This window comes from Molossus molossus, unplaced genomic scaffold (assembly GCF_014108415.1).
Source record: "Molossus molossus isolate mMolMol1 unplaced genomic scaffold, mMolMol1.p scaffold_m16_p_10, whole genome shotgun sequence".
In the NCBI taxonomy this organism is placed as follows: Eukaryota; Metazoa; Chordata; class Mammalia; order Chiroptera; family Molossidae; genus Molossus; species Molossus molossus.
This window is the reverse complement of record NW_023425345.1, coordinates 14,677,080-15,244,309: the sequence shown is the minus strand read 5'-3', so window position 1 is coordinate 15,244,309 and position 567,230 is coordinate 14,677,080. Positions and strand designations below refer to the sequence as shown.

The 567,230-nt window shown below is 42.9% G+C and overlaps 3 protein-coding genes, 1 long non-coding RNA gene and 1 pseudogene across 5 annotated transcripts; 3 read left to right on the top strand and 2 right to left on the bottom strand.

Annotated features, from left to right (window-relative positions):
- The first annotated feature begins 3,877 nt into the window (after positions 1-3,877).
- On the top strand, positions 3,878-33,752 carry GAS2L3 (growth arrest specific 2 like 3). Of its 2 annotated transcripts, XM_036253090.1 has the most exons (11): positions 3,878-4,054; positions 6,795-6,883; positions 8,619-8,775; positions 11,979-12,026; positions 17,285-17,453; positions 18,846-18,961; positions 20,697-20,838; positions 25,779-25,842; positions 26,502-26,640; positions 30,611-30,718; positions 32,484-33,752. In XM_036253090.1, the coding sequence occupies exons 4-11, from the start codon at positions 12,003-12,005 to the stop codon at positions 33,750-33,752; spliced, it is 2,031 nt and encodes a 676-aa protein (XP_036108983.1). In that variant the 5' UTR covers positions 3,878-4,054; positions 6,795-6,883; positions 8,619-8,775; positions 11,979-12,002. The 2 variants fall into 2 exon arrangements, with proteins under 2 accessions (XP_036108983.1, XP_036108984.1); XM_036253091.1 differs by lacking the exons at positions 3,878-4,054; positions 6,795-6,883; positions 8,619-8,775 and adding an exon at positions 13,755-13,878 and having other exon boundaries at positions 11,997-12,026.
- Positions 33,753-39,960: 6,208 nt separating this feature from the next.
- LOC118624702 lies at positions 39,961-87,352 on the top strand. Its single transcript, XR_004958418.1, has 5 exons — positions 39,961-40,080; positions 75,722-75,794; positions 84,753-84,809; positions 87,129-87,149; positions 87,247-87,352. It is a non-coding gene; the product is annotated as an uncharacterized LOC118624702 (long non-coding RNA).
- Positions 87,353-178,320: 90,968 nt separating this feature from the next.
- On the top strand, positions 178,321-467,536 carry ANO4 (anoctamin 4). The gene is made up of 27 exons (XM_036251806.1): positions 178,321-178,562; positions 271,618-271,812; positions 307,328-307,464; positions 310,013-310,171; positions 341,731-341,831; positions 345,302-345,346; positions 356,314-356,445; positions 379,387-379,493; positions 384,069-384,124; positions 386,358-386,479; positions 390,666-390,800; positions 391,873-391,969; positions 396,572-396,632; positions 405,121-405,203; positions 409,012-409,152; positions 411,589-411,753; positions 415,479-415,515; positions 417,517-417,628; positions 418,540-418,597; positions 418,697-418,794; positions 420,721-420,863; positions 437,452-437,604; positions 438,581-438,728; positions 450,563-450,682; positions 461,440-461,545; positions 464,240-464,435; positions 466,778-467,536. Exons 2-26 carry the CDS (start codon positions 271,758-271,760, stop codon positions 464,429-464,431), a joined length of 2,763 nt encoding a protein of 920 aa, XP_036107699.1. The 5' UTR covers positions 178,321-178,562; positions 271,618-271,757; the 3' UTR covers positions 464,432-464,435; positions 466,778-467,536.
- A 14,017-nt stretch (positions 467,537-481,553) lies between these two features.
- On the bottom strand, positions 481,554-518,390 carry SLC5A8 (solute carrier family 5 member 8). Its single transcript, XM_036252517.1, has 15 exons — positions 518,040-518,390; positions 512,929-512,994; positions 509,903-509,954; positions 507,782-507,849; positions 506,604-506,758; positions 504,264-504,404; positions 501,237-501,366; positions 497,476-497,564; positions 496,296-496,408; positions 494,063-494,130; positions 491,590-491,676; positions 488,502-488,704; positions 486,350-486,453; positions 481,932-482,011; positions 481,554-481,679 (listed from the first exon to the last, which is right to left on the bottom strand). Exons 1-15 carry the CDS (start codon positions 518,388-518,390, stop codon positions 481,554-481,556), a joined length of 1,833 nt encoding a protein of 610 aa, XP_036108410.1.
- Positions 518,391-562,919: 44,529 nt separating this feature from the next.
- LOC118624539 lies at positions 562,920-564,629 on the bottom strand (annotated as a pseudogene).
- Between the last annotated feature and the right edge of the window lie 2,601 nt (positions 564,630-567,230).

The window sequence follows — 567,230 nt, the reverse complement described above, 5'->3', positions numbered from 1 at the left end:
AGGGCTGTGAGTCAAATGATATTTCAATATCAAGGGGTATATGAGAGAGCCTCTTCTGTATTCTGTGGAGAGGCTTAGTCAGATGAATGATTATTCTTAACATAGTACCTTAAAATTTAGACCTCCAAGCTCAATACTTTATTAAAGGAAGGTACATCTTCACAATTCTGGGAAAGACAGAACTGATAGACTGTCATCTGAGGGAAGCAGACTGATGAGGCTCACTCTGCATGTTACAACCATGTCAATTTCAAGTAAATTTCAAGTAAAATATAGCTATTAACCTAACCACCAATTAGAAATGCTACACATGAAAGTAGATTGCAGCTCATTAGGTGGAGTCCTCAATTACTAATTACAGTGTTTAAACCAAGGTAGGTGAGATGGTGAGCTGCGGAAGTGGGGTACTAAGTGGGATTAATGTAAAAGTGAGGTTGGGAAAGCAACACAGAGAACTGTTTTCTTCTTTATACAGAAGAGAAAAAGCAACAAGAATAAAATAACACTTCACCCGATCCCCACATTTAACCAGTGAAGAAGATGGGCTTAGAGAGGAGAAGCAGTTTGCATAGACTGGCTGTGGATTCACTTTCCAACATATTGTCTTATATCTGTATAAGGAAGAGAAGTTATTAAGACAAACCACATAGACAAAGAAAAAGTAAGTGACTATAAAATACCCTGCTGCCAACGTTACAACAAATGGTTTAGAAATATTGAGTGGGGTGTGTGTGTGTGTGTGTCACACATGAGTGAGACAGAGAGAGAGAGAGAGCGAGAGAGAGAGAGAGAGAGAGAGAGAGAGAGAGAAAATGTGTGTATATACCTCATATAGCATAATTTCAAATTTTAATAAGTGGTAGTCAAATGTTTAGGCACATTGTATGCATGCAAGAAAAAAATAAAGGAACTGTTAACTAAAGACTCATCATCAAACAAGATATATATAATATAATATATTTATTTTTCAGGTTCTGTAGAGAAGTGTACATATTTTTATATTAGGACTCAATAAATCCAATTTAAAGCCACAACACCACTTGACATTTGGCTAAATAAAGTGCTATGAAAATTGCCCTTAGTTTTAAATAAAAACACTATAAAACAGGTTGATTTGAACAACAGGTCCTGTAAAAATTGATCTGCTGTAGTCACGGTCGGCAAAGTGTTCTGGGATTTGCTATTGGGCATCAGATTCAATTACCACTTATATGTCAACTTTTGATGACCATCTTCACCCACCCAAAGATAAGCTCTGTGACAGCAGGACTCCTATGGTAAGGGCCGGCAAAGAACAAGTGCTCAAGAGTATTTGTTGGCTTGGTTTCTCAAATCTGTATCTCTTACACAAACCAAGTTAGTCAGCTTCAGACCTAACTTTCTAACTATCTTCTGAATACCTCTACCTACATGTTCTTTTTACACTTCAAACTGAACACACCTCAAACCAAAGTATATTATTCTTCCCCCAAAGTTGTCTTCCTGGTATTCCTTAGATTGTATCACTATCACATGATAACCAAGTGCGGATACACCAGCCTCTTAGGTAGCTGCAGACACTTCTTCCTCACCATCCCTTCTGAGCTAGTTTAGTCTTTAGAATTGCTGCCAGTCTTACTTCTTCAAAAATCCTTGAAAATGATTTTTTCCCCCTAAAACACAAACCTGTTCATACCATTCCCTCCTCATAACCAATTCCAATCACCTGTAAGAAAGAACCTAAACTCCCTATGGGGCGTTCATCTGTGCCTACTCTTCCAGCCTCCTTTATCTCCTGACCCCGAACTTGAGTCATTCAATACTGCTATTCCCAGAACCTCCTGGATCTCTCTGCTTGGAAAGCACTCCTTACTCCCAATTAGCCTTCCTCTTCGCAGGTTTCTATTTGTCCTTCAAAAGGCAACTTCTTTCAGACCATCCCCCTAGGAGACTGTTGGGGATGGTCTTGCACAGACCTCCGCAGACTTCCATTGACGGAGCCGTAACCACGCCGCTGAGCTCTTTGAGGGCAGGACTGTCTCCTTCACTCTAGTCTCTCCCACAAGCATTAGTTCTTGTGTTGTTTTTGATGAATGAGTGGAGGAGTGAATGTGTGAGAGAGAGAGACGGTCCTTCCAGGTCAATCCCCACACTTTGCAGACAGGGAAACAGGAGTCCCAGAGAGGGGACCTGATTTGACAAAATTTAACCAACAAGCAGAGAAGTGCCTGGAACGCCAGGCTTTTGGCCATCGATTTTTTTGTTTTTGTTTTTGTTTTTGGTAACGAACAAGCCACATTCACAGTTATTACAGACCTATCTATTGTTCCACGGAAGTCCACTCTGCGTGCTGGCAACCCTCAGAGCTAGTAGGCACGTCTCATCGTGCTGAGGTTCATTTTCTCCCCGGCTGTGCTGAAGGAAGTGCCAACATCCCCTTTCGGATTCTGGTGTAGCCTGAAGTTCTAGGAGTCCTTCCCTTCGTCTGACACCCCCTGACGAGAAGGGGGGCCTCTCTGAAAGGCTCCCGCGTTGGACTCCCGTTCCTGCTCGGTGGCATTTTGTCTCGGGAAACCAAGGCCCTTCTGGACGGCGAGATCGCGAGTGGATTTAAGGTCGGGAGGGGCCCTTAACTGATCTGGACGGAGCTCGGGACAACGCCCTCGAACACACCGGGCCACATTCCAGCAGGGGCGGTCACATTCCAGCAGGGGCGGTCGATTCAACGCTGCAGCCTATCGGGACTAGTAGGAGGGGCTGTTGCTGTCGCTGAGGGGCCAGGCGGGGGACTAGTGCTGCGACCAGGCCACTTCGTCTTTCAGGCGGAGGCGTGGACTGCGGCCGGACGGCGGAGGACGGGACCCACTGACTGGCACGCGCGCGCTGGTCTCGTGCTCCCGGGCGGCCGGGGGCGGGGCCTCCAGCCACGCCCTCTCCCCGCCCTCTGATTGGTCCCTTCGAAACAGGCGGCGGCGATCCGCGGCAGCGGTGGCGGTGGCGGCGGTTGGTCAAGGGCGTGCGGGCCTCGCACAGATTGAGCGGAGATGTCGCCCCGCAGTGTGAAGTGACCCTCCTGCGGGAGGACTGGTGAGTGTTTCCCTGTTTGCCTTCTCTTGTCCTTGCGAACTTGTGCTCGCCTTCTGGGGGTGCCGCGCCTCCACCCACTGTCTCGAGGGATCCCCGCGCTCCGCGGAGTCCGGCGGGTAGGTTGGGACCCTACACTGCGGAATTCCCGGCGCTCAGCGATTGGCCCCCTGCGGGAATCGCGTGCTCTGATTGGTTCCCGGCTCCCGAAGGTGACGCTAAGCCTCCTTCACCTGCCCACCTTGGTGTAGGCGAGGGGCAACAGGTGTGCTGGGGCGGCTGGGGCAGGTCGGGCGTGCTAGTGAAGAAGAGGTGTGGAGCGGCCGCCACCCTTGCTTTACAATCCAAACAGGGTTCAGAGCTTAGGGCCTCCAGGGGCACCCTCATTCCCAAGCGCTTAGCACATTCAGGGTCACTTGATTCCTCCAGTTCACCCCTCGGGAAGAATTGATGACCTCACGGACCTTGGAAAGGAAACGCCAGTCATGTCGCCTACCCTCTTCCCTATTTGCTCGGGGCAGTTCCTGCAGGGCCCAGATCGCCCAGATGGACGCCACAGGGCGACAGCCTCGGAGGCTCCGCGCAAAGCTTCCCTGCGCGCGTCTGTTTGCGGGGCTGCGTGTGCGTGGGTGGTGGGGCGCTCGTAGATTGCCTCGGAAATGCAAGAAAGTTTTGGAGCGCGTGCTTGCCCCTGCGGTCACCCTTGGTTCCTAACTAATCTTTTCAAACCGAGGCATTGAATCATATGAAGTTAGAATGCTCGTGGTAGGTATGGTGGAAAGTAGATTCAGTCGTTACTAAGTGAAGAGGTGTTTTTTTGCAGGCCCAGTCTAGGTCAGAATTTGGGTTTTGCGTGGAGATAAGCAGTTTGAGAACTGCTCTGTGATCACCTCTCTTGGCACTTACGTGATTAGGAATTGGAGTTCTTGCCAGCTCAGATCCCCTCTGGGAGGAGATTGGAATGGATTTGAATAAAAAAGTGGAAACTCAGGTAATCTTCTGGTGCACATACTGATACATGTCTGTCTGACTCATCTGTTTCAAAAACTCGTTAAAAATCAATGTGCAGTCCTGGCCAGGTGACTCAGTTGGTTGGAGCACCGTCTGGTACACCAAAGGGTTGCGGGTTCTGTTCGGGTCGGGGCATATGCCTAGGTTTCGGGTTTGATCTCTGGTCTGGTCCGGGCGCTTTCAGGAGGCAATCCATTGATGTTTTTGTCTTCCACGCTTTCCCTTCCCCCCTTCCTCCTCCTCCCCTTCCTTCCTCTCTCTAAGCATGTCCTCAGGTGAAGATTTAAAAAACGATGTGAAATGAATAGTAGGTGTCCCTGCTATTTTGAGATTACGGAATTAAAAGTATTATTTCCCTTTAGTTTAGCAGAGTTGCATGGGAACTCTGAAATCAGGCTTTACTTCGTGTGTGAATTTAGGCAAGTTATTTAATCATTCTAAACCTACATTTCCTATTCTGTAAAAGAAGGTTAATAAATAGTTCCTGCCTTATTGATGCAAGGGTTGTTGTGAGGATTAAATTAAACGATCCATATGACTGGTTTAGTACAATGCCTGACACAACGCTATTATTATTTCTATGCTGTTTAATTGGATTACATGTTTCAGGCTATCCCCAAAGGGTGGAGAGGAGCAGAGGTGAAGGCAGGGCCAGAGGTAGTGATAGTTATCATTCACTGATTGATACATGCGAGGCACTTACAATAGTATCTGGCACATACTAAACACTCTTGTTTTTCAAATACATTATTAGCTGGAATGTGCCAGGTACTGTGTTCTATGTGCCTTACTTACTGTTAAACCTCTTAGTAATTCTGCACTATAGTTGCTGTTACCTCCATGTTACAGATGAGGAAACTGAAACTCAGAGAGGATGTAACCTACTAAGGCCCTTCAGAATTCAATCCAGACTACCTCACTCCAATGTCCAGCTTCTTTTTTATAATACGCTGCCCTTGCATTTATAATCCCAGCATTAAGCAACTTCTGTGCACAGAGTTGTTTTTAGTGCCCAGGCTCATTTCTGCTGTGAGTACAGGTTTATTTTGATACTTCATTAATTAAAAAATAATGAGAAATAACTTGTGATGGTAAATCAAAGTATGTGATAAGAGAATAATGTCAACAGTATACGTGCTACTACTAGAAAACTAAATGAGTCCCATGATGTTTGGAGAATTTGTCAGTTCAGAAATAATGATTCCTAATTTATATTTTTGCAAAAATATTTAGTTTTTGCTTATTCACTATATTTTTACTAAGCAGCACTCTTCTAGTATTCTTTTTCCCCCTGTAAATCTTAATTTAAGTTTGTAGGTAAGAGAAGGAAGTTCAGTTAATTCAGTATTTTTTTTTCAAGCCAACTGTTGATGAGGAAGTAAGGGATTGAGGTTACCATGTATTAATATAGTATACTTTCTTAGAGTAACATGTCTCTGTGTGTTTTACTTCCTATTGCTTGTTGCTTTCTCTACTTTGATTTCAGATATACCTTTACATACCTAATGAACCATGTGATGTACGTAGGATTTGAGAAAACAGGAAACTTGAGTCCGTCAGTTGTCTCATTTCCAGTTTCCCCATTTTTCATTGAAATTTAACTGCCGTAGATAAATGCCTCAGAAGTAATGTTTACAAGATACAGGCAATAATTATAATTGTATTTTTTTAGTGTTTCTCCTAAAGACTCAAAAAGTTTTCTTATAGTATTACACTGTTACAGAGTAGGTTGTTTTAACAGAAAGTTACCATGTATTTCCTAAACAAATCGCTAATTCCCAAATAACTAGAATGTAATAAAATGTAGCAGACATTGCTATATGTAATTTTATCTTTGATACTGAAAATATCATAGTAATTTACAGTATTATGACCATTATATGCTGGATATTGCTGAAGGGCTGACTGATAGAGACTTTTGCCTATTGGCACACAGCATAAACTTTTCTGTAAGAAAGTATAATATTAGCTATGGCAAAGGATTCGCTTTATATAGTTTTAAACATGAAGACTTCTGATAATATTTTTATTTCCCCCAAAAAGTTGGCTGTTGAAAAATTATTTAGCTATGTTAAAAAGTTTTCTTTTATACACACACACACAATTTAGAAAACATTGTGATCTCAGTAATATAATTATTTAATGTAACTTAAAAAAATCCTTACCCTAGGATAAGAGAGGGAGGGAGGGAGAGAGGGACAGAGGGAGAGAGGGAGAGAGAGAGAGAGACATTGATGTGAGAGAGACACATTGATTGGTTGCCTCCTGCATAACCGTGACGGACCAACCAGGGCTAGGGACTGAACAGCAACTGAGGATTGACCAGAATTGAACCTGTGACTCTTTGGTTTGCAGGTTGACGCTCTAATGCTGAGCCAAACTGGCGAGGGCTCAGTAGTATAATTATGTATGCTTTTGGTTGCATAAGATATAATAGACATCTTTCCAGATGAGTAGATGAAGCTGTATCATATATTCTTTTAAGTGGCTAACTGAATCTCCTGTATGAATGTCCCATAAGTTATCTGAGCAGTTTTCTGCTAGTTTACACTTAGTGTTGTTTTTACATTTCTTTATGTTAGTGTCTGTGTGTATGTTTTCCATAGAGTCTTTTAGTCTGTCATATATAAAGGCAAACTGATTTTAAGTTCTTTTAAAAATGTTTTGTGTCCCACAAAATTTTATGACAAATTAATAATTCTGTCTAATATAAAATTAAGTTATTCAGGTTGAATCCCTGCCAAACATTGAAAGAGGAAAATTTCAAATAAGTCAAAGATTCCCAGCAAATGAAAAGTTTCTATATTTTGTAAGTAATATATGATGTTTTATTAAACTGTAAGAATCTTAAGTCTTCATTTGGCTTTGGAAGCTGCCTTTCTCTTAAATGAATACACCACAGACTTATTATTGTTTCATATTCCTTTTAGTAATAAATGCAACATTTGTTGTATTTAGGAGTAATTCCAGCAATAATTTTAGCACTCATTTCAACATAGAAGTAGACGAAATGGTTACTGTTACCCCCTCAAGGACCTTATTTTAAAAGTATTGAGTACAGTAAAATTGAAGCACATACTGCCGTGTAACCTAAATTGAAGAGGGATTCAGGGCCGCTTTTTGGAGGAATGGAATCTGGAGGACAGGCGGGAGCGAGTCTGGAAGAAGGAAGAAGAGAGTGTTCCATGTAGACGGAGCAGCTGTGCAAAGACCCAGAAATGAGAGGGCATATGCTCCAAGGGTCCAGAAGGAGTTCAGTATGGCGGGAGGGTACGGGGCTGGAGGGGTGGCCTCTAAATTCCACCTCTAAATTCTGCAGAGAAAATTTAGAGGTAGAAGTAATAAGATATGGTCATTGATGGTTTTGGATGAGGTAAGGTAGCTACCCGGGAGGAGAAGGTGGGTATGAGGGAGGAAAGAATCAAACATGACCTGGTAACTTGGTGAATCTTGGTGTCACTTTCTGAGATACTAAATACAGGAAACCTTTGTAAATATTTAAATGGGTGCATGAATGTATAAATGATTTTAAATATACAAAGGCAGGAGCATTTGATGGTGATGAGGTGGTGATAATAGAAAACACATAGCACTCCAGTCGGTTTTACCTATAAATTTTGCCTTTTTTTTTTTAAAGCATGCTGTATAAAACTTGTGGCCTCCCCCTCCTTTTTCATCGTTTCAACATGCTGGACTCTGATACATACTGCTTTCTCTAGGTTAGGTCAACTATCTTGACCTCCTGGGAAAATCTTCCTTTCTTCATTTCACTTAAGAAGTATATTAGGCCCTGACTGGTTTGGCTCAGCGGTTAGAGCGTCGGCCTGCGGTCCAGAGACTCGGGTTCGGTTCCCGCTAAGGGCACGTACCTCGGTTGCAGTTTGTCCCCGGCCCTGGTTGGGTCGTGTGGGTGGCAGCCATTCGATGTGTCCCTTTCATGTCGATGTTTCTCTCTCTCTCCCTCCCATTCTATCTGAACAAAATACCGAAAAAAAATGTCCTCAGGTGAGGATAAAAAAAAAAAAGAAGTATATTAGTTTCCTTTTATTGCTAGAACAAATATTCATACACTTAGAGGTTTAAAACAACACACATTTATTATCTTACAGTTTGGGAAAACAAAAATCTTAAGTGAGCTAAAAGAGAGATGTTGGTCTGGCTGTGTTGCTTCTGGAAGCAGCAGCAGGGGCCCATTCTTTCTCCAGCTTATAGCTGCACCTGCCTGCACCTCGGTTCCCCTCATCTTCAACGCCAGCAGTGTAGCCACTCAAATTCCTATCGCAGTGTCCTCCCGATTATGATGTGCATATTGTAAAGCTTTTATTTGTAACCATATTTATTTTGATGTTAGTAAAAGAAGCTTTCCAAATTACATTTAATGATTTTTGAGCATTATTTGCCTTGATTTTATCTCTTTAATTTGATAAGTTAAATGAACTATAATTATGTTTCATCAGATTATTAATCTAACAACTAGCATTTGTTAAGTGCTAGCTATGTGTCAGGTCCTTTATTTGTATCATCTCATTTAATCATTACAACAGCCACACGAGGGAGGAGGTGGTATCCCATTTTACAGATGGGAACACTGAGGCTCAGAGAAGTTAACTATCCCCAGGTCGTATGGCGAATATTTGCTAAAGCTGGAATTCATACCATTATGTTTCTGCTACTTTCTACTACTGCAGTGGTGTCTTTGTGGTGAGTTATTTCTCCCAATTATGATGTGCACATAAAATATATATGGTATATTGTTGGTATGGATATAACATTTCTATTTTCTCTAATAGGCAGCTAGGAAATATTGAACTGAAAAATTTAAAGCTGAAGAAGTATTCCTTTTTTTGAACAAATGAGGGAGGATGTCTTTTTCAATTATTTTTTCTAAATGAAGCATTAAAAAATGATGTTTTTTGACGTTAGAAAGGCATATAGTAACACCTGTGTTCTCACCACTTACCTGAAATAAAATCTTACCAGTACTTTTGAAAGACCTCTGTGCATTCCTCCCCACTCTCATCTTCCTCCCTCTGCTCAGTGGTAAACACTGTCCCAGCGTTGGCATTTATCATACCCTGGCAGCTTAGGTATCTTGGCAGTAATCTGGCGGCTGCGTGCTGAATGAAGGGTTGGAGTGGTGTTAATGCTGTTATTTTTCTGAGGAAACTTATCTTATGTCTGCTTATTTTGCCATTCTTTTCTAAATTGGCACCCAGTTTGTACCAGGGCTGAGTCATGCCACCTCGTGCTCTCCCCGCCATATCTTATAATGTGGGCGAGAAATACAGATGCACTCAGTTTCAGAGCCTACGGCTATGGGACAAAAGGTCAGCTCAACAGGTTGCCATTTCCTTCCGTCACGACCTGAAGTCAAATTGGTATGAAGAGCCTCCCATCGATAATCGTGAAGACCTCATGACTGGAACTTTAAGATGAGTGGGCTAGGCCCAAATCCAGTGGAAGTTTCAGGTGGATGAGCACAGTCTGCGTTTCCGACGTTTCCCCAGGTTTAAACATCGAGTGCAGCAGTCCTCACTCCGTTGCTGTGGGGCTCCTGGTCTGGTGGAAGAGTGCCGGCAGGGTCAGGGTAGTGTGGACTCGGTCACGGGAGACCCCCAAAGCTAAGGGGAAAGACTTCCTCAGGTGGGCAAACGCCGGAAGGAGGTTTCTCCAAAAAAACAGAAACAAAGTCAATAAGTTGCTGATTAAGATGCTTCAAAAGTGAAATGTTTCTGTCTCAGCATGGTTGGTTTATGGGGGAAGTAGAGACCCAGCCTTCAGGGGAGATAGGAAAGAAGAGTACAGGTGATACAATGAGTGAGCAGCAATCAAGAGTCGTGACTGTGGTACCGATTGAGGCCTGGGGCTGACTATGGAAAAGGTGCTACTCTCGGGATTAAATGCCTGAGACACAAAAGTGGTTTATAAAGAGAATAGCGAGTGCCTGGAGAATATCAACAGCTGGCTCTTAATATCTGGGCACAATGAGTACTCATTAATTGATGATTCACTTTTATAAACAATCTCCAGTTTATACAAATTTTCTGGTAAAAGCAGATATTGGTGTACATGATAGTTTTCATTTATGAAGGTATGTTATCACTTGCCTGAGTATTTATCTGAGTATATTGTTAAAGAATTTCTTTTTAAAGGTAATCCAGATGGTTCTCTTACTGTCATCATGAAAGTTATTTCATTCTACAAGAGCATGATTCAAAAAACGTTCTGCTGAAGTTTAAGTGACTGGAGGTCGTGCACAAATTCTTCATCTCTTTCACAAAACCAAATTTTGGAATTGTCTATTAAAAAAATGCAACTCCTAAACATTCTTGTGATAGCTTCTTTGTGAAAGTGTCGCTGTTCTTGATTTGCACATGCCCTGCGATTTAGGCCGTCTTTTGTTTAGGGTTGGCAGTTCCAACTGTCAAAGCTCTGGTCTGATTGTGTGGGACTCCTTATTTTAATGGGAGAAGCTTCTTTGCTGCATTTTTAAAAAATGGTCTCGGAAGCTTCTTACTGTGGATCTTTGTTGGGGACAAAGGATTATTTATGCTAAAGGAAAATGTATTCCCCGCTGACTTGGCTCGTGGGAAGCATAACAAGCTTATTAGTAATGCGCAGTTGTGCTTTGCCCTTTTGCTATGGTAGAGAGAGGAAAAATGACATCAAAAAGGACATTCTGCTACCCTTTGCCTTCCCGCAAAGAAAATATGATGCAATATTAGACTTTTTAGTTAGGTTTAGCTCAAGTTCAACTTCTTCCAGAAGAAATGTTCTTGAAAGGAAGGTGGTATGGTAATTGGCACTGTGCATGAGGTATGTCTGATGTAACTTAGACGAGAAAATGACTTTTCCTTGGAAATAGATAGCATTAGAGCCTTATAAACTGTTTTAGATTTTTTTCTTAGACTCTCTTACTATAAGCAATAAAAAATCCTAGGTTTTATATAGTCTAATTATTCTGAGTGTTTTTAAACTCCTCACTTTTTTTTTCTCTGAAAATACATTAAATAATTGTATTATTAACCTAACTTAATTAAAGTTGTGGTTTCCTTGAACATTTCAAGAAAAGTATTCTGTAGCTCAATTATGCTGTTCCTTTTCTTTTTGGTCTTGAGCACCTCACAGAGGAAATATGAAGTTATTATAGAAAGGCATTGAGTATTGTTTCATAGTTAAAATTGGTGCTTACATCTGTTACCTTGTCATCTGGCAAAAAAAGAAACTCATGGTTAAGCTTGAGAATTTATATGAAGCCTAGATGAACTTTTATGAGCTCCATGTGAAGGTCAGATGGGGGACACTTGACTTTTAGTCTCAGTTGTTGTGATGTATGTATTTACATTATGTTTACAGGGGAAGATTCTGGGAGACTTTTGTATGGTTCAGTTTTATTGTTAATTTTAGTTTACTAGCCCGAAGCTTCAAGAATTACTTCGAAGCCAGATGTTTCAATAATGTTCTTGCTTGCAGTCATATAGTTAGTGAGAGCGCCCACCACACCGAATTTTCTGTTTTGGTAGATTACTAAATAAGAGAGAGAGAGAGAGAGAGAGAGAGAGAGAGAGAGAGAATGAACACACTGTAGGACTCTTGAGCTACATCACCCCTATTCCTTCTCTTGCATCTTTTCTCTGTCCTGGGTGGGTGGGGGGTCACTTTGATGCTAGTACCAGAAACTAGTTATTAATTGAGTTTCGGATTTTTCTGTTTCAAATGAAGAGTGCCTTTATGAAGTGAGAAGCTAGGAGTGATTATTGGCCTCAGAGTCAAATGGTTCCAGTTAGAAGGAAAAGTTGTAGGTCCTCAGTCAAAGCGAGGAAAGCAGATTGCTCGTCATCTGAGGGTTGGGGGAGTAGGAAAGCTGCCCTCGTCTGCATAGTAATCTTTTGTTCTATTTTCAGAAAAGCAATTTCAGTTCAATATTAATGACCATGCAGCCTGCAATTCAAGTAAGTGTTTTTCTTGGAAAAATATTTTTTATGAGATTAATATAATAACATTATAATTATTAGTAAAATACTAAAATTATTTAAATGTTTTTATTGTACTAGTTTTTTTAAGCATCAATGTTAATAACAGGAATACTATATTTCGACTTTCTAGTTCTGAAAGGATTTTAATTCTAGGCTTATACTGAATATTTGTAAGAATCAAAACTACCTTAGGGTTGGTGGGTCCTTCTTATTTATACTATTCTGGGAAAAGAATTGGAATCTTTTGTAATATTTCTATCATTACAATGTGGTATATATTTGTAGTTAAAAAGCTTTCAATGAAAACAAATACACCTTTTTAAAATTTTAGATGATTGTACGTGTCTTATAATGCCTGTATATAAACAATTATTAAAATTTAAAGAGTTTTTTTGTGTGTGTGGGTTTGTTATTATTTTTTTAAATCCTCACCCGAGGATTTATTTTTTCCCATTTATCTTCAGATAGAGAGGGAGGGAGGGAGAGAGAGAGAGAGAGAGACAGACAGACAGACAGACATTGATGTGAGAGAGACATTGAGCAATTGCCTCCCACATGACCCCCGACCAGGGCCGGGACGAACCACAACTGAGGTAAGTGCCCTTGACTGGAATCGAACCTGAGACTCTGGTCTGCAGGCCTACGCTTTAACCACTGAGCCAAACTGGCCAAGGCGATGGGTTTGTTGTTTGTTATTTTTTATTTACTTATTTTTTGTATGAGTGGAAGCAAGATGAGGACAATGAAACCAGAATGATCTTATATTTGAATGATTTCCAGAGTTGGTACAGTATTTGCTATATTGTTCTGATATCCTTTTAAGTTTTTTTTTTTTTTCTTTTGCTGTGAATAGAACATGAATGACTATTCATAAAGACAAAAATCACATTGAAGGTCTACCTAGAAAGATGCAAGCAGCTGATAATAAAATTTGCTTGGAAAGTGAGAACTTTAGAGTCAATCAGATTCCATTTCCCATCCTAGTTCTGCAAGTGTGTTGGTGAGACACTTCTCTGAATGTGAGCTTCCCTTCCTCTAACGCGAGGGGACACTGATCTAGAAGGGCAGCGGTGAGGAATCAGTGAGATAACACACGCAAAGTGCCTACAAGAATGTGTGTTGCATTGTAGGCACTTCAGAAGATTGGTTGTATCATTTATGCAACACAGTCATCAAGATGTAAAACTGGAGGTTATACCTGTGTCATGCAATCCTTTCCTTCCTTTAAAAAAAAAATTAATTAAGAAAGGAGGCTTATCAAGCTGACAGTGGGCTATACCTAGAGAAGAGAATTTATCGAATGGTAGAGAACGACTCTGAATGTGGTCCTGCTTGTGCTCCCTCCGGTGCGGTGCAGCTGTATCCTCCTCCGCGAATACGCGGTTCTGCCCCTGTGTCCTCCTCTGGGGGTTTGTACGCCCATAGCAGTCTCCCGGAGGTCTTATTCTTCCCCCCTGAGGCTTCTCAAATCATATTGAATATGCTCAGAACTTCTTTATTACTCAGAACCATTTCTTGTCTGATTATTCTTTGTGTTCTCTTTTTATCCAAGTCTCAGAAATGTCATCAGGTTCACATTGATTATATGATATGTATTTTTGATTCCTATAGTGTGCTTTTTATCCTCGCCACATTGACCATGTTTTTCTCACTTCTGCACTAATGGCCATCAATATTTTCTTAACTTTGTGAATACTTTCTTAGTTCTGTCTTATAGTTCTACGAAGCCTCCTCTCATCCAGGTCCCACAGATCCATCTCTGTTGATTCTTCTCTGAGAACATCCTTGACATCTCTCATGGAAGCTTTTGCTTCTGTACCTGACGAATGTGAGACATTTCCAGGATTTTAACCCCTTTCTCTGCTAACTATGTTAGTTATTTAGTTATTCATAAGTGCCTTACAGAGCGGAGACATCAGTAAATAGCTATTATCAATTGGTTTCTTATTAATATAATACATTAAGATCTTACTTGCCTTTTTTGTCTTTAATTTTGACTAGTATATAAACATACAGTCTAACAACCAATGAACGACAGTTCCTGATCTCTTTTGGGTCAGAGTCCTCTTTTGAGAAGCTGAGAAAAGCTATGAACTCTGTTAGTGAAAAGGCTGTTGGTACATAGGCAGACAATTTTGCCTAAATGTAAAGTAAGCAAGTTTATGTGCCTACTCAGGTTCATCTCTAGACTGCCTGTGAATTAAGAATCTCTGCAATGTGACAGCTTTCTGCATGTTTGAGAACAAACTTTATACATGAAGTTTTTATTAACATCTAGCTTTTAACAACATTAATATACTGCTGACTAGCCCAGGTTATTAGAGAATCTTCTGCTTGCAATAATAGGAAAATTGAAATACTCTTCTTCATGTGGGAAGAAAGTAGAATGACCTTTGTCAATGTCAGCTTCTTTATTTTCACACATGATTTTTCAAAACCACCCTCCTAACTAATGCACATCTTGCCTCGACAAACATTCGCATCTGTTCTGCCTGTTTTCAACTCAGCCACATGGTTAAAGGACAAAGAACATATTTCACTAACCGTAAGAACATATTTCACTGACTGTAAGATACTACTAACTGTAAGATGCATCTGCATTTGGATATCTGTCATTTGCTGATTCCTATTTCCTTAGTTATACCAAAAATATTTTTGACTGAAGACCATGTGCTAGGTATTAATACTGAGTTCTGGGATGGCAAACAGAATTAAGACATGCTTATGAAGGGCAAATTTAGAGAGTAAATCTTTGCTGTACTACTTCTGAAATAATTTTAAGAGAATTCTGGTAAATAAATAACATCTTGTGTTTTTCCTAAAACTTTATAGGATCCACAGACATTTAGGAGTTCATTTCCTGAGCCCTACCCTCAATTCCTGAAATAATATCCCTCAAATGACTTATGTTTCTCTTATTCTTTGGGTATTTTTCTTGAGTTTTGCTACTCCTGCTTGCTTCTTATGGTATATGTTCCTATTCTTTCTTTGCTCTTGGGATTTTTTTTCTCCTGAAGCATGTTTGTTTCTCATCATGGGAGATTAGAAACAGTTGCTGTTGTTGTTTTCTCCATAATTTGTCTGGATTAACTATGGTGTTGCTATGGCTTTTGATTTGGTGTAGTAAGACTTGCCTCAGATAAACCTCAGTAAGTTTAATATATTTTAGGGAGAAAATTAACTATATGTATAAATCTAGAAAGGATATTGGTATTACTTGCACTTATACTTACAAAAATTATTTTTGAACAATGACAAGCCTACCAAGGAATTGTTAAGTATAGCTCAGAGATATTTGTTTGAACTATTTCAGAATGAATTGCCAAAACAATGCCCCATCACTTCCAAATGTGTCATTGTTTATTTCTCATAAACAAGGACATCCTCCTATGCAACCACAATGCAATAGTGAGAATCGGGATATTAACACTGGTACAGTATTGCCATCTGATACTCTGACCACAGTCAGATATCGCCAGTTGTCCCGATAATGTTGAGTCCGGAATCCTGGGTTTCACTGAGTTGTCATGTCTCTTTCATCTCGCTCAGTCCGAAACAGGCTCTCCTCAGCCTTTGCTTGCCTTTAATGACCTTGACCCCTTTTTGAATATTGACCATCAGTTATTTTGTAGAGTGTCCCTCATTTGGGGTTTGCTTGATGTTTTCTCATGCTTAAATTCAGGTTATGTGTCTTTGGCAGGAATATCGCAGAGGGCTGCTGTGTTTTCTCACCGCATCCAAACAGGTGGCACATGATTTTGGTTTGTGCCATTATTGATGGTGTTCACTGTTGTCACTTGATTAAGATGCCATCTGTCAGGTTTCTCTACTGTAAAATTACTCTTTTCCCCCCTTTGTAATAAGTATTTTAGGGGGAAGCACTTTGAAACTATATAAAAGTCACATTCCTCCTTAAAATTCTAGTTTATTCATTTATATCTTTACGGACTTGTAGTTGTTTATTTTATTTAATGTGTTATAATCCATTTTTATCGTTATTCTTGTATGTAATTGCTACTGATGTAGGCAGTAGAAGCTGTTACGGCTGTGTCCGTGTCCTTTGGGCATGTCCTCGTCAGACTTCGAGCACCTCTTTGCTCCTGGTAAAGGAAGCTCCATTCCAACACCACAGCATTCATTCAGTTTTCTCCCATTTCCCATTTGCACCTTTCTTCTTTGGCAGTGAGAACCTGGCTCCCTGTGATAAAGCCCATGTGTGGGACCAGTCTCCCATTGCTGGTGCCACCCCTGCCCGAGATGATGCCCTTCGGCTCTTTGAGCATTGACACCCTGCACTGGGACCTCCCCCTTTCGTCCCCTCCTTATATCCTGACAAGTGCACAGGGCTGTCCCCATGGTGGACTCCCTCTCACTTCATCCAAACTCTGACTTTTCATTTCAGGCTACCCCCGGAAAGCATCCCCTCCCCCCCAGTCATTTCACTTGGGCTCTCTACCGCTTTCTGCATTGGATTTTGATAGTCTTTTCTCTAAATAATCTTATATTAAAGCTTTGGTAAAACTTCAAAATCTTGCAAGTGGTGGTTTGATGGTATGTTTATGTCAATTTTTATTCTAAACTACAGGGATTGGCCACGTAGTAAATATTTTTGGCTTTGCAAGTCACTAGGCAACATTGAGGCAATTATGTAGCTACTTATATAATAAGCCATTTTAAAATGTAAAAACCATACTTAGCTTATGGGCCCTGCAAAATCAGATGACAGATTAGATTCTTTAGAATATATTTTTGGATAATATTCTTATTATGATTTAAAGTTTAAAATGTCACTTTGCATTCATTCAATCAGTTATCCATTATTTAACAAATAAAGGATATTATTTAACAAATAATGGATATACTAGGTCTAGTGCTAGATGTATCTTGTAAGGCAGTGTTCATTAACTTATTTTACAGCCTAGATGTTGAGACTGATCAAGTATCTTGTAAAACTTACTTATCTAACAAGTAAAAGGATAACTTTCTAATTTTTATCCTCTTGGCTTGATAGTAGACTTCATTTCTTAATTGGGGGTTCACTTACATTTATCACAGTATTGACTATTGAAAAATGCCTCAAGTATCTTGGCTAATAGTTTGCTTCTAGTTTATATACTTTTTTGTACGCTGCTGCAGTTTTGTAAATGTTATATATGGTTCGTAATTCATCACTTAAATGTAAACGTGCTGACTTAACCAGGTCACATCCACTCATTTGGTTGGTGTTTTCTCAGGTGTGGTTTGGCGAAGACCTGCCTCTAAGTCCACGGAGTCCTCTGACCCCCAGGCACGGGCCGGGTTTGGCCGACGTGTATCAGTATGACGAGTGGATAGCTGTGAGGCACAAAGCCAGTCTGTTTCCCATGCAAGAAGATCTGTCAATCTGGTTATCTGGTTTATTAGGTAAGTCTTGAAAAGACACTCAGAATCGTATTCTCTTTTTTCAGTCAATATTTATTGAGAACCTTATTTTTGTCAAGGAGTGCTTGTTCTAGAGGCTGGGGATATTCTAGTGAATGAAATCTTTAATGATTTCATTAAATCATTAAATGAATGATTTGAAGAAGCTTTGAATAATCAACATTTTCACTGTTAATGTTAAAAATATATGCCTGTGTGTGTGTGTGTGTGTGTGTGTGTGTGTGTATATATATATATATATATATATATATATATTTATTTAAGTACATAGGTCTAATTTTGGGATCACTATTTTACTACTCCACCTCCCAACCTTGCATAAGGCGTGAGATTCTGAGTGGCATTCATACTACAGATAACATGGTGATTCTGTCTCAGGCATTCAGAGGTAGAGGCATAAAACCTAGGAGGAAATGTCAGGTTGGAGAATGTCCAGCATTATCTTGCTTCACCCAGTTAAACAATATGATAAGTGCTCTGTGCTTTCTCTGCAGAAAAAATCTCCTTTTATTATTATTATTATTATCATTATTATTTAATCCTCACCCAAGGACATTTTTGCATTTTTACCTTGAAATAGAGTGGGAGGGAGAGAGAGAGGAAGAGAGAGAGGAAGAGAGAGAGACACATCGAGTGGTCGCCACCCACACGACCTCATCTGGGGCCTTAGCAGGAACCGAACCTGGGCCTTTCTGGTCTGTGGGCTGACACACTAACCGTTGAGCCAAACCGGCCAGGGCAAAAAAATCCCCTTTTAATATAGAATTTCATGTAGCATTGCAAGGTTTTTTGTGAAAAGGAATACAAGAAGCTCATCTAGGGCCTTCCCAAGATAATTAAAACACAGCAAACACTCACTTTAGATACTAGTATCAGTTTGATTTAGAAATTTTTTTTTAAGTTTATTGTGTAATAAAGCTTTTAAAGAAGATATTTTAGAGGTGAAAAGTTAGTATTACTGGGTGTTATGTTACTGTCTTTAATTTTAAACTTATAACAAAGTCCATCTTATTTACAGGGATTTTTCTTTTTCTTCTGTAAGTAGTAATGTGCAGTGAATCAAAACTTAACCTTAATAGTGAATATTGAAATATAAAACACTTTGGTCTTTTTAAAATGAAATAAAAGACATGTCAGTTTTCTTTACTTTTTTCCCTATACTTCTACATTACAGACATTTTTGTTTCCATTGTCATTTTTTAATTTGACATTCTCTGCTGTTTTAACTCTACCTTCTAAGAGTGAATAATTGTAGTCTGATCTAATATTCATCTAGTATTTCAGCCCTAATCTAATTATATTTACTTAAAATTTAATCATATTGTTTGCACTCACTGTTTCTAGAAGAATCTTAACTTTGAAATATGTTCTTAGGTATTGAAGTTAAGGCGGAGAGACTGCTGGAAGAACTGGATAATGGAGTACTGTTATGCCAACTGATTGATGTTCTTCAGAACATGGTGAAAGCCTGCAGCTCTGAAGAGCCAGGGGTAAGGAGATGTTTGACAGCAGTGATTCTATACCTTGGTGCATGCTCATTTGTTTATGTACATTTCTTATTATCTCTGCACGATTGTAAACTTCCCATACCAAGTATCCATAATATGGATAATTTACTTAATCTTTTTGCGAATCTAGAAGAATTTTCTTACTTGTAAAGTGGAGGTATTAACATTTTCCTTGTAGCACTTATTAGTAAGGATTCGGCGAAATTAAGTGAGATAATCTATAGATGGTGTTGATATTGGTGCCTAGCGGCCAGTAGATAGCCAGTAGCTGGCTCTTCGTGAGCACAATGACGTAGGGTGGTTGAGAGTCAACTGAGAAGAGAGTGAGTGATGGTTCCGGGTACACAGTTAGGAGCTACCAGCATCGTCATCGCCTTTATTCTTCATATATTGTCTTGGTGAGTGAATTCTATAAATATTGGTGGAATGGATAATAATATTTTAGCCAGTTTTTCTCTGTAGACCCTCAAGGTATGATTTGACGTAGATAAGGTTTCTGTCTTTTCATCAAGCATGGGTGTTTTCGGGATCTGAACACTCACACAGTGTTGGTGAAGTATAAAGTGATGTCATCTTTCTGGGGGACAGTGGGTGATGTATATCACACTGACAACAGAGCACATCCTAAAAAACATGAATGGATTAGGAAGTGCAAATTGGTAGTTACAAAAGGGGACATAAAGTACAGCATAGGGAATAGAGTCAATAATATTGTAATAACTATGTACGGTGCCAGGTGGGTACTGGAATAGTGTGTTTATCTAACATTCTGTAGGTACAGATGTCTAACAAGTGTATATTTGTGCCAGGAGATGTCTTGCTAAAATGTAGACGAGAACATTTCAGTTGAGACTAAGCATCTTTGTATTTGGCTGTATTATTTTATTTTTTGGCAATAATCATGTGTTCTGTATATATTAGAAAAACTCACAAGGCTATTTTAATTCTGGAAAATAATAGCAACAGGAAGGATATATCAGGAACTGGTAACAGTGTTTATCTCTAGTGAGAGAGAGGAACTGAGGGTAGAGGTGGGAGAGAGACTTACGTTGTGTCTACTATGTCTATTGCATTTTTAAAAATCATATGCATGAATTGCTTATTCAAGTAAAAATTTAAACTGAAGTAAAACTAAAAACATCTCAACCTCAGCAGGATTATCTAAATACTTTTGGTTCTGATAGTCAGAAAATTAGGATTCTGCAAAACTTAGATCATCAGTTTTCAAAGAGTTTGAATTAAGAATGGGTTACTACTTCCTTATTTGCTAGTCTCCTCAGGAAACTCAGAACCATATTTATGAATCTGCAAATAAGGAAGTAAGCAGACAGGGGGGTGTCTATTAATCTTTAATGGGGCAGCACTTTTGTGTTTGTGTCAAACTGTGTATGGATAGACATACTACAGAGGTTACTTTGGAATCACTAGACTGTCATTTTTAAATTTAAATTTAATTTATTTTAAATTTAAAAGATTATTTTGTCATTTCAAAAAGGAAGAGGTTAGAAATGCTTGATTCTACTGCTAATTGTGACCAGATTGTTTCTGAACTGTACTAAAGGAGAATAAAATAATTTTGAAGATACCAGTTCCCTCCCATGTTGTATACTTTTTACTTACATCCAATGCACTGGACATGTCTTCAGTGATATTAAAATGGAGATCTAATGAAAATATCCTTGATGCATTTTTGAAATTATTCTTTTGTCTTTTCCAGAATTTTCCAATGAGAAAAGTGCCCTGTAAGAAAGATGCTGCCTCAGGCTCATTCTTTGCCAGAGACAACACTGCGAACTTCCTGCACTGGTGCAGGTGCGTCGGGGTGGACGAGACTTACCTCTTTGAGTCTGAAGGGTTAGGTAAGTGTCGTCATTGCTGTGTTCAGTGTTTATTAGGACAGTTTTGTATACCTCGTTCCTAATTTTTCTTTCCAAATAAGGACTCAAATGCCACATCTCATTTTCCGAGAAAAATGTGTACTTTAAATATATGTGAAACAATTAGAGAAACTGATTCTAAGTCAGATAATATTAAGCTTTTCATTTGTAATGAAAGATCTTCATAGATCTAGAATGCCCTAGAAATATTTTACTTCCTAAATGAGTTCGCTATTTCTGGAGGAATGCTTTACTAATTAATGTTTTCATCAAGAATTACTCTTCCAAGTCTGAATGACTAGTAATTCCCCTTTAACTAGGTAATTGTGGAAATAACAGAAGGCTAAGTGGTGCATGTTCATGCTTTTAGATTTACCTTGTAAACAGCAGCTGCCAAATTGATTATCTAAATGGATTAATGCTTTTGACAATTCATTTGAAAAAGTCATGCTCTACTGCAGAATTATTGACATACTCTGTGCAGTAACTAAAGTGGAAGCTATCTAAGTTTTAGACTCTCTATATATTTTCTCAAAGCATTTATATGTGCATATACACATTTATCTCTGTGTGTGTTTGTGTGTGTGTGTGTGTGTGTGTGTGTGTGTACAGAATTTATAATGTTTTGATAGGAGCATTCCAAGGGCGGGGTCATGGGAGTAGTAGTCTGCCCTAGTGTTTTATCACTAGCATTGTTTAGAATTGCTGGTTCATGGTGATAATAAAAAGCAAACTGACTTTTAGTTGGTTTTATTATTGTTTTAAGATTCTCCACTGACGTGGCACACCCTTGCTGCCTGCACGGGTGGGCTGCTCCCGCATGGCTACCTGTTCAGTAAGCCTTTGGATGTTCCCATGCATCAAAGAATAAGAAGCAAATGGAATTGGTTGATGTTTTACCCCCAGTTTGCACCCTGCTTCAATCTGGGCATGCTGATTATTATTGACAGTGTGGCTGATTTAATGGCATATAAAGCTTCCAGAGACCAAGGGGAGAGAACGTGCTTTGAATTCTCTGGTTTCCAGTTCATTATTTCTAGAAGGATATAAGACTGTTGTATATCTCTCGTTCTCAGTAGAAGGCATATTCACACTGTCCTGACAGTTGGTATAAAACTAAATAAAGCACTGCCAATAATTAATTCATTTCTAGACATTGAGCTGATGAGCTAATGTTTTCACTTTCTAAAGGTCTCAGAGATAGATGAGCCTCTTCATTTTTTACATTTTGCTAGGAACTCAAAGCAATTAACAAAAGAAATACACCATTTAAAGGCACATCTAAGTGTTTAGAGAAACAAGTTTAATAAAAATTTCAGTATAATTTCCTTTCGGTATGAATTTTTAAGTCAAACATAGGCCTTTTTATTGCTTTGTACTTGGGGTATATAATAGATGCTATTCATAAATCAAAGAACAACTGTCATTTGCATTCAGGGAGTCAGTATATATGCAATTTATCACACATAACCATTATTCTATTAGGGTTCAGGAATTTCCCAGAGCTTTTAACTCTAAGGACAGGAAAAGAAAGTTAGATAATCCCCAATTATCAAATTGGTGCATTTGGCACAAGTTCTAATGATCAGGTGTTTTGTTTTGTTTTGTTTTGTTTTACTTTTTTAAAAGATCTCTGTTTTAACTGTTAGGCTTAGCATTTGGGTTCCTTTTTAATTAAAAAAATTTTTTAATTGTGATAAAATGTACAGAGCAAAATGTGCTATCACAACCATTTTTAAACATATATGAGGCTTCTTTTCTATAGCGTTAAAAAAAATCAAGATATACTTCATGTAACATAAGATGTATCACTTCATAATGTACCCATCAGTGGTTTTTATTTTAATTAATTTATTTACTTTAAAACATTTTTTTTTCTTTATTGATTTTTTTAGAGAGAGAGGAAGGGAGAGGAAGAGAGAGAGAGAAACATCAATGAGAGAGAACATCGACTGGCTGCCTCCTGCATGCCCCCCACTGGGGATCAGCCCCACAACCTGGGCATGTGTCCTGACTGGGAATCGAATTGGCGACCTCTTGGTGCGTGGGTCGATGCTCAACCACTGAGCCACGCTGGCCAGGCCCCTCAGTGGTTTTTAATATGTTCACTATATCATGCAACCATCACCACTAATTAATCCCAGAACATTTTCATCATTCTCAAAAGAAAACTCATACCTATTAGCAGTTAGGCCCAATTATGTACTCCCTGTCTTCATCCTCTGGCAACCAGTAATCTATCAATTTTTTTCTCTGTGGATTTGCATGTTCTAGACATTTCATATACCCAGAATCATACAATATGTGGCCTTTTGTGTCTGGCTTCTTTAATTAGCATAATTGTTTATGTTGTAACATGTAATAGTACTTATTATGACTGAATGATATTCCATTGTATGGATAGATCTCATTTTTAAAATTCATTATCAGCTACCGGACATTTTGGTTATTTCTACAATTTGGTTAGTATGATATGCTGCTATGAACATTTGTGTACAAGATTTGGGTAAACATTTGTTTTAAATTCCCTCAGGGACATACCTAGGAGTGGTATTGCTGGGTCATATGGTAACTCTGTTTATCTTTTTAAGGAACCACCAAATTGTTCACAGTGGCCATACCATTTTGTATTCCCACTAGCAATGTACAGGGGTTCCAATTCCTTAACCTGTTCTCCAGTACTCGTTCTTTTTCTTTCTTCCTCCTCCTCCCCTCTATTTTTTCTTCTTATTATATTACCATCCTGGTGGGTGTGAAGTGGTATCTCATTGTGGTCTTGATTTGCATTTCCCTAATGGCTAATGATATTGAGCATCTTTTAATAGGCTTATTGCCATTTGTATAGTCTCTTTGGAGAAACGTCTATTCACATCTTTTGCTCATTTCTGGGGGTCATTTGTCTTGTTTTATTGACTTGTAAGAGTTCTTTATTTTTTGTGGATACTAGGCTCTTATCAGATATGTGATTTGCAATTTTCTTCCAGTCTTTGGGTTGTCTTTTAACTTTCTTGATAGTGTCCTTTGATGTATAAGTTTTTGATTTTGATGTTTGATTTATCTTTTCTTTGATTGTTGGTGTTTTTGATGCCATATCTAAAAAACCATTGCCTAATCTAAGGTCACACAGATTTTCACCTATGTCTCCTTCAAAGTGTTTTATAGTTTTAGCTCTTACATGTAGGTCTTTGATCCATTTTGAGCTATTTTTTTGTATATGGTAGGAAATAGGGGTCTAAATCCATCTTTTGCATGTAGATATCCAGCTTTCCCAGTACCATTTGTTGCAAAAACCGTTTTTCCCCTGTTGAGTGGTCTTGGCACCCTTGTTGAAAATCATTTGAACATAAACACATGGGTTTATTTCTGGATGCTCAATTCCATGCCATTGGTCTATATGTCTATTTTTATGTCAGTAACACACCGTCTTGATTAGTGTAGCTTTGTAGTAAGTCTTGAAATTAAGTGTGAGTCTTCCAACTTTGTTCTTTTTCAAGATTGTTTTGGCTAGTCCATGTCTCTTGCAATCCTATATGAATTTTGTTATCAGCTTGTTCACTTCTGGAAGAAAGGGGTGTTGGAATTGATAGGGATTGTATTAGGTCTATAGGTCAGTTTGGAGGGTGCTGTCATCTTAACAATATCATGTCTTCCAATCCGTGAACACAGGATATCTTTCTCTTTTGTTTATATCTTTTTAAATTTATTTTTACAATGGTTTGTAGTTTTCAGTGTATAAGTCCTACACTACTTTGGTTAAATTTATTCTTAAGTACTTTATTCTTTGTGAAACTATTGTAAATGGGATTGATTTCTTAATTGTATTTTCAGATGATCTCTTAATACATTAAAAGTGCAGTAATTTTTGTATATTGATCTGGTAACCTGCAACTTTGCTGAACTTGCTTGATAGCTTTAATCTTTTTTTTTTTTTTTTTTTTTTTTTTACATTATTTAAGGTTTTTCAAACTAAGGGCCATGCAATCAGTGAATAGCGATCATTTTCCTTCTTTCTCAATCCGGATGCCTTTTACTTATCTTTCTTGTCTAATTCACTGGCTAGAACCCCCAGTACAGTGTTGAACAGAAATGGTGAGAGTGGGCATTCTCGTCTTTCCCTGATCTTAGGAGGAAGACTTTCCCTTCCAGTCTTTCACCATTAGTGATATTAGCTGTGGGTTTTTTTTATATATGTCCATTTTTATATTTATAAAGTTCCCATCTATTCCCAGTTTGTTCAATGTTTCATTACAAAAGGGTCTTTGATTTTGTCAAATGCTTTTTCTGTGTTTGCTGAGATAATTGTGTTTCTTTTCCTTTATTCTATTAATATGCTCTATAGTATTGATTGATTTTCATATGTTGAACCAATCTTGCATTTAGGGATAAATCTCACTTGCTTCTGGATTCAGTTTCTCAGTATTGCATTGAGGGTTTTTATATCTATACTCATAGAGAATATTGGTCTTTACTTTTCTTGTGACGTGTTGTTTGGTGTTGGTGTCAGGGTAATGTTGGCCTCATAGAATGAGTTATGAAGTACTCCCTTCTTGCTTCATTTTTGGAAGAGTTTAAGAAGACTGTTGACACATAGTCCTATGCTAAAGTAATTTAGAATAAAATTGAGGTGATATATCTTTTCAAATAGTATCTCCTGTTGAGAGGTCTGAATTATAAATAACTTAATGTTCCTAAGCCCTTAGTTTTTTTAAGAATGAAAATGCTATACAAATAAGGGTGCATGATAAGTTTTTATCCTCGTTAGTTGTTTTAAAAACAATATGGAAGATGATACTATGTGGAGAAAACAAAGATGTCTGTCTAAGTCTCCAAACAAGTAATGTCCTCATCATTCTTCCATGCCAGAAATACATTTCTTTATTTAATTTTGCCCCTTAAAATATGTGTGTTTTCCTCTCTCACAGTTTTGCACAGAGATCCAAGACAGGTGTATCTTTGTCTTCTTGAAATTGGTCGAATTGTGTCAAGGTAAGTATTCTGCAATATTTCAGAATTTCAATGTCATAAATATTTCTAAGCTACTTTATTTTAACTAGAACACTATTTTCTATAAGTAAAAGAAAATAATTTTTATTGAAATAAAGTCACCTAATTTTTTATGTTTTCTTTCTGTTTCTTTGTTAGCTTTGTTCTCTTTGCATGAGCTGTGTCATGTGTCAACATCTCCTTGCTCATATAACTTGCTTTCATTGAATGTTAAACTGTCACAGTGGTTACGTAACATTTGTAGATTAAGAATGAAATAAGACCATGCTGTCTTGTAGCAGTTCAAGGTGAGCAATCCTCCAGACACAAAGAGGAACCTATAGAAGGCTGAACCCCTGCCCTCCCCACCTAGCTCAGCCTATCTTTATCCACAGGCTGACTTTTAAGGTGTCTTTCAAAATCCTTGGTTGAATATTGAGAGCATCCAGTAACCCAAATATATGCTCTGGTGTGACGTTTATAATCTGAATTTTTGGCAATCTGTGGGACATTAAAAAACATTTCCAGATATACCAGTCAAACATTTGGTTGAAAAATCATACAGACTTCATTTAAAAATAAAATATAACCAACTGGGATATGCAAGGAAGTGCTTGGTTAAGACTTGGCTTGAATAATGAAATCTCCTAACTGTTTTTCAGATATGGGGTTGAGCCACCAGTATTAGTAAAACTTGAGAAAGAAATTGAGCTAGAAGAGACCTTACTTAATACTTCTGGGACTGAAGATTCTCTCAGCATCCCCAAGTCGTGCTGTCAGCATGAGGAGCTGCACGAAGCCGTAAGTAATTGCCTCACTTTCGACCGTGACGCGTTGGTCTCCAAGTTCGCCACTGGTGATGCTATGTCTAAAAGAACATGTTTCTTGTTTAGACCAATCACTAGTACTAATTTACACTCCTGGTGAGTTCCAGGCACTATATGGTAAAGGTGACTTTTTGTTGCTTGTGCATGGTGAGGAGTGGAGTTGAGGAGGGTTGGGGCAAAAAAGCTGGAACCTACCCTGGCTGGTTTGGCTCAGTGGTTAGAGCATCGGCCCGCAGACTTAAGAGTTATGGGTTTGATTCTGATCCAGGGCACATACCTGGGTTGCGGGTTCAATCCCGGCCCCTGTTGGGGTCATGTCTCTCTCACATCAATGTTTGTCTGTCTCTCTCTCTCTTTCCCTCCCACTTGTCTGAAGATAAATGGAAAAATGTCCTCAGGTAAGGATTAAAAATAAAAAAAGTAAAACATAAATCAGCAAAGTCTTTATCAAATTCATTCTGCCTCAACTTATGAAGTAAGTAAATGTCAACACTGTTAGAAAAATGTCTTTTATCCATCAAAAAAGTATCATAATAAATAAATTAAAAAAAAAAAAAAGAAAGTGTTGTCTAGTGTAATAAAAATCTGTGGTAAAACATTTGGGTAACCTTGAAGGACAGATTAAGAAAATGTCAGCCTAAACAACTGGCCAAAATATATTTACATATATAATATTATTGATTTGTATGGTGACTGTGAATATCACAATGTGATGTAGTAATATGCAGTAGGTAAGAATAAAACTTAAAATCTCGTATAACCTAAAATAATGATGATTAAATGAAAAGGAAAACATTTGGAAAACATTTTTTATTAAGTGGGAAATATAATGTGTTAATTTTGCTGTTATATAAAGACCATATACAGTTTGATAAGAATAACATTTATATTTGGTAAATGGGCAAGGGCTGTTGTTCAGACAAGAAGATAGTGTATTGAAGCTTGCTGATAATGAAGGAAATCAGGTATACAGTTTGCCCCATTAGCAAAAATGTTTGAAATTATGAAACCTGGTGCTGGAAAATTCTGGTAACACTGTACTTAGGGATTGCTCTTATTAATGGAAAATGATGTAAACTTGAAAAATAAATTGACAAATGGATATCAAGAGCCACAAAAATGTAACTCTTTCATTTTTATTGTAATTGAAGAGGAGGAAAAGTATGAAAGAAAGTGTATTGCACTAATATGTATAATGGTGAAAAGTTGGAAGCAATGTAAATATGCTCAAATAGAGCAATGGCTCAGCAAGCCAGGATTCATCGTCCTAACAGAGTAATCATTTTATGTGATAATTATGGAGACTATATAGCAACAGAAAAATTTATTTTGTGTAAATTATGTATAGACAAACTATAAGAATGAGGAGAATGGAAATAATTGGTAGTAGGGTAGTGTCTTTGCTTTTTGTTTCTTTAGCTATTTCCTTTAGTGCTATAATGCTAAGCATGCAATAAGTAAAACCAGAAGAGAAATTTCTTATTTGAATATTTTAGACAGAGAGAATAAGTGACTTTCATGTCTGCATCCTTGTCATAAAAACTAAAAAGGGACCCATTTCTCTATATATGTACATTCAATGTGCACCTGCGCATGTGTGATATACAGAGAACTTGGGGTCATGTTTAAACTAAGGAACAATTATTACCTGATTCATTATTTAGAATATTGTTAAGTATACCACTGTAGTTCTGTGTACATGAAACTTTTATGGATAGAAAGTAGCTACTGAAATAAATACCTCTCTTCAAATTGGCTTAGTTAACTAATGTGTATATGGTTCTAATAATAATAAATTCTTTACCCAAGTTTAGTTTATTGTTAGACATTTTATGGATGTGTGTATGAATGTGTTCATGTGTGCACATACACCCAGGCAGTGAACTGGATAAACTTGATCGAATGGCTTATGAAAATCAGTTCTATTTATGGTCATGTTATTTTGTTAAATGAATGATGTAGGCAGATAAATTCAGACCCTTCTGATCAGGCCCTGGTGAACCCACATGTGTTCATTCTTTTTAGATAGATAATTAAGACAGTCATAGATATCTGTTTGTGGTCAGGTAAATTGGGCATATCTTTATTTAACATCATGCATAAGTTCAACTAAATGAACTTGTTTGGATACTCTGTGTGGCAGATAATTGAGAAAAATATGCATGACTTTAAAAAAATTTATAATTTTAGGAAAAAAATATTTTTCATGGTGGCTGATATGTGACTTTTTTTCCTATGAAACATATCTCAATAGCTATTTTCATTTAACTAATTTATTTTAATTTCTATGTTTTAAATATAAAATTCCTGCATTTCTTTTTTATATTTATTATAGTTCTTACCATTTTATAGCTATTTGCTGCAATGAAAAATTCTGTAAGCTTTTTGAGGGATAAAAATAGTGTTTTCTCCCTGACTCTCATCTCCATGGCGAACTATTGAAACAAAGTGAGCACTTTATTTATTTCTGTATTTATTTATTGTTAATCCTCACCAGAGGATATTTTCCCATTGATTTGTAGACAGACTGGAGGGGAGAGGGGGAGAGAGAAACACTGATGTACCCCCACACCGCCCTGTGGAGCTGGGGATCTAACCTCTGACCAGAATTGAACCTCGAACCCTCAGGCCGCAGGCTGAATGGGCCAGGGCCAAAGTGAGCACTTTTAGAAAATGCCTCTTGAGTTGAATTTTTAGAATTTTACCCAATTTTGGGTGAATAGATATAAATGTCTCTGCCTATCTTAACAGTGACTTTGGAATAAATCTAGATATTCCCTCATAACATTAAGTTAGCACAGTGTTAAGGGACAAATGAGAGTTTTTACGTAAGCTTTATCTGACTGACCCCATCTTTTTTTTTTTAATCTTTATTGTTGAAAGTATTACAGATGCCCCTCCTTTTTTCCCCATTGACACCCTCCTCCTTGCCCCCTCCCCGCCCCCCCTTCACTGCACTGTTTTCTGTGTCCCCTGGGTATGCGTATATGCATGTAAGTTCTTTGGTTTATCTCTTTCCGCCCGCCATCCCCCTTCCCTCTGAGGTTTGGCAGTCTGTTCCCTGCCTCGATGTTTCGGGATCTATTTTTTTTGTCAGCTTATTTTGTTCATTATATTCCACAAATAAGTGATATCATATGATACTTGTCTTTCTCTGAATGGTTTATTTCACTTAGCATAATACTGTCCAAGTCCCTCCATGTCATCTCAGAGGATAAGAGATCTTTCTTTCTTACAGCTGCATGGTGTTCCATTGTGTACATGTACCACAGCTTTTTTTTATCCATTCGTCTACTGATGGGCACTCGGGCTGTTTCCAGATCTTAGCTATTGTAAATAGTGCTGCTATGAACATAGGGGTGCATATACTCTTTCTATTGGTGTTTCAGGCTTCTTAGGATATAATATCCTAGAAGTGGGATCACTGGGTAAAATGGCAGTTCCGTTTTTAATTTTTTAAAGAAACATCAAAGTGTTTTCTGTATTGACTGTACCAGTCTGCATTCCCACCAGCAGTGTACTAGAGTCCCCTTTTCTTCACACCCTCGCCAGCACTGGTTGTTTTATGATTTGTTGATGACTGGCCCTGTCTTTGACTTGACACAGATACGTTAGTCCAAGACTTAAAATAATTCAAGCTTTATGAATTTTGAATTGACTTTACTGCCGTATACATTCACAGAGTTTCTCCGGTGGTCAGCATGTACATTGCAAGCCTGATGGCACTGGGGAGGGAGAGAGACTCAAGACTCCATCACTGCTGATTTTAAGGGGTTAGCTAATGTCTAATCTCAGTATTTGTCAATAAGTGAAGGAGAACAGACCATTAAAAGTTGAACTGTGTTTAAATTTTGATTATTGGGTTTTATTTTCCCAGCTATCAAATAACCTTGGATTAAACAAAATACTTTTCATCACTGATTGTTACTTATTTTTAACCTTAGGTCACACACATTGCTGAAGACCCTCCTTGTAGCTGTTCCCATCGGTTTTCTATTGAATACTTATCTGAAGGACGGTACCGACTAGGGGATAAAATACTCTTTATAAGAGTAAGTCCACCATTTACATCGTATTTACATACAGATCTTCTTTTTAAATTAGATCTATTGCTGTACCAACCTCCTTTTGCTTTTTAAAAAATGTGTGTTATTAATGAAAGAATTTCACTGTACAGAAAAAATATGGAATTCTTGCTTTCATGAATATATAAGGAATTTACATAAACACTTTTAACACAGCAACCAACCAACTTAAGGATAACTAAGACTATTTTGACATTGACTATAATGGGGGGGGGATATTTGTATATCTCAGGTAACTTATCCCATTTTTCAAATTTTCTAAATAGGAATACTTTTTCATCATCATCATAGATAAAAACAAAACAATAGATCTAATAAGATTAAAATGTCAGTAAAAAGAAAAGGACATAGAAACCTAGCAGTTTATAGTAATAGTGATAGTATATACATTGTGTCTTAGGTATAAAACCTTGTATGTCAACACAGTGTCGGTATCTATACCAAAATGCTGATACCCACGTTCGTCTCCTCTGCCGCATCTGCCATCTATAGCTGGTACCTCCTTTGCTGATACGGAGACTAAAGTTTCACCGGGTCAGCATTCTGTCTCCTGACACAAGAGCTGTTTTATTCCTAACTTAGGAATATAATAGAAAAGTATTTAAAGATATAACTTAAACATCCATATTTTCTTTTATTTCATATAGTGTCATTTCCTCCTCATACCCCACCCAGCTCACCCAGGAACACCTACGTGCAGTTCCTTCTCGTTTGCTTTCTTTTCAAAGGCAATTTGACGTAGTGACAGTGCGCAGAGCATGGGAGTTAGAGTTACAATTTTCAGGGCAATGTCATAAATTGTGCATATTTTCCTGCTTAGTGGAGGGGGGCCTGAAATCCACCTTGGTCTGCACTGGCAGACTCAGGATGTGTCCTACCCACACAGAGGCACCATTTGGCTTGGGGTGGTCCGCTGCTTTAGAGGCGAGGCCAAGCTGTGTGATTCGGGACAGCTAATCTCTCCGAGCCATAATGTTCTCATCTGAAAAGAAGAACTAGTAATACATTATATCAAAGTTTTTGAAAGGTTAAAGTGATATAATACATACAAAAGTAATTTATTAAATTGTAAAGAACATGTTTTAGTCATTTTTATCTTTCATTATAATTTCCTTTATTTTTTATGAGGCATATTTTTCCCTGTAAATTCCCATTTTTCCTGCTCTCTTTTAAAAACAAATTTCTTTTTTTTTGTTTATTGATTTTTAGAGAGAAGAAGGGAGAGGGAGAGAGAGAGAAACATCGATGAGAGAGAACATCGATTGGCTGCCTCCTGCATGTCCCCCACTGGGGATCAGGCCCACAACCTGGGCATGTGCCCTGACCGGGAATAGAACCAGCGACCTCTTGGTGCAGGGGTCGATGCTGAACCACTGAGCCACACCAGCTGGGCTCTCTTCTCTCTTTTATTCCTTCAATATTCAATTTTTTGTTGAACAGTATTGCTCTTGCAATTTTGTATATTGGTAATTTGAATTATTTAGGATGCAGGTTGTTTGTAAATATCTTCCTTACAAATTGGAGGATATGTTTTGTTAGTTGCACGATTCAGTAAGGATTAAATTTATTATTTTAATAATACAAGGAAGAGAATGTCAATTTATAGCAAAGCTATTGGAAAATACTCTGAATTTCATAGATCATAGACATTGCAAATTGTGACTGCCAATCATTCGTACCTGTGAACCTTACAGTTTTACAGCTTTGTTTTTTACTTTCTTTTGGGGGAAAGATGCTTCATGGAAAACATGTCATGGTCCGTGTTGGTGGAGGCTGGGACACTCTTCAAGGATTTTTGCTGAAATATGACCCCTGTCGAATATTACAGTTTGCTACACTAGAACAGAAAATTCTATCCTTTCAAAAAGGAGTTTCTAATGAAAGTGTACCGGATTCGCCTGCCAGAACACCCCAGCCTCCAGAAATGAATCCCTTGTCAGCAGTTAACATGTTTCAGAAAGAAAAAGCAAAACCTGGCGCGCCAATTGGTATCCCAAGGAGCAAAGACAAGCCGGGACGCCCACCAGGAGTACTGCTGCCGGCACCTTCCCCGAAGGGAGGTGCCCCGGGCTCCGTGTCAGCCCGTTCTAAAGTGCCCCAGTCTCCAGCAGCCCCCTCTCAACTCAAACTCAGGTCTCCAGCCGGTGCAACTAAGAAGCCGCAGGCTCCTTCAGCTAGCGCAGAAAAAAGTACACCTTCACCAGCCTTTCCAAGAACGGCGCCTTGTGTATCTGAGTCATTGAGAAAAGGTATCTCATCACCCAGTACTCCAAAGGCCAAGTTTATTCCCGCCCAGAAACCCAGAGAGGTGCCTGAGTCTACACTTCTGCCAAATAAGTGTTCTGGAAAAACTGAACCAAAGCGTTTGAAACACAATCATTTATCTTCCAGGGATGATGCGGTGTATCACTCTGCACATCTGAATTCATCCTCAAAGTGTCCAAAGCCACTTAAGCCTTCTCCTTCTGTCCAGTCCCCTGCGAAAATGACAAAACCCAGTTCCAAAAACGTCCCCACGGGCCTGGGAACTCGGTCTCAGTCCGGCGGAGCCCCGCGGGCAGAGGCCGTGCCCGCACTGCAACCTAAGGCAGCCTTGAGCTCGAACCAGCCGCTTTCGGGATCCTCAGTTGCTCCTGCAAAAGCACAGGAGTCAAAAGATAAGAAGATAGTTTCAGTTGCCAAAAAGCAGCCTCAGAATGTAAGTGCAGCCCCGAAGACAGGACCCAGCTCCGCACAGTCCCCTGGTCGCACCCCACTGTCCATCATGAGCCTTCCCCAGTCTTCCACCAAAGCGCACGCGGTGTCAAAGGCAGCGCAGACCGCCAAGAGCCAGCACGCAGCCAGAGGACCTCCAAAGAGTGGCAAAGCCCCCGCTTCAACCAGGAAACCACCCTCAGCCAGCAAGGAAGCAGCCAGTGGAGATAAAAAACCTACTGCAAAGAAAAAGGAAGATGATGACCATTACTTTGTTATGACTGGAAGTAAGAAACCTAGGAAATAAGTACAAAGGTGTCATTTTTAAGAAAACAGAAAGGAAGAGAGTGAATGTGTTAGCTTCACATCTTAAAGGTTCTATCTGTGTGTGTCCAAATAGGTTGAGACATGAAGCACAGTAGTATGCGGGGTGGAGGGTAGGGTGGTGAGGGGGCTCATCAGAATCATGGTATCTGAATTCACCGGAAGGCACCCTTTTGAGGCAGGAAGTTGTAAAATCACCACAATGTTCTGATGAATGAGAGACATTTATCTGATTTTCAGTCCATAGACTCTTTATTAATGTCTGCCCCTTAAGGGAAATGTAAGGTTAAATAACACTACTAGAGCCCTGGCCAGTTTGGCTCAGCGGTTGAGCGTCAGCCTGCCGACCAGAGAGTCCCAGGTTTGGTTCCTGCCAGGGGCACGTACCACAAAACAAAAACAAAAACAAACAAACAAAAAAACCAAAAACACTACTAGAGCTATAACTATAGTGGCTATATATATATTTAAATTTTTTTTTGTTTATTGATTTTAGAGAGACAGTAAGGGAGAGGGAGAGAGAGAGAGAAACATCCATGAGAGACAGCATCGATTGGCTGCCTCTTGCATAACCCCCAGTGGGGATCAGGCCCACAACCTGGGCATGTGTCCTGACCAGGAATCGAACCAGTGACCTCTTGGTGCATGGGTCGACACTCAGCCACTGAACCACACTGTCCAGGTAATAGTGGCTATATTTTTTAATGTTAAGTATAGGTTTATATTTATATAGAGAGGTTACATATCTGCTAGTAGCAACAGTGGTGCTCTTAATATTAGCTACTGCATTTTACTAAAAAAGCAATGGTTTGACACTTGTCTTGTCAAAGGCACCTAACTTCATTTTCTGATCAGGGTTGTCTGAGCAAACAGTACTAAGTACCAGTGGCTGCTGCTGATTAGCTTGGCATTATTCTGGGTTTGGTAAAATTCTTACTCCTTTCTTTTAAGCTTCTTGAATCAGAGGGAACTGACTTTTTAACTGGCTCATTAACACTGGTAACATTTTGTTACCACTATTTTTGGTTAAAAAAAGAAGAAAGTAAATTAAGATATTGCAGTGTCAACAGAAATTTGCTAAAATCCAAGGGTTTTCATACTATTTATAAGAATTTACACCTTATACTTTAGCTGGTTGTTGTACAATGTGAAGAGGGAAACTGATTTAGTAGCTTTTAGCAAATTGAAACTTTTCAACAATGTACAGATATGAATTTTTACATTAATATAATGTTTTAACATCAGAATTACACTTTAACAGTCTTAAAATTAAGATGATAAAGAAGCTTAGAATGGTGCTATATCAAAATTCTATCGTGGTCATTTTTCTTTACATGGCACAATACCAGTGTTGATTAGATCGCTCTGAGTACATGAATTTTCTTTTTAAAAATCACTCTGCCTTCAGGTTTGCAATGGCAAGTAACAGTGTGTGTGCAGCATTTTTCTGCTTGGTAGTCAGATTCTCCAAGGAACATGTCCAGATCATATATGACTACATAGACTCCATCCATCTAAGATGATGTTTCTAAATTGTTTTTTAAGAGATTGTGAATATTTGAAAAATTATTAATGTGCTTTCAGAAGTTTTAGGGGAATTTTTAATAATTTTACAGTATTATCAGTTATCACAGGTTATTCAGTATTGAGGTTTGTGTTTCTCTATTTGAAACTGTAATCTGTTTTCTAAAGAAAAATAATGGTTTACACAAATGTGCAATCATAGAATAAGCCTCTGAAACTGACTACTAATGCTCTGTAGATTATAAAGTAAGAAAACTATAAAACTAAGTGATCTTTTGTCTTGTCTGAGGCATATAGTTAAAATAAAAAATGTATGCAAGCTAGTTTTTGGAATAATTGATGCTTTTCTTTTTAGAAGGACAGTCACCAAATATTTGGTTTAGTTTTGCTGTAGATCTGAGCACTGAGTGAAATAATATATACATCTTTGGAAAGTGAAGTTAATATTCAAGAAATGCTAGAAGCTTTGCATTTTTTCAGTGATCAGAAATACTTAATGCATCTTTCAAAGAAGAAGAATTTTACCTTCAAGAAAGGTTTATTTTCTTGTAAGAGGAAACAATACTTCTGTATGAGTAACTTCTAGAACTTAAAAAAAAGTAAATGATATTATAGCCAAGCTATGAATCAAACTAGATTTTACAATATGTGAGCTTTTGTTATGAGAATCTTCAGGAATAAAAGCATCCCACAGACATCTGGCACAAATTCCAAGAATTGTTTGTTTGTTTTTTGAAAAATGCGAACTTCATTTATAAAGAGCCTTATTTTCAATAGTAGGGGATTTTTCCAGTTATAAGTCATGTTGAATGAATTTTTATTTATGTATTGTTTACCCTTCTAAAATAAAGGTTTTTCGAAACAAACAGTGCCTGAAAGATACTTCCTTCAAATATATTTTCAAATGCTGTTAAAGGAGAGCTAGTATCTCTAATCATTTTCACAATTAAAAAAAGATATTGTTGAAGTTGGAAAGTTTTTATTTCTTTTTAACAATAGTGCAATTGTAAAAAGTATATTGTGTTTAATATTTAATAAGTCAATATTAAGCTTAAGTTATGAAATAACTAGAAGAAATGTGTACTTTCATAAAAGAATGGAATAAGGTTTTTTGTTTGTTTTTTAACTATAATCGGTTAACAGACTTATATCAAATTAATCTTCAGAGAAGCATGGAATTCTGATAATTTTTGAATCATTGGGCTTACATTAGGTGTTAAAAGCTTATATCTTCAAAATGCCCTGATACTTTCCTCCCCACAATGAGTTTACAATTCTTAATGGATGAGGGAGATTTTTTTTTTTAAAAAAAGCAGAGTATTCCTTTTGCAGTCTATCTCCATGTGATTTAAAAATCTGTTATTCTTTAAAAGGCTTCCAAACATCCAGGCCCACATACTGACTCTATTTGAATACAGTTTTGTGTAATTCTTTCCTTGTGCCAGCAGTGTTTGTATCAGATTTATATTTTCTCAAGTATTAAAATGTACACATGTATACCAGATTCTCGGTTTGCTTTGTCTGTGTATTCTGAATATATTCTGATTGCTTGGTTTATGCGAGAAATTGCAAATATGAAGCAGTCATAATTTGAGAATAATTTTAATTGTATTACTGTTTAAAATGCCTTCCTTATACTTGTGGAATTTATTTCATTGTATCAGGAGATTATAAGGTTTTGCCATTGTATAACAGTATTTGATCTCAAAATTGCTATATCTGCTAGAAGTTTGTCTCAGTATAGCTAGATTCATATTTATTAATCTCGGAGATAATAGAATGAATTTATCAGTTATTAAAGCAGAATTCTATAGATCACAAAAGCATTGTGTTCACATAAAACTACTGATAGTGGGAATTTTCAATTTCTATAATATAGTGAGAACAGTCTTGAAATACTATTTTTTCCCCAGTATTCATGATAAGAGCAATTATAAAAAGCAGTTAATTCAATATGTACTTCCTGTGATGTTTCCAAAATGAAAATGAAAACACCACTTAGGCAAAATTCTTATTAAATTTTCCTAACCATTTGTGAATGTAAAATCTTTAAACGTATTTTGTGAAATTTTGGGGAATATTAGGAAAATATTAACAAAACATTTGCCAGTAAATCTAAAAATATAAAGACATATTAAATTTAAGCTGTTTTCCTACAACATACTGTTCATGTAGAAAAGCACAGTAAGACTTGATCTAGAAGAAATAATAAAAGTAAAGATTTAGCTATAAGTATGTTAATCATAGCACATCACTGATACTGGTATAATGACAAAAATAGAAGACCATGCAGCCATTAAAAACAATGAAGGCCTAGCTGATGTGGCTCAGCTGGTTGGAGCGTTGTCCTGTACACTGAAGGGTTGTGGGTTCCATTCCCGGTCAGGTTGCGTATGGGAGGCAACTGATCAGTTTCTCTCTCCTTCTCTGACATCAATAAAAACATATCCCCAGGTGAAGATTAAACAAACAACAACGTAGGTGTTGATTTATCTTTTTTTTGTTTTTATGCTCACGTGAGGACACTTTTGCATTTATCTTCAGATAGAGCAGGAGGGAGAGAGGGAGGAAGAGAGAGAGAAACATCGACATGAGAGAGACACATCAACTGGTTGCCACCCACACAACCCCAACCGGGACTGGGGACAAACTACAACCAAGGTATGTGCCCTTAGCGGAACCGAACCCGGGACTCTCTGGTCCGCAGGCCAATGCTCTTACCTGCTGAGCCAAACCGGACAGGGTGATGAATTATGTATGGTGCCCTGGCTGGTTTGGCTCAGCGGTTAGAGCTCTGGCCTGCAGACCAGAGAGTCCTGGGTTCGGTTCCGCTAAGGGCACATACCTCAGTTGCAGTTTGTCCCCAGCCCTGGATGGGGTCGTGTGGGTGGCAACCAGTCGATGTGTCTCTCTCACATGGATGTTTCTCTTGCTCTCTCCTCCCCCTCTCCCTCCCACTCTATCTGAAGATAAATGCAAAAATGTCCTTGGGTGAGGATTAAAAAAAAAAAATTATGTATAGTGATGAAGGGGTTTGTTTTGAGAGATTGCAGTGATAAAACATTTATATATAATATTTCTTAATTTTCTGTTTTTGGCCATGATCAGCATAATACTTATTGCATGATTTATGGGCACATGACATGTGTTATCTATTATAATTAACCCCTTGTGGCTAGCCTTTCACATAATACATTATATTTAATATGACCAGCTTTCATAAGTGTCTCGCTAAACTATGTCACAAGTTATATTGTAATGAATGAATATAATAAATAGAATAGATTAGTGTTGGGTATGACTGTTGAGGACCTCTAGTGGTCAAATGTGGCAATACTAACTTTCTACTGAAATCACCGTTTGCTGAGTTATGGGAGACGAAAAGAGGAATAAGACAGTCATCACATTCAAGAACCTTGGATTTATATAGCACTTTGCAACTCACAAAATACTTAATTAAAATGGCATCCAGTCTTCTGAACAGTCCATGGGATAGTATGATCTTAGAATATAAGCACCGTGAAGACAGGACTTGCCATCTGTTTTGTTTACCACTGTGTTCCCACAGCCTAAACCATTGCCTGGAGTATGTAAATATATGTAGGCATTCGGCAAATACTTACTAACAAACTGAATGAACTCTCTTTTTGTAGATGAGGAAACCAATACTCTAGAAAGTAGACAGTAAATACATAAATATCTACTAGGAATGACATTGGATTTTACTTAAAGAACAAATTTATTTTTACCTACTTATACTTTTTAAAAATTTTTATTGTTGAAAGTATTACAGATGTCTCCCTTTTTTCCCCACTGACCCCTCCTTCCCTCTCCCACTCCCTTCCTACCTTTCCCAGCTTAATGTGCGTGTTGATTGGTTGTGCATACATACATGTAAGCTCTCTGGTTTATCTCTTTTCATCCCTCCCACCTCCATCCGTCAGAGGTTTGTCAGTCTGTTTCCTACTAATACTTTCCCACAAACTTGATTTGCTTTTCACATTGATGTGATAAAGAAAATAGGACTAGACATTTAAAAAAAAAAAAATCCCTTCTGCTTTTTCTTTATTTCTTCTGAGAAAAATCTTGATTTAATTGTTTTTGGATTACCCTTTATTTTAAGTATTCTAAACTTGAATATATTTAGAGATTAGTGTATTCTTATGTTTTCCCCTCACCCAAGGATATGTTTATGTTTTGTTTTTTATTGATATTAGAGAGAGGAAGGGGGGCTGGAAACATCGATCAGTTGCCTCCTGTGTGCACCTGACCGGGAATCGAACACACAACCTTTTAGTGTATGGGACGATGCTCCAACCAGCTGAGCCAGGGCACTTAACTATGTTCAAAGTATTGTTCTTGGAATAATGACTTATTACATCCAATAATCAGGACAGTACTCTGTACAATTTGCTGGATAAATGAGAAGAGAAAAATAAGTAAATTCGAACACAAAGTACTTATGTTAGCAATTAATATCAATTTTCTGACAATGCAGTGGAAATAAAGATTGGTTAAAGATATGACTGTAGGTGGCCCTAGAACCTCCATTTAAAAGAACACTTAAAAATAAGTGAGCAGGTCTCACATGCTTCTTGTAAAAGGAATAAACTCATTTCTCTCACAGAGCCCTGAAATGTGATAGGAGTTGTGTCCTGCAGATCCCTCCAGTGATTCATTGCACCGTGCAGGCGCTCAGGCGCCCAATTAGCATCTGGAAGACTAGGCGAAACTGGGGTGTATGCTGGAATTGTGGGACATCTAAAATTTTAATCCTAAGCACTGAGGTAAGCAAAAGTAAGTGCCTTTAAATAGTAGTTTGCAATAGTGTCCATTTCTCTGAAGCACCAGCAAAAACCACTTTGAAGTTCATGAAGTCCCAGGTATCCTTCCAGGTTAAAGAGAAAAACTAACACCACTGAGAGTCAGAGCCTGTGAAATTAGTGCAGCCCGAAGGGCAAGTTAGGCGGGAATAGTCGGGAGCCTCCTGAGGACATTGTAGCAGGGGAGGCTCTATTCTCTTGACTGGACCCTCTCCTCCCCCTACCTTTCACCTGGCTCACAGTTGAAACTTCCAGTCCCTCCAAGCCTGGACTGGATGCCTCTGGTCCAGTGTCTTCCCCAACGGCACTTTCCCTGTCATTGCACCCAAGACTCTCTTATCTCAATCCCTCACCAACCTGATGATGGGAACCTTGTCTCACTTGTTCACCGTGGCATCTCCTGCTTTGCCTAAATGTTTGTGGAGGAACGGAGGAAGGGACGGATACATCCTTTTACTGGTGGAAATGAGCATCAGTGCGTGTAAAAGTGAGCCTCTGGTTTAGTAATGTTGACCCACCTGCAGCAGAAGGGTGTTTCCTGGGAAGATGTAGATGCTGGAATTCTGCAAACATGACCTTACTTTGGAGAGGAGAGCGAAGTAACGAGAGTGGCCTTAGAGATACGGATTTCTTTGGTGACATTCACACAACGGGGAATGCTGCCGTTGTACAGAGGAAAATGTTAGAAACTTCCCAACTTTCTATCCAGGTTTTTGCTTTAAAACATTTGTTTTCAGGGATGTGAGAGCATACTCAGAGCATCACATGCAGACTTAGATGAGCACGGTCCTGCTGCTACGTAGTTCAGTCCTTACGTTGAGCAGATGAGGGAACTCGGGCCTGGGAGCGTGTTGCTAGAGCCTGTTAGCTGCAGAGTAACGACCTCTGAGCAGGAGAATGAAAGGGATGGTAGAGGTGGTTGTCCCAGGGGTTATGTGAGTCCTTCCAGTTGTTGGCTCCTTCAATGGGTTCTAATTGCATTGAGTCCAGCTCAGCATATTCCTTGTATTGCCTGCATTTTTTTCTTTATTGATTTTAGAGAGAGAGAAACATGGATGAGGGAGAACATTGATTGGCTGCCTCCTGCATGCCCCTCACTGGGGATTTGGCCCACAACCTGGGCATGTGCCCTGACTGAGAATCAAACTGGTGACCTCTCAGTACCTGGGTCGATGCTCAACCACTGAGCCACATGGCTGGGCTGTATTAACCGCATTTGCAATTGGTTCTATTCAACCATAATGCAGTGAAACACCAGTTCATTCATATGCTCATCAAGCAAACAATTTTTCTGGGTGCCTACTCTGTGCCAGCCACTAAGCCATATGCCAGGGATACAGTGATATGACTGGTCACTGCTCTCCAGGAGATACAATCTTCATTCAGGTGGTTTTTCCCATCATCCTGTATTGTGTTGATTGAACACCTTTTACACATACTGCAGAGTGGAGCACACAGATTCACTGGAAGACACTGCCGGACCTCAGTGAGTTGCGCTTTTAGCTTTTATTTTTAAATTGAATTTATTGGGGTGACATTGATTAATAAAAGTTATATATGTTTCAGGTGTACAATTCTATACTACATCATCTGTATATTGAATTGTGTGTTCACCACCCAAGTCAAGTCTACCACTTTCTCCCCCTTTACCCTCTTCTGCCCCCCCCGCTTCCCCTCTGCGAATCACCATACTGTTGTCTGTGTCTATAAGGAATTTTTTTTTTTTTGCTTAATCCCTTCACCTTTTTCACTCAGCACCCCCGCCAAGTCCCCTCCCCTCTGATAGCTCTCAGTCTTTTCTCTATATTTTGTTTGTTTTGTTCATTAGATTCCACATATAAGTGAAATCATGGTACTTGTCGTTCTCTGATCGGCTTATTTTACTTAGCATAATGCTCTTCAGGTCCATCCACGCTGTCACAAAAGGTAAGATTTCCTTCTTTTTTACGACTCAGTGGTATTGCATTGTGTACATGTACCACAGCTTTTTTTATCCACTCATCTACTGATGGACTCTTGGGCTGTTTCCAGATCTTGGCTATTGTAAATAACACTACAATGGACACAAGAATGCATGTGTTCTTTCAAATTAGTATTTCAGGTTTTTTGGATATATTCCAGAAGTGGCATTGTTGGGTCATAAGGCAGTTACATGTTTTGGTTAAAAAAATATATATGTAGATATTGTGATATACTTTTTGACTGTAGCTCATTCAGGTCTTTCTTTGTGATTTATTTTACCCGTGGGATAAAATACCTTGATGAGAACAGCTTGTATTTTCTCCTATTGCTTCAGATCAGGAGCCCATCAAAGTAAATGAAAATTTGTTTTTGAGCCTCAAGAACAAGAGTCATTTACCTCCAATTGTCACTCAGAAAATAGAGCAGTAAGGATCAAGTCTTATACATGGGGTTGGATACAGAAAGGGATCTGGACTTTCTCTGGGTAATCCTTTACTTTAAAAATCAAGAAATGCACGTGAATACAAGCATGCTTCTCTAACTATAGACTATTTCCGGTGACTCTGGGAATTAGCCCCCACCCCACCTCCACTAAGCTCCACCTCAGTCTTGACAAGTGTGCCGAATAACAAAGATGGGATCTCAAACAAGCTGCACGTGGGAAGGTTGGTTTCCCTCCAGCTGCCTCAGTTATGTTGGAGGAGCACAGCTTCAAGCAGACACTCCCTGTGATTTGGCATCTCAGTGCCTTGTCTTGCTCCCCAGCGGATGACAGAGGAAACTTGTCCTTCGAAATGCATTGCTGGGAATCACACCACACCTTCTGGGCCTTTGCAGCATCTTCTCGGCTGGCCCGTAGCCCCAACGAACCCACAGGCATCCTGGGAAGAGCTGGTGTGTTAGGTCAGCTCTTTTGATGGCAAGAGACAGATGCACTTCACCTTTCTCTAATGATGAGATATTTTATGGATATACAGAGCCAAAAGGACAACAGGAATCTGGAAGCAACCCAGAAATATCTGTACAGTGAGCCTCACCAAAATTGGAACGAGAGAATCATCCAGAAGCTCTAGAGACAGGTAATCTCATCTCCCTGCTGCAACCCGAGTCCCCGTTCCTCTCTGATGCTCTGCCGTGAGCATACTCTGCCCAGCCGCCAAGTGTCTTCTCCTCTTCGTATGTTTTCTTGCATCATCTCTGAAAAAGCAAAAGCAAAAACTACCTGATCCCATTTGCCAGTTCAGTCTCAAGAGAGAATCTGATTTGCGTAATTACCTTTGTTTCTTCTTCTTCTTTTTTTTTTGGTGGTACATGCCCCTAGCGGGAACCGAACCCAGGACTGTCTGGTCCGCAGGCCGACGCTCAACTGCTGAGCCAAACTGGCCAGGGCTTAATTACCTTTGTTTCTTTTGGGGGCAGAGTGTTTTTGCTCCAGGTCACTGCACAGGTCACTAGTCAGCCATTGAACTGTCTGCCCTTCGATCATATTCTCATCCCCTTGATCAATCAGCGTGGTGAACAGATAGGTCACATGGCCTAGAGTATGGCTACTTTAATGTAAGGAGTTCCTTTGTTCACTTGTCTTAGCAGGAGCCATGTAGTTTTCTTCAAAAGGCAACTTGACTGATTTGCCTAGTACTCTTGGAAAACAAGCCCAGAATTTGGTTGAATTTGGTCTGAGCTACCTAGGAAGAGCTGATGCATCAAGGAACCATCAATTTCCAGTATTGATCTTTTCTGTCAAGCTCATTGAGACCACTATGATGCAAATGTGTGCCTTGGATCCTTCCAAATCCAAATCGGCACTTTTGGTGGCTGGAAATGCTCAATTACAGAGTGTTACTGAGGATGAGTATCAATAATATCTAAATCAGAAAGGCTTATTTTATCCCTGGATCCTGGAGACTCACCAACCTCCCCTGAATTGGCCCACTCAGGATCTTCCAAATCCATTTTCTGAATGGGAGCTAAAACGTTCTAGACCCTTCCCAATTTCCAGAGAAGCCACTCCAACCCTTACCTTATACAGTAGTGTCAACACAAGATATTGATTTGATCAGCTCATTGAAACTGTTAGTCAAACGAGTGCTTGGGAATCATGTAAATAGAACTATGGGTTGGTTGAGTTTTTCTTGTTGGTGATTGCGGTGTTGTAGACACAGTCTGAGATGCCCAGAGTTTATTTTATCAACCATAACCATTTCTATCCCTGAAATTCTGTCCCAGTATGATGTTCAATGACTTCCTGAAAGTGTTCAAGGGCTTTTACCTGTCCTCTTTGTTTTTTCCTTCTAAGAAATTCCTTTCAGATGAAGTGGCACAACTGTATACAAGATAAATTAAGATTGATTATTTAACACACTAGTTTTGAAACAGGTAAAGATGTTAAATATATTCATTGCTTACTATGCCTGTTTGCCTCCTAGGACAGCAGAGCTTTGCTGTCTCAATTCTTTCTTATTATTTAAATGGTTGTGAAAAGAAAAAGAGGAGGAGGAGGAGGAATAAGAAGGAGGATGAGGAGGAGGAAGAGAAGGAAGGAGACAAAGGAGAAGAAGGAGAAGGAGAAGAAGGAGAAGAAGAGGAGGAGGAGGAGGAGGAGGAGGAATAAAGAGGAGGAGGAGGAGGAGGAATAAAAAGGAGGAGGAGGAGGAGGATGAGAAGGAGGAGAAGGAAGGAAGACAAGGAGAAGAAGGAGAAGGAGAAGAAGAGAAGGAGGAGGAGAAGGAAGGAAGACAAAGCAGAAGAAGGAGAAGGAGAAGCGGAAGGAGGAGGAGGGAGAGCGGGAGGGGAGGGGGAGAGGGAGAAAGGAAGTGTTAGCAGATTTCATCACCATATGTGGAACTTCTTCCTAAAACCTAAAGGGGTTCCGAGATCACACTTAAATAGAACCCACTTTGTGCCAGACGCTATTCTAAGTGCTTTACATATAGTGATTCATTTAATTTTTACAACTCTGTGAGCTATATTCTATTATCCCTGTTTTACAGATGACAAAGCTGAGGCACTGAAGTCTTTCTTCCTTCTTCCGCTTGTTACAGGCCTGACAATAAATCATCTCAGCTCTTTAGCTTTCGCCAGAAGCGGTTCATTGGGCAGAAACGTGTGCTGGTGATGTCTGTCGCAAATGCCTCGTGTGAGGTGTGTTGGCCACGTGACCATGTGCCTGGACTGTAGTCACCAGCGTGCCTGCATAGGTGTCACACAGCCACTGGTCTACCCCACAGCCAAGACCAGCCAAGCAACCCCCCTCTTACATCTTCAATTTCACTGTTTTCCCAGCTTTTCCCCGCTTACTCCTATAAACATGCTCAAGTCTGAGTACACGTTCTCTCTTCTTCTTCTCCCGGCTCCCTCATCCCCACGTGGTCACCATGCATTTGCAGGATGGGCTAGGCTTTGCTGCAGAAACAGTAGAACACTCTGTGGCTTATGGCAACAGAGGTCGCTTCTCTTTGATGCTAGACATCTTTCAGAGTCATCTGGGGTTCTGCTCATCAGAGAGACCCAAGCTGATGGAAGCGTCATCTTGACCAGTGCTTCGGTGATTACTGTGGAGGGAGAAGGGGGTGTGAGAATGGCCAGCCCCTCCATGTCTTAACTTTAATTTTTTGTTGTTGCTGTTGTTAATCCTCATCCAAGGATATTTTTCCATTTATTTTTAAATAGAGTGGAAGGGAGGGAGGGGGAGAGAGAGAGATTGAGAAAGAGAGACCAATGTGAGAGAGACACATCAACGGCTGCCTCCCGCATGATCCTGACCAGGGCCAGGGATTGAACCTGCAACCCAGGTATATGACCTTGATCGGGAATGGAACCCTCAGCTCTTCGGTACGTGGGCCAGTGCTCTAACCACTGAGAAAACCAGCCAGGGCTGGACCCTCCTGGTTGAATTCTCCCTTGGTCCTCCTGACACACGCGATTTTTCTCGTGAGTCCCTGACCCCTCACCTCTCACTCCTGTTTTCGCAGTTGTGTTCTTTCTCTGTCCTTTCCTTGACCTTCTTCTAACAAATATTGTCTCTGTCGGCAGTTTCTTCCACACGGGTTTCCAGTCCCATTTCTGTGCGGAGGATTTCCTGACCGGCTCCCGGCCCTGCTGCCTGGAGCGCAGTCTGCAGTCAGCGGTGCTCCGCCCTCTGCCACGAGGGGCTCACAATCTCCTACCTGGAGAGAGTTCCCACCTTCAGCAATCCACACTTCCCTCTGCCACGAGGGGCTCACAATCTCCTACCTGGAGAGAGTTCCCACCTTCAGCAATCCGCACTTCCCTCTGCCACGAGGGGCTCACAATCTCCTACCTGGAGAGAGTTCCCACCTTCAGCAATCCGCACTTCCCTCTGCCACGAGGGGCTCACAATCTCCTACCTGGAGAGAGTTCCCACCTTCAGCAATCCGCACTTCCCTCTGCCACGAGGGGCTCACAATCTCCTACCTGGAGAGAGTTCCCACCTTCAGCAATCCACACTTCCCTCTGCCACGAGGGGCTCACAATCTCCTACCTGGAGAGAGTTCCCACCTTCAGCAATCCGCACTTCCCTCTGCCACGAGGGGCTCACAATCTCCTACCTGGAGAGAGTTCCCACCTTCAGCAATCCACACTTCCCTCTGCCACGAGGGGCTCTCAATCTCCTACCTCGAGAGAGTTCCCACCTTCAGCAATCCGCACTTCCCGACTCCTGGTTTCCGTCGCCACAGCGTCCTCTCCCCACAGTGGAACCTTCAAATGATTTCAGAAGGCCTGGCGAATCCACCGCTGCCTCTGCCCCGAGTCCGGCCTGCTCGCACCTCTCCTGGCTAACAGCGGCCTCTGCACGCCTCTCCCCAGGGCTCGGGCTCGGGGCGCACACCTGCAGCCACCGCTCACACCCAGCCTAGGTAACAGGCACCCCGGAGCTTGCGGAGGCCCCTCTGCCCGCAGCAATCCGCTCACAGTTCGGTTTGAATCCTGACACGTCGCTGCAAGAAACTTCCTCCGTCCAGTCCAGCCCAAGAAGGAGCAGATGCCTGGGCTCCGTGGGCCACGGGCAGGGTGGCCTCGCGCCCCCTCCGCCGCTCCCACCCGAGCGGCATTCTGAACCCTGCCTTGGTGGCTTTCAGAACAGTTTCTCTCTTACTTTCTCCATAAGTGAGACGTGACTTCCTAGTTGGGGGATTTAAACTAATAAAGACCATTTGCTGCCAATGGTGGGAAGACCCAAGGCAAATAGCTTACGTTTTCAAAGAGGAGGCTCCGGCTCACAGAAGGGACAATGGCAGGGCGCCCCGCAGCAGGGCTGGTGGAATGCAAGGCTCGGCCAGAGTCTTGGGGCCCCTTCGCCTCTTCCCAACCCTGGAAGCAGAACCCCGGCAGACCTGTCCGGGAAGCTGGGGCCAAGGCCTGAGAGGCAGCAGCAGCCAAGGACGGGAGAGGGGAGAAGCACTCCGGCTCCTCCCTTTTCCTGTCTCCACCGGCCCACGGGCCTCCCCTTGGAAAACAGCCCACGGGGCTCAGGGGGGAGCAGAGGAAGGGGAGGGGTGCATCTGAGAGCAAACAGGCTCACCGCCCGCGCAAGTCGCTCGAAGTCCACAACAGTAAGGGGCGCAGGCTGTCCTGAACCGGAGCGGAAGCTCTGAAACCTGCCACCGGGTGCTGTGACCCCCACAAAAGAGCAAGCCCTTGAGTTAGAGGCTTCAGTGTGAGCACAGGCACAGGTGGGGGGTCTGCCACCGCGGGGACAGCAGAGGGCCCCCTGGGCTGCAGTGCCCGTGCTTGGCGCTTGCAGAGCGGGGAAGAGGACCCACACTGTAAAACCTGAAGCCCAGGCTCAACAAGTGCCCGTTGTTCAGGAAACAAAAGGGAATGTGCAGAAGGAAAAGAGTTGAGGCATTTATGATACCCATGGCTGGGTAGCTTAGTTGGTTAGAGCATTGTCCTGATACACCAAGGCTGTGGGTTCGATCTCCAGCTCTTCCTTTCTCGCTCTAAAATTAAAAAAAAAATGTTTAAAGGAAAAACAATGTCAAAAACAGGAAGGAAACGCTTGGACTCTCTTCAAACAAAATGAAGATACAAAGGAAAATAATTCCCCCAAATGAAAATGACAAATATAGTAAAAAGTTGCTTTTTATCCTAATTTTTGCATGGTTGCCATCTTTGATACTTATACCAGAAAGGAGGAATGAACATTCGTTCGTTCATGCTTTCATTCATTCCTTCATTCATTCATTCATTCTTTCATGCATTCATTCATTCACTCATTCACACATTCATTCCAGCGAGGACCGATGGCGGGCTGGGCACTGTGCTGGGGTCATTCCAATCTTCCCCTTTTCTTTTGAAGTTGCTGGAGAGCATCCCATGTAATGAGCTTTGGTTTGCAAAAAGATCCGTGGTGCCCAGAAAGTAAATAAACTGGTGGTTTACTTTGTACTCGCTTTGTGGTGGTCAGTCTCAAGGTCCCACACTAAGGCTGAGTTTATTTGAAGTTAACTGCCTTGACCTCACTTGCAAATGATGATGGAATGTGCAGAAATAAAGAAATGTTTGCTAAGAAGAAAAAGGCCTCTGGGTGAGGGCAATAAACCTACACCAAAAGAATTTGTATCTTTTGGGGGGTGAGACTGAGTTAGTTACTAAGTCCCTTGATACTTCCAGTTCTTTAATCACAAATAGGGTATTTGCCATTTATAAGTGATATCATCGTCATCTTGCAACACAGTCGCACCATCTAGACTCCTGCTGTGAGCCACACAGTGTTAGGTGTACCACAAAGGGGATGCTCTGTTACATAGACTGAGTTCCTGCAGGTAGATAGATGCCTTCACAAGTTTTTAATCAACAGTCAGCGAGTCAAAAACTTTGAATGTCCAACTCCCCTCCCATGACCTAACATTTGCAATTTAATTAATTAATTAATTCAACATGTATTAAGTACTTGCTATCTTCCATAAATTCAACAAAGATTCATTAATTGCCTATAGGTGCTCAGCTTTGGGAACTGGTGAACAAATAGATGTGGGTCAAGCTCTCATGGAGCTTACGGTCCCGGGAAAGTGCCATCTGTGCACATGGTTTGACCTAGATTGTGCTGTCCAAGAGCCTACTTTTGAGCAGGGAACACACATTTACAAGCATAACTACAAAGACAGTGTGATAGATGCGTGAAGGTCTTCGTTGGGAATGAATGGTGATCTCTCCAAGTGTCCAGGAAAGGCGTGTCTAAGGAGCTGATGCCGTGGCTGAACCTTGAGAGAACCAGCATTTCCAGACACTGGGGAAACGTGTTTTGGGCAGAAAGAGTGGCAGGATGCTGAGGGCTGGAAACGCGAAACCTCCTTCAGGGTTTGGAATGCAGAGTTCTGAGGGTGTGGGAGCAGGTGGGCAAAGCCAGGACCTGTGGGGCCTGTGCACCATGTTTTGGAGTTTGGATTTTATTATGTGGCATATGGAGGCAGTGGATGGATGTAAAATAGAACTGATGTGACTGATTTACCTTTTAGAAAAACCATCCACTAGAATTGTGACTCCAGGAGCTACTAAAGGGACAGGATTGATGCACAGGTGTGTGTGTGTGAGGGGAGTCTAGGAGGCTCCTAGGCTGACCCTGGCTTTTTGCACCATCCTCTATTTGACCCCAGACTCCAGCCTTTTCACATAAACACATTCTGGAGGCCACAGCCAGACCCATCTTCCTTGAACAGACCCTTCCTTTGCCATATTGCTTGTTTGCTTCAAGACTTCAGAGTCAGTGTTTTTTACTTCACTTTTGAACTTCCTTCCAAGGCCCCTCATTGAGTCTAATATCCCTCCTCCCCTGAACACCCTTCTCTCTCTGTTCCACAAATATTGCCTTCTCTCTGGAAATCTCAAGTGCACCCTTCTCCCAGACCAGCTTAAGCCTCATCTCCTTCACGCAGCCTTCTCTGACCACTTCATGCCCAACTGATCTTCTGTATCCTCATCCACTGTAGCTTGGAGCTAAGTACATAACACTAGATCATAAGCTTCACGAGGGCAAGGGATTTTGTCCATTGCTATCCACCACTTAGAACAGTGTTTGGAATATGATAGGGACTTGATAAACATTTGTTGAATAAATGAATGACTATTAGGTCCTCCATACAATTTAAGAAAGAAAACATTATCAAGAAACAGAACACTTAACAAATTTGGTCATTCATGAAGTTAACAAGCATGTACTGAGTGATTGCTTTATGAGAAGCATTGTGATGGTTTCTGGGTTCTCAAAAAATAATCAGACCTGGGGTCTATCCTCAAGGAGTTCACACTGAGAACAAAATCCTCCTCCTACAGAATCAGACCCTGAAGGGTAGTTATATTTCAATACACATAAAGATCAGCAGGGAGCAGTGCAAACAGTAGATTTCTATTTAAAAGGAAAGAGTTTCACATCCCTTAGATTTCAATGCCCCATAGATTTTAAAAGTCTGATTAATACCAAACTTTGGTACAGATCTGTAGCAACAGCAACCCCCCCAAATCAAAGTGAGTGGGAAGGGAAGTCAGTAGAACACTTTGGAGACAGGTTGACCAGTTATCCAGTAAAGGGGACGATGTGTGCATGAGAGAGTCCAGCAGTTCTCGCACACAGAAACACTCTCAGACGTGTGCAACCATAATGTCCCATCAACAGCAGAATGGATAAGTTTGTATCTAGACAGTGAAACCTTCTGGAGACATGAAAATGAATGAACTTGAGCTATAATTGTCCACATGATTCAGTCTCACAAAAATTATATTGAGCTTAAAAATCAGCAAGTTGTAGAATGATAATGCAGCATGATCCCATTTATGTAAAGTTTAAACAGAGAATAAGCCAGTCAGAGAAAGACAAGTGTCACATAGTCGCACTTATTTGTGGAATATAATGAATGAACAAAATAGACCCAGAGACATAGAAGCAGGGTTCAGACTGACAAAACTTAGAGGAGGGGGTGGGGAGAGGGAGGAGATAAACCAAAGAACTCATGCATATAATCATAACCAATGGACACAGACAACAATGCTGTGTGTGTGGCAGGGCAGGTGGTCGAGAGGAGGGTGTCAATGGGGGGAAAAGGAGAAACATCTGTAACAAAAATAAATTCATTTAAATAAAAAACCCAAAAGAAGTTTAAACAGACACTACAATACAATATGTTACATGTGAATTGAGATATATTTAGTAAAAGTATAAAATATGCCTGATAGGGTGACCAGCCATCCTGGTTTGCCTCACACTTTCATTATTTTACCACTGACAGTGCCCAATCCTGGGAAACCAGCCAGTCCTGGGCACACTGAGACAACTGGTCACCTTACCTGAGGAAGCAAAACATCCAGCTTAGGATGGCAGTTACTTCTTGAGTGAGGGAAAGAAGTGGGTTTGGGTAAAGGTATGCTGGGTGTAATCCAGCTGAATTCATAATGTTCTGTTTCCTAAGGTAGATGTATGTGTCTGTGTGCGTTTGTTATATTATTCACCATCTGTATGTCTGAAGTACTGCATAAGTGAGAAACAAAACAAAGAGACCGGGGTGGCGCTGTGGTGTGCCACCCAGATCCGCCCAGCTCTCAGGGCTCATGTGCTCACTCCTCCAGGAGCCAGTTTGGTGGGTGTGTCCCCTCACAGCTGAGTTCCGAACCTCCCCAATCCCTAATTCCCTTGGTCTGAGTACATCCCTCATCTATGGGGGCAGCTTGTAGTCAGTGACTGTTTGATACAGATATCAAGGCGCCCCCTCCTTGCCTCTATTGGAGCCCAATCTGAAGGGCCAACCAGGCTCCAAGACTCCCTGTGGGAGCAGCTCAGATGTCTGTTGAGACAGCATCACACCCACCTGCTGCTGCCCAGTCCTGCTTCCTTTCCCTTCTCCACAGGTGTAGGTGCGAGAGCATCTAGTGAACACGATGCAGGCAACCTCCCTGCCTTGCAGAGTCTGTACCCTCCCCGGCCCCTCCCTCGCAGGGCCCGTACCCTCCCCGGCCCCTCCCTCGCAGGGCCCGTACCCTCCCCGACCCCTCCCTCGCAGGGCCCGAACCCTCCCCGGCCCCTCCCTCGCAGGGCCCGTACCCTCCCCGGCCCCTCCCTCGCAGGGCCCGAACCCTCCCCGGCCCCTCCCTCGCAGGGCCCGAACCCTCCCCGGCCCCTCCCGCACAGGGTCTGTGCCCTCCCGGCCCCTCCCTCTCAGAGTCTGTTCCCCTCCCAAACTTGAACTGTGATATGTCCTTCCAGGAAAAAATAGGGAGGGAGAGAGAGAGAAAGGGAGAAGAGACTGAGCTCACACATTTTTGTCTTTAGCACGTGGCCCCCTTGAAGCCCATTTTATTGTAAATCTCAAGCCTATATGCTGTATAGAATTCCAGGCATGTCTACACCGGGTCTGGCTATGAAAAAGAAAAAAATAATTCCTGATTGATTTTCAATAAACAGTAACAAAATGATACCATTTTGCTTTTCCATGGGGGTATTTTGCGGGTTAGAAAACATTCTGGCACATGGCTTTGTTGTTCTGCCAAAGTCGTCATTCAAGGACAGGTGACTTCATCTGAACAGAGGTGTGTCATTCTGAAAGCAAATAAACAGAGTCTAAAACAACATATAATAAATACATCACTGACTTCTATAATGTAGATAATAGAGAGGAGAGAGGAAATAGGAAAAAAAAATAGAAGAGAAGAGAATCAGAGAGGCAATGCAATGTGGCCAGGTTCAGAAGACAGACACAGAAGAATAAAGATAAATTAGGAAAAGAAGAAGCATCTCAAAGCAGTCTCCTGTCCATAAGCTTCCAGATCTTAGAGAAAGGTCAAGCACTTGATCCTGGACCATGACATAAAAACTGCCAGGAGCCAGCTCATCTGACACGTTTCTTTGCTGTGACCACCATCCCAGTACACACACACACACACACACACACACACACACAGCCCAAGCTCCCACTGTGGTCTAGCCGAGTTTCCTGGCCTGGGTGCAGGTACCATTTGCCTTCTCAATTCTGCTGACAGGAAAAGGTTCTGCAGGGTGGGCTAGATTTAAATCATGGCTCCACCGCTTACTAGGTGTGTGACCTTGTCCAAGTAACCATACCTGAATTTCCTGACTATAACAAGAGAATAGCCACCCTCATAAAGCAGATACAAGCATTAAGCAAGAAAATGTTTCCAAAGCATTAAGTGAAATGCTTGGAAACATACAGAAGTGGGCAGAAGTAGGACCACAGTTGTAATACAAATAAATAATACAATAATTAATAGAGTAATAAACTAATGTTTCATGTACTCACAACTGTAAACCTACTTTTACCCACCCCTGTATAAAGGGTTTAATAAATGGCTGCTTGGTTGAATTTTAAGAATTAAAAAAATAATGATTCTAAGATGGTGTAGGAACATACATATTTCAATACTATGCAAATTATTTTAAACTGGTGGTGATGGGTGACGCAGGATTAAAATAAATCTGGTGAGGAAAGAAGGAAGAAGTTAAACTTCAAATTCTTACCAAACCATCTGTAGAAATGTTAAAATTAGAACATTCTTATGACAGAGAATTGTCATGTTCGTTGAACTGAATTGCGAGAATAAAAAATGGCCAGGTTCTATTGAATGGTAACAATTCCTATGAGAGTAATTAAAAGCTGAAGCTCCGTTTCTTTTTTTAGAATTAATGTCTGCTTAAAAATTAGCTCTAATTGTCCCTATTTACACACCGACAGCCGAGGGCCCGGCCTGCTGCAGACGACTCTGTGATTAGCTCCATTCAAGAACAAAGCAGTGACCATTTTCAGCTGCTGTTCTGGCTTCTGAGCTGTGAGGCACAGGACAGTTTTTGGCTCCCTTGCAAAATGGAATTCAAACCTGCCACAAGCAGTCAGTTGCAAGAATGATAATTGCACAGTTTGTTAGAATTGATTTATAGAGGCCCCCGGAAAAGAATGAAGATCTTCTGGCTAAAATTACTGAACGAATAATCAGTGATGTGTGAGGTTTTCCCTCCTGGGGAACTTAATGGCCACATTTAAAATAAAATGGTAATGTTGACCTATTTCTCATACAGTGATTAAATCAGCTGATATTTTGGGGTATTTCTTTAGTCATTCGCATAGATATCGCCCTTTGGAATATTCACTATGATCTGCTTCACATTCAGCATTCTGTACTTTTCAGAGGAAGCACTTTCAGTGAAAAAAATCTTAATTCATTAAATTACACCTTGCAAACAATGTATGCAAAAGTTAAAATTGTGCTTTTAAGTGCCACCCACATCACCAAAAGCATGTACACTGACTTAGCACCCCCAAACACACACACAGCACACTCACACATACACACTCGGCTCAGAGACACCAGAATGATTCCACTTAGGGGCAAGTATCTTATTTCTGCTTGTTTCACTCAATTTGGAAGTCTCTTTATTATGTCAATTTAATCTATCTATATTTATTGTGATTCCTGATGCGTTTGGACTATGTCTGCTATTTTCTCTGAGTTTCTGTTTTCATACTTTCTCTTTTCTTGTCTTCTGTTCTCTTGTCTTCTTCTTCTCCTTCTCCTCCTCCTCTTTCTTCCTCTTCCTTCTCCTCTTCCTCCTTTTCCTCCTCCTCCTCTTCTTCCTTCTTTTTACCAGTTTGCAAACACTCCATTCCTCTTCTTTTGATGGTTACATTAAAAATGTTGGCACACATGCAAAATGCAGCTCTTAAAGTAAATAAGGAACTTAACATGTTCTCTCTGAACCCCACCTGTAACCATCTTTCATATTATCTAGAATTTTAGGTCCATCTTGTCTCTAAATAAGAAAAAAAATCATTACTTCTAGTTTTGCAGGCATTAATTATTTCTATTTTTCAGTCAATAATTGTATCCCTCACTTTCCTTGTGGATTTAGTTTTCCTCTTCCTTTAGTAATTTTGCAGGGAAGATTTTTGCATAATAAACAAGTTTAGTTTTTACCTGAATATATCTATTTCCTTCTTTCTTGCTTGCTTTCTCTTTTTAAAAATTATAGTACTTACTTTTGAGAAAAAAAAGAATACTTTGACATCATGCAAAATTCAAGTTAGTTAATGTTATTTTAGTTTGATCTAGAATTCTAGATTGAGCACTGCCTTTCCCTGGCACTTTGGAGATAGACCCATTTATTCTGGAATCTATTTCTACTGCTTAGTCATTTGGTATCAGTCTGATTGTCATTCTTCATAGTTTCTCTCTGGTGGCTTTTAAGAATTTTCTGTTTCTTAATATTCAGCAGTTCTGATTCTATAGTATGTAAAAGTGGAAAATAATTTTAAAAGTTGTCTTGCTTGGCCCGGCTGGTGTAGCTCAGTGGTTGAGCATCAACCCAGGTACAAAGAGGATGGTGGTTCGATTCCTGGTCAGGGCACATGCCCAGGTTGTGAACCCGATCCCCAGTGGGGGGCACGCAAGAGGTGGCCAATTGATGTTTTCTCTCATGGATGTTTATCTCTCTCTCTCCCTCTCCCTTCCTCTCTCTCTAAAATCAATAAAGAAAAAAAAAGTTTAAAAAGTTTTCTTGCTTGCCCTGGCCAGTTTGGCTCAGTGGTTAGAGTGCCAACCGGCGGTCCAGAGAGACCCGGGTTCGGTTCCCGCTAAGGGCATGTACCTCGGTTGCAGTTTGTCCCCGGCCCTGGTTGGTCGTGCGGGTGGCAGCCACTCGATGTGTCCCTTTCACGTCGATGTTTCTCTCTCTCTCTCTCTCTCTTCCTCTCTCTCCCTCCTGCTCTGTCTGAATAAAGAATGGAAAAAAGTCCTCCGGTGAGGATGAAAAATAATAATAATAAAAAAGTTTTCTTGCTTGATATACCTTTTTATTCTGAAGACTTATCTCAGAGCATTGCAACCTGTCTTCCATGTCTCTTAGCTTCATTTGTATACTTTCTCTGTGCTGTATTATGGATGATGTCCTCAGTTTCAAACAATGATTCTTTAACAGAATCCAGTCAACTATTTATACCTTTTTAAAGTCAATTATTATTTTTTATTTTCCAGAAGTTTTTGGTAATTGTTCATAACTCTTTGTTCTTGATTAACCTTCATCCTTTATCTCTTTCAAGATTTTAAACAGTTAAAAGACCCTTGGGGATTACTGTATTTCTGTTTATTTGAGTATGCATTTTTATTTGTTTGGTTTGTTAGATATCTTTATTGGTTTGGATTACCTCTTGAATCTGTAATCTTGTGGCCTCAGCCCTCAGTCATGACGATGTATGACTCTTCTCCTGTTCAATAGAAACTATAAAAAATCTATAAGTTATCATTTTGATGTATCTGGACCGGAAAGAAAAATTCCATGTGCTCTTGCTTCTCTATCGTGACAGAAAATGAATTTATTTAATGTTTTCAAATCAAAGACTGAAAGAAAAAAATAAAGCAGAAACTAGATCAAATATATTTAGATAGACTTAAATAGAACAAAATGAAAAAAAAAATTCCAGATAGATTATAGCTCTAAGACATTTCTACATGACCTTGATGTTGCATCTCTGATTGGATTATATGTGTTTAAGTGTATTTTCTATACATAAATAATAGAGGATTATACACTTATTTATTTATTCATCTGAATTCAACCATTATTGAACATCTCCATCTATAGGTATACTAAATATAGTTATACAAAGACCAGTAAGTCTTGGTATTTCCACCTGTAAAGTGAAATCATAGTATAAACCATGCGAGGTAGTTGTAAAGAGTAGAGATGAAGATTATATAAGTGCCCAGCAGAATACTGGTACTTGGTAGGCATCTAATAAATGGGAACTTCTGTTATGGTTATTAGTATTATCGATTGTCTCTATCACAGAGATTGTGTCAGTTTTGGAAGATACACAGATAAACAGATACTTAAATACATGAATACGTATACAACTTAAAAAACGACTGATCAACCACGCTTGGGATGCTTGGAAAGCCTGTGTCAGGAAGATTCTTGAACTGGGTCTCGAAGACTGAGTAGAAGTTTGCCGAGTAGAAATATTAGAAACGGTGGAAAAGCCTGTTCAAACACGTGGAAACGTGAAATGACGAACTGTATTCCGGGAACTGCAAACGCCAGGGCGGGAGGAGGAGTGGAGCAGAGAGCCAGAGATGGCATTTGCAGAGGTGGGCAGAGGCCCAGGAACCAGGGACGGGCATGTCAGCCATAAGCTGCAACAGTTTGGAGGAGAGACAATGAAGGCCTCAGCTAGACACCAGACGAAGATGGTAAGAGTGATGAGATGGGGCAGATTTGCAAAAACAGTCAGGAGATCAAATATACAAGACTTGGCATTTGGTAGAATGTGGAAGTTCAAGTGCCAGTAAGACCAATTACCAGGTGTGGGACTTATGAAAGTTATCTAATTTCTCTGCGCCTTAACTTCCTCCACAGTGGAATCAAACTGGGAATAAAAACAGGGCCTGTCTCATGGGATTGTGTCGAGGATTAAAAAAGACAAGACGTGTAAAACATTTAAAAATGCACCTAGAACAACAACGTCTCCGTGAAGGACAACTGTCATTTCCACCTAGAGCACGCTGGTGCTGGAGGAACCTGCGGCGATGCCCAGATTTCTGGTTCAGCAACTGCGAAGTTGCTGCTGCTACTCCTGCGGACAGGGCCTTGGAGGAGGAGCAGGTTTGCTGCGGATTTCCTGCCCCTCAGTTAGGAAGGATCAGGCTATTGTGAGGGATCAGATGTAACAGGCCTCCTGGGAGCTAGGTTTGTTTTAAAGTTAGATAACTATTTCAGAGCTGTTATCTGTACGTGGTTGTGAGAAACAGTGTTAGCACAGTACAGGACATGGACTGTGGCCTGAGTCAGAAATGCCCAGGAGGTCCCTGGGGAATCTCTTGTCCCCATAGAGTCATAACAAGAAGTACATAGAAGGAAGGTGAAGGAACTTAAGAGCATTTTAAGAAACAAGTTGGAAAATAGCCACACTCTGCTTAAAAGCTGAAAGAAACTATCCAGTAAGAGATCAAATTCTTCATCCTGTGATAATCAACGAGGATCTTGTGTATGTTTTTATCTGCTAATATCATACCCTCATACTCAACAGTTTCGTTATGTTGCATTATTTTATGTCATCTCGAAACATTTTGGAGGATGAGAAGAACAGATATAATCTCCATTTTACAGATGAGAAAACTGAGGTCCAGGGAGATACTATTATTTACTCAATGGCTAGAAAATATGGCAAAATCAGAATGAATGCCAAAAGTTTTTATTCCTATTTTCTTGTTCTTTCCATTTCTTGTTATTGCTTCTCAATGTGCACCTCATAGATGGAGAACCCTTCTCCTCGCCTTCTGGTGTTTCCTTCTGTAAAGGGCACTCAATCGATGTAACACCTGGCCTCTCTTCCTTTTTCACTCCACTCTGGGGAGATAGTTACTTATTTGATTGGTAAATTTAGGAAGAAGTCTCCCCTTACTCCTTTGGGAAGGAGCCTGCCTGCCCATAGCAAGATTCTGCTCCGCTCTGCAACTCAGGAGGCACGGGGGGTGTGGTGGGTGAGTGTGAAGGAGCTTTTCTGGTTCATTTCTGTCTGGAATTTGGTGCCTACATTTGCCTAATCCAGTGAGCAGGTCCACTCAGCTAATACCCGGACTTTACCTTCCCATCTAGCTTTCATTATAAGTAACATTAGTATTTTGGTTTCTATCTCTACTCATTGATTCATTTCTCAACTTCCTCAGAGCCTGGACAAAGAATAGGGTTACCATGTATTGGGGGGTCCCCAGGAGACCTCCTCCACATCTGGAACACTCGCGGGAGTTTGGAAATAAGAAAGAAGTGTGAGATCAAGCAATCATGACTCAGAAAATATATTAGACGTCAACAGAAGTTAACTTAGGGAATCCATTTACAGCATAATAGCAATGAACAGAAATACTGAAAATGAAACTCATTCTTTTAGGGGGAAAAAAAAAATCAATGGATCAGATAACAAATTAACCTCTATTTACTGTTTAAGTCTCAAGGAACAAAAATAAAATCAATGCAACAAAGTATACAGTGGTTCTAAGATATAGCACCAGAAATGAAAACTAAGGTGAAGCATTAAGCTTTTGTGAAAACTAATTTTTAGAAAATGGCCTTAAACATGAGCTTCTTTCCTTAAATCATAGTAAGATTCACATCCTCAATGCAGCGTGCCCAGAGGAACCTTGCTCAATTAAAAAAGAAACTGTTTACAATATGCTAGACACCTTCTTAAACACAAAATGTACATAAATATACAGGTAAAAGCAGAATGCAGTTCCTTACTGAAGAAAGAAGTTTAGCAAACTTCTCAGTTGGGAATAAAGACGAATTTATGATTAAAAAGCAGACCTTCCACTTTGGACCGGGGCTGATGAGCCTGTGAATGTGCATTTGCAGATCCTGGTTCTTACAGAGAGCCGATTCAAATGGTAGAATACCCAAGTCATCCCCGCTCAGGTCAGCCAGGTCCCACATAGAGTCCCAGAGGGGAGGCAGCAGCTGGGTATCTCCCTGGGTCTTCCCGCTTCCTCTGCTCCTCTCCTGGACCCGTCAGAGTGCATGGTCAACGGCTCATTCTTGCTCACGACATCTGACCTCTGACAAGGATGTTCAGGTCAGGTTGCTTGTTTACAAAGAATCTCTACTGAGTTCCTGTTGCTTTTTCATTTTCTAGTAAAGTCACAGGAGACCAGCCCTGTGTATCATTCTAGAGACTTGCATCGAGGAGGGTGTGTCGTGCATAGATATTTCAAAATAGTGCCACAAAGCATTTGGTACCTCTAATAGTGATTTTTTCTTTTCTACTTTGGAATTTTGCTTGGATGCTCCTTAACATGATGTATAAGCAATTCCACCAGGATCTAAACTTCCTGGGGCAAACATTGGGTCTTATTAATCTATGTGCCCCTCCCAGTGCTGTGCGTACAAACTGTGCTCAGTACTTGCTAGATCAAAGGCTGGTCACACTACTGAGGGAAGAAAGAACTCTAAAAGCCCTGAGATTTACTCTTTACTCTAGTTTATCAAAAGGCTTATGATACTCCACAGATCCATTCATATGAAGAACAAAGATGTCGTGCTATAAGAAACTGTAGTTCTAGCAATAGGAATTTTTTTCCAGATAGCTAAAAGTTTGCGTGTCACCTGGCCTGTGTGGCTCAGTGGTTGAGCATCGACCCATGCACCAAGAGGTCACTGGTTTGATTCCTGGTCAGGGCACATGCCCAGGTTGTGGGCCAAATCCCCAGTGGGGGGCATGCAGGAGGCGGCCAATCGATGTTCTCTCTCATCGATGTTTCTGTCTCTCTCTCCCTCTCCCTTCCTCTCTTTAATATCAATAAAGAAAAATAAATTTAGCCCTGGCCGGTTTGGCTCAGCGGTTAGAGCGTCGGCCTGCGGTACAGAGAGACTCGGGTTCAGTTCCCACTAAGGGCACGTACTTCGGTTGCAGTTTGTCCCCGGCCCTGGTTGGTCGTGCGGGTGGCAGCCACTCGCTGTGTCCCTTCACATCGATGTTTCTCTCTCTCTCTCTCTCTTCCTCTCTCTCCCTCCCGCTCTATCTGAACAAAAAATGGAAAAATGTCCTCGGGTGAGGATTAAAAAAAAAAAATTTAAAAAAAAAAAAGAAAAAGAAATTTAGAAAAATAGTTTGCATGTCAACTTTAAAGTATGTGCTCAAGGCTGCAAACAAATGAAAAATCCTTTAGTGCAACTAATCTAAAAATATTTTCACTTGTCAGAAATGCCTTAACTTTATTAGGATTACCAGTCAGCGTTCAAAAACATTTTTATAGTTCTTGATAAATATTGCTAACTGCTTTTCACACAGGTTCTCTTGTTTTTGAATGCTGCCAGAAAGATAAAACATACCTTTCACAGGAGTTCTCTCTCCTCTGACTCGTCATCTTTTTTTTTTTTATCCTCATCTGAGGACATTTTCCCACTTTTTGTTCAGACAGAGTGGAAGGGGGGGGGAGAGAGAGAGAGAGAGACAGAGAGAGAGAGAGACATCGATGTGAAAGGGACACATCGAGTGGCTGCCACCGCACAACCAACCATGGCCAGGAACAAACTGCAACCGAGGTACATGCCCTTAGCGGGAACCGAACCCGGGTCTCTCGGGACCGCAGACCGACGCTCTAACTGCTGAGCCAAACTGGCCAGGGCTGGGTAGTCATCTTTGTTTCTTCCTTTCTTAGCTCTAGGTAGTCATTTTTTAAAACCTAATATCTATAAGATGCTAGTCCGCTGTTCTTACTCTCATTTCTTTGACTACTACTGAGACTGAACAATTTCTTCTATTAATGTCCTTTAGCTCATTTTCATCCCTAGCAGGCTTAGTGGTCTGCTGGCTAATTTGCATAAATGTTATTACATAAAGGTAAAACCATTAACCCCTGCCTTTGCTGTTGTATATATATACTTTTTCCAGTCTGTCTTTTGTTTGGTATATATATATATATATATATGTATATATATATATACACACACATATATATATATGTATATATATATATATTATTTTTTTTATTTTTTATTTTTCCTTAACATTGTTTACAAAAAATTTTTTTTTCTTTACTGATTTTTTTAGAGAGAAAGGAAGGTAGAGGGAGAGAGATAGAAACATTGATGAGAGAGAACATTGATTGGCCACCTCCTGCATTCCCCTCACTGGGGATCGAACCCACAACCTGGGCATGTGTCCTGACTGGGAATCAAACTGGTGACCTCTTGGTGTGTGGTTCGATGCTCAACCACTGAGCCACACTGGCTGGGCTGGTTATGTATTTTTTATTTGTAGAGGTTTTAAATTGTGTGTGGTGAAATCTCCCACTCCTGTGATTTCTTCAGTCACTCCCAAGGTGGAAAGTTGCACTGTCCCCTCCCACCCTAAGTTTGATAAATATTTATTTTATTTTATTCTACTTTTTATAGTTTGTTTTCATAAATAAGGACTTAATTCATGTGGCATTTATTGGGATGCATGTGTGAAATAAAGATCTACATTTTTTTCCTGCTAAACTGCAAACCAAGTATCCTTACACCATTCATTGGAGTATCTTTCTTTTCTACAGTATTTGTTGCTGCCTTTGTGAAAAATCATGTATTCAATTCCTATATGTAGTAGGATCTACAGCTTTTATGTTTATTCTAGTCCAGTGATCTGTGTGTGCTTAGAAGTGTACCACACTATTTCAAATGTTGCCTTAGGATCTTCTCTGTAGGATTAGGCACCACTATTTAAAAAAAAAAAAATGTTTTTTTCTTTATTGATTTTTTAGAGAGAGAGGAAGAGAAAGATAGAAACATCGATGAGAGAGAACATTGATTGGCCGCCTCCTGCATGTCCCCTACCAGGGATAAGGCCCACAACCTGGGCATGTGCCCTGACTGGGAATCAAACCGGTGACCTCTTGGTGCATGGGTCGATGCTCAACCACTGAGCCATACCAGCTGGGCAAGGCACCACTGTTTGTACCCCATCAACAACATTACCACTGTTTCTTGAAAGGTTTTTTTTTTTAATCCTCACCAGAGGATATTTTTCTATGTATCTTTAGATAGAGTGGGAAGGAGGAAGAGAGAGGTAGAGAGAGAGAGAAACACTACGTGAGAGGGACACATCAACTGATTGCCTCCTACAAGACCCCAACAGGGGCAGGGACAAACTTCAACCAAGGTATGTGCCCTTGACCGGACTTGAACCTGCGACTCACTGGTCCAGGGCTGACACTCTAACTGCTGAGCCAAACTGGTCGGGCCTTGAAAGTTATTTTATCATCACCTTTGTTCATTGCTTCCCATAAACTTTAAAATATTTTTTTTCTTTCTTTTCTTTTTTTTTTTTTTAAACCAATTCTATTGGAAATTTGTTTGGATGTCATTCATCTGTAAATGAATTTGTGAAAAATTGAGATCTTATACTATTTAGTTTTCCAAAATGTCATGCCTTTCCATTAATCAAGTATTTCAAGTATTTTAACTGTCTCAAAATTTTGGATTTTCTTCATAGATGTCATTCACATTTCTTATAAAAACTCTTGTTAAGTACCTTGTCTTTTTCTTGCGACTGCAACTGTAATCTCTTTCTCATTATACTCCTGGTAGCTTCTCATATAGAATGCTATTGCTTTTCAAAAAATACGTTGAGCTCTTATGCATCCATTTTTTTTTTTAAACCATGGGTCTTATCTTTTGCAGAGGAGTATTAGGAGAAGCATTCATGAAAAAAACATTTCTGTGTCGTTTACAAAATTTAGTCACCACTTAGTGACTCAGTGCCCCTCGTATAAAAGACGAACATAGGTTTCTCTCCTGGGGCATAGGGATATATCCATATCCTCCACTTCCCTGGTCCTCAAAAGAGTGTTCCCTTTCACCTGGTGGCCCGCCAGCAATTCCAGCTGTGGCCAACAGCTGTTGCTCAGGACTGCTCTTCCCAGGTCTGCGTGGTGCTCCAGCTCCTGCTTCGGGCCCCTAGCCTGCCCAGCCCAGTCAGCGTGCTCCTGTGGCTGTCAGAGTTTGGCCTCCCACATGTCCCCGTGATGTCTCTCTTCTTCTAGCGGTGTCATCAGCCGCTCCCCGAGCCAGCCCTTGTCTCCATTGGTCCTGCTCACTGGGAACCCTCCCAGCCAGACCAGACTTGGCTGAGTGTCCAGAAGCAATAGCACAGTTTGTTTTATTTCACGTTCCCCAAGAAATCTAAAGCTAATTTGTGACTCTCTAGCGTATTCCATGCTCATCTCATCTCTTCATGATTTTTCAATCTTGTAAATATTATTTTATTGTCTCGTTTTATATATGATTTAGTATCACAAAGCACATCAAATATTTTATTAAAAATAAACAAGATATAAATCACCAGCAAAGAGTACTATTAAATCATCCAATGTACACTATCTGGATTAACGGTGTTAAAGAAAAAAAAAAAGAGGGTGAAGTCGTGAGGACAAGGCACATGAAAGTGTTACTACATGGCCAATTTTCCATTCAGGAAACAAGCTAGAATACCGTCTGTGTTCTATAAATGTATATGTGTATGTGTGTGTGTTTGCATATATGCCCATGTCCTACGTATATGTGTATGTACAGGCTGGTATTCAAAACATACACAGGTGTGCACAGGTGATATTAAAAATATTTTAAAACAATATGATCATCTAAATTCACATATAAACAAAAATTTAAGAATACATTTTCTACCCTGGCCAGTTTGGCTCAGGGGTTAGAGCATCGGCCTGTGGTCCTGAGAGACCTGGGTTCGGTTCCCACTAAGGGCATGTACCTCGGTTGCAGTTTGTCCCCGGCCCTGGTTGGGGTCATGTGGGTGGCAGCCACTCGATGTGTCCTTTTCACATCGATGTTTCTCTCTCTCTCTTCCCCTCCTTCCCTCCCACTCTATCTGAACAAAAAAATGGAAAAATGTCCTCAGGTGAGGATTAAAAAAAAAAGAATACATTTTCTTCTATTCTCTAGTAGAACTCCTTTAAATGATTTGTTATAGTGAAAAGAATACATAAAATAATTTCTACATTGTTTGTTGATTTTCAGAAATTGCTGGTGTTACCATCTGTGTGACTGGTTACACGGTGCCACGTTCTGAGCCGTGACCTGATACCCTAACTCTTCCAAATACTTCCCCATTGAATTGATGGACATTAGGGTCCCGTAGCCTGTGACTTTGCTGTAGGCACAGAGCAGTGAAGCCTGCTGCCCAGTCACAGCCAGGCAGCATGGGGATGCCAGTGCTTCTCACGGGGACTGGATCCGGTGACCGTCACCTCCCCACCCCCGACATGCAACTCAGCTTGGGAAGTAGGAAAAGGGAGGGGGGGTGTGTGTCTCTCGTTTTCAGCATGCTCCGATCAAAGAAATGGGTGCTACTACCTAGAGTAGAGAGACCTAGAATTACTATTCATGGACCCTGAGCAATCCCCATCCTTATTTAAACGGAGGCAGACCACTGCCACCAGGTGGCGCCAAACGCAGCGAGCAGGACGTGAGCGGGTTTGGATCTCGCAGGTCTGGCTGTTAGAACTGGCGTCTCCTTTGACTGGCTTACTTTACGGAGCTTAGTACTCTCCATTCCAAACGGTAGGATTTCCTTCTTCTTTGCAGCTGAGTCGTATTCCATTGTGTACGCACCGCACTTTTACACCACTCTCTACTCATGGGCACTTGGGTTGCTTCCAAATCTTGTCTATTGTAAATAACACTGCAGTGAACATAGGGGTGCACACATTCTTTGGAATTAATGTTTCGGGTCTCTTCGATGTCTTCTCAGAAGTGGAATCACTGGGTCACAAGGCAGTTCCATTTTTAATATTGGGGGTAACTCCGTACTGCTTTCCACAGTGGCTGAACCAGTCTGCATTCCCACCAGCAGGGCCAGCACTTGTTAATTTATTGATGGTAGTCATTCTGACAGGTGTGAAGTGATAGCCCATCGTGGTACCATGTGATTTTACTTATATGTGGAACCTAGTTAACAACATAAATTAACAGACAAGACAGAAACAGATTGACAGCTGTCAGGGGGAGGGGTTGGGGAGCTGAGTGAAAAAGGTGAAGCTCAAAACCCAGCAGTGTAAATGTGGGGCCATTGTAGCCAGGTTAATTACATGACAGGCCAGTTTTTGTTTTCTTTTTGATTTTTATTGAATTTGTTGGGGTGTTTCATTTTAGATTGTTATAAAGCTGTGCCTTAATTTTTCCCTCTTCTCATCAATGTTGTATTTGGAGAAATTTGAATTCCCGTATACGTGTACCTTTCCCTCTGAATCTTGAAAATCAGTTGCATAATCCTGACTTTTCATCCTAAATACCTCAGCATGTGCTTCCTAAGAGCAAGGCCAATGACACTCGCAAAATGGAACTTTGGTACAGCATCATTACTTAATATATAGATCTTAGTATTGCGTTTCTTCGGTTGTCCTGAAAATGCCATTTATAATTTCTTTTATAAATCCAGGATCTAATCAAAGATCACTGACTGTATTGGTCATGACTCTGAGTCTCCTTCGTCTGGAATGGTTCCTCCGCCTTTTTTTCTTTTTTAATCTTTTATGAAATGGACATTTTTAGAGAGTCCAGGCCAGTTGTTTTGCATTTATCTGATTATTCTTTCATGATTAGATTTGGGTTAAGCATGTCTGGCAAGAACACCAGAAGATGATGTTACATTCTCTTACAAAGTTTTAAAAAGATCCTGGCAACTCTACCTTAATGTGGACTTTCGTTTAGAAAGAAAACTGCTAGTCACTGGCTCTTTGTGTAAACACACACACACACAGACTTAATTGCTGTGTCGTCTATTGTAATTCTGGTCCCATTTTCACAAGTATACCTCAGATAATGGAGAGATGTAAAACAAAAGGAACCCAGCGCCATGAAAACTGGTGACCCCAGTTCATAAGGAAGTACATCTCAGTTAGTTCCAACTAGTTCTCTGAAATTCTGTCTCTGATGGACACCTGTGTCATCTTCCTTTCAGAGACACCTCTTCCCTCTCCGTGTGGCCTTGGTCGGCTGTCAATCATGGGATTTAACCTCTTCCCACATCGGGAATGGGTGTGGCCTGGACAGAGCCAGTCTTCCCTGAGAGGTTACCTGTGGATTCCGAAAGAGAAGCCTCCCTCTTCCTCCGGGATCAGGAGGGAACCTTTCAGGGTCATCTTCCTGCTTCTGGGGGGCAGACTCTGCAAGAGAAGGGGATACAGTTCACACACACAATGAAGCAGGGCAAGCTGAGAGAGATCAGCGGAGAGAGACAGGGATAGTCTGCGTGACATTTCTAGTCCATGGATCTAGCTCTGCCTGAAGTTGGTTAGATTGTCTGTAAATCCACCCCCCCCCCCCCCAAGCTCATTGGAATTAAGTTCCTGCTCTTGCAACTGAGCTTTGACTAGTTTAAACCATCCCGGTTTGAGAGCTTGGTCAGATTCTCGGGGGGATATTTTTCTTTGCCAGCGTGGGAGCCACGGCAAGTCATGGAGGAGCCCTGGGTGACAGTGGGGGTGATGCTGCCCACTTCAGGGGTCCTGTTTTACAGACTGAGGAGGGAACAGCGCCCGCCTCTTATCAGAGAACCGAATGCCAGAGGCGTGTGCAGAAGCGAAGGGCGCTGCCAGGCCCCGCCGTTTGCTCTGTGCCCTTGACTCCCCCCTCCGCCCAGACGAAGCCAGACTTTGCTGAGAACAGTGCTTGGTCAGGAAGTGATCATTGCTCACTGTCAACATCTTGGTTATATCCTCTCCATTTGTCCTAGAAGCACAGGACAGGAACAGAGAGTTGGATGTGCCTTGAGGGTTTCCAGTTGTCAGGTGGTTGTGTCTCCGGGGACAGGAGCCATGGGCGAGGCTGAGCAGAACGTACCGTGTTGACATCTTCGGCAGCAGGTGTTCCTGGGGCCCCGAGGTCCCTACATGGGCTCAGGTTGGAGCTCGGTGCAGAGGTGACAGTGGGGACAGGGAGAGAACACCTTGGGGTTGGCAGGTATTTTGTTACCATTTGTATTTGTTTTGGCCTCATCTGTCTCCTTTCTGCAGTGGTTTCCAGAAGGAAATTTGTTCTGTCAGAGCCCACAATATCCTGGTGCTTGTTGCTGTCAAAGGCCAGGGGGAAATAGTCTTTCAGAAAAGCAAACTCCCAGGGGAAGAAAGACAGCCTGAGGTTACGTAAGCGCCCTCCCAGCTCGGGCGTACAACAGGGATTCCAGAAGCGACGCCCTCACAGTGGCTGTGTTTTCCTTGACTCCTGCTCAAAGTTCCTTAGCAACTGTTAGAAGGGGCCACCCCTGCAGGAGCCAACACGTGTCCCCGTGGACCTGGAAGGTTCGAGGAGGTGACACAGAGCCGCTGGCTGGACGGGCTGTCCCATGGCAGAGCCTGCGCTCCCTGCCCGTCCTGGTGTTTGCAGTGGGGAGCGAGGGTGCGGCCCTGACCGCTCCCGCCCGAAAACCAGCCTCAAGTGGGGAGAATCCGCTGGGCTTGCTCTGGGGGAGTCAACCGACCCAGTTCCCCAACATCTTCCTGTATGTTTGGGGGTTGAGTGACAGAAACAGGTACTTTGATCAAACCTGGGATCCAACTGGAGTCCCAGGTTCTGTTCCATCCTCCTGGGAGAGAACCGGGGACCCGGGCTCTGTTCCATCCTCCTGGGAGAGAACCGGGGACCCAGGCTCTGTTCGATCCTCCTGGGAGAGAACTGGGGACCCGGGCTCTGTTCCATCCTCCTGGGAGAGAACCGGGGACCCAGGCTCTGTTCGATCCTCCTGGGAGAGAACCGGGGACCCAGGCTCTGTTCGATCCTCCTGGGAGAGAACTGAGGACCCAGGCTCTGTTCGATCCTCCTGGGAGAGAACTGGGGACCCGGGCTCTGTTCCATCCTCCTGGGAGAGAACCGGGGACCCGGGTTCTGTTCCATCCTCCTGGGAGAGAACCGGGGACCCAGGCTCTGTTCGATCCTCCTGGGAGAGAACTGGGGACCCAGGCTCTGTTCGATCCTCCTGGGAGAGAACTGGGGACCCAGGCTCTGTTCCATCCTCCTGGGAGAGAACCGGGGATCCAGGCTCACAGATGCAGCCCAAGACTGCATCCCTGTTGTCTGAGGCCAGTGTCCTCTGGGTACAGAGCAGCCACCTGGCAGGTGCTCCCATCAGAGCCCTAGAGGGAAACTACAAGTAACAACCAAGGAACTTATGTCACCACCCATCTAGTGTGGCTCAGTGGCTGAGCGTCGACCCATGCAGCAAGAGGTCGCTGGTTCGATTCCTGGTCAGGGCACATTCCCAGGTTGTGGGCCCGATCCCCAGTGGGGGCCTGCAGGAGGCAGCCAATCTATGCTCCCTCTCATCGATGTTTCTCCTCTCACTTCCTCTCTTTGTCAAATCAATAAAAAAAATTTTTTTTTTTTTTTTATCCTCACCTGAGGACATTTTTCCATTTTTTGTTCGGATAGAGTGGGAGGGAGGGAGAAGGGCCGGGGACAAACTGCAACCGAGGTACGTGCCCTTAGCGGGAACCGAACCCAGGTCTCTCTGGACTGCAGGCCGACGCTCTAACTGCTGAGCCAAACCGGCCAGGGCGGAAAAAGTTTTTTGAAGAAACTTATATAGCCTTATTTACCAATGTCCCCAATAAATTTAATATTTTTTAAATTAAGAACAACCAGCCCTAAGAGCTGCTCTCACACGTGCTGTGAGCCCCTGGAACACGAGTCAGCACTGCTCCGGGCCACGCTTGGGGGAGGGGCACACGGTACAGAAGCATCTCCCCCTCCACGCAGAGGAGCTGCGGGCAGCCCAGTGAGACTCGAGGGGTCAGTGCAGGGAGCGTGAAGGATGGCGGCAGCCGCGGTGGCCGCAGGAGCGGCCTGGGTACAGCTCTTGTGTGTCCCAAGGACTCCGAGGGGAAGGCAGGCGGTGAGTGTGGGGGGAGAGAGTGCCCCCTGCAGGACAGCTGAGGAAGTACTGAACTGGCCCCGCTGGTTGTGCTGAAGCCTGTGCAGGGACCTCACGGAAGGGAGCTGGCACGGTGGCTGGCAGGGGACGCCGGAGCCCGGGATTGGTGAGCTCATGAGCTCCCCCGCCCAGCCTTCCAGAAATTACCAGCGGAAAGGAGCCGGACAGGAACGGGGGAGTGGGTCAGATGCAGAGAAATACGGTGGTTACTGTAAATGTAACTCTTTTGCTCCCAAGAAGTGTGGCCGGGAGTGGAGGGGAGAAGGGACGGGGTTCCAGCTGTAATTTCGAGTCTGCGTATTCAGACTGTGCCACGAAGGAGGAGAAATGAGAGCTGGTGCAGGGTCGTTTCCTTAATTGGCCGAGAAGCAGGATTTGGAGGATTTCGATTTGGTGCCCTGATGCCCCAACAGCATCAAGGGATCACAAAGGGGCTCTGAAGACCAACTCCTGGCTTCGCTCCGATCCCCCCTGAGGACCGAAGTCTCGAGCTAGTTTTAGACGTGTCTAGGGATTTGCAAGCAAATCTTCTGGGGAGAAGGTTTGAGTTGAAGTCTTCAGAGGGATGATCACAACTAAATCAATGAGAGATTTCAGGACATCATCTACTCGGTTCCGAAGTGAGAACAAAGTGAAGAGAACGGGCGGAAATAACATTAGGTTCTCTGGAAACATCACTTGCAGAAATAGTGACTATATTGGATTGTCCCCGTGCCATCTCTCTCTAGCCAGACTAACCTGTACACCTAAGCCAAATCTAGTTTTCTGATTTGGATCCTGTGGGATCCGTGTGGCAAGTACAAAGGACATTTCTAGTGTCATCAGACCTGGTTTGCTCTAGTCTTTTCTGGTTTGTGTGATCACTTTGCACCTGTCAAGAGTCAGTTCCCGTGCTGGTAAAATGTGGACTATAACATTGGGTAAGTTCCTGTCATTATGCGTAAGGTATAAACATCCCTAAGTTTCAGCGTGGGTTTTTGTTACAGTGTAATATTTATTGGGAACTGATTCAAACGAAGTCTATAAGCAGAAATAACTCTAATAAACACACATTGCGAATGAAGCGGATCCCCGAATCCATGATGACAGGTGTCGGCATTTAGAGGCTCAGGTAAGGCCAGAGCTGTTTGCTCTCGCTTTTCCATTGGCTATAACTTTTGGGGATGGTGACTATCAAGATCAGCAACTCCAACCCGAATCTCAGAAATTATAGTTTTAAATAACTCTAACCTTGATCTACCTACTGAGGTGAGATGGTTCAGTACCTTAGAGAAATGAAACTTGGCTACTTGGATCTAACATAAGCCATAGAGGGATGTGACTATGCTACGTGGAGCATCCAGGAAAATCCAAATCCAAACGGGATGAAGGTGAGACTCTCGCTGGCCCTGTTTAACGAGAGTTTCTGCCCTTGGCCGCCCTTGAGGTAATTCTCCGTGACTCAGGCTGGATCTACCCCTGAGCGGGATGCGCAAGGCACCGCGTGGGGCCAGGAAGGGTTCCTGACTCCCAAGGTTGTTGTGGGCCTTGGGCAAGTGACCGAAAGCAACAGACAGAGTTGCTATGATTAGTGGTGGTGCTACCCAAAGGCGTCCGATTCTTAGACAACTTACTTTTCTCAGAGAGCAGAATGCCACCTGCCCATAATAAATATTTCAGGGAAGCTGAATTATTCATTTATTATATACTTGGGTTCACAAGGAAGGAAATTGGTTCCTTTAAAACAGCACCATTGATTGGCTTAGATAGCAGAAACAGCACTCTCTCATCCTTATTTACAGACCCTGGACTGAGTTCAAGTGCACAGAGGCGCATTATAGATGTACCTTCTGACCTGCAGACAAATATGCGAGTCAAAAGATCAATTAAATAATCTTAACTGGTGAGTGGCAGGGAAAATATTTCAGCTAAAACATTGGTCTTGGTTCTGAAATGTAAGACAGCGGAACTGGACAGGTGCATGTATTCACAGACAGCAGTATCTTTTTCTGGCTTGTCCTTCAGCCCTGGGGGTCTGTGACTGATGGAAGGCGCACCAAGCCCAAGGATGGGGAAAGAGGAGGAACACATATTTATTTAGCACCTCTTGCAGCCAGACACCCCATATGAACTGTTCATATATATACTACTCATATTCATCCTTAATATATATTTAAGTACCTACATATAAAGTACTATCTATTTATGTTTTTCATATATATATATGTATGTGTGTGTGTGTGTGTATGTATATATAACTGGTCAGTGGCAGGTGTCACTAAAATCAGGATTTGACCCAAAGACCATTGTTCTTTGTCACCCCCAGCCTGGCCACTCATTTAGTCAGTCAACAAACATCCATTGGTGGCCTTCGGTGTGCCAGGCCCCTGGGGTGCAAGGACGCAGCAGGTGAGTGCTCCTGCCCCGGGGAGCTCACAGCCCAGGGACGGAGAGAGGCGATTGAACCTGCAGTTTCCGCCCGGGGTGGACGGGTGGGATCAGAGAGCGGTTTATTGTGAATCTTCAGCTTCAGGATTCCTCCTCGTTTGTATGTGTCCTTTCTAGGTAGATATCTGCTTTTATACCTGAACCTGTAGTTGTAATTTTGTGCTACTTTTCTTAAAGAGTGCCCCTCAGACTGTCTACACCTTAGGACCCGCCGAGCATGGATTCAGCCCTCAGCAGAACACGTGTGTGTCGGCCAGGAAGGCTTCGAGTGAGGGGCGCTTGAAGTGAGATTTAAGCAAGAGAAGGGTTGAGGCCTCACGGAGAAGCGGAGGTGGGGGACGGAGTGGGCAGAGGACAGGATGCGTGAAGGCTGGGGTAGGAAGGGGAGTTAAAATATCTCAACTTGCTCGGGAGGCTCAATGATGCTGAACAGCTGGTTGTCCAAAAAAGTGAGCAGCCAGTAGGAGATGGGGTGCTGGTGAGGGAAGTGATGGGCAGGGAGATATTAGAGCCAGTGTAGGAAGAGACTTTTGTGCTGAGTTCTACAGAATTTTAACTTCTGTCCTTCATGCTAGAAGGAATAATGGAAGGCTTTTTAGGATTATGTTTCAGAAGCTTCCCCCCTGCAGCAGGGTGGAGGATAGCCTGGAATCAGGGTGACCAGCTGTCCGGTTTACCCAGGGCTGTCCTGTTTTTAGCACTGAAAGTTCGGTGTCCTGCAAAACTCCTCAGTCCCACGGGAACCAGGACAGTTGGTCACCCTACCTGGAGGAGGGTGGGCCCAAAGCCAAGAGAACCACTTAGGAGTTTTTCTCAGTGATCTCCCCTGAACCTCAGACTTTATGATCCAGCTACCCCCTGGGCAGCTCTACCGTGATGTCAAATTGTCATCTCGAAAATCAACGTATTCAAAACCTCAGGGCCTTTGCACTTGCTATTCCCTCCATTATAAAGGCCATTTTCCAGGAAAGCCTCATGGTTCACTCCTTCACCTCCTTTAGATCTCTACTCTGGTCTCACCTTCCCAGTGAGGTCCCTCTGAAACCCTCTTTATCAGTGCAACCCCCACTCCTGAGGTTCCTTATCCCTATCCGTGCTTTGGTTTTGTTCTTAGAGCTTACCACCCTCCAACATACTTAATCATTATATTTGTCTATGTTCAGTTTTCTCTACTTAGAAAGGCAGGAGTTCTTGTTTGTTTTTCCACGTGTCTGGGACAGTGTCTGGCTGGTAGCATACACTGTTTTACTGAATAGATGGAGTCATCCTCGATTCCTCTTTATTCTCTCAGACCACCTCCAATCCGTCTGCAAATTCTCTTGGTTCTCTATTCAAAATAGATCCAGAATATGGCCAGTTCTTACCACCTCCACCACTGCCACCTGCTCCAAGCCACACCGTTGCTCACCTGGATTCTCACGAGAGCATCTCTGCCTGGGCTCCCTGTTTCCGCTCTTGCCTCTGGACGGTCTCTTCTTGAAACAGCACCCAGAGGATCCCGTTAAAATACAAGTCAGATCATGTCACACTTCTGCTCGCTCTCCTCCACTGACTTTCTCTCTCATGCACAGTAAAAGCCCAACTCCTTACAAGTCCCATCCTGAGCCCCCCTCCCCTCCCCTCTTCCTCCCTCCCCTCCCCTTCCGTACATGCTCACTTCAGCCTCTGTGACAGCACCTTCAGCTGCTTCCACGCGCTCATTTGCTCATTGCACTCCAGCTGCGCAGGCTCCCTCTGTGCGCTTGAAGCATGCGAGGCACTTCCCTGCCTCAGGGCCTTGGGACTCGCCTTTTCCCTCTGCCCATAATGCTCTTCTGTAGGCCTTCACATGACTTCTCCAGGTCCTTCATGTCTCAACTCAAATGTCTCCTTACCAGGAGCCTTCTCCTACACCCATGGAAAAGAACAAACCACCTCCACACACTGAAGGTCCTTTGCTTTCTCTGTTAGTACTTGATCCTTCCTGAGTCACATACGGTGAATTGTCCATGCCCCCCCCCCCCCCCAATACACACACTTGAGTGTAAGCTCCATCAGAGCAAGGACTTTGCTGGTGATGCACCTTCAGTGCCTGGAACAGTACCTGGCATGACATAGGTGTGCAGTAGAGATTTGTGGAATGAATCAATGTTGAATGAAGTGTGTGACATCTACGCACGGACTGGAACAATGAGGATCTGAACCAAGGAGGGAGCAGAAATAAGGCCAAATAAGGAAGTGCAAACTTCTGGGCTTGTTGGAAACAACTGAGCAAACACTCGGAGCCCAGGCCCATTAGGAGTAAATTAATAAAAAACAAATTCATCTAAAATTAATAAAAGAGCTTTGTTTCCTTTTTTGTTGTTGTTGTTAATCCTCACCTGAGGATATTTTTCCATTAAATTTTAGATAGAGTGGAAGGGAGGGAGAGAGGGAGAGAGAAAAACATGGACTGGTTGCCTTTGCATGATCCCCACCAGGGATCAAACCTGAAACCCAGGTACATGCCCTTGACCGGAAATCGAACCTATGACCCTCTGGTCTGCAGGCCGACGCTGTAATCGCTGAGCCAAACCGGCCAGGGCTGTTTCATTTTTTAATAGAGCCAACATCTTTATGACCCAAATTCCTTTCCCTCTTAGAAAAGGCAGAAACTTGTGTGCTTGTCATACTGAAAGAACTAATTACCCTCCTCACTGGTAAAGACTTCAGCAGGAGCATCATTTCAGAAAAACAGATCCTTCCTCTTCTCTCCTCTCACCTGCTCCTGTATTTGGAAATGATTCTCCTTTGGGGAATGGAGGGGTTTGCTGTGACAACCTCCCTCCGCCCTCGAGAAGCGAATCTCTTGAAAGTTCTCTGTGGGAAGCCTGTGCTGCTGGACTGTGCTGGAGAACGCAGCTGCTTTCACCCGTTGGTTCTGTACTTGTGACTCATCGTCGTCATTTTCTCATACTCACCACCTCCCACTCTTCCCTGCTCGTTTGCCTCAGGCTTTCCTCTCTGTCTTTCCATAGCTGCCCTGTGAGGTGCTACTTTATTCCCTTTTACACATGGGGAAACTGAGGCTTACAGACGAAGTGTGTAGTGAGCTCTGTGAGGACCGCCTCCCATGTCCCTCAGGGCCTCACCTTTCTCTGGGCACTGGCTGACCTCACACTGCCAGGGTTTGCGTCTGTCTGCCTGAGGGCTTTCCCTGGCCACTAGAGCGGGCCAGCGTGCTGGGGAATTATGCCCATCACCCCCTCCCCCAAGTCTTTATCCAGCGACTAATGGAGTTTTACCAGCTCGTGTGTTCCGTGGGTGGGAGAGAACTGAGCTGTGTTTTCTGTGCTGCCCCCAGAGACTCCTAGTAGAATTGCGTCCCAGTGGCCCACAGGTATCTAGCTCGAAAATGTACCTTTTCTTGGCTGCCTCCATTCCCCTCTCTCACTTTCTCTACTGATGTTCCCTAAATACATACTCACACTGGAACCCTCGTCTGAGGGTCTGCTTCTAGGGGAACCAAAGACCAGCCCTTGCCCAAGCTTGTGCAGCCTCCAGGGACCAGAGCTGAGTTGCAGACACCAACTGTGTGATTCCAAAGTCTGGGAGCTTAACCTGCATGTTCTATTCTCCTCATCTGTACTGATTAATTTTTCTTTATTCCATCTCATGTAACGGTGATGTCTTTTATTCTAATGTGTCCAATTGTAGCAAACAACGGTTTTACTTCAAAAAGAACAATTCTGATAAGCCAGTTGAATAATGCTAGAAATTTCTTCATATTGAAAATTTAGTTTATAATCACACGTTTATTTTTGCAGGAAAGGACACGTTCCCACAAGTCCACGACCTAGGGCGTCAGTGATGACAGGAAGAAGAGCCTGATAGATGGCGGTAAGTCAGGGTTTCTTTGTAGAGTTAACAATGAATTTACTGGAAGGTGTTGGTTAGATTATGAAATTGAGAGAAAAACTGGACAGTTAAGTCCCAGAAAGGACAGAAACCAGGGCAGCTTTGGGGAAACAGGGACCAGAAACTACTGGATACTGTTTTCAGGGACCAAAGTCAGGTTAATTAAGCTTCAATCATTCTCCATCTCGGTGAAGAATCTAGTTCCAGGCAGTGTGACCGGCTGAGCAGAGGGGGGTGGGGGGTCACTGTGATTGACACAAGCAGTGGGGGAGATGCTGTTCCCACTCCTCCAACTTGCTGATTCTAGAAAAGGAGTGGGATTCTTGGTAGTTAGAATAACCAATGTTCTCAAGAAAGAAGGGAAATGTCTTCTGAGTAAAGGCAAGAGAAGGGGGAAGACAGCACACAGAGGAGACAAATGACAAAAGGCATCTGTGAAGAAAACCAATATGGGCACGCCAGCCGCCTCCCCCGCCCTGCTGATGTCCTCTCCTGCTTTGCTCCGTCTTGCTCACCACATTTGACCTGCCGTTCCCGCTTGTAGAACACCTTCCCCTAATTACCGAGTGCGGCTGTCCCCTTCATGTTTTCGTTCGTATTTCACCTTGCAAGAGATGCCTTGATCACCCAGTCCGCCCACTTCCTGCCCCCTTCTTTGCCTTATCTCCATTTGTCATGGATGTTACGGCATCTAACATCACATACTTACTTGCTTAATATATGTCTCCTTTCACGGTCATCTGAGCTCCATGAGGGCAGAGATCCTGTCCCTGACATGCAGAAGGTGCTGGAGGAACATTCACTGAATGAACAAGGAATCGTTTGTCCCCTCTCCCTCTGGTAGGCTACCAGCTGTCAACATCAGGCTTCCAAACAACTCGGGAGATAAGCTCACAGCTGTGGTCTAAGGGCAGGCACGCGGGGGACAGAGGACAGCCAGGGGGGACAGAGGACAGCTGGGGGGGACAGAGGACAGCGCAGGGGGGACAGAGGACAGCCAGGGGGGGACAGAGGACAGCAAGGGGGGACAGAGGACAGCCAGGGGGGACAGAGGACAGCCGGGGGAGGGACAGAGGACAGCCGGGGGAGGGACAGAGGACAGCCAGGGGGGACAGAGGACAGGTGGGGGGGACAGAGGACAGCCAGGGGGACAGAGGACAGCCGGGGGAGGGACAGAGGACAGCCAGGGGGGACAGAGGACAGCCGGGAGGAGGACAGAGGACAGCCAGGGGGGACAGAGGACAGCTGGGGGGAGGACAGAGGACAGCCAGGGGGGACAGAGGACAGCCGGGGGGGACAGAGGACAGCCAGGGGGGGACAGAGGAAGCCGGGGGGGGGGACAGAGGACAGCCAGGGGGCACAGAGGACAGCCAGAGTGGGGGACAGAGGACAGCCAGGGGGGGTGGACAGAGGACAGCCAGGGGGGGTGGACAGAGGACAGCCGGGGGGGGACAGAGGACAGCCAGGGGCAGGGGACAGAGGACAGCCGGGGGGGGTACAGAGGACAGCGGGGGGGGACAGAGGACAGCCAGGGGAGGACAGAGGACAGCCGGGGGGGGACAGAGGACAGCCGGGGGGGGACAGAGGACAGCCAGGGGAGGACAGAGGACAGCCGGGGGGGGTACAGAGGACAGCCAGGGGGGGACAGAGGACAGCCAGGGGCAGGGGACAGAGGACAGCCGGGGGGGGTACAGAGGACAGCCGGGGGGGACAGAGGACAGCCAGGGGAGGACAGAGGACAGCCGGGGGGGCACAGAGGACAGCCAGGAGGCCTCTGTGGGAAACCCGCCCCTCCAATCACTATGGCAGAGCCAGGGCTAATGCGGGTTCTGACTAGGAATGGAATTCCAGCTCCCATAGGCTATTTGCTCTCTTAATGTTTTAATTGATTCCTGTTAAATTCTGTTGTATCCTTGTGATTACACACACACACGCACACACGCACATGAGGAGTGGTTGACATGATTATCTGTATGTTATATATTCCCAGGGGCTCAGGGAAAGTGGGAAGACTAGGCCAGCAATGGCATGAAATTAATTAACTGAGAAACTCATCGAGGGGTGATCTGATCTTGGTCTTACTCAAATAAATAACCCTTGAGGAACCATTTTTTATGTGTATTTTTGTGGCTCCATTTCTCTTATTTTCTTTCTTCCTTTTTTTTTAAATCCTCACCTGAGGACATTTTGCATTTATTTTTCAGATAGAGAAGGAGGAAGGGGGAGAGAGAGAGAGAGAGAGAGAAACATCAACATGACAGAGACACGTCGAGTGGCCACCACCCACACAACCCCAACCAGGGCCGGGGACAAACAGCAACCGAGGTGCCCTTAGTGGGAATCGAACCCGGGTCTCTCTGGTCCACAGGCCAACGCTCTAACAGCTGAGCCAAACTGGCCAGGGCTTCTCTTATTTTCAAATATAGTTGACTTATATTTTTCATTTTGCAAGTCAGCAGACAGAAGTATCACTTTTTGTTACTGATTTGAGTACATGTCTGCAAAATAATGTTTTTGAGTTAAATACATCTCCAAGTCCTGCCCCAAGGTTTCTGAGCATTAAGAAACAATGAGTGAGCCAAGGTCTGAGGACTGATGAAGACTGATTTAATGACCACTAAGACACAGTGGCTAACTCTTACTGAGCAAGCCGAATGTGCCGGGCACTGTGCCATGTGGGTCTGGTGGACAGAAAGGATCTCATTTAGTTCAAAAGACATTTCAGTTTTAGATTCATAAGTATTTATCAGGTCCTTCTGATGATTTCTGTCTTCAGTTTTCTTTGGTGTTAGATTTTCTTTTTGACACTGAAATAGCATGGGAAAATCTCCTAAGTATGAAGATACGTGTGCCTGCATTACCTTCACCTGGGCACACAAAGACCCACACGCTGGCTTGCAGCTTGCTAATCTTCCTGCCTTATCATCCGTTTTCTCCACAGTCATATCCAAGCCTACACATCTCTCTAAATAAACCACATGGCCTCACATCCTGAGGTCTTTACACATGTCCTTCCCTTTGCTTTTGAATTCTCTGGTCTGTCGGCAAAATTCCAAATGGCTTTCAAGCTTATTCCACACATCAACTCCTCCAGAAGATCGTCCTTGGAACCCCATCCCCCGCCGGTCCACGAGGATCAAGGAGAGGAGGGAGAGTTGCGGATGTCTTATTTTCGCCGGCCCAGGGTCCAGTCTTCCTATTTGGTACTAGCAGCCCCCTCTTCACTGAGGAAGTCACTCCCACTCTTTCTCCTGGGGTTTGGGTAGGACTGACCCCGCCTCCTGCTCCTCCACGGGATGGGCACTTGAGCTTCAAGCCCCAGTTCGGAGCCCCAGCCAGTGGCTCAGGGATGAGCACATGACTCACCCAGACAGCTGGGGACCAGCTTCAGCACTTTTGCTAGAGCTGTTGAGAAAGAGGCTCCCTGTTTCAGCTGAGGTTGCTAAGCTCGAAGACAAACCGGGTGCCTGTCCTTGGTCCCTGTGAGAGGAAAGCAGAGCTGGGGGTGGGTAGAAGGGGGGAGAGAGAGAGAGAGAGAGAGAGAGAGAGAGAGAGATTTCTAAAGATGTGGATCCAGCTTTTAAATAAACTCTTCTTCTTTTAAACTAGCTTGAGTTGGGTTTCAGTCATTTGCAACCGGGAGTAATCTATTAACTATACCCTTCCTCAGTGTTAATATGATAGGGGTAATAGAAAGATGATAGATAGATAGATAGATAGATAGATAGATAGATAGACAGATCAATCAAGGTGTCTTTTGTTATGTTAATGAGGTGACTTTTAGAAAGCAACTAAGGATGAGGGCTGGTTGTCCAGAAACTAATCATGTCTTTAGAGGATGGTTCACTCCCCTACCCTCTCCGCCACCTCCAGGGAGGGGAGAGAGGCCAAAGTTTGAATCAATCAACAATGGCCAATGATTCAATCAATCATGACCATGTAATGAGGCCTGCTTAAAAACCCAAAAGGACAGGGTTTGAAGAGTTTCTGGGCTGGTGGACAGGTGGTGTGTTGGGAGCGTGGCACACCTGGAGCGGGCACGGGAGCTCCGCGCCCTCTTCCCATGCCTTGCCCTGTGCACCTGTCTCTTCCATCTGGCTGTTTCTGAGTCATAGCCTTTTATAATCTGGTGATTTACTAAGTACATGTTTCCCTGAGTTCTGTGAGCTGCTCTAGCAGGTTAATCAAACCCATGGAGGGGGTCTTGGGAACCTCTGATTTATAAGCAGTTGGTCAGAAGCATAGGTGACAACCTGGACTTGCAGTTGGCATCTGGAGGGCAGTGTTGTGAGACTGTGCTGTTAACCTGTGGCATCTGGTGCCAGCTCCTGGTAGATATTGTCAGAATTGTGCTGAATTTCTGGCATCTCCCCTCTGCCCCAGAGAAAACACACATCAGGTGCAGAATCTTTAGATGTCTTGGCCCATGATGTTTGATGCCATGTGCTGGGATGGCAGTCACTTGTGCTGAGTTTCTTCTACTCAACTAACTGACTATAAGTCACTCCCCCTCCCGTGGGGATCAGAGAAGCCAGAAGTGTGGCTCCAATCGAAGTTCTCCAAATGGAAACACGAGGAATCAGAAATCAGTGTTACCTTGCATACTATTTTTTTAAATCTCAATTTTACTTTGGGAAACTAAAGGTAAACCATTATAGTAAGTGTAAAGTTAGAACTCTAGTTCAACTCAGCTGGTGTGGCTCAGTGGCTGAGCGTCAACCCATGCACCAAGAGATCACTGGTTCGATTCCCGGTCAGGACACATGCCCAGGTGTGGGCCTGATACACAGTGGGGGGCATGCAGGAGGCGGCCAATTGGTGTTCTCTCTCATCGATGTTTCTATCTCTCTCTAAAAATCAATAAAGAAAAAAAAATTTTAAAAAAAGAACACTAACTCGCCCTGGCCGGTTTGGCTCAGCGGTTAGAGCGTCCGCCTGCGGTCCGGAGAGACCCGGGTTCGGTTCCCGCTAAGGGCACGTACCTCAGTTGCAGTTTGTCCCCGGCCCTGGTTGGTCGTGCGGGTGGCAGCCACTCGATGTGTCCCTTTCACGTCGATGTTTCTCTCTCTCTCTCCCTCCCACTCTGTCTGTACAAAAAATGGAAACATGTCCTCGGATGAGGATTAAAAAAAAAAAAAAAAAAAGGAACACTAACTCAACTCAGCCTAGATCTGAAACCTGTGTACCTCGCGACCCCGCTATACTGCACCAGGTCACCATGACTAACAGCAACTTGCTTGTAAATATTTAACAAGCAGTTGGGGGTGGGAGGAAGAACCTGGTTATTTTCTCTCTCTCCCTCCCTTTGTTATTGAATGTATTGGGAAGACATTGGTTAATAAAATAGAAAGAACATAATTTTTAGTGTTTGCCCATTTCCTTGCTGTAAACATTCCTACCAGGCCAATTTCAAGCTACCAAGAGTTCAACAACTGACTTGCAAAATTCCTACACATTGAGCAGTCTGCCCTTGGAAGCCCGTATGAGCCAGCTCCTGCACACCTCTGGAGTGTAGCTGAGCCTGAGAAGTTCCAGGCGATCTGCAGGATGTCTCCAGCTGCCCTTCCAGAGCCAGGTGTTGTGGCTCTGGGTCGAATTATGATAACAGCATCCCGGAGCAAGCAGAAGGCTCAGTGAACAATGATGTTGGACATGAAGTGATTAAAGAGTAAGGCCCTGATCTACGGCCGCTGAGAGATGTTCATGGAGCCACATAGGACGTGTCATGGCTTCCCTAGTCCTTTTTGCTGGGCTATCCATTTTCAGAGCGATCACAAGTAGCAAGGGACTCTTCTGGCCAAAAGACATTTTCTTTTAATTAAATGTATTGGGGTGACATAGGCTAATAAAATGACATTGATTTGAAGTGCACACTTATATAATACATCATCTGTACATTGCCTTGTGTGTCTCCCTTTACACTTTACTCTCTCCCTCCCACCTCCCTTTCCCTTTGGTAACCATACTGTTGTCTGTGTCTATTTTGTGTTTGTTTTTCATTTGCTGCCTTCAGTTGTATATCCCACATATGAGTTAAATCATATGGTTTTGTAACAGCAAAAATAAATGAATGGGACTATATCAAAATAAAAAGCTTCTTCACAGCAAAGGAAACCATCAACAAAACAAAAAAGTCAACCAACTGAATGGGAGAAGATATTTGCAAACAGCACCTCTGATAAGGGGCTAATATTAAAAACATATAAAGAACTCATACAACTTAACAACAAAAAATCCCGTTATAAATGGGCAGAGAACCTGACAGACATTTTTCCCAAGAAGACATACAAATGGCCAACAGGTATATGAACGGATACTCAATTTCACTAGCCACTAGGGAATTGCAAATCAAAACCACGATGAGATCCCACCTCCTAGCTGTTAGAATGGCAGTTATCAACAAGACAAGTATAAGTGCTGGAGAGGTTATGGAGAAAAAGGAACCCTCCTTCCCTGGTGGTGGGAATGTAAACTGGTACAGTCACCATGGAAACGATCTAGTGGATCCTCAAAAAAGACTTTCAAATGCTCCTGCCGATGAAACTGAGCAGGCCGTCCCTGGAGCTGAGAAGGGCACTCAGGCGGGGGGAGGCAGGACGGAGCAGCTGGGCTGAGAGCGAGCGAGCTCAGTCACAGATCTGTAGGGCACCTGGCAGGGTCGTTGGGGGGATGCAGTGCTCCCTTCTGTCATCAGTGGATAAAGACCCAGAGTCAGGGAGGCTGGAACTGGGGCTCGTGCTGGAGGAAAGACTGAGACTCTTTAATAAGGAGTCTGTGGTGACAAGGGCAGTGCAGGGCACACAGCTGAGGATTTGGGCAAAACCTTCCCCAGAAAGTTCTCTTACTTACCACATCCTTAGGAGGAAGGCTGGAGACTCTTATTGGAACCCACTGTACATCCTCCGTAGTGTGGTCATTAGTTTATGCCACAACTATAAATAGTTCTAACAGAGTGGGCTCAGTCATCCTCAATAAGTCATTTTGTGAACTGCACAAATTCCTGGGCTTAAGAAGCTCTTCAGCTTTGCTGAACACAGATTCGAGGCCCAGAGGACCCCGAGTGAGGATGAGAATCAAGGGTCTCCACGTGGGCAAAACAAGGCCATCGGACCCTCCCAGGATTCTAGCTCAGGCGAGACCTAACGCTACGTGCCTTAAGTAAGCAGGACGCTTTGATCTGGCTGTTTTCCTTCAAATCTCTGCTCCCAGGGCCCAATGCTTCTGATCCAGCGCACACGTTTTGGATCTGGTTTTTTACTCCCAAGGTTGAATCCCACACCCAGTCCCCTGTGTAGATTCTGTTTTTCTGGTTGTAGTCCAGTGCTTCCCCAGTGCTTGCAGACATCTCCCACGGAGGTATCGGAGAGCGAGGGTCGTGCCCAGAGTTTCCACTGAGTCCCTATTTATTTAAAATATTTTTCTTTATTGATTTTAGAGAGAGAGGAAGGGAGAGGGAGAGAGAGATAGAAACATCCATGAGAAAGAACATTGATTGGCCGCCTCCTGCATGTCCCCCGCTGGGGATCGGGCTCACAACCTGGGCATGTGCCCTGACTGGGAATTGAACTGGCGACCTTTTGGTGCCTGGGTTAACGCTCAATCACTGAGCCACACCAGCCGGGTGAGTTCCTATTTATGAGGCGGTAACTCTCACCTACTAGTCCATGAACAAGCCTCAGAGAGTCCATGGACTCCTGATTTGTGTGGTGCATGTCATTGTGTCTGTTTTTCTGGGTAGGGGGCCTATTCGATTCTAAAAGGATTCTGTGACCCCCCAAAGTGAAGATCTGCTGAAATTGTCCCTATCTTTCGGAAAAGGTGAGCATTCTACTTCAAAGTATGTTCTCTCCTTATCTCCCCTCCCCACTGGTAGTGTCTGACACTTGAAGTGTGAAGTCGTCTTTTCTTTTCTCTTCTCTGTACATGCTCTCTTATCCGTCTCACTGCTGTTTTTAATAGGACTCTTCAGAGAAAACTCTTAAAAAATAGGTAAACAGATAAACGGATAGTATTGAAACAACGGAAAACAGTATTTCTAATGTGGGTCATAGAGCATGTCGTGTAAGAATAGTTGTGTTCATGAGAAGCTACTAGGATGCATTTTAATTATGTAAAAATATAAAAAACCAGAGAATCCAAAACTTAATATGTAAATAGGAGGGAGTAATTTTCACCAAAAAGAGGGTATAATGTGCTTAGGAACAAAGCAGAAATCAAAAATGGAGGAAGAAAGCCCCTCGAATCCCTCACCGCCTACAGTGTGTCCGGGTCCCAGCAGCAGGGACATCACCTGGGAGCTTGGCAGAAAGGTAGGTCACAGGCCCCACCCCAGACCCCGGAGAACCAGATCTGCATTTTAACAAGGTGATCCCCAGGGGATCTGAATGCAGTGACAGTTCCGGAAGCATTGCTACAATCTATCTCCCCAAGCAAATGCCAGGCCATGTTCAAACCCACACTCTGAAGATCAGAGCTAACATCTGCGCGTGGTGAGCGTGCTGGATGGATTGCATGCTGATGCTTGACACGGATGACCTCATTCATCCCTCAGTCCTTTGAGGTGGGCACTATTATTAACCTTATTTTAAAAATACGTTTTTATTGATATTTTTAGAGACAGAGGAAGGGAGAAATAGGAACATCGATGTGAGAGAGATATGTGCCCCCTACTAGGGATCGAGTCTGAAACTCAGGCATGTGGCCTGTCTGGGAATCGAACCTGATCTTTCAGTCCTTGGAACGAAGTTCAATCTACTGAGCCACACCAGCCAGGCTAACCTCATTTTATAGTTGAGGAAAGGGAAGCTTAGAGAGTTTGAAAAACCTGCATCGGTTTCCAGCCTGGGTCTGTCTGTCTCCAAAGCCCAAGCATTTAACCACTGCCTTGATTAGAGGCTTTTCTGCATCTAAAGAGAATCCCCTTTCTTCCTCTCACTTTAGGCTCCGAGGGTGTGGATCACACACTGCCATCTGCAAAGAGGAACCTCGTCAGATCAGGTAGGATGTTGTTCCTTGCCAACTTTTTCTTTTGAAATATTTCAAACTATAGAAAAGTTGCAAGAATCAATGAACGTCCACTTATCCTTTATCTAAATTCACCAGTTGTCAGCATTCTGCCACGTTTGTGCTTTCTCCACACAGATGAAAATAAGTTGCAGGCGTATGGCATCTCACTTCTAAATTCTTCAGCAAGTGTTTCCTAAGAAAAAGGGCTTTCTTCTGTATCAACATTGCTATTATTGCATGTAAGGAAATGAACAATTCCCTAATATATTTCAATATGCAGTCTATTCAAACTTCCCCAATTTTTCCCGAAGGGTGTCTTTTATTCCTGTGTTTCATTTTTTTTCCTTTTTGATCCAGGAATCAGTCAAAGGCTATGCACTGAATTCCTTCCTATGTCTCTTTAGTTTGTTTAAATCAGAACAGAACGCTGGCTTTCCCCACTATCTTCCGTGACTTTGACATTTCGAGAATCTGAGCCAATTGTCTTGTAGACTGTTTCCTCTTGTAGACTCTGCTGGAACATTTTTGGCTGGAATGTGGCGCAGGTGACATTCTATTACATTGCGTCAGGTTCTCCTGTTCCTGGTAATCAAGCTCTCTTCATTGCGAAGATGACTTTCCCTTTGTAATTCCTAACCTGTCATTACTTGAGATTTTGTGAATATCCTGCTTCCCCCAAATCTCTCATCCAACGTTTCTAGCAGCTATTGATGATACTTGCATTATTCAAACAATAGATTGATGGTGGAAGAATTGAGGGTTTTTATTCTATTATTTCTTCCATTTTCTTTTCTTTTTTCCTTTCTTTGCTGATAGTCTTCCTAAAGAAGAGCTTCCCCCTCCTTCTTTTTTGAGTTAATAATGTGGACTCATAATTTTTTAAAAAGTCAATGCCGTTTTGTCCTTTCCACATAGGCCCATTAACTTTTGGGCATGTCCTTGCTGGCTGGCACCGGCTATCTCAATATCATCCCCTTTTACGTTCCCTGCTCCAGCCTCGGAGCCAGCCAGGTCCATTAAAAGCCCTGGTTTCTTTGAATGGGAAGTGCTACTTAGGAAAAGAGAACCGAGTGTGAGATATGCCGATTACTTCTGGAGTATCGTTGCTTCTGGTCCTCTTTTTTAATACAGAGCTAGAAGAAAATTAAATGATAAATTCATAATGTTTTCTCAATTCAAATAAAAAAATAAACATACCCCAAAACATAATTTTTCCATTCTATATGTGTATTTCCCTTATCCCACCGTGAAAGTCTTAGTTTTCAACATTAATATACTTAAGTGTTTATGCTGTAGTACAATAGTCACAAAATAGCTTCAGAAACAAAACGACCAATAACACTGCCACCAATAAAATCATAAAGTTCAAGATGATGTTGCAATCTTGTGATCTTAAGATATAATCTGTTAATAATATATAGTCTTTATTTTTCTGTGTAGCTGTTATCTATCTAGTGTACAGTAAGATTCACTTCTTTCTGTATTCAATAGTAAGGTTTTCTTTTATCTTTCACTTTATTTCATTTTATGTCTTTAATATATAGAATATTTACATAGTTTAAAAGTTAAAACTAGTAAAAGATGTTCTCATTAGAGAAGTCTTGCTTGCATCCCTGCCCACCCATACCCTCTGTAGGCGGCTATTTTTATTATTTATTTGTCCTTCTTGACTTTGTTTTTGCAAAAATAAGAAATATATACATGTATGTTCTTATGTCCCCTTGGTTCTTATAGAAAAAAGCACTCTGTGAACACTCTTTTGGCACTTTGCTTTTTATCACTTTTTATGTCCTGCAAATTATTTCATACCCATAAATAGAGATCTTCCTTATTTTTTTTGATGGCTGCATAGTATTCCATTGTGTGGACGTACCATAATTTATTAATAATGCCCAATGAATGGGCATCCTGGTTGTTCCTAATATTTTGTTATTACAAATGTAATGAATAACTTAGGTCATATTTTTTTGTATTGTGAAGGTGTATTTTCAGGGTAAATTTCTCACAGTGGGATTGATAGGTGAAAGGGTTATACATATGTGATTTTGCTAGAGCATGGCAAATTTCTCTCCATGAGGGCCGTATCATTTTTCTCTCCCACCAGAAACATACAAAAGTTCTTTTTCCCCCATAGTCTTGCCATAGAGAGTATTATAAAACTCGAGATTTTTTTTTTGCCAGATAGTTGAGAAATAGTTATCTGAGTATAATTTTAATTTGCATGTCTCTTATTACGAGTAGAATTGAGCATTATTAATATATGCATTTAAAGGCCACTGTATGTCTTTTTCCATGAACTTCCTGATGCAGGAGAATGTCTTTTACTGTCAGGTAAGCTTTTAGTGTATATTTTGAAGATCATCACATTCTATTTATATCACTGAAGTTTACAAAAGACTTTCACAAGTCATCTTATTTGATCCCAAAGGATTTGGAAAACTTCAGGACGAATAAGGACAGCACTGTTGAAACAGACTGGTTTCAAAGACAGACTTATCAGCCTGGAAAATATGGGAGCACCTGCAATTATGTGCATGAACTATCTTGTCTGATGCTGTTAGAGGCCTTGAGCAGAGCAATTCATGTAGAAGATTATCAACACTGGCTGAGGGCAGCTTGGAACGTCTTCATAACCATTTAATAAACATTCTGAGAAATCCGAAGCTGTCACATAACAGCTCGAATTGTTTTTTGCTGATAGTGTGCCCCAAAGGAATGCTGGGGTGAAGTGGGGATTGGCAAAGCAGCAGCTACACTCACAAAGCATTACAGTCTGATGAGTCTGTTCACTTGGCTACTTTTGTAGTTTGTTTTGAATGTTTCCTTTTATTTCTTTTTTTTATTCAGCAAGTAAATTGAACTCTCCCCAATGTCTGTAATGGTTGCTCAGTCCAGCAATTTTCCTCAAGAGGTTCCCGGCCAAGAACCTTCTACTTAGCACGCCAAACCACCGAGCGCAAGAGGGGTTGAATGATTGGAATTACTGCCTGGCCAATGCAGAACGGTCAACCTGCCACACTCTGACCCGGAGAAAGATTTCTGAAAAATTAAAGTCATTCCCCTCAGCTGGAATGAAACTGCTCTGCGAGGAATCAATGTGGCCCTCGGTCCGCACGATCTTCTTAAGTAAAGAGAAAGACTAATGTACTCAGCCCACAAATGAATTTGGCCAAGCAAACCAGGAACCAAAGAGTAGCCTCACCGGCTTCCCCACTGGTCTGACCATCAGCTTCGTAAAGGAGTAAGGTGAGAGCGGGCACACATCTCTAGTCCACAAACTGCTGTCACTCATGGGCAGGAAGAAAGAAAGAAAGAATACAGTGTCTCCATTAAGCTTAGATGATCCTCAGAAATCAGGCCAAAAGTGCTCACAGGCCTGGGAATGGAGGGGAGTGGATGACTCAGGAGTTCTTATGAGAGAGGCGAAACAGCTACCCTCTGGGCCCCTCCCTGGACTAAGGCTCAGGCCAAAATGACCAAACTAGTTAATGTCCAAAGGTAATCAGTGACCATGGGGAAAGAAGGACTCGAGGCCTCAGAGTTTTTACAGAATAGGTTTGAAGGTTATAAGGGTAACCTCCAGGGTCTAAAATAAACAGGAGAGAGAAGATACAGAGTGCAACTAGATTACAGGAAATTAAGAGTCAGAGAAGTCATATATTTTTAAATCAATTTGGTTGAGGTATAATTTATAAGCAATGAACTGCATACATTTTAAGTGTTCAGTTTGAAGAGTGTTGACAAATGTGTTTACCCATGCTGCCATCACTGTCAAAACGTAGAACATTTCTATCATCCCCAGACTTTCCTTCTTTTTTGTCCCTTCCTGAACTCAGGCAACTACTGATCTGCATTCAGTCACTATAGACGAACTTGAACTTTCCAGTGAGTTTCATGTAAATGGAATCATGGGGTATTGACACTTTTGTGCTTCCTTCGCTCAGCATGGCATTTTGGGATTCATCCATGTGGTTGCTTATACCAGCAACTTGTTCCTTTTCATTTATCCATGGCCTGGGCATACCATAGGTTGTTTATCCATTCACCTATTGATTGACATTGGGACTGTTTACAGTTTGGGACTATTATAAAGTTGCTATAAGCATTCACATACAAGTCTTTGTGTGGACATATGTTTTCATTTCTCTTGGATAAATAGCTAGAAGCAGAATTTCTGTTTCAAGCTGTCCCGTGGAGTGGTGCTATTCTGAACTCCCACCAGCACTGATCGAGAGTTCTAGTTACTGCATGTCCTCTCCAACCCTTGGTATCATTAGTCTTTTAACCTTAGACATCCTAATGGTGTGTTGATTTGCATTTCCTGGGTGACTGACTTTTTAGCATCTTTTCATGTGATAATTGGCTACTTATATATGTCCTTTTCATATTTTTTGCCCATTTTAAAAATTGGGTTGTTGGTCTTATTGTTGTAAGAGCTCTTTATAGATATTCTTGATACAAATCCTTTGTCAATTAGATATATTGCTAATATGTTTTTCTTCTCTGTGTCTCACCCAGTGTGCTATTTGTGGACAGAAGGACAAATGGCTCTAAACTAGAGACATAAAGAAAGACTTTTTTCCCAAGAGGAGGAAGCTCTTGAATTCAGACTTGAAAGAAGAGTCAGTGGGGTGTAAGTAAAGGGTGTTGAGGCCCCCATGGTGGAGCTTTCTCAAAGGCAGCGAAGGATGACCCAACCCTAGGTCAGTCCTTTTTATTCTCACCAATAGGGCACCAATCCAGGGTGATTATATCCAGGTGTGGATATGCATAAATGAATTGATACTAATATGTGAATCAATAGGAAACATATTCATCTAAAGGAATATTTGAAACTAAAAATAATAATTTTCTCACCAAATTTCCTTCTATCTACTCTTTCCATAAATCTATAATTTACAAAATTATTGGAGAGGTACTTTTTGGGTAGGAAACTTCCAGTTTTTTCTATAAATAAAATTCACAGAATATGCCAAGACAGCACATAAGTCAGTTGTATCAAACTCTTTCCCCATCACGTAGGCCATGAAATAACCATCCTCTGTGAAGAGTCAAAGTACTAAAGCAAGATGCCTGCAGGTCAGCTCGGCAGATCATGGCCTCGGTGCACAGTTGCTTTATTCTCTTTCATGTGGTAGCAGCTAGAAATATTATGAGGGGAAGAAACTCACTAGTTCCTGTTCACAGATGCTAGGAGATAACAGTGATTTTTTTCCTTGGGAGGTTGTTTCTCTGGTGGTGTTGCCAGGAAGTGAGCCTGTTCCTTCTGAAATGGTGGGAGTTCCTCAGCTAGGTAACGGGTAGATGGATAGAGGGGTGAATGAGTGGATGGAAGAAAGGAAGGAGTAAAGGAAGGAAAGGAGAAAGGAAGGGAGGAAGGAAGGAAAGGAGGGAGGGAGGGAGGGAGGGAGGGAGGGAGGGAGGGAGGAAGGATAACTAGCCAGGCAGAGGGGTTTTTCTCTCTATCTGTGAGAACAACAGAAGAGGAGAAGCAATCACAGTGCAGTAGAAAGAGTGTGTATTGGCCCTGGCCAGTTTGGCTCAGCGGTTAAAGCGTCGGCCTGCGGTCCGGAGAGACCCGGGTTCGGTTCCCGCTAAGGGCACGTACTTCGGTTGCAGTTTGTCCCCGGCCCTGGTTGGTCGTGTGGGTGGCAGCCACTCGATGTGTCCCTTCACGTCGATGTTTCTCTCTCTCTCTCCCTTTCTCTCTCTCCCTCCCACTCTATCTGTACAAAAAAATAGAAAAATATCCTCGGGTGAGGATTAAAAAAAAAAAAAAAGAAAGAGTGTGTATTGAATGGGAAGGAGTAAAAGAGATTTCAAGAGATAACAGATGACTGTAGTTAGCAGATAAATTAAGAAAAGGAGAAATAAAAGCATGCAGAAGAAGCTATTTGAGTAGAGGATCACACACCCCTTTCAACACACACAACACAGGGACTGTGACAGGTCAGAGAGCCGAGAGCCGTTCAGCCGCCGGCATCACTGTGCAGCTCCCCAGAAGGTGCTGGGCGAGGTCCCAAGGCAGGAGCGTGCAGGGCCTTTGCCGGGACCCTTCCCTTCCGCTCCGCTCTCCTGGACAGCACTCCACTGTCTCCTGGTCCCATTAACACAGATGTGATCTTCTTTATACCCAGAACACTGGCTTTTAAAATTATTATTGGTATATAATTTACATAATATAGAGTCGACCCTTTTAATGTGTCCAATCCAGCGGTTTTTAGTGTGGTTACGATTGTCACTCTAATTCCAGCATATTTTCATCATCCTAAAAAGAAACCCCAATACCCATTAGCCATCACTCCCCATTTCTTCCTCCCTCCACTATTTACTTCTAAAGAAAACTTTATTTTGTTTTAGAACAGTGATAGGTTTACAGCAAAATTAAGAGGCAGGTACAGAGCTTTCCCATATAACCCCCCACCCACATGTGCAGAGGTCCTCCCATATCAGTGTCACTCACCAGAATGGTACCTTTTTTAGCAAGGATAAACCTACATTGACCCATCATAATCACCCAACGCTCATGGGTTACTTTGGGGTTCACTCTTGGTATCGTACATTCTTCGGGTTTGGTCAAGTGTATGGCACACATCCATCATTAATATCATACAGAGCATGTTTACCGCCATAAAGCCCTCTGTGCTTGCCTGTTCATCTCTCCCAGAACGCTTCCCCCAACACGCTACCTACGTTCTGTCTCTACAGAGCTGCCTATGTGGGTTTTCATAGGAATGGAGTCAAACATAGGGCCTCTCGTCTGGCTTTTTTCACTTATCATAATATTTTTAATAAATAAATTTTAGCCCTGGCCAGTTGCTCAGTGGTTAGAGCATCGGCCCACAGACCAGAGAGGCCTGGGTTCGGTTCCCACTAAGGGCACGTACCTTGGTTGCAGTTTGTCCCTGGCCCTGGTTGGGTCGTGCAGGTGGCAGCCGCTCGATGTGTCTCTCTCACATCGATGTTTCTCTCTCTCTCTTCCTCCCTCTCTCCCTCCCACTCTATCTGAAGATAAATGCAAAAATGTCCTCGGGTGAGGATAAAAAATAAATAAATAAATAAATAAATTTTATTTATTAGAACAGTTTCAGTTTACAAAAAAATTGATCAGTAAGTAGAGTTCCTATACCTTCTTTCCCCAGCCCTTACACAGAGGGCTTTTTTTTTTTACCATTTTAATTATTATTATTATTTTTTTAATCCTCACCCGAGGATATTTTTCCATTTTTTGTAAAGATAGAGTGGGAGGGAGAGAGAGGAAGGGAGAGAGAGACAGAAACATCGACGTGAAGGGACACATCGAGTGGCTGCCACCTGCACGACCAACCAGGGCCGGGGAAAAACTGCAACCGAGGTACGTGCCCTTAGCGGGAACAGAACCCGGGTCTCTCCGGACCGCAGGCCGACGCTCTAACCGCTGAGCCAAACCGGCCAGGGCCCATTTTAATTATTTTTAATGTACAATTCAATAGCATCAGCTATGTTCACATCATTGTGCCAGTACACTGTTTGTTTGTTTAAAAAGGTAGAGTGGACAGTAGTCTTCAAACCAGGGAGGAAGAAGTCATGTCCTCCCTGGAAGCGAGAGCTCATGGCCTTTCATAAGACTCGCACTTGTCTCCCCCAGACAGCACCCTGGGAGCTGCTGGCTGGGCTGCTCCCCTCGGCCTAGGAAGCTCCTGAGAGGCCTGGCATGGGGTCTTGGGAGCGCCTGTGACTCTCCAAGAATCTCCACCTGCCTCCCCGACCTTGTAGCATTGATTTGTTCCCTCGACTATGGTAAATATTTTAAGCACTGAATTGAATTTTAAAGATCAGAGGCTTATTTTTATCTTGAGTAAAACTTAACTGAGTTACTATTGAAAGCACTAAATGATTCAACTCTAAATTCTTGTTAAGTCTTCTTGAACTATTTTAATTTTTTTTTTTTTTTTATCATCCTCACCCGAGGACATTTTTCCATTCTTTGTTCAGGTAGAGTGGAAGGGAGAGAGAGGAACAGAGAGAGAGAGAAACATCGACGTGAAAGGGACACATTGAGTGGTCGCCACCCTCACAACCAACCAGGGCCGGGGACAAGCTGCAACGGAGGTATGCGCCCTTAGCGGGAACCGAACCCGGGTCTCTCCGGACCGCAGGCCGACACTCTAACCGCTGAGCCAAACCGGCCAGGGCCTATTTTAATTTTTATATGTAGTGTATTTGTCTCTTCTGAACACAGAGGCCACCTGACTGAAACAATTTGGGACATTGATCATCTTAAACTTTGGAGACTTTTGCAAACATGGAGGGTAATTTAAGGATAATTCTCACGAGACTGGGTTACTTTTCATGAGTTCAGAGGATAAATTGGAAAGTATAAGGACATAAGAAGCACTTTTAGTTAATCTTTATCTAGTAGAAAAAACATTGGATTGGATATAATAATTACTACCTTTTGTTGAGTGATTAGTATGTCCCAGGTACTGTGTTAAGCATTTTCACATTTTATCTTTTAAAACTCACAACAGTCTTATGAAACTGTTATCACAGTTAGCTACTTATTAATACATGGGAAGAAAGAGAGAGAATCAGACACTGAGCCTGTTTGCTTCATTACACTCCAGGGGACTGCCTCCGAGGAGGCTTCATCACTTAATTCCTCGGGGCTTGATGGGGCACCTCCCCAGCAGCACCGCTGGCCTGGGCCAGATTGTCAGGGGAGCAGAGGGAGGTGAGCACATGCACAGAAGTCAAAATGGCTCAGGGGGCGGTGCTTGACTACAGAGGACTGTCAATCTAGTCTGGAAAAGAAATCATTGGTCAGGGGGTGGACCCATCAGAAGCTCAGGAAAGCTTGGGAAATTGGTTATTTTGAAAAAGCTCTTGTCATAATCCTAGGGGAACAAAGATCGATCTCTCTCTCTCTCTCTCTCTCTCTCTCTCTCTCTCCCCTCCCTCCTCCCTCTCCTCCCCCCCTCCCCTCGTCATCCACCCAGTAATGCACTCATGGGTCCGTTCTTAGTCTCTCTTTCACCAGGAAACACACAACCATGTGGGTCTAGTAGCCAACTGGGGCTGCAGCAGACCCTGTGGGCTCCCAAGGACTAAGCCTTAATATGAAACAGAAACTCTGGACACTAGCCTTTGTTTTCACCTTGCTGAAGACACAATTGGAATTTTCCATAGTGGAACAGATGGAGATGGGACACTGGGAACCCAGGAGGGGCACTCTTTTGATTTTTGCATGGAGCACCCAAATAAATCTTGCCACCCCACAATCTCCCGTGCATGGGCCCTTGGAATGCTTTCCTCGCAATCCCATGAAACAACCCCATTTCCACCGGCAACAAAACTCCCCATCATCTGGGCTAGACTTCCTCAGAACTGCGCTGAGGTTCTTCCTACCGAATTCTTCCTTCCCGCTCTCTTTCCCAGGTGTTGGACCTGCACGTGATTTGAAAAGATCTACAGGCCTGGTTCTGCCCCCATCCCATTCAGTCTTCACAGAGATCCTCCTCCATAAATCTTTTGAATATCTAATCCTGTCTTAGTTCCTGCTACTCAGAGGACCAGCACCAACACAACTTCCAACCTGGGTGGGAGGGTCAGGAAATTGCTTCAAAGGGTCCAGAAATTCCATGTGCAACAGGCAATGCCTTCAGACTCCATGAATCCTAGGTCTTACATTTATATGAACTGCTACTTTCCAGGTGAATATGGATAAGTATAATGTAGAGTCATTTAAGATTGCTACTGAATGTATAGCTACTTTTGTCACTATGTATGTTTTCAACCAGGACAGTTTAAAAGGATGATCAATAAAATGGGTCTTCATGCTTGAAAATATTGAGAGCAATGGGGCTCAATGCTTGTTCAGGGTCTCCACGTCTGACATCTGATGCCCAGCGGAGGCCATCAGTCACCAAGGTTACAGAGCAGGCTGAGGGCATGAGCTCTGGCATCGGATGGGCCCGGGTCTGAGTCCTTACTCTGCTTCTCGCTAGCTACACAAGCTCAGGCAAGTTGCATAACTTCTTGAAGTCTTTGCTTCCTCCTCTTATGAAATGGACATACTAATAGTGACTTCCTTATGGTGTGGCTGAGAGGGTTAAATGAGAAAAATAAATGTAAGTACATTGCCTGGCTCAGAGCAAGTGCTAATAAAAGTTCATCGGAATCATTAGAATTAGTTATTCTTAGTTTCATCTGGCACATTTAGCTTCAATTTTAACCATAAGATTATTTAGAGTGTATTTCAAAGTCTTTAATTCTTATTTTGTGAGACTACTTCTTATAGGTAGTACTTTTCTTTCCAAATTGCATGGTTCATCTTGCATAGACATTGCATCTCATGCTTAATACACCCCTGACTCCTTTGAGCTTAGACCTTTGCAACCAACCGAGATTTCATTTAATCATCTGGAATAACCTTGTGCTGTGTTCTTCTCCTTGTGTAATTTCTTTCACAGGCTGTTTGTCTGTAATGCTCAGACCAGGACCATTGTAGCAACGCGAAGAACTGAGGAAACCTATCCTTCACACAACCCCATCTCAAATAGATGACCATTTCAGGCAGATGGAGGGGTTTGAGGTTTGAGAGTAGGGAAGTTTTAGGAATAATATAAATAACTGCTTATTTGAGTACTGATTTTACAGATGCCAGCAGAAGTCTTTTGGTGTGGCTCATTATTGGGACAGGTGCAAGGGCAGCTGTTCTAATTAATGTGTGAGGAATCCTCATTCTTGATTTCTACGAAGAATTAGAGAAAAGTTTTGCTATCTACCTGATTACACAAAAAGACTGGACTGAGGAGGGGTAACCAGTGAGACTGTTGTTAGCTGAAAGTAATCAAATACATGACTTCAGTGGCTTAAGCAAATTATTATTCTCATATAAAACAAAGTCAAGAAGTGGATGGTTGCTGGTGTTGGTTTATCAGCTCAACGATGTCTATGCTTATATCCCTGAGATTTTTTTTTGCCTTTCCTCCATTGTCCCAAAATAGTTGCAAGAATTTCCATCATGTTCACAGTCAAGGAAAGAAAAAAGAGGCAGGAGTGGGGAATAAGCAGTTCCAGTAGATCCCCAGCAAACCATCAGTATGAGCAAACCCTGTGCTTATGTCTCATTGGCTAAGACTGTGTATATGACCCAATCTAGCTGCAAAGGAAGCTGGGAAATCGTGCATTTAGTTGGGGACCTTGCTGTCCAGGACACACTGAGGATTCTGTTAGTAAGGGAAAGTGAAGAAAGTGTATCGGGAAGGCAACGAACACACTCTGCCCTCAGAGGCAAGCCTACGAATGTTATCGATGTTCGTCTTGGATCCACTTACGTTTTCTTTGTGGGAAGAATGAGGGGAGTAATGGTGTAGTGAATTTACTGGAGATTAAAACTTATCACAACAAACTTCAAAGAGGTAGCCACAACACTCTCTCTAAGCTTCTTCTATACTGAGAAATATTTGTGGCAAAACGTAGAAATCGTATTTTTAGTCGTGAAGAAATTTTGGTAATATAATTTATCCACAATTACAGGATTTTAGACTGTAATAGAGATTCTTAGGAAGTTGCTTTGATTTCTCTGAAACAACATGTTTTTTTAGGGGAACCAACATGCTGCAATCTGCTTGAGAGATCAGTTGTAATTCACTGAAATTAATTGTTCTCAAATTTACAATTTAATTTCAAGTTTTAAAAAAGATTCAAACTACATCAGGAGCTGAAGCAGAATATAAATAGATCTCAGAGTCCTGAGGTGTGCAATATAAAATAGGCCATGCCTCAGGAGTTTCTCATGAAGATGCCTGCAACATGAACTTTTGGACCCTGATTCTGCAAAAATTATCCATCTTCAGAACCAGGTAAAATTGTGAAAGTTGGGCAAGAATCTGTGTGAGCCTTTTCTCATCTGTGTGGTATTTAACTGTGTTTACCAGAAATGACAATGGAGACATGTAGTCTTCATTTCAGTTTTATTTTAAATCTTGCTTAAAAATTAATTAATTATATGTTTAGCATGAGTAAAAGAAACATGACTATTTGGCTTGTAACATATAATTGCATTACATATACTTCTTTTATTCCCTAATATCTTTGTTCTAATATGTTTAAATCGTTTCACCCTCATATTTTCCTTTTAAAAAATTGTTGATATTTTCAAATTATGTTGTTCATGGAAAATTTGACAAGTACTGAAAAGAAAAATAAAACCTAATATAATTTAAGACACATTTGTACGTGTGTATTTGTTTCAAACCCGATGACCACTTGGTGCAGTGTCCAAGATGGATTTATACTCAGATACACAGTGATGTATGTACCTGAAACGAACTAGCACCTCCCTAAATCTGAACAAATAAAGTTATGTTCCCACTTCAACTGATGCATTTGGTGAGAGCAATCAATTTAAAGGATGATTTGAAAAGGAGAATGAGGTTAGGAAGGGTAGACAAGGAGAGGCAGCTGGAAGAGGCGTCCTCTCATTTATCACACTATGAGTACGTCATTAATTAAAAATATATGCAAATACATATTGTAACCAGAGAAGTTAAATGATGTAACAGGACCCCCAGAGACAGAGAATCAGAACTGGAACTTGGGCTTTCTTGTTTTTATACTAATGAGTTCTCCCACTAAAAAGTGGATGCCTAGGTCATTCAAGCGAACTGCAAACTCATTCAGCTATAAAACCCCCTTTTTATATTTTCATATTTTGTATATATGTGTTTGAGGATAGGTTGAGGAGATAGAGCTATTTTGAAATAATGCCCTCTTCCTTGCTTTGTTATCTTTCTTTCCAACCTTTTTCCCCTCCCTCCCTCCCTCCCTCCCTCCCTCCCTCCCTCCCTCCCTCCCTCCCTCCCTTCCTTCCTTCCTTCCTTTCTTCCTGTTTTTGCATATGAATGTTTAATTGTTCCAGCACCATTTGTTGACAAAACTATCCTTACCTCATTGAATTACCTTGGCATTTTTGTTGAGAATCAATTGACCAGATACATGTGGGCCTATTTCTGGATGCTTTATTCTGCCCCATTGATCTGTGTGTCTGTGCTTATGCCAATACCACACCGTCTTGATTCTGTAGCTTTAGAGTAAGTCTTGAATCACTAGTATAAATCTTCCAAGATGATGTTTCTCTTTTAAAATTGTTTTGACTATTCTAGGTCCTTTGTATTTTCATACAATTTTAAGAAACTGCTTTCTAATTTCTAAAAATGCCTGCTGAGATTTCCTTATGGATTGCATTTAATCTGTAGTTCAATTTGGGGAGAAATGACATCTCAACAATTCTTAGTCTTCTAGTCCACAAACATGATATACCTTATCACTTATTTAGGACTTTCTTGTTTTCTTTCATCAATGTTTTCTAATGTTAAGAATACAGATTTTGCACACTTTCATTAAATTTGTTCTCAATTATTTTTATCCTTTTGTAAAAGAAACTTTAAGAAAGTGCTGCTGGTATATAGAAATAGAATTAACTTTTGTTGAGTTTTGGTGACTTATGTCTCAATAGAAATTTGCATGTTTCATTTAAGTTGCCAAATTTTATTGTCATGAAGTCATCACAATATTCCTTTATTGTCCTTGTAATATCTGTAAGACCTACAGTAATGCTCTTCCTTTTATTTCTAATATTGGTAATTTATGTCTTCTCCCATTATTTTTTGATAAGTTTAGGTAGATGGTTTCAATTATATTAATCTTTTCAAAACAGCTTTTGGTTTTATTGACTTTCTTTACAGTTTTTTGGTTTCAACTGTTATTTTTATTATTTATTCCCTTCTAGTTACTTTGGGCTTAATTTATTCTTCTTTTGTAATATCTTAAGGTGGAAATTAGATGATTGATTTGAGACCTTATTTTCTAATATAAGCAATTAAAGCTAAACTTTCCTTTTTAGTGCTGATTTAGCTGTACCCTACATATTTTAATATGATTTTATTTAATTTTTGTTAAGTTAAAATTTTTCTAATTTTCCTTGTTATTTTTCTTTGACCATGGATTATTTAGAAGTGCATGTTTAATTTCCATGCATTTTGGGATTTCCAGATATCTAGCTGGTATTGATTTCTAATTTAATTCTATTGTGATTGAGGCATGCACTCTGTAGGATCCAATCTTTTAAAATTTGTTGAGTTTTGTTTATAGTACAAGTATGGTCTATCTTAGTGAATGCCCCATATACAACTAGAAAAGATATGCATTCTATTATTGTTTGGTACAGTGTTTTATAAATGTCACTTAGGTCAAATTGATTCATAGTGCTTTTCAAATATATAGTCTTACCTTTTTTTTTTTTTTTTGGTCTACTTGTTCTATCAATTACTGAGAGAGTGTTAAAATAGTCAGTTGTGGATTTCTTTAATTCTGTCAGTTTTTGCTTCATGTATTTTAAAGCTTTGTTATTAGGTGCATATGCATTTAGTATTGCTATGTTCTTTCAATGTGTTAACCCTTTTAACAGGAAATGTCCATCTTTATTTTGGCAACACTCCTTGTTCTAAACTCTGTCTGATGCTAATATACAGTCTCTATTTTTCTTATTAGTAGTCTTGTTTGTTTTTGTTTTTTTTTTAGGTGGGTATCCTTTAATGTATTTACCAAAAGAAAAAGTTGACTAACATAGGTTTTTCTTTAGTTATGTTCATAGACTCAATGCATATACTCACTCATGTACTTTTGTGTAAATATATATTTGTGCACATAAATATCTACATACATATACATATGAACATATATGTATCCAATATGTACACATATATTTTCCTTTTCCTCTTTTTAATGGTCAGTATTAGTAGTCTTTTCATGTTATATTTTCCTCACTCTTTTAACTTTTTTTTTTTAATCCTCACCCGAGGACATCTTTCCATTTTTTGTTCAGATAGAGTGGGAGGGAGAGAGAGAGAGAGAAACATCGATGTGAAAGGGACACATCAAGTGGTTGCCACCAGCATGACCCAACCAGGGCCGGGGACAAACTGCAACCGAAGTACGTGCCCTTAGCAGGAACTGAACCCTGGTTTCTCTGGACCGCAGGCCGATGTTCCAACCATTGAGCCAAACCAGCCAGGGCTCACCCTTTTAACTTTTAACCTATCAGTGTCTTTATAGTTGAAGCACATTTCTTGTCAACAGTCTCCAAACATATTTGATATGTAAAAGCTTTTCTGTTATAAACTAAAGAGAGGTTTTTATGACACTTGAGAAATGGGGACCATGAAGCAAAGAACTAAAATAATCTACTCTTTTCTTTGATGAGAACTCACTGTTCGTGTCTACTTTTGTAGTTTGCCCCAACTGGCTGGCTCTGATATACTTAGGAAAATCTCACTTAGTCTCTTCTCTCCATCACTCCTTACTGCATTTCAGTATAGTTTACCTATTTGTTCTAAGGAAGAATTATAAATAAATGAAATTTTATATGTAAGATTTAGAAGAAAAAACAGTGAGATGGTTTAAGTATATTCGGCAACATTTGGACACATATCATGAACTCTAGAATCTTGGATCCATCCTTTACTAACAGTTAATTAGGCACTCTGTGACCCAGTTTCCCTCACTGGCAAACGGTGATAGTAATAGTATCTGTTTCATTAGTCTTAATATTGATTGAGTGTGTGTGTGTGTGTATATATATGAAAAACAAATAGATAGTACTTTATATGTAGGTACTTAAATATATATTAAGAATGAATATGAATAGTAAGTATGTATATGAACAGTTCATGGTACACAATAAACTTTAGCTACATTTATTGTTATCAATCTGCCAAATTTTATAGAAATGTGTTATAAACATTCATTTAAAGTCCTAAAATATGAACTTGATATATCTGCTTCTTTGACATCTTTAAAAAATGTTTTTTCCTTTATTGGTTATAGAGAGAGAGAAAGTGAGAGGGAGCGAGAAATAGAAAATCGATGAGAGAGAACATTGATTGGCTGCCTCCAGCATGCCCCCCCACTGGGGATCGGGCCCACAACCAAGGTATGTGTCCTGACTGGGAATTGAACCGGCATCCTCTTGGTGCATGGGTTGATGCCCAACCACTGAGCCACACCGGCCTTTGACATCTTAAGTTCTTGGGTTCCCCCCCAGAAAAATAGTTTGAGGATTATACATTGCCATTTAAAAACCCCAAATTCAAGTATGAGGGACTAACAGCTTTATATAATTCAAATTTATTTAATTTTGGAGTTTTTAAAAACAAAGTCATTTCATTTTATCAATATATATTTTTTCAGGTGTATCAAATTATAGCATGGTTCTAAGGGGGGGGGCATTATTTTTTGTTACAGCAAAAGGATCTCCTATGCTGCTATAATGCTCTATCATTGTAATTAGTCTTCTTTAAAGGCTATATTTGAGATGTGAAAGATTTGCTATGCCATTAAGTGTTTTATCTCTGTTGGATCGAGCTCACCACTAAAAATCTGGTGAAAAAGATGAATCCCCTCTCCACTTCAGAAAAAATGTGTGTACACACCCAGGGGACTCATGAATCCCATGAAGCCTACCCACAGACCCTTTCCCAAACACTTAATTTCCAGGGAGAGTTTCATGGATTCAGGAATAAGAACCCCCTTTTTTTGTGTGCCTCAACAGAACAGACATTGCAGTTTCGACATAGTTCTCTGGCCTGGCCAAAGTGTGTTGTACAATGGTTTTCACTCTCTAGTCTTTCTTGAGTGAGGAAGAAGGTTGAGATCTACAGGATAAAGTCACCCACAGCTCAGGTCTCCTAAGCACTGACCCCTTCCCAACCCGTCCTCCCCATAATCACATTTCTTTATTGAACTCATATTTACAATGGGATACAATGACACATGAGACATGCTCCCTGCTTTGCAGCAGAGAGATAGATGGATACATAGAAGAGTTATAATATAATGTGATCCATGATGTAATAAAAATATTCAACATTATGGGAATACAAAGGAGACAGGGACATAAAAAGGCAAAAGCAGAAATATTTTTAAATGTTCAATTTGTTAAATCTTTAATAATGGATCAAATTCTAAGTCAAGATGATGTGGGCAAAAGAAAACTATTACTTTTCAGATGCAAATAGTTTCATGGAGTATTTTTGTAGAGTAGTTACTAAACTACAAAGGAAAGTAAGTTATTAAAAATGTTAATAACAGAAAGTCAGCCTCTTCCAGTGTCAAATGCAATATAATCACGTTCAGGGTAGTTGATAGTAAGTCAAATAGTTTAAGTTCAGAGCATGCTGAAAAGAAGTATTTTTCCTCAATCTATCATCTGAACCAAGCATTTTTCTGGAAATTTTTAGAACACAGCTTTCATCCGGGTTGTGGCAGTTCATATTTTACTCCTGAAAACATGGAGAATGAATAAAACATCAGAAAATTTGGATGGCAAACTTGTCTTTAAGAAATTTTACTGGCAACAACACAAATCCTAGACTTCATCGCTCATCTGTGAATGCTGCAAAGACAGAATCACTTGGTCACCACATGGTTTCTTCAACACTCCTCCTTCGTCACCCTATCACACTATCCCAGGTCTTTGTTGCCGGTTATTCCCCTCGAGAACTGGAGGTAGAGATACCTCCCGCTCCTGCTGCAGACCAGGAGACAGGGAGGCTGCTTAGAGGTCTGTCACCTGCACCACAGGCCTGAGAAGAACAGGAAGGCTCTTAGCAAACCTGACCATGAAGGAGAGAGGAGTATCTATCCATCAATGCCTCAACCAAGAGACCAGGTGTTCTCAATCTTAATGCTATTGAAGGGACTGAACGTCTCAAGGACTTGGGATGGTATTAAGTGGGCAGAAGTTCAGGTGGCCTTACGCAAGGTTAATTAGACCCTACATTTTAGTTCCTCCTAATTAGAAAGAGCTGCCAAGAAGAATTAAAGTGCAATTTGTAACTCATTTTGATTGTCTTTCCTCATGACCCTTCCTGAGCTGCAACGTGGAGGTAAAGAGAGAAGAAGGAGCTGGAGGTCATAAGCCAACTAGCAGATGGCCTTGGATCCCAGCAGAGACACAGACAGGACCCCAGGGAGCAGCCCCGCAGACTCCAGGGCGGCAGGGAGAGGCACCCGAGGTAGAATAGGCCCGTGCAAGCGCCCACCCCGGTTCTGGGGAGCTGGGGGGAGCCAGTGGGAGAAGCAGCGAGGCCTCCGCAGGTGGAAAGCGCGCTCGGGAGCGCACTGCGGGGAGTCTGACCTGCTTGGAAGCCCGAAGCCCGCCCCGCGGTCTACAGCGGCCCCCCAAGGCTGGGGCTGAGGGCAGGTTTCCACATCGCTCTAAACTTGGGGACTTGGGGTCCGGAGGAGTGTGCAATTGAAGGGATCTGGGGGAGAGGCAGGTTGGGGGCACTTATGGGGCAAACTCCTGGCAGAGAGCAGCGTTCAAAATAAAGCCTCAGAGATAATGATACTGTCCGCATCCCACCTGATCCCGCCACCGTCCGGTGAGGTGGACAGGGCAGTAAGGACGGTCACCGCCACTTGATAGGCAGGGGACACGAAGGCTCGGAGGGACGCGACGACCGCCAGAGCGAAGAGCTGCGGGCTGGGGCGCAGAGCGCGCCCGGAGCTTCCCAGAGAAATGCCGGGGTTTGCCTCCGCCAGATTTCCCTGTGCCTCCACCAGAGCTGGCACGTCTACAGACGTAGTTAAGTACCCTTGATGGCCTAGACTCCCAATTCCTTGGCCGCTGGCGTTTTTCAAGGCCGCAATTCCCCAGTGATCAGGTCAGCCCGAGCCAGGAAGCCCCGGGTGCGCTCTGCGCGTGGTGGTGACTTTGCACTTGGGAGCTGCAAAGCCTTCGCTGCACCTGACCCCGAGGGGACGTTGGTGGCCTCCCCACTCCCCCAACCTCCTTATGATGGGAGCCGCTGGCTTCTCTGGTCTCCCTCTCCCACTCCCCATTTCCCAGACAGCCTGCTCCAAACGGAGAACCCCACAAAAGGATGGGTGGGCTCCCAGGGAGGGCGAGCGGAGAGCGGCTCGGGCTTGAGTCGTTCAACAAATCTTGTTTGAGTTCGCTCCCTGATCGAGGCGCGGGGCAGAGCCAAACAGGACACTGATACAGCCTCGTGGGGCGACAGACGCACGCACAGTGTGACAGGATGATGAGCGGGGGCAGTCAGAACAGTTCGCGTCAGAACTCGGTACCTCGCTGTTAACGACTTCATTAGTAAAAGTCCGCAGGACAGAGTTGCCACTTTCCCCTGGACGTTGGCCTCAGGGGCAGACGCTTCTCGTGACTGTCCCCTAGGGTAGGAATTGCGCCCGGTCACAGGCTACCGGACCCACGCCCTGCGTCGCCAGGAGTGCCCTCCAGGGGTCTAGGAAGGAAGCTGAAGGCTGGAGGTCCGGGAGGCTGTTGCACGCTCCGGACTCCCCGATCCCGCGTTTGACCGCGTCACCCAGCCGCCGCGACTCGGAGGGGCACCCTGTTGGCGTAGATGTAGCCGGGGTCCTGCCCGACGCCCGCCCAGAGGGGCCGCACCAGCCGTGCTCCTCCGCTGGCACCTCCCACCGCCTGCTTCGCCCCTCCTCTCTCCGGTCCCGCGTCCTACCCAGCAGGTTCAATCACCGGGTGCCGCGCCCCGTCTGCGCCCACGCTCCCCACGCCCTCCACGGCCTTGCAGCGGAGACCCGGCCCGGGGCATCTGCGCGCCGCGGCAGCTCTCCGGGACGCGGCGGGCTAACTGGGCATGCTCAGGAGCCGGGCGGCCGGGCGCCGCGGGAGCCAAGCGCATGCAATCGCCGGACCGGGCGGCCGCCGTCCAGGGGCGCCGCGCGCAGGCGGCCGCTCTCGCCGACGCCTTGGCCCGCCTGGACAGATCGACAGCCGGCATGGCCTCCCTCGCGGCTTACGGTAACGGCGGGGGTCGCGGCTCCGGGGCGGCTGGGGCAGGCGGGCCCGGGAGCCATCCTATACCCCCGGGAAACTTTGGGGTTGGCTCTGGGAAGGGAGGGAGAAAGGGTGTCGGCTGCAGCGCGCACTGCTCTTGGGGAACGATGCTCTGTGGGGTTGGAAGCTGCCTGGCACCGGGAAAAGGGGGTATTTGCAGAACGAGTCTGGGGAGTAAAAACTCCTGAAATCTAGAAGGTACCTGAGAGTTTGGGGACTCCAGAAACCTCCAGTCGCTTCAGAGCACCCAGAGGAAGGGATCCGGTGCTAAGTCCTTTCAGCGGTGTGAGGCTGGGAGTTCGGAGATCCGGGTCCAGTCGGCCCTTGTCTGGTCCCTTGCTGACCCTGGGCAAGTTATTTAAACTTTCTGTCCTTGCATTTCTCCACCTGTCAATGAGAGATGAGGATATCTCTGACAGACGCTATGGGGTTAAATAATATACCCAAAATATGTTTTTCTTTAATGCAAAAAAAAAAAAAATCATCTTGGGAAGAAAAATTCCATGGAAATACGAGGCATTATTCCTCCCTCCTTTTTTATTTTCGGGTAAAGAAATATATGTTTTTATTATTTTTTAAAAGGCATTGCACAATTCTGAAGGAAAACAAAATCAGTATGAAGGCTTCAGACTTAGAAATCTTAGCTGGGTGGGGAAGCCAAGGAGGCTTTTTGTCAATTTTCCTGCTTGTGTGGAAAAAAAGCGATTCTTTGTAGTCCATTGTCAGAGATACTGCCCAGACTGAGTTATAGGAGGCAGAAACTCAAGAAGACCTCCTTCCCTGGTCCGCCTTGCAATCAGTTGCTGTGATAACATCAAGTTTTGGCGTTTTAAATGTGAAAGTAGTGAACACTTGTTCCGGAATGTTCTGATGGGACATCTTTGATCAAGCCTGGAGTTGATGGGAAGGGAATTTCTGCTCTTCGGTGGGGAGGCTTCCTTCTCCAGGCCAGTGATGCTTCTTTTCCCAAGGTTGAAGAGATCCATCTCTTTCTTAGGATTTAAACTGCTTCGGGTGATCACTCAGGTGGCCCTGAGGGTTTGCAACTGATGCTTGGGAACTGCTAACAAATTGTAAGCTGGTTACAAATTACATGCTAGTAGCTTTTTTTTTCCTTTCCTTTTTCTTAGAGCATTTTCTGCTGGGTTGTGAGTTGTTCTTGCCCCTGCTGCACAGGTATCAAACACCAGCCTTGGGTTACCAGCTGGGGATAATTCAACATTCTGGTCATGTTTTAGGCATATTCATGGGCAGAAATCTATCTTTTACTCCCTTTTCTATCCAAGGGATCTGACTTCTGGTTTTTATATCATGTTAGACTTCGCATGCTGTCCTGTGGAAACTGTCAGTCATAGGTTTATGTAAAAGCAGTTCTATAAGTTTATAGAAGCGTGAACAGCTTACTTGGGCACCCAGGTGGAGTACGTGAAGCCAGAGGCAGTGCAGCTGTTTTTGAAAAACAAATATGTCTCAGTAATTAAAGGAAAAGGGTAGCAGATCATTTGGGGGGTAGGGTAGGGTAGAGGCAGTTAAGAATTACACAGTCTCCTCTTTAGAACCTTAAAGGCAACTGAAACAGATTTAAATAAACAGATTTAAATATCATTTAGAATTTGTGATGTTTTAAATATATTCTTGACATACTCTGCTCACCGCCCCCAGCCCACCCAGTCCCTAAAGTGGTGGATACACTTGAGGCAAGTGTGCCTCAGTTCTCCGGCCTGTGGCCGTGTGACCCGAGACAAGACAAGTTCATCCATCAGGGTGTTCAACCTGGAGAACAAGTTAAGGAACAACGGAATTGAACACTTTGAATATATTCCTCACCCGCTGGATGCTGTCGAGATGGTTATCTGATGAGAGCTTGGCCCAGCTCTGGAACCTTCCACAAATCATCCTTCTGAAAAATTGAGCTGCTTTAAAAAATGCCCCCATGCATTTATCTTGGATTTGGGCTTAGATACCATGATGAGGGATGATCTAAGTTTCTTACCAGGAATGTATAGGTTTCAATTTTTGTATTCATTTGCCTGATTTATGAAATGCCTTAGGTCCCAGCTTTAGCATGGGGCTGCCTAAAAACCAACAGTTACACTGTAGACCGGGTGTGTTAGGTTCCTAAGAAGAGAAAAAAATTTGGCTTATATGTGCATTTCATTAGCAGCAGCTCCCAGTAAACCTCATTAGTTTCCCATCTAAATATGCATTTTTGATCCTATATTGAATCTGCCTCTTCTGTATTTTAGCATGAATTTTTACACTCAGGCAGCCATTTAGACTCATATGTTCTAAAAATGTGAAATGAGATTAGGGAAATCAACTACAATATATCCTCTAATATATATATATGTTCAATGGAGGACACAGTTTTTAAAACTCTGGATTTGTCATGCTTTGACCTTTTGTCCTCACTGCTAATCTTCTTTCTCTCCTTGTCCTTGGAATGGTTAGGTCCTTAACCACTTTTAGCTCATTATGTAACGATGTACATGAGACCAAGGATGGGTGACAAGTCTCTTGTAGAGAGAAATGACTGGGACTTGTTTCGTTCTCGGCCGTGCGAAAGAAGACACAGGGCTGTGTCCCAGAGTGAACCAGGAAGGGGCATGTGGTTGGAACTGCCAGCCGGGCACTGTGCTGTTAGCTTCAGATCCGAAGAGGCCTACTCAAGGGCCCAAGGAGCTTAGGGAGCCCAGGGAGGCTGTTTCACACAGGCAAAGTCTCTCTGAGGAGGTGTTTGAGCAGAGACCTAATGAAGGGAAGGGGCCAGCCATTCAGTCGTGTGGGAAAGTGCATTCCTGGCAAAGGGGGCAGAGTGTGGGGTGTGCGAAGGCCTCAGGGCGGGAACAAGCTTGTCACTCTCCAGACTGGCTGGAAGGTTAGCGTGGCTAGACCCCAGGGTGCAAGTAGAAGACAAGAGGGAAATGCGGTCCGAGCCAGCAATGTGGTTATAACTAGTCGTCTCGTTTTCCTCCTACCTCTTAAATTGCATCTTTTCTGTGATCCTTCCTTTTGTGTGTGTTGGTGTTGGCCTGCGTTCTGTCCTTGACTTTATACTCTCACTCTCAACTTCGACTGTGACATTGATCGGACATCTACCGGGTGTGGGACCAGGGCCCCAAGCGCAGTCATTCTCTTACCGGAGGTCTGTAAAGGGGGGCCACGAAGCCTTCGGCGCTGGAAGGGGGAGTGTGGGGCGTGCAAGGACACGGGCAGTAGTACTGGCACTTCATGTGAGCTAGCTCATTTTAATCTCACAACCATGTTCAAGAAACTGGTCCAATGTGGGCCTCATCTTCATTCAAAGACACTGAGGCACAGACAGATTGAAGAATGTACTTGGTCTCACATAAGGAGTGTGGCGTCCAAACGCAGGTCTAGAGAGTTTGGCTGGGGAGCCTGGGGCTGGGGGTAGTTAGGAAGAGGCAGGAAATAAACGAAGGTGTGGGTTGGTGTGTGGGTAATTCCAGGCCGAAGAGGGCTAAGCCTAACCATGCAACATGGGAACGGAGAGAGGCAAACATCTGAGACCCAGGACGTAATTTCTCCTCCGTGACTTTGTCTTCATTTAGGTGACTTCCAGATTGAAATCACCAACACAGCACTCTCTAGTGTGTGCTATGCTTGTATACCCAGCTGTCTGCTAGACTCTTCTACCTGTATGCCGCTCTAGCATCTCAAACTCACTGTGTCCGAAACAGAAGTCCTCTCCCATACCTGCTTCCTATGGAATAACTACAGCTACTGAGCTCAAACTATGATCCCACACTCGAGCCTGGACCCAGGGTACCCGAATAAATGAGATCTCATCATTTCTCTCAGACGGCAGGGTCAGCTGGAGAAGACAGATTCCTAAACTGAGGACTATGATGCATTGTTGTGGGGGAGGGGCTGGGAGGAGGAGGGATAGGTCAGGCACAGTCACCTGGAGGAGACATGTTAAAAGGCCAACTGGGAGAAGGCAGGCGGTCCAGAGAGGGGCGACAGCATGACCAAAGATGAAGGGGGGAGATGGCAGGGGGTTAGAGGCAGCCGCCAGCAGCATGGAGTTGTACAGCATGACATCTGGCTGAGGTTTGGCAGGGCCCATGTGCTCTATTAAGTTGCCCAGGCTGGAGTTCTGGGAGTCCTCTGAGTCCTCCATTTCATCACACACTCACAGTGTCCTGGGGCAAATTAATTCACCTCCTGTGCCTCAGTTTTCTTATCTGTAAAATGGGTCACTATGGGGTTTAAATGCAATAGTACTTGTAAATGCGTATGAGTGGTATGTAGTGAGTCCTCAGCAAGCATTAGAGATTACTATCAACTGCCTCTCCCAGCCAATATACAGTCAATCACCAAGTCCTGTTGATTCTTCTTCCACAGAGTCTATCTCTGTTTTCTCCTCTCCCTGCCCACGGCTCTGACTAGTCAGCAGCCATTGTGGTTCACTCTGCAGTAGCAACCTCTTGATCTGCAAATCTGGTCCCTCTTCAAGGGGGACAGGTCAAAGTCTGCTTACAGGTCAAAGTCTAATCTCTTTGGCAAACAGGGCTCTCCAGGAGCTGACCACCCTTCTCTCCTGCTGCCCGAGGCCCCAGCATCCCACCTCTTAGGGAGGGAGGCGGGTTAGTGCAGCTGATTACACCAGGTTTTCTCCGGTGTCTGGACTTTGCTCTGAAACACCTCCCTCTGCCTTTCTGAGGCTCACTCCGGCTCCCCCTCTGACTTGGTTCCTCCCTTGGGACCTCTCAGGGTAAGCCCTCCCCGTAACAGGCTTCAGTTTGGACTGTAAGGAGTATTCCCCTCTGTGGGTTGTAAATCCCCAAGGGCACATAGTAGGTGATCAGTAACTGGCCGTCTGACCGACCGAAGGACCGAATGAAGGGTAGCAGAGGGCAGTACACCATGTACAGGTTTTCAAAACCCCATTTTCCTATTGCAAATAAGCAAAAGAACTTTCATCATCGAACAAACAAGAGAGCAAATGTGTCCATCTCAGTGGTGGAATAGATGCATGCCAACTGACCGGAACTCGGTTTACAAAGTCAATCCGGAGAGCTACTGACGCCCTCCCTGGGTTTCGCCCTCCCTGGGTGTCCCCCCCCCCGGCATTATGCAGGCCAGACGCTCACGGTCAGCGCCCTTAGGAGCCTGCGGCCGAGAAGCTGCGGCAGGGCACGCACTGGTTTTCCTTTGGCCTTCAGCCCTTCTCATTTTAGAAAGCTTCTTTCTGGGGTAAAATTCAATTAAAATGTTGCTTCGATCCCACGAAGAAGCATTTTAATCTTTTCGTAACAGTCGTGCGGATTTTCTATGAGAACACTGTCCTGGACAACCGGTCCACGGCCGCCAAGGAAGTTTCTAGAACCAACGATTCAGCATAGGTTTTGTGAGTGTAGGAGCCTGGAAGTGAAAACAAAGCAAACACTGCCTGTTCGCACAAATCGTACGTTGTTGTGATAAGGCATGGATCGTTGCTCTCGGGGAAACTGGAAAGAGAAGACGCGATGTTCAACACTGATTGGAGGAGGTACACGCAGGAAAGAAAGGAAAAGCTATTCTCTCATTAGGGTTCAAGAAAAGACTTGTTATCACTGTGCCTGGAAGAGGAGACTCAAAGGGAAGCTGAGCTGAGGAGTCTCAGGCACAGTGTTTAAAATGCAGGAATGGCCCGGCTGGTGTGGCTCAGTGGTTGAGCGTCGACCCATGCACTCAGAGGTCACCGGTTCGATTCCCGGTCAGGGCACATGCCCAGGTTGTGGGCCTGACCCCAGTAGGGGGCATGCAGGAGGTGGCCAATCGATGTTCTCTCTCATTGATGTTTCTACCCCTCTTTCCCTCTCCCTTCCTCTCTCTCTAAAATCAATAAAGGAAAATGAATAAATAAGTAAAACGTAGAAACGATGATTCAAGTATTTGCAAGCTCACTAGAGGCTTGGCCAACCTTTATTGTGCCTTCTGTGCATTAGGCGGAGCCAGGGACTGCGGTGGGAAGATGAGCGGGAGATAGCCTTGCCCTCCGGGAGTTTGGGTCTAGCTCAGGTCCAGTGGACGATACAGAGGATGCTGCTGCTAGGACTCGTACCTGCCCTGTTTGTCTTCTCCGGCCCTTGCAAAAATCACAAGAAAGAGCAAATGCAAAAGTTTTGTGAAAACCTAGGAAGCCCTATGACAATTTAGTATACAGCACCACGATGGGCGTACCGTCCTTACTGCAGCATTAGAGATCTGCTGGGGAGTGGAAACACACTCTCTAGGCTTGGAGTCATCAGCACCTTGGAGAGGCCTCCCAAGGCCCAGTTCCTACCTGGACCAGCCCATGTCTGCTATACACGTCCATGATTTGTGAAGGAATGAATTTCATTCACAATACAAAGGAGAAGTGGAGGCCCACTTAAAAATATATATTCCTGAAGAATTTAATCAGAACCTTTTATTATTATTTATTGACCCTCTTTTATCTTTAATAATGCTTTTTTGTTTTAAAGCCCTTTCATCGAAAATTTTAAAAGCTACTCTACCTTTATTTTGGTTAGTATTTGCTTGCTGTGTATTTTTATATCTTTTACATTGAACATTTCTGTGTCCTTATATTTTAGGTGTTTCTCTTATAAACAGCATTTAATTATTGTTTTTTTTAGAAATCTATCTCCATGTCTTAAATAGCATATTTATGCTATTTACATATATTGTTATTACTAATATATTTGGACTTAATTCTACCACTTTACTTTGTATTTTCTTTTTGCCATTATTCTTATTTCTTTCTTTTTCTAAGTTGAATTTTTTTGTGACATTCTCTCTCCCATTCTTCCCCACAATCTGTCTCCCAACCCCTCCACACAACACAGTGCTTTGGAAATACTGTCTCTTTCTGTTGTTCTAACGATTACCCTTCTCCTTTTACTTAAATCTTACTCAACACATTTCACATTTACTCATCACATTTTGTTTAACTAACTCCAACTTTATCTGTCAATCCTAATTCCTGTGGCTTGTATACTACAATTATTTATTATTTTAGTTCTATTCTTCTTCTTTTTAAAAAATCCTCACTTGAGGATATGTTTGTTTATTGATTTGAGAGAGAGAGGAAAGAGAGAGAGAGAGAGAGAGAGAGGAACATTGATGTGAGAGAAATATCCATCGGTTGCCTACTGTATGCCAGCCCTGACTGGGGATCAAACCCATGTGACCCCACTGGGAATCAAATGTGACAGTGCTCTCACCAACTGAGCCACCTGTCTGGGGCTAGTTCTATTCTTTTTATTAAAAAACATCTCCCCAATTAGACATTATAATCATTTTCTATTGACAGTGTTTTGTTCTGATTTGCCTACATATTGACCAGAACTCCACATTCAGTGGAACGTCGCAAGCAGGCCCGGCCCTGGCTTTCTTGCTGTGGCAAAGTTGGGAGGTAAAATAGTTTGCACGTTGAGATGGGTCTGATATTTTCTGTTGTTGTGCGATCATACAGTTTATGAGTATACCCCAAATAATTTGGGACAAAAAAAATCGTGTGTTACTTTTGTCTCACATTTCTGTTACGTGGGCCTCTGAAAACAGCATCCACGAGATGACAGCTGTCTGGTTCCCTGCAGAACGCAGATAAGAGCCTGTCAGCGAGGTAGCACAGGGACAGAAGGAGTCCACCTGACCCCATGTGCCATAGGAACCTGTCCTCCTTCTGTCTCCGCCTCTGTCCTCGGAGCTGCCAGTGTAAGGCAAACCTGCGCTTTAACTCCAGCTTTGTGACTTTTCTGAAGTGTGACCCTGAGCCAGTTCCTTGACTTTGTGGGCCTCTAGTTCCTCGTCTTACGGAAGGGTATTCCCAGCCACGTGGGGGTTGTTTCGGAGCTCGGGTGCGATGCTGCGTGCACATGGAATAAGGACTGTAACCGGCGTCATCTAATTCTACCACCGGCTCATTCTCTTCATTGTTTTGTCCAGAATTTACATTTCAGTTTGCCCTGTCGTGATTTCTGCCCTTCCTTATTTCTTTAAAAAGATAATTATTGGCCCTGGCCGGTTTGGTTCAGCAGTTAGAGTGTCGGCCTGTGGTTCAGAGAGACCCAAGTTCGGTTCCTGCTAAGGGCACGTACCTCGGTTGCAGTTTGTCCCCGGCCCTGGTTGGGTCATGCAGGAGGCAGCCGCTTGATGTGTCCCTTTCAAGTCGATGTTTCTCTCTCTCTCTCTCTCTCTCTCTCTCTCTCTCCTCTCTCTCCCTCCCACTCTATCTGAACAAAAATGGAGCAATGTCTTCGGGTGAGGATTAAGAAAAAAAACAAAAAACAAACAATTATTGTGCACTGTAATTTAAATACAAGCAGGTGTGTAAGACAAATTTATAACAACAAAAAAGTACCCAGTGAATCTGTGTGACCACCACCTAAGTGGGGAAATAGCACCTTCCCAGCCCCTCGGAAACCATCCTGCACTCTGTACCTGTCAGACAACCTTCCTCCCCACCACAGGGAACCACCATGCTGACTTTTGTGCTCATTATTGTTACTTTTCCTTCCCTCTTTACCATCCTTGTATACATCGCTAAAGAATATACTTTTGGCTCGGCCGGTATGGCTCAGTGGTTGAGCATCGACCTATGCACCAAGAGGTCGCCAGTTCGATTCCCGGTCGCCAGTTCGATGCCCAGGTTGTGAGCCCGATCCCCAGTGGGGGGCATGCAGGAGGTGGCCAGGCAATGTTCTCGCTCATCAGTGTTTCTATCTCTCTCTCCCTCTCCCTTCCTCTCTCTCTCAAAACAGTAAAGAAAAAAAATTTAAAAAAAAAAGAATATAGTTTTGTCGTGAAATTTTCACAAATAGAATTGTATTATTTTGTGTTGCCTCTTTCTTTCACCATGATGCTCGTGAGATCCGTCCATAATATTTTATGTGGTTTTACTTCATTTTCTTTGCTGTAGAGTATTCCATTTTGTGTGGATTTCCTTGGTCTTTTTAAGTATAAAATAAAAATAATAGCTAGCATTAAATGAATACTTTCAATGTGCTGCCTTATAAGTTAGGTGTCTTTATTATTCCTTGTGTACATGCGAGGAAACGGAGCCCCATGGAGATGAAATAATGTGCCTGAGGGTTGGACACAGGTGTCTGATCTACATGCTGACTCCAGAGTTTACGAGGTTGGCTCATCTCCTTCAGAGTTGCAAGTGTTTCCACGAGTTACCAACTTCAGTTGGTTCTTAAAGGAGTAAGTGGCTATTCAAGCTCTCCTGGGAAATCTAGCCTTTCTGCTTTCCTTCCCGCAGAGAGGACACACCTTCCTCTATTCAGAGCCACCTTGTACCCTAACTGCCACACGTCTTGGTATCTTCGCTCTTTGAGTCTTTTTGAAATATTGCCACCAAAAGGACGCCCTGGTTTTACCAATCAGATCTGATTCATAGTCCAGTGGTTTTACCCTTCAGTTTATTCACAGCCTCTCCCCAGGCGCTCATTCCTAATGGAAGCCTTCTGCGGCTTTGCTGATTACTGATTCTCAGTACGTTTTCCTCTTTCATTTGTTCTTTCCTCTCCCGGTCCGTAGGCATTTCTGTGTTTGTGAGTCTCGATCAGTCTCCGTCTTTCCTTTTTACCCCCCTTCGCTCTCTCCACCTTTGACGCCACTGACCTTGTCCCTTGAAGGCCTCCTCATGTCCAGAGTCTTTTAAGGACAGATCATGAGTGAAGGCTTTAAGAAGAATTAGGACTGACAGCTTCATAATAGTGAGAGCTCTGTGATATGTTTTAGGGCTGGGAATTGTTGATTCAGCTCATTCCACAAATATGTCCTGAATGATGTGCTAACTATGCACTTTGTGTAGCTGAATTATTAACTGTACCCCACCCTCCCCCACTCCCCAAAAGTGAGATAAGCTTTATTGTCACCTTTTTCAGGAGGAAAAAACAATGAAAAGAAGCTAAAATGGAGTAAAGCGAAGAAACAATGACCATTCATTTAAAAGCAAAGATTCTCACCCTGGCCGGTTTTGTTCAGCGGTTAGAGCGTCGGCCCGCGGTCCAGAGAGACCCTGGTTCAGTTCCCGCTAAGGGCACGTACCTCGGTTGCAGTTTGTTCCTGGCCCTGGTTGGGTCGTGTGGGTGGCAGCCACTCGATGCGTCCCTTTCACTGGATGTTTCTCTCTCTCCCTCCTCACTCTACCTGAACAAAAAAGTGGGAAAATGTCCTCAGGTGAGGATAAAAAATAAATGAATAAATAAAAGCAAAGATTCTCTCCGGATTCCTTTCAGTTAGGGAGAACAGGAACCGATGTAGTGTTTCAGAAAAGCAAAGTGGTGTTTCACCAAGTTCAGAGAGTTCAAGGGCGGCAGATTCAAAGCCAGGCCTGTTCTCTCCCAGCCCAGCAACTGCTATTGAAATGATAACCAACAGGGAGGGAGGATAGCCATTGGTTTATTCTTTAATTTCAGGCATTCCTTTTTTCTTTGTTTCTTTCAACCGACGAGCACGTGTTGACATCTGCCTTATGCCAGGGACAGGGTTCAGCTCCGGAAACTACAACCTTGAATGAGCCTGGGTCGGCCCTCGAGGAGCACGCGGTTGAGGACACGTGTAAACTGGTTCCGGCGGCCCCCTGTTTTTCCCAGTTCGTGTTACTCCACGTTGCTTTTCTGAAAGGCTACCTTGGGACGGAAAGAAACCCCAAGAGGATTTTTGCTTTTAAGTGAATGTAATTGTTTCTTCGCCTTAGTCCATTGTGGCTCACGACAGGTTGCATAGGAGCGCCCTGCTTTTGGGACCGGGGAGCCGGTGCAGACACGCCTCCTTTCATTGTGCTGCTCTTCGCTGATAACTGCGTTTTTTACGAATTGAAGGTTTGTGGCAACCCCGTGTCGAGCGTCTATCGGCACGTTTCCCAACAGGCTCAGGTGAGGGTTAGCGTTTTTTTAGCAATAAAATCTTTTAAAACTAAGGCATGTACATTTAAAAAAAAATTGTGTTATTGCCCACTTACTAGCCTCTAGTATACTGTAAACGTAACTTTTATATACACTGGGAAACCAAAACATGTGTGACTTGCTTTATTGTGACATTGGCTTTATTGCTGTGGTCTGGCACGGGGTCGGCCTGTGCAGTCTCCCCGCCCAGCACTCAGGAGGCATCCAGGACGAGGGGATGGTCTGGGGATGTCTCTTCCAGGAGTCAGACGCATGCATTTGCCAGACTTATTTTTCCCATGTTCAAAGAGCTTAAAAATATTTTTGCATTTCACTCCCTGTTGGTGGACCTGCGGTGGCCTCGAGGAGGCCGCGAGGGCCACCCCTGTTTTCTGCCCTCTGGCTCACCATCTGCTTTTGTCAGTCCTCCCAACTGCTTTCAGACCTGGGCACAACCGACTCCAGTGCCCACGACCCCGTGTCCCGCCGTCTCCAGATGTTCACCTATGAAACCGTCTTCTCACCAACCCTCTTCACTCTCCCTTGAAAATCAACTCTCTCTGTTTCCACAAACCCTTTCTCTTTGTGTTATTTTTTCCTTCAGACCTATAGTTTTCACCATTATAGATCAGCGTTTCAGTTTTCCGAGTATCACCGAACAGAACGTATTCAGATATTCCCCGCAGGCCAGTTTTGCAGTCGTTACTGTAATAATCCCGTCTCTAACCGGTAGTGCTTTATATGAGATGACAGTACAGACTTATCTTGACGTCGTACTGCGATCATTTCTGCCCTCCACGTTTCGTAAACAGTCTGAGCAGTCCTCGCCTTGCCTGGAGGTCTGCTGTGCCACCCGCTGCGGTGTGACCTCGGGGGAGGACTCAGCCTCTCCGTCACAGACAGGTGGTGTCTGCCCTGGCTCACCTGGTGCAGGCAAGGATGTGGATGAAAATGCTACACACTATGTAGATGCGAAATTTGTGTTTCTTTGGCCTCTTCTGTCTAGAACATTTCCTGTTCCTAGTGCAAGGAATCCGGTGCCGTGTGTTATTTTAGCTGTGAAGGGAGTCGCACCCATGTCCCTCTGTCTCTGCTTCACGTCTCTCGTGGTTTGGCCACCATCACAGCTGGCCCCCCTCCTCAGTTTGCTGCTGCTGCTGCCTCACAGAAGCGTCTTCCTGCCTCCCCTCGCCCCCCTCCCCTCTGTCCTCCACGCTGCTGCAGTGACCTTTCTGAAATGAAAACGGATCCTGCTCTCTACGCAAACCCCGGACTTGGTGTGGTTTATAAGACCCTTGGGCTTCCGGCGGCTGCTCACCTGTCCTTTTCTGACTGCATTCAGCTACCAACCCACAGGCTGTCGCTGGTCTCTGAGCCTCCAGACGTGCTGGTAGCTCTCTGCCTGGGTTTTTGCCTCCATCTAGTCCCCTTTCATTTAGTCAGATAGAGTTCACCTTTAGGTGTTTGTTTAGACGTCACTTCCTCCAGGAAGCCTTACCTGATACCCTCTGGTCTGGATCAGGTGTTCTTTCACCGGCCTCAGGCCCCCCTCCTCCATCACTCTTCATGCCTCCCCTGTAATAACACCGACACTGAACTGAAATTGTGTGGGTGGCCTGGATTGTTTGTTGAAATGTTCCGAGTGCCTGGGGCCTAGCACCCCCTAAGGCGAAGACTGAATGAGTAGGAGACGCAGACGGCTGGTTTCTTTACCAGCAGTCATACAGTTACATTGTGATCCCGGTGTCTCCCAGAATGTAATCGACCTCCTCTTTTATTTTCTTAGCAGACAATGATGTGAGCAGCTATAACCTTTCCACCGCAACGACAGGCAGCTACTACAGTTGTGTCAGCCAGATCACCATAGGTGAGAAATTGTTATTTTGTTCTATAAAATTTATTATTGCCTGGAATGGTGGGGGTTTGGGGGCTAAGGAGAGAGTGAGTAGAAAATGCAATCGCCACGAGCATTTATTTCCTATCAGAGCGACTGCTAGTGGACGCGCCTTGCTGGGGCGCCCTCTTGTGGATCCCTGTTGCACTGACATAGAAATGGAAGGAGGCAGGGTGATCCAGAGAGATTTTAACAATCCGGGTTTGCCCAACTTTTCATCATTCGCTTTAACTCTTTCATTTGTGTATCACCTGTATGACGATGTGCTTAATATCAAAACTGGCTTGCCTTTTAAGATTTGTGTTTATCTGATTTGAAAAGAAATTTTATATCACCCCTGTAAATAGAAAACATGCATTATTTCCCATAAATGTGTGTGAGATGTATACCCACAATACATGAGAAGGATGGATGTATGCGTATAATAATAACACATCAGTGCTTTTGAATGTTAGCTGCACTGTGTGTACCAGCTGCCCTGTCCCCCGACTTCTCAGCTTGGGGCGTGTTGTTTTCTGTCTTGCCCCTTTTGGACGAGGGAGCCTGACAGGAGAGGGGGACGCTGCGTGCGCACCATACGCTGTCTCCCAGCTCCTTCCTACTCAACTTCAAACATGTTTTATTTTGGTCGAAAAGGGAAAAGTGACCCTTATTACTTTTCTTTACTGAATCCATCCTCTCCTTTCATTGTCCATTCAGTTTTCTTGATTCCAGAATCTTGGCCACCACCTTAGAAGAAAAAATAATGTTGATGATATTTGCAGTTGACATTTATTTGTTCTTCCTATTTGCCGGCTGCTCTTGGCGCTTGGCATCCATTGTCTGACTTAATCACGACTCTGAGGAAGGCACGGTTACTCTCCCGTCTTACAGACCCGGACACCTGCTCTCAGCCTCCCAGCCAGCAATGAACATGCCCAAGATTTCAATCTAGGTCTGCTTGACCTGAAAGCTCATGTTGTTAAAGACACTTTCATGATTTTTCAAATCCCAGCAGTGTGGGCCCTACAAGAAGAAAGAATAATTACGAACCTCTAAATGGGTTTAAATTATTATTATTATATTCTTTATCCTCATCCAAGGACATTTTTGCATTTATCTCCAGATAGAGTGGGAGGGAGAGAGGAAGGAAGAGAGAGAGAAACATCAACGTGAGAGAGACACATCGACTGGTTGCCAGACACACAACTCCAACCAGGGCCGGGGACAAACTGCAACCGAGGTACGTGCCCTTAGCGGGAACTGAACCCGGGTCTCTCCGGTCCATGGGCGGACGTTCTAACCGCTGAGCCAAACCGGCCAGGGCTAAATTATTTTTATTATAAGGATACCTAGGTATGTTCAGACATGAAACTAAGTATATGCCTATATTTCAAATAGCCATTAAAAGCAAATCAAATTTACCAGTAAACTTTAGAACACTGTAAAGCAAAACATGACAAACTCGCCGCGTTCACTGAGCACGAGGGGCGCTGTTATTCTGCTCGAATGCAGTCACTGCGTGTGAGGCCCTGTGGCACTGCCCGAAGGTTCAGCCGGCTTCGCTGCCGGGGTGCCTGCTGACTCCGCTTTCCACCTCCGTTCTCCGTTCAGCCCCGGGCAGTTCCTGGCAACGCTCACTCAGGTGAGCTTATGGTATCTTCGTTTGATGTGACTCCACCTTGGTAGATCCCTCTCTCCTTTTGGTAAATTGGTGCCAACTTCATGGAAGCCCAAGAGCAAACCCAGGCACGGAAATTAAGTGGCAGAATTTGGTTTTCAATAGGCATCTATTCATTTTTAGGCAATAACTTTTAAATGGAAAATAAAAACAATTGCCCTGGCCGGTTTGGCTCAGCGGTTAGAGTGTTGGCCCATGGACCAGAGAGGCCCGGGTTTGGTTCCCACTAAGGGCACGTACCTCGGTTGCAGTTTGTCCCCGGCCCCAGTTGGGGTGGTGTGGGTGGCAGCCAGTGGATGTGTCTCTCTCATGTCGATGTTTCTCTCTCTTCCACCTTCTCTCCCTCCCACTCTATCTGAAGATAAATGCAAAAGTGTCCTCGGGTACAGATAAAAAAAAAAAAAAAAGGCAAACAATGAAAAACTTCTGTGGAGTGCTCCTGGACTCTGATTTGAAACACTCAATAACCTAAACTGTCATTCTGTAAGACGTGTGTTAAGCACTTGGGAGGTCATTCTGAGTTCAGAGGAGGAGCGTGGCAAGATGAACTCGCGGGCGAAAGGTCTTTCTGGTGGTGAACAGAATGGATTTCATGTGGGAGAAGTGGTGTCACAACAGGAAGTGGCCGTGACTGTAGTCTTTGTTTTTATTATTATATTTTTTATTTGCTGGGGAAAGAAGGGGGTGGGGAAAGGTGCCTGTGTGGGGGAGGAGGAGGGGCAGAGGGAGGAGAAGGAGGAGGAGAAGGGAGAGGGAGAGGGAACCTGTGGCTGTGGTCTTGATGGAGACAGTAAGGGCCTTGGGAGGTGGATGAAAGGCCGCCTGCAGGGGGAGGCATGGAGGAGCTGCCAGGACCAGCCATGCCCGGACATGGGGGAAGACAACTGTGCCCTGAGATTCTGAGTCAGGGCACCAGGCGTCTGAACCACTCCTAGGCATACAGAAGTCAGGAAGAGGATGTGATGGCCATAGGTTAGAAGTGTCGGATTTGAGGTGCTCACGAAACTGCCCCCACATCGGAATGCCCCACAGGAAACTGGAAATGTGGAGAGTGGGCAGGAGATGAAGACCACACTGAGCACGTAGCGGGCCAAGGACCCGCCTCTTGGGAAGCACAGTTAGGGTAGAAACAATGACAGAGGTAGGAAGGCAAAAGGAGCACCTTTCTTGGAAAGTCCAAAACCTTTTAGAAGGGGAGACTGCGGAGCGTTCAAAGTAAGGTCTGCTCTGGTGACAACCCCGAGAGCCATGGCGGGGGGGAGGGGGCCAGGCTGCACAGCTCTGAACGAGGAGTGATGGACTGTGAACACAGACTTCTCTCCTAGGGCCCTACCACTGAAAGTGGGGGGGTAGATGGTGAGGGCCATCTGGCAGCTAACACTCTGTTCCAGGTACTTTCGCCTCTGTTTACTCATTAATCCTCACAACAATCCCAAGGTAGATACTGTTATTGTCCCCACCTTACAGATGAGGAGACTAAGTTCTCTAGAGATTAAGAACGTTACCCAAAGATACATGGGTAGTAAGAGCTGGGTTAAAACCGAGCTATTTCCCATTGGACAAGACTTTTGTCACTTGCCATCTCATAGACTGGCTGGCCATGGGCCAAGTGCCTGTCCCTGGTCTAGTTAGCTGTGGCCACCATGTTGGGGTGTTATGGGTTGAATTGTCTCCCCCCCAAAAGGTATGTGGAAGTCCTAATGCCTGGTACCTGTGAATGTGACCATATTTGGAAATAGGGGCTTTGCAGATGCCAAGAGGAGGTCACACTCGATTAGGGTGGGTCCTCATCCAACATGACCAGTGTCCTGGAGAGAAGAGACACAGAGACATTGGGGAAGAACACCGCATGACGGCAGAGGCAGGGATCAGAGTGATGTGTCCGTCAGTGAAGGAACACTGAGCGTGGTCAGCAAATTCAGAAGCTAAGAAAAGGGCACAGAACAGATTTTCCTCCAGGGATTTCAGATAGCGCTCAGCCTTGAAAACACCTTCGTTTTACCCTGTTCGCTCCAAAACGGTGAGGGAATAAAAGTCTGTGGCTTTAAGCCACCCAGTTTGTGGTGACAGCAGCCCCAGGAAAAGAATATAACAGGTCCTCTCTGACCTGTGTGGTTGCCTCTGAAAGGGAGGTGGGACCACACACTGGGTTTTCTCAGGAGGTGATGGGATAACCGAAAGGTCCTTGCATGTGGCTCCGGTTCCCTGACTCTAAATGGTCGAAACCGAAAGGAAATGTATCATATCCGTAAGGGAAGACCAGAGGCAGGCCCGTCCTGAGGTTGAGGAAGCTGCTCGATGCTTCTGTGAACGGCCTTCTCCCCTGTGCTTTCCTCCAAGAGCTATTCGGTGGCGGCGGCCAGATGGCTGCCACGGCCCAGGAATTGCGTTTGGATGCTGCAGGGATCAGGGGGAAGGAGCCTTGGTGCCTCCCTTGGGCCTTCACTTGCAGAGCTGAGCCACTTTCCGCTGCCAAGCCTCCTTCGGGGGTGTTGGGTCACCATCCTCCCTTGAACCAGTCATGGACAAGGGTTATCTTTAGACCCGTGCAGCCAGGGGCGGGAGGTGAGGGGGAGTCATGTGGCTGAGTGGGGTTGGGATGACTCCCCAAACCAAATGGCACTCTGGGTCAAGAAGAGCGGACGGATCCCGTGCAGACGTCAGGCGGCGTCCGCTGCCCACGGTCTGTTCAGCCCAAAGCACTTTTGCAATGTTTGCGGTAAAAGTAGAGAATAATGAACTTCAGACTCAGAGAGGACTGGAGGGAGGACAGAGGGCGGGATCGTCCAAGTCGTCCTGTTCTGAAAGCTCCTTTGTTTTCCTTCCTCTCGGGCCCTTTGCTCCTTCCAACAGAAGGGCAGTGTCACCTTGGTGAGGGAATTTCACTGAAGGAACTAGCACACTCGTGATTTCCTGTCACCGTAGTTCCCGTGGGAACCTATGCCCTGCCCGGACAGAGCTGCCAAAACATTTCAAGAAACAGATGCCTCCTTCTGAAATCTTTCTTTTATCCACGTGACCCTTAGCAAACTCCTTGTTTTCTGATAGTAAACTCCCATTTTGCCCATGTATGAGAGATTAAGAACTTTATACTTAATTAACATCATTCTTTCTCAAGACAGCCTGCAATTCTGAGCGTTCATTACATGTCTCTCCTTATGATATTGGGTCTAGTGGGAGATAGGACTCACAGAGCTGAGACCCCGCTCCCCACGCGGGACGGGATGGTGGTGAGGGAGAATGGGCAGGGTGCCATTAGGATTCTTGCCTCTGGGATGCTTGGACACCAGCTGTTCCCCCGGATGGTTGGTTAGCCTCTGGAAAGCCTTTGACCTCATTGCAACTATTAAATTTAGGCTGGTCCATTTATAGTCCAACATAATTATGCAGATCTTACCATAGCTCATCTATATCAATAACATGGATTAAAGCATTTGCTAATGAATACCATTTCTGGAGTAAATGATGTGGTAATTTCCTAAACTAAAAAAAAAAAAAAAAAGACTTGTTAACTATGTGAAGGATATCTTTTAAAAATAAGTATATACTTGCCCTGGCCGGTTTGGCTCAGCGGTTGGAGCGTCAACCTGCACTCCAGAGAGACCCGGGTTCAGTTCCTGCTAAGGGCATGTACCTCGGTTGCAGTTTGTCCCCGGCCCTGGTTGTGCAGGTGGCAGCCACTCAATGTGTCCCTTTCTCATCAATGTTTCTCTCTGTCTCTCTCTGTTCCTCTCTCCCTCCCACTCTACCTGAACAACAACAACAACAACAACAACAAAAAAAAACAAATAAAAAATAAGTATATACTCTAAGTCAGCTATGATTTTATTTTAAAACATGGACGTGGTGGCGAGTCCAGAGTCCCAGGGGGTGTTAAACACACGCGTTCACGCTGTGCTCTGCTCTGCATAATGGTTCCCAGGAGCCTGGGACTGGGGCAAGGAAAAGGGATTTGGGCGCGTTTCTGAATAAATCACCCAGGCAATTCATCTCGTAAGGGATGTTCTGGTGTAAATAGAAAGTAGTACGTTTTCAAATTTTTAATAAAAACATAATGGCACATCGATTTAAAGAGAGCCTTCTGGAATTTTATTTCTACGGACCAGCTCACTCTTAGCAGATATGGGAGATCCAGGAGTACTGATCACAAAAAATAAATTTGCCTCCGAGGTTTAGCGCAGCAAACACGTTCAGGGCTGGGCCTGGGGTAGTAGTAGTATTCGCATCAGTCTTCTGCGGCTCTGGCTCCCCCAGACCCCGACACTGCGAATTTGTGTTCTCCCTGAAAAACCCCGGACGCTCCAGGTCCCTTGCTCAGGACACCCACTCACCGTCCCTGCGTCCCCGTAGGCACCTTAGCAGTTTCCACCAGGGGGCGCTCCAACAGTCCCGCGGCCCGCTGCCTGTGGGCTTCCCCTCTCTCGGGAACTCTGGTCCCCGGAGATCCCGCTACGAAAAATTGTTCAGAAGGGAACGAACAACCTCAGAGCAGTTTGTGGAGAAGCAGGCCCCATTTCCAGCCCCCGGGATGCCCCTTGCCGCCCCCTCCGGTAGCGAGGCGGGATGGCTCAGAGGCGCAGGCCGCCTGTGCTGTCTTCAGTGAGCCTGGGCTTGAACCTTGACGGTCACTTCGGTAGCTGTTGACCTCGGGGAAGCAGCAATGTCCCTGAGGCTCAGTTTCCCCATCTGGCAGTGGGAATCATAGCCCCTGCCCGACAGGGTTGCTGCGAGGTGGTGTGGGCGGATCCCTTACGCAGTGGCAGTAAGCATGGTCATTTGCGGTGGTTTTATGATCCTGTAGTAGTGGACTGTCCGTTCCTAAGCTTCAGCCATGTCTTCGACATGGATGGATATTACAGTTACGACTCTGGCCCCATGCCACTTGTATGTCCAGCCTCCTGCCAGACCGTCCACGTGGGTGTCCTGGTTACCGCTGCGATCCACGTCTGAAAGCCCCCGGCCTTTCCCAGTCCTCGCAAAGCCCGTCTTACCGCCCGTCGGGACGGGGAGCTCCCCTACTCTGCTGGCCAGATGTCGCCTCTGACTTGCCAGCGAAGACAAAGCCACCTGGCAGCCCCGAACGTCTTTCCCCACGCCAACGTGGCACCTGTCTCAACCTCTTTCCCTTTCCTGCTGCCCACACTTCGATCTGGTGGCTTAGGAACGCTCACCTGGCCTCTGGGTCGCAGCCTCCTGCATCACCTCCTTGCCACCGGCATCTAGGAAGAACTCAGGGAACAGTGGGCATCGGCTGAGTGCCAGCCCTGAGCCGAGGCTTGTGCCGGGTGCTCGCAGGTGGGAGAGGAGAGAGTGAGAGGGTCAAACAGAAACACGAGGCGGAGTGTCAGAGACGCCCGACGCCCTTTGACCTTCAGGGTTGCTCAGTGCAGAGGAGGTGCACCCAAAAGAAAGAACACTTGCCCAGTGTGTGGGCGGAGACCGTCTGACACTGTCTGCTGCTGGTGGTTTCTAGCACAGCGTGGGACGGCTGCCCAGACACCAGTCTCCTCCTTTGTTCCCCTTTTTGGGCTTTCTTGGTTCCTCAATGCCTCCATCCTCAGTTTGGATATTCTGCCCACACACCTCCGGTCCCTGCACACCAGTATCTTTTCCTGGGCCTCTCTCCACCATGGTTAAGACAGCTTGGGGGAGTCAGAGGAAGTTCCTGGAGGAGGTCACCACCAGAGGAAGGAGGGACAGGTTCTGGCTACTTTAGTTGTATTAATTTGATTATGCCAGTCTCCACAAACTTTCCAGAATATTATTTTGCCTGTCAAATAAAATCCAGTTTTCTTACCTTGGCATTTATGATTCTCAACTGTTTTGTGTCCATCTACCTTTCCATTCTGTGTTTATTTTTTTCTGTCTTTCTTTCTTCTGACTACACTTATATTGTATTCCTAAATTCTGTGTCTCGGTGGCAAATGAAAAGGCCTGCAGAGGTCAGGCATATAAAACAAATGAGTGAAGCAGGCTGGGAATAAGTATTAGGGAGTGGTGAGGTCTGCGGCAGAGGGGATTTCTTTATTCCACCTCAAGAAGGTGGCTGCCATGGTTACTCCAGCTGACAGTTGCCATGTGGGAATGTGGTCCAGGATTGCTTGATCTGTAGGAGAACATCAAGACATTTTTCAAAAGAAGCTAAAAAGCTGAATTTTTCTCTACATTTTTATTGTTATGAATTTTAATTTGATTTCAAATGAAGAGAGGTGTGGACTAACCAAAGCACATCTGCAAAACAGCTGTGTCCGTCTGGCCTCTAGGCTGACGCCTTTGCCTCTAAGGTCAAGTTCAAGCCACCTCTCTATGACCTTGTTCTTTCACCTACAAGGGCTCCCCCCGCCCCGATATCCTGGGAAGAAATGTATATCCTACTTTTAAACTATTTCTTCCATCTTGCTTTATAATAGGGCGAGTTGTACTTTAGGGGGAGAGCATAGATTTTGGAGTCAGACATATCTGGGCCCCAGTTCTGTGTCTGGCCCTTACTGGCTGCTTGACCTGGGGCAGGCTGAGATGCAGCCTCCCCATCTGTCAAACTGAAATAGTGACAGGTAGTCCCCTTGCACAGTTGCTGTATGGATTAGACTCATCTGTGGAAAGTGTCCAGCACAGAGCAGGTCTTCAGGTATCTTTTCTTCATTGTGAACATAAGTCTCAATCTCTTTTACTAAGCTCTAAGCTCCTTAAGGGAACAGAGTGGGCACCCAGCACACAGTCTGTGGTTAATAAACGTGTGTTGAATAAGTGAACAAGATCCCTCAAGTGTGATGATTTTATTTTATTTATTTATTTTTATTTAATTAATTTATTTTTGTCACAGATGTTTCTCCTTTATCCCCCACTGACACCCCCTGCCCCCACCCTCCCCGAAGTGTGATGATTTTAGACTGCATATTTGTAAGGCAACATGCATTCTCATCTCAAGTGGTGTTTGATTTGGCTCACAGATAAGACTTGTGGGAACTATAAAACCACTACACGGTATAAGGCGTCTGTTGTGGCTCCTGACTGCATGTGTTTGTCCCTCCAGGTTACGACGCTGCCGGGCCTGTTGCAATAGGGCTCACCCACTGGAAAAATCCTTATGCTCAAGGCAGGCCTACTCTCCCGTCGGATCTGCCTCTCTTCATCTCCAAAGATGCAGGCGTCCCTGTGTATCACCAATCCCTCACCCGCAAGAGGGAGCTGGCCACGCCTTTGTCCTGCCCAGCTTCACTGTCCATCACTCCAGTGCCTTCTTACAGCAGCAGCAGCCAGGAAACCCTGAGTCAAGACACGACAGGTAAGAAGCTGGCTTCCTATTGGAGAGCCAGGACTCACCGGATTTAAGATTCACGCATTTGCCAGCTGACCGAATTGCATTTGTGTTTCTGCTTGTGCGGTGTTGGAGACTCCCCGCCCCCATGTGGCAGCTTGGCTGTGCCTGGAGGACGGTGGGATGTGTTTATAAATATTTGACCTAAGTCTATATTTGACCTAGTTCTACTTGGTAAAATGATCACCTTTGTCATATGGTCCCACATTCTGTCATATGGCTTTATGTTGGTTTGTTTAATGTCTGTCTTGTACTAAAGTCATCCAAAAGTCATTTTTGAGTGCCCTAGTTACCACCAATTCATGGTGCTCCACCAGCCTGATCCGTGTCAGGGGTGTGCAAATCTGTGCCAATGGGCCAGCCTGGCCTGCTTGGGTTAGCTCAAGAAGTAAGAGTAGTTTTTACTTTTTAGAAGTGATGGGTGTCTCAGTCTATTCAGGCTGCTATAACAAAATACCACGGACAGGGTGGTTTATAGACAACAGATACTTACTCCTCAGTTCTGGAGGCTGGGAGCTTGAGCGCAGGGCACGGCATGGCTGGGTGAGGGCGCACTTCTGGGTTTTCTATTTGCACTAGGTCCTCACATGGCAGAAGGGGCGAGGATCTCTGCGGGGTCTCTTTTATAAAAAACACTAATTTCACTCATGAGGGTCCCACCTTTGTGACCTAAACATCTTCCAGGGGCCCTACTTCCTAATACCATCACAGCAAGTGGGGGGTGGAGGGTGGGGAACACACATTCAGACCACACAGTGGAAACAATGAAGAGAGTAATGATATTTTGAGACACATGAAAGTCAAATTTTAGTATTCACATATAAAATTGGAACACAGCCACACTCATTCATATATTTATGTGTTGTCTTTGGTTGCTTTCCTGTGACCACAGCAGAGTTGAGTGATTGTGACAGAGACCATCTGGTCGGCAAAGACTAAAATAGTCCCCCTCTGGCCCTTTGCAGAAAATGTTTGCTGACTGCTGCTCTGTGTGGTCCTTGGGAGTTACGACTTCAACAGTCAGGGCAGGAAAACGACTTCCAACGTCTCGCCTTCTAATTTATAATTTACATTACACTTTAAATGAGTTACAGAAAGTTTTACCTGTCTCAACCTGTGGGTCATGACCCCTTTGGGGGTCGAACGACCCTTTCACAGGGGTTGCCTAAAACCATCAGAAAACACATATTTCCGACGGTCTTAGGAACCAAGACACCCGGTCTCCAGGCGGGTCCGCCCACCCACATGCAGATGCGCCCACATACAACACCAGGAACTGTGTTAAAGGGTCGCAGCATTTGGAAGGTTGAGAACCCGCTGGGTATGCAATGATAGCCGGTTAATTGTGTTCATAATAAAAAAATTTGAGTTGGAGGTTTAAATTATCTAAAATATATTCTGCCACGTTTTTCTGCTATAGCTATAGCACCTAGAGATAATGGTGTAGTCGGCTAAATCCAATGTGTAATTCCTGTTCAGGACATGCGACTTCGAATGTCCAGGCTCAACATTGCAATGCTACTCAATGGCTCACTGATGCTGCCACCTAGAGGCGAGATGCTGATGTTGCATAAATCTCAGATAATCAAAAGCAATCTCAAAAGCAGCCTGTTGCAGACTCCACTTGAACTTGTTAACAATGAAGATTCCTGGGCTCTACCCCAGGGGACCCTGTGTCCATGGCTCAGAGTGAGCTTCAGCAATCTGCACTCTGCAGGCTGTCCCTCCTGGGATTTTGATTCCTGAGGTTCCCATACACACCTTGGGGGACCCCCTCACAAGTGTCTTTGGTTAATTGGCTAGATGGAAATCCAAGAGACTGATACTGTCGAGCCCTGGGAGACATTTGCGTACCATCGGCTCTGCAACGGCAAATACCCAGCTTTCTGATTGTCCTCATAGAGGGTTTGTTTGAGGATAGAAAAGCCATGATCGAGGGTGTGAACATTTTTCCACATGTAAGTTTGAAATATCCTGAATTTGGATGTTATCATGAAGGAAAGCCAACTCCGCTTACTTGAAAAGTTTCATAAAATTTGAAGTTAAGAAGTAAATTACTGCCTTTGGCCGGGGTAGCTGAAAGGCTACGACATTTCGTGACAAAGAACCGCGTGAAATGGCAGCTGGCAGATTAACATTTTCCCACCGTTCCCTTGGAGTTGGCTTTTTTCTTGCATAGAGCACTGTACTCCGACTTTTGGGAGAGGCTTCTATTTTTAACTTGTATGTTTAAAAGAAAAATGAAAAGCCCATAATTCTCTTCATTCCTTGGAACTTTCCATTGGCAATAAAATGCTGAATTTTTCCTACCAACTGTTATTATTATTATTTGTACACTCACAAAGTAAGCCTGAATATTTAAGGATATAATACATAAGCAGGTGTTATTTCATTATAGAAAAATTTAGACGCTAGTATAGTTTCTGTAAATTTTAATTATGATTATATGTAGGCCAATTGTTACATTTATTTGATTTCTTACAGGAATTTATTGATCTTAATATGTATTTTTGTGTGAAAGCATCCAGATTCATTTCTTCTTTTTGCTTTTTGCAAAATAAAGTTAATTTAATTATTTCTTTATATATGAATATATATACGTGTGTGTGTGTGTGTGTGTGTGTGTATTGCTTCTGTTGCTAGTTTGAAGAAAACTGGGGTGAGATAAGTCAGGGAAAATATACAGAATGTCCTACAAACTCCAGACTTTGCAAGACATACATACCTTCCTATTTCTAAGCTATCTTTCTTCTGCGTAAACTGCAGGTATGATGCAGAGGAGTTGACAAGTTGTAGGCACAAAATAACTATACGATTATTTATTAATTATTTGAATTTTCTTATGTTTAAGAATTTATCCAGTGTTTTAGTTAGTATATAAATTGTAGCAGGTTAAGTTGGAAAAACAATATCAGTTTTGGACTTCCATCAATACATCATCCATCCCATACAAAGTTCTCACTCTGTACTATGTACTGTGATAAGTCATTGGGATAGAAAATTGACTAAGGCATCACCTCAGTCCAAGGAGCTCAATGTCTACAGGAGGAGACCGATAAGTAAATGAAGTATTTTAATTCAGTGTGGTAAGTGCTTAGATAGAAGATTTCACATTAGGTGGTCACACACACACTTTTTTGTTATTAAATTATTTAATTAGCGTACTAATACTAATGACAGTATTCAAATATGCTATTATAAAATTATAACAGTAAAATGTATTAGTAAAATATGTTGGGTGCAAAGGATATTATTAAATTACTTCTTCACTTAGAAGATCAGTTTGAAAGGCCCATGGGGGAAGCTTGGCAGCTGTCTCCCTCTCAGACGCTCTGTGTAGGTTTGGCGCAGTCTCTGATGACCAAGCTTCACAGCTCACATCATCACCATGACACAACGTACATGGCTGGTCACTCCCCACCCCCAGCCGATTCTCCGTCACTCCCTTCCGTCGGACTCAGTCACCGGCTGCAGGCTGATGACTCCAAGGCAGTATTTCCCTGTGTGAGTTCTCGACAAGCTCTACCGACGCATCTACAACTGCCTACCAGATTTTCAGCTTAGACATATCCCGTACATTTCAAAACGTGTGTTCCCTGAATGGGACTTTTTTCTGGTTGCTCTCACAGTTCAACTTTTTACACTGTTTAAGGGTTTCACTGTCCATTCAGATCCCCAACCCAAAAACTGGGTGTCCATATGCTTAACCCTCTGCTAGCCATCAGAAGTTTGGCTTTCAGCTAGCAGAGGGTTAAGAACATACATTTCTGTGTCTGCCTTAGAAATCTCTCTAACTCGGAGTCTCTTCTCCATCTACCGATACTGTCTCAGCTCCAGTTCTCATCTCTGCCTAGATTAGTGCAGCCTGATTGTAACCAGTCTCCCTACATCTTAATTCTCCCATGTCCACAGGATTAGCTTGCTCAAATTCATACCCGTCTCCCTGCCGTCTACCCCACCCCTCCCCCCTCTTCCTCCATTCCACCTTTCCAACTTCGACCTATGCTCCCTTGAAAATTTTGGTTGCTTCCCCATTGCCAATAGAACAAAGTGTAAACACTTCATATATGGTGTACAGGGGCCTTCCTAAGTAGCTTTAAGTGGCTCTCTAGCATCTCTAACCACTCTCTACAGATGTGTCCACACAGTAGTTATACTTAATTCTTTACTGTTCCCTAAAGATTCATGATCTTGCACATGCTGTGTCTTCTACTTGGATGCCCTTTCTTACATCTTCTCCTAGGACATTTATTCTTCAAACCCAAGTAAGAGGTGACTTCTCTATAAATCCTTTCCTTTTACCCTCAGCATTTTTAATCATGCTTTCTGTTCCTTGGGTAGTTCCTATAGACATCTGGAGTTCTGCTCTTAGTACAGTGCAGTATACTTTTCTTTTCATAGGTCTGGTTAGTCGACTAGATGTACAGTTCTTGCGTTGAGAATTAGTGTCTTAATCATGTATTTATTTGGTCAGTGTACAGCTGAACATTAGAAAGTATGTTTTCTATGACCATTTAAACTGCAGATTAGATGCAGTTGAAAAGAGAACTAGACATGGAAGGTATATCTGAAGATGTATTGTAGAGAGAGAGGAACTAGAGAAATAAGGAGGAAGAGGTTGATAGAAGACAGAATGACAAAATCCAACATACATTGCATATGAATTCTGTTCTGGTTTATGGATTATGAAGGGAGAGAAGAACTAAAAAAAGAAAAGGGCCAGTGTCTGAGCATTTTCCAGAACTGAAGAGCAAATCCTTTGATTCATGAAAGAATGACTGCCAAGCAGGATAAATAAAAACAAATCCACATATAAACATACTATGGTGAGTCAGCAAAAAACAAAGGGAAAAATCTTAGAAACAACCTAAGGGAAAAAGACAACCCGCAAATGAGAAACACAGAGGGTAGACTTTCCAGCAGTAGTGATAGGAGCAGAAGACAGTGTACTGATAGCTTCAGTGTACTGAGGGAAATAGCAGTCAATGCAGAATTCCAAACCCAGCTCAATTATCGTTGCAGAGGGAGGTCAGCATGAGAGTATTTTTGGAAAAAGACTGGGAGAGTGTACCCAATGCTCATCTACTGAAAGAAATGATCAAAAAGCCTATTGTAGAAAAGAAGGAACTTGAACCTTGAAGAAAGGACTTGTGGGTAAGGAAGTGAGAGAAAAAGTATGTATTTAATTCAAAAAGATCCCTGTAGGGTAATTGTTTTCCACCAGGAATGATTTTTATTTCTCAGGGAACATCTGGCAATGACCGGAGATATGTTTGGTTGTCACAACTGGGCAGGAAGTATGACAGGCAGCTACAGAGGCCCGGAATGCTGCTGATGTCCTGCAGTGCACGTGACATGGTGCCTGACTCACTGTCCCGTGTTCATCACTAGTTCTCAACACCGCTGCTTCCCTTTGGGTTTCTCCTCCCAGGTGTCGCACCCTGACCTTGCAATGGAGCCTGCGCTATGTATGGCATTCGCAGGGCTCTGCTCGCTCCCCTGGAGCTGTCCTTGTTAAAGCATGCCCTCAGCACTCTGCGTTTTCCCTTGTTCGTGTTTCTTCATGTCAGTGAACCCCCGCTGTACTGTATCTCTGCTGTCCTGGGCCTTTACTCTTCTGAACTTACGCCAGTTTCTCAACCTTGGTGCGGTTAATAGTTTGGGCTGAGTCATTGTATTGCTGTGGGGGCTGTCCTGGGCATTGTAGCACCTCTGGCTCCTGCCCAGCTGAATGCCAATGGTGAGAAGCAAAGATATCCCCAGATGTTGTGAGATGTCCACGGGTACGGGGGTCACCCCTAGGTGAGAACCATTGATTAACACCAATCAAGTCCGATCCTGTTCTCTGGAGGTCTGTTTAGTGGGAGTAATCTGGAAATCTAATCATTAGGAAGGGTTTGCAGGTTATAATGAGCTTCATCCTATGGTTAACAAGGGTCTTTTGCAAACTGTGCCCTAACCAAAATCCGGGAGTGAATTTTTTTCCGAAGAGGGAGATTTTCTTTTTCTCCCTGAGGATACAGGCAACACCTTTGATACTTGCCCACCAGCCCCAGTGTACAGTCCTCTGAAATTCTGTTGTAAATCAGAGCTCCTCCACTTGAGTTCAAGACCAGTGGTAATCCCCCTGCATCCCGGTGCACAGGAACACTGAGAACAGCCCCCTTACTTGCTCCCTCCTTCCCCAGGCCCTTGTCTCGCCACCTGCCCCCTAGTGGTCTCCTGGCAGAGTTGAGTTTTAGAAAGAGATCCTGAATGAATTGCAAACATTCCTTATGGCTTTTAAATATGTTCCTCATCCGGGAAAGGGGAGGGAGATGCGAGAGGACTGTTCTCTGTTGCAGATATGTGGTCATTTCCCGAGATCCTAGGTTTACCTGGGTACCGAGAGTCTGAGCACACGTCTCGTCGTGGGATGGAAAATGTTCTTTACCTTTCCTAGTGACCTTGTTGGGCTTACTGGTGCTTCTATACGTGCGCGCTCCGAGAACTTGTCATATGATGAACTGCGGCGATGCTGCCAATTTGCCTGAGGGACAGAGAACCTTAGAAGAGGTACACATTTAATAGCAACATTTCTTCCAACAAATCGTGATCAAATACATTCAGAACTGACGCCGAAGGAAACAGGGAGGTTTTAAATGTCAGAGGTGGGGGGCCACAAAATGTGACCCTGCAACTTGAGCTACTGATGTGACCAGGAGATGAGAGTAATCTGACCCCGCTGGGAGATGGCATGCTCCCATTTCGAAAAGCCCAGAGATGCTCACTGACCTGCCCATGCGTGTATGTGATGTTCCTGGTCAGTCTGAAGCTGAAATTCCTACATGAGTGTTAGCCCTGTTACATTCTTAGTACACAGTAAAGGGAGAACAGCTACCCTCTGTAAAAAACAGGACACGTGCAAATTAGACACAGTTTCTAAACCATTATATTTAAAGTGGGTTTCTTGTAGACAGCACAAAGTTGGGTCTTGTGTGTCACCCTCTTGGACAGTCTTTTATTGATGTAGTTAGACCATTTACATTTAAATTGATTATTGCTACAGTTGGATTAAGTATGATCGTGTTTGTAACTGCTTTCTATTCATTGCATTTGTTTTTTCCTGCCTTCTGGTGTTAATTGAACATTTTATGCGATTAGTTTGTTTGCCTTTTTTTTATCCTCACCAGAGGACATTTTTGCATTTATCTTCAGATAGAGCAGGAGAGAGAGAAGGAGAAACAGAAAGAGAAAGAGAGAAACATCGATGTGAGAGAGACACATCCACTGGTTGCCACCCACACAACCCCAACCGGGGCCGGGGACAACCTGCAACCGAGGTACGTGCCCTTAGCGGGAACCGAACCCAGGTCTTTCTGGTCCGTGGGCCGATGCTCTAACCGCTGAACCAAACTGGCCAGGGCATGATTATTTTTCAAATGGAATGGATACCTACCCACTTCTCCCTCTCCTTTTTTGTCCAAATGCCTCTGAAACAGTATTTCAGTTTTAATCTTGGAATACATTTCCTGGCGAGGTTTATATGGTGGTTAACTTACTTAAGTTAGGAAGTTATATCAGGTAAACCACTTGTCCTGGCATTTGGAAGGTGATTTGTGGTTTTCTAGAATACTGATTGGGGCGAAGATGTCACAGTAGAAGGGCCGGCCTCTGAGTAGAGGCTGTTCAGGTGAGGGACTGGTGTTCCGAGCGACGGGACGGTGTATGAAGGCTGATTGAGTTGGGCAGCTGGGGGTTAATGTGTCTTTCACATTCAAGGTCAAGCACTGAATGCATTATCCACAGAGATATTATTGCATAGGGTGGTTGGGTTCCCTGGGGCTATTACTCTGGTATTCCATTTATTTTTGGCATTTCATGATTAATGGACATTTGGGAACAAGCCCAGAATTTTAGCCACCATGCTTTGCCACTTCTCTGAGAAAAAGCTGACATTATTGGGGATCACCTGTACTTTAGAACTAAGAAGATCATCGGGAATGTTTATTTGATGCGAGAACTAAGATAAATCGCTGAGCCTTGAATTCAAATTTCCTAATTTCCCCTTCTTCTCCTAAATTTGGTTATATTGTTTTTTTCAGAATGCAAGGCTATATCTCATCACTTTATTCTGATTCTAGCATAGTTCTGTTAATTTCTTCTTCATGTGTGGAGGTGATTTAGTTTTAGACAATTGAAAACAGTAAATCAAAGAATGATTAATAGCACACGAGGGCGAAGTCAATTAAATGAGGCAGTATGAAATTACATGAAGATTTCTGATATAAGAAACACTTAATTTAAAGGTGTATTAAATCTGATTTGCAAAGAGTTATATATTTTAGAGTGAAGAAGCATTACAATGCTCCAGTGAAGTCATCCGTTTACCCAGCAGCCCCCTGAACGTTCGCTGCTCAAAGTGTGGTCCTCAGGAGATGTGAGGGCCGGAGCTGGGATTGAGCCGCACTGCCCCAGAGGGACACTTGGAGATAACTTCCGTAGGGCGTGGTGATGGATGGATATGACATGAAGTGGGTGGATAGATCCCAAGCATTTCCAAGGTAAAATATGATAACAAAGCTCTGTAGTTTAGTGCTTCCCGAACTCAAATGTGAATACAAATCACCTGGAGATCTCAACAGCGGCTCCTCATTCAGCAGTGGGCGGTGGGTGGGTAGGTGAGAGTCTGCATTTTTAACAAGCTCCCAAGTGATGGTCCTGGAGCTTGGAATTTAGTAAGAGATGAAATGACAACAAGTAGTATCTCAAAGAATGTATGGGTACCAACAGACCACGAAGGTCTTCTTCAAGATCCTTGGCAATACTAGCTTCATCCAGACATGCTTCTGAGTTCCCCAAACACGCTCCATAAAGACATTTGCTTTTTCACCAGTTTTAAGGGGAAGGGATACTTGTATTTTATTATGGGAAATGACTGACCTGTGAAGTATAAGGGTTCTAACTTTTTCATATGCATTGTTTTGGATACTAAAAGTCAAACAAAAAATCACCACAATCATGGTTACTGACTTGAGAAGGAGGTTAGTTTTCTTAGTTTGGGTTCCCTGGGAAACATCTGAGCCAGAGCTGGACGTGTGAGAAGTTCACTGGGGAGAGCCCGTGGGATCAGTGTGCCCGAGTGTACATGAGAATGGGGGGGACGGGAGGGGGAAGGAAGCAGGATTGGTTAGACAGAGGATGTGGACCGTGATGCACAGAGGCCTCAGCCAATCACATGGGAAGATCTGGAACTGGAACAGCCCTTCAAAATTGTCCCACAACTGGGCTTTTGTACCTTCCCATCATCGCCTGGACGCAGCCTGCTACAGGGGAAGGAGGGGTGTGACCTTGAGAAATTCCCTTTGAGGACAAGGCCCAGAGAGAAACTCAGCAGCAGGTGGGGGTGTGTGATGGCCCCCGGCAGCATCCCCTCCATCAGATGACTGGAGTGAAGCCGTTGAGAGGATTCGTGGGAAGGCGAGTTGCAGAGAGTGGTGGAGTCTCCAGCCGCAGCAGGGTGAGTTTCTGTGGACCTTTGTCAGGATGGGGAGGTGGTGACACTCGTTTGCTAACTAGCGTGCTGAGTTGAAATAGGTCAGCGTGTTGGAGATGTGGCTCATCAGAGTTCATCGGTGGGTTTGTGGACACCAGCTGGGTTGCTGGTCATTTCGAAGACCAAGACCAGGTCGAGGGTCAGGGCTTGGAGTTCTGGGGAGAAGGGGGCCAGCCTCTGGCAGATTTTCTCAGCTCCTGGATTCAGGTTCAGCGGGCGGTTCTGTGAGCAGAGGGACATCTAGAGAGCTGGGTAACACCCTCTGATCCTCGGCTGTCTAGCTATCTAGTCATGTGGGTCTGTGTTTGGAAAGTCTGTGTAGCCTTTGTCTTTTTCAGGAAAGTACGGACAGGACTAATTGGTGGTTGTAGGTGGAGAATGGGGGAGTCAGCTCTTCTTTCCCCAGGCGAGGTAGAGTGGTTCATGCTTATTTATTAAACAGCTGTTCCTTGAGTGCCTACGATGTGTCACGCATTGCAGAGGGGCTGGGTATCCTGGGGGGACCCAAACTGGGCTCCTGTCTATGGGACGACAGTGGAGCAGGTTAGTGGATGAAGCAGGTGTTAAATAATCATACAAGGAAGAAAAGTCTGTTAGTTCAGCAGGGGAAAAAGCAGTATTGCGGTGCCGGCCGCGCTGGCTGTGGCTGACCCACCACTGGCCTGGGACCATGCCGAAGGGTGAGTGTCATGCAGGCAGGGAAACTGTGGTCCGAGTTTGGATCCCTGTGGCCTTGAACAGTATGTAATACACAATAGTGACCAATACTTATCGAATTGTGTGACTTGGTTATTAAGTATTCACTCTGTCCTTAAACCCATGCCGTATCCCTAACTCTTAATTTAAAACTCTTCGTAACAATCACTATACGTTGATTATCATCATCCTTGGTTATCTTCTTCTGATGACCATTCATCGACTTAGCAGATTTCTTCTGAGGGTAGTCCCACCGGCTCCACTCAAATCCTTGTTTTCTTAAGTGTGGGCTCGCACTGTTGTGTCCTGCTCCCCACTCTGCCGAGTCACAGCTGCCATCCTCTTACCCTCCCTCCACCCGCACAGAAGTCCTTTCCCATGCCAACACGTCACCGTTTTCACTATCCCAGGGAAAGGACAGGGACAAAGTCTCTTGTACTGTTTTATTAGAGTATCGTTTGGTCTTAGAATAGCATAGTTTGCAAAGAGGGTCTGAGAGAAAAAAAACACTAGGAAAAATAAGGTATTTCGCCCCATTTATCCCAAGTCAAGGCTTCATATGTCATTATTAATTGCTATTACTGTTATAATTTTTCTCAAGCATTAGATACGGCTTCCTTAATAAATAAGAAGTAACCACAACATTGCAAAGGTACAGCTAAGTGACTTGTGGATGTTTCACATTATCCATTTGTACTGCTCCCCTCCCCCCTCCCAGTGTTATTGGGATGTAATAGACATAAATAACTGTGTAGGTTTAAGGTGTAGAACATAATGATTTGATACAGGTATATAATGCAAAATGATTACTACAGTATGTTTAGTTAATATCTGTCACCGCACATAGTTACAATTTGTTGTGTGTGATGAGAAATTTTAAGATCTACTCTGTTAGCAACTTTCAAATATACAACACAGTGTTGTTAGCTATAGTCACCATACTGTACGTTACGGCTCCAGAACCCGCTTCTCTTGTACCTGGAAGCCTGTACCTTTTGAGGGTCTTTATCACTCCCCCCACCCCACCCCTACCTCTGACAGCTACCAATCTGTTCTCTGTTTCTGTGAATTTGGTTTTTAAAATCTTCATGTTAGATCGATTATATAGTAATTACCTTTCTCTGTCTGACTTATTTCAAGGTCCATTCATGTTGTTGCAAATGGCAGGGTTCCCTTCTTTCTCATGACTGAATAATATTCCTGTGTGTGTGATATCACATTTTCTTTATCCATTCACCCGTCGATGGACACTTCAAGTTTCCGTGTCTTGGCTGTTACAAATAATGCTGCAGTGGACACGGGAGTGCAGACAGCTCTTCAAGACGGTGATTATGTTTCCTTCAGCTGTATACCCAGAAGTGGAATTGCTGGATCATATGCTAGTTCTAGTTGTAATTTTTTGAGAAACCTTCATGCTGTTCTCCATAGTGGCTGCACCAATTTCTATTTCTACCAGCAGCACATAAGTGGTCCCTTTCTCCACTACCTCGCCACCACTTGTTACGCTTGTCTTTTTGATAATAGCTGTTGTGACAGGTGTGAGGTGACTTGCATTTCCCTGACGACCAGTGATGTTGAGCATCTTCTCATGTGATTGTTGGCTATTTGTATGTACTTAGAAAAATGTTCAGTTACTCTGTCCATTTTTAATCTTTTTTTTTGCAGTTGAGTTGTATGAGTTCTTTATATACTCTAATATTAACGCCTTATCAGATATGTGACTTGTAAAGTTTGGCTTTTCATTTTGGTGATGGTTTCCTTCGGCTGCGCAGAAGCTTTTTGGTTTTCTGTTGTCCCACTTGTTTTTGCTTTTGGTGTCAAGTCCAGAAAAAGCATTGCCAAACTGATGTTGGGGAGCTTCCTCCGCACTGTAGTTTTCAAGAATCTTTATGGATTGTAGTGCTCACCTCGAATTTCAACATAGTAAAGCCTGCTAAATAAAATGTTTTTGAGTTATTTTCCTCATTTAATTTTAGAAGGGCCATGATTTCAATATTACGTGTTCTGAAATACACTTTGTTTTGGAGCCTTCCTACATAAAAAGCAGATTAGTGAAGATTCAGGATGAAACTAAAGGAGTCACTTTAATATGTGCACAGAAAATTATTATTATTTTATTATTTTTTAATCTTCACCAGAGGATATATTTTATTGATTTTTGTTTTTAGAGAGAGACAGAGAGAGAAACATTGATGGGAAAGAGAAACATCAATTGGTTGCCCCCCACCCGTGCCCCAACTGGGGATCAAACCCTCAACCTTGGTATGTGCCCTGGCTGGGAATCGAAACCCTTTGGTGTATGGGACATGCTCCAAGCAACCGAGCCACCTGACCAGGGCCAGAAAATTATTTTATAATGTCATTTAATGGTGAAATAGAAATTGACCAGGAAGCCCAAGACTTAACATGGGCCAGGAGAACAAGAAATTAAGCAATGCCTCTTCTCTCCTTACCACACCCAACATTTGATTTTAAAAAAATCTCTCTCTCCTCTTGAAGGAAGATTTGCTACAGAACTTCAGTTGAGCTACTTATTGAGAAAGACTTTTATCCTTTGGCTGGACAGCACAGGATAGTAGCCAGAAACTCTGAGTTTTCAGTTTGGTCTTATTGTTTACTTGCTCTGAGTATTTTCACATAAATAAATTAGGGACGATAATAATACTCACATTACTGTGTTTTGGGGGGAAGTCAAAGAGCTGGTCACCCTAAAGCTTCGTGGCCGCTGACCCTGTTTTCCTTGCAATTTGCATTCCGTATTTCTGACTCAAATTGCCCACCTGACTTTTTCTGACTTCTTTCTAGACAGTTCCATGTAGATATCCCACAGTCAACCTCCACTCAGGTTAACCCAAAACTGTCTTTTTGCGACAGTTTTTTCCGTCCCTTCGGTATTTTCCATTTTGGTGAAAGTACCTAGTTGTTCAAGCCAGGAGGCTAGACCAGCCCTTCTCCTCTGCCTGCTTCCCGCACCCCAGAGAGCGAGCCTCGAGGAGTCCGCCAGTATTCTTGTTCCCACCCAGCTCTGCCTGCCTTGCTCCACACCTGTCACCTTGGTCTGAACCCTGTTTTGCTACTAGTCTTCCCTGAAGTCTCCGTTCTCAGGGAGGCTGTTGGCTTAATCTGTTTCAAGTGGACATCTGGTCCTGTCACTTCCCTTTGTAAACCTTTAGTGGCTTCCAGTTGTCTGGAGAGTCAAGTTCAGTCTTGTTGGCACCTCAGGCTTGGGCCCCTGCCTGCCTTTCGCCCGGCTCATCTCTTACTACTCCTCTGTCCCTCCTCGCCCCGGCCTAACTCCTAAAAGAGGCCGGATTGTGAGCCCAAGTGCCGTGGGCCCCGTGCCGAGAATCTTGACCGTGTGCAAACTTGGCGTTGAGGGACGGCGAATTGCGGGCTTGGAAGGAACCTTTGAAGGCCACTGAGTCCACTCACCTTATTAATTCTCTCAAGTCAGATTGCCAGCCTGCCTCTGTTCTGATGTGTAAAGTGGGAACCGGACCAAGTTCAGGCGAAGGTATTGTGACGTCTGAAGTCAGCATGAAATCCGTCAATGATGATGGTCCCACGTTTCTCCTGCATTCTTCTTTAGGGTTTCTGCAGCCGTTATTCCTTCTCCGTGTGTCTTTATCTATCTACACGCGACCCTTTTTGAGCTTTTGGCTGACCTACTTTGATCCATTCATATTTGCTCCCCGTTCCCGCAAGGACTGTGGATTTTAATATAAAGGAAAAACAATGAAAATCAATACTCAAGACGTCCCTTCAAAAGGAATGGCTGGGAAGTATCACAAGATCACGTCATACCTGGAAATGTCCTAAACGAGGCCCTTGGGATAGGAAGGAGCAGGGCCTTGCGGCAGGTCCTGCGGCAGCCTGGGGCTCATCTGCTCCCAAATACTCTGACCCAGAACGACACCGTTCCTGGAAGACTCTAGCCCCAGGGTTCCCTGTCCCAGGGCCTGGTGCAGACAGGATTAGAGTGAGGCTGACGTTAAATTGGACTTGGCTGTGAGTTGTTGGTGCCGGTGGTGGCCCCAGTGTGTGACGCTTGCCATGCGACCAGCATCTGAGAGCAGAGGGCACCGTCTTTCTGCACCAGCTCCGCTCAGAGCCTCCAAAGGCGCCAAGGGCACACGGAGGGAGGCGGCCTGGAGCCCGCAAGGAGCCATCGCCAGTGTCCTGACAGGCCTGTCTGCAAGGAGCTGCTGGGGGTGTGTCCTCAGGTGCGGGACTTGGCCCCTCACAGATTCTGTGATTTCGTGACGACAGCTACCACCTGTGTCCCTCTAAATCGTTCGCAGTGATGCGTGTCCACACGTGGCACTGGTTTGATGTCCACTTGGACCCTGAAGGTAGTGTGTTCGTTTCCTAGGGCTGCTGGAATGAATGGCTGCAAGCTCAGGGCGTGGAACACAGAAATGTATTCTGGCAGGGTTCTGGAGGCTGGGCGCTTGAAATCAAGATGTGGGCAGGACTGCGCTTCCTCATGACACTCCAGGGAAGAATCTTCTCGTTCCTCTTCCAGCTTCTGGAGGCCCCTGGAATTCCTTGGCTTGTGCCTGGTAACTCCAGCTACTGCCTCCACCCCTGTCTCCACACCGCCTTCTGAGTGTGTCTGCCTTCCTCTTTTCTGTCTCTTACAAGGATACCTGTCATTGGATTCGGGGCCCATCCTAATCCCGGGAGATCTCATCTTGAGATCCTTGAGTATATGTACAAATACCCTAATTCCAAATGAGGTTACATTCCGAGCTTCCTGGAGGCCATATACTTTGGGGGCACTATTCAGCCCACCATAGGTAGGTGTTAGAATGCTCATGTGAGAATGTGGAAACTTAGGGTACATGTTTCGCTAGAGACATATCGGAGCGTGGACGTAAGCTCGAGTCTTTGGACACCGAATCTCATGCCTTTCCACTGTCCCCAGCCTCTGTGTGTGTGTGTGTCTGTGTGCAGTGAGAGCATTGCTTTTAGTCCGTATATTATTTAGAACCGACTGCACGCCTTGTGAAATGCATACATCCTTCAGATGAAGAGCAGACTAGATCGGAGCTTCCTTACCACGGCCGAGACCAGCACCAGGGGAGAGTGAGTTCTCTCCTTACACTTCTCCTTCCCACAACATTAGGGCTGTTAGGGAAGCCCTGAAATCCAGTGACAGTGTGGATGCCAGGGATCCGGGGTCCGTGTAGCTCAGCTACACCTCCTTCCCTTTCTGGACGGCAGGCATCTACACCCCAAACCTGAAGCTTGAAAAGCAGTGTAGATATAAAAGACATTTCCGGTTTCTCCGCACAGTGCACAGGAAGGCCAGGTGAAGCTGGCGGGGGTCAAGGCTGTGAGGTGCTCCTAGTCCATGTCCTCCCGGGACACACCAGCACCCTGCTGCTGCCCAGGACCCCTCCGCTGGACCTGTCCCGCTGGGGCAGCTCCCACACTCGCACCGTTTCCCCCTTTTGGCCCCCATAGGAAGGCTTTCTCATGTGCCATTTTTTTCAAGGATTTTTGTTCTCTCATCTCTTTTTACTTAAACATTTTATTATGGAATAGCCATGCGAACAGGCGTGAGATACGGTGAAAGCACACCTAGCCACACCTACCTGAGGACGTCACACGTTCCTGGTACACTCGATGCCCCTAGGTAACCTCCTTTCCCCACAGAGGTAGCTGCTAATCTGAACTTGGGGATACAGTCCCTCGCATTTCTTTACACGGTCACTCCACTGCCACTATCCCTGCGTGATGCAGAAATCTCGATCCCAAGGGAATGCAGGGCTTTGTGAGGCTTTGGAGAAGGCCGTTTGGGGGAGAGAGATGGGGCTGGTATTTATGGAGCCCCTACTGTGTCATGGTTCCGTGCTGGGGGTTTCGTGCACTCGTTGGCTGCAGCCATCTGCATTCGGAGCCTCAGCCTGTTGCATAGCCCTGCAGGTAAGGAGCGGAGATGGGAGTGCCCCGCAGTCCGGCAGCGAAGACCTGTTTGACTGCACCACGCTGCTTCTCCTCGGATTGCTGCTCATCTCTCCCAGGCAGGTGAGGAGGGCGCTGAGCGGCTGTGATCTGGTTGTGTGACTCTGAGTGAGCTTCCTGACCTCTCTGGCCAGTGTCCCTCTAAGACATTCAGGTGGACACCTCTCTGTCCCTCTGAGGTTCCTTTCTGTCCCACTCCCCTCAGGCTGCGGGCGAGGGTGAGGACCCGTGTATCGCCCAGTGCGCCGTCCCTGAGAGGTGGACCGTATTCAGCCTGCTCTTCCATCTCCCCTCCGTTCAAGTTCTTTCTGACTTTCTAATCTTAGATTTTTACAATATAAGTGCAGCTTCACCATAACAAGTCAAAAGGCATATTTCCACCAAGGAAAAGGGCTAATGGCTAACTCTCACTAAGGGACAAGTGCCCCCCGAAGGCATTTGTTACCCCGGTGAGTGTCTTCTCGCCCTGCCCTCCTCCAGCTCCCACGTCTCCTCCCCAGGCAGGGTGGTCCCCTGTTCGCACGCGCCCCCCGGCAGAGCGCAGCTCTAGCAGGGGTCCCTGCTCCCCCCAGTCCGGTGCCCACCTGCTCCACTCTCAGCCCACGATGATGGTCTGGGTGCTTGTTACAGCCATGGGGGCTTTGTGAGCCGGCCTCAGAGTCCACTGTGGCTTGTAACCCATGTCTTCCATTAATCCACCTCTCGTGCACTGAGCATGTGTGGGCTTGGTGCCACGTCCTGACAGTACAAGGGGCACACATGCCCCTTAGGCACTTGGTGAGCTCGTTTTCTGTATTCTTTTTATTTATTTATTTATTTTTTATTAATTAATTAATTAGTTTTTGTTACAGATGCTTCTCCTTTTCCTCCCACCCCCTCCCTCCCCGCCCTGTCCCCAGCTTTGTTGTCCATGTCCATTGTTCATACACACATGCATATAAGTTCTGTGGTTTATCTCTCCCCCACCACCCCCTCTTCTGGGGGTCAGTCTGTACCCCACTTCCACGTCTCTGGGACTGCCCCATTCCTCAGACTGTTATGTTTGTTTTCTGCATTCTAAACCCAAGGCCCAGGACACTTGGTTCCTACAGTGAAGACCTCCTACTATGTATCTCAAGGAGCAGCAGCAAGGCTTGGGGCCATGTTTGGTTAAGAGAGGCCTCTACAGGGACATAATACATTCAGCTGCAGGCTACGGTTAGACTGGAAAACCTGACACCCGTGGACGACTGGGGTAATTGCTAGATGATCATTTCTGTTGCTAGGCTTCCTCGGGGCATCGTTCAATCACACATGTGTTCCGGAAGGAATAGTGCTGATTGTGTATGAAGTGGAAAGGAATGCTGTTGGTCACACGGTGCCCGAGCAGGACAGGAAGGGAGTCCATGAGCCATTGCTGGTTATAGATGAGTTCATGGTGCTGCGTGTTGGACTCTCCTGCCGTTCTAGCTGTGAGGGTTTGCAAGACATGTTCTACCTGGGAAGGATGTAGCTCAAAGTGAGTAAAAATGTCCAATTGCTTTATTTAAGAAATATATCGAAAAGGAATACAAATTTTGCAAAGCTTTGAGTTTTCCTGAAAACCGGGAGGAATGAGACACTTGCCTGATGTCCTGGGGAACAGCAAAGTGAACCCCGTGTGGAGAAGGACTGTTGGGAAGTCTGGGTTTTGAGCTGAGCTCCACGTCAGTAAGTCCCAGCTCTCCGGCGGTTGGGCCAGAGAGTCTTAGAGAAATCTAAGTCCCGGTCTGGTAGTGCCACACTGAACTGTCCTTCAGCTGCCATTTTCATGCTGAAAGTGTAAGCGTAATTAATGTAATGGAGTTGTACTAAAAAGCAGCCGTGGGAGACATTCAAGCTGTGGTTTGAAGAATGCCAAGGCTCTCGCTACTTGAGATCTTGTGGAATTGTAGCCATGAAAAGTATGAATCTTATATATACAAATAGAAACCTTAGTAACATTGCTCATCTAAGAATCTTTATCTTCAGGAAACAAAGTCAAAAACAGTGTCTGTGGAGGGACTACAGACGAGTCCTTGATGCTTTGTAACACATGTAGTGGGTGAAATGAAGGTGATGGAGATGACAAATTCTTTGAAATCCATGAAAAAAGTTATAACTCTGACCTTGCCCCTTTTACGTGTATTTCTGCCCTCATTCCACTGCATTTTTCATTTGCATGCTTATGTATCCAGCTCTCTCTTGGGTCTCTGAGTGCCTCCGGGTCAGGAACTTTGTTATTTCTGTGTGTGTAGTGTGTGTTTAGCCTAGGGCCTGAGCTGCACTCCAGGTCCCCAGTGCATTTGTTGAATCAAATTGCTTTATTCGGTGTGTTGTACCTTTGAGTTGTAAATGCGTATTTTCATGTTAATATTTTTTGGCTAATACCTTTGAGTGACAGAATTTACTTCATTCTTCTGTAACTCAAAATGCTACAGTTTCCCCAAATTTCCGATTTCCCCATAGTGAGCTCACGACACACGCAGTACCATTCTGTGTTTATAAAATCTAAAGCAGACTCTGACTCCCTTAAATCTGAATAATTAACAGATATTAAAAATGTCAAGCCATGAATCTCCGTGCCTGTGACAGCATCGAATGTGTGAAAAACCATCTGTGTAGGTAGCTATTTATGATGTGTCAAGTGCTTCTCTGAAACCAAAAAACAACACAAACACGAAGATGCAGAACCTATTCACACAGTCCTTTTTAAACCCACAAAAATCCATGCCTTCTCACAGAAAGACTCCAGAAGTCAACATTTTTGGGGGTGACATTCATTAAATTAGAAAGTGATGCATCCTTAGCAAGCTCGCTTCCCTCGTCAGGGATGTAAGGATCTCCTGAGAGGTACGCATTCGCGATCTTAATACAAAGGAGAGATGCGAGGGATCTAGCTGGCTCCTGCAGTTGATCTGACCTCTTGATGAATAATGCAGAAAGATGACTAGAATATTCCTGAAGATAAAAATGGAATCGTTACTTTGGCGTTATGTTCTAACCATGAGAGTTTATAGTGTGGTCATCGCACTGGACTGGAAGAGCCCCTCGGGGTTTCTCACCTCTGCCCTTACCAGCTGTTGTCCGTGGGCAGTGCCTTAGCATTGCCGAGTCTCGTTTCTCTTTGTGATACGAGGCTGTTAGAAATTTGCATACAGGGCCCTGGCCGGTTTGGCTCAGTGGTTAGAGCATTGGCCTGCAGTCCAGAGTGACCCGGGTTCAGTTCCCACTAAGGGCACGTACCTCGGTTGCAGTTTGTCCCTGGCCCTGGTTGGGTCGTGCGGGTGGCAGCCACTCGATGTGTCCCTTTCACATCGATGTTTCTCTCTCTCTCTCTTCCTCTCTCTCCCTCCCACTCTATCTGAACAAAAAAATGTCCTCGGGTGAGGATTAAAAAAAAAATTTGCATACAGGGTGTTGTGGTGCTTAAATGTATATGGAAAATCTTGATATGAACTGGGAAGGGATATACAAATATAAGGAGTTATTATCATAGAAGCTGTATTGTAGATTACTCCCAGGAAATCTTCCTCAGTTCTTTGGACATAGTTAAGTGCATTTTAGGGTAATACACTTTCACGCCCATGTCTAACATGCCTTCTCTGTGCTGGGCTCCGTTAAGGCCCGTGGACTTCCACACTTACCACGGAAGCCAGCTCTCGTGGAGGCTTACGAGCCAGAGGCAACGTTTTAAATTGGTTGTAAGATATTGACAAGATACCTATTTCCAGGAGTAAATGAATTTTGAATTTTATTGAGTACTATTTAATGTATTTCTACATAATTTTTTTTCAACCAAATTGTCTAATTTTTCAGGAGATAGCATTTACAAGTTTCAAGTAATTCAGCTTAGAGACTGTTTATTAGGCAGATAGTAATAAAAACACATGTGATATTACTTTTAGGATTTATAAAATGTCTCTCTGGAAAGAGTGCTGGTTATATATGATACCATGTTTTTCCTTTTTGCTTTGGTTGGTAGGAAACTCAAGTTGTACTTTTTGTTGTTGTTTTAATCCTCACCTAAGGATATTTTTTCATTGATTTTTAGATAGAGTGGAAGAGAGGGAGGGAGGGAGGGAGGGAGGGAGGGAGGGAGGAGAGAGAAAGAGAAACATTGATGTGAGAGAGACACATCAATTGGTTGCCTCCCACACAACCCCAACCAGGGCTGGGAATCAAACCTGCAACCCAGGTACATGCCCTTGACTGGGAATCAAACTCAAGACCCTTTGTTCCACAGGCTGATGCTCTAACCACTGAGCAAAACCAGTCAGGACTCAAGCTGTACTTTTTTTAAACCTCACCCAAGGATATTTTTCCATTGAGTTTCAGATGGAGTGGGAGGGAAGAAGGAGGGAGGGAGAGAGGAAGAAAAAGGGAGAGAGGCAGGGAGAAGGAGAGAGAAACATCGATGTGAAGAGAGACACATCAATCAGTTGCCTCCCACACAACCCTGACCAGGGCCGGGGATCGAACCACTACCAAGGTACATGCCCTTTACCGGAATCATAACCACCACTTTTCGACCTGTGGGCTGATGCTCCAACTGCTGAGCCAAACTGGCCAGGGCTCAAGCTGTACTTTAAAAATAAAAATTAAAAAAAATGTTTTTACGGTTTTTTTTGAGAGAGAGGAAGGGAGAGAGAGATAGAAACATTGATGTGAGAAAAATATTGATCAGCTGCCTCCTTCATGCCCCCACTGAGGATTGAGCTCACAACCTGGGCACGTGCCCTGAGCAGGAATCGAACCGGGACCTCTCAGTCCATGGGATGACGCTCAATCCACTGAGCCACACCAGCCAGGCTCAAGCTGTACTTTTAATCACAGTAACAATTTTAGCCATGTCAGTGGTGTTTTAGAGGGCTCTCAGACCACTGCCTCAGAACCACCTGGAACGCTGTTCATTTGTACTCTGGACCTCACCCCAGATCTACCGATGTAGGTTTCTTAGATCCCGGGCCTGTAAGTCTGTATTTTAGACAGAACAAAGGTTATCCTTAGGCACACTACAGTTTGAAAATTACTGGCTCAGGATTTCAGATTCTTGCTGCTTCTTCCCAATGCATGAGTTTTGATTTTATGTTTCCATCTTCAGAGCCATATTATCTATCTAATAATCACCCACAACCCTCCTGGAAGTAGGCAGGGCAAAATAACTAAAAACATAAATGTTAATTTGAAAAAAAATTGTAAAATTCAAGGCAGAATCAGTAAAGAAAGTACTTTCTACCATTTGCCTTGTATTCCCTTCCCCTAGATGTAAGTAAGGACTTCGGATCAGCTATTGCATTGGAGGAGGTGGGGGGAGCTTGTGGCTGGGGCCTGCTGCTGTGATTTGACCCCATCTCTCTGGCAGGAGTGGTGATGTAGGGGATACAGAAAGGCATCAGAGATCCCTGGATCTCAGAGTTAACAGAGCCTAAGAGGTGGTGTTTTTTGCATTTACCCATCTGTCTCGCATTTGATGCTCAGGTCCTTGGGAGCAGGGGCTCCTGATTATGTTGTCTGACTCTTAGACATAGACAGTGCCGAGCATTGGGAACACAGTGGGTGGGAGGGGACGGGGGGGGATGAGTGCTGTTGATGGATGTCCATAATCCAAACATGACCTGTACGTTTAAGTTGCTGAGAACTCACATCATTACCTGTCTTTAAACATACATTTCAGAGCCAACTGTAAGTGCTTTCAAAGTATGACTTACCCTCTAGTACTCCCCACACCACTGCCTGTATTGAAAAGCAATGTGTTAAATTAGAACGAGCAGGTTTTGGCCAGGACCTGAGGGGCTCTTTGGTTTGCTCTGACTGCTCATGCTGTTCGTGCCCCTCTGTCTGGCGTGTATGCCTCACCCCCAAATCACCCCTCCTCTCTCAACACCCAACGCAGATAACATTCAATTCACCCAGAAACCATGTGGCATAACGGAAGGACTGTGGGCCAGGGAAACCTCACCCCAGGGCTGCCACAACCTCAGGGGGTGACTGACACCTCCGAGATCGGTGACCAGGGCAGATTGGTCAGAGACTTTGGTCATTGGTCGGAGACTTTCCCCCGAACCCAGACCGTGGCTCAGCCAAATGCCGCCAACCAGTTAAACGGATACAGAGGAGAAATGCAGTTTGCCACGGCGACCAGTCTGTCCACGTTCCCCCACAGACGCGACCTCTCTTCTTTAATTCTTTTTAAAAAATAGGTTTTTATTCATTATTGAGTAGATATAAAATATTTACAATGTGGCCGTAAACTGGAAAGGATCCCATGCCCTCCAACACCTGTTTGGCTTCCATTCTGTGTGAACAAAAGCACATGAGCATCGCCTTGGAAGGCCCCTGCAGGCTTTGCCGGATCCTGGCCCTTCTCTCCCCGCGCCAGAGGCAACCTGTCTCCTAGATTGAGGGGTTTCCTGTTTGCTTTATTGTATAGCTTTACTGTACATTGCCATCTTTCAACAACACATAGCTTAGTTTTGTTTTTGAATTTCCTATTAGCAGCATCACGTAGTACACTATTTTTGAGTCATTTTTCACCTGATGATAAATTGGACAAGATGTGTCCATGTTGTGGACAGGCGTAGCTCATTCACTTCTGCTACTGCGTAGTGTTGCTGTATATTAATGGGCTCTATGTATTTCTCTATTCTTCCATGTATGGACACCTGTATGATTCCAGTTTGGGGAAATGAAGAAAATTTTGCTTTGACTTGTTCACAGGTGTTCGGGGGCAGGAGTTTCTCTGGGGTTGTACACAGGAGTGGAATTGCTGGCTGTCGGGTATACACCCGCTTAGCTGTATTAAAGGTCAAATTGATTTCCAAATTAGTTCTACCAATGTCCACTCCTACCATAAACACATCATAATAATTCAGTGACAGCCATGATGGCTGATGGTAGCCATTCCACACAGTGTTGCCCGTGTGCCTGGCAGGACAGTAACTGCTCACTTAGTGTTGTTGATAAGTTCTTGGAAACGGCAGCTTGAAGCGAGAGTTTTTCAGCCTGCTCGTCCCAGTCTAGGGTCCTGGTGGCGCCTCTCCCAGCAGCGCAGGGCACGAGGCAGGAGCGGCCCTGGACAGGACACCCGGCCACCACAGGGCACACTCACCCGCCACAGTCACACTCACTCAGACAATTTATTTATTTTTTAATCCTCACCTGAGGATATTTTTTTATTTATCTTCAGATAGAGTGGGAGGGGGAGAGAGAGAGAGAGAGAGAGAAACATCGACGTGAGGGACACATCGACTGGTTGCCTCCCGCACGACCCCGACCAGGGCCGGGGACAAACTGCAACCGAGGTACGAGCTCTTGGCTGGAATTGAACCCGGGACTTCCTGATCCTCGGGCCGACGCTCTACCGCTGAGCCAAACTGGCCAGGTCTAGACTAGGACAGGTTAGACCACCCGTTCACCTCAAGTGCACATCTTTGGGCCTGGGGCAAACTCACTCAGACTTGGGGAGACTGTGCAAACTCCACACAGTTGCCCGGGCTGGGAATCTCTTTGTTTTTTGTTATTAATGTTCTAATAAAACAATGTTAAACAAACTGACGTTATTCAAGGACCTGCTCTCCTGGAAGCACTTTACAGCTGTAAGCTCATTCCATCCCCACAGCAACCCTGAGTGTGTTAATTGCTCTGTATTCTGACCAACATCTGAAATGGTCTGACTTTGCCAGTCTGGTGGAGGAGAAATGGTGCCTTATTGTGATTGGACTTTGTATTGCTCTGGTAACTAATGAGGCTGAGCATCTCTCCATGTACCTGTGGAGTGCTTGTTCAAGTCCTTCCCCTAGTTTTAATGGGGTTATTTGTATTTCTTCTTATTCTTTAAGTCATGATAACTTTCTACTATTTCTCTACATTTTGTTATAATTATTTGTGTCCTGTCATTTTTATCCATTAGACTGTAAGCTCCCTAAGGGACTGACAGTGTCTTAGATATTTGTTCTCACTGAGTCAAGCATATGAATCGAACCTGGTCATTGCACAGGCATATTTATCTATCTTATTTACTTTTGAAAGTTTGTGCCTTTTACCAACCTCTTCCTAGGTTCTTTTTTTTCCATGCGACCACTTTTCTACTCTTTTTTTTCATGAATTTGACCTTTTTTTTAGATTCTATATACTGATATCATGTAGTATTTTTCTTTCTCTGTCTGGCTTATTTCACTTAGCTTAATGCCCTCAAGGGTCCATCCATGTTGCAAATGGCAAGATTTCCTTCTTTGTCACGACTGGATATTCCAGTGTGTATATACACACCGCATCTTTATCCATTCATCCATTCTTGGCCACTTAGGTTGTCATCTTGGTGTGATACTATGATTTATAATAAGAAATATGTATTTGATCTTCATCCCCATTTTTGGCACAGAGCTCCGCTTAGATATTTCTAAGTACTGAGAGTGATCAAGATGTCTTGTATTATGTTGATGATGTGACTATTGGAGTGCACCTGAGGGTAGGGCTGGTTGTCAGGAGAACCAACCCTGTCTGTAGACAGTTGCAACTTCAGCCCCATCCCAGTCCTCCAGGAGGGGAGATGAGCTGGAGGGTGAATCAGTTGCCATTGGCCAATGAATTAATCAATCATGGCTATGTGATGAAGCCTCCATTAAAAACCAAAAGGATGGCCCTGGCCAGTTGCTCAGTGGTTAGAGCATTGGCCTGGGGACCAATGAGTCTCAGGTTTGATTCGGTCAAGGGCGCGTCCCTTGGTTGTGGTTTGTCCTCTGCCCTGGTCAGGGTCGTGCGGGAGGCAGCCAGTGAATGTATCTCTCTCTCCCTCTCCTCCCTCCTCCCCTCTATCTGAAGATAAATGAAAAAATATCCTTGGGTGAGGATAAAAAAAAATTTAGAAAAAAGGCCCCAAAAGATGGTTCAGAGATTGGTGAGCATGTGGAGGTTCTGGGAGGTTCTGGGGAGGGCATGGAAGCCTCGTGTCCTTTTCCTGTGTCTTGTTCTATGTATCTTTTCCACATGGCTGTTCCCGAGTCATGTCCTACTGTAGTAAGCTGGTGATTTCGTAAGTGAAATGTTTCTCTGAGTTCCGGGAGCTGCTCTAGCAAATAATCAAACCCCAGGGCGGGGTGGGGAACCTGTCTGTGATTTATAGCCGGTTGGTCAGAAGTACAGTTGACAACATGGACTCTCTCTTGGCATCCTGAGTTGGGGGAAGGGGGTCATTGGAACCCCAGTCTGTAGCCAGCCAGGTAATAAGCTGTGGAGGGTGATCTTGTGGGACTGAGTCCTTTACCTGTGGATATGATTCTGTCTCCCAGTAGATAATGTCAGAATTGAGTTAAGTTCTTGGACACCCCACTGTGCTTGTTGGTGTGGGGAAGCCTCCACACACACAATGTAATTGGGTCCAGGAAGCCTTGTACTTGGCTATTGTGAATAATGCTGCAATGAATACGAGAGTGCAGCTCTCTCTTCATTGTCCTATTTTCATTTCCTTTGAATATATACCCAGAAGTGGGATTGCTGGGTCATATAGTAGTTTTAATTTTCTGAGGAACTGTCCAGCTGGCTCCCACAGTGGCTGCACCAATTTACATTCCCACCAGTAGTGAACTAGGTTTCCCTTTTCTCCACATCCTCATCAACACTTGCTGTATTTTGTCTTTTTGATGATGATAATTCTAAAAGGTGTGAGGTGATATATCATTGTGCTTTGATTTGCATTTCCCTGATGATTAGTGATGTTGAGTACCTTTTCGTGTGCCTATTGGCCACCTGTACGTCTTTCTTGGAAAAATGTCCATTCGGTTTCTCAGCCCATTTTATAAACGAATGATTTCTTCTGTTGAGTTATATGAGTTCTTTATGGATTGTGGATATGAACACATTATCAGGTATATGATTTACAAATATTTTCTCCCATTTGTTAGGTTGCCTTTTCATTTTGTCGATGGTTTCCTTTGGCTGTGCAGAAGTTTTTAAATTTGATGTATTTATTTTTGTTTTGTTGTCTTTGCCTTTGATGTTCACAGGAATATTAATTGCATGAAATAATTAGAGAGGACCAATTTTGCTTTATACAGTGATACTTCTTCCCCCACACCAGCCATAGACATAACCCTTCAGAGGTTAATGGACACCTGATGGGGATGTTACAAAAAGAATTCCTCTACCAGGAGGGAGAGTGAACTACATAACATTAAGTTTCTTCTAACCCCAAAATTTCTTTCTCAATCTCTTTAAAAATTTTTGACCTACCCAGAAAAGTTCCCATTGTATCTTGCCTCTAAGTCTTGACAAATCAGGGTCCTTGGGTCACTTGGTCACTTCAAATTTTCTTTTCTTTTTTCTTTTTTAACATGAAATAGAACACACACATCCAGGTGCATAAAACACAAATGTATACAATAAGGAGTAATTATATAGCACTCAGGTTACTCAGTTTTAAAATAACCTCTGTTGTGATGCCGGGTAGAATATCAACCGCCTTACATATTCAGCCTTTCGGAATGACCTAGAGAGGGTTGGCAAATCATGGCCCACTGCCTGGCTTTGTAAATAAAGTTTTATTGGAACATAGTCACGCTCCTTTGTCTTCATAATGTCTAAGGCTTTCATGCTACAATAGCAGAATTGAGTAGTTAGCAGCAGAGACCATATGGGCTGCAAAGCTGAAAATATTTATTTGCTCTTTGGCCCTTTGTAGAAAAAGTTTGCCCACCCTTGTTTTAAAGTCTGATTTGGAAAAAAACAACAACAACCACCTCTATATCCTGTGTGGTTTCATCCTGTCAATAAAACTAGTCTAGCAAATCTTTGAGAAAAGAAAGTTAAATAATTATAACATTCAAAAATGTTAAATTGTGTGATCAATTTTAATGAAATCTTGAGACTAGCTAGAAAAGCACATGATCTGTGAATGCTGACCTCCTTAAGGGCGTGTTGAATTGTATCAACAACATTTTATAACCAGAAGGCTAGAGCAACCCAATAATTTTTTAGGTCACAGGGTGTAACTAATTGAATAGAAAACGGGATCCACATCTTGAGATTACATCCCTGGAGAAGGTAATACCTGAAACTGATTGAGTTTTTTGATTAACTTATTCCTTAGTGAGTAGAAGTTAAACACCCACACAGATGAAAAGACGCAGTAAGAAATGGAGCTGGAGCATTCGTCATTCTGTAACTGACATTTGGGAAGTGTGTTGCTGGGTGCACCGTGGCCCCCACTCCCACCTGCATGGACTGATGCTCAGTCAAAGACAGACCAGAATGGCATGGCCATCGTCTGTCCATGTTTTTTCATCTTCAACACAAAGTTTCGGCTTTAATTGTTTCTACAAGTGTCAATTTCCCATTAGCAAAGCCAAGTGAGTTTTCTTTGGACAATCTCATATGGGAAAGTAAAATTAGGGAATAACTTGACTGTCTAAAGGGGAAGTGCAGCTGAAGACAAATGATTGTATAAAGTTAAAAAAAAAATCCAGTGTAATTTCTCCTCCAAGCTATATTTCAACTTGCAGGTCTCTCATGCTTAGGCAAAAGTGAGTTGTAATCTGAAAGAGACACAATTCAAAGCCTTCTTCCTCCTCCAATTAAAACAAAATTTATATATTAAAAAAAAACACAAAAAACCTTTCTTTTCAATTTGCATTTAAAGAATGCTTGTTTGGGGCTGTCTGAGTGAAAAACTGAGCACATTAAAATAGCTGTCTTTCAAGTATACAGAGAATTATTTTTCCTTCCCCAGTGGAGTACTTGCTGGGAGTGTAGCTCCTTGGAAATGTATTACTTAGAAATGACGTGTGGGACGTGGGCGAGATTGGAATCAGGAAGAGGTCCAAGCTCCAAGCTGAACCCTGGCCCCTGAAAGAAGACTGACCCACGAGCTCGTGAATATGCATCTTTTATTATTTGTTTCTTTATATTGCTTATCAAAGTGGGGTGTAAGTGATGCTTAGCAGTGGGGTACAGTGGCCGGGAGTCCAGTGTTTATCATTAAATAAACCTCAGCTTGACTCCTGGATCCAACACTTCATCATTGTGTGACTTTGGGGAAGATGTCTGTCGTCTCCGAATCTTAGCTGCCGTACCTGAAAAGTGAAAGGAATACTGATCCCTCGCCTCAGTGTTAAGTATGAAATGAAGTAATATATGTAACAGTCTTTACTTAGTGCCTTTGGTGAAAGAGTGCGAGGAAAATGAGCATGAAGTTCCCACGTTCCCACGTCCCCACGTTTGTGAGTGGCCACTCGGGTGAAGCTATGAACAACTGCTGCAGACTTTTTTTTTAAGTTGCTGTTCTGGTGGTCTGGTTTCATTTACACAAGAATAAACTCAAAATGGAAAAAAAAACTTAAATGTGACTCATGAATCCATAAAAACCCTAGAAAAAAGTGTAGGCAACAAAATTTCAGACATTACATGCAACAGAATTTTCACTGATACAACGCCTAAAACAACAGAAACAAAGGAAAAAATGAACACATGGGACTACATCAAACTAAAAAGCTTCTGCACAGCAAAAGAAACAATCATCAAAATGGAACCCAGTATATGGGAGGGAGAGCATAATTGCTAATGACACATCAGATAAGGGGTTATTTTCCAAAATATACACAGTGCTCATACAATTCAACAAAAGGAAGACAACCCAATTAAAAAATGGGCAAAGGACCTCAATAGACACCTCTCCAAAAAGGACATACAAATGGCCAAGAGACATACGAGAAAATGCTGAACGTCACTAATCATCAGAGATCTGCAAATTAAAATGACTATGAGGTATCACCTCACACCTGTCAGAATGGCTGCCATCAACAAATCATCAAACAACAAGTGCTGGCGAGGGTGTGGAGAGAAAGGGGACTCTAGTGCACTGCTGGTGGGAATGCAGACTGGTGCAGCCACTATGGAAAACAATATGGTGTTTCCTCAAAAAATTAAAAATTGAACTTCCATTTGACCCAGTGATCCCACTTCTAGGAATATATCCTAAGAAGCCTGAAACACCAATCAGAAATATATATGTACCCCCATGTTCATAGCAGAACTATTTACAATAGCTAAGATCTGGAAACAGCCCAAGTGTCCATCAGTAGATGAGTGGATAAAAAAGCTGTGGTACATGTACACAATGGAGTACTACGCAGCTGTAAGAAAGAGAGATCTCTTATCTGCTGAGACAACATGGAAGGACCTGGAGAGCATTATGCTAAGTGAAGTAAACCACTCAGAGAAAGACATACTACATGATCTCCCTTATTTGTGGAATATACTGAACAAAATAAGCTGATGAACAAAATAGACCCAGAGACATAGAAAGAAGTACAGTTCAGACCGACAAATCTAAGAGGAGGGGGTTGGGGGGAAGGATGAGACAAACCAAAGAACTTATATGCAGGTATGCGTAACCAGGGGACATAGACAACAATGCTGGGGGCGGGGGACGTGGGATCGGGAGGAGGGTATCTGGGGTGGGGGGAACATCTGTAACAAAAATAAATTTAAAAATTGCAATCAATCAGTCAATCAATCAATCAATAAATAAATAAATTGCCATTCTTACAGTTTGCAGATGAGAGCTTTTCACTTAGGAGGAGGAAAAGAGAAAACTGAGGGGCTTTCTCCCAGCTGTGAGTTTTTAGACACCTATGATTTAAACAGTCTGCAGGCTGTACTGCAACTACAGACTTTCATTGCCAATTGATGAACGTAGGCAGCCCCGAGAAAGGAGCCAAAAGGTTCACTGACGACGACGGTGGACACTTAGTGAGTGCCTGCTGTGTGCCAGATGCTACTCATCCGTGAATTCGTGCCCCGAGTCCTCATAAAACCACGTAAAGTTAGCAGTCTTCTTCTTCCCATTTTACAGGAGGGGAGATAGAGGCACCGAGAAGTAAAGTGACCCATCCAGGTTAGCCGGCCAGGAATGTGTAGACCCGACTCCAGGCCAGGCAGTCTGGCTCCCAGGCCTGTTCTGGGCATGGCCCTGTGTCCTGGATGCTCAAATGTCCCGGCCTGTTCTGGGCGGTGAGTGAGTGGATGCTGGAATTGAGGTAATGGGAACCAACTCCAGAGAGCCCTCTGCGGTGATCCAGATGCCAGGTTGAGCTTGGGGAAGTTACTGGCTCAGTTCAAAACCACCCCAGGAATTCGGCACCGGAAATGACTCAGGGCCCTGTTTGCCTGGGAAGACGTCTTCTGTTCTTTCTAGACCTCTCATTGCAGGGGTCCAGGGGTTCAGGGTCTAGTGTAATTGCTGGAATCTGTTGGTGAAACACTTTTTGTGATCCCTTGCTTGGACAAGAGTAGCTTTTAATGTGAAGGGGCTACTTGAATTTGTCGTAAAAAGAATGGTAGCCTTTAAGAGCTGGTTTTAAGGATTCATTTAATTAAATTAAGATTTTTTAAAAAATCACCTTTGTTGTCAGGGCCCACCCACTGTTCACTTTATTTTGCCTTTATTTCTTTGACAAAGATCAACAAAGGGAAAGTGGGTGCTTTTCAGACAATCCATCGCCTGTTCTTTTCCTTCGAAGGTGCGCAACTTTTTCTTGCCGATGATATTTTTAAGGACTGCCTGGGGATTAGAGGAAGGAGAGTAAGAATGGTGTGTGTGATGAAAAATATCCAGGTAGTGGCATTTAACTTGCGGGACACTGCTTACCACGTTTTAGATGGGACACATAGGTATTCAATCCAGTTTTAGTTGTAAAGCCCCTGTAAAACAGTTTAGTCTTTACTTGTACAGGGAAGGAAGATGAAAAAGCAATTTAGTGACCATGCTGGGCAAGGAACAGGTCTCCAGATTTCTGTGGCCCTTTTTAAACTTGAACTCGCTGCTGGGAAGAGCAAGATGTCATGAGAAAGAGATACGGTCGTCCCTGGACTGGCAGATGCAGCCCTAACATTGTTTCCATAATTTTTGTGTTTCTCCATTAAGAGAGTCCATAAATCAGAAGACTTTCTAAGTATTATGTGGAAAAAATTGCCTCTGTTGCATATAAAATTTGGCAATAAATGGCTTATTTTGTAATGTTATTGGAATTTAGATTTATAAATTTAATCCTTATCTTTCTACTCCCTTCTACAAAATGAATCCTAGTATCTGTAAAGATTAATTTCTGTGCCTAGCCAGTGTGGCTTAGTGGACTGAGCATCATCCCCTGGACTGAGAGGTCCTGGTTCGATTCCTAGTGAGGACACATGCCAGGTTGTGGGCTTGATCCCTAGTAGGGGGCGTGCAGGAGGCAGCCAATCAATGTTTCTCTCTCTCTCTCTCCTTCCCTCTCTCTCTCTAAAAGATCGATAAAAACATATTTTTAAATGAAGATTATTTTCCAGCCTTTTATCTATACTAATATTCCCTGTTCGACATTTGTGATTTATTGTCTTAATACTCGCTTCTGCTCAGGAATATTCTCATACTGTCTTACATTGTGAGGTCTCCTCATTGGCTTCAGAAGACCAGGGTTAAATTTTTTGAAAATGTCCTTTGGAGAGCTTTTGTTTCCAGGACATTTGATTATAAAAGTTTGAAAACATGCAGAAATGTAGGAAGAATTTTACAGGGAACGCCCACCACCCAGCTGCTACCACTAGCACATAGCTAGTTGTCTGTCCATTGGTTGGGAAACCTTTAAAAATACACACATATCCTTGCTGGGCTTTTGTGTTCCCAAAAGACTATTTGTGTTTGCTCTCCACTGAAACATTAATATTCATTTTATTAAAGTTACAAATTCAAAAACCTAGTTTTTCCTTAAGCTTTTAACTCCCAAACCTTATTCAATTCTGAACTTATCCATGGTAACAGTCACAAGGAACTTGGTGACTTTTAGCCTCATTTAGTTAATTCTCCTAAACATTTTAATGCATTAATAATTTTAACACCCTGTTATCTTCCTAAGGCCTTATTTGCCTATCTAACAAAATTTTCTTAACTCTTATCAATCTAATAAAGGAAATGCATAAATGTGGTGAAATGTCAATTCTCCTAAATGTTCAAATATTGTCACAAACCCAGCAAAGTCCCACCATACCTTTTACCTTGAAATCACAGGTCTGTTACTCAGTCACATAATTACATCGGAAACACAGTGCTCATCTGCTAGCTAATCTAATGTGCCAAACTCTCTCTCTCTCTCTTTTTTTAAAAAAATTTTCTTTATTGGTTTTAGAAAGAGAGGAAGGGAGAGGGAGAGGGAGAGAGTAACATCGATGAGAGAGAACATTGATTGGCCGCCTTCTGCATGCCCCCTACTGGGGATTTGACCCACAACCTGGGCATGTGCCCTGACTGGGAATCAAACCGGCGACCTCTTGGTGCATGGGTTGACGCTCAACCACTGAACCACACTGGCTGGGCCAAACTCTCTTAAATATTATAATATTAAATACCAAATATGAAGATGTTGACGTGACAGATTTGGTTTATAACATTATTTCCATGTATTTCTAAGTTCTCCCTGCTTAACAGATATTTGTTAAGGAATTCTACGATCAGCCGTTCTTCTAGTGGCTTGATGGGGGTAGGTGCAGATGTCTAGGTGGATTTTCCTTACAACCATGGACACTAGACTTCTCTTCCTTAGTTGCTGTGCCAGTGAGGTCTCCAAATCCACATGGAGTGGTTTTATGGTCTCCATTGTTAGGATTCTGGTTGTACCTTCTATAGTCTGATTAGGTCTGTGGTCATCCATCTGGGTTTCTTCACCACTCGACTGGATGTAACTGATCTATTTACTGCTTGACTGTAGCTATTTAAATGGTATCTGATTGTATTCTATAAATTTCTATAGTTCTGCTGACATAGTCTTTAATTCTACTGACAGTTGACAGTTAATCATTGTTTTGCTATGAAGGATCCTTTTATTGTCCCCTACCATGAATTTTGGAAGACTGTAGAAAAAGGCAGCATTTAATAGGTGGTAATTAGTGATGACTTTCTTTCGGCTAACCAAAGACCAATTTAACTTCTTATCGGAGCTTCCTATTTGCATGAGATAATCAGTGCTACAAAATGGGTTGACAGAATTCCAACCAAAAGGAAAGAAATCATTTCTGTGCGTACGAAGCCTGAACAGTGCAAATGCCTAATATCTGTTAGGCTCACTGGCAAACTGGAAATAGTCCCTCAGATCCTCATTGCTTCCTTTGTAGGTATCAGATGGGAGGCTACAACTCCATCTTATCGTGCATCTGTCTTCCCTCCTTTCTCAGAGGCTGGGTCACGCACTCTTTCCATCTTTTTGGGGCCTTTATTTCTGGGGCCTTGACTTCCCATGCTCCGATTTCCACCTCTCGTTCTTCTTAGGCATACACATCTCATGACTGACTTTGTTTCTGTCTTATAATAGTCTGACTTCCATCCTTCTAATTACCATCAAACTTTTTGAATGTGGCCCATAGAATGTCTCTATACTTTCTCCTTTTACTACCAAAAAGTATAGCTTCTACACCTCTCCCCTACTTTGCCCTATCCAAGGTCATCTCCTTACAGTTCAACACCATGGGTTCCTCTGGGCATTTTCTAGTCTACCCTTGTTTCTTTGATCTGCTTATTTGGCTTCTGTGTCATAGCATTTCTCTGTTCTTTTCTGTCCTCTCTGACCAGTCCTTAGTCAGGTTCTCCAAGTCCTCGTTCCCATAGGAGCTCTGAGGACATAGTGAGGAACACAGATTTTGGAGTCAAGCAGACCTGGCTTGGTGACCAGGTCATCACCCGCTATGTGACCTTGGGCATTGCTTAACTGTAAGCTTCAGTTTCTTCATCTGTAAAATGGGGTAATAATACCTCACTTGTAAGTTGTTGTGAGGATTAAAAGGACATGTGTGTATAGTGTCCAAAATGGTGACTGGCATTTTATCGACTGTCTTCTCTTTGTAGTTGTAACAACATGGCCATTACACAGGGTTTACTGAGGCACCCCCCTTTCCTGTGGAGCAGCCAGCTTTCATCCTGTGCAGTGTCTCCAGCATTGTGTCACGCTCCTGTCTCCCACCCTCCAGGCTCATATTTTTACTGGTGTGCTGATTTGCTTCACCTGGATGCCCCACATAATCCGAGATTCAACATCATTCAAGCAGTACTCAGCCAGCGATTACTTCCTTGGTCAACCGAATCTCAATCCTCACAGCAGCTCAGAGGTCCGCGCTCCCTCTCTGCCTCCCTTGTTTCCATCCAGCCAACCGCTGCACCGAGCACTCTGTTAGGAACCATTCACTGCTCTCTGCGCCGAGGGTGCGACCAAGAGCGAGAAAGGCCGGTCTGCAGCCTAAAGAGAGGGTCCTTTTTACGGGAGTGTGACGGGTGCTCTGATAGTGAAGAACAGTGCGGTGGGAGCATCGCGAAGGGCCCAGCAGAGGCCAAGTTTAAGTTCCTCCTTTCATCCCACCTCATCTCCAACAGATCCTATGAATTCTACTGGTGGAATAATTTATCTCCTTCTCTTCGCCTCTGTTCCCATGGCACATGTTTCATTCAGTCCAAGTATCCCGGGCACGCTCGTGTTGGCTGGACATTCTTGAGAGTTTTCCAGATCTGTTTCTGGTTCACCTGTCTTCTCTGCAAACCATCTTCTAAGCAGCTGCCAAGGTCGCTTCCTGAAGCACAGATGTGATCGTCGTTCTCCCTTGATTAAAACTCTTTATTGTCTCTACCAGTCAGGATTCAGTCTAGGAAACAGAGGCCACTCTAGGAATTTTAACCAGGAGAGGATCTAACACCGGGTTAGGGATTATGAAATCCGAGGAGGGTAAGAGAAGCAGGCACAGGCAGAAGGGTCTACCTCTAAGGTCTCTGGTACAAGTCTGGAGTTCAGGAACTTCCACCATCAGTGTTATTCATGAATCAGGAAGCCAGTGATGCTACTGCTCCTCAACTGCCTGTCCTCACCCAGGACGATGACGTCCATCATCCTACCTGTCAGAGCGAAAAGCAGCCAGGAGGGGTCAGGGAGATGGTCTCCATGTCGCTTGCGCCTTCCAAACCTCATGCAAATCATCAGATTAATGTAACTTAATTTTCCTCCAGCGTCCTAGCTCCAAGGAGTCTTGTCAGTGTGGGTGTTAGTGCGCCAGCCTCTGCATGGGCAGGAAGACTGAAATGAATGAGGACCAGGGTTGGGCAGGGCCCCCATGGCATCCATCTCTCCCGGCTCCCTGCCGGGTGCGGTGTTGTTACTGCTCACCCCATTTTGCTGAACTCCGTGTCTTCCACCATCTACAACATCTGTCACTGGCAGGTGCTCAATAAGGATTTGTTGAATGTGTGAATGAACCAACAAATTCACTCCCGACCCAGTGCTCTCCTACCTTCTGGCCGTAACTTGAGCAGGAACGACCTTCCTGGCTGGCCCTGCCTTCCTCTACCTGCTGGAATCCTGCCCTTTCTGGAGCGGCCCAGCCAAGTCATCCCTCCTTAGATGGTCTCCTAAAATTCCCCTGGACTCCCCCACTCCATTCTCTTGTCGGCCCTTGTGCATCTGTCCTAGAACTTACCACCGTCTGCCTACATCGAGCGTAGCTGTGTACGCAGAGCTTTTATCTGCCGTCTTGTGGACTTTGGGGAAACAGTGATGGTCTTACTGAGACGCCCCTTTTCTCACCACGTTCTCCCGTTCCCCAGGCACGGCAACCCCAGTTCTCTTCCTCCGCAAAGACATTCCTTTTACTCTCCCTCATTTTCTTGCAATTGCAGTCGAAATGTGATCATTTATAGGTGTACTTAAATCTTTTGTAGCTGCTTTTGTCCTGTCGTTACTCATGCACAGAGATATGTACACTATTTTTTTTTAAAAAATATATAAACACATTATTCTTGTTTTAGTGCTAGGTCGTTATACAGCATAAACCGAAAAGGGGAGGAACCTTGGAAGGAAAGCAGAATTTTTTTTTGTCGTCTCTGTCACTTTTTAGTGGCACGCGTAATATCTCCGAAGTGCACGCTGGTTTGCCAGACCCTGACAGTGGAAATTGTACGAGCAAGAAGTTCCAGCCGTTGCAAAACTCATGGTTTGAGTTCTGAGGTGTAAAATCAGGACCATGTGATTTGTGTGTGCGTTTCTCACAGTGCATTTCTTAGAAACTTGTAAAAAGACTGACTACCTAGTCTACAGGGAAATTCAGATTTTTTTTTGTGTGTGTGGTATTTGAATAGACTTTATTTTTTAGAGCAGTTTTAGGTTCCCAGCAAAATTGAGCAAAAAACCACAGAGAATTCCCATATCAACCCCCTTTATCCTCCCCCCCCCCCCCCAGAGCAGTACATTGGTTATAACTGATGAACCTACATTGACACATTATCACTTAAAGTCCATAGTTTACATTAGGGATTACTTTTGGTGGTGTCAATTCCATAGGTTTTGACAAATGTATAATGTTGTATATTCCCCATTATAATACCATACTGAGTAGTTTCATTGCCCTACCATTCCTGTGTTCTACCTACGTATCCCTCCCTCCCCTCCCACCCCCAGCACCCACTGACCTGGCTCCATAGTTCTGCCTTTTCCAGAACATCATGTGGCTGGAATCATATGTACGTGGCTGTTTCAGACTGGCTTTCAGTTAGTAATACACATTTAAGATGCCTCCATGCCTTTTCATGGCTCTGATAGCTCATTTCTTTTTAGCACTGAATAATGTTTAATTGTCTGGATGTGCCACAGTCTGTTTATCCATTACCTACTGAAGGACATCTTTCTTGCCTCCACCTCTTGGCAACTATGAGTAAAGCTGCTATAAACATCCGTGCACAGGCTTTTGTATGGACGGAAGTTTTCAGCTCCTTTGGGTGAATGCCAAGGAGTGCAGCAGCCGGATTGCACGGTGAGAACGTAAGAGTGTATTTTGTTCCGTAAGAAACCACTAACCTGTCTTCTGAAGTGGTAGCTGTATGATTTTTACATTTCCACCAGTGATACAGATTTTTTTGTTTTGCTAGAGGTTTAAGGGACTTCTTAAAAATTCATAAAGGAAAAATCTATCCTCCCAAAGGTGTACGGTGGTCAGTGTGGCCTAGTTCCATTTTACCAAAATAAAAGCATGTCACAGTCATTTAACATGTTCATTCTGCTTTCTCCTCTCAGCTCAAATAATAGAACTCAAATTTGGTTGCAGAGAAATGAGATGAAATAGAGAAATTCTATTTTAAAGGCAGACTAGATAATCACATCCGTAGCACTGGTAATATAGTTCATTCTTTTTTTATTTAAAAATTATTTCTCGATTCCTTGATTTTAGAGAGAGGGAGAGAGAGATTGATTTATTGTTCCACTTATTTGTGCATTCAGTGGTTGATTCTTGTACTTGTCCTGAGCAGAGCTCAAACCCACAACATTGGCGCATCTGGCCTGGCTCTAACCCACGAAACTACCCGGCCAGGGCCACTGTAGTTTATTCTTGATGTTCTGCTGTGGGTCAGCAACACTGGGAGAATGGGGAATGTGGGCGTTCTTCTGCCCCCCAGCTGGCTTGGCCAGGTGTCTGCAGTTGCTTGGGTGGGCTTCCAGTCAATTAGCTGTCCCCTGATTAGCCACACCCCGGGGAGACCAGGTGCTGATGGCCATTGCCTCTGTGGACAGAGAAGTTTTATTCCAGTTCTTTGGATGCATTGTAGCCAGTGTCCTGGGAGGTGTGAGTGAGGAAGTTGGAGAATCCTCTGACTGGTGTGGAAAGGCCATCGTAAGCCCTCGGTCTTCCCAGCTCTCCTCAAGCCGCGCCCCTTCTTATCATGGTGACCGTACGCTGGGTGGGTGCTGAGCTCCTGAGGAACATCCTCAGCCCAGAGCTAGTCCTGCTCTCGACAGTGACATCTGCACTCAGAAGGACAGAGCTCTTCCCCTGCAAACAAATGCTGGTGGAACATCTGCAGGAAGGCCCTTCAGCCTGAGAGAATCAATACCCTCTCCTCGGCCGGGCGATCCAAAGTAGAAAGTATTTGGAATCCTTATTTTCCCTAAGGCACCTCAATTAGTTGGGTTATCATTAAAAGCCAGCAATTTTAGAGGATGAATCTTTGTGGAGTAAATTAATGCTTGTGGTGCTTTATAATCTTAAGGAGGAGAGTTTTTAGATTTAAATTTTAAAAATGAGCTAATTAGAAATCAGCTCAGAAAGATTTCTAAATTCCTCAAATTGAAGGATTTTTTTGTGTGTGCGTGTGGCCAATCTTATTAAAAACATTTCCACAGTTAATCACTGAGCATCCACATGTGCTGGGCATTGTAATGGCTGAGGTTAGAAAGATAGGTGAGGTACTCCATTAGCCCTCAGAGAACGGAGTCTCATAAGACAGACTTTCTGTAACCACTTATTCTGCGTCTCTGGGGTACAGAGATGAAACTCGGGACTAGGACAGTCATACTGGGTGACCAGTGCTACAACTTGGAGACGATGGACTCTATTAGAGTGTGGAGAGTGTCAGGGAATGCTTCCAAGAGGAGGAAGATGCTTGAGTTGGGTCTTGAGAATAAGGTAGGGATAAGTCATGGAAAAACTTGTGCCAGGTCCCTGACTCTAAGCACTTGGTGGGTTCTGAGTATTAGGACATGAATGAACGGAAGGATCCACGTGGGGTGTAATGGCAAGAGGAAAGGTAGCAGAACTGTCCAGGGTGTCTCTGGTAATGGGTTAGGGGGACTTCCCTCCTGCATGGAACAGAGAATATTTTCCAATGGGAGGGAGCATGATAGTTTTTATTTAACAATCCATATATAGCTGGGAAGGGTGGATTGGACAGAGAGAGACTCAAGGTAGGAAGACTGCTCTGGGACTATCAGATCAGCTCAGGGGAGAACTTGTGGCTGGACGGGGCAGTGGGGAGATGATGGAAGAAAGAAAGAAATGTTCAGGAGGTGATCTGAACAAGATGAGTTAAAGTAAGGATGACACTGACATTTCTAGGTACCCTATAAAGTGGCCCAAATAGTCTTCTATGTAACAGTTCAGTAAATATCTTTTTTTTGGACAACAGAATGGATATTGATGCTTTTAAATAGGAATAAAAGAAAGCCAGAGGAAGAGCATGTTTAGGAGAAAAAGATATTTTTGATCTTGGGTCTAGGATGTTTATTCTTACCAAAAAAAAAAAAAAAAAGCTACCTGTTTGGTATTTCCTCCCGATGCAAATTCAAGTGACTTTGGTAGATTGGCATGCTATTGCTAATTGAAAATTCTCTAACTGAAAACGATGTCCTTCCAGATGACCATTGGAAAGTAACCTTCATACATTATAAAGGATTGCCTTGGTTATTTATTTATCAGGCCCCCTGTCGGGCTGGGCTAATCAGAAAACAGGGATGATATGGTCAGGCTCGGGAGGATTTCAGGATCTCGCTTGCAAGACAACTGTCTCGGAGGGAAGAGAAAATGTCTGAATTCCTGGGCTCCTGATCCCCTAAAATCATTTGTTCTAGTCGATGCCTTACAGATAAAGGACCTTATCAGTTTCTTCTCAGGATCAGCTTGGACCAGAGCAGTTTTAACACAAAATGTGAAATATGGATCAAATAAATCTCCTGACTTATTAAATAAACATAATTTACCATATTTGCTCAGTATTTCAGTTCCAATTATATAGATGAGGGTTAGTATGCCATTCTTGGTAATTCCTGTTTCTAGCGAGGGCAGGTGTTAGCATATTACTATCCTTGTTCCTGATAATACTTTAAAAAAATTTTTTTTCTTTATTGATTTTTATTTATTTATTTTTTTTTTTTATGAATTTTTATTTATTTTTTTGTTACAGATATTTTACCTTTTTACCCCATTGGCACCTCCCACCCCACCCCCCTCCACCCTGTCCCCGGCTTAGTTGTCCATGTCCATTGGTAATGCATACATGCATATAAGTTCTGTGGTTTATCTCTTCCCACCCCCCACCCCCCATCCCCTCTTCTGAGGGATGTCAGTCTGTGCCCTACTTCCATGTGTCTGGGTCTACTGTATTCCTCAGACTGTTATGTTCATTATATTCCGTATATAAGTGAGATCATGTGGTATTTGTCTTTTTCTGCTTGGCTTCTTTCACTTAGGATAATACTTTCCAGGTCCCTCCATGTCGTCTCAAAGGATAAGAGATCTTTCTTTCTTACCGCTGCATAGTACTCCATTGTGTATATGTACCACAGCTTTTTGATCCATTCGTCTACTGGTGGACACTTGGGCTGTTTCCAGATCTTAGCTATTGTAAATAGTGCTGCTATGAACATGGGGGTACATATATTCTTCCTGATTGGTGTTTCAGGCTTCTTAGGGTATATTCCCAGCAGTGGGATCACTGGGTCAAATGGAAGTTCAATTTTTAATTTTTTGAGGTAGCACCATATTGTTTTCCATAGCGGCTGCACCAGTCTGCATTCCCACCAGCAGTGTATTAGAGTTCCCTTTTCTCCACACCCTCGCCAACACTTGTTGTTTGATGATTTGTTGATGGCGGCCATTCTGACAGGTGTGAGGTGATACCTCATTGTTGTTTTAATTTGCATCTCTCGGATGATTAGTGATGTTGAGCATTTCTTCATATGTCTCTTGGCCATTTGTATGTCCTGTTTGGAGAGGTGTCTATTCAGCTCCTCTGCCCATTTTTAATTGGGTTCTTTGTCTTCCTTTTGTGGAGTTGTGTGAGCTCTCTGTATATATTGGAAATTAACCCCTTATCTGATACATCATTGGCAATGATGTTCTCCCATACAGTGGGTTGCCTTTCCATTTTGATGATCGTTTCTTTTGCTGTGCAGAAGCTTTTTAGTTTGATGTAGTCCCATGTGTTCATTTTCTCCTTTATTTCTGTTGCCTTAGGTGATGTATCAGTGAAAATTCTGCTCCGTATGATGTCCGAAATTTTGTTGCCTACATTTTCTTCTAGAATTTTTATGGATTCACGGGTCACATTTAAGTCTTTTATCCATTTTGAGTTTATTTTTGTGTATGGTGTAAGTTGATGGTCGAGTTTCATTTTTTTGCATGTAGCTGTCCAATTTTCCCAACACCATTTATTAAAGAGGCTGTCTTTACTCCACTGTATGCTCTTGCCACCTTTGTCAAATATTAATTGAGCGTATTGCCTTGGGTCCATTTCTGGGTTTTCAGTTCTGTTCCACTGGTCTATATGCCTGTTCTTGTGCCAGTACCAGGCTGTTTTGGTTATAGTCGCTTTGTAGTATAACCTGATATCTGGTAATGTGATCCCTCCAACTTTGTTCTTCTTTTTCAAGATTGCTGTGGCTATTCGGGGTCTTTTTTGGTTCCATATGAACTTTTGAAGTATTTGTTCTACTTCTATGAAATATGTCGTTGGTATTTTGATGGGGATTGCATTGAATCTATAGATTGCTTTGGGTAGTATGGACATTTTAATTATGTTAATTCTTCCAATCCATGAACAGGGTATGTTCTTCCACTTTTTTATATCTTCCTCTATTTCTTTTTTCAATGACCTGTAGTTTTCTGCAAATAGGTCCTTTACTTCTTTGGTTAAGTTTATTCCTAGGTATCGTAATTTTTTTGGAGCGATGGTAAATGGGATTGTTTTTTCAGTTTCTCTTTCTGTGAGCTCATCATTGATGTACAAGAATGCCGTCGATTTCTTGACGTTAATTTTGTATCCTGCTACTTTGCCAAATTCATTTATTAAGTCTAATAGATTTTTGATGGAGTCTTTAGGGTTTTCTATGTACAATATCATGTCATCTGCAAATAATGACAGTTTCACTTCCTCCTTTCCAATTTGGATCCCTTTTATTTTTTCTTCATGTCTGATTGCTGTGGCTAAGACTTCCAGTACAATGTTAAACAAGAGTGGCGAAAGTGGACATCCCTGCCTTGTTCCTGTTCTTAATGGAAATGTTTTTAGTTTCTGTCCATTGAGTATGATGTTGGCTGTAGGTCTTTCATATATGGCCTTTATTATGTCGAGATATGATCCCTCTATTCCTACATTGCTGAGCGTTTTTATCAGAAATGGATGCTGGATTTTGTCGAATGCTTTTTCAGCATCTATTGATATGATCATGTGGTTTTTATTCTTCATTTTGTTTATGTGGTGTATCACGTTTATTGATTTGCGAATATTGTACCAGCCTTGCATCCCTGGAATGAATCCCACTTGGTCATGGTGAATAATTTTTTTGATGTATTTCTGGATCCGATTTGCTAGTATTTTGTTCAGGATTTGGCATCTATGTTCATCAGGGATATTGGCCTGTAGTTTTCTTTCTTCGTAGTGTCTTTTTCTGGTTTTGGAATTAGAATTATGCTGGCCTCATAGAACGTGTTTGGAAGTCTTCCTTCTTCTTGACTTTTTTGAAATAGTTTGAGGAGAATGGGTGTTAGTTCTTTTTTGAATGTTCGGTAAAACTCCCCCGTGAAACCATCTGGGCCTGGGCTTTTGTTTGCTGGGAGAGTCTTGATTACCTCTTCAATTTCCTTAGTTGTTATTGGTCTGTTCAAGTTTTCTATCTCTTCCGGGAATAGTTTTGGGAGACTGTGTGTTTCTAGAAATTTGTCCATTTCGCTGAGATTGTCGAATTTGTTGCCATATAGTTGTTCATAGTAGTTGTTAACGATCTTTTGTATTTCCGTGGTGTTGGTTGTTACTTCTCCTCTTTCATTTCTGATTTTGTGTATTTGGGTTCTCTCTCTTTGTTTCTTGGTGAGTCTAGCTAAGGGTCCATCAATCTTGTTTATCTTTTCGAAAAACCAGCTCTTTGTTTCATTGATCCTTTGAATTGTTTTTTTGGTCTCTATGTCATTTATTTCTGCTCTGATCTTTACTATTTCCTTCCTTCTACTTGCTCTGGGGTTTTCTTTTTGTTTGCTTTCTAATTCTTTAAGTTGTGAGGTTAGACAGTCAATTAGAAATTTTTCTTGTTTTTTGAGGTAGGCCTGTAGTGCTATGAACTTCCCTCTCAGAACTGCTTTCGCTGCATCCCATAGATTTTGTGTTGTTGTGTGTTCATTTTCATTGGTTTCCAGGAAGTTTTTGATTTCTTCCTTGATCTCCTCGGTGACCCATTCATTGTTTAATAACATGCTATTTAGCCTCCATGTGTTGAAATGTCTTTGCATGTTCTTGTTGCAGTTGATTTCTAGTTTCATGCCATTGTGATCTGAGAAGATGCTTGATATGATTTCAATCTTCTTGAACTTGTAGAGATTTAGTTTGTGTCCTATCATGTGGTCTATCTTTGAGAATGTCCCATGTGCACTTGAGAAGAATGTGTATTCTGTAGTTTTGGGGTGTAATTCTCTGTAGATATCTATTAAATCCATTTGGTCTAGTGCTTCATTTAGAGTCTCTGTTTCCTTGCTAATTTTTTGCCTAGAGGATCTATCCAGTGCTGTCAACGGGGTGTTGAAGTCCCCAGCTATGATTGTATTGTTGTCGATTTCTCCTTGGAAGTCCTCCAGAAGATTTTTAATATATTTTGGTGCTCCTATATTGGGTGCATATATGTTTATCAAGGTTATATCTTCCTGTTGGATAGATCCTTTCAATATTATGTAGTGGCCGTCTTTGTCTCTAGTTATGGTCTTCATTTTGAAATCTATTTTATCAGATATGAGAATTGCTACCCCAGCTTTTTTTTGCTTTCCATTTGCTTGGAAAATTTTTTTCCATCCCTTCACTTTCAACCTATGTGAGTCTTTTGTTGAGAGATGGGTCTCTTGTAAACAACATATAGATGAGTCATGCTTTCTTATCCAATCAGCTACTCTGTGTCTCTTTATGGGAGCATTCAGTCCATTTACGTTTAAGGTGATTATTGATATGTACTTATTTATTGCCATTTTTGTTTAGTGTGGTTCTATTTTTGTTCCCATTTCTACTGCTAATTACAGCAGTCCTTTTAACATTTCTTGCAGTGCTGGTTTGGTGCTAATGTATTCCCTTAGCTTTTTTTTGTCTGGGAAGCTCTTTATTTGATCTTCTATTTTGAATGATAGCCTTGCTGGGTAGAGTAGTCTTGGATTCAGATTCTTGTTTTTCATGACTTTGATTACTTCATGCCATTCCCTTCTGGCCTGTAGTGTTTCTTGTGAGAAGTCAGCTGAGAGCCTTATGGGGTTCCCTTTGTAGGTAACCTGTTGCTTATCTCTTGCTGCTTTTAGGATTCTCTCTTTGTCTTTAATTTGTGGCATTTTAATTACTATGTGTCTTGGTGTGGGCCTGTTTGGGTTCTTCTTACTTGGGACTCTCTGTGCTTCTTGAACTTGAATGCCTTCTTCCTTCACCAAATTAGGGAAGTTTTCTCTCACTATTTTTTTGAATATATTCTCTATCCCTTGCTCCTTTTCTTCTTCTTCGGGGACTCCTATGATGCGAATATTATTACGTTTCCAGTTGTCCCATAGTTCTCTTAAGCTGTCTTCCTGTTTTTTAATAGTTTTTTCCTTTTGTTTTTCTGATTGGTTGATTTTTTCTACCCTGTCTTCTAATTCGCTGATCCGGTCCTCAGCTTCCCCTACTCTGCTTTTTAAACCTTCCAATGTGTTTTTCATTTCGGATATGTCATTTTTTATCTCTTCTTGTTGGTTTTTAATTTCCATTTGGCTTATTTTCAGTGTCTCTATGTCCTTACTCATGCTGTTCAGCTTCCTCAAGATCATGGCTCTGAATTCTAGCTCTGTTAACATGCCTAATTGCTCCACATTGATCTCATCTTCAGTGGAGGTGGTTTGCTCTTTCATTTGGCTTCTGTTTCTGTGTTTCACCATTTTAGCTATCACTCTGGGCTTTGGAGCCTGTCAAGTTCTCCCTGTGGGTGTTGGTGTTCTGCTGTTTGTGGCTCCCTCTCCTGTGTTTAGATGAGCGAGGGAGGACCCGCGTTGAACACCACTGTCAAGTCTTACTTTCCTGGTTAAAGTTGCCAGCCCAGGAAACGTACTGTTATCCTCTAGCTTTTTGCCTGGAAGCTAGCAGTCTAGGTTAATTGATGAGTTTTGGGTTGTCAGTTGATTGAAAAACTCCCTCTGGTGCTCAGCCAAGGGGCTTTCACGAGGGTGGGGCAGATGCTGGTCCTTGGTGAGCCTCAATTAACACTTCAATGGCCCACAGGGTGGGGTTGGATCTCCGAGGGAGGGGCTGCTGCCTCTCTCAGAGCCCTGGGAAGAAGCAATGTGGCCACCGTCCTGAGTGGCTGCACTCAGCCAAAGCTCCGAGAGCCCTCCAAACCCCGAGTGTCCCGACACAGTTCCAGTCCAGTCTGCCCTCCCTCTGCCGGAGCCCAAGGTGAGTGGCTGTGGCTGTTTTAGCCTCAGTCCCGGCTGCACTGTGGGGCCGCCTGGGAGTGTAACCCGCGGGCGCCGCTTATAGCTCAGGCCGCTGCCGAGCTGCCGACCGTGCGCTCCCAGCCCCGTCTCGCGCCTTCGCAAGCCTACCGGGATGGAGTCAGTGTCCCTCGTTGTATGGTCCTCGCAAGCTGCTTTTCTGTTGGTTTTTCCCGTCGATTTGTCTGTGTTATAGTTGTAATTCCAGTTTGGTTCTGGGAGACGGTCTGTGTAGCTCCGTTCACTCCGCCGCCATTTTTCGGTCTCTCTTTATTGATTTTTAGAGAGAGAGGGAGAGAGAGAGAGAGAAACATCAATGAGAGAGAACACTGATTGGCCGCCTCCTGCATGCCCCCCATTGGGGATCGGGCCCATAACCTGGGCGTGTGCCCTGACCAGGAATCGAACCGGCGACCTCTTGGTGCATGGGTTGATGCTCAACCACTGAGCCACACCAGCCAGGCTCCCTGATAATATTTGTTATGTCTGTTAAGGAGTGTCACACATCATTGCATATCTATATAACTTGAAGATGGTGGTGCTGCCTGTGTACCATATAAGTGAGCCTCACGCTTTCATTCCCCCTCAAATAGTTAAGAATAATCAGAGCCTTGTGCAGATGTAGGAACGTGGGAACAACTTTGATCATGCTGTAAATAGTCAGGAAATGTCTACCAAGTTTATATTATATTCTGAACACTATTTTAGTCTCTGGGCACACAATGAAAAGCGCGTGCGCACACACACACACACCGTTCTTGACAGACAGGAACATAGATTGTACTGAAGAGGGTAAAAGTTAAATAGACAATCAAGGAAATACAATGGTTACAGATAGAGATAAATGTTACGAGAAGAATGAAGAAAGTGATGTGCTGGAAAATGATTGATGAGGTCAAGGAAGCCTTTCTGACCAGCTGTGCCAGGATTAAGGAAAGGTTGGGCAGAGCAGACAGACACAGACCCTGGGGTGGGAAGATCTTTGAGTTGAGGGAGGGCAATGGTTGGAGGGTGTGTAGATATTGTTGAGTTAGGGAGAAATGGCTACCCTTGCTTATCAGAGACTCAGAAATACAATAGATGTATATATACGACATATATATATATCTTATCTCATTCAACAAAGTAATGAGGTAGACGTTGTTACTTCCAATCCCTAATTGGAAATGGAAGCAGCCAGGCCCAAGAGACCAGGTCTGTAGAGCTCGGAAGTAGCAGAGCAAGGACGAAGTCAGGGCCCTCCTGCTTCCCCACCACCCCTAACTGCAGAGCAGCAGAGTGGAAGCAAGGCCATTGGATGAGTAAATGCTGAGTCACTGGACTCCTGGGCTGGCTTTAACAAATGGGCGATGGCTTGGCTGGGTGGTACCAGCACTAGCTGGAGCAGTGATGAGAACAGTGGCCGTGACTGCGCTGATACCACATACGTTTATCGTTTGTAAATTACTTACAGGTTCTTATTCATGCCTCAGGAGAGCCCTCGAAGGTCAGCAGGACAGGGCTTCTTCTCACTTCGGTTAAGAGATTCCCTGAGGGAACACAGGGAACAGGGCTGATACACGGCTCTTATGATGTGAGTCCAGGGCTCTTTCCTTAAACCACAGAAACTCCTGATGGAGGGAGGAGACCCATACGGCCCATGTGCTTGTAGTCCGCCAGATTTCCAGAAGGCAGATCTGTGCTGTCCTCAGAACCCTTTGGAGTGAAGAAGAGGCATAAAAGGTGGCTCACTCATGGTATATGTATTGAGCAACTATGTGTGCCAGACGTCAGGAATATCAAAGGATCCCAATTAAGGAGACTGGAAGGTACTGACCTAGCATGGTGTCATTTGCTCTATAATGTAAGACAAGAAAAAGTGCTATAGGAATGCAGAGGAAGAAGTGGTTAAGTACTTTGGGAAATGTTGGGAAGGCCTCACCAAGAAGGTAAGAGTAAAACTGGGCCTTGAAGGATGAACACTAGGGTTTCTCCAGGAGAAGAGCAAGGAGGGTTATTCTGGGGAAAGGGATCATTATGATAAAAGAATCTGGTATCTGTGGGGAGTAGTAAGTGTGTATTTGGAGAGCATGGGAGTAATGCCGGGAAATGATGCCAGTGGACTGAATCTGACTTGGGGGCAGGTGTTCTTGAGGTGCTGTATTTGACCTTACACCCCAGGTTTGTTAGCAAGGGAATGGCATAATTATATTTGCTCTGTTTAACTAATTAATTTTAAAAATCCTCACCCTAGGATATTTTTTCTATTAATTTTTAGAAAGAGTAGAAAGGAGGGAGGGAGAGGGGAGAGAGAAAGAGAAACATCGATGTGAGAGAGACACACTGATTGGTTGCCTCCCGCATGTGCCCTGACCAGGGCCAGAGATTGAACCTGCAAACCAGGTATGTGCCCTTGACCAGGAATTGAACCCATGACCCTTTGGTCTGAGGACCGGCGCTCAAACCACTGACCCACACTGGCCAGGGATGAATTTTAGAAAGCAAATGCTGTTGGGAAGGGAAGGTTAGATTGGAACAGGGCAAAGAATGGAAACCGCTGTAGTAGTTTCAGAGAGAGAACAAGCCCTGAATTGGTCATAATCCCTAATTATGTCTTTAGGAGAAATGTGGCAGTAACACTGATGAGACTGGAGGGCTAACTGGATGTAGAGCCATACCAACTGGATTTTGGATGCACACTCTAGCCATCTGCACACACACACACACACACACACACACAGGCAGGCACACACTTGTGCCCGCTCCTTACTGTGGCTTCCTGACTCAGTCCAGCTTCTCCCTTACTCTTTAAACTGGCCATTGACTGATTTTTCTCTCCTCCGAAACAGGAGACAAAGTTATAGCTCTGTGTTCTTACGAATTTTTTTCTGTATAATTTAATCTTTGATAATCCCATAGAATTGTTTGGGCTGAGAAATGCTGAGAACAAATGAATTGTTAAAGCCGTGGATGCTATGAGTATATGTGCTGCAGGTTATTTACCTTTCATGCATTTGGAACTGCTGCATATTCCAGAGCCCACCTACAAAGCAAGTTTGGGAAATTATTCTCAGCCAGGGACCACTGGTAGGGAAACAGTAACAGAGTATGGAATATTCTTTGTTTACTCTTCTAGTAATTGAGGATCACTCATCCTCACTTTAAAATGTGACATAGACCCTGGCTGGTTTGGCTTAGCAATTAGAGCGTCGGCCTGCGGACCACAGAGTCCGGGTTTGAAAAGCAGGCTAAGGGCATATACCTCAGTTGCAGTTCGTCCCCAGCCCTGGTTGGGGTCGGGTGGGTGGCAACCAGTCAATGTGTCTCGCTCACCTCGATGTTTCTCTCTCTCTCTTTCTTCCTCCCTCTCTCCCTCCTGCTCTATCGGAAGATAAATGCAAAAATGTCCTCGGGTGAGAATAAAAATAAATAAATAAAATGTGATGTAGGGTCAGAGTCGGGAAAAATTAAAACAACAAATATAAATTGCCCGCTCTTTGTAAGCATTAAGAATTCATTCCTGGCCCAGCCAGCGTGGCTCAGGGGATTGAGTGTGGTCTCATGGACTGAGAGGTCCTGGTTCGATTCCCTATCAGGGCACATGCCTGGGTTGTGGGCTCGAACCCCAGCAGGGGGCGTGCAGGAGGCAGCCAATCTATGTTTTCTCTCATCGCTGTTTCTCTCTCTTCCTCCCTCTCCCTTCCTCTCTCTCTACCATCAATTAAAAAAAATCTTAATTCCTCGATCCCTCATACCTCCATTAATAGATCCTGGTGTCAAAAAAGGGCATTCTGTGGCCATTTACCCCCTTGGTGATACAGAAGGTAGGTGTGTCTTTATGTCTCTCTTCAGCCTGTTATGGAAAGTGGAAACCAGTTTCAGCACTGAAACACTGAGCTTTGAGAATCCCGGTCTCGCAGACTTTATAAAGCTTAGTCAGCAAGCTGCTCTGAAGCACATTTCCTGAAAAAGCTATCTTTGTTTTTTTTTTTAACAAATGGCAGGTATAGTACATAATTCAGAGAACCTTGTAGTCTTAAAAGGCGTTAAATCACGCTGCCGTAGAATTTTCACAGACTCTCTTGGCCATTCAAGTGGCCACCTAACAATTAGTTATTGAGAACCCGCTGGGCGTGAGGCACCGGGTTACACCAGTGAGCAAGAGACAGTCCCTCAGGTTGTCCCAAGTTTAATTGGCTTGGATACATATTTTGTACTTGACAAAGATGAATTGGTGTTTGTTGCGATCTGAAAAGGGAGGTGTTTCTATCATCTTGTGAGGATGGAGGAGTGGAGGAGCCACCAAACCTGAAACATTAATTACATTTGAGTAAGTGACCGGGATGCCTGTTTTCATTGACCAATTGTTATATAATTTAATTATTTAATCTGCTAAGTAATTTGTAATTCTGCCGCTTATCACTTTCATGCTTCATTTTCACCCAATATATTTCAAGGTATTGAATCTGTTCCATAAACAGTATTAATCTCAATCACTTTGGGAGCTTTAAGTTGCATCCCCTTATTAAATAGAGTCCTTGTTATGCTGACCATGTGTTTGCAGTGTCAGAAACTGATGATGCTGATAAAAGCAAACACTGAGTTAAAAACCCTTTTCATGTTTTAATTAGATTTTTTAAAAAGTATAATTTGTGCATTTGTATTTCCCAAATGGTTTTTGGTCATGGAAAACACCTTATTAGGTTAAACTGGAAATTTGAGTTCAAAGTCCAACCTCCTGGTTTTGGTTTTATCTGACAGACATTAAAATAGTAGAGCATTTTCTGTTTTGGCAAGAATCACAGGGTTGAAATAATTGGGGGAAAGAGAAGATTTAAATTTGTCCTCGAGACTACAAACTTCTTGAAGGAAGGGTCTGCTGCTTTCAAGTCTACCCCCGGCACACGGTGCGCTCTCCATGTTCGCGGACTGGACTGGAACCCAGCAGGTGATGAACAGAATCTGAGACCCAGGCTCCCAGCGTTTCCTACTTAATGTCCACAGCACTACTCTAACACAACATCCCTTCTTCCTTTCAAAAATTAAACTTCATCACGTTCCTCTTTGACGCGGGACGTTTTTACAGCCTCGTGCTGTGACTCACTTGGGTGCTGAGTTAAAGGCTCCCCGGGAGCACAGCCTGTTTCTGAAGCCGCGGTGTTCGGTCTCCCCAAAGTTAGCGTGCCCCTGGGGAGACGTCACGACACAGCGTCCGAGCCACGTCACAGCGTGGAGGTAGAAACGGAGCACTGAACTGGAAAACGCTCTATCGTGGAAGTCACCTGGAAAACAGACTCAGGGACATTTGTGTTTTCCTAAGAGCACAAGGGAATTCATCTTTTCTGCAGAGCTAAAAAGGTGACCCAGGACAGTCTCACCAAGATAAAAAAAAAAAAAATAGTTCTGACGTTTTACTGTGGAGTCCAGTTACCTTAGAATCTACTTCCCCATCCAACTTGATCATCACCCAACTCTAAAGAATTAATGTAGGGACTAAGTGTATAGGTTGAGTATTAAAATAGAATGGGGGGCCAGGCAAGCAGGAGGAATGTAAAACTCCTGGCTCGCCCCTTGGTCACCAGTAAGGGGTTTCTCCTTTGTCTTCCTTTAGTCTGGCTCAGGGTTTCTCAAACTCCAGTGTGATTAGGAGTTTGCTGCAGGGCTGTTTATCCAAGACGACGTATTCTGTGTCTGATGGATGATTTAAGAGACCTCAGAGGCGAATGTGAAGTATCTTTATAAACTCGTCCTGAACAAGTACTTCTAGACACGTATTGCACAAGCAAATGAATGAAACGGAGAGGCACATTTCTGGAGAAACCTCGAACCCTTTTCTGTCTAAAATTCTCACTTGTGAGACAGGGAGATGGGTCCCTGGTCGGCTCATCCTGCGCCTTGGCATAAAGAAGCTTCTGTCCCAAGTGCCATTGCTGTCCTCATGGTGACCTCTCTGGGCAGAAGCAGGGCTGCCTGGTCTGTGAGATGCCATCAGATATCATGTGAGGGGTTTCAAGTCAGTTTCTCACAGGGAGGTGTGGATGTGTAGGAAACTTCCTGAGTGGCTGGTGTAACTGTGGGGCTTTGGCTCTGGTTTTTCGTAGCAAGTAGATGCTATCAGCAATGGAGGGGAAGGTAAAATGCCGGTCTTCCCAAACTTCTGCGGAGGCAGGGGGCTGTTCTGCCTCCCTCAGAACCGGCTGTCATCAGCTGCTCTCCTGGGCACTGACACGGCCCCCTGGCTGGGCTGATTGGTTGCTGGCAATAACTGATGTGGAATACTGATATTCTCGCTGGCAGTTCCTTCCACTCCAAAGAGGCTCTGCTTCTGCCGTCCTGACCCCAGCCTGGTGCTCAGCCTCCCCAGACCTTGCCGCCCCTGCACCCGGGGGAGGACGAGTCCTGGGCGTGATGCTCTGAGGCTGGTGAAATGCACCGGCTGCCTTCGCTCCAGCGCGCTCTGGGAGAGTCCTGTTCCTGACTTCTCGGGGGTTTCACAGCACAGACAACTGTATGCGGGCCCAAGGGAGGCTGAAAGGACTTGTGTGTGGTGGTTTAATCGCCTTTCATCACTTCGCGGGCGGCCTCCCCAGCCCTGCCTGGAGCTTCACAGCGGATTTCTTCCTGCCTGAGCCGCCCAGGAGGGATCCCTTCTCCTTCTGCTGACTCTTTCTATTTTTATGGTAAGTACTTGCCTTGTCTGAGCTGGTCTGCTGCAGTGAACCGAAGGCTCTCTCCTTGCTCTTCCCAGCTCAGCTCAGTGACCTTCTCTCTGCGTTGCTTCTGTTTACATGCATCCATGTCCGGGGAGCTCACTAAAACACCAGGAGGCATTTGTCCGGGCTGCCTGTCTCTTTATTTTAATTTGTTTTTTTTTTTTTGCCATAAACCCGAGCTCCTCGGCTGTGATGGAAACATAAGCACTCTCTCTTTGTCCTTGAAGCGGCAGCCAGGGAAATGTGTTCAGGATGGTGAACTGCAGCAGTGTGCAAGGGATCTGTGGAGGGTGACTGACAAATCTGGGCAGGATGAATTCTTGGCATGCTGAGGGGCACTCTCTTGGCTGATCCGCCCGAGGAGCAAACTGTTCCACCTTTCGGGGTGAAGACGAGCGCATGCATGAGTTATGTCAGAGTCTGCTGTGAGTAGGGGTGCTTTATGCACCTGCTGGTGGGTCCAGGATGGCCCCGGATCTTGTGGGTTTAGCAACTTGGGCAGTAACATTGGCGGCAGGAGGAATCCTGCCCTGGCCCGCGGGGTAAACTGCATGACCTCATTGCTGCTTTCCCTTTGAGTCTCCGGGTGCCTGTTCTGCAAACCATATTTTTACATCCTCTACAGAGGGCGACGTGTCAGTGACAATAGGAACCTTTTTGAGTTGACAAAACATTTTTGAGTTTCACCCTCCCGCTGGGAGATAAAATGCTTTGAGGCTATTAGAATGGTGAGACTTTTCTGAGAGAACATAAGCAGGTTTCCAAGGAGGAACACGCATGTTGCAGCATTGACAGGCTGCTTGTTTATTCCAGGGCATCACTCTTCGAATAGTGTTCTGATGTCTCCCTGGGCTCCCAGGCTTGCTGCAGAGGTAGCACAACTTCAGGTCCAAGAACGTTTTGGTATAGTTCTCACCTTGTGGCACCTGTGAGCCAAGGAGTCTTTCTCCACAGGAAAATTTTCTTCTTCCTCTTTTTATTTTTTTTTAGTTTTGGGGTAGCAGGTGTGTTGAATTATTTTGGTCAATGCAGTATCCCAAAGAATAAACATCACATTTGCAATTCTGCTTAGTTTTATTTCTAGTCTGGGGCTGGAGGTGGGTTGTCTTACTTGATTTTGTGGGGTATAATTCTGGTCCATTTTAGTCTAAGGAATCTTCCCAGCATGGAATTCAGACTCTGGTTTGTAAGACAGTGTACTAATGCATGTGTTTTTTGGGGGGGTAATAAAGACACCATGGAGTGGGATTTCTGGGCTCTCCCCCTGTGGACAAGGAGTTTGGAATGCGAAGTTCCTTACTGCTCTGCCCACTCTCCCCACTTTGCTTTCCACTGTCTGTGTGGATTTTTCCTAAAATAGTTGGTGGTAACATCAGGCATATGCTTTTATTGTGTTCCCTGGTCCGAATTGGTGTTTTATGTTTGGTGGAGGGTTTTTTTGCATGTATGAAAGCATACCTATCTAGAAATTCCTGCTCTTCTTAATTTAAGTGATAGTCCGGTTGCGGAGTAAAACCGCGATGGGTTGACAGCAACAGGAACACATTAAGATCCTTGCAGATTGTAGCCTCTGAATTCTTAAGTAATGTTTCAATTACTTTCAGCATTGTTTAGATGAGCTCTTCTAATATCCACTGTTTCCTACCTCAATTAGGATCCGCAGCAAGACAGTGCTTTCCCTGGCTGACTTCTCTGCTCTTCCGATGATTCTTTAATGTTCAGTTGTTTTCTTTCATCCGTAACGGTGTTTTCTTGCTTTGCTTATTATCACTATTATTATTTTTGTCCAATTGCAAGAATTTTTGATAAGGTGCCTGGCAACTCAACTTGAAGTATTCATCAACTTGGGTGTCATGGAAATAGACGCTGTATTTCATACTGCGGGCGGTTTAGGATGCGTCTAGAAATGACTTTATTTCAATTAGTAGCAATTTAAGCTATGAGATTAGTTCCCTAGGCTTTCTTTATTTTGCTGAACAATGTTTATCTATGCAATCAGAATTGCACATTTATATATATATATATATATACACACACACATATATATGTATATATATGTAATTTGTATACACTCACACACACACACGCAGAAGCATATACATAAATGTTCTGTTTATTTGTGACTATTATATGTTCATATTTTTAATAATTGCAGCATGCCCACTTAGAGAATAGAAGAAAAATTCCTGAGATACTGTTTAGCATTTTCTATCCTCTAGCTAAAGAGGGTGTTTGTTTTTTGTTTTTGTTTTTTTTGGTAGGGGTTTTCCCACTTCCCTCACCCCTCCTGCAGATAACACCTTTGGGAATTTCTTTGAATTGGGAGAGTGCATCCTTCAACCTTTGCTTGTTTCAGGACATGGTCTCATGTTAATTTCTTTGCAGGGTCTCCAAAGGCAGCAAAGAAGACTACTGCAGGAAAAATTGATAAAAGCAGTGCTGAATAGAACCATTAGCTTCTTGGTGTGATGAAGTCACTGCAACATTTTATTTGTGTTGCTAATTTAGCTGCTGTGCCTTGCAGCTGAGTTTGCTTGCAACCCTAGCCGGTTGAACTTATTTGAAATGGGTCTAGAATCACTGCGATTGGTGTCGATGCAATTATTCACTTTGCACATTTCTTAATTACAGCTATCATTGAAACAGTTCTCTTATTACTCTGTTTCTTTTTGGTGGTGTTTTCATTTGAAACCTGCAGCTTATATTGTGAGTCAGTGCTTTCCATTGTTATCCTCTCTCGTTCTGCTTCCTCTCTTTCCCTCTTTTGCTTTACATCTGTTTCTGTACGTGAACACACATGTGGGTACACATATAAACTCAGACAGTGAAAGTTGTGTGACGATTAATGAAGCGTTGGTTATGGCTTCTCTTTTAGTAACCAATCTCCAGTGTTCAACCTGCAATCATTTAACTGAACGAAGAGATCGCTCCCATTAATATAACTATCACCTCATGCTTCTGCAGACATTCTTGCTATTGAAACTGTTTTCCATAGTTGATTACCAGGACCAGAAATAGAATCAATTTTGCATTTTAATTAATGATATTCTGGGACTGTTTAGGTTGGACTGCCTTTAAATCCTGACATGTTTACCATTTAAAAGGTCTTTGTGTTAAGAGGGGGCGTTTATGGGTGATACCAAGTAAAATTGTTTGATTATGTGATACAACCTTTCTCTGGGAATTGAATGCATGGTATCAATAAGGATGTTGGCTGAATTTTTCTGTTGCTTTCCCAATGCAATTAAGCCAATATATTCCCTTTACCATTTCTCCATGAGCCTTTTTTTTTTATAGAGTAAAATGAGTAATGTACATCTCCCACATAAAGCTGCTTAGAGGGAGGACCATTCTTTAACAGAGATTCGAAACCACTTCTAACACCAGCTATGGTGATCTCCCTTGAAAGGAACTTGCTATTCAGTTGGCAACTTAGACAGATTGTATAACATAGGAGAAATGCTTCGTGAGCTGTGTTGAATACTGAATTTTGATCTGTGCTTCCTTACTGAATTAGTTTAGGACTATAGTCATTAGATCAGCTTTGCAGAAAAAAAAAATCATGTCCTCAGTAGTATAATAACCTAGCCAGACTGTCATAAATGTTTATGTTGCAAGTTCTATCTCTTGGGTGGTACAGGGAGGTGGCAGAATGTTGGAGGAGAACCAAATCACAGCCCCAAAATAATGCAAGATGAAAGGGGAAAATTTTTCTGTATATTTAGCATTTAATTCTCTAGAAATACCATTGGTTCTTAGGTCTGAAGAGCTGAGAGATTGTTAAAAACACGTAGTGACAGGTTTTGAGGGCTTTTCCTCGAATGGAAATCTTGACCCTTCATTAGGCATCTGCTTAGTGACCCTTTGGCTTGTGTGAGCCAACAGCCGTTCTTATAGAAAGCAGACATATTGTCATACAGCGGGAATTCACTTACTTACATGTTCCCAGCTGGTTTCCCACTGGGGACCCCCTGGGAGTGGCCGGGAGGGAACGAGTGGAGGTTACTGGAGACCACAGCCAGTCCCAGCAGCATGGCTTCAGGACCCGGGTTCCAGTCCAGCTCTAGCCACTAACAGGCTGTAAGACTCAAACTCGTCTTCTACACTGGGCTTGGGACAGATGATCTCAGCGGGCTTTCCCAACCATTAAAAATTATGAATTATTATTTTACCTCTAATTTTTACCAGTGGGTGGTAGTTTCTAAGGCAGTTGACTCATCCTGGAGGGGATGGGCTATACCTTCCTTTGACCCTACAAAACCCACAGAACTGTGACAGAGACATGAGTATCAGGGTTACTCAGAAAAGTGTGATAATGGTGAACTTTTGTGGACAGGGCTCTTATGTATATGACAATTACCTGCTGTCCCTGGGACGTCTCGAAACGTCTCTCCTTACCATCGAAAGGGACCGTGTGGAACATCTTACCTATTCTCTTATGTCCTCGATAAGGAAGCTGAGGCCAATGGACATTAATTGCCCTCCTCAGGGTTGGAGACCTGGTTAGCACCTGGGCAGGACAGTTTAGTACAATGTTCATGGATTGATTCAGACCCCGGTTTCATTCCTGGTGTGGGACCCTTCCACGAAACACAGCTGACACTATGTCGTTATTCATCGCTCACAGAACTGCTTTGTGGCATCTAACTCACTAGGGTCCATTATTTCTGGGTTCATTTCATGCAGATTACGTGGCTGTACCAGTCAGAGTGAATCACGTCAAGCAAATGTTTATGGTAATTTGTTCATGCTTGTGTGGAAATGCATTTTTTATATTGAAATTCTGCTTTTCTTATGAACATCTTAAGAATTTTACAACCACTATGCTTAATTCCCCCCTGTGCTTCAACTATTTAGTTTAGTACTTATTTCTGTTTTGCAGGGGTGGGGGGGGGTGATGCTTATGGATTCATTCCTGCATCCATTCATTCATGTAATACTTATCGAGCACCTGTTGTGTCCCCCCTAATGCCAAGCAGTTGAAATCAGTGGTGAGACAGCTGGATGTGGCCACTGGTCTGAGGAAGTTCAGAATCTAGTTATGCTTCATGGAGTTGATCGTCTTTTGATTCTCAGCCAGTGATCTGCTTACTGTTTCACATGGTGTCTCAAAGAATCCAGTCAAAAAACAGTTTGCTTGGGCAGTTCTTGCCATGATTATTCCACGGAGAAGTCCCTCTGATAAAAAGACACCTTTGCTGTCATTGCAACATATTTCTTACAGTTTCCCAACACAGTATTTTTAGCTCCTGATTTTGTTACCTGACTGAACAAAAGAAATTAATTCGCTTAGCTTGTTTGTACTATTGTTGTGATTCAAGAAGTGACAGTTCTTTTCTTTCCTCAAACCTGTGGCCTGGAATTCTCAGTTGATAGTCTGGATAGCAGTGGCTGCGGAACAGACCGCAGGTGAAAGACCAAGGTCCTTGGCCAAGCGTCCTGAGCCATCCTAACGTACAGTCCTTGCTTTCTCGTTCTGCCTCTCGTTCTGCCACTCCCCTGGGATATGCCACAAGCATTTGCAGTGCTCAGAAATATGCAGCTCACTTTCCTTAGTGCCTTCGCCCATAATGTCTCTTCTGCCTGGGTAAGTTCATCTACCTCCCACGGAAGCTTTTTGTCACTTACCATCTTTGTGTGACCCTTTTCTGCAAAGCTGAGCTGGGCAGACCATGTCTGTCCTCTTACATTCCTTAGTACAAAGATCTCATAGGACTTTGTAGACTATCTTGTAATTATTTGTCTACTTAGTTTGCTCTCCCAAATAGGTATTTTGTTTCTTGAAGACAGGGACTTTATTTTTATCTTTGTACCGCAAGGTCTAGTTTGGTGACTGCTATAGCAGATACCCAATAATTCTTGAACATGAGGATTAGGAATGACTATATAAAACCAATGGTGCTGGTATTGGTGACTGCTGCTCTATGTGGACAACTGAATTTTTCAAAAACAGTGTGACTATATGAAGGATAAAGAGATTGGCAGCCATTAGAAATTCTATGTAAAACCTCAGTAAATGTCTCTGCCTCCAAATGAGTTTCAATAGAGTAAATAATAAGAATTTATTAAGTGTCCTCTCTAAGCAAAGCATTGTGTTAGGTCCCCAGGAATGGAAGATTAAAAAATTTAAAAAAGTAGACTTTCAATCAAGATGGCAGCATAAGTAATGTGGTACTCGCCTCCTCCCACAATCACATCAAAATTATAACTAAACTACAGAACAACCATCATTCAGAAGTGCTTGCAATCTAGCTAATGAAAGTCCTCCATCTAGGGATTTAAAGAAGAAGCCACATTGAGTCTGGTAGGAGGGGCGGAATTGGCTGGTCCCACATCCACATGTGGTGGATAGAAATTGGGAGGGATATCTCGACTATGGAGATCCCCCTGGAGGAGTCAGGGGTTCCAAGCCCCACACTGGGGCCCCCAGCCCCAGGGTTCTAGTGCCAGGAAAAGAAGTCCCTATAACTTTTGGCTGTAAAAACCAGTGGGGATTGTGGCTGAGGGAGACAGACACCTCTAGAGTCCCAGGGAGCTCCTCCTGAAGAGCCCATACACAAACCTCTCAGGACTCCCCTCTGAGCTCCAGCCCTGGGGCAGCAGCTTGAAGGGCACCAGGGACACATGGGGAGGAACTGAGTTGTCTGGTATCAGGGTGAGAGCTGTGGGGGAAGCTTTGTGTGAGACAAAAGTGCTGGCAGAGGCCGTTGTTCCTTTTCTGAGACCCCACCGCCCGTTCCACTCAGAGCTGGTAGATGAGCACCATATCTGAGTCCCCATCAACCTGGCTCACACTGTGTCCCTCCCCTGGTGACTCCCAGAGAGCCTGCCCCACTGAACTTGCGCACCCTGTTTTCAGTGGCATTCCCATATGAATGGCCTATCTTGGCTCATGCTTCAGACTTTCCTAAGATCTCTCAAGCAAGCAGCATCTGGTCTCAGCATGCCTTGTACCTATTGCTAAGTGGCCCCAGGCCTGGCACTAGCAGCAACCAGCCTTGGTTCACAGCTTGGCCTCACCTGGGTACCTCCAAACCCAGCACAAGTAACCATCTGCAGATCTATTTGTAGCTCATGCCGGGTGGCTCTGGGCAGAACACAGGCAGCGGCTGATCTTGGGCTGTACCTGCTGGGAGTCCCTAGGGCCAGTGCACCCAGTAGACAGCTTCAAACCACATCAAAGCATCCCCCAACCACCTCCACAAGCAACACACTTAAGGGGTGGACTCAGCAGGCACCAGAACCCCGCTGAAGTAAGTCATGCTCTGTGGGGTGAGCCCCTGCATAGATGATCTTCCACGGTGGTCAGTGATTATAGCCAGTCTTTGCAGCAGATCCACCTGAGGATAAACCTCTCCCACTGATATGCCAATAGCAATCAAGGCTCAACTACAACAGGAGGGTGAACACAGCCCATATGGGGGGGAGGGGTACACCTTCAGTGCTCAGCTCAGGTGATCTGGGAAGCTGTGCCACTGGTCCCTACAGAGCATCTACTACATAAGGCCACTCTACTGATCCCAGGGGGTGTCACAGCTTACTTAATACATAAAAACAAACACAGAGGCTGCCAAAATGAGGAGACAAAGAAACATGTTCCAAATGAAAGAACAGAACAGAACTCCAGAAAAAGAACTAAAGAAAGTGGAGACAAGCAATCTACTAGAAGCAGAGTTCAAAACACTACTTACAAGGATGCTCAATGAACTCAGAACTTCAATGACATAAAAAAAGGACATGAAAAGCATAAAAAAGAACCAGTCAGAAATGAAGGCTACCTTTACTGAAATGAAGAATAATTTACAGGGACTCAAAAGTAGAGCAGATAAAGCTGAGAATCGAATTACTGATTTGGAATATAAAGAAGCAAAAAACACCCAAGCAGAACAGCAAAATGAAAAAAGGATCCAAAAAAATATGAGGATAGTGTAAGAAGCCCCTGGGACAAATTCAAGTGTATCAACATTTGCATCATGGGGGTGCTAGAAGGAGAAGACAGAGAGCAAGAAATTGAAAACAACTTATTTGTAAAAATAATGACAGAAAACTTTTCTACCCTGGTGAAGGAAATAGACCCACAAGTTCAGAAGTGCAGAGAGTTCCAAACAAGATGAACCCAGAGAAGCCCACACCAAGACACATGATAACCAAAATGTAAAAGGTTAAAGACAGATATCCTAAAAGCAACAAGAAAAAAAACAGTTATCTACAAGGGAGCTCCTATAAGACTTTCAGCTGATATCTCAACCAAAATTTTGCAATCCAGAAGGGATTAGCAAGAAATATTCAAAGTGATGAAAGGCAAGGACCAAAATTAAAATTACACTACCCAGAAAAGCTATCATTTATGATTGAATGACATAAAGAGCTTCCCAGAGAATGCTAAAGGAGTTCATCATCACCAAACCAGTATTACAAGAAATGTTAAAGGGTCCTCTTTAAGAAGAAAAAGAAGAAAACATTCAAAATATGAACAATAAAATGGCAATAAAATACATATTTATCAAGGATTGAATAAAAATGAAATAAACAAGAGTTATAGAGAACATTTTGACAGTTTCCAGGTAGGAGGGGAGTTGGGGGGATTGGTGAAAAAGGTGAAGGGATTAAGGAGTACAAATTGGTAGTTACAGGACAGTTATGGAGATGTAAAGTACAGCATAGGGAATATAGTCAGTAATATTCTAATAACTATGTATAATGTCAGATGGATACAAGATTTATCGGGATGACTGTTTAGTAAGTTATATAATGTATAATCACTGAGGTATACACCTGAAACTAATATAATATTGTATGCCAACTATAATTAGAAAAATAAAAGATGATTTACATATTAAAAAAAAAAAAGTAGTACCATCATTTCTGTCCTCCGAAAGGCCACAAATTAGCAAGTATTTTTTCAGTGTATAGATGACCTGGTTACAATGCAGACTGTTATGGATAGGAGTTCTGGTACGCCATTGATTTAAAGTAAGGCAGAGAGAAGAAAGGGCATTCTAGAAAGAGGGCTGGCTTGAGCAAGAGCCGAGAGATTTGATAAGGTGTCAATAATGAGGTGGCTTTGGTGGGGGAGTTGAGTGAGTGGGGGGTTGAGAGAAGGGGTGTGGATGATGCAGGGGAAGGTGAGGAATCTTAGGATGGGGAGATGGGAATGGTATCTAAATGGCAGTCTATTTCTGAAAGTTGGAAGATACTTAATATGGTGTAGAAAAAGCCAAATGGAAATTTGTTTGGAGTCTGTCCTCGGGTTTAATTAAATCAAAAGTGTGCATTCAGCAGGGAAGAAGGGCAGTAGCTCAGACAGAACTGTGTGGGATTGTTTCTCAACCATCCCTTTTGCCCTTGAGGGTACGCTTTGACATTCAAAGTCATCACAAGGAAATGAAGCCAGGAAATCTAACCTAAATCAATCAGTTTAGACTTAGAGAGAGATGGATGTAACTGAAGTGTCTGTTAATATACTGTCCAGGGCCCCTTGGTGCTTTATTACTTATAACTTAGTTATGTGTCTTTTTCTTTGACTTCGTGCTATTTACAAGGAATACACTCATTTTATGAACCACTGGGAATATGCACACACAGGCTAGTTTCATGCAGAGGAAAAGTGGCTTAGGGTTTTCTATCTGTGATCATTCAGTTCATACCTAATATATGATGTCTGTTGTGCCTCTTCCCTCATTTTTTCCCCCTGAAAAAAATCAGGGAACATGTATTTAGGGAGTAATCAGTTAAGTTTTGTTCATCTCAGAATTGGATCCGATCAGAAGACTCTTCAACCTGGAAATAACCTCAAAGAACTGAGGAGTTGCAAGGAAAATCTCAAGATATCTTGGCCAGAGCATGAAAGCAAGTAGGGTTTGTTTATGGAGCAAGAGATGATGAGATAGGAAACAAGCTTCACTCACTCTTTCAACAAGAACTTTCTGAGTTCGTACTCTGCTCTAGGCTCAGTTCTAGGCACTGGAGATACAGCAAAGTGAACAGAACAGTCAACATCTTGCCTTCATGGAGCTATTAGCACACAGACAGCACCTTAGTGTATACAGAGCATATCAGATGATTTACGCACTGTGGAGACAAAATAAAAATAAAAATAAATGAAAAACGTCTTTGCTACTGTTATCTTTACATTTGCGCTTTCGATTCCAACTTGCACATTATGTTAAAATGATCTTTTCTCCATTCACTGTTTTTAGCTCACTGTTATTATACTTACTGTCTGTCTAGTCTATCATAAACCACAGTGTTGAGAGTTGTTTCCCCTAGACAAGATCAGCTGTTGAAACAATTGGGAGTACTGGGAACAAAAATTATAAACAGGCATTTAGTTCTTGAATTGACGTAAAGGAAAAGTACTGTGGATTTCAAGGCTCATAAGTACCTTTCTCAAGAGTAAAGTTGTCAGAATTTAGATGAAGAACATTGGAGAGAAAATAACCTGTTTCTTGCTTGAGTTTGAGGGGGGCAAGTTGGGGTGTTCTGGCAGCCTGGTGGCTTGAGTGCAGGGAGCTCTGACCCTGGGAGGGACAGAGACACGGTTGACATCACCAGTAAGCACAGCTCAGTAGGAGAGGGAGGTGAAGGTGAATGAGAAGGTGAACACACAAGAAATTTAGCAGGAATTTCAATCTGGGAAGGAGCGAGAGGGGGAGGGCGAGAGGATAAAGCCAGAGACATATGTACATCGATGAGCAACATTTACAAAAACAGGTTTTGCCTAATGCAGAACTTCTGGGTGAGAAATGATGCCTGGAAACAAAGAGCAATATTCATGGATTCCCCCAGATTCCCACTCTCTGTTCTCTGTGATCTTTAGTGCAATATCAGTGTTTCATTGCACCCCAAGCAAGCTTTTCAACCATACATTCTACTTTGCTTCTAGAAGAATTAGGATTTACAGGAAAACATCTCCTGGTGGTGGTTAGCCTGGGCTCTGGGGCAGACAGTCCAGTTCCCATCCTGCCTTTGCCGCTTACTTACCTTTGGACCTTGGGCAGGTTACTTAGTCACTACGTATATAATTGTCCTCAGTTATAAAAATGGGATAACTGGCAGTCCCTACCTCGTAGAGTTGCTGTGACTGTTCAGTGAGATAGCACATGGAAAGTGCTTAGCTCGGTGCCTTCAAGATGGTTACATTGCCCAGCCACTGTTTATCTCATTATTATCATCACTATTTGTCTCTCTGGTATTAGGAATTTGGAGAAGTTCTCATACATCTGTGTGTATTTACTTGCTTAGCAGAACTTTTCTTTAATAATTATGATCATGCTTTTCTTCTTCATGTTTCTGATTAATGATTTGATGATGACGCTTTTTGGAGGGATCTCACAGTTTTTGTTATCAGCCTCTCAAATGCTCGTTGTAATTTGGAATTCACTGGGATTGTGAGTCTGACTCACAGCTCACAGTGATGTATGGACAGGGCATTGAAGGACCACATGGCCGTGGGGATCCATGGGAAGAGGGACCTACTAGACACAGTAAATGACTTTCTAGCAGGAAAAGAAGAAAAAAAAACTTTAGCAAAATGGAAGCGAATAAGATAAAATTCTTTTTAACTTTTATTTTTATAGTTTTTTGATATTTGAAAGGGGTTAGGGATGGTGTCTCCCCGGGTGCACCGTGACTTGCAGTTTCCTGGAGAGAATAGCGGAGGGTGGGATTGGTGTAGATGGGGGAAGGCTGCTTAGGGAGAACTATCTGTGTGCCGGTGAGTGTATAGGTATGATTTCTGAAAGTAGGGTGCCTGGTCACAGGGCATGTGGGTTTAAAATTTTGATAGTTCTTATCAAATTGATGGAAGTGCGATAATTTCCACTCCCACCAGCAGTGGGAATACCCGTGTCCTCACTGCTAAACCCACTAACCTTTGATGTTTGCTAGTCTGCTAGGTGAAAAGTTTAATTTGAGCATCTTTTCATGTGCTTACTTTGCATTTTCCTCTTCTGTGAACAGTCTGTTCATGCCCTTTTCAAGCTCACCGTAAAATTTAAGTGTTGGCCTTTTTGATTTTTAGGAGCTTTTCATAAGTTAAAGAAATTAACATTTCCTTATGATTTCCCCCCCCAAATCTGTCATTTGCCATTTGATATAATATGTGATATTCTGAGCATAAGAACTTTTTTGTTTTCATACAATTGAGGTGGTCATTGGTTTCCTTTGTAGTTTCTGGATTTGGGGTAATAAAAAATTAAAAAAAAAAAAAAGCCTAACCCCTTCTGGGAACATAAAACTGATTCTTTCACAGTTTCTTTTTGTATTTTTTTATTTTATTTTTGTTTGTGTCTTTAGTTCACACATATTTTTGGTGTAATAATGAAATAGAAATTCAGTTTTATTTTCCCCCAATAACTACCCAGTTCCATCCAAATGTTCCTTGCCTGCGATGTGGTAATTCTTGAGCCAGATGATGTTTACTTGGACCAGGATGAAGGTTGCCTGAAAAGGTAGCATCATCTATTAAATCCGGCCACGCAGTTAGAACTGTTTGTGGAGAGTCTGCTGTGTGTCGTTGGCTGTCAACTTGTTGGCTAGCTCCACAATGGGTTGACTTCCTAGTTTTATGTGTTTCAGTATCTGGTTTGGCTCATCTTCTCTTATTTATTTATTTATTTATTTATTTATTTATTTTTTTTTCTGTTTCAGGATTTTTTGGGATCTTCTATTATCTAGTTCTTTAAAAAATCATGTTTTAGGGGAAGGGTTAAATTAAATTTATAGATTAATTTAGGGAGAATATTTGAATGAAATTGCCCCAACCTATCCCCAAACAAGATATATGTTACTGTTGATTCAGATCTTTTATGAATCTCAGTGGTGTTTTAAAGTATTCTTCTCTCTCTCTCTCTCTCTCACACACACACACACACACACTGATAGTATTTTTTCTTTAAATAAATTATTCAAAATGGTTTTATGATTGGTCCTTGTCTAGTCTTCACACATTTCCAGGAGTATTGAGAAAGAAGAGGAGTGTTCTTTAAGTACCAGAGAATGAATGAATAACGGGGAGAAATTTTGAAAATTTATACGAGTAGATGTGATTGACTCATTTATTTCTTTTATCACTCCTTCAAAACCCCATATTTTGAATTGTCAGTCTAGCTAAAAAACATTTCTTTTAAATTTGCAATTGAATTCGACCAATGTTTCTCACATTTCCAAATTCAGAGCACTAGTTGCTCAGATCCTTTTGCAAGTGTTCTGTAACATTGCCTTATTATTAATTAATTTGTCTATAATTAACTCAGGAGGCAATTAATGAGCACTTATTGTAGACCAAACATTAGGAATATGAATACTAATAAGATAGGATCCCTTTCTTTAAGGGGTTTGCTGCTTACTGTGAGGCTGACCTGAAAATAAATATTCAATAAGGTGGTGTGATATCTTAAAAATATGTGCAAGGTGGAGTTGGGGCATGGAAGGGGTGGGATTAAGGCTGTCCTGGGGTAGAGACAGCCTCGCTGAAGAGGTAGTGTCTGAGCTGAGGCCATTTAGATGAGATGCAAAGCAGGGGAGGCTGCTCCAGACAGAGAAACTAGCAGGTGCAAAGACACTGGGGCATAAGTGAGCTGCAAGTAACTTAGTCTACAGGACGATGGAGGAGATGAGGCTTAGCCAGTCATGTGCCAGATCTCAAAAAGCTTAATATGACAGACAAAGGAGGTTTTGCTGTATTCTCTAGGCACTGGAGAAAATTTTGAGCAGGAGGAAGACAAGGTCAGATTGCAGATAACATCACTCTGGTAACCCAATGCAATCCAAATTAGGAAGACATGTGTATACAATAAGGGATAGTTGTGTGGTTATAATAGTGGGCCCAGTGAGAGGTGATTTTCATAAGACATGAGGAATGACAAAGGGGCCTTATGTAAGTTTCATTCATTTGGCAATTATTTATTTTAATTACCTGAAGGCCAGGCTCTAGTCTAGGCTCCAGGGATACAGTAGTATGTAAAATAAATATGCTCCCTGCTCCCAAAGAGCTTACATTCAAGCAGGAGGAGACTTACAAAGAAGTTGATAAATAAACTGATATGCCAGGCAATTGTAAGAGCAGCAAAGCCGAACGAAGGAGACAGGGAGAGCGGCGTGGAGTTGGCTGGTCAGGGCAGTCCTGTCAGCAAGGTGCTGTCTGCGCAGAGCCCTGAGTGTGGGAGGCAGGGAGGGTGTGAGCCAGGGACACACAGGAAAGGGTGCCCAGGCAGCGGGAACAGCCTGTGCAAAGGCCCTGAGAAGAGTCTGTGCTTGGCATGATTAAGGAATAGCAAGAAGCCAGAGTGACAGAGGAGGAGGCTGGGAGCCAGAGGTCATAGTAGAAATTAGAGTTTTCTCAGAGTGAGAAGCCAGTATTTTGAGTAAAGGAGTTTCACAGTTCGACCAGCAATCTTGAAAGGATCTTGCTGGATGCTGCATGGAAGGCAGGTGTGGGAAGCGAGGGTGCAAATGGACCAGTCAGGAGGCTGGTGCGGAAATCCAGGGCAGCGGTGATGGTAGACCAGGGTGGTGGCATTGGAGGTCATGAGATGTGGGAGGATCACACGTCTCTCTCCACCCTGGAGCTGAAAGGATGCTGGAGGATGTGCCCAGGAAGTCAAGTGGGAAAGTATAGATTAGATAACTGCTACTAAGTAGACAGACAGAGTCTTAAAGGGAAATGAGGAAACAGTAGCTTGGGGAGGTCACTTTAGCAGGAGCAGTCAACGCGGTCAGTCCGGAGAGTGGGCCACCATGAACTTGGGCATGTATCTGTGTGGACTTGTAAACCACCCTAAAATGTGTGAAATCATTCAATAGAGGATTCTGGCAATTCCCGTACTCTGAGAGGCTGTGTTAAATAGGGTTAATTGGAAGTATATTATGGTGTCTACTTTCCTGAGCAATATAATGGACAAAGAGAGTATGCTTAAATTTAACTTGAAGCAATTTTACATCCTGAAAATTTTTCAGGAAATGCTAATTAAGGGCCTTGATAGTATAAGAAGTTGGCAGCCCATTTGGATTGACATGGGAAAGGAACAATCTAGGGGACAGAGAAGGACGCACAGATCATGGATCCTGGGAGTGAAATGAATTAAATGTGGCTGAAAATTATAAATTACCTAACATCTTATCCACGTGTTTTTAACTGAAAAGGTTCTTTCTAAAGCCTAGGTACTTTTTTCCTTTAGCAAAAGCTATAAAATGTTCCAGAGAGTCGAGTCAAGGCCAGCGCCCTTATCTCTGGAAGTTATCTTGGAGTGATGCGGTGCCGTCCATCCGAGCTGTACGTGTGCTTCTGTGAATCGTGCTCTGTGCTATGTCATGAAACTGAAAATGCGCTCATGAAAGATTTTATGGATCCCAGCCAGATACCTCTTTTGTCAGACCTGCCTTTTGAAGGATTTTAGGCTGCTTATAAGATTTTAGATTTCCCCTGCAAAACCGAGGATGAAAAGCACGCCCCAAATTGCCCCAGTCACTGGGGACTGGGTAAGTTCCCACAGTATGGGACAAGTAGAGATCAAAACTGGATAGGCCTGGAGGATGTCTTCTTGGCCATACTGATGAAGTGGTATAGTGTGACATGTTTTTTTCCAGTTAACCGTACTTACAGTAAGACAAGCACAGTCTTCATTGAATTAAGGAGTCCCTTAAACCATGGCAGTCAATAAAAAACCTTCCTTCTGTTATCCCCTTAGGTGGCATTAACTGGCCCTTGTTTTTATAACCTTATATATAGACTTATGTCATAGTGTTAATGAAACATCACGTATGTGTATGAATGAATGTATCTGTATATGTAGACATGTAGACATACAGACATAGATGCATATGTAACTCCTCTCTGTCCTCCCTCCAGACTGTATTAGTCTTTTTGTATCATGAACTGTTCTTATTTTCCTTTTAATTCTTCACATCTAGCTTAGTGTCTGGCACAAAGTAGGACCTCAAAAAATGGTGGTTGATCAAAACCTAGAAACAGATTTTGATTTTTGTTTTAATCCTCACCTGGTGATAGTTTTCTTTACTGATTTTTTAGAGAGAGGAGAGAGAAACATCGATGTGAGAGAGACGCCTCTCATATGCGCCCCAACTGGGGATTGAACCTGCAACCTAGGTATGTGTCCTGACCGGGAATTGAACCTACAACCAACTGAACCACCCGGCCAGGGCTTGTTATTGTTTTGTTGTTCTGTGGATCAAATACTCCTGTACTCTGTTTAGTTTTGAATTTCTTTTGGAGAACCTAATGATTGTACTTGGTGTTCTAACTTGGTTTTATGTGACAGTATATAGCATATTTATGACTCCAGCTATGAAAAGAACAGGCAGTATTTTCAAGGGAATTAGCTCTGTGGATGGATGTGGAAGGAGCATGAGAATCCTGCACCAAAGTACATATATAGGTATTCACGTGTGTATAATCTCACACCAGAGGCATTTAGGGTGTTGCTACAAATACATAATATTTGACGAGAGTAAAAATAGATCAGAAAGTAGGGAAGAAATGGTGTAAACAAAACGGAACCAGGAAGACAATTAAATTGCATGCCGGAATGACCTGAGCACAAGGTGGAGGGGCCACAGTTTTGGCCGTAAGCTCTCCATCAGCCGATGGGGAAGGAAACACTGGCAGGAATAAAGAGAAACCAGTTGTTCGGGATGATTATAACTACTCTTGGCACCAACATCAGACAAGAATTTCTCCCAGGAATCTCCATAAAGAGTACACTGTGTTTGTTATGAAAATCATCAAGTTTTATAAGGCTGATCTTCCATAAACCCTTTTGTGTTAACAGCATTGCTTCAAAGCAAAATTTTGTCAAAGGCTCCTTTACAACTTCAAGGTTCTGTTTAGGTACCCCACTGCCTGCTGCTCCAGTTTGAAGAGTGGGTGGAGTACTTGCCCTTCAAACAGGCTTCCCTGTGTATTGTTTTTCTCAGCTGAGGTCTTGAGAACTATTCATTGACATTGAACTTGAGGTGGCATCACTCCCAAACTCATAAAGCCTAGAGTGCAGCTATTCTGTGTGGCCAGTTAAGGACACATTGGTGTCTTAGCCGAGTGTCAAATTAAAGCTGGGGGTAGCATCCTTTAGAGATGGCTGAGTTGCTAACGAACACATTTGCATGAATGGCAGGCTGCCTTCCTTATTTCCAAAGGCAGCATTGGGGGACCAAGCAGCCAGGCCACAGTTACACACAGAAGATCCTGTGGTGCTCAGACAAATGGGTGCTCCTCTCCAGGGCCTTTAAACTGGCATTCCTGGGATATAGCCAAACGCTTAACAAAGTACGGAAGGTTTTGAAGGCATCCCAAAGTCTGGACTATATGCTTAGTCTTATTTTTCACCTTTCCATTCATAATTAATCTTTCCCATTTTATCAAAGAAAGGACTCTCTCTAATCCTTCCCAGATACTGCTCTAGTGTATCGTGCGGCGGTATAAGCTCCACTGGGCACAGAACAGAGCAGCAATTTGAAATATTCTCTTGTCAAATAAGTATGGTTGTGTGTAAACAGTAAAAGACTTTCCAACACAAACACATACTACATTGGGATACAGTTCTGTGGGGAAGTGGACTCAGTAGAAGAGTTAAAGGAAATAAAATAAAAACTAAGCATATAAATTTTCCATCTGATAAGGGGGGGTCTTCTTGAACTTGGTGAGTTTTTTAAAAAGTGAATAATGGTGCTTGTATTAGAGTCCTCTAGAGAACAGAACTAGTAACACACACACACACTCGCACGCACGCACGCACACCTGGGGTAGGGAAGGGGAGAGATTTTAAGAGATGATAGCAATTGGCTCATGCAGTTATGAAGGCGGAGAAGTCCCAAGATCTGCAGCCAGCAAGCTGCAGACCCAGGAGAGCCAATGGTGTTAGTTCTGGTCCAAAAACTAGCAAACTCGAGACCCAGAAAGAGTCAATGTTTCAAATGAGTTTAGCAGCAGGAAAAGATCAATGTCCCAGCTCAAGGTGGTCTGGAAGAGGAGTTCTCTTTACGCAGCCTTTTTGTTTTATTCAGGTCTTCAGTTAACTGAAGGAGGCCCACCCCTTAGGAGGGCACATTGCTTTACTCATTCAGGTGTCAGTCTCTGCCAGAAACCTCCCCCCCCCCAGACACGCCCAGGGCAGTGTCTGACCCCTCTGTGGGCAGCCCCTGGCCCAGGTTGAAACATACCATTTAACCATCAAGGTGGGATATTAAAGTTCTGTTTTAAAATTTCAATGTTTACCTATGCCAGAAATTATATTCTTTGTAATCTTGTATCAATTTATGATGACTTCAACTTAACTTCATGAGGGGAATAAAAAAATTCAGGATGGAATGCATAGGTTTTTTTGTTTGGGTTTTTTGTTTTTAATCTTTAGGATATACATGAGCAAAAGGTTTTATTTTTATTTTTTAATTTTTGTTATAAATGTTTCTCTTTTTTCCCCATTGGCACCCTCCTCCCTATCCCACCCCTCCCCCGACCCCAGAATGAGCAAAAAGGTTTGAAGACCCCAAATCTACTTCATGTCGGATGACCAAAATAATTTTAGCCTTATATTTGCTTTACCCAAAAGAAAACCTCAAAGATTGAAGGTTAGTCCTTTCTTTAAGAAAAGAACATAGGTTCAGAATATATCAGAATACAACATTTCTCAGTACTTCCTCCAACGCCACCCTGGTCAAAGCCACTGTCATCTCATCTCCTGACTGGGTCATCTCCTCGCCTTGAACTCGGCTGTCACGCTGTGTTCTCAGCACAGAAGCTCAGAGTTACCTGGTTGAAACAGAAGACATGTCATGTCAGTCTTCTACTCAAAATCCTATTTTGACTCCCCATGCACCTAAATGATACCCTCATTCCAACTGATACTAGTTTCCCCTACATTTAGCTGGTTCACTCTGCTCCTTCTTCAGCTGACATTATGCGCTTTCCAGTCCTAAGTCTTTGCACTGTTATTCCTTGTGCCTAAGAACACTCTCTCTGTTACCTTTTTGGTTGACCCTTACTCCAGTTCTTGGCCCACATTCTCAGTGCTGTCTTTCTTACCCACCCTACTTGTGATTGTACCACTTCCCACCTCTTGAGAGTCTCTGTCTCCCTTGCAGCTTAATTTTTCTCCATAGTATTTACGATTTTCCAACATGCTATGTAGGTTACTCACTTGTTCTGATATTATCTGTTTCCATGGATTAGAGAGCCAGGATTGTGTGTGCGTGTGCTTCACTGGTGTTCTTCAGTGCCTGGAACAGTGCAGAGTAGGCACACAGGACATATTTGTGAGTAAGACTGCATTTTGTGTACTTTTCATAGATCGAGTTCAGTATTTTATCTACACTTATCACCTTACATGATCGGTAGTAAAGAATAAATAATGAATATCAACATAGAATCTTGAGAAGACAATTATGGTTTAACGTTTCACTGAATTCGAGTTTAAAATTGTCTTCACCCTTTTCCCCTTTTCCTTACTATGGATTTTGTTTAATTTAAATTTCACTTGTTTATTTGTTTATCAGGTTTGAATTGTTTTATTAAAATGTTTATTTTTAAATTTTGGTTGAATACTTGCATTTGAAGTCTTAAACGGCCTCAAACCCACTTTAGAGAGTGGAGGTCGACATGACCGTGCGCATCTGGGCTTTCCGGCTGACTGCAAGGCCGGAGGAGGAGGAGACTTGCGTGGGTGTTTGCTTTGCTTCCCATCTCTTCCCCATCTCCCTCTCTCACGAATATAACCTCGCTCGTTCCAAGTTGGGTTCAAGAATCAGAAGATATTTGTAGCACCGCTTGAAAGGAAAACCGTCATTGTGGCGTGATGGACTAAAACTGAGAAGGCAAAGACAGAAATTTGGGGAGAATTAGGTTTCTCTGTTAAGGCTGCAGTACCCTGCCCATGGAGCAGGAAGGTCATTGGCAGTACCAGCCAGCTCCATAAGGCACCAAGAAAGAAGGGAACATCTATGCAAAGATGCTGCATCTCCTCCTGTCTTGGGTAGCTATCTTTATTGTTTTTCTGCTAAAGTCTGTATTCCTGGCAAAGTAAATTAGGAATTGATGGCAGAGGTGCATGTGTATCTGTGTGTGTTTCTGGAGGTGTTGGAGTTGTAGGCAGTGGTGTTAATGGTTGTTTTGATGGTGCTGGTTGTGGTGAAGGAGGTGGTGGTGCCGGTGGTGTGAAGAGTTCTTTCCACCAATCCATAATAAAACCTATCGTGCTGCATGAACTAAATACAATTGTTTTTATTTATGTATGTGATTATTTTGGAATATAAATATTCTATATAGATAATTAATATCCACGATTTAGCTAGAGATCTGAATTAGTCATTAAAAGATACCATGAACATTTGTTATACACATTTAATTCACTGAGACCCATGGTGTTTTACTTACTATACTGCCATTTGCTTTATTTGCATTAAATTTGTTACACATTTTTATAAACCTATTTTAATATACTTGGAAGTAGAAATAAAATGAATATAAATGGTAATTCTGATTTTCTCTATAATACAATTCAGATTTACCAATGTTAAAATAAGAATATTTTAGGCATTGTTAATAAGACTTTAGCAGATAACATTATGTATGCATGCATGTGTATGCGTGTGTGTAGATTTATGTGTGTATTTTTGCCAGCCAAAAAATACAGAAATCTTTTGAGACTAAAATTGAATATTTAGCACTACAATACTATAAACAACTGAAAAAATTTAGCAAATTGAGATATTGCAATGAGCAACAATACTTTGAGTGATAATCCTTTTAACTATTTATGCAACTTTTAAAAATGTTTATATTCCAAAATAATCATTTTTATAACTGCAAATAATTGTATTTCATTTATGCAACACAGTAAGTCTCATGGATTGGTGGACAGTGTATAGAAATATCTTATAGATTGGCAGATGGCATCTGTGGATATTGAGAGAAAAGCTTACGATTTTGAAGAAAATTATATTAATTTTTAAAATCCCTTTAATTCAGCATTCTTTATTCCCAGAGAATTTAAAATATATAACCGTTATAGCAGTGACCACATGGCACACTATTACTCCTTGATTCCTTTTTTAATTTAAAAATACTTACTGAGCACCTAACATATGGTATGGCATTGCTAACCAATTGGCATACAGTAGTGAACAAATAGGGCATACTCGCTGTCCCTAAAGTACCCGGAGTTCCAGGGAGTAGATTCATGAAGTGGACACATGAATAAGCATGTAATTAGAAATTGTGGTCATTGCTATGAATACTAGGCGAATGGCATGAGAAAGAGGACCTGGGGAAGCACAGTATGTGGTACCAGGGAAGACGTCTCTGACTGAATGGTATTTACCTAAAGCTGTGAAAGATGAGCAGGCATTGTTCAGCCCGGAGAAGGTAAGTGTACAGGCGTAGCTTGTTTTGTTGTGTTTCCCAGATAATGCATTGTTTTTTTTTATCTTCACCCGAGGACATTTTTGCATTTTTCTTCAGGTAGAGCAGGAGGGAGAGAGGGAGAAATAGAGAGAGAGAAGTATCGATGTGAGAGAGACACATTGATTGGCTGCCACCCACACGATCCCAACCGGGGCCAGGGACAAACTGCAACCGAGGTACGTGCCCTTAGCAGGAACCAAACCCGGGTCTCTCTGGTCTGCAGGCTGACGCTCTAACTGCTGAACCAAACCAGCCAGGGCCAGATACTGCATTTTTTACAAATTGAAGGTCTGTGGTAACCCTGCGTCAAGCAAGTTTATCGGTGCCACTTTTCCAACATTTGCTCACTTCCTGTCTCTGTGTTGCATTTTGATAATTCTCACAATTTTTCAAAGTTTTCATTATTATTGTATTTGCTATGGTGATCCATGATCAGTGACCTTTGATGTTATTGCTGTAATTGTTTTGGGGTGATGTTATTGTTGTAATTGTTTGGGGTGCCAAGAACCATGACCAAATGACAGCAAACCTGATCCATAAATGTTGTGTGTTCTGACTGTTCCACCCACCAGCTGTTCCCCCATCTGTCTCCCTCTCCTTGAGTCTTCCTAGTCCTTGAGATACAACATATTGAAATCAGACCAATTAATAACCCAATAATGGCTGCTAAGTGTTCAGGTGAAAGGAAGAGTCACATGTAACTCACTTTAAATCCAAAGCTAGAAATGACTGAGCTCAGTGAGGAAGGCGTGTTGAAAGCCAAGACAGACCGAAACCTAGGCCTCTTATTCCAAACATCCAAGTTGTAAACGCAAGGGACATGTTTTTGAGGGAAATTAAAGGTGCTACTCTACTGAACACATAATGATAAGAAAGCGAAACAACCCTATTGGTGATATGGAGAAAGTTTCAGTGGTCTGGAGAGAAGATAATACCAGCCACAACATTCCCTAAAGCCATAACCTAACCCAGAGCAAGGCCCTAACTCCCTTCACTGTGAAGGCAGAGGGAGATGAGGACGCTACAGGAGAAAAGTCTGCAGCTAGCGGGCTTTGGTTTATGTTGTGTAAGGGAAAAACCGTCCCCATGACATTCAAGTGCAAGGCGAAGCCCCGCGTGCTGATGCAGAAGCTGCACAAGTTACCCAGGGACCCAGCTAAGATCATCGATGAAGGTAGCCACACTAAACCAAAGGCCTTCAGTGCGGATGAAACAGCCTTATAGTGGAAGAGAGTGTCATCTAGGATGTTCATAGCTAGAGAGGGGAAGCCAATGCTTGGCTTCAAAGCTTCAAAGGGCAAACCTTATAGCCATGAGTGACAATAGGAAACTTTATTGTTCAATTATTGGATTCCATGCTTGTATCTGCTAAACTGGCCATTGACTTTCATACTGTGGACTTTATTATTATTTTAAACTAAGACTTTATTTTTTAGAGCAGTTTTAGGTTCACAGAAAAATTGAGGGGAAGGTACAGAGATTTCCCATATACTCTTGCCTCCACACAATGATAGGCTCCCCATTATCAACATTCCCCACCAGAATGTTACATTTGTTACAATTGATGAACCCACCCTGAAATATCATCATTTCTCCAAGTCTATAGTTTACATTGTGGTTCTTTCTTGGTGTTGTGCATTCTGTGGATTTGGACAAATGGATAATGGTATGTATCCGTCATTATAGTTTCAACAGTGTATTTTCAGTGCCCTAAAAATCCTCTGTGCTCTGCCTGTTCATCCCTTCTCCACCCTACCCCTAGCAACCACTGATCTTTTTACTGGCTTCATAGTTTTGCCTTTTTCAGAGTGTCATATAGTTGGCATTATGCATATGTGAGCCTTTTCAGATTGGCTTCTTTCACTTAGTAATATGCATTTAAAGTTTTTTCATGGCTTGATAGCTCATTTCTTTTCAGCACTGAGTAATATTCTATCGTCTAGCTATACTACAGTTTAGTTATTTATTCAACTACTGGTAGACATTTTGGTTGCTTCCAATTTTGACAATTATGAATAAAACTGCTATAAATATTTGCATGTAGGTTTTTGCGTGGACATACATTTACAGTTCCTGTGGGAAAATATGAAGGGGCAAGATGGCCAGATCATATGACAAGAGTGTGTTTAGTTTTATAAGAAACTGCTAAGCTGTCTTCCCAAGGGGCTGTGTTAGTTTGCATTCGATGAATGAGAATTCCTGTCCCTCCATATTCTAACCAGTTGGTGTTCTGGATTTTGGCCTAGAGGAGTGAGGGGTATCTGATTGTTTTAATTTGCATTTTCCTGATAACATATGATGTGGAGTGGACTTTCTTAATGTCACCAGAAACATCGTTAGAGGTTCCTTTACTCTAGATGCTTAGAATAGACTTTTTGGGCAATAGGAATAGATTTTTAAATGAGAGAATCATTAAAATAATCTGATATACACATTTCTTGAACATTTTATTATAATCGAAAACTTAAGTTGATCCACTAATTTTTTGGTGTGGGCATAAGACCTGTTCTTCACATAAGAATCCACAGATTTGTGTTCTACATTATCTTTCTTGCATAAATCATGCCTGTAATTTATCACTTGGGAGGACTTAGACACGTGTGAAAACACCCGAAGTTCTGAATTCATTTAGTGTTTTATGATTTCTCTCATTACTACAGTTGCTTATTCTATAGCAATTATTTTTGTAGATGTACTCAGCTTTATCAAGTGTTCCCAAAGCTCTCAACTTATTTTTCAGAGAAATGCCAACTCTATTTTTTCCCCACTCACATCTCGTTGGTTTGTATGCTATTTAATTCACATCACACAACTACAGTAATAAGTATAAATGGCATGACGTGGTTTGGGGACAAAGCACAACTAATTCTTGAAAACCATACAAATTAAATAAAGGGATCAGAAGCGGGTGAGTGTGCTAAAGATGAGCCAATTTTCACAATGAGTTTTCGTGAGCTGTGGCATCAGTCTGTTTTACAGAGGGACTGAAGATCGTTGGTTGGCTATACATTGGTTTAATTGGCAACATGTATAAATTGTGACCTTATGGATTGTGATGGGAATGATTCATTAGTGGGGAACTGTGATAGGAAAACCTATTTTCCTAGAATGCAGTAGATTATCCACATTATTTTTGAGCTTCTCCTTTCCAGAAGACTGTCATAACTCAGGACTCAGAGTATGTGATTATGCCTCATATGAAAAAACATAACTTTCACTTTATAATCGTGTAGGTTTTATAATAATATACTTAACATAAATATTTATACATGATTCATATGTGCAAAATTCAATCCTTTTTTATGAAGAAATGTATGCTTTGGAACATATTAATGAATAGTTTTGTTTTTTAAAAATATGTTTTTATTGATTTTTCAGAGAGAGGAAGAGAGAGAGAGAAACATCAATCGGCTGCCTCCTACACGACCCTTACTGAGTATTGAAACCCGGGCATGTGCCCTGGCTGGGCATCCAACCAGGACCTCTCAGTCCATGGGCAGTGCTTAATCCACTGAGCCACTGGCTGGGCTGAATAGTTTTTTTCCCCCCTTTATTGATTTTAGAGAGAGAGGAAAGGAGAGGGAGAGAGAGAGAAACATCAATGAGAGAGAACATCGATTGGCCACCCCACGGGACCCACAGCCTGGGCATATGCCCTGACTGAGAACCAGCAACCTCCTGGTGCATGGGTCAGTGTTCAACCATTGAGCCACACTGGCCAGACTGGGCTGAACAGTTTTCTGCAAACCCTTACTTCCTGGCCTCCTCTGAGCTCTCCAACCCTATCTTTGATCATTCCTTCATAGTTTGAAAGATTGGGTAACAAATTGCAGTTCCCACTATTTCATGGCTCCTTGCCTTTGCCTTTGCCATTATCTTTGTTGATATGCTTTTGTCACTTTTTTTTTATCCTCACCCGAAGACATTTTTGCATTTATCTTCAGATAGAGCAGGAGGGAGAGAGGGAGGGAGAGAGAGAGAAACATCGATGTGAAAGAGACACATCAAGTGGTTGCCACTCACATGACCCCATCCGGGGCTGGGGACAAACTGCAACCGAGGTACGTGCCGTTAACGGGAACCAAACCAGGGTCTCTCTGGACCGCAGGCCGACGCTCTAACCACTGAGCCAAACCGGCCAGGGCACTCTCGTCACTTTGATTGATTGAGTGGCACTCTAAGTCATCATCCTTCAAAGCTCAGCTGGAGCACAGCCTTCTTTAGGAAACGTGTCCCAACACCCCAGTTTGGCCTCATTGCCTCTGATTTTTGCTACCATGGCATCCTCTATGGAATCATTTAAAAATTTACTGTGTATATTAAACACTGTATTATAAGTCTTTCGAAGGTGAGCGCCATGTCCCATTGACCTTCATACACAGGACTTGGCGAGGTGAATGTGCTCGGTACTCAGCGTTTGCTTTGCTGAAGAGCAATGTGCTGAAGTTCATGTTTCGCAAAGTGCAAAGCCATCCAGTTACAGAATTTTACCTTAGTGACAGACCTTTATGATATTTGCATGTAAAGAGCAGAAGTTTGGGAGAGGACTAAAAGAGGTTAATATAAAAATTATACTTAAAAATTGTGTTTATTGTTGAAAGTATTACAGATGTCTCTCGTTTATTTCCCCCACTGACACCCCCCTTCCTGCCCCTGCCACCCCCACCTTCACCGCACTGTTGTCCATTCATTCTGTGTGTACGTTCTTTGGTTTATCTCTTCCTGCCCGCCCCCCCCACCTCCCTTCCCTAAAAATTGCACTTTTAAATTACTGGGTGGATAATAGGTTTGTATCTTGACTACATCCTATTATTATCATTCAGGCCTTGAAAAATTAGGGTCAACTTTAATAGTAGATATATAAGCAGTAGAAGCCTAAGTATGTTTATGGTCTTCTTAAATTATCCGAGGCTAATTTCTGTAAATTGTAGATTTCTCTCAAGTAGCTAAAGACAACTGATGGTGGGGATGTATTTTTATCTAGTGCAAATAGATTAATTGTTAAGGTTGTAAACAAATTCTTATTATTGAGCTTCATCATTATAAATCAGATAACTAAAATGACCTTTTGAAACCCTAATATGGTGATATCCAGTGGGAGAAACAGAGAGGCATTGTTGAAAGAACATTAGTCTAAGATTCAGATAATTTGGGTGTGTTCCCAGTGATGTCTTACTCAAGATTTGCAACTCTGAGTGAATTCCTGAACCTCTCTGAGATTCAACTTCCAAATCTGCATGCTGGTGTTTTTCAACTGGAGGTAATTTTGCACCCCAGGAGATTTTTGGCAATGTCTGGAGACCATTTTTTTTTTTTTTTTGATTTGGGGGATGTTACTGGCATTTAGTGGCTAGAAGCCAGATCTAATGCTAAGCATCCTGCAGTACACAGAACAGCTGCCAACAGCCAAGAATGCTCCATCCAGAATCTCAGTGGTGCCAAGACAGAGAAGTCCTGGGCTAGGTAACCCAGGAGGGTTTCCAATCTTAGTTTCACTTATTCTCAAACCTAGGCTGATCATGTATTTTTTCTTATTTTAAATGACCCGAAGAATACAAAAATGAGGATATTCAATCAATTCAGTTGTCCGGTAGATCTGTAAATGGTGTTCTAGTCATTTTCAATGAAGTAAGTAACATAGAAAAGAATAAATGTAGTCCAAATGGACTACTCTGCTCTTTTTCTGATTCCACTTTATCAGAGGTACATTAAATATAGTCATAGAAAACTCAGGATAGATGAAGCTGTTCATTTTTCCAGCAGTGTGACAGTTTCCCATTCTCTCAGAGGAGTACTAGTAACATTTCTAGGGACGGGTGAAAACGATTCAATGTTGGAGAGCTTAAATACTATAATTTAGTTGAAAACTATATTTCAGTAAATAGCAACTTTCAAAGGTGGATATTCATCCCTATGATTTAAAGTAAGCTTCATCAGCAGTATTAAAATGATAGTTCAGAAAACTGAATTTCATGGCTTAGGATCAGTTTAGAATGCATATCAATGCTAATAAAATTCAAAGCTGTTTCGAGCAAATGTGTGTTTAAAAATTCTCAGTAATTCAGTGGGGGATAAAAGAGAAACATCTGTAACAAAAATTAATTAATAAAAAAAAAGAATTGTTATAAAGGAAAAAACAAACAAACAAACAAACAAACAAAAACTCTCAGTATTGATTAATAGTTATGGCCTATCTGCTTCATGTTTTAATGAAATAAAGATTGACATAAAGAACTTGAAAATAGGTTTTAAAAGCAACAGCACAGTTGCCAGCTACATTTTTCTAAGTTTAAGATACATTTTTCACTTGTCTTCAATGTTTTCTAAAGACTGATTCTCTGCCTGCCTAGTCACCTCCCTCTCGATCGCCTGCCCTGCCTGCCTACCCCATCTGCAGGCACACTTACTTACCATGCGTGGAATGCGGGTTGGAGCCCATGCCAAGCTCCTTGGATGGTGGGCCATGTCTTATTTGTCTTTTTATCCTTAACGTCTTACATGCAGTGGTCCCAAATCACCACCCCGTCCCCAGGCTTCAGGCTTTTTCCCTGAATTCAGCCCTGGCATAGATTCTGCTTATTGCTCTTACCTTTGAATCCCTCCCTCTTGACCTCTCTCCACCCTCCTACCTCTTGACTTTCCTTCCAGCTTGGCTTGGCATTTACAACTTTTGTGGTTGTGTAGCTACATTTTAGGTACCAATTTTAGATGTTTAGAATAGAGGGGGAGCTCTCCCACCTGACCTCAGCCTGCACATTGCATTCTTCAGTCTATTAAAGTCTCACTCCTTCATTTTATTACCAAAGAAACTCTTTCAAACAGCTAATTGATGGGTCTCCTGGCTTTCTTTCTACCCCAGCAAGAAAAGTGGTTTCTCAAAACAAATTTCCCCTTTCCCTCCTCTGATTACTATGTAGCATGAGAACTGACAGAGCAAAGATGGGATGATTGCAGAACAGTGTTCTTACTCTGTGTTGAAAGGTATTTGTGGCATGTCCATCTCAAAGAAAACCAAATACTTGGCTTGAAATAGAGAAAAATGGAAGTCAGCAAGATTATCTGTTGCTCTCCGTGATGAAGGAAAGTGGGTGTTTTACAGCTCTCCGTGGGCCTCTTGCAGTTCTTTTCCTACTGCTGTGTCAATGACTTTGCTCCCCTCCAAACAGAACTAGTGTGTAGGCAAAATTTAAGCCCGCAGCTGAGATTCTGGACTCTCTCTCTCATTGGATTTTATTCCAAAGTGTTTCTCAAGGGCCTAGTCCTCCCTGGTTTGCAATGCAGAGTTGTAGCCTCAGTCATTTCTTCCTGTGCTGATGAGGAAAAGGATGAAGGAATGGATGCTCCTCCCTCTTCCTCTGCTTTGTCATCCTGACCCTGGTCGTGCTGCCTGATTTCCTCATTAATGATGTAAGGCCCAGTTATCTGCATTGTGCTCAGCTGGGCATCATTTCTCATATTGTATTTTTTATTGGTCAGCACTAATGAATAGTCTTGGAACTCATTTACGTAGCATTCTAACTATGCCACCGCCAGCACACTTTGGAATAAAAGTGCTTATGGTTGTTAGAACAGAAGGAACATTCCTATATTTCTGATTGGCTCCCAAATCCATCTATTGATGCCCTGAAGGTAATTGTCAACTGTTTTATTTATAGACATGGTTTATGCAGTGTAGTCATGTCTAGTAAGCTGCCATATGGTACCATAATATGCCATCAAATGGGTAATGAAAGTTTAGGAGCAAATTTCCAAGAACCAATAAAACAAATGTGATGTGTACAATGAGCTTCATTTAGGACAACAGACATCAGTGGTGGGGTCTCTAAGAGGGGTCTTGCCTTGCTCTCGGCTGTTTGGGAGACAGGAATTTTTAAACAGATATGCCCAGCATAGTACTTACATTTAAAAAAAAAGTATAAAATTAATATATGTTTAGTATTTAAAAATCAGTATGGCATGGAAGAATAAAGAAGAAATGACTCAATTTATCTCTTTGCTACTCCAAGACCACTCTTTAAAAATAAATTTGTTGATTGATTTGAGAGAGGGAGAAAGAGAAACATGAATTTGTTGTTCCACTTATTTTACATTCATTGGTTGATTCTTTTTTTTTCTTTTGTTTTTAAATTAATTAATTTATTTTTGTTACAGATGGTTCTCCTTTTCCCCCCATTGATATCCCCCTCCCAATCTCTCCCCCTCCCTCTCTGCCCTGTCTCCAGCTTTGTTGTCCATGTCCATTGTTCATGCATACATGCATACATGCATATAAGTTCCGTGGTTTATCTCCCCCCCATCCCCTCTTCTGGGGATTGTCAGTCTGTACCCTACTTCCACGCCTCTGGGACTACCCTGTTCCTCAGACTCTTATGTTCATTATATTCCACAAATAAGTGAGATCATATGATACTTGTCTTTCTCTGTTTGGCTTGTTTTGCTTAGGGTAATACTTTCCAGGTCCCTCCATGTCATCTCAAAAGATAAGAGATCTTTCTTTCTTACAGCTGCATAGTACTCCATTGTGTATATGTACCACAGCTTTTTTATCCATTTGTCTATTGATGGACAGTTAGGCTGTTTCCAGGTTTTAGCTATTATAAGTAGTGCTGCTACGAACATGGGGGTACATATATTCTTTCTGATTGGTGTTTCAAGCTTCTTAGGGTATAATCCCATAAATGGGATCACTGGGTCAGATGGCAGTTCAATTTTTAATTTTTTGAGGTAACACAATATTGTTTTCCATAGTGGCTGCACCAGTCTGCATTCCCACCAGCAGTGTACTGGAGTCCCCTTTTCTCCACACCCTCGTCAGCACTTGTTGTTTGATGATTTGTTGATGGTGGCCATTCTGACAGGTATGAGGTGATACCTCATTGTTGTTTTAATTTGCATCTCTCTGATGGTTAGTGATGTGGAGCATTTCTTCATATGTCTCTTAGCCATTTGTATGTCCTGTTTGGATAGGTGTCTATTTAGTTCCTCTGCCCATTTTTTAATTTGGTTCTTTGTCTTCCTTTTGTTGAGCTGTATGAACACTCTCTCTATATATTGGAAATTAACCCCTTATCTGATATATCATTGGCAGTTATGCTCTCCATAGAGTGAGTTGCCTTTCCATTTTGGTGGTTGTTTCTTTTGCTGCGCAGAAGCTTTTTAGTTTGATGTAGTCCCATGTGTTCATTTTCTCCTTTGTTTCTGTTGCCTTGGGTGATGTATCAGTGAAAATTCTGCTACGTATGATGTCTGAAATTTTGTTGCCTATATTTTCTGCTAGAATTTTTATGGATTCATGAGTCACATTTAAGTCTTTTATTCTTGTGTATGATGTAAGTTGATGGTGTAGTTTCATTTTTTTTTGCATGTAGCTGTCCAATTTTTCCAACACCATTTATGAAAGAGGCTGTCTTTACTCCATTGTATGCTCTTGCCACCTTTGTCTAATATTAATTGAGCATATTGTCTTGGGTCCATTTCTGGGTTCTCTATTCTGTTCCATTGATCTATCAGCCTGTTCTTGTGCAAGTACCAGGCTGTTTTGATTATAGTGGCTTTGTAGTATAGCTTGAAATCTGGTATTGTGATCCCTCCTCTTTTGTTCTTCTTTTTCAAGATTGCTGTGGCTATTCGGGGTCTTTTTTGGTTCCATATGAACTTTTGAAGTATTTGTTCTAGTTCCGTGAAGTGTAGTATGTCGTTGTTATTTTGATGGGCTATTGCATTGAATCTATATATTGCTTTAGGTAGTATGGATATTTTAATGATGTTAATTCTTCCAATCCATGAACTAGGTATGTGCTTCCACTTTTTTATATCTTCCTCTATTTCTTTTTGCAATGTCCTGTAGTTTCCTGCAAATAGGTCCTGTATTTCTTTGGTTAAGTTTTTTCCTAGGTATCTTAATTTTTTTGCTGTGATGGTAAATGGGATTGTTTTTTCAGTTTTTCTTTCTGTGAGTTCATCATTGGTGTATAAGAATGCTGTCGATTTCTTGATGTTAATTTTGTATCCTGCTACTTTGTCAAATTCATTTATTAAGTCTAATAGATTTTTTGATGGAGTCTTTGGAGTTTTCTAAGTATAATATCATGCCATCTGCATGTAATAATGACAGTTTTACTTCCTCCTTTCCAATTTTGATCCCTTTTATTTTTTCTTCATGTCTGATTTCTGTGACTAAGACTTCCAGTACCATGTTAAATAAGAGTGGCAAAAGTGGGCATCCTTGTCTTGTTCCTGTTCTTAAGGGAAATGCTTTTAGTTTTTGCCCATTGAATATGATGTTGGCTGTAGGTCTTTCATATATGGCCTTTATTATGTCGAGATATGATCCCTCTATTCCCAAATTGCTGAGCGTTTTTATCAGAAATGGGTGCTAGATTTTGTCGAATGCTTTTTTAGTATCTATTGATATGATCATATGATTTTTATCTTTCATTTTGTTTATGTGGTGTTTTGCAAATATTGTACCAGCCTTGCATCCCTGGGATGAACCCCACTTGGTCATAGTGAATAATTTTTTTGATGTATGGCTGGATTTGATTTGCTAGTATTTTGTTCAAGATTTTGGCATCTATGTTCATCAGGGATATTGGCCTGTAGTTTTCTTTTTTTGTAGTGTCTTTTTCTGGTTTTGGAATTAGAATTATGCTGGCCTCATACAATGAGTTTGGAAGTCTTCATTCTTCTTGAATTTTTTGAAATAGTTTGAGGAGAATGGGTATTAGTTCTTCTTTGAATGTTCAGTAAAATTCCCCTGTGAAGCTGTCTGGGCCCGGGATTTTGTTTGCTGGGAGAGTCTTGATTACATCTTCAATTTATTTTGTTGTTATTGGTCTGTTCAAGTTTTGTATCTCTTCCTGGTTCAGTTTTGGGAGACTATGTGTTTCTGGAAATTTGTCCATTTCACTTAGATTGTAGAATTTGTTGTTCACAATATTTCTTAACAATCCTTTGTATTTCTGTGGTGTCAGTTGTTACTTCTCCTCTTTCATTTCTGATTTTGTGTATTTGAATTCTCTCTCTTTGTTTTTTGGTGAGTCTAGCTAAGGGTCCATCAATCTTGCTTATCTTTTCGAAAAACCAGCTCTTTGTTTCATTGATCTGTTGAATTTTTTTTTTTTTGTCTCTATGTCATTTATTCCTGCTCTGATCTTTACTATTTCCTTCCTTCTACTTGCTCTGGGGTTTTCTTTTTGTTTGCTTTCTAGTTCTTTAAGTTGTGAGGTTAGATAGTCTATTAGAATTTTGCTTCTTAAGGTAGGACTGTAGTGCTATGAACTTCCCTCTCAGAACTGCTTTCGCTGCATCCCATAGATTTTGTGTTGTTGTGTGTTCATTTTCATTGGTTTCTAGAAAGTTTTTAATTTCTTCCTTGATCTTCATGGTAACCCATTCATTGTTCAATAACATGCTATTTAGCCTCCATATTTTCAAATGTCTTTGCATGTTCTTGTTACAATTGACTTCTAATTTCATGCCATTGTGATCTGAGAAGATGCTTGATATGATTTCAATCTTCTTGAACTTGTAGAGATTTAGTTTGTGTCCTAACATGTGGTCTATCTTTGAGAATGTCCCATGTGCACTTGAGAAGAATGTGAATTCTGTAGCTTTGGGGTGTAATTCTCTGTAGATATCTATGAAATCCATTTGATCTAGTGCTTCATTTAGAGTCTGTGTTTTCTTGTTAATTTTTTGTCTAGAGACCCTATCCAGTGAAGTCAGTGGGATGTTGAAGTCCCCTGCTAAGATTGTATTGCTATTGATTTCTCCTTTGAAGTCCTCCAGAAGATTTTTAATATATTTTGTTGCTCCTATATTGGGTTCATATATGTTTACCAAGGTTTTATCTTCCTGTTGGATAGATTCTTTCAATACTATTTAGTGGCCTTCTTTGTCTCTAGTTATGGCCTTCATTTTGAAATCTAATTTATCAGATATAAATATTGCTACCCCAGCTTTTTTTTGTCCTTTGCTTGGAAAATTTTTTTCCATCCCTTCACTTTCAACCTGTGTGAGTCTTTTGTTGTGAGGTGGGTCTCTTGCAAACAACATATATATGAGTCATGCTTTTTTATTCAATCAGTTACTCTGTGTCTTTTTATTGGAACATTCAATCCATTTACATTTAAGGTGATTATTGATATGTACTTATTTATTGCCGTTTTTGTTTAGTGTGGTTATATTTTTCTTCCTATTTCTTCTACTAATTACAGAAGTCCTTTTAGCATATTTTGCAGTGTTGATTTGGTGATAATATATTCCCTTTGCCTTTTTTTGTCTGGGAAGCTATTTGACCTTCTATTTTGAATGATAGTCTTGCTGGATAGAGTAGTCTTGGATTCATATCCTTGTTTTTCATGACCTTGATTACTTCATGCCATTCCCTTCTGGCCTGTAGTGTTTCTGTTGAGAAGTCATCCAAGAGCCTTATGGGGGTTCCTTTGTAGGTAAGCTGTTGCTTATCTCTTGCTGCCTTTAGGATTCTCTCTTTGTCTTTAATTTTTGGCATTTTAATTATTATGTGTCTTGGTGTGGGCCTGTTTGGGTTCTTCTTACTTGGGGCTCTCTGTACTTCTTGAACTTGAATGCCTTCTTCCTTCACCAAGTTAGGAAAGTTTTCTGTCACTATTTCTTCAAATATATTCTCTAACCTTTGCCAATTTTCTTCCTCTTTGGGGACTCCTATGATGCAAATGTTATTATGTTTCCAGTTGTCTCACAGATCTCTTAAGCTATCTTTCTGTTTTTTAATTGTTTTTTCCTTTTTGTTTTCTGATTGGTTGATTTTTTTCTACCCTGTCTTCTAAATCACTGATCTGGTCCTCAGCTTCCTCTACTCTGCTGGTTAGTCCTTCCAGTGTGTTCTTTATTTCCACTATGTCATTCTTCATTTTTACTTGGTTGGTTTTCAATGTTTCTATATCTTTACTCATGGTGCTGATGTCCTTACTCATGCTGTTGAGCTTTCTCAAGATCATGGCTCTGAACTCTGTCTCTGATAATTTGCTTAACTGCATTTCATTTATCTCATCTTCGATAGAGTTCTCTTGTTCTTTCATTTGGGATTTGTTTCTTTGTTTCACCATTTTGGCTATCTCAGTGGGTTTTGGAGCCTGCCAAGTTTTCCCTGTGGGTGTTGGTGTTCTGCTGTTTGTGGCTCCCTGTACTGGGTTAGGATGGGCCAGGGTGGGCCCACATTAAACACCACTGTCAAGTCTTACTTTCCTGGGTAGATTTGCAAGCCCAGGAAAGGTTCAGTTATCCTCTAGCTTTTTGCCTGGAGGCTAGTAGTCTCAGTTACTCAGGGCCTTGGAATGTAGCCCTGGTATTCTGTGTAAGAGGATTTCCATAGGGTAGGATAGATGCTGATTTTTAATGAGCCTCGATTTACATTTCTTTGCCTCACCTGGAAAAAGCTGAATCTCTGAGGGAGGGGCTGCTGCTTCTCCCCACAGCTCTGGGAAGAAGCAAACTGGCCACCATCCTTTGTGGCCGCAACTCAGCAAAAACTCCGAGTGCCCTCCAAATCCCCAGTGTCCCTATAGAGTTACAGCCCAGTCTGCCCTCTCTCTGCCAGAACCCCAGGTGAGTGGCTGTGGCTATTTTAGTGCTCTGCCCTAGCTCTCTGTGCTGTGGAGCGGGCTTGGTCTTTTATCCCCGAGGGCCCTGCTCACAGCTCAGATCGCTGCTGTCCATGGGCTCCCAGCCCGCCACCCTCACATGCTTCTGCAGATCCTGCCAGTGTCTCTGGTTATATGGTTTTGTCCTGCTGCTTTTCTGTAGCTTTTTTCTATAGATTTGTCTTTATTTTAGTTGTACTTCCCATTTGATCCTGGGAGATCGTCTGTGTAGCTTCCATTCACTCCACCGCCATTTTCACATCTCCTCCATTGGTTGATTTTTGTATGTGCCCTGACCAGGGATTGAACCTGCAACCTGCAACATTGGCAATGAGAATGAAGCTCTAACCAACTGAGCTACCCAGCCAGGGCCCCAATACCACTCTTGGGGAATATGTGTTTATGTAATTATAGAGACTGGAAATAAAAATGGAGATGGAGCTAGAGTTGCATATATGAAATTTCAAAATATATAAATGGGTCATAACATATATTGTTATCCAACTTGTTTTTTTTTTTTATTGTTAATTTGTCATGGAGAGTTTCAGCCAGGATATATAGGTCCATCTCATTATTAACAGTAGTGTAGTACTCCAGATCATAAATGCAACATGCCGTAATTTAGGTAATTTGATAAACATGAGGTTATCATCAGTGTTTTACTGCTATAAATAGTGACTTAGGGAACATACTTGTATGTATATCTTGGGGTATGTGGGCTGACATTTCTCTAGAATTAATACCTAGAAATGGAATTGATTACTCAAAAGTTATACATAGTTTGAATTCTGATGGATATTCTCAAATTGCTTCTCCTTAAAAACACTGTTTTGTTTTGTTTTTTTTCATCCTCACCCGAGTACATTTTTGCATTTATCTTCAGATAGAGCAGAAGGGAGAGAAGGGGGAAGAGAGAGAGAAACATCAATGTGAGAGAGACACATCGAGTGGTTGTCACCCACACAACCCCAACCGGGACCGGGGACAAACTGCAACCGAGGTATGTGCCCTTAACGGGAACTGAACCCGGGACTCTCTGGTCCATAGACCGACACTCTAACTGCTAAGCCAAACCAGCCAGGGCAAAGAGACTGTTTTAATTGACATGTTCACCAGCATTAAACGAAAGTGTTTATTCCCCCCCATGCTCCTCTACCCTAATCCATACCCAGTGATTTTTTTAAGGTTTTTAAAATTGACTTTTAGAAAGAGAGGAAGGCAGAGGGAGAAAGAGACAAAAACATCAATGTGAGAATGGAATGTTGATTGGCTGCCTCCTAAGATCCCTACTGGGGATCAAGCCTGCAACCTGGGCATGTGCCCTGACCAGGAATCAAACCTCTATGACCTTTTGATGCACAGAACAATGCCCAACTGAGCGCTACACTGCCCAAGCTACACTGGCCAAGGCTTTTCTTGGAAAATGTTTGGGGGTTCTTGAGAATTGTTTTGATTGTGAATGGGCAGGTAAATAATTGAAAAACAACATCAACATGAAAATTAAACTGAGGATTCTTGAGCTTATTTTTTACAATTGGGAGCTTTCAAGACTGTGGGAGAGGGAGTCTTAAAACATGTATGCCCAACATATCATACACGCGTGCAACGTGCCCAGCATAGCACGCTGTGGAAAGAACATTGGATTAGGCGCAGCAAGGTCTGTCTTTGGATTCAGCTGCCTTGTAAATTAGTCGTGTCACTTCCTCCTCCAGGTCTCACGTTCCTCAATTTGAAAAGGACTTGGTACTACAGACTGAGGGCTTAATAGATGCTTGCCGAATGCATGAAAGAATGAATGCAGCTTTTAAACATTCCTTTTCAAGATTAGGAAATTCTTTTATAAAAATGAAAGAAGAAAAATAAAAGGACAGCATCTCAGATTTCAAAAACTCCAGCTAAACATTCTTTTTATTTAGTTGAATTTGTTTCGTAGATTTACAGAGTTTCCTAAAAAACACATTTTCTCAACTGGGTGCAAAAATTACTTCTAGTTTCAGAATACAATGCTACACTGAACTGGTTTGGAGAGTTTACCGTCTATAGAAATGTGACAGGACAATGCCAGTTTGGCACAGATGGGGATGCATTATTGTCCAAAACATTAAAATATGTGATGCATAAAGTGACACTGGCAGCCAGTGGGGAAGGTCTTCTCAATGAAGCAGACAAAGCTCTGAATGTTTACAGCGGAAGTGGCTTCACAAACCAGAAGACTAAGTTGCCATAGAAACCCTATGCCAGATAGTGTGTTTGAATTCCAGCATTAATTTATTAAGTGGATTCAGACACAAAGGAGGTGTAATCTGACTATTAAACTCAGGTATTCTGGTTTTCTTTTCAACTTGCTTAATTGATGTCCCTTTACTATCTAGATGGGAGTAAAATACTTTTGTGTAAATTATCCATAGATTTATGTTGGAAAGCTGTACAAAATCAAATGCATGTGTTATAAAATGATGAGCTTTCTCATATTTATTTTTCATTATAAAGTATTTTTTACCTGGAATCAAAATAATTTAATTGGTATCAATTAGTGACATGGGAAAATATATATTCCAACTATAAACATTTTTATTTATTTTAAAATATGTTTTTATTGATTTTACAGAGAGTGGAAGGGAGAGAGAGATAGAAACATCCATGTGAGAGAGAAACATTCATCGGCTGCCTCTTGCATGCCCCCTACTGGGGATTGAGCCTGCAACTTGGGCATGTGCCTTGACCAGGAATCGAACCAGGACATCTCGGTCCATAGGACAATGCTCAATCCATGGAGCCACACCAGCCAGGCCCAACTGAACACAGAATTCTAAATCTCTTACTGAAGGAATCAGGTAGTAGCTGCTATTAGTTTAGGGGGAAAAAATTAATAATTAGAACCCCAATCTACTGAGTAGTCAACCACTTAGGAAAACACAAATATGGAATCGGTTGATTTTCTGGAAAGCTAGTATTTGAGGACCTGCTATGGGCTTTGCTATGCTAGGCTCTCTGTGTACATGATTTCATTTAATCCCCCAAAAACTCTAAAGTATGGTTTTGCATTCCTTGATGTATAAGCTGAGGCTAAGAGATATGATGTGCCCAATGTCATCACAGGTAAACAGGCTGAGCTGGAATTAAAACCCATTAATTTCTACATACAGTTTACTAGATACAAATATCAAAGAGGCAGAATGGACATTTTATGATAAATAAGACACAGCTGAAGGAAGTTAGAGACTCTGTAGTAAGAAGAACTTGGAGAATGTTAAAATCTCACATGTGAATGTCCTTACTGGACTATGTAAGACATTGAGTTAACCAGCCTCCCAGCCTGGGGTGGACATTAGAGGCACTTAATTATGGGCTTGAATGTATTCCCATATAATTAACACTAATGCCATTTTTATAAATGATCCAAAATATGCCCTGGCCGGTTTGGCTCAGCGGTTAGAGCATCAGCCTGCAGTCTGGAGAGACCCGGGTTCGGTTCCCGCTAAGGGCACGTACTCAGTTGCAGTTTGTCCCGGGCCCTGGTTGGTCGTGTGGGTGGCAGCCACTCGATGTGTCCCTTCACGTCGATGTTTCTCTCTCTCTCTCCCTTCCTCTCTCTCCCTCCCACTCTATCTGTACAAAAAATGGAAAAATATCCTCGGTGAGGATAAAAAAAATAAAAAATAAAAAAATAAATGATCCAAAATATGCCTGCATGTGTTTTTAGCTTTTAAAAAGGGAAGATGTGATTCTGCATTGTAAATTATGCACCACCTATAACTGGACATTTTCACATGTTTCCCTAGAATGTTTATATGTTGTTATTTATAATATGTTAGTAATTACTTATTAAATAAAAAGTTTAAATTGTACAGAATTACTTTATCATGGGCCTTGTTACCAAAATCAACCATCTTGAAAATATGCATCACTGAAGAATTTGGACCAATCAAATTATTAAGCAGAGAGCTCAGCTAACCTCTGATGATGGGCAAGTTAGTTGCACTGTTCCCAACTCCACTGTGGTCAATATGATATTTTATAATGAGCATAGATGAGTAAAAGATAATATAGAGTAAAATTTATATTGGAATATGAAAATTAGTGAAGAGAGAAATGCTGTAAAATGCATAAGCAGATTTCCTGAACTACGTTTTTAAAGACCAAAAAACAAATATGTCTGAAGTGAAGTTGAAAAAGAAAATACTTAGAAAATAGTGACTGGCCATAGAAAAGATTCACAGAGCTGATCCATTCAGAATAATGATTTCATGGATGCAACTAATATCTGTTAACACTGATGCACTAAATTTCACTAATCTGAACTCATGGATGTACTATGACTATATCTCTGTTTTTGGTATTCAGCCCTTACCAATTTGTCGGGTACTGTCCATGGTGCTGAACCAGTGTTGCCTGCAGGACATTGTAGGGATGTTTTCCTTCTCCCAGCTGCAGTGCCCAGTTTCTTTACCTTAACTGTGCTTGGATCTTAAAGAAAACGTATAAATCTTTTAGTAGTATGTCTGTTATTATTTCCAACACAGCATCTCAACAGAGGCCCCAAACTTAACATGGGTAAAACTGAGCTCCTGATATTTTCCCCCAAAGAATTCCTCCTTCAGACTTCCCCATCTCTATGGCAACTCTGTTCTCTATTACTCAAGCTGAAACCTGCGTATTGTCCTTGACTCCACTCTCTTTCTCACATCCTTCATCTCTCTGGTCTACCTTCAAAATATATTCGGAATCTCACCAGTTTTCACCACTCCACCGGGATCATTCAAGTCACCATCTTTCATTGTTATAGGCTTCTCGCTGGTCTTTCTGCTTATGCCTTGTCCCCCTCCTATGCCCAGTTTTGAAGTTTGTTCTCAATCCAACAGTCAGAATAATCTTGTAAAATGTTAAGTCAGATCATATCACTCCTTTGCTGAAAATCCCATGATGACTTCCTGCTTCAGAGTAAAGCAGTGTCCTTAAAATGACCTTTAAAATGACAGTTTTCTTCTTTAAAAATCATTGGATCTTTTTTGCAGGTTTAATGTCTATGATACAGTTTTGTTGTCTATAATCACTCTACAGTAAGCCTTCAAATAACCTTGTTTTATTCAATGTCGTTTTGTTATAATACTGATAAGGGAAAAAAATCGATTCCAGGCTGGGGTCACTGTCTGTGTGGAATTTGAATGTTCTCTTCATGGCTGTGTGGGTTTTCTTTGTGTACTCTGGTTTTCTTCCACATCCCAAAGGTATACCTATTAGCTGAAATTGCATGTGGAAACTGACCCAGTGTGGCTGAGAGTGGTCTGTATGGGTCCACCTTGTGAGGAAAGGGCGTCCTGTCCATGATGGGTCCCTGCTTTCCATCCTGAGCTGCTGAGACAGGCTTTGGCCACATGAGACACTGACCTGGAATAGGCAGGTGGGACATCATTATCTCCTTTGTTTGTACTAATATCTCTTACATGTATGTATAGTTCACATTTATTTCACTGTCTTAGCAGTATTTGGGGTGTTTATTTGGAAGTTTGACTTTTTTTTTTTTTTTACAAGAAATGTGTTGGAACTTAACTCTTATGTGTATCAGTTAGTCTATGGTTTTGTTATACAACGTTTTGCAAGTTGTAGTTTCCAAGAACCTATCATTGCCATTAAAGACTTACTGTACTATGTATTAGGTCTCTAGGACTAGGTATTTACTATTAATTATCTACTGTAAGTATGTACCCCTTAAACAACATCTCTCCAATTCTGCAACATCAGGCCCTGGTAAACCCATTTTAGGCTGTGCTTTTATTATTTCGATTTTCTTAGATTCTACATATGAGATATCATATAGTATTTATCTTTCTCTGTCTGATTTATCTCACTTAGCATAATGTCCTCAAGGTCCATCCATGTTTTTGCAATAGAAACATTTTTCTTTTTTCTCATGGCTATTGTGAATAATGCTACAATATGTCCCTTCAATAATCTGTTTTTATTTTCTTTGGATATATACCCAGAAATGGGGCTGCTGTATTGTATGGTCATATTAATCTTTTGATGAACCTCCTTACTGTTCTCCATAGTGGCTGAAACAGTTTAAAACCCCACCAACAGTACACAAGGGTTCCTTTTTCTCTACATCCTCACCAACATTTGTTATGGCTTTTCTTCTAGACAAGAGATCACCATTCTTAGACATGTGATGTAATATCTAATAGTGATTTTGACTTGAATTTTCCTGATGATTAGTTATGTTGAGAAACTTTTCATGTACCTGTTGACCATTTGGATGTCTTCTTTAGAAAAATGTCTGTTCATTCTTCTGCCCATTTTTATATTTGGTTGTTATTATTATTTTGGTTATTGAATTGTCTAAATTTTTAATAAATTTTGGATATTAACTCCTTATCTCATACATAGTTTGCAAAAAATTTTTCTCATTTTGTAGGTTGTCTTTGCATTTTGTTGATCGTTTCTTTTGCTCTGCAGAAGCTTTTAAGTTTGATTAGCCCCATTTGTTGAGTTCTTTCATTTGTTGTTTGTGCTTTTGGTGTTATAGTGATATAGCTTTCTTGACTGTTCTGCATTGAATTCATTGAATTCACATACTTCTCTTCCCCTCATACATCCCATCTTAGCCATACAGACCCTTGTGATGATTCTTTTTTTTTTTTTTTTATCCTCACTTGAGGACATTTTTGCCCTTGTGGTGATTATTGAATCCACTAACTTATTTATGTTCTTGTTTTAGGGCTTTTACACTTGTTATTCCCCAGTCTGCTTGGACATTTCTTCTGTTATCATATGCATGGCTCACCTCCCACTCTCTTCAGGTCTTTGTTCAAAGTCTCTTTTTTTGTTGACTTTCTTCTTGGTCTTCCTGTTTAAAAAGCAAAAAAGAAACCCTTCCCCCATAACAGTTTATGCCTCCCCTTTCCTTGATGTTTTCCACCCTTAGCATGCTGATAATCCAGCACACTGTATCTTTGAATTCCATATATTGTTGCTTGTTTCTTCCTCGAAGATATAAGCTCTAGGAAAATAGGGATGTCTTTTTCTATTTTATCTACCACTACACCTAGTATAATGCCTGCTACATAGTAGGAGTTCAATAACTATTTGTTAAGGATGGAATTATATTCACAAATGGTAGGCTTTATGAAGACAGGGACCTTTTCTGTCTTATTTTAAAACTAGATCTCCAAAGCCCATATGGTGCCTGAACATATTAGGTGCTCAAAAAAAAGGAATGGAATTATATTCACAAATGATTGATTTGGGGGAAAATGAAATGTCAGTATTTGATGATGTAAACAGACACATCTCATTCTATCAGATTACTATTTTAGGTAACAAAGAAAAATGTTTTTAGCATTGGTTGCTTTACATTATGAATTCTGGTGTTTGGAGGTACCCAAATGGTTATGAAGTCCAACCATTTAAGATGCATAGGACTTCTTTTTTCTTTTGGTACGTGCCCCTAGCGGGCACTGAACCTGGTCCACAGGCCAATGCTCCAGTTGCTGAGCCAAACCGGCCAGGAATTCAGCAGAAGCTCCAGGGCAGGTGCGGCCCCAGGACAAAGCTAATATGAAGCCAAGCCCCTCGATCCTATAGTTCTTGCCTTCATTATTTACCCCCACTTCTAACCCAAATATGTCCTAGAAAAACTGAAGGTTTCCAGTGGTATGGGGCTAAGAGGGGTGTTTCCTTAAATCATTTCATATGGGAAAAGCTAAGTTGTTTCTAGAGGCTTATTTCTAGAAACAAGGTTTGATATATACTCCTGATTAAAAAAATAATAATTTCATAAATGTGCACCAGACACTAGGGGGTGCTGGGTATTCATATTCGGTGTAGGGTACACAGTCTCACTGGGCTTGCAAGCTAGGATGTCTAGCCTAACATGCCCCTGAATCATTATTTTATTGGTATTCCTTTTAGCATTTTGTATAAACTCACATTTACTATTTCCCTACTTCCCTCTTTCCCCAATATTTTCTCCAGTTGGAGAGGGCAGTTGTGAGCGCATCTGGTCTCTCACCTTCAGGGACGGTGTTTAAGGGACGGTGTTTAGTGCAGATAATCTCCTTCCCATTTGCCGAGCAGCTGGGACTCATCCAGGCGGGGCTGGCGCTGGAGCCCTGCTGGTTCCCCATCCTTTACATGTCCTCACTTTCCTAAAGAGTGTGAAAGTCTTCTAAGGGTGTGTAGGGGACAGATTTTAAGAAAAATGATGTGCAAAATGACTAGGGTTTATTCTTAGGAGTCCCAGTTCTTTCAAGTTTTTGGTTCTCATGCTATTTCAGTTTAGGAAAATTACAGCCCATGAAGCCCCCCACCTTACCCTTCTATAACTTTTACACGCGATGGATTGTACAGGTAATGGGGAGACCAGTGTTCTATCGCCGCGAGTTAAACAGGAATCCGATAAGAGCAAGGGTTGAAAGGTGGAGAGGGAAATACACATACAGAATTCTCTGCTTCTCCCCCACCTAACGTAGCTCACTAGATCGTTAACTGAAACTCAGACAACCCCAACAGAGCACTCTGCTGCTGGAGAGCCATGTGGGAAAAACGTACATTTGGATTTCTTTAAATAAATTAGTAGATGGAAAAACAGAGTCAGTATATGTTGTCAAAATGTAGTGGTTAAAATCAAGTTCTTTGGGGTTACATACCTCGGCTTAAAACTAACCACTGCTGGTCATAGGTGACTCATGGCAGACCAGTTACCTTGTAAATCTGTTTCCTCAGTTTCCTCCTCTATTTGATACGTTTAATAATCCTTAGCTCATAAAGATTTTGCCAGGATCCCTGCAAAGCGCTCGCCACTGTGAGGTGGTTTCTTGTGGTCAGACCGGCGGCTGCTGCCTTGACCGCTGACCACACTCCTGAAACATCACAGGGCCAGTTCACGTTGAGATGTATGGGGCCCAAGACGGTGTGGGGAAACCGTCTTTCTCGACTTTCTTTTCTGAATGGCAGTGGTATGTGGGTATTAATTAGGGGCTGGTTCCATGTTTGCCCAACAAGATGATGTTTCTAGTGCTTTGAAGTTAGACAGTGTTCTGGAGTCTGCTGCCTGTGTTTCTACTTGAGTCTTTCTGTGTTTTCATCAAGTAGGCCCCACACATGTTTTCCTACCTCATCCCAACAGGCCTTTTCCTTGACCTGGGATGATGGCATGGTTGGCTCTGAGTCCGCCAGGTCTTCGGCTCTTGCCCTTGGAGCAGATGAACAGCCCCTGGGCGGCTCTCTGGGCGACGGTGAACACCCCGTGAGCCCCCAGCCTGTCTGCGGGGCTCTTGCACCATGTTCCTGCTCAGGCAGGGATTTCAGCGAGACTCCTGCCATCAGCTCTGACCCGGCTGCTGAGATGATGTTTCTCACGTTTCATTTCACTCTAGCATGTCTATCTGAAGACGTGCTTAGTTGGACTTGTGTTCACTGGTGGCTGTGCTGTGATTTCACTTTTAGCTTAGGCATCTACTTTGAGCACAAAGGTCTGAATATTTAAAACAAATAAGGCTTGCCCTGGCCAGTTTGGCTCAGCAGTTAGAGCGTCGGCCTGCAGTCCAGAGAGACCCGGGTTTGGATCCCGCTAGGGGCATGTACCTCGGTTGCAGTTTGTCCCTGGCCCTGGTTGGGTCGTGTGGGTGGCAGCCACTCGATGTGTCCCTTTCACGTCGATATTTCTCTCTCTCTCTCCCCCTCCCACTCTATCTGAACAAAATATCGAAAAATGTCCTTGGGTGAGGATAAAAAAAAAACAAAAACCAAAAAAAACAAATAAGGGTTGATTTTTATCTTACTGTTTCAATGAGTGTAACAGAAGGCTCTTATAAGTAGTATGGAGAAATCTGTCTCTTGTGGAAGGTAAAACCTCACTGAGCATACATATATATTTCCCTCTCACTAAGAGTCTAACATACATACATTTTAAAATTTTACTGTGTTTGTACCTTGTTTTGTGACAGTGCCTTTTATCATGTATTATAACTTGGCTAAACATGCCATCTTGAAGTGATCATCCAAACTGCATAGAGAGCCTGCGGTGACTGATAAAAGTTCTTCATTAGAAAACAGTGTGATGTTTGACCACGTGGCCAAGTTGCAGTGGGGACTTCTCCTTCAGGCTGTTGCAGACACCCCACAGTTGGCATCGAGCCACTTTTCCTGGTGCCGGGTGACCTGCGTGATGCCTTCTGAGCGCGCTGATGCTTGTGAACTGGACGGCTCAGAGGTCCCTGGAGGCGGCCCCCCCCCCCATTGTTTTTTTCATCAGTTTCCTGATGGAGATTTTCTAAAATTCCAAACTGATCCCTTTTGATTTTTTGTTTTTGAACGTGTAGCTTCATAAGTGAAGTCACGTAACAAGTATTTCCTGTGCGTCTAACGCGTGATAGGTCCAGCGTGGGTCCTGGGATCAGCCCTTTCTGCCTGGAGGCGGAGGAGCTGGGGTGACGGGAGGGAACAGTGTGAGCACGGCCTGCTGCGTGTGGTGAGGGAGAGGGGAAGGGTGTGCGAGCGTTTGGCCGTAGGAGATGTTTAATAAATGCTTAGAAACTAAAATGTAGTGAGTCAAATTAGTCTTTGATCCTGGCTCAGCAGGGTGTGATAGAGTGAAATGTCTGCTGGCCCGGGCGTAGGGGACCTTGGGTCTGTGTGGCCATCTCTGCCATAAGCCACTCAGCAGGGACCCCCGATCAAGGCATTTCACTTCTCGGGGCTACGCTTTCCTTATTAGGGGGGTGATGGAGTGGGACAACATAATTTCTATAATCTAGTGAGCATTTTTTCCCCTGAAGCACGTACACCGAGATCTTTGTGACAATATTGTTACTATTTATTGGGAATAAAAATGGAGCAGTCACTGTCTTTATTCCCATCCTACAAATGGGGCACTTTGTCAGTTAACACTCCTAAAGTTTGTTCTGGGGTCAGGGCCATGATTTGAAAGGAGACTCACCAGTCTCAGTCACCCCTGTGCTTAACCATTATGCTACACAGCCTCCAGGAGGAAGGCTGATAAAGACAGGGAGGTTCATTTTCTCCTGATCCTCTGTGTACGTTTCCAAGGCTACTCTGAGCGATGCCTCTTATGGAAGAACACATGACTTTTTCAGAAGAAGTATTAGCCTTATGTTTTAGGGTACCTGAGAGGCCTTCTAAGGTCCTAACTTATTTTTTTTCAATGCAGGAATCCTTTCTGTAACACCCATAATTACATTCTTTCCTAAATGATGGGTAGGGGTAGGTATTGGGGTCTACTGGTAAAGAAGCAAGATCAGTAGTTTCTTTGACACATGTTACAGGGAACTGGCAGTGAGTGAAATGTCTCTTTAAATACCCTCATCCCCCAATCCATATAGAGCTGGGGACATTTGCCAACGTTGACTCATCATCTCAGGAGTCATTCTGGTTTCCCAGAAACATGTGTAGAGTGTTCACTCATGTGAGCATTATTTTATATTGCTGATGTTGGAGCATCTGCTTTAGTCAGCTTATAGTTCTTTACTTGCTCTGCTTTTTGCTTGTGTATTTGTTCAGACCTACTCCTTAATGATTTCAGCTAGCCACCTGCCAAGTCAAATCCACTTGCCACTCAAGATGTGCTGAACACTTTTATCTTATCACAACAGGAAAGAATTCATTAGGCCACTCTGGGCTGCGTGGTCTTAAAGATTCCATCTTAATAAGGAGAGGCCAAGAAACAAGATTTTTATCATTGCTTTCCCCCCTTAGATCCATTTATTACCTCTAATATACGGAGTCACGTGGTGTTTTTGTTTTGTTTTTGCTAATGCTTTGACACTTAAGCTCAATAAATATTTAAACTTTTGTGTAGGCAACTGGCTTTAGACTATCCAGCAGACTGATTGTCTGGGACTGACACTTCTAACCAAGTAAAATACTGTTTTTTCAAAACATTTTATTTTCTCCGTTTATTCAAGAACACTAAAACTGAGCCCCCATGAAGGGTATGGGGGGACATGCATAGTTTCAAAAAATGTATTGAGGAACTGTAATGTAATGTATTAATGAAAATGGAATATATTATTTATGGTGCTCAGACTATATATATTTTTTAAATCAAAAATGAAAAGCAAAAAATAATTATTTCTTCCCTCTAACACCATCATTCCAACACTTGGGGTTTAATGCAGCTCAAGAAAAACATTGTGTGAAAAAGTAATAAGCAAATGGAAAATATTGTCATTAATATGCACAGATATATTAGTTTACTACTTTAGAGAACTCATTCACTATTTCATGTTCAAATTTGTTCTTGCCATATTTGCTTCTAGCCATTTTTCATTTCTGAATCATTCAGAGATGAATAATCATAGAACCTGGAGATATAAACTTAGATGCTTCACTATTTACCAGCTCTACTTAATCTCAAATCTTTTTTAGATCCCCTCTAATTAAGTGGCTCTTCTGTTAGTCACTTACATAAACTTATGTCCCTTTGAAACCATACTTGATCTTACTCAAGTCTAAGTTTCACCACTTTCTTACTAGCTATGGATTCTCTCTTTTTTTTTTTTTTAATTTTTTTCTTTATTGTTTAGAGAGAAAGAAAGGGAGAGAGAGATGGAAACATCAATGAGAGAGAACATTGACTGGCCGTCTCCTGCATGCGCCCCACTGGGGACTGGGCTCACAACCTGGGTATGTACCCTGACCGGGAATCGAACTGGTGACCTCTTGGTGCATGGGTCGACGCTCGACCACTGAGCCACGCTGGCCGGGCTAGTTGTGGATTCCTGGGTAAGGTGTCTGGCAGACACCTGAAAATACTGACCTTGTTTCCCTTGCCTCAGAGCCTCATCCTCTCCACCCCTCTAGATCCTGCTCATTATTCAAAGACCAGGTCTGGTCACATCTCTTTCATGGAGGCTCTGGGACTTGCATCCTCCTCTGAACCACATAAGGAAACTTTTTTATCTCTTATTAGACACTGCACTGAATTATTTTCGTTTTTCATGTTGTATCAGTTGGGGTTCTTTGGGTAAAAGCATTAGAAATGGATTTAGCTACTTGAGTGAAGAGAGAAAACATTGGGGAAGACTTTGGGTAGCCCACTGGACTCACCAGAGCCTGGAGAACCAGGGCTGGAAGTGGACGGGAATGAGGCAATACCATGTGGATGTGCAGTGAGGAATCTCGTGAATGATCTCAGGTCAGCAAAACACGGCTGAGATGAATGAACTCCAATCGCTTTGTCCACTATTGTGGCAGTTACTCAGGATGCAAATAAGAAGAGACTGTCATGGGCTCAATCCAGCCATAATGCCAGGGCAACCAGTGGAAGGACCTGCCCTTTCCATCACCTTAGCGGGAGGCCAAGCCCTTGGATTTACCATCCCCCAAAGACTACACATAGCAGGAGACAGATTGCCCCCTACAATGAAACTGGGATGCTGTTAAGAAGTAGAAATAGATGGTTAGTAGCCAACAAAATGTTCCCTACTAGTTTTGCCCTTCAAAATCCAGAAATGTTGATTTTTCTTGACAGCACAGATTGTATCATGCTATTTTTTAGAGTTCCTATAGTTTGTTTATTGTGTATTTATTAATTCATCCTGCACATCCACATGGTATTGCCTCATTCCCGTCCACTTTCAGCCCTGGTTCTCCAGGCTCTGGTGAGTCCAGTGGGCTACCCATAGCCTTCCCCAATGTTTTCTCTCTTCACTCAAGTAGCGTGCACTAGCACTGTTTTAGGTGCTGTGTATACAGTGTATACAGCAGTGTATACATAAACCTTCCTGTCTTCTGGGGGCTTGCATTTTGGTGAGGGGGTGAGACAGACAATGAGCTGAGTCAGATTTGGGTTGTGTTGGTGATATGTGCTATGGAGAGAAAAGAAAGCATGGCAGGGAGACACTGTGGTACGGGACTAGCCAATTTAAAACACGGTCAAGGAAGGTCTCACTGGGTAGGGGACATTTGAATAAAAGCCAGTGGGCACAGGGAGGAGGCAATGTGGTATCTGGGGGAAGAGGGACCAAGGGAAGGGCAACAGCAAGTGTAAAGGCCCCGAGGCATGTGTTTCCTTGGCATGTTGAGGAACAGCATGAGGCCAGTGGAGTGGAACGAGGGAGAGAAGAGGTAGACAGAGGAGATCAGAGGTGTAAGGGGAACCAGACCACCATGGTTGCAATGCATGAACAAGGCGTGGCCTCTGTTTCCATGGGTCTTATGGTCCAGTAGGAGGCACAGATGTGTGAGGACACACTTCAGTACATTGTAGCAAGTACCACAATCAGGCGTGAGGTCTGAGCCTACTGCACCCAGGCAGCAGGGCAGGCCCAGCTAGATCTCCACTGGTCAGTGAGTTCTCTAAGGGAAGGACGCGTCATTCATTCTACATCCTGAACAGCTTGTAGTGAACCGGGCACATACCTTTTGTATGTAATTTTAAATTTGCTTTGAGTGGCTGAACAATGGATACAGGGGACAATGTGTAGAGAGGAGGAGGTTTTTCCTTAGTCACGTGCTAATGAGGTTTAGAGAGGTCAAGGAAAAGGAAAAAGTCCCAGAGGCTGGAGGAGCTGAGGCTTGAATCTCTGCAATCTATTCTCTAAGCAGTACTTTTCCATCCTGGCATCATCGCTCTGATGTTGTGAAGTACTGACAACAAAACTGCTTAAAGATTTTAGAGATGTAAACACGCCTATTAGTTGCCTGATTTGTAATGTTGACGCAGTTGCTTATTTTACCGCAGTATAGGCAATCGATGGACTGATTCAGCTGTGCCCTTTGGGTTTTTCTGCAACATACCCAAATGTGAAATGGAACCCCATCCCTGTATGGCTGCTCTCAGAGAGGCTGATGATTTGAATGCTTCTGTGGTAACTGGTCCTGCCATTGTACTCAGCTATGGAGTGTTATCTAACACGGAGTGGCTCTTTCCACCATGGCCTCTTGAACTGTGGAATGGACATCGGGTGCCCTTATGTAGCTGAGCACTTGTGTTATTTAATTAAGGTGCTACAGGAGTCAAGGACACACGCCACACTGAAGGTCAGGAAAGCACATTTTAATAAATGACAGCAGGACCACTTGCCTGAGGGCCCCGTTCATCAGGTGGAAATATGACAATGCCAGAAAAATGCGAATGTATTTCTTATACTGTTCTGTCTGCTAAGCGAGTACTTATTGGTGTCAGTCATTTGTCCCTGTGTATCTTGCTTACTTCCCTTTAGATTCTATCTGTCAATACGTTTTTAGAGTCCCCACAGATGGAAATGTGAATCTGTATTAAGTATTTAAAATACCTAGTAAAACCCTGGCTGGGGTGGTTCAGTGGATAGACCATCAGCCTACCTACCGAAGGGTTGAGGGTTTGATTCCTGGTCAAGGGCATGTACCTGGGTTGCAGGTTCAATGCTGACCCTGGGGTGCATGCAAGAGGCAACCAATCGATGTATCTCTCTCACATCGATGTTTATCTCTCTCTCCCTCCCTCCCTTCTACTCTCTCTAAAAAAAAAAATCAATGGGGAAAAAATATCCCCAGGTGAGGATTAACACAATCAATCAATTATCCAGTAAAGGTTCGCCTGGGCTCAGAAGCCTATCAATCAACTTGATAAACATTTTCTGCCTTTTGTGTCAAGCACTGTACTAGGCATAAGGTGTACAAAAATGAATAAAATATTAAGTCTTCAACTGTTGCTTAGCCAGAAAGACAGAAGCCAGTAACTATCATACAAGGTGATATGGGCTGTGGCACTAGAATATTTGGAACAGAATACTTTGAAAGTGTAGAGGAGAGAGAAAGTATCCTAGCAAGGCTGAGGAAACGCTTCCAAAGGAGTTTATGTTAAAATGGAGAAGAAAGGAGAGGGATTTCAGAGGGAATAGCATGAGCTTAGAGAACTGCTCATGAGGGATGGCAGTGTAAGGTTCCACGCGCCATGCTCACGAGAAGTCTGGCGGAGGGTTCTGGACTTTGCCCGTAGGCAGGAGGGAGCTGGAGAGAGGCGGTGTGTGAAGTGCGGTGGAAGGCGCATCCAGGTGAAGATGTCAGGAGACAGTGAGGAATCTTAGCTCAGACTGTAGGTGTGGAGCCTGAAGGAATCTGGGTTGGTGACTGCCCCAGGGGCGAGTTGACATTGTCGGTGGAAGGGGCTCAGGGCTGGGCATGGGAGAAGAATCCTGCTTGTGGGTGGAAGGAAGGGTGTCGGAGAGGCCAGGCTTTGCCTTCTGTTTGGAACAGGTCTTCTAGCTACTTTTTTAAGAGTAAAAAAATATATAACAGTAGGAAAAACAATGAGGATGTTGATCGTGATAGCTAATATTTATGGAGCACTTACCCTGTACCAGGAGCTGTTCTAAGACTTCATTTAGTCCTTAGGCCAACCCTACAGGAAGAGTAATCTTGTTGTCGTTCCCATTGGGTGTGGACTAAGGAGCAAGGGAAGTCCAGTGGGCAGTGCGAAGTGAGGAGTGAGAAGGAGGGGGTCAGACACAGTAGATGAGAGAGAAGGGAGGTTAAAAGTGGGTTCCAAATCCAGTTTAGAGGAAGGGAAGACTGAGAACTCCACTGATGAGGTACCGGGAAATAAGCCCATTTCATTATGTTAGAAGATTGTTGTTGGAAACCGATTCTCCCAGAATGCCACACTCTATGTCACTGATTCCACGGTGCACACTGTTAATTCTCGGGGCCCAGGATGCATCCTGTTCTTGCTGTGGGTCAGATCACAGTTGTGACGTCACTGCCTTTGACTGTGGGGTTTGCCCCAGACCTTGCAGAATGGGTGTCAGTGGCTCAAAGGAAAATCTCGGAGACGGCGTGGGATCCCTCTCCATGGCAGAGACTGGAAGCACCCAGTCAAAATTGATTTGGAGCTGAAACTGCAGGTGGAGACAGTTTAGGGATACCTTAACCAATGTGTTTCTTTTTTAAAAAAAATCCTCACCTGAGGATATTTTTCCACTTATCTTCAGATAGAGTGGAAGGGAGGGAAAGGGAGAGAGATCAACGTAAGAGAGACACATCTACTGGTTGCCTCCCACACAGTAAGAAAGCATCCCTTCCTAGTTTAGATGGCGTGTTTTTCATTCTCAGTACACATAATGGGCAGCTTGCCATCGGCGACATCTTCTGTTCAATGAAATAAGGTAAAATATTCAGGACCCACTGCCTGACTGAAATTTGCTTGCTAAAGATATAAGACAAAAGAGCATTTTAAAGACTTTTTTTAGGCAGAACACTTTTTCCTTTGTGTAGGTTGAATAGACTTGAATGCTGCCCCCTCCTAAATTTAGGCAAAAAAGAGAGAGAGAGAGAGAGAGAGAGAGAGAGAGAGAGAGAGAGACCCAAACCATAAGAATGCCGAGGTTGCGGGCTTAGATTCGGAGAAAGCTAATGAATTATTGTAACATGTGCACTAGTCCAAGATGTGGATTAGCCTTCTCTGAAGTCTGAGTAAGTAGTGTTTTGCACATAACTGCACTGTTCTTTTGCCCGTAGGCATGGATCCCATGGTACTTTTCCATTGTACTTTTGGTTAATTTGAATTTTCTTAGTCGTGTGCTACTGAGGGTACGATCACTCTCCCTCTCCCCCCACCTGCTATGTATATGTGAGTGGTGTAGATATTTAGTCTACCATTTCCTGTTTGCTTTTTGTAGATGGTAATGGTTAAATAGAAGCTGGAAGGTTGTGCATCTCCTATGACATTTTTGCTCCTGTGTTCTAAGAAGGAACATCGCCTCCTTGTGGGTGTTGGATCTTCCTGGTAGCTGAGTCAACCAGACTAGTGGACCCAACACTGGCTTGTATCTTAGGCAGGTATCCTGTATAGCTTCTGACAAATGCTAATACTGCAATGTCCACCCCCCTCCAAAAGCCAAGGACGTACTATTCTTTACTCATTTTTCTGGCTGAGAATGTCCTTTTGTTTTGTTTTTGCAGCCTAACCTTTTGGTCACCTTCAGCATTTTTAACAGGCTCCAGTTCATTCCTGGTTTTAGTTGAACTTTTCTGACATTCTTCTTATAGATCAGTGCTATATGTCTATTTCATTCTTTGTTCTATGTTTCCCCTTTCGTCTTTTATGTGGTTGTTTTAAAACCCGAACCCCTCTGAAAGTTTCCTCTGAAGCCTGATATCTTGCCTTTTCTTTAGAGCTGTTTGCAAGTGTGTGTGTGTGTGTGTGTGTGTGTATTGAGATGTCATTCTTTACAGTCTCTGGATCCTTTTGAGGTAGGTAGGTTTCCATTTAGACCTTCCGAGCGTAACATCATGATATTTACTCCTAAGTTTAATAAACACTTTCATTAAAATCTTAAGTTCGTGATTTAACCCGACCTTTCTCATCTTCCATGGGCTGCTTACAACATGATGCAGTTTCTTTCTCCCAAAACTTCTGTCACACCATCACCACCAGCCCACGTTTCCTTGTTGTTGGGATTGTGATGGAGGAGCTGTGCCAGTATTGTGATCAAGAGCATGGACAAATCTGGGTTCAAGTCCAACCCCGTCCTCTCTCTCTGGGCGATTTTGGGCAAACTGTGAGGAAGACTGAAACAGTGCACTCCAAGCACTTCAGACAGGGTTTGGTATCTCATCATCCTTAATCATTGTTCGTGACCATCACTACTGCCATCATGGTCATCAACGCCATGATTCTGAGAGAAGAAATTATTGTCAAGAATTAACAGGTTCTCTGAAGAAGTGTCTGGATTGTTGTTGATCCCCATCACTGTGATCTCATAACTCCATAAAAATGTTTCTAATTTATATTTAAGGAAATATCCTTCATACCATCTTTTCCTGAGAACGTCAGTAGTTTTTTTATAGAGTAGTTTAACCCTCCCCAATTTCCAGCCCCAAACTTATATATCCAAACCCTCATCAAGGTGTTCACCAGAATAAAGAGCCTCACACATACCAAAAAAAAGTACCCTGTGATTTAGAAACCTGGCGGCCCATTAGATGACGAAAGAAAAGCCTGTTAGTGTTAGGGATGACCTCTGTCCCTCCAATAGATATGAAAATCACTTTTAACTTGGTTCGAATTTTCAGTAAGGAGAAAGAAATGGTTTAATTAGTCATCTTAGTAAGTAATTATACTGTGCTGGTAGAGCGGCCTGGGATAATCTGAGTGTGGTTGTGGGAGTTTGGACTTCAATCTGAGCTATGTAATGAGCTCTTCATACTGAAAAGTTGACCAGGAGAAAAGAATGGTGGAATTACTCGCCACTTCTCTTCAGATGGAAGTTAAGGTAAAAATAAACCTACTGATCACTTTATTTCTATTCCTTTCACTTAAAGTCAAAGAGCAATGACCATGATGTTGGGAGGATGGCAGTCACTGTGCCCTAATAAAAGTGGTTTTGGTGGGATTTAGAGGTGGGAGATCATTGGAGGAATTAAGGACTGAATGGCGGGGACAGAGCAGATGGAGACAGTGGGGGCACACAGTGCTTTTAAGAAGCTGTGAAGGGGCCAGAGAGAGGAGGAGGGCATGGAGAGGCATGTGGATTAGGAGAATAGTAGAAATTTCTGAGAAGGCAACTGAAAGAAAGTTGATCGGGGCAGAAGACTGGGTGGTACATAGTAATTCCTCTGGGCTTCAAGGGTAGAGATGGCTTGGGGTCAGGGTCTCTGTCCCCTCTTCAGTTGAAGGCAACCTGTTTCTTGCCCTTTTGTCTGTCACAAGGGCATGTTGTTTGAGTATCCATCCATGACTGAAACTAGCCTGTCCCTGCACATTCTGGTAATGTGAGCCAATAAATTTGCTTACTTTTAAAAAGTGGCTTAGGACACTTTCTGTAGAATTTTTTATTGTTCACGTGATACATATATTGTGGTGCATGTCTCTATGATCAGACAGCTGTGTGGTCTGTGTCATCAAGTTTCAAAGAATTAAAATAAAGCACACTTTATAGCTCATTGTGATAGCCACCTGGACTAAAGGAAGTGGGGGAATGAAAAAAAAAGGTATTATATTTTATTATAGAGTTGGTTTTAGATAGCACATACAATAGTTATTTTACCATTTCAAAGTAAATTAACAGATATTTAAAAGTGGAAACGCAGTCAGAGGTTATCTGGTTGAAACCATTCCTTGAATAGAGGAAACGGATGCTGAAGCCGGGAATGACCTGTGGAAGGAAAGAACCCAGGACCTGGCCTGTAACTCAGGAACTAGGGCTTTGGGGTCACACAGACATGAGTTCGAATCCCAGCACTGCCACTCAGAAGCGCCGAGACTATAGAAATGATTTAACTGTTCTATGTTTGCTTTCTAATACTTAAAGTGAAATAAAAGCATTTTGATCTTACAGTTATTGTGAAGTATAGATGGGGTTGCAAATTAATCAGCAAGTATCTGGCGCCTAGAAATCCCTTGCTAAGTGTTCATTCTATAGAGTCCCAGGGCCTTTAATGAATTAATAGTCTGAACACTGAAAAACATGAAGGTCTTCATCATATACAAAGGTTATACTTTTCTCTCTTATCTTAGTTATGCAATAAACTAAAATATTGATTTTTTAAATTAAAATTATTGTTTAAATTGTTGTAGATTCACATAAAGTTATAAGAAATAGTACACAGAGAACCTATGTACAGTTCACCCAGTCCCCCCCCCGCCATGGTCACATTTTGAAAATCGATTATATCACTCAATAACTTGATTTTATGGGCAGACATTCCCTTCCTGCCCTGCCTCCTAATCGATACACGCATTCTTATACTCATTTTCCTTCCTCCCTCCTTCTCCCTCTCTGACTTCTTATTTTTCAGATCACACCTTTCACAAAGTCCATAGGGGAAACTCTGCATGAACCCCCAGGCTGCGTTAGGTCCCCATGGTGCACGTTCTCTTAGCATCCTGCGCCTTGCTTTACAGTACTTGCCCCCAAGTTCTTGTGCTTTTGTCTGGAGTCTGTTGTCACCAGGATGTGATGTAAGACAGGGGGGCATTGTCTGGATCGCCACTTTATCACACGTATCCCAGTGCCCCTCCATAGAGCGGGCCCCCAATAAATACCCATGGAATGAGTAAATGACTACATTTAATAAACACAGGCTTACCTTTTTGGAAGAAAACACAGCGCAGGTCACAATGGTGGGTGGTATTCCTGTTTAGTATGTGACTCATCCAGATTTAAGACTCTTAAATGTTTAAAAATAGATCTTTGTGGGGTGGTTTGGTTTTCCTCCTTTTTTTTGTTCCCTGTTGTTTTCATGTCAGAATGCTGTGTAACTATGTCTTGAAAAATACCTTAAACTGTGGCCAAGCCGAGCTTTGCAAAGGAAGACAGCCCAAAATAGAGATGGATGTTTACTTTGGTGCTTTACAGAGCTGTGAGTGTGAAGCTCAGTCCTCAGGAAAGGCCTGACGTGGTTCTGGTACAGTATCGAGTTGCTGCTTCTCGTTTTATGTCCGATGGTGAAAAAAAATCTCTGTGTTCAGCTCAATTTGGTTTGTATGTGCTGCTTGTCTCTAAATGCCCATTGTGAGTCTGTAATTCCAACCTTGTGGCTGAGAAAAAAAAAATCATGTTAAAATATGCTCTGCTTTGGTGTGTTGTACTGACTTGAAAAAAAAAAAAAACCTCAGTCACTTTGGATCTATTGCATAGCAACTGGGCTCTTATATGGTTTCTCCTCTTGAAAGATGAATCTTGTAAATGCTCCCCTTTGGGGACTGGCCTTGAGCTATGCCATTGTCCTTGCTTTCCGTTTTCTGTGGTCTTGGGTTTGGGGACAGCGCAGTGAGGCCAGCTTCCTGCTTCCTCCATGGAGAGGGAGGAGCTGAGACCTCCATGGAGAGGGAGGAGCTGAGACCTCCATGGAGAGGGAGGAGCTGAGACCTCCATGGAGGGGGAGGAGCTGAGACCTCCATGGAGGGGGAGGAGCTGAGACCTCCATGGAGGGGGAGGAGCTGAGACCTCCATGGAGAGGGAGGAGCTGAGACCTCTCCTTGTCTCTTTCTCAGTCATCAGCTGGGCAGTTTGAACCACTGTGTCAGGAGAGCCTAGATTCCAGTGGTTTCCTCACGGTTTGCCATCAGGATCACCAGGCAAACTTTTAAAAACCTTAATTTTTATTTTTTTTCAGGGCTCCATACCCTACAATTCCTTCAGTAAGTGTGGGTGGGACCTGGAAATCAAGCACTGGTGTGAAACTGATGTATGGCCATGTTTGGCAGCTGCTCCCCGGGACCACGTGCTTGACCGTGTTTGTGTCTCTTTGATGCTTTTGAGCTAAAAATCTCAATCCATGAATATGGTCCTTTGTGACCTCGCTTCTCTTGGTCCATTGCTCCAGCCTCATTTCTGCCCTTGACCCCCTCACACTCTCAAGTCAAGTAATTACTTGTAGGTCCCTGAATGTACCGTGGGTTTCCTTGGCTTTTGGATGTGGTGGAGCCTTCCTGTCCCTTCCAGGCCCTGGATAATTTCCACTGGTCTCTTGAACTTCTCTCACCGGTTTTGATTGAGCTGGGCTGCCCTCGTCTGGGCTCCTCTCAGGAACCCCGTCTCTTCCTTTTCCATCAGTAGTCACCACATTGCATTGACTTGCCCTGCACACGGTGAGTGTTAAACCAATAGGTGTGGGCTGAAAGGGGTGACTGTTTACTTCTCTGTCTTCCCTACTGTATTGTGAGCTCCTTAAAAGAAGGCCTTTATCTTTTCAACTTTTTAACCCACGTGAACTCAACTAATACAAAGTTAAATGAATGAATGCATGAATGAACTGATAACGAAAACAAGAGACTCCTGTCCTTTGGGTAGAAAGGTCTGATAGTTGCTACTGTTCTGAGTTGGAGAACATTTACCTATTACAACAAAGACATATCTTAGTAGAACAGAGAAAGAACTTGGGTCATTAGCAGTAATTGGTATTGTGAACATTAGTTAAACAAACGTACAGTTAGATTATCCTGTATTTTTCAAGTGTTTTGTGTTATTTTTATATAGGTAATACAGTCACCTGTTATGAATTCTAAATGTACAAGAAGGTACACAGGGAAATGTCTTTTTCCTGCCCCTGTCCCCTAGCACCAGTTTCTTTAACCCAGAGGCAATCCGTGTTTCGGTTTTGTGCCTTTAAAAAGACACGTGGTGTCTGGCCGGTGTGGCTCAGTGGCTGAGCGTTGACCCATGCACTAAGAGGTCACCGGTTCGATTCCCAGTCAGGGCACATGCCCAGGTTGTGGGCCTGATTCCTGGTGGAGGGCGTGCAGGAGGCAGCCAGTCGATGTTCTCTCTCATCAATGTTTCTATCTCTCTCTCCCTCTCACTTCCTTTCTCTGTAAAATCAATAAAGGGGTAACGAGACACGTGGTAGCATATGCCGCACACTGTTCTACTTTACTTTTTTTTTCCTACTGCTGTATCTTGGTAAATATCTGATGTAAATGAGTATGAAAGAGGCTTCGTTTTTTCCTGTTTTACAGCGTCAAAGTATTTCAATGTATGAGTATATCCCAATTCATTTTACTAGTCCCTCATGGGTGGATATTTAGGTTTCTATTTCAGATGCTATACATATATAAATTAGTTTCCTTGGACATGTCATTTTGCATGTGTATATGTATGTGTAGGAAATGTTCTACTCATTAGATCATTGGATATGTGCCTTGCAATATTACCAAACTCCCAAAAATAAGGATTATATCAATTGTCCTGTTAAGTGTGATCACAAAACTACAGGGGGACCTTGACTAGTCAGGACCTGTGGGCTCTGACCATCAAGCACATGGTCTTTTGGGTTGTTCAATATGCCCTTAGTCTGTACAGTCGGTTGAAGTGAGTTGAAAGCATTTGAAGGCAACTGGAAATAGGCAAGTTCAAGAAATTTTACTCAGATCTAAATCTTTGGTCTTTTCCTTTGTAAGTGATTTCTTAGCTTTTGTGTTGAGAAATCCTTTCCACATCCATCATGCAGATGGATATTTATCTATATTTTCTCCTATCTATTCTTATCATTTTAATAACATTAAAATTTCTTAAAGGAGTAATTCTATAGTGCATCAGATGGTGGTCATTGCGAACCAACCAAGAGGGGTGTTTGAAGGGAGGCTGGGAGGGAAGACCTCATTGATCAGGATGCATTTGAGCAAAAGACTCAGCGGGTGAGGGAGTGAGCCAAGTGGACGGGCGGATCTGGGCCACGGAGGAGCAGCAAGGGCAAAGGTTCTTCATGGAAGCCGCTCTGCATGCTCAAGGAATACAAGGAATCTGGAGCGGGTGGGGCAGAGTGGGTGAGTGGGAAGGAGCAGGAAATGTGGTCTGAAAGAGGATGGTCTGGGGGCAGGAGTATTCCCTCTCTCTCAAACCATTTTGAGACCTTGGGTTTGTACTCTTAATGGCATGGCAAGGTTTTAAATAGAAGTGTCCCTGACATGCTTTGCTGTTTGAAATTGCTCTAGCTGTTGCACAAAGCATAGCTATCAAAAGGCGTGCATCCAGGCAGGGGGAAAACCGCAGAAGGGAGCCTAGGGTGGGAGCAACGTGGGGCCTGGGAGGGATGGCGACTCAGCTAATGTGACTGAAGAGGGGGGAGATGGAGACAAGGTCAGGAAGTGTGTGTGTGTGGGGGGGCAGAAACTGGGGGAAGTGATATGCTTCTAGTTTCTTTCTTCGTTATCTAGTTTTTACTCCTGAAATTAATTTTGCTAGTTTGTAGTTAATCAGAAAATTGTCTACTTCCACTTCCTAGTATTCAGATGTGTTTCATTTTCTCTTAGAAGTTTTCATCCATCTGTATCTATCATGTAGACCTTTGTGCCTTTTAAAATTTGTGTTTCCTGTAAACGTGTGAAGTATATTTGCAACGTTGATTAATAAAAGGAGAAATATATTTAAAAACTCGCATTCATCCCTTTCTTATTCATTTGTAGTATCAGTTGGGTTGCATTTATGTTATGTGACAATTCCTACTGCAGAGACTCAAGCACATTAAAAATCATTTAAGTCAAACTATCATTAAGTCGAGGACCATCTGTAGTTTTATGTAGCTTTATCAACACAATAACCAGTTTATTTGCTTATTATTGGTTTTTGAATTTCATTCATCCCTCATATTCTCTTTGGTTCTTAACAAGGAGCATCTTTATGGCTCTGCAGGTGGGAAAATCTTATTTTCTTGAAAATATATTTGTTTTGTTTCATTCATGAGTAATAGCATTGCCGAGTGTAGAGTTCTAAAGTGAGTTATTTCTCCTTCATGCGTAGAATATATTTTTTCATTGATTTCTGCATCCTTTGTAGCTGATAAAAATCTGTGCTCTAATTATGCTTTTCTTGTCAGTAATTGATCTCTGTTTGTTTTCACTATTTCTTCTTGTCTTTGAAGGAGTGCAGTTTGGAGTGGTGATAGCTGTGCTTGGGTTTAAAAGTATTAGAGACCCAGAAGTTCTTATGAGTAGTGGACCTCATCGTTACGAAATGGCAATACCAGGAGGTAATGACAGTAACTAACATTTATGGGGCACTCAGGTGTCCATAGAAAGTTTGCTAAGTGCTTTGTATCCATGACCTTATTTAATCCTCACTACAAACCTTACACAGGGAAATGGGCACACAGACTGTTCACAACTCACCCAGGGCCACCAGCTTTAATGTGAAGCCTGGAGTTGGCCAACTTCTAAGGTTGCATTCACTGCCAGCCATCCTGCTCACCTGTGAAGCCCATCTAGGGACAGGTGTGGTGCCACATCGAGGTGTTCGGGGTTCAGCTGTCAAAGTGATGGCATCACTGGACCATATGAGGTTGAGTGCCCTACATCAGCTGTGTTCAAGGAGTGGCTGGATGTGGGGTGAAAAGAGGAAATTGGTTTCTCCGAATAATAGAACTACAATCTCCTTGAGCCAAAATTATGGAATAACCGATGTCACTGCTTTTCTTGCGATAGACTCTTCTTACTAAATAGGTTAATGTGAGAAGACAAAATGAAACAGATTAAAGACCATATGAAAGGCATTCCCTAGGAATGAAACCATTAGAACCAGAAAAAACAAAAACAAAACAAAAAACACCTGAAATGTAACCATCCCCTAATTCTTTAGCAGGGATATAAGTATGAAAATACTTGGTGGTAGGAGGATTTGAGGTTGAGGACTTCATGGGTTGGCATGGGGAACAACTTTTTAAATAAGCTGATGAAAATCCACATACATAATATTTTATCTTGCTAAAATAAAGCTACAGACCTCATACTAAATAGATAAAATTGGCATTTTCTATATTTATATGGGCATGGATTGTATAATTAACTTTGGGCATGGATTGTATAATTAACTTCTACTTATCATCCTTTACTTCCTAGAAATGTTATGCTCCCTTACAGTTTAAAAAACCGATCCCTCTTAATTTCTTCTCTTTGGTGACAGATAATTTGCACATGCAAAGGCTTTTGTCCTTATGTTCTGTTCCGGTTCTCCATTCAAACAGTCAATGCCTGTGTAACTTAGAATCCTTATAAGATTTCGATTTCTTTCTTCTGACAGATTCGGGTGGCTTTTCAGGATTCAGGGTCCATTTTCCCTCAGCTCCCTGTTTCTTGCCAGTAGCTTCATTGTAGAAACTCCTCCTACCCCGCCCTCTGCCCTGCTTCCTTTTTCTGTTTCCACCCCCAATCCCCTCATTTTCTAATGAACCTCAACAGTAGTGCTCAAACATATACTGGGAGCCAGATTCCCACAGTTGCAAACAGCAAGGGGAAGGTGTCACATGCTTGATCTTCACCACGGAGTCCCTGCATTGGACGTTCACCTCCCAGAGAAGAGAGGGGACATTCCCAGAACAGCAAGCCTTAGGTAGAAAGTAACAGCAGGCACGTGCTGGGGAAAGCAGTTCCCGCCGTCCATGTCTGTTCTGCTTCAAGGCAGTCTTCCGGGCTGCTCACAAATATTTGATTCCCTCCTCCTTTTGGGAGGCAGTCCAGTAGCTCTTTCCTACTCAACTGAACTCAGGTGCAGTCATAGGACTCGTTCCAGCCCATTAACTGTGAGGGGCAGAGACCGGGAGAGCCGGTGTGCACACTGGCGTACACTCTGCTGTCTGAGGGTAGCTGCTCCCTCAGCTTGCGTCCCTGAGCGGTGATGTGAATGGCGCCCCCAGCGGGCTCACCTGGAATGGAACATGGGCCACGAGCAAGGAATCAGTCTGTTGTTTTAAGTCACTGCGGTCCCGGGGGGTGTTTGTTACTGTGGCATAACTCGGTCCGTCCTGACTGAGACTCTAAAACTCTTCTGATATCCGACGCCCATAAAAAATGTAGTACAGATGGAAATCTCGTAGGACCTCCTATACCCGGATCAAAGATGGTTGGAAGGTCTAAAAATGTAAAGAATGTTTCAGCATTCACTCTACAGAAGACACTTTTCTGCATCCCTGGAGCAGTGCGTAACCTGTTGTGCAATAGTTTGTGTGTACAGATCTGCTGTGGTTCTGGAGGCTCCCTGAGCGCAGGACTGACGTCGCTCCTCTTCTGTCCCCTGCACCTCGTGTGACGTGTGACATTGGTGAGCACTAGATGGTGCTGGTCAAATCAATGAAAAGGACCAAAAAAATTGCATGGCACATAAAATACGTGCTCAGTGCCTATTTGGTGTTTAATGTCTTATTATTCGTGGTGGCACACAGTGACCTGCTGACATTTCACCTCCTTGCTAGCTCTTTGGCCGTTTTCCACAAACAGAGAAGCTGTTTAATGTGGATTCTCGCATTATGTCTTCCCTGCCTCCAGGGCTTTGAAAAAGCTTTATAGAAAGCAGTAGCATTAGTGCAACGTGGCTGGAGGGATGGTGTGTCTGCATGTACACCGGTCCGCAGCAGAATGCTGAGCTTGCGGTTTGAGCATCTTTCCACTGAGCATTATAATTAGGAGGAAAGTCTGATGCGAACGCTTGGCTGGTGAATAGTTATTGATTCAGTTTACTACTTCACTAGGGATTGCGAAGAATTTTGCTGGGTTCAAAACGTACTTAATAGATTTTGTTCTGAGGTGTTGAGGGATTATCAACTGGGCTGCTCTGTGTGCTCACCTTGTTTCAGTGAAAACTCCGCCTCAATCCCAGGACTCCGCCGGCCCCGATTTTATTGGTTTCGTCCCAGAAACCATTTCAGGCATCTGGAAGGACATCAGTACGCAAGGCTGTTATGACCTGGTCCCTGCTTGCCGACCTCTCCATATTCTCCCTCCTAAGTGTTAATTTCCTAAATGGAGCCCATTTTTCCTTAGCTTGGTTTTTTTTCTGTCTAACCAGTTTCTCCAATGCCCCAAACGCTTCCTGGGTTCATGCATGCATTCATTCATTCATTCATTCTCAAATATCTATTAAGAACTTCCTCTAGGCCAGGCATTGTGTGTACAGTTTTCCTGGAACTTACCTTCTACTAGAAGAGACAGATGATTCACAAATAAACAAGTACAGTGATACCTCGGTTCTCGAACGCCTCGGTTTTCGACCAAATAAGGATTCGAGAAACTTTTGTCTCGGAATCCGAACAAATATTTGGAACTCGAACTTCCGAGTTGAGCCTAATGGCGTTCATTCGGCCCAGCGCGCCTTGCTTGCGTCATCAGTGTGAGTGCAGAGAGTCACGCTTTGTGGAGTCCGCTTTCCTATTGGGTTTCATTGCTTCGGTTCTCAAACAATTCGGTTCTCGACCGTCCTCCTGGAACGAATTATGTTCGAGAACCGAGGTATCACTGTATAGAAGTATATCATGTTGCTGTCAGTACTATTGTGAATATATAGAGGGTAAGTGGAGTCACGACGGCGGGGGAGGGATGGGGCAGTGTTGTAACTGTTGCGGGGGAAGGAAAGCCTCGCGGACAAGGTGCTCAAGGAAGCAGCGAAGAGATCCATGAGAGGAAGAAAGCCATGAGCACTCGGAAGCTGGAGCTCAGAGGGTTTCCGGCAGGGAGAGCAGCGAGTACAAAGGCCCTGAGGCAGGAGCATGCTTGGAGTGCTCCAAGAAGAAGAAGGAAGCCAGAGTCGAGGTCTGGGCCGGGGTGGGTGATACAGATCATGCTGGGCTTTTTGACCAGTGTGATTTGGTCTTTAGCCTGAGGGAAGTGGGAAGCTATTGTGAGTTTTAAGCACAGGTATATCTTAGAAGGACCTGAGTGATGTGGTTAGAGTAGATTTTAAAGTGGTTAGAATAGGAAAAGTGATGGGTTAGGAATGTGTTAGATTAAGCCAGCATGAGATGAAGCTTTGACCTTCAGAACTCAGCTCAAGCATTGGCCCTTTGGGGTAGCTTCTCCTGACTCCTGTAGGCTGAGCCGGTCTACCTCTTCTGAGCTCCCATCAAACTCACTCTTGAAGTAAAGGTTTGTAGTTGAGTCTGCTTAGGTCTGGAAGACAACTATATAAGCGGGAATTCCCTGAATTAATTTCCAATTAGAATACAGTGTCTATTAATTAATTCCCAATTAGAATATAAAGTCTATTAGAGTCAATGCAAACAGGCGAATTTAAAGCTTACATGTATATTATATTATTAAAACCTAATAGTAACTTCAACAATTATTTAGAACTTTGACTAATAAAAAGACTTTGTGTGTGGGTAGGGGGGTATTTTAATGAGGTTTAAAATTGCTAATGAATGGTAATAATAAAAAGCAGACTGACTCTTAGTGGGTTCTCTGATTGTTTTAAAATTCTTTATCATGTGCCGTCTTGATTAGCGCACATACGGGGTGGACGGATCTCATCACCCCGCCCCCAGTAAGTCCCAGATACTAAGAACGTTCTCTATTGCAAGTGACAGAGCCCCCGACACAAAGTGCCCGAAGCGAAAGGAAAGTTCAGAGATCTAGCTTCAGGCTTGGTTTCATCCGGGGGCCTCACAGTGTCCTCAGAGCTGCTCCCCACCATTCCAATTTGTTTTTCTCTGGGGTGGCTTCCTTCTCAGGCCGGCTGTCCACTCTCAGTTGCAAGGTGACTGACGGGGGCTCCAGCCATCCGGATGCCTAGCTCCAGGTCACTGGAGCAAAGCCCCCAAATCTGACTCTAGTACCGTCATATGTTTACTCTTGGATCACTGTCCGTGGTGTAGGGATGCGCTGCTCTAGTTGGCCAGACAGCCTGGGCCTCTTGTCCCCTTGTTGGACTGGGGATGCGTTGGTTTCGTTTCACTTGAATCACGCGGAATCATGGAGGGTTGGCCACCAAGACAAGTTAGGATTCTGTGAGCGGAAGAAGAAGGAACAGATATGGGGTAGTCAGGCAACAGCAACTATTTCCTCCCGCTATCCAGAATTCTGTCCTAAAGGCTTCCCAGTGGGAGGTCAGGGACACAGATGTGGGGGTCTCACCCCTGAATCGGTTGTTGCCCCCCGCCCCGAGGATTCAGGATTCCCAGCGGGATTCTCCGCACCGCTCACTCACACACTCACACTCACACACTCACACACACTCACACACTCACACACACTCACACACTCACACACACTCACACTCACACACTCACACACTCACTCACACTCACACACTCACACTCACACACTCACACACACACACTCACACACTCACACACTCTCACACACACTCACACTCACACACTCTCACACACACTCACACTCACACACTCACACACACACTCACACACTCACACTCACCTTTCAGATGCAGCTGTGCTTTTGTCTCACGCACTTCCCTGGGATCAGTCTCGTCATACTTTGTGTGTATGTTCAGAAAAACAAAATAATGCCTCCTAAAAGCTACGTTTTATTTCCCCCTGTCCAGGCTATCTAAATCTGGTCTCAGCAGAGACAGATGGGACGCTTAAGATAATTTAAGCCTGTGCTAGTGGGACCGCTTGCCAAGGTGTGGGCAGGGTGCAAGGCAGGGGCGGGGACATCCGGGCCATTTCAGGCCCCCCAAATCAATACCAGCTAACACCACACACCTCACCAAATCAGCCTGACCAAATATAGCAGGCTAATTTTTAAGTTGATAATTCTGTTTGGCCCAAGAATGATGTTATAAATATCCAAATGGTGCTTGGCAGAAAAAAGATACTGTAAGGAAACCACAGGCAGAGTCCAGCACTCTGGGGCCAGTAACTGGAGGTCTGTCTGCCTCCCCGAAGCCTGAAGGAGCGGGGCTGTGAGGGAGCTGCCGGCTCACTTGGGGGGACACAGCCCGCACAGGGAAGGGACTGGGAGAGTTAGTGCCCTGACAGCTCTCTCCTGTAGCCCTCCCGGCTTCTGCTCATGCCCCCTTGGCAGAACCCAACCGGAAGCCTCCGGGCAGGGAAGCCCATTGCCATGAGCCCGTCCACACATAGCCTCCCAGTGCACAGGGCAGGGAGGGGAAGGGCGGAGAGGAGATCTAGGAGGGGAACGAGTGATATCCAGCTCCCCCCTTTATTCCCCTCAGTATATATGCTTGTCTTCTAAGTGAAAAAGTTCTTGTTCCCTTCACAGGGGACACAGGAAGTCCCAATAGCTGTGCCTCCTTGTTGAAGAAGGTCATTCAGTGATACTTCCCACTCAAACTAGAGGCAAAGGGGCAAAGGAACAAAGCAAACCTCACTGCTGCGTTCGTGGTTCTGTGGCAACTCCACTCCATGGTCCTGTTCGATGGGACTGGAAGGGGACCCAAACCTTTATTCCTGCAGAATCTGTCCTTGGTGGCCCCTTCTTGACTGGGTCCTTGTCTGCTTCCAAATGCAGCCCTCCATGCGGTATCAGCAGCCTGGTTTCACCGCGGTGTTTGGGACTAATCAGTGAGACCCTCTCTGCCCGTTTGTTTAGTAGTATTTTGACGGAGCCACGCTACCCGGGCAATCTCAGCTTCTAACTCACTGGAACTCTGGCTGTGTTTCCCGATAGAAGGATTTGTCCCTTGGCAAGTACGCCTTCCAGCCTTGGGTGGTCAAGGTCATGGGATGAGAAGCAAAAAGTATTAAACATAGGTTATTAAGTGTAGGGTTAGAGTTAGGATCGGAAGACTCTCATCGCTCCTTGTTTCTGGACCAGGGCATTCTGATTAAGGAGATACATGATCTAAAATGCTGTTTCCATGGGAAACAGGGTAAGACCAGTGAATCCAGGGACCAAAGCACAATGCTGCACTTCTCTTCCCTTAAAAGCCTCTCCTGGGACAGAGGCCGTGCTGATGACCTACCGCAGACAAGGGGGGAGACGTTCTGCAAGCCGGTGAGCGGCGGAGCTTGGCGAGGTGCTCCTGGAGGTAACGGCAGAGAGATGGGATGCTGACGGTGCAGGTGGACTTTTCTCTCCAGTAACCAAAAGCAAACGGAGTCTGATTCTCTTTATCGATGGAGAGGAGGACAAAGAACCTTTGCCTGGTCAGTCGCTGCATGCCAGATGCCACAGTCAGACCTGATTTCTAGTCAAAATACACTTCTGGAGCCACAGCCGTGATTGGCAGTGCCCCTTGGTTCAGTGTGTGACTGCCTCCTAGTAGTCTCCGCAAACCATCTGGCTTTTTCTGAGTTAAATGAAGAGAAGATAGGCATAACCCCTCTTTAATTCCTCAAGTCTTGGGCAGCAGTACCAATCTCTGTGATTCTCCCTGGTGTGTGGCAGTGATCTGAGTTAATTCTTTTGGGTGGGGCAGCTCTAGCAGTGCCCATTGGGCCCTCAGTCCATGGATCAGTGAATCAATGTGGGTTTTTCCCAGTTGATAAATGAATCTACTTCCACTATCCATTCTGGGACTGAGGAAATAGCCCCAGGGTGCATCTCTGGTGCCACTGGACCCACTTTGGGTTGGACTCAAGCCAAGACTATCTGGTGCCCACTTCAGTGCTCCATAGCAGCTGTTCAGAGAGTGACTCAGAGAGCACTGTGCATTCAGACCCAGTATCCAACCTGTGGAAGATCTGAGTAGTTCCCTTTCTTCAGAGCACAGTCACTCTGGAAATAGCCTCGTGAAAGGCTTGATTCACAACATCCATCTGAGACAGTATTGCAGGTTCTTTCTCAAAGCGACCCAGCCTCTCCCTTGTTGAGAAGCTGTGGATCAGTAGAACTTGGTAACAGGCCACGAATCTCCACCCTATCGACTGCGCTAGGTTTCAGACCATCAGACCTAGAAGTTTCCCTCTTGTACATGTCAAGTAGCACCATCGTAGGTTGCCCACCTATTTCACTTCTTGGAAGCCTGTGATCCTTTTGCCATCACCCCAGTCCTTGTGGACCAAGGCTCTGGTTACCGCTCATCCCTGTGGTGTGTTGTGTCCGGTGCCACCAGCTGCCTTCTGCTCTTGCAACCCTTTCCTCCGTGGAGAGCAGAGGACCTGACTCCATTTCAGCATCCCCACCACCACCATCTGCAGCCTGCAGAGGACAGCCCTCCCCTCCCCCAGCCTGGGGGGTGTGGGAGCTGTGGTTGGGGGGGGTGGCAATTGCTCGTGAGAGATCCACTCGCGCACTCCCGTCTCTCCGAGGCTTCAGGGTCTTTTCTTACCGCAGGAGTCAGCTCCGCCAGCTTCTGTATGGGGCCAGGTGGTAAACAGTTTGGGCTTGGTGAGCCAAGGGGCAAACTTCAGTCACTGTTCTTGCTAAGGCCGGTTTTGTCTTGTTTGTTTGTTAACATTTAAACATCGTAAAAACCATTCTTAGTTTGCAGATCATACCCAAACAGACAGCAGTCCAGATTCGGCCCACGGGCCATAGTTTGCTGACCTCTGCTCTACAGGATGGCAAGGATGTTCAGTTTGGCTGTGTAGACCTAGGCTGCCTTTGAGCGCAGGCTTTAATCTGACAATGTGGCAGGTCACTGGTGCTCCAACTCAAACATTACCTCTTAAATCCTGGGTGAGAGCACCCTGTCCATGAATTAAACCACATCAAGTCTTATATTTCATCTTCCTTGATCCAGTGCCCTTGGAAACTCATACATGCTCTCCTGGTTTCTTTTCTTTCTTTCTTTTTATTTATTTTTTATTTTTTTCTTATATTGATTTCTTAGAGAGGAAGGGAGAAGGAGAGAGATAGAAACATCGATGAGAGAGAATATCGATTGGCCGCCTCCTACATGCCCCCCTGGGGATTTGGCCCACAACCTGGGTGTGTGCCCTGACCAAAAATCAAACCAGCGACCTCTTGGTGCATGGGTCAATGCTCAACCAGTGAGCCACACTGGCTGGGCTCCTGGTTCCTGCCAATACAGATTGGCAAGGTTCTATATCTTAAGGTATGCTGCCCGTCTAATCCTTCTCTCTCTGGGCTGTGCTGGACTCACCCTAGGTACAGACCTAGAGGCAACAAGAGGAGATTGCAGTGGTTCCAATGACAGATTATTCTGCAGGGAGAGGCTGTTTTTCTTAAGAAAGACATGTCCCCTGTGCAGGAGGATTTTTGGGGTTCAGAAAGTTCAGCTTTGTTTATGTCTGCCCAAATGATCCCATCCCATTGATCAGAGTCACCCTCCCTTGCCACCAGTGCCTAACCTTCATATCTGACACCTGGTAGAGCTGGCCATGTGACGGGCACCGCAGCTCAGTCGTCCACAGCCAGCCTCTGGGCTTGGTCCTCAGCCACGTGCTCTGGACTCCAGAAGCTGATGGATTGCTGAGACTGCAGGAGATGAGTGGCGTTGGAGACATGCTGGCTTATGCGTGGCTGTTCTCAACTGTGTGTTACAGAAAACAATTTCTCATTTCCTTTGCTACACCTTCCAGGGATGTGACGAGAAGCCAAGAGACTTGGCTTCATCTGTATGATACGAACGTCGTCATAGCAATTAAGTGCCTCAGCCCCTTGGCCTTCCAGCACCTCCCCTTCCACCTGCACTTCATCCCGTGCCATCCCGGGTGACAGATGAGTACTGATGTCACCCTTTTCCCTGGGTCATTGGCCTTCCATGTCCTCCTAGCAAGGAGGTCCTACCTGCATTTCCCAAATATGTGAGCAATCCAGTACCAGAATCCCACTTCCGGTCTCAGTAGAAAACAGACAGCGTGCTCAGATTAGGAGAAGTTGCGGAGAAGGTCACGCAGGGATAGAGGCTGGCAGCAGTGATGGGCAGGAGCAGTTGCTGGAACCCACGGTACACGTAACTGTGCAAAGAGTTGCCAGAAGGGAGCTGAGAGGACCCCCGTTTGAGGGACACAGTCAGCACTTTTAATATTTTTCTATAATATTTCATGCAGCAAATCTCATTTTAAATGTACCTTATTTAGAACCCCAGAGCATCATATGACTCCTGTTTTTAAAAGTTCACCACATAATTATTTCACTTTCTTTAAGCATCCTTATCGTATTCTGCAGCTGATGGGATTCAGTTAAGCAGCCTTGGTTGTCTATTGAAAACATTGAATGAATAGAGTGAGGATTTATTTTCAGTTTTTATTTTATTTTATTTATTTTTGCAGCAGAGTCCTTGAAACATGACAGTTGGGTCATTCCTTATCGTTGCCGACTTTTAAAAAGTAAACCATCCTGATCTTCTCTTTTTTTCCAAATACTTTCACAACATAATCTATTTTAATCCCTTAGCCTGTGGGTCCCTTGTATCTGATGACTGCTTTCATTTAAATTTTAATTAAGGTTTGCAAGCCCCGCTTCTAGACACGGCAGGACAATAAATAAACTTTTGTAGTGTGCAGTGTGATCCATAGTCCAGGAAACCAATATCTTTTATATGCCTTGGTTCAAGGCAGGAACTATTTTCTCATTTGTTCCTAAAATTGCTTTAGCTTTCCAGACATATAGGATTCCATAAGGTTTGTGCTCTGGCCGGTGTGGCTCAGTTGGTTGAGCATCGTACCATGCACTGAAAGGCCACCTGTTCGATTCCTGGTCAGGGCACTTGCCCAGGTTGGGTTTGGTCCAGGTTGGGGTGCATACGGGAGGCAACTGATCCATGTTCCTCTCTCACATCAACATTTCTCTTGCTCTCTCCTTTCCTCTCTTTCTAAAAATCAATGAAAAACATGTTTTTAAAAAAGGATGTAGGTTTGTTTATTCTAAAGATGTCTTCTCCACAATGGTATTTTTTAGGTATTATTGGGGTGTGTCCTCTCCTCATACATGGGGCTCCCCATGTATGGCGCTATTAATCGTCCCCTAGAAATTATCTCACTCATGTTGTTCCTGGTGGTCTAGCTCCATCCATCACTTTCTGACAACCAAGTTTTCACATCACCTTAAATCTTTGATGAGCTATTCTTAAGAGAAAGGTCATTCATCATCTGTGTTTTATTACAAAGAGAACTAGACTAGACAAAGAGCTGTTACGTGATCCACTGCGCCCATGAAACTTTCTAAGCCATATTCTAAAATGCATAGCAATTTTTAAAAATCAAACTCTGTACAGAATGAACTGGGTACTGTTTGTGAGAAACCCCCCTCTCTCTCCATGCCAGACTTTTATACACTTTAATGTGCAGCTTGAAAGTCAGCTTTCCTATGAAGCAGACTTTAAGACTGCTGGAGGCTGTTAGCTGCCCCCGGGCATTTCGTGCCCAAAGGCACTTTGTATGCAGTTGGGTTACAGCACTAAACACCTCGTGGCTGATACCTCTTTACAAGTCTTTCTCCTCCTGTAGACCGAGTGCCCCGAGAACACAGACTGTTAGTTATTCACCATTCTGTACATAGGGCTGCTTAGGGCATGTGTGATGGGCCACCAAGTCAATATTGAGAGACAAGCTTAGCTGACATATCTTTGCATTTATATGTAATCGCCTCTAATAACTCCGATTATTGAGCTTGTGATGCATTGATGATGTTGTTTTCCTAGTCTCAGCAGCCAAATGTTTCCTGGATTAACTTTTCCAATTTTTGTCCATTTGTTCGTTCGGCATTAATTGAGCACCTACTGAATGCCAAGCTGTGACTTCAGCTTTGAGAATCAAAGAAGGGTAAGACCTTGTCCTGCCTTGCCCTTCCTTCAGTTAGGAAGACAAAACAATTGCACCACAGCACTGTAGATGCTGTCACAGGGCAGAGAGGGAGCAGCAGAAGGCAGGGTGGGCCAGAGCAATTGAAAGCTGCCCAGTAGCTCCCAGGGAGAGTGAACTTGTGATCCTGAGGTCAGCTCCATTTTCTGAGCAGTGCTAGCAACCCAGTCTCCTCAGGATCGCGGGTTTACATGTCCAAGTAGCCATTTGCATTTCACTGTATGATGCGATGTGTAATTATGAGGATTAGCTGCAGAATTAGCATGCATTTCATTTTCAGCTAAGCAAGTCATTAAAGAGAAATGCAAGTCCAATTCAGCTATTCTTTTAGCTTTAATAAATTCATGTTACCGTAAAAGCCTTGTTAATGTGTATGCAGATAGGAAGAAGCCACCAAAATTACCTTATTTGCACTTTAATTTATATTCAGGCAGCTATAATTTTATGAAAATGGGACATGTTGGCTATCTACGAAGTATTTAGCTATGTAATTTCTACAAGTCATTGAAAGTGATTGTCATATCATGATTTAAATGCGTCCCTGCAGTTCCCGTAGAAAGTAAAGAACATTGTGTCCTAAGCCGCCGAGGGCCTGTCTTCCCCGTCACCATTTATTTAACAAATACTGCGTACCTACTATGTGCCAGTGAACAGAAAGACGGAAATCCCACGGTCACTCTTAGCTTGACTCCTAAGTGAGGTCACACACGATAATCACTGGGAAGGACACCCTCAGAGACTCCCTCCCGCATCCTGCACCGTGATTCCTAAGCCCGTCCTCTGAGGCCCCTTCTTTTGAAACGGAACACACCCCGGAGACACGCTGTCAGAGAAGTGGTGAATTTGTATTCAGGCAACTAATTGCTGTGACAGATAAATAGCGAAATCTCTGTAGCTGAGCACAATAAAGGTTTCTCACTCAGATCAAGTCCAGTGGTCCCGCAGGGAGGAGTGAAGTCCTGCCCCACCTCCCAGGCTCTGCCATTGTCAGAACATGGTTTCCAAGGTCAAGATGGGATACGCCCACCAGCCAGCAGGAGAGGGTGGTTTCAGGCAGGAAGGTTCTGTGACCCAGGATCACATCACTTCCGCCCTTTTCCACTGGGCGGAACTCGGGCACATGGACACTCAGACTACAGGGCAGGGAGCCTGAATGCTCAGGAGCAGACGAGGAACTGGGCCTGGAGAATAGGTAGCCAGTCTTTGCCACAGTGATGTTGAACTTCCTTTCATTATTAATCACGTTATCTACAACTACCATCTACTGAGCACCAACTTGTAATAATAAGGACTGTACACTGATTGCCTCAGTTCTCACAGCAACCCCATTCACCCATTCATTCATGGACAGATATTTACTGTGTTCCTGTTCTGTGCCAAGTATGGAGCTAGAGTGGAAGTAGTAGACATGGTAAAAAGTTGGTCAGATGAAGGATATCTTTTGAAGGTAAAACTGATAGGAAGTTTTGATGGATTAGATCTGGGATATAGAGCAACAGAGGGATCACGAATGACTTTGAAGTTCGGGCCTGAGCAGCTGGGAGAATGAAAGGGTCATTTACTGATGCCCTGAGCCAGGGGAGGTTTGTAGGGTGGGTGGGAGGAGGGCTCTCAAGAGTTTCCTTTGGCCGTATCAGGTTTGAGAAACCTGTTAGACAAGCTGATGGAGTCTAAGGAGGTAGCTGGATAAAAACGTCTGTGCCTCCACCACATTGTTGTCTGTGTCCATTGGTTATGCCTGTACCTTGGCCCGTTTTTAAATTGTACTATTTGTTTGTTTGCTTGCTTGCTACTGCGTTGTATGAGTTCCTTGCATGTTCTAGATATTAAATCCTCATCAGACATGTGGTTTGCAAGCATTCTCTCCCATTCTATAGGTTGCCTTTTCATTCTATTGATGGTTTCCTTTGCTGTGCAGAGGCTGTTCAGTGTGATGTAATCCCACGTGTTTATTTTTCTTTTGTCACTTTTGTTTTTGGCATCAAATCCAAAAACCCATTGCCAAGACCAAGGGCAAGGGACTTGCCATCTTTTTCACTAGGAGTTTTACAGTTTCAGGTCTTCCATTCAAGTCGTTTATCTATTGATCTATGTGTCTGTTTTTATGCCAATACCATACTGTACTGATACTATAGCTTTGTAGTATGCTTTGAAATCAGAATGTCTGATGCCTCCAGCGATGTTCTTTCAGGATTGCTTTGGCTACTTGGGCTCTATTGTGGTCTAGTCTGTATAACATCCATACAAATTTGAGGATTGTTTTTTTCTATTTCTGTGAGAAATGCCACTGACATTTTTTTTTTTATCCTCACCCGAGGATATTTTTCCATTTTTTGTACAGATAGAATGGGAGGGAGAGAGAGGAAGGGAGAGAGAGAGGGAAACATCGACGTGAAGGGACACATCGAGTGGCTGCCACCCACACGACCAACCAGGGCCGGGGACAAACTGCAACCGAAGTACATGCCCTTAGTGGGAACCGAACCCGGGTCTCTCCGGACCGCAGGCCGACGCTCTAACCGCTGAGCCAAACTGGCCAGGGCGACATTTTTTAATTAAATTTATTGGTGACATTGGTGAATAAAAGTATGTAGGTTTCAAGTGTACAGGTCTGTAATACATACATTGTATGTTTGCCACCCAAAGTCAAATCCCCTTTTGTCACCACGTATTTGGCCCCTTTACCCTTTATTCCCCCACTCCCTTTCCTTCTGGAAACCACCAACCTCTTCTATGAGTTTTGTTTGTTTATTTGTTGCCTTCCATTGAGATTTTGTACTGCTTTAGGCAGTACAGACATTTTAACGATATCAATTCATCCAGTCCAGGAACAAGGAATACCTTCACCCTTTTTTTTTTTTTAAATCAGTGTTTTATGATTTTCAGTGTATAGATCTTTCACTTCCTTGGCTAAACTGATTCCTAAATATTTTATTCTTTTTGATGTTAGTATACTTTTTCTTTCCAATAGTTCATTGTTAGTATGAAGAAATGTGACTGATTTTTGCATATTGATGTTGTACCCTGCAACTTTTCTGAATTTATTATTTTTAACAGTATTTTTGTGTGTGTGTGGAGTCTTCAGGGTTTTCTTTTTCTTTTCTTTTCTTTTTTTAAATTTGTTTTTTGATCCTCACCTGAGGACATTTTTGCATTTATCTTCAGGTAGAGCGGGAAGGAGACAGGGAGGAAGACAGAGAGAGAAACATCGATGTGAGAGAGACACATCGAGCGGTTGCCACCCACATGACTCCAACTGAGGCCGGGGACAAACTGCAACCAATGTACGTGCCCTTAGCGGAAACCGAACCCAGGACTCTCTGGTGTTCAGGCCGATGCTCTAACCACTGAGCACAACTGGCCAGGACTGTTAGGAGGTTTTTTAGTACTGATTTTTATCTCCTTATTAGTAATTGGTTTGTTCAGATTTTCCATTTATTTCATCATGATTCAGTTCTGGTAGGTTGTATGTTTATAAGAATTTACCCATTTCTTCTAGATTATCTCATTTGTTGGCATCTAACTGTTCATAGGTGTTTCTTAGGATTCTTGGTATTTTTGTGTTATCAGTTTTAATATCTTCTCTTTCATTTCTAATTTGATTTATTCAGACTTCTCTCTTTTTTTCTTAGTCTAGGTAAAGGTTTGTCTATTTTATTTAGTTTTTCATAAAACCAGCGCTTAGTTTCGCTGATCTTTTTATTGTCTTTTAAGTCTCTGTTTTATTTATTTCTACTCTGAGCTATGTTATTTCCTTCTTTCTGCTAACTTTGGGCTTTTTAAATTTCTTCGAATAGCTTTCTGTACTTTTCTCTCTGTTTTCTTTCTGGGACTCCTATAATGTATGTATGGGTCCCCTTGATGGTATTCCATATGTCCCTTAAGCTATCTTTATTCTTTCTTTTTCATTCTTCTTGTTGCTTAAAATAATAATTCCAGTAATACCTAAAAAATACCATTGTGGAGAAGACATCTTTAGAATAAACAAACCTATATCCCTTTTTAAAAATATGTTTTTCATTGATTTTAGAAAGAGAGGAAAGGAGAGAGAGAGAGAGATCGAGATAAATGTTGATGTGAGAGAGAAACATGGATCGGTTGTGTCCCGTACACACCCCACCTGGACCAAACCCAACCAGGGCATGTGCCCTGACCAGGAATCGAACAGGTGGCCTTTCAGTGCATGGTACGCGCCACACCGGCCAGAGCACAAGCCTTATGGAATCCTATATGTTTGGAAAGCTAAAGCAATTTTAGGAACAAATGAGAAAATAGTTCTTGCCTTGAACTAAGGCATATAAAAGATACTGGTTTCCTGAACTATGGATCACCCTGCACACTTCAAAAGCTGGAAGAATCCTACTGCCTTGTCTTTCAGTTCACTGATTTTGTTTCTCCTTGATCTAATTGCTGTGAAACTCCCCTACTGAAATTTTCAGTTTAGTTATTATATTCTTCTGCTCTGTACCTTCTGTTTGGAACTTTTTAATATTTTCTGTATCTCTGTTGAAATTATCATTTTGTTTATGTATTGCTCCCTTGACTCCTATAAACATCTTTATGACCATTATTTTGAACTTTCTATTGAATACATGTCTTATCTCCGTTGCAGTGTCTGGAGATTTCTCTGGTTTTTTTGTTTGTTTTATTGGAATATATTCTCGTTTCTTCATTTCCTTTACTCTCTATGCTGGTCTTTTCATTAGAGAAAATAGCATTCTCTTTCCATTTTGACAGACTGGCCTTGTGTAGGAGATGCACCTTCTGAAGCAGCCCAGCCCGGGTTTCTCAGTGTCTCTGAAACCTTTATGCTTGTCCAAAGCACCAGCTTTGTTCTTAGTGGCTCTCGGTAGGCTAGGGTATGCCCAAACCTGCCGGTGTCTCAAAGGGGAGGATGGCAGTCAACACCCAGATGAAGGCTGAATAGAGATCAGCCTGTCGGGCAGCAGCTGGGAAAGTGCGTAGCTAAGCCCCTTGCAAGGAGAAACTAGGAGATGGGCATTTTTGCCTGCTTCCTTTGCCCTGATCCTGGGTATATAGCCACAATGTGTGTGTGTGTGTGTGTCCATTTAAAAACTCTTCTTGTTGGCTATCAGAGTTAGGCAATATCAGGGGTCATCCTTCAGATGGCAGCTTTAAAGTTGGGGTGCTAACTATGTGGACAAGCTCCTTCCAAGGAGATACTGGTAACTTGGTTTTCTTGTTGGAGTGAGCCAGAGGTAGAAGGTGGGACTCCAGGGAGGCTAGCAGTTAGTACTAGATGCATGCTAGTTAGAAGCCAGACCCTCAGGCAGCAACCTACAAAGCGTGCAGTCAGTTCCTTTCAGCAAAGGGCTGGGAAGTGGGTTTATTTGCCTGCCCTGTGCTGAGCCGTGGGCACAGCTGTGATAGGTGCCTGTGCACGCATCACTAACTGCTTCTGTTTGCTACCATCCTGAGAGTCTCGTGAATGCAAGCCGCATTGGCTTTGAGAGCTAGGTGTTTGGGGGGCCCATCCCTTGGGTGGGAGCCTTAAAAATTGGGGCAGTAGGTGTGTGGTACAAATTCTTCACCCCTCAGGGATTAGCTGAAAGTTGGAAGGTCCCTCCTGACTGTATGGCACTGTGCCAGGGATGGGATTTATGGCTGAGAGTGTCTCAGCCTTCCCTGGGAACCCATTTCGATGTGGGTGTTCTCCCATCATCCCCATGTGTAGGACTCACTCAGCTAGTGTGTGAATTCTCAGAGGGAACTGCTACCTGTGCAGAAGGAGGCACACAGTGGAAGGAGGAGTTTCGGGAGACTTCAGTGTCACCATCTTAGACCCTCCCTCCATAGCTCTTTCTTTTTTTTTTTGTTCAGATAGAGTGGGGAGGGAGAGAGAGAGAGAGAAACATCGACGCGAAAGGAACACATCGAGTGGCCGCCACCCACACAACCCAACCAAGGCCGGGGACAAACCGCAACCAAGGCACGTGCCCCTAGCGGGAACCGAACTCGGGTCTCTCTGGACCGCAGGCCGACGCTCCACCGCTGAGCCAAACCGGCCAGGGCGCTCTTTCTTTTTTTTTTAATCCTCACCTGAGATTATTTTTCTATTTATCTTCAGAGAGAGTGGGAGAGAGGGAGAGATAGAAAGAAATATTGACGTGGGAGAGACACATCAATGGTTGCCCCCTGCACGACCCCAATCAGGGCCGGGGTGAACCGCAACCAAGGTATATGCCCTTGACCAGAATCAAACCCGCAACTTATTGGTCCGCAGGCCAACGCTCTAACCACTGAGCAAGACCAGCCAGGGCTACAACTGTTTCTTAATCAGCCTGTTTCCCCAGCACAAATACGCTTCTATTATGACATAGGCTCAAAGCTCTGGTAATGCTGCTTTTAGAAAGGCTCGGTTTCCAGTTTCATCACTCCCTGAATGAAGCCGGCTACTTAACCTCCCTGTTCCCTAAATTCCCGTATCCTAAGTAGTGTTGATAATAGTATCGACTTCACAGTGTAGAGCATTTACCATCAGTCCTGATGTGCAATGATTAGAATATTAATAGCCATGATAATACTGATAACTGAAAATTTAAAAAAATAGCTAATATTTATTTATTTTTCTCTATTGACTTTAGAGAGAGAGGAAGGGAGAGGGAGAGACAGAAATATCAATGAGAGAGAACATCAATTGGCCACCTCCCGCATGCCCCACTGGGGATTTGGCCCACAACCTGGGCATATGCCCTGACCGAGAATCAATCTGGCGACCTCTTGGTGCATGGGTCGATGCTCAACCACTGAGCCACACCAGCCGTATATGTTCTGTGCCAGGCACTGCTGTATGTACTAACTCATATAATCCTCCAAATAGTCAAATGGGATAATGCTACTATTATTCACATAGTAGGTCAAGTTGTCCAAATTTCTACAGCTAGAAAGGGGTAGAACCAGGATACATGCCAACTTAGGCAGACGGGTTACAGAGCCTACACTCTTACTATTAATCTTTTTCTCAATAATGAGATTATTAATACATCACTGTAAATAGTCAGCACTTTTTATTTTTATTTGTTAATCCTTACCCGAAGACATTTTTTCCATTGACTTTTAGAACAGTGGTGGTGGGCGGGGGAGAAACATCAAGGTGAGAGAGACACATTGTTTGGTTGCCTCTCAAACAAGCCCCGACCAGGGCTGGGGATTGAACCCGCAACCCAGGTACGTGCCCTCGAATGGGAGTCAAACCCATGACCCTTTGGTGAGGGTTGTGCACAAGCTTACACTCTAACCACTGAGCTACACCAGCCAGGGATTTTATGTATCCCCCCAAAACTTGCTGTGTTTAGAACTACTCTATTCTATCAGGTAGACACTATTATTATCCCTATTTGATAGCTAAGGAAACTGAGGCCCTAAAGGCTGATTATAAAAACACAGTTCATAGTGGCAGAGGCAGGATTTGAACCCAGGCTGTCTGGATCCAGAGTCCGTGTTCTTAAGTATGATGCTTCCGTGTGAGCTATTATGGCTCCTATGCCCAGTTCACTTTGATCTCCATGAACAACATAAAAAATTATTTTATATTACATTACAATATTATTGTTGTATCTACCCACTAGACCATGTGAGTCTTTATGTGGTTTATTGGAGCTCTGTTTATATTCTTCCCTTCTGTTATCTATAACCCCCCAAAATGTGCCCCTAACTACCTACCACATTAGTCTGTGAACAGCAAAGCAACTACATAGGTATTTTGCCATGCCTTACCAAATAAAACCAGAGGAGGTTAAGTGCAAAAATCTATGAAATTTTAAGCCATTACCGTTAGAGATTTCAAACAACAGACATACCGTAAACTGTTTGAGACATAGGGCTTCCGTTGGTCACAAAACCTGACCAGTGTCTTCCAAATAAATACCTTAGATACTGATCTGAGACAGGGGAAGGCAAACTTTTTCTGTAACGGACCATATAGTAAATATTTTCAGCTTTGAGGCCCACAGGGTTTTTGTCCCAACTGTCAACTCTGCCATCATAGTGCAGGGACAGCCACAGACAATATGCAAACGAACGAGCGTGGCTGTGTTTCAGAAAAACTTGATTTACAGAGACAGGCGGTGGGCCGACGTGGCCCTGAGCCATGGCCTGCCGATTCCTCCCCGCAGAGGAAGATTGCACACTGCAGGGGGTAGTTAATGCCAGTGGATTGTGGACCCAGTGCCCGCACAGGCATAGACTTTACAGCAATATTAATCCCCTCACTTCCTGTTTTCCCTGGGACCTGATTTTGACATCATCCCACATATACTGAGCAAGGTGCTTGCAAATTGTGGTTAGCGAAGGCTTACAGTACTTACATAGCTATACCTGATACCTGCCATCTGACTCATTATATTGAAATAGCACTTTAGGGATGGGCTTTCAGTACTGTGTAACAGTGAGGACTAAACAAGTTTTCAAAGATATATAGAGTGAAATGTGTGACTATATGCCTTGCTTTAAGCGATCTTGAATCCTTTGGCTAAAAATTTTGCACAGTAGGCTAGTTATTCTAAGTAAATGCTTATTTGAGGGAAATGGAATATATTTTTATAAAAATTAATTTAAGGCATTTGAAGGGGGTCTTAAAATATAACAGTTGCCTGCCAGAGGGATTTTCACTAATTATTAACTGTATAGAAATTTAATTATTAGCACAGCAATTAGTCAAGATCAACTTGATAACTCAGATCACATAAATAGCCTTTATTTTTCCTTTGAAATAATCATTGTAAATTTGATGAACAAATGACATTTCAAAATCCATGTAATTTAATGTTATTTTTGCCCCTGTTTTTCAAATATTTGTTAAACTGAGTGTCTATAGAAGGACATTATGTTGGCTAAAATCTAATGATATCATTTTAGCATAGAGCTGCAATCAGTAAATAATAGGTTGTCTTATGGAATTAGTTTTGATACATTTTTAGACTTCTCTGAGTTAACATTTGTTTAATGGTCAGTTAAATGAAATATTGATTAAGGAAATGCAAAGAGGGCCAGCTTTGCCATCTGTCTCATTCACTGGCCTCTCAGTACGTCGCCTTGACATTCAGGAGGCTGTGCTGACTCTGGGTAGCGCCCCTGGTCAGTGCGCATTGCCTGGGACAGGCCAATGGACCAGGGACTGAGCATTATTATCAAGAATATTGATCAACCAGGCCGGAGTGGCTCATTTGGGTGAGTGTCATTCTGTGGTTGGCGGTTCGATTCCCCGTCAGAGCACATACCTGGGTTGTGGGTTCCATCCCCGGTCGGGGCACATACAGAAGGCAGCCAATGATGTTTCTTTCTCATATCTCTCTCTCTCTGTCTATCTCCCCCCTCCCCCATCTCCCTCTCCATATTTCTCTCCCTCCCTCCCTTTCTCTAAGCGTGTCCTTAGGTGAGGATTAAAAAAAAAGAAGAAGAATATTGATCATATTAGGAAGAGATAGAGACCCGAATTAGTGTTCCATTGCTGTGACAACAAATCGCTACACATTTAGTGGCTTATAATGGCACCAATGTATTACCTTAGAGTTCTGAAAGTTAGAAGTTTGGTCTCACTGGGCTAAAACAGTTAGCAGTTGGGTATTTCTGGAGGCCTTAGGGGAGGTGTCCTCGTTTTCCACCCTCTCGAGCCGCCACGTTCCTTTCCTTACAGCCCTTCCCTGAGCCAACCACGCGGCATCTCTCTGGCTCCAGCTGCAAGAGGTTGTCTACCTGTTTTCAATTATATTTTAATTTATTGTTTTATTTCTTTAATTGAAGTATAGTCGGTATAGAGTATTTTATTAGTTATACTACTTTAGGTATACAATATAGTGATTCAACATTTTTATACCTGAAAATGTGATCACCCCACTCATTTTAATGATGATCTGTCATTATGCAAATTTATTGCAATATTATGGACTATGTTCCTTTCTACCTTTTTCACTTCTTCCCCCTTAGCTATTTTTGTTTCCCGCCCCTTCCTCTCTGGCAACCATCTCTTTAGTCTTTGTTCCTATTCTGTTTTGCTTTGAGTTTTTTGTTTTGTTTTATTAGATTTCACATAAAAGTGAAACCATATAGTATTCGTTTTTTTCTGTTTGACTTATTTCACTTAGCATGATACCTTCACCATCCATGTTGTTGCAAATGGCAAGATTTCATTTTTTATTGCTGCATAGTATTCCTCTGTGTGCGTGTGTGCGTGTATGTGTAAAGATTCTCTGCTTTTAAGAACTTGTGCGATTAGATTGGTTACACTGGGTAACCCAGGATAATCTCCCCATCTCAAAATCCTTAATCAAATATGCAAAATCCCATTTTCTATGTGAGGTAACATATTCACAGGTTCGGAGTTTAGGACTTGGCCCTCTTTGGGGACCCATTATTCTGTCTGCCACAGGCCCAGGGTTGGGTGTGTTGGATCACTGTCTGCACTTCTTGTGCTCATGGCCTCATCTTCTCACGCTTCAGCTTCTTGTGTTTGGCCATCCATTTCTGTCTCAGTTCACGGAACACCTTTCTCTTCTCGGTCTTCACTTTCCAGCCTCCTCAGCATGCAGTCCTGTTGCCTGCCTCCTCCTACTGAGCGCGGTGCTGCCATGTGGGCTAGCCAGGCTGCCTAGGTTCACACATTGGCGGTGACCTTTGGCAAGTTGCTGTCTCAGGACCATAGTTTTCTCATCTGTAAAATGAGGATAAAGAATGTACATGTACCACGTACGACTGATGAGATGGTCGAGTGAGTTAATGCAGTCAGCACTCAGAACAATGCCTGTCACACAGCAAACCCTCGAGGGATGCTGCCAACCTTGTTGCTGTTGGATTGTTGCTCTCCTTGTGGATGGTCCCTCCAGATTTCATCTGTGATCTCTTTTCTCCAGACATACAAGCCTTTCTGAGAGCTTTCGCATTCAGCTCTAGTTCAAGCACTCCAGCCAGAAACCTTTCCAAACTGCACACCTCTATTTCTGGCAGTGCTGGGTGAGCATTTTATTTGGATGCTTCCGGGAAGCCAGAAACCAAGCATATCCGAAGCCAAACCAAAATATTCCATTCATGTTTTCATTCCTTTTCTATCTTCAGGTCAAAAATCAATTTTGATTCTTTCCTCTCTCCTTTACACATAAAAAAGGTTATTAAATTCTACAGACTACTTTTATTCTTACCACAATCTACTGCCCCAGTTAAAGTGGAACATTCTTCTTAAATCCCTGTTCTGAGATGCCCAACCCCCAACCCTGTTCACCTAATGACAGTGACTCTTCATTGCCTTAATATGAAAATTATGCTTCTCGTGTAGCATTCAGAAATTCTCTATAGATTTTAAATGTCATACAAAAGTAACTTGTCATTATTATTACTTTTAGTCTAAATAGCCAGTGTTACTGCGCAGACATCTTAACCATGCTTGAAACTGGGCATCTTTTCCTACCTCGAATTCGTTCTGTCTTTTTCATATTTTCATGCCCTTTGCCTCTGCTGCCCAGAGCGCTCTCTCCCTCCATCTCTGTGTGTTAGTCTTACTCAGCAGCCGGGCTTGGACACAACGCCACCTTCTCTGTGGAGCCTTTGCTAACAGCCTTCCCTCAGACTCTCTAAGTCAGGGATCAGCAAACTACAGCCCACGAACCAAATTCCACCCACCGCTGGGTTTTATCAATAAAGTTTTACTGGGTCTCGGCCAGTCATTCATTTATGCAGCGTCTGTGGCTGCTTTGGGTGTACAATAGCAGAGCTGAGTAACTGCAACAGAGATCACATGGCCCACAGAGAGAGAGACATTTACCGCCTTGCTCTTTATGGGAGCAGTATACGGCCCCTCTGTCCCGCTGGAACTGCAGAGTCCGTACTGGTCCTCCCTCATGAACCTTTCACATCTTCCTTCTGCAAAAAGAGTACTTTTCACTAAATTCCACTCACTTGCCTACACTCATTTATGTAAAGCACTCTGGAGGGTTAGTGCTTATCAGTTGATGCCACTGGTAGTAAATCATTTTGTGTTTCATTCCTAGAAGCATTTTATTGACTACCAAGATAAGTTACAAAGTTGCATCCAGACATCCTAAGGAGTAATGTTCTTATGCTATTTAAGTGGCTCACTCGGTGAGGTCATTTAACAAGCGGTTCACTGGAACGGAGGATTGCAGTGTATACTGTTTCGTTATGTGTGGGTCTCCCCATATGCAGTGGATACCAAGTTCCCCCTTAGCTACTTTTGTTTCCTGCTCACAACCTTACGCCAGGAAATGCCTGCTCTGTCAGACTGTGAGCTCCATGTGTGCCAGGATCTGCCCTTTGTTCTCCGAATCCTCAGTGTGTAGCACAAAGACCTTAACAAATGTTTGTTGAGTTAATCAATAAACAATTGAAGATCTCAAAAAGAACTCTTTCCCAAGGTATTAAATTTAAATCTTGTACTTGTAATTGCCTAATCACATCCTTCAGTGTCACCTGTGACAATACAGGTTTCCAGTTGTTCGTGTGGAAAAGAATACAATAATTAATTAATAATACAACAACAAACTCTGCATTTCACAGACTCACAACTGTAAACCTGCTTTGGCCCCATCCTGTATTCTATTACCACAGGGTAAGTTTTATATCTATCCATGTGTATCCGAAAGGGGGTACAATGTGCCCAAGTTCACAGAACACAACGAAAACCAACCCCTAAGCTTTCCTGAGGTGACAAGGAGCCCATGGCTCTTTTCTCTGTTTCCCTGAATGAAAATCTAGAGATTTAGGACAAGTGAAATATCACAGGATGAGGTAAACTTAGATTAGCCTTCAGAGTAGTGTGTGTGTGTAGCAGGGATGATGACACCAGCTAACACAAAATGAGAAAGTTTGGGGAATAAAGGTAAAGGATAATAAACATGAAGTTCCCGAGAGCCTTCCAATGAAGTGTTCAGTGATGATGTTGACTTATGAGGGTGTAGAACCATTAACTATTAGAACTGAAAGAGATGGAATTCGAAGACTCTGATAGCCAAGGTTCAGGTAGTAGCACAATTCCAGTAAATGAGAAGATGTGAATAAAGGAACTTTTTATGTTTGAGGAGATAAAAAAGCACCCACATCTAGCAACAGTAGGGAGTGTTGACTATGTCTAAAGGGACAAGGATAATATTAACCTGGCTAGTGAGGGAGCCATGGCAGAGGAGCACCCACAGGAGTAGACCTTACAGAGGGCCCTCTGCTGGGGCAGAGCGGGGAACAGGGAGGAAGTAACAAAGGCTTTCCTCCCACCCTCCAACTCCTGCTAGTGCCCCCTGGTGGCTGAGGCCAGCTGGACGCCCGCGAGGGAGCCCTGGTGATGCAATCTGTAGGAGTCAACTTCCCAGGGCACAGAGGGTGCAGGCACAGTCTCAGTCTAGTCCCTGGCTCTGGGGACAGATATGTAGACAGTTATAATGCAGGTGGATAGTTTTGATGTTGGTATGTACCAGGTGCTAACAGGGTACGGGGAAGGGACATGTCAGCTTAGAGAAGTGGGGGTGAGCGGCTGGTAGGGGTTGGGGGTAATGGGATTTCTTCAGAATGGCAACGAATGAGCTGATTCTGGAAGAATGTGTTGAATTGGGGGTCTGAGGGAGAACATTTTAGGCACAAAGGAGGATATAACTTGTGAACTTACTACTTATGACCCAACTGTAACCACTAGCACCATTTCATTCCAGCTTATAAGACTGTTACTGGGGCTATTTGTCAGTTCTCTGCTGGGCACCCACAACCCCACATCTCAGTGGCCACATCCCGAAACCTTTGCCTTTTCTGCTCCTGCGTCTTTGAGCAGCGGGTGTGTGATCGTGGCAGGGGTGAGTGGGATGTGCTCAGGGTTGCGGGTCAGGTTGAAGCCATCCGTGTGTCTCACCGTGGGCCTGTGACTACTTGGGACATATGCTTTTCAGGGTCATGGCAGGAACACCAGAGACCCAGCCAACACCATGCAAACACACCGCACATCTCCACTGTCATCCACTAACATCCCCTTGGCCAAAGCAAGTCATGATGACCAAGTCCAAAATCAGAGGAACAGGGACTATATCTTCCCTCTTTACTGACAGGCCACATGATGGAAGAAGGTAGGAAAAACTGGGGACAGCAATCCAGCCTGTCACGGTGGTTTCCTGAAATGAAGTCCTTCTGTTAGAATTTTATAGCGGAGGAAAAAGGCAACTCTAAACCAGCCCCATTTGGGGAGAGAAAGAAGTTATAAAAAGTCTAAAGAATCTAGGGAAACCCTAGAAATTGATCTCCAGCCCTTTATTTGAATTCAAGTCATGCTGGTTAAACATTCTTATAGGATCTTGTTCTTTCTGATCTCATGAGTTCTTCATATAGACATTGAGCCAAACATGAAATCTGGGAAATATGATCTAATTCTTAGCAGTTTTGGCCTCTTTTCCAAGTGCTTGGCTGCCAGTGTGGCTTTAGACAAGACAACTGTCACAAAATTACAAGTAACAGTGACTTGGCAGGAAGTTCTTTCTGGTTTCGATGGGTCGGTGTTGCCAGATTTGTGGGATGTACACAGCAGGAAGACTGAGCAGGAGGCAGGCCGCCCCAAGGACCTGGGGTGGCGGAGGAGGGTCGGGGTGTGGCGGACGCTCTCCTCAGGCCTGCTGAGACAACTGGGCTCCAGCCTCAGGCCTCCAGACGGGTGCTATCCGGGCTTCATCTCAGCACCTGTGACTGCGCCCTGCAGTGTGCCCAGGCTCAGTCACCCGCCTTTTCTGCGGCTCCAAGCTCCTCGGAATCTGTGTGCTGGGTCCTCCTGCCTCTCCTGACTGAGGTGGCACCAACTCTGCCCCCTCTGACGGGAGGTGGGTTGTGCCCTCTGCTCTGTGCATTCCTGTGTCTGAGTGTTCTTTCTCCCTGGGAGCTGGCAGGGTATCAGCCTATTTTTGTAAACGTTTTATAAAATGTTTTTTGAGCCCAATAAAAGAGGATATTAGAAAAGCTCCAGAAAGGCTGGGAAAATAAATCCAGACCTGAGAGGAGCCGGGAGGATTTTCACTTCTGTCCTCTGAGTGTCCTAGAAGACAAAGTGCTGGGTTCGTCCTCCACTTTGTGGTGAGACTGAAAAAGAGGAAACTGGAAATCAGCCTCCCATTCCACAGATGCCTTTTTTCTTAATTGGGAATAGGTGAGTCTTCTCTTGGGCCCAGGGTAGTGACATTCAAAACATCATGTTTCAGCGACTTGAAAAGTAATTTATCTAAGAAGTGACAAGAGAAGGGATGCGACACAGACGTTGTCGCCGCACGTTGTGACCAGTGATGGGACAATAAGTGTTCCTGGGACCCGGAGCTCCTCTGCATCCCAGGAGTGGCATTTAGATGAAAGGGATCATTTCCGCCCTGCGGTGCAGCCAGATGTGCCCCTTGGAAGCTGGCCAGAAAGAAGGCACATGGAAGAATTTTATTTATTTTTTAAATTCTCACCCAAGGATATTCAGATAGAATGGAAGGGAGGGAGGGAGGGAGAGAGAAAAACACAGATGTGAGAGAGACACATCCACTGGCTGCGTCCGGCACGACCCGACCAGGGCTGGGGACGATCCACCACCGAGGTACGTGCCCTTGACCGCCGGCCGACGCTCTAACCGCTGAGCCAAACCAGCCAGGGCATTATGGAGACATATACTAGCATTTTCTATAGAGTTTCTGAGACAGACAAATAAATGAGCTTCAAAGAGCTATGAATTTTGTTTTCTGTTATCGGAATAGCAAACGTTTCTTGTGTTTCTGTGGACTCGTTGAATTTCTCAGGAGGAAGCGCAGACCAGGGAGGCTCGTGGGCTCGAAGTGGAGGAGACAGAGCAGAGCAGGAGAGCCTTCGGGAGCTGGCCTCGCGCGGTGGCCCTGGAGACACGGAGCAGCGCACATGGGAGAGGAGGGGGAGGAAGGGACGGCCCAGTCAAGACTGCCGAATGCCTACCGTGGGGGCCGACAGTCTCCCAAGTATATGTCCTGATCCCCAGGACCCGTGAGCGTGGCCTCATTTGGAAAGAGTTTGCAGATGGGCTTGAGTCTTTGAGATGTATTATCCAGGTGGGCCCTAAGTGCCATTACAAGTGTCCTTAGCGAGGCAGAGGGCGCTTAGACGCGGGCACAGAGGAGGAGGGGCATGCGTGGGGACGAGATGGGAGCCACGTGGTCACGGGGCGGCGAGCACCCTGGAGTGCAGCAGCCACGAGAAGCTGAAAGAGGCGGGGAACCGACTTTGCGGCTGGGGAAACAGCCCTCTCCACACCTGATTTCACGTCTAGCCCCCAGACTGTGGGAGTAAGTTTCTGTGGGTTTGTTCAAGCCACCAGAGTTGTGGTAATTTGTTCCAGCAGCCCTGGAGCACGAATACCCCATCTCTGGGAACAAGAGAGAGTTTTAAAACAGATGAGCAGAGATTGTGCCAGGGCCTAAGGGGTGTGAGAACGAAGAGTGAGGGGAAGTCATCAAGGTGATAGAAGCTAAAGGTGACAGCTAGCCTGTCACCCGAGCAACTGCTGTATCCCAGGCACTGCCGTAAAGACGTGGACGGTCCTCATTCATTCTTACAGCTCTGTGAGGCCTCATTCGACAGGTGACGACATGGCAGCACAAAAGGGTCCAGTCACTTACACCAGGGAAAACAGGCACCGTGTGGTGCGGCCAAGGGGAACCCAGAAACTCCAGCTGCCGCATCCACATGTTAACCACACACTTTACTTCTCCTCCTCCCTCCAGGTGCGTGTTTCTCAAGGTTCTGACTTGAGATCTTGTGATCATGTAAAGCAGATAATAGGTCTCAAGAAGGAAAAACAACAATATTTTTTAAAAACCATGTTGTGAGGTAGAATGGAGGGAAGAGTAGACGCTTGACGTCACCTGGGCTCCGTCTCAGCTGGGTTGGAGAGAGAGTGGCCCGCTGACACCGAGGGAGGCAGCCAAGCCAGGCCTCGGGGGACCGAGGGAAGACGAGCGGGAGCCTGGCTTCGACTTCTGCTGCGCAGGTGCACACGCTCTGTCATTTCCTTGACTGGCTCTTGACCCTGTGCCTGCCTGTGCCCGAGGAGTGTTTGTGCCATGTGGAATGTCACATGTAGGGGAGAAGGGGCCGAAGGGGGACTGTCCTAGAGGGGGCGCCTCTCTGTGGAGTGTCCTTTGTTCAGGGCCAAGGAAGGAAACAGAGAAGGGCACACTAGCGCCTTGTCCTTAGAGACTCCTGAGCTAGTCAGAGAAGCGGGGTATCCCCGTGTTGGCCGGTGAATGGGGTGCCGGGCGGTGCCTGGCAGGTGATAAGGGTTAATGGCAGTTAACTGGGTGCTGACTGTGGGCCAGAGGGACCGGAGGGCTTCCCGGCGAAGGTTTCAGCTGGTTCTCACTGAAGAGGGAGTTTGACAGCTGGTGACGAACCCGGAGGATGTTTCAGCACGTGGCAGGCTTTGGGTCCAAGGAGCGCCAGAATAGACACCTTCCAAACCCACCTGGGTGGACGCCATGCCTTGCAACCTGCTCGGTTAAATTATTCAGAACATTAGCGTGTGCTCCGCTGTTTGCCTCGCTAGGCTACACGGTACAATGGAGAAGAGCAGGGTGAGGCTCAGTTGCCACTCGCGTGAGCTTGGACCCGGAGCTTCACCTCGGGTTTCCCGTCTGTACAACGTAGACAGTCGTCCCGGCCACTTCGCACTTCGACTTTCACGGCTTCACCCTATGGCGGTTGTTTCAAATGTATTCATTAAAAAGTGGATCGAGACAGTGAAAACGATGCCGCGCGCTCGGTTGTCTGAGTCGATTATACACCCCGTATTACAATTAAAATTTAAATCACTGTACCTGTGGACTGTAGGCCTGTGTATTCGAGCACCCAGGAACCCTTCAACGCCAGGTGCAACCCTAGGGTCTGGAAGCGATTCACAGCGATAAACGAGGGACGACTTTACCCATTCTCTGTCTTTCAGGGTTGTGGCGAGGCATTGATAGGATAACAGTCGATATCTAAGCACAGTGCCTGGCATTTAATGGATAATCAGTGTCACCCTTTTTCTCTACAGTAATTAAGAACAAATTGGATGACGCGGTGTATTGGCTGACAGTTCGTTTCTGAAGATGTGACTGCTGAATCGTCTACAAGTCTTAATGTTTTCATATGTCTGAAGCACATTTTCTGTCTTGTGTACTGTTTGTTTATCTCTCTCCCCTTCGTGGACTTGGCCACTAGATATGCTCTGTGGGGCCAGGCCCTTTACCTGTACCTCTGAGAACTCCTAATTCTTGGAGGACCTGAATGGATTTGCTCAGGTATTAGGGGTTCCTCCCAAATGTCCCTGTAATATATCCATTTCCCCCACATCTATTCTCTCCTGATAATACTCATGAATTCTTTTTTATTTTTTAATATTTCCCCATGATCCCTTTTATTATATATTTTTAAATGTGGAAATCAGTTTCAAGGTCCTATGCCATTTATTTCCACTATGTAATTTATATTCTCATTTGTCATCTTATGTTTCCTTGAGGGGAGTTATATAAGAGCTAGAAGGGCCACACTGACTCACAGTCCTGGTCCCTGCAGCCCAATAACCCTCTGCAAAGAGATGAGAAGAAATGTTTTGGGGACAGCCGTTTATTTCATATTTGCAGACTGAGATGGCATGTACTGTCTGATGTTGACTTAAAACATTTCTCCCAGCCGCTTCATCTGTCACCCAAAAACCTGCCTGCCTTCTTCTAGAATACTGATGGGTGTGCACACGTTCATTTTGCACCCCTGTGGAAAGGTGGGGCACACAGCGGTGTTAGGGAGCATGGGTGAGGGGAAGAATACAGGGTTGGTGGTATGGTGCTAGTCCTACCCATAGAGAGAGACACCAGGGGCCTATGACACACTTGCCCAGGCGCCTGAGCGTCAGAGCAGGGCCTGCTTTGCCAAGGGAAGGCTGCCAGGCCACCTCCCAAGGGGTCACCCAGCATGGCAGGCCTTACTTGGGTGAATTTCCCAAGACCAAGGCTCAGGCTCACAGCATGTTGGCTTAGAAACCACTTCTCGGGGCTGGACTCATACCAAGCAGTTCACGGGAGATAGACGTGTAGAAAGCCAGGAGGCCAGTTTGCTAGCTCACACCAGAACCCTGTCTGCCGGGTAGGCAGGAACACGGGTATCATCATTCCCCCCTGCGCTGGCGGCCACGTCCTAATCTGAAGGTCGGCTGCTGAGCACTGGCAGAGCGAGGGCATGTACATGGGTGAAGGAGAGTGCAGCCGGGTGTCAGGACTGCCTGGCTGTGCGCTTGGAATTCTCGAACTCTGTGCTGACGCCTGGTGGGTGCTCCCCAATTTGTCTCTATTATACTGTTTTTGTTGGTTGGTTGGTTTTATACTACCATGGCTGACCAAACCTCACTCTGACTTGAGACATCATTTCTTTTCTTTTTAAAATAATTGTTTTCCTTTATTGATTTTAGAGAGCGAGGAAGGGAGAGGGAGAGAGAGAGAGAAACATCGATGAGAGAGAACATAAATTGGCCGCCTCCTGCATGCCCCCCACTGGGGATCAGGCCCACAACCTGGGCATGTGCCCTGACCAGGAATCGAACCAGTGACCTCTTGGTGCATGGGTCGATGCTCAACTACTGAGTCACACTGTCTGGACGAGTCATTGTTTCTTAAAATTTGTTAGAATTTGCAACTTGACCCAGGTTATATCTTTTTTCCCCACCTTGGGGAAATTTAAGGTGACTCTTCCTACTTCTCACATGACCCATGATTACTGATTTATAGTTTACCTCTGAGCAGGCTTTTCATTTCCACACGTCGGGGTTTTCAGCAGACTTCTTGCTGTCGCCTTCCAGTCCTGGTAGTATATAAGCTGACTGTCCCACCCCGCCAGGCTCACCAGACTATTCAGCTAGCCACTGAAGCAACTTCTAACTTTAAAATTTCTACCTTCAGGTGTCACAAGATTCTCTTCTTAATAAAAGATTCGGTGATTTTGTCAAGCTTCGCTATTCCCTGTCCAATGGCATGATTCCTGACCAAGTCCCTCTGCTGGGTGGCATTCACAAGGCTGGCACCTTTCCTTGGCCTTTTAGAACGAACAGCTCTGGGTCCATCCCCGTGACTCTGCAGCCCGGCGCTGCCCTCACAGTGCTGCTTTGCACAGATCCATCACCTTTCATATCTCACTGATGCTTCTGAAATGATTCTCTAGGTCTCTTTTCCATCAGTAATTTATCAGCTGGAATTCTTCCCGAGTGAAGAACTTGCTCTTATCAACTACTCGGTTACCTTGAAACATTGTTAATAAAGGAAAAGGAGGACAGGTGTTTGCATCTTTCCCTCTACCAACTTTCTTGAGTGATGAACTGAGATTTTAGCAATTTGATCAGTGCAGTTTTTAGAAAATATAGCTTTTGAACTCAGAATTTGATGTATTTCATATTTATCAGTACGTGCGATCCATATTGAGATAATCGATGTAAATTGGTGCAATGGATATATTGTTTTGATGAGCTTGACATGATGTATGGGATTTGCTCAAGGCTGTTCTGACACCCGAAAAGCAAACCAACATCAAAGGGAGTGCTGGAGATGGAAAGGGATTGGAAAAATCCTGATATTTGTTAAAGCTGGACAGTAGTTTCGTGGGATTCATTATACCATTATTTTTGCTTTTGATATGTTTAAAATTTTTCCAGATAAAATAGGTCTAGAAATGTACATAATTCTAAGGTTACCAGAGGAGTAAATCTGAGTTTAGTCTTCAACTCCGGCCTCTACCTGAATCCCGTGGAGAAAGGTCTTTGATTTTTGTTGAAATTTCAGATACCCCAGCAACAGTTCTGAATCCTCGTAGCCCCCGGCAGTAGCTTGCCAGATATGTGAATATTTTCCAGGATTTCGAAAAGCATTTAAATACTGGACTTCATTGGATCCCTGTTCATAAAACTCTTGTCATGACATCTGAGGTTGTCCAGCTGTGAACGAAACAGTGTTCAGGAAATAATGTAATGTGAAATCAGTTGGTGTCACAATTGTAGCATCACTCCCATTCCTGAAGAACTGGACACACGGTGGCTTACGCTGCCTGAATTGCACGGGACCCAGTCTGGCATGTGAGCCTTTCTGAACTCACTTCTTCAATGTAATGGTGCTATTTCTCATTCCAGGTTTAAGTGTATCTATTCATGGGGCTGAAAAGCGTTTGCAAGTCCATCAACAACGGCGAAGTGTGGCAAGCCGGCCAGCGTCCCGCCGCCTGCCTGTGGTCAGGCATTCCTCACTCCCACCGAGCAGAAGGTCAATAAAAATGGAGGCGAGCTCTTCCGGAACCACGGGTGGGAAGGCCAAAGCCTCCCACGCAGGTAATGCACGGGGCCAGTTCGACAGATCCACGGCAGTAGCAACCCAGCACCCCGCGTTACATTTTAATGATTGAATTATGCCAAAATTCCAGTTAAGCTTGCTTTTTTGAAGAGTCATGTTTCTTTCCTTTTCTTCACTTCAGTCAGTGTAAGTGTCACAAAGACCAGTAAGAGGAGAGAGAGAGAGAGAGAGAGAGAGAGAGAGAGAGAGAGCGAGCGCTGTGTCAGAAGGGTTAAGGCTGCGTCCTGCCTATAGTGGTCGAACCTAAGTGGAAATCTAAGTGAATACACTGTCTCAGTTAAAAAAAAAAAAAAAAGCTTGATAAAACAAAAGAGATCTGGCCATTTTCTTGATAATTTGTTCTGGGACAGACCAGGGAAAAAGTCAAACTGAAAATGTCCACTTTGAAGCTCAAGATATCTGACTTGATTTGCCTCCATCCTGCTAAAATTGGGGCAGAAGACTGGGATCATACTGAATTTCAAGGCTATGGGAAGCATTCTAACGTGTAAAAAAAAAAAAAAGTTAAAATGAGTCAATATCAAAGTAGATAATTTCAACAAAAAGGTTTTATTTGCCTGTTTGGATGAGAAGCTCATTTAAGTGTTCATTCATTCATTCATTCAACCAACGGATTTATTCAGTGCCTGCTGTTTGCCAGGCATTGTTTTGGATGCGCAGGAAACATCAGTGAAAAAGGCAACTTTAGTGTTCATCTGACTCATAAGAACATTGAATTTTGAGGGAATTTAGAAGTCATTTAGCATAACTCTCACCCAATCCCGATTCCTCTGTGTAATGTCCTGACAGATGACCACCCAGCCCCAAATAAAGCCAAGCATGTCATGCCATTCATATCCTCTCTGTCTCTGTCTCTGTCTCTGTCTCTGTCTCTGTTTCTGTCTCTCTCTCTCTCTCTCTCTCAGTAGACAACCTTATTTTCTGACTTCACTGAAAAACCCCAGGGCTATTGGGCATAAATCACTGCAGAGTCCTTATGTTCCATCTCCAGATGTGTTCCTCTTTCTTCCCTTTCTTCCCCTCTTCCCTACAGGTTTTAGAAGAGGAGGGTCTTTCCAATGACCTTGAATAAGTCTTTACTTGTAGCCTTCACCTGTGGCCTTGGCCATCCCTCCTCTCTTGAGCCTTACTCAGAAGAACACGTCCCCACATTCGCTCGTGGTCCCTCTCCCTTACTGCTGGCTCTCTCCCCTAATCTGTTAAACAGCCGGAAGCCTCCCCCATCCCCATCATAGTCATTTGCCACGTTCTCTTTCATTTGCCATCTCCTCTGCCACTTGCCCCTCCCTTCTAATCCACGCATACATACTAGAGATTCATTTCAAGGAATTGGCTTTCATGATTAAGAGGTCTGTTTACGCAAGTCTGAAATCCATGGAGCAGGTTGTCAGGAAGGGCAGACTGCAACTCTTGGGTGCAGATGAAGCTGCTGTCCACCGGTGGAATTTCTTCTTTTTCAGGGAGGCCTTAATTCTGCTTTTAAGGCCTTTCAAACAATTGAATCAGTCCTGCCCAGATCATCTAGGATAGTCTTCCTTACTTAATTTCAACTGATTGCAGACTTTGATCACATCTACAAAACCCCTTCACAACAATACCTCGATCACTGTTCACTGAGTAACTGGGGACTCTAGACAAGTTGGTACACCAACTAGACTGTTAATAAGATCAATCAGATATCTGATCAGACTGATTTGCGATCAGCTCTTCAAACACTTGGTACTGTTTCATGTCTCCCAACCTTTGCTCATGCTGCTTTCTCTAGGACGCCCTGGTTTTGCTCAATTATATTTTAACATTTTAAAATTACTTGTCTATCTCCCCACCATAAGGTTTTCAAGGGTGGAAATTCTAGATTGTTTATATTTGTATCTCCAGTAATATATAGGGTAGGACTGAAATGAACCATCATTAGCTGTTTTTCAGACTATTAAAACAGATTTCTTTATAAACAATTTTTTTCCAGCTTTGTTGGGTTATCACTGACAAATTACAATAGTTTTCTAATTGTCCTACCTCCCTTTCTTTCAACAAAAATTTACAGAGGGACCACTAGGTTGCCAGGCATCCTTCAGGTACTTGGGATACAATAACGAAATTGACAAAGGTTTTTGACCTCAGAGAGTCCATATAGCAGCTGGGAGAGACAGACAATACAAAAACGTGATACCTTATATAGTGTTTAGGAAGAGAATAAGTACTATGGGTAAAACAAAAGGTAGGGGAATCAGGTGGTAGGATTGCATATTGCAATTTTAAATAAGGTGGTCAGAGTAGGCCACATTGTGGAGGGGATGTGTGATCAAGGACTAGAAGGAGTCAAGAGAGCCATGTAAATTGGCAAGTTCATTCCAGCAGAGGGCCAGCCAGTGGACAGGCCTAAGATAGGGATGAGTCTGGAAGTTTGAGGAACAGCACAGAGGCCTCTGAGCCTTAAGTGAGGCTCAGCTTAGAGAGGTCAGGAGGAGCAGATTGGGCAGGGTCTTGTAGTCCATTGTAATGACTTTAAATCCTGTGTGAAATTGGGGCACTTAAGGGTTTGGAGCAAAAGAATCCTATGGGATGACTTATATTTTACCAAGATCACATTGGCTACTGTTTGAGAGTAGACTATAGATAGAAAGGATGAAAGGAGAAGGGTCAGATAGGAGGCCACCATAACAGTCTAATCAAGAGATGATGGTAGTTCTCACCAGGGGTGGGGTGGGGTGGGGTAGGAGGTTGCAGAAGCAGTAGTGAGGATTTGTATTCTGGAAGTATTTTAAAGATGAACCAACAGGACTTCCCAGTGGATTAGATGGTAAGAGAGAAAGGAGTCCTAAGTATGACTCCAAGGTTTTCGATCTAAGTAAATTGGATTGGTATCCAATGGAGAGGGCTGAAGAGGAAACAGATTGGTGGGTTTAAAGGGAGAAGTAGAGCCAAGATCAAAAGTCTGCTTATGAACCTGAGAGTACCGAGAACTGGCAAGATCATGTAGGTGGTGGGATAAACATGTCTGGAGTCTGAGAGATTGCTCTGGGAAGGAGATACAAAATTGACTGTTGTTGTCATAGAAATGGTCTTAAAAGCAGCGAGGTGAAAAGAGATGACAAAAGAAAGAAATAAAAGTGGAGAAGGGGAGAATATTAAGAGCTGAAATCTGGGGCATTCCAATAGTAAAGGTAAGCGAGAACATGAATCAGCAGCAAAAGAAGATCAAGAAAGAGTGCCCAAAAAGAGTGGGCAGAAACCAGAAATGGCATGTCTTGGAAGTAAGGAAAGTTGATCAAGAAGAGAGGAGTGGTTATCTAGGTTAAATGTTGCTGAAAGTCAAGAAAGTCAAAGACTAAGACTTGGCCATTGATTTTAGTAAAGTGAAGATCAGTGGGGATTTTGATAAGAGCAGTTTTGGTAAAGTGATTGAGATAAAACCCTGATTAAAGTGAATTTAAGAGAGAATGGAAGGGTATGAGTTGGATACTTCGAATACATACAACTTTTTTTTTTCTTTTGAGCTGTTTTGCTGTGAAGGGTAGTGAAGAAATAGGGGAGCAGCTGAAGGAGAAGTAAGGTCAAGGGAGAGATTCTTTTCAGAGTAGCAACTCTCCAGCAGATAATTCATGATGTTGGAAAGGGGGCAGAATTCATGGCGTGGGCATCGGTGAGAGAGAGGAGAGCTATGCACAAGACAATCATGAATAGTTTGTCTGTGATAACAGATGGGAAGGAAGAATATGTGGATGTTGGGAGTTTGATGAGCATCTAAGAAGTTCTTTTCACATTGTGTCAGTTTTATTTGCAATGTGGGAAGCAGGGCCATCGCTGAGAATGAGAATGGAACCAAAGAGAGAAGCAGAGAAAGGGGGAGAGAAAGAGATATGGTGTGATGATATGATGGTATGACAAACAGAGGAAATATGATTGCCAGTCACATTAACGAGCCATTGGAGAGTTGTAGTCATGATTAAAGTAGGACTAGTCACCATGGTTGTGTGTTTTTCTTTAGCCACACCAGTGAAGACATAGAATAGATGGGCAAGCGATTTTGCCAAAAAATTAGGAAAAGAGTGATCGGCAGTCAAAGGTGCATAAGAGGGAATGATTGTAACAATCGATGATGTGATTTAAGCTTTGTAAAGAGGGAAGTCAAGCCATCAAGGGGGTGAGGAACAGTGGAAAGTTGGCAGGAGCAATCGGTTGGAGGTCCCAGAGGGTTGACAGGGTGTTGAGGTAGGGTAGTGGGAAGAAGAGCTGGAAAGAGAAGAGATAGTAATGAGAGAGGGGGTGCATGATACTGACATTATGGAGGGGGTGCTATTATTAGTAATAAGCCAGTCTAGACCAGAGTATGAAATGAGTGACTGTAGTCGGGTGAAGGGCAAGATCATTGGAGGAAAGAATTCTCAGGACTGAGAGGCCAGGATTTGGGAAGGATCATCTATGTAGATACTGAAATGGTCAAGAATGGAATAGTTTTGGGGAGCGTGATAATAAGCCAGGAGTTAACTTCATCATGCAGTGAGGGAGCATGACCTGGGAGGCAGCAGGTGAATGCAGTGATAAGGGATAAAAAATTATGTAATATAACAACCTGAGATTTAAAGCTTGGGGTATTTAGGGAAAGGGAAGAACAGTGGTCTGAAGTAGCATTAAGACTCAAGTCTTCTAAGTTCTCATCACAAGAAAAAGAAATCATGACTATGTATGGTGACGGATGCTAACTAGATAGAGTGTGGTGATGATTTTTCAATATGTACAAATGTCAAATCATTGTTATGTACAGCTGAAACTAATTATGTGTCGGTCGTACCTCAATAATGAAAAAGAGACTCAAGGAAGATACCTTCTCCTCCTGATCCATTGGTGTCAGTGCTGTAAGAGAAAACAGTCCCATACGAAAGAGACACAGGGACGCAGTGACCTCTGGGAACAACCTGGCTTTTCTTAGAGAAGATGAGGGAACAATCTGAGGAAATGCTGGTGATGGGAAGAGAATTTTGGAGGGCCCAATGGAAAGGTTTGGATGTTGGATAGTTGCCTTCAATGGCTCTAATTATTTTTCCAGACCACTCCAGAGTTCTCCACCACAGAAGAGACAATTAACATTATCCCTCCTCTGCTGAAAAATCTTCGTGGCTGTCCAGAAGAAAGCGCAACCTTGTGATCACTCTCCACGTCAAACCCCCTATTTTTCCCTGGCCTGTGTCCTTGAATAGACTTCGTAACCTGCAGGTTCTACTTGAACCACCCCCAGCCTCACTATTTCCTTTCCACTTCTCTGTCGTTGCTCAAGCTCCTCCCTCTTTTTTAGGGATGGCCCTTTCCCCAATAAATCTCTACTTCTCATTTCTCAAAATGTAACCCAAGTTCCACTTTTTCCCCAAAGCCTTTCTAGTTGTCACTGGTCAGAGCTGATCTTCTACAGAACTTGGAAGCCTTATCACAGTCCCCCTGCTTTTAGATTTTATGGTTCTCCTAAAAGGCAGTATTTAATTTATCTTTGTGTTCTCCCCCTACCCCCATGTGTTATTCAGAGTAGGTTCTTATTGCTAAACATTATTTGATGTTTGTCGAATCTGTTCCACCCATTGGATACGGGTTTGCATTCTGAAGTTACACAGAGTAAATCTAATTCTTCTTTCAAATGATGATCCTTCAGTTGTTCACTCATCTGAGCTGTCAACTGAATCATTTCCCACTTGCTTCAATGTTTCCTTCAGTGACTTCTTTTTTTAGATTCTTCACCATCCTGCCTACTCTGTTCTTAGTGACAGTCTTATTTCACGGTTGCTTCTTTGAAAACAGTGTCCAGAATTGCACAGACTGACCCAGGCAGAGTCCTATACTGATACTACTGTAATACAATTTAAAGACATGTTATTGAGGTATTTCCTAACAGTGTAACATCAGCATGGGGTAATTTAGCATAACTCTAGTCACTTAAAAACACATCACTACATTTGTCTGTCTAGAAAGATCCTGCTTTTTCCTTTTTAATTTAAAACCAACATTTCATTGTAAGTTGGATGTAATGGGATGAGATTAAACTTCCCAGATTTTTACAGTAGCAACGAATTTAAGGGTTAAAAACCTGTGTTTACATACCTACATATGATAGCACAATTTTTAATCCCCCAATTCGAAATCTTAGAGCATGTGATGTTGTCAAACATGACCTATTTTGCTTAGTTTATTGCATCATTTGGGGGAGTATGTATTTGTAAACAGATAGTAACGAGGATAGAAATAGCCCTTAGGTAACTTTATAATTCTTTGTAAAAAGGCACAACACTCATGGTCTTTTTGGTTACTTACAGCCTCTCTCATTCTGTACTCAGTGGAGAAGTTCTCAATCAACAAAGAAGAAAAAAATATAAAACCAGACACAACACACACTCACACACATTCCTCCAACACACACACACATCCACACACACGCACATGCACACACACACGCAAAACACAAACAAAAGTTGATCTGTATCGCATTCAACAAATGATGTTTGAATTTAAAGAAGCATTTTGGTATGCTTTTGCAATATTTTGGTCGTATTTTAGCTAGTCATCTGAATACTTATTTATTGTGCTTCTTCTTGTGATGTTAAATACCTACTTTTTGTTTCAAAAGATCAGGTTGTGTATATAATAGGAAATCTGACCCTTTATTTAATGTCAGGTTTTCTTTGTGCAGACTTAAAGTCTTAGTTGTTGTTGTTAATCCTCACCCAAGGATATTTTCCACTGATTTTTGGATAGAGTGGAAGAGAGGGAGGGAGGGAGGAAGAGAGAGAGAAACATTGATGTGAGAGAGAACACAATGATTGGTTGCCTCCTGCCTGACCCTGCAACCCAGGTATGTGCCCTTGACTGGGAATCGAGCCCTCGACCCTATGGTCCAAGGGGATGACACTCTGACCACTCAGCCAAACCAGGCAGGACAAGTCTTAATTTTTTAAACTGGTACATAAAACACGTTTGTGCTGTTATTTCTGTTTGTGTCAACATTGTAGAATATCTTTGGGCCTCATTGTAGTGGGGTGTGAGCCTAGATGTCGTAACATAAACATTGGAGATTCACTCACTGAAGCACCCATCCTCACCTCCAAAACGGACAGTTACGATAGCATCTTAACTCCTTTTGTTCTGTTTTTTTCCTTGTTGTTGAATATATCGGATGACACTGGTTAACAACAGTGTGTAGGTTTCGGGTACACAGTTTCACAACACATCATCTGCACACTGTCTCGTGTGCTCACCACCCAAGTCAAGTCTCTGTCCATCGCCATTTGTCCCCCACACCCTCCTCCACCTCCCCGCTCCCGGCAGTCACCACACTGTTGTCTGCGTCCGTGAGTTTTTTCTCTTTTTGCCCCCTTTTTGCATAATCACTTCACCTGCCCACCGACCATCCCACCCGCCCCCAACAGCACTGAGTCTGCTCTCTGTGAGTCGGTCTCTATTTGCTTCTGTTTTTTCTCTTCTTCTTTTCAGTTTTTGTCCTTTTGTTCTTAAAGGATGTTATAGACTTGCCACTTGGAAAGCAAAGCCTAACGGAGCAAGTGATGCTCCCAGGTACCACTGTGGAGTTTTTCTTTCAAGGTGTGAAGTTTTTACACTGGCTTCTGTTTTATTTTTCTAAGTAATGGAAGCATGTGGCTCTGTAATTTATGTTTTTCTATCCAGACAATACATTTCACTGTTTAGAATCCAGTGACAATTGATAGGAGAGCTGTCCTTTAAAGCATTACACAGGATGCACCACGAAACTGTACATGTGTGCGCTCTCTCGTTCTCTTTCTAGTTAGAGCAAGAGAAGGATGCCTTGTGTCCTCGCTGAATCCATGACCGTAGGGACCCAGCTTGAAGCCTGGCTGGCCTGGGCAGAGCTGTGTGTGCACCACAGGCCTTGCTGTGTACACTCTGCTACCTTCAAGCAGAGTGAGCTCCTTCAAGGACAAGGACAAGCGCACTTTTCTCCTTTGGAGCATCTTTGCTTTTGCTTAAAATCTGCTCGTTCTACAACATACCCTCCCTCACCAGTCCCAGAGACTCGTCTTGGAAACAAGCTGATTCCAAGTCTTTATTGTGAATAAAGCACCCCTACTTTTTGTGTAAGTTCTTAATTAAACCTATATAACTTCTTTAGGTGATTTCAGAAAGGGGAAAAAAATCAGGGGGGGGGGGAGGGCAAGTCCCTTGAAAACTTACTCCAAGTGCAAGAGAATTTTTTTTTCCTTTTCAAATAAATGTGATGTAAATGATTCTGTTGGGGAAGGATGGGGTGTGCAGAGATTGTCTTTTATCATCAAGTGATTTATTTCTAGAGCCTTTAGGGGGATTCAGGTGAAGGAACCCCCATCTGTGGTGGGTAGTTGGATGCTCCTTTAAATAGCCTCTACCACAGTCCTACGGAGTGATCATGCTGGATTATTTGCTAAGCCAGGGTGGCCTGCCTCATCTCCATCATGCTGTTCACACTATTCTGGTTTCAATCAATTTATACTGAGTGTAACTGGAGGATCCCTACTGCTAAATGCACGCTCCCTATTCTGCTTTAGTTTCTAGCTTTGTTTTGTCTGTTCCAAGTGACATAGCTTACTCTTTTGTACAATAAAAATTTCATTCTGACTTTTATTAAACATACTGTGAGAATGATGCTTGTTCTTATTTCCTTCTTTTTAATGTATTTGTGAAGTTTTTTGGCATATGAATGTAGTAATATTGATGTCAATATACCTTGCACTATATTGCAAGTTTCAGGGAGTGAAAAAGCCCTACTGTGTTTTTAAAAAGATCAAGTCTAAGCCCAATACTGAAGACCTACACAGTGCATGTTCTCATGGGCGGCACTTTTATGTATCATGTGGGGTTATTGTGCTAGGTTGGAGTGTTAAATACTGTTGAAGGCAGGGTTGTCATTTTTATAACTTGCCTTGGTATTTTATCACCATTATTTATTACTTTTGATACACGGAACGAGCTGCATGCATTTATAGGCTGACCGGAGGATGTATGTAATGTGTCTTGTTTTTAACGGAATAAGAACTGAAAGCGTGAATTAATAAAACTGATTAAAATGGAAAAACGTGCATATTTAAAATGCATATTATTCTGCAAGGTAGATGGGACTTCAATTTCAACCTTTTGTTTTCAGCGTACTCGTACTAATGCATCACCACTCTGCTGCGAGATTATTGAAGAGCTTTCAAACTCAGCTTCTTATTTGCACAGAGTCATAGATCTTAGGAGCAGCAGGGACATTTTAGCCACATTGAGCCCTATTAAGTCATCCATCTACTTTTTACAAAGTTAATAATCCCAATTCCCAAAGTGCTTTCTGAAAGCCGGTTGTTAAGTATGTAAAGAAAGAGCCAGACAGCCTTGTAGTTCTCCGTGCCATTAGCCCTACGTAATTTCAGTTCTTTTCCCTTCGAGACTGCAAACTTGTCCGAGTGCCTATAATGTACTGACAAGTGTTTATATGGAAGATACTTCCTCGGGGCTGAAATGGTGTAGAACTCTATTACACGTGGTCCTTAGCTCATGGTCATGTCCAAAGAGATGATCAGTCCGTGTTATTTGCTTATAAATAACTGAAACCAATTATTTAATCCAAGCAGAGAAGGAATTGAAATCTGAATGATATAGAAAGCCTGGAGAACCAGCCTTGGAAAAAAAACAGAATGAAGTACTAAACTATCTGAAATCAATGAATTACTTTTTTTTTTTTTTTCCTAGTTTTGCATTGTTTGTCTCAAGTTTTGAAGACCTAAGAGAGACGTCCTACCGGCCATGCATCTTTCCTTTGGCTGGGTAGAGGCAGATGAGAGAAAGGATGGGATGGGGGAGACCTCTCCTTCAGCTTCTATAAAGCTTGGTTCTCCTCCCACCCGGAGTGCACACAGCAAGGGAAAGACACTTGCCCCAAAGAAGAGAGCGGTGATGTCAGAACAGGGAAACAGATATGAAGAATGTCCACTGCAGGGATCTATACTTAACCTGCTAGAATAGAAGCCAAACTGTACTAAGGGCTGGAACAGAGATATAAATAAAGTTATGGGAACATTCTTATTGTAGACAATTTAAGAAGGATTCAAAAGGCATATGTTCTAAAAATTGGACTTTGAAGGCCAACCAGGATTTCAACAGGAGAATAGGGGGATGGCCATCCAGATCTAGGAGAGAACATCACAGAGACAGTGCATTACGCTGGTTGTGAATGCAAGCTTTGTTGTTAGATATTTTAAACCCCAGATATGTTACATAATAGCTATACAGACTTGAACTAATGACCTAATTGCTCTGAATCTCACCTGCCTCATCAGCAAAATGAGAGTATTAATACTTGTCTCTCGGTGTTAGGGCTGCCAGATGAAATACAGAACTCACAGTTAAATTTCAGATAAACTACAATTACTTTTTGGTATGAGCAGGTGCCAAATATTTCAAGGGGCATACTTACAAGAAAAAAAAATGTAATTGTTTGTTTGAAGTTGAAATTTAAAGTGGGAACCCTATATTTTTGTTTCCTATCTGGCAACCCTATAAAGCATTGTTATGACAATTAAGTAAATTTACGCATGTAAAGTGCTCCATATGATCCTTATCACAGAGTAGGTGCTCAGTAATCAATGGTAGCGACCATTTTTGTGTCACCATCATGACAGGCAAAATTCTGAAGTCTGAGAGCACATGTCTTTCTAATCACTTCTTGCTCAGTCGCTGTGCCATGGACCAGCTTCCCAGTTAACTTGTGCCGATAGCAGTAAGAGGACTTCTCACTTGGCTACACTGATTCAGGGCCACTCACCTTCTTGTATTCGTGTGGTTTCTCTTTCTTTCTGATTTTGTCAGATGTTTCTCTTGTGTATTGATTCCACTTGACTTGATCTTTTCGCCACTCATAATTAATGAATATTATTTTCGATTCCCTTTTATAGCCTAATACTAAGAGTATAAAGAGCACCAGGCTTGGGGCTGTAATTTAAGGGTGAAGAACAGAGAAAACTGAAGCATCGATTGCAGTTGTTTGAATTGGAAACTGTAAAGCTTAGTGGGTATGGATCAAATTATCCCGCTTTAATGACTATGCCCCATAAAGCAGAGTTAGAAGCTTTCGGAAGTCTACAATATTTCTTCTCTTGCTCTTCCTTTATCTGTGTGGCCCATCAGATAGTCCTAGAGAAACGTCATGAGTCACAGAATATGTCCCTTATTCCCTTGTAGGATTTGGAAAATGATACTTTGTGGACATGTTTGTTTTTCCAAGTATTTTAACCTTCTTTTACCTCTTAAAAGCTCAGCAGCCCTCTCCCCTTTGTGCAGGGTATTTTTCGCTTGTACCGCTGTGGCATGCAAATGCTGGGACAAGTTGACACCATGGGAGAGAAACTTTAGGATGTTGTTTCCCCAGTGAGCTAGAATATCTGTAGTGCTGTCTGTGTTCAGGAGAATCAAATGTCTGATAATAATAAAACGACAGGTCCCCATATTTCCAACCTCAAGCGCTGTTATCTGCATACGTTATCTCATTTAATTTTCATGATATCCTCATGCTGTTATCCTTTTTTTTAAAAAAAAAATGTTTTTCTTTATTGATTTTAGAGAGAGAGAGGAAGGGAGAAAGAGAGAGATGGAAACATCAATGAGAACATCAACTGGCCGCCTCCTGCACGCCCCCCACTAGGGATCAGGCGCACAACCTGGGCATGTGCCCTGACCGGGAATCGAACCGGTGATCCCTTTGTACATGGGTCAGTGCTCCACCACTGAGCCACACCAGTCGGGCTGTTATCCGTTTTTTATGGTTGGGAAAACTAAGGCACAGGAAAGTGAAGTAACTTGCCCAAGGATCTATGGTCTGTAAGTGGCAGAGGCAAGATTCCAAATCCAGTGGTATGTGGTTCTCTCATTCCTTCTTCTTCAGGCAACATGATCGCAATATTTCTAGCTAGTTAGTATAACAAAGAAAATTTAAATCAGAGCCCTGTACTCGTTCAGACCTTAGCATAAGAAGACCATACTGAAGAAGGAACCATTAGGGTTCCATCGAAAACATACATAGTCACCCTGACGGGTTATTACTGCTTTCTATAGAAGTGATGCTCCACTTTGTAGCTGCTGTTATGTTCTACTCTGCAGTAGACCTTTGTTTTTTCATCCTCCCTTTTTCTAGTTCCAAACAAACCTCACTCATGCTTCCCCGAGTTTCAAAGATTACTTTCTGGCCCTCATGTCAAGGCCTGGTCTCAAATTAGGGGACGGACTGAACTCAGCAAGTGCTTTTCATGTGCTGTTCCACACCGTACACAGCAGTACCATGTTGTAGCCAAACTGCAGAAAATAAATCCTTGGGATGGGGTGGGAAAAAAAATTAATGGCTAGGAAAAAGAATAAATTGTATCTAAAATAGCATTGCAAATTGCAGTTTCACTTTGTTTACAAATAAGCAATTATAAAAGAAATGAGTCCCCAGTCTAGTGCTTTTAAATATATACCACAGCTTGATCTCGAAGATGCTATCCTAATGTAAAACTTCTATTAACCAGAACTCCACATGCTGAAAAACAACAAACAAACAAATCAGAAGAACCAGAGGCAGTGGAGGTGTACCAGAGCGGGAGATGAGGAACAATAAAGGAAAGATAGAAACAATGAAAGAGAGACAACAAACTAGCCTTTCTCGGCTGACTTGTCCCTGGTTCTGCCATGATGAGACTCAAGATTCATCTCATTCTTTAGGGGGAAAAAAAATCAAGGAAAAAGTAAATGTATGATCAACCTTGACAGCAATGATAATCATGGCTCCACCACCTTATAGTAGATGCTGCTCCATTGTTTCTGATGGGCTTTCACAAATATTTGTCCTCCATCTCATTTAGTTCTTGCAGCAGGCCATGAGGTGGAATTACCTCGATTTTTCTGTGGCTCGGGAAATGAAATCGCTTGCTCCGAAGTTACAAAATTAGTAATTGATAGACTCAAACTAAAAGCTATGTTTTTCATTTCTCATGGGTGGGGTGTGTGCATTCTTCACTGTGAGAGTTTTCTTTTTCTTGAAGATGAGAATTAGTTGAGTGTGAAGTTTCCATGTTTTCTCATCACCTTCTCTGGAAACACTTATTTTGAGAATTGTGTCTGGTGCTTTTTTACTAAGCCCAAGGAAACTAGCTGCCCTTCTTTTTTTTTAAAATTTTTTTTTTATTCTCACCTGAGGGCATTTTTGCATTCATCTTTTAGATAGAGCAAGAGGGAGAAAGGGGGGAAGAGAGAGAGAGAGACAAACATCGATGTGAGAGAGACACATCCATTGGCTGCCACCCACACGACCCCAACCAGGGCCGGGGACAAACTGCAACTGAGATTCATGCCCTTAGAAGGAACTGAACCCAGGTCTCTCTGGACCACAGGCCGATGCTCTAATGCTGAACCAAAATGGCCAGGGCCTAGCTGCCCTTCTTGAATAGATCTGGAGCATGGATGAAATTATGTGTTTGTTTTCATAGTTGTGGAATGAATTTTTGGTGTGACTGGAAGATAAGATCTTCCCCATGGCTTAGAAATTATGTTCAATAAAGACGATAAGAGCTTAAAGGGACGTCTGTCTTATTTCTCATTGCGCTGAAGGTCAGTGTGATGTATTTCAGAACAGTTAGTGCTATGGTTGCTATGTGTAGAAATAACACCAATCATTCCTTATTTGATTCGCTCCCTCTTTGTGTGTGCATGTGTTTTTAAGATGTGTGATGTGAGGTTAGTAAATTGGGGGTGCCTAGGAAAACAAGGTATTTTGAGCCTTGGCAAATTTGGGCATTGATGTCTGCGTTCCTTGCTATCATATGCTGAATAACAAACTTGTGTTGTCTAAAAATACATACCAGATTCTTCCTTTCTGTATTTGCATTTTTTTTCCTTTGGCTGAGAAACATATATAGATATTTGTACCTATATGATGCATTTAGAGAGAACTTTCTGAAGAATATATATATATATTTTTATCCTCACCCGAGGACACTCTCCCATATTTTGTTCAGATAGAGTGGGAGGGAGAGAGAGAGAAACATCGACGTGAAAGGGACACATTGAGTGGTCGCCACCCGCACAACCCAACCTGGGCCGGGGACAGACTGCAACCGAGGCATGTGCCCTTAGCAGGAACCGAACCTGGGTCTCTCTGGACCGCAGGCTGACGCTCTAACCACTGAGCCAAACCTGCCAGAGCATTTGAAGAATATTTTCACAAGCATTTGAACACTCAAAGTGAAGGAAGGAAAGCTATCACAAAAAGAGGAAAAAGAAAGAAAGGCAACCACGAAGAAAACCAAATGATTCCTTTCTGAAAAGAGCATTGTGTTTGGGGAAATTTATGACTGCATCTTCTGCATAAGGCTATTTCGAATGATTTTATTTTTAAGAGGCTTGGAGAGACTGAAGTAACCCTTAACTCAAGATTATGTAACTATAAATAGTGGCCTCAACCCGAAGCCAGCCTAGCCCTTGATCGTGGTCATCAGTCAGTCGTCACTTCTGTCATGCTCGTTCCCTGACTGACAGGTGAGAGGCGGATGGACAAGCTCTCGGGAGGCTTGTTGTCCGTGAGGACACACTCCTTCCTCCATCCATGCCTAGATTCATCATGCAGGTTAAGAGAGGACACAGCATGATAGTTACACTGAAAGTTCCATGGCTTCTCTTCTGCAACCCGCCTAATTCTTGGTGTCTCTCTTCCTTTCCTCTGTGAGTCCCTGTTGTTATAACAACAAGCCTCAGCACCTAGGACACTGGAAACCCCCGCTGAGCTCTACCCAGAGGCACACCAGCCCTCTGCCATTGGCGCTGTGAAGCACAGATTTCCACGCCCTCTTTGGAACTGTCAGTGCAGCGACGCATTATCATTTAGGAGGCAACTATCTCGCCAATCCAGGGACACATGGAAGCAATTTTGTTGAAGGCCGGCCATTACTGGCAGAGCAGTGGAATGATTATTTCCATTTTCGACCTGGGCAGCATCCGACTGCTATTAGCCCCACGCGGTTCTCCAGTCAGGACCCAGTTCAGAATCGGGTCCTTAAAATGACTCAGTGTTAATCATTTGAAGGAATAGCTGTCGCTTTTGTAGTGACTAGTGTGGGTGCACTGATCTGGTTTGTTTCCTACTAATACAATGCTGAGCTTTCTTCTGTGAAAAAAATAAAATTGTCATATCACTAGATTTATAGTTACACAACACTAATATAAAAAGAGTGTGATCGGGGTGTGTTTTTACAGTAGCACTTACGAAGCATCCTCTACAGTGAGGCCTTTTTAGTTTGTGGCACACTAAAAGGTTTTGGGAAGCAGTAAAAATGAAGTTAAACAGAAGTGGAAAGTTTTTCCAGAACCATTGGAATATCCCACACGTAAATCTCGGGTTTTCAATCTCAGATCCTCCAGAAGAGCTGAATTCATTTTCTTTCTTCCCTCGTGAAAGATTTATCTCGGACACTAGCCGATGCGGGGAAAGTCCCTCCCTCCCTCCTAACACCCTTCCCGTCTTATGTGCTATCCCAGAAACACCGAATTCGCTTCTGGGGAACCGAACGCAACCTCCCAGTTTTAAAAATGGTATCTTTGCAGACTCTCAAGCCCAAAGCTATTCCATTTGAGGATTTATTTTAGATATTTATGTTAAGTTTTGAAATATCACTGCTTGCTATTCTGTGAAAGATGCCACATTTGAGGGTTGATATTAAATATACCTCTCAGGACAGGAACTACCAATTATTATTTCAGAAGATAAATCGACTGTACACAGAAGCTCACATCTAGCATCATTTATTATGAGGAAATCACAGAAAAATACTGTGTGTCCCCTTAAGCCTACTTCACAGAGTCCCCATCTTTTGTGTTTCGTGGGAAAGGTAAGAGTTGATTTGTCACAATTTCCTTTATTTCTGCTTAAATATGGAATGACTATTTCAAGTCCAAATGACGGGATTTTGTTTGTTTATTTAGTCCAGGCCCTGAACCTGGAATAGGCCCTCAGTGTGCAGAGAAGGAATATGTCGCATAGAAATTTTAGTAGCTCATGATGATTTATCACTATGAGCTAAATTATTTTAAATAATTTTTAATAGAGTCTCCAAATTTTTCAACCTCTTTATTTTATATATGAGAAAAATGAGTCTCCTTGTTTAATGGCTCAGGGTCACATAAAAGTGGAATTCAAATCCAGGTCACGGTAATGTCAGAATCTACTGGGTTTTTTTTTACACCACGTTTTCCTAATTTGCAAGTATAAGAGCTGTCTATATTTGATTGAACAAGACATTGAATTTAAATAATTTATTTCATTTTATCAAACTGAGGCAATATAATATAACAGCTAAGAATAGTGATTTGATGGGTTGGTGGAGGGCAAGGGGCAGTGGTAGTAACAGAAGTTATATTGTCTTGTATCATAGCAGAAAACAATAAGTAATATATAAAGTTGATCAAGAAACAATGGAATACACACATGCATGTGTCCAAACGAAGGAATAATGCAAACTCTTAAAAGGGGTTGTACTGGGGGGGACAGGACTGGGGTTGAGAAAGAGGTGGGTTTAGCAATTATTGATTTTCATTATAAACCTTTTGGTATGTTAAGATTTTCTTTATTATTTGACAAAATTTCAAAAGATTTTACGAAAAAGCAAGTGCATGATCTAGACTATGTCTCCCGTAGTCATCTATAGATAACCTATCAAGATGCCTTAAAATTGTGGACTAGAAGGGAAAACTGGGACATTCTCTTAGTCTCTGTCCATTACTGTATCTAATAATGTGAAATTGCAGTAAAAGCATTGACTGAGCAACTGATATTTTTTCAAGGCCTTGTTCTAGGCTCTGCAGGAGATAGAGAGGGGAGTGCGGTTTGGCCCCAGACCTCTCTCCGGGGCACCCCGTCCAGCGGAGGGTGCTGGGGAAGAGGAAGGGAGCCCGATGGCAGGAGCAGGAACCCTCCTTCTGTCTGTGTCTACGCCTCACTGTGCTAGGTGCTGCGCCTGTCTTACTCTTGGTGGAAAACATGCACCGTAGGAAAGATAAAATATAGGTAGCCATACAAGTTCGCTGGGTAGAAAATGGTATTTACTTGTTAGGATCAAGCAGACCATTTAGGATGGGCCTTAAAATAGAAACAGACTCATAGATACAGAGAGCAGGCTGCCAGCTGCCAGAGGGGAGGTAGTCGGGGGGCTGGGTGAAACAGGTGAAGGGATTAAGCAGAAAACACCTCCATAAACACAGACAATGGTATTCTGATGACCATAGGGGAAGGGGGGTAGGGGGAGGTAGAAGAGGGTAAAGGGGGGATAAATGGCGATGGAAGGAGACTAAGCTTTGGGTGGTGAACACACAATACAATGTACAGATGATATAGTATAGAATTGTACACCTGATCCCTATATAATTTTATTAACCTATGTAACCCCAATACACTCAATAAAACTATATTTTGAAAAAGTAGAAAGGGATTTCTATAGCCAGAGATGGGATGGGAGAGGCATTGGCATATTCGTTGATCGAGAAAATCCTATTTGGAGCTTGTTTCTTTGGTTCCTTTTGTGGATAAGTATTTAGCTAAAATCCATGAAAGCGAGATACAAATCTAAAATGAATTTTCAAAATACTGTTTTCTCAGCTGAAGAACTTTTATTAAAAGTAAATGCTTTATTGCCCTGGCCGGTTTTGCTCAGCGGTTAGAGCATCGGCCCGCGGACCAGGGAGTCCTGGGTTCGGTTCCCACTAAGGGCATGTACCTGGTTGCAGTTTGTCTCCAGCCTCAGTTGGGGTCGTGTAGGTGGTGACCAGTCCATGTGTCTCTCTCACGCCGATGTTTCTGTCTCTCTCCTCCTCCCTCTGTTCCTCCTGGTCTGTCTGAAGATAAATGCAAAAATGTCCTTGGATGAGGATAAAAAAAAAAAAAGTAAATGCTTTATCAAGGTTACGTTTTATTGAAACTGCTTTCAACTTTGCTCACACTATAGAATCAGCATTAAGATTGGAGCAGAAACATGTCTATCATCAAGTGTGAGAAAGGTGAAAGGTAAATTTAGAGAAGACATGAATTTTGTGTCTACTTTTGATTCTTTTACCTGTTCAGCGTGTTCTCCACATCTTTAGGGATCTTTTTAGCTTCCCTCTGTAATGTGACTTGTTTAGTGTCCTCCGGATTGTACTTAGCAGCATGTCAATTACCGACGCCAAGTGGGGTTGTATCTTATTTCACAGATACTTTGGTTGGAAACCATGACATCTTCACCACCTCGCCTAGTATTTCAGAGCTTTGTGTTTTGACTCAAGGTAGAGACATCCATGACTATAGGAAAAATTCAGATTCTCAACTTTTTAGAAATCACATCAAAACTATAAGACTAATAATAAATAATTAAATATCAAAAGTTCAGAGTAGACAGCTTGTTATATATTGAAGTCATTTCGTCTCTTTCATTGGGGCAGTAAGTGATAAAGGTGACGATTGCCACCTTGAAGGATTCATGGAGGAATATTCTTGCACAGTGATCACTTCCCATTCAGGAAAGTTTGTAAAAGTCCTTGTTTTACAGTGCCTCCTATATTGTTATGTTAGACTTTTTTTTTTTTTTTTAATTAGAGAGAGAGAGGAAAGGAGGAGAGAGAGATAGAAACATTGATGAGAGAGAACATTGATTGGCCGCCTCCTGCATGCCCCACAACCTGGGCATGTATCTTGACTGGGAATCGAACCGGCGACCTCTTGGTGCATGGGTCAATGCTCAACCACTGAGCCACACCAGCCAGGCTGTTATGTTAGACTTTAATGAATGACTTACTCCAGGAATTCCAGACCATTATATTATTTATGAAAGTGTAGTTTATATTTGGTTCTGGAGCAGAGGAAAAAATGCCTTATCTTTCAGGGATTCTAAATGTCATCTAAATGTTTACCATGAAGACAACATTGCATTCTGCAATTTGAAGCTACTTGAATTATCCATTTTAAGGATTACATTAATTTAGAGAATCTTATATTAAATTAGTTCCTTAATGGTTTAACATTGGTAGTCTTTCCGTCTTGAATCCTGAACTCTAAATACTTAATAGCCCCTACAATCACAATCTGAATTCTTAAATTACTTTAAAATTATAAAAATATTTTATACTTTTTATGAAAAACATGGAAAAGAAAAAGAGTAAAACAAAATGGCCCCATAATTTCACAGGTGACAGATAACTTCTGCACCCATTTGGAGGTTTCTTTTCTGTCTTTTTTTTTTTTCTTCCTAGTCATGCAGAAGGGCATGGTTTTTATTATACTTGAGACATATCTATAACTCGTTTCCTTGTTTCTATTTTCCTCACTTTTTCATGATATATTAAGCATTTCCCATATCATTAAATACTCTTTAAAAACAGACTTTAGCCCTGGCCAGTTTGGCTCAGCGGTTAGAGTGTTGGCCCGTGGACCAGAGAGTCCCAGGTTCGGTTCCCGCTAAGGGCACGTACCTCCATTGCAGTTTGTCCCCGGCCCCCGCTGGGGTCGTGTGGGTGATGACCACTCAATGTGTCTCTCTCACGCTGATGTTTCTCTCTCTCTCTTCCTCCCTCTTTTCCTCCTGCTCTATCTGAAGATAAATGCAAAAATGTCCTTGGGTGAGGATAAAAAAAAAAAAAATACTAGTTAAGAGCATAGTTTGGTATTATATCTTTATTACTTAGTAGCTGTATGAATCTGAGCAAATTGTGCCTTCTTATTACACCTGCTTTTCAAGGTTAGAGTAAAGACAAAATAAAATAATGACGTTCATAGCACAATAGGCAGTAATGAATATTCCTGTGTTTTCATCCTCATTGTAAAACCTTTGGTTATTGGACAGAACAAAGGTGATTCACTTCAATAGAGGTTGAAAAGCATCAGAACTTTCTGAGTAGCTGGCCATGGGAAATAGAGCCAACAACCCGTTTTAATTCTGGGCCAGCAGGAAGGCATCTTTGTTCCATGCCACTGAGAAGCTGAGACTTACAGGTAACTTCAGACTCTGCAATCAGCCAACTGTGTACATGTATTTTCCAAGTTCACGGCTGTGTCCGCAGTGTTTGGCAGTCACTGAAATGCATGCTGGTGTCCCAGAGAACTGACTTATGCTTCCTTGTCATTATTCAATAGCTAGATCGTGGCTACATAAATGCCAGTGCTGCTCTAATAAATGATTGTGGATGGTAATGCTTCCATTTACTGGGTGCTGACCATGTGACAGCTAAGAGCTTTTCATGCATCATCTCATTTAGTCCTCATGGCTGTTCTGTGAGACGGTTACTATCATCCCTATTTTATAGATGAGAAAACGAAGATGGATTGAGACTTGGTGTGGCCTAATAAGAATTCGAGCGCTGGTCTATCTGACTCCAGAATCGGAGGCTTTAGCTTTACTTGTAGCTCGACTGCCTTCGTCTCATAATTACTGCAGAGCCTCGTTCATTGGTTCACGCTGCGTTTGCTGACGTCCTGCTCTGGGCCCTTGCAGAGTGTTCTGAGTGCTGGGTTCTGGCACACAGACAAGGTTCCTGCCCTCCTAAAGCTCACCCTCTACTCTGTTACGTTACTGGTGCCCATTTTCCTCCTAAAATGAGTGTTCCCTGTAAGGCAGTGACTGTGTCTTATTCCTCTTGAGTTTTAGGGATGTAACTGAAATGTTATTCAAGGCTAAGGATAATTCCCGGGCTTATGAAAGAATTATTTCTACAAAGCCAGGGCATCCGCCTTCCGTTCATCAGGCTCTGTCTGTTTCCGCCCTGGCTTTCAGCCCTTCCACACTGCAACTGGAGATGTTCCAGCAGCATTCAGAGGTTTATTATTGTTTTTAATAAAGTTGCTTTTTGATATCTTGGCTTCTTTGACTTCCTTTGATGTTCTGTAAGTGTATGGAGCAGCATAAAAATCCTCTTTCTTTAGAATACACCAAAAATACATTAGCAAAACTAGTACAAGAGGCTTAATTACATGATACAGTAAACAAAAATATTCTGATATGATTGAAAAAAATGGATGATATAGATCAGGGAAGTCCAACTGTGAGGGAAAAACGTGATACCTTTCATTCTGTGATATTAAAAATATTAAATCTTTTCCTACAAGGTGAATTATAATTTTAAAGAAGATGATATCATAAAGTGTTTGTATCACGTGTCACTAGCCATGTAGAAGTTGAAAATAATTTTAAGTATCCTTGGGTGCAGGCTACCACATGATATTCGTTACCCCGGAAGTCATCAATAAATATTATCAAGTACATGATATTGCAATAGAGTATTTGCCTTATTTTTGCATCGGGAATGCAATGAAATCTTTTTGGTCCCATAAGGAGCCAGTGGCTGCCAATGTTCCTCATTTTTTACAAAGTAATTTGTCCAAGAGGGAAGATGACTGGCAAAGCAGCTGGCTATTCCCGTTACAATTGGACGTTGCTTCTCCTTGGGACCCTGGTGCTGGGCTTTCTGCTAACCGTGCAAACGCCATGAATATCTTTCATTTCTCTAGAAGGAGGCTACCAGCTGGATATGCAAATACTACCCGACGGCCCAAAGAGTGATGTGGACTTTTCAGAGATTCTTAATGCAATACAAGAAAGTAAGTTTCACTCAAATTTTAAATTCATCATGAAAGAAGAAACTCATAATTCTTGGGAGGGGCACTAAAATTAGAAACTTTGGATGTGGAGCTTTAAACAAATACAATGAGGACATTTTTGTGTTTATCTTGAGATAGAGTGGGAGGGACAGAGGGAGGAAGAGATAGAGAGAAACATCGATGTGAGAGAGACACATCGAGTGGTCGCCACCCACACAACCCCAACCAGGGCTGGGGACAAACTGCAACTAAAGTACGTGCCCTTAGCAGGAACCAAACCCGGGCCTCTCTGGTCCACAGGCCAATGCTCTAACCACTGAGCCAAACCAGCCAGGCCATGCAATGATGTCTTAAAATAGATACGGGTTAAATTATTTTGAGACCGGAAGAGATGGTTAGTGAAATGCTGGTTTAATTTGTGAAACTGTGAACCATGTAATATTGGGTGTTTGAAGAATCCTGGTGGGAACTGGAGTGGAATTATAAATTCTGTATATGTAATTTCCTAGAATATTTAATAAATCACTAGGTATTACAATTTTTTAGAGTCCTGGATTAATCTTTAAGAAAGCAGAATACTATTCCTTTGCTCAAATGTAAGTAGTGGGAAGTAAGTGTTGATGCAGTAAATACGGAATTTTTTCTCCAAAATGGGTATCAGGAATCACTGATGATGGGCTGTGACCTAGAAGTGAACTTCTCTCTCCTGAGCATTTTGATTAATCAAGGTTTACTCTTCTAATGCTACTTTTTCTTTCTTTATTGATTTTTTTTTTTTGAAACAGAGAGAGAGGAAGGGAGAGGGAGAGAGAGGCAGAAACGTTGATGAGAGTGAACATCAACTGGCTGCCTCCTGCATGCCCCCCACTGGGGATCAGGCCCACAACCTGGGCATGTGCCCTGACCAGGAATTAAACCTGTGATCTCTTGGTGCCTGGGTCAATGCCCAGCCTCTGAGCCACACCAACCAGTCCATGCTACTTGTTTTGTATTTTATGATTTTAACTAAGAATTGTATCATAACTAATACATTTACTCAAGTTACAGATTTAGCGCTGAGAAGGGGTGATGCGGTATCACACACTCAGTCATTAACATTTGTGTTTCATGATCAGATCTTTAATTCTAGATAGTGGTGCTCCTCTTTAAATAACAGATAGTATTATGTAATGTTGCCTTTGAAGGATTTGGATCCGAAGATCATTGCATTGCACCAAGAACCACTGCAGTTTTTTGCTACGTTTCGTTTTGTGACATTGCATTTCTATGGGAAATTTTTAATAAACAATTTGAAGCATTTTCAGTCATCCCCCTTTGTCATGATACTACTCTCCTGACCTTACGAGGTAGTATCTCCACTTTACAGTTCAGACAGCTGAGGGTGGGAATAGTTAAGTACCAAGGTGATATGATAAATAATGAGGAACAGACCAGAATGGAGGGCTAATTCCTTCACGGATGTGCTCGGTATAAAGGTTTAAACACAACGAGGAGAAGGATCCTGAAGTTGAAGAGAGGCCGGTTCCGAGACAAATATTCCTGATGAAGAATATACGAGGGCCAGCTCTTTGTTCGGGCTGGGCAATCCCTTCAGATTAGTTAGGTTCATGATGAAAAGAGAAAATGTTCCCCAGGAGAATAAAAACCAAATTAACAGACATTCGCAAGAACAGAACTTTTCACGGAAAGTTATGAAATTGTGTAATTACTTTATTTGATGTGCAAGATGATTGATTATACAGTGCTGGAAGGACTTAAAATATTTAAATAAAGGATAAAATGGCCTCTGTGCAAGCGCAGGAGACGAATTGTTTTAGGGCTGAATTAATATCAAAAGGAACTGAATGTTGATGAGATTATTTTCATGGTAATTTTTGTTAGCACATTGTATATGATGCTCTGTGATGCTTTATAGTTTCGTAGTTGAGGATGGTGACCTCTTGATGAACAGGTAGAAGAGTGTGAGTTTGTGAGAATTTAATATTAAAATTTAAAAATAAGAAAAAGGACGTGTTACTTTAAAATGCAAATTAATTTTTTATAGGTTTAAGACTTTTCTCATACTTTGAAACGAATCTGTGTTCTTGTTCAGAACTAAGGGTTAGCTGAGTGGGTTTGGAAGCTGCTCCCGTAGCCCGGGCCGCTTCTGGTTAGAAGGGTTCGGGCCCTTCACCTCCCTGCGGTTTCCACTGGGACCCCATACGTGCTCCGGGTGCGGAGCCACTTCACTGACATTTCTAGGGATAAAAATACATAATTGGGTTCTTCAATACCTGAAATCATTGTTTATGGACTTCCAGAGACCAACATGTAAAAAATGTAAAATCATAGGTAGGATTTAAACATCAGTAAAACTCCTTCTCTCCTACATTTTGAGCAAGATGATGGAAAGATTTCATTGTTTTCTCAGAATTTTGTGGACATATGTGTATGACCGTCCAGATCAAGCTGTGTGTGTTTGTGTGTGTGTGTGTGTGTGTGTGTATTTCAAACATTTTTTAGCCCAAGATAGGCCAGACTCAAGAAATATTTTAAGAATTTTATTTTTAAGACAACCCTAATTTCTCCATTTTAAAGGTGAAGAAACTGAGTAAACCTTCCAAGGCTATATGGTTAATATATGATAGAGTCAATATTTAATCATGGACACCTGCCTTTGTTCTGCTAAATAAAAGAGTAAATAAAAATGATTAAGAAAAGTGAACTACTTGGGATTTTTAAAATTGTATTACTGTGTTGTTACATCTTCATGTAAGAATTTTTCCCCATGCTTCTACTTGGTGAGAAAAGTATATTTGCATTTTTTCTATAGTGCTTTTGCCCTGAGAATAGCTTCATCATTCAAAAACAGATTTCTCAGCGGGGCTGGCCATCCATAAGTTGTTTCTCAACTGCCCTCATGTCAGACATATAGCTTCTAAGGAAGAAAAGAGTTTCTCTCTGCAGTCATCCACCTATTCATCTCGCCTGTTATGTGCAAGGCACTGTGCTAGGCGTAATATTTTAAAGCAGTGTTGAATGTTTTTGCTGCATAGTTAAATTCAGGAAAAAATGAAAATGTTTGCAGACCACATTTTGTTTCATTGTTCAAATTGAAAATAACCTGGTTCCTTTCTAAGGAAAAAAGCATTTCTATGTGGCAGTATAATGTAAGGGTGAGTGTGTGTGTGTGTGTTCCTTGATGTTAATTTCCCCATCTCTTATTCTCTTCACTCCTCGTCCCATCATGGCAGCTAGGTTCCTTGAACTCCTTTGTTTCAGCAGAGTTTTGCGTTGCCTGAAGTTCCTGGCTTCTGTTTTCTGCAAGCCTGAGCTTCTGAGTGGGTCGGGTTTGGATAGGAGTGGGGGCAGGGGGGAGGGAGAGGAGAGAGGAGAGAGGAGAGAGGAGAGAGGAGAGAGAGAGAGAGAGAGAGAGAGAGAGAGAGAGAGAGAGAGAGAGAGAGGAGAGAGAGAGAGAGAGAGAGAAACACAAAGAGAAATGTCCTAAGATCCATTCCTTCCGGTGTGCCGCAGTGAGCACCGAGAGCTTGGCTTCTCGTGGGTGGGCGGAAAGGGAGGGAAGAGGGAAGGCTGTGTTGTGTGCCTGGGGCACTACCCCTGAGCCACCTGAACTGCAGCCTTGGCAGAGGTCCCCAGCCTAAGGAAGAAACTGATCCTGCAGTGTTCAGGAAACTTTGGAGACTCTGGGGCGGCGGCAGTCTTATCTTCCTGTTTCTTTGTTCCATCACTAGTCCCTTGAGCCAGAGTATGGATTATTATAGTTGCTTAATACATTTTGTTAATTAATGAGTGAATGAATGAATTTCACTGTAGATGTGCAAAGGGGGCAGCTCAGCAGTGGCCAGTGCTGCTTGGAGACCTGAGTGGTTTCTCTAAATGTTCTGCTGTTTACAAAACCTCTGGAACCTTTGTGCAGTCCTGTTATGTGAGGTGGAGGAGTGGGAACATGGGCAATGACTGAAGTGTGACCGTCCACCGAGCCAGAGGGATGAAAACAGGGAGAATGATGTAACTTGATGTAATGATGACAAAACTTTGGGGAAAGTCTTACTCTTGAGTCTGTCTAGTAAGATTCATAGTCTCTGCACATCATCTAAAGATTTGAATGCCTACTTTATTATGTATAATAATTTCTAATGAAATTAGAAACACCCTGCTTTTTAATCACCAAAGTTTTAAAATCCACTGTTTTTTGAGAGATAGATATTTTAAAACATTTAATTCTGAAATTAGATTGAAAATCACATCTTAAAACTTTGCAGTCCATGAAGCAGGCGTGTGTGTGTGTGTGTGTGTGTGTGTGTGTAAGAACATTTATTATATTAGAAATTCATTGACAAATATACCACCATTCAGGTTATACTGAACCTTTTAATTCTCACCTTAAATTATTACCAATGCCCAGCCCTCTGAATAGATACTTCTCCCTCCACTTTGTGTCCCTGTCCACTCCTCCTGCTTTGTCCTTAGTTTTTCTTTTCTTGGTTCCCAGTGTATGCAAATACAGACTGTGGGGACTCTTATTTTTTTTTTTTTAGAAAGTAATTTTTTTTATTGATTTGAGAGAGAAACATTGATTTATTGTTCTACTTATTTATGCATTCATTGGTTGATTCTTGTCCGTGCCCTGACTAGGAATCAAACTCTCAACCTTTGCATATGGGGATGATGCCCTTACCAACTGAGCTACCTGGCCAGGGCCACGTGGGGACTCTTCAGTGGCATTCAGACCCCAGCAGACAGTAGTGTTATAGTCCATTTGGTTCAGATGAAGGAAAGAGAGCAAAGAGCAGAGTGTTCGAAACGAGAGCTGGGAGTTGGCAGGATTGTTGGATGGTTGTTCTGTGGTCGACCCTATGTGTCCACATCATCATATAGCTGTTTCTCCATTGGTGGCTCTCTGTCTGTGCTTCTGTGGCTGAGGACACCGAATCATTTCTCAGTGGCATCCAGTGAGTCCTCATGAATCCAATTTCTTGAGCTCTGATTTATAATTTTTTTTTTTAATTCATGTGGTCATGCTGTTTCAAAGGGAAGGTGGGCGAGAGGGAGGGGCTGACATATATTGAAATAGTCATCTTGTCTGCTAACTCTGCGGTTGACCTCTTTACCTACATTATTGGATTTAATGTTAGAGTCTCTCTGCCTTAATTTCCACATTTGTAAGAGGGAGATAGTTACAGTAAATCTAGGCAAAGCCCTTAGCGCGGCACCTGGCAAGCCCTGGGCAAGTGTTGGCTGCCTCCTCGTCTTCATTCGCGCAACAGTTCTGCAGGGTAAATGGGGTCATCTCCACTTAAAATAGAAAGAAATGAAAGCTTGACTTAAATAACCCAATCTAATAGCTAGTAAGAGGAAGGACTAGCATTTGAACCCAGGCTTGTTGGAATCCAAAGCTCACGCTCCTTCCAGAGAAGGGAAAATTCTGTTCAGTTGATGTTGAGGATTTTGAATGCAGGACATCACTGACCTCTTTTCAAGTCATGAACAGGTAACCAGGGTTATTGAGCCAGGCTTGAGTCAGGCACACAGTTCTGTAAGTATCCCCAGCGCTGGGATAGGCGCCTTCCTTGTCTGTCTTGTTATAGCAGGAATGAAGGGGTCTGTCTTTTCTTTAGAATGAAGTAGTCGGAGAAGATTTTCATAAGACACATGTTGTCCCAGGAACGAGTTCATGATCTTGGCCCCCTTGCAGAGTGCGTTGTGGGCACCCTGTGCTGTCGGCAGCTCTCTGCTTTATAAACAGCATCATTGTTGAGCCAGGAAATGCCAATGAAATTAGTTTTATAATGACCACACATTTTTTTGAATATTTCAAAATATTTCAAGTAAACTTTCTATGGCAGGAAAAAGTGCCTGCTCTCAGATCTGTATCAATGAGGACCCCAGATTTCTCAGCCCAATTTTTCTCTGGGGATGTGTTAATGTAACCATTTAATTGTTGCCATAACAAAGGTTTCCAAACTTTTTACAGCAGGAGAACCAGTTGTTTTTCCCCAAAATATATTCTCACATATAATCTCAATATCTGGGCTGTTCGGGGTGGGGTGGGAGGGGGGAGGGGGGAGGGTTTTGCCCACACAGTTTCCTCCTTACCTCCGCAGTGGTTTCCTGGAGCTCCCGAAAGGGTTCTTTGAAAACCACTGGCTGTATCTTTTGCTGTGCAGAAGCTTTGAGTTTGATGTAGTCCCATGTGTTCATTTTCTCCTTTGTTTCTGTTGCCTTAGGTGATGTATCAGTAAAAATTCTGCTGCGTATAATATCTGAAATTTTGTTGCCTACATTTTCTCCTAGGATTTTTATGGATTTATGAGTCACATTTAAGTCTTTCATCTATTTTGAGTTTATTCTTGTGTCCATGTTTGTAGCAGCACTATTTACAATAGCTAAGATCTAGAAACAGCCCAAGTGTCCATCAGTAGACAAATGGATAAAAAGTAGTGGTACATATACACAATGGAGTACTATGCAGCTATAAGAAAGAAAGATCTCTTATCCTTTGAGACGACATGGAGGGTCCTGGAGAGTATTATCCTAAGCGAAACAAGCCAAGCAGAGAAAGACAAATATCACATGATCTCACTTATTTGTGGAATATAATGAACATAACAGTCTGAGGAATGGGGTAGTCCCAGAGATGTGGAAGTGGGTACAGACTGACGATCCCCAGAAGAGGGGGTGGGGAAGGGAGATGAACCACAGAACTTATATGCATGTATGCATGAACAATGGACATGGACAACAAAGGTGGGGACAAGGTGGGGAGGGAGGGGGAGGGAGAATCAGTAGGGGAGAAAAGGAGAAACATCTGTAATAAAAATAAATTAATTAGAAAAAAGAAAAACACTGGCTGATTGAAAAGGGATAAAGCCAGCTAAGAAAGGATTTATGTCTTTTCCAATTACTTCATTTATTTATTCTGCGTTTTCTAAATTAGTCTCTCTCTCTCTCTCTCTCTCTCTCTCTCTCTCTCTCTCTCTTCTTATTGGTAAACCAGGCAGTCTTTGCCTTAGGGATATTATCAGATTCCTTTGAAGACTAGTGAATGTCTAGAGTCCTAGGCTTGCTAGTGTCTTACAAATGCTGAGTAGTGTTTAGTTTTTTAAATCCCAGCCTAGGGTGCTGAAAGCTGTGCTGAGTCTGAGTGTTTCCCTGAATTTTTAAAAACATCTAATTTGATCTCTTAGCTGAAGTTTAAAACATATCAGATCTGTTGGCTCTGGATGTCAAGTCTAGCTTTACTCAGAACTGTGACAACGTAGTTGTTTGGTGGGTAGATGACTTCCTGTTCTTGAAAGCCTAACATGATTCAAGAATAGCAGAATGCTTTGCAATAGAAAAAAGAAGCCAGTTAGCAATAGCATGGATTTGGGAGTCGGAACCGGGTTAGAATTCGTCTCTGTCACTTTCTAGCTGTGTGGCCAAACTTAGTATCTCTGGAGCTGGCTTCTTTCTCCGAATACCTGTCCCATTAGGTGTTCTGAGGATGAAAGGAGCAAACAGGCCTGCGATTCTTTTTTTAAAATTCTTTTTATATGGTTTTTTAAATTGATTTTTTAGAGAGAGAGAGGAAGGGAGAGAAAGAAACGTTGATGTGAGAGAGAAACAGCAATAGGCTGCCTCCTGCACGCCCCCTACTGGGGATCGAGCCCGCAACCCAGGCAAGTGCCCTGACTGGGAATCGAACCTGGGACCTCTCATGAGAGGACCCTCACTCCACTGAGCCACGCTGGCCTGACAATCCTGGCAATTCTTATCACACAGTCAGCTTTCAATAAATTGTTGTCTGGCCTCACTTTCTTTAAAGTTCATCGCTGAGCCTGAGAAACAAATACTTTTAAATAATCTCACTAAGAGAATTAGAAAAGGAAAGATAACGGTTTATGTAATCTTACAAGTAGCTTTCATTTATTTTAAAATGGATACTAAGTGCCTCCTATTTGCTAGCAATTTTGGAACTACTTGTAAGGGACCCTAGACGTAAATATAAACTTGTTATAAAACAGCCAGGTAAGTGTTCAGATCGAGAGACAAACAATTTTTTTTGCATCCTAAATCATTCCTGAAGGTGTCCTTTTTTTGTTTTTGTTTTTGCATTTTTCCAATGAAACTTTGAGATCGCTATGCAATACCTTCAGAATTCTGAGCATCACGTGTAATATTGCCGAACTCAGGACAAAAGTAGCTTGATGAAGTGGCACTCTGGAGAACAGAGAGACCCGAATGTGCTGCTCAGTCCTCTCCTGTCTTCAGTGACCTCCAATTTCACTTCAGTTCCTCTGCATCTGAAAATACTCAGATCAGAGTGCTCCTGACCTCAAATTCAAGGTGGGGTCGTCCTGCTGCTTTGGGGAAATAGAGAATTAAAGGGAAGAACAGCGAGTCGAACTATTTGATTTTTTTTTTGTTTTTTTTTTTGGTATTTATGTCTTACTCTCTTTTAGACTATTTCTAAAATATATCTACTGTTTTCGTTTTTCGTTGCTTTTACAGCACTTGCTCCTGCTTCCTGGCCCTCTGATTTCTCTGGGATAGGACAGGGGCCAGCAAAAGTAGGTTTACAGTCACAAACACACAAAACACAGTTTATTCTTGTATTACTTTTGAAGTTAATCTTTGCATTATTTTCCACAGGAACAACTGTAAACCTACTTTTGCTCACCCCTGCATTGTGAGTCAGCCCTCAGATCTCTTTGCTATGCCGATTTGGGGGAATTACTCAGACTCTGTTGCTGATTTTTGGTCTTCCCAGACAACTTCAATTTCTTGACCCTCGTTCAGTTATATGCATGCACGTCCCTGCTGTTTTGTTCCCAGGTTTTTTTAGGTTGAGTGTCTGCTGTTTGCAAAACAGAATCGTTTGGGTATCTCCTTTGCTTCCCCAGATGGTATCCAGCTACCCTGACCCGTCTTAGCTGCCCAGTTCTGTTCACACAGCCCTTCCTGAGTCCAAATGCAATGCAGGTCCATTGTTTGGGTCGCCTGAAATTTTTGCATTTTCATTCTCTCTCTTTCTACTCATTCTTCTTCTTTTTTTAACCTTACCCAAGGATATATTTCTATTGATTTTTCACAGAAGGGAGAGAGAGAGAGAGAGAGAAAAAAGAAAAACATTGATGTGAGAAAAACATCAATTGGTTGCCTCCTGTACAGGACTGGACCGGGGATCAAACTCTGAACCTGCTTGGTGTATGGGACGACGCTCCAACCAACTGAGCCACCCGTCTGGGGCTCCCTCCAGTCATTCTTAATCAGCTCCACGGGACATTGGCTCCCTTTCTTATTTAATGGAACCAATAGTACAATTGTTCTAGGCAGGAACTTATCAAACCTATTTTTCTTTGAGAAAAAAGTATAAGGGAGGGGATGGCAACCATTAACAAGTGACCTTATTTGGATGAGGAGTCTGTCTGTGACAGGCATGTGCGTGGATGGCTGGGCTGTGAGCTTGTGAGGACAGAGGCCACGCGGGTCATGGCCAGTACGCGAGCCCAGTTCCTAGCCCAGCACAGCGTCTGCCCATGGTAGGCATGTGATAAATACTTGTTGAATAAATAGATTTTTAAACATTGGTTAACCTCAGAAGTTGGGGGTTGTTTTCTCTTTGAAAAAAAATAATGCAAGTTTGCATCAAAGGACATTGTGGTGTGTTTCTAAAATGTGTCACGCAGTTAAAGCTGGCAGATCAGTTACGACAGTGAAATGCTGACGACGGGCACACGTTTCTTCAGGCTGTGGAATGTTTCCATATTCTACAGCCTTCTTCCTGAGCACGTGTTCGGCTGAGCATCTTCTGACAGCTCAGCATTTCTAATCTCTGCTGCAGCTCTTGACAGTCTGGCGTGTAATCCTGGTGCCTTAATACCACTCACTGTCCTGTAATCACACTGCCACGACACGCCGAGTTCGCTTCAGCGCCCAGGTGGCATCAGCCCCATGATGACTTGCACAGGTGTTTCTGATGGACAGGGATAGGGTTCCGCTCCCTCTCCCCAACTTAGCTGGTCCCTCTAGCGCAGTGGTTCTCGACCTCCCTAATGCCCGACCTTTAACACAGTTCCTCGTGTTGTACGTGGGCACATCTGCACGTGGGCGGACCCACCTGGACACGGACAGAGGAGCAGTGTCTCCGTTCCTAAGACCACAGGAAATATATGTTTTCTAATGGTCTTAGGCGATCCCTGTGAAAAGGTCGTTCAACCCCCAAGGGGTCATATGACCTACAGGTTGAGAACCGCTGCGCTAGAGTCAAACAGCTGGGGCTTTAACGCAGGGCCTTGTTCCTCAGCCTCAGTGCTGTAGGCACTTGGGGCTGGGTAACTATCGTGGGGGCTGCTCTGCGGTGTAGTACGCTCGGCAGCAGCCCAGCCTCTACCCCCTGGTTACTCTTAGCACCGCCCCGAGGACCAAACACGAATCTAGACAATGCTGGATGTCTCCAGGGTGACAGCTTGGTCCAGCTGAGAACCACAGATGGAGAGGACGTTATTGAACCGATTATGCCAGCAACAGAAAGTGATACTGGCAGGAGATGAGCGGGTAATTGTCGTGACAAACGCATAGGGCAGTTCTCATGGATGGATGCGTGGGTGGGTGTTCAGGTTCTCCCAGCCCGAGCCAGCCGCCTGCTTGAGGGTCTCAGGGCCTCTTCAGCTTCCCCCTTTGTCCCTCATCATGTCCCCATCTATCCCTTTTAACAACCAGTCCCTATTTTTTAGACTTAAAAATTTTTTTAAGTATTGTTGATATACAATATTATAATAGATTCAGGTATACAGTATAGTGACTCATCATTTATATACTTTACAGTGTGATCACCTCACTAAGTCTGGTGATCACCTGTCGCTGTGCATACTTATCCCAATATTATTGACTACATTTCTCCTCTGCCTCCTTGTATTGATAAGGCTGGAATGCTAACATAAAGTGCAGGGTCTCAATTTGACAAACCAACATTATTTTTTTGTGGTTCTGCTATGTGTCAGCAACCTGATAATATGTACATTAGCTCATGTAACCCTTCAGCCACCCCAGGAGAGAAGTTTTCTATACCTGTCTCACCAGTGAGAAAACAGGAGCACAGATTCACACGGCTAAGCGGTAGAGTTTAGAATAGTAGGCACATTTTCTGACTTTGATAAAATCATATTTTATCCTGTTGTTCAAATCTAACCAATATCTACTTGAAATTTAATCACTGTCAATGTGAAAATTTAATCAGTATTGACTTGAATCGGTGGCTTGTGAATAAGAGTCGTGTTAGGAGAAACATATATGCCAGGTCCTAGAGCCATAGAAGGTTGGAGAAAAGGCAGATCTCAGACATCAGGACACGTCACCACTCTGAGGTCGTCATTCCATCTTGCAACAGTGTTGAGGGTTTACTCCATTCTGTCCCCCAGTCAAGACAGACAGTATTCCTGCCCTAAAGGAACTTGCATTCTAATAGGGTAAATATCTTACACAAGTAAACACATGAGTAAACAATATGATTACAGGTTGTGGTAAGTGCTGTGAAGAAAATTAGCAATGAGAGGCAATGAATAATAATTGGATTGGGGGGTTTCTTTACATGGGGTGGTCAGGGACGTTGTCTTTGATCTGACGCCTCCCACAACACTGACCACACGGCACTTCTTCAAAAAGTGTTAGTGGCCTTGAGTTACTGGCACAGAACAGACGTTCTTAAACCTTGGTTGTATAAAAAGAACCTTGGTTGTTTTTTTTCTTTGTAGCCTCAGAGTCTAAAAACCTGTAGGAAATGTATTCGTTTTTGTTTGTTGCTGTAACAAATCCACAAACTTAGTGACTCAAAGCAGCACGAATTGATTAACTTAACAGTTCTGTAGGCCAGAAGTTATCATGGCGTCAGCAAGACAGTGTTCCTTCTGGAGGCTCTAGGGGAGAATCTGCTTTTTTTGCCTTTCCTTTCAGAGGCTGCCTGCATCCCTTGGCTTGTGGCTCTCCTCCCTTTTCAAAGCCGGCAGTGTAGCATCTTCCAATCTCTCTCTCATTCTGACCCTCCTGCCTCCTTGTATTTACTTTGGCCCACCCAATAATCCTGGATAATCTCCCCATTTTAAGATCCTTGACTTAATCACGTCTACAAAGTCCTTTTTGCTGTGTGAAGTATCATATTCTCACTTTCCAGGAATTAGGTCACCTTTGGGGGCCATGATTCAGCCTGTCACACTAAGTAATAAATATTTATTTTATTTCCATATCCGCTTTATTTCACAGATGAAAAACTTGCAATAAAACAAATTGCCTAAAATCACTCATTTGGTTACAGCTTTCTGGTCACTCTATCTAAATGCATCATCTTTCTTCTCTCTCTATCTAAACTCAGTTCTTTTCTTTATAGCACTCTATATTTCTTTCTTTGTTTTTTTTTTCTTTTCTTTTTTATCCTTACCCGAGGACATTTTTTTGCATTTATCTTCAGATGGAGTGGGAGGGAGGGGGGGGGGAAGAGAGAGAGAGAAACATCGATGTGAGAGAGACACATCAACTGGTTGCCACCCACATGACGCCACCCGAGGCCCGGGACAAGCTGCAACCAAGGTACATGCCCTTAGGGGGAACTGAACCCAGGACTCTCTGGTCCGCGGGCCAGCACTCGCCAAACTGGCCAGGGCGATTTTATTTTTCTTATCACCACAGGGGCAAGAAGACCTATCACTTGTATTCACCAAGGTATGGCCATCACACATCTCTGTACCTGACACAGTGTGCTTGTTTCTAAAGAGTTTTTGAATGAAAGAAGGGAGAGTCTTTTGTATGCTTAGGTATATAGAGCCCAGTAGCCTACAATTCTGTGTAGTGGCTTCTGACAGGTTAAAAATCCTTCACCACATTTAAAGTGAACTTCAGTATTGGTCCATGATTTGAGTTGGTAGAGAAGGGACTGATACTTGGCACCATACATCCCCACGCAGTAGTGCTAAACTTTTTTTGTTTCTTTTAAAAAAATTTTTTTTAAATCTTCACCTGAGGATATTTTTCCATTGATTTTCAGACAAAGTAGGAGTGAGGGAGGGAGAGAGAGAGGGAACATTGATGTGAGAGGGACACATCGACTGGTTGCCTCCTGCACAACCCAACCAGGGCCAGGGACCGAACCACAACCGAGGTACGTGTCCTTGACCTGGAATCAAACCCTAGACTCTGGTCCGTGGGCCAATGCTCTAACTGCTGAGCCAACCGGCCAGGGCAGGTGCTGACCTGTTGTTTTCAGTGTGCTGCAAGGCTCTGTGCGCTTGAACACGGCACTCTGTATGGGAACTCTGACATCCAGTGCCTTCTGTACTGACTTCATGACTTCAGTCCACGATCAGAGGAGGAAAGAGGCAGAAAATCTAACTGCATGTCTTCACTGCATTGGGTTTTCTCTATTAAGTCTTAAGTAACAAAGGAGGAAGAAAATCACAGTTCTTAGCGCACTATGCAAGTGGCACATTTATGGATTCACTTAGCAAGTTGTAAGGCATTTAAATGGGGGGGGGGGGGATAGGTCATCTCCAGCACAGAGAATGAGTTCTTAGAAGCCTCTAATATCGTACCTTATGCTAAACAACTATGTGAAGGAAAGTTAAACACAACACCTCCTGTTATCAGGGAGGCAAGTTATATTTATATTATAAAGATACTTTACTTTGCTTCACTTTGTCCTTAATCTCACCTAATGAAGACACTGTTTAGACAAACTTGTTTTCCATCTGACATCCTTTTCTCTTAGGAAATAAATACCTGTCATTCAAGGTGTTATTGAAACAATAAAAAAAAAAAAAAATGAAACCCAAGGGAGGTGTCTTCTCTTTCAGTGTTGCTTTTAAGACCCCAGATCCTTAATGCCACTTGTAATATATTTACTTTGGTTCTAGTGGCCAAGGACGTCAATATTCTTTTTGATGAATTAGAAGCTGTCAACAGTCCTTGCAAAGATGACGATTCTCTCCTTCACCCTGGAAACCTGACCAGTACTTCAGATGATGCTAGCAGATTGGAAGCAGGGGGAGAGGTAAGAGAATGTGATTTCTTAAAAAGACAATTTTTGGTCCAGGCGAGCACCTGTAAAGCGATGTCCAAGGGACTGTGTAACGTGACCATCTCATTGAACTGTATGTTCCTGGCAAACGAGGGCGGGTCTTAGATTCTTTGACATCTGCCACGGGTCTGGTGTATCTCAGCAGTCCCAAATCTACCCAGGCTCAAAACAAACCATCGGGGGTCCATCTTATACCTAAAGACATCTTGTTTATACAAAGGAAGAGTCTTTACTCCACCTGTTATTTTAAGAAAATTTACATTCTGAGTGTTACTACTAGGAAAACGGAAGCTTTACAAGGATGGACAAGCTTGTGTAAACCCCCGACGCCTAGAATAGTGACACAGAATGCGCAGCCCTCGGTAGATTGTGGTGCTGGAGCCTCTGTGCGTCTCCATTCACCTGTGTTCTCTGGAAACTCACTGTAATCGCAAATAGACCCATCCGTTCATGTGTCATTTCGGAAAAAGAAGTATTTTGTTAGAGACGTTCACTGTTGCTCGGGTTGTGTTTCACTGGGGTTTAATACCTCTGTATATGCCCCGGGTATAGGCAATAGGAACACAGAACGAGTCATTGAAGTACTGCACATTTCTAATATTGTGTTATTCCAGAGCCAGTTAGCCATTGAAAGGGTGGCAGGGAGGAATGTTTCCTTCCACCAAGTTTCCCAGACTTCTCCCTGCGAACACCACATGCTGCTACTATCCGTGTGTTTTGCTTTTCAAGTCTAATTTTGCCATCATCTTCACACCGATACTTTGCACGCCATGATGTGGACTAACGGAGAGAAGTTGAGTGGGGCCTTGAAAAGCAACTAGTCTCATCCCCTTAATTTAGACGAGGAAACAGTCTCAGGGAGGTTAGGGCTTTGCTAACCCTTCACCCGGTCCCTTGGCCGAAGCCCGATGTTGCAGGCAGGTGCTGAAGTGCTAAAGCCCTTGCTTGGAAATAACTAAGAAAATGTTACTTGGGTAGACTTCTGAGTACCTCTTAAGGGAAGAGTCCAAAACTGCTCAGTGAGAACTGGTCATCCATTGTAAGTGTCTGTTGTAATGGACATTTCCATCCGTCCTGGCTGCGATGTTCTTTCAGATGAGGTTGCGTGCATGGCACTTGTGTGCAAGACTGTGGATCCCAGCACCGGTCTTGGTGGTGGGGCACGTTTGCCTTCTTCCTCCTGGTATCTGGAAAGTGACGTATACTGTGGCCTAGAGGAAAGGTAGCTCCTCCACTTCTACTTGCTGGTTTACAGGCATGTGTTTGACCTTGAGCAGCCTGAGAATCCTGGCTCCAGGCTGGGCAGCCATGCTGATGGTCTCTTTTAGGGTCTTTCCTGATTGCAGCGAGCCCACGGGGTCTGGACAAAAATGACACTGACTGTTTTTGTTCTTTGAATTTTATAGATGTCATCACTGCAAAATGACATTTGTAACTTGTATGTAAGTTAGGAAACATAATAATAAAATCAACACCTTGACTCACCATCCAACTTACCCATTAGAATGGTATTTTTCAAATTACGATGGCAACCTAATTGCAGGTGACTAGCTCCAATTGTTTTTTGATGGAATGGAAAATTAATGTTCATGTGCATGCAAGGAGAAAGAATAGGTATTATTTTGTAAAACTTTCGTCTCAGATATTTTGTGTGTTTATATATATGCACAAATATCACAATGTAAAATGTTTTTCTTATGTGGGAAAAAAAAAAAATTCCTGAAACATTGAACTTGATTATTACTAAAACCATTAAAGCTACTGGTAATCAGTCCTACCAGAGGTACTATCAGAGGTACTATCTTCCTGAATTTGTGTGTTTTTTATTCTCTTGCTCTAAACATAGTTTTACCACATATACATGTAGCCATAACAACTTCTTTTTAGATTTATTTTATTCAGTGCTTTAAAAAAAATGGCATGCTGTATGAAGTCTTCAGTGACTTGTTTTTTTCTGTCAATGTTGTTTTTAAGATTTATCTTATTAGATGCAACTATAGTCCATTCATGTTCAGTGCCGTATAAAGACTCCACTCTATGAATATTACGCAATTTATTTATCTATTTACCTGTTCATGGGCATATGAATTGATTCCAGTTTTTTATTTTCTACACTTCTGCTTCTGAACAATGCTGCTATGAGTATTCATTTACATGTCTCCTTTGCTGCTTTATCAGAATTGTCTCATGTTATGCAAATGTTCAGTTTTACAAGATAATGCCAGTGTTTTCCAGAGTAAGTACATCAGTTTTCCTCTCACTTGTAGAATGTGGGAATTCTCAGCTGCTACATGTTCTTGCCAGCATTTGGTATTGTTAGGTGTCCTAAGTTTTGCCCAATCAATTTAGTGCCTTTTCCAGTTTTTCTTCAGTTTCCTCTTGTTTACATGTTTCAGTAATAAAAATGTAATTTTGATAAAACACAAGAAAAATGCATTTCGTTTTCATTGTTCTTTAACAGTGCTCACCCAAGGCTCAGTTTTTTGAGTGTCTCAAGCTGGTCCTTTCTCTTTGTGTGCAGACAGCGAGGGAGAAAAACAAATCCAATGGACTTTACTTCAGAGACGGAAAGTGTCGGATTGACTACATTCTCGTGTACAGAAAATCCAACCCCCAGACGGAAAAGAGAGAAGTATTTGAAAGAAATATCAGAGCAGAAGGATTACAAATGGAAAAAGAGGTAATAGTTGGCTTGGGTGAGGAAAAATATACATCTGTTCCTATCAAGCAAAAAGCAGTGACTCATCATGTTAGCTGGAGGTTTTATTTGGTCCGAGTTTGCAGTGTTTGGGGAATGTCCCAGCAGTTACTTGCACAGCACAGTGTGCCTTGCGAGCATTTTAATGCCAAATGATTTCGTGAAAATCAAAACGCTCTATTCCAATGGAATTGATTGTTTCAAAGGGTTATAATGTATCTGACTTCCTTCATCCGCTGTCTCTCTGTCTCTGTGAATGGAGTGTTCTAGACTCATGGATTAATGACAACTTTGGATAAAATGCATCGCCCCACACTGGAGGCTATTTTTACATAACAAGTTTGGGCATTCCTCACTCACCAATGGAGACGGGCCGATTTTGACCCAAACTGGAACTTACAAAATGATTCTAGTTTTAAAAAACATGCAGGCTGTTTTTCATCATGTTCCCAAACTTAAGCGACATCTTTCAGTATTCTCTCTCCCCCTTCCCTCCTTCCTCTTTGCATGGGGAGTTTTAAGAGAAATTTAGTGAGGAAGGTACAAGGGGTCCTGCCAGGTCTCTGTTAATAACCCACAATGAGACTGTTGTGCACCCAGAAATACTGTGTGCGTGTGTAGAACTTAGTCCTGGTGGGTGGATTATGTAACTCTTCTCAGATTGTCCCTAAAAATTGTACAAAGATTCCAGAGCTTTTCATAGTCAATAAGAAGCACACGGGCAGTTAAAATTTTTGTGTGTGTTTCTGATTCTGCTCCTCGAGGCCGAGGGGCTACATCTCTGAACCCAGGCCTCCAGGTTTTGCCTTGCAGGGTGCAGGTTGCGTGCTGAGCTTGGGGCCCTTCAGATGAAAGGGCTTTTTCCAGCTCTGTCAGACTGGTCTCGACCCTTGAGGATTTAAAAAACAAGCAGTGTTTGTTCTAGAGTCTCTTCAAAGAGAGTTAGGAAACCGGCGAGATGAGTGTGGTCTGCAAGGTCTCACTCTGAGGAAAGTGGAACCACATTGCTCAAAAGACTGTCTCCGGTGCAAGTTCCCCTGGAGCCACAGACAGAATTGAACGTGCTGCTGTTTTTCATTTTTGTCGGGTTCCAGAAAATCTTTCTTGTATCCGTTAAACATATATTTTTTTTATTTATTTATTTTTATCCTCACCCAAGGACATTTTTCCATTTTTTGTTCAGGTAGAGTGGGAGGGAGAGAGAGGAACAGAGAGAGAGAGAGAAACATCGACGTGAAGGGACACATCGAGTGGCCGCCACCCGCACAACCGACCAGGGCCGGGGACAAACTGCAACCGAGGTACGTGCCCTTAGCGGGAACCGAACCCGGGTCTCTCAGGACCGCAGGCCGACGCTCTAACCGCTGAGCCAAACCGGCCAGGGCCGTTAAACATATATATGTATATATATATATTTTTTATCCTCACCCGAGGACAATTTTCCATTTTTTGTACAGACAGAGTGGGAGGGAGAGAGAGAGAGAAACATTGATGTGAAAGGGACACATCGAGTGGCTGACACCCGCACGATCAACCAGGGCCGGGGACAAACTGCAACCAAGGCACATGCCCTTAGCGGGAACCGAACCCGGGTCTCTCCGGACCGCAGGCGGGCGCTCTAACCGCTGAGCCAAACCGGCCAGGGCCGTTAAACATATTTTTGATAAATCTTGTTCTTTTAGTGCTTATAGAGGCAAATGTACACTCTCTTTTCTTAACATTATTAGTGCATTTATTATTTTTTTTTACCATAAAAATGGATGCCTTCATCTTTTATTCTTATTGCTAAATTTCAGGGTTTTCATATAAAGAAATAAAAGCTCTGAATTGCCACGCGATCCTATATAATGTCAGTCCTTTTTCTGATCCATTCTGACTCTTTCAAAACTTTGAGTCCCATCAAAACTAGGTAGCTTCATTCAACTGATGAAAGATTTATGTTTTAAGTTTCATGACTGTTTTCACCAATCCTGGGGTTTCTTCTACATAGGTCTTTACAATGTCATTTCATGACTTATTAGTTAAAACTCAAAAAGCCTAATACTTTTTCACACACATTACTACGGAGATGACAAATCTCCCACACACCTCAGATACCTAGACTACAGTCTCCATCTGTCGGAATTAGGGCCGGTAGCGGACGAGGATTATTCTGCCCTTTATTATGTAGTTGTGCTGACCACGGTGTGATGATGAACTGCTTTCATGATTGTGGCTGTACACAAGATCATTCTGTTTGGTTACAAGCCACAGTTCTTAATGTATTTATTTTAACGTATACTAGGGGGGAAAACAGTGGTTGGAAAAAAGGTGATGTCAACATATGGCAAAACTTCATAAAAACATTCTAAGCGTCTCTTCCTCCCCTTGCCTCCAAAGGCTCTTTTCTGAGCATCAGCCTCCCTATTCTCCTCTATCCCACAAGCTTCTCTCCACTCCCAACAGCGAAGGACCTTCTTCCTCAGTAGCCTTTCCCACCGCCCGGTTCCCGTCTTCCTACCGCCCACACCCTTTGCACAGCTGGCTGTCAGCCTGCCTCCGAGCTCCACTCTGCACCCTCGCGGCCTCAGCAGCTCAGCAGGAAGAGGGACCTGTGCAGGTTAGAAAACAGCAGAGCATTACAGAAAATTTTATTTCCACCTGCCACAGATAATTAAAATAATGCTCCTTGGTTGAACAATAAACCAGTAGCTACATGGCATTATTAGCTTTAGAAACCATCAGAAACCCTCTTATTTCAATCAAGTGTTTTCTAAACGGCTGCAATGGAGAGACCGTTTTAATGGCTATTTCAGCTTCTGGAAGTTACTTCAACCTTTTATACACAAAACAAAGAACTTAATTCAAGTGGAAAAGCAAAAAAGAAAATCCAGGAGTTCTTGTACATCTGAAATGATTAACACAAAGTACATTTTGTGAATTGCTAGTCTCTTCTTCATTTGCTCTGTATCTTGATGTCCAAAAATTATGGAAGACCTGCTGTATAGACTCAGAGGTTTATGCTTCCAGATGGGCAAAGGCAGGCTCTGTAGTCCACAGTCTGGCAGGAAGAGAATCCTTACCTTTTAACATTGAATGTCAAGGAGCACAGCTAGGAGAATCTTCATTTCATGATAAAAGTGAGGACATAGTCACATTGAATTTTCTTAGAGCCGTTGCCCCAGCCTGGCTGGTCAGCAGGTACACGCTCCCTCTGGCCCCTGGCTCTTTAATACCCTGTCACTCACATGGGCCCAGGGAAAGCAAAAGGACAGCGACATTCCCGAATCAAGTATTATTGCCAAGTGATTTGCTTCTTAGTGTCTGTCTGTTTAGATTCCCTTCCTAGAGGGACACGCATATAGGTGAACCCACATTTTCTGTTTTAGATATAGTTCATTTTTAATTTATGCCCATCGTGACCACTTTCCGTACAAATCATGGAAGACCTTTAAATTATTTAGAATGTGTGAATAGCAGTTGTATTGATGGAGCAGATTCTTCCTCTTTAGAATCATGCAGAACGTGGGAGAAAACCCACATCATTACAGTCATTACAAAATAACTGTAATTAGATAAATCATACCATCTTGATGATAGTTCATTCATTCAGCAAATATTTATTGCACACTCTTTCTATGCCAGGCATGGCTCTACACACTAAGAACTCAGTAATAAATAAAACAGATAAAAATCTCTGCCCTGTTGGAATTTATGTACAAAGTAAATAAGTAAATATATATAAAATATTAGTAATTGCTAAGGAGCAGAAAGTAAAACAGGAAGTGTTGAGAGGGCCTTACAATTTTATAAAAAGTTGGCAAAGGTGATTCTCTCTTCCAGGGAAAGAGAACAGCAAGTGCAAAGGTCCTGAGGCAGGAACATGCCTGGGGAGTTCATGGAACAGTGAGGGGGCTAGTATGACAGGGGTTGACTGAGCAGGGTGGAGAATAGTAAGAAATCACACCAGTGAGACAATGGAAACCAGTTGACATCAGGCCTTAGTGGTCACAGGGGATCTTCAGCTTTTCTCTGAGTGATATAAGAAATCCTTGGACAGTTTTGAGCAGAAGCATGACAAGATCTGGTTTATTGTATTAGGGTCACTCTGGTTGCCCGGTGTTATTAGACGGGGGGAATAGTAAAGGAGGCATGGGCAGAAGCAGGGATATCAGTTAGGATATTTTTGCATGAATCCAGGAAAGAGATGATGGTGGCTTGGAGAAGCGCCCAGCAGAGGAGATGTTGAGAAGAGCAGGATGTAGAGCTTCTGGGAATTGCAAACAGATTGAACAAGTTTTGCAAGAGAGTACAGTCATAGGCTATTCACGTGCCGCATGCTATTCATGTACAGAGTTGAACAAAAGAAGTTGCCGTTTACAGGGATGCAGAGAGGACTGAGTCCCCTTGTAGACATGTTAAGTTTGAGGTGTCCTAGTGGTGGTGAAGTTGAGTAGAAGAGTCTGGAAGATAGGGAGAGATCTGGACTAGAAGTACACATTTAGATGAGATCACCAAAGGAACAGCTACAAATGGAAAAGAACTCCAAATACTGAGCTGTGTCATGAATTTGGAGGACAGAGGAGTCAGCAGAAAGGAGCTTGAAGGAAACCCAGAGGGTATGGTGCCTGGAGGAGAGTGTTTCAGGAGAGAGGGGATGATTGATTGTGTCAGATGCTGCTGATGGGCTGAGTGAGATCAAGACTGGAAAGTTAGCTGTTGAATTTAGCAATGTGGAGGGTTTGGTTGAGCTGGGCAAGAGAAATTATCCTGGAGAAGTGGAAGTAAAAACATGGTTAAAGAGTGTTCAAGAAATAATGGGAGGAAAGAAATTAGAGACAGAAAATATAAATCGTTTTTCCAAGGAGGTTTACTATAAAATAAGAGAAAGAAACGGGTGATAACTGGAGTAAGAATTTGGGTCACGAAAGAGTTCTTTCTATTTAAGAAATAACTCCATGCTTTCCTGCTAATAGAAATCATTTATTTGGGAGGGAAAATTGATGTAGAAGAGCGAAGGGAAAAAGTTTGGCGCAAAGTCCTTGAAGCAATAAGAAAAGAATGAATGACAAGTTCCTCCCAACGCACAGACCCACCTGCCTGCATCTGTGCCCACAGGTGCAGCCTTCCCTCTGCTGCTAAGGATGCCCGGCCATGCTTCTAGCTACGGCCTTTGCTTTGGGACCAAGACCCCATCCTCTCAGTCCTACTCAAGGACATGGCTCCAAAAGACATAGAGTAAGCTTTAAAAACAGAAACGCAGAAAATAATCGCTATGTCGAAACGGTTTGTTTCTGTTTGCACTCATCTCTCAGAAGGACTGGAAAATCTAACCAATAAACATACACACAGCATTCAAGGTTGGGCATCTTGGCCATTTTTCTTTGCGACGATGACAAAATAGTATTAGAAGATTCACTCTTGCATTTACTAATCACTTACTATTATCATCCCCATTGGACAGATGAGACCGTTGAGACAAAGCAGTAACTTGGCCCAGGCGAGAAGGCCAGAACTAAAGCCAGGATTAAAACCCGAACATACTCTTTAGCCCCGTGTGGTGTTGATTCCTGGTCTCGACAGGTGACTCTCGGGATTGAAGAGGTCAGTAGGCAGGCTGAGGAGACAGGTCGAGTTACGAGAAGGAGAAGGAACCGGGACAATTGGGCTGCATAATGAAGCCGGCTGCTTTCTAACCTCCAGCTCTCGTGCACTTTGGTGGACAGTAGCCGTGGACTTGAATCTTGGTACAATCACGTACGAGCTGAGAAGTCGTAAGCAGTTTATTAAACTTTTCTGGAGCTCAGTTCCCCCCTTTAAAAATAAAATTGTGTTTTTATTGACTTATTTTTTTTTTTTAGAGAGATATAGAAACATCTATGTGAGAGAGAAACATTGATCAGCTGCCTCCTGCACGCCCCCCACTGGGGATCGAGCCTGCAACCCGGGCCCTGTGCCCTGACTGGGAATCGAACCAGGGCCTCTCAGTCCATAGGACAACGCTCAATCACCTGAGCCACACTGGCCAGGCAGTTTCGACGTTTTTAATAATGAGGATAATATTATTTACCATGGACTATGTGAGGATTAAATGAGTCCACACAGGTGAACGCATTGTACTGTTTAGATCCTTGTTTCTGATTTCACCTAACCTTTCATTTCACCTTCTCTTTATGGCGAGTGATATTGATGTTTCCAGTTATGACTGTGATAGAAAAGTTCCTTGTGAAACAAATAATTATATTAAAAGGTGAGGCAATTTAAGGAAATATAGGAAATTGAAATATTATAGGTGACGTACAAATTTGGCAGAAATTGAAAGGCACAGATGATTGAGGTCTTACTTGGCGAGTGGTTGTGGAGGCCAGACCCTCGAGTCTGCCATCTGGTTTCCACACCTTTGTGTAGTTTCCTCCCCTGGAGCGCAGACATAATCTGTGACTTGCTTTTAACCAATAGAATGTGGCAGATGTAGGGGGATGTCACTTCTGTGATTATGTGGTAGTATATATGATCCTGTCTCAGCCGAGTGGTGTGAGAGACACTCTCCTATGTTGTGAGACAGTCCATAAAGGGAGCCCCGTGCAAAGAAGGGTGGGGTGGCCTCTTGTCCCTGAGACTTGCCCCTAGCTGACAGCCAGCAAGAAAATGGGGACCTCACTCCTACAACCACAGGGAAATTCATTCTGCCAACAACTGAGGGATTGTGGAAGCTGGTCTGTCCACAGTTGAGCCTTCTGATGATACTGCAAATATACCAGGACCTATGTTGCAGCCTGGTGACTCCCTGAGCAGAGGACCCAGCTAAACTGTGCCCGGATTCCTGATTTACAGAAACTGTGAGATCACTAATATGTTGTTTTAAGCCTCTAAATTTGTGGTAATCTGTTATGCAGCAATAAGTAATTGACACAGTATTTAAGAATCTGGGATTAGACATTCTGTGTGTTCATTTGTTTCCAAAATTAAATGCTGCATGCTCTTGGGAAAGCTAGCCCATCTGCAAAATGAAGCTAATAATGAGATCTGTTTCATGGGTTATTATGATAATTAAATGAGATAATTCATAGTAAGTGTTAATTGCTACCTGTCATATTATAAGCATTTACTAAATCTTTATTATTATCATCATTATAGTTATCCTAACAGCTGAATACAGTGCATTAGCATTTTACTTTTAAAATGGTTTTTCAAGACAAACTTTTAAGAAAAATTTTCTTACAGTTTAAAAATCCCTTAAGATGTAACCATTAGGAATAGCAACTTCCACTGACCCTATATTGCTGGTGTCTGTGCATGAATGGGATTAATGAGTATCTTTAAAGCTCTTGGAAAAACTCAGAATACATTAGGTCACAAGTTTAGCATTGTCAAGGTTCAGACATTTCTCTTCTTTTAGAAGATTTGGTTTGGATGTATCAGGCATGAATTTATAGATCCACCCAAAACTAAAACAAAACAGCTTTATTTAATCGCCCGACCTAGTCTTGCTTCTCCCTATTCCAGAGAAAACCTCACAAAGACGACCCCATTCAAAGTGATCCTCTAATCCAGGTCCTTCTCTGCCATCACTTCCCGCCTGTATTGCCTTTCCCGTTGTCATCCCAGCTTGTTGCTGGAGGTGCTGTCTGAGGAGCCAGATCTTTGAGAATATGGGGAGGAGAGAACCAGGAACTCCTTCCTTCCTTCACCATTAACGGCAATAATGCGTGTCTAAAAGAAATGGATGTCAGGACAAACCACACTATGCCAATTCCTGCCCGTTAGTGCTTTCCGGCCCCAATGAGAGGCTTGACCTTCTCCTCTTAGTTACCTCCCCTTTCTCCTATGCCACCCATTGGGTCACCAAGGGTCCCAGGCTGGCGTGAAGAGAAAGGAAAGTTAAGACTTCCGGGTGGCGGTATCGCCTCCTCCCACAACCACATCCAGTTACAACTAAACTGCAGAACAACCATCATTCAGAACCGCCTGATATCAAGCTGAGTGGAAGTCCTACGACTACGCAATAAATAAGAAGCCACATCGAGACTGTAGGTGAGGTGGAGGCGCAGACAGGCTGGTCCACACCCACGTGTGGTAAATAAAAATCAGGAGGGATACCTGGGCTGTGAAGGTCATCCCTGGGGAGCAAGGGGTCCCTGTCCCACACCAGGCACCCAGCTCTGGGTTCCAGTGCCAGGAAGAGGAGTCCCCATAACTTCTGGCTGTAAAAACCAGCTGGAACTGAGGCTCAGGGAGGCTGAGGCTTCTAGTGCCCCAGGCAGCTCCTCTTAAAGGGCTGCGCACAGACTTACTCGGACTCACACCCTTCAGGCTCCAGCACAGGGGAGGCAGCTTGAAAAGCACCAGAGACATATGGGAAGAACTGAGTTGTTTGGCGTTGGGATGAGAGCTGTAGGGCAGCTTCCCCCCTCCTCTTCTAGATTTGCTGGCAGAGGCCGTTGTTCCTTTGATGAGCCCTTTCCCCACAGACCAGCAGACAGCCACCATATCTGGACTCCAGCAACCTGGCTCACATGTTCGCCCGCCCTGGTGATTCCCTAGGCCCCGCCCTGGTGATTCCCTGAGGCCCCGCCCCACCCAACTTTCAGGCCCACCCAAGCTGTTTCCAGTGGCTTTACCATAGGATTGGCCTTTCTTTTCTCCTGCTTCAGATTTTCCTAAATTCTCTCAAACAAGCAGCATCTGGCCTCAGAAAGCCCCATACCTCTCACTAAGTGGCCCCAGGTTTGGCACTAGGAGCAGCCAGCCTTGGTTCACAGCTTGGCTTTGCCTGGGCACCTCCAAGCCCAGCACAAGAAGCAGCTGTCTCCAGATCACTTTGTAGCTTATGCCTGGTGGCCCTGGGTAGAACACAGGCAGTGGCTGGTTGACCTTTCCCCAGAGTCAGCACCTCCAGTGGATAACTTCAGACCATGGCGAAGTACCACCACCCAACCACCTCCACAAGCGACACACTCAAGGAGTGGACTCAGTGGGTACCAGAGCCCTGCTGAAGTAAGTCTTGCTCTGTGTGGTGGGCCCCTACACAGCTGATCCTCCAAGGTAGTCAGAGGTCAGTGGGCAGTGGGCAGTGGGCACAGCCAGTCCTTGCAGCTGATCAGCCTGAGTAAAACCCTCTCACTGACGTGCCAACAGCAATCAAGACTCAATTACAACAGAAGAATGTACAGTCTACAAAAGGGGTATACCTCGAGGGCCCAGCTGGGGTGATCAGGGAGATATGCCTTTGGACCCTACAGGACACCTACTATCGCAAGCCACATAGAAAACCTAGGAAACATAATATCTCTACCACATACATAGAAACAAACACAAGGAGGCAGACAAAATGAGACAAAGAAACAGGTCCCAAATGAAAGAACAGAATAAAACTCCAGGAAAAGAACTAAATGAAATGGAGATAAGCAATCTAATAGAGGCAGAGTTCAAAACACTGGTTATAAGGTTACTCAATGAACTTAGTGAGGGCCACAAGAGCATGAAAAAAGACCAGTCAGAAATGAAGAATGCACAGTCAGAAATGAAGGAGGTACTAACTGAAATAAAGAATAATTTACAGAGAATCAATAGTAGAGTAGGTAAAGCCAAGAAGTAAGCCATTGATTTGGAATATAAGGAAGCAAAAACTACCCAATCAGAACAGCAAAAAGAAAAAAGAATTTCTAAAAATTAGGACAGTGTAAGGAGCCTCTGGGACAACTTCAAGCATACCAACATTTGCATCATGGGGGTGCCAGAGGAGAAGAGAGAGAGCAAGAAATTAAAAAACTATTTGAAAAATTTATGACAGAAAACTTTCCTAACTTGGTGAAGGAAACAGAATACAAGTCCAGGGAGCACAGAGAGTTCCAAACAAGATGAACCTGAAGAGGCCGACACCAAGACACATCATAATAAAAATGCAAAATGTTAAAGACAAAGAGAGAATCTTAAAAGCAGCAAGAGAAAAGCAATTAGTTACCTACAAGAGTGCTCCCATAAGACTGTCAGCCGATTTCTCAAAAGGTAATTTGCAGGCCAGAAGGGAGTGGCAAGAAATACTCAAAGTGATGAAAAGCAAGAATCTACAACCAAAATTACTCTGTCCTGCAAAGCTTTCATTTAGAATTGATGGACATATAAAGAACTTCCCAGACAAGCAAAAGCTAAAGGAGTTCATCACCACCAAACCAGTATTATATGAAATGTTGACGGATATGCTTAAAGAAGAAGATAAAAAATATAAACAATTCAATTGCAATAAATACATATCTATCAACAATTGAATGTACAAAAAAAAAAAGTGAACAAGCAGAACAGAAACAGACTCATAGATACAGTGAACTTTGTTGGTTGCCAGATAGGAGGAAGACTGGGGGAAATAGGTGAAAAAAGTGAAGGAATTAAAAAGTAACAATTGGTTGTTAGACTGACAAACCTCAAAGGGAAGGGGGGAGGGGGATGGGAAGAGATAAACTAAAGAACTTATGTGCATATATGCATAACCAATGGACACAGACAATAGCGTGGGGAAGGGGGGGAGTGGGGAGGAAGGGGATCTATAGGGGAAAAAGGAAGGACATCTGTAATCATTCAACAATAAAGATAAGTTTAAAAAAAATTAAAAAGTAGAAAGGAAAGTTAAGGATAGTCCTATGCAAAGAGGTAAGAACGGAGGTTTTCTTCTGATCAGGAAAGCTCTGGAGATTCCTTGAGGGACTCTGTCTTAGTGTGTTCAGGCTGCTGTAACAAAATACCAGACTGGGTGGCTTATAAACAGAAGTTCATCACCCACAGGTCTGGAGACTAGGAAGTCCAAGATCAAACCACCCACAGATTCATTGCCTGCTGAGGACCACTTTCTGGTGCATAGGCCACCCCTGCTCTGTGTCCTCACATAGTGAACAGGGTGAGGTAGCTCTTGTGGAGCCTCTTTTTTAGGAACAATAACTCCATTCATGGGGGCACCACCCTCATGACCTAGTCACCTCCGAAAGAACTCCCCTCCTCATGGCATCACCTTGGGGGTGAGGATAGCAACCTGTGAAACTGGGGGGACACAGACGTTCAGGCCATAGCAGGGTCCATCAGGAGTTACCACTGTGGGTGCATGCTTGTAGTGACCCTTTTGTTAACGTGATCTCTTGGGTAGAACTTCCTCAGCAGAAGCAGAGCCCGGGCCCAGGATCCTTGCTCAAGTTGTTCGGTGCATTGTTCCCAGGAGAAAAAGGAGTGAGGAAAGGAGCAGAGGGCAGTGGAGAAAAGCTAAACCAGGACTGTGTCCTGGGACCCAACAGGGAGGCTCTGAAGCAGAGGGTACACCACAGAGCTGGGCCACCTTTAAAGCAAAGGTCTCATGTCGGTCAGTCGTTGGCTGAGGACTATGGAGGTGATAGGGGGTAGGCTGTGCTCCCGTTGGCAGTGGGTGATTCCCCAGCATTCACTGCAGCTCGACGCGACTCTAGCCTTCTGGCTGGGCACCATCAGGGTTCACTGCCAGGGATGGAGTTCGTGGTAGGGATGCTGCCAGGTCTGTGCTTTCAGGCGCGCAGCAGATCCCAGCCAGCAGGGGATTCATCAAGTCCTTGGTGGACGTGAAGAACGCGAGAACAGGTACACAGGCATTTATTCTGCTTTAATGTCTCCAGTTTCCCTCTAAATTTAAGATGCAACATTTTATGTTATCTTTTTCTTGAGCAAGAGGAAGTTTATTTAGCAGGCAAAGCGAAAAGTCCATGAGAAGAGAAGCATCGAGCAGGCTGCTCAGAGAGCTGCCCTGGCCTTTTCTCTCTCTCTTTTTTTTTTCAATTTATATTAATTTATTTTTGTTACAGATATTTCTCCTTTTCCCCCCATTGACACCCTCCTCCCCATCCCGCCTCCCACCCCCAGCATTGTCTGTGTCCATTGGTTATGCATACGTGCATATAAGTTCTGTGGTTTATCTCATCCCTCCCCTCCACCCTCTTCCTCTGAGGTTTGTCAGTCTGAACCCTCCTCCTTTCTATAACTTTGGGTCTATTTTGTTCATCAGCTTATTTTGTTCATTATATTCCACAGATAAGTGAGATCATGTGGTATTTGTCTTTCTCTGATTGGCTTATTTCGCTTACCATAATACTCTCCAAGTCCCTCCATGTCGTCTCAAAGGATAAGAGATCTCTCTTTCTTACAGCTGCATAGTACTCCATTGTGTAAATGTACCAGAGCTTTTTTATCCACTCATCTATTGATAGACACTTGGGCTAAGATACAACATTTTAAAGGCAAAGATTCCACATGGCCTGTATAATCATTTTGAGGACAGAGATTGTGTCATGCTGGTTTTTTACACCCTGAAAACTTAACCCAGTGCTAAATTTATGGAATTTTGACTTTGCTACAAAAGGCTGTGAATAGCTGATTTTCATGGCTGTGTCTGGGTAAGATCAATTAATTCAGTTCTAGGGCTTCTCAACCTCAGCACTATTGATATTTTGGCCTGGATAAGTCTTTGCTGTGAAGGGCTGCCCTGTGGACTACAGAGTATTGAGCAGCATCCGTAGCCTCTACCCACAAAATCCCAATATCGCTTCCCCGAGCTATGACAACCAGAAATGTCTCCAAGCGTTGTCATACGTCCATAGGGTGGAGTGGGGGTGAAATCATCCCCGGCTGAGGACCACTGCGTTAGACACCTTGACCCAGCCTCGCCTAGTTCATTGCAGGGCCCACGAGACAGCTGGAGGAATGAAAAGCAGCATTTTCATTCTCGCGTTCAGCTTATTGAAGCACTCCTAACATCAGACTCTTGAATCAGAAAAGAGACTTATATATTTGAGGGGGGAAATAGGGTATGTTAAGACTGACCTTTCAAACCAGACAACTGGGATTTAGATCCACTTACTATTTCATCACTTTCCAAGGAAATAACTAGGAAATAACTTTTAACCGCTCTGTGCCTCAGTTTCTTCATTTATTAAATAGCAGATAATCCTAACTAATGTGGCCGTTATGAGGATAGAATGAGTTAATACATTACAATATGCTTAGAAGAGTCTGGCACATAGTAAGTGCTCAATAAACAGTTGTTGGTATTGATAAAGAACAGAGTGGCTTCAACCAGGGTCCTGCAGGAAGGCAAGCTACTCTGTGTCAGCCTCCTCACCTCTTGGACTACGGGTCCCTGGCTTGTGTCTAAAGAAAGCTGAAGGGATCTGGTGGGTAGGGCTCAGGCCTTTTTGGTGTCACCTACCACTGCCCTGTATCAGTCCATCAGAATCACAGCTTTATTCTCATTGGTCCATCTTCTTAAGGCAGCTTCAAATTGGGGGAGGAGGATGGTGCCCTCTCCTCTGTCTTTTTATTGGTTTCTCTCTCTCCATCTCTTTTTTTACATTTTTATTTATTAATTGAGAGAGAGAGAGAAAGATAAAGAACTATCGATTTGTGGTTCCACTTATTATGCATTCATTGGTTGATCCTGGTATGTGCCCTGGCTGGGCACCAAACCCACAGCCTTGGCGTATTGGGACAAAGCTCCAACCAACTGGGCTACCGAGCCAGGGTCTCCATCGCTTTTTCTGTCTTTCTGTCTTCCTCTCCCAACCCCCTTACGGTCACTCTAATTTTTGAATCCAGTTAAAGATCTGAGAGCCTGAATATTATCCCCTCAACTGCTTTTGCTTGTTTAGGCAGACAAAGTTTAATCACAACTTTTTTTGTTACTGGGTCAAGATGACCAGTACAAAGTTATCTTGAGCTGATTTGCTCAAAGGATTATTCTAAACCAGTTCACATTTCATGACTCACGCATAGCCCTTCACTCAAAGCAGCACAACATTGAAGGGAAAATACAACCATTAGACAAGGCACAGCTGAAGGACTGAAGTGATTTGATGAAGTATTGTTACCATCCCACAAGCCAAAACGTAATTCATCTGAAAGATCTTCTTAGTGGTCTAGACTGAACTTGTCTGATGTGAAACATGTGTTGCATTGTCATCATTCATTATGTACCAAGTGCAGGGATCGCATTGTTGCAGCTGTGAAAAAAAAACTGAAGTCTTCTTTATGGAGTTTTATTCCTGTTGTTTCTACTACATTTATGTTAAATTGCTAAAAATTACTCAAAGAATATACTCGGGTATGACACTAATTATGTATTAATGAGGTAGAGAGATTTCGAAGCTTTGAAGCAGTCCAGACAAATGTAACCTACGGTCTCCTGCTTGTAATCCTTACATACAGAAAAATTGGACAAAGATGGATGGAAGCTGGATTTATTAACCAAGCCTGGTATACTTTCGTTGCCAAAGTGATGACGCGGTACTGCCCCTCATGGCAGAGACAAGCCTAACTCACTTCCTGTCCTGCCTGAGACATAGTTTAAGAGCAGTTGATGGTACGCGATGATTCTATTTCTAGATGGCATCATTTTTCGTTTATTCATCAAATATCTAATGAGGGTCTACTATTGAGGGAAGAGAGGCATTAAATAAACAAGAAAATATGTCAGGCGTGATGAATGCTGTGGGGAAAAGATGCGGGATACTGTGAGGGAGTCACTCTCTACGGTACAGGCGTTCAGGACAGTCCCTGAATTAATGGGTGAACTGAGCACAGGAGACGTTGGGATGTGCGTGCCTAATAACATGTGTTTTCACAGTTGTGGGCTGGGATGAGAGTGGGAAGGGTGAATGGAACAGCAACTGAACGGGCTGGGTGCACTACAGGAAGAGAGAAACTGGCTGGACTTGGCTGGGGGAGGGACGGTAAAATGTTGGTATTTGCATCAAATGACCTCTCCCAGGGCACAGAGCAGGGACAAATCCACTGTGTGAGCGATGTTGGGACCTGTGGGGAGACCTGAGCTGGTTGCAGCCCCACTCCCTGTCGCCCTCTGCAGCCTATCAGGTCAGCTTCGCCCACTTTGGGAGCTCCCGCCTCTGGTCGTCCCTCTGCGGTCCTCCCACAGACCAGAGTTTCGTAAAGTCTTCCCTAGTGTCTGCGACTGCTTGGCCTTCTGCCAGTCAGGGTCCTGCAGGAAGGCAAGCTACTCGGTGTCTTCCAAGAGTGAAGTGTTTCATACAGCGGCTGACGCCATGCTGAAGAGGCTGGGCGTGAAGGGCAGGAAGCCACCGCCAGCTGCTTCCCGAAGCACCACAGGGGGGGTCCCGGGAGCTGCCTGGAAGCCAGGAGGGATCGCAAGGTCTGTGTGGGGCATACACAGATGATTCCCAGAAACGCACCTGAAGCTGTCTCCAACTTACACAAGTAACTTACACAACCATCTCAGCCTTCCTTGGGGGAGAAATAGCTTCTTCTCCATCTTCCAGATCGCACCTGAGCACCCCTTGTCTGGCCCCAGGGAAGGGGATTCTGGGAAATGTAGTCCTAGCTTCTTTTCGGCAATAAGGGCGGAGGCTTCAGAAGGAGGGAGCAGAGATGCCACGCTGACCACAAGCAGTATAGGGCAGCCACCAGCCTCCTCCTAACAGATCTGACCGGCCACCTGTCCCTTCCTTACACTATGCCTGCCCCCTCTCTGTCCTACCCAAATGGTTTTACAGTTTAAGTCATGAATGTTAACATGGCACCTCAAGGCGATGGTGGAGTAGCCTTTACTGGTGTTTCACGTGGACGTGGCTGGGCAAATTATCCACAGTCACGGGACCTCCCTCGCACCCACACTTTTGTTTTGATACTAATACCAGACAATTCTGTTTATTCAAGGAAGACCTAAATTCACGGAGACCATATCTTTCATCTGAGTGCCAGACAGTAGCAGTCGCGAGGTCCCGCAAGGAGACGTCCATGTGTTTGTGATACGGAGCAGAAAGGAAAGACGAGCTGAAAGCTCCCCCCCGCGAGGACAATAAAAGAGGCAGGTCCCCCCCTCGCGTCCGGTGCCTGTGGTGGTAGAGCATCAGTGTGTTGTGTCTGTCGGAGTCCAGGCTCTGTGCCAGGCAGTGGAGAATCCGAAATGAAAGGGTGTTCCAGTTCCGCACTGCTGCGTGGCAACTCCAGGGCGGGTCACTTCAGACAGCAGTCGTTGATTTCACCCTCAGACCTGCAGTCGGGCGGGCTCAGCAGACACGGCCTTCCTGCGCCCCACGAGGCATCAGCTGGAGCAGCGCTTCTAGAGGTCTGGCGACCCCCTTTCCAGGGGGCTGCTGCACATAGCTGCCAGCCGAGAGCTGAGCCAGGCCGTGGGCCGTGGGCCCTGGCTCCTCTCCAGTGGACCTCTCCGTAGGCTTCTTGAGGCTCCTCTGCCTCAGGCTTCCTCGTGACAGGGGGACTGGGGTGCAACAGAACAAGGCAGACGTGCATTTTTACATCCTGGACTCAGAAGGCCTTTCTCCTGCTGTACCCCCTTGGCAGAGGCAGGATCAAAGGGAAGGGACATAGATTCACCTCTCGCTGGAGCGAGGCCAGGTTCTGGAAGACATGGGATGAAAGCTGTTGTCAGGGCCCCCGTTGGATAATAAAACCTTCCACAATAGGCTCAGTGTCCTCGGAGCCCGTTGATTAGCAATGAAGACAGACAGGACACAGGTGATTAGACTAGAGCCTGAAGCGTTTCTGTAAAAGCACCAAGGCGACTTTAGACTCTCCCCAGAGGTTTCGGGAAGGTTGGAGGAAGGGAGCTGAGTCTTGAAGGAGGAGCAGGAAAGGAGAAAGGCACGGCCTTCCACACTGGAACCAGGATGAGCATAGGAGCAATGACTTCTGAGGGCGGCATCCCGGCTCCCCATGAATCTCTGCTTCCCCAGAGCAGTGGGAATCTCATGAAGACCACATGGGTTTCCCCACAGAGCCTAGCACAGTGCCTGGCACGTCATTTCATCTCGACTTTCACATTGTTGATGCTCATTCAGCAATTTCCTATGACTATAATGTATCAGATATATTTGTTCTAGGCCTTCATGATTGGACTGATGCTAGTCAGATACGCATCTTTTAGTCATTTTGTCAGCGAGATCTAGCCGAATTTCATAACTTCTTTGCAACCAAAGCCATCCCATAGTACTGCTGTTTGAATAAAGTGATCACATTGCTGGATTTGTCTCAGGCCAAGGGTTTTACCAAACCAACTAGACCAGCTATTACCTGTAAACTTAACCAAGGTCATGACGGTCTTCCAAGAAGATGGTGTTTGTTGCTCACTGGAGTTACTGTTTTTCACCTCCTTTCTCCATTCTGGCTTTTTCTACAGATGTTGACGATGAAAAAGAGCTTTAAAGAAGGCTGGGAGGAGAGCAGATAGGAGAATGGAGCTGTACTGCATGCGGTTTGCCTTGACCCTAGCAGTCCAGTGGGCAGGGCACTGACACGCAGTGAGGCGTCTTGTCCATTAGTGTTTCAGAAATGCATTAGGGCTCCTCCAGGGGCCTCTCCTCCTCTGCAGTCTGTGGGTTCTTTGGTTTAGTCAGGATATTATTTTGAATTGCACAGCAGTAAATCACTTTGGTATTCATCTGAGGCTGTCTTGATTCAGTTTGAAAGACTCTGGTAAGTACCCATGGGTCTTCTGAAATCTAGTCCTTCATTTGGTGACTCATGGGTACGTGACGTTGGAGGGGTCCGAGGCCGCTCGCTGAAACTGCACAAACTCCAGGAGAAGGAAAAAGTACTAGTCTTGGTTCTCTGTGCCACACATTGTTTTCTTTGGTTGGCAAAACAAAGATAAGCGATCAGCAAGTAAGTACTGAAGTTTAGTTGTGATTTCCCCTTTTTCTTCTTCTCATTATATTTAGCAAAGTTATACCCTAGTCTTCCCTTAAAACGAAGTGTCTTTCGGGAAAGAGAGTTCTAGATAAACCCTTAAATACTTGGAACTAACACTTGGAACTGAAACTTGCTTTGAATGGGTTTTAATATTCCAAAATGTCACTGGAAAGTGTACTGAATATGACAATGAGCCTGCTGATTAATTGTGCCAGCCACATTTTAGCCATCATTTTATTTTCCTCATTACTTAGCTTCGATTTCATCGTCCATCATTATAACCACCCCTTTACAAGCACCTGAATCCTCTCATGCCTTTATTTCTTTGACTTTCTTCGCATGGCAAAGTCTTGACCTTGATTAAACCCCACCTTCTTTGCACCTGTGCGGTTGAATGTTGCTAGGAAAACATGCAGCCTGGTTCACTTTAAATCACAACCCCTGTGTCAGCTGAGTACCAAAGAGCGCCTAGTGAGCCTGTGGGCTTCTTGTTCCCCTCACCGTATCAACAAACTAACTTCTTTCCTCCCTCCCACCTTCCCTTCTTTCCCTCCCTCTTTAATTCATTTAGAACATTCAACTGTTTGATAAATATATAGTGCCTGGCATAATTATAGGCATTTGGAATATATTGGTGAACAAAACAGAGTCCTTATCTAATGGCGGAAGTAGTGAACAATAAAAGTGATTAATAAGTAAAGAGTATAATATGTTAGCAGGTAATAAGTGCTATGACAAAGGAAGAAGTAGAACAGGGTGTAAGAGTACTAGGGGTGAAGGGACAGTAATTTTAAACAGAGTGTTGAGTTTACTGAAGGTGGCATCAGACCAAAGAGTGAATAGGCCAGGGAGTTGGCCAAATGTTTCTTCCCACTTTCTTCTCGCCCCTCGCCCCTCCCCTCCATCTGTACCACCCCGTCACCACGCACACACAAGCGTTACTGACAACCTTGCCTGTACTCTGATAGGGAATAGAAGCAATCAGCTAGGACCTTCTGCGACTGGCCCCACGCTCCCCGCCATCCCCCGAGACTCTGAATGGAATGTCGGCCACTGTCCCAGGAGTTCCCCTTATGTGCTGAATCCCTTCCCATTTCTATCGGACTTTGCTCCTGTCATTATCTCCTCTCTCCCTGCATCGTCAAATTTTCCTCTCTACTCAATCATTACAAACATGCTTCTGTAACTCATATCTTAAAAGAGAAAGATCCCTTGACCCCCATATTCTCCTCCTCTAACTGCCCATTGCTCTGCTCCACTTCGCAGGAAAACCATGAAGGGTTTGTCTAGCACTGTCCCTTGCCTGCCAGACCCTCTTCCAGTTACTCGGTCCGGGCCTCCTCTCTCCCCAGTCCACAGAAACTGCTTCTGTGAGGGTCAGCCCTGAACAGATCCAGCAGTCATGCCATCCCTATTATCTCATCGGCCTTGTCAGCAGCATCCATCCACAGGTGGCTTGTACCTTCCTTGAAAAACGTTCTTTTCTTGACTCGGAGACAGGGCTCGCTCTTCTGGACTCCCCCCTTCTTCACGGGCCCTTTCTCACCCTCCTCTTTCACTTGATCTCCAAATGTGAGAGCATCCTAAGGCTTGGTCCTGGATCCCCTTTCCTTCCATATCTCTGTCTCCCTGTGATCTCCTGAAGTTTCCATGAGATCTTTATTATTTTTTCATTGGCTTCATTGGAGTGACATTGGTTCGCGAAGCCATACAGGTTTCAAGTGTACAACTCAAAGAAACATCATCTGCGCACTGCATCGTCCTCCATGTCACTCAAGACTCTTCACCTCTGAGGCTTAAGGCAACAGGGTTTACTTCTTGATCTCAGGACAGCAGGGGGAAAGGGAAGGGTCTGTTCTCGTGGTTACCAGGGACCCAGCATTACAGCAGCTTCATCCAGACACCTGCCTCTGTGGCATGGAAGGCAAATCAGCACCAGTCTTCAAGGCTCCTGCTCACAGCTCAGTGGCCCGAGCTCGTCATATATGGCTCCAACCTACTGAAGTAGGCCGGGGAGCTCAGACTTCCATGTGCCCCAAAGGAGAGGGGAACCAGATGCCAGGGACACATTAATGACACCTACAAAACATGGTTTCAAATGCATTATCTAATATGACATATATTAATAGATATCTAATATCTAACAATCTAATATATCATTATATAATGTTATCTAGTAAATATGGATATATACATTGTCTATATATATATATATGGTATAGTAAGCAAAGGAGTTATATCATCATTATGCCAATGAGGAACTGATATGAGTTGAGTTATAGTTTATCAGCTATATTCTTCTGTTATTAAAATCATATGAGCCCTGTTTCTTAACAGTGTTTTTATAACATTTAGGTGAAAATAACTTTGTAAGCTATGTTGCTATGTATGCTGTTCTGCATTCTCTAATTTATATCAGCATTCCACCAAGAGATAAATGGAATAGGCCTGGGAGGGATGTAATAACCTTCCAAGAGCATTAGCAAGTATTTACCAAGTTAAATTACCCCTCCACTGGCAGGAGACACCTTGCTCATTTGTCCTTTCTGGGTCATGCTTATTTCATGACCGTTAATCACTGCAGTTTACAAATGACATAATGCCTGTGGGTTATTGATTGGGTCATAACTGTGTATAGTCATCAGTGGGTTGATTATTTGTGATCATATAAAGCATGACTGTGATGATATAGCTGTCCCCAAGTTCAACTTATCTAATATGCCACCTTGAAGGAATAAGGAAGTGTTAAAATGATCCGTAACAAGGGAAAGAACTTGGGAGTTGTGAGGGTCCGAGTTGACACTGCTTACTTCTAAGGAGACACATGTATTACTGCGTAGAGAGGACATCCAGAGAGGGAGGGTTTTCCCTCTCGTACTCCAAGAGGAAATCAGACCAACTTCTGTTCATAGTCATCAAATTATTTGTAGTTCGTGTATCAGTTGATCTGTTGAAATATAAGTTCCTTGAGACCCAGGACCATGTTCTTAGCCTTCTGTATGTTCCTGGGGGCCAACACAGTGCCGGGGCTGCAGTTGAGATTTTCCTTAGGCATCTGCGGAATGACTTTGTGAGTAGTTATGTTGTGAGGAAGATAACACATTGGCTGACACAATAACTTTACTGTGATCCTGAGTAGATGATGGAGGAAGGGTACTTGACATCAGTGTACATTAACTAGCACTACTTATCAGATATAATTTATCTTCCTGGTGACCTTGCAGACAAATGGGTCCATATGCCTACTTCTGTCCAGTGGGCTAGTGCAGAAGTGCTATGTGTCCTGATGAGACCCTTTGAGCTCTGCTTCCCCCTGGCACAGTGACCCATCAGCATGAATTACTGAGTCACTGCAGTGAGCTGACCTGCAGTGGACATGTAGTGAATGAGAAACCTTTATCCCATCAGCAGCCAATAGAAATAATGTGATTTTATATTTTCTAGTAGCGACCTGTAAAAAGGAAAAAACAGCCTTGCCCGTGTGGCTCAGTGGTTGAGTGTCAATCTATGCACCAAGAAGTCACCTGTTCAATTCCCGGTCAGGACACATGCCCAGGTTGTGGGCCAGATCCCGGGGGGGGGGGGGGGGGGGGGGGGCATGTAGGAGGCAGCCGGTCGATGTTCTCTCTTATCAATGTTTCTATCTCTCTCTCTCTCTCTCCCTTACTCTGTCTTTCTAACATCAATAAAGGAAAAAAAAAGTTAAAAAACGATGAGATTAATATTAATTTTTATTTAACTAAATAGATCTAAATTATTATCAATCAATAAGGAGGTAGTTTCCTTTTTTTCATACATTCAAATTCTTCAAGATCTAGTGTACATTCTCTACAGACAGCATCTCTCAATTTGGACTCGCTATATTTCAAGTACTGAATAGCCACATGTGGTTAGTAGCTACCGTATTGACAGTGCAGCTCTCATTAAGTCACTGATATTTGGAGTTATTTGTTGCTGCAGCCTCCCTTAGCTCATCCTGACTGATACACCAAACGGTGATTTTCCTCAGATAGCCTGATGTGGAATTTTCCTAGGCTTGATATAAGGATTACCAGGGTTGAGGCAGAGTAACCAAGAGCACGTTGTCTCATCAGTAAAACATTTGAAACTTTGTGCTTAGCAATTCAGCACGTCTCCACTGAGTGTGGCCTAGAGGAGTGTTTACTTGAGCTTCTCGTAAGTTTAAACCACATTGGAACCTTTGTAGTGGCAAGAAAATGGATTTTTTTCTAATAATAGTGTTTTAATAAGCTGATCAATAATGTGAGAAAGCTACTCATAGTCTAGATCTGAAAATATTCATCAACTAATTTAGTAAACATTCATTCTCGATGACATACTGAGGAGCTGGGAATCCAGCCATGAAGAAGCTGTAAAGACTCCTAGAGACATTAACGAAATATAAGGTGGGCAAAGTAGGTTACAGTTGAAAGTACATGAAAAATAGCTTATTCTTGTATTATTATTTATTAATTATTGCACTATAACAAAATTAATTGAAATGTGACCTATATTAATTTTATTTGCTGCATCAGAGATTACCTCAAACTTAGAGGTTTAAAAGAACATGTTTATGATTTCATAGTTTCTGTGGGTCAGAAGTATGATTTCAACTCAACTGGGTCTTCTACTCAAGACCCTTACCATAAGGTGTCAGCCAGGCTGCATTTCTTTCTAGAGTTCAAGGTCTTTTTTACATGGTTATTGGCAGAATTTAGTTCCTTAAAGTTGTTGGACCAAGGTCCCCATTTTCTTGGTGGCTGCCAACCAGGGACTTCTCTCAGCTCACCGAGACCACTCACAATTCCTTGCCTTAGTCCTTCTCACAACGCATCAGCTCACCTCTTCAAAGCCAACAGCAGAATCGCTCTGACCTCAAGACTGTCTTTTAAGGAATCACCTGATTAATTCAGGCCAATTCAGGTTAAGCTTCCTTTTGATGAACTCAGAGTCAGTGGATTAGTATCCCAGTCACAGAGTGACATCCTCTCATAGTCACAGGTTCTTCCCAGACTCAAGAAGAGGTGGTTACTCAGGACGTGCACACTCAGCAGGTGGGAATATTGTTGGGGCGGGGGGTCATCTTAAAAGTCTGCTGCTATATCACTTGAGACCTGACAGAGCAGAGTTTACCAGAGAGAATACAGCATATGAGCAAAGCCTAGATCGTGAGGGGTTTGGCATTTGGGAAGAAAAAAGAAGGCCCTTGTGACTGGAACCCAGAGAAAGGAAAAGTGGTGTAAGAGAAGGGAGTGGCCAGGTTACGCATTGGCCACGTTAGTGGTTTTCAAGAGCGCCATGGGAAACTGTAGATATCATGCATTTATAAAGATGTCTCTGAGGTCGATGAGACTAGACAAGGCAGGAGTAGAATTGGAGTAGAATTGGAGGGAGCTCAGCTTCAGGGATGCTGCCGTCAAGGAGAGAGAGGATGGTGGGAGGCTGCATGGAGGATGGTGGCAGTGGAGACGGAGAGAAGTGGATGGATTTGAGAGCTATGCAAGGGGTAGAATCAAGAAGACATGGTGATTCATTGGGTATGGGGTAAGAAAGAAAGGAGTCAACGGTGACACCTGGGCTTGAGCAACTGGATGGATGGTTGCACCATTTCCCAAATCTGGGGCTCTAAGGAGCAGTTTGCCAAAGAAGCAGATTCCTTTCTGGCACGTTGAGCCCGATATGCCTGTGAGTCAGCTGAGGCGAGATATCACGTAGGCCGCTGGCTCTGCCGATCTGGAACGTGGAAGAAAGGTCTGGGCCCAAGACATGAATCTGGGAGACATCAAACAATAGGTGATGTCTGAAGTCATTGGGAAGGCATGGGGTCACCCAGGGGGAATAGGCAGATGAGACCAGGACCTGGGTGGAGCCCTCGGGGAGCCCCATTTAAAGATCTGCTATGCAGTAGTGCATGGCCGTTTCATACACCTATTTCCTGTCACGAATGCTAGTGTCATTTTTAGGGAATGAACATTGTGACCACTTAGGAACATACAGTACCTGCCAGGCTTTTCTCCACCAGGGTACAGTCAGCATGTGTGTTGTGGAGAGAGAATTGCATCAAAACCAGCTGAAGAGTGTTTTTGAACTACACTCACAAATTCTGGTGCGTCCCTAAGGAAATCAAGACTTTAAAAATGCAAAAGTTATTTTAGAGACATATGCCCTCATTTTTCCGAGAAAACCGAAGTGCAGAAAAAAGTGCAAGTCATTTACCCAGTGACACCAGCTGGTTGGGCGGCAGCCCAGCAGAGAGGAGTTGAAATTGCTTAGCAATTACTTCCGGGCCTATCACCGTCCAGAAATGTACATTTCTCCATCCGTTTCAGAGACCAGATTCCAGATCGATCAGGAACTTTTGGCATCATCTGTAGGTTAGCAGAATATCCACCGAGCATTCAGTAACTGTGGGAGAAAACCCTTTATTTACTGAACCATCTACTGTATGACTGTGTCAGTTTTAGAACAACCCTGCACGGTGGGCATTGCTGTCCTCACTTGACATGTGAGGAAACAGGCTCATGAACTAAGGAACGTGCCCAGAGACACACAGGTCGTGCGTGGCAGAACCAGGCTTCAAGTTGATTTTTACCGCTGGCCTTACATTCATTTAGGACGCAGAGGGAACTGTATGTACTGTACGCTGGATTCCAATATGTAACTAGCATTTTACCAAACATCAGACTGATGGTGGAATGGGGTTCACGCTGGCCTCAGCTTTCCTGCTGGGGAGCAAGTGCCGAAGGCCAGCTGCACTGGGGAGGATCCAGACTCCCTCCTTACCCACGGTGTGGCCTTAGCCAGGGTACCCGACCTCTGTGCTTGAGTCTCTCTCTGCAGTAAATCAGGGTAATAATGATGCCTGCCTCATAGTGCTGGTCTGAAGATTTGATTATTTAATGTGCACAAAAGCCCCAAACACTACCCAGCATGCAGTAAGCATCTGCCTCTACTACTACTGTGGTTTTTTTCCCTCCAAGAGGCTTATCTGAGTTGGTAATTAATATCACTTTTGCCCCAGCATTTTAGGGGTTTGCTTTGTTTTACTAACAGCATGTTTATGAGAAAGTGCTATCCAGATAGTGACCTAAGGGGACACAGAGCAGATGCAAGTGGCAGCCTGACCTGCCCCTCTGTGCTGTGCTCAGGAAGCGGACATCACGCACGTATATGCCTCAGGCTCTTTGCCTTCACTCTCCCCCTGGCCTGGAATGCTCTCTCCTTAGAGAGTGGAACAGCCTTTGCACTGTCTTCAGGTTTCAGCTTAAATGTCACGTGATCAAAAGGCCTGTCCACACTACTCTATCTAAAATCGCATCTCCTGCTCACCATTACTTTCTACTTCGTTTTCCTCCTTTTGTCCTCTTCTGAGTACAGAGCGGTGTGTTGATTGAGGGTCTGCGTCCCCAACAGACCTTGAACTCCATGAGGGTAGGGATGTGGTCTGTGGAAGGTTGATGAATGAGTGAATGTCCTTGGAGGAACAGGTAGTAGATGCTGTGGAGGGACAGGAGACAGGATTTGGGGGCTTGACTCTCAGGGCTTCTTCTGGTTTAGCCTTGTAGTCAAAGACTGGGAAGTCCTTCCCAGATACCGGTTCCTTATTTGCTGCCTTCCCAGGGTGTAACTTGGACGAGTGCTGTGTTCTCGCCACCACCGGAATGGGGTGGCCCTTTCTGGAGATAATAACTAACGTGTGTTTAGTACACTGTGCGCATCTCACCTGTATTATGTCATTTAATACACGTCAATAAATAGATGTTACTACCATTTCCCATTTTACAGTCGAGCACACTGAGGCATGCCGAGGGTCAGTAGCTTGTCCGAGTCACGGAGCCGGGAGGAGGTGGACACGTGAACATGCGTGTGGGCATGTGCAGTCCAGCTTCGGAATCTGCATTTCTGACGAAGCTCTGTGCTTCGGCTCCCTGTGTGCTCCCGGACCTACGCTTCCTCCGAGTGACCTCGTCCAGTCCCGTGGGCTCGAACACTGTCTGCATCCCGGCCACACTTACTCTGGCCGGACGTCTCCCCTGAGCTCCAGACTCATTTATCTGACGCCCACCAGGGTCCTCTCACAGGTGTCTTGTGAACACTTCTCAAACTGAATTTATGACCTGCCTCTGTGACCCCGTCTCCGAACCTGTTTGTGCCTTGGTGGCCTCTTCAGCAGCGGGGTGAGGGCTCTGCGGTATAGGGATGGGAGCTAGGTGGTGTGGACTAGATCACAGCATGCTGCTGTTTCTCTCTCCAACCAGTGCCTTGTCAACCTCCCCTTACTGAATTTGGACAAATCAAGGCAATGGCCATGATTTATACACCTTTGCATTCCTAACTTCTCATACATAGCATGTTTCAGTGTGTTCTTGCTAGATGAAGGGAGAAAAAAGAACGTTGTCTGTGGATCGAATTCATTTCCACTCCAGGTAGTTTCCATGCTACTGCTTAATTGCTCCAGTTATTCTTCTAAGGGCAGTTTCTAAGCTACTCTCAATGGGTAGTTTTCTTCCCCCCAGGGCTCTAACCTACGGTATTTTTACTGTAGTCTGTTAATGACATGACCCTAGGTTTCAAAGTCATTCTTATTTCTCTCCACTGTGGCACTTGCATACTCGGCTTTATGCGGAAAGGAATATGTAATAATGAGGAAACACTGATTAAGAGACATTAGTGTGATCGGCCAGCGGTAGAGAAAAGAATGATGTATGGACTGTATAATTAGCAATCATTTGTTCCACGTGTATTTCTTCTGGGCTGAAGTTCAGCTGCCCCTTGACAAACTGAATACGAGTAACAAGCCCGTGCACACACAGACACACATGCTTGGGCATGTGCGAGCACACGGGAGCTGTCATCACCGAGGGTGTCCAGTTAACATTTTCCTCTGCGTTATCAAAACACCTTGTAATAGTCTCGAATCAAATCTCAGTTCATTAGTAGCTCAATTTTCCTCTTTGTTTTTGTTGCTTTCTTTTCTAAACTATAAAATTCTTTTTCAGCCAGCCCGTAGGCCATATCAGGCGCGTGAAGTCAATACCAGCTGACATCACTCACCCCAAGTTAGCCTGACCAAATACAGCAGGCTAATTTTTTTTTTTTATTGATTAATTTTTGTTACAAATGATTCTCCTTTTTTCCCCCACTGATTCCCCCCTCCCCCTTCCCTCCCTACCCCTTCCCCAGATTGTTGTCCATGTCCACTGTTCATGCATACATGCATATAAGTTCTGTGGTTCATCCCTCTCTCACCTCCCCACTCCTTAGGGGATTGTCCTCAAACTGTTATGTTCATTATATTCCACAAATCAGTGAGATCATATGAAATTTGTCTTTCTCTGTTTGGCTTGTTTCACTTAGGATGATACTTTCCAGGTCCCTCCATGTAGTCTCAAAGGATAAGAGATCTTTCTTTCTTACCGCTGCGTAGTACTCCATTGTGTATATGTACCACAGCTTTTTAATCCATTCGTCTACTGATGGACACTTGGGCTGTTTCCAGATCTTAGCGATTGTAAATAGTGCTGCTACAAAGATGGGGGTACATATATTCTTTCTGATTGGTGTTTTATGCTTTGTAGGGTATATTCCTAGAAGTGGGATCACTGGGTCAAATGGGAGATCAATTTTTAATTTTTTGAGGTGACACCATATTGTTTTCCATAGTGGCTGCACCAGTCTGCATTCCCACCAACAGTGTACTAGAGTCCCCTTTTCTCCACACCCTCGCCAACACTTGTTGTTTGATGATTTGTTGATGGCGGCCATTCTGACAGGTGTGAGGTGATACCTCATTGTTGTTTTGATTTGCATCTCTCTGATGATTAGTGATGAAGAACATTTCTTCATATGTCTCTTAGCCATTTGTATGTCCTGTTTGGAGAGGTGTCTATTTAGTTCCTCTGCCCATTTTTTAATTGGATTCTTTGTCTTCCTTTTGTGGAGTTGTATGAGCACTCTATATGTATTGGAAATTAACCCCTTATCTGATATATCATTGGCAATTATGCTCTCCCATACAGTGGGTAGCCTTTCCGTTTTGATGATTGTATCTTTCGCTGTGCAGAAGCTTTTGAGTTTGATGTAGTCCCATGTGTTCATTTTCTCCTTTGTTTCTATTGCCTTAGGTGATGTAGTAAAAATTCTGCTGCGTATGATCTCTGAGATTTTGTTGCCCACAGTCTCCTCTAGGATTTTTATGGATTCATGAGTTACATTTAAGTCTTTTATCCATTTTGAGTTTATTTTGGTGTAGGGTGTAAGTTGATGGTCTAGTTTCATTTTTCGGCAAGTAGCTGTCCAATTTTCCCAGCACCACTTATTAAAGAGGCTGTCCTTACTCCACTGTATGCTCTTGCCACCTTTGTCAAATATTAATTGAGCATATTGCCCAGCAGGCTAATTTTTAAGTTGATAATTTTGTATGGTCCGTGAATGATGTTATAAATATGCAAATGGCCCTTGGCAGAAAAAAGGTTCCCACCCCTAAACTGATAAAGGGACAGTTCAGGGATCATGCATCTTCAGTGCAGGTATGAAGCCCTGGATTTATTTCAACCTCAGCGTGTATTAGATAAAATTGATAAGGGAGCCAAGGGATGCGATGTGGGCTCGGCTCTGTCTGGAATAATGCTCAGTTTGGTTGTGGTCACTGGACCTGTCTGTCCTCTCCCTCTTCCTCCAAGAAATTGATGAAACGCCTCTCTCACGAGATTTGTGCGGGAATAAAATGAGATAATGTGTGAAAGTGTTTTCAAAGTTGCAAAGCACTAAAGAGAAATAGGTAGTGGTCTTATAATTATTATAATTGAAATAACAAGAAAAATAAGGTGGTGGTTTTTTTGTTTTGTTTTGTTTTGTTTTATCGTGCTGAATGAATCAAAACAGCTATGCTTCTTATGCAGCAAATGGTTGCAATTCCTACATTGAAATTTTACTTGATTTGGTATGTTCTGGTAATGCACTTGGCTTTTCCACACACAGAAACATGGCATTTAGAAGATGCTCGAGGTGGAGTGTACTAATGTATTCTTCTTAAGGTTTTTATGTGTTCATGAGGATCTATAAAATAATTATTCTTCCCTCTGAATTTTTTATTTTCTGTAAAAGTAGCAATCACAGCAATTCCATGAAGAGAATATATTCTAAGATTATATTCTGCTGTAAATCAAACTTTGATTGATTCTCTGAATCAGTCATACCCTGTGAATCATTCATATTCCCATATTGTTTTTTTTACTGTACATTTTTACTGTTTCTCCCCTAGATGAAAGAAGAAACATAGTGAATGTAGAATCTTGCAGGAAGGCTAGGTGAATTTAAAGAATTCCATTATCACAATTTAGATTTTTTCCCTAGACTCTGAAGTATATCTTCGATATAAACAAAAAAACCCATTTTTAGGAAATACAGTCTTTATTCTGCTTCATAACTTGCATAACCGTACTATATATTGAAGCACAAGTGGTGATGTTTTCCAAAGCACGAGAATGCTCAACTGATGAGCTGTGGACTCATCTCAGATCCAGGCACCATCAGGGCGTCTGCAGACGTGGATGGGACAAGACAGCGAGTTACGTGTCTGTAGGTTCTGTAGTTATTGCTGCCTGTGAGCTCAGTCCCCTGGCTGCTTAGCTTTAAGCACCCTGTTCAGGGAGGGCTGAATGTAACTTGTTACTAAACAGAAAAGCAGTTTGTGCAAAGAGACACAGCACTGATCATCAAGTCTTCAGAGGTTACTAGCTTGTCCTTTCCCTGGGTGGTGCCTCATTCGCAGTAACTTGCTCTGTTGGCTGCAAGAGTCACTTCCTCAAAGGTCACTTCCTGCTTCACAGGACTCACAGCGTCCCCTGGCCAGGACTAACTGTTCACATTGCACTACCCATAGTCATGAACCATACGGACATTGGCTGCATCCTTCCTCCGGAGCAGGCACTGTGCGGGGCCCGGAGGAATCACCATGAATGACAGACACATTCCTTGTCTTCAGGGGTTTATACTCCAGCACTGCTTGTTGTAAGCTTGGAAATAAGACCATGTTTCAGCCAGAACTACCAGAAAGTTTGACTTTTTGGAGCAATGTCAGAGGGTACCTCCCACCATTGTGGATTTGGGTCCTGGCTCTCTTCCCCGTGGGAAACTCTGCGTCACCAGAGTCCTGAGAACGTTGTAGTTGACACCGGTTTGATTTTTATAACATCTAGAGTTCTTATGGATTCAGTACAGTATTTATAAGCCTGGGAAGAAGACCCTGAATGACAACACGAGAAATGAGTTATAATGGAACATCATCTACAATTGAAAAACAATTTGCTGTAGCACAAATGTATCCCTCTTAGTGTGTAAAACTGGGCTTCTATTTTTGTTAGCTGTGTAAACATATTGGATTTTTTGCAGATATTATTTTAGGGAAAGTTCAGCCATAAAGACCTAACATATCTGTCAAAATTGTTAGTTATCAAAGTTTAAATGACACAGAGTCCGGAATGACCGTGTGTGAAAAAGAAGGAGATAAACCACTGGCCGTTTTGCTGAGTTACACTGGTTTGGCTCACTGTTTTCTCTTCTGCATTCTCCCTCCTTTCAGAACCCAGCCCTCTTCCTGGGAAATGACTCTCAAAGTACATCTCCTCATTAGAGATGTCCCTGTGGCCAGAACCACAGGCCAAAGTCTGCCAGGAGGTTAGCAGGGTGCGAAGTCCTGGTTTACTTCACCGTCTAAATTACATGTTGATTAAAAAGTCCCCCAGAGGCAAAGGTTCGGGGTTCTTGGAAAAGGCTTTGCCTGATGCTGACCCAGATTTAAGCCTCATCTCTCAGGTCCCTCCAGCTCCCCATCACCAACTTCCTTTGGCCTGGACAATTGAGAGCACCTCCCCCTCTCTGCTCTCCCTGGAACCTCCCTCATCATCGATTCTCTACGCAGGAGCCAGAGTGGTCTTTGAAAACCTAAATCCAAGAGACTCCCTGTTGTTCCTAGATTAAATCCCAGCCATCCTGCTGTGGCCTGAGAATCACTGCACGTTCTGGCCCCCGCTCAGTTTTCAACCTCTTCTCATGCTCATGCCGGTTTCCTGATCCACACACCCAGCCACTCTGCGCTCCTTCCTGCCCCTGGAACGGGCCATCGCAGGCCGTTTCCCAGGGAGGGCCCGTGGGCCTGGAACACTCGTCCCGGGCTCTTTACCTGGCCGGCTCCTCCTTTAGTCTCAGCTCCCGTGGCCTCTCCTGAGAGGCCCTACCTTGGCCTCTAGCGTGTGCTCCCTGCCCCATCATTCTTTTTCCATTACTCTGTTATCATCAGAACACTCAACGCTATCTGAATTTATCCCTCTCTTTTGAACTTTTTGCCTATCTTTTTGTTTATTTTCATTTTTTATCCTCACCAGAGGACATTTGTACATGTATCTTCGGATAGAGCCGGGGGGGAGAGAGGGAGGAAGAGAGAGAGAGAAATATTGATGTGAGAGGGACACATCGAATGGCTGCCACCCACAAGACCCCAACTGGGGCCGGGGACAAACTGCAACGAGGTACATGCCCTTAGCGGGAACAGAACCCGGGTCTCTCTGGTCCGTGGACCGACGCTCTAACCACTGAGCAAAGCCGGCCAGGGCTGCCTATTTTTTTAAAAACAACTTTTGCAGAATGTAAATGCCACTTGTACCTCTTCTGTTCACAGCTGGGTCTCCAGTGCCTGGCACACAGTGGTGTATTTGTTGAGTGACTACATGCGCATGCGATGGCCCAGCTGATCACTGAAGAGTGCCCCCAACTCGGACCCCACACAGTTCATGCGTTCCGAGTTCCAACTCGGTTTAAACCACAGAAGACTTGGATATACTTTTCAATTTAGTTTCTTTTTTCTGTTTCAGTCCTCTCTAATAAATAGTGACATTATCTTTGTGAAGTTGCATGCCCCATGGGAAGTGCTTGGAAGATACGCAGAACAAATGAATGTAAGAATGCCTTTCAGGTAGGTGTAAATGCATTTTCCCGCTCTCTCTGCTGCTTCTCTGTGAACCCCACGTGCTCCTTTCCCAGAACAGACAGAACTGAAATTCAGACGGGAATGCTCTTAGGGAAGAAAATCCGTCAAATGTGTAGGAAGTGCGGCAGGTCCTTCTGGCCAATAGCGATTTCATGGCGTTTTGTGAAAATGTCTGGCTAATTCGTTCTTAGCGGTTAGATGTTTCCCGTGTCTGTGGAAAAGAATGTTTTCCACGTGAATATTTATGTCCAATGTCCCATTTTGGGGAGCACTTTGCACCACCGCTTTGCTGAGCCAGACTCCAGGCGCCAGAGGTGCCCTGCAGTATTCATGGTCCTTACTGACAGGTGCCTCTGGACAAACACTGAAATCTGCCCCCGTAGAAACGAGTTCAAGAAATTTCATGAAAACGTGCTCTAATTTTAAACATCACCAGTATTTAAATTTTTAAAAGTCAGTTTATAAATACCGTGCCAACACAAGCATTGCTATTTATTCCAAGAGGAATAAAAAATGCTTTGTGTGGATTGCTTAGTTATTGTAAGAGATTAATTTACCTTAATGTCACAGTAAATATTCTTATTTTCCCTATAGGTTAAGGGAAAGTAATTTTTATTTCCTAGATATAAATAAAATAAAGTCCTAAACTTGAAAATAGAAATGCGAAGGTATGTGGGAAGTCCATAATGGAATCTTCTAAAGGAGGTGGAGGGTTTTAGTCCCAAGGACAGTACCAAAGGGAATAAACCGCTACATACATTTGGTTTGCAATTTGCCAGTAAGACCTGGTCAGATGATAGGAATCTGGCAAACTGTTGCAAATTGTAACATACGCCTCTTAATGAAGTGTGGGAAGTAAAAGAGGCAAAGAATCAGCTACATTCATAGAGACAGAGAGGAGCTAGGGACACAGAGAGAGAAGGCCAGTTTCCATTCACAGTCCTGTAATATATCTCCCTGGTGTATATTATTGTCTTTGTTTGTTGGCCTTTATGTTCTAATATTAAGTCCAAATAGAGACTGGGATTTCTAGCATCTACTTGCCTTGAGGCAGAATTCTCAAAGGAATTGAGATAAACATCTTTCTAATCTTTGGATTTATGTTTGCATTTAAAATGCTACAAAGGAAAATAAAATAAAATGTTGCAAAGGAAATCTAATAACCCAAGGATTTAAAAAAGATATATTTTCACGAGGAGAGAAAAGGATTATCAATTTAGTTTCCATGGAAAATTGCTACACTCTAATTATCATGAAGTAAAGCCAGCTATGTATCCAGCTCTCTAATATGGATTAACTCTGTATCACACATGAGGACCACTACAAAACATGCTTAGATTGGCTTATATATCCAACCCACATCTTCTAGCCAACAAAGCCAAAGTCGACCTTCTGGTAAAAGCAAGGTAGTGAAACTTAGTGGAACTGGTACCCACTCCCAAAGAGAAATCACAAAACCTCCTACAAGACATATGTCTGGAGCCAGGAACCCAAGCAGACTGTGGAAACTTGAGTGTTGCTAGCATCGAGCAACTTCCCGTAGTACCTGGAAGGATGTCCCAGCTGAAGGACCCGGCCACATCACGGAGGACACTTCTGCGTGCTCATTACCCAGCAGAAAGTGGGCAATACCACTGCTTTTCTGCTGAGGCAGTAAGAGAGTGCGATCCAAGCAATAACATGAAAACCATAAATAGTGAATAATAATCTTCTTTTTAAATGTAGGAATTCGTGTAGGACAACGATTTTAGGAGAAAATACTCTTAATGTGTGGACCTGAATAGGCCTCATTAATATTGAGGTGACTTTACCCGAGCTTAGCTTCACTCGGTTCAACTCGATGCATTTAGAAAGCATGCTGTCTTCTCATCCAGCATAGCAGACAGATAAGTCTAGCCCAAGGTGGTATGTGCACTTCCAAAAGAGCAACTTTCTGGCCGTGTCATTTCAACAGACTGTGCAAAGACCAGTTAGCCTGAATGTAAATGCCCTCAATAATCTTATCAGTATTTATTATTTTCTGCAGACTGCAATTCTGAATCCTAGGTTTAGTCCCCTTGGATTTTAACTCCTACAGTGTTTAAAAGGAAGTTGAGGATTAGGTTTCTGGTGGGAAATTGCCAATAATACCTGCTTCTTAAATACCTATATGTCCATGAATACGTTTTTGTCTTTAATAGACTATTTAAGAGCATTTTAGGTTTACAGAAAAATTTAGATAGTACAGAATATTCCCATATACCCACCCTCTCTCACCCCATTCAGTTCCTTTGTTAACATCTTACATTAGAGTGATATATTTCTTATAACTGTTGGACCAGTATTAATACATCATTATGAACTAAAGTCCAGAGATTACTTTAGGGCTCACTTTCTGATGCACAGTTCTGTGGGTTTTGACAAATGCATTTGTTGTATCTACCATTAAGGTATCCCACAGACTAGTTTCACTGTCCTAATAGTGCCTGGGTCTCCACCTGTTCATCCCTTCCCCCCACTACCCACCCCAACCCAAAACCCAGGCGACCACTTACCTTTTTATTGTCTCTATAATTTTGCCTGTTAACCACATGGATATGCTTTTAAGTTTTCACAGACATGAAAAATAATTTTAGGGGTATAAACTTTCCATTTTTCAAAAGAGAGATAGCTCAGTAACGGTTCAGAATACATATAAACCACCTGTTTCATGACTACTCCGTGGATCGAAGCCCAAATTATGGAGAGACTACATTTTAATAAAGCAGCCATGCTCTTCATTCCAATTATTTAATATTTAAGTATTTAAACAATGCAGGTACACAGAAGTATGATGTGTCTTTATTAAGTTCAATTTTTAAAATATTTTCCTGGATTCCTTAGTTTAGGTCTTTAATTCACCTGTAACCAGGACCACTGGTCAGACAGTATGCTCTAGTGTGGATGCTGACTGGTTAGTGTTTGTCCCACACTAGTTATAGAATACCTATATTTTTAGATTGCCCCTTCTCATGTCAAATGAGAGAAGGGTTCTGTAAACTTGAAAGTACTATGTAAATATTACTTAATATAATAGTGTCCCGTTAAGGTATGGACATGGCCAGCAGGCTGGCAGTCCACCTCTGCATCCCTGAGAAAAGGTGATCTCAGCTGAATTCATGCAAATACCAGTTGCTCCAAATCATGGCCCTGTACAGGTTTTGTAGACCAGTGGCAACCATAAAAAAAAAAAAAAAAAAATTATGGTAGTGAGGAGAGAAAGAACTGTCGATGGAAAATGTTTCCTAAGATTTCATGACTCGAAAACGCATGCCCTGTGTTCCCACTACATTCCTCACTGTTAATCTCTCTTTAGTTTTTTCTTCTTCACCTCTTACAGGCTTCTATCTTCAATCTCCTTTCCTTCCTTGCTAGTTCAAACTGTAACTGACGATGGGTTTTCTTCTCGACTGGCTTCATTTTTGCTGTTCTTCCAGGAGAAAAATCTATTACCTGCCCCGCCGGTACAAGTTCATGAGCAGGTCAGTAGCATGCTCTGCCGTGGTAGTGTTTGTCTGATCTGCTGCTTTGTGTGCTCCGGCAAGACAGAGTGCACGAGGGGCCTTTGTCACGCGAGGAAACAGCCGCCGTGCACGTCCCAAAAAGAGCTATTTTGGCTTAGCCTGACAAAACAAAAAACAAAAAAGCAGATGAAAATGTCCCTCTCAGAGTGTTTCCTCCGAGTAACCCCACTTGGGAGGATGCAATTCATCTGCAGGTGTGTTGGGGCTGTGTTTTTGTTTGTTCCTTTGAGCCCGTTCTATTAGATAACCCACCAGACTTCCCAGCTGTGTAGAGCATCTTTGGCCTGAATGTTATTTTTCCCCCACACAGATTCCTCCCTCCACCATAGATGTAACTCAATATCTTGAAGTGCAGACAGTCACCCTCTCAAAAAGCTGAGGGTTGTTTGGCCACCCCCCTTGGGTGGGTCTCTCCTATGTTGGTAATATTTTGTTAATAAAGTATATAGATGTATTTCTTCACTCAGGAGCCCTTCCTACCCTGCTTTTACCACCAAAAAAAAAAAAATCCACTGGTTGAAGTATCTTTCCAAAGCTTGTTCCTACTTGTTTGTCAAGAAGCCAGGGAGGAAAGAGAAGCATTCATGATCTTTTTTTTTAACTCAATTTATCTTTTTTAATTAAAAATTGTTTTTCAATTACTGTTTACATTCAATATATGTTTTGTATGAGTTTCAGGTGTGCAGCATAGTGCTTAGCCAGTCCTGTACTTGACAAGAGTGTTTCTCTGATACTTTGATTCTGTTGTGATCATCGGCCATACAATTTCAAATTTTCAATTGGTTTTATGTGATCAGTCACCCTGAAATGCGCTGATGCTTACATTTGGAAACCACTACGTTTCTCTGAGAGTCCTCTGCTTAATTCGGTTCTGTGGGGTTAGGATTCAAGGCTGCCCTGTTTGTGTTGTGCAGAGTGTCGAGGAAAAGAGTGAGTGATCATCTCAGTGGGTTACGCAAATGCACATACACTCGCGTGGGGTGAGAACTGACCTCCTCAGACACTAAGCTGTGTGGTTTCCCAGGGTTCCCTGCGCAGCGGGTTCCCTAGCTGTCCTTTCATTAGGTAACAGCCACGGCATTGACTTCACCGCAGCCTAGATCCGTCCCTTGTCGCATCTCGCATACATTCGAACAAAGCCGGATGCAACACTTCAGCCTCTCTCCGTTCTGAAACTTCAGCCAGCCTCAGGGTCACCTAGAGGGCCTGGGCCTCATTCCCAGGGTTTGTGGCTCAGGAGGTCTGCTGTGGGGCTGGAGCATGTTCACTCCTAACAGGTTCTCCAGGGAGGCTAATGCTGCTGGCTCTGGAAACTCACTTTGCAAACCCCTGGCCTGTGTGTTAGGTCCGTGTCCACCTTCTCGTTACATTGAGGATTTGCCTGGCTGTGGGTGGCATGAGTTAAAACCCAAATTAAATCCAACCTGAAGCAAACACAGCCAAGAGAAGATTCTCCCAACCTTCATGGCCCAGAGGGAAATATACAGTCTCTGTACATATGATTTCAACCTGTTAAGCGCAGTATACTCCAGATGCTGAAAGGAACGGAGAGGGGGGAGAACCCTTACTCTTATCCGCAGTTGCCGAGCAGCCTTCGTTAAATGGTAAACGCAAAGCCTGTCATTAAGTCAGCACTGGAGGATTCTGGGCAAGTGTCTTTGCATCTCTGAGCCTGAATTTTCCACATTTGTAAAGTGAGGATGTGAATTCCTACCCGGTAGGGTTGTTGATGTGAGGTTTAGTGCCTAGTGCGTAGCGGATCTTCAATAAATGATATCAATGATTATTCTATGTAGTATTTATAATAATAGCATGATGTCTTTTTATACTTCCCACCCCCTTTATGCTCTGAACTTGTTCTCCACCCCTTCTTGTCACTGTGCTTTTACCCCCGAGTGACAGTAACTGTTCTCCTTTTGTCCTTTTCTCCATTTATATTCTCTACAGGCCTTGTCCACTACCATACAGTGACCAGATTTAAAACCCAAGGGTCACTCTGGATGATTTTCCCCTCATGCCATCAATCTCTCAGGTTTACAGGTGCTTCCCTAGAAGTAGCTCTAGAATCCATACATTACTCCTCTAGAAACACCTCTAGAATCTATACATTATTCCCCATTCCCACCACCACTCTTATGGGAGCTCTCATCATCTCTTGCCTATTTTACATCAGTCTGTCTCCTCTGTTCTGACCCCTTTCCCTCTGGTCATCCCCACAAGCAGCAAATCTGTTCATGTCACTTGTTGGTTTTCCCAAGGTGGGAAAATAAAGTTGAAAGTCTTCAGTTTATAACACAGCTCTTTATAAATTGTCTTCACCCATCTCTCCCCTCCCCTAACTCTTTGCACCGTCCATATTGAACCTCTTATGGCTCCCAAACACCTCCTGCTTACTCGGGTTTATGTGGTCCTTTTGGAAGGTTCTTTCCTGTCTCATTCACCAAGGTGGCACCCATTCAGTCCTCAAACTCAGTTCACATGGTTGGACCTTTTGACCAGGTTAAAAGATGCCTTGTCCCAATTCTCCCATTGGCACCCTGTGCCCCCATCAGCCTGTGCCCTAATCTCTGTCCACCTTTCCAGCTGGATGGTGTGTGAGGGCCAGGGTGGCTCGTGCAGCTCTATCTTTCCAGCATCTAGCACATAGTAGGTGGAACGAGTGAATGAAGGAATCTCCATACACGTGTGTGAGGACTGGAGTGGGGAACGGGAGGGACACAAAGAACGAGGCATAGAAAGACCAGCTCTGCCCAAAGTGTCAGGCAGATTGGGGACTGGAACACTTGCTAACTCTCTGGGCAACGAGGGCTTGAAAGAAAACGGTGACAACAGGAGCCATGTTGTCTCAAGGCTGGCTAGGATGTCACATGTCATCAAATCCAGCCACTCATCATCAGACACGTGAACGCCTGCTCAGTGGTCAGCCAGCCCACATTTGAGTATCTCTGGGGACAGGGAGTTCCACGCCTGTGACTCTTAGAAAGTTCTTCCATAATCTTCTTTTCTTTTGCTGTAGTTCTGCTTCCCGGGTAGACAACATGTAATCTACAGAGAGAAAAGGCAAAGTATATGAGAAAGAGGGTGAAATTACATACCCAAAGGACTTAGCACTTAGCAAGTATCTGGAAATAGAGAGCTGGGAAGAGAAAGAGGTTTCCATACCTCAGGGACTGGAAAAATGTTGTTGAGGTACAAGAGTGGAACTCCAGAAAAGATGCAGGCATGGTAAGAAAGATGATGATTTTCCTCTTTAATAATTCTGTATCATAACTCACAGTAGGTCTTTGAGGTGTTCATGTCCTGAGGGCCTTTGGAGCTGATGGCAAACAGTTGCAGCTGGAGGTGAAGCTAGAGAGTACCGTGTGGGTGTCCAGGCATAAATGTAATGACTGCAGCCCGGGAAGTGGGTGGGATTGCCCCACGCTGGATGTAGAGAGAGAAGAGAAGAGGGCCAGTGGCCGTTCCTCGGAAAATCTGCATTAAGGAGACAGAAAGGAATGGGAAGAGGATGAAAAGGAGCAATTGGAGAAATAGGAGGAGAGCCGAGGGAGGGCAGTGTCAAAGGCACCAGGAATGAGGCCTCGTAAGAAGGGCTGTTCTTTAGCTGTTGTTGAAGGATAAGAGCTGAGAATCTGGTTTTTGGTTACCATGGTAACCGCCCTGCTAGCAGTCTCCATGGAGTGATTGATGGTTCTGGAGTTTTAGTGTGCACCGGGATCACCTGCAGGGTTTTTTTTGGTACTCAGATCGCTGGGCTCATTCCCAGGGTTTCTGAGGTGAGGCTCAATAATATGCTTCTCTGTTGAGATCCCAAGTGATGCTGATGTTGCTGGGATGACATTGGTATGCTGATGCCCCCCACCCCCGAATGGAGGGTAATGGGAACTGAGTTACAGCTGGTGGGGAGTGGGCATGGACCTGAGGATTTAGAGGTGTTGAGGGGTCACTGCTACCTTGTTGAGTTCTGTGGCAGAGGGAAGGAGAAGGGGGATGGGATTTAGAGCAGGAGCCGAGAGGAGAGAAGCTGAGGAGACTTGTCCAGTCATGTGTGTAGGGGGTCAGCTTTGAGTGACTCAGAGCTTGGAAACACCCTGTTTCTAGAACTGGAAGAGCAACTTCCTAAACACTAATCTCTGGCCGGAAAGAGTCAATCTCCTCCAAGTCTGTAAGTCACACTCATCGGCGGATGTAGGCGTTAGGAGGCACGAGAAGATTCTGGAAAGAAGAATACCTCACTATGGTGGAATGACACTTTGATTCAGAATGGCTTCCTAGGATAGATTTCATTGCTTACCACGCAGAGCTAAGTTTTGACTATTACTGGGGTGGTGTGACCTTGTGAAGCCCAATGTCTGGTGTAAATTTTAGAATGCAGTTTGTCAGCAATGTTTGTGTGTACTTGAAGTCTTCCTTTGACCCCAGAACAGGCTGATTTGGATGATGAAGAGTGTCTGTCTCTTTGTAGTCGGGCCTGATGGGACAAACCAAAAGACACATGTACAATGTATTGTTCTGGTGCTACACCTGTAAAACAACATAGATTTCTGATAGTCTCAAGTTCCCATGGCATACCAAAGATGGGTATTTAATTTAGCTTTTAGTATCATCCATGTAAATATTTCATTTTATTAATTCATGAAAGGATCTCTGAAATAAACCTGTCTCTTTTAAGGATAAATGATATTCTTAGAATGATATAATATAAATGATATAAACTTTATTATATATATATAAAGTTTCTGAGCAGGCAGAGAAGTAAAGTATCTTTTCAAAACTATCTTTATTTGAAAAAGTTTCCTGACTCCTATAAAGATACTCACAAAGTTCAGACATGTATTTTTGAAGTAACTACTCTTTTTATCCATATACTTGGTCTATTAGATGCTGCTTTGACTTATCTTTGGGCAGACTCAACAGGCATTGTAAGTCTTATAAGTTACCTATCCAACAAAGAAAGAGAATTTGTCATCTCTCTTCTGCCTTTTTTTTTTTTTTTTTTTCCTTCACGGAAGAGTACAAATGTAGTCTGTAGAAGCTGTGATTACGGAGGAACAGATCTGACTACTGTGGGTGGCCTGCAGTTGAAGTCTCATTGCTACTCATCCCTGCCCCCTCCGCTCCCCCTGCACATCCTGCCTGAGGTTACCCTGTGCACCTCTTGACAGAATGAGTGCTGGCCCCACTGCCTTAGACATTCAGCACAGTTGTAATCGTATCAGCTTCGTATGTGGGCAAAATGACAAAATGGCTTGTCTATTTCTATCCCCGTTTTAAAAAATTAATACACGTAAATGTTCCAAAGCCTTTGGACTCGCCTGTAAGGCATTTAGGTTGTGCCCCAATTAGCAGTCTTGTGACCGACAAAGGATCGTATCAGCTTCCAAAGATCCCTAAGTTCTATCCGAGGGAGAACGGTCCGTGCAGGGGACTTGGCTTTCAGAAGAGGAAAAAGAAACCCAAGCCTGCTGGTGTCTGTTTCCAGTCCAGGAGACTTCAGTGGCTGCAGTGCAGGGCTGTGTGGGGGACCTTCATTAAAAAAGAGAGAGCAGAAAGAACTCATCTGTGTGTTCCCTGGAGGCAGATCATCCCCGAAAACATAACCTAACTGTTTGAAATGTGATGCTATTATTATAATATTCTGGTCTGGAGAAAAGCAGGTGTCCCTGAATAGCCTGTTTCATTTCATTCAACCTAATTAAGTTGTCATTAGTACAAACTTCCTCCTGGGTGGTTAGCGGCTCAAGGGAACGGCCTTTGTCTTCTGCTTCTCCGGGTCCACCCAGGCTGCAGCCCTACACACAGCAGGTGACTTGGAAAGGCCCACTGAGAGCTTAGCTGGAGGTAATGAACGCCTTAGCATGTGGCCTTGTCTTCAGTCATCACGCTCCTAAGGTTAGTCGGATTGTCTCCCCTTTGCAGCTGAGGGAACCGAGGGCCAAGGAGGATTCAGCAGAACCTTCCCAAGGCACACCTCGGGAAGGCACAGCAGGGGGCAGGTCCATGCCCACGTGCATGCCCTGTGCTGCCAGCTCTTTCCAGCTACCCAGAACCTCACCTGCCACGAACCAGCATTTGAGGGGAACTCTAACTTATCACAACTTTCTATCAAAGCTCGCACCTTCTCGTTCGGATGTTAACTTGACAAGTGAGGGCCAGCCATGCCCAAGTACATGATCCATCTTTTCTGTATTGATTTCCCTGTGTCATCTGGGAGAGGACTTTTGCTTGGTAAGTGGCAGAAATGGAGCAAAGTGACAGTGTACCCAGCCACATCAGTGCTAAATCAAGCCATTTTCTCTTTTCTTTTCCCTATTAGTGGAGACTTTATTAAGTAAGCCCCACTCCTATACCGAAGAGGCAAATCGAGATGCTCCCTGGTTGGTTGGGTTCTGTGTTTTTACCTAAGTGAATATCAGGACTGCCTGTTTAGGGACATTTATTAGGTGCAGAATGAAAGAACAGACCTCAATATACAAGTGAGGATCCTAGCTCTAGAATTCCCCTGGAGAACTCTACATAAACGTTCATTGTCATCATTGTCTTCGTGCTGGATATGACCACTTAATCGAGCATTTTGTACATCCCAGGCATTTTGCAAGCACCTGATGCTCATTGTCTGTGCCATCCTCACCACCGCCTTCTACAGCAGGGATGTCAGCTCAGAGAGGGTTAGTGAGCTGCCCAGAGTGGCTCTCACCACTGGCCAGCTCTGCAACTAGGATGTGAGCCTGCTTCTGGCTGCTGCCAAAGTCTTATGCAAGGTATCCATTCTGCATTGTGAAAAGGAAAGCTCCTTATTAACTTACGTTTGTTTGGAATGATGTGGCCAAGATATTATTGCCTAAGTCACAACCAATATGTAGTATCTCAGAAGCGTCCGATGGATCATTTAGAGATGAGGATACTGAGGCTCGGTGAGGCGAAGAGTCTCGTCGCAGGCCACGCTGAGGTACAGTGGCAGAACCGGGAACCTAACCTGAGTCTCACACTGTCCAGCCTGGCGGCTGTTGAACTTTGTTTCTTCTTTTCCTGGAAGAAGGAGACCCTCAGTGATGTCTGAGGACCAGAGTGTGTTTGTAGAACAATTGTCCTCCAGCCACAGAGAGACAGACCCTTGTTTCCAGAGCCACCTGCCTGGCAGGTGGGGGCAGCGTGTGGAGCGGCAGCCGTAGCACTGGGGGCCTGGCAAGCCGTGGCCAGGTGGCAAGGGGAAGGTCGCACCAAGGTGATTGTCAGGAGTGTGTTGGTTTCCTGTTGCTGTAGTAACACATTCCTGCAAACTTAGCTGCATGGAACAACACAAAGTTATTATCTCACAATTCTGCAAGTCAGAATTCCAGGGAATTGGGGTTTCACCGGTTTCTCTTCCCAAGGCTGAAGTCAAGGTGTTGGTCAGCCTGGGGAAGAATTCATTCCAGACTCACTGAGGTGCTTGCACAATGCAGCTCTGTGCACGTGTAGGATCTGTGTCTTTATAGCTGGTGGACAAAGGTCATTCTCAGCTTCCACCTGCCTGCCCTCCTGGCCTCATCATCTGCAAAGCCAGCAAAGGGCGGTGGAGTTCTTTTCACACTTTGAATCTCTCTGACCTTTCCTTCTGCCTCATCTCCTCTGTCTCTAGCTGGAGAAAGTCCTTTGCTTTTAAAGGGCTCGTGTGGTTCAGTTCGGTTTCCCTGAGTAATCCAGACGTTCTCCCTACTTTTTGGTCCGTAACCTCACTTCCATCTGCAAAGCCCTCTTTGCTCCATCACACAGCGTATTCACAGGTTCTGAGGGTTGGGGTGCACACACCTATGGGGTTCATTCTGCCAACCGGAAAAGAACACACGCTGCTGACCACGTTTGGTGGTTCGTTTCTGTCCTCGTGAAGAGCGCACAGCGTGGACCAGCGTGTGTGATGGAACCTGGACGGTCCGTGCCGGGCCTCCTGCTTCTGCTCTGGCTGCCCCAGCAGGGCCAACCCACAGCCCATCCGCGGTCCGGGTCTCAGGGCCTTAATCTTAAGATACCTGTCAAAGATCTTTCTTCTGGGACAGTGTTTCAAAAGCCCATTTCTTCTGCTTTCCGTCACTTTGACGTCAGCCTCCATGGTCCTCAAGTTGTTGTTAAGAACCCTGTTGTCTCCCTGGGGCTTCTCCAGAGCATTTCTCGCACACCCTCTTTTATGAACCTACCAGCCCTGGGAGGCCATGAAGATGGTACTGATGCCAATGCAGGTCCTGCTTACAACCCTTGACCAGTGAGGCTCAGAACAGTGAGTGGTTTGTGGGCGTTCACACGGCTGATGAGCAACAGAGCCGGGGGTTAGACATCCCCGTTCCGAGTCCCACCTTCTTCCCTCCACACCAGTTTCCTCTTCCTCCCTTTTCACTTCACTGCGCTCCTCATTTTCCAATGAACCCATCACTTCCATTACCCTGATCGACTCTCTTCAATCCCCACATTTCATTTCAGTTGTGGGCTGCAAGCCGGTTGCTGAAAGCTGCCATTTCATCCCCATCGAGCATTTATGCCCAATTTTTCACAGCTTTATTTGGTTTATCCATGCTAAGTACTGTACCCAGCTGGATTTAATTTGTGGTGATTGCACCCAGAGCCCAGATTCTGTGAGAATGTGAATTTTGCACAGCGTGATCCGATCAGTGCTGCAGACTAGAGATGTGTGGGAGGTAAAAGCTCTGTTATGACTAACTCTTAGCCAATGTCCTCTTTCCCTTTTTTATTACGGTAAAATTGCTGTATAACCAATTAGTTTCAGGTGCACAACATTGTAACTTTATATTTGTGTGCATTACAAAGCGATCGGCACCGTAAGACTGGTTACCATCCATCACCATATACTGTGTCCTCTTTCTTGAATGCGTTTTAAGGCAATCAGAAGAAACAAGCCGAGGGCCATGGGGAAAGCCACCAGCTTAGCCGAGGAAGTCTAATTTATGATTCCGTTTAAGGACTTAATCATTGAACTTGGACAAGTGATAGATGCTGGTGAAGCACAATTAACTCTGAATTGAAAAGAGAAAAGACAACAGTGCAAAGAGGCAGGCTGGTTGCTCAAATTCTTATTTTTTTAAAAAAAGAAAAGATGGTAATAATAGCCGTTGCTTATTGCACTCCAGACACTGTACTGGAGACTTTATGTACCTACCAGTCAATCGTCACAACCCTGTGAATGAAGTATCGTTATCGTGCCCATTTTACAGATCAGGAAATTGAGGCACAGCAAAGTGAAACACCTTGCCCAAGGTCACACCGCTGATATGTACAGAGTCGGGATTTGAACTAGGCACTCCGGCCCCGTGTTCTCAGTCAGACGGCCTCTCTGAAGCTCACCATAGCACTGTAATTTAAATATCTTTGAAGAGATCATGAGGGGATGGGGACCAGGAGGATGGAGGAGATTGGAACTTTTTTCCTCTTGGATGCTTTCGGCCTCTCCAATGTACTATTCTTTTCTGACTACACAGCCCTGGGTAGAGTCCTGGCTCCTGTGTGGGTGTGTGGTGTGGACAGGCCCTCTTGGGAGAGGAGGGGCCTGGAGAAGCTGGGGGATTCTTCCCAGTTTGAACTTTCAGGGGGTCTGAAAAAGGACAGGCGCCCCCAAGCAGAGCAGAGGTCAGGTGAGGCTGGAACAATGCTGAGAATAAAAGAGGTAGTTAAAAAAAAAAGTTTGCTATTATTTTTCATTTTGGAGTTGATTAGTAATATAAAAAAATGATTTCAGCTGAGCGTTTTACTGAAAAGGATAAATTGCCATGTAAATTGTTTTTTTTTTTTTTTTAATTGGAAAACACTGAGCATGCCCGGATTCCATGTGTTTTCAGTGAATAGACTTAGAAGGTATTCGATATTTTCCTCTCCAGAGGGGCCTATTCCTTCTGTAGCCCTGAAGTGAAGATTTCTAATAGCAGCTACTTTGATGGGGTGATCCCTAGAATTAAGAGTTCAAATCTGCATTCTGGCCCTGGCTTTCTTTATTGTTTGGGTGTTCAGGGCTGAATAATCACCACCCCCACCCCGGGTCTCTCCTGTAACGTATCAAATGAGCATGGTACCTGCTCGGTCTACCTCACGGAGGTGCTTCGATATGTGCTCTTGGGGGGAATCACTCAGTGGTATGGATGCCCGAGGTAGCACCATCATTTTAAGGTCTGCTGTGGTTTCTGCTCCAGCCAGTGGGTGCTGTGAGTGATTGAGCATCTGGTCGCTTGGAAGCCAGATGTTTTCATCAGCAGAAGTCAGAGGGGATGGCAGGCAGCCAGGGGGAAACCAGGGCTTGAAAACCACCTTTAGGACACTTTCGCTTTTCTTGTGCTGACATCATGTGTGCGGAGGCCAGAATGATACATGTGTGTCGAGATGCCCCGGCAGCATGAGAACCATGGGGTCAATTTAAAAAGAGAGAAGTGGCAACTAGACAGCTGCTGTCTGCTGAGAGGGTCCGGGGACGTGGGGCAGGCAGGACGCAGATCACGACATCAGCTCTCTCACAGTCCACCACAGGGAGGGGCCCGCCACACCGGGCTCTTCCCTAACCGAGGGAAGATGAAGAATTTTCCAAGCACAGAATGAGTTTCCAGAACCTGCAGAATATAAGAAGTTAAGGTCTCTGCTGCTTTGCTTAAGGCACTGTGACCTTCCTTTCCAGAGCCTTCTGGTCTTGCCAGGGCTCCTGGGTCATTTAGTGGCGTCACACATGGCCGCGATCCCATAGGCAGCGGCCCTGAGGCCCCTTGGTGACATCGAAAGAACACAGGAGCGGTGGCTCCTTCTCCCCGGCTGTGAAATGGGGGGCGGGTGTGTGAGCGCCGTGAGTGCCTGCAGTGTGTGGGGTCACAGCCGGGGCTCTGTGGAGATGTCCCACCTGGGTTTTGGTGTAACACTGACCTTCTGCCCCCTCTGGTCTTGCCTTTCATGTACCACAGGATCGATAAACAGATAAGCAGGTTTCGGAGATGGTTACCTAAGAAGCCCATGAGGCTGGACAAGGAGACACTGCCAGACCTGGAGGAGAATGACTGCTACACTGCCCCTTTCAGCCAGCAAAGGATCCATCAGTGAGTGTGTCCTGGGAAAGCCCTCGTCTCCCGAACCACGGGCCGCTGTGAGAGAGCCTCTTCCTGCACGCCCTGGATTCCTTGGCACGTGCGAGGAACAGGGTAGTGCCCCCCCCCCCCGAGCGTCCTGTGAGTGTTCACGTCCCTTTCATATCAGTCAGGGTAAGCAAGCCGCTGTAACAAACAGTCCCCACATCTCAGCGGCTCAGTGCACTAGGACACGCATTCATGGGTGTGTTGGATGAACGACCTTCTGCGGGGCGATGCAGAGGCCCAGGCTCCTTCGGCCTTGTGGCTCTGCCATTCCTGCAGGCGCATCTGCACCCAGCCAGCAGCCAGGGAAGCTGGTCTACACCTTTCCCTGGTGAAAAGGGGGGTTGTTGATTTGTTTGTTTTAGATCTGAGTTCACGTCTCAGTTCCCCTTTCTTCAGCAACCGAGTTGCCCCAAGAAAAGCCGCATTGTCTCGCAGTCGGCATCCCGGCTCACCTGGCAGGCTGTCTCAGAACAATGAATTGTCTGTCGCTTTGGACATATAGGTGGTGGGAGGGAGAAACTGGCTATGTAATGGAGCCTTTGAGGAGTTGCAGAAGTCATAGAGAATTGACTGACACTTCTGAGATGACAGGAACTCCTAGCCAGATGGCAGGGTTGGCAGGAGAAGAAAAGAGCATGCCAAAGACGGTAAACAACTAGGCAAAATCAGCCTTTTAAAGGGGGGCTGAGTCAGGTCAGCCCAGCCTCTCTCTCAGCCAGACTTCAGGAATTCCTGCCTCTCCCTGCCCCAGCCATAGCAACAGCCTCAGTAAAAATGACACACCTGAGAGGAGGGACGAGATGGCAGATTTAAAAAAAAAACAGATTGCCAACTTTGAGAAAAAAATAAATCAAATGGCAGTTGACAAGTTGCAGGGATCACAAGTTGGGGGCACGTAGCAACAGAAAATCATTGGGAAGGTCTGTGGACTTCCAGAGAGCAAATGAGAGAAGAACAATAAAAAAAAAATAGATGTTCTGCATCAAAGTATTTAGTGTATAATGCAAGGGAAGCAGCTCAGGAAGCCTGTGAAATAACCCGACTCTGGATCCCCACAGGTCAGATTGATGCCAACCAGCCACATTATGTGAACACTTAAAAGGGTCATTGAAGAAGACATGAAACTCACAGCCTGAACTCAAAATTCTAGTTAAATCTTCCATGGGAAATAAGAGCTGAGAGGGACTTCCTGTTAACTCAGAGATCAGGATCTATGGTGTTTTCTTAAGCGAAAAAGACAGATGAAAGCTGACAAGTTCCTGCTTACTTTAAATCCTCGTTATGCCTGTGTTGTTCATCTTGAAGCTTCTTACACACGTGATTATTTGGTTTTAAATTCTTCCAGAGTAGGGTCTGATTCAAATCCAGATTTTCCCTTTGCTTCTCCCTGCCTGAGAGAGTGCCTAGCACAGTGCAGGTGGGTCTCCCGGAACAGTGCAGGAAGGATGGATGGATGGATGGATGGATGAATAGGTAGATGGATGAATGAATACATAATTAGGTGGATGGATGGATGGATGGATGGATGGATGGGTAGATGAATGGAAGGCTCAATGAATTATATAATGTGTACTCTTGTTTTACTTCAAAGACATATAGGTAACAGGTAAATGGAAGAGGAAAGTTTCCTGGTATTCATCTTTATGCTGGTTCTGTTTTCTGATGTTCTTGCTTTAGAACAAAGTTTCTCAGCAGGGTTCTCAAAGTCGGAAACACCTGGGCACCCATTAGGATCTCTGGGTATTAGAACCGGGAATCATATATTTAAAGGTGTTTTAAAATATATGATAAATGAAGATGATAGCCTGTGGGACAGGGGTATTCAGCCATCTCACATATATAAGAAACCTTTTTGGACATGTTTGGGTATTCACTGAATGACCGATTCATTCAACAGTTACGTCTGGTGTCTGCTTCTTGTCGGGCACTGTCTGAGTACAGAGGATATAATAAGGAGTACACAGTCTTGACCCCAGCATAGAAAGACAGAAGACCATTTCCAATCACTGTAAGCAGTGTAAAGGTGTGACTTAAAAGACAGCGATCCAGTCTTCAGATCTGTTGGGAGGTTGGGAAGAGACGAGGGCTGGTCACAAGAAGAAAATGCTTGAGATGGATCTTGAAAGATAACACTTGTCCAGGTAGACAAGGGGAGAAACACATCTCAAGAAGAGGGAATAATGCATGCATCAAAGAACAAAGGCGGGAAGCAATGGAGTGTTTGAAGAACCACAAGCAGCTTTCTGTGGATGGAAATAGGGTGTGAGAACACTTGTGTTACTGTTTGAAGAAAGAGGGTGCTCAGTGGGAGAAGATGAGCTTTCCGGGCAGGAGAGCTAAGGGAAAAGCAGGAGGACGGCTGGACGAAGCCAACCTACAAACCAGACCTCAGTGGGACCCACGGGATCGTGTGGGCAGTTCCAACATGCAATTGGAAGATGAAAAACTCAACAAGGTCTAGAATGTTATGGCACTGGGGATTTCTTTCTCTTTGAAAATTGTCATGCCACGTGAACAACATTCTTTTTTTTATCCTCACCTGAGGATATGTTTTTATTGATATTAGAGAGAGAAATGTCGATCAGTGCCTCCCGTATGTTTCTTGACCAGGGATCAAACCCACAATCTGGGTATGTGCCTGACCAGGAACTGAACCAGCAACCTTTTGGTGCATGGGTGACACCCAACCAACTGAGCCTTGCCGGCCAGGGCAAGACCCTATACTCCGAAGCATGATGCTCTGACACGGGATTTTTCAGACCTAGTGCTGTTGACATTCTGAGCCGACCAGCTTTGTGTGGGAGCTGGCCATGCACTGTAGGATGGTTAGTAGCTTCCCTGTCCCCTAGCCATTCGATGCTAGTGGCAGCTCCCTCCCCACTTAGTTGTAAAAATCAAAAAGCTCCAGACATTGCCCGGTGTTCCCTGGTGGTGGGGGTGGAGTGGGCACAAAACTGCACCCCTGTTCCCCCTGGATAACCACTGCTCCACTGCCTTTTGTTACATGAATCCCTTCAGGCAGGACCACCTCCAGTCTCAGATAAGTTCAATTCTAGTCAAATCTGATGACTAAGACAGACAGGTCCATTTAAAACTTAATTTATTCCTCATCACCTCATTGCCTGTGAATGTTGGCCAGTGCCACTCGCTTCATTCTTAGAATGGCATTAGCAGGTAACACCCTTGAGACAGTGACTTTCTAAGGTCAATACTCACAGCAGAGGGTTTGTGCTGGCGGAGAAAAGGAAACGTGGGAAAGGATCGTGGTTTTTATCATAGGTACGCAGAGTTTTCTTTCATGAAGTTGATGAAATCTAAATCGCCTTTCAGAAGACTGTTCATGGTAGATACAGACAGAAACATATCCCTTCCTATATTTTTATGTCTATCCGTGCCATTATTTTATTGTTAGTGAAAATCCATAAAAGGTGGGATAAGATTAAATGTTGACCGCTTCCTAATAGATGAATTCGACATTTGTGTTCGCTGTGGATTCCTGTGCTTCAGCTGGTGTTCATTTGCTCACAAGGTCCATTCCCACTGCTGTTCCGGGAGCCCGGGAGTCAGCGGGAAGGGAAAAGGCAGAGATGCCTGCCTCCCCGGAGCCGACGTTTCGGCTGGGGTCACTGGCGGGGAATTATAAATCAGTGCTTCTCAGTCAGGGAGGGATGTGGCAACGTCTTGAAATGTTCTGGGCTGTCACATCGGTAGTACTGTGGCAAACATTTCCGTCTACGTCCACTGGAAGGCACGTTAGGAGGTGATGAATGCTGTGGAGGAAGAGGGATGAGGAGTGGGGGAGGGGAGGGGAGATGCTGGCACCCGGGGGGGGGGCACCCAGAGTGCACTTTTTAAAAACTATCTCTATGCTTCGAGTTAGGCCTCAAATAGGAGGTGTGACTGCAGAAAGACCGGAAGGGGTGAGAGAGGGAGGGCGAGCGTGCCAGGGAGGGGACAGCCAGAGCGAGGCCCTAATCTGCAAGCACCTCAGGGTGTGTTTGGGGAAAAGAAGGTCTCTTGTGGGTGGAGCAGAAAAGAGACAAGATGGGCAGTAGCAACGAGTTAGAGAGGCAGTGGGGAGGCCAGTGATGCAGTCTCGTGGGCCACGGTCAGGGCTTTGGTTTTTACAGAGCAGTGATGTGGGTCTAACTGAAGTTCTTTTTTTCCTCACTTTTGTTGTATTCAATGTATTGGGGTGACACTGGTTAATAAGATTATATAGGTTTCAAGTGTGATGCATGAGCTGTAGATTACATTGGGTGCCCACCAACCAAAGTCAAAGCTTCTTCCATCACCATATGCTTGACCCCGTTTACCCTTTACTATCCCCCCAACCCCTTCCATCTGGTGACACAATACTGTTGTCTGCGTCGATGAGCTTTTGTTTGTTTTTCTTGTTTGTTCGTGTGTTGCTTTCGTGGATGGATCTTGAGACTATTGTGCTAAGTGAAATAAGTCAGATAGGAAAAGTTAAGACCCATATGATTTCACTCATATATGGGATATATAAAACACTCACTGAGCTTTTGAAAAGTACTATTCTAACTGCTCTGTTTACAACAGATTGTACAGAGCAAAGGTAGAAGCAGGGACCAGTTAGGAGGCAATTGCTGTCATCCAAGTGAGAGATGACATATTTATAGGTGCAGTTTGGTTTCTAGCTTTTCGAAGTCTATAATGAAGATATATACCACATATAACTCAGCATAACTCATGTAGAACTCTTGGCAAAGCTTGGTTGTACACAAAATATTGCTACGTAGGTCCTGTGCATACACGAGGTGGACGTTATGAAAAGACTCCTTCAAATGAAATTTGCTCACATGACTTTCTCCCCCTACTAGACTGAGCCACTGAGGACGGGAACTGTGTGTCTGGCATCGAGTGGCCCTGGAGAATGGCTGTAAGATCTAGCAGAGGACAGCAGAGTTGGCACTATGGCCACTGCTGAAGGATAGAGCCTGCTCTGGTTCCTAAACACAGAACATTCAGTTGAAAAATGGAGTCAGCTGGACAGTCAATTGTGGTCTCCACATTCAAGCTGAATTTATCCCTGACTTGGTGATTTATTTTTGGTCTCAGTTCTGCTGATAGACCATCTTCCCTGTCCAGTTTTATGGCTGTTAAATTTGTTACTGGGAGTAATGCTTGACTCCTACATGTGTCAGGTGCATATATAAAATAGGCAGTATAAAAAGACCACTTGAACCTGGCTGGTGTGGCTCAGTGGTTGAGCATTGGCCCATGCACCAAGAGGTCGCCGGTTCGATTCCCAGTCAGGACACATGCCCAGGTTGTGGGCCCAATCCCCAGTGGGGGGCATGCTGGATTTTTCATCGATGTTTCTATCTCACTTTTCCTCTCCCTTCCTCTCTCTCTAAAATCAATAAAGAAAAAAAAAATTTTTGTAAATGGGCAGTATAAAAAGACCACTTGACCAGAAATTTGCTTACATTCCCTTTTTCTCCCTTCTAGAATGTGAGCTAGGGAATAGTTTTAAAAGTCTAGGGAATAACAAAACAACACAGCTCATAGTGCCCAGGAAGCAGTAACGATGGAAATCTTGGTGCTGGGCCCATGAGGGCTGGTAAGGATGGGAGCAAGTTGCTGCTGGGCCAACAGGTAGGAGATTCTCTGTCACCTCCCTTTGATTGCCTTCTTATCATTTGACCTTCCCGTCAACTGAATAAGCTGGCGGACCACGGCAGTGAGGTGTAGAAATAGTGATTGGTCACCCTGGCCGGTTTGGCTCAGCTGTTAAAGCGTCGGCCTGCGGTCCAGAGAGACCCGGGTTCCGTTCCTGCTAAGGGCATGTACTTCGGTTGCAGTTTGTCCCCGGCCCTGGTTGGGGTTGTGCAGGAGGCAGCCACTCAATGTGTTCCTTTCACATCGATGTTTCTTTCTCTCTCTCTCTCTCTCTTTCTCTCTCTCCCTCCAATTCTATGTGAACAAAAATGGAAAAATGTCCTCGGGTGGGGATTAAAAAAAAAAAAGAAATAGTGATCACTCAAATGATGGTCCTTAAGTAGGAGTGACAGTTGCAGTGATAAAAGCAATAGTGACCACCATTTATAAATAAGCCCTGGATTCCAGAGTTCTGCCATAGATGCATTACCACTCTGAGGGGTGGGTAAAAGGAGGAAGGTCAGAGAGGCTGAATGGGTTGCTCACAGTCACTCCATAGGAAGTGTGTTCTCTTCACGATCCTGCCACCTCACGCATGAGCAGAACCCAAGGACAGTTTTTCAGCGACATTATATGAGTGTGAGTTTGGGTGTAAATATATCTGAGTTTATTGGTAAAGCATTTCAGATGGGTTAGAGACAAAGAAAATAAAATGCTAAAATAGAAAATAAATATTCTGAACCAAGGAGAAGATCATTTAGAGTAGGCGTTCAAGTTCAGGGGAAAATGGACCCCGATTGGCAGGCCTCAGTGATCTATATACCTGCAAGGCTGATGACTCAGCTGACAAATTGGGCTGTAGGCCTAGTGGGCAGAGCAGAGGGAGAAACACAGTAAGTCACAAGGTTCTGAATGTCAGAGGAGAGGAAGGTCATTTCCCAGCGAAGCGGTGTTCTGTATTTTCCTAGCATTTGCAAGAAATGAAATCCTTACATGGAGAAGGGGCTCTGAATGAAGTAGTGGACAGTATGCTCAGCTGCCTTGTTAGAGTAAACACCGCACAGGGCTTTCCCGGGAGCTGTTTCCAGGGGTCCCTCAGCATGGCTCTGGGGAATGAATCAACTGCTCCTGGTCATGAAATGCTTCAGGAATTTAGGCATGTCTTCAGCAAAATACTGCAGCATTCCCTAAACTAATCTAATTGTAAATCTTTGTGGTTTTTTTTTTTTTAACTACATTCTATAAAATTTAAAGTTGAGAACCGATTAAAAAGAAAATAGCCTCACATTCCATTTGAATGTATATTGCTTGAGAAACAACAAGGCAAACCTGTGGGCGCGCGTGTTTCTGAAGTCACAATGCATGCTCTTAGTCGTTTTCTAGGGTATCAGCAGCCCTGGGGCTGCGTGCTGCTCACCAGCCACGACTGCATGGGGCCCTGAGATCGTACCCCGGAAAGCTCTCCTGCCTGAGCCAGCGACGAGAGGTTGTCAGTGTTGGGGTCCTCTTACGGAAGCATTGTAGATCCCGAAGGCTCCTCTTGAAACTCAAACAATTTCAGATCAGCTGGTGTGGCTCAGTGGTTGAGCATCGACCCATGCACCAAGAGGTCACTGGTTCGATTCCCAGTCAGGACACATGCCAGGTTGTGGGCCAGATCCCCAGTGGGGAGCATGTAAGAGGTGGCCAGTCAGTGTTCTCTCTCATCGATGTTTCTCTCTCTCTCCCTCTCACTTCCTCTCTCTCTAAAATCAATAAAGGAAAAAAAAATTTTTTTTAACTCCAACAATTTGAGAAGATATAGTATAACACAACAGTAAGGAGTTTATTGAAGGAATAATGATAGCTGATATTTATATGGTACTTCCTAGTTTCCAAGTACTTCCCAGTTACAAACTCATTTAGCCCTGTGAATAAGGTATTGTTATTACCTTAATTTTATGGAGGAGGGAACTGAGGCACAGAGACATTGAGCAACTTGCCCAAGGTCACACAGTTGGTAAGAGGCAGGCTTGGATTCTAAGGCCAGGCATTCTACCTCCAGTCTTATCCTCTTTACATTATCTACGGCTACTGTCACAAATTACCATGGATTTTATGGCTTAAAACCACGCAAATGCATTCTTACGTTCCGTAGGTTAGAAGTCGAACGGGGGTCCCACTGGGCTAAGGTCAGGGGGTGGCATGGCTGCGTTCTTCCCAGAGGCTCTGGGGAAGAACCCGGTCTTCACCTATGCCAGCGTCTAGAGGCTGGCACGTTCCTTAGCTGGCCGCTCCTTCCTTCATCTCCGAAGCCAGAAATGGCGCTGAGTCCCCCTCCTGTCACACCACCGCACCCTGACCTTACTCTGTCACCACATCTTCCTGGCTCTTCTGCCTTCCTCTTCCATTTTTAGGGACACTTTTTATTACATTGGAAACTGGATAGTCCAGGACAATCGCCCTATTTTAAAGTCAGCTAATTAGCAGCCTTAATTCCATCTGCAGTATTAATTCCCCTTTGCCATGTAGCTTAACATAGTTCCAGGTTCTTGGGATTAGGATGGGGCCTTCCTTGGGGGGATGTTATTCTGCTTAGTACAGCTATTTAAATTTGCCAATCTGGAAAGTTCCAAGGGTCTCTCTAGGACAGAGGACACCTCAGTTTTAATGGGGGAAAAGAAAGCAGGAAGGAAGGGAGGGTTGTGGTAGTAAGATTTGGGGACATTAAATGAAATGACATGGATAAAATACTTAGTCCAGTACCTGGTCCATAGAAAGCACTTAGTAGTTAACAGTTATTATTATTATCATTATTATATTGCTGCTGCTGCTGATACTACTATGAGAATCCTTGAGGAAATCTCTGGAAGTTGGCAGTCAGTGTATGAAGGGACAGTTTGAGGTGACAAGGACTGATTTTTGCAAAAGTAAATAACTGACCTGAACTGGAATAGCATTACTTCTATTATTTATTTTTTTATTTTAAATCCTCACCTGAGGATATTTTTCCATTTATTCTCAGGCAGAGTGGAAGAGAGGAAGGGAGGGAGGGAGGGAGAGAAAGAAACACTGAGGTGAGACAGACACATCTATTGGTTGCCTCCCGAACAACCCGGGCCAGGGCCAGGGACTGAACTGCAGCCGAGGTACGTGCCCTTGACCGAAATCAAACGCGAGACTCTCCGTCCATAGGCTAATGCTCTAACCACTGAGCAAACTGGCCAGGGCCAGGGTGAATTACTTTTAAACGAAATGTTTCTCAGTGTTTTAGATACATTATGGACTGAATGTTTGTGTCCCCCAAACCTAGATTCATATGTGGAAAACTGATGTCAAATTCAGAGGCGGGGCCTCTGGGACGGGATTAGGCCGTGAGGGTGGAGCCCTCCTTGAGGGGAATAGTGCCCTTAAAGAAGAGACCAGAGAGCTGGCTCCTCCTCTTTCCACCACGTGAGGACGCGATGGTAAGTCTGCACCCTGACGAAGGCCTTCACCAGCACTTGACCTCGCTGCCACCTGGTCTCAACCTCCTGGAAGTAAATTTCTGTTGCCGATAAGCCACCCGAGCTGACACAGGATCACCACGTCACATTTATGTATCGGCTACTTATGTGCATTTGTTTTCGGAACCCTTCAGCATGGGCGTTTGAAGATACCGGTTCTTCTAGCAATCTGCCTTTCACTGTACTTTATTTTCAGTCTTTGGCATTTTTGTTGTTGCTGTTGTTGGCATTGATCTGGAATCCTGAGGTCCCGTAGGCAGAGCGGCACGAGATGGATGCAGGAGGGTTAGCGTTCTTTTGGGACCCTGGGGTGGCAGCAGCCTCGGAGCGCTCTGTCACTGCACTCACTTCTTCGGCATCAGGGTCCTCAACATGCAGGGTATCCATACTGATCCACAGAGTCGAGGGAAACACAACTCTCTCCTGGAAGGTTTTCAGCTGAGATGAAAATAAAACAAGCCACGCAGCCTGAGACTTGTGCTTCTGGAAAGAACGTGACTTCTTTTGAGCACAACAGAATGTAACGACTTTAGTTTAAGGGACAAGGAGATCACCTAACCATGGGGGAAGAGCATACCTTTGGGTGTTGGGAGATCCAGTCGTTAGCTGTGTTCTCAGTGTTTGTGGGACCAACTTTGCGTACATCACTTAGAAATCTTACATTGCCACTTATCCGTCTGTAAATGAATATCGCTTTTATCAGCTCCCTCGCTCAACAAATACTTTTATTTATTTATTTATTTTTATTAATTTATTTTTGTTACAGATGTTTCTCTCCCCCCGCCCCCCTGCAGACACCTTTCTCCTCCACAAATACTTCTAATGTGTTATGTGCCAAGTCTCGCACTGGAGTAGAGAAATATATATGTCACTGTATGTTCACGTGTAGGTTTATGTATGTGCATATATATTTTTGTACTTAAATGTTTAATTCCAGCATGTAAATGTGATAGGAAAGAAACTATTTTACTCATCAGAGTGATAAAAGGCAATTGAAAGCACCTATGAGAAAAGGGAAGATTTGCCAGATTTAGGTACCACAAAGTAAGTGAGGGTTGACATAAAGGAGAAGTCGGGCCTGGGCCGCATCTGTGGGTGGGCTGCAGAGGACGTGATTACACTGCGTTCCATCAGCTGGAAGAACAGTGGTCAGAGCGCAAACGGGAGCTCAGAGGGCGAGGGAGCGGTAGCGCCCGTGGGTACCCTGTGCCACGCTCTGTGCTGCATGTCCTTCATCTGTCCTCTCAGCTGGCCCCGCAACATAATCCCATTACCCTTCTTCTACAGAAGGTGGAGCCCAGGCTCAGAGAAGTTAAACAGTGTACCCAGGGCCACGCAGTAACAAGCCGACTTCAGGGTTAGAACCCAAATCGGCCTGATTTCGAACGCATGCTCCTTCCTCGACAGCACCGCTGATGTTCATGGGGCACTCGCTGGACATCAGGCTGCTGTGAGACTGGAGGGTTGTTTCTGCACTTAGAGGCGGAGCAGTGGAACGGGAGGGAACGCGGTTACTGAGTCGGGCTGGCTCCTGACCCCATCCCAGCAGCTCCCTTACCACCGACAAGCTCATATTTCTCTTCAGTAGGGTTTGAGGATAAAAGACAGTAGATTTATCTGTTTAAATCACTTTGTTTGAATCTAAGGGAAGGGCTACTAACAATTATAGAGCCTGGGGCAAGTGTACAAATGAAGACTCTAGACCATATGTCTAAATAATTAAAAGTAATATATCATGTTAACAATTGCAGTGATAAAAACAATCATTTATAAATAAGTCCTGTACTCCAGAGTTACACTGTAGACGTATTGCAACTCTGAGGGTGTGGTCAGATATGATGAAGGTCAGAGAGACTGAATGGCTTGGTCAAGGTCACTCTAATTAATGAACAGGAGGAAAGTGTGCTTTCTCCACAATGCTGTCTTCTACCTGGACAAATACATCTGCATAATGACCTGAAAGTCCAATTCAGGATTCTCGGTGATCTGTTCCAAGGGTGGGTGTGGGGAATTTTGTTCCCCAACCCCCTCGGCCTGCCTGCTTCTCTTCCTACGCATAGCTCCCCACGGAGGGGCTCCAGGCTCAGGCCTGTGGACACCAGCCCATGCCCAGGTGCCGTCAGTGTCCCCTGCAAGCATCTTGGCTACTTGTCAGGCACAGAGGTGTCTTCAGGAAGACGGGCCTGGTGTACAGGTCCACAGAGACCCAAGTGGACCTGGGGCTTTTGAGGCGGGCTCTGAGGACGCACATCCCTTTGGCTTTGCTGACACCTCACCCTGGGGAGCAGTACAGCTGGGAGCCCACTGATGCGCCCTCTGCAGCCCATCAGGTTCTGATAACCCCAGCTCTTTCTTCTGTCCCCCAGCCCTAGGGGCAGGAGCTGCTGCACTTCTGCAGTCATTCTCTGTGGCCTCTGTGCTCCTTTGGGGACCTTTTAGTTCTCCAACAGCTCTATCACCAGTTCCCCATCCTAACCTCCCTGTTGAAACAACTGCGGTTTCCATTTTCCCAAATGGAGCCCGGGCGGTACAGGGAGTTAGAGCACACACGTTCTTAGGGGGAGGCCTTGTCGCTCTGAAATCACATACAACACAGGCAGCCATCTGCCTGTCCTGCTTGTTAGTCCGACAGGACTATCACCACAGTATAAAGATGGTTTCTGAATTTGAACTCGAGAATACTTTCAACCCCAAGTCTGATTTCTACCCTACATGGTTTTACTTTCTTCTGCCAAAGTCTTTGCTAACTTGTACAAAAACTTCCTTTCCGAACAATACAGAAGGTGTTTGAAACAAAACAAAATAGTACAAGACATCACCTGAACCATAGAAGAGTTCGCAGACCGTGTTATATAAATGTGACAGGGCAAAACCAGTGACAACGAGGCATTCCTGGGTAGATCGCATTGTCATCCCCAATATGCTGCTTTTCTTCGCGAGGAGTTTGTGTTCCAACCCGTTATTGTGGACTTGTGTCCCTGCTCCCTGAAGGAGAGCTACGGTTCCCCACCCCATCCCACACCTGGCCATGAGGCTTGTTTTGCTTAGTGAAATGTGACCAGAGTGATATATGCCCCATCTGAGCCAATGTGTGGCTCTACCATTACCTCCCCCTCTGCCATGTCAATGCATGTCTTGGGTATAAGTTGCTTCTTCAGCCAAGTTCCCTTAAGAAAGAGGACACGTGAAGCAGAGCCTCAGCTGACCCATAGCTAGTTGGTTATGTGAACGAGAAATATACCTTTGAGTACGCCACTGAGATCTGAGGGTCATTTGTTATTGCAGCAGAACCCAGCATAATCTGACTGGCACAGTCTCTAACCCAACAATGACAATTCTGTATTTCCTCTCCTGATTTCCCCTACCTCCCCCTCCCCCCAGTAGTCCACATAATAAATGATGGAGAGAGGGGTGAGGTTTTGGGAAGAGGAAAGAAAAACTGTGCAGGCTCGATGGAAGAGGACTGTTTTTGTCAGGGGAAGTAAGGGAGCATGTGAGCGAAGAAGAAAGGGTGATAAGCCGTGGCTGAAGATCATGTACTTGACTCCTCCGTGTGTCCTTTGGGGAACCTGAGTAAAGACTGGAGCACCCTTCTAATGAATTTTGGCTGTTGACTTCTGCTTTGTGCACTTGCCTGAGACATCAGAAGTTTCATACGGATGCTGGCATTTGAATTAGTTCCTGAGGGAAGAACATGCTGTCACCAGAGTGAGAGGAAAGAGAGCACCTTCAGAAGAGGGAACATTGGTCATGGGACAGTTTGTAGCCTCCATGGCCTGATTGTAGGACTGTCCAGCCCAGGAGGCTGGGGATCAGAGGAGGGGCCCCTGGAGCTGACTTCAGACCTCGGATGAGGAGATGCTGCCCTGCTGGTGCTGGTACCTCTGGGGTATGGGGCAATGCAATGAGTCCAGTTGGGGGTGTTGCTTTAAAAAAAAATAATAAAAGATGGAAATTGGAACCAACTGCCACTGTGAGGTTGAAGGATCACTGCTGGGGCGACATGGACAGGAGCAACAGGCAAAGGGGAAAAACCAAGTCCCTTCATGCTCTTTCTTCTTCTTTCAGTCTCCTGTAGTGCCCCCTGCTGGCTGAACATATCAAAGAGCCAGATGCAAAACAGAGTATTTAGTGGGTGGGGTTCCGGCTGCAGCGTCTTAGAGGAGAATATAGAAGAGGGAAGCTAAGAGATAACTTAATAAACAGTACACGCCCTCCGCCCTGGAATTTTACAATTCGAACTCTGATCCTTTGGTTAAAGTCATCAACATCTACAACTAAAATGTTCCTGGGAAAAATGAAGTAGTTAACATTATTCTTCATTTGTACCCCCTTATCAGATCTCTTCTAGAGAGTTAAAGAAGGTGGAGGGAAGGGGTGCTTTGACTGTAGTAGGGATAGGCAGAGGATGCCACTAAGGTGGTAAAGGAGTGGGGAAGTCAGGGGTGACAAAAGACGAGATCACGGAAAATAAATTTTACAAGCTTTCAAATTTTGTAGATGCTTGGCAGTGTCTAGGTGTTTGCTGATCACAGCAATATAAATGAACTGCAGATTGTGGGGGAGGGTGGAGGTAGAAGAGGGGGTAAATGGTGATGGGGAAAATGCATAAGAAAATAAATAAAAATATTTTTTTTAAAGGAAAGTAGATAGATCTGTCCCTTCACTCAACACTTGGGCCGACTCAGCTCCGACAGGGGATGTTAAAACGAGACCCAGGACCAAGACCAGACTCACAGTAGCTGTGAGTGAGTCAGTGAGGGATCGACTTGGGCAGTGAGAACTGCCCAGGTAATTCGGGCAAAAATTTACTATTGATTGAATTACAGTAGCACCCTCGTTAGTGGAAAGCTGAAGCCTGGGTCATTCTAAATTGGATTTTCTGACCTGAGGATGAATTAGGAAATCATTTATGTTTCAAATTTGTTTATAATAGATTTTTTAAAAATGTTTTTCTCTCCATTCTGGCTCACTTCTAAATAGCAAGCAAAAGGGATCTGCCATACATTTGCCTGTTCAATGCTGTCACGTTCTCATTCTGAACAGCCAGCTCGGTCCAGTCAGCATCAAGCCCCTGCTCAGTGACAGGCGCCGGGTGGGGCTGGGCAATGCTGGGTGAGTCAGTTTCTACTCTTAAGGGTTAAGGGCTGAGCTCACACAGCTCTGGTTAGGAGCACGGCTCTGTGAGAATTAGCAACACAATGTGTAAGTGCCTACGGTACATGTTCAATACCTTTGTCTATTATCATTAACACTGTACATACCTAATATATAAATAGGTCATTATAATGATATCCATAGATAACCATAATATATGTGAGTCTGTATATATTGATTTTCACTTCTGCTGTAGGTGGAGATTGGGATTGGTCTGATTTGCTACCAATTCCAGGATGTTACTTTCTTCTCTCTTCTTCTTTTTTTCTCTCCCCTGTAGTAGTCCTTCTCCTCTTTACTCCTTTCTTTCCTCCCTACCTCTTTCCCCCCAGAATTCCTCATGCTGTCTACATGCCCAGTTTCCTTGGTTCTGCTTATACCCACCCAAGGTCAAAGGGACTGTCTAGCCCACTGTGTTCCCAATAGATTTTCGACCTCTGGCCCCGTTATCGGGAGCCTAAGGGCATGAAGACAGCTGGGTCTCCACCACCAGGCTGCAACTGATCCTTCAGTTTTTACTACACACCTCCATCCCCAACCATGCCGACGCCCCACAGTTCAGAGATGGCATTGCTCTATAAAACCAAAATAAAACCAACTCCAGTTGTAGAGTGCAGGTCAGGGTACGGGTCTCTAGCATCTTCCTAAACAGCCTTTAACTAGTACCCAGCCTATAATCCCATTTATACTATTTCTAGAGGTCCCTAGCCCCCTAATTCTAAAATTGTATGAGATTTTTGCAGCATAAATATGATTGTTCTTGGTTTTCCCCAGAGCTGGTTTAGGACTCAGCTTTTTCTGGTCTCCTGAGTCTGTTACCACTTCTCTGTGTGCTTCTCATATTCCAACATTTGGTGGTGGTTGTTGTTCACTATCTTTGTTCCTTGAGGATTTATACCTTTATTTAAACACACTACACACACACACACACTTTACTATTATTTTCATGGGGTTTTATGGGAGAGGAAAAGTGAACACAAGTGTTTAATTTTCTATCTTTATCTAGAAGTCTCAAGAGGAAGTATTTCTTAGTCTGTGTTTAACATTCAAGTAGCAAAGATGATATCATGAAGTGCAATTAGAAATGACCGTTGAAAAAAGAAAAATGTCTCACTTGCTTTCCATTCCAGGAGCTTATCACCTTAATCCTAAAACGAGGCTTGCAAATCTTGGCCCGAACAGTCAGAACTCTGCGTAGTATATATTTAGTCTGATAATCATCTCATTCTTTTATTCATAACAAGTATACTTGAGATAAGAAGTTGGTTGTTGCACTGCAGTTGCAGTAAGCAAAAAAATTAAAAAAAAAAAAACTCAAAATAGGTCTTGTCACATTAAAAAATTAATTGGTTGCTTTGTTCCTACTTAGATTTTTATTAATTTGAGGACATAATTTAGGTGACAGTTAACTGTATCACCTTTGCTTCTCCTTGTTAAAAAGAAATCCCTATTTAAAACCTAATTAAGAACGTTCCCTGAAATATTTATTTTCGGGCTTCTTTACCTCGGCCGTCTTGGGGCAGCGTGTCAGGCAGCAGGAGGAGGCTGCAGAGCACGGGCCCAGGCTCAGAACTCGCACAAGTCCCTTCCGCCACATCGTGTTCATTAAAGCCGGTCACGAATGCCCCTCGAATTCGAGAGGCAGGGAGATAGACCAACTGTTGACAGAGGAAGCAAGACACTCACAAAGAGGTGTGTGCACAGGGACGGGAAGAGCTGTGGCCGTATTTGCAATAGACAATGTCTTCCCTCTGGCCATACCTTATTCACATTTCTCCCACATACAAATTACAGTGATTCCCATTCCAGGATCCCCAGAGGTCTCATTCCAAGGTGGCATCGGGCTCAATGTCTGGGATCTCATATCCCAACATCAGGTTTGGTTGGGGGTGAGGATCCTTGGAAGCAGCTCTTCAGGTATGGTCCTTGAGCCAGAGACCTGTTAACGAAAAAGCCCAGCTAACGTCTCCCTACATTTCCATCTGACAGCAGGCAGAAGGGCACAATAGATGCTTCCTTTCACCAAGGAGAGTCAGGGATGGAGAGCAGTTCTGAAGTCCAGCCCAGCAATGCCTCAGGCTCCTCTCCTCTAGGGCCAAGAAACATGCCTTGAGTAGCCACCTGCTTCTGTTTCCTACTGGCCATATGCCGTAGGGTTTTAAATCTGTAGAGGTCAGCAATGTGGCTATAATCCTAAAATAACTGTACAGCACCATCTATAGGTAGGTAGATGCTTCTTGAGAAAGATGCTACTTGAAGTTGTGAACCATGGAGATTTTCAAACCTTTGAGAATACTTATTTGTTTTTTCTGTCTCAAAAATTCCATGGTATTAAGCCAAGTTGTAAAAGTCTCTTCATCGCTTTTATTTTCCCCAAAATAGTATCACATAGAAAGCATAATGATAAAAGAAACTGGTTTTTAGAATGCTCACGTTAGGACAGGCAATGAACCTATAGATACAGCTCTCCCCCCACCACCCCAATAAAGAATTTTTTTCTTTATTTTTAGAGACAGAGGAAGGAAGAGGGAGAGAGACAGAAACACTGATGAGAGAGAACATCGATTGGCCGCCTCCTGCATGCCCCCCACTGGGGATCGGGCCGACAACCTGGGCACGTGCCCTGACCAGGACTCGAACCAATGACCTCTTGGTGCATGGGTCGATGCTCAACCACTGAGCCACACCGGCCAGGCCCAATACAGATTTTTAGAAAGTAAAATGTAAGAAGAAAATAAAACAAGATAATGGAATAGAGAGAAAGTGACTCGTGGGGCAGGAGAGTGACTGTCTTAGCTACATAGTAAGGAGGTGACATTTCAGTTGAAACCCAAAAGTTGTGCAAAAATCTGGAAACAGCATGAGCAACAGCCTGGGGCAGTAACAAGCTGGTTATTCCTAAGGACAGAAGAAAGGGCAGTGGAGCCGGTGAACAGTGGGGAGGGGAGGAGGAGAGATGAGGTCGTTGGCGTAGGGAAGGACCAGACCAGCCAGGCGGGAGCATCAGGACCAAGGGAAGGAGCTTCATCCCAAGTCTATGGGATTGTTTCCAAATCTATGAAGTGTTTCAAGCTGAAGAGAGATGAGGTTTTATTTTTGTTGTAAAGGTCATTACTAGAAAGAGAAGGAATGAAAGCGTGAAATCAGAGGCTGTTGCAGGCGTCCTGGAAACAACCACCTCAAAGCAAAGAGGGTGAGGAAGGGTCAGATTCGGGGTAACGTTTGGGAAGAGGGACCCAAAGAACGTGATTGAATGCTGGACATGAGAGGAAGAGAGGGTCAAGGTTGCATTTCAAGTTTGTGCCTTAAGATATTAGATGCATAGCATCGCCGGCCCTTAAGATGGAAAAGACGAGGGGAAAACAGATTTTACTCTTCCAAGGGTGCAGATCAAGAGTTGTGTTTGGGAAGTTTAGTCTGAGTTTTCTCTTAGACTTCAAGTGCAATGTCAAGGCCACAGTTGGATGAACAGAATCCAGTCATCTACCAACTAGGTCTGCTGATCTGTCTCAGTACTTTATAGCCTCCCTTTGTGACTGTCCAGCCCCATGCCTGGGCAACTGAGGCGATGCGGCCCTCATTTTCCTGACAAGTACTGTGTCCCAAAGAAACTCAATGGTTTCTCCGAAGCCACAGAGCTAAAGTGGAAGAGCAGAACCTGAACCCGGGTCTTCTGGCAGCTTGTACATGGACCTGGAGGGCACCCTCGTCTTCTCACACCTTCCTGTTTCCGTTCGAAGGGAGGTGGGAGATGCAGGGTGAGGATTCCATCACTGCGGCTCTGCCCACAGGCCCACGTGTCTCATCTCAAGCTTTGGCAAGTGCTTGTTTATGCTGTCAGTATGGTACCATCTAGCCATATATCACTATTGAAAATCTAATTTCGATCAGTTAAGATGAACGAAGAGTAAAAATTCACTTTCTCTGTTGCACTAGCCCCGGCCTACATGCTCAATAGCCACGGTACTGGATAGCACAGACAGAGAGCATTTCTATTGTCTCAGAAACTTCCACTCAATGGTACTGGGCTCTAGAAAACTCAGCCAAAGTGATTGTGAGGACAGTGTAGTCTTGCCCTCATAGCCATGGCCTAAGAAGAAAGTTTAGAAAAATCAGTGTTATCTGCTTTAAAAGTGGCACACTTTGTAAGTAGCTGAGTTTATCCCTAGCTCTAATGAGTACCTTCCCCACTTCACACCCTTGAACGGTGGTGTTTTTCTCACGTTATCTGATAAGAAGAGAAGCTCCTAAGTTCCTTCCCCGTTTACGACCCCCTCACTCAAAATACATACGGAACGCCCACACCCCATGCCACACCCCACCCACCTCCACACGTAACACCCTCAGCCACTGCACAGTGCTTGGCACAGGACAAGCAGAAAGTATGTCCAACACCCAGCATATAGCAACTCTTCACAACACTGCTGTGCACAGTTGGCCAATGGAAGAACATACCCGTGAAGGGTAAATACCACATCCCCTGGAGGTCTGTAGCTACACTTCAACTTCCCAGCATCCTCCTTTCCCATCTCCTCCCTTCCTAGCAAAGAGCAGATGGGAATCTTGCCAAGTGAAAACCGAGGGCTGCTCCCCTCCAGGGAAAGCAGGAAAACAGAGGCTCCGGGGGCAGGGGGGTAGTGGTGGGAACTTCAGGCTCAGGTCTGCCCATTACTTAGTAAGCGGGGCCTTCTTCCCAGGGCAAGATGGAAGCATCTAGAAAGCCCCCTTCACACACACACAGCAGACCCGTGCTCCCAGCTGTTCCCTTGACAATGAATGGGAAGAGTTGAAGCAAGACAGATGGTCTTTGAATCCCTCCTCACCACCTGCTGGTTGTGTGACGTGGTGTGTATCACCAGCACCCCCGAGGCCGCGGGAGAAGAAGATGTGTGTTTGGAGTTGATCCTCTAGCAATTCAGCAGTTTTTCCCTCCTCAGCCTCGAGGGGAAAGTGAGAACAGACCTAGAACGAAAGTTGCATTTTCCCTTTAAAATTTCCTTTTATAACAATATTTCTAGTTTTGTAGGTAGCACATATGATAAAAATGCCCTAAGTGTGTACAGTGAGATTTCGTTCCTACCTTCTCAGCCACCTAGTTCTCCAGAGGCAACCGGTGTTCCCAGGGTCCTCCCATGGCCATGGCGTGTGCACAGCAAACATGCAGGCTGTCCCCAAAACGTGTGCATGCAACAGCTGAGAGCTCAATGGCTGCTTCTTTCTTTTCAGATTTAACCCATTGCAATTTATAAGTGTTCAGAGTGTTCAGATTTGGGGGCACACCCTGTATGCCCATGTGTTTACAGCTATATTTGCACGTCTTCCATTCTGACACAAATAGCTGTGTGACTGTTTTGAACCTCTTTTCCCTATCAGATCTTGGAGATTTTTTTTTTTTTTTGTATCCACAGTGAGCATTCTTAGTCTTTCTATAGCTGCGGAGTATTTCATTGGAATGTGTACCGTCATGTTTATCCCATCCCCCGCTGATGAATTATTTAGGTCACTTCCAGGTCATTGCTGCTCTAACCCATGTCACAGTGAACATTCTTACACATCTACCGCTTTGCACATGGGTGAGTACATTTGTGGAATAAATGTCCACAAGAGGAATAGGTGCATACCTTTGATAGACCATGTCAAGTGGCCGTCACAGAATCTGTACCAGTTTGCTGTCCCACCAGCAATGTGTGCAAACAGAGCTGAGTGCGAAGCCTGTGTGGAGCCCACAGACCTCAGAGCCTGGGCACCAGGCATAAGTTTGCCAGAACAGCTCAGCTTCCATCGTGTGTGAGAGTGTGTGTGTGTGTGTGTGTGTGTGATTTCATTTGAAGCCAGCTGTTTTGGCTAAGCGGCTCAAAAACACTTGCGAACCATGAAGTAGGGAAACATCACTGTTCTCTTAGCCCTCCGGCTTGAAAGAGTGACAGAGAAATGAGACTGCCCCACCCCCCACAGGCAGACCCTTACGCAGGCACTTTGGGGAGAGAATGGCCCACAGGGTAGCTGGAAACAGACAGTGAGCAGAAAGATTTTCAGGGAGCAGGAGTAGAAGCCAAGGTGCAAGGAGATGAGACTGTCTCATAACCCCCAGTGCTGGCCAGCGCTCTCCAGAAGGTCAGCCCACTTGAGCTAGTTTAAGGATGCACCGCGTGCCAAGCCCCGTGTGCTGGGTACCGAGCTAGCGTGGCTGGTGTGCCCTCAGGAGCTCAGACTGAGAAGTCAGGCCCGCGGGCAGCAAGGGCCATGCAGTGTCATCGGGGCCATGGTGATGGTGACAGCTGGGAGACTTACTGAATGCCAGACAGTGAGCAGTGCTCATCACCTGGCCTCGTTCTGCAGAAACTCCCTGAGAGATGACGGCGTTAGCCCATTTTCACAATGAGGAAACCGAGACCCTGAGAAGGTGAGGTGCGGTCCTGACACCGCAGCGGGGGTGACAAAGCCAGGGTTCAGACCGAGGCTGCCTCTCTCCACGTCTTAAGGGAAAGCAGGTGGGATGTTGGAGCTGAAAGCCCATCCACCCCTCTGCTAACGGTCTCTGCTCCCTTCATCGCTCGTGCCCCCGTTACTGTTCAGGGTGCTACGGGGAGGGGGGCAGAGGCGGGAGGCAGGGCGTGGACTTTTAGCCTGGAAGGTCCCGCCCAGCCGTGTGTATCCGCTTTCAGTTATCACCTGAAATCGCGAGTCAAAACGGCCTTTTTACTCGTCATCTGTTTCTTTATGACATCTTTATCTGGTACGAAACTGTCATGGTCTGTCTGAAATAAGGTGAAAAAGCAGAGGAGGATACAATGAAACAAATCACAGTCCAGGCAACTCTTGGTTTCCTCTCTTCCCCTTCGATGCCATCAGATGTTCTTGTTTTTTTGTTTGGTTTGGTTTGGAAACCCCTAGAGACGCTAGCAGGGAAATGCAGTGACTTCCTCGTTCATCCACGTCGCATTTCTCTCTCCTCTGTCAGGTCACCTCACCTTTTTCTGAGGACAGTTTCTATAACAGAATCAAGAGAGGCAAAAGTGGGAGGCAAACACTTCTCTCAGGAATCAGGTCATGTGTCTCCATATTTTGTTTTCATACATTTTGTCTTCCTAGTCTCTGGCCTTTCCCCCCTTCTTATGTTATCCCAAACCCACATTCCCAGTTCTGGCCCCAAACCCAAGCCCATGCCTGACCACCCTTTCTCCAGGCCAGTTTTATCTCTTCTTCCCAGCATTTAAACAGCTCTTGAAAATCCATCTTCTTGAAGAAAAAACATTTCATAGCAATTCTTCGTAACCTAAATCCCCATGACCTCACTTAGTGCTATTCAAACACGTGTACTCGTACTGTGTCGCTGCGTCCTGGAGCCACGGGAAGTACGATGATGCGGCCTGTTGTCCTGAAGGAGCTCAGTCTTGGGGGGAGAGGGTATGTGAAAGGAGGCTGCTTCTGCCCATTTTTGCACCAGGATCATGTTCTTTTCCATTATGGTTTGTCTTCCCCTCTGGCTGGTGAGCCTCTCAAGGACAAAGGTCTTATCTGTTTTACTTACCATTGTATAATCAGTACCTCACAGAGTGCCCTCAATAAACATTTGCTGAGTGAATGAATGAAAACAAAGAAATGACAGTACAGAAGGATCAGTAATGTAATATGTTTTCAGGATAAGCAAAAGCTCCAAGGAGAGAGTACTGAATTCTTTGGGGGGCAGGAGTGCCGTTGGAGGAGTGGGGAGACTTGCTGGGGAGGGTGACTTCTGGGTTGGATTTTGAGAGTGACGGCTACCAACATTGATGTGCCTTACATGGTGTCCGACTCCTATAGAGCACCTAGTAAAAGTTTGCTGAGCACTTTATACGGTATGAAGCAATTATACCTACAGTACCGCTAATATTCTATTATTCGACACATCCCTGGGAGGGCAGGGCATGGCTGTTTCATGCTGGAAGATCTGTCTGTCACCTGGAAACCTGTCAGTAGCGTAGGAACACCTGCTGGAAACCAAGGTCGTGTGTGTGTGTGTGTGTGTGTGTGTGTGTGTGTGTGTGTGAGCCCTGTGAGGAAGTTTGGGGGCTGAGTGGGCGCCGGCTGAGAGAGAAAGCAGTCTTAAGTATATGCTTTAGAAGAGGGGTCTCATCCAGGAAAGATCACCAGAAAGAAACAGACAGAGGTGATTTTTCAGTACTTAACCTCATTCCTGGTAACAGCTCATTACCTAACTCCTGTATCCTCCACCCAAGCCAGCTTCAGATAATGAAATTCCTGAAAAATCAGGATGAGGGAGAAGAGAAGAGGAGATACAAACAAAATGCATTTTTAGTTGAATTTATCTAATGCCCATACATTAGAGGGAGAGAGAACAACAAGCTATGAGGTCTAAACTTGCTATTAGTTTATTTTAAGTTTTCTTAATTTTGGTTAGCTCTAGTTGCTTCCTGACATAACGATGTCAATGCTTGGGAGACTGAGAACCAACACTACTGAGATTTGTGAGCCTCCTGCCCCTGGTGTGACTCTGGGTTCCCTCCTGCTACCGTAGACACATCCTCTCTATGACCGATGGAAGATACCGCTGTATGAGTAACAGCAAATTATATCAAAGATGAGACCCCTCGCCCCCAGTTAATCCTCACCTTGTGTTTTCCATATGCCTGTGCAGCTTCATCATACACAACAAAGACACCTTCTTCAACAACGCCACGAGGAGTAGAATTGTACATCATATCTTACAAAGAATAAAGTATGAAGAAGGAAAAAACAAAATTGGTGAGTAGTGTATTCATATAAAAAGCTACTTTTGATTGGGGGGATTACAAACCTTTTGTCCTTTGGTTTTATTAAGTTAAAATCCATTCTAGAAATGGTCCTCATTCGTGAAACCTCCAAGTTTTCCCTTGCTGGGTAACTCACAAGTGTAAAATCTTACCGGCGTCCTTAGATCTCTTTTTTAAATTGCTTGTTATCTCCTTTGTCTAAGATTAGTTCCAGAAATACGTATGGCATGCCCATTACGTGCCAGGCATGCCTGGGGAGATGAGACAGTTCTCTCCTGCAGCTTCTGTTCACGCACTTAAATGCAGACAGTAAATAAGTAAATATAAGTAACATGAAAAATGGAAATGGATGCTGTTTCAGAGGTAGACTGGGAAGGGGAGGGATGAGGAGAAGCTGAGGTGGAATGGTCAGGGAAAGCTGAACTTGAAAGTGAGACCTGACAAGAGGGAGCCCTGTGGGGGCAGGTGGGGTGGGGGAGGGGCACTGCGGGGAGGAAGCAGCAAGTGGGGGACGGGCTGTCACACATCAGTACATTCTCCAGATAATCGCCTCCTCAATTAAACAGCCCCCACAATTTATATTTTGGACATTTTTTACAAGAACTTTTCCATATTACCAGATTTCCTGCCTTATTAAACAGATTATTATATTATCGGGAAGATTTGGGTGGCTTTGTCCTGTGTCCCAGCAAGATATGTATCAGTGGTTTGAATAATGACCTATATCAATCAGGGTCTAATCAGGAAACAAAAATCTCACAGAATTTGAAGAGGGAAAGTTTAATATAAAAAAAATCAACTGTGACAGAGGATGGGAGTAATGGACTGGCCAGTCAAGAACAAGAACAGTAGAGAATAGAGGAGCAGCAGGTGTTAGGAGCAGCCCCAAATCCTTCCCCCACCAAAGCCGAGATGCAGACCCTGTAGGGCCCGTAGGATGGGGTACAGCGGTGGTTCACTAGGCAGCAGAGCCGCTGGGGGTCCTGTGTCGGCAGGACTCTGGGGTTCCCCCCTCTCAGTACTGGGACAAGCGCCTGGAGGGGTCCACGGAAGCCATTCACTGGGAGGTGTGTGGGCAGCACTGCTCTGTGAGGCTGTTCCGGGGCGCCCACCCTTGGGGAAGTGCCACCTGCTGCTGGCCACCACGCACCGCAGGAGCTAGAAACCTGCGGAGACAGCGTACTCGTCCAGGCAGACAGACTCCTTCCTCCGGTGCCCCTCCAGTGCCTTCTGCCAACAGTGCTGAATGCTGCACCGTCTGGCAAAGGAGAAATACTTACAAGGTCCAGCTCCATTATTTCAAAGCAGGCAGTTAAGTTCATTTGCAGCAAAGGGGCAACACATTGATAACTGGCGCTCGCCTGGACAGCCTGCTCAGCGGGCTTTCGTGTGGGTGGAGGCTGGAAGGAGGCCCTAAATGTTAGTCATGGGACTCAAGAGCCTAACTGATCTAAGGGATCTGGGAATCTCAGCGAGTCCACCAAGATGACGTTCGATAGTTCGTAAATGTGACTCTTACCTCACACTCAGCAAAGCAACTGCCCTGGAACTGGGAGGCCGTGTCGTGCCACACCAGGAGGGCAGCAGACCGGGGAGGTTTAGTTGAATGCGGCTCAGTGTGAGTCACTAGTCCAGTGATGCCGCCAAAAACTACTTTGATCCCAAGCTGCATAAATTGAAATACACTAGGGAGAAATGGATAGCTGCTTAGTCCAGATCTGAATATACCTGCAATAGTGTTTTCAGTGAGAGCCAGTGTGGGTGGGAGCGGTAAACGGAACCTGACTGAGGTCTAACTTCAGTGGGGTAGTGGGCTAGCCCTCGAGTTCTCTGCGGCTGTCACCAGTCCTGGGACACATCCTCTGCACGACATCCTTCAGGGCCATTCTAGCCTAAGGCAATCAGCCCCTCCTCTGAGTTCAGGTGGCAGCTGTTTCTGTGTATGTGTTTGATTATTCCCCATAATATAATCATTTACAACTCTTAGTATCTAGAATTATTTCTTTTCAATGACATCATGAAAATTCTACCACGGAAAGAGGGCCACAGTTAACATTTTGGCATGCTACATAGTTTCGACATTACATTAACGGCTTCTTTATTTTATCCCCTATTTGTCCATGCGATCTGCTACACTTAATTATTACGCTACTTTTTTTCAGTTAACATTATTTCTTGAACATACTAGAAAACAAGTGAGTGGAAGTGAAATGATTATGGCAGTAGCTATTCTGGATTATTTCATAACATGCAAATACATTTTTAAAATATTGCCTTTGCTAATATTGGGATTAAAACTTGCAGCATGCCTCGTAACTCACTGTGACACATAGTGTGTTGAGAATCTTCTTCTGAAAACAGCTAGTGTAGATAATGGGCTCCTTAATTGTAAATAAGTTGCCTTATTGGTCTTTGTATCATCATTGCCTAGCACAGTGTCTGACATATTGTAGAAGTACTGTTGAACTGCATTGAAAATCTATTACCATGATCATCGTCTAACCATAGCATACTAGATAGTCAAAAACGGTGCAAAATGAGGCCATACAGCAATGATTGTGCTTAATTTTTTCACCTCAAAATGTGGGCTGTTCTTACCACTACTCAAGATGGAGACAAAAGAAGAGCGGAGACAATGTTTTTTTTAATGTTCGGGAGGAACACAGGAAGTACTATAATATTATCACTACTAAGAAATGATCTTTTCTTGCCCTGGCCAGTTTGGCTCAGCAGTTGAAACTCGGCCTGAGGACCAGAGAAATGATCTTTTCTTACTAGTTCTCTCATTTGATGAAAAATGGAGAAATCCATTCAAGAACCCCCAGTGCTTTGAAAATAAGTGATTATAAACTGGAAAATTAGAAATAACTTATAACAGAGTTATAATCCAGGATCAGGCATTATGCTAAAACATACAAAGTAAAGCTATGTTAGCCTGATGTTTCATTGTCATCTTTGGTTTCATAAATAAAAGAAACAACATATCAAAAAAATTCAATTTACTGATGGGATTAATGTTTATCCAATGTCATTTTCTGCCGGAAACTTTTTCTGAAAGTATCTTGCATGAGCCAGCATTGATTAGAGATAACAAAAAATACTGATTTGTAAACATGATTCATAAGACAATTTTAGTAGAGTATGAACTACCACTATCTAAGTATTTCAGCTTCACTCTGAATTTATTACAACTGTGAAAATCAAACCTGTTGAAATTCATTTTCAAAATATAGCGATTGATAGATCAACAGAGATTTACTTAACCATATAAATGCATAAAATAAGTCTTGAAATTGATTTGTATGTTCAAAATTGGTGCTCAGAGGGGAAGTTACTAGACTTCAAAGATTAATTACTTTCTTACTTTGCAGGACTTTGATAAATTATGATAAACTTATAAAGGGCATCATCAGAGCCTCTTCTTAGATCCCTGCGTATCCTATTTTTTCTAATATCTGGGATGTTTGAAAGTTATTGATGATATACGTGGATCTCAATAGAGACCCCAGGAAATCAAAGCTTTCTACACAATCATTTATTCATTCATAACAAAGCTATTTATTGAGGGCCTCCTGGGTACTGGACAAAATACAAAGCCCTATGGATATTTGTATTTCAAATGCTTTCCTTAAATGTTTCGTGTTAATGCCAAGCATCTTGCAGCACATTACTGGGTCACCATGATCAAAAGTATGTACACACTGCAGGACCCTCCAGCAGTATCAAGCGAACTAGAGCACGTTCCGTTTTCCAGTCAGGCTAAGACTGCGGACTCTAATCAGGACCTAAGCCTAGACGGCATTTTCTCTTAAACCACTGGAGAGACATCCTTCCAGTCATCCCCTCTGAGGTGCGTTTCAGGAAGTAGAATAAATATCGATCCAAAAGAACCTCGGCAGATCAACACATTAAACGTCCACTCTGGCCAAGATGGAAGAACGGGCACAAGAGTCTCTGTCCCACCTGACATGGTCAGAAAAGGAAAAACAGGAAAAGTGTATCAGATAATCTGATTCTGTATATAACCAGGTTTTGATGTGATAAATGTGTCCACTCCTCTCAGTACGTGCCAGTCTCTATGCCGCACAATATACTGGGTGCACTTCACTGTTTTCTTTTTGTTTTTTGTTTTGTTTTGTTTTTTAATTTTTTCTTGATTGATTTTAGACAGAGAGGAAGGGTGAGGGAGAGACAGAAACATTGATGAGAAAGAACATCGACTGGCTGCCTCCTGCATGCCCCCCGCCAGTCACCGGGGACACAACTTGGGCATGTGCCCTGACTGGGAATCAAACCGGCAACTTCTTGGTGCCTGGGTCGAAGCTTAACCACTGAGCCACACCAGCCGGGCATCACCGTTTTCTTTTTGAAAATTCCCCAACTCATGATTCCAGTTTCCTGGTAGAGAGCAACTTTCTCTCTCAACTCTTGGTGTTCCCAGCCAGGTTCACATCACTTTTGAAAACCGAAATGATTTTCTCCAAAAAGTACCACCCCTACCTCAGTCTTGAACATCGTGAGAATTGGGACTCTGCATTAATGCAAATCGAACCTTGTGTCGTTTTAGGTCTGAATCGCTTGCTTACCAATGGCTCCTATGAAGCTGCTTTTCCTCTACACGAGGTATAGTCCTGCCTTTTCTCCTTCTCCGCCAGTTTCTTATTCTGAAATTAACTTCTGGAGATAGTCATTCATTGAGTTTGTTGATATGACATTTCTTCAGAAGGAATTTAATTTGTTCAGTTGATAATTAGGCCTCTTTGCCTTGTGACCAAGCATAGTTGGTTTATTTCTTTGTGTCTTTTTATGTAATTGCAAGAATACTTGAATCAAGAGTCACTTAGTGTGAATTCAGAGGTATGGCTGAGGGATTCCAAGTCACAGAATTAAAGAGGCATTGAAAATTTGCTTGAGGCTTGAAACTGGGGTGGGGTGGGGGGGTGTTCCTGGGATAGATAGTCTCTGCAACAAGAAATGTATAGTTAGTACTTAAAGAATGGGAAGCCATCTCGCAAAGTCTCTGGTAACCGAAGGGTGATAAATGGAAATGAATGGTATTGTATGTATCGTTGCTGTTTTAAGATAGATGCGTTCTGGGGTTTTTTTTTAAACACACTATCTTTTTATTTTCATTTTACTTTTTAATTTTCTTATTATTACATGCTCTTTGTCATATATTAGAACTTTTAACTCCCCATTAGATCTTGGGTTATTTCACCCACAATTCTCTTTACACATGGGTTTTTCAATGTTGGTGAGAGATGATTGTCTTTCCCATAGTATTGTGCCCCGGCCATACTGGTCACTGTATGACACAGAGAATACAAAGAGAAATATCACGGCACATGCCCTCCAGAACATCACAGACTACCAGGCGGAACTCCTGCTAGAGGGATTTTCGGGAACAATGTTAACAGTTTGCCAGTATACTCTAAAGGACAATTCCAACTGTCCCCAAATGGCAAGTCTTTTCATTTGGCTAATGATGTTTCAACACCACAAGCATGTAGAAGGTGACTGAGAATTTTTCAAACCTGATTCATTAACCAAACGAGCTTTGGTCTGACACCCTATGTACAGTCTGCCACGAGACATGTTTGGAATGATCCTTTCAGTATCACAGGGGCAAACCTGTGACACACAGGTGTTCCTAGGGCCACATGTGGGTGTTTCTGAACTCCAGAGGCAGATTTCCCACCAAACCTCACGTGGCGTCCTGTAGTTATTAGTTGGCTTTACCAAAAGAGAGTTTCAGTGAGAACGGCGCCTCCTGCCGGCCAGCCCTCGCCCAGGGTAAGGGCAGTGTCTGGGCAGTGATAGGTGTACAGGTTACTGTGCAGGTGAGTGGATGGCAGGCATCTGAGGAGATGCAGCTATGAAACCTCCCAGAGTAACTAAGACCTTCTCTATGGCTTTGGGAAAAGCCCCATGTTTGATGAGAGAACATCCAAATTAATAATAGCAGCTGCAAGACCATAATTGCTTTTTGATTTTTTTTTACTCAGTTGAACTTCATTATATTATTTCACCTCAACCTTCAGTGGCAAGAAGGCAGGAAGGGCAGATATGTGTGCCCTTGTTACATGTTCAAAATTTAAAGCAATTTAGAAGTTTAGAGAAAGGTCAGCCCATCTCTAGTCACCCAGGGAGTTGGTGGTGGAGCTGAGACTAGAACTTGAGTTTCTTGTCTCTCTGCCCTGTTTACTTTCCACTAAAAACTAACTTCTCTGATTAAAAGGACTTCCCGGTAATTACTCCACCTCCAGGAAGTACCTTTTCTGTCTGTGAAGCCAACATCACCTCTCTGACCCTCCGTCTCCTCGTCTGTTGAAGGAGGAGGTCAGATTTGTTTTGAATTTTTCTAACTTTTGAGGTGACTTCCAGCTTTTACTTCTAGCATTTTCTCATAGATAAGGCCATGGGACAACGTTACAGCTGTAGCTGTTTACCAAGTAAACAGCTGTTTACCAAGTAGTCTTGACACAAGTGGGACCGAGAGCTAATATATCTGGAGCGTGGCCTCCAAGCAAGACGCAGGCATTGGAGCCAGAGAAGAAACCTAATGAGACAGACATAATTAGTCCCATTACGAACTAGGAATCCAAGGCTCAGAGAGTTTAAAGTAACAGGCCTGAATCTGAACTCAGCTCGGACCTGCCTGTTTCTAGTCAACAGGTTCTCCTTCCTGCACGGGATCATCAAGAGAATGTGCAGAATAACTAATCAGTAGTGTGGATCCCATGTTTTCTCATAGCACCTCTGTTGCTCCTCTTGCCGCAAGAGCCTAGTGTCACTGTTAACTTTTCTTGTGGCTTTTGTGGGCATCACCTCACCGGCAGTGCCGTTTTCATCCCAGGGCGGTTACAGAAGTAAAAACTCCATTAGGACCCACGGAGCGGAAAACCACCGACACCTGCTCTACGAGTGCTGGGCCTCCTGGGGCGTGTGGTACAAATACCAGCCTTTGGATCTTGTAAGGTGAGTTTCTTAGCAGCTGTACATATGAGGCTGGCACAGAATGACTAGGGCAGACTGTCTGCTGGGACTCGGGAAAACGCTCTGGGGTCCACAGCGCTCGCTCTAATCTGGCTTCCTCCCCAAACAGCAGCTCTCAGAGGACACCGGTCACTCTTGGGAAACCAGACCTCCCTCTGAGGAGGCTGCTGTTTCCTCCAAAAAGGCCTTGGGAAGGGGCCTGTGAGGTCTGCCGGGTCTCCCACAAGACTCCATAAGGAGCAGGTCACCCACGTGACTTACTGACAAATTATCAGTAGCCGTTGTGGAGAGGTGACCCTGCTTACATATATGAAGTGACAAATGGGATATTAATTACTATGATGTAAGTAAGAAACACATGGTGCTGTCATGCTTAATAAATTTTACGTGTATTTTAATTTTCATTTGAAACTAATAACTTTTAAAGGTTGTTTTGAATACTACAGGTCACAAGAGTATATCAGCTTTTAATCAATGAGAATTGTGCAGGGAATGTGTGTTTTTAAGTGTCTCTATGTGCACAACTTTCTGTGGCAGTGTTCCACTCTGACATCTCATTATTTATTTGAGACTAGTTATTAAGACTGGGTAGCAACAATCCACACCTCATGGATTTTTTATTAAAGAGAAAGTCATGTCTCATTTCCTAGACTAGCTGGATTTGTTTAATTTTTACGGGGCCCCTCAAAAAATGAGCCCAGAGGAAAGTGAAATAATAAGACAGCTCGCTGTGTTTCATCTCCCTGAGTGGTCATTCTTGCTACCGGAAGCCTTACTACCAAGTGTTTACTCCTGTTGACTCAAGGACATTGACGAATTGTGTTCCATTCCTTGTGTTGGTAAAATAAATGATCCAGATAATTTGTGTGAGTGGAAAATATTTGAGATGAGATCATTTTCCATTGACCAGTTTCAATACATGATAAAACAGCGGGGTGGGAGTAGGGGCGGAAATAAAGGCAAATTCTCTTCCAAGCCTCGGTTTCGTATTACAGGATTACACTGATTGAAAATTACAGAAAGTTGCTGCAGGCGAAACATATCTTGTTCATGACAGTGTTTTGATTAGGACTTTGCAGTTTATCAGTGAGTCTTCATTAACTGCCCATTGTGTTTCTCTGGCTTTGAGAAACTCTTGGTTTCCTTCAGGGAAACAGGCCCTGCATACTTGAAACAACTATAAAATAACACAAGACTATGGACAATTAGGGAAAAGGTTCGATGGAGGTGGTAAGTTTACAGTAACTCAGGAAGATGGAGAGGAAGCGTCTCTGTGGAGGGCTCTGCAGAGCTGAGCCCAGGCAAGCGGTGGGACTAGTGTTGGCAGAGGACAGGGAGCTGAAAATCACAAGCAACATTGGACTAGAATGAGGTTTTAGAGCATCGCCGGGATCTTGTCTCTAAAATAGTTCTTGTCGCCCTGGCCAGTTTGGCTCAGCAGTTAGAGCGTCCGCCTGCGGTCCGGAGAGACCCGGGTTCGGTTCCCGCTGAGGGCATGTACCTCGGTTGCAGTTTGTCCCCGGCCCTGGTTGGTTGTGCGGGTGGCAGCCACTTGATGTGTCCCTTTCACATAGATGTTTCCCTCTCTCTCTCTTCCTCTCTCTCCCTCCCACTCTGTCTGTACAAAAAATGGAAAAATGTCCTCGGATGAGGATTAAAAAAATAATAATAATAATAAAATAGTTCTGGTCCTATGGATTTTGCTTCCTTCATCTCTCGAATCTGGTCACACCCAGCCTCTCTCTGCCACACTGCTTCCTCCCCTGTAGCCTGGACTATGGCTGTTGTCCCCTACTTGGTCTCCCTTTTTCCACTCTGGTCCCTTCCATTCCATACTCTTCCCTCCTGACACAGTGATCTTTTTGGAATGTGAATCTGATCATGTCCCTTGATTATTAAAACTCTCTCATGAGATTCCATTTCTCTCAGGACAAAGATCAGTGCATTTCGCACGGTCTACAAGAGCCTTTGAGGCCCAGCCCCACCGACCTCACGCCCACTGCTTGTTCTCAACGTTCCAGTCACACCACCCGTATTTTACTTGGTCCCTTCTACCACAGGATCTTTGTACATACTGTTTCCTCTGCTGGAAACTCTATCACCAACCCACCTAGCTGACTTTCACTCATCGGCCCAACAGCCACCTTCTCAAAGAAGTAGTCCCTGACTCAGGTGTCCAATGGCCTTGTTCTATATGCTGACAGAATTATATTCCTCTCCTTTTTAGTTCCTTTCCCAGTTTTGTAATTATAAACTTATTTCTTTAATTGATCTACATGAGTCTCCTCTATGAACTTGCAATCTTGACAGGAGCAGAGGCCAAGTTTTTCTCACCAATCTGTTCTCAGCACCTAACACAATATTTGGTATATTTAAATTTATTTTTCTTTATTGATATTAGAGAGAGAGATGAAGGGAGAGGGAAAGAGAGAGAAAAACATCAATGAGAGAGAATATTGTTTGGCCACCTCCTGCATGCCCCGCACTGGGGATTGAGCCCACAACCTGGGCATGTGCCCTGACCGGGAATCGAACCGGCGACCTCTTGGTGCACGGGTTGACGCTCAGCCACTGAGCCACACCAGCCAGGCTAGCACAGTATTTGGTACATAGTAGGTACTTATTTGTTGAATGAATAAATAAATACATGTGTGTATAAAGGCATACATATTGAAAAGTCTTCTGGGAGTAGAAAGTTTCTATTGGGACACTGTGGAAGATGGGGTAAGTAAGTAATCCCATGCTCCAGGAGCCATTGGACGTTCTAAGAGGAAAGCAGCAATCTGCATTTATTTATTTTTTTATCCTCACCCAAGGACATTTTTGCATTTATCTTCATATAGAGCAGGAAGGAGAAAGGGGGGAAGAGAGAGAGAAGAAACATCCATGTGAGAGAGACACATCGATTGGTTGCCACCTACACGACCCCAACTGAGGCCGGGGACAAACTGCAGCCAAGGTACGTGCCCTTAGCGGGAACTGAACCTGGGACTCTCTGGTCCGCAGGCCGACGCTCTAACCGCTGAGCAAAACCAGCCAGGGCAGAAGTCTGGATTTAGAAACAGATGGTCAACGACATTTGTTTAGAATGAGAATGAAAAAACTAATTAGAATATTTTTATGTTGGCCTAAGAAATAATTACCTTCTACGCCATTGAAATGTAGCAGTTGAAAGACACAGAAAGCACGATTTGGCTTGTATTCTAACACAAGTTGATCAAATTCTTGATGCTTAAGAAATATTAGAAAAGCCAAGAAATATCCTGGACAGTTTCAAACTTGATAGACCACAGGCCACTAGGCAGTCTGGTTAGACTCAGAAAAATATTTATAGAAGTAGACATTGAAGCCTGGGAAAAGTCATCACTTTAAAGGAAAGTTGCTCTAAATTTCTATTCTTGTCGAATCTCAGTAATTAGAGATTTGTGTTTGTTTTCTTTCCAGTATCTTGTGATTCTAGCATTGCAAATGTCTTGTGAAGCTATGAAATACTGAAAGGGATATTTAAAGCTTTTCACAATAGGTCAGTTTCCAATTTTTTAAAGATATATAATGGTAATACATACATTACAAATAAGCAGCATACACTCAGAAATGGCAAAAATGAGGTGTTGGCACCAGCTTTTCAAAGTCTGCTTTTGTATTAATAACAATGTTATATCTTCCTGAATGGGCTTGGGATTATTCTGTTTCCTCAGAGCAAGTTTGTGTATGTTTTTTTATAAAAGGGTTCATTCTATGCCCAGCCAGTGTGGCTCTGAGGTTGAGCATCGACCCATGCACCAGGAGTTCGCCAGTTCGATTCCCGGTCAGGACACATGCCCAGGTTGTGGGCCCGATCCCCAGTGGGGGCGGGGCATGCAGGAGGCAGCCAATCAATGTTCTCTCTCATCAATGTCTCTCTCTTTCTCCCTCTCCCTTCCTCTCTCTAAAAGCAATAAAGAAAAAAAAATTTTAATAAAAATAAAAGGGTTTATTCTATTTCTGATATAGAATAGTAAGGAGAAGAAATGTAAGGCCAGAGCCTAGATAGGGTCAAGTGTTCCGTTCACTTGGCGTACATGTTTATCTGCAAGGCCACACTACAAGGAAAAGACTGAGCAGAGGATTGTAATGCTTCATCCTAAACCCTTCACCATAACCTGTAAGGCTGTTGTGTCTTAAACAGGCGCTACTTTGGAGAGAAGATTGGGTTGTATTTTGCCTGGTTGGGCTGGTACACCGGCATGCTCTTCCCAGCTGCCTTCATTGGACTGTTTGTCTTTTTGTATGGAGTCATTACTCTGGATCACTGCCAAGTCAGGTACGGGGAGTTTGGGGGAGCTGGCCTTTCCTTATGTTTTAAAGATGGCTGTTTGTGCTTTGGGGTGTGTGCAGACCATGGGCCCACTTAACTTTTCCTTCTACTTTCCTTCTCAGCCTCTTCTGGAAAAATGCAAAAGCCTCAGTTGACTAAGGCACTCCATCCATTGCCCTTGCTGCTATGGTCTTCAGCTACCAAGGACGCAAATTTTGTGTTTCTGGACATATAAACCATGATATGTCCACAGAACAAATCACTTTTATTCACTGGCTAAAATGGGCTCTTTCCAACCTTTTGACTTTTTTTCTTTCTGCTAATAGTGCAAAATAGTGGGTTAGCAATCATTTTGTATGAATTCTGTGTTATCACAAGGACCCTTTAAACCTAAACCAGAAAGACATCACACTTGCGTGCTGGGTCCCTCCAAATGAGTCACTGTTGATCATTATCTTGGCTCCCTCACCAAAACAGAGTTTAAGGTATTCATAGAGATCTTACTGCAACGCTGGACAGCACTCTCAAATAGTTCATGTGCCTTTTAGAAGTGATTGCAGGAATAAAAGTGATTGATCGTCCTGTTTACAAACATATTTTACTTTCTGCTAAAATTGTTAATAAGCTATAGCTTTCACCCAAAATTCATCCCTAATATTTTTTTTTATTTATTCCTCCATTATTAATTTTATCTTCTGCATATAGAAATCGAAGCAGGTGCTTTTAGGTATCTCACTGTTCCCATAATTCAGTGTGAAATTGCTTTAAGCCTGTGCACTGTTATGAAGGACTTTTGTGTAATTTGGGGTATGACAACCAATGTTTTGCTTCATGTATTTTTCTGAGTTTAACTTATTAATATGTGAAGCCAAGAAATGGCCTCATAAATAAGTGGGTTTATCAAATTTTTAAATTGTGCAGGAACTTGTTTATATTAATAACATACAGCTAAGAAGCTTTGGTGGACAAAAATGTAATCTGTGGATCTCATTTACGGGTCAGATATCCTCATGAAATTGGAGGAGGGAAAATGCTCTTATATCATCAAAAAGCAGTCCTTTCCTGTTCTCTCTTCCAGTAAAGAAGTCTGCCAAGCTACAGATATCATCATGTGTCCTGTATGCGATAAATACTGTCCGTTCATGAGGCTGTCGGACAGCTGTGTTTATGCCAAGGTAATTTCAAATATGCAGCATTTTAGGTGGATTGGATTTTACATACACTTTCCTGAGGAACAGGGGCTCAGTAGATTCTCTCTGTTGTTTCTGGTCTTTGATTCTTACATGTATGTCGTAGGATAGACCCGCCTCCGTCATTCAGTGTTCTAATTCCGATATCTTTCGACCGCGTGTGTATAGTGAATGTATTGGCTCCAGTTCTCATCCCACGCAGCTGCGGCACAGAGTGCAGAGCACAGCTGCTCGGGTCAGAGGAAGGTTCAGATCTGGACTCCCTCCTTACCATTGTCAGTCAAGGAACAGGTGATTTAACCTCCCCGAGCCTCAGCTTCCCCATTTGTACAATGGAGAATGTGATGCTTGTTTCACACCATTTTTATAAGAAATGAGATAAGATGCATTCTGAGCAGAGTGCTTGGCAGGTGGTGATATATCAGTATATGAGAGACACTATCATTTTTCTCCTTTTCATCATCATTATTGTTAAAAAAAAAAACCTCAGATCCACCCGGCCAGTGTGGTTCAGTGGTTGAGCATCAACCCATGCACCTAGAGGTCGCCAGTTTGATTCCCAGTCAGGGCACATGCCCAGGCTGTGGGCCCAATCCCCAGTTGGGGGCATGCAGGAGGCGGCCAATAGATGTTCTCTCTCATCGATGTTTCTATCTCTCTCTAAAAATCAATAAAGAAAAAAAAACTTAGATCCAAGACTAGTTCTGCTACTCTGACCTCCTTGACCCTGCATAGATATACCCTCTTTGAGGCTGAGTTTTTCTGTCTCTGAAATGCACAGCTGCACTCACTGCCCCATGACCCGTCGTGGACCAAGGAAGATAGTACATGTGAAAGTGTTTTTAAAACAAAGAAACATACAGCACCGTCATGTCTGTGATCAGTTATTGCATCTCCTTTTCTCATGGTATGCCTTATTACTTTAATAAAATTTTAGACATAGACTCAATCCCTGTGGTGTTTTACCTAGGGACAGTGTCACTAAGGCATAGCAATAGCTGAAGGATGGGCTGTGAAGACTTTTCCAAGACCTGTTGCCTGTCAACGTGCCCAGATTCCCGATATGAAAGGGGTTGGCAGACTTTATTGAACCTCTGCGATCATTGCAGCTTGGATCTGACTATGCTGTTGGCATTGCAGAGTTGTGTTCCTTATAAATGAGAGAACATTTGATAGGCAGCCCAGGATCCCGCCCATCCATGATGTCTTTAGCACTGCAGGTGGCCAATCTGTGCGGAGCTTCAACCACAGTAGCCAGCTGTGATTTTAAAAAGATTTGGGCTCTTGGTATGTGCAGCAAGGAAACCGAAAGGCACAAAAGACTCTCTCTACCTTCGGAGAACATTCAAGTAGACCTGAGTGGTTGAGGACAAATTTAACAGAGTGAGCTAGGGAAATAGAGATGTTAATGAGGATCAAGAGAGTTTTGTCAGTAATTTAATTTCTGTTTACAGATTGTGAGTTAAGCATGAATAATTTGGGTATAAAAATCCTGCTGTTGGGGGAATCTCAGAAGCTGAATTTGTTATTGTTATTATTGTGGTCGTTTTGGGGTATTTGATTATTTGTTGTTTGTTGTTGTTTTAAGTGGAAAACATACCTTGAGTGAAGTTCTCTCTTTAGGAGATCCAAGACAATTCCTTAAAAGGATGGTCATGTTTGGAGTGATTTTATAGGGGCTTCTTTGGGAAGTTACCCTACTGAACATAACATCTAGAACAATAATTATATTATAATAGCTAAGCTATAACGATCAACGTAGCGAGGCAACCTACATTTTTTCTTTCTAATTCTCATAGCAGTTTTCGGGGTTGATGTTATTATTCCAATTTTACTCAGACGCAGAGAGGCAAGAATGACTCATCCACGATGACGCAGCAGTAAGTGGCTGTGCCGTGGATGATCTGACTGGGAAGCACGCCCTTGTGCCATACTGAGTCACAGATGTTTACATTATGGATTTTAAGTTTGGTCTTGCCTAGAAACCTAGTAACGTGAAGGCTAAAAAGCCTTAAGAAGATGGAATTGAAATTGTACAGACTTTCATTTAGAAAAACTTATCAGAAGTGCCAGACTGGTTTCCTGGGACTGAGGATATGGAAATCAAACTAGGGCTCGGATCCAATTTCATCAATGGCTGCTCCCCTGATCAGGAGGGTTTCCTCCCAAACCCTTGTATTTGCAAGGGTCAGACACCCAACTTTAATTGGCATAAGCAGAAAGGGACTTATTGGCTCATTTCCCTGGAAAAGACACTGGAGTAGTTCACACTCTGCGCACAAGGGCTTTCTGGCCCAGCACTAGTCCTCCAGGCCCCCAGGTGTCGCTCTCTTGCCATCTGTCTACATGCTCGTTCTGCAGACAGATTCACTTCACGTGATATGGAAAGTGACTGCTGAATACCATAGTTCCAGGCTTATATCTTCCTTCCTTTGTCTCCTTAGGCATATTTTTATGCTTATTTTAAGTTCTGCATTGGCTGTTACAGAATGTCTGTTTCAGAAGGTATCTGTTGCCTGCTTTCCAGTTGGGGGAGGCAGCTGTCTTCCCCAGATATTCTGTAATTTTGGCCTGCAGGTGCTTGTCCCGTGGCGGGAACAAGCACTTTGGGTAAAGGTCAGAGGCCAGGTTCTGGGCCGCCATCCTGGTGTGTTCAGAGGGGAGAGGACAGGGTGTCCCCGGCTGTGTGCTGGTACTCCTCCTCAGGGCTATGCCGCTAGGAGTTGCCTGTTTACGCCTCCTAGAGCAGAGGAGGGCCGGGAGGAGTTGCTCTCTTAATTGTAATCCGCCAGCCCCGGGGTTTCAGGGCGTGCACTGAGAAGTGAAGACCCGCGCGCGCAGTGCCTGCGTCATCATGTGCTCAACTAAGCAGGACTCTGAGCGCCCTGGCATTGCCCCAAGAACGCCAGTCCCTGTGGTTTGGCCTATTGCCGCTGATTTCTGAGGAGGGAAAATTAATTGTCCAATGACCCTTGAGGGAGAGCTGGACTAGAACTTAGGTACTTCTCTAACCTATGGGCTCACTCTGCTTGGGGACTACTACCTAACTCTCCCCATATACCACTATCATCACCCACCATCACACACACACACACACACACACACACACACACAGTTCAAGGCAACCTTCCATCTCCCCCGGAGTTTCTCAGAGTCTTTGTTTGTTTTTGTGTTTTGTTAGTCTACTATCTCACTTCCCTAGGATTGATTTTGCCAGAGGTATGCTACCTGACCATCTTTGTAGGAACCAGACATCACTGTTAACTCAACACCCCCCCTGATTCACATGTTCCCAAACTGGTAACTGCAGCAGAAAAATGTCTCTCTCTAACTGTTTGCACACCGGCCCCAGGGAAGGACTCAGTGTGGTTCTGCTGGATCTGTGTGCCCCCTAGTGACCTGCATGAAAGACATCCGTTGCCGGGAGAGGGAAGGAAAGATGATCTGAGAAACCGGCAGTAATGACAATCACAATCCATTCCAGAGTCTACAGTGATAGTGCCCACTGCAACTCCTGCCAACTCCCAGGAAATACCCCCGTGGAGAACACACACCTACCACAAGCCACGGGACTCTCGGGCTTCACTTAGTGCTGCGTGTCCAATATGCAGCTGAACACTCCCTCTACTTATGGAATAAATCAGCGTTAGTCTTTTATCTCACATTAGATTTTAAATGTTGCCTTCTCTCCTAGTATTAAAAAAAAAAAAGGAGAAAGCATAAACTTTTGGAAAATTTTGAAATACTTCACACTCTGATATTGCAGGGAAAGATCTATTTATGCTTGGCATATTCTCCAAGGGACAGTAAAGTATACTTTATAGCGAGTTATAAAGCACCCAAAAAAAGTTATGCTTTATGAACACATCAGTCATCATTTCAGTTTGGCATGATATTGGTGTGATTTATCCTGGAGGCGGAAATAAGCCTGGCACTGTGCAGCAAGGATATTTTTGCATTCTGCTGTGATGTTTGTGATAGAATATATTATTTTAACAATCAAGTATTTGCTAGCTGTCTTCGTGTTATGTGTAATAAGTAAATATAGTGACTATTGGAGGCTTTAATACAGGTGGTAGTGAGTTTTGTTAATGGTCTGTCCTCTGCCCTTTATGATGCTGAGACCTAGAGGGCAGCCTGGAAATGTTTGCTCAAAATTACACAAACAAAATAGCGATGTTTTCAAAGTGAGTAAATTAAAAGGCATTAAAAGCACTTCTTGGGAAATCAGAAACCTTTTAAGCAGCAACAATAATACCTACTGGTGTTAAATATATCCATGTACATATGTGCACATATGGTCGTTTTTATAGTGGACAAAAGGAAATTCTTAGTAGCGCTATTGGGGCTAATGATCAGTGTTCAACTAGCTGATACCCACATAAAGGGAACAAATTCTGTCTTCCATATCCAAACTACTTCACAGTTAGAGGAATTCTCCTCTTGATTATGATCCAGAAGGAATATCTTCCAAAGAAATCCTGCAAAATTCAATGTGCTATTTTTTTTTATAGAACTTGAAAAAATATGTGAATTGAAATATAGCCTATGAGAAGTTAGTTTAACTAAGATTCATAATGTTCCCAGGTCACCCATCTTTTTGACAATGGAGCCACTGTCTTCTTTGCTGTTTTCATGGCAGTCTGGGGTAAGTGTTCCACGTCCGCATGCCATGAGCCCCCTCATGTGCTGTGCTGTGTTCCTTCAGAAATCTGACTTTGGGTGTGAACGGGAGAAGCTGGAGTAAATCCAGTTGCCTGCTCTATTAGACACAAGCTGATAAATAATTAATTTGGTTTATTTAAAAAGTGGTATTGTAGAGGAGAAACATGTCTAGTTCCTCTTCTCTTAAACCTTCAACAATTTCGTCAGCGTTCCATTTAGAGTAAAAAATTTACCTTCTGCTGGAGACAAAAATAAAGCTCATGGTTCATTGAAAGATGTGGTGAGATCTGAACACCCATCGCCGTGTATATAGGACCTTCAACTGCGAGTGGGGTCTTTTTCATCAGGCTAATGTATGAGTACCCACCTCTGGATTTCTTCTGATTCTGCTCAAAATGACCCCCTATAAACAAGGGCTATTTAAAAGTCTGTATCAAGTCCTTCTATATAAGTTCAAGTCCACAGCGCCATAACAACCAGGTGTGATGGGACATTCACTCAAAGAGTTACTTAACCCAGCCCTGGCCAATTTGGCTCAGCCGTTAGAGTGTCGGCCCGTAAACCAACGAGTCACAAGTTCGACTCTGGTCAAGGGCATGTACCTTGGTTGAGATTCATCCCTGCCCCCGGTTGGGGTCATGCGGGTGGCAGCCACTCGATGTGTCCCTTTCGTGTCAATGTCTCCCTCCCTCCCTCCCTCCCTCCCTCCCTCCCTCCCTCCCTCTCTCTCTCTCTCTCTCTCTTCCCTCCCAGTCTATCTGAACAAAGATAGAAAAATGTCCTCGAGTGAGGATTAAAAAAAAAAAAAAAGAGTTACTTAATCCAAAGTTACTTAACTCACTTCTTTGTAAAATGGGTTTCACTTTAACGGGTTATCTTCTTAGTTGAATAATTATAAAGCTGTAAGTCTAGAAAAGAGTCTGGACAAGTTCCTAGTGAACAGTGAACTTGTGGTCACCTTAGTGAATGGTGGTCACCTTTGGAGAGGAGGAGAATTCCTGGAAGGGTAAGTGTGAACCACAGTTCAAAAGACAAACTTTTTACACTATATATTTTCAGTTCGATTTGAAATTTGTTCAATGATTATGTACTTTTTCTAGAATTTGAAATACTAAATCTGAATTTTGATGTACCAAATTCTACTAACTCAGGGCTTAGCCTCATGTTGTTTCTTCTGTCTGGGATAAGTATCAGAATCTTCCCCATTTTGCAGGGCTCAGCTGAAATGCCATCTGCTCCAGCCAGAAGATGTCTTTCTCCTTTGAACTTTCATAGAATTGGGTCTATATTATTTGGGGGGAACTTATGATATGCACATATATTTTATCTTCCCCTGGAAGTCTGTGGTCCTCAAGGACCATCGTAGTCACTGGAGACCTCAGGCATTTCTTTAAAGACAGAGGGATTCATATTTGGAGGGTGGGTGGGTGGATGGATGGAAAATAGAAAAGAGGGAGGGGAAGGAGAAGGAAATTACCAAAAGGATTTGTTTATGAGATGAATGTGTTTAAATGCCCTTTGACAAGTGGAATTATAAAACCTTATTTTCTTGAGGAGGCTAGCCTACCTAGAGATCATGAAAGGAAAATTGTCCTGCCCATCACAGCTCTGTTAAAGGGACGTATTTTGATTTCTGTGACTTCAGCACCTTTCAGCCAGTGGGTATTTGACCCAAGATCAGTCACACTGTTGGTTGGTGAGTGGCCTCAGAGAAGACCTGACATTCTGCGTTCTCCAGAACGTGGATTGGGACATGTGGATAGAGTCTGGGAATTAGCTGCAGGAACCAACAGGGAAGGACACAGAGAGGGTGGGAGGAAGGAGGATTGAGATTGACCATCAGGTAGAAGTAGGGACCAGGAGGAATTATGAGAAGGCTAAAGTTACAAGAAATGAGAACCTACAAATAAGCAGAAACAAAGAACTAGTGGGGAAAATGTAGAACACAGGAGGCAGAAGCCAACTGATACCAACTGGGAGAAAATGTGGACCAATCCCCCAAAGAGAAGCAGAGAGAGATCGTAGCCAAGCCGTGTTGTTAGTGGGTTTCAGTGTGAAGACCAGGGTTCTTGTGACCAGGCCTCTCAAGCTGCTGGCTTCCCTATCCCGTCTCTGAACAGGCCCCGTCTTCAATTCCCATGAAATTGCTGCCTCCCTTATTGGGCCTCGCAGAAAGCCCTTGCCATCGGTGCGTCTCTGTCCCCTGCAAACAGGAAGCTAATCATTAACAGAGTTTTAGTTACTGGACTGAGGTCTCAGATCAAGAATATGTATTGGGTTTTTCTAGACCATATTAGTACCGGTAACCATGATCAGGAAGTATAATAAGCCATCCAGTGCTTAAACTTTGCCACGATCACACGTGAGGAGACTTTGAAAAATACATCTATTTCTTAAACCGGTGGTTCCCAAACTTTTTCATGTCCTAGCACACATAGACAATAATATTTGCACAGTATACTGCTGATGGCCCGGGATAACTCTGCTGGAAGGATCCTAGCCCTCGCTACCCCACGGGCTGAAGGGGTAATTCCCTCTTGCAGACCTATAGTCCATGCCTGGCATACCCATTGGGAAGCTCTGCTTAGGGTCACCAGTCTACTGTGTAATGAGCTAATGCTTCTGTAGAGAGAATTGTGTTTGGAAGAATTGACATACACAACTCCCTTATCCACTTCAGTGTTTCACCCGTTTTAGGTATACTTTGACTGAAATACTGTTTTCTTCTCCCGCAGTTTTCCCTCCGAGACTGTATAGAGAAGTAACGTTCTGGTGTGATGACTATTGTCTATAAGGCAGAGGTTGTCATCTCCCCTACCCCTCACCCGTGCCACTGTTACGAAGGAGATTGTATCCCTTCCTTGCAAGTTGGAGTGTCATATGCTGGGCATAATAAATAGGTTTTATTTGATCCCTGCCAACATCAAGTGATTGATTGGGGGTGACTGACTGTAAAATGAAGTTGGGGAGTTTCTGAGGTTGCAAATAGGTGGATTGGCGATTTGACAGTCCTGGTACCTTGGAGGGTACTCAGTAAGACTCTGATGGATGTTTGGTAATAACTTTGGGCACAAGGGAACATTTTAGCTTTACTCCAGGCAATGCAAGCCTGGAATAATTCATCCTCTGAATTGCTTTGTTTTAGTTGACAACTTATTGCTTAAATCTTATTTGTTCCCAGAAAGAGAATGATTTACTCCAGGCGTTTCTTTGTAGATAGGGGTATGTCTTCTGCAGAGATCTGGAATGACCAGTAATAATAACAGTTATAATAATTGTGTACACTAATTGAGGGCTTACTATGTGCTGGACACTGTGTTAAGAACTGCACGGTATCATCTCAATTAATCTTCATAGCAACCTTTCAAGAAGGTACTAGTACTGTTATTATCCCCTCGTGACAGATGAGGAAACTGAGGCAGTAGCTAGAAGGTGGCAAAGCCAAGAGTTAAACTGGCAAGTCTCAGCTCCTACGCTGTACTTACAGGACCAGATATTACTTGTAACCCTATTTGTTTCTGCTTCAGGGATCTGCAGTTTAACATAAAGGACTTGCCCTGGCCGGTTTGGCTCAGCGGTTAGAGCGTCGGCCTGCGGTCCAGAGAGACCCGGGTTCGGTTCCCGCTAAGGGCACGTACCTCGGTTGCAGTTTGTCCCCGACCCTGGTCGGTTGTGCGGGTGGCAACCACTCGATGTGTCCTTTCACATCGATGTTTCTCTCTCTCTGTTCCTCTCTCTCCCTCCCACTCTACCTGAACAAAAAATGGAAAAATGTCCTCGGGTGAGGATTAAAAAAAATAAAAAATAACATAAAGGACTATCACACCCAGCCTGAGCCCCCTTCATACTGCTTTGCAGTGGTGTTCTATGAAAGTGTGTCATTCCTAGTGGAGCCTAGTTTAATGGTTTCAGGCTCATCCTTTGTGATTGACAAGTTGCAACATTTAAGAAAACAAACTTTATTTTTGAGAAATGGCTGGATACGAAGATGTGGAGAACAGATGTAAGCGGTTTACCAGGCCTTGGAAGAAACGGGTTGAGGTGTTTGTTTTGCTGCCTTTTGCTGTGCGTGTTCACCAGAGAAACAATCAGGCTCCTTTTGGAACCAGTCTGTGGCAGCGGACGAGGTCCTGGGTGCGGGTAGGACGCCGCTACCTCTGTTCATGTTCACACACCTGTGAGGGCAGGGTTTCCTGGGGACCCTCGAGGTACACTGGGGGCCCAGGGCTCTGGGCTTGAACCACAGCCTGGCTCTTTTCTCAGTGCTCATTTTTGTTCAGAAAGATTCAAGGGACAAAATGATTATGGCCTAAATTAGCTTTCCTCCCTAGTGGGAAAAATTAGTCATTAGGGAGTAGACATTGGTGGCGACTTGTCAGAAAGCAGATTATTTTTCTCTGTTCTTCATTTCTGGTTTTTTTTTTTCTCCTTTTTCTGTGTTTTTTTTCTATTTTCAGTGTCACCCAAAATTAAATCATTACCAGTAAACAAACCAACGTTCTCATGGGTATTTTCATGCAAATTCAAAGATTCTGTATGTAATCTCTTCAGTAATTTGTGATGAAGTATGTCCCATTTTTTAAAAATGTTTATAATAATTGGCCTTTTATTTCTAGATACTTATACTATTTTTTATCTTTTATAGTCCTATTTATATATCTAACAAAAATGGTGATTCTATGTTCAGAAAAAAAGGTATATATTGACTAAATGCCATCTGGGTGTGTAGGTACAGACACCTCATCGGTTTCTCATAACCCAGCAGGAATTACCACCCATCTTATACATGAGGGTTCCGAGGCTCGGAGAGGTTATTTCAACCTCTCCCGGGTCACCTAGCGGCTGGCCAGTGCTATAGTCTGGATTTTAAACCAGATCTGGTCTACCTGACTCCAGAGGCATTCCAAAGTGGGTCCACCATCTCATGCACCTTCTGTAGTATGAACTGATTAAGATTTCATTACTCGTCCTGGCCAGTTTGGTTCAGCAGTTGGAGCGTTGGCCTGCAGTCCAGAGAGACCCGGGTTCGGTTCCCGCTAAGGGCATGTACCTCGGTTGCAATTTTTCCCCGGCCCTGGTTGGGTCGTGCAGGTGGCAGCCACAATGTGTCCCTTTCACGTCGATGTTTCTCTCTCTCTTTCTCTCTTCCTCTCTCTCCCTCCCTGCTCTGTCTGAACAAAAAATGGGAAAATGTCCTCGGGTGAGGATAAAAAAAAAAAAAAGATTTCATTACTCTGCAGACACTTTTTTCCTTTATTGGTTTTTTAGAGAGAAAGGGAGAGGGAAAGAGAGACAGAAACATCGATGAGAGAGGACATTGATTGGCCACCTCCTGCATGCCCCCACCGGGGATCAGGCCCACAACCTGGGCATGTGTCCTGAGCAGGAATCGAACCAGTGACCTCTTGGTGCATGGGTCGGCACTCAGCCACTGAGCCACACCGGCCGGACAGCAGACACTTCCTGACTCACTGCCACTCGGCACTGAGTACACAAAGATGAGTAAGATGTGATCTCTGCTCTCAAAACTGTCATAGTATATTAAGGGAGAGTTTGTAATTATAATACAGGGTGTTAGGCCCAATTTACAATGGGGCAATGAGGGTGCATGTACCAACTTCCTGAGTCAAAAAGGAAAAACAGAAAAGACACTGCCACCAAGTCTTAAATTTGCCAGGCGAGGGAGTGGCGGAGCTAACGTTCTGAGCTAAGAATAGTGTGGGCAAAGCTCTGAAGAGGAAGGCTTCCCAGTGAGATAGAAACACAGAGAACGTATTGGTTTCCTAGGGCCACTGTAACAAAATGCCACAAACTAGGTGGCTTGAAATGATAGTAATTTGTTCTTTCACAGTTCTGGAGGCTGGAAGTCCAGAGTCACGGTGCCAATAGGGTTGTTTTGTTGGAGAGCTCTGGGGAGGAGCCTGTCCATGTCTCTCTCCGAGCTTCTTGTGACAGCCAGTGATCCCCGGTGTTCCTTGGCTTGTAGACACATCACTCAATCTCTGCTTCCGTCTCCACCTGCGTTCTCCCGGGTGTCTCTGCCCCACGTGGCTGTCTTCATATAAGGACACTCTTCACGTTGGACTAAAGGACCTCCCTACTCCAGAATGAACCCATTTTAACTAGTTAATCTGCAGTGACCTTATTTCCACGTAAGGTCATGTTCTGAGGTTGGGATTTAGGACATCAACATACCTTCTGGGCGGTGGGGGACACAATTCAATCCATAATAAATGCATGTTGGGGGCTGCAATGTACCCTTTTTCTTTGCTGATTTTACTTTATATCCTTTCACTATAACAAATCTAAGCCATCCAATGTCACCCCAATAAATTCAATAAAAATTTAAATAAATAACCAATAAAAAATAATTAAATCTTAGCCACGAGTACCACCATGTGCTGAGTGCCGTGAGTCCCCTTCATGAACCCTTAAACCTGGAGGTGGCCTTGGGGACGGACTCCTGACACAATAAGACCCACAGGAAGGACCCCAGCGAAAAATGGCTGCTCAGCGTTGGCACTTTTAACCTCCAGGGACATCTATTTGCTTTCATTTCCCTCTTCAAGAATTAAGCACTTGATTATTTCAGGTGTGGCTTTCTGAACAACTATAACTACTCTGGAGTTTAGAAAGGCGCTGTGGTATATGCACCACATACTATGGTACGCCCCAGAAGGTCATATTCCAATACATTGATATGGCTGCTTTCGGTGTGTGGACATCCTCATTTAGGGGGTAATGGAGCCTCTTAGCAGCCTGATGTCAGCCCAGGTCAGAGCTCGCCATAAGATGAGTTTATGCCAGACTTTGGGGGAGCACTTAGAATGTTTAGATCATTTTGAATTTTAGCGTGGCAGACAGGGGTCCTAGACCTATATTGCCCTTTCTCCTTTGCTTAGCAGGACATGGAGAGTTAGAAAAGCCTATTGATTTGCCAACAGTAGCACAGCTTGTATCTGACTTAACTAGATTTCAAACCTAGGGATGAATGTCCAGGTCACATGCCAGCAAGCTCTTAGCTGTTGCTCTATACTGTCTTTCCAGTTACTTATTTTAAAAATATATGTTCGGGCCCTGGCCAGTTTGGCTCAGTGGTTAGAGCGTTGGCCTGTAGACCAGTAAGTTGTGGGTTCATTTCGGGTGAAGGGCATGTGCCTTGGTTGTGGTTTGTCCCCAGCCCTGGTCAGGGTCATGCGGGAGGCAACCAGTCGATGTGTCTCTCTCACATAGATGTGTGTCTCTCTCACATAGATGTTTCTCTCTCTCTCTCTCTCTCTCTCTCTCTCTCTCTCCCCTTCTCACTCTATCTGAAGATAAATGGAAAAATATCCTCAGGTGAGGATATTTTAAAAATTATATATATCTATATATATATGTGTGTATATATAGATATATATATATGTTCTGTTATATATGTGTATGTGTGTTCTGTGTTCAAATACCACTAATGAGGTAGTGTGAAAGCCAGGCAGAAGAGGAAAGAAGGAAGGGATTATCTTTCTTTGGAATGGACATTTGGATATTTACCTTTCCTCATGAAACTAATTCCAAGTACATGACACATTTTGCTTCTGTAAGTCTAAATACACAGCAAGGCCCAACAGAGATGGACTCGCCAGTTCTGTCTCATATGGTGTCCCTATGGTGGCCTTCACTACAGTGGCCCCTGGAGTTTGTGTGTGTGTGTGTGTGTGTGTGTGTGTGTGCATCCCTCGTTTGGCTCGTAACTTCCAAGGCAGCAAGACTGTGTCTTAATTTTTTTTCCGTCACTCTGTCATGTAGAGAGCTCAAGAATGTATTTGAGTAGATATTTTTAAGTAGAATTGAGTAGAAAGTTACTTTGTCTGGATGGGGATACCCCCAGATTTCCCTGAGTGGGGAGGCCCACACACGTTGGGAAAAGCTCTTAACATAACTGACACACCTTTGCCTTCAATGCGACAAGAAAGAGATGGTTTGCAGAAAAGGTGAAGCATTGGGATTTCTCCCTCTAATAAAGGAGCTTCCTTCAGTGAAACAGAAAAATGCATTTTACACAGACATCTGCTGCAGGAGGATCTGGGGGGCAAGTGATCGCTGCCAGTCAAACTGCGAGGCTTTATTTCTGCCGCTGCCTCTACATGCCTCTGGCTTTTAAGAAGAAATACTCTCTCCATTAGAAAGATGTTAGCAACCTAGTTTTCTGTGTTCTTACATCCCAGGAGCTTTGTCACTCTGATTAGTCTCTTCTGCCTCGACTTGCAAATCAGCTCACTTTATTCTAAATGAAATCTCTGATCTTTCATTTCGCGTGACACGAGCTTAGTAATTCTCAGAAAACATTCCTGCTATGTTACCTTGAGCTAGAAGTTCTGGTATTCACGGGCGCTCACAGACGGCTGTCATCCTGCCGTGGCTTCGTTATGTAGTGACAGAGCTAACATGTTGCTTTGTTTGTAAATGTTCTCGTCTTTCTGTGCTTGTTCCAGCGACAGTTTTCCTGGAGTTTTGGAAAAGACGGCGGGCAGTGATTGCTTACGACTGGGATCTGATAGACTGGGAAGAGGAGGAGGTGGGTATCGTTTATGTCAGGTTTTTTTCTTTTATTTTTGTTACAGATGTTTCTCCTTTTCCCCCCACTAATTCCCCCCTCTCCCCCCCCCCATCCCCAGCTTTGTTGTCCATGTCCATTGTTCATGCATACATGCATATAAGTTCTGTGGTTTATCTCTCCCCCACCACCCCCTCTTCTGGGGATTGTCCGTCTGTACCCCACTTCCACGTCTCTGGGACTGCCCCATTCCTCAGACTGTTATGCTCATTATATTCCACAGATAAGTGAGTATCATATGTCAGATTTTTTTCAAAAGCAAATCACCAAGAAATACACAGTCCTCTCGAGTTATCATCCCCTCTGGGTGAGAGAAGTTGGGTTTACTCATAAAACATTTTCAGTATCTGCTTTTGCAGAAAACTCCAAGCAGTATAAAAATGACTGGCAGAATAAAAAAAGAGAGAGAGACATTTTGATTGCTTAGTGGAATCAAAGCCCAGAGCTGAGTAAATCCTTTTACTTTTAGGTAGAATCATCCAAAGGATGGGTGATAAGATCTGTTTAGTTTTCTTAGATATTATCCACTTCTTCACTTCAGCAGCAGGAGGGTGACAGTTTTATAACCCTAGACACGTGGGAGCAAACCTGTAAGAGAGCTACCCGCAGGAAACGAGGCCGCGAGCTCTCCGGGACCCTGGCAGTGCCCAGGTGGGCGCAGACTCGGAAGCAGTCCCCACAGTGGGAATGCTGAGCGGAACCTCTCCTCAGCTGGCCTCCTTGATGGATGTGGGTAAAGGCAGGGCCAGCTCGAGGTAAAACCGCCAAGGAGAGGTGACCTCAGTCCCTCAGACTCCATTTCTCCACCTTTCCCAGCTCCGTCACCCTCCCTTCTAGACAGTGGCCTGTACCTCTCCTGCCCTGGTCTGGTCTTCACACTCTCTTCCTGCCTCATTCCCGTCAGAAGTCTCGCTGGTCCCATGCTGGTCTTGGTCACCACACCGGACCCTACTTCCCTGGTCTGTGGATTCAGACCCAGCACCTTTCCTTCCTCTCGTTCATGATGTCTTACCTCCCTGGGGGCCTTGCTGTGCTAGGAAGTCAGATAAACGGATCATATGTGATGTGATGATGGAGGTCAATGGCTGTTTTCCTTCCATGCATATCTATGTTTATATATTAAAAGGAATCTGGAAACCCACATGAGAATTTAGCCCTGTGGTCGGCTTGGTGGGGGAGGTCATTTTAAGAGGTATTTTTGTTTGTCTTCAAATTGCGCCTCGTGACTTTTGCTCCTCATGCCTGTGAGCACATTCGGGCAGTTTTAGGTCTAGAAATAATACTGGGAATGTCAACAGTCCTTGTTCTTCGGATACGGCCTCTCTCATGCTTTTGAAAGCATTCTCCAGAAGACGATTTCTGGGGTTGCAGCAACTGCCCGGGTGACTGGAGTTTACTGGTAGCTTCCAGGCCGCACTGGGGCCTCCTCCTGGATGAAGCTGTTTCTTGTCGCATGTGTCCATGGGAGTGACTTTCACATGGAATGAGGTACCACTAAGCCACTATATCATCTGAGGCAAATTACTTCACCCTTGGACTTTTGTTCATCTCTAAAGAAAAGGGGTGTTTCTAAATGTTCCTCTTTTGGCGACACTGTGGCATTCTTTAAGTTGGACAAAACCAGTCTCAAAGTCACTGTCAGCACCTTTGGTGGGCCCAGGATAAACCTTGTAAGTCTAGAGCCCTCTGTCTTCCAAGCCCTGTGAAGAAGCCTGAACCACTTTGCCCTGGCCAGGTTGCTCAGTGGGTTGGAAGGTCTTCCTGTGCACCAAAAGGTTGCAGGTTTGATTCTGGTCAGGGCACATACCTAGGTTGCAGATTCACTCCCCAGTCAGGGCACGCATGGGAGGCAGCCCATTGATGTTTCGCTCTCTGCCTTCCTCTATCTAAAATCATATCTATCTGTCTGTCTATCTATCTATCTATCTATCTATCTATCTATCTATCTATCTATCTACCTACCTACCTACCTATCTATCTCCCCTTGGGTGAAGACTGGTGGAGGGGGGGGAGCTTGAGCCATTCTTTTACCTTGCCTCATAGCCATGTGAAATTCCAGCTCTCAGTTTAAGATTCGCCGCACAAATGCCTCTTCTAGCCTGTGCCTCTCAGCTCGCTGCGCAGTAGTGCCCAGACTTGCCGCACGCCTCCTTCAGGGGTAACGGTATTCGTGTGCCAGAGCTGCTGCAAAAGTGTACCACAGACTGGGGCTTAAACAACAGAAGTGTGGTATCTCACAGCTCTGGAGGCTGGAAGTCAGATCAAGGTGTTGGCGGGGTTGGTTTCTTCTGAGGCTGTGAGGGAAGGATGTGTTCCAGGCCCCTCTCCTTGGCTTGTAGTTGATCACCTTTCTCTCCCCGAGTCTTCTGTCTTCTCTCCGTGTCTCTGTCTGAATCTCCTCTTCTTACAAGAATGCCAGCCATATTGGATAAGGGGCTACTCCAAAGACCTCATTTAACTTAATTACTTTTGCAAAGACCTTGTCGCCAAATACAGTCACATTCCGAGGTACTGGAGGTTAGGACTTCAGTATATTAGTTCATGTGGGGAACACAGTTCAGCCCAGAAGACCCAGGAAGACAGGCCTGGCTCCAGGCGGGGCCTCAGTTCCTCGGTGGTGAACTCAACCACTCTTGATGGTACAGCCTGATAAATTCAAAGTTTCCCAAAGAAGCAGAAGTTTCCAGTTCTGTTGTGTTTCTTTCCTCGAGTATAACTGCCTAAACTAAAGGAAGGGAGGCAGGAGCTGTTTCTAACTGTGTCTCCCCTTGACCTTCCCCATCACCTGCCCTGCGTGAGTCCAGCATTGGGCGTGTCCTGTCCCAGGAGCCGGGTCCCCCTTCCTGCTACACGGGCTGTGCCCACTCTCCACAAGCTCCCTCGGGTCAGCCGCTGCCTCCCTCTGGGAGTACCTGCATCCGGCGCAGTGTTTCTGCCTAGATTAGCTCCCTCTCCATTTCCCCAGACTTCCGCTGTTGCCTCTCCTCTTCCCAGATGCTCAACTAGAACATGTGCTTAATTAGCCGGGGCCACTTCTGCTACTCCCTCGCTGATTACCTTTTCCTAATCCCATAATTGCTTCTTACTCAGAAGCTTTTCCCAACTAGAAGGGGCCCAACTAATTGAAATAAAATCTCAGCTTGATTTAGAATTGGAGGAGCATTGATGTGAGCTGGATTTGAAAGTTATTTACTTTGTTTTCGGTCCTCATTAAGAATACTTTAAAATCAGTGGTTAACGTGAATGACTCCTATAGGAACTTACTTAAAAATAGAGAAAGCATGGTTTTAGCTGCCTAAGTGGAAAACCAAACCAAAAACATTGGCAAGTCTTGAGAGTTCTATGGCCGTTATAACTCACAAAATGAATGCTGAACATCTTGCTCTTCAGAAGTTTCATTCATCCTTGTCACCATATAATTTCCTGGTAATGGAAGGAATTATTAGTTGTTTGAAAGTACTCAAGACAAGACAGTTGGTTCCTTTTCTCAGCCTCAGTTTCTTCCTTCGAGCACATTTTTAATAAAAACAACAGACATTTAACTATTCATCTACATCACATTGCCTTAATGATGCTCAATCCAGATCATCATTCTTCAGATGTTCTTCACGTGGCCAAATCCCAAACACTCATACGTGGTCTCAAGCCCATCTCATTGATGGGCAGATGAATGTGGCAGCTGTTGATTCTGTTTCCCCGGGAGATAAAATGCTTTTTTTCTCATTATGTGTGCACCTCTCCAGAACATAAAATGTGCCTCTGTTTTTAGGAAGAAATACGGCCCCAGTTTGAAGCCAAGTATTCCAAGAAGGAGCGGATGAACCCCATTTCGGGCAAGCCGGAACCATACCAAGCATTCGCAGACAAATGCAGCCGGCTGATCGTTTCTGCGTCAGGAATATTTTTTATGGTTTGAAACATTTTTACAAAACTCTTTTATTTGTTTCATCAAGTACGAAGTTGTAGTAGGGTAGCGACAATAATCATGTCAGGCATTCACCTAGTTTTACAAAGCATTTTGTCATGTCCTATTAGTTAATCCTCACAACTCCATGAGGTGATAGAGGTATATTGTCCCCATATTACAGGTGGAGCAGCTGAGACTCCAAAAGGCTAAGGGCCTTGTCCACTGAGCCACGAAGTAGCCTGTAAATTGCCAAGAGCTCACCTCCTCTACTTTGATCTGCCATTCTGTCCACTTGCCCCTCTGTGCCAGGCTGAAAGAAACGAAAAATAGGAACTAGGACCTAGAGCTGTGTTTCTCAGACCTTTTTTTTACCATGCCCATGTAAGAAATATATTCTCTGTCATAACCCAGTATATGCTTTGCAAATAGATATATAAAACTAAATAGAGTAACTGAAAAACGATCACCTTTACAATATGCAATAAACTGATTTTTCTGTTTTATTATCATTTTTATACCCCCCCAAAAAATTGACTTCAGGACTCACTAACGGTTATATAGTCTGAAAAATACTAACTTGAAGCTGGGTTGTTAGCTTTTCCTAACAAGAAGTCTTTTGCGATCCACTTTGACCTTGTTAATTAGTGAACAAACACATGCAGATTGGTCAGAAATGTTATTTGAGAACCACGGGGGTTAGGGTTCTCCCTCCTCCTTTCAAATGGCAAGTGTGTAAATCTACACCCTAGCTCAGTGGAGTGGGAAGCACAAGACTACAGCAGGTCCAGACAGCGTGCCCCCTTAGCTAGGAGGAAATTGGGGAGGTGGAGGGGTAGGCAGGGTGCCCGAGGACCCTCAGCTCAGACCCAGTTTCAGATCCATGCCCTTCCACCGGGATGCTCTGTGAGCAACTGTATCGTGCTGGGCCTTCTGTTGGTACATCCCAAGTTCCTGTCTTGGTTTTTGCTTCTTACAACAAGATTTCTAGACCTCGATTAAGCTTTCCTTGTTCTCCAGATGAGGAACCTGAACACAGGGGACTGAGGCCATGGAGAGGACAAGCTGCTTCTCCAAGGTCACACTGTTTAGGCAGTCGCTGAGCCAGGACTCAGACCCGACTTCTAAGTCCCTGGAGTTCTCCGTTCCATCATACTGCCCCCCTTGTCTGAAGTCCGTCGTAGGCTTCACCTAGCTCCTATCAGCAGCTCTAGGGTTAAGACATGGGCAGCTGTTCATTTCCTTGTTGATTATTACTACTATATGACAACAACTTGGCCAGTTCCAGCAAAGGTTCATGCTCAGGCTTTTAGAGCATGTCCCTCAGAGTGAGCCAAAAACAGTTTGTGGAAAGCAGAGGGATGTGTCTACAAAGAAAGAAATCTGTGTGTCTGCGAAGGCCTTCCGAAGGCCCGGTTTTTTGATCCAGTTTTTGATAACTAAGTAGGCGAAGGTCTCTACTCGGACATATTAAATGAGTCACCTAATGAAAGTCACAAAACATTTTGGAGTCTTAGATTCCCATGATTTTATAGAGAGAGAAGACAGGCTGTATTCTTCTCCAATGCCATGAAATCTTCAGAGAAAGATGTCTCAGTTCAGTCTGTGTTTGTCTCTGATCAGTCAAAGAGTGTGCACCTGTCACATCGCTGACTTATTCAGCAACAGACAGTGGAACACCTGTAATTATGCTGCAGAAGCCGTGTGAGCACACAGATACCGTCCCTGCCCTGAGAGAGACTGACAGTCATCAGCCTGACAGATTGTTAGAAATGTTAAGGAGGATGCTGAAAGAAGGGTACAGATACCATATAACAAACAGAACATGCTGGGGAGTCATGAGGAGCTTTAATTATGAAGTGGATTTGAGGTGAGCTGTGAAGGAGGAGTAGCTGGTGACAGGCTGTGAGTGTGTCTGGCAGGGGAATGGGTATGCCAGCATTTTAGGCATTTTAAGTCTTGAAGATTAAGGGTGCTCAGTCCATTGGAAACGATGAGAGAAGGTCTGAGGTCCCCAGTAGGGGGAAATGGCACCCAGTGGGGCTGAAGGAGTCTTACAGGACATCATCAGGGCTTTGCTCTTATCCTGAGGAAAAGGACACCAGTAAATAGTTCTAAGCAGAAGAGCGACAGCATAAGATTTCCATAATAAATGTGTTAATCTGCTCAGTCCGACATTCTGCTTAATCAAATGCTACCCCGTGGCTTACAGAGCCTATCACCTTGTAAGCACTATGGTCTTTCTATTTGAATAAGGAAATCTAAACAGAGGAGAGCACATATTAAACGCAATGAAAAGAATGCGTTTTGTTGTGCTTTCTGGAGTCAGCACCCCGGTTGCTTTATTTTCTCTGATCGGCAGAGGATTTCCCACGTGGCAGAAACCCTCTTCCTGCAACACACCCCATGGTGCTCACTGGGTCTCCCCTGCCTTCCTGACAGATCTGCGTGGTGATCGCCGCAGTGTTTGGGATCGTCATCTACCGGGTGGTGACCGTCAGCACTTTTGCTGCCTTCAAGTGGGCGCTAATCAGGAATAACTCTCAGGTTGCAACCACAGGGACCGCTGTATGCATCAACTTCTGTATCATTATGCTGCTGAACGTGGTGAGTGAGCTGCCAGGTGACCGGCCAAATGAACAATGCACGTGGGCTGCGGGTGATCGTTTCCTTCTGTTGCTACAGGGACCTGACCTCAGGGTCGTGTAGTACAGCACCTGGCACGAGACACACTCAGGTCTGGGGAGTGAGTCACATCTGGGCTGCAGGATTTTCTCAAGTTGGATGTATGGGCAAGGCACTCAACCTCTCTGAACCTTAGTTTTCCTATTTATCCGATAAGGTAACCCTGAATACTTCTTGGGGACACTTAGAAAAAGAATGTATTCTAAAGGCCCAGCTCAAGCTCTATAACCTAGCTCAACCGTATTGGCTCCCATCTTCGACCCTGCAAGGAACATTTCAAGCCTGTGTTGATTTCAGGCTTTTTTCAAATGTATATTTCAGCCCAGATGCTTCCCTTGAACCCCACATGCATATGTCAAACTGCCTACTCACCCGTCCTCACCGAACACATTCACACCCAGGCTCCTCCTCTTCCCTCCGCAATCGGCTCCCTCCCAGCCTCCCCCAATGAAAACCTTGGTGTCAGCCTTGAGTCTCTGTTTCTGTCACTGGCAAAATGTTTCCAGAATTGGGTCACTGTTGGCACATCCCCGACTCCTACCTGGTAATGGCAGTGCCCTCCCAACTGGTCTTCACTTCCACGTTCTCTGACCTCCGTCTGCGCCCATGACTGCAGACAGAGCGAGCTTCTTCCTCAGGAGCAACTCATGTTACTCCTCTGTTCACAATGCCCAGTGGCTCTCCTGTCACTCGGAATCAAAGTTTACGCCTTCACCCAGCCTCCGGGGCTCTCCCCCACCTGGCCCCCGGGACAGCTCTGACCCCATCTCCTCCCTGCTCACCGATGCTCCTGCTCCTCGCCGGCCTTCTCTTGGTTCCTTGGATGTGCCAGGCATGTTCTCAAACTAGGATTTTTTTACTTGTTCTTCCTTCTGCCTGAAATATTCTTCCCTACTGGGTCTGCATAGCAACTGCTCCCTCACCTCCTTTAGGACTTTGTTCAAATGTCACTTTCTAATGACTTCCCTGGTCACTCAATTTAAAACTGCCTCCCATCTGACAGTTTCCTATCTCCTCGCCTGCTTTATTTTTCTCTGGCATTTATTACCAACCCGTATGCTATTTTTTTTTTTTTTACTTTTATTCTATTCATTATCTGTCTTCATTAGAATGTAGGTCCATGAGGATAGTAACTTTTGTCTGTTTTTATTATTGTTGTTATTTCCCAATGTCTGGAACAGGGCCTGGCACATCGTAGGCACTCAGTAAATTGTTATTATTTGCAAAACAAAAGGTAATGGCCGACATTGTTAGACTTAAGGTCAACCTGTATTTAAAAATGCTAACATTAGAGGTTCGTAGTAGAGAATAAATAAGACAATGTATGTAGAGTGCCCAACACAGTGTAAAACCTAGAGATGTTCAATTAATTATAGTTCCCTTCACCCTCATTTATATTGCATCTTAAATCTGGGCCATGATACTGAAATGCTCTCATGATTAGAAAAAACCAAGTAATTTAATACTATTATCAACATAGTTTTATCTTTTCAGACTGTCATTTCTAGCTCTTTAGACAACCCTAATTTCTACAACCAATAAACTCTGAGTGATTCCTAAGAGCATTCAGTTAGTAATCACGGAACTAATAAAATATAGGCAGTTTATTATGATTATTATTAAAATGCACAGGAATTTGTTATTATAGAAAAAGTTGCAAAATCCAAAAGTTACAAAGATGAAAACTAAGCCGTTGCTGATTGTTTTGACGTGATGATGGTAACTGCTTGGTCAAGTAGAGACTGCGCAAAATGTATTTATAGACTCACTGCATGGATACAGAAATGTATTTCTTAGGATTTATGAACTGCATTTTAATCAGACATTACAGAAAAGAGATGATAAACAACGCAGTAAGCTTTAATTCATTGCATCCTACCTGGCCGTAGAATTTTTCCCGGCTTTGGTGTCTGGTTAATTTCACTGGGGCCACTCCCCTGCACAATGTGTATTCCACGGTTACCTTGGAGACCAGCCCAGTTGTGGAGGGGGGAGTGACAGGAGGTACCAACACGAAAGATATAAAGGATAAACTGGGTGATCGGTGATCGTATTTTTGAGAAAGATGGTCTCACCAGTCAAATCTAATTTTTCTTGATAATTAATTAAGTTTAATGATACAGTGTGCTCGTACTAGTAAAATATATTTAATTGAAACATCTATCTTAATCGATTGTTCACTAGTATTTTATTTTGAAGATAAAATTGAACTATAGGACGAATCTATACCACAAGATTTTTTTATTGAAAATTACACCAATCTCTTTAAACAATAGACTCCACGAGTCTGAGATTTCTATTAGCAAAATTTGATACTCTGGCCATATTAATCGTATCTTACCATAGCAAACCGTAGTCATTGCTGAAAATGTAGAGTCATACATCTGAGTAGTTGCCTGTTTCTTGTAGTTAGCAGAAATCTTGAATAAGAGAATTCACAAGTTAGGAAGGCCCTTAAGGTCAGCAAGGCCTATGCCCACTCTCAAGCTCAGTAAGGAGGACGGTCTGGAGCAGAGGGCAGATGTGAGGTGCGAGGCTGGCTGCTGAAGTTATAATTCCAGCCTGCGGGGTTTAACCAGTGCATCTTCACTGCTTCGGTCTGTGGTCTTAATTTTCACACTGTTCAAATCCATTCGACTGGGTTTTTTTCTCCATTTTTATTTATCATCTTTCATTTGCGAAGAGGCACTGTTGTTTTTCTCAATTTGTACCCTTTCTGAGGAATCACCTAGAGCTGTTTGACCCGAACTGGGCACTTGCACACACATATATGTGCAAACGTGCGTGCACACACACCTCTGCCCTTCAGGACCCCATTTACCACATCGCTAAGTGAAATAAGGATGAATTCAGTGCACTAACAGAAAAGCAGAGGGTTGTAGGCTTGGGACTTCCCAGGAATGTGTGATCACTTCAGCATTTATGAATGTAATAATCTAGGAAACCCAGCAGTCCATAAACAACAGCATTGCAGAATTTTACCATCAAAATCAGTCTTTGAGATTTTACATTGAGGATGCTGAGGCCCAAGAACCTTGTGACTTGACCAACATCACTTAGCAAGTTGGTACTTAGTGGCTGCTAGCTAGCTAGCTCTGTCAGAATTATTTACTTAAGAAGATTTTTTCTTTTTTATTAAAAGTTCTAATCTTGACATTATTGCAGGTGTCCCCCTTTCACCCCCTCTCCCCTACCAACCCACCCCCCACACCCCCCTTCATGGCCTTCAACACACTATTGTCCCTGTCCATGGGGTATGCATATATGTTCTGTAGCTAATCCCTTCACCTTCTTTATCCAGTCACCCCACACCCCCTCCCCTGGGCACCAGCCATTCTGTTCCATGTGTCCATGCTTCCGGTCCCATTTTTTTCATCCGTTTATTTTGTTCATTAGATTCTACATATTAGTGAGATCATATGGTATTTATTTTTCCAGAAATCTAAAAGATGTTTAAAATAGTAAAATGGCACCCTGTACCTTTCTTGCCTGAAAGAACACAATTGTTCACATTATTTTCATTGTTTGAGCAATGGATGGATAATGAAACTATTTTCACTCATGACTTGATTGCCTACCTCGTATATAATTACAGATTTCAGAACATCTGCGCTTCATTTGTTAAATGTATAAAATTTATTTTACAGCTCTATGAAAAAGTTGCGCTTTTTCTGACCAATTTAGGTAAGTGAAACCCTTTTTATTTCAAGGTACAGTGTTGTGGTCTGAAAAGTACATTTTCAAAGAGCCATTTTTGAAATGCTGCTGAAAAGAAATATTCCCTTTATTTTGAATTGCATACAGCAATCTCTTTGCCCTCAACAGGACATTTTAAATATGCCTAAACATCAGGGGATCTTTTCTATTTAAAGATTTAAAACCTGCCACAAACTTTATCTATCACGAGCTAAGGTAAAGTAGGTTTTCTTTGAATGCACCAAAGATATAGTATCACAAAAGTATATGTACATAAAGTACCCAGCATCACTTAGAAAGTGTTCATTTGCTACTGCCTACAATTTTTATTTATTTAAAGATGTATCAAGTTTTCATGGCCTATAAAGTCACGGCAGAGTTGGCTGCTTTGAAGAGGGAGGCCTTCTAGTGGGAGTGTAGGCTGGCCGCCTCCGACATCTGTGCAGACAACATTCCCTGACGAGTCGTCCCTGAGAACATTTCTCTGACTCCGTAAAGCACTGGAACAATCTGGCAGCCAGCTGTGCACTGTACACTTCCCACATTTTCAAGATCTAGAAAGCGTCGGAATGTTGTTATTGAGACATTAGTCATTTTACTCTCTGCAGTTTGAAGGAATTACAGCTCCCACACGTAACCTGTTTTAGAGCATTCCCATATGTAGCTTGCCGGGGGGGAGGAGGTCGCAAGATGCCATTTATTGAGGCCTTCTATATACCAGATACAGAGCGAGGCACTTGGCCTATCACCTTTAATGTCATTAAAATCTTCCTTCACGACCACCCCTTGCCAAAAAGATAGAAAGAGGTTTATTTCCACAGGAGAAGTAACTGCCTTGATAGACTGTGCCCAGTGGCACCTTCATCCAGGCTGGAAAAGAAGCCAGTGGAGATACAGCCCCGGTCCAGCTGTGGTTGGGACACCTAGGGACCCTTTCTAGGTAACCAAGAGTTCAGTAGCAGAAGGGAAATAAAGCTAAAGCGCTTTAATAATTCTTTATTTTCTTCCCTCGAGAGCAGTGCAGCCTTATCTCCAAAATTGACATTTAAACCATTTTAAATCGATTCTGTTTCTTTCTCCCATCCTTTCTCTGCTATGCTCCTAGGAAGCACTGTGAGTTATAATTTTGTGGGAAAGGAATGAATGGGTTGACATGATAAATGAGCAAGTAGGAGCTTAGGGAATGTGGAGACAGAGAAAATGCAGTTGCACTAAACACGTTCTTCTTTTTGACGGTGCTGAGGGTGAGGGTGCAGCTCCCGGGGAGGGATACGTGCATTTGACGTGAGACGTCACGTTGGAAGTTTGGTCCATATTCTCATTCCTATCACAATGTCTGAAGAGCATTTGCTTTGTAGAAGTCAGAACAGAAGATTGGCACCTGGGTGAGGTCAGGAAATTATAAGGCACAGAGGATGATGACATAGTAAATGCTGTAAAGAGGAGGTTGACTTGGTATTTGTCCACGAGAATGAAACACGGTGGTGGAAGGTGACAGGTAAAGAAGTCAAATGCTCCCAGCACTCTGAGATAGGGCCTGATTCCCTCTTGAAATACCAAGAGCATCTGGTATTTCACCAGCAATGGACGTGGAGACCAAAGAATTAATAGGAGCTTGGAGGGGACTTGGTGCCCCACAGGACTTACCCATGGGCAAAAGCTAAGAGCCAAAGGAAAGTCTCCTGTAAGGAGTCAAGACTGGGACTGAGGCTCATTCAGCTCAGCTGTCTCTGCTGCAGGCCCTCTGGGCACCCTGTCTCAGTGGAACTAACTGGATCTTCTACCCCTCAGGCAAGTCAGTTGCTGCTCCCCACCAAACCCCTATTGGGGCTGGTCTGCAAGCTTAGGGATCCCATAGATGGTCCACTTTGTCTTGCGCCATCTACAGGCTAACTGGGTCTCCTGCAGCCTCCTTAGTCTGCTCCCACCCTGTGTGTGGGGAGGGGGACAAAGGCAGCCTTTCAAACTCTACTTCCATTTTGTCCACAGAACAGCCTCGCACAGAGTCGGAGTGGGAGAACAGCTTCACCCTGAAAATGTTTCTTTTTCAGTTTGTCAATCTGAACAGCTCCACATTTTACATCGCGTTCTTCCTTGGAAGGTAAGAACCAGATCTCTCCACACTCCTGGGCCGGGGGACAGAACGCTCAGAGGTCACTGACCGGAGGCGACCAAGGAGTCCCTCCTTCAGTGTGACTCACACAAAGCGTATCGAGGTCAGCCTCTTCCTTTCCCTTTCCCTCCTCATCTCGGGAGGTGGTTTTGCTCAGAACCTGTGCACCTTCCCCAGCTAGGGTTAAGTGGAGGAAAATCATTTGCACGTAGGAGGAATGGATTTAAACCTTGTGGAGTCCACCTGCGCCTGAATCAGGGCCCCGGACCTCACACCTGTAGAAGCAGGTGGCATGAGGGGGAGGGTGGCCTGCAGCATGTCCCAGATCCCCGGCTTCACAGCAGAGGGACGGACGTCCCGACAGGAAGGGGCTGACACAGGGTGCTAGTGCAGCCTGGGTACCTTCGCACTCCAGCGGCTACGAGGATTGGCAAGGCCCCCGCGTTCCTCATCGTCAGGGAGTCATCGCACCAGGAAGCATTTCTGAGCAGAGGAGACCCAGGGACGGGCCGAGGAGTGGGTTTTGGTGAGATGATGGCAGCAGCCTCCCCTCAGTGTTAGGCCTTTCAGAATGGAGTTCTAGTCACATCGTTTGATTTAAAAAATAACAGCAGCATTATTGTTCCTCGGAAGGATCAGACTGTGTTGCAGCCCAGCCTGCAGCTTCCACAGGCCAGACGACCTGCTCTCCAGCAGGGAACAGTGAGAATGTGGTCAGCAGCCAGACAGAAGGGGCAGATCCCCCGGGGACTCCAGAAGCTGCAGCCATGTCCGCTCTGGAGTTTCCTAATCCCCTTAGCCCTGGGACTCGCTGTACCAGTCATTTTCACTGGAAATGTACTGCTCTGCGTAGGATCTTCACTGAAGGCTAATGGTCTGTTTTTCTGTGTGTGTTGAAGATTTGCAGGACACCCAGGTGCCTACTTGAGGCTGATAAACAGGTGGAGACTAGAAGAGGTCTGTATTCTCCCATCATCCCTTGTTTCCCAAAGCCCTGCAGTAAACAGCCTCGGGGCCACTATTGATTCTTGGATTTCTGTGTTTGCTTGCCTGCAGTGCCACCCTAGTGGATGCCTTATTGATCTCTGTATGCAAATGGGTATCATAATGGTGCTAAAGCAGACCTGGAATAATTTCATGGAACTTGGCTACCCGTAAGTACCTTCGTGTCTGTGGCTGAGAGGCAGCATTGCTCGTTATTGGCTTTTCTGGGCATGACGAGTAAGATAAGCAATGCAGACTCAGCCGCTAAGCCAGTGCCTGTACCCGGAGCTATGTGTTTACGCTCAGGTGCTCAGACATTTGTGAAAATAATAAGTGTTGGCCCTGGCTGGTGTGGCTCAGTTGGTTAAGTAACATCCTGTGCACCGAGGGGTTGCCAGTTCGGTTCTGGTTAGGTCAGGGCACATGCCAGGGTTGTAGGCTAGGTCCTTCGTGGGGGTGTGCAGGAGGCAGCCAAAATGTTTTGCTCTCGTATCCAGATTTCTCCCTCTCCTTTTCTCTTCCTCTAAAAAACCAATTAAAAAAAAAAAAAAAAAAGGCATCACCATAACAAAATAAACAAACATTGGTTCTTGTGGAAGTCTTCGTACAAGTCACGTGAGCAAAAGTGAGTATTTTTTAAAAAGAATATTGGGCCCCTCAGTATTGGATACTTGCATGCAAGATGCTTTCAATGATGTCTCTAACCCTTTTAACTCTAGCATTACAAGTCCCTATAACAGCTTAACTAGATCTCCACTCCCCCATCCCTAAGATAAATCAGGAATAGCAATTTTCTAACTACCTTAAATTCAGACTGTACAGAAAAGAAATTTACGGGAAGGAGAGAAGTTACGGGTTCAGAAAAGAAACCGGATTATTTCTAAGTCAGCATATCTTAGCTGGGAAAAATATTATTACCTGGTGATGATAGTTTAAGTTGATGACAACAGGCCAAAACTTGCTTCACCTCTGTTAGGATAACCTTGAATCCTGCTGTGTGCTCAGCTCTGGTCAGTTAAGTTTCAAAGGGACGTAAATCAGCAACATTCCCATTTCTTCTCTGATTCCACACCTGCCGGTTTCTGCTCAGCTCGGCATCTCCATAGAGAACTCTGAGTTCCAGGGAGGACCACTCAGCCAGAAAGCTTGGCTGGAACTTGGTTCACTTTGCAAAGTCATCTATTAGCTTCCCATCAGAACCACTACTGGTAATGTTCTCTTCGAGATTTATTTTTAGAAAACGTATTCCAAGTGCTTTATGTTTTCTGTAAAACTTTTACAAAATAAAGTATAAAATTAAAAATGTTGAGGCATATATTCTACTTTAAGATATAAACCATAGTTTAACAAAATGTCATGGACCTCAAGGGAACTATATATTTTATCATCTAGTAATGCGGACATAGAGCAAAAATGTGAAGTAGACAGTCTGTCTTTGATACCCATCCCCTTATTTCACATTTGTTTTTGTTTTGTTTTTTTGGCGTCTACTCCCAGAAACCCTTCTCCTTGTCCCCTGCAGCACACAGACCTGCCCCCCTCCCATTTCCTCAGCCCTGTTCCATGTCACAAGATGCGTCCCCAAGCTCTGCTACGGATTCGTGTGCTGACCTCCCCAGAGTGAGATGCATTTCATTGGAAGTCAGAGCCCCTGTCGAGCTCAAGGCCAAAGCAGGCCAGTCCTGTCGTGGAACTAACCACAAGCTTCATTGTGCCAGAGAGGAAGCATTCTGTGGGTTTGCAGATTTTCTAGTCCTTCCCCCACGTCAGAATATGCAGGTCAGCACCCATGTGGTGAGACTGCTCCAGGGTCACATCTTCCTCTTCTCGGGGTTGGTTTATGGGTGTTCTCAGTCCTTTATCCATCCCTCATAGCAACACCGAACATGAGACAATTTCATCAATCCTTCTGTTGACTCACATGAAGTAGAACCACCACTGTTATTTTCTCCCCAAGCCAAGTCTTTGTTCCCTCGGCAGCCTGTCCTCGGTTTTTTTAAACTACGAGTCTGTACTCAACTTCAGAGTCTATATTTCTAAATTCAGCCTTGTGAACAGTTACATATTGTCTTAAAGAAACTACACTCGTTGTGCAGGTTAATCCAGAACTGGTGGACGAGAAGAAAAGTGCGACAAGAACACGGGTCTCAAAGGAAGATACGGTTCCCACAGTGGGAGAAGGACTACAACCTCCAGCCGATGAACGCCTACGGGCTCTTCGACGAATACCTAGAAATGAGTAAGGAAATATTCTCCTCTATCCTCCGTCCTCGTTCATCGAAATGCCCATCCTAGCTCTCCAGCTGCATTCAACTAAACATATCAGTTATCTAGGCCGTGAGTGTTGGGGGTTCTTGAGCTGACCGTAGAGCAGGAGTGTGTTACTTTAAGAAGCTCAGTCCATAGGGATGGTGCCAAAAGCCTATAGTCACATCTGTCTTGTTGGGACATTGTGTCCTGTCTGTTGTAATAAATCACCAGAGAACAAAAATGAGTTGGAAAACTTGATGAACCAAAGGAAAAGGGGTTCTCACTCATGGCGTAATTGATGCATTCGGCAGCCATCTGTTGAGCCAAGTTTTGTCAGGCAGACACTATGCTCAACACTTAGAGCTATGAGCGGAGAGAAGGCAGAGTCCCAGCTTTCCCAGGGCGCGCAGGATGTGCGGGCAGCCAGCGGTAAAAAGAGTAAGTGCCATCAGTGGTCAAAAGATGCTGCAGTATGAGTCAGCAGGAGTCGAGTGGGGACAGTCATTCCCCTTGGAGGGTGCTGGCAGGAACTAGGACGGCTTAAGCATGCTACACTTTTATTTTAGAAACCAGATTCCTCTATAATCAAACGCAAGCTGTATATCGTACCATGTAACTACGAGCATGGGTCTGCAAACAGATTACCTGAGTTCGAATCTCAGCGCTATCCCTTATTAACTATGAAATCCCGGACAATTACTTCATCTCTCTTGGTCTTAATTTCCTGATTTGTATAGTGGGGCTAATAAGAATAACTACTTCATAGGGTCTTCGTGTGGATTAAAGAGTTAATTCACGGTAAGGGCTTAGGTTCTTGGTACATGTTATCTTATATCATTAGTATAATTTTCCTCATCTTATCTCCTAGGAGAAAAAGCTAAGAGAATCACATAGCATAATCATTGTGTATAGTTTTTCTTTCTTTTTTTAAAGTTATGTTTAAGCTTTGTAACATTGGGGTGGCAGTTCGGGGTGGGGATGGGCGAGATGCATTCCTTCTGAAAGAAGCAGTTCTCTCAGGTGGATCCGAAGGACGAATAGAATTGACGTTTAATATTCCTTAGATCACTCACGTACTAAGATCTACTAATGTTTCCTGAGTTTCAATTATAAAATGGCAGAGCAATATAGCTTAGAGAATAAATCAATTAGGGCGTTAGTAATAAAACTTAATAAAGAGAATTCATTAAGAGAAATACTTTGAGGTCTCTTAATGGATCCTTCTCCCATAAAGAAGGAAATGAACAAATAATGTTGGTTTATTACGTGCTTGCAAAGAAGCTTTTGCGTGGCTAAACTGGAGTGTTCCAAATACTGGGGTATCTTTGCAGCAAGAAACAAGTCTCAGTGAATTCTAACTGCTTACTAATGTTCTTGTTGCTTTGTTACTTCTTAATGACTTTCTGCTTTGCTATATTTTTAAAATTTTATTTGTGGTTATATAATATATAGTGAGAAAAGTATACATATGATGTGTACAGATCAATGAATGTTCACACAAATGTAACCAATCTAAGTAAGAGAAGCATGGGCAAACTACTGGTCATAGGCCAAATCCAGTCTACTGCCCTTTTCTGTAAATAACTTTTTATTGATACACAGAAACACCCTATCATTATTATTATTATTATTATTATTTTTACCTATATTATCTATAATATTACCTATTTCACCTATATTATCTATAGTTGATTTTGCATTACAACAGCAGAGTTGAATAGTTTTGATAGAAAACTCTATGGCTTGAAAAGCCAAAAATACTTACTATCTGGCTGTTTACAGGAAATGTTTGCCATCCTGTGAGCTAGATCAAGAAGTAGAATATTACCACTGTCAGAGAGACCCTTTTGTCCCCTCTCCCAGTCATAGCACCCTCCCTAACCACTTTCCTGACTTCTAACACCATATATTAATTTTGCCCTTTTTTGATCTCCACATATATGAAATTGTACAATACATACTCTTTTGTAAATGCCTCTTTTGCATTCAATATGATGCTTATTCGATTCTTCCACGTTGTTACAGGCAGTAGGATTTCATTTTCATTGCTGTATAGTATTCCGAGAGTGTGTACCTAAAGCAAAATTATGAAAGAGGCAGTTTGTTTCTGATACCTCTCCCATCTTTCCTTTTGTTATATTTTTTTGCACTTCCGCTCCCAAATATGCCCCAATTTTCTCATCTGCACCCTCCCCCCCACAGAACCCTCTATCCCTCTACCAATAAATCCCTCAACCATCCCATACCATGAAATGTACTCCTGAGCATTGCTAAAGATTAATGTGCTAGATAGATACATTTTAATAGGAATCAAAGCCTCTGTCAAGTTGGAATTTATAAAAAGGTAAGTTGACCTGTGGGGGTGCAGGCATCGGTGTGCCAACAGATGAACTATTTTGTGTTTGCAGGTCTTCTAGGTTCCTGAAAATAGGAATGCACTATTGTTTATCCATCCATTCTACTGGTGACAGACACCTGGATTGTTTCTAGGTGTGTGCTGCTTAATATATGTACAGGTTCCAGAAAGGAGCTTCTATAGGAGTGTAGTTACTAGGACACAGACCTGCATTTGTTGATGTTCCACAGACACTTGCGAAGTTTTCAAAAGTGCATTGTATCAATTTCCACTCCGACTAGCAGTATAACAGCATCAGTTATTCCATATACTGACTAAAACGTGTTAGTGGCATCCTCTTTACAATTTCAGCCATCCCTGGTTGATAAGTAGCAATATCTCATCACGGTTTTAATTGGAAATTCCATGGAAACTAATGAAGCTGGGCACCTTTTCATATGCTCATGGTCATCTGATACCCTCTTTTGTGAATTCTCATTCAAGCCAATCTTTATATTGTCCCCTTTTTTGTGATTTATGGAATGTGTTTACATATTCTGAATATGAGTCCTGTGTCAGATATGTTTGTGGTAAATCAAATACCCTTTCCCGGTTGGTGGCTTGGCTTCTCACTCTCTCTATGGTGTATGTACGTGAACAGAGGTTTCAGCTTCATTATTCTTGAAAATTGGTTCCATATAACTTTCAGGATCTGATATCTAATGTATACAAAAATCTTACTGAAATATTGGTTGGGATTGAATTGAATCCCTAGATCAATTTGGGGGGAATTTGGGTCTTTTTTTAAAATCTCTGAATATGATCTGTCTCGGCGTTTATTTCTTTTTACATTTTTCTCAAAAATTTTTTATAGGTTTTAGTATAAAAATTTTATACAACTTCAGTTAGATTTATTTCTAGGCACTTTATGAATTTTAGTGCAATTTCAAATCATGTCATCTATAAATGATGACAGATTTACTCCTCTCTTTCCAATTTGGGTGCCTTTTTTATTTCTTGTCTGATTGCCGTGGCTAGGACTTGCAATCCTGTGTTGAATAAAACTGCTGAGTCACTTGTGGAGCTGGATGGGTAGGGCTGCAGTGTGGTCTTAAAGGCAGTCACTGGGTGTGCTGGGTCTTGAGCCTCCTGGGAGGGGCTCTGGTGCAGACCAAGGTCCGCTGCCGCTGGGTTTGGGATTCCTTAGTAGGACATACAAAGTGATCTGCAGTTCTTGCCGCTTGTGCTGGGCTTGGAGGCACTTGTGAGAGGCTATACTGTGAATCAAGACTGTCTTCAACTAGTGCCAGGGTTGGGAGCCTTGGGTGGGCACCATGATGTGAGCTGAGGCCAGCCCCCACTTTTGCTGGACTCGTGGCTGCTCAGTTGAAGCTATATTTCAGGCCAAGACTGTCCACCACTTAGGCCAGGCTTGGGGCCACTTAGCAAGAGCTACAAGGCACACTGAGGCCGGCCACGGCTTACTTGAGGTTTATGGACCTTTGAGAGATTTGGGGAAAGTCTACAGCAAGGGCCAAAGCAGGGCCTTTGTGTGGAGGAGCCACCGAAAGAGTCTGGGGGGGGGGTAAGTTGGGTGGGGTGAATGGTGTTAGCCAGGTTAACAGAGAGCACCAATTTGGCACCTGCCTGTGCCAGGCTGGCTGAGTGAGAGAACTCAACAAAGGAACCGTGGCACCTGCCAACAGTCTGTCCTAGGAGAGAGTTGCCCTTGTCCCTCCAACCTTCACCCTGAAGTTAGTCCATTTAGTTTATCCCCATATGTTTCTGGTACTTTTTGAGCTGCAGCCCCTGCACTAAAACAGAGCAAGCGGGTTTATGAGCGAGTGATCTGTGCGTGGCCCCTTTAAGAGCAGCACTTTGCTCTCCAACAGTCTTTTGTCTTTCTTAGATGCAATCCCTGCTGGTATTCACAGTCAGGTTTTAGGGGGACTCCTCTGCCCAGCACTTGTGCTTTGTTCTGGGACCCCTGGAGCTGAGGTATCCCTCCTAAATCTTAATCACAATACCTTCAGTGTAGGATCTGCTCAGTCCATGTCTCTACCCCTCCTACCAGACTACATGTGGCTTCTTCTGTATCTCCTTGGTTACAGGACTTCTGTTCAGCAAGTCTTCAGGTGGTTCTCAGTGGTGTTTGTTTATACTTCAGTTGTAATTCTGATGTGGTTGTGGGAGGATGGGAGCAGAGTTTACCTACTCTCTCATCTTGACTAGAAGTCATTGAATTTTTTAGAGTTGTTTTAGGTTTACCAAAAAGTTGAGAGGAAGGTACAGAGATATTCCATATGTTCCCTGCCCATGCATGGCACCCCAAATTATCAACACCTCTCACCAAAACTGTACATTTTTTACCAAGGATGAACCTATATTAACATATCATAATCACCCAAAGACCACAGTTTACTTTAGGGTTCACTGTTGGTATTTTAGATTCTGTGGGTTTGGACAAATTTATAATGACATATATCCATCATTATAATAACATACAAAGTATTTTCACTGCCTTAAAAATCGTCTGTGCTCTGCCTGTTTATCTCCCGCCCCACCCAGCCACGTGCGTACCATTTATCGGGTTAAAGAAGTTTACTTATATTCTTAGGTTGCCCAGAATTCTTATAAGTAGCTATCAAAATCTAGCAAATCATTTTTCTAAATCTACTGAAATAATGATGCAGTTTTCTTTTAAGTTCTATTAATATGGTGAATTATGTATATTACATATAATTTATATAAGTTATATAATATATAACATATATTATATATAATATATATAAATATATAATCTCCTCTTGGTCATAATGCTTTTTTTCTTTAATTGCCAAACTTTTGCTAATATTTTGCTTATGATATTTGTATATAAGATCACAAAACATAGTATACTTTTTTTTCTTGTGATGTTTTCTTTCAGATTTTGGTATAATTGTTATGATGGCCTCTTAAAATGTTAGATAATTTTCCTTTGATTTCCTATTCTCCTAAATGGTTTGTGTAAGACTACTATTATTTATTTCTTACCTATTTGGAAGAATTCACAATGAAAGTAGGTGGACATGAAATTTTCTTTCGAGGAAGGTTTTTAACTACAGGCATACCTTAGAGATATTGTGGTTCAGTTCCAGACCACTGCAGTAAAGCAAATAACACAATAAGGTGAGGCACACAAAATTTGTATTTTCCCCAGTGCATATAAGAGTTATATCTACACTATATTGTAATCTGTTAAGTGTGCAAAAGAATTATGTATAAAGAGCAATGCACATACCTTAAAAATACTTTATTGCTAAAAAATGCTAACCATCATCTGAACCTGCTGGAAAAATGTCACCAATAGCTTATCCAGCACAGGGTTGCTACAAGCTTTCAATTTGTAAAAAACACAATGTCTGTGGAGAACAGTGAGGAGAAGCCTAATAAAATGAGGTATGCCTGTATAGATTTAATTTATTTAATAGACATAGGACTATTTAGATGTTCTATTTATTTTAGTATCCATTTTGATAAGCTATTTTTTATTGTGCTTTTAAAGAAACTTGTTTACTTCATCTAAATTTTTTAATTTGAAAGAAAATTGTACCCTCTTGTTGACTTTTAATGTATATAAAGTTCAATGATGTCTTTCCATTCCTAAGTCCATAGTTTGTGCTTTTCTGTTTTTTAACATTCTGGCTATAGAGGTTTATTAATCTTTTTAAAATGCTAACTTCGGATTTTGAGGTTTTTCACTAATATTCATTTGCCTGCTATTTTATTTATTTCTTTTCTTATCCTTATTTTATTCTTTATATGTTCTTTTGGTTTAATTTTCTCTTTTTTCAAAATTAGATGCTTAAATCAATAATTTTCCATTTTTCTGCTTTTCTAATGTAGGCATTTAGAGCTATAATTTTCTCTTTGAATACTGCTGTAGCTGCATCCTGTAAGTTTTGATATGCTGTGTTTTCATTATCAAGACATTTTCGCCCTGGCCAGTTTGGCTCAGCGGTTAGAGCGTCGGCCTGCGGTCCAGAGAGACCCGGGTTCGGTTCCCGCTAAGGGCACGTACTTCGGTTGCAGTTTGTCCCCGGCCCTGGTTGGTCGTGCGGGTGGCAGCCACTCGATGTGTCCCTTCACATCGATGTTTCTCTCTCTGTCTCCCTTCCTCTCTCTCCCTCCCACTCTATCTGTACAAAAAATGGAAAAATATCCTCGGGTGAGGATTAAAAAAAAAAAAAAAAAAGCCCTGGCCGGTTTGGCTCGGCGGTTAGAGCGTAGGCCTGCGGTCCTGAGAGACTGGGGTTCGGTTCCCGCTAAGGGCGCGTACCTCGGTTGCAGTTTGTCCCCGGCCCTGGTCGGTTGTGTGGGTGGCAGCCACTCGATGTGTTCCTTTCACATCGATGTTTCTCTCTCTCTCTCTGTTCCTCTCTCTCCCTGCCACTCTACCTGAACAAAAAATGGAAAAAAAAAAAAAAAGACATTTTCCAGTTGCCATTATAATTTATTTTTGACCTATGTGTTTTTTAGGAATGTGTTACTTGATAACCAACATTTGGAGATTTTCTAATTATCCCTTTGCTATTAATTTCTAATGTAATTTCACTCTGGCCAAAGTATAGTCTTCTCTACGTTATTTCAGTTCTATGATAAATGGGTGGGCAAATGTAGGTTTACAGTTGTGTGTACACAAAACACAGAGTTTATTCTTGTATTATTTATTTGTATTACAACTATAAACCTACTTGTTCTCACCCTTGTGTGTTGAGACTTGCTTTATGCCCTGCATATTGTCTATTTTGATAAGTGTTTCAAGTGTGTTCTGCGATTGTTGAGTATAATATTCTATGCGTATCCAATAGGCAAGGATTATTACTTGTGTTATTTAAATCTTCTACGTCATTTTTATACTTTGTCTAGTCCATCTACTAGGTACTAAAAAAAATGGTGTTAAAATTCCCAAATATGATTGTGGATTTACCTTATTCTCCTCTTGTTCTGTCAACTTTTACTTTTTATGCTGTGAAGTCATGTTATAATTGTGACAGGGAAGAGTTCAAGGAGCTAATCTTAAAACCTTGCAAAGGGCAGAACTCAGTCTCCGAAAAGAAACAAAGCAGATAGCTGGCCGGAGTTGGCCTGCAGGCTGTAGTCCGCCGACCTTGACCTAGAGCTTTCACATATCTGACATACAGTAAAAATTAGCCCTGGCCGGTTTTGCTCAGCGGTTAGAGTATCGGCCTGCGGTCCAGAGAGACCCGGGTTCGGTTCCCGCTAAGGGCATGTACCTCGGTTGCAGTTTGTCCCTGGCCCTGGTTGGGGTTGTGTGGGTGGCAACCACTCAATGTGTCCCTTTCATGTTAATGTTTCTCTCTCTCCTCCCCACTCCCACTCTATCTGAACAAAATATCGAAAAGTTTCCTCGGGTGAGCATAAAAAAAAAAAAATTAATAGGCAAGCAGTCTTGAATTTTAAAAAACAAAGTAAACATAAATATTTTTAACTAAGAAAGGTGTCTGCTACTTCAAATGTAAAAGTGCAAGTACATAACAAATACTATGAAAAAAATCAAAGAAATATGTCACCAAAAAATGACATTTCTCCAGAAACTGAACTCAAAGGCATGGAATATTGTGATCTAACTGATAAAAAAAATATTCAAAATACCTGTTATGAAGAAAATCAGTGAGCTACAAGAAAATTGAGAAAGGCAATTCAATAAACTCATGAATAAAATTGATGAACAGAAGCTTTATACCAAAGAGACTGAAATTATCAAAAAGAACCAAACAAATTCTGAAGCTGAAGAATTCAGTGAATGAAATGGGGGAAAAAAAGAATCCAGTGAATGAGATGAAGAAAGCAATAGACAGCAGAGGTAACAGGGAAGATCAGATGAAAAAAAATAAAATAACTTGGAGGATAAAAATACAGAAATAATTTAGTTAGAAGATAGATTTTTTTTAAGTGAAGAAACCCTATGAGAGCAATCACATCTGACCAGAAAGGCAAATGTAAGAATATTGGTGAAGGAGAATGCGGCAAAGAGTTTATTTAAAGAAATAATAGCTGAGAACTTCTCAAATCTTTGGAAGGAACTGAACATACAAGTCTACAAAGCTAATAGAGCACCCTATTATCACAATGCAAAAAGACCTTCTCCAAGACACAGTATAATGAAACTCTCAAAAATCAATGATAAAGAATCTTAAAGGCAGCCAGGGGGTGAGGGGGGAGTATAGTAGTCCCTCCTTATCTGTGGTTTTATTTTCCATGGTTTCAGTTAACGATGGTCAACTGCAGTTCAAAAATATTAAATGGGAAATTCCAGAATTAAACAACCCATAAGTTTTAAATTCTGTACCATTCTCAACAGCATGGTAAACTATCATGCTGCCCTGCTCCATCCTGCCCAAGATATGGATCATTCCTTCGTCCAGTGTATCTACGCTGTAAATAGTGCCTACCCATTAGTCACTAAGTCATTTTGGTTATCAGGTCAACACAGTATTGTGGTGCTTGTGTTCAAATAACCTTTATAGTAATCTAACACTATATCACAGTGCCTTCATCATTCACCTTACTTCACCTCATCTTGTAATCATTGTATATATCATCACAAGCAGAAGAGTAAGTATAATATAATAAGATATTTTGTGGGAGAGACCACATTTACATAACTTTTATTACAGTATATTGTTATAGTTGTTCTATTATTATTAGTTGCTGTTAAACTTAGCATGCATAATTTATAAATTACACTTCATCATAGGCGTGTATGTCTAAGAAAAAACATATTCTATTTAGGGTTCAGTACTATCTGCAGTTTTAGGCATCCACTGGGGATCTTGGAATGTAACCACCGCAAATAAGGGAGGAGTACTGTAACCTACAAAGGACTGTACCCCATTAGAATATAAATGGATTAACATCCTTTTATGATAAAAACCCTCAAGACTCCACCAAAAACCTGTTAGTACTAATAAATGAATTCAGTAAAGTAACAGAATACAAAATCAGTACACAGAAACATGTGGCATTTCTATACAGCAATTATAATCAGGAGAAATTAAGAAAACAATCCCTTTTACAACTACATCAAAAAGTATAAAATACTTATGAGTAAATTTTACCAAAGACGTGAAAGACCTGTACTCTGAAAACTATAAGACACTGAAGAAAGAAATTGAAGAGGATACAAATGGAAAGATATATCATGTTCATGGATTTGAAGGATTAATATTGTTAAAATGTCCATACTACCCCAAGCAATATACAGATTCATTTCACCAAAGGCATTCTTCTCAAAACTAGAACTAATCCTGAAATGTATATGAACCACAAAAGACCCTGAATAACCAAAGAAACCTTGAGAAAGAACAAAGTGGGAGTTATCCTATGACCTGATTTAAAACTATACTGCAAAGCTACAATAATCTAAACAGTATTTTACTTGCATAAGAACAGATACATCAATCAATAGAAAAGAATAAAAAGCCCAGAAATACATCCTCACCTGTATGGTCAATAAATCTACGACAAAGGAAGCAAAGATATATAATGGATAAATACAGTCTCTTCAATAAGTGGTGTTGAGAAAACTTGATAGATACATGCAAAAAAAAAAAAAAATGAAATTGTATCACTTTCTTACACCACATAAAAAATTAAACTCAAAATTGATTAAAGACTTAAATGTAGGACCTGAAACCATAAAACTTCTAGAAGAAAAGATAGGCAGTAAATCCTTTGACATCAATCTTAGCGATATATTTTTGGATATGTCTTCTTGGGCAAAGATGACAAAAGAAACAATAAACAAATTTAAAAGCTTTTATAGAACAAAGAAAACATCAACAAAACAAAAAGATGAACTAGTGAGTGGGGAAGATATTTGCCAAAAATACATCCAATAAAGGTTTAATATACAGACTATATAAACAACTCATAAAACACCTTGAAAAGCAGTCCAATTAAAAAAATGGACAGAGGACCTGAACAGACATTCCAAAGAGGACATACAGATGTCCAACAGACATTTAAAAATGGTCAACATCACTTATCATTAGGGAAATTCAAATCAAAACCATAATGAGATATCACCTCATACCTGTCAGAATGACAATTATCAAAAAAATCAACAAACAGCAAGTATTGGCAAGTATGTAGAGAAAACAGAAGCCTTGTACACTATTGACAGGATTGTAAATTGGTGTCATCAGTATGCAAAACAGTATTGAAGATCCTCAAAAAATTAAAATAGAACTACCAGATGACCCAGAAATTCCACTTCTGGGTATTTATCAAAGAAAACAAAACCACTCATTTGAAAAGTTAGATGCACGTCTATGTTCATTGCAGCATTATTTACAATAGCCAAGATGTAGAAGCAACCTAGTGTTCATCAATAGATGAATGGATAAAGAAGATGTGGTATATATATACAATAAAATATTACATAGCCATGAAAAAGAAACCTTTCCATTTGCAGCAGCGTGGATGGACCTAAAGAGTATTATGCTAAGTGAAGTAAAACAGAGAACGATAAATACTGTATGATATCACTTATATGTGGAATGTAAAAAAAAAATTAATAAGTGAAACAAAAACAGACCCATAGATATAGAGAACAAGCTGATGGCTGCCAAAGGGAGATGGGTGGGTCAGTGGGTAAAATAAAAAATTTAAGAATGAAAGTTAAGGTAATTAAACTAGGATTAAACTAGGGGCCTTATATACCATTTTGACAAAGGTTGATAAATGTTGGGAAAGTGAGGAGACAAAAAGGGTTTGGGACTTATAGAGGTGAAAAATATATGGGAGAAATTAATGGAAGATAAGGAAATAAAGAAAAAAACTATATTAGAATGATATATTAACAACTTAACTGTAGTATAAAATTAAAGGAAAGGGGAGTAAAAATAACTATAGTTACTATTGTTAAATTCACAGCGTAAAAAGAGATAAATTGTAACATCAAAAATATAAAAGGGGAGGAATACAGGTAGAGTCTTTAAAAGGAAACAAAGATAAGTTGTTACTAGCATAAAATTAACTGTTTTATCTGAGATACTTTATGTAAACCTCATAGTACCCATAAAGCAAAAATCTAGAGTAGACTCACAAAACATGAAAAAGGGAGACTGAGCATATGTCCAAGGAAACCCACCAATTTACAGAGGTAGACCGAAACAGAGGGAAAGAGAAACAATCTATATACAAAACAACCAGAAAGTGAAGAATAAAATGGCAAAAGTAAGCCATTCCATATCAATAATCTCTCTGATGGAAATGAATTGAATTCATCAATCAAAAGGAATATAGTGGCTGGGTGCATTAAGAAAAAAACAAGACCCATCTATGTGCTGCCTACAGGAGACTAATAAACTCAAAGTGAAGGGATGCAAGAAGATATTACATGCAAGTGAAAATTAAAAGAAAGTGGGAGTAGTCGTATATACATCAGACAAAATAGATTTCAGGCCAAAAAACAGTAACAACAGACCAAGAAGCTAATTATATAATGATAAAGGAGTCAATACATCAAGAGGAGGTAAGTCTGAAATATACATGCACCTAACATTGGAGCACTGAAATATTTTAAGCAAATACTAATAAATCTAAAGCAAGAAAGAGACAACAATACAATAATAGTAAGGAACTTCAGTTTCTCACTGTCAGCAATGGGTAGATCATTTAAACAGCAAATCAGTAAGGAAACATTGGAATTGAACCATACTTTGGAAAAAAAAAAAAAAAGACTTAATATATAGAGAGACCATTCCATCAAATAGAAGCAGAATACGCAGTCTTCTCAAATGCACACAGAACGCTCTCTAAGATATATTATATGATAAAACACAAAACAATTCCTAGCAAATTTAAATATTACCAACTATCTTTTCTGACCACAATGGTATGAAATTAGAAGACAACAAGAGGAAAGCTGGAAAACCTACAGATATATGGAAAATAAAGTAGACACTTCCAAATAACCAAAAGGTCAAAGAAGAGATCAAAAAGGAAATAAAGAATTATCTCAAAGTGCATGAAAATGGAAATAGAACATATCAAAAGTAATAGGATGAGGCATAAGCAGTTCTGAGAGGAACTTTTTTTTACCAATGAATGCATATATTAAGAACTTAGAAAGATGTCAAGTAAACAACGTAATATTACACCTCAAGGAATTCGAAAAGAACAAATTAAGCCCAAAGATGGCAGAAGCAAGTAAATAATAAAGATAAGGGCAGGGGAAAAAATGAAATAGAGACCAGAAAAACAATAGAATCAAGAAAACTAAGTGCTGGTTTTTTTCAAAAGATAAACAAAATTAGCAAATGTTTAAGTAGACTAAGAAAAAAGAGACTTAAATAAATAAAAGTAGAAGTGAAAGAGGAGATATTACTCTGATACTACAGAAAAACATAGGATTATTAGACTACTCTAAACAGTTACAGGCCAACAAAATAGATAACCTTGGTGGAATTAATAAATTCTGGAAACAACCAACCTACCAAGACTGAATCAGAAAGAAATAGAAAATCTGAAAGACCAATTAGTAAAGAGATTAAGTCATAACCAGAAACCTCCCACCACAGAAAACCCCAGGACCAAATGGCTTCACTGATGGATTCTACCAAACATTTAAAGAGTCAATGCCAGTCCTTCTAAAGCTCTTCCAAAATATTGAGGAGGAAGGAACATTTCCAATGAGGCCAGCATCACTGATACCCAAACCAGATAAGAACACAAGAAAACTATAAACAAATATCCCTGATCAATACAGATGCAAAATTATCAACAATATATTACGAAACCAAATTCAAGAACACCTCAAAACAATTTAAAACTGTGACTAAGTGGAAGTTATCCATGGGCTGCAAGGCTGGTTCAACATACACAAGTCAATCAATGCAATACATCACATTAACAGATTGAAAGATAAAAATTACATGATTATCTCAATAGATGCAAAGAAAGCATTTAACAAAATGCAGTGTCTTTTCATGATTAAAAAAAAGACCCTTGACAAATTGAATATAGAAGAAACATAACTCAACATAATAAAGGCCACGTATGACAAACCTGCAGGTTATACTAAATGAACAGAAATTGGAAATTTTTCCTTTAAGATCAGGAACAAGACAGGATTTCTACTCTCACCACTTCTATTCAATACAGGATATTCAAGATATCCAACTAGGAAAAAATGTAAAATTGTTGCCATTTGCAAGTTATGATTTTGTACATAGAAAATCCTAAAGACTCAACAAAAAACTATTGGAGGTAATCAAGTTTCAGTAAAATTGCAGGATATAAAATAAACATACAGAAATCTGTTGCATTATTCTACACTAGTAAGGAAACATCTGAAAAAATAAACTATCCCATTTTCAGTAGCATCAAAACAATAAAATGCACCCTGGTCGGTTTGGCTCAGCGGTTAGAGCGTCAGCCTGCAGTCCAGAGAGACCCAGGTTCGGTTTCTGCTAAGGGCATGTACTTGGGTTGCAGTTTATCCCCGGCCCTAGTTGGGTCGTGTGGGTGGTAGCCACTCGATATGTACCTTTCACGTAGATGTTTCTCTCTCTTTCTCTCTTCCTCCCACTCTATCTGAACAAAAAAATGAAAAAATGTCCTCAGGTGAGGATAAACAAACAAACAAACAAACAAACAAACAATAAAATGCCTAGGAATAAATTTAATCAAGTGAAAGATCTGTGCAATGGAAACTACAGACCTTGCTGAAAGAAACCAAAGAAGACATAAACAAATGGAAAGACATCTGTTATTATAGATCAGAAGAATTAATATTGTTAAAAATGTTCATACTACCTAAAGCTATCTATAGATTCAATGTAATTTTCATCAAAATGCCAATGGGATTCTTCACAGAAATAGGAAAAATAAATTTAATATTTAAATGGAACCATAAAAGATCCTGAATAGCCAAAACAATCCTGAGGAAATAAAGAACAAAGCTGGGAGCATCACACTTCCTGCATTAAAACTATATTACAAAGCGACAGTAATCAAAACAATATGGTACTGGCACCAAAAATAACAGATACTTAGACCAATGGAACTGAATTAAACCCTTACAAATACAAACTAATATCTGACAAAGGAGACAAGAACATCCAATGGGGAAAGGATAATCTCTGTGACACATGGTAATGGGAAAAGTGGATAAGCACATGCAGAACCATGAAATTGGACATTCTGTCTTAAATTACTCCAAAAAATTAACTCAAAATGTATTAAAGACTTAAACATAAGACCTGATACCATGAAACTCTTAGAAGAAAGCACTGAGAAGTTCCTGACATTGTTGTTGGCAATGATTTTCTGGATATGATACCAAAAGCAAAAGTCCACAAATGGAACTGTAGCAAACTTCAAAGACTGCACAGCAAAAGAAACATTTTACACACACACACACACACACACACACACACACACATACTTTTTTTTCAGATAAGGGGTTAATATCCAAAATATATAAAGAACTCATACAACTCAATAGCAAAAAAAAAAAAAATCTTATTTAAAAATTAGCAGAGGAATTGATCATTTTTCAAAGATGACATTTTTCAAATGAGCAACAGGTATATGAAAAGATGCTCAACATCACTAATCATCAGGGAAGTGCAAATGAAAACCAAGTTGAGATAGATATCACCTCACACCTGTTAGAGTGGCTGCTATCAAACAGATAAGAGACAAGTGTTGGTGAGGACATGGAGAAGAGGGAGCCCTTGTACAGTGTTGGCAAGACTGTAAATTGTTTCAACAACTATAGAAAACAATATTGGGATTCCTCAAAAAATTAAAAATAGATCTACCATATGACCCAGCAATTACACTTCTGGCTATATACCAAAAGTAAATGAAAACAGGATATTAAAGATTATTCAACTTCCATATTTATTGCAGCATTATTCACAGTAGCCACGATATGAAAAAAACCTGAGTGTCCATCAATGGATGAATGGATAGAGAGAAGAAGTAGTATATTCAGTGGAATATTATTCAACTGTGTAAAAGAAGGACACCCTGCCATTTGCAACAACATGAGCATATTATGCTAAGTGAGATAAGTCAGACAGAGATAGACAAATTCTGTATGATATTACTTATATGCCAGTTGTTCCACTATTTAATTTTGGGTCCATGATCCATTCAGGATTCAATATTGCATTTAGATGTTGTTATCTCCTTAGTTTACCCAAGTTTAAGTCTTTGTTTTTTATAATCTTGACATGATCATGATCTTGACAGTAGAAGATTACTGGTCAGTAGTTTTGTAGAAGGTCCTTCAATTTGAGATTGTATGATATATTCTCATGATTAGGTTGAGGTTATGCATTTTTGGCAAAAGTACCACAGAAATGGTTCTGTAACCTCCTCAGCATATTATATCAGAAATATATGATGTCAGTAAGTGTCTTTACTGGTGATATTAACTTTGATCACTTGGTTAAAGTGGCATCTACCAGGTTTCTCCATTGTAAAGATACTAATTTAAATTCCTTTGTAATTAATAACATGTGAGGAAATACTTTAATAATATGCAAATATGCTTCTCTCTGCTCATTTTAACATTCTTTGATGGTTCTTGCCTTCAACAATCATTACCATGACATTTGATCAATGGTAATTTTCTATTTTCTTCCTTTTACATTTATTAATTAGAATTCTACCTTAAGGAATAGTGGTCTCTTCTCCCCCATTTAGGTGTTTATTCAATTATTTATTTAGATCAGTATATATTTTTATCAGTATGGACTTAGACACTTAGTCTTTAGGTTATAATCCAATACCATCATTTTGTTGTACAAATTGTCCCAGCTTTGGCCATTGGGCGCTCCTTCAAGTTTCTCCTGTGTCCTGTTGATGTGTCCCATCCTTTTTCAAGGACTTCTTAACTCTCTGACATCACAAAGTATTCCAGGCTCATCTCCTATTTTCCCTGCCATAGCTCTGGAATCAAATATTTCTCCAAGGACCCCTGGTCCCATTATCAGAGAATGGTACCGAGCGGAGATCGGGACCCTGGGGCTGATCATGGCGTCCAGGATGCCACTGCTCGCAAGCCCCCAAGTGCCTCTCTTTTCAGGAGCTGCCCGCCTTTCTGTCCCCTGCGCTTTGGTATTGGCAGGAAGTGTGGCTAAAACAATGAGGAATTCCTATTGGTATTCTTCTGAAAACAATCATGGGAAGCCAATCCGCTTTTCTGCTTTCCCTCCAGTTCTGCAGTTTGGATTCACAACCATCTTCGTGGCAGCTTTCCCCCTAGCACCGCTCCTGGCCTTACTGAATAACGTCATTGAGATTCGACTCGATGCGTACAAATTTGTCACGCAGTGGAGGCGGCCTTTAGCTTCAAGGGCCAAAGACATAGGTAAGTTGGATTTGGGTATGTGTTGTAAAACATACGAACCACCTGGTAGATAAAATAAAAACAGACACCAACTTTAGATTTTTTTTTACTATGGTTTCCATGTAAGATGAGTCAACTAACTCTTGCAAAAGAAAAATTGGGTTAGCTTTAAATAATATCAGGTAAGAGGTAAAGCTGCCTGTTCAGAGATTTATCATTTCCAGGGCCAGCGAATTTGTACTTAAATAAATTCTCAGTGTAGCTATTTCTGTCTTAAGGCTTTGGAATCTAATTTTGAGTATCCCTTACTTTCTTTTCAAAGTAGATTGTCCATCAGCTTAATTTGTTTTGCTCTTTCCTGAATGAATGCCTGGGTCACATGATGCTGGATCCCGTTTTCCTCAAGGCGGGGATGGCCTTTGGTCTTTGACCAGAGATGCTGAGTTGAGTCAGCTGCAGCCTCGCGAGAGCTGCCTGAGATGAGAGACTGTCTTTCATTCATGTCAGCATCCAGTGCTTAGTACTGGGCAGGCAGGTGCTCAGCCCATGTGTGGGGAAGAGGATTGAGTGTGGATGTATTTGGCCCACAGTGGTCTTTTAATCTCCACTTGAAATAAACACACATTCAGTGAGCTCCTATCCCGGTAGTGTGTCAGGTACTGGGCCCACAAACATGAATTAAGGGACCCTGTCTGTACTCCTAAGGAGCTGGTGGCAGCATGACATTGCATATGCCAAACTTATCAGAGAGGGTTTGGGTGCCTTGTCATTGGCCAGAATTCTCTACTTATGTGTGATCCTGATTGAGTGTTTAAGGTGTAAGCATTGGGCGCTTTCACAGAAAGTCCTTCACTGCCCAGGCGTTTGCAAGTATCAGTATTTGGAAGGGTGAAAGGACCCTAGGAAAGAACTATTGAAAATTAGTTACCCCGATTCATGCCATGCGTATTACCTCTGCTGTGTGTTTGGTATTAATACAACACTTCTCTTTGGATAGGAATCTGGTATGGAATCCTGGAAGGCATCGGAATTCTGTCTGTTATTACAAATGCGTTTGTCATAGCGATAACATCTGACTTTATCCCTCGCTTGGTGTACGCGTATAAGTATGGACCTTGTGCGGGCCAAGGAGAAGCTGGGCAAAAGTAAGTTTGCTGCAGAACCATCATGGAATCCCCATTGCCTAGCCAGTGTGTGACATTAGACACTCAGGCAGAAGCCTCTGCATTGGAGCACACAGGACACAAACCCAGGACAAGAAGGCCTGTGGTGGGGGAGGTGGAATTATGATCTAACACATCCTCATCTATTGAAGGGATGGGGGTCATACAAGTGAGACAAGTTTTAGATGGAACCTAATGTGAGAGCAACAGGTAATCATTTTCGCCATCCCCTATCCACTATAAATTCGGAAATGTGTGGTGGTGTGTGTAGCAGAACGGTGGTACATGATGTAGTGTATAGTTATGCCATTTCTATGAGTTTGTAAAAGAATCGTTATAATCTGATTCCCCTTGTGTCTTTATATGTAGGCTCTGAAAAGTCTACCTGGGAAATATGTAACCATGTGCTGAGTACCCACAAATAAGTAACTGAGTGGTTATTTCCTAGCTATTGAGCTGACCAGTGTCTATATAACCTCAGGCAAATTGGGTGAACTTAACTGCCTGGGAGCTCCATTCTGTGCATTACCCCATGGTTCCCAACGCCCAGGCTCTGTATTGCTGGTCAAAGAAAGCCTTGGCAAAGGTATAATATATCTCTTGGTTTTCATTGCTATACACTTGGGGGAAAAGACAAAAAGTCTTAATATACTTTCATGGAAAGTATGTCCCTGTTTGGCTTATATCAAAATGATCTAATTCAAATTGTGGGATTTACACGTCTGTTGGTCAGAGTGGGGTGTGTGCCGGGATTTCAGTGCCCCCGAATTAATTCGGGGCCAAATTCATTCATTCTCTATAGCCATTGTACTTCAAGAAGCTCCAACAAGTCAAGTGCCACTGAATCAAGACAACTGAATTCATCTACACCTGGCCTAGGTCCAATTTCATTCATCCTACATAAATGCTCTAAGGCATGGATGATCAAATATAATAAAGCTCACAGGCCAACTATTTGAAGAGGCTTCTGTGAAGTTCTTTACTACAATAACCATGTGACCATTAAACACTAATTATCTAGCAACTTTAAGTGAGCATATCATCCAATTTTAAGAGAGATGTAAAGACTTACATTGTACTACCCACACATTTCTTTCTAATTGTAACTGTTGTCACCATTCTCTGGTTGACTTAGCCTAAAAAAGCTTACCTTTGTCCAAACCACTTCCACATATGTTTTGCATCTGATTCTCAAAACAAACCTGGGAGGGGGTCATGCCTTATTACCCTTACTTTGAAGAGGAGACAGTAACAGCATAATATTCTCAAGGTCCATCCATGTTGTTGCAAAAGGCAGTATTTCATCGTGTGTCTGAGTAGTATTCCATAGCATACATGTACCACGTTTTCTTTATCAGATCCTCTATGGCAGGACACTTTGGTTGTCTCCATGTCTTGGCCACCATGAACAACACTGCGATGAACATAGGGGTGCATATATCTTTGCGAATAAATGTTTTCAAGTCTTTTGGGTAGATACCGAGAAGAAGGATTGCTAGGTCCCATGGTAACTCTATTCTTAACTGTTTAAGGGACCGCCATATGTTTACCATAGTGGCTGTACCAGTTTGGCTGTACCAGTTTGGCAGTATAGGGCAAAGGGGGTCAAAATCAAATATATGGTGATGGAAACACAATGCAATATACATAGCATGTAGTATAGAAATGTACACTCGAACCTATATGATCCTATTACCAATGCCACCCCAATAAATTTAATTTTTTTTAAAGGCGTAATATCATTTCATCTAAGAGAGAGAGAAATGAATCCAGAATCATAAGGCAGTGTAACTGTGGGAGCCCACATGAAGGTGCTAAGCCTAGACCCATGAGTGCTCTCCATCCTGAACCACACAGACCTCGGGGCATTTGCCAATAAGTGGTTATCCAGCTCATCTGGATACTCCAGATGAGTTATCATCAACATACTCCCTGGGGGTTAAATCCCAATGGTTATTTCAGATCTCTCCCTACTCCAAATCTGGTGAAACCTGTCTTGTTTGGGGAGGAACCAAAAAGTAAAGTAGAAACATTATGCATAGTCGAAAATAAACCAAAGCTTTAGAATACTAACAGCCTATTAGATGCAAGATAGTGCTTATGGTGCTTGAAAACTTATCTAATAGCCTTCTTAATTCAGCTTTATTAGGTTCTCCAGGGCTTTTTAAAATAACCTGTCTCTTTCTGTGTATGTTTCTTCATGAAGCTTATTTCTGCCCAGACAGCCACTCTATCATCCTTTTCAAGTCTTTTTCTTTTCCCAGTTTAGAAATGCTTTAGAAATGACTGAACACATAAAGGAGCAACATTGTCAAATTTTAGATGTCATAGTCTTTTGGGGTATATGTGTGGTTGTAGTCAAATCCCACTCATAATTTAATCTGGCTGTGGAAATGTCCTATTTAAATCGATCCTAAATCAAAAGTATTTCAACAAAACTAATCACTTTTCTCCAAAACTCCAGGCCACCTCCATGCCTCCTTCTCGCCATTGTTTCAGCTTTTCTTGGTTTCTCTGTAGATGAGAATTTGACTCGTGTGTCCAGGGTGATTCAGTTCACACGCCCCTTTTCCCTATGACAGCGTGTTTCCTTAGTCCTGGCTCTGCCTTCGACCAGTCTCTCTACTCTGACGGGTGCCCAGCAAGTGGGTCTTCGGTGGCATACTGGGGAGCACCCTTTTCAACCAGATCTGCACGCGAAAGGAATGCTGTGGTGTGAGGCAGTGTTCTCCACACGGTGACTACACGAGAATTTTTCAAATGCTTTTATCTTTCCTCCGAAGACCTTCCTTTCACCTGCAGTCTGCCTGGGGTGGTTCCAAGACCAATGCCTGCGAGGAGATTGTTCACGAAATGAAGTCAGTTCCTCTTTCAGGCTATACGGGAGCCATTTAGAGAACAGCTTATAGAATTAAAATGGCCTCTGAGGAGACAATGGAGACAGAAATTATGAAGTAAATCGAAGATGTATACTATAACTTTGTTTTGTCCAGCAGAGTTAAAATTTCTATCAGTAAGCTAAAAATGTGACTTCCAGTCAAGGTGGCAGAGTAGGGAAATGCTGTGCTTGCCTCCGTCTATGACCACATCAAAAGCACAACTAAATTACAGAACAGCCATCATTGAGAACCACTTGAAGACCAGCTCAACAGAAGTCCTGTGACCGCGGATATAAAGAAGTAGTCACTGCACACTGCTAGGAGAGGTGGACGTACAGAAAGGTGGTTAAGAATAGGGAGGGCTCCTTCAGCCATGGAGGTCCCTCCTGAGGAGTGAGGGGTCCCATCCCCATGCCCAGCCACCCTGCCCAGGGCACCAGTGCCAGGAAGAAGAGTCCTCGTAACATCTGGCTGTGAAAACAGATGGGGATTGTGGCTGAGTGAGATGGAGAGCTTCTAGAGCCCCAGGTTTCCTCTTGAGGGGCCATGCAAAGACTCACTTGCTAACAAACTCACTCACTCTGGGTTCCAACAGCTCAGAAAACACCAAGGACTATGGAGAGGAACAGAGTTGACTAGCTTCAGGGTAAGGGCTGGAGAGCCAGGGGTTTGGAGTGGCTGTCTCGGGGGATGGGAGAGCTGGCAGGCACCGTTGCTCCTTTGTTGGGCCCTTAGCTGTAAGGCACAGGTGGACAGAAATCTGATTTCTCCATTAACCCTCTAACACTGTTGGCCCCACCTGGTGATTCCCTGAGACTCCACCCAACTTGTGCTTCCAGCCCAAGCTTCTTTCCACCAGCTTCTCCACAAAACTGGCCTGCTCCAGCTGGAACTGAAGACTTACCAAAACTATCTTAAAGGCTCACAAACCCCAAACAAGCAGCATCTGGCCTTGGCATACCCTTTACCACATGTTGAGTGGCCCCAAGTCTGGCACAAGTAACGACCAGTCTCAGCCTGCATTGTAACTCCCATCAGGTGACCTCAAGCCTGGCATAAGCTGCGGTCAGTGATGGCCTGAAACACAGCTTCAGCTAAGCAGCCACAAACCTGGTACAAGAGGTGACAGGCCTTAGCTCACATTATAGTGCCCACCAAAGGATCCAAAGCCCGGCACTAGTGCAGCCCACCCTGGTTCACAGCACAGCCTTTCTCAAGCATGTCCAAGCACAGAGCAAGTGGCTGCCAATCTCAGATCACTTTGTAGCTCCCACCAGGTGATCCAAAGCTGGGTAAATGGCAGCTGACCTTGGCCTGCACCAGAGCCCATCCCAAGAGCCTCCAGAACCAACACACCCAGTGACTGGCTTTGGATGACCCCAGAAGACATCAAACCAGCTCCTTAAGTGAACTCTGCCGGCACCAGAGCCTCATTAAAGCAACTCCTGCTCTGTGGGGTGAGCCCCTGCAGAACAACTCATCCATTGTAGTCAGAGACAGCCCTCATACTCAGTCAGCCTGAGTATCTGTCAATAATCACTTTAAATCTAAATGGACTAAAATGCTCCAATCAAAAGACAGATGGTGGCTGAATGGATTTAAAAATGATACCTGTACATATGCGGCCTACAAGAGACCCACTTAAGATTGAAAGACACATACAGACTGAAAGTAAAGGGATAGAGAAGGGTATTTCTTGCAAGTGGAAATGAAAAAGCTAGGGTAGAATACTTATATCAGACAAAATAGACTTTAAAACAAAGGTTGTAACAAGAGACAAAGAAGGGCATTTTATAATCATAGAGGACTCCATCCACCAAGAGGATATAAGTTCTGTAAACATCTATATATCAATGTAGGAGCAACTAAATATTAAAGCATATATTTATGGACATAAAGGAAGAGATTGACAGCAATACAATAATACTGGGGGACTTTAACACCCCATTGACATCAATGGAGAGATCTTTCTAGACATAAAATCAAAAATAAAAGTGGTTTTAAATGATAAATTAGACCAAATGTACTTAATTGATCTTTTTGGACATTTCACCCAAAAGTAGTACACACACACACACACACACACACACACACACTTCACATGGAAAATTTGCCAGGATAGATCACATGTTAGACCACAAAACAAGTCTCAGTAAGGAAGGTTGAAATCATATAAATATCTTCACCAATCATAATAGTAAGAAACTATAAATCAATTACAAGAAGAAAACTTAAAAACACAAACACATGGGAGTCAAATAACATGCTACTGAACAATAAATAGGTTAACAATGAGATCAAGGAAGAAATCAAGAATAACGCAAGACAAATGAAATGAAAATAAAACAACCCAAGAATCTATGGGACACAGCCAGAGCAATTCTAAAATGGAAATTCATAGTAATACAGGCCTACCTCAAGAAACAAGAAACTATTGAATAAAAATATCTAACCTTATACCTAAAGGAACCACAAAAAAGAAGAACAAACAAAGCCCAAAGTGATGAGATGGGAGGAAATAATAAAGAGCAGAGCAGAAATAAATGAAATGGAATCTTAAAAATCAATAGAAGCCCTGGCCGGTTTGGCTCAGCGGTTAGAGCGTCGGCCTGCGGTTCTGAGAGACCCGGGTTCGGTTCCCACTAAGGGCACGTACCTCGGTTGCAGTTTGTCCCCGGCCCTGGTCGGTTGTGCAGGTGGCAGCCACTCGATGTGTTCCTTTCGCATCGATGTTTCTCTCTCTCTCTCTGTTCCTCTCTCTCCCTCCCACTCTACCTGAACAAAAAATGTCCTCCGGTGAGGATTAAAAAAATCAATAGAAAAGATCGATGAAACCAAGAGCTGGTTCTTTGAAGAAATAAACAAAGTTTATAAACCTTTAGCCAGACTCATCAAGAAAAAGAAAAGGCCTCCCCCCCGAAAATAAAATAAATAAAATAAAAGAGAAGTGACAACTGATACCACAAAAACACAAAGGGTTATCAGGAAATACTATGAACAGTTATATGTCAACAAGTTGGACAACCTGGAAAAAATAGATAAATACTTAAAAACAAAGTGAATCAGGCAGAAACAGAAAATCTGAACAGATCAGTAACTACTAACAAAATAGAATTAGTAATCAAAAACTCCCTATAAACAAAAGCCCTGGAGCAGATGGCTTCTGAGGTAAATTTTACCAAGCATTCAAAGGATTAATACCTGTTCTTCTCAAACTATTCCAGAAAGTTGAAGAAGAGGAAAGACTTCCAAACTTATTTTATGAAGCCAGCATTACCTTGATACCAAAACCAGATGATGACACTATAAAAAAAAAAAAGAGAATTATCAGCCAATATCCATAATGAAAATAGATGCAAAAATTCTTAACAAAATATTAGCAAACTAATTCAGCCATATGTTAAAAGATTATACATCATGATCAACTGGGATTTAGTCCTGGGATGCAAAGTTGGCTGAATATCCACAAATCAATTAATGTGATATACCACATAAACAAAATAAAGGATCAAAATCAAATTATTATATCAACAGATGGAGAAAGAGCATTTGATAAAATATAACACTCATATATGATAAAAACTCTGAACAAAGTGGGGATAGAGGGATCACACCTCAACATGATAAAGGCCATATGTGACAAACCCACAGCTAACATCAGACTCAATATTTAAAAACTGAAAGCTTTTTTTTAAAGTTCAGAAACAAGACAAAGATGTCCACTGCTATCACTTTTATTCAACATAGTATTAGAAGTCCTAGCCACGGAAATCAGACAAGTAAAAGAAGTAAAAGACATCCAAATTGGAAAGTAAGAAGTAAAACTAGCGTTATTGCAGATGACATGATACTATAAAGAGGACCCTAAAGAATCCACCAAAAAACTGTCAGAACTAATAAATAAATTCAGTAAAGTAGCAAGATACAAAGTTAATATTCAGAAAACAGTTGCAGTTTTATACACCAATAATGAACTATCAGAAAGAGTAATTAAGAAAATTTTATTTATAATTCCATCAGAAAGAATACAATACCTAGGAATAAATTAACTGATGTAAAAGACCTGTATTCAAAAAACAATACAACATTGAAGAAAGAAATTGAAGAAGATACAAATAAATGGAAGGATGTGCCATGTTCATGGATAGAAAAAAAATAACACACTTAAAATGGCCGTACTCTGCAAAGCAATCTACAGATTCAGTATAATTCCTATCAAAATACTAGTGGCATTCTTTGCAGAACTAGATCAAATAATCCTAAAATTTATATGGAACCACAAAAGACCCTGAATAGCCAAAGCAATCTTGACAAAATTGCAGATATCACACTACCCGAAATCAAATTATACTACAAGCCTATAGTAATCAAAACAGCATGGTATTGGCATAAAAAACACACACACATAGACCAATGGAACAGAAAAAGAGCCCAGAAATAAACCCACACCCATATGGTCAGTTGATCTATGACAAAGGAGGCAAGAATATAAAATGGGGTAAGGACAATAAATGGTGTTGAGAAAACTGGACAGATAAATGCAAAAGAATGAAAGTGGACCACTTTCTTACACAATATAAAAGAATAAACTCAAAATGGATTAAAGACTTAAATGTAAGACCTGAAACCATAAAATACTTCTAGAAGAAAACATAGACAGTAAATTCTAACTTTGCTCTTAGTAATCTGTTTTTATATGTCTCCTCAGGCGAGGGAAATGAGAGAAAACATAAATGGGACTGCATCAAACTAATGAGTTTTTTTTATAGTCAAGGAAACATCAATGAAACAAAAAGACAACCTACTGAATGGAAGAAGATATTCACCAATGCTACATCTAATAAGGGGTTAATATGCAAAATATATAAGGAACTCATACAGCTTAACACCAAAAAACTATCTCATTAAAAAATAGGCAGACAACCTGTATAGACATTTCTCCATAAAGAACATATGATAACAGATATGGCCAATAGACATATGAAAAGATGCTCAACCTCACTAATCATTAGGAAAACACAAAATAAAACTGCAATGAAGTATCATCTCACACCTGTCAGAATGGCTATCAGCCAAAATTCAGCAAACTAGTGTTGCCAAGAATGTGGAGCAAAGCGAGCCCTCGTGCACTGTTGGCGGGATTGCAAATTGGTGCAGCCACTATGGAAAACCGTAGGGAGTTCCCTCAAACAATTCAAAATAGAACTAGCATATGACCTATCAATTCTGGCTCTTTATCCAAAGAAATCCAGAACACCAATTCAGAAAGATATATGCAACCCCATAGTTATCACAGCATTATTTATGAGAGCCAAGGTGTGAAAGCAAGCTAAGTGTCTGTCCATCGATAGATGAATGGAGAGAGAAGATGTGGTACATATATATAGAATATATATACAATAGAATATTACCCATGAGAAAGAATGAAATCTTGCCATTTGTGACAATATGAACGGGCCTAGAGGATATTATGCTAAATGAGCTAAGTCAGATAGAGAAAGACAAGTGCCATATAATTCCACTTATAAATGGAGTCGAAAAACAAAACCAACAAACAGAACAGAAACAAACTCATAGACACAGAGAACAAATTGATGGTTGCCAAATGAGAGGGGAGTTGGGAGGATGGGTGAAAGGTGATGGGATTAAGAAGTGCAAATTTCCAGTTATAAAAACAGTTATGGAGATGTATTATGTCAGATGAGTACTAGATTTATTGGGGTGATCACTTCATAAATTATGTAAGTGTCTAATCACTATGTCATATATATGAAACTACTATAATATTGTATGCCCACTGTTAATTTAAATTTTTTAAAGATTTTTTAAATGAAATTTTAAAAAAATTTTGCAGACATCATTAATAACCAGTATGATTCTCCACCACAATGACCCACTGAATGTAGTAAATTAGTTACGTTGTTATCAGGTAGACATGGCCTAGAGTTTTGGAAAATTCCCTAAAGAAATAGGCAGTTCTAAGAATTATTGTGAGATATATACCTGATATAGTGATATAAATTAAAATTGATTTTTCTGTAGAAATAATGATACTATAAGGAGTTAAAGAACTGATGAAGAACAAAATGCTCAAATTTTCACAGAATGAACCACAAATATCTTCCTTAATGAATACTAAATATATTTATGCAAACTATAAATCAATTAAATAAACACCATGACCAATTTCAAAGTTGTTTTTTTAAAAGAAAGCTTACTGTACAGAAGTGTTTTCTTCCTTTTCCATAATGTCTGACATTTTTGCAAAAATTCAGTTCATTTTCTTCTGGCCTTACCTAATTAGCCTAATTTGCTATATAAATTAATGTATCTATAAATTAATCTATAAATTATTTATTATCTATAAAGTATGTTTGACTTTAAATGCATAAACTCAATCTATTTCTCCTAGCTTTTTCACGATTCTATCTCCACGCTATTTGAGTCACAATGTCGAAAACCTAAATGGTAAACTTAGTAGCAAAATTCAGAGACACTCTGCAGGGAGTTTTTATCTGGAATACAAATGCAAAAGTCAAATTCTGGTTCTGTTCTTTTCCTTGAAACTGATTATCATGATGCCTAGTTCATCCTTTTCCCCCATAGTAAAGGGTTGAAAACAATAAGTCATGAATGATTTTAAAACCAAAATGCTCACATTTAAATGAAAGTGGTCTTTTTAGAAATTACCTCAACGAGGTATGCATCCTAATTCAGGCAGTGCTATCCTTCATGGAGACATTTTCTGGGTCTCCTTTCTTGGAAATACCTTCAGAGGTCACCTACCCCTCCTGTAAGAACACTGACTTCATTCTTTTTTATGCACTGGAAACCCTTCCTTTGTTTGATACATCTTTCTCCATACCTCTCACTTCTCCCTGATTATCAGTGTAGCACCATCTTTCCTCTGTCTCACTTGGAGCTCGTGGTGGGTCACAGAGAGATGTGCCAGCAAACTGAGTGATGGACATGAAATCTGCTGCAACAGTAGGTCAGAGTTAACACGTCCATGCCATCTGGCTGAACTTGATACAGCCGTGTGGGAAATCTCATTTTCTAGAATTGAGACTGTCTCAACTGTTTGATGTTGGCGAGCTAAGATTCTGTCCTAGTGAAGAGAAGGAGAGAAATACCTAGCCAGTTCAGCATTAGCAGTCCCTTTACTTCCATGATTGTGGAAATTATGTGGGAAGAAGACTTACACAGCCGACAGCTACATGGATATATTAGGTCCGTATGTAACGCTTTGCACCCAGAAGGAGTACGCACACACTACAGGCACATTTTCAACTTGGATTTAAGACAGGAATATGCTTGATAAATAGTTTCAAGATATGTCCTCTTTATTTTGAGGAGAGGGTGTTCAGCCCATGAGACAGCTGTCTGTGACAGCTAATAATCATGAAAGCACTAATTTGTTTTCACGTCATGCTCTAGGCAATTCATAGATGAGGGAGACATAAATCCAAATCGCCCTTCCAAGGAATAGTAGGGAGGCTGCACTAAGGCATGTTACATGCACGCTGACTGACTGTTTCACCCATGAGTGACTTGACAAATGGTCCTGCTTGGTTCATTTTTTTAAAGGCCATAATAAAACTAGTGATCTGTCTTGAGCGAGACAGCACGTAGAACCCATGCACTCACAGAACTGTGTTCATGTCATTAGTTGCTTTGGTGGGCAGCAACTTGGGGTCATCACACCAGGTAATGTTAGCAGAGTTTGATTTATTCACTTAATCAGTAACTACTATTGACCTCCTGTTAGGTACAAAAAATAAATAAGATGAATTAATAACAGCCACTCACATTTATTAAGATCTTGCTATAAGCTAAGCACTATATCCCTTACTTTGTACATATCATTTTATTTAATCCCACAATTATGAAGTGGGGACTTTGGTCACTGAAAGAAGTTACATAATTTTTCAAGATTACATGTCTAGAAAGCAGCAGAGCTACAGTGTGACCCCAAAGCCCCAGAATTTAGTGTTATAATATATGTCCCCTGGTACAGAATGAAAGCCATGTCCCCAAGAGCCTTATAATCCCTGAGGGTCCAGGCAATAGTTTTATTCCTGGTCCATTTTCAAGAAAATCCAGTATTACTGGATTCCTGCATAGAACGAGACTGTCCTCGCTCCTATGATACAAAAATATTCAAGACCCCTGTTCTGCTTAAAAAACAAAAACAGAACACCTGTAGTCCAGAAGAGAAGACACACACGTCTACAGCCAACTCTAGCACAAACTCTAGCATGGCAATTGTGAAGTAAGTATAGTGGCAACATAGGGAGAAAGGAATGAGTTTTCTGACAGGGATGATTAGAACATCTTCCCAGAGGGAGTGGCATTTCAGTTGGCTATTGAAGGATGATCACAGCTGTCACTTTTAAAGAAATGAGTAGAGAATCCCAACAGAAAAGACAAGCTGAGCAGAGGCATGAAAGCATACAATACAAGCAGGGAATGTAGTCTAGCTTGGCCGTAGCATGGGATGTGAACTGGAGAGAAGGGACCATATTTACATCAGTTATATTCAGGGCATTACGAGACAGCATGCATATCTATTAATGAAGCAATGTGTTTATATGTGCATGTGTATCATCTCTCTGTGTATGTCATCAATGCAAAGCAGTGACTTACCTATAATTTATGCCGATTATTATGCACTGTTGTCTTTAACCTATTTCTCTGAATCATTGATTGGGGTAGTGATGTTCTGTATGATGATTCTGCACACAAAGGACCAGAACAAAAGAAATAGTTGTTCTGGATTCAACATACCCAGGGTTTTTCAGTGTATCCTAATAAGTGCTTATGACAATGCAGAGCCAGCTAAAGGTACAACTGTAGGAAATTCCAGGAAGTAGAGCCTTAGTGAATCAGATGCAGAGGTGATAGGAATTATAATTACAGAATTTGCTTTCCCTTTAGGTGCATGGTTGGCTATGTGAATGCCAGCTTGTCCGTGTTTCGAATTGCCGACTTTGAGAACAGATCTGAGCCTGAGTCTGACGGCAGTGAGTTCTCGGGGATGCCGCTCAAGTACTGCAGGTGAGGACGGCACTCTCAGCCTGAGACAGGCTGGCTCTGCCATAGGGAGGTTTGGATGGGACAGCTCTTTCTGACTCAGTTGGTTTAAACAGTGGTTCTCAACTTTAATATACATATATAAAATCCCCTGGAGAATTAAAAAATTTGACATTTATCCCAGCCAGTGTGGCTCAGTGGTTGAGCGTTGACCCATGCCCCAAGAGGTCACTCGCTGGTTTAATTCCTGGTCAGGGCACATGCCCAGGTTGTGGGCCAAATCCCCAGTGAGGGGCATGCAGGAGGTTGCAGTCGATGTTCTCTCTCTCTCTCTCTCTCCCTTCCTCTCTCTCTAAATAATAAAGGAAAAAATTTTTTTATCTGACATCCAGATCCAGGAAGCCCATAGAGTTCCAAATAAGAAGAACCCAAAGAGACCCACACCAAGATATTATAATTAAAATGTTAAAACTTAATGCAAGGAGAGAATAATAAGAGCAGAATGAGAAAATAATGTTACATACAAAAGAATAAGATGATCAACAAACTTTTCAGACCAGGAGTGACATGATACATTCAAAGTGCTTACAGAAAAACAAAAAACAAAAAAAAACCTCCAACCAAGACTACTCTACCCAGCAAAGTAGGAATAGAGTTTTCATACAAGAAACACTAACGGAGCTCAGCATCTCTAGACCAGACTTACAAGAAATGTTAAAGAGACTTCTTGAAGCTGAAACAATGGGTGCTAATTAGCAATAAGAAAACATAAAACTATAACTCTCACAGGTAAAGGTAAGGATATGGAAAAGATGGTAGAGCCTGGCCGGTATGGCTTAGTGCATTGAGCATCATCCCATGTACTGAGAGGTCCCGGTTCAATTCCTGGTCAGGGCACATGCTCAGGGTTGTGGGCTCAATCTCTAGTAAGGGGGTGTGCAGGAGACAGCCAATCAATGTCTCTCACATGAATGTTTCTATCTCTCTCTCTAAAAAAAAACATTAAAAAACATTTTTAAAAAATGGAAAAGGTGGTAGAGTAATCGCTTATAAAGCTAGTATGAAGACTAAAAGACAAAAGTTGTAAAAATACTTATAACTACAATAATTATTTAAGGGATACACAAAATTTTTAAAATGTAAATTGACATCAAAAACATAAAAGCTGGAGAGAGAGTAAAAACATTGTGCTTTAGAATTCAATCAAACTTAATTTGTTATCAACCTAAAATAGACTGTTACAAATACAAGTTGTTATATGTAATTATCATGATAACTACAAGCATATAGATGGGTCTCTTTTTTAAAATCCATTCAGATACTCTGACTTTTGAATGGAGAATTTAGTCCACTTAGGTGTTATTGATAAATGTGTATTATTGCCATTTTGTTCATTGTTTTCTGGCTGTTTTGTAGTTCCTCTGTCGTTTTCTTCTCTTGCTCTCTTCCTTTACAGTTTGATAACTCTCTTTATGGTATGCCCAGACTCCTTTCTCTTTCTCTTTTGTGTACCTTCTATAGGTTTTTGCTGTGGTTACCAAGCAAGCCTACTGCTAATGTCATTCTCAATGCTGAAAAACTGAAAGCTTTTCCTCCATGAACAGGAACAAGACAAGGAGGCCCACTCTTGCCACTTGTATTCAATATAGATTGGAAGTCTTAGCTAGAACAATTAGGCAAGCAAAAGAAATAAAAGGCATGCAAATCAGAAAGGAAGAAGCAAAACTGTCACTACTTGCAGATGACATATTATGTATAGAAAACTCTAAAGACTCTACAAAAAAAAATCTTAGAACTAATAAACTCAGTAAATTTCGGATACAAAAATCACTATATTAATTCCATAACTAATAATAAACTATCATAGAAATTAAGAAAGCAATTCCATTTGCAATTGCACCAAAAGAATAAAATACTTAGGAATAAATTTAACCACAGTAGTGAAAGACCTGTACACTGAAAACCGTAAGACACTGGTTAATAAAACTGAGGACACAGATAAATGGAAAGATATTCCATGCTTGTGTATTAGAAGAAATAATATGTTAAATGTCAATACTACCAAAAGAAATCTACAGATTCAATGTAATCCCTATAAAGTTCCAGTGGCATTTTTTTTTTTTTTTTTTTTTTTTTTTACAAATATAGAACAATCCTAAACTGTATGGAACCACAAAAGATCTCAAATAGCCAAACTATTCTTGATAAAGAAGAATAAAGCTGGAGGCGTCAGCTTTCTTATTTCAAACTATATCACAAAACTATAGTAATCAAAACAGTGTGTTATTAGCATAAAAACAGACATACAGATAATGGAACAGAAGAGAGGGCCCAGAAATAAATGTAATAAATTTATATATGTTCAACTTATGCATTACAAAGGAGCCAAGAATATACAAAGGGGAAAGGACAGTCTATTCAATAAATGGTGCTGGGAATCAGGGCAGCCACATGCAGAAAAATGAAACTGGACCAGTACACAAAAATTAATTAAAAATGAATTAAAGATTTAACTGTAAGACCTAAACTCATGAAACTTCTACAAGTAAATATAGTGGTAAGCTACTTGGCATTGTCTTGATAATGATTTCTTGAATCTGACACCAAAAGCAAAGACAACAAAAAGAAAAATAAACAAGTGGGACTGCATCAGACAAAAAAGCTTCTGCACAGCAAAGGAAGCCATCAACAACATGAAAAGGCTACCTATAAAATAGGAAAAACTATTTGGAAATCATGTCTAATAAGGGGTTAATATCCAAAGTATATAAAGGATTCATACAACTCAACAGCAAAAAAAATCCAAATTTTTAAATGGGCAGATGATCAAAATAGAAATTTTTCCATAGAAGACATGTAGACGGCCAACAGGTACATGAAAAGATACTCTACATCACTAAGCATAAGGGAATGCAAATCAAAATCACAATGAGATATCCCCTCACACCTGTTAGAATGGCTATTATAAAAAAGGATGAGGACTAACAAGTGTTGGTGAGGATGTGGAGCAAAGGGAATCTGTGCACTGTTGATGGAATGTAAATTGGTACAGCCACTATAGAAATAGTTTGGAGGTTCCTCCAAAAATTAAAATAGAACTACCATATTATCCCACAATTCTACTTTTGCATATTTATTTAGAGGAAAACAAAAACACTAACTCAAAAAGATATCTGCACCCCATGTTTACTGCAGCATTATTTATTATATCAAAGACATAGAAACAACCTAAGTGCCCACTGATGGATGAATGGATAAAGAAAATGTTTTACACACACACACACACACACACACACACACACACACACACTGGAATATTACTCAGCCATAAAATAGAAGGAAATCCTGGCATTTACAACTTGAGGGCATTATGCTAAGTGAAACAAGACAGAGAAAAACAAATATTATATGATCTCACTTGTATGTGGAATCTAACAACAAGCATACAAATTTTAAAAATCCAAACTCATAGGTTCAGAGAAAATATTGGTGGTTTCTGGAGTGGGGAAGGGAGATAAGCAAAATGTATGAAGATTTTCAAAATGTACAAACTTCCAGTTATAAAATAAATATGATCTGGGGATGTAATTCACATCATGATAACTATAATTAATAACACTGTATTGCACATTTGAAAGTTACTAAGGGAGTAAATCTTAAAAGTTCTCATCACGAGAAAAAATAATTCTTTTTTCTTATTTTATATTTTTATTTTTTACCTTTATTGTTGAAAGTATTACAGATACCCCCCATTTTCCCCCATTAACCACCTCCCTGCTCCCACCCCCTCCTGCTTTCCCCAAACTATTGTCTGTGTCCATTGGTTATGCATATAAGTTCTTTGTTTATCTCTTCTTAACCTCCCCCACCCCACTTCCCTCTAAGGTTTGTCAGTCTGTTCCCTACTTCTATGTCTCTGGATCTATTTTGATCAATAGCTCATTTTGTTCATAATATTCCATAAATAAGTGAGATCATGTGGTACTTGTCTTTATCTGACAGGCTTATTTCGCTTAGCATAATACTCTCCAGGTCCCTCCATGTCATCTCAAAGGGTAAGAGATCTTTAAAGGCAGAACCCAAAGTGGTAGCAGACATTGCAACCAACTTTTACCGAAAGGGTATTTGCTGAATTGAATACACTTGAGCTTTATTTTTCAAGACCTTACATGGCTAAGGAAGTAGAAAGAAAAGAGTTGACCAACCTTTGAGTATAAATCTAAGCATACACTACATAACACAATAACATTATTCCAACTAGGATCTATATTATAGTGCTAGAAATAAATTAACTACATGCAACAGCATGGGTGAATGTAGTAGCATGATACTGAAAAAGAATAAGACTCAGAAGACTGCATACAGTATTACATCCTTTCTAGAAAGTTCAAAAACAAACAAAACCACACAGTAAAATATTTAGACAAATAAATATACATATACATACACAAATATATGTTAATTGTAAAAATGAAATGGAAGAAAAGGGAATTGAGGGAACGAGAGGTCGATGTAAATTTCTGGTCATGTTTTAATTCTTGGGTCAAGGGGTTCATTTATGAGTTCATCCTGTTATTAAAATGTTAAATAAACATAAAAATTGGAGGGAAAAAAAGCATTAACAGACCAATTAGGTTAGCTATAAAAATTTAAGAATTATGCTTTGGCCATTGTGGCCTAGTGGTTAGAGTGTCATCCCACATACCAAAGGTCATGGATTTGATTCCTGGTCAAGGGCACATACTTGGGTTGCAGGTTTGATCTCGGCCCCAGTTGGGGCATATGCAGGAGGCAACCAATCAGTGTGTGTCTCTCACATCAATGTTTCTCTCTCTCTCTCTCTCTCTCTCTCTCTCTCTCTCTCTCTCTCTCTCTCTCTCTCTCCTTCCCTTCTTCCCTTCCACTCTCTGTAAAAATCAATGGAAAAAATATCCTTGGGTGAGGATTAAAAAACATAATAATAATAAAGAATTATGATTAAGCCAATTTTGTGCACCTACTTTAGGGCCCAAATAATACTATACAGAAATGCAATGGCACATCAGCTAAGGGGTTAATTTCCAAAATATATAGAGTACTCATACACCTCAACAAAAGGAAGACAAACAATGCAACTAAAAAATGGGCAGAGGGCCTGAATAGACACTTCTCCAAAGAAGACATACAAATGGCCAAGAGACATATGAAGAAACACTCGGTGTCACTAATCATCAGAGAGATGCAAATTAAAATGACATGAGGTATCACCTCACACCTGCCAGAATGGCCACCATCAACAAATCCTAACAACTATTAACAAATCCTAACAAATCCATCAACTAACACACAAGTGTTGGCAAGGGTGTGGAGAAAGGGGACTCTATACACTGCTGGTGGAAATGCAGACTGGTGCAGCCACTATGGAAAACAATATGGCGTTTCCTCAAAAAATTAAAAATCCAACTGCCATTTGACCCAGTGATTCCACTTCTAGGAATATACCCTAAGAAGCCTGAAACACCAATCAGAAAGAATATATGTACCCCCGTGTTCATAGCAGCACTATTTACAATAGCTAAGATCTGAAAACAGCCCAAGTATCCATCAATAGATGAATGGATAAAAAAGCTGTGGTACATATACACAATGAAATATTATGCAGCTTTAAGAAAGAAAGATCTCTTATCCTTTGAGACAATATGGAGGGACCTGAAGAGTATTATCCTAAGCGAAATAAGTCAGAGAAAGACAAGTACCACATGATCTCACTTATTTGTGGAACTTGATGAACAAAATAAGCTGATGAACAAAATAGATCCAGAGACATGGAAGTAGGGAACAGACTGACAAATCTCAGAGGGAAGAGGCGAGGGGGCACAGGAAAAGATAAACCAAAGAACTTATATGTATACGTGCATAATCAATGGACACAGACAACAGAGCGGTGAAGGGGTGGGAGTGGGGAGCAGGGAGCCAATGGTGGGGGAGAAGAGATATCTATAATACTTTCAACAATAAAGATAAATTTTTTTAAATATTATACAGTACTGCAAAGGATGAAGAATAGTCAAGACATGATTGAAGAATATTAATGAGATGAAGAGTTACCTTATGTTAGACATAGTATAAAATAGTAATTAATCAGCATGGTGTTGTCAGAGGGAACAGATCAATAGAAAATGGAATAGAATTGAGAACTCAAAAATAAATTGCATAATAAACATGTAATTACAAATAACAATACGATTCCATCTATATAGAGTTCAAAGCAGACAAAAGAAAGAACTATTTTATTGAGGGACACTTTCATAAGTAGTATAACTATAAAGAGAAGCAGAAAATTACTCTAGTTACCTTTAGGGGTTGCCAGTGAGGCATTTCCAAGCCACTGACCACATCCTTGGTCTTAACTTGGATGGAGGTTGCACGAGATTCACTTATTCTCTCAAATGTACATACACTTTAATCCACAGTTTAAAAAATGGGAATAAATTAACTATACCCAGTGCTAGAAAAATAATGTTTTGCAAGCTGATCATCCATTTCTTGAGAAATAAAAGCAGCTTCAGAGAATGCACTAACTTACGTCGAAAGGGAACAGCCCACCTTTCCTGCATGTGAAATTGATTCCAAGAAATTGAAAGTGTTACTTTTTAAAAATAACTCTGACTCACTGGAAAACATTCCTCCAAACATGAATGCCACTGGAATACTCAACGTCTTTGAAGGTACTACACTGAAAAATTAGAAGAGTAACACTTTGATTTAATTAGCTTTGAAGCTTGGCTTCCTGACTGTTTCCATAGCAGGACAGGGAAGTGCTTTCTTTGTACAAGTGCCAGGGAATGTGTAGCCCGTCATTATGCAAAGAAATAGCACTGCATCAGACACAGAGACCTGGGCACTAAGGACACCCGAGCATGGCCTCCCTCAGACCTCTGCCTCGTGGAAAAGGCCAGTGGCGTCGTGGGTGGGCTGGAACACGAACTGAGAGGTCCATTTGCAACAAGGAGAAAACTCATTCAATGGTGGGAATCCAAAATTTTGGAGCAGGGTGAGATGGAGACCCTAACTTTGTTGAAAGGGAAAACTGATGCCCAGAGAAGCTTCATGAATTACCCAAGATCCTATTAGTCAGGCAAACCCCAAACGTGGTGCCATATGCTTTCCTGTGCATCATTCTGGAGACAGCTTCGGGCAGCAAGTCGGATGGCAGCCAGCGCTTTGGCACCGCTGAGTTTTCATTCCTAACTTAGGGTAGCACTAAGAAGTGTTTGAGAGAGAAACTTGACACTATGGTACGACACCTTAAGAGGGCAGGGGAATTTGGTGCTACCTCAAAAAATTAAAAATTGAACTTCCATTTGACCCAGTGATCCCACTGCTGGGAATATACCCTAAGAAGCCTGAAACACCAATCAGGAAGAATATATGTACCCCCATGTTCATAGCAGCACTATTTACAATAGCTAAGATCTGGAAACAGCCCAAGTGTCCACCAGTAGACGAATGGATCAAAAAGCTGTGGTACATATACACAATGGAGTACTATGCAGCGGTAAGAAAGAAAGTTCTCTTATCCTTTGAGACGACATGGAGGGACCTGGAAAGTATTATCCTAAGTGAAAGAAGCCAAACAGAGAAAGACAAATACCACATGATCTCACTTATATACAGAATATAATGAACATAACAGTCTGAGGAATACAGTAGACCCAGAAACATGGAAGTAGGGCACAGACTGACATCCCTCAGATGAGGGGGTGGGGGGGGTGGCGGGGTGGGAAGAGATAAACCACAGAACTTATATGCATGTATGCATGACCAATGGACATGGACAACTAAGCCGGGGACAGGGTAGAGGGGGGGGGGGTGCCAATGGGGTAAAAAGGTAAAATATCTGTAACAAAAAAATAAATAAAAATTCATAAAAAAAAAAAAGAGGGCAGGGGAGCTAGAAACCTGCTGCTTCTGAAGACTGAACCCTCCTAAGAATGTCACAGCTTCTGAGTTTTGTCCTCAGACCCTAAGTGCCAATGCAGGCGCATTGTGTTCCTCGGGGCTCAGGTTAGAGTCTCGTGACGGATCCACCAGTGGACACAGACTACACTTAGGCTGGACAAAAAGATGCATGTTCTCAACAGCTGGATCCTTCCCTAGAAATTATCTAAAATTTTGCCAGATCACCGCAGTGGTGGGTATAAATGTTTTCTAATATTAAAACGAAAATGTAAAGAACAATTAATTTTTTAAATATTAAAAACCCACAAATTAAAATGTAAAATCACCACCTAAAAGCAACTGTTTTTACTTTACATATTACGTGTCTGCCGTTTTACCAATAAAGACTTCCTCGATTTCATCCTTCTATTTAATAGCTGTTTAATTTTATAGATTCTAATGTACTGGGCCATGCTGAATAAATGAATTTATTTGCTATGAATTTGTAACAGGAATTTTAAGAACTTTAAGAATGACACACCAGAATTGTATTTTCTGGAAATAGTCAAGGAAAATGGTCCGCAAGTCAAGGAAAAATCATGATTTCCCACCCAGTGAGTTTAGGAGGGGTCTGAGGAGGAAGAGATTTGTCAGAATTCTTCAAGTGAAAAGCCGAACAGGGTCTGAGAAGCTAGGAGATGGAAGTCATAACAAAGGGTGAAAGATGGGGGCAGAGAAGAGAGAGAAGGGGGAAAGTATAGTGGGTCCTGAAAAGAATTTCCTGTATTCGTGAACAGCATTGTGTAAAAAGTTTAAGGAGTCAGTGAAAATAAGTCTTGAAAGAATGCAGGCTCCCTCCTCTTATATAATACTTTTGTCTAATAATCACCATATGTGTAATATTTTTCTTCTAGAATATTTACTTGAACCATATTTGAAATATATACAACTAAAGATGAACAAAGGAACTATATTTGTTATATATATATTTTTTAATATGTTTTTATTGATTTATTTTTAGAGAGAGAGGAAGGGAGAGAGAGAAACATCCATGTGAGAAAGAAACATCACTCAGCTGCCTCCCACATGCCCCCTACTGGGGATCAAGCCCAAAACCCAGGCTGATGCCCTGACCAGGAATCGAACCGGGACCTCTCTCAGTCCATGGGATGATGCTCAATCCACTGAGCCATACTGGCCAGGCTATTTGTAATATATTTAATTGTAGAAAACAGTACCTGGTTCTTGACTAGCTGTTCTATGCAAAAAGTCAAAGGAGGTTAGAATCGTCCAAGCAAACTTTTCATGCTGAATAAAATGTTCTTCCTAAAATTCCAGGCATTATTACGGGACTTGTGACAGGAACAAACTGTATAACTACATGTTAGAGAGAACAATGTTTTTTGTTTGTTTTTTAATCCTCACCCGAGGATATTTTCCCATCTATCTTCAGATAGAGTAGGAGGGAGGGCAGGAAGGAGGGAAGGAGAGAGAGATAGAGAGAGAGAGAGAAACATTGATCTGAGAGAGACACATCTGTTGGTTGCCTCCCACACGACCCTGACCTGGGCCACAACCAAGGTACGTGCCCTTGGCCTGAATTGAACCTGTGACTCTGTGGTCTGCAGGCCGACATTCTAACCACTCAGCCAAACTGGTCAGGGCAAAAAACAGTGTTTTAAACAATTACCTAATCCTCCTCATCATAGAAAAAAAACAACAGAACGCACTAACAGATGCATTCTTTATTTCAGACCAGGTACTCATCATGAATATCACTTTACCGACGAAATAATCATGACACATTATTACTACATTCCATACACACTAATAATACTTAAGATGATTTTGATGATAATAATAGTGACAGCTCATATTTTTCTAGTCTTTGGTACTTTTGCTAATTCCTATACTCTTCATAGGAATTATCTTCTATCCTCCTGTGCATAGTGCTGACCTTGAGGTTAAGTATTATATAAAAACCTGAATAATTATAATTTTTATTCAGGGAATTTGATATATCCCACAGCAGAACTATTGGAATAACCAGTATTTCCAGATATTTTCACATATCTAGAGCTACTGAAAAGAACACTGGAATCAAATCACATAAACACTGTGTGATGTGGAGAGATGCTTTTCAGTTTTCCCACCTGTGAAAACAGGAATGGTATGGTAAGGACAAAAGGAAATCATATGATGCAAGTTCCTAGGATAGTGTTGGCCCCTAAGAGATGCTCAACATACATTTGTGGAATTTGATGCTGACTCAAAAGTTAATTGGAGCATACATTAGGAAGGACTCTTTAATGACAAGTGGCAGAAATTCAGTATAAACTGACTTAGAAAGAAATTTGTTTGTTCAGGTACTGGGAGGTTGGCGGGGTGATATTAGCATTAGTAATGGCTGGACCCCAAGCCTCCACTCATCAAGATACAGCCTCTCTCCTAGCTCTACTTTTTTCTATTGACTTCATTCTCAAGCAAGCTATCTCCAGTTTGTAATGGCCACCAGCCGCTCCAGGCTTTTACCTTCTATGGGCTTGGTGATAATTCAGTAATGATCATTCTAGCAGAAGTCCTTGTGATGAATCTTATTGATCATATTTGCTTCATCTTCTGAGCTGGGGTCAGGAGTGGGGGTGATCCCTGCCCAACCTACATAGAAGATTCCCCAGAGAAGAAGAGATATTCTTTTATCAGAAGAAGAAATGCTAGAGAAGCAAAACAACAGATGTCTAGGGTACAAAAGTTTTTAAAATTTTTCTCCCATGAATAAGGCCTACACAGTGGGTATGAGAGAGATCTGGGAGTCAGGAAAATCACAGTTTGAAATGTGACCTTCTCCTGTATGTTTATAGGTACCGAGACTACCGTGACCCTCCTCATTCACTGGTGCCCTACAGCTACACACTGCAGTTCTGGCACGTGCTAGCAGCTCGACTGGCTTTCATCATTGTGTTTGAGGTAAGTTTTCTCAACTGTTTCTTTATATCCTTTGCCATAGTATAGTAAGTAAAAATAATGAATAAATATGTTATGAGAACTTTCAATGTGATTATGTATGTCCAGAAGCAATATAGTAATATTATATGAATTCTTCATCTTCTTTTTATTCTCCTTAATCAAGGTCCTTGAATTTTCCAAGAAATATTTGAAAGTACATTGTAGATTGTTAATGGGTAAGTCAGGAATTATTGGTCCTAAATTTAATATTCTAGGGCCATGGGTCTTAAACGTTGGGATAATTGTATTGTTTAAATCCTCATTCACAGAGATACTAATACATCATATCTGCAGTTTGCTTTACACCGCCATCCAAGATGAACTTGATGCAGGTGTTCAAAGACCATAGTTTGGAAAGCATTGAACTGGGTATTACAAGTGGTAGCCCCTGGTTGTGTAGCATCATGGCATTACTTATGTTCAAGCACACAAATAAGTATTCATTACCTAAGACTCAAAATAGACTCCAAAAGTATAATTATACTCACAAAGTATAATCTACCTAGTAATTGTATGTATCGTGTTAATAAAAATTTATTACCTATTTTCTTTTAGTATTTAAGAAAATTGCTACTAAAAATAGTTTGCATTTCCATAACTATACTCATAAATAGAAATTTCATCTCCTGTCACATATAGTAAAGCCAAATTAACAGAAGCCAAGGCTGCCTTTTGGCTTAGACTAGACGCTTTCTATACCTCTTTGAAACTATTGCATCACTGTTGTTTTTTTTCCTTCACTCGAGGGAATCAAGAAAAGACAATATTAAGCTGCTCCTTCCTGGGAATTAGCTTATCAATGGCTCAATCCCTCTTTAAAGAAATGTTAACCCATCACTGTCTTAAAATTTTTCAGACAAAATAAAAACGGTCTTGCTTTAAGTTACAATTTGGCTTATCAATTATAACTTTTCACTCCTTTTCAATATATTGTAATTAAACTATTTTAAAATACTATAAATATACAGAAAGTCCTTTTAATTGGCAAGATCATAAGCCATCTGTGAGTCACCAAGTTTACAAAGTTTTAAGTAAAATTAAGAATGCTTACTGTATCAAAACAGCAAAAAGAAAAAAGAATTCAAAAATATATAAGGATAGTGTAAGGAGCCTCTGGGACAACTTCAGACATACCACCATTTGCATCATGGGGGTGTCCGAAGGAGAAGAGAGCGAGCAAGAAATTGCAAACCTATTTGAAAAAATGATGACAGAAAATTTCCCTAACTTGGTGAAGGAAGCAGACATACAAGTCCAGGAAGCAAGATGTCCCAAAGAAACCCACACCAAGACACCTCATAAGTAAAATGCAAAAGGTTAAAGACAAAGAGACTCTTAAAAGCAGCAAAAGAAAAGAAGTTTGTTACCTACAAGAGAGCCCCCATAAGATTTTCAGCTGATTTCTCAACAAAAAACTTGATCAGTGAGGATTTTTTTGTTGAGAAATCAGCTGAAAATCTTATGGGAGCTCCCTTGTAGGTAACTAACTTCTTTTCTTTTGCTGCTTTTAAGATTCTCTCTTTGTCTTTAACCCTTTGCATTTTAATTATGAGATGTCTTGGTTGGGGGAGGTGGGGTAACATGGGGAGGAGGGGGTCTGGGGGCGGGGAGGAGAAACATCTGTAACAAATATAAATTAATAAAAATTGAAGAAAAAAAGTTTGGCAAATTAAAAAAAAAGATATAGGCAAGAAATATTCAAAGTGATGAAAAGCAAGGACCTATAACCAAGATTATTCTACCCAGCAAAGCTATCATTTAGAATAAGAAAACATATAAAGAACTTCCCAGACAAGAAAAAGCTAAATGAATTCATCACCACTAAGCCAGTGTTACGTGAAATGTTAAAGGGTCTTTCTTAAGAAGAAGGGAAAAAATAAAAAATATGAACATTAAAATGGCAATGAATAAATAAACAAACAGAACAAAAGCAGACTCATAGCTACAGAGAACATTTGACAATTTCCAGATGGGAGGGGAGCTGGGAAGATGGGTGAAAAAGGTGAAGGTGTTAAGAAGTACAAACTGGTTGTTACAGAATAGCCATGGGGATGTAAGATACAGCATAGGAAATATAGCCAATAGTATTCTAATAACTATATCTGGTGTCAGATGGATGCAAGATGTACCAAGATGATCACTTAGTTATATTATGTATAATCACTGGGGTGTACACCTAAAACTAATATAATGTATGTCAACCATAATTGAAAAATAAAAATGATTTAAAAATAAAAACATATTCTTATAATTTACACAATACCCATATTATAGATAAGAAAATGGAGGCTCAGAGTGACTTACCCTCAAGTAGATAGACAGCTCTTATGGAGTAAAAGCTACAGAGCTGGCATTCAAACCTGGGTTTTCTGATTCCACACTATACTTTCTTCTGGCTGTCCTTTGGTTCTTGGACCATTCCCAGTCCACCTCTTTTTCCAACTCCTCTTCCCATTCCCTACATGGTGCCATCAGACTATGTTCAGTCCTCATCTATCCCGGAGATCTTTCCTCACACATACCTCCCCTGGCCTCATCCCATGCTCCAGATACTTAGAGGCTCCATGTCCCTGGAGTGAACCAACTCCCAGAGCTCTTTCCAGCTAAGAGTGGATGGTAGACCTGACTCTATTGCATTCTCCTCTGTGTTTTTAGCACCTCGTGTTTTGTATAAAGCACCTCATTTCATATCTGATCCCAGACCTCCCAAAAGATCTAAGGGATCGAATGAGAAGAGAGAAGTACTTGATCCAGGAGATGATGTATGAGGCGGAACTGGAGCGCCTCCAGAAGGAACGAAAGGAGAGGAAGAAAAATGGCAAAGCGCACCACAATGAGTGGCCGTGACGAGGTGGGTGAGACGTGTGCTCACGGTCTAAAACCTCTTGTTGGTTGGGAGGGGGAGCTTTCAACTCCCTGAATCAAAGCTTGCTGCTGTTCTGCTGATAGAGATCAAATTAACTCCCTAAAAGATTCCAAAACCAGCTCGTTTCCTACCTTAATTGCAAATTTAACTTGATATTCCCTTTACATACAAGACCTGCAACTCCTCCCTGCCTCCATGCCACACTCTGGCCTGTCAGTCAGTGTTCATGAGTTGGCCTAGGTGTTCCCTGAAATCAGCCTTCTTTTCCCTTCTACTCCAGCCTGGCTATTCTCCTTAAGATCTCCAGGGCAACGTGCCCCTCCTCTCCAGTTAAAGTCACAACGGCCTTCTCTCCACTACCCATCTATGGCTTCCTCCCAGGCTGGTCCAGGTCATGCCATATCCTCTAAGAAGTTTTCCCCAGACTCATCAGCCCATGAGACTCACTCCTTATAAACTTTCTCTGGTTAATGCGTCAGTACCACAGGTACTGGCACATATTAATCTGTATTGATAATTTATGATTTCTCAAATAGTTATAAGGCTTCCCCAGCACAGTTGTAAGCACCTTAGGAAAGACTTGCTGGATGGTAATTTTATTCTTGCAACTAGATAGTAAAGTGTTAAGCATGTGGCACCCATTTAAGTGCACATTGAACTAGTAAAGGTTGGATGGATTAGAGCTAAAAACATGGTAAGAAAGGTCCATAATGTTCCCACATATTTTATCAAAAAGTTCTCCTGAAACCTTCTCTCTGGAAGTCGATTACTAGCTGTGTGTCACTTAACTTCTCTGAGCCTGTTTCCTAGTGATGGAATGAGTAGATAAGCTGTGAGTTTTGATACTCTGTGAATATAATATTGTAGCATTTCTTTTGCCTTCCTTGCCCTTCATTTCTCTCTCTCCACTTGTTTGAAGACTAACCTTGAAAGCTTTTCCAAAATTTGGCCTCTAAAAGAAAAATAAGACATATAGGGGGTAAAGTATGTTTTTCACTTTTCATGTGAGTTCAGATGTGCCAGGTATCTGCAGAGATGTTTGCTGGTAAATTGGTGAAGTTGTATCAAGCCAGATCTGGGATAAGAGTCCAGAGGTTATTATAAGTTGGATGTGGGGGTGGACTTGGAGGACAGCATCTAGGCCCCAAGCACACAGGGATAACAGTGGTACACAGAGGTTGAACATTGGCCCTGCCTTCACTTCCAAAGTAGACCTTGGCTTCTCTAAAGGCAAGAAATGTTTTGCTACTTAGTAATTTCACCATTTCCCAGATTTGCCATTCAGCTATGTGACTTCAGAAAAAATACTTAGTTTTTCTGAGCCTGCAAACGTATTGGCCAGAACTAAGCTCAAATAGGTTGTACGTGAGACTTTGAGTTGTTATTGTTGTTGAGCATTATGTTGTAGCCCACTGGGTCCTAGACCTGCTTTTCCACTCTCTGTCTGTATCACCTGGGGTGGCTCCGAAGTACATCGGTTTCCTCATTTGCAAAAGTAAAGAAGTTGGACTGAACAATACTTTAGGAGCCTATTCTGCTTTACTCTTTGAGCTTCTATAGTTTGCCCCAAGCCCCTGGCCCCCACACCCATTCTGATCACCTCTTCTGTGGCTGTGGTCAGCCTCAGAGGAGAAAGGCTGACTATCCGGACAGGGTTATGGTTGAGGAGGGAGACGGTTATTAGTGAGGAGAATTGCTCCTGGGAGTCCAGGGGCCAGAGACCTTGGCCCAGCAGTGGCCCCAGGGCCACGCTGGGCTGCAGGGCCAGTAGCCAGTTGGGAGTTTCTTCTGGCCTCGTTGTTAGGGGCTGCTGCCTCCCTAACAAGACCATTTCTAAGTTGTTCTCTTTTTTTTTTTTTCATTTCCCAAGGACATTTTTTGTTCAGATAGAATGGGAGGGAGAGAGGGAGAGAGAAACATTGATGTGAAAGGGACACATCGAGTGGCTGCCACCCACACGACCAACCAGGGCCCAACCAGGGCCGGGGACAAACTGCAACCGAGGCATGCACCCCCACGGGAACCGAACCCGGGTCTCTCTGGACCGCAGGCCGACGCTCTAACCGCTGAGCCAAACCGGCCAGGGCTCTAAGTTGTTCTTAAAAGCATAGTGTTTGTCTCTCTCTCCCCCAGTAGTTGGTAAAATGTCCCCTTGCTTCAGACTGACAGTGTGTTCCTCTGTGAAGCAGGCGCAGTAACATTATGCCTTGCCTGAGTCAGTCTGGGGCCTGAATGCCTTTGATTCCTGTGAGCACAGACCACCGAGCCTTGTGTTCTTACGCCAGCACGTGTACCTACGGTTCTAATGCCTCCTTCTCTGTTTCCAGGCAATGGTTCATTTCCAGGCCAAAGACCTGACTTCTGTTTACTTCTCCTGGCTGTGCAAAAGCACACTCCAGCGAATGACTGAAACGCAACCGCAGTGCATGTCGCAGACATCGGCAGCCCGGGAGTCAGCACCCGCCGAGGACGCGGGGGAGTCACCATGCCGCCCGCACACAACTGCTATCTACCCATAGACCATTCTCGACCAAGCAAGCATGCACGTCATGGGCAGTTACATTCTCGAGTTTTTAAAACCAAGGGGAACTTGTATACTGGGCCTGTTTTTCAGCCTGTTTGCTACCTTTTTTGCATTCTATCCCGTGGGAATTTTACAGACACTGGGCTAAAAAGGGTATCCGGACACCTGGACACACATTCCTAGAATGTCTTCATATGGTCCTGATTCCATGTCACCCAAACAACACAAACAAGACCCTGTTTACAACTTTTTCTTTCTTTTCTTTTTTTTTAATTTCAGATGTTTCTGAGGAGATTATTATATATGACATATCTATAGCTATGTGTATGGCCATAGATGTATTTCTGTGTGTACATATGTATAGTCATGTATTCTTACATATGTACATACAAGTACAGAGATATATAAAGTACATAATTCCTTACTTGTAAATAGCCAACAGGTACTGACATGAATGATGAATTTTCACATTTAAATAGTCATCAACATGAAGCCATGTTTAATGCTTGTATAATGTGATGCAATAAAATTTAAAATAAATTTATGCACATGGAATATTTTCAGCTGGGTCTTCTGAAATTCTGTCGTATTTCCTTCTCATAGACTAAGCGGAGCCATAGCAGAGTGGAATCTTTAAAGAACAGTCTATCACTCCCAAACACTACTAAGAAATCCCTGAACCCTGCAGAGAGATGACATTTTCTTCCTAACTCACCCTTTCCATTTCGCTTCCATGCTACCTTCTTAGAGTAAACCAGGCAACTAATTAGAAGGAGCTTAGAAAATGCCATTGACATACGCGGAGGAAATACGAAATATGACCAGTGAGACAATGCTTTGATTATCCTGCCTACTGTGTGCTCTGCTAATCCTAGGTCAGGGGCTGTCTCGGGGAGGAAAAGGTATGTTTCTAAGCAATGCAGATGTTAGTTACTCTTCTTCCAGGGATTGTAGAACCTGCCCTTGAACCGTGTTATCACTTTTCCTGGGCCACTAGGAGAGAGGCCCGTGCCCCTGTTACCACCATGGCCTCCTCTTAGCTGGGGGTTCAGCTGACTGAGTTTCATCCTGTAGGTGGGAACAGTCAGAGTGGCTCTGGGCAAGCTGGGACTTCAGGCGTTTCTTAGTTCCATGTCTTTAATAGTTCTGATCTGACGTTCCTGGGAGTGAAATGCTTACCCTAGCAGGGCCTAAACTAAGGAGATGCACTTGATTGGAACGAGGGCAATATTGATCGAGTTTTCTTTTTAATCATCGGTCAAGGAGTCTGTGAAATGTTTCATGCTGATCCCAGGGAGGAATTTCCAAGGACCATCTCAAGAGAGAAAATACAAAGTTACAAGGAAACAACATGCTCTCCCGACTCAGCATTGTAACTTCTGCCTGCTATGCCCGAAGCCCAGCTTCAAGCATCATGACCCAGTAAATCCTTGGACTGGACCCCTCGGTAGCTGCTCGCCTACTCCTTGGGGCAAAGAGAGTGGCCAGGGCAGGGGCAGGAATTGTGGGCTCCTCCTCGGGGTGGGGTGGGCCGTGAACATTCAGAACTAGGTAGAGGACTACCCAAGGCACCGGTCAGGAGAAAGAAGCTTGTCTTAAGTGCCACTTTCTACCTGATCTGAACATCGACTGAACCCAAGACAGCTCCGTGGCCAGAAACTTTCCGCCTGTGGAATTCTGCCTTTGCTACTCCAAGTGCCTCTGGCGATCACAATTCCTGATATGTTTCTGTCATTCGAGTCTTGTCTTCCTTCTTTCCTCCTTCTCTTCCTCCCCCACCCCCACCCCCACCCATTCTTCATTTCTTTTTCTTTTTCCTTCATTTCTTTTTTGCAGCACAGTGAGCACTTATTCACCTTCGCTGTTTTGGATAGAAGGAACATGTGAATATCTTAAGATGTTTTTAGATTTGTGGGGGAGAAAGGCAAAGAAGGTTATAGGGGGAAATTTCTGAGGGACCTTGTAAGAATTCAAGTGTTGGGAGTGATGTCACCAAGATGGTGACATAGGTCATTCCTGACTTTGCTCCCCGTCACAAGCAGAACACAACTATGCATGGATGACACACCACTGAGAGAATTCTGAGGCAGGAGGGTGAAGCTGAAGCACCCCACTGCATCATGGAGACCAACACAGACCTCATTAGAAGGGTAAGGGGGGCGGCTACACAATGACCAGGTTGCCCCTTCCTCAGGCTGGCCTCAGCACCTCACCAAGAGGTGGGCTACAGCCCTCCAGGGGGAAGAGAGAGCCCAGTGTGGACATCCAGCTCCCCCAGAATTGTGGGTCGCTTCTTCAGAACCCCTACATAGGTCTCACTGCGCAGGAATTACAGGAGAATCTGCAAAACTTGACCGCTAGGTATTTGATTGTGATGAAGGATGGGGAGGAGCTTACAACAACCAGCACTCAGATCTTTGGGGGCTGAGCTCCCACAGGCCATGTCCAAGGAGTAGTCCCAACCAATAGCTTTGCTCATCTGCAGAGCCATGACCAAGGTACTTGGCAGGGTGAGTCAAAGTATAAAGGTGCCAATTAACATCATACAAAACAAGAAGGTAGCCCAGCCAGTGTGGCTCACTGGTTGACTGTCAACCCATGCACCAAAAGGTCACCGGTTTCATTCCTGGTCAGGGCACGTGCCCAGGTTATGGGCCAAATCCCCAGTGGGGGGCATGCAGGAGGCGGCCAATTGATGTTCTCTCTCATCGATGTTTCTATCTCTCTCTCCCTCTCCCTTTCTCTCTCTCTAAAATCAATAAAGAAATGAAAATAAAATAAATAAAACAAGAAGGTAGCAGAAAACTCACTAATATTTACAAAGTTAGATTCTGCCTGCAACCAAGATTACTCTACTCAGAAAAGTTACTTAGAATCGAAGGACAGATAGAGAGCTTCCCAGGCAAGAAAAAGCTAAAAGAGTTCATCACCACCAAAACAGGATACATGAAATGTTAAAGGGTGTTCTTTGAAAAAAAGAAGAAAAGAAAAAATATATATAAAAAGCTGAAAAATAAAATGACAATAAATACATATCTATCAACATTTGACTCTAATAAACACAAAATATATGAACAAGAAAACAGAAACAGACTCATTAATATAGAGAACATTTTGATGATTGCCAGATGGGATGGAGAGGTTGGGGGACTGGGTGAAAAAGGTGAAGGAATTGAGAAGTAAAAATTGGTAGTTACAGAATAGTCACGGAGAAGTAAAGTACAGTATAGGAATATAGTCAATAATATTCTCTTAACTATGTGTGGTGTCAGATGGGTGCGAGATTCATCAAGATGATCACTTAGTAAGTAAATGTCTAATCACTGGAATGTACACCTGAAACTAATATAATATTGTATGTTAACTGTAACTGGAAAATGAAAAAAATGATTTTTTTTAAAGTCAGATTCTGTAATATAGCAATGGTGGTTCGTAATTCACTTACAACTCTAGTGTAAAAGTTAAAAAACAAAAGTAGTAAAAATGACCATACCTACAATAATATGTTATTGGATACACAATATAAAAAATGGGAACTATAACATCAGTAACCTAAAATGTGAGGGAGAGATGTAAAATTGGAACATTTAGGAATGCCATCAAAGTTGTTACTGGTTTAAAATAAAGTATTCATGTTTTAAGATGTTACATGTGAGCCTCATGGTAACCACAAGAAAAAACCTGTAAGAATTACACAAAAGAATATGATAAAGAAGTCAAAGCATGCTGATATCAAAAGACATAAAAACAACAAAGACAATAGAATAAAAAGCAAGGAACAAGGGACCCACAAGCCAGCAAGAAAACAATGAATAAAAGGGTAATACTAAGTTTTACGTATCAAAAAAGAAATTGAACATAAAAAAGACACAGGACGGCTGAATGGATAAAAAACAAGATCCAGTACATCATGTTGCCTACAAGAGACTCACTGCAGCCTAAAGACAGTGAGAAGGAGCGAGAGATGACGGGAAGAGGTATTTCCAGCACATAGCCACCAGAACAAACAAACAAACAAAGCAGAGGGAGCTATTACTGATATCAGACAATGTAGACATTAAACCAAAAATGGTAAAACAAGACAAAGAAGGTCATCATAATAAAGGGTTCAAGCCATCTAGACAATATAACAATTATAAATATTTTTACCCAATGTCAGGACATCTAAATATATAAAGCAAAATCTAACAGAACTAAAAGGAGAACTAGCCCTGGCCAGTTTGGCTCAGTGGTTGAGCGTCGGCCTGCAGACCAGAGAGTCCCAGGTTCGGTTCCCACTAGGGGCACGTACCATAAAATAAATAAATAAATATTTTTAAAAAAAAAAAAAATAAAATAAAAGGAGAACTAAACAACAGTACAATGATAGCTTGTAATTCGAATACCCCCACTCTCAATCATGGATAGATACATTCAAACAGAGAATCCATAAGAGACAGAATTTGAGCAACACTATAAACCAAATGGACCAAATAGACATATACACAATATTCCGTTTGACAACAGCAGTGTACACATTCGAGTGCACGTGGGACATTTTCTAGGACAGACCATTTGCTAGGTCACAAAACAATTTTTAACAAATTTAAAAAGATTGAAATTATACCAAGTGTCTGCTCTGATCACAATGGTAGAAAACTAAAAATCAATAACAGGAAGGAAATTGGAAAAGTCACCAATAAATGCACACCTAGTTCTATTGTGCTTTGCCCATTACACTTCACAGACATTGCATTATTTTCAAATGGAAAGAAAGACCCTCTACCCACAAAAAGAGTATGAATCACTGAAGTTTCAGATGATGGTTAGCATTTTTTAGCAAAAAAAAAAGTATTGTCAATTAAGGTATGTACATTTTTTAGACATAATGCTATTTATTGCACACTAAATAGACTATAGTATACTGCGAACATAACTTTTATATGTACTGAGAACCCCCTGCTGCAAAAACCATGTGATTTGCTTTGTTGCAATATTGGCTGTATTGCAGTGGTCTAGAATTAAACTTTCAATATCTCCAGGGTATGCCTATATATACATGGAAATTACAACACTCTTCTGAACAGCCAATGAATCAAAAATAAAATTAAAAAGTGTCAAATGAAAATACAACCTACCAGAACTTATGGGATGCAGCAAAAGTACTTCAAAGAGAGAAATTTAAATCATTTAATTACTATAGGTACATGAAAAAATACTCAACATCACTAATCATCAGGGAAATGCAAATTAGACGCACCATGAGCTATCATCTCACACCTGTTAGAATGGCTATCATCAAAACGAAGAGAAATTAAGTGTTGGCGAGGATGTGGAGAAAAAGGACCCCTTGTGCATTGTACTGTTGGTGGGAATGCAAATTGGTGCAGCCACTACAGAACATAGTATAGAGGCTCTTCAAAAAATTAAAAATAGAACTACAGTGTGAATCAACAATTCCACTTATGACTATTTACTAAAAGAAAATGAAAATATTAATGTAGAAAGATATCTGCACCCTCATGTTCATTGCAGCATTCTTTCCAATAGCCAAGACGTAAAAGCAACCTAAGTGTCCATTGATGGATACATGGATAAAGAAAATATGGTGCATATACACACAATAAAAGATTATTCAGCCATAAAATAGTAGTAAATCTTGCACTTTGTGACAGCATGGATGGACCTTGAGGGCATTATACTAAATGAGATAAGTCAAATTGAGAAAAACAAATACCTTATGACCTCACTTACACGTGGAATCTAAAAGAAAAATAGCGAAACTTAACCAAAAAAATAAATTATTCAAAGGTACAGAGGACAGATTGGTTGCAGAGGCAGAAGATGAGGTGTGGGAGATGCAGGTGAAAGTGGTCAAAAGGTATAAACTTCCAGTTATAAAATAAATAAGTCCTGGGAATGTAATGTACAGCATGGCGATTATAGTTGCTAATACTGTATTATATATTTGAAAGTTGCTAATGGAGTAGATCTTAAAAGTGCTCATCATCAGAAAAAATATTTAATAACTGTGATGAATGCTAACCACACACACTATGGTCATTGTTTTGTAATATATACAAATATCAATTGTTATGTAGAACACCTGAAACTAATATAATGCTATATGTGAATTATATTTCACTTTAAAAAGATAAATAAGTTCTAGAGATGTAATGTACAATAAGATGACTAAGGTTAACTCTGTTGTGTGGTACATATATTTAAAAGTTGTTAAGAGAGTAAATCCTAAGAGTTCTCATTAAGGGAATAAAACATTGTTTCCTTTTTCTTTGTTGTATCTATGAGATGATAGATGTTCACTAAACTTACTCTGATAATTGTTTCACAATATATATCAGTTAAATCATTTGCTATACACCTTAAACTTATACAGCATTATATGTCCATTATATCTCAATAAAACTAGAAAAAAATAAACCAAGTGTTTATTGGGTGAATGCATGCAAAACCAAATGACATACCCATCAAAACATTAGCATATATTTATGAACTTTGTTTCCTTTTCCTGATGGTAAAATATTTTAAATATCATGCATAATGAGTAGGCCATAATTTGAGGATTTTCTAGTATACCTAATCTATGAGTCTTTATAAGACTAGACTGTTAGAAATATCTTACTTCAATCCTCAAACTTTCATTAAAACCTTGGTACTCTGGATCCCTCAGGAAAGTAATGATTTGGGATATAAAGTTATTCCAATTGTTAGCGGGGAGGGGGAATGTTAATCTTGGACCCCGCAAAATTTTATTTTAGCAGATATTTTTAAATAGAACTCTTTCCCGGCTGGTGTGGTTCAGTGGATTGAGCACCGTCCCATGGACTGAGAGGTCTTGGTTCGATTCCTGGTCAGGGCACATGCCTGGGTTGTGGGCTGAATCCCCAGTAGGAGGCATGTAGAAGGCAGCCAATTTATGTTTCTCTCTCTAAAAAAAACAAACAAACAACAACAACAACAAAAACAATAAAAACATATTTTGTTTAAATGTACCATACACTCTCAAGGATTTCTTAAACAAAGGAAATTGCAACCCACGTATCCTTCCTTTCATGATTCAGTGTTGTGACTGCAAATACATTATTCCGAAGCAGGCAGAGTAAGAATACAGCAAATGCCCCTACCGGGCAGCACACCTTCCTAGATGCAGTACTTGCAAACCCTGAGTGACTCAGGCGAGTTCTGGTGAAAGTCCTAACTGCACCGTGGCCTTCAGAGCGGGCTGCTTGCACACCATCCCCCTCCACGTCAGGCCCGTCCCCGTGCTGACCAGGTCCACCCCCTCTCATTCTCTCGCAGACTGGACTCCTTCCCTCCTGTCAAAGCTTTGCTTATCCTCTTCCTCATGCACCACACTTCCTGGCAAAACATCCTTTCTCTCTTCGCCTACTCAGATCATCTCTAGCTTCAAGGTCTAGCTCAAACTATTCAACAAGTACATCTCCCATCAAGTCCCGTCCACTGGGTTCCCTCTGCCTGGACTCCGATGGCGTAATCTGCCCCACTCTCTCGGACCCTTTCCTCGGCTAGTGCATGTCTGTTCTATACCCTCAGACCCTAGCACGCGTTAGAGATCAAGAACCACCCCCCCCCCCGGCGCCTAACAGGGTGTGATGCCTATGTCAAGTTTCAGTGTTTCTCAAATGAGTCTAAAGGGGAGAGATACACTTTTGCTTATCACATGCAATCAATTTGAACTCACTTTCCCATAAATTTATTTCACCATGAAAAAGCCAAGGGTAAGACCTCAACTTTATATAATCCTCTACTGTAGTGAAAAAGTGAGTCATTCAGATTAAAGGGCTGGCTACTGTCTTTCCAGCAGCGACATAGAGTCATTTCCCCAGACTACCAATTGACTGTCTGGATATAGATCCCACTTTTATAATATTGTCAACAACAAAAATGTAAGGAAGGCTTGCTTGACAGTGTTTTCATTGCATGAGTGATTTTAAATACGTGATGCACTCGATGTGCATCCATTCATCACCTGGTAGGGAGGGGTAAATACCAGAGCTGTTACAGTGGGACCCTATGCTGGCTGCGCTCAGCTTGCCTGGACATTAGTCCCCACGAAGGTCATTTAACGTCATTATTTCAGACCTTACTAATTAGGAAGTTGTGATCCTCCGAAAGGACTGAGGTCCAATATGCAAAGCAAATACTGTGAACAAAGTACTTTTAAAGAAATCGATTCTGTATCATTTGTTTGCTAACCATAAACCCAGTTTGTTTTTCCTACTAATCATCCTCGTCTGATCCAGTAGCTCTCGAATGAACTCTGGCACGCGTTCCTGTCACCTGGGTGCCACCAGCGCTGTTTCTGACTCGGTCTAAGGCGGGCCCAAGAATTCCAGCCGCTGCAAGTACCCAGGTGGCACTGATGCTGTTCGTTCCGGACTACTCTGAAAACTGCTGATCTAGTCAGTATTTGCCATCATTTGAATTACTTTAATATACTCTACCATCCAGGCTAAACCTCATTAGTTTTATATGACAATGATATTTGGAGAATATCACTCCGGTGGAAAGGTGGGTGGGGAGCAATTTCACGTTGTAGCAGTCCTCAGGTGACCATGTCATCCGACACAAAGCACTGCCGGGCTCCTAGCTGAGCAGAACACTGGGCATTTCTTAAAGGACCGAGTCCGTGTCACACAAAGGCCCTTCACCTTGACCTGCACTGTATTAACCCCAAAACCTGAGAACACGTCCTCCCACCTCCAACCCCACCCTCGCCGGTTTCAGCGAGAGCTCACATCAGCATGTACAACAGAACTAAAGGATTATGGGCTCTGGCGTGAGATGAAACTAAGTTCGGAGCCAAGGTGCATGACCTTGGGTGAGTGATTTAAAGTCTCTACAATGCAGTTACCTCATGAAGTGGACACCGAAGTACACTGCGGAGATCCCCCTTCTAGTAAGGACTTCGTGCCCCCGCCGCTGGGATCAGCAGAAAGCCTTCGTCTCCCGCCCTCCCTGCCTGCCTCACCGCAAAGGGCACCTGGTCTAAGACACTCCCCTGCCCTGCCAGCCCTTAGCAACAAGTACTTGGTGCAGGACTACGAAAGCTTGGCTGTCTTGGCCCAACTTGGGAGAACTCGGAAGGGCTCCTCTCCCCTCAGAGTCTCTGTGGGGGTGGTCCTTGCACCTGCCTTACAGCCCAGCCTCCAGCTCTGCTCACACCTGCTTCCTTCCACAGCTGTTGATCCCAAAGTGCTTCGTAATGAGCACTAAGCATATTAAACTACGTTTTAGACTCTGCTTCCCAGGGAATCAAACCTGTGACCCTCATTTAAAAACAAACAAGGAGCCCTGGCCGGTTTGGCTCAGCGGTTAGAGCGTCGGCCTGCGGTCCGAAGAGACCCGGGTTCGGTTCCCGCTAAGGGCACGTACTTCGGTTGCAGTTTGTCCCCGGCCCTGGTTGGTCGTGCAGGTGGCAGCCACTCGATGTGTCCCTTTCACGTCGATGTTTCTCTCTCTCTCTCTCCCTCTCACTCTATCTGTACAAAAATTGGAAAAATGTCCTCGGGTGAGGATAAAAAAATAAAAAGAAAAAATAAAAACAAACAAGGAAAAATGTGGATGAAAACTCTGAGAGGCAGGAGTTGTTTGAATTCATTGACTCAACAAACATTGACAGGGCCAGACTCTGTTCTAGATGCTAAGAATACACCAGTGAACACCGATGAGCCTGTTTCAGAGAGAGATCACAAGCATTGAGGTTGAAATAAACGTTTAGCTACAGTGCTGATTACTTGCTATAAAAGGAGAACAGTATTTCTTCCTCCCATTACCTCTCCAACCTGCCTAGATTTTTTTAAACTAAGGTTATAATGTTCATGTTCTGTTCAGAAACCATAAAATTCCTGGTTGTCAAGTCTAAACAGGTCTCAGCCTATTTGAGCCCAATTCCCATGTGGGTTTCTTTCCTTACCTTCTACCACACTAGGTTGTAGGAAATTGTGAGGCTGAATTCATATTTGCCTGGGTACCTCATTCAGCAAATTCTGCTTCTGTGGTTATTTAACATGGTAAAGTCTCTCCCAGCTGGTGTGGCTCAGTGGTTGGCGTCAACCCATGCACCAAGAGGTCGCCAGTTTGATTCCCAGTCAGGGCACATGCCCAGGTTATGGGCCAAATCCCCAGTGGGGGGCGTGCAGGAGGCAGCCAATCAATGTTTTCTCTCATCGAAGTTTCTATCCCTCTCTCCCTCTTCCTTCCTTTCTCTCCAAAATCAATAAAGGAAAAACAAAATTTTAACACAGTGAGGTCTCTCTGACACCCCAAAGCCATATATATGCCTGCCCAGACATAGCACTCAGCTTTGTACTTCCTGGGGTCTTGTGGCTTTAAGCCCTAACCAGGCTTAAAGTTCTGTTGATTTTCAAATCCCGCAAACTTAGGGTGATTGCTGTTGCCACCCCAGCACTCAGCACGTGGAGCAGTGACCCACAGAGACCCGTCCTCGGAGCCCCACGAGTACATACACTCTCGTCCCTCTGCCCTCCAGCATGGAGATCCGTTTCTCCTCCAGGGCTTCGAGCGCCTAGCTCTTCCCTTCCGAGATATTTTAGCCTCGTTAACTTCAGAGCTAGATTTTTGACACTGAAACGCCAAGAAGAAATCCCTCTTTTCTCTGGTATTTGCTGAAGCAGCCCTTTTCTGAGTTATAAACATCAATGAGCTGATTATTGAACATGAAAAAGAGCCAAGGAGGCCACTGAATGCTCCAAGGAGAAGGGAAGGTCATTGCTTCAATTTTCTGAATTATGTCACAACCACATTTTCCTCTGAAACTCGTCCCATGTCTCCCTTCTCTGCTTGATCACTGCATCCCTAGACAGCCTCCATGAGCCAGGCCCTTGCCTCAACTGCACGTACAAGGTACTTCTTGACTCTCTCCTGCCAGTTTTGGGATCTTGTCTTTGCCTGGGTATCGCGGCTTCCACACAGCTTCCACACACCTGCATGGTCTCCGAAGGAAGGTAAATCTATGTATCCTGTCTCTTCTCTCATCTCTCCACCTCGCTCACCCACCTCCCTCTTTCCCTCCATCTACCTCAAAAAATGGCCCTATTTTAAATTGCACTGTACTTTGTATGTGATAGTTACTGAAACATCAAGTTCCTTACTCTGTCTTACTCTGACTAGGAGGCTTCATATTTCTCTGCTTCAAAATTATATAGTTTTACTTCTGGTTAGAGCTCAAATGACGCTTTGTAATCATCCAGGATGCATCACATAAATATAAAAAGGTAGAAGTTATGAAGCAGATTAGAAGACGTGGAGGATAGGATACAAAGTTGCAATATTCGTGTAGTAGGAGTTAGAGTTACAGAATAGAGAACATGGGAAAGGAGGAAATAGTCGGAGAGATAATGGCTAAGAAATATCCAGTATTAAAGGTGTTACTTTCTATTTTCAAATATGGAGTTAATTACTTAAAATGTATTATTCAGTAACAAAAATTTTGCATGTTTATTTGCTTACACTTTCATAATCTATATTGTATATAGAAAGAGACCTTTATGTAGTAAATAGAGTGGAAACAACTTCTTGTAAAAGCTGATAAAATTAATTATAGTCGATCCCCCAAGAACAGACAAGTTCAAAGACATGTGTAGAGAGTTTAATCAGCAAGTTGAAAAATCAGAAATGCAACCATGTTATACATTACAATCTTCAAGTCTCTCAAGGGTTTGTTTTGTTTTTTTCACAAACAATAGGCACCCAATTTAAATGTGTAAGTTTTACCATGACTAAATTGTACAGTGAATTTTAAGTAACTAAATGGTCATGCACTCAGTTGACTTCGTATTAACAATCAGTATTAGAAAAAAGTCTGAATTTCCTATTAGAATCAACACAGAGGGTAAGTAACTTCCCAAATCTTCTCCATCCCTGTCCCCTGTATTGACATCATGGACAGACACTCAAATGTTAACAATAAATGATACTTGGGTTTTCATAAACAAAACGATATCATTAAATCATCATATACATATACTTAATATTTCCTTCATCCTAATGTGGGTTAATTCTGGAAATCATGTTAGAAAACAAAACTCTTAACAGTTGTTGTCATAATTATTCACAATTCTATAGTCAGTATTTTCAAAATGCTGTGAAAATACATGGTCATTATTTTGCATCATAACATTTATACACTTTGTGACATTTACTCTTTACATGTAGATGAGAAAGATCAGTTAGAAGACTCTTTGGCAATTTTGCACAAAGATTTAGATATGCTTTGGTATAAGAAAGTAGAGGATGGAGGTACCTTATCTCTCATTGAGAATACATTGCAGCCCGGCTAGTGTGGCTCAGGGGATTGAACGTCATCCCAGGGACTGAGAGGTCCTGGTTTGATTCCTAGTCAGGGCACATGCCCAGGTTGCAGGCTCCATCCCCAGTAGGGGGTGTGCAGAAGGCAGCCGATCGATGTTTCTCGCATCAATGTTTCTATCTCTCTCTCTCCAAGAAATCAATAAAAACATTATTTTAAAAAAAGAATACATTGCAAAACCCCATGACAGCCAGGAAGGAGAAAAAATTACTTAAATAACCTGATTTTGATTTCTAAAATTGAAAAATTCTGCACACATGTGCATTTATGATTATTAAATAAATAACAACAGTTCAAATTACACTCTCATAAAACAAATAAGATTGTCTTTCTAAGTATTAAAACTTATAGATTTACAAAATTCAATGTATGCTTACAAATATATTGATTTAAAAATAACATCTATATATATAAAATATATGAATATACTGTTAATTTAAATGTTATATATATCTCTGTTTTAGATAAATGTTACTTCCCATTTTTTTTATTTCTTAGTCTTTTCAATTGGCAACTGTAAGTTACAGAGCACGCTTACCTTAATATCAGAAAATAAGCAAAAAATATTTAATTATAAAATATTTTAATGTACTTAAATATTTCTGAAATTACTTTAAAACATTGGACAGCTGGTCCAAAAAAAAAACTCTAAACCATATCAAATGTGGGTACCACAGGAAATAAAAGTTATTGATAAAAGCTTTACCAAACTCTTAGTTAGAAACATAGCAAAATAAACACAATGAACTTTGAGACTGCTACTTGAAATGTTGAAACATGGAACAAAGCATATACTTAATAATTTCAGAACATTAAAGAATAATAGTAGTATTTACCTATGTAATTTAGCTCGTTAACAGGGTGAATATATTAGAAATTACTAGAAATCAAGATTTCTAAGCATATGTATCATTAAATTTAATTAATAACAAAGTAGTGGATGTTAAAAAAATTCAGCTTAATAGAACTCAGTATAATCATCTAACTCCATGGAGCTTAATAATTTTTAACCATTAAATGTCCTTGGATCACCAAGTGCATGAGTAGCTATGCTGAAGGTACTTGAGCCAGTATCAGACTCATGGGTATTTATAATGTATAGGCTGGAGCTTAGTGAACCAGGATGTGGGTTAGCATGATTCACTTGGGGTGTCTCAAGACAACAGTGTGAACAGGAAATTAGGAAGCAAGCAAAGGAAAAGTGCACAGCAGAACCAAAGTTGATAGGAAAGAAACCAGCAATGCAGAGAAGAACCAGAGCCGAACAAAGGAGACACAAGCAGCCAGTGGCCAGGAAATCTAGCCAACAAGCAATAGGCAGAAGAATAGAAGCACAGCACCAAGAAGACGCTGCTCACTGGACCCATGTTCTGTCCCAAACAGCATGTTCTTAATTACCACCTGCTTGGGCCAGAGCTGGTTCCAAGGTTACTATGTGCCCTGCAGTGACAGGGCTCAATGAGAAGCAAAGATACTCACAACACAGACCAGTCACCTCACTGCACCCTAAGAATAGACTAAGTAGTAGGAGGAAGAAAAGCTCTTTTCAATATTAATTATGATTTTCACAAACCTCCAAAGCTTATATGCTAGCACCAAAATCATGAAAACTATTTGTAATAATGCCTGAATTTAAGAATATGCCTTTGGCCCTGGCCGGTTTGGCTCGGCGGTTAGAGCATTGGTCTGCGGTCCAGAGAGCCCCTGGTTCGGTTCCCGCTCAGGGCGCGTACCTCGGTTGCTGTTTGTCCCTGGCCCTGGTTGGTCGTGCGGGTGGCAGCCACTCGATGTGTTCCTTTCATGTCGATGTTTCTCTCTTTCTCTCTTCCTCTCTCTCCCTCCCACTCTATCTGAACAAAATGTGGACAAATGTCCTAGGGTGAGGATAAAAAAATTTAAAAAATAGAATATGCTTTTGACCATCAAGGATGTGTATATGCGTGTACTAGCCTTTCGGCACATAAGGGGTCATCACTTTCACAACCATAGCTTCATGGAAATAAACAAGTGCAAGAGGGCAATGCTGGAACTCTGACCTGCACGGTGGCGGTGATGAATGAGTGTCATGAATGAGGACAGTCAGGGCACTGCTTTAAAATTTCATCTGCCGAAGGTTTCCCCAAAACACTCATGATAGACAAAAATTTATACATCGAAACATGATCGGATTATCTTAGAAAACAAAGAACTGGGACACTGTGTAAGGTCATCTAATACCACAGCTGCTTCACAGGTGAGTCCCACTGATCCTGCCGCTGTGATTTGTGAAGTTCAATTCCATGTGGTTGAAAGCAGGGTTATCAGTTCCGCCATCTTCTGCTGGATGAGACTTATAGCTTAAAACCTGCTCCTTCTAAAAGGAAATGTTAACATGGTGATTAGAAAAAAGAAACTGTTCATTCACTCGATTCTAAATAATGGTTACGACTTTTCTTTCTCTAAACCAGCTTTGGAGTCTGCTGGGGGAGACGTACAGCAAACCCCAATCAGGAAACAGGGCGAACCCTTCCCGTGCCCATCACGGCTCAGAAGAGCGTGAAGACCAGCTAGGAGTCTATCCAGGTGATATGAACAGTCTTACTAATTTGAGGGAGAAGAAACTTACTTTCTTAAAAATGTCAAAATTGGATAAAATGTCCTCTTTAGTTAATAGAAATCTGCGGTCCAAGTTTTGTTTTCTTCCTCCTGAAAAACATAGACATCATTTACAATGTTAAGAGGATACCAGTAATTACCCAGTGATGGTCCATCATACAGGCATTTCCCTTGTGCACATTTACTACACACTCAGAAGACACAAAAAGAAAGGGAATTTTTAAAATAGTGTTAGAGCCTGGCCAGTGTGGTTCAGTGGTTGAGCGTCGACCCATGTACCAAGAGGTCGCTGGTTCGATTCCCAGTCAGGGCACATGCCCAGGTTGTGGGCCCGATCCCCAGTAGGGGGCGTGCAAGAGGCAGTCAATTGATCTTCTTTCTGATCGATGTTTCTATCTCTCTTTCCCTCTCCCTTCCTTTTTAAATTAAAACAGTGCTGGAGATTCAGCACATGCTTTCCCTGCCTCAGGCTCCGATTCTGCAAGGCTCTCTCTGGGATCAGTCTGAGCCCAATGTTTAAAGATAAATGCCTCACCTGGTTCTCAACCAGAGACTGAGTCATCTGGCCCAGTGCTGGTCGAAAACAGGTTTAAAAGCATCCTTCATGATCTACCAATAAAATAGCAACCCACCTGCCTCTGCTTCAGAGGTGAAGTCACCCTTCTCCAGTTTGGTGGCTATGAATGTAGATGTGTGTAAAGAAACGCAGGAAATTATGAATAGCTGAATAAATTATTTAAATAAAAGCCAATATGATGATCGCTATTTGATACAATTTATCTTCCCTAAAGTTTTGCTTTGGTTTGGTATTTTATTTGTGGGTCGAGGAGGATGCTTTTAAAACCATGCACCTCAAAGAGTGGTTTCCAGACGATCTCTTCCCAAATCACCTGGGAGAAGTACTTAAAATGCAGATCACTGGACTTCAACTTGGACCGACCCTATTAGAAGCTCTGGGGTGCGGCCCCTGAATTCTGACTTTTACCAAATTTCCAAAGTGATCATTATGCCCTCAAATGTTTGAGAAGCACCAGTTTAGTAAAAAATACTGGATTTTTAATTATGGAAACCTCAACTAGTCACAAGATGAGATCAACTGTAAATTAACTCAGTCAACATCGTTGAGCCACGTGCTAGAGACTGTTAGGTGCGGGGAGACAGAGAGAGTAAAACCATCGCTGCACTCAGCTCGCCGTCTGCTCGGGGACTGTTTGCCCATCTTTCTGCTGAAGAAACATACGCATGGAGCACAGTACATGGTTAGGTGAAGCTGAAACACCCACCACGTCTGTCTGGCCTGGATTCTTACAGATTCCTAGTATCCTATGGTAGACTTTTTTTTTTATCCTCACCCGAGGACATTTTTTCATTTTTTTTGTTCAGATAGAGCAGGAGGGAGAGAGAGGAAGAGAGAGAAACATCGACGTGAAAGGGACACATCGAGTGGTTGCCACCCGCACAACCCCACCAGGGCCAGGGACAAACTGCAACCAAAGTACATGCCCTTAGCGGGAACCAAACCCAAGTCTCTCTGGACCACAGGCCGATGCTCTAACCGCTGAGCCAAACAGGCCAGGGTGATTTTTAAATGAATTTTCCAAGGAGCATCAGAATTTTATGTTTCTAGACTTTTTCCCCAAGGTGCTCACTGCTGTTGTAGAGTAGAAATAAGACATGTATGAAATTCATAAAGTTGAAGTGTTGTGGTTGTTTTATCACTGGGTGCCTATTCACCTGGAGAAAACGTTACTTTTTATTTTTTAAATTTTATTATTATTATTTTTTCATCCTCACCCGAGGGTATTTTTTTCCCATTTATCTTCAGAGAGAGAGAGAGAAACATCGATGTGAGAGAGACACATCGACTGGTTGCCTCCCACACAACCCGGACCAGGGCCGGGACCCAACCGCAACCTAGGTATGTGCCCTTGACCGGAATCGAACCCTTGACTCTCTGGTCTGTGGGCCAACAGAGAGCATTGCTTTTTAAAACAAAATATATAGGTGTTGTATATGGTTATCAGAATCAAAGCATTTAAAGAAAAAAAAGGATTACTCCAATATCTCATACTTAAAGAAAAAAAAAATGGGTTAGGTAAGGACCAAAGTTTTGGTAGCACAAGAGGATCGGTCCGCTCTATTCCAGATCTGAACAACTGGGTTACTGGCAAGAAAAGTTTAAAATGTCTTATATTCAGGGTGGGGCAAAAGTAAGTTTACAGTTGCTCATATGAAAAATCATATAATGATTGATAAATAGTAATACAAGCATAAACTGTTTCATGTACTCATAGCTGTAAACCTACTTTTGCCCCATCCTGTATATCAAAACAGACAAGAGAATAAACCTCCTGTGCCGTTCATTTTATTTATGAGAAAAAGCACAGTCCTTTTCGAAAAGAAAGAGAATAATTTAGAACTGATAAGAAGTAACAAATAGCTACAAACTTATTATGCATGGGTAATAATTATATATTGTAATATGTAACAATTATATTATAATTACTGATATAATCATATTAATTTCACCAGTAATTATTAAGTTAATGTATTCATTCCAAATACAGGTATCAGAAGTTTGGAAGACAAGCTGCATAAAACAACGATGCAGTATGCTAAGCGAAATAAGCCAATCAGAGAAAGACAGATACCACATGATCTCACTTATTTGTGGAAGATAATGAACAAGGTGGGCTGATGAACGAAATAGACCCAGAGACATAGAAAAGAGTATGGTTCAGACTGACAAACCTCAGAGGAGGGGGCGGGGGGGCGGGGAATGAGATGAACCAAAGAACTTATATGCATGTATGCGTAACCAATGGACACAGACAACAATGCTGGGGGTGGGGCAGGATGGAGTGGAGGGGGTCTAGGGGGGAAAAAGGAGAAACATCTGTAACAAAAAATAAATTAATAAAAATTGAAGAAAAAAATTTTTAATAAATAAAGTGAATTAAAAAAACAACAACAAAAAATGATGGACAGAAGGGTTCCTTAAAGAGTCCCAGTGCTGGTAGCTTTGCAGCGTGAAGCAAAGACATCCTGCATCCTTGGACAGAGTGCGGACTTTCTGACTAGTTATGACACATCTGATACAGAGGGCAGTGGAGCTGACCCCTAGTTCGGCTGCCGTGGTGCCTGTGTGTGAGGGGTGTAGGAAATGTGAGCCTGGCACTCTCTACCAACTCCGCTGCTACCCGGTCCGAGCCGCTGGGATCGCTCACCTGGTTTCCGTGACAGCCTCCTACCTGTCCTCCTCCCCTTACAGACTAATCCTGAGGCTGGGTCAGAGTGCTCCTCTGAGAATCACTGGCAAAGTAATTGAAAAAATACCCCATGAAGCAGACCTAAGAAGCACAAAGATGGAAAATAGGAGAGAAAAGGTAAGAAAATTAGAACTGTCCAAGACTCAAACATTTCACCAGCAGGAGTTTCCAGAAAGAGAAAACAGAAAATAGCAGGAAATTACAAAAGCAATAGTCTAGGAAATGCCCCAGAACTGAAGGACACGGGTCTTCAGACTGAAAGGACCCCACAGAAGGCCTCGGCAGGGCAGTCATTGTGGAATGGGTCCCCTGCAAAGGCTCAGCAGATACATGGTTGGCACTCTCAGCAGGAACAAAGTAAACTCGAAGACAATGAAGACATCCTCTCCGAAACAAGAACGTTATTTTCAGCCTGGGATTCTCTACTGAAACAATCATTCAAATATAAGGGAGAACTGAAGACATTTTTTTTCAGAGCTGCATCGTTTCCAAAATCTCTTCTCCTTCAGTGAAGGGCAAACAAGAATTAGGAGTGATGGAATGCGGACAGCAGGAATGCTAACCCAGGGGGGAGCCAGGGGATTCATGAGTGAGGACAGATTGAAGTCCCAGGATAACAGTTCCAAAGCACTCCAAGAGGGCAGTGTATACTAAGTGTATGATCAATTTTATTTTTTTTAATTATTTTTTGAAGTTTATGAACATCTGAAAATAGCCTTCACACACTGTTTACCTACTTCTTCACAGTTTACAAAGGTCAGTATGAGACAATGACACAGGGTGGTTGTAACAAGATATGAAAAATTCTTAGCATTGTGGTAGCTATACATGCTTTCTTTCAAGCATTTTCTTTTTGTCTTAAAGCACCCTGTGAGATAGGCAGGTCGATTATTATTATTCTAATTTAACACAAAAGATCCCCAAGGCTCAGAGTAGCTATAGAGACTTCTCCAAGTTCATGCAGCTAGTAATGGCAAAACAAAGATTCAAACAGAGATGAGTCTTCTGCTTTCAAGTTTCCCATGAGTAAAATGGAACAAACAATTAAATTAGCTGTGAACAGACTATAGTAAAATAACGTAAATAGCTATAAAACAGATACAGTAAAAACTGATGTAGAGGTAAGTAAATACAACAATACTAATGTTTAGATAGTTACCTGTTAGTAAACTGATAAGCATTCCCACAAATAATGTTACCAAAGTTCCCAGGGTGCTGAAGTATAGATATGATAAAGAATACCAGTTATCCATCAGCGGGGTCCTAAGGGAGAGCAAAGTGTAACTGTAAGATTCCATGTAATGCTACTGGCAACTAAGAGTGTCAATAATCCTCTTGGCAAAGTCAAAATATAAGAGTTAATAATGATTTAAATATCACAATCTGCTGTTCCAATTCTATTTTATTCGATCAGGAATTAAAAGTATGACTTAACCTTGACCCTATACTATAATACTAAATGTCCATGTCTAGCCATTCAACTCTGATTGATATTCCAAGCACTGTTCTTGTCTTTGGAAAGTCTATCAATAAAAAGGTAGATAAGGTTCCTCCCACTTACCTTTCCATTAGTCTGTTCTTCCTGTCTGAGTCTCTTTAATGGCATCTGGATACGCCTCTCATTAGTGCTTTCATGGTCGCCCAGACTGCTCCCTGCATTTCCACCCCCTTTCCACACAGCAGCTCACCTCGTCGAACCCCTCTGAATGTGCCCCGGGCGCAGGAACTACCTTTAGTCTCTACCCATACAGAGTCCCAGCCTTGAACTCCTACTGACAAACATTCTCGTAGGCGAGTCCCCTCCAGGACATGAATCACCAACGATGGTCACATTACTCCTCTCAGGAGTATTCCATCTTAAGAGAGATCCATGCTTTGACCCAAGGGAGTGATTCTCCGGTGGTCACATTACTCCTCTCAGGAGTATTCCATTCTAAGAGAGATCCATGCTTTGACCCAAGGGAGTGATTCTCCGGTGGTCACATTACTCCTCTCAGGAGTATTCCATCTTAAGAGAGATCCATGCTTTGACCCAAGGGAATGATTCTCCGGTGGTTTCCTGCAAGGCGAGCTGGAACCAGGTCAATTCTTTGGGGGCAGCGGCCTCATCTTTCCAGGCCTTGAACATGACCACACGGTCTGTGCTTTCAAGCTAGACATTTACACAACTCACCCTCAAACAATGTGCGCAGTCAAAAATCTGTGAAGGGGGTAGGGGCGGGGGGATGGGAAGAGATAAACCAAAGAACTTCTATGCATATATGCATAACCAACCGACACAGACAATAGTGCGGTGAAGGTTGGGGGGGGCGGAGCGGGGAGGAGGAGGGGGTGGTCAATGGGAGAAAAAAGGAGGGACAGCTGTAATACTTTCAACAATAAAGATACATTTTTTTAAAAAATCTGTGTGTAACTCTTGACTCCCCCAACACAGAACTCTAATAGCCTCACCAATGACATAAAGTCAATGAACACACATTTTGTATGTTATATGTATTACACATTGTATTCTTATAATAAAGTAAGCTAAAGAAAAGAATATATTCATAAAATCACAAGGAAGAGAAAACACATTTACTGTACTGTGTGTATTCACTGAAAAAAATCTGTGTTTGTGGAACGGCACAGTTCAAACGTGTGTTGGTCAAGGGTCGACTGTGTACCCACTAAACAAAGCCTTGCCCTTCACATCCTCCATACAATAAAACACTCATCCACCAACAGGTCTTCATCATTTCATTAAATCAGACAACGTCAGTATCCGGAGGCTCCAACGTGCATGCTGTAAACTCCAGCTGAAGGTCTCAGGGGCAACCCACAGCTAGTGCTCTAAAGATCTGGAATCTTTAAACCTGAACAAACAGCATCTCCCACCACATTCAGATAACTGTAGCTTTTTGTCAGTAAGGGCTGTAGTAGGTAAAGACTATGTAAGTAACGTTTTTGTTCAGAGTTGAGCTTCTCATTTCAAAAGATTTTCAGTTGACAAAGACAATGTTTCATTCAACTCGAGCTGGTGTTTCATAGCATTTAACGTATAATGGAATTTTTGTAGTTATTGTTGTTGTTATTCAAGCCTTCTCCTGATCTCTAGGTGAGACCAAAGTTTTTATAGAAACTAAGAAAATGCTGCATTGTTTTTTGGCTATTTCTGAACAAAATATTGTAGCCAGAAAGCCACAGGGGCTCTCCGTACTCGTTTCAGAATGAGGCAAAAATCATCGTGTTGCAGGCAAGACAGAAAGCAACTAGGGTCTCTCCCTGTCACATATCTTTTTAAAATTATGACATTATAAGGCTTAAGTCCACACCTGTCGGCGCTGTGTCCTTGGAAAGCACTCGTAGAAAACGGCATTTCTGTGGTCGTTGTCCAGTTTGCCCCGTGCGTAATGTTACAGCCGTACGTTTCCAGGCTCAGCGGCATGGTTCTCTCCGGGAGTGGAGGATAAAGTTGAGCTCCAATCCCAACCCAGAAAGAAGCCACAAATCCGGCCAGCAGACCAGTAAATGCTCCCTGCAAAACAAGAGTGGTTTTATTATTTATTTATTTATTTTTTATCCTCACCCAAGGACATCTTTCAATATTTTGTTCAGATAGAGTGGGAGGGAGAAAGAGAGAGAGAAACATTGACGTGAAAGGGACACATCGAGTGGTCGCCACCCGCACGACCAACCAGGGCCGGGGATAAACTGCAACCGAGGTACATGCCCTTAGCGGGAACCGAACCGGGGTCTCTCTGGACCTCAGGCCAACGCTCTAACTGCTCAGCCAAACCGGCAAGGGCCAAGAGTGGTTTTAAAAAAATAATAATACAGTGTGTTTTGAGATGGAAATTCACATTAGAGGTTAAGTTCGACATGGTCTAAGCCAAATTTACCAGCTTCCTCCTAAAACTGTTCCTCCTTACAAGATCCCTACGTGCGGCCAAGGGCAGCATGGGCCCCATTCCCTTTCTTCAGATCCCTTTCTAGTCGATCACCAATGTCTGCCCATTTTTCTTTTCACGTGTCTCATACTTGCATTGTCCCCACTCCGTTTCCATGTCCAGCACTCTGCTCTGGCCTTCTGGTCTCTTCACACCCAGGTAACTACAACAGGACCACGGCTGACTCCAGGCCAACTCCTTTTTTATTTAATCTGTGAGCACATGCGTACCATATGAGCCACAGACTGTGCACATACGGAGTGTGTTCCTATATTCGACCCGGTACATGGCTGCAACTGTGCTGCAGGGGATTTGGGGGAAAACAGCCAGCAGTTCTCACAAATGACTGCAGTGGTCCATACAACCGAACCAAATATTTCTAGAGAGAAATGGAGATGTCCTCTCTGAAGACACTTGCTTTCCCAGTCAGTGGAAGACTTGGGTCCTCCGCCCCTGCTTTTCAGCAGTAACCCAGGTGTCCCACCAGCCACTGCATGATTTCAGCCCTTGTCCCAAGTGATGGGGACAAAAGCAAGCCTGGAGCTGGGGAGCTCCTCCCTCTGTGGTGGAATTTCCCCCCTTCTTTAAAAATAATGACCAGCCTGTGCCTAGGCTCCGTGTGGGGAGGACAGGGGAGAATACTTGAAGAAAGGGGGAAATCACAAGCAAGATCATAGGCTAGAAAAAACAGCTGTGTGTTGTCAGGAGGCTGCTGACCAGAGCAGAGGATTAATGTTGGGGACAAGGACTGTGAGTCCTTTCGTTAAGCTGTGAACCCCAGAAAGCAGATTAGGTTCCTTATTTTTAAAAATATGTTTTTATTGAATTTTTTTTAGAGAGAGATAGAAACATCGATGTGAGAAACATTGATTGACTGCCTCCTGCACGCCCCCTACTGGGAATCGAGCCCACAACCCGGGCAAGTGCCCTGACCGGGAATCGAAGTGGAACCTTTCAGTCCATGGGACGACGCTCAATCCACTGAGCCACGCCAGCTGGACAGTTTCTTTATTTTTGATGCCCTAACACCTATCACACTATTGGACATATTATAGGCACAGAATAAATATTTTTTTAATAATAAGAAGTAGGGTGGCCAGTGTTGACAGGCCAGACTTGTTCCCTCTCAGCATTGTACACGACTCAGCCAAGGACACACAAAACTATAAAACCCATGTGGGCAGAAATATCCAGTGCTCTCTACTCCCAGCACAGTTCTCAGCCCATACATTCGCTGAATAAATGAATGGGAGGATACAAAAGAAGGAGGAAGGGAAGGTGGGAAGGAAGAAGTCCATTCCAGGGTAAGGGTATATATTCTGCTGCTGAAAAATGTGGATATAGTAAAAAAGAGGTACTTTTTTATTTTAAAAAAATATCGTTTTATAAAAGATACTAGTATCTTATTTCTCTGGAAAAAAAACATGTTGGACCTAGTCATGTACAGCTTTTCTGGAGTCAATTCATGGTGAAAATAAATGTCAAAACCCAAAAAGCAGCCTTTTAAAAATTTTTCAGACACCCAACAAATCACTATACATTTCATAATGCAAAGAGTCTAATCAAAGCTTTAACATTCTGAGGGTAGGCACAAACCACTTTCTTTCATTATAATTAATTTCTGCCAAGCTAGCTTTCCATATGATACTTCACTGAGAATAATTAATAATGATGACAGTAAAGCCCTTATTAGTATCTACCTTACTAAATCCTAACACATTTTGGAGAAAATGGAACTGTCAGTGTAAAGTCATTGTTCTGTGGTCATTCTCCATCTGTCTGAAACGACCCTGTACATTGTCAGTTTTTTCCGAACTTCTTCCTATGGAAGACTGAACCAGTGGACTTTTGCCTGGCTTTCAGATATATAATTTCAATTTCATTTATTCCAAACAAAATGTAGTTCTTCAAAGCACAGATATACTGATGCAGAAGAGCACAGCTGCTCCCTCTTCTGAAGACTGTTCTCAGTTATGACCACCCCTTTGGGGCCAGAACCATGTTGTTGGATCTACAGCTTTAAATGTCCGGAGGAGAAACTGTCTGGTCAAGTTGGTGTAGACCTCATTGATCCTCTTTGCTGTACTCTAGATATTCACAGGTATCCTCAGCTCTACTGTCCTTAAATCTCTCATATCTGAGCCTGTCACTGTCCTTTAATTGCTAGTGATTAATTTTCAAGAAGGAAAAGACAATGAATGCACAAGAAATGTTGCCCCTTAGCTATATTATGAATATTTGAAATTGCCATATATCATTGGGCAGTTTCCATTGAGCCTCACAAAGGCAGGGTCCCGGTGGATAGTACTTCATCGTACACCCCAGCAAAGTTGCTATGAGTAATCTAAGTCCTTGAGACAAGTCACTGATGATGGATAGCATGGAACCACAGTTTACAACTGAGAAAAGAACTGTAAAGCTGCTGCTGTATTTTGAAAAGAAAGCTTTACACATATTCATTCTTTATACTTACAATTGAGTTGGCGAAGGGAACCAAAATGCCCAAAGAAAATAAGCCTAGAAGTGGTCCACCGATCATGCCAATTATGCTGAGTGCTGCCTATGGAAATAATATAAAGTCAGCAATTAGAAATCTCAAATCCAGAGTTAAAATGTTTCAAAGTAATTTCATCAGGATGAGGATTTAAAGTGTTCAGGCTCCTCCCCAGAAACATGGCAACCCTGTTGTTGGCAAAGAGATCAGTAGAACTTGAAAGCTTCTGCTTTTTTTTTTTTTCATTTGAATGTATTGGGGTGACACTGGTTAATAAAATTATATAGGCTTCAGGTGTACAATCCTATAACACATCATCTGTGTACTATATTGTGTGTTCACCACTCCAGTCGAGTTCCTTCCACAACCATTTATGCCCCTTTAGCCCTCTTCTACCTCTCCTCTCCCCCCTTCCCTCTGGCCATCACCATACTGTTGTCTGTGTCCATGAGTCTTTCTTTTTTTCTTTGCTTGATCCCTTCACTCATCTCACCCAGACCCCATCCCCCTCCTCCCCAACAGCTGTCAGTATGTTCTCTGTATCCGTGAGTCTGTCTCCACTATGTTAGTTTATTTTGTTCATTCGATTCCACATATAAGTGAAATCATATGGTATTTGTCTTTCTCTGACTGGCTTACTTCACTTAGCGTAATACTTTCTAGGTCCATCCATGCTGTTGCAAAAGGCAAGATTTCCTTATTATGGCTGAGTAGTATTCCATTTTGTAAGTGTACCACAGTTTTTTTATCCACTCATCTATACTTGGGCACTTGGGCTGGGAAGCTTCTGCTTCTTAGTCTCAAGTATCCACATGCTACTTCAGGTATCCTCAATAAGGGAAGCAAAATATAAGGGGGGCGGAGACTCGTGTGACAGTGGAACACCCACATGCATGCAAACATCAAGAATGACACCACCCCTCCCAGTGGTGGTCTCGCAGACCTTAATAATCAATCACATCACTCCTTTGTGCTTTGATAGTCTCAAAATCCTCCTCAAAACAAGACTGTAGATAAGTACTGCTAAGTGATCACAAACAGCAAAGAAACCCAATGCCACCCTAGGTTCCCTAAGTATGGAACTAGAATAAAAAATATGATTAAAAAAAGACTGATCAAGTCATGTAGAAAGAGATTTAAAATTTAATAGACTAATCATTGATGTATAGATTCCAAAATCATGATAGTGAAAGAATACATTGTGGTCCGGCTGGTGGGGTTCAGTGGTTGAATGTCAGCCCATGCACCAAGACATTGTCAGTTCAGCTCCTGGTCAGGGCACATGCTCGGGTTGCGGGCTCAATCCCCAGTGAGGGGCATGTAGGAGGCGGCCAATCGATGTTTCTCTCTCATTGATGTTTCTATCTCTCTTCCCCCTCCCTTCCTCTCTCTCTAAAAATCAATAAAAACATATTTTTAAAAATTAAAAAAAAAAAGGAATATACAGTGTGATGAATGAAAAAATGCAACTAGCTGGAACCTCCAAGTGATCTGTCTTCCCAATAATCAAGTAGCTAGATATTAAAAGTGGATAGACCCATCAAAGAACCATCAGGGACACATTAATTTGTCCACAGGAAAAAGCCCACCTTATGAATTAGGGAAGTTCTGTGGATACTGTGACAGAGAACATGTTTGAGGAGGCTGTGGACGCATAATATCATCCTAAGGAGTTAGTTCACACTTTTCTCAAAGCCAATCTTAATATTTTTGTTTATCCTCACCCGAGGACATTTTTGCATTTATCTTCAGATAGAGCAGGAGGGAGAGAGGGAGGAAGAGAGAGAGAGAAACATCGATGTGATACATCGACTGGTTGCCACCCACACGACCCCAACCGGGCCGTGGACAAACTGCAACCGAGGTACATGCCCTTAGCGGGAACCAAACCCGGGTCTCTCTAGTCCGTGGGCTGACACTCTAACTGCTGAGCCAAACCGGCCAGGGCAAAGCCAATCTTAAAATGATACATACTGTATGATTCCATTTCTGTAACATTCTTGACATGGCAAAATTACAGGAAAGGACAACAGAGTAGTGGTTGCCAGGGGTTAAGGAGGAAGTAAGGGTGGGAGGGAAGTGGGTGTGGCTACAGAAGGGCGGACAAGGGATCCTTGTGGTGACGGAAATGTTCCATCTCTTGACTGTATCACTGTCAATATCCTGGTTGTGATGTTGTACTCCTGTTTTGTGAGATGTTACCACTGAAGAAAAGCCGGCAAAGCGTGTACGAGATCTCTCTATGACTGCTTATACGTCATTGCATGTAAATCTACAATTATCTCAAGATAGAAAGCATAATTTTAAAAAAATGTTGATAAGAATTTAGCCATCTTTGTTCCTTGATACGTCTATGTGGAAATAGATAATAAGAGAAGTCGGGAAGGATGGTCACATCAGCGTTAACAATAACAAGTGAGTGTGACCCAGAGCTTCGAGGGTCAGCTCTTACCTGCAGCAAAGCGCCCATCAGCGAGGCCAGAGCAGCCATCCCGATGCACAGGACTCCGAACAGCACACCTAGGCAGAGGACGCAAAGCCTTGTGAAGTCCACCCAGAGGGTCAGCATTCTCAACAGAACAAGCTACCACACCTCTGATTCGAAGTGGGTGAGAAGGTGGTGAAGAATGCCCACACGCAGCAGGGACAGCTGAAGAAAGAAAAGCGGTGTGTTCCTACAGAACCAGCAGTGTGTGAAGAGGAAAGAAAATCCTGACATTGTGTCCAAGGATCAATTACAGCATTAAGTTATGTAAGTATAGAATCCCTAGAATTAACTATAGGGATTTTAAAGCTAAAAAGTATTGTGTTATTAATCTAATCTAATCCTCCATCAACATTTTTTCATATATATATAAAGGAAGGCTCAGGTCTCTGTTTTCAGTTTGCCAAAAAATAGGATACAATTCAACTCTGCTCTGTACAACGTGGTGGGGGAGGGGACTAATAAATATCAGAAATTAGAGTCTTCTGACTTTAAGTGTTCATGTCTTCTGGGAAGTGGCAGTCCACACAGAGAGGTGGTTGAGGACTTTAAGCCCAAGCCTTTTCTGTTGAGCCAGCAAAGAAAGGCAGCTTCAACACAAATATCATATTTTCCTTTCTTGTAAATTTTCCCCCAAAACACGCCTATAGAAATTCTCAAGCCACCACTGGTGGTTAGATAATAATTTTTTTTTTTTTTTTTGGCTTTCAGTATTTTCCAGATTTTCTTTCAAGTTCATGTTTCACTATTTAAATTTTAGAGAAATTTACCCTGCCCCCAATTTTATTTGTCAAAACTTCCATTCAGCAAAAATTGCCTGAAGTCTGTCAATATAATTTCTCACACATGAAATTCAAATTATAGAAAAATGAATGAGAAATGTGCTCGTCAGAAAATTAGTGCATCCCTTGTACTATGTTACTCCTATTTTACATACACTAACCCTCACATCTTTGTCAAGTATATTGGTAAATAATCTATTGCACCGAAATGGAAAACCTTACATTAATTTTTTTGCAAAGAGCTCTTATTGCCATGACTTTTTATGCCTCTGCATGCTAATATAAATAGTATTAGTTTGATTCTTTTCCATCTGATAGCTCAAGAATTGTCACCATTGTGGATTTTGGTATTCAAAGTTTTTGAAGACACAGTCGATCATCTCTACGAAGCCCTTACCGGAAATACCTTGAGAAAATAGAAATCTCATTATTAATCAGCAGCAGCAGCATCCTTTTTTGAGCACCAGCTAGTAGCTCTTGTTTTATGTGCACTATCTCTAAACCTCATAGTATCCCTACAAGGTGAATATTTTTTCCTGTTTTCCATATAAAGAAACAGATACTCAAGCCTAATAGCAAGTAAATTGGCAAAGCAGGTTGGGTTTGTCTGGCTTCAAAAGCTTCTACTAAGTGCTTGTCCCAAACTATAGTCATGGCAATTACATATAGAAGTATGGCTCAAAATAGGCTATTACTTATCATTTCTTTGACAGTCTGTTAGTGTTACTGTGCTAAGATTAAAGATTCTTTTTTTTTCTTTTTAATCGTTAGTCATTCATTCTAAAACAAGTATACCCAGATGTCAAAATGCACAATGAAGCACACCAGGCAGATTTCTTTGAGTCAGATATTACATGTGAGTCATCTGGGAACTGAAAACCTTTAAACTTTTCCATTCAAGCTAATCTTTAACCCCTAATCAGGTTCTGTAATCTAAAAACTGAGCTTGAACATTCCTTGCACAATTTTATAGGCCATCTTCAGGACACTCTATGTGTGTGGATGCAGACAATCAAGTCGGGTCAAAAGTCACATAATGCTCTGTTTATCTTCAATTCATGCACATGACTATCACCTTGAACTGACAGCTCCTTCTTAGGTCACATAGAGAAAGTGTGGCTCTTGGTTCCAAACCAGGATATTTCTTAAAATTTTGGTCTAAAGTTGAAAAGGAAAAGGGTCACTTTTTTTTCTCCCCCCCTATAGCTAAGATTTTAACAAACTTGGGTTAGGAAATAGTTCTTTGTGATTCCTGACAATGACTTGTTTCGCATGTCTCCCAATTCTTGGTGGCAAATAGGTCACAGGCACACATATGTGTATATGTTTACACTCAGAGGTATCTTCCATCGGAAACAATATCTCTAGAAATCATCTCACAGAGCCTAAAAAAGGGAATTGTGACCATGGAAACTTACTCATTCCTTGGGAAATCCAAGAGAGAGATCTCTCTGAGAGCGAGCTGAAGTTAGGTTTGACTAGGTCTTCCACAGTTACGGCTGCCAGGGCATTAATACTGGAGGACACTGTGCTGTAAGGGAAAGGAAAACTCTTGATTTATAATATGGAAACTTTAATGATACTTTAAGTGGGAATGGAAAAGGAGAAAACAATTTGTTACTTCTGAAACATAACCAGATGTCTACTATATTATTTGCAATGATCGCAGCATCCTCTTTCTGGAAGCTGTGATGCAAGAATGACTCAGGCAATGTTCACAGACTTAGTAGTGGAAAGAGATCATTTAATGTTGCTTCCATGTCCAAACTAATCCTCAGTGTCTATGAAAAGAATCTACATAGATTATGTAGTATTGTTATATAATGACTTCAAAACATACTTTTCTTTGTGCATAGGACTGTCACAAGTCCTCACTAACATATGCTGTAGTTGGTTAATAATAAGAATTCCCTGGGGCCATTAAGACATACAAATTGGTTGTTAGGCTGATGAACCTCAAAGGGAAGGGGGGAGGGAGGGCAGGATGAGATAAACCAAAGAACTTCTATGCATATACGCATAACCAATGGACACAGACAATAGTGTGGGAACGGCAGGAAGGGGGCAGAATTGGGGAGGAGGGGTCAATGGGGAAAAGGGGGGGGGGTCATCTGTAATACATTCAACAATAAAGACGAGTTTTAAAAAAAGAAAAAAGAATTCCCTGGAGCAAACACAGAAAGAAAGTGCATTGAATGTGTTCAAATATAGCATATATTATTCAGCATGTAACTAGGAAATTTGAATTCTAATTTTCCATTTGACCACACTTTAGCCACAAATATATATTAAACCAAGACTGTAGGCAGGCATTTTTGATAATTAGTGAATGCTGCCATCACTGATCACCATTATTGTGACCCTGTAGGGTACAAGGTAGTGTGTTAGATAGTGGGGATCATGCTGACAGTGGAGACTGATGATAAGAGACTCCTAGCCCACAGAGATAGGGTCGGACCACCAGAGGATACGGGAGTGGACTGCCTCCTTTGGGCATCTGTACCCATGTCAGAATTCAGCTTGGTCCCCACAAATATCCAATAAAACAAGAAACATCTCAACAGGGTCACCCCGTTTTGTGAGAGTCATAGTACACACCTTAACGTTCCACTGTAAGCACAGGCCACAAAAAGTCCGGGAAGCCCTGGATAGTCTTGCAGAATGTCCAGTACCAAATAGGGCATGAGCTGAAAAAGTCCAAAATTCACTCCTGAGGACTGTGTGCTACCAAATACAATGAACAATACCTCATGTATCTTGTGTTTTTCAAGAACTAAAGGCAGCTCTTCCACAAGACTGAAATGTCCAGATACCCCAAATTAAACTTTGTAATTGCTAAGACTTAAAGAAAAGAAGAGCATAGTGGTTAAAGATGCAGGTTCAGCATTCCGACAGATGTGGCTATTTTTACTTAATTTCTCTGAATCTCGGTTTCCTCATCTGTAAAATAAGGGTGAATAATACTAACCTCATAGAGTCGCCATAAAAGTTAAATTAGATAATCTATGTAAAGCTGTTAGGACAGTATATAGAATATAGTAAATGCCTAATAAAAGGTAGCTATCCTCATTCTTTGACATAATAAATCTATTTAAAGAAAATATTTTACACACTTCTGTGCTTAAGTAAGCAGCATCTACTTAACTTTACTTGATGACTCAAGGCTATCCTTGCAAACTTCAATCACAACCCAGGACTGAAAGTGTACTTATAGCTGCGTGAGACAAGAGACATAGTGACAAAGTAGAGAGTGATGTCAGTAAATTCCTGGCACTTGCTTCTTTTTAAAAAGTTCCTGATGTCCTGGCTAGTTTGCTCAGTGGTTAGAGCACTGGCCCTCAGAGCAAGGAGTTGCAGGTTCGATTCAGGTCAAGGGCACATATCTCGGTTGCAGCTCGTCCCCAGCTCTGGTAAAGTCATGCAGGAGGCAACCAGTCGATGTGTCTCTCACATCAATGTTTCTCTCTCTCTCTCTCTCTCCCTTTCTCCCTTTCTCACCCTCTAAAATCAATAAGCATGTCCGTGGGTGAAAATTCATTTTAAAAAAAAGTTCCTGATACCAACTTGCTTTTTTGATAAATTACTTTTGAAAAGATATGACTTCAGCACTGTGTTATATGGCAGACTTTCAGCGTAATTGATTTTTAAATCGAAAGGGGCCTAAGTGAATCATTTTCCAGGAAAAAAAAAAATGTCCTCTCATTTGCATTGAAACATTATTGATTCTTTTCCCCCATATTACAGAGTGGATGACAGTCCCTACCTTATCAGACTCTCTGATTTTATTCAACAAAGATCTGTGGATGGGACATGAAAGATCATCCTCCCCTGTCCTAAGGGGCTGTATTGAATTCTTTCAGCAACGCTTCCTCCATGTTCTCCAAAGCTTACTAGCTTTTTATCCATAGAAAAGGAGAATAGCACATTTCTCTATATGAAATTAAGACCCAATTTTTCTAAGATAACTTAAAAAGTTTAACTTCAAGCAATAGTCTCTACATAAGCAAAAGTAAAGTGTCTACTGTTAGTATTATAATGAGACTGAAAATCCTCTACTCAGTCATTAACTTTACTCAAAATCTTTTTTTTTTTTTTTTTTGTACGTGCCCCTAGTGGGAACTGAACCCGGGACTCTCTAGTCCACAGGCTGATGCTCCAACCACGGAGCCAAACTGGCCAGGGCTGGTGTAATATTTCATATGTGGAACGACCCCCTCAGGTACAGGCAGAATCAATGGGGTAAGATTGACTAGAGAAAATTAGTAAATCTGTGTCTAGGTAGTAATTCTGCTTCCTCGGGGTGAGCTCCTGCAGAGAGTAGCAGAAACATATCTTTGCATTCCTCAGTTAATATGTTGACCTCATCTTCTACCTGGGCCTTATTTGTATTGTATCCCCAGTAAATCTTAATTGAATTAACAACACAGTACTTTCCTCTCTATGAGAAAACATCCTGTAAGGAGAAAACCTCTTTCTTTTTTAAAAACTTAGCACACACTCTCTAAGTAATCGTGCATGCATGCAAGAGACCCTTGGATGCTTTCCCTGACAACCAGCCTCAAGGTTAGAACATTGTAGGGAATTTTTTTTTATTTGCCCAGGGTAAGGGGAAGATATATTAGAAACATTTTCTAAAGTCCCTATTGTCTTCATGATACAAACTATAGACAATAAAGATTGACTAAAAAAAAAAAAATCACAAACATTCTTGACTAGAGGGAATGTAACAAAGACTACTTCCACCTTCTGAGTAAACATGATTCTTGGATCCTCTGGGTGAATAGGAAGAATCTGTCTCCCCAGCAGCAGAAGGAAGCTCTCGTTTTACCACAACATAGTATTTTTCTAGAAATATGTGCTACATTTTCATCAACCTAATTCAGCCTATCTTCTATTCTAATGAGTCCCCTGGGCATTTGATTTACAAGCGAGTCTTAGAAAATAATTTTGGCAAGAACAAGGACTCGGACTTTGTACTCTGGTAGACCTGGATTCGAATTCTAGCTACACTTTCTGAAAGGCACTATGTGGTGTCGAAGTTCAACGTTAGGACTGATGGCAGCCTGCCTGGGTTGAAGCCTGGCTCCAGGTTTACCAGCTGGCTCCCTAACTGCTCCTTGCCTCCACTGTCTCATCTTAAAAAGAGAGATAAACATAGAACCTATCTCAGAGGGCAGCTGTGAGAATTAAAAGTTGAAATGTATACAAAGCACTTATGATAGTGCCTGACTCATGGCAAGCATTTGATGAGTACTTACAGCTATTCTTAATTATTGGCTATGTGTTCTTGGGCAATTTTTATAACCTCTCTGAGATTCAGTCATTCCCTCCTCTATAAAATTAGAATTACAAGGTTGTGAGAATGAGATAAAATATGCAAAACTCTTGGCACAGAATCACATCAGTTGGTATTCAGGAAATGTTCACTCATTATATCCATTTCTCTAATTTAAAAACTGAAAGATAAGGGGAACATAGTCAATACTATTGTGGCAAGTTTGCATGGTGAACTGAATTAGTGGGATGAAGGAGGGTGTCAATGGAGAAAAAAAGGAGAAACATCTGTAACAAAAATAAATTAATAAAAAAAAAAAAGAATTAGTGGGATGACTGCATTGGATGGTATAAAAATGTCAAATTAGCCCTGGCCGGTTTGGCTCAGCGGTTAGAGCGTCGGCCTGCGGTCCAGAGAGACCTGGGTTCGGTTCCCGCTAAGGGCACGTACTTCGGTTGCAGTTTGTCCCCGGCCCTGGTTGGTCGTGCGGGAGGCAGCCACTCGATGTGTCCCTTCACGTCGATGTTTCTCTCTCTCTCCCTTCCTCTCTCTCCGTCCCACTGTATCTGTACAAAAAATGGAAAAATATCCTCGGGTGAGGATAAAAAAAAATAAAATAAAATAAAAAAATAAAAAAAAATGTCAAATTACTACATCATACACCTGAAACTAGTATAACTGATATAATATCGGATACCAACTATCCTTTAATTAAAAAAATAAAAACTGAAAAGTAAACTATCTATAAATGGGAGATCTAACGATACCACAAAACGTTCTCCGCTCGCGGTCTGTGTGTAGTTTTGGCTTTTTAAAACTGCATTGACATTTCTACTCCAGCCTTGAACCATTTCTATTTAATACTTGGAAATGTGTTCAGCAGGTATTTCAATATTTTAACCTTGGATGCAGCATTCTTTATTCTTGCTGTATCTGCTAAAGTAAAATTTTGCCAAATGCCTTACAGAGATTAGAGATGATCCTATTGAGCCTATTTACTGTTTATCTACAAGCACTAGAATCTTTTCTCCCAACTAATAAGCTTTCTGAATGTCATTAATGTAAGAAAGACATGGTACCAAACCTGGTCTGGCGCAGACACTTGCTTGTTTGTCCAAGGATCGCAGTCGCGGTACCTGGAATACAGGGCGAGACCGCAAAGCACTGCGCAGATGAGGATTACCCAGAGTCCCACCAGATTGATGTAGAGGGACCTACAGAAGTGGAAACAAACCAGCAAGGATGGTTGTAATTTCTATCCCGAAGAAGAGGAAGTTGTTACATAAACAGAAGAAACGTTCATGACTATAGTCAGTAAATGCATTTTATCTTTTGTCTATCAAAAATGCTACTTATTTCACCCTGGCCTAACCTTCTGCTTATGCTGTCAATCAACACGGTTTGGAAGTACCTAGAATAGGTGACGTTTACCCATTGAATGAATGTGTTCTCCTGGTTGGAGTTTCATGGGCATTATTAGCTTTATAATGGTATCTAATTATACTACTTCAGGGCTTCTTGTCATGAAGTACAGATTTTAATAGTCAACAGATGAGCAACTATTACTCATTTTCCTTTTAAAAGTAATACAGTTTTAAACTGCTAAATATACTGAGCATCTACATAGCAACTCATTGAATGTGTTTAAATGTGGTTTGTAATACTATCCTTTACGTATGAAAGGCAAACCTGTACTCCTTGCACAGTGTCTTCCCAAACAATATTCAGCATTATCATCCACAGTGTGAGCCCAGGAGATGCAAAGGCTCATTGAACAGTCCTGGAGCCAGACCTAAACGTAAACCCTGTCTCCACCCGCCATTCGTGACCCCGGGCAAACAATTGAGCCTGTCCAATCCTCAGTTTCCTCATTTGCACCCGGAGATAACAATGTCTCCCTCACAGAGTGGTAAGACGAAATGAAATAGTATATGTTCTGTGGCACGGAGCTCGGCAAGTACTAAACACTTGCTGGATGGTAGTTATCGATATTATTAGTATTGATGCCACTGAATGCTATGTCTTAACAATCAGTTGATCGGTAAACATTCCTGTCGCTACGGTGGCTACAATTTCCCCCAGTGGTGGTGTAGTTGACACTGTGATGAGCTGCCCCAGTGTGAAGAGAGGCATCACCCCCACGGTCATGGGACGTCTACTGACCACTGGATTCAGAGATGGAAAGGCCCAGTCTCCTCACCCTCACTTGGGACAAGTCTGAAGAATCACGGAGCTTCAGAGCTCCCGTGAACCTCTGTTGAGGATGCGTCACAGTCCAGCTTCTCCCCCTGGCCACTCCTGCTTGTCCTCCTTCCTTTCCTTCCCCAGTGGACTCAGGCACACCAACCTCCATCTCCAAGGCCACTTCCGGGGGGCCCGCCCTGCAGCCGTGCCGAACTGACTCAATTCACTGTGTTCGGTTCACGTCCAAGAACAGGACAGGTAACTATGTCTCATCTGCGAATTACTGCAGAATATACTCACTTTCCTGCTCAGACACCCCCATTGTTTAGATGAGTTTAATACTCTACCGTGTTGTTTTATTTGAAGGGAATGTTATTCAAATAGATCAGTTAGCAACATCTGATGGCCCCGGTCAATCAAGGTCAAGTCGATCTGACTCTGGAGCTGGGATTCATTCTTTCCATGGAGCCAGTGTTAGAAAGCCGGAGAAAATGGTTCCCTGAGCTCAGGGAGTCTGCCTCGTTAAGGAGACCCACGGGGCTATTCTGAAGGAAATCGTTTCTTTTTAAGGAAGCTCCAATGCTGTTCTTTTCGTTATAAAAGTGGGTTTTTTGAGCTTCGTGTTCCCAATGCAACAGAAGAGCATATGCACAATGACTTTGGGAAAGGCACCAGCTCCGGTATAGGTTGAGTCTGGTGCATTGCTGGACATATAAATTACATTCCTTAAAACACTACAACTCTTAAGCTCACCTTTGGGGGATTCCCTATCCAGTGATTATACTCATATTCATATAGGTTTTTCATTGTGGAATTTTCCAAAGACAAATAATGTCTAGCCCAATTTACTCTCAATATATTGAGTTTTGACATATGATATCACAATATTTTCATGTCCACCTTGGAACAGAAATAGAATCGCCACTCTTCCTACTCTGATCACTCTGTTGCTCTTAATCAGTCTTGAAGCCTCTAAATGCCCCTGGGCTGAGTCAGCCTGATTTATCAGCACGGGACTTGGTAGTCACCAAGCTTATCTGAGGCCTCTTGGGAAAGAACCAGTCACTGCTCATACTCTCGACTCGGGCCAAGATGGGCTTGAGGGTCACTGACCCTGTCATCCTTCTGACCCCTGTGCCGTGTCCACACTTCTCTGCCTGCCTGAAATGCTCTGTCACTCTTCTCCACCTGCCTACATGTGCTCACTCTTCAGGATCTGCCTGGCTGACAGGAATCTCTCAACCAGGATTCGCAGCTCCTGATGGGAGGTGGACAAGGACTTCACACTTTCTAGACCTCTGCCAGCTGTGTGCTGAACACAGTATTTTATAATACGTCCCAGGAGATGTATAACGTGTCTTAGGCTCATTTTACAAGGTCAGAAACTAACGTTCCCAGAAACTATGTAACTCACCCAGGATCACTCAGTGACAAGTATTGCAGCAGGGTTATAAACCCATGACCGCATTTGAAAACAAAATGCACCAGCACATCTGGCAATAGGATGCTCTGAGACATTTCCTCTGTTCACTGTGTTGCACGGCACTGCTGCACCTCTCTAGTGTTATTTCGCCTTTTCATACTTGCGCATATTTTCCTAATTTGCTGCTGATTTGCTTCATGACAAGAGCCATATATTTATAATTTCCATCATAATTCTATACAAACAGATGCACAATAAATGCCTGTTTACTTGATAAGATTCGTTTTCCTTCCTAATTAATATACGTATTTGTAGATACCTTGTTTAAAACATACAGTACCGCTTTGTTCTACTGCATCCTTTCGTAAGTGAGTATATCATCTATCCATTGGAATTTCATGGTACAAAGGACAAACGTGAGCAAACTTAAGCTTGACTTATGAAAGAATTTCCATAAAGACAACTAATGGTTGTTAACAATACGTATTCCACAGTTTGGCTTACAGTTTTGCCTGGAATCTGCTTTTACAGGAAATATATCTCTGCACTTGAGATTGGTTGACACCGTACAGGCTGGTCCACGTGAAGGTCCCTCCTAAAATAATTGTCCAGAATGTGTGTCTTTGCAAAGGATTAGGATTAAAACTAAATGAAAACAAACAGAAAACAAATCTGAACGATTGGCAAAGAAAGAAAAAAAGAAAAAAACACTACAAAAATCCCACCCAGTCTATTTTTTGAAGCATATGTACAAATTTATTAATTATAAAAGGTTGAAATAGCCCTAATTTAAGTTCAATGAAATAAAATAGATAATTTCAGAGATTGGGGGATTCTGGATGGGATTGGGGGTAACGAATATGCTAATCATTCTGAGCATTTATATAAATCGTTCTCCCATGGCCACGGGAAATAATTTAAACAAACCATGCTATAATCAGAGAAGAGCATGAAGCTAGAGAGAAAGGTACTTAAGTACATCAGAGCAATAGAAGGTACTGAAATGAACACGAAATTGATACATCCTGTGCATATAAATTCCTCTCCTAGCACATGTATGGTCATAGTTCTAATTTACATTCAAGCTTAAGAATTCTGTCAACTATAGTTTAAAGGTTTTCATGTTCTAAAACTACTATGCCATTATAATTGTGCTTTCTTAAAATGCTGTGTGCACAGGTCAATACTAACAGTTGAAAGTTATTTTTTGACATGTACCAAATATTGTTACAAAGAAAGCTCAACTTCCACATATAATACATTTTTAACCCTTCTTAATGTATCACCTTGAGAGGAACGGTTCTGTTCATCTCTGATACACAACACAAGCTTGAAAGATTTTCTGCAAAATTAGCTTTCATGTCAGAGTAATCAAAGTCTCCTGAGTGGCCACTGCTTCTTTTATTGTTATCATTATTATTATTATTATTTTTAATCCTCACCTGAGGATATTTTTCTATTTATCTTCAGATAGAGTGGGAGAGAGGGAGAGAGAAAGAAAGATCATCGTGAGAGGGACACATCGACTGGTTGCCTCCCACACGATCCCAACCAGGGCCGGGGAGGAACCCCAACTGAGGTACGTGCCCTTGCCGGAATTGAATTGAACCCGAGACTCATTGGTCCTCGGGCCGACGGTCTACTGCTGAGCCAAACCGGCCAGGGCACCACTGCCTCTTGGTATCCATTCCTCCCTTTCCTGGTAACAGCAAGCCAGGTTTGCTCTGGAGAAACCACTGCTTCTCCATTAAATACTCTAAATGGCTGTCAATCAAAACGTCCCGCTCTGCCCTAGCTAAGTGATGGCATCATGGCCAAGCTAAGCCAATTGGAGGCTCTCTTCCTCGGAATCTGCATCTTGAGGTAAAAGGGAAAAGAAATATTGAAACAGTTGAAACTGATTCTCTGTAATACATTCCTGCAAGTTAACACCATGACCCTGTTCAATTCATGATAAAGCTCTTCTCGAACATTAGCACCTGTTTTTGGAAAGCCAGACGAGAGTTGCCAAAAGCAAAATTTTTTCCCTCTTGAAATAGTTCGAGCTTGCCTGTCTCAAAGTAGAGCTGGGTAAAGAGAAAACAAGCTGCTCCACATTGCACATGATGTACAAGGATGACCCTGATGACCCTAAAGCGAAGGTGTTTTAAACATTCTTGTAAATTGTATGATAAATTTGTGGTGAGCTATCCAGTGTCTCCACTCATCTTTCCTTAGGAAAACTGAACAGCCGTTTAACACCTGTTATAGCACGTGCTATACTGACACTTGAGGCATCAGCCACGACTTTTCTAGTTAATTCTCTTGAAATGATATATAATAGTATATAATGAGGATTATACATTTGCATATATATTATATCTATAGCATAATAATATATATAATAATAATAAACTATATATTGCCAGGATGATATAAATATCAGAAAAGAAATTTTCCAGGCTGCTTGAAACAAAGAATGGTCAAAATGAAATCACTGTTTTTTAGTGTTTTCTCTTAAGAGGTTTCCTCTTCTTATCTCTTCACTCTCTCTCCCTGTATCACCCTACCCCACCCCTCAACCTAGTCCAGACTTTAACATCTGGAAGAAAATACTCTTTTCTATCAATCCCTTCTCAGGAGGAAGCACTGTGTAACTAAGTACCACCCAACTGATTTAACCCCTTAGAGACCTGGTGAAAACTCCTTACCCATTTACTTGCCAGCTTCAAATGTCTGTACCACATCCTTAGTGGTTTGTTTGTTTTCTAATGTAAACTTATTATTCCAATAAAGAGATTACTTTACAGGAAAAAAAAAATAAAGAGGAATGTTCTATTAGTCAGGAGGTAAACAGCAACTTACTTCCAGAAGTTTAATCTTCCACCATCAGAGGCATGATTTACAATAGTGCTGATTCCACCTTGAATCACTGACGCTTGTATAATCACAGAAACAAATCCCGCCAACATGATCCCAACTTGAAAAACATCCGTCCATACCACTGCCTTAAGACCACCCTTCAAGGGGAAAGTATGTTAGGATTAGTGCTTTTATCACAGACATTTTTAAGCATCTACATTCTTATACACTATGCTGCACAAACTTTTCAAATACATGGATCTTGGCCAAGAAGTGCACCCCAGGAAGACAGGTTGGAAGAACCTTCAAGAGAAGGTGATGGTTAAACCAAACCTTCCAACACACAAGGGGCAGAGATGGAAGGTCCTCCCGGCAGAGAAAACAGCATACACGAATGCATAGCTAAGTCAACGTATATGGTATGTTGAGTGTAGACAGATACATACATATTTTGGAGTAAAGTGGAATGGTATGAAATGATCATTGGAAAGAAAATTTAGAGTCAAATTGCAAACAGCGATATCACAGATCTTATCCTGTAAGCAGGGCTGATATTCAAACAGTATACACTGTTTGAAGGTCATATCAATTGTTGAAAATACTAAAATTGTTTTGTATTAACCACTGCCACAAACTTCCTGAGTATCCCCCTCCCATCCCTTTGACCTTGGCTGAAATAGCCCCTCCTTTTAGGAGGACCTGTCTCCTAAAAGATCCAGCAATTAGAGGATTAAAACCTGGCCTACCAAAGATCCCACAAGACTTGTGCCACTGCTAAGGACCAGCATCCATGGGAGTATCAGTACCTATGCCATACTGGTTCTTAGATATTCTGTCAGTAAAGGCAACGGGAAGTTATCTCAGGTTTCTGAGTTGAGGAATAATATACACACAGCTGTAATAACTTGGCAACAGTAAGGATAAATTAGGAGACAAGATTAGGGACCATTCTATGGTTCAGATGAAAGAAAACATCTTCAGTTATGATCAATGTTCTACAAAGGATCAAATTTTACCCCAGACTGAATATTCTTTAAAAAAAAAAAAAAAAAAAAAAGTCATACTATAGGAGGTGGGAGAGTAATTGTGAACAACTCTGACTGCAGCACACAACTACTGGAATGTTCAATTTTGCAAAGCAAGTGTGTACAGTCAAAGGAGAAATAATGTTCTTGACATACCAGCGTGCAGTAGAATGTGCAGACCACCCCTGTGGCCACCACTGCGCCCCAGAGATCAAATCCTGTGACTGTTGAAGAAAAGAAAATGCATGTATAGCCGTGAAACATGCATAATAAACGTACTTCTCAAAAAAAATCATCAGGGGAAAGCTCTATCATTTATTGGGTACCTACCTCTATACCCACTCACCTAAAACTAGGTGCAAATCTCATGAGATGTACCAAAACAATTGGAGTTCAAAATTCTATTTGATGAGTTAATCAGACCCGGTTTCTACCCTCAGACACCAAGCATAGATCCAAAATTGGCTAAATTAAATACATTAAAACACATTTACATTGTAATTAAGCTAAGAAACTGCTTAATACCATGAGGTTGTTATTCAGACTGAATGAAGTCCTAGAGTTCTTGTCATCATGGTTCAAATAAACACACCATCCTACTAGTCCTTGAAAGACAAGTTGTGCACGTTACTGAAATGGGACTAGGGTAGAGGAAAGTCTATATAATTCGCTACCATTTATCTAAGCGGGGGGGGGGGGGGCATATTACATTTTATAAAACAGGAGGACGACTCTATGGCCACAAATTGATAATGAACCAATTTCTTGATAGACAATTTGCTTATCCACACAAGAAGAAATAGGTGATCTGAATAAACTCATCTCTATTAAAGAAATTGAATTAATAATCTTCTAAAACAGAAAGTTTTGTTCAACCAAATGGGTTCACTGGTGAGTTGATCATTATTAGTGTAGAGGTAAGGGTACATTAGGGTTCAATATACTATCCTCTCTCTTTTAGTAGATGTTTGAGTTTTCCATGATAAAGGAAATATTGGACCTAGAAAATGTCAAGTTCCAATTCAGTTAAACAAGTTTCTAGTGAGCACCTGTTATACAAGAAGTAATATATCTATGCTTGTGTCTACTGTTTCTGTCCACTGTGAAATGCAGCATTAATATTCAGGTGGTCAAAATGCAGTCCTTCAGGCTCTCATTTATTCCAAGGGAGTTGCTTAGTCCTTGATTTCTTTATATATTGAAGGTACCGCTCTCTTTTTCCTCAAACTGCACTTAAAAACCCTCAAGTCAACATCTTCATAACACTTAAAGTCAATATATGACTTCTGAAGTTTATGGCTGTTTTTTTCCATATAAAATGATTCATTTATGATGCTGGTACTATTAACACAGAACATGCCTAACATTCAGAAGTCAAGAGCACATTATATAACGGAGTCCTTCCTTGTGATGCTGCTGTTGTACTTTATAAACTTGGGTGATACCTACTATCAATCTCTCAAGAAATAAAAAAAATTAAAGTGTGGAGTTAGCAAGGTTTTTTTTTTTCCTTTTATACTGACTACAGGAACTGCACCACATTCTTCCCATCACAGAGTCCATTTGATAAGGATGTTCTAGAGGTGAACTCCCTTCTGGTTGATAAGAATTCGAAGGAAGTAGAGTTTCCCTGAAGCCTTGTGAGATTATGATAAACATGAACCTATGCCTCGATATACTAGGCCAGTTTTCCTGCAAGTATCTGCCCATATCTAGAGAGTATAGTAATTTGTTGATCAGCACAACCCTCATGCATTTGTTTATAAGAACCCTACAGCCATCTGTCCTTTTGTCACTAGGAGAAGTCTAATATTTCAAATCACACAGATCTATTTCTTTTGCATTTTTGGAACACATTAGAAGTGAGGAGAAAAAAAGCTTCTCTTCCTGCCAGATTTTACAATGTAACTGAGCCCAAAACACACAGGAAAAAAAAGCCTGTTGGAGACCGGCTCCGGGTTGTAGCCACAAAGGGAGGAAGTGCAGTCATTCACGGTTTAGACCAGAGGGAGCGCTCATTCTGATGGAATGTGAGTGGCTGTTTGGCACCTCCAGGGACTCACTTGCCTAGTGAAGTCTGTTCTACTAATGTACAGACCTTTTTGAGCTATGGATCCAGGAGTCCAAAGAAACTCCTAGTGTAGACCCTGAACCCCCCTTTCCCACCTCAAGCTGATGCAGGCTACTGAAGTATTCCTTCATCTTCCCATCTCCCCAGAGAATAGGTCTATTAAAAATGAACAGCAAATCGACATAGTTGGTAATTCTAAAATGTACCTTGATTCAAAGCCAGGGCAGGGGCATAAATAACAATTCCAGTATACAGAACCTGGTGGGGAAAAAGAAGACCAAATAAATGATATGAATTATAAAATAAAATGTCAATATTTTTCTACAAATTCAATTATGAATTAAAACAGCAGTTTCCGTATACGCAATAAAATTTGTTTATAACTCGAAAAATGTTATTTAAGTAAGGTTGATTCTCCTTTTCTGTTTGTGATATGGTCATAGGTTACAAAAATCTTTTATGACCAATTTTTGTAAAAAAATGGACTCTTGCCCAGGCTGGTGTGGCTCAGTTGGTTGAGCATAATCCCATGCACTGAAAGGTTGCTGGTTCAATTCCCAGTCAGAGCACATGCCCAGTTCGTGGGCTCAATCTCCGGTAGGGGTGCATGCGGGAGGCAACTGATCGCTGTCTCTGTCTCTCTCTAAATCAATAAAAACATATTTTTTAAAAATAGGGACTTTTCATGTGGTGCTTAGAGTAGATAGTCACTGATTCATCAACTCAAGCTAGAAATCAATTTTCCTGGATCTAAAACAATCAAAAAGAAATAATACAAACTTAAAAGTGGACGGCCCCTTATGCATATGCCTTCAAACTATTGCTAATCTCTGCATGATTAATTAGGAAAACTGAAATTTTAGAAACTGATTTATAAAAATTTGCATGCCCACTAATTATACAAAAGTGTAAATTTACTCTAAAAACTCCTGAAAACCAACCACAATGGCATTCTACCTTTTTTACATTATTTTGTTCATGTATACATTCAATAAATATTTATTAATCTGGGGTACAATAGTGAATAAGATAAATCAGGTCTTTTTTTCTCAAAATATTATCTTCATCGCACTTGATCTTTCAAATACATCACATAGAAGTGAATTCTATGATTACTCTATACAAACATATTATGAAAAAAGCCATATTATAGAGTATAGGAAGTAAATCCTTTGTATGGGAGATGCTAAAGTTCCCCTCTTTTAGTAAGAATGAACTAGCTTTCCAGTCATTATTCTGTCCAAGTCGAAGATTTGAAAATATGATCACAGACCACTTTCTTAACACTAGTCCCCACTTTTCATTTCTGTTGGTATTGCTAACAATGATTCAAAGAGGGTCTGAGCTGTCAGTAAGCCCAAGCTACTAGCCTCAGCTCTGGGTCAGAATGTCTACCAGATCCCAAAGGGTGCCTTCCTTTTATACTGCAAGAGTTAAGGACTGATATAATTTAAGTGACGTAATTCACAAAGATAGACAGTGAAGTCGAGCTAAATTATTTACAAAGGCAGTTTGCCATGCTACAGCAAGTGCTTACATAGGTAGCTGTTAATTGGAGGATGGCACTGTAAATAAAGACGTGAATGAAAACATCCTGGACTTCTATTATCAAACCCATCCCTAAAGCACTTGGCTGCCAAGAGAAGGTAGGTATAAATCATGTGCCAAGGACCATGCCAAGCCTCCAGCAGCTTGGGTGAAGGGTGAAAAACACTCTCTGGCACTGACTGCTTGCATATTCTTGAATTACTGGATTGTGTCCTTGGCTTTTAAAACACCTCCAGAGTGTATGGTTCTATTGTTTTACCCTCGGTGACTGCTTCCATTGGGCCTTAAGGTTCAATTTTTAAAGAGAGACCAGGTTTATTTTTTAAGTATGCGTTCAAAGAAAATCATTTCCTAATATCTTCCGACATCAATTAATTTTTTCAAACCTGTTATTTAACATGTTGCTAAAATACTATGGAATATCTAATTCGTTTTCCCTTTGTTACAATTCCAGGTCTTAGCTACTATAGGTCTTTCAGAAACCTTGGTCATCTCCGCCATGGCCCTGTCACTTTGGGGAGGAAGGGGGATGGGGAACAGCATACTTTTCTAAAACAACTTAACTATTGTTTCACCAATATAATATTTAACATTCACTTAAATCATTCTGTTTTCCCAGGAAGAAGTTTATTTCTTAAAACTCTGTTTAATGATCTTAAAGGTTAAGCTACATGGTGAGTGACAAGTGCTTTTCCATTTTTGTTTTCCCCTATTTTTACCATCTCTTTTTTATCTTTCATGTGTTTACCAAAAAAGCTTGACCCAGATGCTTTCTTAATTATTATTATTTTTTAATCCTCACCCAAAGACATTTTTCCATTTATCTTCAGACAGAGTGGGGGGGGTGGGGAGAAAGAGAGAGAGGAACATCAGTGTGAGAGAGACACATCAATAGGTTGCCTCCCCCACAACCTCGACCAGGGCTAGGGACCAAACCACACCCAAGGTACTTGCCCTTGACCAGATTTAAACCCGCAACTCTTGCCCTGACCGGTTTGGCTCAGCGGTTAGAGCGTCAGCCTGCGGTCCAGAGAGACCCGGGTTCAGTTCCTGCTAAGGGCTCGTACCTCGGTTGCAGTTTGTCCCCGGCCCTGGGCCCTGGTTGGGTCGTGCTGTTGGCAGCCACTCGATGTGTCCCTTTCACATCGATATTTCTCTCTCTCTCTCTTCCTCTCTCTCCATCCCACTCTCTCCATCCCACTCTATCTGAACAAAAAAATGGAAAAATGTCCTCTGGTGAGGATAAAAAAACAAACAAACAAAAAATAAACCTGCAACTCTTTAGTCCGAGGGATGCTCTAACCACTGAGCGAACTGGCCAGGGTGCCCCAGATGCTTTAATTAAAAACATGTTAGCCCTGACTGGTTGCTCAGTGGTTAGAGCATCGGCCTGCGGACCAAAAAGTAACAGCTTCAGTTCTTGTCAAGGGCACATACCTGGGTTGCAGGTTCAATCCCTGGCCTGGTTGGGGTCGTGCAGGGGCAGCCAATCAATGTGTCTCTCTCACATCAATGTTTCTCTCTCTCTCTTTCTCACTCTCTGTCTCTCTCTCCCTCCCTCCCTTCCACTCTCTAAAAAGCAATGGAAAAATATCCTCTGGTGAGAATTAACAAAGAATAATAAAATAAGTAAATAACATGTTAGATGACAAAAGGTAAAATAAACTAAAGGAGAGCTACTTACTGTTTGAATAATGTAGACGATTGTTCCACAGAGGCGAACGTATCTGTTAAATCGAAGTTCTAAATACTGTTTCCAAAAAAGGAAAAACGGTTAATATGTGAAACCTTTGGACACTTTTTTTAAATAAGCAGCATAAGAAGTAAAGGAGTTAGAAATTTAAACCTCATAATAAATTTTTAGTCCCTTTTTCTATTTTACTATTATTTTTATTTACACACAACAACATTGACTCTTGTTTTAGGGTACAGTTCAATGAGTTTTAACACATACAGAACAGTTCCCTCACCCTCAGAAAACTCCCTGGTGTTGCTTTTTTAGAGTCAAACCCTCTCCCTACCCCTCGGTCTTGGCAATCACTGATCTGTTCTCCATCCCTAGTTTTGCCTCTCCCAGAACGCCATATGAATGGAATTATATCCTGTGTTGTTAGAATGAGCAAAGTGTTGTTCTCCCTTTGCTCTTGGTATCTACTCTATACATTTCCCCGACTCACTTAGAGAAACAACTCTTTCCCGCTGCAGGCAATTATGATGGCAAGTCCATCAAGGGGCCCCGCCCCTTCTGGCCAAGCCGTGGTCACATGACCCATGCTCTGCCAATCAACTTCTCTTCTCAATGGGTATTTGAATGTTAGAGGCAAGATATAAAGGTAGAAAATGACTGGAGCAGAGGCAGGCTGATTCTGACAGGGGGGCCTGAAGAGGTCTCCCTGGCTTCTGTCCTTTTCCCAGTCTGTTCAGCTTTTCTCTGTTCTATGAGCTACTCCCATATTCTTCCAATAATTTCTTTTAACTTAAATCAGCCTAAGTCCATTTCTGTTCAGAGTCAACAACCTTGCCATTCTTCCAACTCTCCCTGACATATGTTATATTTTATAATATAATCTGCTCATCTCCTATATTACATATCAGAATGCATTATAGAGTTAGAATCCTAGAATTTCACAGCTGGAAGGAAGCTGGAATTGAACACATTCTTTAACTCAATTATTACTACATGTAGAGAGAATTTTAAGACTGACAATAGTCTTTTCATTTAGGAGAAAAAAAGAGGAAAGAAAAAACTGTCATTAGGTCATGAACATGGGGGAGAGGATATTTTTGCTCCATAATCACAGCTAACATGTACAAAGTATTTGCTTTGTATACTATCCTCTCAACAACTTCATGAGCAGGTACTAAGTATAAGCACATGAGGACACAGGCTCAGAGAGAACCCCAACGTTGCAACCTAATAACTGTCAAAGTCACAGTGCAAACCTAGGACCATTTGACACCAAAATGTGTGCATATAACCACTACATTATTTGAAACAAACAAGTAAGCTGACCACTGTGTGAGACTCCTACAGTGCGTGGGTAGCACTGGCACATAGTATGACCTCCATAAAGAACCAATGGGTAAGAGCTATACATACAGTGTAGCACATCAGGGGAAGAGTCCCAGGCCTTGTCCCAGCCTTAATCCTGCCTCCACAAGCTTCGGGCAGTCACTCAAAATCTCATGTTCCTTCCTCTTGAAAATGAGCTCTTAGAAATAATTCTCTCCCCTCTTGCTTTGCAGGGTTTTGGAGACTATCATATGATATAAATGGATGGGCAAATGTTGTAAACTGTAAAATGAAGAAGTTCATATTCAAATCCATAGGCCTTGAGAATTTGAATCTCAGTGAAATTACAGGTCAAAATGATCCAAGGATAATTCGGTAGACTCTTTAGAAGACTCAGGAAGCAAGTTTGAAATCAGGTCAGTGTTATCTCTTCAGAATAGTTTTAGTAAAAGTATTAAAAATGAATGTACGTGAATAGTCAGAGAAGTCTTTGCCTTTTCTAAGTACATGAATCTAAAGTGCTGGAAACTAAAGAAAACGGAAGAGAAAAATGTGATGAAGGTAAGAATGTATGTAGCAAGTTGAACCAAATAACTTGGTTCAACTATGTTACTTTTTGTCCCCAAGATCAACAGGATCCAGACAAACCTATAGATTTAAGCTCACACAAGACCAACTCAAGACAAACTCAGGAAGTTTATCATTATCTCAGCTATTAGTGATTACTGGGCTGCTAAATAAATACCTGGAGACCTTCCAGAAGCTCAAGTCACTGAGCAGTAGGCTCAGAGAATAGCTCTAGGATTTCCAGACAAAACTAGAGAATAACAGTAGGTGCCTATAGTCAATCAAGATCTGTCCTGGTCCTCAGAACTTTGAATAATTTAGGGACACTAAAACTTCCACTGAATAATTGTTTAAAATAGTCTAGGCAATTCGGTTCAAACACACAGATTTCGCTGGCTCCAGAAAGACACTGAAGAAGTGATTCATGAAATTGCATTCCTGCATTTTACCTCTTCTCTGTGAGTCTGGAGGTTGCTAAACTCCTGTAGGGACTATACATTGAAGGCAGTGATAAATAGATGTCAACAATGCTTCTGAACAGCCCATTTTAGCTAACAAATTATAAATAGGGAGACCTTTTGCGCTTGAGCAAGAAAGCCAGTGTCACTCAATGCTGGGCTTTTTACCCTGTATGGGTGGCTCCATCTCACCGTGAAACAAATTATTCCTCCAGAAGACTCACCAGAAGCTTCAGAAGCAGCCAATGTGCCTCACTGCACAGCCTCTGGGCAAGCATCTGCTTCGCTTCGTGCTCTCTTATGTAGCTGAATTTATTCTGAGCCTCTTTCTCTGCAAAGTGGGGCTCTCACAGTAACTCCCTTATAAGGACTGTTTTGAGGACTGAGTTTGATAATATATGTAACAACATGCAGCCAGTGCCCAGAATATATCAAACATTCAGTGAATGTTTTTTGGTGTGTGTTTGTTATTTTTGCCAGATTTAGCTGGAACCCTGCTAACTTAGCCCCCAGCACCCAGGAGATGTGTGAGAAATCTGTTTCTGGTTGAGTTCACATGGTGCCCTGGAGAGGCACGGGTCAGTGATTATGAGAGCAGCACTCATCCGTGAGAACTCAAGTCCTCTTGCCAGAATCTCCAAACCCATTCTGAGTGTTGGAGCTGGTTAACTACAGATCGGAGCTCACAGACTCAAATGCCTACAGGTCCCATCAGGTAACACACATGAGCATGGCATCGACTTAATGTGTTGGGATATTCCCCACATCCACTAAGAAATATGCTCTCTCACAGCTCCTTCGAAACAATAACTCCCTTCACCCCTGTTCATGTTCCCTTTTGCACTTTTGATAAAGTCATAAATGCAGATAAAGATTTCTCTGCATGCAAATGCAATGATGAGACCTCCATATAGACATAGGAGTGATAGCAACGGGTGACGACTGGGGTTCCTGCGGCCACAGGGGATGTGGGCTCAGTGTTACCAGTCTTTTGGGTGTTCAAAAAAAGCCAGAATCTGGAATTTTATTTGGCTTCCACCGTCCTTAAATGCTAAATTATTATTATTTTTTTCCCAAATGTGGAAAAAAAAAAAAAAAAAGACCATGACTGAAGACTGAGTTTGGCCTGGGGAAGCCAGGTTAAAACCTTTGAGCAAAACAGAAATTCCATCCTGCTTCATGACCAGAAGAAGGCAGTGCTGTCCCAGGAGCGCCTGCCCTGGATGATATCACTAGAATCCATGCAGTTCGTCATCAACACTTACTGTGCCACTGGGGCCCTGTCCACAGCACCAGTTGAACCAGCCTTACTAGGAAACCACCTTCCAGAGACTCTGAATTGGAGCAGACACTATATAAGCTCACGGACAGAGGCAGTTGCTGAGAACGAGGCTCTGAGCCCTCTGGATGGAAATGACTGCAGGTTTGTGGAAGTGACTGGTGGGTTAGTGCTGGGTGAGGGAGACCACTGAGGGTCCTGAACTGGACCCCACCGGCCCTCTGAGCTTTGCTCCTCCCTCAAGCACTCCCATCAACATCTCTTTAAACTAAACCAAAAATTCACCATCTTTGCAAAGCCCTTTCCCGCAGACAACTTGAGAAAACCCATAACCAGCGGGCCTGTGCAATAGGAAAGATGGTTTTCCTTAAGCATTTTTCCACAGAGACAAGGTGTTTAAGGACCTTGCAGCCAAATTTTCCTAGTATACCAAGATAACCACCTCCGTCGCCACCACGCCAATGTTAGCCAACATTTATTCAGCACTTCCCCTGTACCAGACACTGTTTCAAATACTACACTTGCATCATCTCTTTTAATCCTCCCAACAACTGGGTGAGGTAGGTGGTATTATTATTTCCATTTTGCAATGAAGAAATCACAAAAGGTTGAATTAGTCACCCAAGGTTACCCAGCTGGTAAGTGATAGAATCTGGTCTCAAACGCAGGTACTGGGACAAGGGACGCAGCACCTTAACCACCTGCGCCTGCCTCTCTGGAAAATCTGTGTGCGGAGGAGGGAAGCGGGGGGGGGGGGGGGGGGCACAAACGTCTTCCCAACTATCCCGGGTTAGTGCCTGGGAGCTTGGGACAAGGAGATTCATTTCAAGGAGGAGGAGCTAAGACTGGAAGTATTTACCCTTCCCCAAGATAACAAGTATAAAAATCTTTCTTCTCAACTCGGAATCAAAGATGTGAAATCAGCCCTGGCTGGTTTGGCTCATCGGTTAGAGCCTGGGCTGGCAGACCAGAGAGGTCCAGTTTGTTCCCGCTAAGGGCAGGGACCTCTGTTGCAGTTTGTCCCCACTGGGTTGGGGCTGTGTGGGTGGCAACCAGTCAATGTGTCTCTCCCACATCAATGTTTCTCTCTCTCTCTTCCCCTTCTCTCCCTCCCACTCTATCTGAAGATAAATGCAAAAATATCCTTGGGTGAGAATAAAAAAAAATAAAAAAAAAGATGTGAAATCAGAAAGGGCCTTAGTGAGCGCTAGTCCAAATCACTCCATTTACTTTGGCAGCCTCTCTTTTTCACTGAGTTCCTGGGAGTAAGTCCCAAGATTTCTTTTCTTTTCTTTTCTCCTTTATGGGACACCTCTTCCCAAAAGAGGGGGGCGGGGGAGGAGATAGACCTGCACAGGAAGAGATTTCAACTTGGTGAGTTTGCCCTCTGGAAAATACCTTCGGGCGCCTGAGGAGCGCCCCCACCCCCCAGCCCCCCACCCCCACCCCCGCCCCCAGCCTCCTCTCCCACCCTTTACCTCGTAGGTGCTGGTGATTCCCAGTTTATAGAACACCGGGAGGAAGACTTCGGCGCTGATCACCACCACAAGGAAGTAGGTGATGGCAAAGAGGCTGAATATGGCCCCAAATCGGTAGACCTCGGTGGGGGTGCCCAGGACAGTGACGGCAGACATGAAGCTGGCGGTGAGGGACAGCGCCACAGGCACGGCGCTCATCCTGCGGCCGCCCATCAGAAAGTCCTTGGAGGTCTGCTGTTTGTCCCCGGCGAAGGCGTAATAGATGCCGATGGCGGCCGAGATGAGCAGCATCCCGGCGAACACCACGTAGTCCCACACCACGAAGGTGCCGATAGCTCGCGACCCGTCCATGGCCGCGCGGTCGCTGGGGCCCTGCGCGCAAACTGGCGACTCCACGGAGCACGGCCTGAGCTGTCCTTCCCTGGGCCGCCTGGCGCTCGCTTCTTATTTCTCCGCGCCGCAGACGTGGAGGGCGTGGCGCCCTGGGGAAACTGGAGGCGCCCTCCGGGTGTCCTGCCAGCCTCGACAGTCCGACCGAGTGGGTAAGGGGATCCGCGCCGGCAGCAGCCTCTGCACACACCGCAGCGCTCGACTTGGGACTTCGGGGACCGCCCCCTCAGGGCGAGCGAAGTGCTCCCCGGGTGCCAGGCCAGGGTGGGCCGATCTCCCAGACGCCGCGCCGGGGACACCTGGTCAGGTGAAAACGAGCCTGCAGCCAAGTCTGACGAAAGCACAGGGAGCGCTCGGCACAAATTTTTATCAACTGCACCCAAGCAGGTGCACTGCTTAAATGAGCCGGCAACTGATGCGGGAGTGTGGGTCGAAGGGCAGCTGTCAAGCCTTTACTTTTAGCTTTCCAGTTCAAAAGTCCGGGTCCTTCTTTCTGAGAAGACACGCCAGGGACCTTTTGATTGCCTTATTTATAAATGAATGGACGATTGGCATAACAGTATATGCACCCAGCTGAGGCGCCAGTCCTTAGGCAGGTAAGCGATTACAAAGGAGAGGAGGAAATTTGTGCTACTGGCGGCCTGCGTTTTCATTCAATAAATATGTTTGATGCCAAGCAGTCTCCAAAGAAACTATAGTCGTTGTACCATTAATACTACCAACTATTTAATGAGCCTTACCATGTGACATACAACATGCTTGACACCCTTATACATCAGCTAGTGTGATTCTTACTATTTAGCCTTGAGACAGGGATCATCTCCATTTTTCAAATGAGGAAACTGGCTTAGAAAGATTAAATCACTTGCCCAAGAAAATGGTGGCGATTAAGATGTTTAATCTAGGTCTGATTTCATTATTTGTTCTCTTAATCACAGGCTATACTTGTAGAGTCCAAATGTAGATACAAGTTAAATGAGGGGATAAACGTACACTTAAATGAAGATACTTGAAAGCACATGGAAGACAAGATCATTTCCAGTACCTGTACTCAGGATATATCTTAAGTGGCTTATCTTGAAATACTACTAACAACGCATGAGTCACATCTGTAACGCAATGTGATTCGCAGGCTTTTCTTCTAAAATAGACCATCCAGCCCAACGTGCCCAGGCATAGGTCTGTTTCAGGCCATCCTTGTTCATTTTCATACATCTGTATAAATGACTAGCTGGTCTTGGAAAATAGTCCTCAGAATGCATTTAGCCCAGCCCAGTATGAGAATAAAGCTTTTTTTTTTTTTTTTTTTTTTTTTGAAACTTGGCAGTATATGCATAACATTTTCACAAGGAAATAAAGAAGGAAATGGAAGTTAAATCTAAGTAATACAATTATTTGAATAAATATGCTATGTGCGTGTGTGTGAGTTTATATATTAAAAACTCGCCCTGGCCAGTTTGGCTCAGTGGTTAGAGCATCAGCCTGCAGTCCAGAGAGACCTGGGTTCGGTTCCTGCTGGGGGCACGTACCTCGGTTGCAGTTTGTCCCCGGCCCTGGTTGGGTCGTGTGGGTGGCAACCACTCGATGTGTCCCTTTCACATCGATGTCTCTCTCTCTCTCTCTCTCTCTCTCTCTCCCTCCCACTCTATCTGAACAAAATATGGAGGGATGTCCTCGGGTGAGGATTAAATAAATAAATAAATAAAATAAAAACTCATTTTCTTTAGATATGTAGAATTAAGAACGGAATCTCAGGCAGCTAATGACCAATTTATCTTTGTAGTCATGTTAAAGGCAGAATGGCTTGATGTTAAACTCTAGACTCTGACACCTGACTTCCTGATTTTGCTATCTACTAGGCACTATATCTTGGGCAAGTACTTCTATGTTTTACTTTGCCACATCTAAAATGGGGATAATAATTGTTTTCTTGCCCAGCCGGTGTGGCTCAGTGGTTGAGTGTCGACCCATGCACCGAGAAGTCACAGGTGCGATTTCTGGTCAGGGCACATGCCCAGGTTGTGGACCAAATCCCCAGTGTGGGCATGCAGGAGGCGGCCAATCGATGTTCTCGCTCATCGATGTTTTTTGTTTTTTGGTTTTTTTATCCTCACCTGAGGACATTTTTCTATTTTTTGTTCCGGCAGAGTGGGAGGGGGAGAGAGGAAGAGAGAGAGAAACATCGATGTGAAAGGGACACATCGAGTGGCTGCCTCCCGCATGACCAACCAGGGCCGGGGACAAACTGCAACCGAGATACATGCCCTTAGCGGGAACCAAACCCGGGTCTCTTGGGACTGCAGGCCGACGCTCTAACCGCTGAGCCAAACCGGCCAGGGCTCATCGATGTTTTTATCTCTCTCTCTCCCTCTCTCTCTAAAAATCAATAAAGAAAAAAATTTTTTGTAATGACCCTTGCCTAGGCGGTGTGGCTTAGTGAATTGAGAGTCATCCCATGGACTGAGAGGTCACAATTGGATTCCTACTCAGGACACATGCCTGGGTTATGGGCTCGATCCCCAGTAGGGGGCGTGCAGGAGGCAGCCAATCAATGTTTCTCACACCAATGTGTCTCTCTTTCTCCCTTCCCTTCTCTCTAAAAATTCAATAAAAACATTTTCTTAAAAAAAATTTTATAAGGAAACCTTTTTGAAAAAAATTGACCCATTTTCTTAGTTATTTTTCCTTGATTAATAATATTCACATAATGCCATGAACGATATATAATCTATACCCTGGTCTCCTTTCAGATCTTTCAAATGTCTATATATGTTTTCATATAATGTTTTCAAAAAGAATACATGAATTCTCTATTTTCTGAGTCTTTGAATATATGAGGTTGTTTATCTGTTGTTTTCACACGTGAGAAGAAAATTCAGCTGAGAAAACCTTAGGTACTAATCTTTTTTATTCAAAATTTGTAGATATTTTTCTATTGTCTTTTAAAGAAATGTTATAGATGACATTCAATATTATATTAGTTTCAGGTGTACAGCACAGTGGTCAAACATATATATAACTTAGGAAGTGATCACTTGATATATCTAAGCACTCACCTGACATCACACTGATTACAATATCAATGACTATCTACCTTATGCTATACTTTACATGCCCATGACTTCCAATTTTACTTCTTAATCCCATCATCTTTTTCACCCAGCCCCTCAACCCCCCCTCCCATCTGGCAACTATCAGTTTGTTCTCTGTATCTATGAGTTTGTTTCTATTTTTTTGTTGTTGTTCATTTACTTTGTTTTTTAAGTTCCACATATAAGTGAAATGTATGGCATTTGTCTTTCTCTGTCTGACTTTTTCACTTAGCATAATACCCTCCAGGTCCATCCATGTTATTGCAAATGGCAAGATTTCATTCCTTTTTTATGGCCCAAGTAATATTCCATTGTATATATGTACCACATCTTTATTCATTTATCAATGGACACTTAGGTTGCCTTCATATTTGGGGTCTTGCAAATAATGTTACAATGAACATAGGGATGCATCTGTCCTTTCAAATTAGTGTTTTGAATTTCTTCAAATATCCAGAAGTAAGATTTCTGGGTCATAATTTTTGGGGAACCTTCATAGTGTTTTTCATAGTGGCTGCATCAATGTCACTAATAGTGCATGAGGGCTCCCTTTCCTCCGCATCCTTGCCAAAACTTGTTTGCTAATGTATTGATGATGGCCATTCTGACAGGTGTGAGGGGGTATCTCGGTGTGGTTTTAGTTTGCATTTCTCTGATGATTAGTGAAGTTGAGTATCTTTTCATATGTCTATTGGCCATCTGTATGTCCTCTTTGGAGAAATGTATGTTCAGGTCTTCTGCTCATCTTTTAACAAAATTGTTGTTATTGTTTTTGTTTTTGTTTTGTGGATAAGTGGTACGAGTTCCTTATATATTTTGGATATTAACCCCTTATCGGATATATCATTGGTGAATATACTCTCAAATTCAGTAGGTTGTCTTTCATTTTGTTGCTGGTTTCCTTTGCTGTGCAAAAGCTCTTAGTTTGATGCAGTCCCACTTGATTGTTTTTCCTTTTGTGTCCCTTGCTCTAGGAGGAATATCCAAAAACTTACTACTTAGAGCAGTGTCAAAGAATTTACTGCTCATCTTTTCTTCTAGGAGTTTTATGGTTTCAGGTCTTACATTTAAGGGTTTTTTGTTGTTGTTGTTGTTGTTGTTTATCATCCTCACCCGAGGACATTCTTCCATTTTTTGTTCAGATAGAGTGGAAAGGAGAGAGAGGAAGAGAGAGAGAGAGAAACATCGACATGAAAGGGACACATCGAGTGGCTGCCTCCCACAGGGCCCAACCAGGGCCGGGGACAAACTGCAACTGAAGTACATGCCCTTAGCGGGAACCGAACCCGGGTCTCTCTGGACCGCAGGCCGACGTTCTAACCGCTGAGCCAAACCGGTCAGGGCACATTTAAGTTTTTAATCTACTTTGAATTTATTCTTGTATATGTTATAAGAAAGTGGTCTAGTGTCATTTTTTTTTTTTTTTTGCAGGCATCCTCCCAGTTTTCCCAACATCATTTATTGAAGAGACTACCTTTCTACCATTGTATAGTCTTGCCTCCTTGTCATAGATTAATTATCCAGAGAGGCATTGGCGTATTTCTGGGCTCTCTATTCTGCTTCACTGATCTATGTGTCTGTGTTTATGCCAGTGCCACTTTATTCTGTTCACCACCACACTCCTGGGGTCTAGAACAGCCTTGGTACATGATAGGTATTTTTTAAAATCTTGATGAATATATGAACAGACAAAAGAAAATATTATTAGAAAGTCCTCTTAAATAAGTTGACTCAGTCCTAGTTTCTAATGCTACAAATTTCCTTTTTTTTCTGTGTTTCCATAGGCATTTTGGAGAAAAAAAAAAATGAGAAAAACCTCATCAGGAAGTATTTTCTATTTTAAAGCTGCATTTACACGTAAAGCAATTTTTTATCATTATGTTTTTCTTATCCACTTTATCAGTTAATATTGAATTTGGCTGAGTGTCAAGAACCAAAATAACAATGGCTTATGCAAGATAAATGTTAATTTACCTTTTACATTTGAAGATGGCCAGAGACGAGGAGCCCAGGGTTAGGTGTGGAGAAGTTCTTTGGGATCACACTCCTCTCTCACTGCTAGTTCTACCATGCTCAGGACTGGCTTCCATCTCAACAGGAAGAAGGGAAGGGCTGAATGGGGCATGTCCATACCTTTAAGGATATTTCCCATCATTTCCTGTGACAGTTCCATTTATATCCCATCAGACAGAACTTAGTCACAGGTCCTATTTCTCAGGAAGAAGGGGAGAGTGAATGCAGGGGACCACCAGCTGCCTCTGCCGCATCCAACTTAACCTCAACTTTCACCCAACAGACCTCTTTCTCAGCTACCAGCTTTCCAAGAATTTTACTCTCTCCCTGTGGGTCATCCTCAGCTGACAAAATGAGTTCTCAGATTTATTTTATTATTTTTTTTATCCTCACCCGAGGACATTTTTCCACTTTTTGTTCAGATAGAGCGGGAGGGAGAGAGAGAGAGAGAAAGAAACATCGATGTGAAGGGACACATAGAGTGGCTGCCACCCGCACGACCAACCAGGGCCGGGGACAAACTGCAACCGAGGTACGTGCCCTTAGCTGGAACTGAACCCTGGTCTCTCTGGACCGCAGGCCGACGCTCTAACTGCTGAGCCAAACCGGCCAGGGCGAGTTCTCATATTTAAAAACACAAATCAACTGTGACAGTGGCTAGTTCCTACTTTTGCCCACCTCTACTTAAAGTGGATAGTCTCCAACTTCTTCACATGTTTTGTCAAACAGCTCTTCTCTGTTCAAGGAACTACTCAGAAGTCCACTGGCACAAGGGCCATGGAGGAGCAGACAGGAGCCACATGGAGGTGGCAGGGCACCAAGGAGCTGGAGTGGTACCTGGTCACGGCAGGCAAACCCTAACGCGAATCCTCGTAGCCCTTGAAGAAAGCACTTCTCAAGTGCATTTTGAAATGTGATCTGCCCTTTTAAATCTGTTTGCATGGATTTTAGAAGCACACTTAGCACACAGAGTGGAGTCAAGTCTAAGCTCATTAAGGTCGCCTACAAGGCACTATCCCAATTGTTTTGTTACTTAGCGATGCTGTTTTAAGGATGGCATGTGAAAATCTCTTCAAGATATAGAAAATGTAGCAATGACATCTATTGTAACAAGAACATCTGTGTCAGACGTTCAGTGAAACAAGGGCAGGATTTCCTGCTCACAGAAGTTCTAAATGCAAGGCTATGGGAAAGATTGGTTTGGAAATAAATAATGCTTAAAATTATGAGCAGGTCAACAGTTGAGAGAGTTACATGAGCTTCCTTCAAATTTATAATTTCATTGGCTTGTTGCCTAAAAGTTATTTGGGGATAAAAACGAGATCTTTCCCTAAATAAGGTAAATTATATTAGCTATGAGGTACAAATTCTCACTCTTTTATTTCTCTCCAAAACTTTCCTACTGAGTTCAGTTTGACTCCTCTCATTAATCAATGTACTTATAAACATATAAAAAAATAGAAAATATGCCTATTTAAGTAATAACTTATCATTGGATAGTTCATTCAAGTTTTAGAAGTATAGTTTGTGGAAAATGGCTGTTTAAACCACAATAGACATTTTACACACTTTTTTTAAGTCCCATTTTTGGTGTGTTTTGAAAATTTGGCAAAATACCTTTTTGCCCAGAAAAGTAATTGGTGGCCTTGAAAATGGTTGTCCTGATACATCTGAAGGTCACGGATATAGATACTGGAAAAAGGGCCAACAGAGCCAAAGAGGTTTCCCTGAATGAAATTATGTTTGAACTTCCTATAACTTACCTCATGCTGCCGGGACGTGTTTAATTACCACTATTTGTGCAACAAGGAAATGAGAGTAAATGTGACACTGAAGATCACAGCATTGCATCGCTCATGACTTCACCTCTTTTTGGAGTGGTTTTTCTCTGTAGAAACACAGGTTTTGTGCTTGACCTCTATTTTTTTTTAAAAGCATCGTAGCTAGAGGAGGAAGTTGATGCGAATGGGATGACACTTGCTGGTAACTATTTTCAAGTGGGAAAAGGACCTAGAATGTGCTGACATGTGTCATAGCTCATGCGAGGATGGGAACTGCTCAGAGCTCCTGGATTTTCACAAGAAGACACAACCATCCCCCTCATGCTGGGACAAGGCCGCCAATTTTACTCTCTCCTGTATGGTTCCTTTCACTTATACATGCTCTCACCCCATCTCCTCCTGTTAAATCTTACCCATCATTTATGGTGGACTCAAAAGTCAAAGATTTTCATGGAATATGTCACTACTCCTAATTCCACTCACTCTGCAACCAGATATTCCTACCCTCTCTTTTGCTTTGAGCCCATTTCTCATGTAAATACTTATTTTTGGCCTTCGCAGTGGTACAGTATTATAGCTGTGTAATCAAGGCAGGGATATCCATGGATTCCATGAGTTCGAAAGCAGCAACTGGAAAACCACTCTACATGCCTGCTTGGTTTTTCCATCTCTCTCCAGATGGGTTTTCCCTGCAATGACATGGGTACAAGGTCAGAGATGTCCAAGCCAAGCGCATATATGCCCTCAATTTGGTGAAGAGCAGAGACCAATTAACTTTGAATTTTAATTCAAATCCCTTGGAGAGGAAATCTGATTGGTGCAACTTGGGTCACCTGTCCCTAGACCTCTAATCCAATCCGCTGTGGCAGTAGAGCCGAGTTCCCACTGGGGCTACACAGATTCACTCTCACGGTGGGTAAGGGAGACTAGTCCCCCATGTAGGCAGGCAGTGAGCTAGCTAGACACTCGGAAAGGTGTCTTTCCTGTTAAAAGTCTGTGTCATTTAATTATCTCCCGTGAAAGGGAGAAAAGCTCCGTGGGAAAAGGGACTGTGCTTGTTCAAATGTAGAAACCAAGAACCCAGCGCTCTTACTGCCTACACAACTGTTAAACCTGTTAGTGCACTGATCCTGCTTTGCAGTGCTCCTTGGCGTTGAGAATTTCCCCCGAATTTCTAAACTAGGAAATTTAGAGATGGAGCTGCCATCAGGAAGGAACACTTGGAGGGCTCTTAGGGTGCCAGTAATGTTTTATTCCTTGATTTAAATATCGGTTAATGATTGTCCACATTACAATTATTCGTTAAACTGCAAATATTTTACAATTTTTTTTAAAACTGCTCTTTAAACAGCACAGCAGGTTGAACGCCTGTATTTACCTTTCGTTCCCTCCTAAACCACACTAAAATGACTGCAGTGAAATAAAAACAGCGTGGACCACAAAAGCTACAGGAGAGTAAAAACCAAATAACAGGGATACACTTTTGGAAGCCAGAAAACAGTTGAATCAGTAAAAACTTCCTTAAAAGAAAAAGCAAAAAAAAACAAAAAACCAGAGAAAGCTGAAATTTAAGCCAGCAGTGTCCCAGGCTCCAAAGTAGGCTTATTTAGGCCTTAGAAACCCCCAGAAGGATCAGGAACTGGAGGTTAACAAGAGTTCTTGAAGAAGGGAAGATAATGGAGAAGGGACAGAAAAGGGAATTGGTTGAAAATCTATGAGGAAATGTTACACACACACCCCCCCCCCCCGGGTTTCCCCACCCCACCCCCGCAGAAGACTGAAGTTTCACTCACAAGAGGTTACACCAGAGAAACTCGGGAGAGAGGATACTGGGCACAGCGGTGGCCAAGCTGCTGTACTGAAATCCGGGGACTAAGGGAATGTACACACACTCAAACAAAGAAGACCCCCTGCATTCCTCCCCATTCATCGCTTTCCCCAACTTTTCCTCTGAGTGTAAACGTCACTCAGGGACTGTCACTCCAGCAGGAGATCACCGCGCGCTCCTTGGCCCAGCCGGCTGCAGTCGTTGTCCAGGGAATCAGTTGATCATACTCTGGGGCTTTCCCAGTCTTTCTCAATGGTCTCTTATGGGAATCTCGTGTTTCTCCTTCAGCACGCCCCTTTGTCTTGGCTGCACGCACCACGCTGTAGCTTCCTGAGAAAGTCCCCAGGAGGGCATTCTTTTAAAAGCCAGCACGTCTGAAAACGCCTTTATTCTCCCCTCATACTTCAAGGGATGGTGGAGCGGGGAGGCTTGTCAACTACGGCCACGCCCCGGATGATGACGTTTGGTCGGCTTCGGATGGCACACACTGCAGCGATCCCGTAACATTACCCGGGAGCTGAAGAATTCCTGTCGCCTAGTGGCATGGCCACCCCGAGGCAGCGCCACGCATGGAGCGCCCGGATTGATACAGAGTACAGATGTAAAGAAATACGTTTGTACAGCTGTACAAGGCGGTTGTGTTCGGCTAAGTGTTATTATAAAAGAGTTGAAAAGTTGCCCCCACGGTGTGGCTCAGTGGATTGAGCGACCTCCCCTGGACTGAGAGGTCCTGCTTCCATTCCTCGGCAGGGCACATGCCCGGGTTGCTGCCTCGATCCCCCGCAGGGGGCGTGCAGGAGGGAGCTGATCAATGTTTCTCTCCTTCCCTTCCTCTCTCTAAAAAATCAATAACAATGTATTTTTGAAAAAAGTTGAAAAGTTTAAAAATTACAAAGTTTATAAAGTAAATAAGTAAGCTGAGGTTAGTTTATTATTGAAGAAAGAAAAATATTTTTTAGACATTGAGAGCGGCCTAAGTGCACAGGGTTTATAAAGTCTCCATGGTGGACGGTAGTGTCCTGGGCCTTCACACTCGCTCCCCGCTCACTCGCTGACTCACCCAGAGACTCCCGGTCCCGCAAGCTCCATTCATGGTAGTGCCCTGCACAGGTGAACCACTGTTACCCTTCATACCCGTATTTTTACCGTACCTTCCTATGTTTACATATGTTTAGACAAATACTTACAACTGTGTTCTGGTGGCCGACAGTATTCAGTACAGTAACATGCTGTACAGGCTTGTAGCCTGGGAGCAGTAGGCTACACCATGCAGCCTAGATGAGTATATAGTAGGCTAAGGCTACACCATCTGGGTTTGTCTTAGCACATTCTGTGGGGTTCACACAATGACAAAATAACCTGATGACATATTTCTCAGAAAGTAACTCCCTTATTAAGCAACTCATCACTCTCTGGGGCTTTTCTATGGAGGGTTCTAAGTTCATTAAGCAGCCGTCAGATATCAATATCATTAATGTCCTTTTCTTCTCTTCTCTTCCTTTTCTTCCTCTTCTTCACCCTCTTCCTCCTCCCCTTCTTGCCTGGTCCATTCTCAAGAGCAAATAATCAGTGGTTGCCTCACCCCTATGTTTCCAGTGCCTAGTACCACACTTTATACCCCAAAGCCATAGATTTTGAATTCAAATTAACAACATAACTTGAAGTCAAATGAATTTGATTCCTCTACTTAGTAAGCGATCTGTGAGGGAACTGGAAATGTGAGAGTAAATGATAAAAAGACTCCTCCACTTGACGGACCTGTCGGCCACAATTAAACAGCGTCATGAGTACTGACACAACCTTGCTTCACTTGACTTCTCAGCAGCATTTGAGCGTAGATAGTTCTTTCTTTAAAAATCTAGCCCTGGCTGGTTTGGCTCAGCGGTTAGAGCGTCAGCCTGCGGTACAGAGAGACCTGAGTTCAGTTCCTGCTAAGGGCACGTACCTCGGTTGCAGTTTGTCCCCGGCCCTGGTTGGTCATGAGGGTGGCAGCCACTCGATGTGTCCCTTGACTTCGATGTTTCTCTCTCTCTCTCTCTTCCTCTCTCTCCCTCCCACTCTATCTGAACAAAAAATGGAAAAAGTGTCCTCGGCTGAGGATAAATAAATAAATAAATATCTTGACTTCCAGCCCATTCTTTTTGTTTTTCTCCTGACTCACACTTTGCTCCTTGCCTGTGTCCTTTGCCGGAGCTCCCTTCCATTCCCGAACTCTAAATGTTGGAGTGTCTCAGGGTTTAGTCCTCTCCCACGCTTACTCCATAGTGATCCCATCCAGTCCCTTAGCCTTAAATTCCATTTACAAAATAGGTTGATCATTTCACATAGCTCTCTCTAGCACTGAACTCCAGATTCTTTTTAAAAATAATTTAATGGTTTCTTTTTTAGGGAGAGAGGAAGGGAGAGGGACACAGAGAATATGTGAGAGAAACATTGATCGGTTGCCTCCTGATGCCCCCTCCAAGGGATCGAGCACACAACCTGGACATGTGCCCTGATTGGGAATCAAACCGGTAACCTTTCGGTACATGGGACAATGCTCAACCAACTGAGCCACACCAGCCAAGGCAAACTCCAGAATCTTTACATCCATCCAATGGCCACACAACCTCTCCGCTTGGAGGTCTAATAGGAGTCTCAAACTTTGCATGGCCAAACCTCAGACTTTGATATCCATGCCCCTGAACCTGCCTCTCTGCCCTGGATATTCCTGTCTCAGTTGATGGCACCGTCATTTACCCAGCTGCTCAGGTCAAAACCTTGTAATCACAAGAGGCCTGTGCACAATGGTTTTGAATCTCAACTCTGCAGTCAGAGTACCTGGGGTCAAAGCTCAGCTCTGTCATTTTCTGTCTGAGTCAACCTTACACAAACCATCAATTCTGTGCCTGTTTTCTCATCCAAAAAAAATGGAGATAAAAGTCCCCACGCTATGGAACTGTTGTGAAGACGTGACTGGGCATATGTTAAAGCATTTAGAATCTGGCATAGAGAAGGCAATAGAAAGGCACTCGACATTATTGTTGTCATTAATATATGTAAATCAGCGAAATGGGGCCAGGCACACTGTATGAATTAGGTTACTGTTAGTTGTTGCTGCTATTAATAATATTGATTCCTCTTTTTTTTCTGATGTATCACATTCAACTCAAAGCAGATCTTGTTGGCTTTATATTCAAAATACAACTAATATACTGTGTAACTACTTGTCTCTGTCTGCACCATTGTAACCCTGCCTGAAGCTATCTCCTTCTCTCAGTTGAATCCCATGACATTCTCCTAGTTTATTAGCCTATCAGCATGACCCATAGTCTGCTTTTCAGATATGAATCTGAATGTATCAGTCCTTGCTCTAAATCTTTCACTGGATTCCAAAGTACTCAGGTTTTGAGTATATCCAGCAAGCCTCCCCAACCCAGCACCTGGCTCCCTGGCCAACATGGGCTCCCACCACGCTTCACTTCCCATTGGGCCCCCTCACTCCAGGCTCCTTGCCCTTCTTTGAGCACAGCTAGCAAGCTCTGCCACAGGGCCTTTGCATTTACTGTTCTCTTGCCAGAATGCTCTTTTCCTAGATAGTCCCATGGCTAATTCATGTCATTCACAGCTATGCTGAAATGTCACCTCTGACCAGTCAGACCTTCCTTGTATAAAACTGTGTAGTGTGTGTGTGTGTGTGTGTGTGTGTGTGTGTGTAGGGGGTGGGGGATTGTTGTTGTAAGAAGTAGATTTAATCAGTTTTATTTAATACTTCCTCTTCAGCTTATGAGGCAGTCTTCACATCTAGAGGATGAATTTCGCTTTCTTGGGCTAGGTAGACATGGGGCTCATTCAGTGTTAGTGCCGTGTGGCATCCTTACAGTCTTGGAAATCATGCAGGTCGCCTTGAGTTTCTTCTTGTAAATTTTTTTTTTTTTTTTATCCTCACCCGAGGACATTTTTTTTCCCCATTTTGTTCAGATAGAGCTGGAGAGAGAGAGAGAGGGAGAAACATCGATATGAAAGGGACACATAGAGTGGTTGCCACCCACACAACCCTACCAGGGCCGGGGACAAACTGCAACCGAGGTACGTGCCCTTAGCGGAAACCGAACCCGAGTCTCTCTGCACCGCAGGCCAACGCTCTAACCGCTGAGCCAAACCTGCCAGGGCGAGTTTCTTTTAAAGTACTCATGGGAGTGTTTTTATCTTGTGCACCATTTCATCCACATATTTACTCTTTATTGCTTGTCTTTTCTTTTTTGCATTAAACATTTAATTATATAAATACCGGGTATCATATGATGCTCTGTGAACACAGGCATATGTCCTATGATAATTATTTACCAATGATATAACTATTATAACTATGTCTATTTTAATGTGATTGGTGTTGTTCTAGCACAAATGGGTGTTAATGCCCTGGCCAGTTTGGCTCAGCGGTTGAGCGTCATCCTGCGCACCATAGAGTCCCGGGTTCGGTTCCCTCTAGGGGCATGTACTACACGAAAGAAAGAAAGAAAGAAAGAAAGAAAGAAAGAAAGAAAGAAAGAAAGAAAGAAAGAAAGAAAGAAAGAAAGAAAGAAAGAAAGAAAGAAAGAAAATATGCAGCTGTAAGAAAGAAAGATCTCTTATCCTTTGAGAGGACATGGAGGGACCTGGAAAGTGTTAACCTAAGCAAAACAAGCCAAACAGAGAAATACAAGTATCATATGATCTCACTTATTTGTGGAATATAATGAACATAACAGTCGGAGGAATGGGGTACTCCCAGAGACGGGGAATGGGGTACAGACTGACAATCACCAGGAGAGGGGGTGGGGGGAGAGATAAACCACAGAACTTATATGCATGTATGCATGAACAATGGACACGGACAACAAAGCTGGGGACAAGGTGGGGAGGGAGGAGGTGGGGAGAATCAGTGGGGGGGGAGGAGAAACATCTGTAACAAAAATAAATCAATTAATTAAATTTAAGAAAATTACATTAAAAAAGAAAAAACAAATGGGTGTTAATTTGGGAGGCTCAAGAGAAAAAAATGTTTTTCCCATCAAAATGAATGTTAATTACATTTTCAGCCTATGAGAAAGTAAGCTAAATTCTCTCCCCATATGGGCATATATTTGTTCAGGAGCAATAATCCACATTGGTGGGGGAATATTGCACACCGTTTGTCTATTTATGTATTCTATGTCCACCCCACTAGAATGTTAGTTCTATGGGACAGGGACATAGTTTTATTTAGGACAGTACCTGACACATGTAAGCATTCAATAAATAAATATGAATGAACATTAAAAATGTGGAATATAATGGACAAAATAAGCTGTCAAACAAAATAGATCCAGAGATGTGGAAGTAGGGAACAGACTGACAAACCTCAGAGGGAAGGGGGTTGGAGGTGGGAAGAGATAAACCAAAGAACTTACACGCATATATGTTCTCCAATGGACACAGACAACAGTACAGTGAAGTGGGGGCAGGGAGGAGGGTATCAACGGGGGTGGGTAGGAGGACATCTGTAATACTTTCAACAACAACAAAGATAAATTTTACAAAGTCCTTAAATTGCAAATGAGAAAACACTCTTTTGTTTTGAAAAATAGGAACATGTGTGGTCAGTAATGATGGCTATGACAACATATGAGAATAAAGACATGTTTGAAGAAAAAAATTCAAAAATGATAATACTTATTGGGAAGTTGTGATCATGGGTGATTTTTTTTGCTAACATTTCCAACTTCCCTAAAACATTACATTGTTTCACTTAATTACAAAAAAAATGTCATGTCCCAAGTGAAAAAGTCCAGAGGTCCGGATTCCAATACTGACTGTGCTGTGTGATCTTCGGTAAGTCTCTGAATTTCTCTGTGCCTCTGTTTCCTCTGGGGAAGTAGAAAGTCTGGGACTTCCCAGGTCCAAAATTCTCTTCCGTGCCAGCTCAGTCATTCCCCTCCCCCTCGTGGTGCCTATCTTCACTCTGGGCCAGAGGGTAGAAACATTCTAGAATGGTAGTAGGCCGATCTAAACTAGGTGGAATTATTTTCATTACTAATAGTCTTCACGATTGTTACTTCTTTGTGATAGGTTCTGCTGTGCTTGCAGTGACTGCGCCTGTTCCTGGCAGTGTGCTGTGACCTGTTCTCACAATTTCATTTGCCCGGAGTTCCAGCCTGAGACTAGCTGGTGGATGGTAGAAGAAAGAAACTCAGCATGTTCCATGGCATTAGGCTCCTGTTCTTCTGGTTTGGGTGGGGTGATGGGTTGGCCTGGCTGATGCTGACTTGTTTTTGCCTTCATTATATATGAAACTGCAGAGAAACTCCAGAGCCATAGGTAGGGTACACTGGTTTCTACTGATTACCTGATGAGGCAGTCCTTGGGGCTAAAAGGCCAACGTCGAACACCCTGTATGTTCCAGGCTGCATTTCTCTTTAATGGAGTCATTTTAAGTGCATGTGTGGTCACTCTGTGCATCATGAAATGAATTAGTTAGTCAGGATGGTACTTGGAGAATTCTCATCCAGTGGCCAGTTCTCTCCATGCTGGGAAGCAGTGACATGGGACCCGGTTGATGCTGTTTCAAAATCTCTAATTATAACAATTTCTTTGGTTTGTTTGCACTTCTACTTATGACACATACAAGCCACAATTTTCATGACAGAGTGAAGGCACTCCTTGGTGCCGATACAATGACCATTCCCCTCAAGACTCTCAAGAATGTACAAGTGATTTGGCATCATTATGACTGGAATAATAAAGTAAGTACGTCAATCTACTTACACAAAATCAGGAAATAGCCCAGGTTTTTGAGCACAGGATTTTTTTTTAATTCTCACCTGAGGACATTTTTTCATTTATCTTCAGATAGAGCGGGAGGGGGAGAGGGAGGAAGAGAGAGAGAAAAACATTGATGTGAGAGAGACCCATCGACTGGTTGCCACCCACATGACCCCAACCGGGGCTGGGGACAAACTGCAACCAAGGTACATGCCCTTAGTGGGTACTGAACCCGGGACTCTCTGGTCCGGGGGTCAACACTCTAACCGCTGAGCCAAACGGGCCAGGGCCAGGATGTTTCTTAAGACAATGTTGACACATCTGTGATTAGAAGAATCATCTTTAAGATTAAATGAGCTAAGACATGCTTAAAGCAGTTCTAGGTATATAGTAAGTGCTCGATAAAAGTTAGCTTTGTTTGTTTCATTTATTTATTATTATTACATTCAAGTACATTTGTGGTCCCTTACTCACTAGGAGGGAAGCATGTTGTTGAGGACAGAGATTCTCCCCCACTCCCAGCTGTAGAAAAATTAGAATATGCAGATAAGCAAAAAGAAGAAAACTTAATATACCTAGTCTAACTCAGGTTTCCATGGTGGATATTCCTCAATCTCTTATATAGAGAGGAAAGTATTTGTAAATGTCATCATCAGTATAGTGCATATACTGAGCACCTACCATGGGCTAGGAGCTGAGACAAAGAGAAATAGGTCACACAGTGCTTGACTTCAACGACTTTATATTCTAGTGGAGATAGGATTTAGGAGGAAAGTGAAAAAAAACCTATAATAACAAAAACTCATCCATAAGTATAGTTGTCATTACTTTTAGTTAGACTTTTATCCAGCCCAAGCACTACTGTCCTATAAAATACACCTCTGAAAAAGACGTATTTTTTTTATCTTCACCCGAGGACATTTTTTGCATTTATCTTCAGATAGAGTGGAAGGAAGAGAGTGAGGAAGTGAGAGAGAGAAACATCAATGCAAGAGACACATTGAGTGGTTGCCACCCACATGACCCCAACCAGGGCCAGGGACAAACCACAACCGAGGTACATGCCCTTAGCGGGAACCGAACCCGGGACTCTCTGGTCCGCAGGCCGATGCTCTAACTGCTGAGCCAAACCTGGCCAGGGCGAAAAAGACGTCTTGTATATGGAAACTTTAACAATCTAATAGTCTCAGAAGTCCTGTGGTAACTCTTTTTGTAAAGGCACCTACGTCAAAGAAGAGACACATTGTCTAAGTGACTTTATGACTCAATTTCTGCGTTTCAGGCTCAAGATGAGGTATGCTTGTCCTCCTCCTGAGACCTCAAAATGCCTAAGGAAGATGTCTCATAAATGTGGCACCCCAGCAGCAAGCCCGTACTTGACTTTCAAACTACGTGAGGTGGGCTGTCCCTGAAGATGTTGGCAAAGGTCCCACCCAGTCCTCTCCATGACTGAACAAGCACAGAGCTATTTTTCTACGGCTGCAAATGGGCTCAGAGACTCTAAGAGGAGGAGAAGGGCCAGACAGAAAACAAACACTCGGAACTTCCTTTCTTATGAAGGTAGGCGGGAAGGAGTGTGTCCTCACATTGCTAGGGCTCCACTCGCTGACACTGTGGGTGTCCCTCTGTCCCTTTCCTCTCAGGGCAGCCGCCTGGCCCAGGTTGTGTGTTGGGACTCTCACTGGCCAGCAGGTGTTTGATGCCAAAGGGTAACTGGTTTCTGCAGAAACGTGGCCCAGCTCGGTGATCGGAAATGCTCCCAGCTCAGCCCTGGCTGCTTTTCCAACGCTAGCAATTGGATTTTGCTAGCAAAGTGGAGAGCATCTGCAACCCAACCCAAATGCAGTCTGAACTAGGGGACTAAGCTTTCGTTGTTCCCAGAAATCTGAAGCTTGAGTGAAGAATTCTGAAAGCTGGCCAAATGCCACGAAGCTGACTCTGTTGTTGGTTTCATCGCTTTCCCGTGTCATCCTGAGTGCTTCCCGTCCCATCACCAGCCCATTCACCTCCTTGAAAAGAGCAAAGAGGTCCCTGGCCAGTTTGGCTTAGTAGTTAGAGCATCGGCCCGTGAATCAACGAGTCCCAGGTTCGATTCTGGTTAAGGGCATGTACTTCGGTTGCGGTTTGTCCCTGGCCCGGGTTGGGGTTGTGCGGGAGGCAGCCAGTCGATGTGTCTCTCTCACATCAATGTTTCTCCCTCTCTCCCTCTCTTCCTCTCTCTCTCTCCCAGTCTATCTGAACAAAAATGGTAAAAGAGCCTCAGGTGAGGATTTCAAAAAAAGAGCAAAGAGGCATGAGTTTCCCAGCTTGTTATCAGATCACGAAAGGGCCCACGAGGTTTCAAAACTTCATTTCCACGTTTATTTCTAGGAACTACTGAATTCGATGGACCTAGCATTAGCTTTGCCATGGCTGGTGCTTTGCCATGCTATCACTCCTGGCCAGTGGGGGGAGCCAGATTGTATTCGGAATCTCCTAAGGCAGATAAACCATTTTTGCGTGTGAAATGTAGAAAGTCCCATCCTTATGAACAGGTTATGTTCCTAAAATCTGTTTATTTACAAAACTTGTTTGGCACTAAGAATATACTTCACACCCTGCCCACAACAATCATCTCCTCCTTTTGACTTATTATTAAAAATTTTTTTAATTGTAGTTTAGTTTTGGGGGGGGGTTCCCTGATTTAATTACAATTTTAATTTTATTAAGCTAATCCATGTATAATGGATAAAAAAGTCAAATGTTACCACAAGGCTTATAAGAAAATAAGCAACCCCCCCTAAACAAGCATCCTCATTCCTGATTCCAACTCCCGAGAAAAACTACTTTATATTCTTTCAGCTGTTTCTTCTAGTACTGACCTTCGTATTTCTAAATAGCTATGTACTATAGCTATTTCTTAATATTTTAAGGCTTAGGTATTTTGTATTAACTTCTTACTAGGGAAACTGAGAACTTAGCACCCTTATCAGCCCCCCCTTTTCCCCACCTTCACCCATATACATACAAACTTTTCGTCCCCAGTTTTCCCAATAGAGATAGATCATAGTTTTTATTAGAGAGAAACTCAGCATATATTGTATTATGACTATATAAGTTGATTCATAGCCAAATCACATAGTGTACTAAGAAGAAATTGACTTTCACATGTAACTTGTAGTTTTTTCTGGAGTTAATAATTGTTTCCCTCTTTCTCTCTCTCTTTTTATTTGCTTGTTTTCTTTGAACCTCTTAGCAATTCTTTCATTTTTAACATCCCAATTACTCTCCATCCCCAGGCCTAGACTCAGATTTGCAAAAACAGTAACAATTCTCAACTTTCTCCCAGCTTTAGGCATCTCACATTGTACTCAGTAAGATACAATTCTTCAGGAGATAACTGGCTAACCAAAGAAACTCTAAGTTTTTTTTTATCCTCACCTGAGGACATCCTTCCATTTTAGAGACGAAGGGAGAGAGAGGAAGAGAGAGAGAGAAACATCGACATGAAAGGGACACATCGAGTGGTTCCCACCCGCACAACCCAACCAGGGCCGGGGACAAACCACAACCAAGGTACGTGCCCTTAGCAGGAACCGAACTTGGGTCTCTCCGGAACGCAGGCCGACGCTCCAACCGCTGAGCCAAACGAGCTAGGGCGAAACTCTAAGTTTTTAAAAGACATTTCCTGTTGGTAGAATGAGAACAGACTCCTTATTGCCTTTTGCTTTCCCACAAAGTTCTTCTATTGATTTTCTTGTACAGAAAAAGTGACTTTTCATTTTTAAAAATAAAAACTACTGAAAGTACAAAGAAAAGAGATTCAAAGGAAATTCATGTTGAATGTAGAAGGCACACTGTGTCAGGAAAACACTGAGTGTATAATAAGCATTTTTAAAACATTTGAAAGGATATAAAACATCTGACCACATGCCTCATGCCTCACAGCATCAGCCCTCTCATTTCTGTAACCAGCTGTGCGCTGATGGTATTTACTGCTTGGGTTATTTAATGACAAGTTGCTTTAAATTTTTGCAGAGGAAGTTACTAGATAATGGTTAAACAGAGGCACTGTGTACTTACTTAGAAAATCTTGGACCTCTCCAATCACCAGGAACAAAGTTAAGACCAGGAACTGGTCAAAGGTGAGGCCAATCCTCAGTGGGGAATTTCCCTTTGCATTGGTTGTTGCGGTACAATTTTCTTTTTGTTTGATTCATCATTCCCTATGCTATTTCTATAAAACCAGTTGTTTTTCCCAGACTCATTGAGGTGGACACATTTATGTGCAGCTGCTTACATATCCATCATACCTCAATAAAGAGTTTTCTTTTTTTAAAAAAAAGTCACTCTAATTTGTTAAATAAGCTTAGGTTGATTTTAGAGAGTTTATAAGACACTGTTTATTTACTAATATCAGAGATTGGTCAAGGTGTAATAAACAATAAACTATTAAAATCCTGTCATTCCTGGTCAACCTCAGATTCTGTGTCGTTTTCACTCTATTTGCCAAAATTCTTGGCAGTGTGTCTTTCCATGGTAGCTGTTCCATAAAGCATTGGTGTATTGTCAGCAATTTATCATTTTATTGTTGTTGTTATTGTTATTTTCATAACAATGCCATAATATTGACGTGGCAGAAATTATTTCCCAATTTTTGCAGAGGAAGTTACTATGGTTGAGAGAGAGAATATGATTTGCTACTAAAAAGCACCAGACAAAAGCCCATTTGTATGAAATGGGTTCTTTTTCCCTCAGTTCGAACTGACTCTGAGAAAATTTACGTAAATAGCATTTTGAGTTTCCTTCCCAATTGAAGGGTTAGGTGGTGACTCCAAAAACTCAGCAAAGTGAAAATATTTTACTGAAATGTGACACATCCCAAGAAACATTTGTTAGTTATTGGATGCTACTCAGAAACCAACAATTCAAGGATCTTTCCCAAGTAACTGAAATATCAACCTAAATTGATGTCTATTATTGATGAGAAGTGGCCTGAACTTGTGGCCCCTGGACTATCACTGAGATATGATAAAACATCAGGAATTAACTTTACAAAGGTTTCTTAAATAGGACACAAAAGCCACTAAACACAAAAGGAAAAAAATAATAGATTATGTTAAAATTGAGAACTTTGTTCATTAAAACACATGATTAAGAATGAAAAAGCACCCATAAATCTGAAGAAGATATTTGCAATCGTTATATTAGGCAGATGACTCATAGCCGGAATCTGTAAGGAGCTTCTACAAATCAGTAAGAAAAACACATTCAATAAAACAACATCCAGAAGACTTGCCAAAAAAAATATTTCCAAATAGCTAATAAGCACATGAAAAAGTGTCCATCTTTATAAGTCACCGGGGAATTGCAAATAAAAACCATAATGTGATATGCTACTTAGCCACCAGAATGGCTAAAATGGAAAAAAAGAAAAAAACCAAGACTTGGCAAAGATGTCCAGCAACCTGAATCCAAAGTGTAAATTGGTACAACCTTTTGGAAAACTGTTTGGTACTAAAGCTGGATGTAAGCAACCCCTGAGACCCAGAAATTCTACTCCCATGTGTATACCCAACAGAAATGCGTACACGTGTTCACCAAAGACAAGCACTGGCCTGTTTATAGCAGCACTCTACACAGTAGCCCCAGCATGGAAATTTCCCAAATGCCCATCAATAGCAGAATGGATAAATACATTGTAATATAGTCACACAATGAAATCCTATGCAGAAATGTGATGAATGATTTATAACTACAATGGCAACATGGATGAATCTTAGAAACATCATGTTGGGCAGAGAAGCCAAACACAAAAGAGAGCATACGGTCTTGTTCTCTTTATATAAAATATTAAAATAGGCAGAGCTAATCACTGTCGTCAGAAGTCTGGACAGTGGTTCTCCTTGATGGGGGAGGTGAGTAGGAATAAGGACTGGAAAGTAATGTGCTGCAGGGCTTCTGTGCTATTGGTAATATTTCTTGATCTGGATGCTGGTTATAAGGGTGCATTCAGTTTATGAAAATTCAGTAGGCACTGTTATAATATGTGCAGATTATGGTGTATATTATAGTTTGATAGAAAGCATTTTTAACTGCTAGGATTATAAAGAGATCTAAGAATGCATAGTGACCAGAATTTCTCTTGGAGAGAAGTTCGCATGCGGTTGGAAGCAATCTTTGCATGAGATGCTGGTTAGAACAGCATGGTAGACAGCTGCTATTTTGCCTGCCCTGTATACCTCTTGTTCTTCTGGAAACAAAATTCCAAATTTCCTTTGAATAATTACCTATTACATTACAAGGTTTTCAGATGCAAGGCCCTCCCTGACCCCACTTCCCTGCTACGGGGAGACACATGCAACTCCAGCCAATTACTCAGAGAACCTTATCGATCTAAACACAGTTATTGGTGCTAATACTGGTATATATCCCCAAGAGGGTCAATCATAATCCTTTTTAGTAGATCCGAGGTTACAGGTGCTTAGCGGACCCTTAGAGTCTCAGTTACGTCAGCCAATGAACCCCGTTTTTACATAAGCTCATTAAAGTGGGTTTCTGTTGCTTGCAGTCCAAAGAGGTCTGACCAAGACAATTGGTAAGGTCTCTGAAGGATATGTTCAGGTAACACAGCTACTTGCCAAATTACCTTGTAAGGAGTGGTTCTAGTTAACATTGGAGCTTTGGCTAGGTGGTATATGCAATCTTCCCTGCTCGGTACTTATAGTAATCTATTGCTGTGTAACAAATTACCACAAACTTTGTGGCTCAAAACAGCACATGACTATTACCTCTGTTTCTGTGGTTCAGGAATAAGGCATGGCCTAGCTTGGGAATCTGCTTCATGGTCTCACAAAAGGCTGCAATCTAGTGTTAGCCAGGGTTGGGGTCTCATCTGAAGGTTTGACTGCGGAATTGAATACAAATGTAAACGATACCAGCTTGAGGGACACCAAATTATTAGCCTGCCTGGGACATATGCTTGGACCTGATATATATATTCACAGCTAGTATATATATTTATAAAGAGAGATCTAGAGTCCAGAAGGCCAAAGAGCTTGGACATGATGCACAGTAAATTAAATTAAATCTCTCAACCAAAGTAGAAAAATATTCTGTAGTAAAATTCTCTGTACTCCTCAAACCTTTAGAAATAAAAGGAGTATCATAAACTTTACAGAAGTTTTGCTATGAAAATACGGATAGTCACGCATTTTGTTTTGTTTTTCTTTTTTTCCATCAAGCACTTTAAATTGCCTTTATATTAGTCATCTTCTTGGATTCCCCGAAAGTTCTTGGACAGGCATCAGAAAAGGCAAGATAAATTGGTTAAGATCACAGATATACACCCAATTTAAAACTTGGAAAAAAAGGAAAATTATATGTATATAATATATATACTATGCATATAATTATTATACTTATAATTTTTATACTTTATGTAGTATTAGTACATAATATTTTATATAGCATTTTTATAGTTTTTGTAGTAGTATTATATAGTATTTTATATAGCATATGTCCCATATACAATAGAATATAGATAGCTAGGTAGATAGGTATATAGAGATAAATGATAGATAGATAGATAGATAGATAGATAGATAGATAGATAGATAGATAGATGGATGACATTATTTTCCCTTTAGTTGATAAATTCTGTCTTTATATCTGCCTTACTTCCAGTTCAGATTTCCTCCTTCTGAGGCTATGGGAAGAAATGGAGAATGAAGACTTCTGTACTCAAGCGGTTTAGAACAAGGGGATTTGTGCCAGTTCAGTAGAGAGCTGAGAAAATGAGACCCTGGTGAGCCACACCCAGCGCACACCCATCCAGCTGAATGCTGGCGCGTGCTCAGGTTCACAGGCGGTTTCCAGCCGGTGGAGAGGAAATGTTCCCCAAGCTCACTTGTAAGCATCCGTTAATAGTGACTGCTCTTGTTATCAGAGGTGCACATGACCCCAGATAGAGAAAAATTCTGAAGATATAGTTAGCAGCAGTTTTCTCTGTCACAGGGGAAGCACAGGCGTGTTCTGGAAGGTCTGAGTCAACAGCCTGGAGACCTGGAGACCCGGCCCTCAGTTCTCCATCAGCAGCTCCCATCCGGTGGGCCACAGGATGTCTAAAATACGCAGTGAGGGGCACTGACTTCTTTTCCCTTAGACTGTCAAATGACAAAAATGACAACAACCGATACAGCAATAGCCATCGGGTGTGAATGAGGCAAAATTATGCCTTTTTTCTTTTCTGTCAGATAGGCAGAAATGCCGTTTTTGGTGTGCTGCGGACTGCAGTAACTAGTGTGTGTGCTGAGAAGTGAGCGAGGTTGAACATCGCCGTTCCACATGCTGGTGCTGCTGGCGACGTGATTCATCTGAAGTCCCAGAGGAAGCCTGTGCTTTGAGGCCCATCTCCATCATCTGAACACCTAGTAAGACCAGCGGGGTGGTGGTCGAACAAAGCACCACACGAATCCGGGGTCTCCATTCCGTCGTAGTCTAAGTGAGTGCTTCCCTTGGGGCAGACCCTGAGTGCCCACACAGTTAGAAGTACATGAAAAGTGAAAGCGTGCGGTCGCCTTCTAGAGACCTGTGGTAAACACGTGCGCTTGGGCCTGCCCAGCACTTCCTCCTCACTCCTTTAGTAACTCCACGCTGCTCGCGTGAGCTGACACAGCACACCCGGGGTACACAGATGAGTCACTCAGGCCCAATAAACCAGAGTCACCGAGACTGGTTTATGGTGGGTATGTGGGCATGTGACCCAATTCGGATCAGTGGGAGTCAGTGCTGGGACTTAGGCCAGAACAATGACAAAAGAGGCATCTGGACTCCTCAGGGGGATCAGTTCATGAGATGTATAAATGTCTCACCACTGCGGTATGCCTGAAACGTACATAATATTGACTGGCAACTGTAACTGAAAATATTAAAATAGATAGTATTATTCCATTCTACAATATGCTTACAACCAATTAAAATATATATTATACACATGTGTTGGTATATTTGTGTATGCATCCATCTATATATCTGTATCAATCAATCAACTCTTATAACTCTAAACAACAAAAAAAAGAGGCATTCACTTTTGAGCTTGTAAAATGTAGAGCCATCCTGAAAAACTCTGCTGGGACAGGGTTGAAGAAGCAACGTTTGAGTAGCTAATAATCAATGAATATACTAGGTGCTTCAATTTTCTCCTCGCTTGGTAGTTTCTAGTGTCCTTTGGATTCCCAAAAGGTTGAGGAATGCCTTCATTCATCAGGTGTTAAGGAGCCTAACATTACTGTCCCTGGATCTAATCTTTCCTTACCAAAGTCCTCTTTAATGGTTTTTCCAGATGGCCAGTTATGTTTTTATACTTTAGAATTCCTGATAACCTACTTTGATGTACCTGTGTTCAGGAAATGTGTACAAAAAAACCAAACTTAAGATAGCAAAATGCCATTATTTAAGACAGAATTTTCCAAAAGAGCTCCCCAAAATAAAATGAACTTCTAGGAACTAAAGTTCCATGTCACTAGAGATGTTTTGTACCAGTAAGATTCAGCAAGGCTAAGTAAATTGCCCAAGATCACCCAGCTGGTAACTGACAAAACCAAATGATAACCACGTCTGTCTGTTTCCAGAGGCCATGCTCCTTCCACCCTGCCAATCTACACTGTTTATCTACTCTCCCTAGTACAGATGGATTTGTAATGATGTTTTGGATTTCCTCTGTCTCTCACTCCCCTCAATGATGAGGGGTGTGCATCTTCAAGAGGGTATCTAGTATGCAACCACAGAGCAATATGGACTAAATTACACATAAAAGGACTAATCTAGAATCATGCTTAATTCAAAGCATAACACCACAGAATCTCCGTTTCTTCATTGGTAAAATGGGTGTAATAAAGAATCAGGCTCCATATTTTGATGTTTGACTCTGATCGCTTTTAAGCCTCACCGCTTCTTCTTGCCCTTTCTGCCCCACATCTGGACAAACTGATCAGAAAACCTGGGTGCTCCCTCCTTTCATGCTGGTGAGAAGCTCAAACCACGTGTGGGAACCTTCACCCCGGTCCCATCCCTTAACCACTCACACACACCCATTCCAAACCAATGTCATTTCCTTGCTCTCTCTGGTCTGCCTGTGAATCACCAGCTTTCCCAGAAAGCCTCCTTCTGTGAGTAATAAGCCTTTTCATACCCTCCTGATGTGTGTGTGTAGCATCATCAGTCTTGGTACCAACAAAATTTGGGTCAGGGATCCTTCCTCTTTCTAAGATGTGGTTACAACAATGAAAATAATACTATCTTGAAGGATTACCGTAAGAATGAGAGATCATGCAATAAAGTACAGTGCTTTACAGTCACATAATAAGTGCTCACAAGCCTGTGATAAACTTGAAATGAGCTAATAATTATAGAGCACCTTAGAACAGTATCTAGCACATAGTAAGTGCTTTCTAAGTGTTTGAAGCCTCAGAAGAAGACTTTAGATAGAGACCAACCATGGCAACTTGGGAATATTTACAGTCTGTACTCTCTCATGGAAGTTTAATATGCACTTCATGCAACTTCCCCTACAAGCATGCATCTAGGAAGAAGAGAGTTCAAGGGCAGAAACAGCATCAAGATTGTGAACTGATGTTTGGGAGAAGTCGATCTAACTATTCCCACCCTTCCCCCCAAGAAATGGTAGATGCCTCTATGAAAGACTTCCTCTGAAAACAGTAAGTTATATTAGGACTATGACCAGCCATTGGTCCCGTATCCCCATTGACTTCGATAGTATACCTCTTTCTTTTCTATTTAGAGATAGAAGGAGGACAAGACATTGTGTTTTTAACTGGAGTATGCAGCAAATGTCAAAATCATGAGAAGTTTCTCCTTCCATAAAATGTTTTGCAATGTGTGGGATGATGTATATTATTAAGATACTTTTAGGTGATGGTTCAGCTAGGAATTAAAATACATTAAATTATACAGGGAAAAAGTATTCCTCTTAAAATTCATTTCATTCTTTCTGATTGCACCCAGGGTAAACGCAGTTGCTGCTGGTCTTCTAGTAACCCTCTAAGCAGGGAGAATCAACAATATGGTGATGGCCAGAGGAAGACGGGGGTGGGGAAGTGGAAGAGGGCAGAGGAGGGATAAGTGGGGATGGAAAGAGACCTGACTTTGGGTGCTGAGTACACAGTGCAGTATGCAGATGATGACTTACTGAGTTGTACACTTGAAACCTGTATGGTTTTATTAACCAATGTCACCCCAATAAATTTCATTTTAAAAAGTTAAAATCAATAAATATCAGGAAAGAAGTGGGATTGTTTTTTAATATTTTCTTAGTTTTTATTAGATTTACTTTTATAGGTACATTCAATGTTTAGCAAGTAATGCCTGTCCCCAATTTGATGGTATGATAGAAAGTCCTTTTTCCAAAACAAAATTTTAATTTCAAGAAAGTGAGTTGGTTAAAAATCAAATCAATACTAGTACAGGTAATACAAAGGTCTTGTGGACACTGTGATGGTAGTTCAGAATGACAAAATTTGGGGAATCACTCACCTAACGTATATTTAAATTATAAGGCACACACAATTCCCAGACGATGATATCTCCAACTAGTTTATCTCAATTCTAAACCCTGACCGGAAATTCCTATGACGTGTAGGGAGGGGTGAAACCTGAGATGACAGTATGTTCCTACCTGTAACCCACTTTCTCTCTCCCTCCCTATTCCACTTCCCAGCATGCAAGCATCATCTTCAACTGCCCTTCACTGCCAGAATTGCACCACGAGAAGACAGAGGTGTCCTGTTTCACGGGTAATAGAAATAAGCTCAATGTAGCCATTTTACTTAGAAAGTTATTTTCATCAAACCGACAGAGGTATTTTAATCCACACTGCTGAAAAATCTTCAAGTTCAAAGAACTATAAGAACAAATTAATTGCCCTGGCCAGTTTGGCTCAGCGGTAGAGCGTCGGCCTGCGGTCCCGAGAGACCCAGGTTCAGTTCCCGCTAAGGGCGCGTACCTCGGTTGCGGTTTGTCCCTGGCCCTGGTTGGGTTGTGCGGGTGGCAGCCACTCGATGTGTCCCTTTCACGTCGATGTTTCTCTCTCTCTCTCCCTCCCCACTCTATCTGAACAAAGAACGGAAAAATGTCCTCAGGTGAGGATAAAAAAAAAAAAAAAGAACAAATTAATTAGCTCTGCAGTTATCATATGACAGTATGTATAAAATCAGTTACTTGACACAGAAGTTATGGGATGGTCTTCAACTGAAACCAAGGTAAGTGTACTTATTTATTTATTTATTTATTTTTGTTATAGATGTTTCTTCTTTTTTCCCCACTGACACCCTCCTCCCCATCCCCCCAAAAACTAGATAGATAGATGGATGGATGGATAGATAGATAGATAGATAGATAGATAGATAGATAGACAGACAGTTGTACACATAACACGTGTGTATTCATATCACTCAACATGTGGAGCACTTCCTGTGGAAGGACAGTGTGCTTGTTGCTCAGGGATGCACAGATAAGTAAAGCCATGGCCTCTTCTGGTCTAGGTTCCCCAAAAGACAACATCTATAAGCTTCCTGGCCCAGAGCAAGTGCTAAAGCAACGTTAGTTCTCTTACCCCATTTTCTCCCTTCCACATTCTCATGCCTAACACAAAGCAAAAAAGCCTCGGGGATCCCTTTTAGGTAAAATGGAGAGGAACGCACTGCAGAGCCCCTTGCCCTTAATAGTGCAAGTCATATGCACGAAGATTTCCCTGGCACGGAGTCAGCATTTTCGGAGTAAATAGTTCTGCAGCCCCCCCATCCGGGCTTTAGACTAGCTGGAGGACAGCTTTTGGAAAGCAGGACAGAGGCTACCACCCCAGAGGCTACAGGACAAATGCCAGGAATTGAATGTCTCCACACCAGGCTCCATCTGATGTCGCCACACACTGCCACTCCTGGCAGCCGAGGCGTGGTGGCTTTGACATAGACAGGTGGTTGTAAGAGCTGACTTTGGGGAATTCCAATACACTCCCCACATTATTTATTCTTTTTTTTTTTAAGTTTTATTTATTGATCTGAAAGAGAGAGAGGAAGAGAGGGAGGGAGGGAGGGAGGGAGGGAGGGAGGGAGGGAGGGAGGGAGGGAGGGAGGGAGACATTGATTTGTTGTATCCTGACGGGGGATCAAACCTGCAGCCTTGGTGTATTGGGGATGATGCTCTAACCAGCGGAGCTACCTGGCCATGACACATTCTTCATTCTTGAGGAAGTGACAGACTTTTTCACAGGTGAGCCACAGAGCACGGTGATACTCCCAGGAATCCTGCTGCAGATAAAGAAAACTCCACAATCCCAGTCACAGAGGTTCCTGAGAAGACGTGAATAATCTGTTTTTCTTTTTTAAAAAAATGGAAAATGCGCATTTTCTTAGTTGCCCAGAGCCTAGCACAGTGCCTGACATATCTAGGCATCCAGGATATCAGGTGTTGTTCCAATAAAGAATGAACTAAAAGTGGCACTTAGGAAACTGCCAGTTCTGTGTGACCTGTTAGGAGTCTAACAGAGTGACAATAGCTAACACTTACATAGTTTCTATACAAGCTGGGAGCCGTTCAAAGTGCCTAAGATCACTACATTTTCTTACCCTTACAACAACTCTATGAAATAGATATAATTATTGACAGGAACAGTTATTTTATACACCCACTGTACAAATGGGGGGAAAAAAAGAGACTCCTAAAGATGAATGCACTTGCCCAAGACTGAGCGACAGTGAAGCTGAATTCAAGCCCAGGAATCTGGCTCTGACGTCAGCGTTCCTAACCACTGACCGCACTGCCTCACAGGACCAATGTGTGCTGTACTCTTCTTACGAAGAGATGCTTGAGCATACAGCCAGCCATGTGTGTTCTAGTAAACACACACCCACCTCCTGGGAAGGTAGCACAGCCTGAACTTCTGGACTCTTTTCTATCTAGTTAGTGCCACAGAAATTAAAAATAGATGGTCTCGCCCTGGCCGGTTTTGCTTAGCGGTTAGAGCGTCAGCCTGCAGTCCAGAGAGGCCTGGGTTCGGTTCCCGCTAAGGGCACGTACCTCGGTTGCAGTATGTCCCTGGCCCTGGTTGGGTCGTGTAGGTGGCAACCACTCGATGTGTCCCTTTCACGTCGATGTTTCTCTCTCTCTCTCTCTCTCTCTCTCTCTCTCTCTCTCTCTCTCTCTCCCTCCCACTCTGAACAAAAAATGAAAAAATGTCCTCGGGTGAGGATAAAAAAATAAAAAATAAAAAAAATAGACAGTCTCTTTCAACTGAATTAGAAAGAAAAACTCACAGCTCAAACTAAACAATAGCTTGGAAAAACACACCTTCACATGCCAACCCATAATAAAAATGTATGAACCAGGCCTGGGTTTTGAGGTCTTCCTATGAAGAAGAATCATGTATTTAACTTACAGAAGGCCCCAGACTGTCTTCCTGAGTACACTCATTGCCCCCAAACAGGATAAAGCGAACACAGAGCCACAGGGAATGGAGTCCGGTCCTTACTGCTGCTGGGGGCTCCCACCTGTATACAGAAGCAAAAAATAAATAAATAATCAAGGAAACACATGATTTATGTGCAGGTTTTCTTACATATTTACAAGTTAATCATTTAACTACTTAAATTGTAGACAGAACGTGATATGGAGAACAAAGTGTGCTATTTGAAAGGTACTTAAAGTATTTATAAAAATAGTAATTTAAAATATACTACAGCAGATGCCATTTAGTAATAGGACACAAGCTTAAAGCTATAGGTGAATGTAGGCTTTGTGAATGTGGATAAAGTCTCATTTGGAGATGAAATTCTGAGATGCTCTTGAATTTCATGCCCTGAGCCAAACGGCCTTGTTAGTGCCCTGAGGCAGAGCCTAGAGGGAGCTCCGCATGCCTCTTTCTCTCCTTTCCTTTCTCCTTTCCTTTCCTTCCCTTTCTTTTCTTTTCCTTTCCTCTACATTTCCCTTCATTTCTTCCTTCCTTCTATTTATTTCATATTTCAAATAGACTCTATATTATATGTTCACCCAGTTAAAGAATCTAAAGGTCTAGAAATGATGATAATAAAGTCTCCCTCCCACCCGTGCCCCCTTCATCCAGACCAACTCCTTGCTCCAGAGACTGTTTTTCTGTATACACAAACGAATACCAGTACACATCTCTTCTTCGTACCCAAATCCACAACATACTACTGCTACCCCTCTGCACTTTGCTTTCTCCACGTCACCGTGTTTTTGAGATTCCTCCATATCGGTATATAAGAGTTTTCTCATTCTCTGCACAGTTGCATAGTATTCCATTTTATGCTGGTTAAAAAACATATTTGGCCAGTGCCCTGTCGATGAATATGTAGGTTCCAGCGCATTATTTTGTTATGTCATACAATGCACAAACCTGCCCATTTATCATTGTATTATGTGAGGAAACCATATAGGAAAAAAAGTAATAGTTAATAAGTAAAGACCTTCGTTCAAACAAAGCCTTATCTTTGATAACGTATAGGGAACACGCTCCTACTGAAATTTCGTAACTGGGTACCTTCCGAGAATGGCCTTATTCTTCTCTACTCCCCTTTCTCTTGTCCAGCTACTCCAAGGTTTCATTCTATTGTCACCTACTCTTAAAATGTGCTTTGGCCACTGGAAAATGTGACACAACCAGATGCTTATAAGCACTCGCAGAAGCAGGGCGCCTCACTGACCAGCTGCTGATGGCAGATGCAGGAAGCCCGGGTTAGGCCAACAGAAGAACCACCCACTGAGCCCAGCCCAAACTGCTGACTCTGCTTCATCTGCTTCCTAACTGTGTTTGTTTCCTTGCTGGATTCCTTCTGCTGTTCATTTTAAATACTCAAGTTCCACAGGATTTTTTCTTCTGATACTATAGTTTCTCTTTAGGAAAACACGACTACTTTTATATCTCAGCTATTACCCACATGCATATAGTTCTAAATGTATACCTGCAGTCCCTACCTCTTTCCTGAGTACCTCACAGCCAGGCATCTGAAAGACACCCATATCCCAATATGTCTAAGCACAAAGATGCCACCTTCCTCCATAACCTCCTTCCTCCTGTATTCCTTTCTCAGTCTCTGGCTGCATTTGGAAGCCCCGGTGCTGAAACTAGAGTCATTCAAACAGACTCTAGTTTCTGTTTGCATTCTGATGGGTGTCAAATCCACCCTTCTTCTCGCCATCTCTATATTTTTACCTTAGTTCAGTCTCTGGGTCATCTTCCACTTGACTTTCACCTTCTAACTAGCATCCAACTCTAGAATAGATGTGGTGAACTGAAACACCTACAGTGCCAGGCAAGTAACTTACCTAAATAAAACAGGTCAGGTGTAGATATGTTGTGGTGGTGACAACTAGAGAACACATGCTTTTATCTAAAGCACATCCAGATCTTTAAAGTAGGTGCAGGACTAGCTTTGGCAGATTTAGCAAATTAAAACTCAAGACTCCCATGCAATATTTGGAACATACTTAAATAAAGAAGTATTCATTGTTTAGCCAAAATTCAAACTAAACTGTGGGTCCTGCACTTTATCTGACAACCCTGTCCAGACGCTACTCCCAAGATAAGAGGAAGGAAGGTAGAAGTGACTGGTACACATGACAACAGTCAGCGGGTTGAAACATTAAGCTGTTGTCTCAGGAAGGTTTCTGGTTGATCTCAGGAGGTAGAAAAGCCAAAAAAGGGAGGGTACTAGTAAAAGTATTAGAAGTTTGTGTAGTAGATACCAATTGGATTGCCCATCTACTGTGGGTTGAAATGTGTCCTCCAAACAGATATATTCAAGTCCTAAGCCCTGGTACCTGTAAATGTGATCTTATTTGGAAATAGGGTCTTTGCAGATGTATTCAGCTTAAGAAGAGTTCATACTTAATCCACTAACTGGTATCCTTATAAAGAGAGAAAAATTTGCCCGGACCGGTTTGGCTCAGTGGATAGAGCATCGGCCCGCAGACCAGAGTCCCAGGTTCGGTTCCCGCTAAGGGCACGTACCTTGGTTGCAGTTTGTCCCCGGCCCTGGTTGGGGTTGTGTGGGTGGCAATCACTCGATGTGTCTCTCTCACATTGATGTTTCTCTCTCTCTTCCTCCCTCTCTCCCTCCCGTTCTATCTGAGGATGAATGCAAAAATGTCCTCGGGTGAGGATAAAAAAAAATAAAATAAAAATGCTTTTTAAAAAAAAAGAGAGGAAAATGTGGATAAAGAGGAGAACGCCATGTGAAGGAAAAGGCAGAGAGTGGAGTGACGCAGCTACAAACCAAAGAATACCAAGGATTGCCAGCAACCCACAGAAGCAAAGAGATAAGGAAGGATCCTTGAGCCTTCAGAGAGAGCGTGGCCCTTGGTTTGGGATGTCTAGCCTCCAGAACAGTGAGAAAATGAATTTCTGTTGTTTTAAGCCTCTCAGTCAGTAGTAATTTGTTGTAGCACCACTGGGAAACCAGCCTCGAGGAAACTAACTGGCCTCTTTCCCTTCCTGCCCACATGGATACAGAGGATGCTTTCAGCAGCAAAGCTGGTGTGCGACTGGTCTGAGGCAAGGATCACTGGAATAAAACTAGTTACTGCAACTGAGTCAGCATCTTTCCCCCTAGTCTGCTATCATGAGATTTTTGTCAGTCTCCAGATAACTAGAACTAAACTATGTAAACTTGGAAACCTATCTGTCTGTCCTGATCCAAAGTCTGGAGATGCAAAGCCAGTCCATCTGCAGAGATATGATCAGCTCTGATCATAAATGAGTCCATATTTCCATTTTATCCCCGTGGTCCAGCAAACATCTTTGCCCTTGGGTTTCTAAGATAATCATCTGCCCTTATAATAAATTTGCACTTTTTCCTTAATCTTGAGTTGGTTTCACTTAAGGTCTCTCTCCTAGCTCCTCCCAAAAGACCATCCCATACAGCTTGTAACTGCCCCTGTGGGGAATGGGAAAGAGTCCATGTAGGTAGGTGTACTAGTTTGCTAGGGCTGCTGTAACCAAGTACCACAGAGCAGGTGAGGCTAGGAGTCCAAAATCCAGGTGTTGGCAGGGGTGGTTCCTTCTGATGGCCGAGGGAAGGATCTGTTCCAGGGCTCTGTCCTTGGCTTGTGGATGGACATTTTCATGGGCATTTGATGTTCTCTCCGTATGTGTGTCTGTCTTCAAATTTCCAAACTCTTTACAGAGATATCAGTCATATTGGATTAGGGGCCACCGTAGTGACCTCACTTTGACTTGATCACTTCTGTGAAGACCTATCTCCAAATAGTGTCACATTATGAGGTACTGGGGGTTAGGACTTCAACATATTCAACATATATATATATATTTTAAAGAGACACAATTCAACCAGAAGAGTCCCATGTAAGGCTAGAAGATCTGTGATATTTACAAAAATATATTAGATTACTTTATACCCGATGGTCAAACAATGAGCCGGTTATTTTGGGCAGTGGCCCCACCCTGTCTTCAGAATATGGCTGGGATTTAAGGTCAAAGAAAACTGCACCAACTCTAATCTCACTAAAGACTTCAGCACAGAAACTTGGTTTAATCCTCTTTGCTTCTCTCTCCTCATAGGTCACATTCCTAAATTCACAAGGTTTCACTTTGTTTTGGTTACCAGATTTTAAAACTTTTACTTCTAAAGAGAGTGATCAGTGAAGGAGAGGCCACATGCTGCTCAGGCAGGAGTTTGCAACTTACTCTCAGGGTAAGGGGTAAAGGCGGGTTCCCAGACTAAGTCTGATGTTCAGGGGGTGAAATAATTAAACTTGAAACCTCATTTTTTTATATATTCATTTTAACGTTTCTCTGTAGATGACTACATTTCTAAGAAATTTCTATTACTCAATGAATGTCTTATTTACAGAGAGAGAGCTGAATGGAGAGTGTCATAAATGCGTCTAAATATCTTGACAGGTTCTCTAAGACTCTATGTCTGGTCCTCAGATTTGAAGTTCAGAAACCTACTTAAACAAAACTCATGCTCACCACGCTGACAAAAGACTGAAATATAAACCTGAATGTCGTCTCTTCACCCATGTTGGGGTAGGTGTAGACCTTTTAGGGAAGACTGTGCTCATATCTGCCACCCGGGACAGCCCGGTTATATGCAGCAGGTGGATGCAAGTAGCACCAGGTGTGAAGTGGGACGGACACTGGGGTACACCACTCATCTCCCCTCCAGGACTGAAGCACCCATTCCCTCGGCTGCGGAGCTGGGACGGCTAATGGTCACACCACCCTCAGCAGAAGAGAACCTCTTCGTCCAAGAGCATGCCCTCTTCTCAGACGCAACGCATGCTTTGGCTGGTTGACAAGGTGGTGGAAAGGCTTGGTCCCTTGCTCTAATTCAGGACAACTCTGCTGTGCCATCTCTGCTCCAGAGGTCCCTGTAGGATTGACTTAGGCCTTCATTACGGAAGCCTCGTAGCCCAGCTTCTTCCTCTGCTACAAACTGCTTCATTTATTACTCTCGAGGTATTAACCCTGAGAGCCCTCCCCACACATTTCCTGCACATAAAGCTCCATCTCAGAGGCTGCTTCCCAGGGAACCTGGGAAAACCCATAACTGAAGGTGCTTGTACTATCATTTTGGCCAAAGATAAAAGGTGTAATAAATACAATAACCATAACAGCTACTATTTATTTGGAAGGTCCTGCACTGGATCCTGGGAATGAAAAGATGACTAAGATCATTCTCCTGCCTCCAAGGAGCCGACCAGTAGATATTCTAACATACAAACACAGCCATAGGGTAGAGATAACATATGGAAGTTCGAGGAAGGATCTAGAAAGGTTTCCTAGAGATGATGCCTCAATATGGCTTTCGAGTGACTAGTAAGGGTTCACCAAGGAAAGGAGGGTAAGAAAACGTTCCAGGTAGAGGAAAGCATGATCAGGGCCACCATGAGTACTGCCGAATTGACCAGAATGTGGAGTTGGCCAGACGTCCTTTTATGCCACCAAATTCAGCTCAATCAGTAAATCAGTCATAGCGATAGACAGGTAGTTAGCAGGTGGGGAGAGTAGCAGCATAGTATTCTCAGTGCATATGTCTTAAACCTTTGCAGTGGTTCCCAACCTTCCTAATGCCATGACCCTTTAATACAGCTCCTCACGTTGTGGTGACCCCCAACCATAAAATTATTTTCGTTCCTACTTCATAACTGTAATTTTGCTACTGTTATGTCTTAGGCGACCCCTGTGAAAGGGTGGTTCGACCCCCAAAGGGGTCGCGACCCACAGGTTGAGAACCGTTGCTCTAGAGATTAAGAAGAGAAATGAGAGGGGAGAGGGAGGGCTGTAGCATCACCATCCGATGTGTGACTTCACTGTGTTCTTTACCTGGACGCTGTGGGAAGGACGTCCCTCCACCAAGCATGCACTAGATTTTCCGCTGAGTCATCCACCGTCCATTCCCCACCCTTGTTCGCTGGGCCTCAGGGAATTCCTTTCCCCTGGACACGGTCTCTCCTCCTTTTCCCAAGGTCTTGTCCGTCTCCTTGCCCCTCCGTCCTACCTTAAGGCTTCATTCATTCTTTCTAGCATATGACTCAGACAACTAGAAAATTGGGGCCATCCAGTTTCCCCCAGGGCGAGAAGGAGCTCAGGTCCTGTGCTTAGGTGGAAGGGGTGGAGGAAGCAGCCCTTTTGTTCTCCACCTGAGAGAAGCATTCACAAGACAGACTAGTCTCCTGCTCATATTGGCCTCTTCTCACAATATAGCTCAGATATTCCGGTATGTAAACATTCTACATTTTTCCTTCTCAACATAATCAATCATTAAGTCTCTCTCTCTCTTGCCCTGGCCAGTTTGGCTCAGTGGTTAGAGCATCGGCCTGCAGTCCAGAGAGACCCGGGTTCGGTTCCCGCTAAGGGCACGTACCTCGGTTGCAGTTTGTCCCCGGCCCTGGTTGGGTCATGCGGGTGGCAACTATTCAATGTGTCCCTTCTGCATCGGTGTTTCTCTCTCTCTCTCTCTCTCTCTCTCTCCCCCACTCTATCTGAACAAAAAATGGAAAAAGTGTCCTCGGGTGAGGATTTAAATAAATAAATAAATAAATAAATAAATAAATAAATAAATCTCTCACTGTCTCTGCCTCTGTCTCTCTTTCTCATTTTTCTAAATCTAAGTTTGAAATGGGCCAGAGCTCTAAAACAGAAATCGATAGGTACCCTACCCCAGGGCAGAGCCATCCTAATACATGAAATAAGACAGAGATGCATGCCCTCAACAAACAAGTGATGAGCCCGTGTTTAAGATCTAGTGTGTTGACTCCGAAGCCCATGGATTTTTTACACAACTGTGGTGGGAAATGAGGGCAGGACAAAAAAATAACATATGGAAAATTTTCTAAGTAACAGCCCAGTGTTAGACATCTTACATGGTCCACATCTAACTCTCCCAACAAGTCTGCAAAGGAGATGTAAACTCGAGAGCAATCCTCAAACAGCCCCACCAAAATGCCCTTAATGTGCAGAGGGGGGCCAGCTCTCACGTCCATGGGGTCTGGGGGTGTAGCTGTGAACAGATGCTGCAAACAAGAACTATTTGTGTGGCCTCATGTTTCTTCTATGATTTCATTAAAAATTCAGGCTTCAATTCCATACAACATTTAATATTTGTTTTAATTTTTAACGGTGATGTTCCTTCTTCCTTAAATCTTCAAGTGAAATTGACACTCCGGAAAGACAGTCCTTGTTTATGTTGCGGCTTCCTTCACCTTGCTTCTGAAGCATGGGAATCTTCGAGTCATCAGCCTACGTTTATAAACGAACCTCTCTTACATCAGCAAGTAGCAGGCTGTCCGTTGCATGGGAAGAGAAACCTTGCCTGTTGTTTACCACGGCATCCCTAGCACATAAACGAGTGCCTGGAACACAGTAGGAGCTCAAACAATATTTGTGGAATAATGAGGCAATCCCTGGAGTGTGCTTTTTTATATATATATATAAATAGTTGGATCCCTCTCTTTATCACTGTCTCCATTTGAAAAATTGATAAAAAAATTGGCACAACTGTATATTATGCAAACAACTGCGTGTTATGCAAGTGCGTATTTACAAACATTATGTTATGTAAAGATAAGTCAATATTAGTCTAAGTCTTGCCCAAATTAGGGATTTAGCCCCTCTCTTGTCCAGACTTTATTTTTTTTTATTAATTTATTTTTGTTACAGATGTTTCTCCTTTTTTTCCCCATTGATACCCTCTTCCAGACTTTATTTTGATTCTTGTTTGTTTCAATAAAAAGGATACTGAGGAAACAAGAAATAGCAGATGGACCAAGGGGCACCACTCTACCTTGGTTCCCTACGACGTGCTTCACTAAGTGATATATAAACAGTACCTGTACTGCTTCTATTTCTCAGACGGGTGAGAGTTCTCAACCATCCACTCAGTAGCCTCGTTTTCAGTCTGAGTCAGTCCAGTTATTTTTTTCCAAAGAGATGGATCATAGAGGGTAGAGGTGTCCCCCCACCCCTTTTATTATCTCCTTGAGGGCAGATATCTGTTATGATCTGAATGTTTGTGTCCCCTTTCTAAAATGTACATGGTGAAGCCCTAACCCCCAATGTGATGTTATTAGGAGCTGGGCCTCTAGAGGTTATTAAACTGAGATGAGGTCGCGAGGGTGGAGCCCCCGAGATGGGATGGATGTCCTTACAAGAAGAGGATGAGCCAGAGCTCCCCCCGCCCCTATTTAAGGACACGGCTGGAAGGCAGCCACCTGCAAACCAGGACAGAGCTCTACAAGGGACCAGACCTGCTGGCACCCTGACCTTGGACTTCCATCCTCCAGAACTGAGAAAATAAGTGTCTGTTGTTTAAGCGACTCAGTCTACGGTATTCTATTCTAACAGCCCAAATAAGACAATATCTAAACACAAATGTCTTTTTAGCTTGTTTTGAATGCAAAGGGATCAGTTTTTTTCTATTTTATACACAATTGTTAAAAGTAAACAAGCATGATTTCTAAACGAAGCGACTTCAAGAAGGGCATTCGTAGATGTTACTTGTTTTCTTTCCTTGTAGCTGCTCAGTGGCCTTTCTCTGGGCAAAGGGCACTAAAAGTTTGGTATAACTTACTTCCCAACAATAGACAGTTTTCATAGTATGTTAATCTCAACTGCTTCCTGTGACAATATAAAATTGTTACCTGGCCTTGTCATGAAAGAGTTTCCCAAGGGTTTCCCATAATAATGACCTATTGTATTTTTACAAAGCAGATTATAAAATAATATGCATTATATAATTATAGTTTAATAAGTATTCATCGGCATAAAAGTATCTTGGAAGGATACACCCAAGGGTGTTGACAGGAGCTACAACTACATATTAAAATTATGTATAATATTTTCTTTTTGCTTATCTAAATATTTTAATTTTCATGCTAAAAAAAAGGTATGCTTTTGTAATAAGAATTTTGTAATAAAATGTTGCAACTACTAAAATAATACAAGCTCCCGAAAAACTACATAAACAGTTTTTGAGAGTATCAAAATTGCACTTAGGGTTTATGCTTTCAGAAAGAGGTAATTAAATTAAATTACCATTATTATTATTATTATTATTATTATTTTATCCTCACTCGAGGACATTTTTGTATTTATCTTCAGATAGAGGGGGAGGGAGAGATGGAGGAAGAGAGACAGAGAAACATCGATGTGAGAGAAACACATCGACTGGTTGCCACCCACACAACCCCAACCGGGGCAGGGGACAAGCTGCAACCAAGGTACGTGCCCTTAGCGGGAACCGAACCCATGACTCTGGTCCACAGGCAGACACTCTAACCACTGAGCAAACCAGCCAGAGCTAAATTAACATTATTAAGTGCTTGCTATGTTTCAGCAATTTTGCAAGATTCGCAAAATTGTTTCCATTTTACAGATGAGGAAACTTGAGGTTCAAGGAGGTTATGTGAATAATCTACATCATAGACCCAGTACAAAGCAGAGCCAGGGTTAAACCAGACTCATCTGATCTCAATGGCCACTCTCTCCACTTGACAGGACGGTTTCCCGCACGACATGCTAGAAAGTGCCAGCTCTTCCCCTCATGGCACCCGTGCACACACACACGCTGTCATTATGGCTGCACCTAAGTTGCACCTGAGCTGAGTTCCCTTCTTGTAGCTCAGGGAAGGGGTACCAGGTCAGGCCCACTCGCCCTGAGTAAAGACAGTGTTTGCGATTCTTGTTACACCTTCGTGCCTCTTTTAAGATTAAACGTGGCTTATGTTCTCTCTGCTTAAGGTAAAAGCCCATTATTAGAGTGACTTAGAGACCTTTGATGAAATACACATGCTCTTATGGGAAGCATCTCTACGTCACGGTCCACCAACAGTGGGCCTCTTATTTTAACAACTGGCAAAGCATCACAACGTTGCCTCAATTGTCCTGTTTTCCTGTCCTGTTTTGTTAAGTATTAATATGACTTTGATTCCCGTCACACTGAGGAGCTTCGAGCAAGTTATTTATAATCTCTCCCTGCCGCCACGTCTCTTCTGTGAAGAATGTAATTGCTAGACTTTGTTTTCCCATCATTAAAATGGACGCAGTAGGGCACTGCATGCTGTACCTCGTGGGATACGTTTGGCAAAGTGGCAAGTGGAGAATTATTGGCACGGAGCCAGCGTTATAGGTGGAAGAGAACTGAACTCTGAACAAAACATGGAAGAGTGCTGACATGTAGGGAGAGGAGGGAAAGTAGGCGGGAGGTGTGCTGATGGAGGAGAAGTTCCTGCATTACAACAAAAATGCTCATGAAGCTCTTAGAATGGACGAGACACCGGGCTGAGTGATTTACACACTATGTGGTTCGTGCTCACACGCAGGAGCCAATCCAAGTTGTACGACGCTCTGAAGATTATACACTTCGGGGTGGGAGCAGGGGTCTTTTAATTACAAAATTAGAAATACAGTATACCTAAAGACCCCTGATGAGGGGCCCATACTAGTGAGGTGTCCTGATGCTTAAAGTCCTCAGCTTCATGGTAAACTTCTCAGGTATGCATTATCCATTGTATATATAAGAAAGTTCAACTGGGTTTAGAACCTTGCCCAGTCACAGAGCTATAAAGTAGCAGAGCAAGGATTCTAACCAGGCTCTCCAAATCCTTAAAGAATTGCCCAAAGCCCCCAAATAGGCAATTCATGAGGACAAACTCCCTTGAAAGAGCAGCGTGACACCTTGATGTGGCTCTGAGTTTCCTGGCAGGGCCCGGCCCCGTCAGAACCTGCATTGGGCATGTGGAGTCCTGCCAAGACCTCTGCGGGAATTTGCACCTTTCAGATGCAGAGAGTCTGTAAGGAAAGCCACTGTTGAGGGAGAAAGAAAGACCAGTTTTAATGACTCTGCTCTTCGCATCTAAAACCAAAAGGTAGGGAGGAAAAAAAATAATTTTTTTTTAAATGCACATATTTAATTTATCCACAGTCCTGGATAAAAAGATACCAGTGTTCAAAGTTGAATGCAGGGATATGCTGGTAAACCAGCTTGGAGGGACAGAGAGAACCCCATTTTGTAGCATTTGCCAATTTCTATGTTGTCAACACTCACATATTGATAAGACATGGGTTTCAAGATACCAACGGTTGTCTGGCTTGCAGATTTCCTGAATGTTTAGCAATCTAACTCTTACTAGCTGCTCCAGCACACTGTCAACTGGATGTTCGACTGGGCCTTGATGGTCACAGCCTCGAGTTCTTCAGTTATGGAGATCTTTTTTAAAGCTCAAAGGCAAATATTCTCAGCCTTGAGATCTTGTTTACTTGGCACTGTGGAAAGAGGACTTGGCACTAATTGTAAAGTCTCAAGGATGTTAGGGAAATGAGTTAGGAGTTCTTCATGGCCCACCATGACCCTCAGAAAATCTTTCCGCGACACGTACTCAACTACTGATGCAGAGTGAACCCTCAGCCCTTTTCCTTAGCCGCTGTGCCTTTAGAGCCTCCTCCAGCCTCTACCATCTGCCTATGATAGGACAAGTCAAATCTCCTCATTCTACAGATGGGCAACTGAGGCCCAAGGAAGAGGAAAATGACAAAGGTCATATAAAATTTTAAATACTAGAAGTGGGACTAAAACGTAAGTCTCCAGACTGCCCGTGTTGTAATCCTTACTAACACCGTGCTGTTTAAGCAATCAAGCCTTACAATGGACAGTTCATGATGACACCTTAGAACAGTGCCATATCTTCCACATGAACTTTGTAACAACAGCAGGAAGGTGATGGTTTGGCTGCTTGGGGCCCTGATTCACTTCCTCGGCCTCTTCAGTTTTCCGAAGCTGTGAGCACTCAGCACTGCACAGGCAAGCTCGTGGCTGCTCAGCCCAAAGGGCAGCTGTGTTCCCCACAGAAAACAGAGCCTGCACAAGAGGTACTTTATTTTGGGACATGGCCCAGGGAAGCAAGGAAAGGCAATACAGGTGTGTTATCAAACTCTGGGTGACTGGGATTTACCCCACTGGGACCCCATGAGGAGTCTTGAAGAAGGCCTTTCAGAATTAGGGGGTTCCTGCAATGTGGTACTTTCCATGCGAAAGCCAAGAAAGTCCCAGGAAAACTAGGACAAGTTGGCCACCCTGTCAGAATCATCTGCCCAACAGCCAGCAGAGAGAAACATTTATCCACCAGCTCCCATCCTACAGCAACTAAGTTGCCCCAGGAGATGCCAAGTCTCTCATATCTGTGTGTTTGTGTGTGTGAAACTCAAAGCGCATTTCTTCCCGTGGAGTGAGAGTAGCCCCAGAGCAGAGCGTCTGTGCCCCTGGGGTGAGGGACGCGGCTGGCGCTGCAGCAGTGGCTGGGGAGAGCTGGGCTGGCAGGGTGTGCACAAGGGGCATCCAGGGCAGGGCACGGAGGGTGTGCAAACAGCCTTGGTCCCTGAGCTGGCAGGAGTTCACCACCAAGTGATCCTCTGGGACCTGAGATATGGTGACTACTGAAGCCTGTGCAGCTTACCAGGCTGCCCTTTCATGAGTCTACCCTTGACAAGATGTCGGCCTTTATATGGCCTTCCTTCCTTCCTTCCTTCCTTCCTTCCTCCCATATGGGCATTTAAAAAATGTAACTGCAAATTCCTTATAATTATTTCCATCAAGACATTATCTATGTCCTTTCCCCTAGAATCTGGGTAGGCTTAGGACTGCTTTGACCAGTGAAATATGGTGGAAATAAAGCTATGTGAGTTCTAAGGGCAGTTCAAAAATGGCCTTGAAGAGTCTGACTTTAGGACCCTGGAGTCTCCACGTGAGAAGTCGGACTGCTCATTGTTGTAAGGATGCACATGCCACGTGGAGAGGTTTGAAAGAGGAGACACGAGGGTCAGAGGAAGCAATGAGACAACGGAAGCAGAGGGAGAGAAGGGGATGCGATGTGATGATGGAAGCAGAGGTTGGAGCGACGTTGGCCAGGAGCCAGGGAATGCTGGCATCCTCTAGAAGCCAGAAAAAGTAAGGAAACAGACGGTCCCCCAGGGCCTCCAGAAAGAACGGAGCCCAGCTGACCCATTTTAGACTTCGGACCTCCAGAACGCATGTTGCTGTAAGCCACCAAGTTCATGGTAACATATTATAGCAATAGCAAATTAATACAACTGCCCAACTTTGAGAATAGCCTCAGTAAAGGTTTATTAGTAAATACATAGATGAACTAGGCTACAAGCATCTCTTCTTATAAAAAAAACATGGAATTGTAATCCAGCCTCATTTTATTTAAAAAAAAAAAATGTTTTTCTTTGTTGATTTTAGAGAGAGCAGGGAGAGGGAGAGAGAGAGAGAAACATCAATGAGAGAAGACATCAATTGGCCACCTCCTGCATGTCCCCCACTGGGGATTTGGCCCACAACCTGGGCATGTGCCCTGACTGGGAATTGAACCAACGACCTCTTGGTGCATGGGTTGACGCTCAACCACTGAGCCACACCAGCTGGGCATTCCAGCCTAATTTTAAAAGATTATTTTAATCCTGAAATCTAAATTTTAGGAGTTATGATATCTTCAGTTCCCCCAAACTCCTAAACCCAGACTAAATGCAGGCAGGAACAAGCCAAATAGAAAAATGTCATGTTTTAAGAGACAATGATACCTAAAATTTATTCAACACTTACTATGTGCTTTATCTGTCTCCTCTCACCTAATTCTCACAACACCTCCAAGAAGGAAACATCACTACCCATCATCCACACAGGGGTTAAATAATTTGTCCAAAGTCTCATAGCTCAAAAGTGGTAAGTCCAGGATTAGAACCCAGGCTGACTGACTCTCAAGTTCAAGCACATGGCCTCTGCTATATGCAGCCTTGGCGAGGGAAGGCTACAGCACACGACAATGACCACCTGCTGCACTGGGAGCCACCAGGTACGGGTCCCGATCTGCCTCGGCTTGGCCCTGGGGAAGTTTTCTAGCTTTGGGGGCTGGTTTGTTCCTCTGAAAAATGTGGAGGATGGACCACATTTAACTCTTGGACAAGATGACCTTTAAACCCTTCAGAATAGAGTTTCTGTATCTATTCCAAGTTAAAGAAAAATCACTCATGTTAAGTGAGTGACATAAAGACAATGTAGCATCATACCCTGCTTCATGCACCAAAGGAATTTGCTTCCTTCGGTGAGCACCTGGTTATGTTCCAGTATCCATCTGCTTATTTTATCTCTTTACCAGCATTGTTCTATAAAAGGAACAAGGATGAATGTGGTAGACTGATTTTCCACTCCTCCCTGTAGTTATGGGAATTTGCAGTTCTTCCCATCAAGAGAACATTTTCCCACCCCTTGAATATAAGCTGTTCTTTTTTTTTTTTTTTTTTCTTTGAGACAATTTATTTGATAACAAGATGTAAAAGAAGAATTCTTAATTCCTTTTCTCTCTCTGGTGACTGAACTGCAACAGTCAAACAGATAGCAACACACAAGCGTTCCCTTGCGGTCCTCGATCTTTTGCAGAGGTGCAAAGATGTCTGAGTTGTGTGACTTGCAATTATTATTTTCTAGACAGAAAAGTCAACTGTTGTGCTTTCCAACGTATCCACGGTTTCTACATTTTCCTTCTCGTCTTCGGGTTTCATGGCAGGAGACAGAAGTACGTCCTTGATGTTACTGGAGTCTGTGAGAAGCACGCGGCTCGGTCGGCGCCTGTGCCCCAGCCAGCGGCGGAGGGCGCCCGAGTTCCAGGTCGGGCAGCGGTTCTCATCATCACCAGTGGCCTTGGCCTGTCCCTCAAAAAGCTGCCACTGCCTCATGGGGGTCGTGCAGCTCAGTGTAGGCATTGCGTATTTCCTTCTTCGAGACAAATAGCTCTAAGCACTCAGTCAGACCCTCTTCAGAGCAGTGCCATTTTGCCAAAGGGCTCGCTATCTGTGGGTGGTCACAGATAAATGTAGGATTGCTCACTTCCAGGAACTCCCCAATAAGCTTATCAAGGCGTTCAATGGCTTTTGTCACAGAGATATCAGGAATTCTGCAAGTGTCTTCTGTTTCAAAGAGGTTAGCTTCTTGGTGGCTTCACCCGCAGGGCATTCTCAAGCTCTTCTACCATGCTGCTTTTCCCAGAAGGAGGGGGTGAAGTCAACCTCGCAGGCTTGCCCTCTGGGATGGTGGGTGACCGTGCGACCACCTGCAATGTGCTTTGCATCCCTGAAATCATCTTCTCTGTGATTTCCGTGAGATTGTGATAGTCTGCAGACACCATGTAGAACTCACAGGTGGTGAACTTGCTTGTGAGTCAAATCAGTTCCTTCCTTCTGGAACTGGCATCCAATTTCATAAACCCAGTCAATGCCACCAACCACCAGCATCTTATGGTAGAGTTCTGGAACAATTCTCATATAAATTCACGTCCAGCTCATTGTGGTACGTGAGCAAAGGCTCGGCCCCGGCTCCCCCTGGGATGATGTTCATCATGGGAGTTTCAACCTCTAGGAATCCCTACTCATCCAGGACACTTCTTACATAAGTGATGATCTTAGAGCAGATGACAAATTTTTACCTCACAAAGTCATTCAGGATCAAGTCCAAGTATCTCTGACGATATGGTTTCCTTGTCTTTGAGGCCAAAGTGAAGATGACGTAACACAGGCAAGCAAGGAGACAGCAGTGTGATCTCATAGGGAATGATGCGCAGCTCACCATTCTTGGTTTTCCCAGAATTCCCTGAACTCCAAATATACCTTCCCGATGCAGTTTGCTAGTGACATGAATAAATTCTTCTTCTGATTTATAATTCCTGGAATTGGCCATGACTTGCAACTTGGTCCCTTCTCCTCAAAGGTCATAGAAGATGAGCATCCCTTTAGAAGTTCTTTTGGCATGGAGCCTATCTAGAAAAATAACTGCCACCTTAAAGGTAGTGGATGTCACTGGGGTGGTCTCCGGGCTTCAGGTGACAGTATTCTTGGATGAAGTGAGTGAGCGAGACATCTGTATGGAACTCGTGTGGTTATGGGTCCTTCATTTGGTGGACTGCTTGGCTGCAGGTCTTGAAGTACTGGTTTGGGTCCAGGCTCGCTCCTCAGCACCCACATCATTGTCAGTGGTCTGGTGACAGGAGCCTGGCTTAGCTGTTTCTCACTGAGCTCCTTCTGCTTGGCCTCCTGCTCCACCATGTCCTCCTCAGCTCTCAGGTATCCCTTTCGCTCATTTTTGCTCACTTTCAGCTCACCACCATCCACAATCCCCTCAGGCACCTGCACCATAGCCATCTCTCCGGAGGCTCAAAATGAAAGGAACATGGGCTGTTCTTGCGACTTGCTTTGGTGGTGTGACCTGTGACAGTTCTGAGCCGAGGCCTTGCACTCTTCCAGGCTCTCTCCCTTGCCATGAGGAAAGCCCAGGCTAGCCTGTGGGATGATGAGAGACCACAGGGAACAGAGCCATGTAGCCGAGTCACCCAAGTCAAGGCCATGTTGGATCAGCCAGTCCTCAACCAGTTGGTCAGCAGACCGCAGATGCTTGAATGAGCCCAGCCAAGATCAGCCAAGGCCCACGGGGATCCTTCCAGTTGTAAAACGCAATCATTCTTATTTCTTGCATTTTTCACACCAGATTCATTACAGGATTTGGCCATTAGAAAAGACAGATTAATTTAAAATTGAACTCCCCATTTATTATACTATGTCACCACTCTGAGATATCTGAAGCAGCATCGTTTGGGTAACAACAACGTTTTTGCTGTTGTTGTTTTTTCTAACAGCTGGGTAAATAAATGCTTGTGAAGTAGGTGAAAAATAAATTTCTAACTTTAACAACTTAATAGCTAAGTGCTTATGTGTTCAAAATGAAAACAAGGGAAGATGAATAGCATTTGCCTCTGACTTTGGCATTTGTGACTTGCTAGGTTGGCAAAGTGAATTATGAGTGACTGATTAATTAAAAAAAAAAAAAAAAAAAGATCAGCCAAGGCCCACCCAGAACAGGAGAACCACCCAGCCAACCAGACTTGCTGCACGCCACTGTGGCTGTTTCCTGTGCAGCTCTACTGTGGCAAGAGATAACTGATACAGTTTAGCTCTCAGGCAAAGCAGGAATTAGGCCTGTATTAAGCAGAACAATTTTTAATTAGGAAAACTGTTCTAGGTTGCAAGCAATAGAAATCTGACTCAGACTTGCTTAAACACAAGGGAAGTTTTTGGCTTGTGTTATTGAAAAGTCCAAGAACAGACCCAGCTAGATCTAGATGCCCCAAATTTGTCACTAGGAACTTGATGCTCTCCATCACTAGGTTCCACTTTTGTCTACCTTCGTTTCATTCTCACGCAAATACTCTCAAGGGGCAAGCTGGCCACCAGCTTATGCTCCATCGTATTGGTCATTGAGTGGAAGAGGATGTCTGTTTCCCAAGAGTTCAAGTAGAAGTCCTAGGCACAACGTTCATTAGGCTGACCAGGGTCACACACCTATCCCTGGCTGAACCCTTAGTTTTCTCAGGGAGACACACTGGAACTGTGCCTGGATCACACATGCAACCCTGCCCGGGGGAATGGTCTAAAAATCAAATTTTGATTACATCATATAAATAGATAATAAGATCAAGTGGCCATACCCATGGACGAAAGGGCTTGTGAGAGTCTAGGAGCAGTAAGGTATCTGAACTTCATCTCAAAGACCCTTGAAGTGCACTCATGAGCTACCGGGATCATAAAATTGCTTCAAAATCCTACCTGGAGAGGTAGCATGGCGCGGTGGCTAGGAGCGCAGATCTGGGTACAGCCTGCGTATGTTTGGGTTCCAGCTCTGACTGCTTTCTGAGACCGAGTGACTTTGGGCAAGTTACTTAGTCTCTCTGTTCCTCAGTTTTGCCATCAGTAAATGGGGATAATAGAATTTACTTTACAGGAAGAGTAAATGAGTCATTATACGTAAAGCACTTGGAATGTTATCTGGTACGTGGTCAGAGCTATAAAGTGTCAGCTATTCATCATCTGGGAGAACACACATGGCAACAAGTCCTTTGAATGTAGAATTAGAAAGTCTGTCACCAGTAAGGAAAGATGCATGACCTTGGCTAAGTCATTTATCGTCTCTGGGGTTATCTCATTTCTTCATCTATAATATGATGAAAATTAAATCTACCCTGCTTACCTCACAGGGCTGCCATAAGGATCAGAGGCGATGATAGACGCTTCAGTCTTTGAAGCCTAAATAAAAGGCTTCATTAATATTAATTATCTTCATCCAGATAATCTGATTAGTGTGCCATCAGGGCTGTTTTACACAAGGAATCATTAGGAAAGAAAATCTCCAGAGCACTTATCACCATCTAATTGTCTATAGGTTTACATGTTTATTTTTTATCTTCCCACACTAGAATAAGAGCCACATGAAGGCAGGGAATTTGTTTATAGCCCTTAGATCAGAGCCTGATCAATAAAGGTTCACTGAGTGAGTAGATGAAAAAAAAATTTTTTTTGCTGGTGTTCTGAGGCACTGACATCTCCTTCTGACTCACGTTGATTTCCACAGATCCAAATTTCCTTGGTTTGAAGTGTTAATGAGATTCTGGCCCTACTTCCTCTTACAGCCCCAATGATTCAAAAGCAGGGTGTTGTCTTTCTAGATCCTGTCTAAGACAGCCATAGATGGATCTTGAGAGTGTCATGCTAAGTGAAGTTAGTCAGACCGAAAAAGTGAGGAACCCTATGACTTCACTCATATATGGGATGTAAATGAGAAAACAACAAACAAACAAACTCACAGACACAGACAGGTGTATGGTGGTTACCAAGGGGAAGGGAGGAAGAAAGAGGTTACCAGAGAGGAAGGGGAATGGGTAAAGGGGGTCAAATATATGGTGATGAAAGGAG

Bases quoted from the DNA above. Each gene is read 5' to 3' on its own strand.
- SLC5A8 (XM_036252517.1), bottom strand. From the start codon at position 518,390: ATGGACGGGTCGCGAGCTATCGGCACCTTCGTGGTGTGGGACTACGTG. The intron at 509,955-512,928 runs GTAAGTAGCTCT...TTTCCCCACCAG, and splicing joins TCGTCTACATTATTCAAACA to GTTCTGTATACTGGAATTGT. The intron at 486,454-488,501 runs GTGTGGACTTAA...GCTCTCCCTTAG, and splicing joins CAAGGACACAGCGCCGACAG to GACCCCGCTGATGGATAACT.
- GAS2L3 (XM_036253090.1), top strand. From the start codon at position 12,003: ATGACCATGCAGCCTGCAATTCAA. The intron at 17,454-18,845 runs GTAAGTCTTGAA...ATATGTTCTTAG, and splicing joins CTGGTTATCTGGTTTATTAG to GTATTGAAGTTAAGGCGGAG. The intron at 20,839-25,778 runs GTAAGTGTCGTC...CCTCTCTCACAG, and splicing joins CTTTGAGTCTGAAGGGTTAG to TTTTGCACAGAGATCCAAGA.
- ANO4 (XM_036251806.1), top strand. From the start codon at position 271,758: ATGGAGGCGAGCTCTTCCGGAACCACGGGTGGGAAGGCCAAAGCCTCC. The intron at 345,347-356,313 runs GTCAGTAGCATG...CATGTACCACAG, and splicing joins CGGTACAAGTTCATGAGCAG to GATCGATAAACAGATAAGCA. The intron at 420,864-437,451 runs GTAAGGAAATAT...CTTTCCCTCCAG, and splicing joins CGACGAATACCTAGAAATGA to TTCTGCAGTTTGGATTCACA.